Genomic DNA, 571,751 nt, shown 5'->3' on the forward strand with positions numbered 1-571,751 from the left:
ACTAGGTTCAGTTGTTCTAAGACTGCTCCGTAGAAAATGTATTTGGCCAATGATACATTTCACACAATATTTGTATTTTACACTAATTGTATTTTATATATATTTATTTATGGTGGCACAATCTTTATGGTGAAGTAAATTAAACTTGTGTGGTGTGGTGTGGAAAGGGATTTGACCCAAACCCATCATACAACACACATACAATAAATTGTGGAGGAAGTATTTAGATCTTTTGCTGAAGTAAAAGTACCACACTGTAAAAATAGTCCCATGAGTATTTAAAGTAGTAGTTAATGCAGAAATATTGCCCCACTGACTGTTAAACTATTATATATTATAATCATATTATTATTATTACACATGTATTTATGTAAAATTAGAATTTTACTGTTGTAGTTTGTTGAGATGCAGCTGAGGACTGCAACTCATTATTTTCATTATGGATTAATATGCTGATTATTCTATCTATTAATTAGTTGATAAACTGTTTTTTAGAAATTGAGAAAAGAAGTGAGAAATGTGACAGGGTTACCCAGAACCCAAATGACACCTTCATAATACTTGTTTTGTCCAAACCTTAAAACTAATAATAAATTACTATTAAAAAGAAAAAGCAGAAAATTCAAGAGGAGTTGAAAATTAAATGTTTTGCTTATTTTGCATGAAAATAAAAGATTATCAAAATAGTTAATATATTTATAAATAGTATATAATAGTAATTCATTTTCTGTCAACTAATAATCAACTAACCAGCTGTACATATCTATACATAAGCACTGTATTGTGCTTATGTATAGATATGTATATATATGATTTGTGTGTGTGTGTTCAAAACTATAAAGTAACATATAATATAGTGACTAAATCGGTCAAATAATTATAAGAGTAAAAAGTATATTATGTCCCTCTGCAGTGTTGTAGAGTAGAGCCATGAAGTGGAATAAGAAGAAAATACTCCTAGTACCTCCTATTTGTTCTACAGTACCTGAGTAAATGTACTTAGTTACATTCCACCACTGCATACAGTACAGTTAATGTGACATCTGACTTATTCTACACTTATGAAAACAATAAACATCAGAGAAGCTTCTCAAAAACGATATTGGTATGAAAATAACCAAAGCTGAGATGAACCTCACAGAATTTTCAACCAAAAAATAAAAATGCATAATTTTCGTAACTGGACAGAAATTGGCTTTTTTGAAGAGAACTGCATGAAGGGAGGCTAGTGAAAATAATCAGTCTATCTTTTACTTGCAGATCCTTGTTTTTCCCACTGCTGTGAACTCCTTCCAGCTCCTCTGGGGGAATCGATGACAGCTGCTGCCTGTTCAGTAACAGCTCCCTTAATTGTGCCATGGCAATGTTTCCAATGGGGAGACCAGAGTTAATTCCTGTTTGAATGCAGAAACAGTTTGGTTTGGGCCCAGCCAAGCATAAAACACTTTGAACCGGTTACATTTTAATTGGCCTTGCCCCATGGGGGATTGAAGTGTGTTATTGAGTTTGTGGGTGCTGATTCCATGCAGTCAGCCGGTAGCACATGATATCAGGACACCAATGTGCTCAGTTCTTCTCTCATTGGAGCGGCTTGTGGAATCTACTGATATCTGTCTCCTTCATCTCTGAAGCTCAAAATATCTGGCAAAGATATATTCCTCCAGAGAATGTGATTGTGTGTTCACTTTAGGATCACTGCTCAAAATTGTGCTGTTTTTCGCCAGGAATGGAAAACCTCACGGTAAGCAGTTTTATTTTTGTTCACACGTGCTTTGGTAGAATTTGTCAGAGTTTTAAAACATTCAGTTGTAATGAGGCTAAACATTAAGCTAAAAGCGTTTTCTTTGATGTCATAAAATGTGTCTCCATTCATGCACTAATTTGTAGGATGTGCCACGCTTTGTTTATTTTTGATACATCCCTTAATTTTCTCACATAATTTTATATTTTATTTAATTTTATTCAGCCTTTAATTTCCTCTTTCCCTGATATCTGACATCAATTTCATAAAAATGTGTGAGTGGACATCTAATAGTGCTGCTAACTGTCCTGTCCCGTCCTTCAGCCAGAACAATGGCGCGAGATTATGAACAAGAAGATGCGGTACCCTCCGGAGCTCATCAATGCCATTCAGGAAGGGAAAATAGAGCTACTGTGTGGGCTGCTGAATACCGGTGATGGCATCATCCGCCAGCTGGATGACTCCGAGGACCGCCAGTGGAGGGAGGCCCTGAACCTGTCCATCCGCCTGGGCAATGAGGATGCCATGGACGCCCTCCTGCAGGGGGTCAAGTTTGACTTCCGGCAGATTCACGAGGCCCTGCTAGTCGCTGTGGACACCAACCAGCCCAGAGTGGTGAAGCGTTTGCTGGACCGCCTGGACCAGGAGAAAGGCAACAAGATGGACGTTCGCTCCTTCTCTCAGGCCATCTTTGACCATTCCATTGACAACTCCCAGTTTGCCCCTGGTGTGACTCCTCTGACCTTAGCATGCCAAAAAGACCTGTATGAGATTGTCACCATGCTCACCCAAAAAGGTCACGTCATCCCATGGCCTCATAAGATATCCTGTGCCTGCCTGGAGTGTCGCAATGGCAGGCAGTACGACTTGCTGAAGTTCTCCTTGTCGCGCATCAACACCTACCGTGGCATCGCCAGCCGTGCCTACCTGTCCATCACCTCAGAGGATGCCATGCTCCGAGCTTTCAGTCTCAGCAGAGAGCTCCGGAAACTCTCGCGGAAAGAGCCAGAGTTCAAGGTCTGATGACATCCGTAGATATGCCGTCTTACAGTTTGTGTTGGGTGCCTTGTGTTGACTCTGCTGTGGTGCCTCTCTCTCCTGCAGCCTCAGTACCTGGGCCTGGAGGAGCTTTGTCAAGAATTTGCCGTTGAGTTACTGGGTATGTGTCGCAACCAGAGTGAGGTGACCACTATCCTGAACAGCTGTGGAGACGACAGCCAGGATTCCTTAGAGCAGCAGGCCTTTGAGGAGGGAATACCCAACTTGTCACGTCTGCGGCTTGCTGTCAACTACAACCAGAAGCAGGTAGCTGGATGCAGAAACCACCGTCAACCCTGGACGAGTAAAAGACAATCCCTAATTCGTCTCTCCCTGTTTGTGTGTTTGCTTTTGTGCAGTTTGTGGCCCACCCAATCTGCCAGCAGGTCCTGTCATCTATCTGGTGCGGGAACCTGGGAGGCTGGAGAGGCAGCAGGACGGCCTGGAAGCTGTTTGTCTCTGTGGGGATCTTCCTCACCATGCCCCTCCTCTGCCTTGTCTACTGGATTGCACCCAAGTCAAAGGTCACACAAAAATCGGCAAATGTCGAGGTTTCTCATGCACTTTCTGAAACAAGTGGCACAAGTGACTGCCATGAGAGACATTCAGTTAAGAAAACAGAATAAATGTCATATTGTCTTTTGTTTTCATCAGGTAGGAAAGATACTACGGATCCCTGTGATCAAGTTTCTTCTCCACTCAGCCTCCTATCTGTGGTTTCTCATCACATTGCTTGGGGAGTCAATAACAATGGAGCTGTATCGAGACAAATTTGCGTCCCGGCAGCAGAACATCCTGCACAGCTCTTTCCACATGGTGTGGGTGGTCGGTGGGTTCACTTTAACTCCCTTCTATAATGTACAAATAGAAAACTCGTGCCTGGAAATTGTTCAAATCTGTTTACACTGTACCGTCTCGTGTAGGATTCTTCTGGTATGAGTGTAAGGAAGTGTGGATCGAGGGGCTGCGCAGTTACTTCCTGGACTGGTGGAACTGCTTAGACGTGATGGTGCTCAGCATGTACCTGGCTTCCTTTGCGTTGCGTGTGCTTATCATGCTCAAAGGTTTATTCCTCTGCAATGATCAGAATGGCACGGAGGAGTGTGTCTACTTCACTCAGACTGGTGAGAATATGATACAAGAGCATTTATACAGGGGGATTGTTGGAGAAAAGTTCTTAACGCTGAACTGGTCTGGTTTGGTGCGAAACTGTCTTGCAGTGCGTAAGGACTGGCATCAGGAGGACCCTCAGCTGATTGCGGAGGTGCTGTTTGCAGTGACCAGCATGTTGAGCTTCACACGGTTGGCGTACATCCTGCCAGCACACGAGTCTCTAGGAACTCTTCAGATCTCCATAGGGAAGATGATTGATGACATGATGAGGTAAGGGCACTCTTCATCCTGCCTTCTGTTTTAAACATCTGCATACACACTGACAGAGCCAATGAGTGTTTTTTTCTTCTTTAGATTTATGTTTATATTGATGATCATCGGAACCGCCTTCCTCTGTGGCATCAACAATGTCTATGTTCCTTATGTCATCTCTCCACATCTTGGCAGGTAAGAATATGAGATTCCTAGATACTATTATTTCAGCTCAGTTGTTCTCATACAAACATTCAAGCTTATCCACCAGCTGCTGTTACTAACTACCTCAAGAAAAGGTACCACTCTTGACACCTACCAGTCCAAAAATGTGCCAACTCTGTGAATGAGCACTGATGCAAAAGCATTTTCTATGGAATAGTTAAGTGCTTGCTAATTAACACGGTATATTACATTTGTGTGGTTCCATACAAAAACTAAAATGTAAAAATTATAATTTGGGCCTTGTAGCTCACCCAGAGTGTGTACCGTGTATCAAGGCTGAGTCCTGACTGCAGCGGCCTGGGCCCTTTGCTGCATGGCGTCCCCTCTTTCTCTCTCTCCCCCCATTTTTTCAAGTGTGAAATGTCCTGCAGTAATATTAGCCAATGTATATAGTTATTCAGTATCCAATATCATTTAGCGTTCATCATGCAATGTTTGTCCTGAAACCAGATTTTTAGTAGCAGATATAGATATAGCAATGATAATGACAACTTTTTCTTATTTTCCTACTGTTTATACTTATCAGCACTTTCCGCAGGCAGTAAATTAATTTACTTATTCAAATAGTGTAGAGAAAACGAATCTTAACAACAAGTCCTCTTCACTTTGGCATCCAAGTGTGAAAACGCCCACAGAAGCACCCACAGAAATCTTGAATACAAAATAAGATCTCAAAACTCAGACAATATATGGTGTGTCTCAGGGTAAATTTACAGTTTACATCACCATTGTATGAAAACAGCCTCATCATAATAACCCTCTCCACTGCACTGCCGCAGGTTTAATGAGACCTTCCACTTCTTATTCTGGACCATGTTTGGCGTGGCCAACCAGGACTACGTGGACATGCCACAATTTGTGTTGGCAGAGTTTGTAGGAAGGATTCTTTATGGCATCTTCACACTAGTCATCGTCATCGTCCTGCTCAACATGCTTATTGCTATGATCACCAACTCCTTTCAGAAAATCGAGGTAAGGAGGTGCTTTTATTTTACACTTGCAATAAAAGCAGAGACTGGCCCTGACATCTCAACTTTTTTATTCCAGGATGATGCAGATGTTGAGTGGAAATTTGCCAGGTCAAAGCTGTACCTCAGTTACTTCAGAGAGGGCCTCACCATGCCTGTGCCCTTCAACATCATCCCCTCACCCAAAGCTTTCTATTATGTAATAAGGTGAGCTCTAAAAATATAAAACACATTTAACCTGCAGAGACACCCCGTTGTTCATCTATTTGTTTTTATGCCTCAGTACTCCAGATAGTCGTGGCCGGATTCATTATGTTGTTCGGGTTGTCAGTCGGTACGTTCCATCCGTGTGAACGCGATATCTCAGGAATGCGAGCTAATTTCTTCAATTTTGGGACAAACGTCCATTTGGACTCAAGAATGTAGATTTTGTTGGTCAAATCAAGTTCACTGTAACATTGCAAAAACATGTTTTTGGCCTCAAGAGCTGATGACCATATTTCACAATTGGTCGGACAATAAATTGGTGAGACGTTTGACTCAAAGGTCAAAGTTCATTGTGACCTCAAAATAGATTTTTAGCCAGAATTTAAGAATGAATTTATGGACAGACACGGATGTAAACTGCTACTTGACTGGTTGAAGGAGGCACACAATGGCAGGGCAGTAATTCTAGTCTAACTTCTGTTTCAGGGGTATCTTTAGACGTATCTGCTGCTGCTGCAATTGTAATTCTGAGAAGGACTATCCCCCTATAGCCTCTATGGTAAGTGTGTTTAATGCTCACAAACAAGAGTTAGTATGACTGAAATAAAAAATGATCTTTTTATATTATTTAATTTATTGTTTAATATATCATATTTTATATTCTTCTTCTTTTATTCTGCACTGAAATGAATGATCTTAAATATCTGTGTCAAGACTAATGGGCAGGGGTCAGAAGAAAGCCAGTTACCTTACCGGCAGCAGGTGATCAGAGCTCTGGTGCAGCGCTACATTGAGTCAGCTCGCAGGGAGTTTGAGGAAACCAAGAGGAAAGGTAACTATGACTCTGACACAAATCTTTCAAAATTATAAATGATATAAATGCTTTTGAGTGATTTGGAGTGATATTATATGACTGAGATACATCCAGTAAATTATGGAACACACAAAGTGTTCAATATTCAGTAAATAAAAAGACATGTTAAAATTTGAATGAATGTTGAATCTGGCAGTACGCGAAAAATGTGAGAGTTGTTAGAAAATCAGTCATGGAAAGTGCTTATGAAATAAAATGTGTTGTTATTTGGAGGAATGTCATTACAAAATCGAAACAACCTTTTGAAAAAGGGCATGAAATTGTTTCCACCATATTTTTCACATTATTTTTACATTTATAGATGTTACACAATTTATTTGTGTGATTATTTATTTTATAATTATTTACTTAATATTGAACACTTTGGGTCTCCATATTAAGCCCCATTATTTTTGGAAAGAATATAATTATTTGCAACGGCGTCCAACCAATGTCCAATTTAAGCAAAATCATATGGAAACTGAATAAAATGATTTATTTACATTTATCATATTTGTCACAAGTGCCTGCATACTGTGTTGTGACTGGAGTTTTCTCTTCCCTCAGATATCGGTAATCGGATCACTGAGCTGAGCAAAGCGGTCATCAGGATGCATAATGACATCAAAACAGCCCAGCAGCTGATGACTGATGACGGACACACTGCAAAGAAGGCAGAGGCACTGAACAAGGATGGCTCCTCTATACTGGGGAAATACATCATTGGTGCCAAGAACAACTTCAGAGGTTTTAACACCATTCATGAAGACACATCACTTAAAGTGACAGTGCACAATGAAGAGGAAGGGGTGGATAAAGAAAATGTTGACTCAGATACAAAACAGGAGTCAGACGCACGACAACAGAACGAGGTGGGTGACTGTGGAGCAGAGGGATCAAAGCAGGTAACAGACTGTGATGTGGTGAAAATGGAGGAAGGCAGAGCTAAAGCAGAGCTAGGAGACAACAAGGAAACTGAGAAAAAAGAGCAGATGGGAGCAGACAAAAACGAAAATACTGATAAAGAAGTAAAAGAGGAGGTGGTGGCAGGGACATGTTTTAATAATGTAGAAGAAAAGGTAAAAGCCGAGGCCACACAGGATGAGGCAGGAAAAGGAAAGGAAGCAGAGATACTCACAGGGGCAAAGGTCGGGGAAAAACACACAGAGACGACCCCCAAACAAGCTGAAAGCGTCAAAGTCAACAATGAAAAGATAGACGCAAAGAGTACATTAAACAAGTTCAAAGACATAGAGCTGCAGGAAAAAAAAGTGGAGGCAAAACGGATGAAGGGAAGAAAGTTTGAGCATAATGTAGCAGAGAAGTCTGGTGTCAGAGAGAACAATGTCAAACCTGGAACCAAGAAAATCATTCCCTCGCCAACAGGCAGCAGCAGCTCCCAGGACACGGGTTTTGGTTCCCAAGAAGGGGAGGGGTCGATTGATGGGATACTAGTAAGACCGTAAAACCTCAGTGATGTCCCATTTAAAGGACCACACTGACTTTTTCAGGATTTGGCACTGTGGTCACCTTATCCAATATCTGATAAGAGGGTTTGTGCTAGGGCTGCACAATTAATTGTTTGCAATTTGGAGATGGTTTGGCTTTTTTCCATGGCCTGCAGCTTCATAATTTCAGCCCTCAGTGAATTATTCTGCGGTTTTTAAGATCCCTTGACCTCTTGTTTGTAGGACCATGACAAGGTATCTTGAAAACTAAATGCCCTCAAATTAAACGTGAGCTTGCATACAGGATATTTTATAATTTATTGTCATGAACTTTGCTGAGCACATTTTAATATTGTGAGGTAATGATGAATATTGCTGCCTCTTGGGGCTGCTTGCACAGCTTCTAGGCTTTTTAAAACTTTAAATATTGAAACTACATTTTGGTAAATATATTCAAATCAGATTTTTAATTTTTATACTTTTGTTTTTTTACCAATTAAACAAACAAGGCATAACGTGTTAATTAGCTTTAGAAGTGCTGGTAGGCTGATTTTTGTTACCCTTAGACAGAACCAGGCAAGCTGTTTCCAGCTGTGCTATGCTAAGCTTACCATATGCAAGCTGCAACTTCCTGTTTACTGTGCAGACATGGGAGTGGTATCTAACTTTACACCTGAAAGCGGATAAGTATCTCAAAATGTTTAACAATTCCTTTAATCTTAATTTATGTTACAGTGAGGAACCTTTCATGTAGTGTGTAGTCACTCAGTGTGTAAACCTGTAGATTTCTGGTTAATTCTACTCACACCCGCTGTGAAATAGGGTTAGGGTTAGTAAGTAAAAGTAAGTAAGTAAGTAAAATTAGTGCATTGGTCAGTTTATCAAGGCAAGTGTGTCACACCCAGTTGTTCCATCTCCTCATTGTCATTTCCTAAAATTCACTGTTCACTAGCAAAGAGCCTCTGTTGGTCATTCTGGTTTCTCTTAATAATTTTGTGTTCAATGGAACAATTAAAACATTTGAAAATACATTTGTTTCCTGGTCTCTGTATTTCATGACCATAGTGTTGACTGAGGTTATGGATTAGGGTTTTTTTTTCAGTATGTGGCAGACATTGTGACAATGCAAGTCTCAGCTTGCTTTACACATATTGCTCCCAAGAGGTCACGTGCATGAACACAGCAGTTCATTAATTCATCACCTGCAGGATCACCGGTCCCAAGACACGGCACCTCCAGACTCTTGCACTGGAAAAACACCTTGGCATGTAGCCCTTTGTTGCAGTATTGATGCATCACCATTTCCACTTCCATTTTTGATGTAATGAGACTGTTCTGTTATGCCAGCTTCACCAGATAATTTAAACGTATTTTATGTCATCTAACACAAAAGCCTCCAACATTATTCACCAGAAAAACAAGTTCCTGTTTTACATGCAGACATTGGTATCTCATAATCAACATCCTGTTAGAGCATCCCCATTTCCCTGCCTCTTGTCTACTAATAAACAAGAAATATTAAGAATAGCATGCAGACTTCTTACCTGTCTATTCAGCTAATTTTCTCTCTGGATGTAGAAGATATTTTACCTTCGTAAATATAAAGTACTGTTCTTGACTCAATGAATGCAAGTCTAAATATAGTATAATAACACAAAGTATATATATGCTCAGATTTTGAGGTATATCCAAAGATCACATATTTTGAATATAGTATAATAAATGAGACTTAAAATTAATGTATCACAAGTTTAATTTAACACATCTAAAATACAAGTTCATGAATGTGGCCAACATATTACAAAACTGTATTGATTAAAAACCACAAAAAGAGCAATTATTCATTATACCCTATTAATTCCTATTAATTCTATACAAACATGCATACAACACACACTTCATGATAAAAATCCAACAAATATTAAATAAAAACTGCAAAGAAGACAGTGGCATATGTAAAACACTTCATCATCATATACAAATACTGGATGTTTCCAAAAATATACATTTAATGGGGAATCTAGTGGATAAGGGGAATTGCGTTTGTGTCTGAGTGAACCACACTTCACTTAGGAGCCACACATCAGGCATTCATCTTTGTTCGCTAAGGAACAGACCATGGCAGCATTGTTTCGCTCTTTGGTCTCCTCCTCTTCCTCCTCCCTGTTGGTTGACTGGGCTTCCTTTAATTTCTCCTTGTTCAGGGTGAACTGAATGGGGTTGGCAGCAGGCTTCGTCCTCAGGTAGTACATGCCAGTCTTCAGGCCCTGCAGAGGAGAAAACAGGCATTAAGACATTTATTGGCACTACAATGCAGCATGCATCAAGTCTGCATTCCCTCAGTCCTGACTTACCAACTTCCAACCATAGAAGTGCATGCTGGTCAGTTTGCCATAGTTTGGTTCAGCAATATGGATGTTTAGGGACTGACTCTGGTCAATGTAAGCACCACGATCTGCTGCCATCTTGAGGATGGTCTTCTGGGAGATTTCCCACACAGTTTTATAGAGCTGCTTCAGATCATCAGGGATCTCCTCAATATCCTGTGGACAAGACGTGTTCAAATTATAGTAACTAGGGATGCACGATATATATTGTGGCCAATAAATTATTGTCAGATAATGGAGAAAAAATACAAAATCAAAATGATTGCTTATCTTAGTATTGGTATATTGTCCATCCCTAATAGCAACATTTAGAGCAGTGATACTGAATAATTTAATCAGTTTATTAAGTGTGACTGTGTACCTGGATGGACCCATTCTGAGCAATCAGCTGGTTCTTCATTTCATCACTCCACAGTCCTCTTTCTGTGAGGTCCTTCAGCAGGTGAGGATTCACAATCTATAGAAGAGGCAGAAAACACTCAACAACCTTTCCTTCTACAGACACACGACTTTGGAGACACAACAGATACATTGAGTGCTGACCTGAAACTCTCCCGAGAGTACCCTGCGGGTGTAGATGTTGCTGGTGTAGGGCTCAATGGACTCGTTGTTGCCCAGGATCTGGGCAGTGGAAGCTGTGGGCATGGGGGCCAAGAGCAGACTGTTCCTCACACCATGCCTGAGGACACACAGGGGCAGGGGAAGAGCTGTCAGGGTTGTGACGTTCACGAACGAACCAAATCTATTGAACGGCTCTTTAACATGAACGATGGGAACCGAGTCGCAGTTGAGAGCCGTTCTTTTTTTTTTTTTTTTTTAATCGCTGTCACGCACACAGCATGCGCACACAAGCTCCTCCTTTGCTACTCCACTGAGACGGAGAGCATGCACAACAAGCGGAGGAGCGTAGCAGAGTACACGTGGGGTGCCAATTTGAAATGCAAATTTCACTTGACGTCATCTGAGTTGTCCGACACAGTGGCACATCAATATTTCAAAATAATTCAAAAGACATCCCACCATAATGATTCTGATCCAAATCTTACCCTCTCATTCCTCCCGTTTCCCAGATTAAATGGGTTACCCCCAGGATAGCTTCTTAAAAACAAATAAATATAAAAATGAGCCAGTCTTTTGAACGGCTCTTTGAAAGGAACGGCTCCTCAAGACCCGGCTCCCTTCAAAGAGCCATAAATCCCATCTCTACAGGGTTGATCTACAACCGCCACATACAGTAGATAAGAGATGAGAAATGTCAACAAGGAAGACCTTTAGGAAGACTTACTTGGCAATTTTCTCCTTCAGTGCCTTCCAGTCCCATAGATCTGTTGGGGTTTTACCCCACATGTCGTACTGAAGGATCTGGAAAACAAAAATAATTAGGATGTGAGCCCAGACTGCTAAACTGTACCCCAGAATGGATTTATTGAGATTTAGTTGTTAAAACTACTCACCCCGTTGCTGACAGGAGAACCAGCATAGGTTTCGTAAGCACCAAGCTCGGCTGCCAGCTCACAGCTGGCCTCCAGCGCGGCATGGTAGATGGTCTCAAAGATCTGAATGTTGAGCAGCTGGGCCTCTGGGCTTTCAAATGGATAACGCATAAGGATGAAAGCATCAGCCAGACCCTGCACTCCGATTCCAATTGGCCTGTGGCGCATGTTTGACCTTTCAGCCTGTAGTAGGACAGAGAGGCCATTTGTTAACACAGAGCACATAACCTGACTGCATGGCTGATAGAGAACCAACACTAGACGTTGCGTACCTCGGGCACTGGGTAGTAGTTGATGTCAATAATTTTGTTCAGATTCTTGACAATGACTTTGGTGACAGATGCAAGCTTTTTGAAGTCAAAGGTCCTTTCTGGGGTGACATACATGTTGAGGGCAATGGATGCCAGGTTACACACTGCAACCTGAGTTAAAGAAAGAAGAAACCAAAAAAAGCAACCATTAAACAACGTAATGGCTATTGTTAATATTACAAAAACAAGCTAAATATAGTGGTGTCCCTCACTTCATCTTTGCTTGTGTACTCTACAATCTCCGTGCACAGATTGCTGGATTTGATGGTGCCCAGATTCTGCTGGTTGCTCTTCCTGTTGCAGGCGTCCTTGTAGAGCATGTATGGCGTACCGGTCTCTGTCTGAGACTCAATGATGGTGTACCACAGCTGCTGAGCCTTCACCACACGCTTAGTCCTGCCCTCCTTCTCATATCTGGGAACAAACAGGAGACAGGTTAGCACTGAGAAATGAGCTGTTTGTTAAGAACAGAGTTTGGTGTGCTGGTCTTACCGAGTGTAGAGCTCCTCAAACTCATCTCCCCAGCACTCGTCTAACCCGGGACATTCACTGGGACACATTAGAGACCACTCCTACAAGAGCAGGGCAGGAACAATAAGACTTTGCACTGTATTGTTAAGGATTTAGCAGGAGCCTCAAACCCAGAAGACAGCACACAGTAGACTATAGAATATAAAGCTTAATTCAACTGAAACCAATGCAAGATTTGAGATCCCCTTTAATATTCACCTGATTGCTTTCCACTCGTTTCATGAAGAGGTCTGGGATCCACATGGCGAAGAACAGGTCTCTGGCCCTCTGCTCCTCTTTACCTGTGTTCTTCTTCAACTCTAGGAAGTCAAACACATCGAAATGCCACGGCTCCAGGTACACAGCGAAGGCCCCGGGTCTCTGAACAAGCAAACACAAGACAGCAGGGTGATTAAACTCTCTAGCAGATGGGTCTCTATAGCAACAATGTCAAGCTCCATTATAGTGTGTCTTGTAAATCTTAGTCTTTACCTTGTTGCCACCCTGGTCAACATAGCGTGCTGTGTTGTTGTACACTCGGAGCATCGGAACCAGCCCATTGGAATTGCCATTAGTCTGAAAAACAAGAACCACTGTAAGTAATACAAAAATGACATAATGTGAATTAAAGTTCTTCTATATCTGCTTGATTCTAATCCCTGTGCTGTATATTTCACTCACCCCAGCAATATAGCTGCCCGTCGATCTGATACAACTAACTGCCAATCCAATTCCTCCAGCTGATTTGGAGATGAGGGCACACTGCTTCAGTGTGTCGTAAATCCCCTCAATGCTGTCGTCCTTCATGGATAGCAAAAAACAACTGCGAAAAAAACAAAATAAATTAAGTCAAGTCAAGTCAAGTTTAAAAAAAAGCTTCAAAGATTTGGTCAACGTTGCCTACAAGTGCACATATTTGGTAGTCCTTGCCTGGACAGCTGGGGCCTGTTGGTGCCAGCATTGAACAGAGTAGGTGAGGCGTGGGTGAACCACTTCTCTGACAGCAAGTTGTAGGTCTCAATGGCTGCTTCGATGTCTCCTTTATGAATCCCGACAGCCACTCTCATTAGCATGTGCTGGGGCCTCTCAGCAACTACAGAAAAGGGGTTTTCATTAGCAATCAAACATTAAATATATCAAAATAACAAGTGACTTGAAAGTGAGTCTCTGCGTCCATAATGAAATCAAGCCTCACCTTTGCCATTAATCTTCAACAAATACGACCGCTCAAGAGTCTGTTAGAGCAAAAGGACAAATTAGATGAATAATCCAAGTATCTGTGTGAGATGTTGAATGTAAAATGAAATGAGAAATTACCTTAAAGCCAAAGAAGTTGTAAGAGAAGTCTCTGTCGTAAATGATCGCAGAGTTGAGGCGCTGCAAAGAATAAAGGACGTCATGTTAAAAAATGCTAAAAATATTTACAGTGACTTCAACTTGGAGAATATGAACAAAGTTATCATCAAATGTGACTCACAGCCTTGTTTTCAAGGATAATGTCAAGCGTCTCCTTGGAGATCATGGGAGAGTGACGTTTATTTAATGGGTTCACATAGTTGTACAGGTCTTCCATCACATCTACAAAAGCAAAAAGGAAACAATAACTACGACTGATTCATGCCTGCGTGTCCTGTAAAGATCACCTCCAACAACAAAATTATTTGTTTCAGGGGAAAAGACCAAGGATAAATCAATGTCAAGTGCATTAATGGTCATATTAATTTCAGTGCAAAGTCATACCTGTTTTATTCTTTTTATATTCATATTTGTAATTGCTGCTGTAATACTTGCTTTGCTGACACTTTGCCCCCATTTCACTCATTGCTTTGTGCTATTATATATGTACAACGTTCTACATGCTACGTTAAAAAAAAATATTATTATCATATTTCTAAATACATTTATTACATACACAGAAATCTCACAACTTGTACTTATTTTTCTTTAGTAACTTACCACTGAATACTTTCTTGGTCTCTTTGTGCAGGTTAGAGACAGCAATTCGTGCAGCCAGGAGTGCATAGTCGGGATGTTTGGTGGTGAGGGTGGCGGCAGTTTCTGCTGCCAGTGTGTCCAGCTCCACGGTGGTGACCCCACTGTACAGACCCTGGATCACCTTCATTGTTATCTGAGCCTGTGAAAACACAGACAAAGGGTTATACATGGTGGAATATCACTCGTTGGGCAACTCCATTACTTGATGTTTCTTTTTTTAATGTTGGTAGGATTTCTGTAAAGGTAATGTTATAGTGGTTTGAACTCACAGGATCCACAAAGTCAGAATTGAGTCCATAGCAAAGCTTCTGGATGCGAGATGTGATCTTATCAAAAGTAACTCCCTCCTGGCGTCCATCTGAAATCCGAATCAGAAATACTTTATTGATCCCCGGGGCGAATATTGGTTTGTTACAGCTGCTCACACAGTGTTAGAGAATATAAATAATAATTATATATTACAATATCTAACACAATATATATGGAATATAAATGTATATATAGGAATATACATATAAGTAAAAAATATAAATATAAGAGCCTAAGAATGTACCTAAATAATAATAATAAAATATATACAATATATAACAATATAGACAAAAGTAAATGTATGCCACAGTATGTGACCGCCTCAATGCAACAAGAAAACAATATTAGTAATCAAACTTGACCAGTTCGTTAAGTATTAATTGTCAGGATAGTTGATGAATATAATTTCAGTGGTAAACATAGTTTAGAAATATCAGTTCCATAGCAGCTAATTTCAATTCTCTGTACGGATCAATTAAGTGAGATGAACACCTGTCTAACCAGTTATTGTGACAACAAAGGGAGGACACTTTGCTACTTCGCGCCATTACCACAGATGCCAATATATGATAATATATATAGGGCATATATAGGGAAGTTTGACGGCGCCTTTACTTTGCAAAACACCGGAAAAAAAGCTTCAACATCCACAGCTTGAGAGCGATATCAAGTCAACAAGCGGTAATATGTGTAATATTATGTAATATAATATTATGTAATATAAGTCTCTGCTGCGTCGCTTCTATTTAAAAAATATATCATGGTTTAATTGTATTTTTTTAAAAAAGGACAAAACAAGCTACAAACCTGCAAACTGAGAAAAATAAAGTGTCAGCTTTTGTTCTTTCATAACTCAAGTCTTTGTTCGTGTGTCTCGACGGAAACACAAAGACACAAATAAACACATTTTAATGTGACTGAAACTGACCTACAGAATAAGTGCGCCATTTCTTTATCGCATTAACATCTATCAGACACATTTTGAGAGTTTTCCAGGACCTTTACATCCCCCCTGCACCTCACCATTACATTATCCGACAGCATTTGACAGCAAGACTATTAAAGTTAGCTACTATACCTCTTTTAATCACATGCATGGTGGCAACAAAACAGCTGGTTTCCTAAGTCAGCAGGTGTTGATGTTATCTTCTCAGCTGGACGCAAAAAACGAATAATGACTGTGGCACAGAGTTGCTTATTACACGGTGAGAACAACCGGGTTGACACAGTTGAATCTCAAACTGTGAGCGCCAACTATCCACAAGCCGGTTACACAGCGGCTCAGCCAATCAGAGGAGAGTCCAGCGGACGGTTCAACCAATCACAATCCAGCTTCCGGTCGTCGTTTCTGGGCGAAATCTGGCGGGATATCCAAACAACAGGTTTTATAAAAATGTAATTATCTGCTGTTATTGCAACAGCTGTTTATTGCAAAACATATAAATTATAATAAACGCTCTAACAACCACAATGCGACGTAAGTTATAAAGTGATTCACAATATGTTATGCTTGATAACTATTACTAATACATTTTTAGGTTACATTAATACACAAAGTGGAGTGACATAACAATTATAATTATAAAAAGCAAATTTTAGTAGCACTTTTAAATAGCAAGTTGTACATTTGAGAAATGTATAAATAATGAAATTATGTATGTAAGTATAAGCACAGTAAGTATTATACATTTTAGTAGTTGCAGTGTACAGGCAAGATTTCAGGAAACAGTGAAGAGCAAGTTAGGAATGTTTTTGCAATCAAATTTGACAAAAAGTAGATCTTACTGATCTTCATATTTAGCATTAATTGTCTGATTAGTTTTATCACCTCAAAAACATACCAAATTTAATAAGTTTAGCTCAGTGTAAATGTCAGAAACATATTGTCTAGGAAAAATCAGTAGACTCTTTAACACAAAATTAGTATTAGTATTTGACTCTATTAGTATTAGACTCTATTAGTATTTGACTATTAGTATTTGACTCTATTAGTATTAGACTCTATTAGTATTTGCCTCTATTAGTATTAGACTCTATTAGTATTTGACTATTAGTATTTGACTCTATTAGTATTAGACTATATTAGTATTTGACTCTATTAGTATTAGACTCTATTAGTATTAGACTCTATTAGTATTAGACTCTATTAGTATTATACTCTATTGGTATTAGACTCTATTAGTATTTGACTCTATTGGTATTAGACTCTATTAGTATTTGACTCTATTAGTATTTGACTCTATTAGTATTAGACTCTATTAGTATTATACTCTATTAGTATTATACTCTATTAGTATTATACTCTATTAGTATTTGACTCTATTGGTATTTGACTCTATTAGTATTAGACTCTATTAGTATTTGACTCTATTGGTATTTGACTCTATTAGTATTTGACTCTATTAGTATTTGACTCTATTAGTATTAGACTCTATTAGTATTAGACTCTATTAGTATTTGACTCTATTAGTATTTGACTCTATTAGTATTAGACTCTATTAGTATTATACTCTATTAGTATTATACTCTATTAGTATTATACTCTATTAGTATTTGACTCTATTAGTATTTGACTCTATTGGTATTTGACTCTATTAGTATTTGACTCTATTAGTATTTGACTCTATTAGTATTAGACTCTATTAGTATTAGACTTTATTAGTATTTGACTCTATTAGTATTAGACTCTATTAGTATTAGACTCTATTAGTATTTGACCTACATTATTTCCGAACTTTATTTTGAAGGAGGGAAAAAGCCAAGACAGGATGCAGAGACCCGGATGTGACCCTCTTAGGTCTGTTGCTAATGCTAATGGACCCGGAACGGTAAAGAAGCACTCCGAAGATGGCCGGGGTGTTTGAGGTGGAGGTTGATGGTGTAGAGCACGACCATGGACTGGAGCATCATGGCGAACCCAACCAGGTGAGAGTACTGGGCCACATCGAGGTATTGAGACAGATAAAACAGATGGGTGGATTTAAACTGAGGGGTGCTAGCGCTGTTAGCTAACGCTACTACTCACGGTGTTAGCCTGCCGTAAGCAGCTAGCCACCTCTTAGCAGTCTGTTACCGAGCCGAGGTATCGACTCTAGAGTAAATGCATCGTCCATTGAACAGAAGTGATCGGGCTTCGTTCAGTAAAACAGCAGGACAAGCGAGAAACGCCCCGAGAGCCATTTAACAATGCTAAGCTAGCCAGCTAGCCTGTCTACCGTCAGGTAACAAATGAAGTAACGATAATTATTAGTTTCTTTAATCTGGTTAAAGTTGTTCAGGTGTTTAAAAAAAAACCAGCAAGTTAATATTTAATGTAGCTTTTCCACACCCATGTGTTTACTGCTATGTTTATAAACATCCAATAACGTCATTTATTGACTGTAATACAGCTGATGTGGCTGATCGGGTCAAAGGTCACGTATTGCCCTTGTAAAGCAGCCAAACCACTTCCTGTGGCCAGGTCTCAAAATTAAAACAATTTCCTCAGTGTCCCGCAATTCTACTTTGAACTGTCCTTGACTTAACTACAATTGTCCCAAATTGAATGTAATTAATATAGTTTAATAACTTTGTGCCACTTCATTGACTCACTGACGTCTATAATGGAAGCTCTGCTACTTGTTCCCTGAATAAAAAATGTACTTCAATCTAAGTGTTTGGCCACAATCAGTGGTCATCCGTGTCATTGGTTGAGTTACTGTTTCTTATGTCTTTCTGTTTGATTTATAAAAGCATCACTGTAAATGCAAACCTGTTTCTGATAGATAGATGGCAATGGAAATGTACATACACACACTTTGAACTATTTAATTATGATTAGACCAAATGCTCACAAACTCTCTACAGGGACATTGTATTGTAAAACAACATCTACAAAGGGAAGGAGATGATCGAAGAAACTATTTAAATATTGCAAGCTCAAACAAACTGTTTACATACAAGCTGGAGGAAAACCCTAATCCAGAGATCCTGGGAGAGACAGTTAAACTAACTATATACACATTTAAAACTTATAGGATCACCCTAATCCAACCAGGGAGAGACAGTTGCATTTCACATGTCAGCAGCATGGACAGACATGATCTAATCCTAATAATGTTTTCATTCAATCAGCATGTTTCAGAAGGATGAGTTAATGGGCAAACTCAAACAGTAACGTGTGGTGTACTTAACAGGATGTGTGATTTGAGTAAGAACTGGTTGTTTAGCCCGTAACCAGCCTTTATTCATTTGCTTTTTCAACACATAGGAATCCTTTAATAACAAGAACATTGGTTCAGTTCTTGCTGCCTGCTTTTAATATCCGTCATGTTAAAGTAGCTAAACAAGCCCAACAACTTGACAGGGAGTGTAACTGCTAAACAAACTAGGTGTGTTTTAACAATTTAATTCTTCATTAAATATTGCTATTTTTTGGGGGGGGTGCTTTGACACACATTAGTTTCATCTTTCAACCAAACTTAAATGTTTTCATTCAAATAGTTCTTCTTGTGGCGCTGTCATTAGTATGCAACATATGCTCTAGGGCTTTAAAGCCAACTGTGTGAGAGGTGATGCTCGACACAGTAATTAGATGCAAGTTGTTTTCAGTAATCTGTTGCAACTTTCTGATTCTGTCCTTTTTTTTTTTTTTTTTTACATCTAAAATAATTCTTACCGTAATACAAATTATCATCAAGTGTAGTAGAGAAAATGGACCCTGGGAAACATGAACATGAAGCAAACAATAATATTTCATACGTAATATTTTTAATTATGTATGAAGTTCTCTCACCAGTTCAAGAGTTTTAAGGCTTCTACATAGTGAATTCACATCCAATAAAGAGGAGAATGTGAGTGTGGGTGTAAAAGAAAATAAATACACAGAATGTAAAAATAACTTGATAAAAAACTTCTCCCGGCCATAAACCTGCTGTAGCAGATCACAGAGCACAGTAAAGCCAGATAATATTCCCCTAGGTGGTTCATATATCGGACGCGAAAACAAAACGAATGACGCACGGCTGAAATGATAAGAGATGAGGGGTCAGTGTGTGGATGTATTGAGAAGTCCTGGGCAGGGTGATCTGGGAGGAATGTCCTGGGACAGAAGATTGAGTCTTGTTGAAGATGGGAAAGTCGTGGCCTTAACTACTACTTCACTACTCATAGTTTGACATTTGTAATGCTCTTCAAAATGCCTAAGCTAAGATTTAATTATTAGTTTGTTCAGCTTCTCATTTGGTGTCAACAGTAATTGTCATAATTTTGTCTTTTCTTTTCTTTAGTTCGATTTGTCAAAACTTTCACCAGAAGAGAAGTGGAGGTTTGTATTATTGCAACACGTCTCACTACGGACATAACAAAAAAATAATTATATTAAAATATTTGCCTGTTTTATCTCTTTTGGGTGATTGCTGTAAGACATCACAGTCTGACCGGGTTGGTCACTCTGTGTACAGTAACATTTCATGATTTCTTGATATTAAAGTTCACAGTCATTGCCATTAGGAGACACCATTGTGCAAACCTGTAATGGCACGCCTATCCTGCATTCCTATGAATCAGTATCTCTCTTAGCTATGTTACATTAGTTAAGTATGTTCTCCTTTTTCCACAGGGTGGAGCATGCAAGAATGCATGCCAAACACAAAGGCCATGAGGCCATGCACGCGGAGATGGTGCTCATCCTCATAGTAACCCTTGTCGTCGCCCAACTAGTCCTTGTGCAGTGGAAACAGAGACATCCAAAGTCATACAATGTAAGAAGTAGTAATAAATGTTTGAAGCTTGGGCGCCCGGTTAGCTCAGTGGGTAGAGCTGGTGACCCATGTACCGAGGCTCAGTCCTTGCTGCCAGTGGCCCAGGGTTCGAATCCGACCTGCCGCCCTTTGCTAAGTGTCATCCCCACTCTCTGCCCCCCTTTCAGCTGTCACTATAATAAAGGCAATAAAAGCCCAAAAAATATACTTAAAAAAAAAAAATGTTTGAAGCTCTGTTTGAAAGTTACCACCAATAAAGACACATTAAAAGATTTGCATGTTTTGGATACAGATACAGTTCATTTGAGAGCTGTGTGTGAGAGTGATGGCGAAGGAGTGGATAAGAGAACATGTACTAGCACAGTCTTATCCTTGACAAGTCTGCATTTTCTTTTATTTTCTATCCATGTGGTGGCATATGACTCTACTATTTGTTTGCTCTAACAAGGAGATCTATGGTGTTTTCTTGTCTTAAACTATCTAAATATAAAATATTGTTACACTGTGTGGTGTTGGTTCTAACACATACGCTCTGCTGTCTTTTAGCTGGTGACTCTGTTCCAGATGTGGGTAGTTCCACTCTACTTTACCACCAAACTTCACTGGTGGAGGTTCCTGACCACCTGGTTTATCTTCTCTGTCATCACAGCATACATCTCCTACCGAGCCACTCGCAAGCCACTGGCCTGCACCACACCGCGGTACTGTAAAGCCATTGTTTACTCTCAACCATATCCTGTAAATTAAGAGCTCTGCCTTTCCATTAATGCCGACCAAGCTGTCCACTGACACACACTAACATATTCCTTCTCTTTGGCTACTGTAGGTTGGTGTATAAGTGGTTCCTCCTCCTCTACAAGATCAGCTATGCCACAGGAATAGTTGGCTACACTGTTGTCATGTTTACACTTTTTGGTATAAACCTAATATTCAGGTATGTATCATCTCTGTGTTGCTAAATGAACCATAACCAGAAATGTCAGTGGATATTGATTTATGCCACTGGAAGTAAAGATCCTTCATACTGTTGGCTGCTCTTGACTTGCCATTGATTTCTATCCCAAAAGTTCAGTGAAAATCAGGAGTTTCTTGCTACTCTCCGTCCCACACGTAGCACTTGGCTGCCACTAGATGATGTTGTTTTGCGTTTTTCAAACCCTGTTTGGTCATTACTGCTCCCACAACCATTCATCTGAATCTTTATTGCTTTAATCTTCCATTTTTCATTTATTTGGTTGCCTGCCTTTTTGATGCATTGAAGCACTACACATTGAAGCACCCACCAGGGTCAGAATTTGACTGACTATATCAGAAATAAGAGCAAACAACACTCTTTTACTGCCCACTCTCATGGTGTTTACATAATCCATGGCTGATTTCAGGTCGGCATATTTAAATGTATCAAGTAAAGTAAACATGTGATAAGTTTAAAAATGCATTGTCACTGTAAGTTATTATCACTCACTGTGACGTGCAAACATACAGTTATTACAGAAACTTCCATTTAGATGAGGAAATGGCAAATGTCTCTTCTGTCTGTTTCTAGCGGGCAGAGAGAGGAGAAAGAAAGCGTTGACGTTTTCTGCTTCAGGCACGTAGTTACAGGAGGAAGTGGAAGTTGTTCATTTTTAGCTGAATTTAAGACTATTTTAAGTTTTATGGTAATAACTCTTGGCTGATTTAGAGTTTTGAAACTTGGTATACTGTATGTATTTGCTTTCTTCTTTTTCCTTTGCCTGTGTTTTCAGTATTGTATTGTTAGGTGCTTTTATGCTGCTGTCTTGGCCAGGTCTTATTTGCAAAAGGAGGCTTCTTATTTAAGATGAAGAGTAGATAAAAAACAAATGTTTGGCATCTTTGGTTGGCCGAAATCAGATTAACTGTGATAAGATTAAAATCCACAATCAGTCACACACTCACTAAAGCCTCTGAATGAACAAAGGGCTGTTTTTTACAGGTTATTTAGCTACTGTGCAGTCAGTTAACTTATTACCAAGGAACCTTTTAACAAGATCTGATATTGTTACATTAGTTTTATAAATTGATTGCATTGATTCAGCGTCATAGGTAATTTACTTCCGTTTCCTAAGTAAATTAATAGGAATTGTTACATATGCGTCATTTCTTAAGTCCAAACTGGGACTTCTTCATTATCTTCTTCTTCTTAGTTCATGTTACCGTGGGCTGTTGGATTGTGTATGCCAGTGATCTTTAACCTTAGGGACTGTTTAAATTTCCCCATTATTTCATCAAGTTAGCCCAATATATAAGGATGACTATTCTGTTCATAAGTTTCAGTTCACTGTTCATCTGCCAATAAACAGTGTAGACAGTTATGGAAGAACTAAATCTTATAAGATGGGAATTAGACTACATCTTCTCAAATACAGGTCAGCAGTCTGATGTGTATCAATTGTCATTGTCCTTCTTGCAATTTCACAGTCTTGTGTAATGTTAGCTTTGCTGTAGACTGAAAATATAGAACACACGCACACACACACGCACTGTTTTATTAACATAAATAATAACAGTTGATGTTGAGCACCGCCCGAGCCATCATTCCCATACAGTGCCTTCTCTGTCCAGGATAAAGCCAGAGGATGCAATGGACTTTGGTGTTTCACTGCTGTTCTATGGGCTGTACTACGGGGTCCTAGGAAGGGACTTTGCAGAGATGTGTGCAGACTTCATGGCTTCAACTGTTGGGGTAAGTAGACTGATGCAGACACTCTGTTTCTGTGCCCTGTTGAAGGTAGCGGTTGTAAGCTTAAATGTAATTGTTACTGTTTTCTCTCTTTTTTTTTTTGTTTGTTTTTAGTATTACAGTGCGTCCGGCATGCCAACCAAGCACCTCTCTGACAATATCTGTGCCGTGTGCGGTCAACCCATCCTCGTAGATGTCAGTGAGGAGGGGATTATTGAGAACACGTACAGATTATCCTGCAACCATGTGTATCCTTACTCGACATAAACAATTTTTTTTTCACGCTGCTACCTCTTATCAGTGAAAGAGAAGTTCAGCTGCACGATGGAGTTTTTTTTTTTTATAAAGGTGTACTCATGACTTTGTGCTGGAACTTTACCATGTTCTCAATCAGCAGCGCAAAGAGGAATTAATTGGTAGAGTCAACTTGACCTTTATGTCGGACTGTTGATGTTTTGATAGTCTGTTCATTTATCTGAATGCACTGTACTTCCTCCATCATTATCTTCTGCTGTTGCACACGAAACCTTGTGTCAAGGTGTTGTTTGGTTTGGATATTTTCCATACCTAGATTTTTATTCTATTTATCTACCATTTAGTGTTAAGCTTGCTGGTTTTCTGTTTTCAAACCTTTCATGCACCTGAATCGAATCACAATCGAATAAATGGCATGCTGTGAGTAATAATTATAGTCCAAATCACATATCATAATCACATCATTGACCAGTATAGGTTTGTCACTGATAACTTTCTTAGCAGGTTGAAAAAAACATTTCTTATTTGATGGATATTTTACAGAATTCTGGTTTTATATATTCTGTTTTAGTTATTCTTGCTGTTACTGTCAAATTTGATAATGAATTCTTTAACTGTAAAAGGGCATGCCAAAAAGTTAACAATTTATAAACATTATAGTAATTTTAAATATATTGTTTTTTGTATTTAAACCAAGTAATTTTCTGTCCTTACAACACAGGACTGTTTGATTGAATCATTTCCTTACATATTAACTGAAATGGATTTTTGCTTATTTTCTTTATTGTCTTTTTTTCCTTTGTTTAAAATTAGGCTGTTTAAAGTGGATGCAACCGGTTGATGCACATTTGCTACAAATATAATCTGTTTTCATACTGTGTCGAGCCTTAACTCCCCACCCAGGTTCCATGAATTCTGCATAAGAGGATGGTGTATCGTCGGAAAGAAGCAGATGTGCCCGTACTGCAAAGAGAAGGTGGATCTGAAGAGGATGTTCAGTAACCCGTATCCTTTTTTTATTCTGTCATTCTCACACATGTGAGCCTTACCTGTTGTCTTTTTTTCTGTTATGCATTATTCCACAGTTGTTTCTCACTGAATATCCTAACGATTGCTGAGATAACTAGTGTAATGCCAGAGATCATAAATATTAATGTGCAATGTGCTTGCACAATAAAAATGTCAACACCTAATGGAGGAGGACAGAAGCTAAATTGGGCATTTTCACACACAATGTCCAGGAAACCCAGTCATACCCAGTCATGCCAAGTAACAGTAGAAAGACGTTTTTCCGGTAATGGGAAGTTTCGACAGTAAAGTTTAGCTGGACTTATCAGGCAGCTTACTGCAGGCTGTTTGGAACAAGATATGAACCATTTATAGGTTGTATACCAAGTTCCTGTTCCTTTTTGTGGTTCAGAGTAGTACCCTTCAGACAACTGTGTCCACTGAAACTATATCAAATTAATAATGCCCTTTAGTGTCTAGAGTCTATTTAGGCTTTATATTGTCACCCACTGTCACTCATTTATTAGCTATTTTTGATTCCCGTTGAAGGCTCTTATCCTTAACCTATTTTCTTTTAGCTGGGAGAGGCCACATGTCATGTACGGACAACTTTTAGACTGGCTTCGGTACTTGGTGGCCTGGCAGCCCGTTATTATTGGATTTGTGCAAGGTATCAACTACGTCCTGGGTCTGGAGTAACCCGCGACTGGACACGCCATACGGAGAAGATATGCACTGGCTCAAAAGACTGAGGGCCTAACATTGAACTAAAACACCAATAAAAAGTGTCTATACTTTTTGTATATATTTATAGGCACACATTATCTGTATTTACAGTTCATTTGAATTTTATTGGTAATCTGAATTTGGATGTCTGTGTCATATTCCCAGGATTTAATTGGTTTGTGCATCTTATTGCCTAGTAAAACGATTGTCAAAATCATTAGAGAGGTGCTTTTTACTAATTTATGTCGTCAGTGTTTGTTAACACAGTTAAAGGATCTTGCTGGAGTTTTTCATCCTCGTGTCTGATGGCTATCACACATGAGTAATAAATATTGAATGGAAATAACAAAAATACTCGCTCCCTGTGCCTGCCAAAATACATGAACACAGTATCCACAGGCGTCATTTCACCACTGCGTCATTTAATGTGCACTGGTCCAGCGGTTTGACCTCACATTTTGAACTCTGTTGACAGAGAGTTTCCTAAGCACCAACAGTCATGCGTCATGTGAGAAGAGGCGTCATCATGGGGAAAGAAGTGCGAATCGCTCTTAAACAGAGGATTCCTCACACAGCGCTTCTTAAGATGGAACTTTTAATGTTACTGGATTTCAAAATGTCCTCGTTGTTTTCATGGACACTCATCCTTACCAACTGGCCAAACAGTCCTGTTTACTTTGACAATAACCCCTTCTGAGATAACTCACTTGATTAGGTTTGTATGATTTGAAGTGGAGGAACGTCACTGTCACAAGTGACTGTATGTATGTAAAGGGGCAGTTCACCTAAATTATTCAAACATTTTCTGACCTGTAGTTGTATCTAGCCACGCTGATAGTTTTGGTTTGGCTCTGCCAGCTGTTTTCTTTGGAACTACTTTCTACCAAAGAAATAGTCCCTGTGAATCTGTTGACGGTTATTCAGTTTCTGGGGTGACACATTGCTGTTGACATTTTTAAATGCTGTGAGCATGACTAACAAATCACCTCTGTTGTATTGTGGTACAGTTTAATAAAGCCATGCCAAATAAAACCCAAACTATCTGTATGGCTAGATACCAGTCAGAAACTTTTTTTTTTCTTTAACTTTGGTGAACTTCTGGAAGCACAAACCAAAGCTACAATATTGGTTAGTAACTTAACTAAAACCACTGACTGCTTTAAATTTGACCATAAGAGGAAAGAAGACAAACATCCTAGAATGATCCTTTAACTCAGTAAGAATGCTGATGGCTCCAGTCTTACTTTTATGTGACCTGTTCCGGTCCCTTATATGTGGGTTTTCTAGTCCAAAGTTGCTGGAAGGTGATGGTGGGTTTTTTGCAGGTACTGGTCACAGTACACGTCTCATAACACCAACTGTCTTTTACTTGAACCTGTCTACCAATTCACACAGTAAAGGGACTTTGTACAACCAGGCTAACATGATCATTTTGTTTTATTGTCAATGTTTTTGATCAAGATCAGTTTAATAAATGTCACATGGTTCAGATTGTGTGTATACGTTTTGTCCGTGCACCCTCAAGGTTTCACTTTCAACATTTAAAGGCATTGTTCACTGGAGGACATTATATATGGACACAATTGGGGTCACAAGAGTGAGAGCTGTGAATTAGTCAGCATGTCAACAACAATATGAGTGGTCATGTTCGTGAGGAAATCCCCATTTTTTTTTTCATGTCTTTGCATGTGTTTGTGTGGGCGAAGAGGAAGTGAATGGTTGCCTATATATATAGTAATCCCAAGCAGCAGTCAACTTCACAAAGCCCTCACTGGAGAAAAGATGAAGCTGTCATCTGTTGTCAAAGGTAATAACACTTATTTACTAATACCGTGTCATTTTCACTGGCTTATGACATTGGTTGTGAATATGTTGTATCTCTGCAACAGCCTTAGGATCCCTGTGTCTGCTGCTTGCAGATGGATTTCCAGGTACAGTATGTTTTATGGCTGACGACTTAATTTTTGTGCATTTAGATTTTGTGCTAACCTTAATGTGTTCTACAGTTTCTGAGGGTGAATCTCCAGAGATCATTGGGCCTCATCGCGTCCAAATAAAAGCTCATCCAGGTAACCCTGCTACTAACTACTATTAAGTGTTTTCTGATAGTCAGCTGACACAACCTGCTCTTTGGTGGATAGCTCAGGGGGATTCTTATTGTGAAGCTATTTTAAAGGGTTCCTGTACATATATTGAAGCTCTACTGTAATTGTGTATGATGGTTCTGGATGTATTCGGCCTTGCAGGAGAGCATCTGTTCCTTCACTGTGAAGCGTTTGCAAATTGTGAAGCTGATATGACAATCATTTACTGGCTCGTCAACGGCTCTTTCCCCGAGGAAACGCCCAGCAGTGGCAGAATAGTGGAAACAGAGGAGTGAGTATTATGGGTTTTAACTTTACTGGAAATGACCTTAACAAAGCATAAAGTCTTAGCCATTTAATTATTATTATTTCTTTAAATTTAACTCTGCAGACAAAAGAATGACTAACCCTGAAGACAACCTGTGGCTGAGCTGTAATGACTGTTGTTTGTTTTAGAACCGCCATAGACGAGGGCACAATCCTACAGAAGAGTTTGCTGTTGAAGAATGTCACAACAGAGGACCTCAAATCCACCTTCACCTGTGTTGTGACCAACGCAGCTGGAACAGACCGAAAGTACACAACGTTAGTGACATCACGCAGAGATTGTAATGCGGGAAAACACAAAAAACACTGAATGTTAACTGCAGCAAAAAGTGTAACTCTCTGAGCCATGTTTCACTTGCAAACTAACTGATATTTAACATGAATCAGCATTATCTGTGAATTTACGATTATATGTTTTATTTCTGGATATGGACTATGCTAAAGAAAAGCTGGATGAAGAAATATACTAAACTTGGCGTGCATTTGGTTCTACAATGGCAAATTGTTTTCCTTTAAAAACAAATAAATACTTAAGGTGAAGCAAAACAACTACTGGAAAATATTGTTATCCTCTCCTAATATAAATGTTCTGCAGCATTGACGACCCTCCTCTTAATCCAGGGAAACACAATGTCCAGCAGCAATATGTGGAACTGAATGCACCCTTGTTAAAACTGTATACATTAATTTAGATGACTGACTGATGACTGTACCACTCAAAGGAACTATCGACTGAATATATAAAAAAATTGTAACAGTTAATTGCTAAGCTATTTGCTATGCTTGTGTATCATTCCAGTGTCTGTGTTTGCTGGCGATAAGCCATCTTGAATCTGTATACTTTTGAGCCATATAAAGATATACTGTACTCCATACTGAGACAACAGTCTAATCAATTCACTCACAAACTCAAGTGTGCAGTCCTGATTGAACCATGTGAATGTTTCCCTCGAGTTTTATTATTAATTATGTCATTTATTTCAAACAATGACCTTTTACCAGTGAGTATCAGAACTACAGGGATTAGAGTACAGATACTTTTTAAGATAAACAAACAAACAGAATTACTGATTATTGCATCTTACACCCAAGCATTAAAGCAAACAGCCAACCAGCAATATGAATTGTTTGACACAGCTTAAATAATTAAAAAATTAATTTTAGTTTTTAGCTCAGAACAATATTCATTGTCACACATAATATTGTTATAAGTGCAGTTAAAGAGTTTGTCATATCAAGCGAAAAAAATATAACTGATACGTCACTCTGATTGCGCAGACCTCCGCCAAGACCAATAGTCCAGTCATGCTTTTGCTGTAGTCGTGGCACACCGTTCGGTTTTTTTTTTGCTTGCACAACAAATTCAGTTTGCCACAGACACCGGTGTTATACTTCACTTATCTTACTACCTTAACAAAAAGTGAAAAATAACGTGTATACGCTCCAAATTTAATGGGTTCCTTGGCCCATGCTGCACCCTTTCACCAGGTTTCATGAACATTGGGGCCAGTAGTTTCCCTGTAATCTTGCTGACAGAGAAACATACAAACAGCACTAAAACCATAACCTCCTTGGCAGAGGTAATCATATCATCCAGCTTCTATAAATCCATATTAACACACATTAAATCACATCATACCCAAAAGGATCTGTTTCCACAGCTTTGGTACATCAGTTTAACTTCAGAAGTGATTATGTAAGGCTCCATTAGTGTATATGTAACATGGAGAAGAAGAATAGAAATAGAAACTTGTTTCTCCATCCATACAGACACACATCTTAAACAGTTTTCCTTCAACTGGAATTCAGCAGATGCCGCTTGTATAATAATGACTTTGTACAGTGAGCAGTGTTGAATGCTTCCTCTTAGGTTCACACACCCAGCTCCTCCAAGCAGTGCTCCAAGCTGCTTTTCCTACCAGGATACTGATTTTCTTTTATCTTCTTTCTGATGAGGGTCACAGCATCTTCAATGGCTGCTGGCCACTTTACAGAAGAGGTGAAGAATGGTTGGAGAAGTTCCTGGTTGGTCGTGACTGCCATTCCGAACAGGAAACGCAGGAAAATGTCCAGTCTGCCGTCCTCGCACAGCAGGCTTCTGTCCATGGCGCTCTTGTACAGCTCCATCGTCTTGTGTCCTTTCAACAGGCCCTTGAACTTCTGTTTCAGTTGCTGGTCAAAAATGTTCTTCCCGTGGTTCCTAAAAGAGAGAAATACATACAGGGCAGCCAGGTACTCCTGCATGGTGGGGTGGATAAAGCTGAGGACTTTCTCTTGATGCAAGACCATTGGCTTTGTGATGTATTGTGTGCACAGGCCACTGTAAGTCACCGCCTCCAAGTCGTCGATTCCATGCTCTTTCCAGTCGTATCTGGTGATTTTGAACTGGCCCTGTTTCAGCATGTTGAAGGCCAACTTTCCAAGTTTCATGAGGAAATCTCTCTCTTTATCTGGGCTACGCTCTGGAGCTCTAATTGTGCGATGCTGACGCGTGAGTGCTAGGAGCAGCTTTGTGTACATATAGGTGATGCTCCTGGGCAGCGCTGCCTGTGGCCCCTGTTTCCTAAATATGTGCTGGCACTCGGCAGCCACCAGTGAGCAGAACAAGGGCAGGTGGCACATGATGCGGAGGGTTTTGATAGAATTGATATATTTAATGACTCGAGCCGCTTGATCTGCGTCCTTAAATCTCTTCTGAAAGTACCCGTCCTTTTCGGAGTCACGGAAACCACGCACGTCTATCTCATCATAATGCGTATCCCAAGGAATGATGCGTTTCACTTGCGGCCGGGAAGTGATCACGTACAGGTCGCGGTAGAACAGCCTCCCTCTGAGGATGTTCACTATCAGGACATTCAGGGTGCCAGTATCTGTGAAATAACTGAGCGGCCCAGTGTTTCGAAAGTCAAGATCCTCATCGTACTCATCAAGACCATCAAAGAGAAACATCAGTTTGCAGTCATCACTTTTAAAATCCTCATCCCTCAGGTTTTTTGTCGGTGGGTAGAGTGTCTGCAATATTTCCAACAGGGAGATTTCAGAACCCTCAAACTTTTTGAGTTCTCTGAACGGCAAAGGAAACAAGAAAGACACGTGTTGGTGGGACTTCCCTTCAATCCAATCAAGGATCAACCTTCTGAGCAGCATAGACTTCCCCGACCCTGCCACTCCTGTGATCAACATAAGCCTCATGGTTGAGTGCTCCATCCTTTTAGCGCACAAAATATCCTTAGTAGAAAGCGCTTTTCCATCATCCTGGTTGCTGTCCAGCTTTTCTATGGTCATGACCTCATGTTCAATATTTGGGCCAACATCACATGTTGAGGTTATGTAGAGATCAGTAAAGACGTCGTCGAAGGCCCTCTTCTCTTCCTGCATTGCAAAATCCCCACATACATCGGTGTATGTCCTCCTCAGAATCTCACATACATCGTGACGCACTTCATCTGAAAAAAGAAAAACGGACATATAGATATGAGTAAGATTCTCTCATTTGTTCTAACGGTGACAGTGAACTGGGTGACATTTAATTACATCAGTGCAGTTAAAGTAAAACCCACTGTTGCACTTTGACTAGTATCTCCTTTGGTAAATATATTATCCATCCCTTTTGTTGAGATTGAATTAATAGTAGCAAGCCATTAAGACATACAGGAGCCTACTTACTTCTAAGGCACAAAGTGTTGAGAAAGTCTACCATCTTCTTTTGCCCAATATCCTCAAGAAGGGTCTTGGTGATCTGCAAAGATACCTCCAGGTTGTAACACTCGAGCAGCCGGTCCACAAGATCCACCAAATCCATGCCTTGGGGAGGGGTGTTGAATGACTGCGGGTAACGCTTCCACAGCAACATCTTGAATGTCCTGATGTCTCCCTTGGACAGCTTCCCAAGGGTGTCACAAATAGCCTGTTTGCAAAAGAAGGATACAAATCAGTGCTGTCGGTTTCTGCTCGAGGCTGTGTTCTTTTTTTAACTGATAGAGACAAAAGGGGAACATTAACTGACCTTAAAAGTGAATCCCACTGTCAGAGAAGGATGTCTAATCTGATTTGGGTCTTGGATTAACTCAGGTCTTTCAGAGGGCTCTGAGACGATATCATCTTTGCTTTTAACCCTAGTGAGGCCACAGTGGAGATAAACATATTTAAATGTGAATCTAGCATGTAAACACACACAAAAACATGTAGTGCGATGCAATGTGTGGTTCTTACTTGGGGATTTTCTTTTCACAATCATCACTGTCCAAGGAGTAGCAGCTAGAAAATGAATCTGCCCTGCTTAACTGGACCCTAAAACCAGGATGACAGTAGATTTAGAATTATATTCAGTCTAACTAAAACATGACATTACAGTTTTTCTTGGATACAATGAAAGCAACAAGGTAAAGGTACATATTACATGTACACCTGAATACCTGGGTTTACTGTAATGAATGCATACATTAATAGAGATATCTAAGCTTTGCTTGAATAATACTTTGTACCTCGTGGAGGATCCATCTTCACCATCCATGCTGTTTGAGAGCTCCTCACTTGTCATTGACCAGTAGCTCAGCGCTGGAGGTGAAGCCTGTTCCACAGAATGCCTGAAAGGAAAAATAAAATAAATAAGGATGGTGGAATGAATGTTAATTGCTTGGTGTCCAAACAACAAGCAGTCGCGGGCTTCCATAGTACAGACCAGTGAAGCAGCCCATTTAAGCTTAGTGCTCTTTATCAAGGCCAAGAAGTCTAGGGTATTTGTATCGGGACTACTAGGGCTTATGCAGATCGATGGACAAGCATGGACTCATTCCCACAATTTTTCTTTTTACTTTTCTTGGCTTTGTTCTGCTAAGACTGAGTATGTATTTCAGTGAGGTCAATAAGGATACACAAGTATAGACATCCTCCTCACACTGGGTCCATAGACTGTTGCAAAAAGATATCCAGATAACTCAATTCATTTTATTTTTGTGCTAGCTTCAAGTTTTCTCTTAAAGCCAAAGGAAATAATAAAGATAATAAAAGGGGGAATAAATACAGCTGTAATACACTGAATTACACATTACCAAAAGCACATGGTTATTCAACATAAAAACAAATGAAGCAAGAAGAGTAAAGTTCAGTCTACGAGGAGTGTTGACGTGCCATACCACTCTTGTTACATATAAGGTGTAAATGATATTCATTTCACTTTGTACTGTACTGCAGAATGCAAATGATAAGACAAGACTAGTTGTTATTTTTCCACTTTCAAGATATTTTTACTGTTTGCCTAAAGAAATACTCTTTGGGCTAGTAAGTGAAAAGTGTCAGTACCAATGGCTAGTATCCATTGGACTCGGCCCGAGGTCCAGAGAAGGTCTTCTCTCTGGGATGTAGTAGACGTCTTCCTCTTCATTAGATGCACTCTGGCCTCTACCAGACACTGCATCCCCAATGGAAGAGCTGCCTGACGGCGTGGCCATCCCGTCTATTTCAGTGTCGTCCATCATGTCATATGAAGAGTCAGCTATTGTTGAACATGACAAGCACACACAGTGCTCACTCTTTTTTCCAGAGGTGGTATCAGGACAGTAGCCTGTCTGTACCTGCAGAACAACACATGGAAAAGTTTAACACATCAGGTTTTAAATTATCCACCGGGGTGCAAATATGAACCCAAACCAGATGTTCAGGTTTCTTCAGTTGGAAGTGAATTCAGCCCGTATCACATTTATGGTAGACATAAAACAGAATCATCATTTTTTGCCTTTTACAGATTTACAGTAGAGAATAAAGTTAGTCAAAAATAACTCTCAGATGCCTGCTTTTTTTTGTGTTTATGATAGATGAACATGTATAATGTTGTGATGGCGTTATACCCTTATTTTATTTCATTTTAAGCACAAATTTAAGGTGGGGGAGGGGAGCAGATTGTGTGCACAAATTGTAAGATGTCAATTGTAATTGTAAGATGTACACAATTGTAAGATGTTAAAACATAAACTGTAACCCACAGGTTGGAAACCAGTGTAACAACCACTCAACTTTAGGTCTGGAAAGCCAAAGTAACTAACTTAACTAAAGTTTTCAGTGTCTTTCTTCTTAACCCGGAAGTGCTGTTATTAGCTAAAATAAAAAGTTACACAGTTGAATAACTTTAGTTGTTTATAATTGTTGTAGTAACTTAAAGGTGTAATACTTATATTGCCTTAGCTGTAGCTGTTATTGTCTTTTTGTTACCATGTTCTTCTGAGTACATTTTAAAGCGCCATCTAAAATAAATGTGTATCATTATAATGAAGACAGCCAACACAAACACCAACCCACATCAACTACTATCGTTCAGTCTAACATTGGTCTACTTTTATACATCTGTGGCACTTCAACTTCTCTCTTCCGCAATCTCAACGTGTCAGCGGGATCTGAGAACGCGTTTATTGTTTAACGTTAACGGCAGTTAGCTGGCAGTTAGCTGACAGTTAGCTGGCAGTTAGCTGACAGTTAGCTCATAACTTTTAACTTAAGTACGAAAACACGCCAGCAGAATGACGTAACCGCAATGCTCACACTCAAAACCGAAGAAATTACGTAAAATGATGACATTACTTTCGTAATAGTCAAAAATGTAACATAAATGTAAACGCATACATTATACTATGGGTCGTTTTTTTTTAATTCAAGGTATAAATAAACGTGCACTTGCCTTCGTTAGTTTCCGTTAGCGTCGACGATTCAGGAAGCCAACGTTTCTTCTTCTTCGTTGTCAAGCTCGTGAGTAGCAACTCATTACAGAGCCACCTACAGGCCGGAAGTGTGAAGAACACACAGTCTGCTCAAAAGTACTCTGATCTTTTACTTTACTTAACTTAAAGTAGGAACACCGCAATGTGTAGTGACAAGTAAAAGTCCTGCCTTCAAGAGTTTACGTACAAATGAAAATATAATGTAACATTTACTAATAATGTTGTTGTGTAGGCCTGTTTGTTATTACTGGTGCCTCATTTTAATGTTGTGGCTTGTATAGGGGAGCTCATTTTACTTTAAACACTGTTGGGTAGTTTAATCTGTAACAAGGCACTGTGTTTTATGAGCTGATCATACATTTTGTATATGAAATCTTAGACTGCAACAACTGAATGCAGTGGAGAACAATATTTGCTTCTGAAAGTAATAGAGAATGAAGTATAAGTAAAATAAATTAAAGTATCTCATAATTGCACATAAGAACAGTCACATACTTAATGTGATGTGTTACTGTTACTACTACCACTGGACATTACTATTCTTGAGTTTAAAAATGCTGTTTATTCGGTGAAAAATGTCTGGACCAACTAAAGTCTGTATACTCGTGTTTATTATTGTAAATAATTAATTTCTGTTGTTGTTGTTTCAGATTATTTTACTATTCCTACATGGAGGACTAAGTAAGGAGTCATCAACAGTTTACTACATGAAACAATACCACAACAAAATGAGACCTACAGCAGTAGGCCTTTTTCACAGGAAATACATGACGACGTCTAACAGAAGGTAAAACACAGGTGTAAATAATAAGATTAATGATGATGGCCAAATCAGCCCTAATTAGTGACCAATGAACTTGAAGTTTTCCATACTCCACTGGTTAAGCACTGCACTCCTATAACATTGTCTGACTCATTGTGGAGAGTTTAAGACAAATCTTTTCATCTTAATTTCTGATATTAATGTAACTGCAACTTGAGTGTTTGTATTTATTCTCAGTGTAATGCTACTTTCTTTCTGGCTGGGTATCTACAGCAAAATATGATCCATAAAGGTTAAACAAAAAGCAGGTGGTCTTTATAAGAGCTGCACATTTGTTTGTATTTCATTATTGTACTACTTGTACATTATTATTAATGGGTGAAATCCAGTTACATTATCAAGCTTCACACTAGATATTTCCCCATCCCTGTATTGATTTATGATTAGGCTATTGATTATCTTGAATGTCAGTGCCTGCACTGTTGCTTTCTGCTGTACTGGTCCCACCCGCGTGCTTGTTTGGCAGCACTTGTCAGACACTATGGCTGGCAACACTTTTATTGTTCTATTGGTTGTTTGTTGCAGGAATGTTTCTGTTCTTTCTTTCCACACCATGCTGTGATTAGTTCCCTTGAGCCTTTACATTTTTAATGTAATCTAATGATGTCAATTAAACAATTTGATCATTTTCTTAGGCAATTTCTCAGCATTTAGGCCTATTTATACTGTGAAATAATGATGAGCTATTTCAATAAATAAAAGACCTAATTTTAAAAAACAACATTTAAGCTACTTGAAAAAACAAAATCTGTTCCTGAAAGATAATAAATAAGAAACGAAAAGTGTGCCTGTGCTCAGAGAGTGTTTATTTTTATTTTTTTTTCTATGACATTCAGTTTAAAATGTAGTATTTGCAGTACAGTGAGTATCCATTCAGTGAATATAGGCTTAGACCCTGAAGCTGTTTACCAATACATGAAAAAAAGGGAGGCGTATGTCAGCATCCTTGTCTCGTTAGTGACCGCTACACTGCGCTTTGTGTGATGGAGGCGTGAGCAGCGACAAAGGCGGCAGGAGAAACCAGTGGCGGGTATGAGGGGTGATTAGTGCCGGGGGGGTGGGGGGGCTAGAGGAGATGCAAAGGACTCATTGTCAGCATAACCATTGTGTTGCATGGATTAATTAGAGGCTTATGCTGTATTAACATTGTTGCTGTATGCAGTATGGAGAATAAATGGACAGTAAATCTGCCATCAATGCTCAGTCTCATGATTGCAGAAACAAAGTGGAACTTTCTGCCGGAAAACAAACAGGGAAATCTATTGAAAATGTATTAACATTCACCAACACCCACACAGACCTGGGCCCAGTCGCTCAAACACTTCCATCTTGGTAAATTCACAGTGTCCATGGGTGGATCATATACTTTTTCTGTGGCTCCCACTGGTTAGTTGGGTCTTCTTTATGGAGGAGGATGGATTCGAGGTGTGGGTTGGGAAAGACCTATGAGTACACAAATCACAATCACAAGAAGATAATCTTAGAGAAACATCTGCTATGCTGTAAATAAGCCAGTTTGAAGCTGTAAAACACCAGCTATGTTTGTGTTATGTGACTATTGCAGGGTGTAATAAACTAAATTAAACTATAAAGACGATTATTATATTAACTTAAATTAAATGAATTAGTCCAGAAAGATATTACTACTATTGTACTATTATAAGAATATTATAGACTATAATAAATATTATATGGAACAAATAGATTGCTGACAAAAACAAACCACTCTATGAAAATACTATAATATTATATTGCCTTACCTTTGGTACATAACTATCAAAAGTAACATATTTCACATTAAAAATCCATGCACACAGATTAGAGTATTTGAACGTAAATTAGCTGCTTTGGTGGAACTCAGACTGGACTAAGAGCCATGAGTGCACTGAGAAAGGGGCCCTAGCCTCAATGATGTAGCCCATGGAAGACCCATCAAACCAAGAGCCACTTCATATAAAAGTATACCAATTAATACTATTTCATCACCAGCACTTCTCTGCACTGCAGTGAGTGCTTGGATGAACAGTGTGATCTAAAAATCTCAATGAAACAAATAAAAATTGGTTTCCTTCAAATCTAAAAACTGTTCAGTGCCTTTTTAATTAACTGCTTGTTGACCTGCAGTGCAGCCACTCAGCCAAGCCTTTCACGGATTCATCTCTTATTCTCATCATATCCAGTATAATCTTATCTCCACATTAAGACACATCTCCTGCTCAGACTCCCGCTGCCTCTTTGTGGCATTACCCACCCCTCATACCCACACACACACACACACACACACACACACACACACACACTTCGCGCGGTGAGGGCTATGACTCCATGTCTGTGTATGAGGGAGGATGCTCAGAGCGAACCCAACCTTTCCAGACACCAGTGTGAAGTGACAGTCTGTGCGTTGTTCTCCTCCGCTCTGGATGGTACTGGGATGTATTTAGGAAGAGGGGTCGGGCAGCAGCGACCCACCAGCATCACCGCCACTGAGCCTGACAGGAATGACAAGTAAAAGAGCTCTTTCAAGCGAGCAAACAGCACAGGAATGTGCATAAGTCTGCTGGGCTGCGCTCAGGCTTTCTCAAAGCGACATTTTGGACCTTTTGGACCTACCTCGTTTTGTTTGTAAACAGCCAAACCCAGCAGGGAAGAACTAAAATAACCCCTTTATTTTATTATATTTTTTTAGATTTTTTATTTCTCTTCTTTATTTTTATTTTTTGAAATTGTGCAAGGGGGGGGTTGTTGGGGGTGTTTTTCTTTTGTCAAGCGTGAACAAGAGACAAACTTCTACCATGGCACTGGTTATGGAGCCTGTGAGCAAGTGGAGCTCCAGTCAGGTGGTTGACTGGATGAAAGGTAAGGCTTCAGGCACGATGAGAGCCAAATAGAAATCACCAAACTATAGCTAGATTGCAATGAGTACAGAGCTGCGCTGTGAGTCCAAAACGCATTTCAACACAGATCCACTCGAGATGCCAAAAGAGAACAAAAACACCTGCTGAGCCTCGGGGTTGTTTTTTTTTTCTCCTTGCCTTATCGGCATTCGCCTTCAAAAAGGCTTTTAATTACAGCCTTAAATCGTCTGATCGATTTTTTTCCGGACAGTTTCAACGCGGAGACGACTTGTCCGTCCAGACCAACATGTTCTCCAGAGCCTAACACATTCAAATGGCACAAAAACGGTGTAAAACCTCTATTGTGTCCTGCGGTGGGTTATTGTTAACGCGGGGCTGCCTCGCAGGAAGCTGGGAAACACAGCGGAGATCCAGTAATTACACACCAGTAATTACCCCTCTCACTGGATCTGGGGTCAGAATCTGTATTTTAGGGGGGTAAAAAAAGAAGAAGAAGGAAAAAAAAGGATCAAGTTATCGACCTGGGGTTTTACATGTGCACAGCTCCACAGTATCAGAGCCTGAGCAACCATCTGTGCCAAATGTTGATCCATGTTCTAAGTCATTAAGAAGTCACAGCTGACTTGGAAAAGCATCCTGTAAAGACTAGCTTAAATAGTTTCAACACCTCGCAGTGCACTGAAACCCAAAGTATTGCGCATCCATTAGTGTTTGAGAGCCTATTGGCTCTGGCTTCAAGTTAGACATGTTTTCAGGCATTAGAGCGTTTCAGTGTAAATCACAACATCACTTCAAATGTAAGAAACATGCAGGAGACAAATGAGGCTCAGATGCACTCATAGATCCAGTTTTGTGATGAAGCACTCCAAACTGTAATTAATGGAGGTCTGGACATTCAATTTAAGTTGGAGAGATTAACATGCAGTTGTTAAAATTATTTAATCATGCATAACATTTCTTGTTCCTCAGAGGGAAAACTGTCTGCTCAAGACTTATGAAGGGCCTTATACAAGCCTATCAGGGCACAGATAACTCATTATATATGCTGCTTTTTTTGTGTCTGTTTGCATTACAAAGTGATTACCAGTGGCGGTCCCTTAATATCCAATATGCACAAAATGTGAACGGAGATGTTAAACTCAGCATGTGGATTTATCTGTTAGTACAGTAATTGTTTCAGTATTGTGTGTTGTTTTGCAGAGCCACGTGCTCACGTGTCAGGCCACAGCCCTTCAGAGACGCTCTGGATGAAACATACACATACATCCTTACTGCCTCGAGCACACACACACACACACACACACACACACACACACACACACACACACACACACACAGCCTTAGTCATAATTCTAAGCCTGAAGGCCTTTTTCTGCTGGCTCAGACATATTATGATTGCAAAGATCAGACCTCTCTTACTATGAGTTGTGTGTCACAAATTGTACCTGAGTCTGATGCTGTCTTTTAAACAGGGTGTTTTGTGGGTGTTCTGGCTCAGTAAAGACACAAAGGGCAAGTGTTTAGCTTCGTGGAGGATTTATACAGACCAAGGTGACACAGGGATGGTAGGATGTGTAGAAAGGCAAAGACAGAGTGACCACAGCAGTTCACATGAGATCTAAGATGACCTGTAAATAAGCTGGCAGCACAAGTGATAAATGTAGGGAGCAGGAAGCGGAGATATGAGAGAGGGTTCTTCAGTGTCCCACATCTGACAAGTGGAGCAGAGACGATTCTGTGCCCAGAGCCCAGTAATGGTAATTTAAAGTGAGGGACAGAGAGAGAGTGAGAGACACTGAGAGAGAGAGAGGGGGTTTCATCCTTGTCTCACATCCATTCTCAGCTCCTGAGGACTGGCAGCGTTTTGTTGTTAGCATTCACAGGTTCCATTATTAGCATACCGCTCCGTGATGTCACTGGAGGCCAAATAGGGGCACCCTGTGACCTTCCCACAATCCCTCTCTCCACCCCCCTGTTAGTGTTTTGTGTGAGCAAGACGCTCTATTCCCAGCTGCGACAAAGGCGCTTTAAAGGCGAGATTCTCACCACAAAAGAGGAAAGAATTCCAGCTTTGACTGAAAATGTGTTCATGATGAGTGCACGGTAGCTGTGCCAACACATATGATAGGCGTGTTTTCAGAGTTGTGTTTATGAATTGTATGTGAGGCACAGATCTAATGCAAGCTTAGTATAATCTCTTCCTGACAGTGTGCATTAACATAATTCATGTTTTGTGAAGTATATCAGTTTCATCTTTGTTCTGTTGCTCTGTCAGTCTTTCACACATACACATACACTGACAGTGATCAATGTCAAGTCGGATTAATATGAATCCATGATCACAATGTTAGCAGCCTTAAATACCTCAAATTACCAGTGGATTATCTAGAATGTAGATCAGGATGTGTCAGTGCTGTGCTTTTAATTTCTCCTCAGTGTGCCTGATAATCTGACCCGTGCATAAAACGGACAGGAAAATTGATGTAGTGGAGACTGCTTAGTTCAATCAGTGAAGTATCCAGAGGGGCTTTCAATTACATGGTGCTACAGCCAGAAGTGTAAAATAAGATATGACATTTCAGTTTCTGTAGCATTCAGAAACAGCATGTTTGAAGTGAGTCTTAACCAATAATCTTTATTCATACACCACTGTCAAAATAGTGCTATATGATGCTCTACAATATTATTTAAAAATATATAATCCTTTGGGAGGTTTTTAATTAGTGCTAATAGAATTAGCAGATAGCTATGTTTGCTTGATGTGTCATGCTCCCATGTTGCCGCTCTTTAAAAAGCATCATGTCCTCTCTTCACTTATTTCTTTATTTGGTCCTGCTGTGGTCAGGGAGAATCCCGGCCAAAACCCTGCTTCATGGTTTCTATAGCAACATGGGGAATACTTCATTGACATAATGAGTCTCAATTAACTTGGTAAAGAGGCTGATTAGTTAAGCCTTTAAATTTTATGCAAAACCATGAAACTCCCTATGTTTCCTCTCCACCGTTTAGCTGCCAGCTAAACCCGGTCTGAATGCTTGATCAGGTTTAGGCACAGCATTCAGTCACATGTACATGATTGGTCCGCAGCGATGAAAAGACGAGATGAGCGAAGAGTTGTCAGTGTGTATGTGTGTGCGTGTGTGTGTATGTCCCTCTCTCACTGAGAAGATGGAAACAGACCGAGTTTATAGAAAAAGCCTTACAAAGGCTTCTCTCACTGTCTCCAAAAGGACAGCCTGTTATAATGACACGTATTAAATGACACTGTAAAGCATATATATGTGTGTATATATATATATATATATATACTAGACAATTAATCCAGTAGTTGTAGTTGATCAACATAAAATGTATTGGCTTAAAGCATATATATATATATTGCTATAGTGCTCCTGATGGCATTTGAAACAATCTACCGCGAGTCCCATTCCCAAGCTGTCAAATACTGACACTTTGGGACCTCAGCAATCAACTATGTTTCTAAGACCTTTTTATAAAAGTTATATACTGCAGCTTTAACTATTTTAATAATCGGTTAATTGTTTATGTAATTTTTTAAGCAAAAATGGCTAAAATGTACTGCCTCCAGCCTCTCAAATGTCAATATTTGCTTGTTTTCTGAGCCTCCTATAGTAAATTAAATATCTTCAGGGTCAGTGTCAATGTAGGTCAGATATACCAAAGAACTGAATACGTACATTGGGCTCTATGAAATTATGATGGACATTTTTCACAATTTTAGATTTTTTCAAGAAACCGATCGGCTTAATATGACAGTGAATAAATTAATTTGCCGTTAAGTATCTGTAACAATGTGCATCCAGTATACAGGGTGAACACAATATTAACACCATTATTTATTCAGTCCAGTACAATGCTGATAAAATAAAAACCACCTGTGTGCAGATTACAAGCAATTTTTGTTGACTTTTGTCTCAGTGAAGGGTTCGTTTAGGACTGTGGTCATTCTAAAGTGTGTTTGTGATACTGTTGTATCAGATTGGATTGCTTTGTAAAATGTTCTGACTTTATATACTGTATGGTGTCTGCGTTGGCCCAGTTTCCAGTTTTGAACCTCGGCTGATAAGGTAAAAACCGTTGATGCAGACAGAAGATGCAGAATCATTCAGTTATAGTCTGCTGCACTTCATCGACTGCTTCACTAAAAGACTTCACACCTGCTGCAGTGAAAGATGTAAAACAAGCTAAGCAGAGACACACAGCCCCTTTTTAGTTCAAAGCTTGTTCTAGTTTAAAGCCGAAAATGCACCTCAGGACTGTTGATGAGGGGGAATCTGTCAGATTTCTTGTCTGACACGGACTGTTTCACACTTTGGACACAACAAAATACAACCTGTGCTCACACTTTAGAGATTTACAGCACATATTTTGGCAAGAAAAGCCCTATTAGAACACATTATGCAAATGGAGGTTTTTACAAGAAATCTGATACCGCCAGCAAACATTTTCACTTTGTTGAGCCGTACTAAAAGTTTTCCTGTCGTCCTGTGTGTTTCCCTCAGGCCTGGACGACTGCCTGCAGCAGTACATCAAGACCTTCGAGAGGGAGAAAGTAGGGGGGGACCAGCTGCTGCGTATCACCCACCAGGAGCTGGAGGATTTGGGAGTGTCCAGAATCGGCCACCAAGAGCTCATACTGGAGGCTGTGGACTTACTCTGTGCTCTGGTGAGTCCACGTTTCCCACGCTGTCTTCCCACTACTCTGAACTGTCACTCAAACCCCTGCTGTTGGATGAAGTTTCTGTGCCTCCTTATCTAATCAAGTACTTTAAAAATTCGCTGGATTAACCCCAAAAATGTGGTGTCTCTAGAAAATAAGGTTGTTTCTTTAGTCCTGAGAAACTAATTTTGATGTTTTGTCAAAAGAAACAGAATATTCTTACAAATTAGGCCTTCAAACACAGCAGGGAAAATACTTCTATTTAAATAATAATAAAAAAATATTTTTTGAACATTACAGCAAATCTAGTTAATAATCTGACCAAAATATGCTCTGCAGGCAAATCTTGTCATCAGTGCTGGTACATGGATTACAGCCTCCTCTTCAAGTGATTTCTGCTCTTAGTCTCAGGAACACAAATTTTGTGTGTGTCAGCATGGTAGTCTGCTGTTCTGCTGATGGGGCTGATGTGCTGCTCGAACACTGAAAGCATGATATTTACACGGCTTGTGACACTCACTCCACGTGTCCCTGCAGCAACCTCAGACCTGTGTTACTTTCAGGTCAGCAGGATCACAGCAACATAAGAGAAACCAATGATGATACAACTTCCTGTTCAGGAGAGTCTCTTCTTCCAGTGTGAAACCCTGTAGTTTCTGATAGATGAATGTAACACACTCAGTTTAGTCAAAGATTTTTTTTAGTAAAGTCTATAGGAAGAAAATTCTACAGAAAATCTATCTTTGTCAGTTGATTTAGGCATCTGCTAACTCACAAAAGTTTAAAATTAGTATGTCATCTAATTAGGGCTACAACTAACAGTTATTTTCATTATCGTCTAATCTGCAGATTATTTTATAATTTTTTTATTACATTACAAAACAAAAAAATAGGAGGAAATGTTACAATTTAACAGAGCTTAAACTGACTTTTTCAATTTGTTTGTTCACAACAATATAAAACAGAGAAAAGCAGCAAATACTCAAATAAGAGAAGCTCATAATATATGATATACTTTGACATTTTTGCATCAAAAATAATATTCATTTTTTCAGCTGTTCAGCATCTACCTGCGAGTACCTACTGTAGCTACCATGTGCTGAGTTTTATTCTTCACGGTGCAATTTAATTTAATTTCTATGTTAATGTAATGTTAATCATATTTGAGGAATATTTTTTGAAATAAAAAAATGCATTTATGGTCTTTGTCAGTACTGAGCATTCATAAACAATTTACTGCTCTTATCCCAAATTCATATCTGTGGTGGTGTCAAATATAAAAGGAGAAAGTAGCAGAGGATAAATGAGAAGTAGGAGTAAAAGGAGAGATGGTGGAATAGAGATGAAGATGTGTTAGCACAAGAGACACATAGAGAGGCTGGATGGAGATTTAGTGGACTGAGGTCACAGATGCAATCTGAATCTAAAGTCCTCTCATCCTGCATCGCTGCACGGGGGGCCTTGCTTCAGCCCCAAAGCTCTTTACGTAACTGGGATTTAGTTTTAAGTCTCTCAGGCACTGCTGTATTAAATATGATTAGTGGCCCTCCTGCCGCGCTCTCCCCTCCCAAGAAACTCTGACGTGACAGACGCCCACAGGCCTGCATGTGCAGTTCGCCATTCAGGGTAATGAGTGTTCTGCTGTCCCTAGACATGCAAAGTGACAGCTGGAGGGGATGGGTCAGTGGTTTCGTTCCTCACATGTTTGTCATATGAGCAGCATCTTCTGTTGTGTGACAGGGTGGACTCCTCTGCCAGTGGTCTTTTTGTTCACAGAGCAGTGTGGCGACAACAATTGGTTGGTCTCCACGCTGGAGAAATTCTTGGAATGCATCGCACTTAAAACAAACACTGACAAACTGATCAAACAGAGCAAATTTACTCTCCTCTCTCCTCTAGAATTATGGACTGGAGACTGAGAATCTGAAGACTCTTTCTCATAAGCTCAATGCGTCTGCCAAGAACCTGCAGAACTTCATCACAGGCAGGCGGCGCAGTGGCCATTACGACGGCCGAGCCACCCACAAGCTGCCCAATGACTTTCTTACGTCCGTGGTGGATCTGATCGCTGCGGCCAAAAGCCTTCTGGCGTGGCTGGACAGGTGAGATTTGCAAAAAGGTGCACCTGTAATACATTTAAGTGTGTTAAATTGCATGTGTAAACAATTATATACACACAAATAAATGCATTGTCATATACACACACTGATTTGTTCATGCGCAGTGTTTTCGTTCATTCTTTGAAGTTCAGTGTGTTACAGTAGCAACGCTGGTTTAAACTAATATAGTCTCTTGTGCAGGCCCTGAAGTTACTTATTACAGTGTTAACAGTACTTTCAAGCATTTGATGAGATGGACTGCTTGAATTTTACATTTTCTCTACATTTTACATTGGTCAAAAATAACTTACTGCAGATTAGATATATAAAAATTGGCTTCAAAAAGGAATGAGGCAATTCTGTCGTGTGTTTTGGGGGGATTCTTGTAGGTTTTTACCACATGCAGACTAGTTTTGTTTTTTATATTATGTTCATGACCAATCAGCTGACAAGAAAAGATGAGTAAAGGCCTTATATAAGTAGATTTTGACAGGGTGGCCAAAAAGGCACTGAGGAAGTCTATTTATATATTGCTTTATCCCTTCGTTCTCTGAGGGATTGTGCCAATGTGTTTGCGTCTGTTTATGTGTTTGATGAATTTGGATGTTCAAAGAAGACAGCATTCAACAGAAATAACAAAGTAAATTGCTGTTTCTTTTCCCATATAATCATCAGCTACAGAGGCTACAGCATCCATTCTAATTAAAATTCCATATGCTGTGTTTCATTTCCATGTTTTAATGCATCATTGTTGACAGAATTACACCTTGCAGTTTAAATATGACTCTGGAGTCATGTTTAATGCGCTCTGGACTACAGAATGTGGAAATGAAAATAACTGTAGCATGTATTGGTGAGTTAACAACAGATAATCGTTACACAGTGTCAGCTTACATATGATGCTGTTTTTATATAAACTATATGTATGTTAACCACTTAATGTTGGGAATTCACATAATAACGAACAAATGTAAGGACCATTAATATTATTGTCTGAAATCTGACTTTACGTTCTTTAAAAAATTGTGGGAACGAATCCAAACCAGTAAGTGAGTTTGTGTGTGTGTGTGTGTGTGTGTGTGTGTGTGTGTGTGTGTGTGTGTGTGTGTGTGTGTGTGTGTGTTTGAATGCTCGCTGATGTACATGACTGTGTTTTTGGAAACGTACTCACAGATTTACCAATGATTTAGTCTCAAAGGACGACTGATCTAATGGTTCATTCCAGGTGCTCTTTCTTTTTCAGGTCTCCATTCGCTGCAGTGGCAGATTACTCTGTGACCAGAAACAACGTGATCCAGCTGTGTCTTGAGCTCACTACAATTGTACAGCAGGTAAATGAATTGCATAATATAATAATATTATAATATACAGCTAAAGCCCAGTAGACTTTTTATCCTAATTAAATTTTGAATCAAATACCTCCACCAGACAAGAGTAACCGGATTCCCCACATGAGACTATTAAGTTGATGCCTGAATGCATTATACCTTGTCTCGGTTGTAAAGTACACTTATGTGCACAAGAGTCCAAAATGTTTTTATATAATTGATAGTTTTTGAAACATCTGTGCATGATACATAAACAGTATATGTGCATATGCTTTTTAAAGCTAAAAAAACTATGCGTTTTATACTTGATACAGAAAAGACTAAAGCAGCATTTCACTTAATTCCTTGTATACACATCCAGTCTAGAGCCTCTAATATCCTAACAGAGCTCCTATTTCATGCACACACTGCATCCACATACGTATTCAAACATCAGTTTGACTGTTAAAATTACATTAACGTACACATATAACTACTTAGGATCAGCATATCACTGATATGAGAATGAATTAATTCTGATTATGCATAGATTTCCTAGTTTTATCAGTTACAACAGTCTGTGCTTATAGGAAATTAATTAATAATTAGGTTGGAAAAACCTTCACAACTTGTTTAGATGTAGAGTCTTATAAAGCTTCACCTCATTCAGCTACAGTTGAAATAAGATGTTTTTAAAACTAAAGACTCTGCAGATAAGATCAAATGTGAGAACATTATCTCAGATTGGATTTTATTATCAGTCTATTTGTCTTTGGCCTGTAAATGCTGAGAATCACAATCAGCCCCGTGTGACCCTGCAAGATCAGTAAATAATGAGAGAAGTGATGCTTAATAGATTTAAGGACGGTCTCTCTGGAGGATAATGTTTATATGGAGTTAAGAGAAAAATGTAAGTGGGAAAAATTAAAGGTGGGAGTGAAAGAGGGTGATAGCGAGAGAGCTGAAGGCCGAGAGAGGAAGACTGGCAGAGAGAGAGAGAGAGAGAGAGAGAGAGAGAGAAAGAGAGCGAGAGAGACATGCCTCCGCACTGATGATTCATTTGTTTTGTGTTTGTGCATGCCTGTGTGGGAGTGTTGGGGGTTATAGGTGCCAAGCTGCTCGGTTTTTGCTTATATCCACCTACAGCAGAAATGCCAATAATAACTCCATTTTGACACATTCTCTTGAGGTAACAGTGCTCTCTGAATGTTCCCCAGGACTGCTCTGTGTACGAAACAGAAAACAAAATCCTGCATGTGGTGAGTTGCCACCTGACTTTTTATTACACTAGATCGATTGCAAATGAAACTATAATGCGCATACTTCAAGATTGCATTCATCTCTAATATGTGCTCCCCAGTGTAAAACTCTGTCTGGAGTGTGCGACCACATTATTTCTCTGTCCTCGGATCCCATGGTGTCCCAGGCCGCACATTTGGAGGTTGTGCAGCTGGCCAACATAAAATCCACTGAAGGACTGGTAAGACTATCCCTAAATAAGACTTAATGAAACACACTCATTTTTATAGGAGTTTCTCATTGGTCATCCTATCCAGTATGTCTTAAGAGGATGCTCTGTGTAAATAACAGGCTGCTAAATTAGATAGTAATTGCAATAAAAACCAAAACAATCACCCAGTGATAGCTAATATAGCTAATAGCTAATATAAGAGCAGGTAGTTACTGAGTAATATATATTTTCATCAGTAATTGCATTGTAAATCCTCGTTCTTACTGATGTTATCTGACGTCATGTTAACACCTGTTGTCACTGCTGCCCAAAAGGTGACACCACTACTTCTATCATATACCTTAGCTTTCAGTATACCTACGTACAAATTTCACTATAACTAACCAATAATCACAATAATCTCCGGCCTATAATGTGTAATGTGCGTTGTTATCTGAAATATACTGCTAATTTCCAAATAGAATTTAATAGAATAAAAAAAGTTCTCTGGATTCACCATTTGATGGCTGTAAAGTGTAGTGTGAACCATTTATTTAAAACATAGTGGTAGTTTCCACACAAAAAAGAGTAAAACCTAAGCAGTTTCACTGCAATTACTTTGTTCATGGCTTGTAAAATGTAATGCCTTGTTTCATTAAAATATGGTGGTAATTTCCTTATAACAAATTAAGACAAAAATAGTACATCATTTAATTGTAAATTCTCTCTTATGGCCTATAAATTAAAAGGTTATCCAAGGATAGCTATGTAGCTAACAAACCGATAATAATGATGAAGACTGACATTTTGAGATGCAATAGTTCTATAGTCATCGAGTCACATGCTGGGTAGCTACTGTGGACCAAACTCCCAAATTATCTGTGCTGGTTTTTCTTTACTTAACAGCATCACACTGCTAATACTCATTTCATGGTAAACACAAAAGTCTGGAAGACGCACACTAGCCCAGTACACCATTAGACATGTGGCACCTGCACATAATAAATATGGTTTAATATACTTAAGTTATCAAGATGATAAATTGTTTTCCAGGTTTGATGAAGTGAACAGGAAAAAGCTTCCAAAACAGTAAAGTACAAAGCTACTAATTACGCTGAATGATGGAGAAGCCTACTAATTACAGACATCGCAACAGCATGACTTTGACAGCATATTGACTTCTGTTTGATTCAAATATGGCATGTGCAAATTATCTTGCAGCATGTATCTCACTGCAAAATAATTAATTCAGTTTCTCAATCACTAATACTAACTTTGCCTGATTTGTTTCTTCCAGTTATATCGTAGCTTTTAACTGTTTCTTCTGTGATTCAAACACAACTTACGTTATGTTGGTGTTAGTACAAAGGCTATTTACTTAAAGGGTTGGTTGACAAAAATTATAAAACACTCATATTTGCTCATTTGCCTTTAGAGGTATTGAGCCATGCAAATATGGTTTGTATATTTGAGATATCCAGATATCTAAGCCTTTACCCCAATACAATAGAGGTAGGGGAGTTTAATATGTGGAGCTCACAGCATTGAAAAATTCCATTAAAAATTCAGAAACATCTCTTTTCCAGAAACAGTATCCCCTGTTATTGGGGTCCATACAAAGACCTTAACATTCACAGATTTCATCCTGTTATCCAGTGTATCCAGGACATTGTTCCTGGCAAGACAAGTGGCCGTTTGAATTGGAACTTTGAGTATGAGTCGTGGTATAATTTCACATTTTAAAATAATACGAATAAAACATAACCACTCTCTGCTGCTGTACTGTCCAGTATCTAATGGAGCTCACTGCAGCTGTCCTAAAACTGGGTTTTGCTGAGCTTATGGGCATATGAGTCAGCTGATAAAGAGCAACATGGAAAGAACATGTTGCCTGTGTAGAAATGAGCAAAATGCAGAATACTTAAATTTGCAGATTGCGATGCAACAAAATGGCCCTTACTTTAGGGACACACAGTAGCAAACTGTAGTGTTTAGCAGCAGAGAAGACACTTACTTTTGCCGGCACTGTATAACCATCAGCACTTTGTTGGACTTCATCTTTGCACTGACCTACACTCAGGCACAAGCGCACTGCTTGGGGCCACAGTAAAAGCCCCTCCCCCACACAAATGCTAGCAGGGGGCATGGAAGTTCTCTCATCCGTTCAGTGAAACCTGAACACAACAGTAGGCCAAGTGGCCTAAAAATAAACCTCTTACACTCATCTTGAAGACTGGCATGCTGCTTCTGTGTATCTGTGTGTGTGCTCGTGTGTGAATGTGTGTCTGGGTGTGTGTTTGTATGTGTGTGTCTTTGTAATGCTTTTAGTGGAAACTTTAAGTCTTAGCTTTTCTGCAACAGACAAACAGTATTTGCAGATAAATAATCCTCCATGTTTGATTCAATCTGCTTGAAGGATCATTTGAGTGAGACTTACTAGGTGACATTAATTAAGATTGTGCCCTGTATGTTTGAAAAGTACACCCATGTGATATTTACGGACCTTCCGGTAGTAATTTTAATATACGTGTGCTCAGCCAAATCTGAGGTCAATATGAAAAATACTACTTGTCTTTAACAGCTACTGAAAAATAATTGAGATAAATCCAAATTCCAGCCCATTTTTTCACTACAAGCAGATTAAAACAAATGCAAATGTGCAAATATTCAATGACCCTGCTCTGTTCTGCAAATGGCTGTGTGGCTGAGCCGAGATGCATTGTGCTAAATGAGCCTCATGTTACCGCTGGCTTTCAAATGTAATAATTTATATTCCTGCTGTCTTCCCACAGGGCATGTATATCAAATCAACATATGACGGTTTGCATGTAATCACGGGGACAACAGAAGGAGTAAGTACAAGCCTCTTTGTGTTCACCTATGTAGATCTTCACCTCGCTGCTCATTCACTTTTCGTGTAATATGTAGAGTGAGGTGGTTGTATCACAGTACGCTGTGTCATGACAGTGAAATGGAGCAGCAGGTAATGACTCTGCCTCTCTGTCTCTACATCAGTCCCTCGCTGACCGCTGTAAGAAAATCCATGCTGGAGATGAAGTCATTCAGGTCAATCATCAGACAGTGGTAAGGCCACTGTTTTTGCCCTCAGGCTTATTTGATGTGTTTTTTATATTTGCTGTCTGAATTTGCATCTGATTGTTTCTGTGCATTTTCCTTATGCATTTTTCAGATTATTTATGCAAATGTATATTTAATACACACAGGCTTGTTTTGTACACAAAGAAGTACCTGCCTCAGATTGTGTATTCAGTTCCTTTATACACATTCATATCTGTGTTGCAGTACATCCAGAGTGGGCCACTGCAGCACTACTGGACCTGTTATTATATAAGTGGCTGGGTGTAGTGCCACTTGTAGGTGGTTTTTGAGGACGTGGATGTGTTACTCTGTCTGAATGGATATGTTACTTTGCTCGTCACAGGGTCAGTTGGATGGTCAGTTCAAATAATTGAACTTGTGCTCACAAGAGCACTTCAGTCGATCAGGAGGTACCTGCTTAGGGCCCTTAACAAACTGTGGATGAAAACCACCATTTTCATTTTCATTATCCATTTTCACTCTTAGACACCCATGATAAATCAAATGAAAGTGTTTTTACTTATTAAATAGACTTGTCCTCATGACAGAGTGGCCTGTGCTTGACTGACTTTTCCCTCTTAGTTGTGTTCAACCTGTTATAGCGAGACGACTTACAAACTTTTCCCCATCTTTTGGAGTATTTTATTCTGTTATTAAAGTTACACAATAGAGCGACTCGAAATGGGGATGTCGCCATTCATGGTTGGTGTCCTAAACCCCTCGGCCACCAGGGCACCTTGAGTTTATCCTTCTTATTTTGATAAAGGGGTTTGGTGACCCCACATTATTCTCAATTGTGTCAAACTTCAACTTGTCTTCTGAGCAGAGCACTAATCAGACAAAATAATTGGCCTTTCACTGGTTTTTAGTAAGAGACAAAACTGCCTGTTGCTCAAGTACGGAAGCCTTAAGGGCCATGCATTCATACATTTTATTTCCTCTGTTTTCCTGTGATAACGAGTTAATTTTCTCGAGATCTCGAGATAATGAAACTTTGTTTTCCCGAAATAACGATATAATTAATTTGAGATCTCGAGATAATGACTGTGGTATGATAAATATGTGAAAATATGCCACTTGGAGGTACAAATATGGAACTTTTGTTTTGGCATTTCTCCACATTGGTGCAGTAAAATGCTTGATATTAAGTATGTTTTTTATTCATCAGGGGCGCATGAAACACTTTAATGTAACATATTTTATTTTAAATGTAGATTCGAATTATAGCTTACTGTTCTTAATACCTTTATTTTGAAAACTGGCAGTGAATACGCTGTAAATTTAAGTGTGGCTGATTTGACCACGGAGATCGGAGTAACGGCTGGCTTGACCGCAGTTATCATTATCATTATATGTCATTATCTCAAGATCTCGAATTAATTATGTCATTATCTCGGGAAAACAAAGTTTCGTTATCTCGAGATCTCGAAACTTTGTTTAACTCGTTATCACGGGAAAACGGAGGAAATAAAATGTATGAATGCATGGCCCTTTAGGGCTTCCGTACTCAAGTCTATATAGGATAGTACAAATTAAGTAGAAATGAATGCAAAAACTTCCAGTGGTGCACAATTTAAATATAGCACCCTTTGTCTAAAATAATTGCTACTGTGTGTGCAACAGCAAGACGTATGATAATTACACAGCTCAAGTCAGGTTCATTTCAGTCAGTCAACTCACCCACTGAATGCAGTCATTTTTATAGAGAATAAGTGCAAATACAGAGTTGATTTTGGTGTCAAGACTCTTTCATGTCACTGTGGAGCGTAGTTTAAAGGCTGCCAAAAGTGAGAGCAGGAGGGTGTGTTAGTGCATTCTCCTCATGGGGTACCAAAAGAAATACACTCTATCCTTATAGATAGACCTTTTTTTATGGCAGATATTTTAAGGAGGAGAACAGGGGTAATTAACGATGGCTCAGAAGGCCATGCATGCACAATACCAGGGTCCTGGAACTGAAACAACTAAATGGAACACAGCCGGGATTTACAGTGGGTACGGAAAGTATTCAGACCTCTTTACATTTTTCACTCTTTGTTTCATTGCAGCCATTTGCTAAAATCAAAAAAGTTCATTTTATTTCTCATTAATGTACACTCAGCACCCCATCTTGACAGAAAAAAACAGAAATGTAGAAATTCTTGCAAATTTATTAAAAAAGAAAAACTGAAATATCACATGGTCATAAGTATTCAGACCCTTTGTTCAGTATTGAGTAGAAGCACCCTTTTGAGCTACTACAGCCATGAGTCTTCTTGGGAATGATGCAACAGGTTTTTCACACTTGGATTTTGGGATCCTCTGCCATTCTTCCTTGCAGATCCTTTCCAGTTCTGTCAGGTTGGATGGTGAACGTTGGTGGACAGCCATTTTCAGATCTCTCCAGAGATGCTCAATTGGGTTTAGGTCAGGGCTCTGGCTGGGCCAGTCAAGAATGGTCACAGAGTTGTTCCGAAGCCACTCCTTTGTTATTTTAGCTGCGTGCTTAGGGTTATTGTCTTGTTGGAAGGTGAACCTTCGGCCCAGTCTGAGGTCCTGAGCGCTCTGGAAGAGGTTTTCTTCCAGGATATCTCTGTACTTGGCCGCATTCATCTTTCCTTCAATTGCAACCAGTCGTCCTGTCCCTGCAGCTGAAAAACATCCCCATAGCCTGATGCTGCCACCACGTTTCACTGTTGGGATTGTATTGGGCAGGTGATGAGCAGTGCCTGGTTTTCTCCACACATACCGCTTAGAATTAACGCCAAAAAGTTCAATCTTGGTCTCATCAGACCAGAGAATCTTATTTCTCATAGTCTGGGAGTCCTTCATGTGTTTTTTGGCAAACTCTATGCGGGCTTTCATATGTCTTGCACTGAGGAGAGGCTTCCGTCGGGCCACTCTGCCATAAAGCCCCGACTGGTGCAGGGCTGCAGTGATAGTTGACTTTGTGGAACTTTCTCCCATCTCCCTACTGCATCTCTGGAGCTCAGCCACAGTGATCTTTGGGTTCTTCTTTACCTCTCTCACCAAGGCTCTTCTCCCACGATTGCTCAGTTTGGCTGGACGGCCAGGTCTAGGAAGAGTTCTGGTCGTCCCAAACTTCTTCCATTTAAGGATTATGGAGGCCACTGTACTCTTAGGAACCTTGAGTGCTGCAGAAAATCTTTTGTAACCTTGGCCAGATCTGTGCCTTGCCACAATTCTGTCTCTGAGCTCCTTGGGCAGTTCCTTCGACCTCATGATTCTCATTTGCTCTGACATGCACTGTGAGCTGTAAGGTCTTATATAGACAGGTGTGTGCCTTTCCTAATCAAGTCCAATCAGTTTAATTAAACACAGCTAGACTCCAATGAAGGAGCAGGACCATCTCAAGGAGGATCAGAAGAAATGGACAGCATGTGAGTTAAATATGAGTGTCACAGCAAAGGGTCTGAATACTTATGACCATGTGATATTTCAGTTTTTCTTTTTTAATAAATTTGCAAAAATTTCTACATTTCTGTTTTTTTCTGTCAAGATTGGGTGCGGAGTGTACATTAATGAGAAATAAAATGAACTTTTTTGATTTTAGCAAATGGCTGCAATGAAACAAAGAGTGAAAATTTTAAAGGGGTCTGAATACTTTCCGTACCCACTGTACGTTATTTATTACCCCTGTGTATTTCATGAAGCATCTTGCTTTCTTTTACAGTTTGATTGACAGCAACTTTTCAAAGTTGCAGTTTGACTGACATCTGACGGTACATGTCTTGTATCATCTAATGGTAGTACAAAAATAAATAAATAATGTTAGTGCAAAACAGTTAAGTACATATACTGGCTAAAAAACAGTATAACATGAAGATTGTGTTGTATTTACTGTATATTATAAGTATGTGGTATGGAACTGGTGTACAGTTAGAAAGGTGGATGCTGGGGAGGTGATGGTGAAGGAAAGATGTCCTGCTGCTGAAATGAGCAGCAGCTGAGTGTGTTTGACAGCTTAAGTGGGTGATGATGGCAATATGTAAACTCAGCTGACTCAGTTGTCTGCTGATCCAAAACTGCACTGTCACTCATAATGACTGCCATAACCAGCTTAGATAATCTTAGTACATTTAATTTAGTGTGGCCCCTAGTTAAGAACAGATTCATGATGGTTGGGTGGGTGGTTGGGTGGTGGGTGATAGTAGCTGATACTGCATTGAAGTAGATGTGTCTACGGTGGCCCATGATTGATTGCAGCATCAGAACAGTACTGAAAAGGAAACAGTAGAGCAAGGGAAAAAATATTCAGGCTTGAGAGACAGTTGAACAAATGTCAACGTGTAAAAAAAAAGTACCATTAAGGAAAGAGGAGATGCTTGAAACAGTTCAGGGATCTATAATTAAGGCAGCAGGGAGAAGTCCAGCAGTAAGACAGACCAAAGTTCACTGGATTTGTGCATGCTTTTTCATGGGAAACAGATGTAAGAATGCCTGCTGAGGCAAAGTGGACACATCATCCAATTGAATGAAGGAAAAATCCTCAGACCTGCCTTTTGATTAACTTAGAAAATGTTATAACACATGTAGAATAAGCTAAAGAAAAAATGGCAAATTATTTATTGCTATTGAGCACAAGAATGAAAGGCTATAAAAAATTAAGATGGCATGTCAAAAATAAATAACTCCAGGCCGCAATGATGGAATTTCTGGTGCAGGAATGGTCAATAATAGGGATGGCCTCAAACACATAAAAATGCTCCATGCAGGACAATAAATTTGAACACTGGAGAGTCCCCTAAAAGGAAAAAGGAAAGGAAACGATAAGAAGAAACCAGTGGCGTGATGTTTTAACACCTTAAAGCTGAACATTTCTTTACCAAGGCAGAGTAGAGTAAAAGATAGAAATCAGGGGTTTCACTGCTTTAAATAAACACATTTTGTTTTGGCCAGACACAGGAAAACAATCTTTTCATCATGGAATAAAGCAGGCTTTGGATTATAAAAGTGTCTGTCTCAGCCTGTCTGTCTCTTTAATGCACTTTCTGCGTGAAGAATTTCTGTGTAGTGGCTGTCAAGGTGAAAAATTACTTGGAAAGGAACAAAGTGATTGCTAGGTCAGTGCCTGAAAAATGCCCGCTTTCTCAGGCTGCTTGGAATACGCAACATGTACTGAAATTTAGTGCAGCCAGCCAAGCAAGAGAGGATATTTTTTCCCCAAACTGGACCTGGCATATTTGGTTCAGCTGCAGTAAGTGTTTCTCTGGGCGGGATGTTTTTTGTGCCAAATGTCATCAAAACTGGGTTAAAGACTATTTACAAGGCATGCAGCTGTTCGCAACGCACAACAACGAGGCTTACCACATCATGACAGCCCCTGCAGATTGATATCACTGGAGGTGTACAAGATGCCCTTTGGCGTCCAACTTTGCATTTAACATTCTCATCAACATGAAGCTCGGAGGCTGCAGGCAGCTTCCAACCATCAGGATCCATGTGCATAATTAAAATCACGACGATACCTTGAATAAAATGCCTGCTTGGCAGACTTCAGCATAAAGTGGATTCGGCATAAAGAAAAACCATCCAAATCATGTGTGAAAGGAAACACAAACTGGATGTACATTGAATCCCAGCCACTAACTGGATGTCCACATTGGAATGTGAGCTTGTTATTTCTGTAGCCTGAGTCATGGGGACGCCTGTGTGTGTGTTGAGGAAGCCCTTATCACGATATTGTTGTTTGCTAGGTGGGCTGGCAGCTGAAGAACTTGGTGAATTTGTTGCGTGGGGACCCCGCAGGTGTCACCCTGACTTTGAAGAAACGCCCTCAGAGCACGCTCACCTCAACCCCTGCTCTGCTCAAAAACATGAGATGGAAACCATTGGCTCTGCAAGTATGATGGTCGCACTCATCCTCCACAGATATGTTTGTGCATGTCTGTTTGTGTTCAAATCTGTATTTGTATGTGTATATATCTGTGCTTCTTTTCTTACTTGTGTTAAAAATAAGACTGCACAGACTAATAACACTAGACCCCAAAATACCATATCAGGGGCAAAGACAGAAGAGTGCAAAGTGAAGATTACTTTGGATTAAAATAGCACTTTTACAATAGGATGCAATCTAAATCAAGAGCCCTGAAACAAACATTAGTTCTCTGTATTTTCAGAGAGATATTGTTGCTATGGGGTTTGCACTGCATTGTACAGATATTGGTTTTATTGCATCCACTTCTTTTCTATTACTTACTAATAATTGGTTGGAGTTCCCAGCATCATTCATTCACAAGTTGACACTTCAGCCCTTTGTGGCATCTGTTGTCCTACTTTGGCCAAACCAGTTACCTTATTAGGATCATGTGCCTGAGCCAGAATGGGTGGAAATGAGAGGGATGCGTATTAATGTAGCCCAGCCTTTCTTTGAGTTCCAGGCCAGAGAAAATGTTTTCTCCTCCCAGAGGGCCTGAAGCGAAGTCCTGCTCAGTTCCCCCATCCCCCCTTCAAATCACATCCCCATCCTTCTTCTCCTCCACCCAAATCAAATTTTCTCCCCTGCTGGCATTTTTAAGGACAGAAAAGGAAAGAAAGGACATAGAAACTTTAATGTTTCCTGCTCCGAGATGTGACTAAAATTAAGAATGTCAAGGTAGCCTGTGAAGTTATTGAAAAGAACATTGTGCTGTGGAAGCCCTGCAGTAGCTCTGACACACATAATGGTCTTATGATGGAGCAAATCTCCCGATAATACATCGCTGATATTAGTCAGCAGTGAGTTACGCAACATATTAGCATAGTTTGAGCAGTAACAAATTAGTATTCTATTGTTGAAAGAATTGAAAAGGAAAAGAAATAGTTTTTCACTCTTTTTTTAGAAGTCCATATTTTATCACTGCAAAACAGGCATCTTGTTATGGGATTACATCTGTCTGACTATTCAAGAGTTGATGATTTTTCATATCCCTATTCTGTTATCAACGTCAATATTCAGTAAACAAGGAGCAATCTATCTCCATGTACTGTGTTTAACAGACTATGTAGGCTATGACCAGATTTTCCTTGACCTGAATGAGGGATGACTGGACTGCATACTGGCCCTGTGCGCACCAGTTAGAACTGGAGCATCGGAAATGTACAGTACACTGCTCATTTCACGGTTGAGATGCTCAGAGGCACAGTCTGAACCAAACAAATGGTCCCTAACTGACTAATTGACTGAACTCCTGCAAACTCAAAATTTTCAGTGTGTCAATCGCTGTAACTGTTCCTCTCTCTCTTTCTCTCTGTCTGCCTGTCTCTCTCTCTTTGGCACATGCTCACACATATACACACACACACACACACACACACACACACATACTCACTCACTCACACACAGCCAATCTTCCCTCAGAGCCCCAGCAGCAGTGTCGCCACGCCCACCAGCACTTTAAGTACTCCATCCAGGAGGAGTAGCTGTGCCCTGCAAGACCTCTACATCCCCCCTCCTCCAGCAGAGCCCTACACCCCGAGGTGATGCACACATACACATAAAACACATAGAAGTTCACACGTAGTGCTCGCCTTACCAGATATTAAAAGTACCCTGTGGAGTTCCCCATGGAACAACGTTTTTACCATTGACTGTATAAAGAACAGTGACCTACCTACCGTGATCTCACATATTGGTTTGTGGACTACTGCTTTGAAGCCTCGAGTTCTGCATTATGGTCATCGTCATTTCATTTTCTTGTAGTCAGCGGTGGGGAAGTACTGCGAGTTGAGCTGCGCTAATTGGCTGCACAGTTTTGACTCGTCCATAGCAGGAAATAATGATGCCTTGCCCTGTCACATATTCTCATATTACAGATAAATAGTACACTAAAATATGTTTCTGAAAACATTTTAAGTAAGAAATGGGAAATGCAGTAACATAATTTGATTTATATTTGATCAGCACTGCCTAGTTTGACAATTTGATCTGAGTTTCTTGTGGTGTGCTGGACAGACTCACTGAGAATGACTCACACGACGTAAAAAAACATACTCTGCTATATCGTCTATTTTACTCCAAATTGGAGCATTATTTACAAGACTTGAAACCACCCCCTGAGACCATAGACCATTAGGAAAATGTTTACTGAGATATTAAATCAAGTGAGAAGGGTCATGGCTCCATAAGACTCCATACTATCGTACCTTTTATGCAGCCAATGGAGCTGCCCCCTGCTTGCCAATACATAGAATGCATGTAAAACACTTGCGCTTCACTTCACAGACCTGGTAACTCTCTAAACTAAACTGGTGAACATAGTAAACATTGTACGTGCTTCACATCAGCATGTTATTGTCACTGTGAGCATGTTAGCATGCAGGTGTTTTGGCTCAACACACCGCTGTGCAGAGCTGCTAGCGTGGCTGTAGACTTCTAGTCTTTTTGTAATATACATTTTTAACTGACTGAGTGAAGGACTAAAACTATAAGCCTGGTAATATTATTTATTTTTCTTATTGTCAACAAATCCCATGAAACACCAAAACCAAGAAAGCATTGCTCCTATTGCCTATCCTAGGCAAGTACTGTCAGCCTAAGCCTAATATAGATTAATGATATGTGCCATAGAGCTCCAATGTATTATAAATACATAAGTGAGTCACACCGTACTGGGTAAAATGTTCCTTTATTACCCTGATTTCAGGCATAGAACACACATCCTGCTGGACGACATTTCAGGCTCACAAATCTTTTCCGCTTTAATCCCTATATTTTGAGTCAACACACAGACACCACATACACTGACATTAACGCTCACTAGAGCACCAAATGTATATGAATCCACAGCTAAAAACAGTCCCAAAAGAATCCACTATTTATTCCTGTTTGAGTTAAACGTTTTCTAAAAACTACAGTACCTAGCTGTTTAATTATTTAGCTCTTTTAAATGATGAAAGTACATATATATTTGTGATCTGTTTTTATTTTGGTCTGTTTTTATTTATGTCTCCAATAGGAATGAATGGGCTTGGGGCTGAGAGACAAAGACAGGCTGGAGAAGGGAGAAAGTATTGAAAGAGGGACTAATGCATTGTTGGTTTTGGTCTTTTCATGGGATTTGTTGACAACAACAAATACATAGAATATTTAAACTGAAAATGGCAATATTGACAATTTACATGATAAAAATGTAAAATTCCCCTCCTACAGTACATTCTGGTGGTGGCATTGCTTCTATTTGTCCAGATCTTCACTGACATTAAAACGACGTCCTGCTTTTACGCTACCACAGAGATGACAAGGGAAATCTACCGGGTGATGATCCTCAATCAGACGTCCATGTTGCTGAAGGATCTGAGTCACCAAACTCCTACCTGGACCAGGAGTGTCGGGGGCGATTTCCTCTGGTGGAGGAAGATGCTATACTGTACTGTTACGAGTACGACCAGAACCAAGAGGTGTCATCAGTCCGCAGGGGGAGCACTCCCACATATGGTAAGACCTCGGCCTCGTCTGAAGACCCGCTGCTGTAATCGTGAGCGCCAAGAGCTCAAAGCCCCGCGAATGTGACGTCTGTTTGCTCTCAAGATGTTTTTGAGACGTCTGCAGCTGTTTGATGTGTGTGTGTGTGTGTGTGTGTGTGCGTGTGGGCAGCTGTGTAATATTGACGTTCGCCGCACCTCCTTGCTCCAGGCAGGCTCAGGCCCATCTCAATGCCGGTGGATTACAACTGGGTGGGAGACAACGAAGACCTGGCCAAGCTGAAGAGAGAGAGCAGGAGAGGTGAGTGGGAGGCAGTGGGAGAGAGAAAGAGAAAGGGAGGCAGAAAAAGGAGGGAGACAGAGGGACAGAGGGAGCTGAGGTGAGTGGGTGGATATCTCATAATATCCTCACCCTCTCAGATCTCCGAGCCAAAAAGTAGAAGGATGAGCTGGCCTGTCAAAACTGATAACATGCTGGATATCAGTTCCTGCCTCTATCTCCTCCATATGTTCATAATCTATCAGTGCTCCTTTTTTTCCCTTCATCCCTCTCTCCCTATTTCTCCCCTTCTCGCTCTCAGCTTTGCTGTTTCTCTCTGTTTGGATATAAAAAGTACACTGTTGCTTTGGCAACTGTAGAAATATATCCAGAGATTTTCACATTTTGTTGGTGACTGTTGAGCTAGGTGGTAAATGGAGTGGGAGGAGACTGAATTGCTTTATTTCAGTCTCAAAGAAAGACTTGAGTGATGTGCTTGTTTCCTCTGGGGATGGTGGTGATATGTTGCTCCTTTGGGCTTTTCAAAAAAAGTGATGGTGCTATATTTATCTACAAGAGACAGTATTTGGAAGTTTTGAGGGCTTCCTGCCTGACAACAGCTATCGTCTGTAGATTTTTAATGCCTTTCAAATAAGTGGTCTTTTGAAACCAGCACTCACTGAACTCAGACAGAGAGATGGTTAAATCACAGGCAACTGACTGGTCTAACAATAGATTACAAAAAAGTTTGATCATTGTTGTGACATAAACTATTGTGGCAACTAAAATGTGGTTAAATGTCCGTTTACTAAAATGGAGCAGCGTCTTATAATTCAGATGCATTGTGTGGGACTGTACAGAGATTTTAGTATGTAAATGATATATAAGTTTAATTTCATAACGTGTGTGCAGTGCTGAGTTTGCCTTTGTTGTGCCCTGTCAGAGAATTCCCTGCTGCGTTTTGCGAGTGAAGATAAGACCCTGGGGGAGAACTTCCTGCTGGGACGCAGCCTGAGTCAGAACAGGAGGAAGACTGAGCGAGGAGGCAGCCCCACCCATTATACGCTCGTCCCAGCCCTCCAGATGGAAGTGTCTCTGTCCACATCCAGCTCTGACTCTGCCTCCCTCTATCATGTCAGTCCCTTGTGTCTGTGAAAATTCAAATTTTTGTGTAAACTAGCGTAGAAGCAGGACCGTTTTGCATCAATGGGATTATCTGCATGTGGTCATTATTTTTTTACTTTGCAGGTGTTTGAACGCTCCTCACTGCTGTCAAGGTCAAAGAAGAAGAGTAAAGGTAAAAGCATCTGTTTAAGGAGTTTTACTTGAGCGCTCACAAGTACTCAAACTCAAATATGAGCAGGTGTTTCACGAGGAGTGTTATCTGACCCACTCGTCTGTTCTGCTCCCCTGCTGGCGCCTGCAGCTGGAAGTCCCATGTCTTCAATCAGCAAGCGGCGGATTTCCTGCAGGGACTTGGGTCAGGGGGACTGTGAGGGATGGCTGTGGAAAAAGAAGGATGCTAAAACCTATTTTTCGCAGAAGTGGAAGAAGTACTGGTTCATCCTGAAAGACACGTGCCTGTACTGGTACATGAATGAGGAGGTGAATATGCTTTTTTACAAAAGAGCAGTTCACAGCATAAAGCCTTGATTCATGATCTGGCATTTTGATTTGACTCTGGTTTGCTCCTCACAGGATGAGAAGGCAGAGGGCTTTGTCAGCCTCCCAGAGTTCAAGATTGATCGTGCTACTGAATGCAGAAGGAAGTTGTGAGTACTGATTGTCTTAGATTTGCAATAGTTTTCCATTCAGCCTCAAAGCTAGACAAAAATAGACATTTCTTGAATACATTTCACAAAGCTAACAGAGAGCAGAGACGTCATGTTGCATGTTAAGAGACAAATCTACAAATGTATTATCTAATCTTGCACAAATTGGTTCTTGGCAGAAAAAACATTGGCATATTTACTGAATAATTTAGGAGACTGACCATGCAAAACGAACAGTTTACAGAGGATGCTTGACTCATAAACAATATGCACTTGCACTATCAACCAGTAACCTTTTAGTTTTCTGACAGGTTAACAGCATATGCATACACTGAACAAATAGCTGAATGTATGAAAACAGCTAGGAATATAAGAATATTGGATGCAGAAGACAGAAATTACCTACCAATACATGTCATAATACAGGGTTAGTTAAAGATTAGTAGACCAAACAATGTAAAACAAGAAGTGTATAGATCACATTTTATCAGTGATATTTAACCAACTATAAGACAACTGTGTTGTGGTTTTGAATGTGAGGGAGGTATCTAGAGGGAGTTCTGATAATTTGTGTTTGTGTTGATGGAGAAGGTTTATGGAGAGGTTGTAATGTAGACGGAAGAAACCGTTATTGTGCTACATTTCAGAAGAGGTTTGAAGATACATTACCTTTTTCCAAAAAATGGAAACTTGACAGTAGCTTCTTTGCTACTTTATAAAGGGACATGCGAGAACTGCATAGCTACTTTCTCTAGCTGCACATTAGTGGCCTCAAGGCTGAGTTAAAGGTCCCCTGTGGAGTTTTATTCTAAACAATTCATTTGAGTCTGATCTTGATAAAGGAATCGTAATCTTTACTCTTTTAAAGATTCAATGCCTGAGAAACCAAGGAAACATCCTTGCAGATCCCACAAAGACACAGATAGATGCAGATAATGAATGGGCTACCTGACACAGTGCGCTTTCTGGCAAATAGCCATTAGCATGTTTGATGGGTTAGTTGTTCACTAATGGGTTAAATGCCAGCAAAGACAGGGGCTTTTCAAATTATTATGAGGGTGTTGTGTTTCATAATTATGGCTTTACCTTCCTATATCTATCTTATTCATGCCACTCAGCTTCTGGGTGTTTGCATGCACATTTAGTGAAACAGTCTCAGACTTATGTAAAGCTCAAAAGAATAAGCAGAGTTTATTTTATGATGCAAAGTATTCCTGATTTTGTCAGTCTGAACTACTCTATGTGTGATCTGTGCCTGTTTATCTCAGCAGTCTTCTGTATTCATATGTTAATGTATGCTATATGTCCCTGTTTGTGTGCTCACATGCGATTGAATATACCATCGACTCCCTTTCAGCGCTTTCAAGGCTTGTCATCCGAAGATAAAGACCTTCTACTTTGCAGCGGAAAATGTAGACGACATGTCCCGGTGAGTTAATGAGGCTGTTATAGTCATACCATAAACTCCCCCAATCCCAATCCCACGGCCACATTTAAACCCCTGCTGGCCGGAAATTGAATCCCCCAACCAGGACTGCCCACTCTCCTTGAAACAGAGCAGTTTTGTAAGGTGATTGGTCAAACAGGGAGACACACACACACACAGGCACAAGGTGGTTTATTGGATGTCAAGCTGCTGTGCGTCATTACTGTTATTCTCCCCCACAGGTGGCTGAGTCGTCTGAGTATGGCAGTGACAGGCTACTCCGAGCAGGAGAAAATTCGCCAGGACCAAGGTGAGATTAGTCACAGACTCCAGAAAAATATTCTTCGTCTGTTACAGGTCGCTGGTCAACGGTTATATAAAACTGTTGACGTTAGGCAGTGGGACATTGTGCTATTACTTTTAGACTGAGGAATCATATATAATGAATGACGAACGTAATGACGAATGCATGGATAATTATTTTGGCTATTCTTCCCTTGCCGAGGCTTTCATTTGCCATCACAGGTTCACTGCGGTAATTTTCCATCACAGTTTATCTTGGGGCGATCCATGACTTTAACACAAAAAGTGTTAAAATCTGCTTCTTAGCTAATTTATTTTCCTCTTAATATGTCTCTAGAAAACACTGTTCCCTAAATAATGATTGGTATATGAATATTAGGGCAAATTGCTTTGGATAGGATCTTGTCAGGTCACTACCAGTCAGCATATTGAGTGTTGCTTCTTTTCTTTTTCACACATTCTTTAAAGTGAAGAGTTTGGAAACTGCTATTTGTCAGAATCTTTTCATTAGTCTAAACTCTCACTGTTTTTTTCAACTTCAGGTTCAATCAATGTTGTTTTCTCATTGCTGTTAGTTGATTGTCATAGTTAGAGGGGTTAAAGGAAATAAATATGGAATTCAATTGCTTAAATGATAACCTTGGATCACCCTCTGTGATGAGATGCAATTACCTGGAAAAACAAGTCCTGATGTAGAGAATTCAATAAATAGATCTTATTTCTCGATCAGTGGCAGAGGCTTTTTTAACACTTCTCTCGGTTTCACTTCCACTTCACATTTGATTTAAGCATCTCTGCTTTTTACTGAATATTAATGCTAATTTTAGGGACTGAAGGCGTGCTTCTTATTTCCATATTCTGGTGTTCTTTGGCTTCTCACAAATGGACAGGAAATAATATAACTAACTCTTGTGCTATTTTGAGGAGCCTACGTAGAAACCTTACAAAGGTGGGTGGGTGTGAGATCAGGTTGGTCGTTGGTTTTTTTTTATTGGGGGGGGGGCATCATCCTTCACAGACAAGTTGCTAAATTGGATCCTTAACACCTCCAGAACACTTAACAGGAAGTTCTCTCACATCCTAGATTCATCCTTCTTCACACTCAGCCTTAACAGTAGTCACACTCCACTCACTATCTGTGGCTCTGAGGTGTAAAGAGTGGACAATTTCAGATACCTGGGAGTGACCAACTCACAGGACCTGTCATGGACTCATCACCTGAACACCATTGTGAAGAAAGCCAGACAGCGCCTCTAACTCCTCAGACGCCTCAAAGACTTTAAGCTCTCTCTCAAGGTGCTCAGGAACTTTTACATCTGTACCATCGAGAGCATCTTGTGTGGGAGTATCATCACCTGGATGGGAAACTGCACCAGGCTGGACTTCATGGTCCTCAAAAGGGTGGTCTGTTCTGCAGAGCGGACCATCAGAACCCCTCTCCCCAACCTGCAGAACATTTATTCCAAACGTTGCAGGTTAAGGGCAAAGAAGATCCTCAAACAGCCCAGTCACCCCGGACACGCTTTCTTCTCTCTACTGCCATCAGGTCGGCGTTTCCGATGCCTGAGGACAAAGACTGAGAGGCTGAAGAAGAGTTTCTATCCACATGCCATCCGCCTGCTCAACTCTGAGCCTTAACCGGACTTAAAAACCACTGCACCACTGCACTTTACTCACATAGCTGCTTTCAATACTGTAAATGTGTGTGTATATATACGAGCTACCCCCCTCTAAGTATATTTTATATGTTATATTACAGTCTATATTTTATTTTATTTTATTTTTTCTTAGTTTTATATTTACACTTATATTGTTTACCTTGTTGGTTTATGTGCAATCACTACTGTTTTACTGTAGTAGTATTTTGGTTTTCTTTACTACTGGCTGAAGGTACAAAGAATGCATTTCACTGTGCATTGTACTGTGCATGTGACAAATAAAAAAAACCTCTTACACCTACACCATAGCGACACTGCAGCTACACCTTTCAAAACACTCATTCATAGGCAGAGCTGATCTTTCTGACCTGATGCAGCTGTTAAGAAGTTAAATCTATCAGAAATATTGTTGTGGCTTGTATTAGCTTTAAACTAAAGTCTCATAAGCCATGTCTAGCCTCAGTTTATCTAAATCCAGGTGGGAAGATTCTGATACAGGTGTGAGTATAACTGCTTTTTTAAAATAAGAGGCTTGATTTTTTTCATGACAGATTACTGGAGTGAGAGTGATCACGAGGACCTGGAGATGCCCTCGATGCCCAAACAGGACAGTCCTCCACCACCTTATGACACCTATCCCAGAGCATCCTCGGTGAGTCTGTCAGCCTACAGTTTTATAGATGGATATCGGCCCAAGTTTTACTTGCTGACCGTGTGTTTGTGTTTAGGTAAGTCCCTACCTGGAGCCGAAACGTGGCCATCTCTCCTCCTCCGACACGTTCCAGTCCCGCTCCTCTCATGAGGAGTTCCACTCTGAGCCTCCAGACGGTGGCAGCAGCAACAACGGCGTGTCCCCCGGGCAGAAGACTAGCAGCCACCGAAACTCATGGCAGGACCAGATGGAGAGCAATGCAAGAATGCACTACCACCAGACGTTTCCTGTGGAGGAGACAATGCTCTCTGGCGACAGAGACCAACTGGCAATGGAGTACCGCAGGCAGTCCACTCTGCCCGCACAGCGCAGCCTGCTGCAAGAGCAGTACAGGGCCCTGCCTCTGCCCCTCAGGGCCAGTATTGATTCAGAGGCGGGAGGGAAACCACGCAGCTTCACGCTACCCAGGGACAGCGGGCTGCACGCTATCCTGGCTGCCACCGCCGCCGCGGATCAGAGAGAGCCCCAGCACTACCACCTGGACCGGGCCAGAGACACTGGTCAGAATCTATGTTTTACATTTTTTCACATGTACCACAAGCACGGATGTTTAAAGAATACAGTATATTCAGCATCACAGTAGAACTAAAACTGAAATCATCACTTAATCAAAAAAAAAGTGTCACTTTGGGAAATTGTGACTGCTAGACACATTGATTAATTACAAAAAAATAACCAACCGAAAGATGTATAAATAATACACATAATAATGAACCAGAAATACGCTCATACACAACCATTTGTTTTTGCATACATGTACCCCAGGGGGTGCTCCTGCAGTTGCCATAGGGTACTTGGAAAGAATATGAAGTAGCTCAGCTAAATTGAAAAATTTGAAATTATGATTTTGTTAAGAAAAAACATGTATCCATGTATTTGCGTTTAGGAGGAAAATAAACACACACATTGGGGTTACAAATTACAGCTGCACAGGACATAATTTCCAACAACCTAAGTCACTTGTACTGTAGCACCTTCACAACACATGCTGCGACTTAGATTGCGTGAAAACTAGTTTGCAAGTAAGCAGAGAAGTTGAAATAGATCGGCAGAAAATAAACTGTTGAAATGTCGAGCTTCTACCACTCCAAGAAGTGCTGGTACAAATACAAACTGATTAAAACAAGACAACAAGTCAACATGGACGATTTCACATGTCTTGTAAGGAAAAGTGAGTGTAACAACAGTGTTAAACATCTACTTTAAAATGCAATTTTAGTTTCAAATGAATGTGTGGTGTTGATAAAGGGCTACTCAAGCTAATCTGACAGGGCTGTGGGGATATGACGGAGAACACTAAGATCTTCAGCCTATGATCTCCAAATGTATCTCCAAATTCCTGCTCACTCTTACATGCAAATCAGTCTTTTCATCTGCATAGTGTTAAACAAGTGTACTTATTTGTCCTCAGTTATTTTGTCAAAGCTGCTAACAGGCAGTCAGGGCCAGCAAATGTCAGAGGTTGAACACTCGCTATCATTGCTTTATTGGATTGGATTTGAAGCCAGCCCATTTGCCGTCCCTCCAAGACCTCCGGGGCTGTTGTCTAAGTGAGATGGAATTTAGTGTCTTAGTTGATAGTGATTTCTCCTGGCAGTCCACTCTCTCACACACTCACGCTCACTCTTTCTATCTCTTTTCTTCTCTCTCTCTCTCTTGCCCGATCGAGATGTGAAGCGAGGAGGAATCCTTTCAGCCCATGTTAGTGTTGAATTGTGAACAGGATAAAGAAACAGGCCCAAGGGTCCTCTCGTCTTGTCCTAATTTATCTATCGCTCTACCGTTCACTTTCTCCACCACTGCATGTAAAGAGGAGAAAGAAACACAAAACAGGCAGCAAATAAAGCATGATACATTTCAAAGCACAGCCCCAAAGCTTCAGAACCTACCACCCTGCTTTCAAAACACAAAACAGAGTGATGACGAACAGATTCAGAGCACTAGTGTAGTGTTAGTATCATGCCAACAGAGGGCAGTGTATGTAAACAGGAGACAAGAGGGGTCCTGGTAGTGTATTAGCATGATGTATGAGATGTGTACTGTGTAGCTTAGAGGCCGTTTTCCCCTAAAGAAAATACCCTAATGAAGAGACAGGCCACAGACTGTTATATTAGATTATTATATAAGAGCAGAACATTTCTGAAAATATCACTTTTTTGCACTTGAAGTAAACAAAACCTAAATTATAAAAACCGACATTTGTAGATAGTTTGGGTTTTTGTTCTTGCTGAGATTTTGAGATTGACTTAAAAGAGTTCGACTCATTTTAGCAAGCAGTGCTAAGAAACCAGTAGTGGAATATAACTAAGTACATTTACTCAAGTACTTGTGCTTTATTTGAGTATTTCCATTTTATGCTCTTACAATTCAGAGGGAAATATTTTTAGCTTTGTTCTAGGCTTCTCCTTGTCTTAAATTACAGTTAAGTGAATATATTTGAGCTTTGACAAAACCATACCTTTGAAAGTGTCATTCTTGTTCTTTTACAAACCAAACAATCAATCAATAAATTGCGAAAATTATCAGCAGATTAATCCACAATGGAAAATGTTATAATAAAAAAAAAAGAAATACAAAAGACTACAAAAGTAAAATGTTGCTCACACATTAACGCATGATAAGTAAATCATACTTTTATATAATTAAATAATCTTTTCCTAATTACATTTACATACTGACATACTATGTTACTGAAGTAACATTTTCAGTGCAGGACTTTTACTTTTAATGGAGTATTTTTACTGTGTGGTTTTAGTGCTTTCATTGCACCTAAGTAGACAATCTTCACCACTGTATGCAACACATAGACGGAGCCTCATCCCAGTCTTTGCTTGTGGCCTTCAAATCACTAAAACCGTGGTGCTCACATCAGAAAACGGGTCCCATTTCTTTCCAGAAAAATGTCCTGGTTACTGTCAACTTGCTACATTTTTGAGTCCTTTTGCCAGCCATTTGTTACAGTAGCTTCGGCTCTCTGCCATCTCATGCTGGGCTGGTAGCATACATCGGTTTGTGTGAACATGCCGCAGTGAGAGGCTGCCTACAGTTTCATATGGTGCAGGGTTAAGAAATTCACTTCTAAAATGATTTTGTTCAAGTTTATATTGAAGTGGGTTTGTTTGGTCTAAAAAAGAAGAGAGTTTAGAAGAGTTCTATTTATGCAAGTTGTTCACTGTTGTACTTTGCTGTATTTAAAAAGTGAGAAATCTCAGTCCAGTGTATGTAATGTAAAACCTTTGCTGATGATTGCTTCTCTGTCTCATCAGGCCATGGACGGGACTGCAGGATGCAGGCAGACTCTCTGGGAGATTTGTACCGGGCTCTGGAGCAGACCAGTCTGTCCACCTCAGATGACCACAGATCAGCCAGCCGCCTGGAGTACAAGCGCTCATTTGTCCGCCGTGTCAACGACCCCCTGCTCAATGACAAGCTTCACCGCCTCCGGATCCTCCATAGCTCACTTAAGGTACAACAACATGTTTTGAGCATTTATGTCTCTCCATAACTTTTGTTTATTGGTTAATTACTAATTGATATCTTCATCTCCCCTACAGAATGTCCCTCTTCAGGACACAAACCGGTCATTGGGTTTTTTAGGGTAAGGATCCGTATGTTGATTGAACCTCAAATGTATCGCCTCTGCCTGTGCCTCATACTGCCGGCAACCTTCTGCTGGAGATAATAGGCACCTAAAACCTCCTTTTACCCGCTCAGCTCTACATCTCCTTTTTCTGTACCGCTACTTCAACCTCACTCACCGTGCAGGAGCACAAAGACTTGGTGTCTCCACCCAATCTCTCTCTTTTAAAGATGAAGGCTGTTACAAAATGGCAAAAAAAATTGTCTGGCTTGATAAAATGACTCGTAGACTCGCAGGGTTTATGACAGGGTTTAAGCACTTTGTGTCTGTGTCCAGGACTTGTAGGAGAGCTTTGTAACTCATCGCTCATACTGTATGCATGGCCACCTCCCCTCACTTCTGTTGAATTGTTTTGAACATTATGCTGGAGTTGTGTACAGCTGCTCAGTAAGATTCGACGGAGGAATTAGAAGCTATTTTGGATGTACACAACGTTTTGTTATGCATGTGTGTATGATTAAAGAGTATGTTTGTTCTATGAGTGTACAGGGTGTTAAGCATATATATATTTAATATTACATTACTACAACAATACAGTGACTACACAATGTTTTGGGGTACTTAATACAAACTGTAAATCAAGTGCTGTGCCTCAGTGATTGTGAATGTACATTGTACTTTTCCAAGAGAGACGAGGGAAGATATAGAAAGCAAGCTATTCCTCAAAACAGGGGCATAAGAATATAACGCTTGGCAATAATGAACTAGTATTGTAAATTACAAAGGAATGAACATAATAGTTGTCTATTTTTGTATGCATGCCGTCTACCTAATTGTTTGTAAAACAGTTTTGTATTTCTAAGTGCGCCCCCCCCCCCCCCACCCAAACTCCCCCTACCACAACATTGTGTTTATAAGACTTATTTTCCAATTTGTCCTAGAAAATTGCAGTTGATTTTTTTGATTGTTTGCCACATAAAGAGGAATAACTGTATTTATTAGGTGTTTAATGTACAAGCATGCTTTGTATAACTAAAACACATTACCATGCCACTGGAAATTGACTTACATTTCATAAGTGTGCCACATTGTAGCTACAATACTTTTTTAAGGAATAAAGTATGGAATGGGCACACGTAAGAGCCATTGTTAAATGTTTTTTTCCCATAATCCCATTTTATATGGCGAGATTATTTTTAGACACAACAAAGGTTGACTCAGGGGATGATAATAATATGCAAACACAATGCACTCAGTGTATATGAAGCCTCAGGCATTCTTCTTCTGTAGGATAGGGTAATTAGAATAACACAGAGGAGGATCAACGCAAGAAACTAGTGCCCTGTCTGCAGTGTAAGTATATACACAAATATCCAAAAGGGAACCTCAAATTGTTCACCTGTCAGGGTGATACAGGAATAAGTCTTTCTACCACGGCTGGTTTAAGATGCAGATGGTGATGTGAAAACTGTGGTGAACTTGCTGCAGTCCTGTGAGGTAAGCTTCACTCCAGATACAAAAATAATGACAGTGAAACTGCACCCTGTTAGGCCCACACACATTATTAACACACGTCACCTTCTCAGCCCAAGATTCATTTTTACGTCACTGTATCATGCCCTCTAACACATTTTCAGTTGTTTTCAAGACTCAAACCACACATGCAGCACACAATTGCCTTTGAATGAGTACTTTTAAATGAGAAGGGAATTATTGTTCTGTGAATTCCTGCATGACAGCCAGTGATTCTGGTTACCTGAAGTATTTGGGTGGGAAGATTCAGTGAGAGGACGGTGGCTACAGTAGCTTTATTGCCAAGTCATGCTCTTCATGTATACATAACGTATTTTTTTTACACATGACTTTGACAAAAAATATTTGACTTACACAAAGCAAGAAGAAAAGGTTCTTTTAATTTTGCTGCTACATGTGTATCTTGATTATTACAAAGGTGTTAGGTGGCCTGCCGTGTGTTAATTTTTCGGTGTAGCCAGTTTATTGTTTTGGTGGAATCTTATAATTTTATAAGGTGTACAATCTATACCTGCTCCTTTTAAAAAGTGTCCTAAGATAACTTCTGTTATGATTTGGCACTACACAAATAAATACAGCACATAGAGCACATTGAATTAACCAATTACAGCCACAGTCTACCACACTAATGACTTGTGATATATATTGTACATAATGGTACATTGTAAGGCCAGACTTCTTCCGCATTGACCTCAGTCGGCTTTTAGATTCATATTCTTGACCAGCTGTCCTGTATGAGCAAGAAATAATTAAATAATTGTGCTAAAGGGGAAGATTTGCACCCTCTTTAAAATATAGTAGAAGAGGTTCCACAAATAAAACGACAACACAACTAATGTACAGTCATATTAATGTATTTATAAGCAGTTAGGATTGGGCACATAAATGTTTGTTCGTTATTGTGAGGATGGTTATTATTTAAATTGTGAGTAACCGATTACATTAGTCACATAATCTTAATCTCTTTTTTCCCTTTGAGTAAATGTTTTCACATTTCACATGTGATACACAAATTCAGATGTTTGGTTCATATCAAGAAATCCTCATTAAATGCTTTTTTAATGAATTCCTTAATACTTATTAATATCTTAATAAAACAACCAGAGGAGGTAAACAGAAAAATGCAATGATGATGGGAAAATCTCAAAGAGTGACTGGAATATTTATGCTTTATTAATTGTAGCACATGATACAAAAAAGCGCTTCACTTGCCCACTAGAATCTTCATGCTCACTTAAATTACATATACAAGCTTTCAGTCATAGCCAAAACCAACTTATTTTACTCAAAGTGCATGCAGATTCTTAGCTCATCTTGGCAGTAAGACTGTTAACTGAAGAGGAAGGTCAAAAAGAGTACATATAAAGCCTGACAACAGTCAAGGAGGATAACATACACAAAACACTCAAAACACATACTTTAAATGTAATATTTAAAACAATAAAATTGTTTTGCATTTATACAACTGAAAACATTGGATGCACCAGTATAATTAAAACAAGCGGTGATCATAGTAAAGTTTGCCAGAACAGGCAGCACAAAGTGTGAAAGACATAGGGGTGAACATTGAAAAACCTATCTCAACAGCATTCCTGCATTATAATCTAGTGTCCAGGGAGGCACAGACAAACTGTCAGAAACTCACTACATTGTATGCACAAAGCTGGAGCCTCTGCCTGCTAATGCTTCCACATGGCATGAAATGAATTCAACACTGCAGATGTTTTTCTCAGTGCTGGCTGGTCTGGTTGTATTATAGTAAATGAGAAAGCAAATGTAATTAAACAACATGGAGAGATGGGAGATTCTGTATGTCATGTGCTTCCAGAGGCATCAGTCTTCACGGCACCGTGCTCTTTGAATGTGCAGCAACAACTGCCCTCTTGGCTACATTATTTGTTACTTGCCTGCTTTTTCTCCTGAAAAGCCTGAACAGTTTTCCCCTTATGAGTTGAATACTCAAACCATAGATAGCTGGATTGAGAATGGGCGGGCATATTAAAAAGTATATAGATAAAAACAACTTGGCTGGGTAAGGCAGGTGACTAATATTAAATCGACTTTGTGCAATTTCAATAATGCACCCGATAGTGTAGATGATTACTGCAAGTAAGTGGGGGGTACAGGTTCGGAGAGCTTTGACCTTGGAGTTGCTCAATGTAAATACACATATCCTCAGGATGTGTGCATATGAATAAAATATCATGATAAGCTGTGGAAGTATATACAGGGCTACGGATAGTAGGCCCACTATGTTAACAATAGCTGTATCTGTACAGGCAAGTTTCACCAGTAAGTAATTCATACAGTACACCTTTTCTATGGTTCTCTCACAAAACCGCAGCTGAAGAGTGAAAATTAAAACAATGAGAAATGCCAGCATGGGGTAAAGCCACGTAAAAACAATAAGTTTAACAACTCTCTGTGACATGAGTACATGATAATACAGCGGATAACAAATGGCCACATACCTGTCATAACTCATCACTGCTAGAATTGTGAATTCAGTGATGGCATATGTGTGTATAGCATAGATCTGTGTCTGGCAAACCGGTAGAGATATCTCATATGAGTGTGACAGTATGTTGCTTAGTACTGCTGGCAGCAGAGAAGTGCTTCCAAACAGACCATTCACAGCCAAGTTACACAGCAACAAATACATTGGCTCATGCAGGCTTTTTTCACGATAGATCACACTGATTAATGCTACATTTTCAGCAACAGTTGTTATGTATATCATCAGAAACATGCAGAAATACATTGGCTTCAGGTCCTCCATTCCATAGTATTCAGACAGATGAAAAGATGTCACTTCAGATACATTTTTCATGCTGACACAAATTAATCTTAAAGCATCTGAGTAACCCTGAATATATTGTACAATGTTGCACTTCACACCACTCCACAAATGCAATACGTTTCACCTTTCTGTGTAGTCCTCCTCCCCCCTACCTGCATTTACCTGAACAGCTTTTAATACTCTTTACATTTCCTACCCTGTGAAATGAAGTCATGTGGTCTTACCTACATGCCAATGATTTGACAGTATTCACATAAACCCTGTGATTGGCAATCCTGGTGTGAGGGTGTGGCAACATGAATTTATTTGATTTCTGCATAGCAAACAAATCAAAATATTTAATAAAAACCATACATTTTCCAGGTCAACTGAACTTGATCATGTATGGAAATATTATTGTATAGTAACATAAACACCTCCAACTGGCAGAAAATCTCAGTGGTCATAAATAAATAATAATAAATAATTTAAGTTAAAAATAATGAGTTATAATAAGTAGTTTCCTCCTCACTTTGTAACACTGATTTAACCTAACTCAGAAAGCTGACAGGGACAAGATGATGTTCCTTTAAAGGTCCAGTATGTAACATTTAGGACGATCTATTGGCAGAAATGGAATATAATATTCATAGGTATGTTTTCATTAGTGTGTAATCACCTGAATATAGGAATCGTTGGGTTTTCTGTATGAGCCTTTTATGTTGCTGTAGATAGGGCCTTTTCACGAGTTTCGCAGCCATTCTCATTCTCATTCCCAGGTCATCAAATACAGATGTGAGCGGAGTTCAGTTGCAATCTGACACTAAATCCTACACACTGGTCCTTTAAGCCTGAATCTCATCCACATTATGGCCACCACATTTCACAATACTGGGGCTTTTGAGCGCACCTTAAATATTCTCAGTCTTCAGTTTTTCACACAAACATCTATTGTATATCGGCTTAACTCCCAGTGGTGTATTCTTATTCTGTGATATAATACATAAGAGGGGCTGCAGTTATGTTTGTTAGATCAATGTTGAATTTACAACTTTATAGAAGCTTGCAATTGTGAAGCTGCTGGCAATGTTAAAAAGCTGTAATACCCTGAATACACAGTACAAAAGGCATTTAGTATTTAACACTTACTATTATTTTTCTTACAAAAATTATTTGAATCTTTGATCTGGAGCATGTATTTCCTGAGTTTCTACTGCCAGTACAAAGCTGAACCCCGCCTTAGCAGCCATACATCCTAATTGTTGATCACACCTATTGGAATCCCTTTTTAATCAGTGTTATCAGCCAATAAAATTGATCATAACCTGTGTTTCATCAACTTGATCAAAGTAAGAGCAAGGTCAAATTTTCTCCACATGTTGTTTACAGGTTAGGTATGGTCTCACTCTCATTATAAAACAGTTCGTAATTGCTTCCAAAGGGATGTTAAACACTGACCACTAACGAGCATGTTTATCCATTTAGCTGCTTCCTGATTTCCATTACTAATTCATAAAAACAGTAATAAAGAATTCCAAATAGTGATACATTAAAAATTACTAAAACAAGGTGTTATAGTTTCCTTCTCCAATGTGTTAAACCAAGGTCTTACTCATGTACCAAACTAAACAAATAAATCATAAGATGAGTTCAAATAAGCTACTACTACTAAACGTAACTAAATATAAACTGTACTGAACTGAACGGCAAGTTTGTGCTCCTCTACATGTGTCATATTTTAAGTGGATTGAATTAATCTAAATTATTTTACTAAGCTTTGTAAATAAGTTGACAGCGCTTTCTCTTTTTTCCCTCCTCCCTCACTTTTCATCATTTAATTGAATGTAGCCAGTTGTGCTGCACGTCTGTTGAATTTCAGCTGAACTCTACATGGCTCTGAATGACATTTGGGATTTGCATAGTTCATTGTTGTCTCATTCATTAATTTATAGTGTGAACAATGTTAGATCAGGAAATGTACATGAGCCTCCTCTTCAGTTTGTTTATGTGATACCGCTGCAGCTGCTGCGAAGGTTATGTGTTCAGAAAAACACATTTAACAGCCTTGGTAACTTAGCTGAATCTGATTATAACAGTGAAACCTGTGTTAAACATCCTGGACCTTAATGCTTGATGGCAGGTGTTTTCAGATAATGCTAATCTGTCTTTATGGTGCAATTATAGGACAGATCATGTGGTAAAGGTCCAATATTACTAAAGTATATTAACATGTGATGTGCTGACAAAGTTAGTAAGATTTTAGGTTTTAAAGAGTATCAGTCAACATCTGAGTGACACTAAAACTGCATAAAAGTCCTTTAAACATATGATCTTAAATAATCTTTAATAGTGATAAATGCTAAAAATGTGACTGTTGACGAACTTGCTGCCAAACAAACAGTTTTGATCATGTATTCCCTTCTGAAACACATATATATCCAGTAAATCCATGACTTTATGTATGTGTCGGCATTGATGACAATAAAACGAACAAACACATTTTGAATATACTTTCTTTTATTTCAGGTACACTGCAAAAAATCGCTAGCAAATATTAAGTTAAATAACTCAAGAAATTTAGAGGACAAGTTATGAATTGGTGATTCCAACTTTCAGTGTCTGACAGTCTTCACATCATTTTCATTTTCAACTTTCTGTCTCTTTTAAAGATTTAAAAATCTTTTAAAATTTTAAACTTTCGGGCACCCGGTTAGCTCAGTGGGTACAGCTGGCGACCCATGCACCAAGGCTGAGTCTTTGCTGCAGCGGCCCAGGGTTTGAATGCGACCAGCGGCCCTTTGCTGCATGTCATCCCCTCTCTCTGCCCCCCTTTCCTGTCTGTCCTCAGCTGTCTCTATCATAAAATCAATAAAAAGCCCCAAAAATATATATAATTTTTTTTTTTAAACTTTCAAGAGGAGAAGCGCAAGCAGGGTCACGGTCTTCCTAAAAAAAATGTTTTGCCACTGTGTGTCTTCAATTGAAAGAAATTGTTTTATCAGAGTCACTTTTTCACAAAGCATCCTAATTTGAAGGTAAGCCACTTTTATAAATAATAATATGCAAACACAGAGACGTGTTAACCACAATTGGAATTCCGACGATAATGACTAAAATACATTATTATGCCTTATTGTTAAATAAGACAATACAATCCTGTACGGAGAAATATCAGATATTGTACATCTTTATACTTATTTCTCAAACAGAGATGTTTTTGCCACCATATAAATGTTTTAACAATTAGAAAAACAATTGATAAATTCGATCCACAGCTTTGAATTTATCAAGTTTATCATGTTTATTTTTAGCCGTATTTAAAATACATAGAAAGATTCAATGGCAAAATTTAAGGGAACCCAGTTGGCCTTGTTAGGATTACTGCTAAAATATTATTGTTTGATCACATTAACTGGAATACAATTTAAATATTATCCTTTATGATCAGATAATTTAAAAGAAGTTCTGCCCTTAGTTTCTGAAACACAAATAATTATTATAAATGTCCTTGCATTGTAAGATAGGTTGGTCTAAGCTGTAATCATTGCTAAATTGATTGGGATCTTCTGTCTAATAAACAGTTTCAGTATATGGACTCTTATTATTTGAGTGCCAATTCCATATATCACTGGGTTGACAACTGGTTGAATAATGATAAAGTATAAAGACAGGAAGATTCGTGCTTCAGCAGCTACATAACTCATGTTAAATCTAGTTTGGATAATCTCAAAAAAGGAACCAATGCTGTAGTTTAGCAAAGATAATAAATGTGGAATACATGTTTTAAGAGCGTTGCTCTGGGACTCTCTTGATAATTTCCTACACACTCTTGAAATCTGTGCGTAAGAGAAAACAATCATCACTACCTGAGGCACAATAAAAACCAGAATAAGTAGAAGTCCCACAATACTAATGTACGATGCGTTTGAACATGAGTTTTTGACCAATTCCATGTTCACACAGTATAATTTCGGTATGACTTTTCCACAGAAGCTCAGCTGTAAGGTTAGTGAGTAAAAACATCCAAACAAAATGATTGGGTATAGAGCTGTTAGGGCAACAAGCTTACCTATCCTTGAATTAGACATGATGCTGTGATAATGCAGCGGGTAACAGATAGCAACATATCTATCATATCCCATAACAGCTAAAATACAAAACTCAGCACTTGCATATGTGTGCAGGAAATAGACTTGAGCCATACACCATTTTGTGGGTATTTCATGGGTCTCTGACATGAGCAAAGACATAATTGCAGGTAACAATGCAGTACTACCATACATTTCATTGATGGATAACATACATGTGAACACATTCATTGGTTGATGCAACTGTTTGTTTTGGTGTATGACAGTAATGAGCAGTGAATTCAAAGTGAGAGTAACAACATACAGCAGGAGGAAAAAAGTAAACAGCCCATGTTTGTAGTTTTCCATGACAGCGTATGCAGTCATTGTGAATGTTAGTGCTGTTGTGTTGTCCATATTCAATTCTGAAAAGAAAAAAACATTAAGAACAGATACATGCGTTATATGACAGGTTTTATCACACAGAAATAGGGAAAGCAATGCTTTCATAAGAATAGAAATTGGAGATTGATAAAGGGTTACATTTTTTGACTTTGAATATAGTATTAAGCATTTAAATTTAATGGTTCACAGTACAGAAACAGACGTTTAGGAACTCTTGTGGAGTCTATAGTTACCTGCGTAGTCACATTACTTGCCATGCAACAGAGTGTGCCACCTATGCTTGAGGTCCCTTTTAACATTGACCAGTGTTGTTACCATGGTTACCGAAGGGGCGTTATTTCTCCTGATCTCTCGCACACTAGCATGTTTGTGTTTGTTGAGGAAAAGACAGAACAATTAGCTGATACTGATTTACATACCTTCTTTGCAAAGTTTGTACAAGAGACATATGCATGATAACATATGTAATAGCTGCAGTTCAGATTTTAAATTTAATTTAATTCCCTAAAGTCCCATTAGTGGTATTGAACTGAAGTTTCCTTTGCACTAAGATTGAAAAATCCTTGAATACATCATGTAGCTTTCTGAAGTAATGGATTTTGTTTTGTTCACACATCGACTATAAATATTTTGTAACTTGGACTTCAATGAAACAGTTGGAGGATAGCAGCTATTCTGAGTTTTGGTATCATCACAAAATTGCCTACAATAGTCCACTTAGCATGTAAACCAGCTACTACTTTGGCCCTGAAACAATTTTTACTGATACTGCCAGGGGTGAAATACCAAAAACTGGAAAAGACTATTTTAACTGAGCATGTTTGCGTGTGTGTGTGTGTGTGTGTGTGTGTGTGTACATAACAGCTGGACCTCTGTCAGCAGTCCAGAAAACTAGAGTCAAACTCTACAATAAGGTGCAGGCTCAAAGAGGGCCGTAGCGGCAACTATTCTGAATGAGGAGGTTGTGCTTTTTACGAAACATATGGAAGCACAGATAAGACACAATGCAATGCGTCTTTTCGCAATCAGCTGTGTGAGACGGAAGCCAGAAAGCATCGAGTGGCATTAGAAGTTCTCAATTAGTAAAGTTAAAGGGTGGTGAAAAAACATGAATTCATCCAGTGATGCCATTCAGGACTCAGATCAGGAGAAGCTGCCCCAGAACTGGAGAGTAGACAAGTCAAAACTATAGTATAGTATATTGTTCCGTATATTACAACATGGTTCTGCATCTGTAAGCTACGAAAATGACTGCTAGACAACAAAAGTGTTTTGAAAAAAAGTGATTATATGATGTCATTAAGTGATTACATGATATTATTAAGTGATTATATGATATTATTAAGTGATTATATGATATTATATAGTGATTATATGATGTCATTAAGTGATTACATGATATTATTAAGTGATTATATGATATTATTAAGTGATTATATTATACTCTATAGTGATTATATTATATTCTATAGTGATATTTGTAACTTTACAATCCTGAATATCAGCAGCTTGCGGATGGGACGATATGTGATATTATCGTGTACCGCAATAAAAAACACTCAGATAAGTTATATTGTGGTGAATTTGTATTATCAGGGTTGTGAGTATCCTCACACGAGTGACTTGAAAAGCTTGCTAAGATACAGTCCTATACTGATTTCCTTATTATTTTTGAATTGCCATAAAGTGAAAGCCTGTATCTTTCCTGCCATTTCAAAATCCTAAACCTGTCAGCATGGCTGCCCATTGGCAAACGTCAGGGAAATGAGATGTCCTAACACTGATGCAATAAAAATATAAAACATGTTTCTTAAGAAAATGAAGGGCAAAGTGATTCCAGTATGTTTTAGTGACGTTTTAGGATTTTTAAGCATATTTAGCCGATTATTGGGATATCATGAATTGTAATTATTTTGTCCAGGATAATTGTGAGTGTAATTGGATTCAAAATGTCTCATTAACTCATTAATACATTTGAATACTTTTCTGTGTGAGCCCTACAAATCCGATAAATCATGCAACATTAACTTAAATGTCTTAAATATTTATTTGTTTGTCAAGGTACAGAACGGGGTTACAAGCAAGAACCACCACTGATCACATCCATATGTTAATGCAACAATGATGCAAGTCATAAATGGATAAACACACTCATTAGAGGTCATTCATCCACTTTGTTTTTCCATTCCTCTAGAAAGCAATTAGACACCACTGTCTTGCTACATGTGAGACCTCTTTGGACAGCACCTTGAGAATAGAGACAGAAGCTGAGAGATAAACAGTAATGACTTCCCTTTGGAGAACACTGATGTAACACTGATGAAACCTTTTCCGAAAGGTCATGACCTTTGCGCTAAAGCAAATAACAGCAATACTTTGTTCAGGCGTTTCTGTGTATCTCATCAAACTGGTTTATACCCAAACATACATACCCATACAACTGAACTTGATACTCACTCAGAAATTACATCAGAAAACCATTAGCTTTATTTCTAAAAGCATGCATAAGGATAGAAGTGCTGGTTTCTATATTTTTTTTATGAGAAGACGCAAATCCTTCAGGAGGAGTACAGAGCAGTGGACAGTGGTGAGTTAGTGGCAGGTAGTGCAGAGGGCAGAGTTTAAATAGATGAATTGTGCCCTTGAAGGGGTGGTAGATATATATATATATATATATATATAGACACACACACACACACACACACACACATATCAACAAGGTCCGCGTCAGGTGCTAGGGAACCAGGGCAACCTGATGAGAAATGGGCTACTGGAACAAGACATAGATGGACATGGGCGGAAAACACGGAACTGTTGGAATGCTACTATATGAGCAACCCCAGAGAGAAGGGATACATGCATGAATGAAGATCATGGCCCAATTAGAAACCTGGAACCCCCGACGAATACCGAAGCTGACTTGTAAAGTGCCTTCAGAAGATCTGCTAGTGGATGTGAATGCGGCACTAACAACAATCCCTACAGGAACCATCACTGAGACCAACAAGCTGATACACAGTACAGCAACAGTAATCCTAGAAATGCTTGGATATAAGATGGGCTCAAACCATAACAGGAAGCATCCACCACGGAGAGAAGTTAGCCAGCTAGCAGAGCTACAGAAGGGCAACATGGTGAATAAAGGGGCACCCAGGAAGCACACCAAGCTCTCCATACCCGAAGCACTCGAAACTGCCAAACAGAGACTAACAGCACTGGCCACCCGGTTGAAGAGATACACCAAGGAGGCAGAGGCCAGGAGAATAAACAAGTTGTTCTCCACTGAACCAGCCAAGGTGTACTCTCAATGGCAGGAAGGAAATAACAACAGGCCAGACCCACCAAGAGCTGAGATGGAAGAATACTGGAAGGCCATATGGGAAAAAGAGGCATCACACAACCCAGCAGACCACAGCAACCTCCCAGAACAAGAACCAGTAACCATCTCAATGGCAGACATCCAAGAAAGAGTGTCAAAGATGAAGAGCTGGACAGCACCTGGCCCCGATATGATCCATGCCTACTGGCTGAAGAAGCTAACAGCACTCCATGAACGCCTAGCAGCACAGATGAACCAGCTGCTAAGGGATGGGTCCCACCCAGAGTGGCTAACCCAGGGCAGGACGGTCCTAATCCTGAAGGACCCTAAGAAGGGACCCATCCCATCCAACTACCGGCCAATAACCTGTCTCTCCACAACATGGAAGGCCCTGTCAGGCATCATCGCAGCTAAGATGAGTAAGCACGTAGCTCAATACATGAGCGGGGCTCAGAAGGGAATTGGTAGCAACACCAGAGGAGCCAAACACCAGCTACTGGTCGATAGAACAGTCGCCCGAGACTGTAAGAGCAGGAAGACCAACCTGTGCACCGCCTGGATCGACTACAAGAAAGCTTACGACTCAATGCCCCACACGTGGATACTGGAATGTCTGGAACTGTATAAGATCAAAAGGAACCTAAGGGCCTTCATCCAGAACTCGATGGGAATGTGGAAGACAACCCTAGAAGCCGACTCAAAGCCAATTGCCCAAGTCAACATCAAATGCGGCATATACCAAGGAGATGCGCTATCACCACTGCTGTTCTGCATAGGCCTAAACCCCCTCAGTCAGATCATCACGAAGAGTGGTTACGGGTACCAATTCCGAAGTGGAGCAACAATTAGCCACCTGCTCTACATGGATGACATCAAGCTGTACGCCAGGAATGAGCAAGAAATTGACTCACTGATCCACACCACCAGGATCTACAGCAACGACATAGGGATGTCATTCGGATTGGACAAGTGCGGCCGGATGGTCTCAAAGAGAGGCAAGATGATCAGAACTGAAGGGGTTGACCTGCCAGAGGGCAACATAGGTGACATCCAAGACAGCTACAAGTACCTTGGTATCCCACAGGCTAATGGAAAGCATGAGGAAGCCACAAGGAAGTCAACCACAACCAAATACCTCCAGAGAGTAAGGCAGGTCCTGAAAAGTCAGCTGAATGGCAGGAACAAGATCCAAGCCATCAACATGTACGCACTACCAGTCATCAGATACCCTGCTGGGATCATAAGCTGGCCAAAGGAGGAGATAGAAGCCACAGATATCAAGACAAGAAAGCTCCTCACCATGCACGGAGGGTTTCACCCCAAATCCAGCACCCTGAGACTGTACGCTAAGCGGAAAGAGGGAGGCCGAGGACTAGTGAGCATCAAGGCCACTATCCAGGATGAAACATCAAAAATCCAAGAGTACATCAGAAAAATGGCCACCAAGGATGAACTGCTAAGTGAATGTCTCAGGCAACAGAAACCCAATAAGAGTGCGGAGGAAGAGGAGCAGACAACCTGGAGGGTCAAGCCCCTACATGGCATGTACCACCGCCAAATTGAAGAAGTGGCTGATATCGAGAAGACCTACCAATGGCTGGAAAAGGCTGGACTCAGAGACAGCACAGAGGCACTGATCATGGCAGCACAAGAACAGGCCCTAGGTACAAGAGCCATAGAGGCCAAGATCTACAAGAGTAAATCTGACCCAAGGTGCAGACTATGCAAAGATGCCCCTGAGACAGTCCAGCACATAGTAGCAGGGTGTAAGATGCTAGCTGGTTCAGCGTACATGGAAAGACACAACCAAGTGGCTGGAATAGTGTACAGGAACATCTGTACCCAGTATGGAATAGAAGTACACAAATCCCAATGGGCCACACCACAGAAGGTGGCTGAGAACAACAGGGCCAAGGTGCTGTGGGACTTCAGCTTCCAGACTGACAAACAGGTCCTGGCCAACCAACCAGACATAGTGGTGGTAGACAAGGAGCAGAAGAAAGTGGTGGTGATAGATGTGGCCATACCAGCAGACGCCAACATCAGAAAGAAGGAACACGAAAAGGTTGAAAAGTACCAAGGGTTGAAAGAACAGCTGGAGCAGATGTGGAAGATCAAGGCGAGCGTGATCCCTGTGGTAGTAGGAGCTCTCGCGGCAGTGACTCCCAAACTGGGGGAGTGGCTCCAACAGATCCCAGGAACAACATCAGAAGCCTCAGTCCAGAAGAGCGCAGTCCTAGGAACAGCTAAGATACTGCGCAGAACCCTCAAACTCCCAGGCCTCTGGTAGAGGACCCGAGCTTGAGGATGACACACAGATACCACCCCAAGAGGGTGAGAGGGAAGTTTTTTTTTTTTTATATGTGCTATAAATCTCCATTCAGATGCAGCTCTTCTACTTTACTACTGATCCTAAACAGCAGCAATGTTTGTTAATACAATTGTTCTGCTTAGAAATGGCTGTGATGTGTTTGTTGTGTGGCGTTTGGTATGTTTCCACCCTAAAATACTGAATAGTCTATGCTTTTCACTCCAGAGGGAGTGACTGTTGCTATAAATTAGACTTTATCATAAATAACTGCTCTAATTCTACTCAACTGTATGACTATTAGTTTAGAGAGAGAAAACACATCCCTCTTAACTGTGTCCCTCAACAAAAATAACCCCTCAAACCACGAGTCTCAGGCACAAAGTCTTCCATATGTCAGCTACTGTGCGCAGTTCTGGCTTTGGTCTTCTCATCCATATGACACACCGCCTCCCACTCCAGCAGCGAGGGTTGACATCCTGACATCCCTCTCAGTTGGTCGTCTGCTTTCAGGTGTGACAGGCACCTCAAATGAGGCTCCATCTAACCCCTGGCTAAAGGCCACAGACCTCAAGCTGGCAGACTCGAGGGGCCATTGTTGAGGACTGCTTTGGCTGTATCATCAGTTACTTACTTGAGATGCTCAGAGCCTCTGAATGAGTCAGTTGAAATCCCAAACCTGCTCCTTCTCTATAAAGTGATAGTCAAAGCAAGGAAACTGATGGCATAAGCTGTAAGTGCCACTGGCTGCTGTCTCCAAAGAAAGGGCGAGTGTTTTACCTGAACCCTGTTAAATTAGCCTCTGGGTGATGGGAGCTGGCGTCCTCTTGTATGGTGCAGTTCTAATAGCTCTGTGTTTGTTTTGGTTTATTTGGGTTAACATGTACGCAGACAGAAAGTACTTCAGAGAGGAGGGCAAACATTTATCATCCATCACAGTCTCAGTGAAAAGTTTTCATTCATGAAGAGTTTTTCCACTAACTCTTTTCCACTAACTAAATTCTTCCTGAATGTCTTCCACTTACAGGCTCAGATTAAAGAAGACACTCCTTGTTCCACTCAATAAGAAAATGACAACCATGTGACAGTCATACCAGGCCTGATTTCACCCAGTAGAGGAGATCAAACTGATGATCAGTTATTCAAACCTACAAAACATGTTCAAAAACATGGTGTGTGTTTATTTATTCTTTCTGGGTAAGGTTCACATGCTGAACTCGGAATTTAAATGATGATGCTGTTTACGAAATGCTCCCCTCTGCAAATGTGCTCTCTTCTACAGAAATAGGTCTATTAGTGGCAATTTATGAGAAAATGCCTTGTCCAGTGCTTAATATGGAAAAAGCTTACGTCCTCCATCTCAGAAAGCAATAAGGGTTAAGGGTGTGCATGTGTTTTAAATCAGCTGAAAAACAAGCAGTTTCATGGGAATGTTTGTCCCTTGTCCATGATGACACATGGTCACGAGTTGGGCACAGTGATGTAGGTTTCTTAAATGTGATTAAGAAAAGCATGTTCTCTTTAGGATGTCTATAATTCCATAATATAAAACCTAATGACCAGTACGCTGCTTCATATTATCTTCACTCCTCCCCTCTGACCAAAATACAAGCAGACCAGAGGCCCAATCCTCATTTTGGAGCAACAGTATCAGACGCAAGAATGGCTTATTATCGTGTGGTTGCTCTGGCGCTCTTGGTTGTCTTACTGCTTAATGGTAGGTCTTGATATATCTCTGTGTGGTGTTGCAGTAGAAATTGTGAATTTACAGCAAAAGGATTTGACATTAAACATACTATTTCCTATAATTACAGTTGTGGAGAATGAAGCAGCATCCTTTCCTTGGTCTTGCCCAAGTCTGAGTGGAGTGTGTAGAAAGGTTTGCCTCCCAACAGAATTGTTCTTTGGCCCTCTGGGCTGTGGAAAAGGCTTCTTGTAAGTTTTGATGTCCAGACCCATTTTGTGAATATATTGTGTATGTTTATTCTCTTACGAAATGTAATACATGGTTTCTTGTTTATTCCCAGGTGCTGTGTGTCTCATTTTCTATGAGCGCTGGAATGCCGTGAGATAGGACTGCATGCCTGGTTCAGCTATGCTAGAAGACTGGTTGACCGTCACAGAAGATGAGACAGACAGAAGACACCGTTGTGGAGGATCCTGTTTGGTTTTTACTCTGATGTAACACGGTGGACTTTGGGATGCTAAATTAACTGCTTGTAGTTTTTTGCTGATTTTAATGCCGCTGAAATGGCTGAGTAAAAAATTACATTAAACTTATTTGCTTGTTTGTATTTTTTAACTATGGATTATTTGTGAGAATATAATTCATTTTTTTATTCAAAATCATAGATCTTCTACTCAGTTGGAAGCCTTTTAGAATTGTATACATTTTGTTTGTACATACAAAACATTTTGTAGGGCAGAAAGATTGCGCCTTATATGGCAAATTCCATCTATTATCTTCAGAGTAGCTCTAATTTAATTAGCTGCATTTCCATTTTACAAGCTGTAAAAGAAATTCAGAGTATGTATTGAAAATGTAAAAAGAGGTGAAGAAAACTATTTGGATTTTGTTTTGGATTTTATTCACCAGTCGTAATTAAATTCCAGACTTTATCATGATGAGAAAATACAAATGAGTAAAAATAACTGCACGAAGGAAAGTGTTATCTTTTAACACATTAAAACTTAGATGTTATCCAATTTTGTACCTCCATTAGAAAAACAAAACAAAGAAAAGAAACATGAACAGCTTTAGTGGAAACAAGGAGATAACTTATAGCCTGGATATGTCAGTGTTGTGCGTCACACTTTGCAAAAGGGCAAATAAGAGATTTTGATGAAAGCATCCCTAACCATCTGTGTGAGCTGTGTGTTGAGTCATATTGTTAAAGATGGCTGCAGCTGAAGGCTAAAAAAGGATTGCAGACAAGTCTTAAAGGGGGGAAGAAAAATACTCGTTAATGAGTTTTATAAATTGACATTACATTTCTGTTAGTTTGATGTACAAGAATACATAAATTTACATAATTCATTAACATAATGCATATTCATAATACACATAACATTGTGGAGATCTTCATTATAAGATTTTAATCCTGCTTTTGATTTGTTCAGTAAAGTATATCCTGCTTTATGCTGATAAACTAATTGCTTGATATCAAATCCAGGCATCACATTTATTTTATTATTAACCAACCATTTTATTATGGTTACACAATAGTACAGTGGGACCCTGTGGGTCGTGGTCTGTAAATCCAGCTTTGGGAGCCAGTCTATGGCAACTGTTATAGTGGTCTGACTCTCAAATGATGTCCAAAACTAAGAGGTCCTCGCTGGAAAAATTTGGGAGCAGGAAAATAGTGTGCTTTTCCTAACCACATTTACCCAAAGATTCAGCTGCAGGTACATGTTGACAAAACAGATTGAAGAAGAAGAAGATTAACTATATTAATCCTCAATGGGGACAATTCTTTTTTCATTCACAAACATAAGCCTGAAATACAAGCATACGCACACAGGGCTTATAGACATGCAAATGTGGAGAGATGGTAGAGAGCCAGGCTGCCACACAGTGGCTCTCTGCAAGCAGTTAGGGGTTCAGTGCCTTGCCCAAGGGCACATTGGCAGTGCCCAGAAGGTGGAATGGGAACCCCTCCAGCTACCTGTCCACATGCTGTGGTTCGTGCTGGACTTTGGACTGAGCTACTGCCACCCAAAAGCTATATGTCACATACGGGGATAATAAGGCTGTTCAGACAGAGCACTGTTCCTCACTCTACTGTACTATTTACTGCAACAGAGACACTGTTCTTCCAGTGAAGCACCTGGGGAATATTACTTTATTTAGTCTTTTGATAAAGCATGCATGGACAAGTAGACCTCATGCCCACTCAAGAATTATGGTAGCTTGATGTATGCACAGTTTATGAACATTCATTTTCTATATCTCCATTCAGGGTTATAGTTTGAGGCTATCTACACATGTAGTATGCAGAGTGTGGTAAAACACTCAGACACACACACACACACACACACACACACACACACACACACACACACACACACACACACAGAGGTTGTCAGTCAGTGCTTTGTTTGGAAATGTCTGTTTTTAGGGCCTGAAGTCATGGGCTCTACTGTAAGAGTTGCCACAGTATATTCAGTTGATCATACAGTTGGAAAACAGAGAAAGATATCTTGAAAGTTATTAGCCAGACTGACATGACATTTGCTTCTGTTAGTTGTGGCCCTCAGAGGATCCCCTGACCTTTAGCATAGAACAGCAGTTTGATCAAAGCTTCCCTCTAACCAACACTTTGCTTCATGTTGAGGTATCATCACAACTAACAACCTTATTTCCATTAAATTTTTTATTGGTTCCTAGAAGATGAATCTGTTTTAGGCTGAGCTCTTGACCTTTACTTCACCTCCGCCTACATATCTATGTGAGGGATGAACTAATATGCTTTCACATTCATGCCCCCAAGTGGTTTCAATCCCTTCGATTTTAAAGGCCACATGATCATTTTCTAACTTCCCTGTGAGGACAAACTTTACTTTATCAGCCCCACTGATGGACAAGCTAGGACGAGCAAACTTGTCAGTGTTGTATGAGCCGACCTACGCTTTGTATTATGGGATGTATTGACCATCTAACGATTGCTTGGATTAAAACATTTGTTGTTTTCTTTCTGAGACTTTTGTGTTTTCTTACTGAGAATGGTCAACAGCAAACATGTGGTTAGTCAACTCCCTCTGAAAAGCATCTTTTGGTCTTGATAGAAAGGCTAAAGATGCATGCACATTTCAAATTGACTCCGAAATGGAATAAAAGGGCTAATATCTTCTTTAAAACGAAAGACCGTACTGAGAACATTTAAAGGATAGGTCACTGACTCATCGTGTACCTCATAAAAATATAACTACAGCAGCGGGCATCACAGACGCCTTACAGTGAGGGTTAGGATTTAACATTGGCAGTAGAGGGATTACTCCACAGGCCACCTGACTCCCATTACAAAAGAGATCAGTGTGTGGTAGCCTCACAGGAAATAACAGGATCCTGTCAGCCTCCACTTTTGTTTATAAATGTTATTGCCCTTCATCCCCCTCATCTCACATGGCAACATGCTGAAAACAGGGAATAACGTTATACATCTAGAAATGTACGACACAGCTTTAGATTTTCTTCCAAAAGCTCATCTGGCTGTGGCCTATTCATGACTCTCTATTTTTCTTTTCCTTGCTAATGCAGGTTGTAGATTGGCAGAACTGACCTGAAGATGAGTTTCATAATCTGTTGGCTAGCCTGACAATACTGCTGCTAAATAGGGCCATTATCTAACTGATAACTGGTTACAGAAGATAAGATGTACGGCAGTTACCGAACTGCATGTACTGCATGATATATTGTGTATACCGTATGTACACTTGTGTTTGCATCTCAACCCCTGGTGATCAGCAATAGTGTCATTACACAGCTCAGCTCTTTCTTTGTTTCTTTGTACTGCAGTACTGCATTAATTTGTTGAACTCAGATAGACATAGTCGTGACACTGTATGTGACAGTACAGTTATCCTACCACTTGAGGGCACTGTTGATGAAGTTTTGGCCTGATTGACAGACATGTTGCCCTCTGATGGATGGTAAATTATTAGCTGCAGCTATTCTACAGTCTCCCTAAAATCTGATAGATATATTTAATTTATTTAATTTCATTCTGCCCAGGAGATTTCCAGAAGGTGGTCAATCTCTTGCAACTGTCTTGCCAGAGAAACAGGAAATTAGTTAATGTGACCTGTGGATGCTGGTCTGTAAACCTGGGGCGTGGCTGATTGGGATCTGTGGGATCTGTTCGTTTGAGTGCAGTGAAACCGGTCTGACTGCTTTTGTTTTTATAAAATGCAGCCTGAAATCCTTAGCATGTGAACTATCTTCTTCAGACATTCTTAATCTATCACTATACATAATAACATACTATTCCTTTCATGTATCTATTAGGTTTTCATTAGTCATTTCAGATTAATTTAAACCACAGACGGTCGCCCATGAGCCATGGAAAGCCAAGAGTGTGCATAGTTTTTCTGTGGCGTTCATTGAGGCCTGTCGGACACTGTGTCCATTGCTGTTTGTCCTTCTGGCCGCTGGTGGCGCTGTGGGTCACGGTGCCAGTGAGTCAATCTGCTATCACAACAGGAAGAAGAACCAGAGAGCAAGAAGCAATAACAAACAAACGTAGCAGCAAGCTAACGTAACTTTGGGAAACCGAACATCCAGGCGAAGTGTCTGCTTTACTGTGGGCAGAGATATAATTGTTTTATATACTACTAGCAGTGTATGATACGATGTGCACGGACTACAAAGAAGACATATAGCGATCTGTGACGGAGACGATTTAACGTTAACTGGTATGTAAGCTCAGCTAACACTAGCCCACCCTCAGCTAATGTTAATCCCTCTTGTTTTTATCGTTTTCTTGGGGAATTAAGGATTGTAGAAAAACAATGTATAGCAAACTTTATCGTTTTTACACGCTGACGTCTAAGAAACCGAAGTGAGACAACTGAATAACGTTAGATTAATACATTATTCACCGTGCCGATATTAGCAGGATACTAAGATAACTTATGTAGCTAACTTACACACAATAACACGGCCCCGATTAGTGTTTGATATCTTATTTTATTTATTAGTCTTCCGCCTGAAATCTAAACATATTATAACAAATGTAGATAAATGCTATTAAAGTCCAGCGGGTCAGATTATTTAACGCACCTTGTTAATCGCCTGCCCGGAATAGGAGTAACATTAACCTGGCTAAATATTTCCGTGGTGAGGAAACCGCATCAGTTAACTACATATTGAAAAGGTTTAACATTGCGACAGGAGCAGCTCAACAACAGCACTTTCTGTGGGCAGCTACAGCAACAAAAGATTTCAGCATGTTTTTATGTTAGCACCCAATGGTTGGCACAAACAATAGAGCCGAGCCGAGCCGAGCGGGGCTGGCTGGCACACTGTTCACTGTCTGGCTTATTCCTCTTGCATTATTTATGTTATTAGTATTTCAACTAAAGGAATAAAGTCACAGCTATAAAGAAATACGTTTTTTATGTACACAGATGTTTCCTAAAATTTTGAACATTTAAACATTTTTAAACAATTATATTTGTTATTGACCATTTAAACCCATATGACGAGTTGCATATAACTTTAACTGTGTGTGTGTGTGTGTGTGTGTGTGTGTGTGTGTAATATAGTTTATATCATTTTATTTTTATTTTTCCCTAACTTGGTCAGAATGTCACACACACTCGTTTTACCACCTTCCCCAAATCAGTGTGCAAGCCTAACCCATGTGTGCCCACTCATGGCAGACTTTCAACTCTTATATCAAAATGTAGCTGATTTCTATGTCTGTCATCTAGAAGTAACACGTTTCCAATATCTCTATAATACTTTTAGTCCACAAACAACTTTTTATTTTAATTTCAGTCCTTCATTTCATGTTACATTATTTTTTCTGTGACCTTCAAAAAACCGGCCGTGTGCCAACAAACCCTACATGGGGTTAATTGCTAACTTTTAAAGTCACCTATATAGTCCCCAGGGCACGTGTACGCCTTTAATGGTTGTGTTAACATCTTGTCTACTGGCACAAATAACCCGAGCATTGTGCTTATTTTACCTCATCCTAATGCTGTTTGCTTCTTAAACCTGATTATCTGTACATAAATAAGTTAGTTACGCACACACAAAAACAGCAGTGTTAACCAGATCTGGGGTCAAGGGGATTCTGGACTCTATTTACAGTAACATAGAGCCTCCAGATGTCATTTTTATGTATGGTGATCATGCTTTGTAATAGTTAAAATTAAATTGACGTATGTACAGCAGACATAGAGACTGCCCCTTTAGTTTTTGAGCATTCAGATGTGTAATAATATCTAGATCTGTTCCACCCCTTACCCCTGGATCTGCTGGAATCTCTTACACGTGAGTAGAGTATTGCAGAAGGAATTACTGAACTGAATTATAGCTGATTTTAATTACCCACTGTTACTTTGCCTGGATTTGTTAACAAACAGGGTTGTAGTAATGCCATGCTGTAATCAAACTGCAAGATCAGCCTCAGCCTGAATTCTTGGCTGACTAATCACTGTTCATTGTGATGTGCTACTGTCATATCTTTCTCACAGTTCAGTGCAATTGTATGCGACCAAGGATGGTTCACCTTGGTGTGTGGAGGGTGGGAGCTCGATGGAGTGTCCTTATAGTGTTTTTTTCCAGCGTGCTGGTTCCCTCACCTACACATGCCTATATTTATGCTGTAAGTAAGACTTTGATAAGCTTTAACTGTAAATATGATTCCTCAAATTCTCCTGAGATTATGTCAGTTCTTACATATATATTTTTTTGGCAGCATTATAGCAATATGACCTCCATGTTGTTTGAGGACCTTCCCGCCTTGTTTGGCGACCCACTTCCTAAGGATGGACTAACGGTGAGAGCAGAGTATTTGACAATGATGTGCATACAGAACAACATAGGTCACAGTGCTTTATAAAAGTGTTTTATTTTCTTTGTGTAAAAGGGAGTTTTGGTGGTGTCCCGTCCACTTAATGGCTGTACAGCAATAGACCCTCCTCCTCCATTGCCACCATCTTATGATGCCAACACCACCAAATTCATCGCTCTCATCAGACGCTATGATTGCAATTTTGACTTAAAGGTGAGTCATGTTTGAGTGACACAGAATATGCAGTAGTGTCTGTTAAGCAATCTGGTCTAATGTGAGGAACTTTTCAGGTTTTGCACGCACAGCAAGCTGGATACAGTGCTGCTATCGTTCACAACATGTATTCAGACACTCTACTCAACATGAACTACAGCAACGGTAATTTCCCTTTATAAAATGTACACAATATCAAAATGTATACATTCATGCCATCTTCCTAAAATGCCTGTAATTTTAATCTTCTTGTTGCTCGTTTTTAATTTTCCAGACACGATTGCAGAGGAGATTGAGATCCCCTCTGTATTCACCAGCTACTACGCCTCCCAAATTCTCAGGCAGTTCATCATTCCAGAACAAGGGTAAGTAAACATTTTTGAATTTTTGTAGAAATAAATATATTCAATACTTTTTCAAACTAAACAATCTCGACCACTGGTTCAACTATACTGAAATCAAAATAAAGGATCACAAGTGTTGTATTTCCTGTAATATTTCGTTTCAATATCAGCCTGCTATGTACTCATGTTCATGAACGTAGCACATGCATACATCCATTATTAGCAAGTGTGATGGCAAATAATAAGAGGTAAAATGAGTGGTTCAAAACACTGCAATTTTTGTTCCAAAGTGTGCACCAGGAGTCCCCCTTTTTAGCTCTATTTCAGTACAGTTCAGGATTCAACAACAGTCAACGATAAAAATAATCTTATTGGGATTAAACCTGCTTCCAGAATGAACTGTCTGTAGCTGAATAGGGTCGGCCTACATTACTGTGTTTTGGTAGAGGTGGTATGCAGTATAAAAAGTATGAGAAACACTGAACCTGACCAAACAACCGTTAACAGTTGGCATTAGATTAGCAGAGACCAATACATGCAGACTTTTTCAGTGTTAGTGCTTATGGTTATCTGATGCATTGTTTCTTTTCTTGGCCATCAGGGCCTACGTGATCCTCAAGCCGGAGTTTTCTTTCCCACTCTCGTACTACCTTATTCCCTTCACTGGAGTAGTTGGCATGATCATTCTTGTGATGTGTGTCGTCTTGGTAAGTATGCATATGATGCAATACCTCCTTGGGTGTTCAGTATGTAGCACATTACATCTTTTTGAAGTTTGCAATTGTTAGAATTGAAAAGGATATAATGTATTTATTCTGTCATCCAGATTCTAGTGATAGACTTTGGACCATGGGTAGCAGAGGCAAGCCCTGAATATGCCTCTTTGTGTTGTTCACCTAATAGTATTTCAGCAAAGCAAGGGCAGCTAATGTTCCTCTTGAGATGTTTATATTTATTCAGTAGATCTTTTTATTAGGGTTAAGGTGTCTTACATAGCCTCTTACATACTTACTATGAGTGGCGGGGTCCTACAAGAACATAAAGAAAGAAACCCATCTGTACATGTTGAGTTTCAGAGTAATTGTCATGCCATCAGTGACATTGTCTTTTTGTATTGTTCAGATTATACGGTGTGTACAGTACAGAAAGAGGCTGAGGAAAAATCGTTTGTCTAAAGACCAACTGAAGCGGATTCCAACCCACCGGTTCCGTAAAGGTAAAAAGATTATATATCGTTTTTACTACTCATATTTTTCTTTTAAGAACATTAAGAATCAATTGCGATAATCAGATTTTCCTTGTATGTGAATTTAAAGTCTTTAAAGTTTCTTCTACCATCGGCGGAGCTTGTTACTCATAGAACAGGTCCTTAAACTGAAGTGTCACTCATTTGTAGCCCAGAAAATAGTTTAAGCATTTAAACTGATATTTTGAATGATTTAAGTTGATATCCTTTCTCTTCTGTCTCAGGGGATGACTATGATGTGTGTGCAATCTGTCTGGATGAGTATGAAGAGGGAGACAAGCTGCGAGTTTTACCTTGTTCCCATGGTAAATATTTTATTTGTTATTATGAATTTTGTATGTTCTGGTACATTGGAAAAAATACCCCCTAATAATCCACAGAATGTATACGTCTGCCGCACCAAGTACATGAATTATCAACCCTTTCTTGCAAGTCAGTGTTTGTACCACTACATTCTCTACTGTAGCTTCAGAAGTACAATGTTGTTCTCCATGTGATCAAAGTGTTCATAAAGCAAAATTGTCACCTTTCCTCTAAACATGAAATTTCTACTTTCACTACTAGACCATGGAGACAGTGTAGACAGATCAGTCAGTAGAAGTCACTAGTGAAAAGATATTATCCCTCACCAGCTTCCCATCACCCAACAAAGCTGAAAACACTGCCGGATATGTCTCCCTCTGTACCACCTGGATGTGTATCCAAACTGTAAAAACAGCACCCTGTAGTTTAGCCTAACCTAACCACACCTGTAAAACCCTAACCCATAGCTTGGCACCAGTGGGCCTATCTAGAGCCAGTGTTTGGTTTGTGCGTTCTAGGCTGCCGTAGAAACATGGCAGTGCAACATGGCGGGAAGATGTCTGTGGACACGCTCCCTCTGTAGATATGAAGGGCTTGAGTTAACGAAAACATGATTCTTATGTTCAGGTGATTATATACTAATGACAACATATTTATGAGTATTCATTTCATTCAGTTTCTGCTAATAGATCCCCCTAAACCCCACACACTCCTTTACCATATCTGAAACAGTTTTTTATTAGCTCATGGAACAAACTTGTGTGGTCTGCAGTGAATATCATGGTATGTGATATGTCTGTTAGTTTATGAGTATTTGTTTATTCACTCTACACTACAACCAAGAAGTCTCAAAGTCTTCTTTCTGCTTTGCAGCCTACCACTGCAAGTGCGTAGACCCGTGGCTCACACAGACCAAGAAGACGTGTCCTGTGTGCAAACAGCGTGTCACTCGGAACAACCCAGAGCACTCCGAGTCCGAGTCTGAAGAGGAAACCGGAAGACGTGGGGAGGAAGAAGGGACAGAGGGTGAAGCAGATTCGGAGCGCACCCCTCTGCTTCGGCCTTCCAACCCAGGGTCCCCCTCAGGGAGCCCAGTGGCCTATTCAGCCACCACCACCACTACTGCCCAGTGCCTCGCCTCGCCCGCTCACTGCGATTCACCCATCCTGGGCTATGAAGGCTACCACTCCCCCCTGGAGGACACAGACTCAGAAAGTGACGACGCAGGAGAGGACGGGCAGCACACAGATGACGACACCGCTCAGCTCATTGGTAGGGATAGAGTGGAGGTCTGATGGCTGCAACGAGATTATTTAGTTTTACCTAAAAAGGGTCTTTGTGTCATCAGGCAACTATTATCACACTGTACTTTAAAATAGTTGCCCATTTGTGGTTAGCTAGACTTTTATTGTAACAGAATCTTTTACCCAGTAACCAGAGGAGGTCTACTTGTTGGTGTCAAAGCACATGCAGAACTTGCATCAATCGGTCTGTACCAAAATTCAGCATCAGAGCATTAGCCCACTTTTATACACACATTCACTTTAGTATGCCTATATTTGTCCTTTAGACCTCCTTTTTAATGCATGTTGTAATTCATAACTTGACCTAACCACTAGTGTTGCACAATATGAATGAATGGGCCACTTAATTGTCTCAGTAATCTATAAGCTGTATAAGCAAGAGTGTGACTCGATTAGATGAAGCCTGTGTTGCTAAACAGAATGAATTGTGTGCTCACACTTAAAGTGGATCTTCTGGGTTCTCTATGTAAGGTTTTAAATGAGGTTAGTGCAGTTTGAAGACTCTCTTTTGTCTCAATCAGAGTTGTTATGTATCTGACAGTCCTTTTCACCAGCTTTGAATCATTTCCTAACCAGGATGTGCAAGTGGAGAGAAATGTTTGTCTTCATTTTATTTTTTTTATCCCCTTAGCTCTCTTTTCACATTTTTTTTAAAGCTATATTTCAGTTCTTTGAAATGTCCGATTTTTCTCAAATTCCACAGAAAAAATTATACTATAATAGAATATTGCAAAGATGTTATACATTTCTGCTGCTTTTACATTGTTATCAGTAATACTGTGTGGTCAGTTTAAGAAAACACATTTTTAGCTTTATCCAGTTTGTCAAGTTGAACAAACTCAGGTTTTTAGCAACAAAGTAAAGGTCAGTTGGTATTGTATATCAATAACATAGTGAATATTGATGGGTTTTGGTCTGCTAAATCGTTTTAGCTTTTATTCTTTAAATCAGTAAAATATAGATTCATGAATATTTAATGGATGTTTTTCCATTTTTATACACAGCAGAATGATACCATGTTGAATTGTGGGACCCTGAAGGTGTTTTTAGGAAAAAAGAGCGTTGCCTTACATTGGCCTTGATGTACATAACATGTATGTTAAATTAAATGTTTGGAAATTGAAGGGACGGGATTCACACTCCTCTTTGTTTTCCTCTTTGACTAGCTGTATTTAATACCTAGATCTTATTCCCTGGTCTGAAAATATGCTCCACATTTGTTTTTATAGTGACGAACAAGAAAGAGAAAACCTGTGTTTTACGTGTTGCTAGTGATGACACAGATAGCCAGCTTACACATGCTTGATTTGCACCTTTTTTGCTACTTTATGAAATGAGCTGGGCGGGTCTACGCTGTTGATTTATATAAAGAGCAGTACAAATAGAAACCTTAAAAAGTTGTTTCAGACAAACTTTCACTGCTCCTAATAAATGCACAGTGTTTACCTTGATCTAATAAATCATAAATTCATAACTGGAATTCTTGTTTTTAATGTATAATAGTCTTACAGGTTGTGGGACTTTACTGTCCTCTATACTAAAATGGAGTGCCCCATGTGTTTTTAAAAAATGGTTTTATCAATTAAAACAATATGTCCTTCTGTATAACCTCAATTTAAAACCTAACTTATATCTATACCACATCAGATAGGGGACCAAATGTATCTCCCCAAACTCCACAACTGCATATGATGATATCAGTGGAAACACTACACATACACATGCTTTGACTGAGGATTTGTTTTGATTAAGTTGAGTGCTGAAGAGATGAATCAGTAGGACTGAAATCAATACATTCCATCTTTATATATGACTGATGTTTGACTAAAAGACTCCACACTATCAAAGTTTGATTGGGGCTTGTTGGCAATAGTCTGTATTGTAAAATAGAACATCTGTTTTCCTATTTACAGTATGCTTCAAATGTTTTTTTGTACTGTATTTTTTTTTCTCTTTATGTCTCAATTTTAGAGACTGTGAACTGAAACTAATGGAAAAATATAATCCCCAAATTCATTTTTCCTTCTTCTTTTAGAATGTGCCTAGTTTATCACATTTAAATAATAAATGTACAGTGTCAAGTATAGTTTATATGTATAAAGCAGATTTGAGAATCCTTAAGATGTCTAAACACAGTCTGTGGAATGCTGCATTTAATGTGTGATTTGTGGAAGATTAAATGATACTGAAATGGGACTGTCGTGTCAGTTTTTCACTTTTTCCTATAGAAGCCAACATAAATCAAATTTTAACCAAATGGGTATGTATTATAATATGCTGTGTGTATATTTATATATGTGTGTGTAACTAAATATTAAAGCTGAAATCAATATCATATAATTATAATACATAGTGTTGTAGTTATAGAAGGAAATGCAGATACATATATTAGATATACATTTTATATCAAAGGAGTTGGCCAATTCTAGACTCAGAGTCCCACATTTTGATTGAGAGCACACACTGAAGTAAATACCTAAACTAGGTGCATTTTTCAAACGTTGTGTCACCTGTGTGTCACGGTGGACGGCTGTGGTGAAAGAGTTACAGAGCTGATCTGTTGGCACAGAATATTGATCTTCTTCACCTCTTGCCCCCAGTGTGCTGAGACATAACAAGTCGCAGGTGGTTAATAATAATGAAAGGACTAAGCTGCTGTGAATGCATGGCTCACCCAAGAATGAATGAATGTATGGTCTTTGATCCTATTGACATGACCGTCATAGGAACTAATTAGCCGAGAGCGGGGACTCCCTGCTGAATTTAGCCTCTTTCAGGTTCTTTTACTCTCATCAATGAATACCTACTGCTTACAGCTCATACCAGTATATACACACATAGATATGTAGATATATTTGTTTTTTTATTTTGAAATTAACCAATATATTAATATAATTGCTGACAAATAACTAACATATTAAAACGTAATTGGTACAATGACAGGAATTAAAGCTTACAGTAAAATACAACATCATAATTAACTGTTTTCCCCATTTACAAGAGTTTATATATTATTAATACTGCTCATTTCACAGCTGTTCCACTGGCCTATAAGAAGCTGCCCACCTTTGGGTGTAATGGTGATTCATTAAGACTTCCTCCAGTTGATTCATTTGTTCCTTTCAACCCTTCCTAACAAGCTGCCTGTCTTTTCAGTTCCTCCATTTAATGAACCTTTAATCACGTCACCTGCTGCTTGGAAGAAAACATAATTCATATATGAGCTGAATAAACTCTTTAAAACTCCAGATAGAAGGTAGCTGTGTGTGTAGGTTGGATTATGGCATGCATGGGACTATTGTCAGCTAGTGTGTCTCTTTAGGTTTGTTCCATGCAGGGAATAAATATAGTGACACCGAGGCAAATGGACGTGGGTTGTGACGTTACATCGAATAAATTAATCCTTTAAGCAAAAGAACCTGTAAAGGGGTTTTTCTTCACAGGGAAACTTTGAAGTTTGCTTTTGTGTGCTGCATTATAAAACATTAGACTTAACTCTCTCTGGATACTGACAGATGCAGCTATAAGAAAAGATGCCTGGATCACTGCTATCATACTCCTCTGTGCTGAGATCATCTTTCTTGATATTTTTGACTGTATCTTTATTTGTGCTGCTGGATTCAAGAGAAACTCAAGACCACCCTGAGGTAAGGTACAACTTAAAAGTTTATTTTTAAATGTGTGAGTTTATTTTGCATTTTTTATTACATGTACTACTACAACAGATTATATTTGGACATGAATTTCCCATGTTTGTCAACATTTTAAATGGTAAATTTCTATATTATATATTATATATTTAGTATAAAAAACGTTGATAGAGGTGAATTTATTCAGATTTCTTATTCAAATAGAGCATAACACACATAAGTTTATACAGTTTGGCATTTTAATGTCTAATGAAATAATGAAACTAAAGCACACAGTAACAATAATACCCTGTTTCAGGATCTCAGCATTAGAAACAGATTAAGTTAATTATTTCTGCTATTAACCTTAATGGAAATCAATATGCAGTATATCATTATCAATCAATTACTTAATCAGACTTTATTTGCATTTCACCTTTCATGCAGGTTAGTATATATGGTTTTGTGCTTTAATTTGTACAAAGTTTCAATTTCTTTTGCGCCAAATGGTCAAATATTGCTATTGATATTCCTAAAATATACTTTATTAACATTGTGCAAAATCAATAGGAAACAATAATTGCTTACATGTTCATAGGATTATTTGGATAGTTACCCACCACACCTCATCTCCAGTCCTTTGGAAGCCGATGGTAGACCCGGAGGAGACTTTAAATTTGGATCCAGGGATGGCCATACCTTCCCCCAACAAGTGGACTCTGCATTTCTCATGGAGGACGAAGCGCAGACTACTGTGTGGCCACGCGTGATCCTGGATTATATGAGGCACCAGCTAAGGTTCAGAGGAAGGACCAAGAAAAGCACAATAAAGGATGTACTTAGCAGTTTATTGGATAATGAAAGTAAAATTAAATAGTAGAAGAGTTTAATCTAATAAATTATTGTTCAAATACCGAACCCTTTCACTGCGACTTTTTTTTTTTTCACTTATTGCTTATGAATTGTTTTTAATGACATGAATGTTATGTACATATTAAAGACAATGGGTTAGATAACCTGAATAACCCCAAACCATTTGTTGTATTTAATAACGCTTCATTCTCACTCACATAACTTCATCTTCATTTCTAGGCCAGTGGTCCCAACATTTCCAAAGATAACCAAATATGACAGATTAAAATAATGGACAAAAAAAATGGTGCAGCCATTAAACAACAACAAACAACAACAACAACAACAACAACAACAACAACAACCATGGAGTCTTGGGTTTAAGAAATTCCTCAATATAATAATTCACTTAGAGGCCGGACTGGATACAGTGAAAGTTATAATCCCCCTAGTAACGGGGAAACAGATAAAACCCTGATCCGTTGATACCAGTTGGTGGCGGTAAAGCGCCATTTTGTTGTTTCCCTGCCGCCGCAACAAAAAAACACCAAGAAGAAGAAGAAGAAGAAGAAGAAGAAGAAGATCGTCCAGGCAAATAATAGCCGAGGTATCAGTGTTTCTTTATATCGTACCACATCGATGGTGGTTGAACTAGTAAGACAGCGTTTGTTCTATGATGTAGAAAACAAATGGTTTCTTCCATAATACGAACTGGAGCGCTAATGTAGCCTATTAGCCAACCGCTATATAGCAGCCCCGCCACCGTTAGCTAGTTGGCTAACACACGCCACAAAAATAACGTATTGTGTTTGTTTAGACTTTAGAGGCCACACCTTTACCTCCCGTCATGTAACAATATTTATCTTAAGTGCTTTGGTGATTTTGATATAACTATAAGGCCAACACTATCAGTAAAGTTGTGAAACACCAGGACCAAAAGTTACATTTGAGTCTGCATCACAAATTGCTAACCAAGTGATGCCTCCTTGTTACCGTGCGTGCTTGGCTACCAGCAGCCTCTGGTATAACGTTAATACTGTGCCCATAATAATATCATCAAGTTTATTTTTTATTTTTTTGCAAAGACTATGATCACAGGCCTTTATTTATAATCCTGCCATAACACATCGTGGCTTAAAGTTGCCTTTCTCTCTGCATGAAGATGGGAGACAGTGATGATGAGTACGATCGCAGGAGAAGAGACAAATTCAGACGGGAGAGAAGTGACTATGACCGTTCAAGAGAAAGAGAGGACAGACGCAGGGATGACTGGAATGACAGGTAAGACAGACAGATGTGTGAGAGTGCCTCATCTGCAACACAATGCAGGTAAATGGTGGTTCTGTGGTGCTCTCACAGAGTGTAACTAAGTGGAAGTTAATGGATAATTTGCGAGTTATTTTCCTATTTAATGTTTCCCACTGTTTCCTGAAAATCCAGGGAGTGGGACAGAGGCAGGGAACGGCGTAGCCGAGGAGAGTACCGGGATTATGACAGAGGTCGCAGGGAGAGGTTCACCCCACCAAGGCACGACATGAGTCCCCAGCAGAAACGCATGAGAAGAGACTGGTGAGATTAGCAGCAACACGAAGGCACAACCTTTGCAACTGGAGTCTGCTGTTGTTTAAGATCTTTTATCTGTCCCTGGCAGGGATGACCATGGTGGAGACCCTTACCGTGGGGGATATGACTTGGGCTATGGTGGTGGAGGAGGGCCCAGCTACGGCCCACCACAACACTGGGGCCATCCTGACTTACATCTCATGCAGCCTCATCATGGCATCCCCATTCAGGCAAGGTAAGAGATCAGGGTTGAGTGAGCCTGGGTTTTGTAGTTAAATGTTGTCCAATAATAACTCTGCTGACCCATCCAAAACGTTTCTCTTCCGTTAGACTTGGAAACATCCATGACATGGATTTGGGCCCACCCCCTCCCATAATGAAGAGCTTTAAGGAGTTCCTGCTGTCCTTGGATGATTCTGTGGATGAGACTGAGGCAGTCAAGCGCTACAATGAGTACAAGATCGACTTCCGCCGGCAGCAGATGCAGGACTTCTTTCTGGCTCATAAAGATGAAGAGTGGTACGATCTCAGTTGCCTTTACTTAATAAGCCAGAATCATGAATATTAATAGTAGATTTTAATGTAGTTGCTCTTAAGCCATTCTTTTCATTTAATTATTATAGTTATTTAATCTGTGATTGTCATCACCAAATGTTTACAGTCGCTCTCTTTTGGTTTTTGTTTCAGAAAATTATTATTTTAGATGTAATTGCTTTTTTTAATAATCTAATATGTTGGGCCTGGTCCTATGGTGGGTGTGTCATGGGATATTAAGGTCATATTTATTTGATTGCTCTACAATACCTTTATAATATAATATAATACCTCCACAAGCCTTTTAACATGTTCCAGGGGCTTGCCAAATAACCCAAGGACAGTTCCATCCATGTACTGGGACCAGACCCACAGTCAGTTTGACTTTTGTTACAGTACTTGTTATTTATAAGAGAAGAAAATCAACCCAAATTCAACCCTAGTGCACATATTATTGTTCTGCAGTGAACCAACTCTTCCTTCTTCATTATGTTGTGCAGTAAATCAGTAAATGCACATGTCTCTAAATTCTATTCACAATCACATAACTGAAAGATTTAAGTCATTTTCTTTCTTTTTTTTTTTTTATTCACTTACATTTGTTTTTGACCAAAAACTTGTTTGGGTTGGTTTTCTTTCACTTACTTTTAACCTTTCACAGTTGTATAATGTCTGTTAATGCTTATTACACTTATTTCACAGGTATCATGCAAAATTGTTCTGTTTTGACATAACCATTTTTCCCCCTTCATTCCCACTACTACGTTGACAGCGTTTCTTTTGAAGATGAGAAAAAGTGGAACTCATCAGCAAGAATCGGTCTTAGACAGCAAGGGCATGCACTGCGCACAATGCAGTTGCTCTTAGACACACAGTATCAGGGATCTTAGATAGACAGTCAAACAGTCTTGCGCACGTGGAGATTTTTTTTCTTGTTTTATGCTTTTTCTACACCATTTTCTTTTTATATTCGGATCAAATCGAATCCCAAAACCGAATTTGTGTGTATACAGACACACCATTGGGGTGAAGTGGAGCGCATTTTCACAGAAGAGACCCCCTCTCTGTATTTATTTGTTAATAAACTGGCAGAACAAAAGGTAACTGTAGTCCACTCAATGATCAACATTTCTAATGTGAAATTCTGATTCTATGTGAATGCTTAATTTTATAATCTCTCTGTTGTGTTTTTCCCTTATTTTTTGGTGAGTTAATCCCAAACTTTCTAATAATGTGCAATAACTAGCTGCAATAATCACAAAGTAATAACATGCATACACTGAAAGACCTAACACAAGGACTAGAGCTATATAAAAATACAGAAACAATTGCAATCATAATTATGATAATCTTGATAACCTGTCTAGAGACTTCAATTCCACTGACTGAATTTGGGATTTTTTAACTTTTCCCAACAAACAACTACAACTTCTTATTTGTAGAAAATATGGTAAAAAGAAATTGTAATATGCAAATAAATCATATTCCTCAGTGCCACTGTATTGAAACCACAGTTGCAACATAGATATATAATATGCATTTGTTCTCTAACTTTTACATCCCGTTCATCCCAACCCCCATCATTCCCTCCCCACTTTTTTATGGACCCCAACTCTGGACACAGGTTCAGATCCAAGTATCACCCAGATGAGGCCAGCCGACTTAAAGCAGAGGCCCAGAGTGCCCTGCACAACCGTCTGAATGTCTTCGTGTTCCTGATGGAGAACAGCTGGTTTGATAATGTCTCCCTGGACATTGAACAGACCCCAGCCATCATCAAGGTTCTGGATGCAGGTGAGACGTCAAAAATAATTTAGAGTACTGGTGATATGTGGAGTCCAGTCTTTCGAATTCTGTCTACATTGACCCATATTTCCCCCTTGTTTGTCTTCAGCTGTGATAAAGATGGAGGGAGGAACAGATCACGATCTTCGCATCTTGGACCTTCCATCTGAAGAGGAGGAGGAAAGGGAGAAGTTGGCATCTGTTTCAGGGGGTGCTGAACCTCCCAAGAGAGAAGACCTCAAAGCCTTGGATGGTGACCGCAAACCTTTAATAGAGAAGGACAAAAATGAGAAGGTATGTTTTGTTGTCTGTCAGTGCTTGCCGGGTTGTAGAGATTTCACAGCGGTGTGTTGATGACAGTAAACTGTGCCGCAGGAGGAGGGCGACTCTGCCAGCACAGAAAAAAATGCTGCAGCTGAAGGAGAGGATATGAAAGAGGAGGCAGAGAAAGAAGCTGCCAAAGAAGAAATGCCTGAACCCAAGAAAGTAAGTGTTGCTTCCATTATTGAAATTATTTGCTAACAAGAGACAAGAATGATCCAAATGGCGCTCATTGTTCTTATTTTTCAGCCAAGACGAAAGAGGAAGCGCAGTGGAGACAGCGACGATGAAGGCAGTGCCTCAGAGAGTGACTCTGACTCTGATTCAGACTCAAATTCCAACTGCTCTGATAAACCTGTGAAAAAGGAAGAGGTGGAAGACAAGGATGAGGAGGAAGAGGAGGGTGAAGGTGAGGAATCAAATTCATAGCATCTGATTTTTATCTTCAGAAAGACTGTTTAGTTCCCAACACTTCGCTCTCTCTGTTCTAATGATGAAGAGGAGAAACCAAAGGAGGATGCTGAAGAGGACAAGAAAGAAGAAAAGAAGCCAAAAGACGACTCTCCCAGACCGCGGCCTCTGCACAGGACCTGCTCTCTGTTCATGAGAAGCATCGCTCCCACCATTTCCAAGGCTGAGATTATTGCTGTGAGTAGAACACAGGCAGCAGTGTTAATGGCCCAGGAGATGTAGTGGCAGTCATTCGTGTCGTTGTTTTAAACTCCACAACCTTATTGTTTTTTCTCTCTCAGCTGTGCCGGCGATACCCTGGCTTTCTGCGTGTTTGCTTGTCTGACCCCCATCCAGAGCGCAGGTTGGTTTAAAAACATCCCACGTTCTTTTAATTTCTCACTCTGATGTTTAATGGATTCATTCAGTGAAGCAGGAGACTACACTCGATTACACAATAATGTTTTAATGAACTCTGTGCTGCTGCAGGTTTTTCAGACGTTGCTGGGTGACGTTTGACCGCAGCGTCAACATCAAAGAAGTTTGCTGGAACCTTCAGAATATTCGAGTAAGCGTGCCAGTCTTGCTTTCAAGTGATTGTGTTATGCAGCATAGAAGAAGATAACTTTTGGATATGTGTCATGCAATGGAATATGTGGATATATGCCCTAACACTAATGTAGATTGCGTTTTTATTTCCTATCTTTTTCATTTTATTTGATCTAAGATGTAATTACTAAACATTTTTGTCAGATAATCAGTCCAATCTGTATTTAAAAATCATATTGGACTTAGGGGAGCCTTGGCTTCTTTGCATCTGTTTTTATTACTCGTGTAATCTCCTAAATAGCAGTTGAGGCCATTGAAACTAATTTTTACTCTACTACCTTTCACAGCTGCGAGACTGTGAACTGGCACCGGGGGTGAACAGGGACCTGGCCCGGAGGGTGCGTAATGTTAATGGCATCACTCAGCACAAGCAGGTTCTCCGCAATGACATCAAGCTGGCTGCCAAGCTCATTCATGCCTTGGATGAGAAAGGAGACCTGTGGAGCATCAAGTTCCAAGAAGAGGGGCGGAGCACAGAGGTACAGCGCTTGTCAAGTTCATGCATTTACGTGTGTGTAAGTCTGTACAATTTAAACAGACTACTCTCACATGGAATTGCTGTCACTGAATTGATTAATTCATGTGTGGTTTGTGATTTCAAAAGTTGCCAGCTCAGAACCCCATCTTGAAGAATATCACAGATTACCTGATAGAGGAGGTGAGTGCTGAGGAGGAGGAGCTCCTAGGCTCCGGGAGTGGGATGGATCCTGAGGAGAGCGCCAAGGAGGGAAACCCTACAGAGACGACTGTGGAGAGGGATGACAAACTGGCGAAGGTTTGACCTTTGCAGTTATGTGTACAAATGCTGCACAATTCCGTATTATAACAACGCTTTTTTGTTATCCTTGATGTACTATTATTGTCAAAGTAGTAGTAAATCAAATATCTATATTCAGTCTTTATGAAATGTACCATTCACCTCGTTCCAGGTTTTGGATCGTCTGGTCTTGTATCTTCGTATTGTCCATTCAATTGACTACTACAACACCTGTGAATACCCCAGTGAGGATGAAATGCCCAATCGCTGTGGCATGATCCATGTACGTGGACCCATCCCTCCTAACCGCATCACACATGGAGAAGGTCAGTGCGTTTCCCTTGTGTCATGTAACATGGAAGAGTGTACTCGGAAGAGAGAAAGTAAATATGTTGATTGTACAAGAGAAGCTTTGATGCAAAAATGTGTTCCTGTTCAGCTTTGGAGCTCTGGAGTTGTATGTATGTATGTATGTACTATTGTAGCTCTTTACTAGTTAATAATTTTGTTGTGTTTGAACTACGTTTTACGACACTGTTTTGCCCACAGATTCTTACAGTTGAACACAGTTAAACATCCTAGATGTTTTTATGTATTTTACATGCTTTACAATGTACAATATAACAATCAATTTGGAAGTTGTAGTATTGTGTATCTAAAAATATGTGTAATATCTGTGGAAAATACATTTTGTATAATGACACATTGGTGGCTTGATGAGTTAAAGTCTGTATTGAGTGAAAAACCTTATGGTTTTAAATCATTCTTATAACCTTTTTAACACCTGTCACATTTTCCTGGTAACTTCAAACAGTGCAACAATGGCAGAAGATGATGGAAGAGAAACTGAGTCCTTTGTTTAGTTTAAAAGAAATCCTTTCTGAGGAAGAGGCAGCAAAGATGGGCCGCAAAGATCCTGAGGATGAGGTGGAGAAGTTTGTGTCTGCTAACACTCAAGAGCTGGGAAAGGACAAGTGGCTCTGCCCACTAAGTGGCAAGAAATTCAAGGTGAGCACTTGGACTGTACAACATATTGACGTGTTTTCGACTAAGCCTCTTCACATTTTGGTGATTTCTTTCTGAGGACATGTACATTAGTGCATCGTCATTCAGCGCTGAGTGACGCTAAGACTTTCTCAATTTCTAACAAATTTCAAGGGCCCAGAGTTTGTACGGAAGCACATCCTGAACAAACACGGCGACAAAATTGAAGAGGTGAAAAAGGAAGTGACGTTCTTTAACAATTTCCTGATGGACGCCAAGAGACCATCTCTCCCAGAGATGAAGCTTCCTCCTCTTCCAGGACAAGGTCAAGGTCGGCGCAACATTTATTCTGCTCAGATACAGAACTAGAAGCATTTTGAGTAACAAAGACTGTCTGAATAAATAAAGTTTACAGTGGTGCACCATGGGTTAAATAATGAAATCGTATTTTGTTCGACAACAATACAAACTGTTTATTTTTTATCCTACAGGTTTGCTTTCTCCCAGCATGCCGTTTCCTCCCCAAGGTCCTCAGGGTCCAATGGTCTTTGGACAGCCTCGTCCACCACTGATGGGCTATGGTGGTATGTTATTAGAAATGACTATACTTTGAATTGTGTTTTTCAGTCGGGCCGCTACCATTGTGTTGATTTTGACACCTTCTTTTCAACAGGCGGACCTCCTTACCCCCCCAACCAATATGGAGGAGGCAGAGGAAACTATGACAACTTCCGCGGACAAGGTGGCTACTTGGGGAAGCCACGCAACATCAGGTGAGACCACTGTACGTGTGATCTTTATTTTGCTATGAGCTTTTTTTGCTATTGGAGAATTTTGAACCTCTTTTTACGATCATTTCTATTCTTCTTTGTTCAATCATCTCAGAATGTCACGAGGTGACCCACGCAACATCATTGAATATCGCGACCTGGATGCACCAGATGATATGGACTTCTTTTAGAAAGTCACTCTGCCCTTTCAGTCTCCACCCTGTACCACTGTTGTTTTTCTGCTTGCTTTCTGTAGTAATTAGGTTATTTCTTTTCCTAAATATTTTTTTGGTAATTATTGTGCAACCAGAACAAACATTTGTTGTAAACTGCTTCCTCAATAAAGATGTGATCTAACTTTATTCATATGTATTTGATTTATCAAATATAATCTAGTTGTGTGTGACTTAAAACTGACCAGAGCAGCCAAATGATACAGAAAAGCAGCCTGTAGAGTAGTATCTCTTGTAGAAAAAACAAGATACTAACTAAGAAATGAATCCCAGACGCCTCCTTGTATCCCTCAGTGGTCAGGTCTGCGTTTAAGAACTTGGGATCATGGTTAGCGTCAAACAGGTCAGTGTGGGGGTCTGATAATGAACATCAATCTTTCTATTAATCTACAACAATTACATGTTGCAGATTAATAGAAATATTTAATTTTTAACAGTATATTGTGGTGTGTTGTACATTTGTGCTCATGATTTTTTCTGGGACAGATGTTTGGAGACCCCAAACCCTCCTGGTGAAGGAATTGAAGCAGATAAATGGTTGCCCTCTACTGGATAAACCATTGAATTACATGTCTTCAGGCCCTTTAGGTTGACACAGCTGCTTACTAGGAATCTGTAGAATCCTTGCAATGGTGAAAGAAATACTTAATATTTTCAGTAATGTACAAATAAACCACTTACAAATAAAAAAGTTATTCTGAAGTTGGTCCTTACACTCCCTGTATTCATTCCTTCTGGGGTGTCATTTACATAATGAATGCAAATGAAACACATTTTGACGTAAGCAATAATTTATTTGACGCATGGTGCCTTTTCACAACACGTCTTTAGATATTATGTATCAGAAATACACAAATCCATAGGTGGGTTCATGACAAATATAGCATACCAAGACATCATCAGTGTTTTCACTGCTTTTCAAACAGCATTCCCACACAATGGGCATCACAGCTTAATGATTATTTAACATCCATGTTAAATAATTTCAAATACAGGCAGAACGTACAGCATGAGCAAAGAAACCTACCTACATCGATCTATATCAAGTTCATCACCACATCAGATCCACTGTATGAGCCACACTAAAAGCAGCAAAGAAAACCAGCTACACAGTTCATGTTGAAGAGAAATGTCTAAATGATCTGAAGCTTGTGACTTTCAGGAAGTCCACAGCTGACCTTGTGTTCATGGAATAACTTGGACAAGGCCTCCATGTAAAGTCTGTGATAGTGGTCGACCTCCTCCTCTGTAGGAATGACACGCTTTGGCACTGAGATCGGACTTCCCACTGGAAGAAGCAGAGTGTTGGAATATAATGGGCTTGGTGCAACAAGTTAGGCCTATATACAGAATAATGAAATACTCACCAACAGTAGTGATTGGAGTCCTGTAGGGCATGAAAGCCAAACGCTCACCAACAAATAGACATGGGGCGAAACCCATAATCTTTTTGAACAGGTCTTGTAGCCTCCGACCTAGACTACCATCAGAGAAAATCACCTGCTGAAAGAGCTCATTCTCTCCGAATGAGTAAACAGGCACCAGATCAGCCCTGTGGACGATAATCACAGATATTATCAGTGTGTCCCGTAGTGAGCACAATGATACCCACTGACTACTGTGTGTTTTTAACAGTATTCTCACCCAAACTCAAGGGCCACCCTTACAAATCCTTTTCTCTGCCTCATGACCACTGTGTTGAGTCCAGGAGAGGATGCCAGAGACTCAGCAGCGCCCCCTATCACAATCACCACTGCATTACCCTTGCCTCTCTTTGAAAGGAGGTGGGCAAGGCTCGGTTTGCTGACTGGATAAAGACCTGATCAGACAAAGTGAGACAGTAACAGCAGTTTAGTTCAACTGATGGAGATTGTGGTCTTGGTCCAATTTACAACTTATACTAGTGTGATGTACAAACTTGAAGCCACCAGTGCACATACACAGACTTTACAGTGAAGTAGGAGGCATCTTGTGTCCAGCAGGAAAACTTGAATACAAATTAAATGTTAATGAGGAGCAGATGCCTTTTAAAGGATTTTAATGTGGAAATTTATATATACTTTTTTGTGGAAAAAACACAAGATGTGTGTCTTGTTCCTGGCACACTATTTGTATTATGTCTTAATAATTGACTGGAGGGGATCTATAAAGACAAGAACAGGAAGGCTTACATGTTAAATATGGTTGATGTCAAAAGTTGAGACTGAGATGAGCATGTTTTAAAATACCTGCACTTATTATGTACTCCCTAAAGAGTGGTATCCTGAAAAGTCCTCCCAGTATCGCCAGGGAGGATCTCACGCCGGGAAACACCTCAGTGAAGCCACAGCTCTCTGTGCTGAAGCAGGCAAAGGCTCCAGCACTCATGATACCATGAGGGTGACAACCCAAGATGTAGTTCTTGTTTGGATTCAACTCGGCTGTCTTCACCAACTGTGCAAGAATTGACAGAAGAGGATTAAGTCATTGATTGAAGTCAATCTCTGTTAACCATAAAACCAAACCCACTTCAGCTGTACATTATCTCACTGAATGAGAGATTAAAAAACACAACAAAACAAAAACTGGTTCTTTTGGGTGTTTTACTGGGAGAACTGATGAAAGCAATGCCGATAAAATGCCTCCAAAATTAAACACTCATTACAAAAGGTTTTTATCATATAGTTGTATTACAATAACTGTAGTTGATAAAGAATCTAAGCATATAATACCAGAAATATCAGTGTTTTATACTTCCCAGCATTTATAGAGTGCAACGAGTACAGACTCTTACCATTAACTGTTTACAAAAATTAAGTCTGAAAAGATTTGAGAGGATATTGGAGTTGTTCTGTATGAACTGTACACAAACCATTTTGTTTTTTAAGAGCTAACATTTTAAAATAGTTCTACTACAGTGTCCTGTCATTATTAAATCACTGTCACGTCCATGCGTTCCTATAAATTGTCTGAAATCGGATAATAAGAACACCAAAGGTGATGCAGGCATTTCAAGATACAAAGTAAAACTCACTTTGATTGGAAAAAAATCTCTGAGGTGCTCCCATACCCTCCAATTCCTCACGAATGTTGTTCTCCTGCCCCCTGATGGAGAGATTAGAAATCTTAGAGACACTGGGTGTGTCCAAATTTCACACTACACACTAACTGTATAGCCTACAGTTTGTTTTATGTACTTATTGTTGTAGTATACTGTTTTTGCAGTTGGTATGCAAAAAAATCAACATGGCCTGTGTCCAAACTACATAGTACACAACAGATTCGAAGCAGGTTTTGAGTATGTAGTGTGTTCTCACTGGAAAAGTGACCAAATAAAGTCAAAAGAGTCAGTATATACACTGATAAACCCTGAGTATACTGTTTATGGGCACTGGTCTCCCACAATGCAATGCACAAGGGAACTGAAAGAAAATTTAAAACCATTTATGTAAATGGATGGAACAGGAACTCCTCAGAAAACTATTTAAAAAAAAAACTGTAAATCTTTGCTCTCTCTTAAAGTTTATTTTGACCTGTTGCACATAGCATATACTCTATAACATTAGTATGTAGTATGATCAATGTTTTATACCAACAGGAAAGGATCAAACTATGATATTATAGTTCTTTATGTTTTTGGAGGTATTCACACATCATGGGGAGATTTATTGAGTTGTTGATGGAAGTAGTCCATCAACAACTCAATAAAAATAATTTAGTGTACATACTGACTTTTTAAAATAAACTCCTATACTTGTCAACCCTCCAGTGTGAACACACTTCAGAGCCTGCTTGTCATTAGTAAATAGTTTAGAAATGAGTGTGTATGTGCATGATTCTTTGATTTACATGGATACTTAAGTTGTGTATATTTCTTTACCTCTTTCAGGGGTGTGCCAGTCCATCACCATCCATATGAAGTACAGAGTGGAGAGTGGCCACAGTGAGGTAAACATCAGATACATCATCAAGATAATACAAGCCACTCCTGAAAAATATTTTGAATTGTTAAGATATTAATGAATACAGTGTTGTTTTACAAATGCAGTGAAAAGCTTGTGAGCTAATGTAGCTATAGCAAATATTATTTGACTTATTTTCTAAAGTCATGTTATACATGTTCATAAAGGTTAAGGGTAGTGGGATCTTACCTAAGAAGATAAAGCTTAGGACCCATTGCAGAACACTTACTGCCTCTAAAAACTCCTTCCACTGAGTTTTTTCTTTAGTCATTCCTGCAACCTGGAGGCCATACCATCAATTTTTAGTGGTTAATAACATTTTAAACTGTGCTTTCATTCAGTAAAGGTCACGGGTATATAAGTTCTATAATTAATGCCTGTAGAAAAGACAAAAGTTGCTTTATCTGAGTTAATAATTAAATGTATGATAGATGTCTTTATGATAGAGATCAGATTCCATTAGTAATCAGCACTTCAGCTTGTGATCTTAATCCTCCTTTAGGGAAGTCATAGTCTTAAAAACTTGCAAGCCATGCAGCAGTCTGATGAAAGTACTTACTTATGAACAAGCTGACAGGCAAACCAAGACAGTGGGGGTTTTTAATTTGCTTACAAATAAAACTTGTCAACCAAGCTTGAACAAGCACAAAACACCTCTGGCTAAAAGTCATTAAAACAACATAAAACAACGTTTAATGTTTATACAGCTGAGCATAAAACATCATACTTTACCTTCTCAGAGTTTATTCCAATGTTAATTTGAATGGATGCAGATTTACCAGTTCAGGAAAAGCACACAATGCAGGATGCACTTTGACCAGATCATGTTAAGCTGCTGATAACAAATCCACTCCCCAGATACTTTGACACACAGGCAATGTCAGAGATAAACATGACATAGTTTTATAGTTAGATACTCTGTGTATTGGATCTGTGTAGCGTCCTCTGGAGGACTTGCAATGGTGTCATTATCAGATCATGTCATGTGTGGTGTCTCTTTTGCATTTGGTTGCTCTAGTGGCCAACAAGATTGGTGTCAGTCTGTTCTGCTGCTATTATTCAGCTTAAAGTGATCTGGATCAACATTACAGTACAGTTACTGTTTTTCTCTACCAGAAATAACCAATAAGAAATGTTCTTCTTGATCACTGATAAATGTGGATCATTTCCATGTGCTTTCTCTATGTTAAGCTGCTGTTAGTGAAACCCAACACTTCCTGCAGATGTTTCACAATACAAGCCTTTTTGAAAGTGAAGGGATTCTGCAGCCTGGACCAGTCAAAGGCTTTTATTGTGAAACTGAGTGAGGAAACAGTAGCAACAGCCTCGCCATTCCTGCTGCATGCTGTCTGACTTACTGGGACACTTAATTCAATGGAGTCTTTGTAATGTTATTATTCACACCTCTGCTTTTCCTGCTTTGACAGGTCAAAATGTCTGCTGTGAAAAAAAAAGGTCCTACCTACCCACACAGGTGTTTTCAGTTACCCTGGATAATTAGCTCTCTAGTCAGGTTGAAGTTGGGTGGAGCTTTGCTGGGACTTATGGGATGTTGCCAACCTCTGTGAGCCAATAAGAGTAGTGACAGTGTAAGTTTACCTGCCCTGACAGGTGCAACAAACTGAACAGCAGTGTGAGGGAGATGCCAGTCAAGTGCAAATTGCCCATGCCCCCACACAGTCCTGAGAAGAAGTCCAATCGGGAAAGAGAAAACACCTGTGTGTGTGTGTGTGTGCGTGTAAAATCAAATGATAGTAAATTCTGATTTATTTTAGAATATGTATAGAAAAGTAAATACAGACTGGACTATCTATACCCTACAGCTTTAATACTAGATAATGGCCAATCACAATAAATATTATTTATTGATAATAAGCATATAATATAGTACTGTGTATGTACTAAACTTATATATTATTTATAGTTATTATGTATTACACTTACATTCATTATTGACTACTCTCACCAGGTGGGACATTTGGGCTTGCTGCACCAGACACCAGCACAATAATAGTGTGGACAATTGAGTCCCATGTCTTCATTCGGTTACCTACTTTAAATTTCGTTGACCAATCTCTAAGGGAAGCTGAATCAATCATTGAACTATTTAGATGTGGACTTCAACTTTCATACTCTGATATCTGGACACAGTGCACAGCTATCTTTGTAGCAGCGACAGTCCAAAGATTCCTCTGATAAAAGCCTACATGATTAGTGGCCTGTGTTTGTCAAGAGGGCTCACTCCTAATCTCTTACTTGGTTGTTAAAACTCAGTGTTTAAAGGACCAGTGTGCAGGATTTAGTGGCATCTAGTGGTGAAGCTTCAGATTACAACTAACCGAATACAGCTCTTGTCTTTATTTGACGGCCTGGGAATGAGAAGGAACTGTGAAGTGTGAAGGAGAAACAACTGTGGATGGGAAACATGTGAAGGGTCCTATAACTAGAGCCAGAGTTTGGTTTGTCTTTTTCTGGGATACTGTAGAAACATGGCAGTCCAACATGACAGCGTCTGTAGATAAAAACTGCTCATTCTAAGGTTACAAAAACACTCCTTTATTCCGGTGTTTATACACTAATGAAAACATAGCTATGAGTATTATATTACAGTTCTGCCAATAGATCCTTCTCAATGTTACACACTGGACCTTTAACTGGCTCAGCTGTCCTCACCTATACAATCTCCCATAGACTTTAGGGGGCGTGCCTACTGCACACAGGCCATGTGTTGGCTAGTTTGTCATGTGACACCTCGCCCCCAAAAAACACCACAATTATATGCTCATGGTTAGTAGGTTACCCCCATAAAAGGGAAAGAAAATACATAATGTTAGACGGCGTTTTCCTTTGTATAGACTCACTTCACTTCCGCACTTTCTTAGTCAGATCCCATTTTATTTATTTTTTTAAGCTGTAATTGAAATGACTGGTCACCCAGACACAGTCCAAACAAAATGTCATACCAATATTCCTATGACGGCTTAGCCTACTTTATGTCCGTGGTGCTCATGGGTTTATTTCGAGCGCATTTTATACTTAATAGTATTTTATCCCCTAACGCTCCGATAATACACTTATATGTGACAGTTGTGCTTTGTCTCTGTCTACCCTGGTATTCTTGATAACTAAATGTTTGTCTCGGTTTGTTTAAAGTTTAAAAAAAAAGAAAAGAAATCACCCGCCACTTTTTATCCACAATCCATCCGGACATTTAAAGAGTCTGCCGCTGAATCTCCTGTGAGTCGTGGAGGGAGGATTTCATGTCAGCCAGCTGATAAAAAGAAGATAACAGCCTCCCTTTGCAGTTGGACTCAAAGCCACCTCTCATCTCATCTTCTTCCTCCTTCTTCTTCTAAAAACAACTACCGCTCCGCTCTCAGGAAGTCCTGTATGAATATTAATATGGATGCAAACACGGCGCGAGGATGCCCAGCGCGTGAACCAACACAGCGCGCGGATATCTGCGCATTTTTGTGTTGACGTTTTTTTTGTTTTTTTCTTCTTCCCCCTCTCTCTTCATGCCTGAACCGAGAGCGTGTTTCTTTTGCGGAGGTCGTGTAGGAGGCTTTTTTGAAGCCCACGAGGATGTCGTTTCACCTGAGTGTTTGCAGAGGACCGTTTTGTAACGTCGCATTGAATTGCATCATGGTTTTCAATCAGTTCTCACACCGGCCAGGCTACACCGAGCCTCGGTAGTAACAGTGCGCTGTTTATCATAAAAATGGAAGACCTTTCACGTCAAGAAAAGGCGTCATTCCGGTGATATGCGTCTGAATAACTGATTTTTCATTTCCACGTCAATTGACACATCTGGGAAAGCGTTTTTTTCCTTCCCTCCCGTCTACCAAGACAGCTGTGTCATCAACAACCGGCGTGGTGTTGTTGTTGTCTGATTTTTACGAGCCTGGGCAACTGGATATCGGCATAGTCTGCCTCTGCGCCAGCCATAGGCTACCCGGTTACTAAGGTAGGTTTCACACCTTCATTAATATTGTGTTTTGCTCCATAAATCACCGCATGAGTTGCTTACATCATCTAGCCCATATAACCAGCTGTCATAGTCAAAATGCACTGTCTGCCTAATTAGCAGCAGAAAATATGATGCTGTATTGCGGAGGAGACGTCGGGCCTGATGGCATTTTTACGCGTAAATTTCACGAAATCCAAGGCTGACAGTGAGCCGCCGTGTGTTCACAAGCCAAATTATTCAACCTTGAAGCCTCGCAGCCCGTGACGATGAATATAAGGCCTGTATTTTAGCCACAAACACAAAAGAGATGTAAAGATAATGGCAAGGACCGCCGCGCAGTGTAACCCACAGCCCGTGTTTAAGTTCAGTCGTGACAAGACCTTATAAATATTTCACCAAAAAACAAGAAGCCTCCATCAGCTGACTGGTGATGCTGGAAGCATGCACGGCGTTATTAATCAGACACCTACACCACAGCGGTGTCAGTGTTAGGAGGCTCGTTCTGCAAGGCCATGATGGAAAACATCTGCATGTTTACGGATAATAAGAGTACAGCAGGGGTTGTATGGCGTGTGTGTGTGTGTGTGTGTGTGTGTGTGAATGGGCGGTAGTAACTCTGATTGTGAATACACTGGTGGTGTGTGTGTGTGTGTTTGTGCGCAGCCAGGTGAGGATGTGGTGGCGCGTCTTTGAGGTGCGGGGAGGCAGGCGTCTGGGTGAGGGGAGCCAGTTCATTAGATGTGTCTTCTTTTTTTTTCAAATAAAAGGAAAGCCCATCAGATGATACCCAACAAAGTGCCGCAGTATCCCACCTTAGATCCTTTATAAGACGATCCAAAAGGGTCGAGGGGTTGTGAATTCAACCTGAAATTAAGGTTAGTCAACACTGTTTTTGTACGCCCCCCCCTTCCGCCCCTGCACCCCCCTTTTCCGGGCGTGACAGCCATTCAAAACGAGCATCACTCACACTGAGAGATTTTTTTTCTTCACCTCTCCACCACATGCTTATAGCAATTTCAATAAACAGTACTTATTAGGCTGCTGGAATGAAAGCGTTTGGTACAGTTGTTTCTTTGCCTGACTGGCTTTAATGTATCTTCCAATATTACTTGGAAGAATCAGGGAAGACTTGGCAGGGGATGTTATATCTATACTGAGTGGACATTTTATTTTGACAGAAGCAGTCATGTCAGTTAGTAGGCTATCTATTACAAAACAAATACAACATGAAAAAGGATCACAAAACTGCAAAGCCCACTGAATATTAAAGACCTCCCTGTGTGAGTATAGAAAGATAATGATGATTTGTCTTTTTGGGATGAATTGAACTGAAACATAAAATTAAACTAATTACCAGCCAGTCTCGCTTGACCTTGGAGGTGAATATGACACAATTCACATTGCTTTAAGTCTTGCTTAGGCTGACAGATGCAGATAAACTGGATGTGAGGTGTGACTGTCTTTTGTGCTGTTTGGTTTATGTTGGTACAGATAGAGGAGAGCAGGGATGGGTGAGAGCAGCTGTGACTTTGGGGTCATTGAGTGCAGGCAGCCACACATACTGTGCACCGTGTCTTGAATGCAGAAGAAAACCAGGGCTTGCACAAGCTGTCGCTAAGTGTTGTTGCTCACCTGGTGATCCCAAAATTCAGTCCAGAAATCTTTTATAATCGGGAAACAGCAACTCTGTGTGGCAGCTCGGTCGCTTTGTGCCGTGCGTAGAAATAAATGGAATTTGAAACCTTTATTCCTTGAGGATTTATCCTGCTAAATCAAAATGTAGAGCTTCTAAAATATATGAAAACCAACCACAGACTTTGGTTAAGAGTTAATGAAATTGGGCAGAGCTTATAGGAAGAATAAGAAGTGACTAGTGTTTTCAATAAAGGAGAAAGCATTCTGACTATACTTGAGCTTTTCTCCAGGAAGTGGATGATTCAGATGCTCTGACTGGCTTTGTACATCATGTCTGATTCCAAAAAAGGATGAGAAATTCAACTTGGAAGATTGAATACACAAATATACTGAGAGGGTGAGGGAAGGCCCACACAGGGGACTGATGGATGTGCGACACACGTGGCAGATGCTGACATTTTAAGCCCATTTCTCTAGTTGAGTGGATACCCCTGTCTGGATGAGCAGTAATGGATTTTTGTTTTGTTTTTTTGGATGTGTATTTTCTGGAGCACAGGTTGTTTCCATGGAGTTTGAGCAGCAGCAGGTCAATAGGTTGGTAAAAGTAATATAAATGGCTACTACTGACCAGTTGTGCAGGTATATTTATTGTAAAATCAGTACCACCGTGGACATGTTTGTCTGGCTTTTAGTGTATATTGTTATTTTCTTTAAAGGGGGAGCATGTGCTTCTTCCATCTGTGGTTTCACCATCTTGATTCTCTCAGCTCTGTCAGAGAGAGATGGCATCAGAAATGACGGAGGGAGACATGCAGCATGTGAGCACTGTGAGTGACTGCTATCAGTTGAAGGATTTATAAACTTGGCTTCTGGCCCGTGATCATCACAGTGGATACATTTCAGGTTAATTGTTTTGAGAATGAATTTGCTTTGTTTGCTCTGAGAAGAAAAGATGACTTTTTAGCTCAGAGGCAGTTAAAGTTTGTCCCTTGGGGTTTTGGATTGAATTTTGCCACAGTTTTCTCTCCCATCACTAGGCTTTACTGCTTTGTACTTTATGCTGAGTATATAACATTCAGCCTGCTAGAGCTGAAAAGATTAGTCGATTAAAGGATTTATTAATTGAAATAATCAGCATCTTTTTTGATAATTGAATAATTGTTTCATTCATTTTTCAAGCAAAAATTGTGAAAAAATGCTGCATATTCTCATGTTCCACCTTCTCAAATGGGAAGATTTACTTTTTATATGTAGTAAACTGAATAACTGGGTTTTGGGCAGACAAAAAAAGACATTTTAACTTTTGACATTTCATATACAAAACAGTCAACATATCTGAAAAACAGATGAATTCTTTCAGATTAATCGATAATGAAAATGATAATGACCACATGACGGGTTTGTGTTTAAAAATGACTTGTATCCGTGTAACTCCAATTATATTAATGATAGTATTTCTGTTTATATCTGTGATGGGATCAGTAACCGCTCTGTGACTTTGAGTGAAGTTTGTATTGTTCCTCTTTATGTGTGTAGAAGTTGGCCTGTATGGAATTGTATATATTATGGAGGCATTAGCTGAGTGCTGTGACATTTTTTTTAATCAGCAGGTTGGTTAATGTATTGATAAAGCAGTACACACCTCCAAGGGGTGGCATTTTCGTTGTTTTATTTTGCTATTAAATTTCCTTGTAAACCAACCATATAACACTTCTAATTTTTAGAAAAGGAGTTAGCAAAGCTGATTCACATTTTGTCTGAAAGAACTGAGAACATAGTATTCGGAATACAGCAATTGTTTTACTACACTTTCACAACATTGGGAGACTAACATTAGACATATTACAATATATTGGTTTAAAACTGAAAGATCAGAGGCAGACGTGTCCTAACTTTTATCCCTTGTATGACTGAATCCTACACATGATGCACCAGTAGCATCTCTTTGTTAGACACTCCCTTCCTGGTAAACTTCTTGCCCCTAGTTTGTATTGATGACATCAGTATGACATCATCAGAGTTATTTTCTTGACAAAGCTCCTTGGAAATCCACAGATGACATCAGACTCAGATCTCAAATCGTCTGTCACTAATGTAGGTCAAATTGATTTAATTACCTAAACTACCTTTTTGTATTGTATTTTTATTGTGTATTAACATGGAATCATCATAATGACGTCTGCTGTTGAATCAACTTATTTATTATTTATATATCATTTTTAGTGGTTTTATTTCATATCATATCATATCCCCAGTTCTCGTCAACTTTAACATTAAACCCTGTGTTTCTTATGGATCAAACCAACTTGAGTCAGTCACAGTGTTGAGTTATAAATGCGTCTAAAGGTGTAAAGGTTCTCTCTGGTAACTTCATGATTAAAGGGCATGCCATTTACTAGGGATGTCCTGTCCTAGAAAACCTGCCTTGGACATTGTTAGATGTCATCCCCCTTTGTCTTCTGTCTTTCCTGCCTCTTAACTAGTAGACTGTCTCGCAAAGAGGGGAGGGGGGTGAATCCCATTAGACTTTTTCAGCTGTGTCTCCCACTCTAAACTCCCTCTCCCTAAATAGATATCCTACAGGCATACAGATTGCTCACTCTCCTGTGGAAATGGTTGTCATTCTTTTGTCTCATAGCTTCCTACTCTTTTTTAAAGTGATGCACTGGATGCAGGGACTAAATAAAGGGAAATCATGGCAAAATTTAAATGGACTGACTCCCCCTGCACCCACTGACGGAAGAAGAGGAGATTATGTTGCTCCACAAATTACCTCTTGGTACTTTATTTGGGATCCCCCTCTGCAGCCACATTGTAAGATGCTATGGCCCGTTGGGTACTCCACACTTTAAAAGATCATACATGCATGTCCCTTGTCTGACCACAGGATGTCTGGGATGTATATGGACAAATTAACCAGACACAATTCATATGAAATGCTCCCTTTTAATGCTTCATTTCTGGATTCTAAGCATCTTACAGCAGCCAGTCTTCATTGCTGTGTGTAGTCAAGAGTAATGATGTGTGGTAATGATTTCCTTGAGGCAACTCATCTTTGTTCATTTCCCTTATGTTTTCTCATTAAACCCTTCAAAGCCATTTGCATGGTACCATGCAAAATAAATAAAGTTAGGAGCCAACAGTTACTCCTCTCTCGTTGGCACAGAAGTCCCAGTCTCAAGCCATGTTAATCACCACCTGTTTCTATATCTATGCAGTATCTTCCACATGGATAAACATGCAAGTATTAGGGACAGAGAGCAAATATGTTTACATATGTCGTTTTTTGGGGGTTTTTTTGCTTCTTAGGAAGCCCTTTGCAAAGTAATTTCAGCATCATTATGTGAGAACAGTAATTGGCAAGATCTGGAATTACTTGAGGAGCACATTGTAGCTTTATTTTGAATTATACATGTTTCGGCATGCATAAACGGACCAAAGTGGTCCAGAATGCTGTGTTAATGTCCCTATTCTCATTAATGTGCAGGAATTATGCCAGGGACCTTCAAAAGACCTTGAATAATGTTCACTAAATCATTAAGAGGCAGTAACATGTTATTTTTCTGGCAGCTGTGTGTTGCAAACAGTGATATAAGTATATTATGTTCCACAAACATTGTTGCCCTAACATGTCACCACTGTGTCATCTGAATATGTGGGTCTGAAACTGATGTGGAGCATAATGGTTGTAGAATTATCTCACAGTGGTTATTCATTGTCTGCGACATTCCTAAAGGTCACAGTAAACCAGCAAAAACTCAGGGTTCAGCAACAATGTGTGAAATAGGTGAGTGTACACAAAAATGCAAATCTGAATGCAGGATAACCTAAGTATGTGTTGTAAATGTCAGAGCAATCTTCAATTGTGCTGGAAAGAATCACAGCTGCTTGGCTAGGTGGCAGCAGAAGAAACTCCAACACATTTTACTCACTGATTTGAAATACAAAGATGTTGGAGGTTTAAAAAGACTCAGGTTTGTTGGATTTTGGGGGCCAGACTCTAATGCAGCTTATGCAGATCAGAATGTGATTTTAAAGTCTTTATAGCGTCCTCTCAAAAGGGACATTTATCCAGTTTCTGTTTAGGAATTATTGTAATTACATTTTCTTATTTGTAGCCCTGTAATAAGTTTTAATATTGGGTAAATTAGGTTGAAAGTCTGACTGATACGTTACAGAATTTTGCCATCTTTGTGCACAATTACTGGCAAATTAACAATGTTGCTTCAGAGCAAGGTGCCAAGAACAAGACATTGGTTCATCAGAAACAATTACACGGTTGCAGCTGATATAGCAGAGGTGAGACTGTACAAGTGTTTTATTGTCATTTTTGGATTGGAGCCACCGGGGCCAAAGCAAGTCTCCACACAAGCGACTCATAATCATCTTGTTAAAGTCAGTGATATTTTTCCATCTGCTATTTTGGCCCTGCGTCCCACCCAACCACAAGAGGACAATATAAGAAAACACTGCCTGAATCAGACACCCTGCAGTGTGTAATCTGCTATCACCTGCCATTTGCCCCAGTTAGTGCCTTTTCATTTCATAACTGTCAGTGCAACGAACAGCAGGAATGACAGGAATAGGAATTGCTCAAGTGAGACCCTGAGCTGAAAACCTGCCAATCACACCTGCAAGGCCAATGAACCTGTACATTTTACCACTTCTCTTGCTTTCGAGCTTGCAGTACAGACCCTTGAAATGCTCTTAGACATGTCTAACTCACTGATTTCCAACAACTCTCGAAGGTGTCTGATGTAAAAAGATATAAAATAACCTTCAGAGGTGGCAGTGTGTACTGTGTGCTTTACCAGCAATTAGCTTTGTCACACAAACTCTTTATTTCATCAAACAAGTTTTTTTTATTCCATCAAAATGTCTTCTTCTGAGTTACTGTCATGCTGTTGAACACTGTGGGGTGCAAATAGCCGGGCCACAAGAGACATGATTTGTATGTAATGAGATGAATGAGTGGGTGAGCTGTGTGTGGGCATGTGTGTGTACGTGTGCTTATCCCGCGCAACCTACGCTATGACTCGCTTATCGGGGGATTTTGAGTACAAGGAGTAGGATGATTCAAATGTTGGAAGACCACTTGTGGCCTACCTGGCTTTGCTAATCACACCAACGCTGCTGCTGCTCCATCTTTCAATCATAAGACAGGCAGCTCAGCTAGTGCAGCAGCAGGTTTGTTAGAACAATATTAACATGATTTACAATTCTGATGTTTTCTTGTGTGTAGTAATTGTTTTATTTGATTTTTCTTTCAATAATTTGTGAATTGATTTTTGAGTTGCGGGTTACCTGAGTCTCCACGTCCGTTTTGCATTTTTCAGCGTCTGCAAATGAGGCTTTCTAAAGCAATTTAAAATCTAATAGCTCTGGAAAGATACGAGTCAAGCCCACTACACTACAAGCTGCTGTGAGGAAAATCATGTCTAGTTTACAGTGATGTTCAGCTGGTCCCTGTTTTGCTTTGGGCTAGTTGGTTTTGCTTAATTGTTGCTGAATTGTTTATGAGGTTTGTCATGTTAGGGCAGGGACAGCCTACAGTGCTGCAGGCAATGATGTTTTTAACTTTTTTTTTAACAACAGGTGAATCAAATAAATCCAAACTGTGCCATCAGAATCAGTATTCGGTAAGCACATGTAGTTAAGAAGGTCTGCTCTGGATCAAACAATAGGTTCAGCTTTGGTTCAGCCAGGACTTGGCTCAGAGCGATCATGCATGTTGTCCACAGTGTGTGCAGAGCTGTGTCAAAGCAGACAAGACATTTTTCATGTCCGTAAGAGGCAAGAACATCATGTACCATGTAAAGATTGAGTGCTAAATATGAAGTCCTACTTAATAGTGCATTATAGCACCATCACTTATAGCTGACAGATATCATAATATATATAATATATTATGATATATAATATATTATAATATATATTATAAATGCAGATAGTCTGGATTTTTTTATGATTGTTTTCAAAATAAATATCTAATAAATAAAAAAAAACAAACAGGGAGGCATGAAATTTTGCTGGGTAATCCACATGTAAAATAAGTCAGATCTTGGTTAGAGAGGGATGCTGGCTCAGTGAAGCGTGTGCAGCTGCAGAGTGGAGCTCTTCCCCTCATGCACGAGCATGAGCATGGAGAGTTTCTTTTTTTTCTCCTTTTTTTTCAATTCTCACTCTTATCCCTGCAGCGCTTTACCTCACAGTCTGTGTTTCAGCAGCCAAATACAAAGAGCAAACAAAATAGAGACTTTCTCTCTCTATATGATGTGAATTCTTTCTTTTTTTGTAATTTGATGGACAAGATAGTTTCCTTATGTATAATGCTGAATACTGTTTCCAAAAGGCAGACTATCTTGAGAGAACCCTGCAGAAAAATGTGAACAGTGAGTTTGCTTTTCTTGTACCACATCTAGTGACATACTACACTTTATGAGCATCCCAACATATGGCTTTCTTATGCTTTCATTGTTCAATCTTTATTTCTTGCCCATGGTTCTCCCCACGTGTCATTCCCATGGCAATGTCTGCCCTGGGTGCTTATTTTTTCTGGGACATGATGTGGTATTTCCACAACGTTTTGAAACATATATATGTGCGACAGAGAAAGTAAACAATACAGACTGAATGAAAATGTTTCCAGTGTTGTCTAAGGGCTTGTGGATCTGTAAGCCCGCTAAGTGTTCATGTATGCTAAGTGCAGGGGGTCACCTTGGTTACTGCAGATTCCAGCAGAAGATGATGAAGACAAGGTCAAGCTGATGTGGGAAATGGTCATCCACTGGCCATCTCTTTTTGACCAGATTACCAGCTAATGATAAGTGTTGCATTATTTGATGCATATGACGATATTTTTTTTAGATGCCTGGTAGCAGGCTGTGTAACCGCAGCTCTTCACGTTTTGAACTATTCATGATCCACTCATTGTGCAGATGTTTACTTATGCACACATATGCTGACAATGGTAGGTTCATTTGTTAGGCAGAAAAGGTGGAGAGTTGACACAAACATTGAGCATCTCTGAAAGTTTGTTGTGGCTCAAGGCTGTGTCCTGGTAGCCCAGAGTAAGGGGGAACAGGGAAAGCTTTTTTGTAGGTTATTTTTGGTTGCAGTCCATAAAAAATTTAGCGCCCACTCAGTTTGTACAACACTAAGGAGGAGCATCCAAAGAGTGCAAAGTGTCTTGTGTATGTATTTTTAAGCGAGTGTGTTTGAGTTTTGGGCCTCTAATTCTTTTGGTCATTTTTGTTGTTATTTTGTAATAGAAGATGAAACATGCCATTAAGGTTTGAATTATTCCATACTGAGGTCATTATTTTTTTCATTTCATGTTCAGAACCTCAGAAAGAGGTCAAGAGAAAAATTCAGTAAAAATTCCTCTCCGCCTCTCATGTGCCTTCCATCCCTGGCCTGCAGTGATACATCAGCCTCTACATCTTCCTCCTCCTCCTCCTCCTCCTCCTCCTCCTCCTCCTCCTCCTCCTCCTGTCCATTCTCATCAGCCACAGGCATTTCACTGCACAATGCAATATTGTAGAGCATTCAGCACACAACAGCAGTACATGTAGAAAAGTTGAGGCATGCTCTAGCAGAAAAGAGCTCCATATAACCCAAAGGGGAAAGTAGCGGCTTCTGGTTTATTGATGCACAATGAGGGAATTATTTGAATAATCTTCTTTTCCTCTTACCACAGACAGACTTCAAAATACATATTAATTAGGCTCAATGTGCAATTAAGCCTGTTTTTTTTCTTCCATATTTTAAATTCACACAGAGCAGATCAGAATATCCTTTATTCACAATTTTTAGGAGATTGGAGGAGCAGAAAGAACTATGGCCTAGAGCGGGCTATGATGAGACACAAGAGGGGATAAGGGGACTCCTATAGTAACAGTTATAAACAGAAGACAGGTCAAACGTCCAGCAGCATTTGTCCGGTCGCTTGGATCGTCGAGCACACTATAGTGGTGGGCTCGACCAGGGGCAGGTTTTACCTCAGGTGACTGTTGTTGGGGAGGGTTAGATTGATGTTGTTTTTGTCCTAACTAGTGTGTAAAAGCCTACAGAGCAATAGCTTTTACTTGAAAGGGTTTCTGGCCTGCAGGTCAGCCTTGCAGAGTTCAAGCTTTTCATGGATTTTGGTTTAGAGGCAGACATGTCTCTTAAGCCTGAAAGAGCAGAAGTTAGTTTCTATACAGTGCCCGTGCAAAATGTGTGCCAGCAGCACCAGAGACATTAAAACTGTTTATCTTCTCTTTGCGAGGAAGTACCTGTGGGAATGATGTGTTTTATTTAGTTAAATAATTTTTCTTATAGCTCAACTCAGTTTTCCAGATGGGCAGGTGCTCCTTTAGACCCCAAAGCAGACATAAATATAAACATCAAACACAGTATTTAGCCAATGTAATGTAAGGTAAGGTATAATTTTGACAGCAGCAACTTATGTGTCCTTTAAGAGCTGTATATTTAGATCATGACACCTTAGCACCGCTGACAACAGGTGAACTCTATATTGGGGATGATGTTATGAAAGGTTTGATGGTGTCGGTGTTCCCCTGTTCAGATGTTTTAAGGGATATTGTGTCTACATTAGAGCAGTTCTGCAGAAATGTTAATGGTTGATGTTGTGATACAGCATAAATTATCCGACAGACTAAATGTTTTGGACAGCATTGCTCATTATAAGTTGAGCTTCCGTAAACAGAAAGTGTGTGATATCTGGTTTGTACTTGGTCCATTATTTGATTTTGTTTTAAATCGGTTGAAATATTTATATTACAAAAATGAAATGCTTAAACGAATAGTTTTACATTTTGGGAAATAGGCTTATTCTCTTTCTTGCTGAGAGTTAGATGAGAAGATTCACATCACTCACATCTGTTCACCAAATATGAAATCAGAGCCAGCAGCCTGTTAGCTTAGATTGGCACAAAGACTGGAAACAGACTGGCTCTGTCTGGAGGTAAGAAAATCCACCTGCCAGTACCTCTAAAGCTCACTAATTAACACTAATTACACATTATATCTCATTTGTTTTAACTGCACAAAAACGCAAAAAAAAAATAATCTTGTTGTCGCGGTGAGGTTCCTAGGTAACCAACAGAGACTCCAGGAAGTTACTGCACCTGGTCAGGAAATAGTCCGGCACGTAACCCCCTGTAACACCACATCCACTTTGTTTAATGCAGGTTACACAAATGAGATATAACCTGTTAGTTAGTGAGCTGTAGAGGTGCCGGTAGGTGAATTTTGTTGCTATGGACAGAGCCAGGCTAGCTGTTTCCTCGTGTTTTTGTGCTAAGCTAGTAGGCTACCGATATCATCTTATCTTGCTATTGGCAAGAAGAGTATTTTCCACAATATCAATGTTTTGCTTTAAAGTGATAATTCAGTCAAATAAATTGTTTTTTGAATCTTGACGTTATTATCCAGTGTCCCTCCACTACTATACAGCTTACAAACTTCATTATTATGCCTTAGTTATTAATGATATCAATGGACAAATATTATTAGCACAACCATGCTATCATGACCCATAATCACAGTCACTAACCTTTAAGAGTTTGACAACAAATTAATTGTACATTTGGATTTGAAAAAGTAGATTTCAACCAGATGTTCAAAAAAAGGTCATAAGAGGGAATTAAACAAATCCTCTGTGGGCCTTAGTTCTCAGCACTGGCCAACATTTATCTTCTGAAAGCTGGTTTCGTTTTGCCAACTGTTTAACTGTGATGAAATGGCGCATTTCCTCACGTCACACAAGCCTCTGCTCTTGAGGTAGTAGGAGTCTTTTATTACCTGTCTGATGGTTTTGTTCAGACCATCCAGTTGGTGAAATCAGTGATTACAACCAGTTTCTTGAGAGCAACCAGGTGTGATTGTTAACATATATACCTGATTTTCATGCTTAGTATTTTGGGATTCAACTGATAAAGAAAATCTACCTCAAAAGCTTTTAAAAGCATTCATCATAAAGTTTCATGTTATTCCTTTGAGTCTATTTCCTATTTTATATAGGCGGCAAAATAGCGGGCTGTGTAACGTCTAGAGAATGTGCAGTGTGTAGCTCGGTACATCATGAATGTTAGCAGCAAGGTTGTATGGTTTGCTATTGGAAACAGATGCTATCTCCATTTAAGATACATGAGATTTGTTGTTACTGGAGGATCAGGTACAAATGAAGCAGCAGTGAAGTTTAACCCTGCGACCATCACGTATGACGAGGCTGACGTCCTGCTTTGTGCATATTCAGTAGCTAAGGAAGAGATGCATGGCTGACAGTGTTGCTAGGAGACCACACACAGCGACTAGTGTGAGAGGCTTGATTTCACCTCCCTCCCCCATTCTTGTAGACTGGCTGCCTTTCACTGTTTTTCTGTCCTCTCCTCCTCGCACTTGCCTCCATTTGCTTATTCCCTCCACTCTCATACTCCCTTCCTCGATATTCCCTTCCATCAGTCAGTCTCCAGTTTTCCGCCTAATCATATTTATCGTCAGCCCGGTTGATCCCTCGGTGACTCTCCATTTATTGGCTTCCCCCATTTTTCACCGTCCCCCCCTCCCGTCTCTCTCCCACTGCCTCGATTTCTCCTCCTCTCTAGCTGCGTGCCTCTCAAGCTGCTCATTCTTCTCCTGAACGTTTCGTTCCATTCTCTTGCACTGCTTCCTCTCTGCCTCTCTTGTCCTCTCTCCCTGTTTCTTTCTCTGGCTGAACTGCATCACTGTGTCTGGACGGAGTGCGGTGACTGTTGTGTGCAGGGTGGCTGCGGGGTCAAGTTATGGTACTATAAAGCAGTGGGCAGAAACATACTGTGGTGTTGGGGAGTAACTGAATAAACTCAAGCAAAGGTGATCTTGTGTTTTGAAAAATACGTAATCTACAACATTGATAAAATGAGACGTAAACATGTGTGGACATACAAGATTCTTCTGTTGTCTTTCCTAAATACTGTCATATACTAAGTTATAAAGTTTAATTGTGCTTATTTGCTGTTTAATTCAGCCTCAAAGGGGATGCAAATCCGAACATCCTGTTACATATGAGAACAGGTCAGTCCGAGGACTGAATGTGTAGAAGAAGATGATGTGTATAATGAACAAGATGTTCTATCTGCCCTCTCAGTCTAATTGCTTCTGTTCAAGCAGCTTTGCAAAGACAAACATATCTTATGAATGCTTTCACTGTAATCATAAAATGAGGCAAGTTGTTTATTTGTTACAATCTTGTTTCAAATCATAGTTTTTGTGGATGTCTGCAAAACAAACAACAAAGGTATGATATACTCAAGAGTAATTAAAAGTGTGTTTTGAATATGTCTTGTTGAAATATTGACCCAATGTCAAGGCCAGGCCAGTGCTGTGATGTGTCCCTCCACTCTGCAGCGTTACTGCCACACTCACAGAGAGGTGCAGCAACACCACAGTACCACTTGCTGAGGTGGAGGCTGAATGGCAGCAGGCTGCGGCACAAAGCGTTCCAGAAGTGTTAAATAAAAGACGATTTTAGACTGAAGGTACCATAAATGTACAGTCAAATGAAATTCTTTTACTGCATAACATTTCACCCATAACCTTGCTCTTCCAGCGATGATTCTTTAGATGTTTAGAATTTCCACATTCCCTGTCATCATTAACCAACACACAAATCAGCTGCTGAGCATTTGCAATTTCCGCTTCACACCGTGTGTGTATGTGTGTGTTTAGCATGTATGGCGGATTTGAGTATGTCTGTGTGATCTGTTTGCTTATGTGCATGAGTGAGTAGTCTGCAGCATTGCATGCAGATCCAGCTCTGTGAATCATGGCTCCATCTGCCTCCTGGTTCTAATGAGAGAAATTCATGTGGCTCCTGACCCTACAGATGCTCCTGAAACAACTTGCTAAATGCTCTGAATTTATTTGGGACTTAAAGTGACTCCAGGGATTGATTACAGCCAACCTATATGAGTGTACTGCATGTCTTGTGTCCGCCTGTAAAAATGATGTTAGTAGCCCAGTTTGATTAGACAAACCTGCCTGTAGATGTAAGACAAGGGTCTCCTACTTTCTTTCACTCGGCTAATTGCACATCAACCCACAGCATGTAATGCGGCAATTGCAGGGCTGCCTGCTCAGCTGCCAGATCCTAGAAACCCAAATCAAAGCTCCAGTTAACAAAAGCCCAACCTACAGTTGCAGCTCCCTAACCTAATTAACATTGAGTCAGCAAGCATGGCAGCGGCAGTGGTCGAGGTTGTGGTCAGGGCTGTGGGATACAAGAATAGCAGTAGCCACGCTGACACACTGGAGGACACACTGGGCCGTGACAAAAGAATCACACACAGCTACACAGCTCAACATGCCGCCTGGCCCAGGTGACAGTGCCTGATGCTCCCACTGTGGATTTTTTGTTTTTGTGGTCTTTATAGTTCCAACAGTAAGGATGCTGTGCAGTCGGTGGTAAATGTGGTCTAAGTGGTCCTGAATATGTGGATTAGAAGAGCTATTACACTGCTGGAAAGTGTAAATGTCATGTATTTTTATACTTATTTATACTTTTTTATGCTGCTTGCATCCTTAGTCAAGGAGTATAAAAGCATAATCCAGAGCTCATTAAACTGGATTCACGTGCAGTTTCATTGTTACATGTTGTGATTTTAAAAAGTCTCAAGCAGAGAACATAATTACTTTTTATGATATTTCAATATTTTTTTGTTTTCTGCTTTGTGAGACAGGAGAGCCTGAAATATATGCCATTAAAATGACTAACCAGCAATGTAGCAAACCAGTGGTAAAATGTACATTTATTCACATACTAAGTACAAGTTTGAGGTACTTTATGTGATATGCTGTTTTCTACTTCTACTCCACTATATTGAAATATTGTACTTTTTACTCCACTACATTTGTCTGGCAGCTTTAGTTAGGCTACTAGTTACTTTACAGATGAAGAGTTTTACACACAAAACGAATCAAGAATTCACAAAATCTGATGTTTTTTACTATAAATTAATCTGACCAACAGGTTAAACAAGTGGAATGATTAATCCATGAATCACTTAGTTGGTTGACAGAAAATGAATTGTCAATTGCTGCTTTTCCTTTTAATTATTGTAATAATAATTTATTTGTAATACTTTTGAGGTTGAGACTATTAGTTGGACTAAACAGAACATTGTAAATGTAAATGTCACTTTGAACAGTAAACCCAGCTTTTATATTAATGCATAAGTAGTACTCATAGTGATACAATATATAATAGTGTAACAGTCACTGGAGATGTTTTTGTGCATTGAGTGCTTTTAGTTTTAATACTTTAGTTTAGTTGCACAATAATACAAAGCTAAATACATATATTCATTATTATTCAAGAAAAACAAAACAAAAAACACTTTCAAACAATCTTTCACACACAAGCATAAATTGTAGTAAAAGAAAAGAACGAGAGAAAGAAAACAGAAAAACAAATCTGTAAGTAGAACCAAGGAAGCATCCTGCCATAAGGTTCAAGATGAAATGAGAAACTTCTTGATGATTTCATTGTTATATTCAATTAATCCCATTACTGTGGACCTCTAAATTTGAAGAAAAATGATATCTTGTTGTACATTAGGGTAAATTGAAATTTTTGTCTCGTTGAATAAGTGTGAATGTGATTGTGATTATGCTTACATACTTTTACTTGAACAAGATTTTCAATGCAGGTATTGGTATTGGTGGTATTATTATTTTTGCTTATGTAAAGGATCTAAATACTTACTACTGATGCACAAACACACATATACTGTGTGTAACTGATTCCGTTTTGTTCACCATCAACGTTGTTCAACTGAAAACAAACTGATGCCAAAAGCACCAATGATAATGCTCCAGTGTCCACCAATGAAAACGCATTCAAACTCTGTTTCTATTTATGATGGAAAAACACAGGAAACGTGCATCAGCTGACAGCTGCTCTTTTCTTAGCCAATTGTGTAGCACACTCACATTCTCCAATGTGAAAACACTGTTGGGCCCTCAGATTTCTGCCCCACAACAAGCCTGACTTCTCATGGGGTGAGCGTGAGTAGGAAGCTGTGCATGCGCTACATATGACAAGCCACATTACTGTCTGGCTAGCAGACAGGCTTAGCTAGGCCATCCCAGGGCCTGCAGCCAGAGACGCTCTGCAGCTGAGTTACCATGCTTACTCAAATATTCATAACTGGATAATGCAAATATAAATAGTTTCCATGTGATACGCTAGAGGTTGGGGTAAACAAAACTGCAACCTCCATCATCATGCATCACTGTGTCTCTGCTTTGAAGGCTGCCAGTTAGAGTAATGGGCAGGATTGTTTGCTATGACACAGTGAGCATGATAAGCTACGACTCCCCTAAAGTTCTGCCAGTAATTTGGGTTTGATTATTTGGGTTTCATAGTGTGCATCGATATCACAAAGTAATCACTGTCAATCTTGTCAGCTGCAAGTGGGCTGGGAAGCTGTTAAACGTGTTTTTTTAATGATTAATGAGCTCAAACATTGCCCTTGTTTCTTCTTGTTTAGGTGAATTGGAGGAGGCTGCCTGTGACATACGTCCCCTTCTCCCGAGTCCGCTTCTATACCATGCACTCTGGCTCTGCCCAGGATGTGGCAGTCGAGCATTTCCTGCGTGACATAGAGAGGCGAAGCAAGCGGCTACACTGCGCTGTGATAGGCTGCGAGGAGGAGCGACCCCGCAGCGACATGAACCTGCTGTATCGTAAGAGCCGTTTGGACTGGAGGCAGAGGGACCAGGAGGGAAGTAAAAAGAGGTGAGAGGATCAGCTCACAGGAGTTATATATAAGGGATTACATTAGAGTTCAGTTCAGTGGGGATATAAACCTCTTAGCGGGCGTGAATGAGTTTAATTTCAAAATCTTAATTCCAAGCACAGTTCATGAAGTCAGAAGGGTTTGCCTGAAAAGTCTTGGGCAAATTTGCATAGCAGAGCTTCATAATGAAGTTAATATGTTCTGTAGATGAGATAAACTACTATAATGTCAGCCAAAATGTCAGAGGGCAAAAAGAGGCCAAAACTGATGAAAACGAAAATTAAATAGCGTTGTTGCCTCATTTGTCTCAATGATATGAAAAAAGAATGTTTCATGCACAGATGAAAATGCTGCTGCAACAGTAAAATCATACTTACACACTGATGCATTAGTATTAACAATCTAATAATGTCATATATAATGATATAACGCTCATGGGGGCGCATTTTTCTGCAGAATCAGTACTTCTACAATTATATTAAGATAATACTTCTGTACATGAACAGAACTTGAACATAGGTCTTAAACTTGTAATATACATTGTTTTATTGGTACTTTTACTCAAGTACTTGTATTTAAGTAAAGAATCTGAATATTTCTTTCACCACTGCCTGCCAGCACTCTTTCAGTAGGACCTCTAGAGTTTCTCAGCCATTACAATGCAGTTAGCGGGGGTCCTGAGGGTTAATGTAGTCCGATACAATTACTAATGACCTGTTTAAAATGTAGTCAGTAACCTAATCCAGGTATCACAATATTAAAGTAATGTAACTTGATTACATTATGTTACTTTTGGATTCCCTCAACATGAAAATGAATATGCAAATAAAGACAAGAGAAAAGAGCAATAAGATTGTGTATTGTGTATAAGACAACAGAAGAATGTGACCAAGCTTTTTATCATGAAAATGTGTCCTCTGCTGAGTGTATTTTAAAAGAGAAACTATTTTAAAATTGTAATCCTGCTAATAATACCCATTTTTACTAAATGTAACTGTAATCTGATTACATACTTTTTCTGTAATTACCTTTTGCATATCCTGATTACGTCACTGAGTAACATGTAATCCTTCACTCCCCAAGCCTAACAGTGAACTGCTGATGTATCAAGGTTCAAGGTTTATGTATATATTTATTTATTATTTTACAGCACAGGGTTGCGCAACAAAATGCAAATGTTTGTCCCTTTATATATTAACAAGAAAAATAATTCTTATGATGGAGTACGGCTGATGGGTCCAGATTCTCTCCTTGAACGTCTTCCAGCAGTGAAAAATAATCATAATAAATCACACCACAGTGCTGGTCTTTTCTCAGCCTCTTATGAATAATAATAATAGTAATAATAATAAAAATGATCGTCGTAGTAATTAAGTCTTAGAAAACATTTTAACGTGATTTTGAGGTCAAATTAAATGAAATTTACTTCAGTTGCATTTTTCACAAGCAAATTAAATTATGATAGGACTAATTCAAGCACTTCACTAAACAGGTATCAACAACATAACATCATCAGAGTATTGTCTTAAAAAGTGTGTGCATGCCTGTGAGTGAATGATCTTGTGTATCTCGGCGTGTGTTTCGGGGACAGAGCAGAGATGTGCTGTTCAAATGTGAGTCACCTATAATTCACCCAATTCCACGCTGTGTACGGGGCTATTTATGCTGCAGAGGAGAGGGAGAACATCAAAGACAACAATTCAGTTTGTTTAGATGCGCCGTCCAGTGCTTTCTGACTCACAGCGGTAATTGGAGGCCCTCTTTTTGGCAGTGGAGATCAACGTCATGGCAGCATCAAGCCAGTGGAGGTGTGTAGGGCAGCAAGTGGGACAGCGGGACATGATGAGCGATGAAAGCAGAGTCAGAGCAGCAGAGCAGCAGAGGTGAGAAGCAGGACATGACCAGTGATGATTACGAACAGGGCAGGGTCAGGGATGAAACCGCACAGGGATGGAGGGATGGAAAACAAATGGACTTGAGGCAGGACCAGCAAGAGCTGGTGGGAGTGAGGGAGGCGGGGGGGGTAGAGGGGCAAAGGAAGCACTATGAAGGGCACTGGTAGACAGTTTGAGATCTCAAGGCCCCTCCGGAGAGGAATCACATTTATAAAGCAGAGACGGCTGTGGAGATACCGAATTGTAAATAGGTGAGTTTCAATATGAGTTTTAAAAATAGAGTTTTTTATGGCACTAATACAGGCAGACAGACTATCCCCAGTAGTGTAGACTGGTGGAAGAAAACCTTGCTCACAGCTGAGGTTTTATTAATTCTTGCACAGAATTATGAGACCAGTGTGAATGGGCTGCCATGGGTGCAGCCTGGCACCTCCAGTGTGTATGCAGAGATATGGAGGACTAAAAAAGCCCTGCTAATCGCTTTAGAGCAATTACATCGATACTACGTTGATATTCAAGTAGATTATCTGACAAAGAGGGGCGTTTAAAAGACAAATGAAAACAACATGATGTTAATCACAAAGGGATTCATAATATCAAGTCCAATTATGGATAATTACATTACAGATAATACATACATAAACAAAGGCATTTCTAAAAGTTGACCGTACAGCTAATCAAAAATAATGGTGTGAATGAGTGAATACTAAAATAAACATAATAGAATTGTATAAGGCGTGATACAGTAAAAGGGGAGTATTATTTTCTGTTTGCTTTCACCAGTTTCTTTATTTACATTTCAACTCTGGTATCAGTTAGTTTGAGGTCTTGTTATGGCAACATTTTTACAATAAATGAATACTTTTTTTGTAGTCTTTTTAGAGATCCCAGAATGCAATTTATAAATTGTTGTGTGACCTCTTGGTTCAAGCAGGAGAAATAACTTCTGCTCAGTGCTTAAGAGGAAGTCATGTTGGCTTTACAGCGTTGATGTGATAAAATGTGTTTTTGGGAAGAGTCTCTGAGTTGATAGAGTATAATAATTTTCCAGTATGGATACATGATTTTTTTAATGCCTATTCATGCTCGGCTGTTGTGGGTATGATTATGGGTCGATGTTAAATGGATGAAGTTGATTAATAGTTTTTGTCCTTTTTAACAGATTTAAGTCAAAACAAGGGCATCTTTACATTTGGAATCTACATTTCACTTCATTTTATTTAATGAGGCTGAATAAAATGTAGTTCTTTCATGCCATATACAAATTCATGTCAAAGCTAAAATGATATGATATTGTATCAACTCATTGACCTGTTACTCTGTATCATGAATCACTATTGAAAACTATATATTTAGATAAACAGGGGAATCAGTCCAAGATTCACATCCCTATTATATTATTGTTTGTATCTGTACATCAAACACACGGGAGAGGTATTTATTATCCAAACCTCAACATCTTCACATGCTTTGAAGCACTCCCAAAAGCTGTTCATTCAGTTTTGTCATGAACAGAGAAAAAAATATTCCTTGTTACATAAATACAAACTAATAAAAAGTCAATGTCTAAAACTACTCATGAGTTTCAGGCAGACAAAGACAAGCATTGTCTTGTTGTGGACGCTTCAGGTAGTTATTACCTGTGTGGTTATTCATTGTGGAGATGTAATTATAAATGGAAAACTTATTTTGGTCGGTCGCTTTAGGGGCACCTACAACTGTGTGTCACTGCTGGTAAACAATACTACAATAATACTGTTAGAAGAATCAATAGGCAAATTGCAAAGGCAAAGCTTGTGAGCTTCATTGCTTTGGGTCAAACCACCATGCAATTTCACTTTTTATGTAATTTTCTTTCCTGATTCTTCCAGATCAGTTTCAAACCATGTTAGAAACAACCCATAACTTAAGGCAATCAATTAAAGTGTCGTGTATTGTGTCAGATATGTCAGTAAGGTCCAACAGAATGAGGACAGCTACACACTCAATGTCAGTTGCTCAACCTTATCTTATCTCAAACTTTAACAAGAGACGACATAACTGCTCTGATTTGCCCTCAAACCAGATTGGATGTTCTCAAAGATAATATTTTTTTTACAGATAGTCTCATTCAGCTGTTTAAACATAACCCACTCTTAAACTTTGCCCCAAAAAAGGTAAATTAGAAATAGGACGTTAACTGCTAGGGGCAGAATTATCTAAACTGGATTTCTTGAGCAAAAGCTTTATCACCGCAGCCATAAAGGCTTTTGGGAATGTCTCGCACTCTGAGGAGGGGCTGGTTTTTCAAGAGTCTGTCCATGGATTAATCTGCCAAAGGTGTTGTTCAGAAGGTGCAGTGGGTGACAATCAATTAAAGACGCTTTGGCAGGTACAACGATGTACGATTCTCACTGCTTCTTTCAGGTGCTTGTTTGGATGACTGTGTAACCTTCATCTGCTGGCAGTCCTGTAATAACAAAGACAGAAAATGTTATCACAGCACAAAGTTGTTGTTGAGTTTGAGAGTACTGTGATTGTTGAGTTTACTGTGATAAATGATTTGTAGATAGGCTACATCAAATCTATGCAGGCAATTGAATTCCTGATTCGGACATAGCAAGACAGGAGGAGAGAAAACTTCCTTGAAATATTTTTGATTGATTAATTGTTACTGATTAAGCTCTGTTCATGAATACTCATCAGGTCATGTGAAGATAGACACAGCAATCAGATCATACATGTAATTACCAATAGCAGCTACACTGTCCTGAATTAGCAAGCTTCAGCTCACTCTCTATTACATATTTTAATTTAAACCGTGCATGAGAGCAGGGAAAGGGGAAAACGCTTATTTACTCTCAATATATATTTGCAGGACTGTTTCTTCAGTATTGTCGTCATCATGAGGTTGCCAGGCAACCACAAGAGAGTCCATTAAGTCGCTGCTTGCAGCCAAGAAATAGTCCGGCAGTAAACCCCCGTAAAACCAGAATTTTTTTTTGTCACATTTTTGTATAGATTAAACAAACGAGATACATACTTAGTTATTAGTGACCTTTAGAGATGCTGGTAGGTGGATTTCATTATCTATAGACAGAGCCAGGCTAACAGTTTCCCCTTGTTTTCAGTCTTTATGCTAAGCTAAGCTAAACTCATTGGCTGCAGACTCTATTTTCAGACAGGTATCCGTCTTGTCGGCAAGACAAAATTTCCAACTAGTGCTTTTAGTGCTTGTTACTATACAATAAGTGCACGAGGTAAAGTAGCAAGAAAGAGAAGGGGATGAAAAGATGAGGGTCCAGATACTTTTTGAACAGCTGAGTCTTTGGTCTCAGTTTGAAGATGCTGAGAGCTTCTCCTGCCCCAAGAAGAAAGGGAAAAAAACAGAGCTCTTCAAGCTACCAGAAGGAGCTGCTCAGCCTCTGTTCAGTGCTAAATATGGCCCTGTAGTAACTATGTCGATTGTGAGGAGTCACAAGTGCATCTCCACAGGCATTCAAGGGCACAAACATACTCATACAGATGCAAACACACTCTGTTGCTGTACCACACACATAAAAACACATATTCAGGCACACACACACTGTCTCACACACAGTGATTTCATGAGGAAGAAAATAGGAGCCTCTGTGTTCTCCACGATGAGCAGCGTCAGTTCTGCCTCTGCTGCCTGCAATGTTGACTGCAAATTCTAAGCTCCAATTGTCTTCTTCTGGGCTTCACTGCCTCACAGGGATCGCATCTGATCTAAAAGAGAACACTTCGTGACCCGTAGTCATATGTCGGCATTATGTACTATGATGAATCACTTACACACAGAATAATCATGCATTTGAGCTATTTAATTACACACACAGAAAAACAGTTTCTTGCTGCCTCAAACATGTAGACACAGATGTGGATATCCAGATGTGCTCCCTGTGTCCCTGTGGCTGAGATATGATAAATGTGGAATAAGAATCACCCTGGTGAAGCTGTGATTTCTTCCTGCATCGCTGCAGCAAATTCTAATGTCTTTTGACTCCTTTTGATGGTATTTCCACCACAGACTTTTTTTTTCTCTCTCTGACATTTTGTGTAAGTACAGTAACTTAGAAAGTAGCCTTGTTAATGAAAAGTCTGTTGTACGGGGAAAGTAAGTCAATCTTGTTCGATCGAAGTTCGCTTAAAGGCCAGGGACTTATCTTGTGTTGCTGTGGGGTGAATCAGCGTAACACCCCTGGAGAGGACACCACACTATTGCAGCACAGATCTCTAAAGCAGGGAAGCAAGCAGAGGGTTATCAGAAGCCATTTTGTAAGCCTTTGGTGAACTCAGCAGGGCATCAGAACTCACAGTTTTATGTCAACAGCTTGAACCACTGACACTGTGCTCAACTCCAAACTTAACATATTTTATTTTATTCTGGGTTACGGTCCATAATAAAAAATATTATTATTAATCTGGGGCTGTATTTATAATGCCTTTCAAAATTATTTCATGTTTCAATTTTTTGTTGTAAACTGTAAACAAGATCATAGACTTTTGTGCACGCAAGTATAATGACCAATAATAATAAACCTCATGATTATCGTACGTTTTATATGCCCAGCAACTGCCAACTACTGTGTAGCATGGAGAAACACTTCAGTGTTTTGTCAGATTTTTCTCATCAGTTTTTATTTATTGTTGGGGAAGCTCATATCATTGATGATTTCAAAGACAAACTATCAAACACATGAAAATCACAACAGTTCCCATGGTAACAGATTAAAGGCTTCTGGCAATAATGAGAGCAGACTACAGATGTGGGCTGGGGATATGAAGATATAAAGAATAAGGGAACTCCAGCAGCACAGTGTACGCGAAGAGTGTTTTTGACACGGGAATTGATTTCCTAATTGAATGTGTTTGAGGTGGAAGCAGATGTGGAGGAATTCAGATGGAAAGATATGTGAATGCAAAAGATGGAGGAGCCTCCAGGGCTTTCCCTTTTTGCTGTGAAAGCCCTGCAGGCATTTTTTTATTGCAAAGGCAATGTTTGAAGACCAAAGACACAGTGAAGAAAGAGGGAGGTCAATATAAAGAGTAGTACATAAATGTTATGCACTTAACTATGATTCCTTCATGCTTTGTTATTTTTCTTCCATCCAAACCTTCTCAACCACGTTCCTAATCTGCAGCTCCACCCAAAGCGACCCCTCAGCCACTGTTGGCAAAGTCAGAGACTTGGCTTCTTTTCGTCGGCATTTTCGGATGGGTTTCATGACCATGCCGGCGTCCCAGGACCTGTCCCCTCACTCTTGTGCCTCCGCCATGGCGCCACGCTCGCAGTCCTGCCATGCTGTTGGTGCAGGGGATACGAGCCTGGAGAACGGAGATTATTCTGACACCCAATCCCAACATGGTGGCCGCTGCCCCCCTGCCAAACCCAAACGTCACCCCAGCACTCGCCTCAGCTCCTCATCCGCCGACAGCAGAGGACTTCCTGAGACGCCGCCTCCTCCGTCCTCTCACTCACAGTCCAAACACTCAGAGAAGAAAAATGGTAAGAAATGTGTTTTCAGGTGCATATTCGACATATAAATATGATCTTTTTTCTTGACATGCATTTTTTGTTTCTTCCAACAGCCATGAAAAAGTCGGACTCTGGAGAGATCGGAGGAAAGAAGGTGCCTCCTTTAAAGCCCAAGAGAAGTCCCAGCACCCAGCTTTCCTTTGACCCTCTTCCTCCACGTGTGCCTCCTTCTGCCACATCCTTGCCTTTCCAGGCAGCAGACTCTCAGATTCAGACAGGAGACGGGGAGGATGAGCCAGTCTATATTGAGATGGTGGGCCAAGTGTTCACCAGAGACAGCCAGACGGCCACCCCCCACCCTGTCACCCCTGTGGCCACCACGCCTGACTCTGACTCAGACCAGAGTGAGGCCATCTATGAGGAGATGAAATACCCGCTGCAAGAGGACAGAGAGTCCCAGAGACACCTCCCTCCAAAACATGAGAAACTGAGAAACTCTAAACACTTTCATGTCACCCCTTCCTCCTCCAGCAGCTCTTCCTCTCTGCCACGCCCCTCGTCTTCCTCCCCGTCGTACTCCAAACCCAAAGCTACTGTGTCAATCTCCCATTCATCTCCCCTGCCTTCCTCCACGTCCTCCACCCCTGTCCCACAGGTCCTCTCCGCCAGTCCGCACACCCCACGAGCTCCTACTCCCTATCTGCTGCAAGGGAGTAAATCTGAACCCGAGTCCAACACAAAGATCCCCGCCCCTTTCCCCAATCTTCTACAGCACCGGCCCCCACTGCTTGCCTTCCCCCAGCCGGCAGCAGCCTCCAGCGGGGTTGGGGTGCAAAACAAGGCGTCTGCTAAAATGGGAACTCAAACATCCAGCGTGACAACTCAAGCCAGCAACTCCTCCTCCACTTCTTCTAATGTTCCTGTATCTGTGTCAGGCTCCAAGGAATCATCAGGAGGAAGTGCAACCCAGCAGGACAAACACAGCAGAGAGGCTCAGTTGGGCCCCGCTCCTGGACTCAGAGCCAGGAGCCACTCCACACCTCTGCCTCCCTCGTCCAAATCCACCTCCCCTTTCTCCCATCACCACCACCATCCTCACCATCGCCCATCGCACTACCATCACTATCGCAAGCCAGACAGAGGTGACTCCCCTGTTCCGAACAAGAGCAGTTCTCAGACTTCCACAGTCCAGACCCAAACCTCAAGCACAGGCAGGGAAGGCAAGTCTGTTAGCTTCCTCTTGAAGTCCGATAAAGGAGAGAGGGACAAGGATCGGGACAGAGACAGAGACAAGGATAGGGAAAAGGATAGGGACAGGGACAGGGACAGGGACCGAGATAGAGAGAGGGATAGGGATAGGGATAGGGATAGGGATAGGGGTAGAGACAGGGACAGGGAGAGAGACAAGGAGAAAGACAAGGACAGAGATAGGGACAGGGACAGAGATAGGGATAAGGACAGGGATAAAGACAGGGACAGGGACAGGGACAGGGATAGAGACAGGGACAGGGACAGGGACAGAGACAGAGACAGAGACAGAGACAGAGACAGGGATCGGGATAGGGATGGAGGGCCGTACTCCTTACAGCTGGATCACACTCATTCCACTAACAGCCAAACGTCTCAAAGCAGCACCAGTTCAACCCCTACACCATTGTCCTCATCCCAGCGTCCCCATTCTCGCCCCCATCTTCGTTCTCACACTCCTCACGGCCTGCCAGCGTACAAGCCTCCTTCCTCGGACAGCCCCTTACTGTGGACTTACCCCTCCGGTGGTTTCCGGAGACCGCCAGCATACGAGAGCCTTAGAGGAAGCTCTCAGACGCCGTCTCTACAACAGCCCTCAAGTCTCACTGGTGTAGGTGAGGGGGCATCCAGAAGTAACGGAGGGTCTGCGTCCCTCCAGTCAAAAGTTGGCTTCATGCCCTGGGACAGCAGTGCCAGCTTAGCTGCAGATGAGGGATCTTACTGGCCTATGCAGAGGAAATTGTCCTTCAGCCATGGAAGCAGAGAGACAGAGAGTAAGTCAGAGGTCATTTTGATTACGGAGTGAAAAGAAATCAGGCTTTTCAATGCACTTTAAGTTAAATATTTTGTGAAATATTCTGTTCCTTCCCCTGTCGCAGAGGATGAAGGCCGTGCGTGGAATGGCAGTGCTGATGCCCTGTTAAGGATGGATAAGGAGGACCTCGGCATGGGGTCTCGAGGAGGTCATTCGGGAATCCCAGTCCACTTCAGTGGTGCCACCAGCAGGGCCCTTGGTCACAGTGAGTCCTTGGCCGGTGTGGATAGCAGCCCGGGTTTCAGAGCCCTGCCCAGAGTCGGTCTGCCTCTTCCCTGCCAGACTTTCCCTGCCTGTCGCAATGGAGGTAAGCAAACACTTAGTGTTCATAATCTTTTAGTCATAGCCTTTAACCACAACATCCTATTTAGAAAGGAACTCTAGCAGTGGATTTACATGGGGATTCTTCTGCTGCCTCTGTTGTGGTGTCTTAAACGTGCACAGCTTACTTTTCAAGTCACATGCGACTTTAAATCCCCAGAATTTAGGATGGAGGTGGATATTTCACATTTAAGTTACTTTTCTACAAGTGGAGAATTAAAGAGAGAGAGACTACTTCCTTTCTCTGTCACAAAAGCTCTGCCTCCATTACATCCTCTTGTACTGACATTAGCCTTGAAGTTCATTGTCTCTCTGCATCTGCACTCAAGGCCTTCCCCCAGCAACAGAGGGACACTGCTTACCTTGAGAATGTGCACAATACTTTCACTGAAGCAGAGCCAATAACAGAAGTGTTCCTTAAACAGGTGCACATCCCTGTACACAAACATTCACTAGCCCTGGTCCCATTTCATGGTGTTTACAATGCCCATTGTGACAAACCTGGTTGTTAAAATTAAATTTTAAGTAATATACAGAGAGAGTGTAATCTATATTGCCTGTAAGCGACTTAAGTAAACAACGTATAAAGCAAGGTCAGAGAGTGGTAGTTTCATTTTACAATTACATCACTTCTGTCACTTCAGTGTTAAACTTATTTTTTAAACATGCAAATATTTCTGTAGAAACTGAATCAAGATCTAATTGTGGTTAGGTCTTGATAAACAATTATTGTTCATTAGTGGAAATTGCAGATTAGATTCAGTACCAAAATTAAATTATGTGTTCCCATTCAATAAATTTTATGGAAATCTGTTTACAAAATAATATAAGATATCCAGCTGACACGCAAACATTGACAGAGTGAAACAGGGTGGTACAGGAACAAATCTCTATGTAAGCTTACCTTATTATTACTGTGGTATTAATAAAAATGTGTTGCTCCAATATCCATTGTTCATAAGTATAAGGTTACTTTATAATTGTCTAGTAGCTTAAAATATAATGAGCCCGATGTGAAAAAAGCTCTGTCAGCGCAGTTAGACGTTCACAGGTCTGTGTGTCAGAATCAAAAGTTATATTCCAGTGTTCTCATTAGCAGGCACACAATGTAATGTTTGTTTCCTTACAGAAGTGGGGCGGCTGGGCCGCTCCTCCTCTGCTGCTGGAGTGAGACAGGTGGGTGGAGGAGATGTCCAGAGACAGAGCAGCCTACCAGCACGAGAAGCCCTGAATCAGGTGAATATATAATACCCAGCCTTATAACTATAGACTCTATTAACTTCATTCATGGTAGATTTGGGAGTGAACATTAATATTGTTCTCATTATTACTTCCTCTTCTGCTAGAGACAGTGCTCCTGCAGATCTATTTATAGCTGCTAGATATGCCCACTGAGCAGAATAAGGTTCTGGCCTGCCTCACAAGAATAAGAGCCACAAAGGTATATGACGTAGGCTCATATGTAATCAAGAAATAAGAAAGAATAGTGGATGAGAGAACATGCTGTACTATGTTTTGGAGTGATGAGCTGCAGTCTTCTAGCAGCACATTTTGCCCAGATTCTGGCTGCATAGCAAGTGCTGACGCAGTTTGAGTGTGCTGCAGAGACTGTCTTCATGCGGCTGGTTGACCCTCCCTCAACCTGCAATAGATGAAGCAGCGCTGCATCCTGGTGGTCGACCAGAGGAACTGCAGTCTTATTCAACGCGCTCGGATTGGTGGTCACTGCTGACAGTACTGCAGTGATCATGCAGGTTGTTTAGAAATGTAAATACTATTGTAGAAACACTACATACATTTGCTGACTTGACTTTTTACTATGTTTTCAGCTGCATGGTCTGGCCCAGTCTCAAGCGCCCTGCAGTCCCAGCAGTCCCAGTGTGTCTCGGCAACAGCAGCAGCTTCAGCTCCACCAGCAGCAGTTACAGTTAAAGCAGCAGCTCCAGCAGCTTCAGCAACAGCACCACCTGCAGTTGCAGTTCCAGCAGCTCGCCCAGCTGGCACAGGGACAGCCTCCTGTCAGCGGGGGCACCACCCCATCCGCAGCGCAGACCCAGAGAGACGGCAAGCTGCTGGAAGTCATCGAGCGTAAACGCTGCCTGTGCAAAGAGATCAAGGCCCATAGGCGCCCTGACAAAAGCCTGTGCAAGCAGGACAGCATGCCCATCCTCCCTAGCTGGAGACGGACTCCTGAACCTCGTAAGACTGGCACGCCACCCTGCCAGAGGCCGCAGGCTGTCGTGTGGGACACGGCTATCTGAGGTGGAAAGACAGGCCAGCAAGTACAGTACTGAAGAGAGACTAAACCCACAGAGGAGTTGGAGATGGTTGGACAGTTAATATGAGATGGGAGTAAACATGGGTTTAGTAGAGAGAAATTTGCTCTTTTTGTGTGATAAACTGATCTGAGAACAATAAAGAAGGTTATTGGAGACTTTGAACTTGTTTGTGGAAAAAACAAAAAACAGGTTGATAAAAGAGGTGAAGAAGAAAAAGTGTTACAATCAGACTAAATTAATCTCTTACCCGGGTGATTTGTACTTGCTCTGTACTATGTCCTTTTTGATGTGTTCTAATTGCCAATGATTTTTTGCCACAAAACGCCAGTAATATTGCTACAAAATGAAAACACCAACTTAACAATAATGGGTGGGATGTTTTCTGATATTGGTGTTGCCAAACTTCCTCCTGACTACTTGAGACATAAAGGAATCATGTATTTTCTCCAACACTCAGTTGTCCAACAAGCCTAGAAACTACTCTGTGGATGAGAAAAGGCAAGACTCATTGATAAGTTATTGAAGTGTTTCTCGAAATCGTGAATGCATACGAGATGTCTTGGTATCAATAGATTGTCATTGTGGATGCAAATAATCATCACTGGGGAGTAAAAGCTACCTACTGTATCTGTTTGCATATTTGTAATGTAAATCTATTTACTTTCTCAACGTTTCTGCAATTTTATAGCAATATGCTCACAATGCTGGAGCAACATAATTAAAACTTGTGTCAACTAGCCTAACATACATATCTAAGACTTAAATAAGTCATATTTACTGTGTCATTCTCTGCATGTCACGATAGACATACAGTATTGTAAAAGAATATGTGTAGAGATGATCATGTCCGACTTTTACATACAGCAGATCTTCACTATGATAACATGTGGTTGTATAAAAAGATGAATATATTGCCTGGGGGTATTGTGAGAAACGGCGGTGTGACAGTCCAGCCAAATATCGGTACAGATCAATGGTACAAAAAACTTCATCACTCATGCTTATTCACAGTTGCACATTAGTGATTGTTCCACCACACAGAAAAACAAGCACTGACACCCATCATCACAGACTGTACAATATGGTGCAACTGACAAGACTGTGAGTATTGATCACCTCAAACAGAATGCTGGAACAATCTGCACAAAACATGGTATACGCTTAGGAGAAATTAAACCCTAATGTACTGTAAATAGATATGTACAACTGTATTGAAAATGTAGCAATTATTTCCATTTTCATACTTGTAATCAATACATATTATGTAGCATATACTGTATAAACATAACTTTGTTCACTTGTTTTTTCTAAAAGAATTAAGTACTTTATCTGCTGCAGCCAGTCCATGCATTACTTATAGTTCTACTAATAAACGGTAAGCCCTCTAAAGAAAGGCACAGTCCAACAGTTGTTTATTTAAATTTATGCAAGACTCCCTTTAAGCTGTGTTATTGTTTTATTTTTTTCTACATTCATTTTTATTTGTGTACAGATTTCAAAAGCTCCTTGTCTTGACATGTTGACTACTTTGCTGCTATCTTGAACTACTGGTGTTGTTCATTCAACTACATGGTGTCGCCATGAGAAACATTATCAATATAGTGGTTATTGTTACATATTTGTTTTATTTCTGAAAGCCACGTGAAATGAAGTTTGTACCTTGAAGAGTGAGCCCTTCTGTAATAGTATTAAGGCACTTGAATGTCTCTTGGTTGTTGTTGTTTTATGATAGTTAGCACTAAGCTGTACAGTACAGTACACCCAGTGAAAAGAAGACCTATCTTAATGTTTGAGAGTCACTGCTTGGCCTTTTGTTTTAGTTCCACCTGCTTGTGTTTGAGGGTCGAGGTTTTTAAAGCTTACTGAGTCCATTTTCAAACAAACACAGATCAGGGTGAAGGAAATGGGCAAGTGCAATGCATGCAGAGATTCCTTACACTGAAAATGTTCCAATGATACTGACTATTGTGCCCAACTTCATTTCAGATACCAAGTAATCACCTTACTATGATTCCTTTCCACAGACTGATATGGAACCCTAGGTATCATTTCCAAAATAGTTTACAGAAGCTGTTGGTTTTGTGTGTCTTCTAAAACAGTGGCCATTATATGAGTGCCATACTATATTGATATGGTAAGATACGGTGTACCTTGGAAATCACTGTAGTGCTATATTTGCATTGATATTGTCATTAAAAATAAATTTTATATTATGAACTTTACACAACAAAGAGAACTGTTGCATGTTTCCATGCCTCATGATGCTTCACAGTGGAGGTGGTGGTGGTGAAGTGGACATTATGTTCCCTCTGCACTTCTGCAGCAGCTGCTGCAGCATCCTCAGTGTCCATGTGAGGGCGCTCCACTGCTGCTGGTGTGACTCTATACATAATACTACAGTCGCTGCTTCAATATGGCACACAACCAGTTGTATACTGACTCATAGTGATTCTGCAGACCTCAACCAACCTTCATAGTTTGAATTTTAAATTCTGGCAGAAATATCCCACTGGCAGCAAGCACCATAATTAACCTACAGTTTGTATTAGCTGTAGCCCTCAATATGCAACCAATGCTTACATGTCCTATGGGGTAGGTGAAGCACACATTTGTCTCAAAATGTCCCAAATTAAAATCCACGTTAAGGTTTATATTACATACGATTAACTTCAACATTTTATTTCTCATTTATTGGGACTACAAGAAGATAAACTTATGGCAGAGCCGGAACAAACTAGACAGGACATATAATATAAATATTAACGTCCCAGTACACACTTTATGTACACTTTATTAAACACAACAATGGGGGACTACAGGCCTATTTATTACTGAGAAACACCGACACTCTGGGAGTCTTTTGAGAATATCAGACGGCTATTGAGTTCGTTGTTTCGTTGGGGGACGTGACGATACGGACCTCGGAGCCAATAAAAGGATGCCCTCAGCCCGCGCGCAATTCGCTGCATAGGTTGTCTTTCATGCGTCGAGCCTGAGAGGAGACAGGATGCGGCGCAGATGATTGGCCAAGTGGGAGGAGGAGGAGGGAGCATCTCTGCCGGGAATGGAGGATGAGGTTGTTGGAGGGGGAGGAGAGGGGTTGGAGATTTGGGGGGGATGTAGAGAGAGGCGAAGGGAGGGCTTTACCGCAGTATCACTAGATTTCTGCACCACTCATCAAAACTCTGCGGCATGCGGACAAGAGCTGGGGGAGGGCAGTTACTGGGTCTTCACTGGGTGTAGGACCGCTACCTCTTACTGCTACTGTACACTTCTGCAGTTATCATACAGGCCACAGTGCTGGTTCTACTTTAATTCCCATTCATCTGCGCGTCAATTACCTCTCTTCTGCTCATAGCTGCGGAGGTACAGTATCTCTCTCTCTCTCTCTCTCTCTCTCTCTCTCCCTCTCTCACTCACTCGCTCATCCTCCCTCTCTCCCTCTCTCTCTTTCTCTCTGCTGTCTGGCTCTCATTGCATTAGGGCGCGTTCATTAGAGGTTTAGGGTCCGAACTTCATTGTATGAGAAAATGGCAAAGGATGGAGAAAAAAGCGAGTGGAAGGAGTTTATATGGAACCCGAGGACGAGGGAGTTTCTTGGCAGGACGGCGAGCAGCTGGGGTGAGTACTGGTCCAGCTACAGCAATGCAGCAAACATGGTCCCTGGGCTCTGTAACAGGTCTCTGTCATAGTCTCTTAAACCTCTGCTGAAGGCTCACCATGGTGCGTCAAGAGAGGATTCCTTCAGATATTACAGAGTGTATTTATTATAACAAATTCAGCCGGATAGAGCTCGGTTGGGCTGATGATTCCCCCACAGTGTGCCTGTGATGATATGTCGCTGTGCACTAATACAGTCTGGACCTGAAACCTGAATGCGGCACCGCTCCTGTGGAAGCCGGCCGAAAAAAAAAAAAATCTAGTTCTGCCTAGTTTCTTTATTTATTTATTAATTTGTGGCGGTGATTTCCCTGCGCAATGCGCTCAACATAAGGGTGGAGGCATATGGTCTTATTTTACATTTGAATTAACCAGATTACTGCAGCACTGCTGCTGGAACAGGTTCCTCTCTGTTGCAAAGTGCACACCATCAGCTCCTATCTGTGGAAGTGCTTTAGTTAGCTTTAACATGAATTCTGCTGCAGGGAAGACTTTTTTTAAAGGGAGACTGAAGGTGAGCAGAAATATGTTTGCTTTCCTGCAGCTTTATCTAATGAGCATTCAACATGATGTCATTCATTTGTCTGGCTTCCCCCCCTTCCCCTCCACCCCTGAGATTTTGAGGGAAAATCCAATCCCAGCTTCTATTTAACACAGGAGTATTGCCATAAACCGTCCTCTTGTCTGCCATACAGCCAGCCTGCAACTATTTCAAACATTCATGAAATGATAGGGCGCATATGGCTCTGTTCTAATGACATTGGAGCGTTTTAATCTGGATAAAGCCGAGGGCCAAATGCTATTTGTATCACCTCCAACCCGGCCCCTCCCAGTGAGTGTAAATCAGTGAGGGATTTAATCCTAATCTAATGACTTCATTGGCTGATGGGGAAGGTATCAATTCAGGATGTAGGATCTAGCAAAGTAAATCACTTTCAGGAATTTATTTTATTTTTGATCTTTCACCTGGAACAGGATCTCGATGGCAACAGAGTTTGTGGTTGGCGCAATGCTGACAGTGATTTTACTTGCAGTGGTATTCTGGTGATAATGTTTCATGAATGGACATCGTACTATTAGTGCAAACTTGGAAATCAATGACTATAGCGTCCTTTGCTGGAATCCTCCCGCAGTGTACGACTTAATCCAGCTCAGTGCGTCCCAGGTGCTTTAAGGTCTGGTGGCCTTTTTAAGCTGTGCTCTCTAAGGCTTGTTAATTAGGCTATTTCTGTAGTTTGCCACTACATGTAGGCCTGAATTTCACCTCAGTACTTTCTCATTCTCCTGATGTTGCATACACTGTATGTACTGTACCTCTACTTCCACTTCTGCTGTCAATCCATCCATTTTCTATAGCCACTTATCTCAGCATGCACTGAGAAAACACCACTGTCAGGTTGCCAGTCTTTTTAAAAAGCAAATCTGTTGTTCATACTTTGTAATTATGCAGTGTAATGTATGTTCAGAGGAGCAGATCAAAGGCTTCTTTGAGGATGAAACACATAACCCTTCCTTGTGTGTTCTGCTTTGTGTACAGAGCTAATGATATGGAAATAGCCTTGATAAAGTAGAACAGTCCTACAATTTTGATGTTACGTTGCCACCAGCTGACACCAGGCAAACATGGTCAAACAACTACTTCTATATAAAAAAGGACTAATTAAGTGTTCTGCACCTCCCACTTCCAAAAAACAACAAAAGGCTCCTATTGCAACATGGGAAAAAGCCTCAAAGGACCAAATAAGCAACAAAACCATGATGCTGGTCTTGGTGTAAGATTGCAGACCATATGCAAGATAATAAATGGTTTAACGTTATTAGAACCACAGCTCAAAGCTATGTTTTCTTTCATTTTTAGTTTTGGGGCCTGTTTGATTACAAATTTCCAAAGCAATTGAGCAGCATGTCCTGCTAATTAATTCTGAAAGAAAAGAGACACCTCCTGCCATTATTACTGAAGAAAGGACAGGCTGCTGGACCATCCCGCCCTGGCCTTTTGTTCTTTGCTTTCAACTGCCGTCTGCAAACAAAACCAGGGTGAAAGAGAGATGCCTCCCTGTCCATCATCAGCACGGACTGAGAGGGCAGACTGTAAACCTAACACCCTCTTTGCCAGGGGGGAAGCCACCCTGGCTGCAAGCTCAGCCCTGTATGCAGCACGTGTGCACATCCAGTTTCCCCTGGGTGGTTTCATATTTGCGGTAAGCACAACACCCCCTCTGGATGACGGAGGAAAACACTTAAACACTTAGTTTTGTCGTATCTTATCTCTGATGCCTCGCTCGCTTTAGTGCCTCCAGCTTGGTCAGGGGCCCAGAGAGCTGACTCTGTATATATTTAATGACTCAGCTTGGGTCTTTTCCATGCGACAGACGGGACGCTCTCTGCCATCTTACTCAGCCATTCATTCATGTCACCTCGGATTCCAATAATTCTAGAAACAATGAGATGCAACAAAAACACAAAATCATCAAGACCACTCTCTCTAATTGGCCCCTGTACAGCAGCTTCCCCCTTGACATTTTGTTATGGATTCCTGCAAGCCTGGCTGTGTGGGGAGGCAGATTCAGCGTTGAGCACTGCTGACAGAGCGAAAGGGCTCCACGCTGGGGGCCATCTAGCAAAGGCACAGGGGTCAGGACACTCAGTTGCTACCCAACGCTGGCCTCAGGTGTTGATGCTTAAAATGAGGGATAGAAAATGCTATTTATGTTTTCCTGCTCTCTCTGTAGACAGGAATGCCTGAGATGGGACCAAACAACTGCTTCAAAAGCATTTGATTTCCAAGTAGAAACAGCACATCATTGGGTTGATTGATACTCTTATCTAACCTGAATAAAATACATATACAATTTTCATTTTAAAGGTGTACATTGTCCATTTATCGAGCAAAAGTTCCAAACATTCACCAGCTCCCGCTTCTCAAATGTGAAGATTTCCTGATTTCGTGATTTATATTATGTATGTTTAATATATTTTGGTATTGGACTGTTGATTGGACAGAATGAACAATCACACAATGCCACCGTGGAAATAGTGATGTCACTATTTTTACCATTAATCAGAAAGAAATTTCACAAATTATTGCCAAGAAAAACAGTCATTAGTTGAAGCCCTGCTTTCTGTCTAATGTAACATTATCACTATTATCTTCTTACACTGTTGATAAAAGAGGCCTACTCTATGATGGCCAGTAATCTCCTGACCCTGTGGCCCAGTCTCCAGGGGGTCCTTGTTCTCCCTCCTCCTGTGTCACTCTCTGTCATCGTTCCTCCCCCTCTGTAGACAGGGCAACTCTTTAATGAAATTGGTAGCCATCCAATCCTGGTTTAATTCTCACTGTTTCTGGCTTGGGGTCGGACCACAGTTCTGTCAGATGAGTGCGAGAATGTGAGGAAAGAAAGCATGAACATATAATTTATGTTTTTGGTTAAGTGACAACAGTGACCTAATTTCCGACCATGTTGTGCAATTAATGATATTTTAAGGACCTAAAGGATGGTTGTTCATGTGTGAGTGAGATAAAAAGAGGCAGATGTTGCAGGCGGAATGAAGCGCCAGTAGTTTAATAAGGATTAACTGGCCTTCTGTGAATATGATTTGGTTAGAAAGTGACCACACAAATAAAACAACACAGCCGGAAACGGACTCCATTATCAATTCAGATGTAAGATTATTCATACTCAAAATCTGTGTGATAATTATGAAATGGACTGCAGATGTCTGGCCAATGTAGCCATAAATCAAAAACTTTCCATTTTAATGCACAGCCACCAGCTCCATGACAAAGACAAATCTCGTTGTTTTTTCTGTAATGCATAATAAATCAGTAAAGGCATGAGGCTCATACATTTATCGAGCAAGCAACACAAAAACACAGGCAGTATTACATTGTGTTTAGACATGTTGGAGAGCTGAGAACCGCTCCACAATGTCAAGTTCAGTACATAATACTGAATTATTTTCTACATATCCACATTGTTTGTCCAAATCTGATCAGAAGGGTAGGGGTGCTGCTAGCATTGCTTCTGTAGCATCAGTATGCTGAAATAACAAACTGCTTGCCAGTGTAATGCTTAGTTTAACAGTATTCTCAATAAATTGTTGTTTTTTTATACATTTATTCTTAGACAATACACGCTAGTTACTACAAAGACCAATTTGCACATTTAAAGATGGAATTTAGCCTAACTAAATTGAATTTAATTGGAGTTAAAGAGACGTTAAGACTACAAATACGAATACAGACTTTAAACCTAGCATGATAATGTATGAGCGAGTGCATCACAATTTAGAATTATATTAAGTGTAAAGCAACTTTCGTAAAATCAAATATATTTGCTTTATTAATTACATTTGTATTACTTACCTTTTCTAAATAAGCTATAGATCTACCTATTTACTCTTGAATAAGCTTAAAATGCCCAATGTACAGCAAATCTGTTCAACTGAATAATCTGTGATAATAACTGAATTTCTCACTGATATTGCATACAATTGATACAACTCTTCTCTCTTTGTCTGCAGGTCTTATTCTTCTCTTCTATGTAGTTTTCTACATCTTCCTGGCTGGCATGTTTGCACTCACCATGTACGTCATGCTGCAGACCTTGGATGACCACAAACCAACGTGGCAAGACAGGCTCTCCACACCAGGTGCAGTAACGAATAATAACACCAACTGCATGAACACAGGTCACAGTCTGTGCCGTGGTGTTGTGAACTCCCCTGCTGTCTCTCTGTCACTCACAGGCATGGTGATTAGACCCAAAGCAGATGAGACCTTTGAGATTGTCTATAACATCCATAACACTGAGAGCTGGGACATGTACGCTCAGGCCCTGGACAAGTTCCTGTCACGTAAGTCTGCTTCTCGCACAGTGACTCAAAAAGCTTACTGCTGTGGATTATCCAACGATCTAGAATGAATTGTTTTTACCTAATAGTAGATAATTCCTTTACAGTCAGCGGGTAGGAGATTGCCTTGCACCAGGGTTTTAGTTGAGTCATAAGCTCTTACAAACAAAATAACCCGCTCATCCCTCCCGCTGTCCCCCCCTGCAGCCTACAACAACTCCGTCCAGGCCCAGAAAAATGACGAGTGCACCCCAGACCAGTACTTCGTGCAGGAGGACAGTGGCGATGTGAAGAACAACCCGAAGCGCTCCTGTCAGTTCAACCGCACAATTCTGGAGGACTGCTCTGGAATGAATGACCGTTACTATGGATACGAGTCGGGCAAACCATGCATCATCATCAAGCTGAATCGGGTATGAAAGAGAAAGAGGGAAAGGAAAGGGATGGTGTTGCTAGGAGACATGGAGTGACTGAGATAATAAAAACTGTTTGGGTATGAGGAAAATATTATCCCAGTAAATTAAAAACAAAGTCAATATCAAGATTATGTCATTTATGGTGGATTTCTGGCATATCTTCTTGCTATTTTAAACATTCCTTTGTGTTTAAACAAGAGTGAAATGGGAATGGTGCTTGAGATGTGATGTCTTGTTCTCTCTCACCAGGTGATTGGGATGCTGCCAGGAAAGGATGGACAGGCTCCGTATGTCACCTGTGGTGCAAAGGTAATCCCTTTTTGTCTTTCACAATGAAAGGTGTAACATAACAATTTGGATTTTAGCCCATTCATAGCTATTGTGCCTCACTCTCATCTGCAATATGCCACCGATCGCTCATCTCCATTATCTATCATGTCTGTGTTTATATTGTTCCATCTATCATATCGGTGTCGCATGCCACTTTGTCATTTACACTACTTGTCTTTTTTTCCATTGTGTTCCATTAATTTGCCCACTCAGAGATACAAAGTTGGCAAAGATGAATGGGTAAGAACAGGGGAAGAATCTGTGTTTTTAGACTTTAGATTATGTTTAAACATACATAGTGGTAGTACAGATTGTAGATGTATGTATAATATATGTATCGAGATTAGGTGTTTTGCATTAAATAGACTGCTGAACTAGAGTGTGGGCGTGGGAGATGAGAATTAGAGAAAAGAAGGAGATCAATGAGGCTCTCTTCCTTCTCTCCTACATGAAGTGATCTTTCAGGCTGTGACTGATGAAGTTGTTTCACCCCCTCAGAGAGAAGACACTGAAAAAATTGGAGAGCTGCTGTACTTCCCTCCAAATGGCACTTTCAACCTTATGTACTACCCTTACTATGGCAAGAAAGCTCAGGTAAGATTGTGTCCAAATAAATCCAAATATTGCTTAATTTGGTAAATATTGCTGTTAATTACCGAGCAGCTTGTATAATGAATCTCCAGACAGTTTATTAAAGACGTACCAGACAGAATAAATTAGCTCCTGTGCTTAAAGGTGTCTTTGGATCTGTTTTTACAGGTGAACTACTCTCAGCCTTTGGTTGCCGTCAAGTTCCTTAACATTACTGCCAATCAAGATGTCAACATCGAGTGCAAGATCAACGCCAACAACATTCCCATCGGAAGTGAAAGAGACAAGTTTGCTGGAAGAGTGTCTTTCAAGCTGAGGATCAACACTAATAACTAGGTTGACCTTTTTCCTCTCCTGAAAACTACTGTCTTCATTCTCTGCAACACTGCACATACACAGAAAAAAATCTCAGTATTCACACCCTTTTTAGGATTTGTTTACAACCCCCCCCCCCCAAATTTTGGGCTAGTCTAGTCATGTGAAGAGGTGAGGCGAGAATAAAAGGGTGGTAATCCTGTCATTATTTCTGTTTGTGAGCTTTGGGAAGAATTATTTTCTGTAAATTAGTTTGAGATGACGTCTATTTATACTGCATGACAAACTAGGGGATGTAAAGGATGTGAAGGATGTGTTTTCAAAGTTTGCAAGGATCAGCAACATTATCACTTTATTGCTGCTCCCCTCCTGCTGCCTCCTTATAGAGTATCCCTCTATATATGAATATACACAAGTTACAATCCAAAATGTGTATATCTACAGTATTTATACGGTATCATAACCTTATATCAGTACGTCTATTTTGTTGCACTTAAAAGAATAATCCAACAGACTCGCATATATCTTGATGGATGGATGCAGAGATGAAGCCATTTTGCATGTGTGTATTGTCTTTAGTGTGCTATGAGGGCAGGAGGCCCCTGTGTCCCACCTCTCTACTAAGTGTGAAATAAGGTTATATGTAAGCCACTGACCACCAGGGGGGACCACACTGTAGTCTACTAAACCTCACGCACAGCAAGTGTGTGTTTCTACAACAACATACAGTTACGATAGGCATCTCCAAAGTTACAGTAGAGGTCAAAACCTTTAAGAGTGTGTGTGCGTGTGTGTGTGTGTGTGTGTGTGTGTGTGTGTGTGTGTGTGTGTGTGTGTGTGTTTGCGTGTGTTCCACTCACATTAATTTCATACTGTAGGTCGGGAAGTTGCATGCAATGTGCAATATTCATTAAGTGGCGTACACTATGAATGCTTGAGTCCATTCTTTAGATGAAGACTTCCATTAAATAATTATTTGGGGGTCATTTGATATTCACATTGGTTGTTTGACCTGAGAGCAATTTATAAAGCAAATGTGATTCACATTTGGGATGCCAAATTAATTATGATAGGAGGCAGTACATCAGTCGTGTCTCAGATGTCTTACCTCACAGTAAGTTGACAAAAACATGATTTCTTTGGCCCCAAAACTCAGTCAGTTAGCTCAAACAACCACCTGAATGTCAAATGAAAACAGCAAGAAGGATCCTCCCGCTGCGCAATGACGTTACACTCTCTGTCACTGTGTCCTAAAGTTAAACCAACAGCCATTTTCTAGTGTCTCAGTTAACATGAATATTTAGAGGGTTTTTTTGCGTGTGTTGCATCTATTTCATATATCAGGAATAGATGCCTTTGTCATATTTTGTATTGATTTGCACTGGAAGTGTGCTTTTTTCTTTTTTTGTGAAACTGAATTAATTAATGTACATTTTTGGAGGAATGGGATCTAGAAATGTTGTGTTTGCTCCCTTTGTTTCATTCATACTCATTATCATCCTCTAAAATATTCATCCAGGATATCAAAATGTATAGTTTCCATATTCTTTTTAAGGTGACAATAGTCTTGAATATGAGTTGTTAGTGCGTCAGAGCTTTGTTTTATGGGTCTGTAGGAAATGATCAGAAATGGAGATTTGTTTCCTTGACCACCTAGAAGGATATTTATTTTTCATTTAATTTGTTTTTTGTTGTCATGTTCTCCACTGTTTTTAATCAGTCTGAAGGCAAAGCCATCCTTTTAACTAGATAACCAGTTTGAACAACCAACCTCATGAAAAAAAAAAAGTCATAGATTAGGCCTGAATTTGGTGCTGGAGCTGTTTACTTAACGTGCATTCATTGTGCAGTGCAGGCACACAAAATTGTAAGAAACACCTGCAAATATTGGCTAGAGAAATCAGTGGAGTCACACTTTTAAACTCAGGCACATTATTTTGGCTCGGCCACAAACTTGTACCAATGCGACTGTGATTCTGCCATGTCATCGCAGCAAATGTGGAACACAAGCATCTGTTCACTCACATTAAGGTCTGGCTCGACTCCACCACTCAATTTCTCTCAGAGCAGCGTGTTTCTCAGTATGCTCGCAAATGCATCCCAGTGGTCTAAATAGGAACTCATTATCTGATCCAGACTTGACAAAGAATGAAAGAAAGACAATTACATCTAATGTGATTGTCATCTCATTCATGATGAAGGATGTGCTCTAACAGTCACTTTTCTCTTTGCTTTTTGAGACAGTCCACTGACCAATTCACATGCATTTCTCCTCTGGGACTCCTGCAACACTTACTTAATTTCACTGTAATCTCTTAATCTGGTCGGCTAATCCAGAACAAGCACGCTGAACTTCTTTACCCTACTTTGTCGCTCCTCCTCCTCCTTGTGTTGAACGCCTGATTCACTCTCAACGTCCTCAAAACGGATAAAGCAACATTTCTTAACTCCTCATTTAATTTCCCCCCCAACGCATTCAAGCCTATTTTACCCTAATCACTAATAAATTAATTGAAGTCCTTTTAAATCACAATGCAGCTAAATAAAATGTGCTTCATCATTTAATTGGACATTCTTGTTTCACTCATGTGCATGTGAAGATTAGTTCTTCAACCAAAGATCTTCATGACAGTTTAAATTTTATTTATTTGTGCTGCACTGACACATCCTCAGCATCAGATCCGAGTAAGGATCTCATGCAGGTGGAGGGCTGAACACCCTGTGTTATTAAAAGGCCTACTCTTATATAATACGCACAAAAGGAACATGTTTCACTACAACATAACAGTGCCTCCTGGTGGACAGACTGTGTTGTTCCCCCAGTGTCACAGAATGTTTTTTCCTATTATCTCCATTTATCTTCTTTTTTTCTGTGATAATTTGGAGATGTCCTCAAAAAGCAATATATTTATTTCTTCTGTGGCTGTATGATATATTTATTGGAAAGGCTGTAACAAAATCAGTGCAACATGTTATCATCAAGAGCAAGGAAGAAAACGGAAAGATATTGATAATGCATTACGGCAGTTTTGCTAGTGGGCATTATCACGATGGAAGAGTATAAAAAGTGGTGTTTTGTTTATAAAAGAGTATTTTTATTGCTATTTTGTTGTAAAGAGGAAAGAAATGTATAAGCTTGGATTGTATTTTGTCATGGGAGCTACCTGGTAGGTTTTCATCATTTCATTCAACGAATGGCAACATGTTAACAACTTGGTTGGAGAAGTTTTTGTTTTTTATGTAGAAACATTGTTTTGTCATTGTTTGAGTCCTTTCTACTTTCTTAAATTGAGCTCTGAAGCTTGCACTGAATGTTTTCTGAACACTGGGGTCTATTGTATCCGAATTAAGTTATTAAAAGTACGGCGAATACGTCAGAATGAGCTGTGCTTTCAGAGAACTTTCAAGTGTAAAACCTTCAGAAATTCTTCAGGACAAAAACACAACAGGGCCCGACACAAATGTCAGAGAGAGTCAACTATTCATGTTTCAAATAAGGAATCATTTCAAGAATCCTCATTACCCCCACCTAACCCCCTTGTCTTAAATTGTATTATTGCCTAAGACTGTGGTGCAAGGATAGTTCAAGAAAGAAATCCATGGAATTTGTTGTTGAGATACTCTCGCCCCAAAAGGATGATAATTCTATTCTGGATCTTTATTTTATGCTCTTACTGTATGTATATTTTTGCTCATGTTTACTGCAAACCAAGATAGATAAATAAATAAATGTCATTTAAGGGAACTCAGACTCACGCCTCATTTTTGCCTCTGCCTCTCAGTCATCTTTTAGTGTTTGGTGTCATCATGGGATGACAGAAAGAATTTGATATTCAGGGACAGGCACTGAGATTAAGGTGGAATGAGCACAATCGAAATCTTTTTATCATGGCTCATTATGAATATATATATATGAATATAATGTAGAATGGCCTCTGTAGGGGACAGAAAAAGAAGCCAGCCAATGTCAAAAGTAGCGTCAGGTGGATATAATCTTATGTAATCTCATTCACTGTAATCCTTACAGCCTACATCCCTACAGCGCCAGTGGTCACCAACGGTAACCTCTGCACACATACCAGTACATAGTAACAAGTGGAAGAAAAAGAGGAGGTCCAGCTTTCCATGTGACTGGCCTACGCTTGGAAATGTGTGGATCCTGTTTTAGGTTGGGCTTTTTTTTCTCATTTGGGAGTTGCTTTAATACAGTCTACTGCCAACTGCTTGACAAGATTACAGCTGAAGTGTACTTCCGCTTACTGACCTTCAACCAACTCTTGTCTCCTGTTCACTCTTGGGCTCTATTCTTATCTCTCGATTCTTCACTGTCTCTTCTTGAAAAAAGAGAGAACACAGTGCGGGGAAAAGGGAGAAAGCCAGGATTACGTAGCATTAGAGGTACTTGTGGGTTTAAAATAGTCTGATCAAGAGTAGCACCTGTGTCAAATACTTGTGCATGCTATTCTCTACATGTTACACCCACATCCTATATATTACAATCCTGAATAATCTGCAACCCTTTGGTTCTCATCAGTCCATCAGTTCAGGGCTTTTTCTAATATTTCAGCCATGACATAATATTTTATTACAGACAAAATAATATATCTATGAAGGAAAATCCTTTTGCATTAAGGTTCAAAAGCCTGTTCATATCCACAAACTGTGTCCAGGTAGGAGGGTCACACCTTATATCCCTGATGTTCGAAAAGTGAAGATTAGAGCTCTGGACCCTTTGCTAGAGAGTAGATAACATTACACAACAGTTCAGTGGCATTTAAATGTCAAAGTTCCCACATTACTGGACCAAAGTACGTCAGAAAATATGCAACTAGATTCTCTCTTCTTTTTTCTTTTTTCCCAGATATTTAATCATTCTGAACATGATACAAAAACTCACAGTGTAAAACTGAAAATGAATACTCCACACTCATGACAGAGTTAGTGTGAGGATGTCCTTTGTTCATTACATCTTTGCGTGTAATATCTCTCTAATCAGGATAGATTGGTCCCAGATTTTAGGGCTACAAGGCATCTAGACCTAGCCGGTTTTGAGGTAGCATAGTAAATCACAGAGTACAATTAAAACAGCAGTCATTTTTAACAGAATTTGAATGTAAAAAACAAAAAAAAAACAATCACATATTGTTTGTGGTTGGCACAAAAACATGAACTGTGCAATCTGATACAATCCATTACAAAATCCCTGCCCCTGTGACACAGCCTAGAGAACATTATAAGCTTCACTAATACTTTATTTACTGCAGGGTTGTTGCCATGGATTACTTTAGATGTGTGGTGTTCATGCTATTGTGTCCACCTGCTTAAATAATTCACAATCTGTGTCAGCTGCCTCCTCCTCTAAGTTGTGATCTCATATAATTTGATGAGGAATCTCTACAGACGAAAGGATACTGACTTTCAGCATTAGTTGATTGTTGACACAGCACTTTGGTTGGGAGGAAAAAATATGGCACGTGTGAATTTTAGCAGTAAAAAATCAAGTTCATGTGTGATGCCCAGAATATCATGAGGCAGTGCAATACATGGTAAAACAGTGTAAGCTGTACGTCCAGTCGGACAGCCCCCTTTACTATGGCAAGTCCAGCATGCCATTTTCCTCCAGGGCTTTCTGTGTCCTGTCATAAACTTCTCCAATGGCCTTAACCACTTTGTTCAGCACTACGCTCAGATCCTCTTGGTTCTGCACACACACCAGCCTGAAGAAGAAACCCCGCTCTGGCATGGCAATGAAGGCCAGCTCGGCAGCCCTGCGTACAAACCAGGTGTGGTGGTTCGCGAGGGTGTTCTGGTAGGCCTCACGACACAGCTCTGAGGGGCTCCTGAGCCGGCCAGCAACAGGGGTCTCCGCCAGCTTCTCCAGAAAGAGCTTCAGCCAAAGCAGAGCGCGATGCAGACGCAGAAGAGTCCTGCATCCAGAATCCGTCTGGTGGTCAAAGTCCACCAGTCCTTGGCTCAGCTCCACCAAGATCATGGAGCGCACAGAACGATAAGCACCAGTGTACTGTGAGGCCTCCAGATTGTTCTCTGTTTTCACAGTGTTTACTGAGTGAACATCTAGGCCCAGCTCTTCTTCAGGGTTCTTTTCTGCCAACTGGGCTAGTTGTCGGATTATAGAGGTCTTGCTTTCTATCTCCTTAGATATTAGTCCCACCATTGGGCCAAGAGCTTCCATAAATCTGGAGGAGTACCACAGAACAGGATGAATCATTCAGTCCAGTCCAGATTATCGCATGAACCATAAATTACATCATTTTTTCCAGTGGCTGTAAATGAATTAATCTCTCCTGCTTATCTGATGATCTTACCTCACAAGCTCATCCCAGCTGGACAGATACGGATGCAACAGCACGTCGGAGGTGTCAACTGGTGCAGCCAGCAGGTGGGAGACCAGAAGAGACACCTGGAAGGTCTGACCAGGGCACCCCTCCAGGACCTGCGGCCCATCAGCCCCATCGGCCCCGCTGCTGTTGTACAGCTGGTGAAGCTGACAGTGGGGGGATGGGAGGTGCGTGAGTGCCGTGAGTGTTTGACAGGGGACAAAGAAAGGGAGAACGCGGAAGTGATTCACCACATTCAAATTGGCCATCTGCTCCACAAAATGAACTTTAAGGAGGAAATGCAGTAAGTGGTGAACTGCTGTATAATCTGCTTGTGCTCTTACCTTGTTCTCCTGATTATAGCCTTTTAAACAAGAATCCCAGTGGTAATCCAAACCTCCCTCTGCAGTGAGACATTGTAAAGAGAAACAAGGCAACAGTTGATTTTTATTTGTATTTTCCCACTGAAACTAGACTTAAATGCTATGTCTCAAACACAGAGACATTCTGAGCTGTATGGGTGTATTCAACACATCCAAATAAAATATTTATATTTATATATTCAATTAATATATATTATATTATATATTGCATCTCTAAATTAATTATTAGGAATTAAGGGTCAATGGAAATTTCTGCACATTAAACCTACAGTTGTAGGTGTAATTGTTTTTAGGACACTACGGTGCAGCAGAAACAAGCTGTGAACACAACACTGACATATCATTCACCTTTTAAGTTGATATGGCAAACTTGTTAACAAATAGTTGCTTAATTACACATCCAGCAGTTGACCATTCGAGAAACATCGTCCTTTATTTAGAGTCATGTTTCTGGCAACCTAAAGAATCCAACATTCAGTCTCTTTCAGCTCCGGTTTTGGTCTCTACCACATTCTTAAGGAAATATGTCCCTTTAGCTGCTAAATGCTCCACTATGTTCTCCAGCTAGTTGCTACCTGTGTCTGTCTGCTGTTTGATGTTGAATGTATAGTGGGTTTTTAGAGGTCTTTCACAAAAAAACAACACTCAGAGAGCAGAGAGATTGAATCAGAACAGTAAAGTTGCAGACTGGAAAGCTTAACAATGAACTGAAACTCACTATAAATCTCTATAAAGCCAAGGAGAGATTCAGATAATTCTCTATAGGTTTATCACTATGAGAACCCCTTTCACAATGTTTTCACATTGTCATTTGATACATTGTAATATTGATTATAGCTGCTTTAAATTAGATGAGAGCATAATTTCTTTTTTAATGGCTCATTAACGTGCATTACTGTCATGTGACAGATCTGCTATCCTCTTAATATGGGAAATTATGGCTGACTCTTACATTATTGATTAATTCGAGTTATGTTTCAAATCATTCTGTACAGCATACAGCACAAAGACAAGCATTCAAGATAAGCACCCATCATGTGCATACAAGTTGCTGGGATTCATTTTGTGCCCTATTGGGCCACAAGACCCTTACACACACCTTTATTATACTATATAACAAGATAAGTTGTAGCTATGAAAATGTCCCAGCATGTGAAGTCAGCTTACTGAAGTCAAACTATTTCTCTGTTTTATTTCGGACCTCCTGGCATTCCCTCAGGGGCCCCTGCAGGTCTTCAGACCACATGCTATTGACAAACTTACAACCAAAAGCTGCCATTAATATTGCTCACAAATCTGGTGTGTCTGCAGCAGAAACAACCCAAACGATCAGCCCCCAAACTGACTGTGGAGGACCCTCCTGAACTACTGAGCTTCCTGTCAGGTTGTCTCACTGAACTACCAAACTCCCTCAGTTCAAATGAATGTCTAACAGCTGTCAGAAATGTATTTCCAACTTGACAGTGGCCAACTGTAGAGTAGATGCCAAAAATGTCAAGAGGAATGTGAAGTCTAGCCATGACAAAATAAGAGCTGTATCTAAATTTAAGTTTCTTACTTTACTTAACTACTGTTTGAGGAGGCAGAGCTGGTTGTTCATGCTTCCATCTGAAAACCTTTAAACTCAGTTTTCACTCTGACTCACAAAGCTTGAGAAAAGGATCACATGGTCACAGTTGAAGCATTTTTAGACTCTTTACCAGTTCCTATGAAATTTTGTAAGTTATTATCTTACACTAAAAGATACTTTTTTCTTTTTCTTATGAGCTGTACTTTATGTTGTCAAACTATAATTCTAAGCCAAGCCGAGGTACAGTTAAATATTTGTGGAGACTTCTTCAAATAGACAAAGGTTCCTTTGTCTAAAAAATAGCATCACATGTAAATATTCTCTGTTCTATTCAAGGCAAAAGTTTATCTGACATGACTGAAAATAGATTAAATAAAAAATAAGAGTAATTTAGTCATATCACATGCTGATAACATGTCAAAATCCACATATGAATTTTGTTAAAATTATTTCTGAGAGTAAAAATTGGGTGGTGTGACCACCATGCTTGATTCTGCAGCCACACTACATGTGACACATTCCTGATCTGGAGCATATGCATTTCAAACAAGGGAGGGATTGTATAGATTAGCAGTACTACATAGAAACCACACACACACACACACACACACACACACACACACACACACACACAGAAATACTCACGGAGCCACAGGGAGCCGAGGAACAGCAGCAGGACTACGATAGCTGCAGCAGCCTTGCTTTTAACACCCATTCTGAAGTCCAGTTTTGGGTCTGCCAGTCCCTCTTTCTCTTTGTCCCTATATTTTAATTCCTCTGTGTCTCACATGAGTCCTCGTCCCCTTGCACTGGCTGTCACCACAATTACTTCCTACCGGACCCCTGCCTCTGACCCCCCCTCCTGTCCTCTCAAATCTTTCATACTCTTCCCCAAAACCCTAAATAAAAGGTACTCTCAACCGTTACACCTCAGAGAGATTCTATCAATGTTTAACTCTTATTTTATAGCTCCTGCTGTCCCTTGCCACACTATTACAACTTAGCCTATTATGGCTCTTTCAGTCTTTCTTTGACTTTCCCTGATTCACGTCTCTCCTCTGTCCTGCCTTTGTTTCTAACTGGTTTGGAAGCTGCCTGTGCCTTGTTGTGTTGCTCAATCTGAGGGTCCAGAGATCAGCCGAGGGCAACCACTGGCTGATAAAGCATAGCCAACGCAGCTTGTCCGCCAGTAACCCTTTCCTCCAGATTCATCTTCTAGATATGCGCAATATTCCTGGTCAGTTCGAGTAAACACTTGCTCCCTCTCCTCTCCTCCCACCACCCACCCTCCTCCCACCTCCTCCTCTTGCTCTCTCTATAACTCATTCACACACACCATTAAGAGCACCACCACAACCACCACACATTACAGCAGTGCTGACACACATTTCCGGAAACATGTTGGTTTAAGTGACAGTATAACATGAAACATATGACTCTCTAAACTTAGACAAATGTATTTCCCCACCACCACTTTGTTTATTTTTATTACTTGACAACCCAGGGTAAATTCTTTGTATTGACTTATTTTGTGGGATAAGACAATCTCCTTTTGGTGGCTAAACAGAGATACCAAATTCATGTTTGTCAATGAATAACAAAGTCTAACCAAGCTTATCCGAGCTGAGACTGCAAAAAGAACATGTCCATTCTTGCCAATCTAATTCTAAATATGACAAAGACATTTGTAGCTTCACAGAACAAAGAGGGAGCAAACAACATGAATGTATATATATATATATATATATATATATTAAATAATAATAATTTCATCTTTTGTCAACATATCTTTTGCAAACTTGGTTAATATTCTATTATATTTTTTATTTTAAATGCTCATTATTTCAAGACTTCATTTGATTATTGAAGTCCAAAGTCTGAGATGTATCAATAAAACAGGATGACTGATGTAGCGGGTGTTCCCGAGATTATCACTATCAGGGAAAACCCAGTGATTGGTCCGTATCACTGGGTTTGCTGCCGCTGCTGTGGGGGGAGGTGAACAGACATTGAACTCCACGCTCAAGCCAAACCACATGTGTGCTCATGAAGAGGGACTTAACAATGGTATTTTGCAGCGAGGGAGCGGGAAAGTAGTGAAAGCAGGGGCATTAATGACTTGCTGGGAGGGGCCGGTCATGGGGCTTTTAGTCTGTGCAACCAATGGATGATCCCATCTGAAATAGGCAGCGACTGACAAGGAGAGACTGAATCCCTCTCAAAACATGTGACCCTTTCAAAAGACTTAAACTGATTGACTCCACACAGCTGGTACTCTCTAACTAAATGTTCAGATGAAATAACATACATTTTAAAATAGATATAGTTTTTATGTTTGACATGATGCCCAACAGCACAGTAGTAGTAGACTAAAGCACTTGGTATGAATTCACACAGTGCAAGTATGTTTAAGTTCAGTAGAGCAGGAAAGAGGTATTTTGTCACTGTCAAATACCACCACACTGGATTTTCCATCTGGAGAGTCAAAACATTTAACTACAGTACCAGGATTATCCTTGTAATCCAGTTTTGTAGTGTGTTAAAATCCTAGGCTTCGACAAAGGTATAAAGTTTAAATTTAAAGGTCCAGTGTGTTACATTTGGGAGGATCTATTGGCAGAAGTAACATTCAGGTATGTTTTCATTAGTGTATAATATATGTATTTTGTTACCTTACAATGAGCTGTTTTTATCTACTGACGCTGTTGGTCGCCTTCAACAGAGGCCACCATATTACTACAGTAGCCCAGAAGGGACAGACTAAACACTGGCTCTAGATAGGGCCTTTGCATTTCATGCCGCCACTGTAGTTTCTACCTCAGGCTTGGAAGGGGAAAACAAAGTGAATCTGCAACTACATTGCTAGAAGCCACTAAATCCTAAACACTGGCCCTTTAATATTAACAGACCTCACCAGAACTGGATGATTGAATATAAAGGCAATAGTACAAACATTCAGAAGCAAAATTAAAAAAAAAAAAGTGATGCGATTGTTAGTAGCCACATTTCCACCCAAAGCACCAGGAACTTTGAGTCCCAGGAACTATATTTCAAGGAAATAAAAGGTTCCTTCAGCCTGTTGTAAGTTTCCACTGCAGTCTAAAGACACGGCAAAATTAGACAACTTAGGCTGCAGTCGTTTGAAAAGTAAACAGCTCTTTTCACAAGTTTTTGTGTGCAACTACACAACAACGATGACGTCATACAACACGTTGGACAGTCATCATTGTTTGTGCCACACCGTTTCTAATTCCCGTTGGATTTTGTCCAAGGCCTGGACTTTGTTGTCAGCCCATCTTGTTAGAATTCAATAAACACTACGTTTATATAACTTTTTTTCGACTTTATCCCAAGGTCAAAGTTTAAACATAAAGAGGGAAAATAAAAGTTAACAATCTCCCTATCCTTTTTATGTGAAATAATAAAACAATGTAAAAGTTATACCTGTCACAAGATTTAAAATAAACATACAAAGTCATCCGATGACTATAAACAAAAAAAGTGACATCCTGGTACATTCAGAGTGAGTTTGACAAAAGATGAACATATTAACAATGCAAACAAAGTTTTCACCATGAACATATTAACAATGCAAACAAAGTTTTCACCACAGATTCCACAGTCCTTCACTTAGAGCTTTCAAAAGCACCAGAGCCGATGCTCCCTTTTCGGTGAGACAGTCAGCGAGTTGGCCTTTTGTGCCTGACCAGAGCTTTGACTTTCTTGCTTTGTATGAGCTCCTTAATGCTGCTTATGTCCAACCTGACTCTCTTCTCTGTGACCTGTTTAGTTGACTTAAGGGCATCGAGCAGAGATCGATTGTCAGTCACACAGACCAGTGAAGGAGCATTCAGTTCAGCATTACCAGTGGTGAGCTCAGAAAAAAAGAGTTCCAAGAACAATAGCATTGTCTATACCATCTGACATAGCAAGTGTTTCTCCTACAAGGATGCTTCATACAACACGTCTAATTCTCTTGGATTGCCAACAGAGAGGAGAAAACTTCCCCCTTTCTCCCATAAGAACGATCAATGTCCCCGCGTGTACCTCCATCTGAAAGATTACCAAGAGAAGCATCACTGAAAACAACCAAGTTGAGAGTATCATTGTTTTCCCAAATGCTGAAACTTGAGGGTCACTTTTTCTGACTTCTGACTTCACTGTAGCATTTTTGATATTAGATGCCAAATGACATGAGTCAAACATAACATCCGGTCTGGTCTGCTTGGCAACCCATAGGATTTGTCCTATTTTTGACCTAAGCTGCTCTTTCTCAGTGTCATTAAGGGGGCATCCCTCAGTATAGCACGTGCTGGTTGCATGTGAAGAGGTTGTAGATTCTCAATGTAACTGTGCTGATGTACCTGAACTACACCATCAACAGTAGCAAAATCCATCCCTACATAGCAGAAATGCTCATGCTCCTCGCGCCCTACATGGAACGCAGACTTCAGTAGGGGAATCACATTTGTTGAAAAGTTTTGCGAGCCTGCCCAAAGAAAATCATCTACATGGCATGCAAGTACTCCAGTAACCTTAAACTGCTCGTCTAACCAATAAAAGACTGCTGGATCCACCTGCGACATTTTACCACCTGTGCCCAGCATGATTTCTTTGACTTTGTTATACCAATATAGAGATGCATCAGCAAGACCATAAACACATTTCTTTAGTTTCCATATAACATTTTCACTGCCTGCCTCAGGAGGGGGCCGGATATAAATATCCCTGGACAGCTCCATGCCCTGCAAGAATACAGATTTGATGTCCATAGAATGGACTTGCCACTAGTTTTGACAGATTACTGATAACAATAGCCTAAGAGATTCTGAGGCACAGGTTGGAGAATCTTTCTGTAACTCTTGCATATTAAGCTCTTCAAAACCTTTGGCTACTAGTCGTGCTTTAGGCACAATACCCTTGGGAGTTTCTTTGAGACTACAGACCCATCTGGTGGAGACACATTTTTGGCCTGCATTTTCAACCTCCTCAAACACATCATTATAGTGCTAATTCTTAATTTCTTCTTGTTTTGCTGCATCAAATGAAATGTCTTTTGTTATGAGTACATCAGCCTCTCTGTCTTCTGACTCAATGTTAAGGCTACCAACATGTGACACATCAACTGACTCCTTTTGTCCCTCACTGCCATCAGGTTCAAGATGTTGTAGGTTATACCAGATTTTGTGCTTTCCTGTGGCTTTTCCTGCTCTGCCTAAAACTCTGGCTGTACGACGTTGAATGCCATCATCTCTGCTCACAAATGTTACAGTCTGACCTGTTCTTAACTTTACACCTGCAAAATGGGCAGGGTTACCACAGGCCCTGTGTTCTGTGTCAGTTTGTGTCACATTAGTTTGTGTCAGGGGTGGGTGCAACAATTCTCCTGTATTCACCTCCATGTCACTGATGTTCTCCTGTTCATTGTCAGTATCCTGGTCACTATCTGAGCTATCTACTGCATTGTTTGTCACGCCTTCCTCACTTTCTGCTTTTCTGTTAGCATCATCTTGTGCAGTCTGCTTGTCCTGCTCCTGTGTGTTCACCTTACAAAGCCTGGAGTGATGCACTCTAACAAGAATACCACCATGTCTTACAAATACAACAGCTCCATCCTGACCAATAACCACCCCTGGTCCCTTCCACTCAGTCCAGTTTGCTCGTTTGTAATATACTCTGTCTCCTGTCACATATTTGTCATCTGTAGGTCTGAGCTGCTTGCGAAGTGCCCTCCTAATTCTCTCTGAGCATTCGGCTTCAGTAAATGCTTTCCTGGAAGCATGCAAAGCTGATATGTGTTCTCCTACCCTAGCACTTACAGTGGTACTCTCTAAGGCAGGTAGCTTATCAACTAATACAGAGGGGAGGTTAGGATTCTGTCCAAATACTAGTTGATGTGGGCTGTAACCATGAACACTGAGCATACTGTTCTTGGCCATAAGGGCCCAGTCAAGAGCAGTGTGCCAGTCACATCCATATTCCCGTTTCACTTTCTGGATGATTTCGGTGAGTGTCTGATTGTGTCTCTCCAGAAGGCCGTTGCTCCAGGGACTGTATACTGCTGTTGTTCTTGTCTCAATATTGAAGTTTTCTGCCATGTCTCTGATTTCCTCATTATTGAATTCTCCACCGTTGTCACTGTATAGTCTCCGAGGGAGACCATGTACACTTATCCATGTGTGAATGACGGAGTTGATGATTTCACAGGATTTCTTTGTTTTCACAATGTTTCCAGCACTGAAACGCGTGAAATGATCGATGATATGGAGGTACCATACGCTGGGTTCCAACTCATGCATGTCCACTGCTACCATTTCATTATACTCTGAGGCCAAGGGCAAACCTGCAGCAGGCTTTGGTTTTGTCTTGCTGTACCTCTTGCATATGTCACAGTCATGTACTATTTGTTGCAAAATAGTAATACATTCTTTGTCCTCATTTCCTGCGCTATGAATGAGCCCTTGTAGACGATCTGCGGAATTATGGCCAAACTGTTTGTGAAGCTTCAGGAGAACTTTATGTTTCTCATCAGTGGACATGTTTTCTGTCACAGTAAGGACTTCTTCTTCAATCTCACTCTATTCAGTATCTTTGTCTCTGATGTCTACACAGTAGTGGCCAGAGCTAGTGAATTCAAGAGGCACAGGTTGTCTGAACATCACAGCTCGGTCGTTTTCCATGTCCAAAATGGTTCATGCTTTCTTCAAAGATATTTTGCTCAGCAGCAATGGGATATCAACTTTGACCACTTCAGCTTCAACATGACATTTTGTCTGTCCTATTTTAGCAGGTAGTTTCACTTTTCTGGTGGAATATACTAAGTTTCCATCTCCAAATCGAAATGGCCTGCAACTGGGGATTTCTGTTTGCAGCACCTGGTTCACTTGGTCTGAGCTGAGGTCTTTCACATAGTTTTCCAGCCATGTCTCCCCACATACAGTACGAGTATAAGCAGTGTCAATAATAGCTGACCCCAGGGATTCAGCCAGGAAGATTTCTGAGTCAGACATGGAGGCTTTTGTAAACAGTGTGATGTTACATTCCTCAACATTTTATTCTTCAGTTAGTTTTACATGCTCACTCTTCTTATGAGGACAATCTTTAGCCCAATGAAATGTTCTCTGACAGGCGCATCTTGATCTTTTACAGAATTTATCCAGTAAAGGCTACCTCTGTTGTCCAGTCTGTAACATGTACCGTTGTCCTCGTCCTTGCGGTCTTTGCTCTGTAAAGAACGCCACGTCCTGCTGGTTCACTTGCATTCCGTTTGATGTGCCTGGCGTTTTTCCTCCGAAAATCCTCTTTCAAAATCCGATTTCATGTCGGCGAACTTTAAGTCCGTGCACGTGGTCAGTGCAAGTTGCCTGTTTTTCACGTCCAGACAAGCCGTGTCTGAGAGCTTAAATGCTAACACAGCATCGGGTAGCGTCATATGGTACTTTTTCATCCGGGTATATCGCTGCTCAAAGTCAATTATATAGTCCGACATTGACAGAGAACTGTCTTTTGTAATGCTATCAAAATGGGAATACGCTTCACATGCGCTGTCTTTTTCCTCCTTTAGGAACACACTATCCAGTTTTGCTAACAACGTATCCATACCAGTATCACTGTCCAAGTCAGCTAGGGTATTTCCATGGCTGTTTCCCGGGCTCTTCCTTGGAGCTCCAAAGCGACAGCGAGTGCATGTTTCTTTTTGTTGAGTTCTGTAACCCGCATCCAGACGTTGATTTCATTTTTCCAACTTTCGTATGGCCGGGTCTCGTCAAACTTCGGCGGAACTTTGTAACTAGCAGCCATCCTCTGCTACCAATGTTAGATTAAATAAACACTACATTTATATAACCCTATCGACCTTATTCCAGTTCAGTACAGAATCAACTCCGTGGCTACCATTTCACCTGCGACAGGGCCAACGACCTCACATCCAGAAAACTGCGCACTCGTTCCCAGGGTAAAAGGTTAAACATAAAGAAGGAAAATATAAGTTAACACGTATGATTTCTTGGTAACTCCATGTGTTGAAGCACAATAAACAAAAAATGGTAGTTTAAATAAAATGCTGAAATGCAGTACTCAACCAATCAGAAATATTCAGTGCTGCAAGGCCCACACCCAAAGAGCCTGTAGTTTTTGACAGTACTACCCCCACGGAAGCAGGGACTTTTTGGGTAGTAAAATAATGTCACTGTAACTCCTCCTGTGCTCCTGTAACCCCTAGTGGCTTGTGAGCTGAGGTAAAACCTTAGTCTGAAGTGTCAAACTTCAAGCATTCAACATTTCATGTAAATCCCAATCAGGGATTGATGTTGTGAGAGTGGATGAGCGTTTACAGATTCACGGCACATTTTAAGCCATTTACTTATACGTGTTGCACTGTTGTTGTAACTGCATCCATGGATGCACAACATGCACTGCCGATTTAAAAAATTTTGTCATTGCATTCTCAAATACAGTTCTTGGTCCAACCGCATTAACTCTACAATAGTTTGAAGCCCCTGATTCACTAGATGTGGCTATATTTATAACACTTGTTATAAAAACAGTAACACACACCTGTCTGACATTTTGCACAGATAGACCTCAGTTATTTTAAAGGTCCAGTGTGTAAGATTTAGGAGGATCTATCAGCAGAAATAGAACGTTATATGCATAACCATGTTTTCATTAGTCTATAATCACCTGAAATAATTACTATGTTTTTGTTACCTTAGAATGAGCCTTTTATATCTAGACGCCCACAGGTCGCTTTCCATGGAGGCCTCCATGTTGAACTGCCATGTTTCTACTTCAGCCCAGAACAAACAAACCAAATACTGGCTCTAGATTGGGCTGTTTGCATTTTTCACGCGTTTCACAGTCACGGTAGTTTTCCTTCACACTTGGAAGAAGAGAGAAGTGAGGAAGGTGCAGTCAACACTGCTAGATGCCACTAAATTCTACACACTGGCCCTTTAAAGGTTTGCAGAAAAATACTTTTTCTCATCTTTTAATTTGCCTACATTTGGCTTAATTTAAAATGCATATTATTTGTCTACAGCAGCATACTGCAGCTCTGCTCTATGAACGGACTGTCTTTGAGGCTGGACAGATCCAGCCCTTCTTCTGTCTCTGAGCTCTAACCAAGTGTGAGTCATATAATCTGCCATCTGGAGGCTCCAGTTACCTTAAAGAAGCTCATCTCTGTTTCCCTAAATGTATATTTAGAAGTACATCACATACTCTGCAACTCACATAGCACATTCCATAAATCAGTCTGTTGCCCTTGTCACCGCAGAGTGACACTACTTATATTACTCACAGGACTAATTATAATAGTAAATTTAGTCTCTGGATTTCAAATGAGTAAAACATCCTGATAGTCTGGTTTGTACTTTGTAGCATGATGCACTGCTGTGGGTAGAAGTTATGGGACTTATCTTGATGCAGATACAAGTCTCTGTCTCCATGGTTTTATGAGTTGTATGAGCATTGTCTGCCTCAAGCCCTTCAACCCCAACACACTGTGGTCTGCAGACACTCTCTCACTACTGGAGTCCTGCTGTTGAAGTGGTAAGGCTCTGCTATATGTATTAATACCCTGGGCGCATAGCAGGGGGAGAGCGGGCCTGCACACCTTGCTGCACCCACGGGTGTACGTGTCTCTCTGTTCTTTGCTTTGTTGTGAGCCACATATTCTATATTATTATAATATTATATTATTATCCATATTATATTCTTGGACAAATATATATATATATATATAGTCAGCATCACTTTTTTTTAGTGATTTTCTCAGTAAAAGTAAAAGAATCAACTAAAATGATCTATAAGAATGGGAAATATAACGGGGTATTAGAAATATACTATATGGGAGATAACAGCATAATCTCTCACTATTGCCTACATTTTGTCAAATAAATACCTTAATGCGTATAACTGGCATGACCACAGATATTTGTTGTCTAATGATCATGATGATGGTTATTGTGGGTGACCGGTGTGTGACTTGAAGTCCTGGTTTAGTGCTTCCCAGCTGCTGTGTAATCTGAGCCATGGATAGCGACAGCCGGGGTGGGCGACAGTCGGGGGGATTTAGGGCTCTTCCTGTCTGTCTTTACTCGCTCTCTTTCTCTCTCTCAAACTTAATATTTGAATATAGTGCAGAGCTGTGCAGTGGACAGGTCTTGGGACATGATGGCAGCTCGCAGTTTTGGGATATTCTTTGGAGTTGTAACTGTTCTCGGGACTTTAATGGTTCAGGGTAAGTGGCGCAGTAGCAAACTTTTGGCACTTCCTCATCGACTGCCTTCTTATCTATCAATATAATCTTCTGCCTCTCATGTGCAGGCATAAAAATCAGTGAGACAACCAGCTCTAAAAAATCCTATTACATTGACAGGTATGCCAGATAAAACTTTCCATACTTTAGGCCTCCTGAAAACTTTTAAAAGAGAAATTATCAAAGGTATGTAGATGATTTTAACCAATTTAAAAGCTGAAAAAATTATTTTCTTTTTGTTTAGAGAATATCTGCAAGCAAACATACTGTATGTATGCTGTATACGTCAACAGTATATAGTTTATGTACATATTGCTGTAAAGTGGATATAAACACATGCACACCTGTACATAAAAAAAGACAGACTTAAAAGGTAAACCATATACAAAGCATTTTGGGGTCACATACAGTGAGCACACTTTTACTTTTACCATTTATACTGATGTTGACAAGGATCATCTGTTCCGTACCCTGCTGCATGACTTAGTATTATTGTGATTATAGTCATGCAATTAATCAGATGGGCACAAAAAGGTAGGGTGGCATCAAGTAAGGCAGAAGGTCATGTGTGTTAGTCATGAGAGCAGCAGCACTGCAGTGTGTAAAGCTGTTCTCGTTGGGGTTCTGCAACAGGAGGCCAGAAAGGTAACAGCTGCATCTTAAGAAAAAATGAAAGCCTGGATATGATGGAACTTAAAACAAAACATGATGTGGTGCTGCTTAAATTATTCTGCAAATCCATTTGGCCTCTCAGGAGGGAAAAGTTTGTGTTTTAACTCGAATTTACTGACATTATCGCCCGGATATGATGTCAAGGCTCTGTGTAACCTATGCGTAACAGTCTGTTACACTCCTGCTGTTTTCCCAACATGCCAACAAACATCAAAATGCTGTCAAAACGTTCATTTATAATTGCCAACGCAGCCTCCATAATTCTCGACCGGGAAAAAGGCAGAAAAAAGGCGCTGAAAACACAAAAAACCTTAAAAAAAAACAAAAAACGACCCCCAACCACAGAGATGCCGATTCGCACGGGACTAATATTATCACATGACCTCTGTGTTTGGTGAAATATGGTAGGTAATTAGATAAGCATTTTTACATTCTTTCTGATAACATAGTCCAAACTGACATTATTACTGTCACATGAACTTGACTGGAAGCTGTTGTCAGCTGTTGGTCTCTATACATTTAAAGCAAGGGCTGTACTTACAATCTTACAAACGTACAGTCAAACTCATTGGAGGTGTGATATTAGCTCTGTCATCTTGACCAGAACATGATGTAGTGGATTGGAATGCAAATAACTGATAACAAGGGCTGAGATGCTGGGCTGAACTCTTGTAAGAAAGGATGCCTAGGAAGACATACCAGACGCTTTCTTCCTCTTGCTAGGTCAAATTTAAATCCCTCTGCCTCTTGTGTTCAAAATGGTAACACGAATAGGAGTGTGTAGGCTATTGGACGATGGGACACGGTCAACTAGGGTGAGCTTTGCTTGCTTTTACCCCAATCAAATAGTGATGTTGTAATGTTTACCTGTGTCCATGTTGTTCTGACCAGTTATGATGTCTGCCTTCGGGTCATCTTAATGGGTCAGTTCAGCCAAATCACAAAAAACCTTTTTCTCACTTACAGCTAGTGCCATCCAATGATTTCATCTGCAAGGTTTTGACATATCCAACCCATTAGGGGAGGGGTCACCTGTAGGCTCTGCCTCTAGTTTCCCATCATCGCTCTCCTGTCTCTCTTTCTGAGCAGGATTAAGTGTCAGCTGCAGGAAGTGACCAGGTCAAAGCATAGATGCCAAACATTAACTGTACTTTGTATCCACATGATAATATAACTGATCCACGTGAGTTTGCTGACTGAACTGCATTTAGAAGTACATCACACACTGTGTAACTCACACGAGACGCTTTAAAAGTCAGCGTGTTTTTCTCTCATAGAGCTCTATTTACTGTTTACTGTACTTACAATATTAATTTTGTTTGATTGTTGGTTTGTTAAAATATACAACATCAGTATTGCTTTGAAAATGTGTCTTTTCAGCTGTCCATCATTAAACAGCCTGTTTACCTATTAATATAATTTTTTTTTATTGATGGATACAAAAAATATTGAGAGCTATGCTTTTGTAATATTATGGAAATGTTGTAGTATTACTAAAGCAGATACAGTAAGCAGGCTGTCATAAGGTCAATATAAACTTAAAGTTGCCTACCACAAAGAAATAGGAATATTACTGCCTTACAGTGATTTATATTCTTTTAGATCTATTTATACTCTCTAAGCAATCCTATAATCTTCCTATTAGTATTTGCTTACCTTTGAAATGAAAAACTACACACTACATTCTCACATTACAAATTTCACTCATTGTTACAGCTGTTTTCTCATCCAAGTGTCAGGTGTAATATTTAAGAATACTCAATTATTTACTATTGACAACTCCTTGGGAAGTGAGACATCTCACTGCTGTCATTACACGGCCTACTACACAGAAAGTCCCATGGGAGAATTACAATTACAGCTCAAAACTATGTGACATATTTGTGCCTGATTGGTCAAGGTTGACCCGGACATGAATCGATCATGGGGGTAGACATCTTTACGGCGTTGCAGTATGTATGACTGTCACCTTTTTTGCCTAATGGTGATATTGGTGATTATTGTAAATGACCAGAGTGACTTAAAGGCCCAAGTTTAGAGTTTCCCAGTCGCTGTGTAATCTGAGCTATGGATAGTGACAGCTGGGAGGGAAGAGGCAACAGGTCGGAAATAACCCCTGCCTTCTCTCTCTTAGTCTGTCTCTCTTGGAAGTTTATACTGAAATAAAGTGTAGCCAAGGAGTTTAGCATGATGACTCCTTCATACACTGGCTCATCTCACTGTCCTGTGGTTGGTGCCTACCGAGTTTCATACATATCGGTGAAACGTGGTGCCGGGGCTGCTTTTTTAAAATCCTGTAGGGGGCGCTACAAACACGACAAACACGATTTTTGGTATGTGAGCTACAGGCACCAGTCTACACGTGCCCTGTGAATTTCATATTCATAACTATTACGGTCTCCGCACAGTAATTTATCATGTCACCAGAGTGCCACCTAGTGGCGATTGTTGACACATTTATTAGTGAGCCTCAGGGAGCCATGGGCAAGCATCGTATCAAGTTTAATTTTAATCACATGTGCCGATGTGGAGATATTAACTTCTTCATTTTAAAGAGCGCCACCATGTGGCGATGGCCTGAAATTGTGCATGATGCCTAAGGAAGACATGGGTAACTATGGACTTAAGCTTGGTGTCAATCGGACATACCAATGTGGAGAAATAGTCCACTTGCTTTTTTGACGAAAAATCTACAGGAAGTTCTAATTTTATAGTGTGCGTATTTTTTTAAATATCAAAATTCTTCAAATTACTTTTTCATTAGGACGGTCCCCAGGTGCTACGTGAAAAATGTTGTGCGAATCAGACAAAGCCCATTGGAGGAACACAAAAAAGTAGTTTATAGACATTTTGCACTCTAGTGAAGAAAAATTAAGGCGGAAGTGGGCGTGGCCTATGTAGGGAGATTCAGCTCCATTCACCGAACGCGTAGATATAAGGTTTTTGAATGTGCAACAAACGATGCAGGAGTTATTAGCCTAAACGCACTTTTCATGAAAGTAGCGCCACCTAGTGGCCGACCCAAAAGTGACGCATAGAAAATAAAATTTTTCACCAGGCCTGACCACTTTGCCAAATAAAATTTAGTTTTTGTATATGTTCAGGGGGCAAAAACACAGGCAAAGGCGCTAAAAATAATAATAGGTAAGAAATCGAGCAAAAACAATAGGGACCTCCAGCGGTCGCTGGCTCGGCCCCTAAAAATAGGGTTCTTTAAGGGTCCAGTTTGTACCATTTAGGAAGATATACTGGCAGAAATTGAATATAATATTCATAGGTATGTTTTCATTAATGTATAATCACCTGAAAATAAGAATCGTTATTTTTTTTTGTAATCTTAGAATGAGCCGTTTATAGCTACAGACGCTGCAGGTCACCTTCCATTGAGGCCGCCATGTTGAACCGCCATGTTTCTACAGTGGCCTAGAATGGACAAACCAAACACTGGCTCTAGATAGGGCTTTTATCATTTTTCGCGGCCACCCTAGTTCTTCCCTTTAGCTTCGAAGCAACTAAACCACTAGATGCCACTAAATCCTACATACTGAGCCTTTAAAGTAGGACGTTGTAGAACTTTTGCTGAACACAGTAGCCACAGGTGATGTACATATGCACATAAACAACTCATTCCATGTCCCATCTAATTTTTTCATGCAGTGCAGTGTAATGAGGAGACACATCTGATCAGCAACTTGTTCAAAGGCTACAACAAGAATATTCGCCCGGTGGTTCATCCTGAAGACAAGGTGGAGGTTCAGATCAAGCTGACCCTCACTAACCTTATCTCTCTGGTGAGAGCTCACTCTTCCTTGTTGTCCTTGAGCAACAGCTCCAAAAAGCAAATACACACAATGTTTAGACAGGAACAAGTTCACCATCAACTCAACACAGAGTTTTAGAAATGAACACATTAATAGCTGTAGTAGTCTTAGCAGTGCATGATCAATACCTACAGCTCAAATATTCATACTGCTTCTTCACTTATACCACAGAATGAAAAGGAGGAGACTCTAACGACCAATGTGTGGATTGAGATTGTGAGTCTTCCTTCCCTTCATATTTATGCTTTTGTGTTGCCCGCAGTTGTGTCTAGCTTTAATGTCAGTGGTGACCTTTCCCTTAAATGTCATCTACAGCAATGGACTGATTATCGTCTTGTGTGGAACACATCTGACTATTATGGCATTGATGTTATTCGTGTCCCATACAGCACTGTTTGGCTTCCTGACATTGTCCTTGAGAACAAGTAAGGCAGTAACAGAGTGTAATCCTGCATTTTTTCTTTGCCTGCAATGCGTTAATGCTGTTTTCTGTCTGTCGTCAACTGTTCCTGTTCTTTATCCTCAATCTCTGCAGCATTGATGGCAAGTTTGATGTGGCTTACTATGCCAATGTGTTGATCAGCAACACTGGTTGGATGTACTGGCTGCCTCCTGCTATCTATCGCAGCACATGTGCCATTGAGATCACCTACTTCCCATTTGATTATCAAAACTGCACGCTAGCATTCAGGTGTGGTACAATTATATCATTTAAAAATATATGTGCTATAGATAACTGCTGATTTATTCTATTTTGTAGATGCTTTACTATTGGTTTACCCCACCCAGGCTCTGTTTAGACACCCTGGGACAGATCTTTGCACTCACTGCCCAGTACAAAGATCTGCCTCAGGGTGCCGAGGTGGAGCCTGGATGTGGTAAACCAATAACGTAACCCATTAGAGGGCTACACACATGCTCATAGAACTGGAGTTACATTCAGGTAACTACTATTATCTGGTCTAATCCATCCTCACTGCCACAACCCCTAGATCCCAGACGTACAGTGCCAATGAAGTGGACCTCATCTTGGCTGTTAATGAAGCAGGCAATACTATTGAGTGGGTGGACATCGACCCTGAGGCTTTCACAGGTACAGTACATCCGTGCTTAATACTCCAATATTCAAAACACACAATTCCTCTCCAGTTTATTATGTTTTTGGCCCTCAGAAAATGGCGAGTGGGCAATTGTACATCGTCCAGCCAGGAAGATGATCAACACACGGTATTCCCCAGATGACCTTGAATATCAGGAGATCACATTCAATCTGATCATCCAAAGGAAGCCCCTCTTCTACATCATCAACATCATCCTGCCTTGCTCCCTTATCTCCTCACTGGTTGTTCTAGCTTACTTCCTACCTGCACAAGGTCTGTAAAGCCATTGGCAGCTATTATTGCATTGATTATCATTGTTTCAAATGGGATAGTATTATAGGGATGTTATAAAATACCAAGTCTACCAAATTTAGTTACTCTTATATTGGCCATAACAAAAAAGACCAGAATTTAGAAGTAACCTTTTCTAAAATGTAGCTCAGTTTAGAACATTCTAAGATACAAAGAGGTACAAAACACTGGTACCACTTTGTTTTCAGTGTGTTGTTTCACCACTATCCCTAACTGAAGCCAGATGTTATTACATTATAGTACAACTACAGTATAATAAAAGTATGTAAATAAAATATGCTATGTAGCATTAGAGCATAGACAATGAACTAAAAGTATAGGCTCCCAAAAACTGGTATGATTTTTTTATTTTGTGTTGTTCTCTGTCTCTTCCCTTGTCCCCTTCACAGCTGGGGGACAAAAGTTGACTGTGTCCATCTCTGTCTTGCTGGCTCAGACTGTCTTCCTCTTTCTTATTGCTCAGAAGATCCCTGAGACATCTCTTTCTGTCCCTCTCATCGGCAAGTGAGTCAGTGTGTGTGCTGGGTTTTGTTTTGGCTTCACTCAGTTTGAGTCTCCTGTCCAACACAGATCTTCTCTAATGTCTTCCTCAGGTACCTGATCTTTGTTATGTGTGTCACTACGCTCATTGCTACAAATCAAATTGTGGTACTGAACTTCTCCCTGCGCAGTCCCAACACTCATACCATGTCTCATACAATCAAACATGTGAGTACATCCTGTGCAGTTTAGTCCAATGTCTATTTAGGGGTTATTTTATGTGAAATAAGTACTGTTATCTGCCTTCTTTAGGTGTTCCTGGAAATGGTACCTCGCTTCCTCGGTATGTCCCCACTGGTGGATGACAGTGAGGTGACAACAGCGGTAAATGGAGTGAGGGAGCGGCGGCGCAGCTCCTTTGGCCTCATGCAGAGAGCAGAGGAATATGTACTGAAACAACCTCGCAGTGAAATGATGTTTGACAAACAGAGAGAGAAGCATGGTCTCACGCAATCGATTGGTAAGTGGTATGTCTATTTTTAAAAGTAGGACCCAGGTCTAAAATCTGCCATTAAGCCCCAAATTGTTTTTTAAACACATAAACATTGCTCGCACATTGCAGCTCAAATATTTGCCTAGATAGTACAAGTCATTAGCATTCTACTACAAGGTGAGCTTCATTGGAATGTATTGTGGCTTAGTTTGATAATTGTGTATTAAATTGAATTGTTGTGTTAGTGCTCCATTTATTTTTTGCATAAAAATCATGGTACATGATTCTTTGTATCACATGTATTCATATCTGTTATATTGGCCACTCATGTGTGCGTACAGGTGTATTGTATGTCATTCAACACAACATATTATTTTGCCTCATCACCATCAGTGAGGCCTGTGTCGGCCTCAGATAATACTGTGGCCTACTACTCACTAACTGTTAGTGTCTCCTTCCCCCTAGTGGATAATATAGATGTCAGCAGCACAGCCAACCTGTATAAGAGTCTGGCCCAAGCTGCACCTGAGATCAAGCAATGTGTGGATGCCTGCAACTTCATTGCTGAGAGTACAAGACAACAGAATAACATTGGATCTGTGAGTGTTACTTTAAACTTTATCTGTCTAGCCAACAGTTTTCAGTGCAATTTCAATATATTGGGTGTCTATTACTTACATATTTTCCTATATATTTTAAATTGTTTTAGGCAAACTGATCTTAGTTCTGTAATCTCATTTGACTTTATTCCCAAATAAAGGAAATTGAAAGCTGGGTACTGATTGGGAAGATGATTGACAAGGTGTGTTTCTGGGCTGCCATCCTCCTCTTCATCTTCGGCACAGTGGGGATCTTCTTAACAGGACACTTCAACCGGGCACCTGAATTTCCATTTCCTGGTCAGACCAAAAAATATATTCCTAGTTAAAGCAAAGCAAAAAAAAACCAAAATTTTCTCTGATGAAACTTTTCCATGGGTCACTGTGCCTCATGCTGTCTATAAGGCTGAGCGCTCTTGCTCATTGAGTCCCAGGTTCAGATTCAGGATCAAGTTAGCAGGGCTTTAATAACAGAGATTAAACAACAGATCTGTCTGTGTTCATATTCACAGCTCTGACTTCTCTTTGTGAACACAAGCACACAGGCAGCTGAGGGTTTTCCTTCAAACTAGCATCTCAGTTCTCCATCTTAGTGTAAGTTCTTCAGATGTATACTTTAAATGGGTGGATCTGGATCCTTTAAATCATCATCATCATCCTAAAAATCATACCAAGTATTATTACTTGTCTATTTTGTGGTATAAAAACAGTCCAATTCACCACCATGCTGAGAAAGTTATTTCTGCTGTAAAATCAAATCAAAACTGCTATGGTTGTGTTGTGTATTACATTGAGCCATATGCACTGTGCAGACCTGTATACATTAAATAGCAATAAAGAAGGTTTATGAACTTTTAAACTGATTCTATCTACATGTGGTGTGCTAACGTTGCCACTCGTTCAATACATAACTTCAAAACATATCTGCTAAAGTCTGGTTAAGTTCCCTCTGCATGTACTATGTCTTATGTGAAGAGCCTGTGCATGTAACTTAAGCCAGCCAACTCTGAATCACAGCCTTATTCTTCTTACTATGACCTATTTATTAGAAAGTCTTGTTAGAGGTAGATGATTCAGGAGGATATTGTCTTGATTCATTGTGCCATGTTTTTTAAATAAATATTTTATTTTGTGCATCGTGACTGGTTTAATCAATTTATTTACAAGTGTGAGTTGTGTGAATACACCCACATAAAATTAGGAAAAGGCATTTAATCTTGAATTGAGTGTCAAACTAGTTGTGTATATAGTCTTTCATACATCTGAGTGGACCATATGCATCTCAAAAATGTTCCAGAGGAGACTAAATGATCAGATAACTGTAATAAGCATTCAAAGGTGTTTATCCCTCTACTTAACGTAACTACGATCTGCTGAAAGTGTAATTATGATGCAAAACTGAAAGAATTCAACCTTATAAAAATGTAAATCTGTTTAATAACCTAAAAGTCTAACTTTTCAAGTTCATGTTCATTCTCAATATGTCTAGTTGTGGTACATCAGTGGGCATTGTGCTCTATGCAGTATGTTCATGTGAAAAATAAAGGCATACAGGCATTGAATAAAGTTATGTATTTTTTTAATCTATGTGTCAAATAGATGCTTAATAAATGTATTCCATTCTCAGTGCAATAAAACATAAGGTTAATCATCTTAAGTCACTTGGAATCTTTATTTATTCATAAACTCAGTATCAGTGATGAGTACTGCTATAAATTATTTTTAAATCCCTAGTTAGACTTTTGGTGTTGTGTTGTGGTGGCTGAACACCTCCATGTGGTGTGAAAATGCACTACACCAAAGCAGACACACATTCTTTTGTACATCACACATTGGTACATTGATTTAATCTAACTGTAAATGATCTGAGGGTCTCAAACTGTAATCATGTTGTTCCGTTTGTACTTATATTTGGCAGTATCTGCTTTTATGTGATGATTTTTATTTTACTAATCCACCTCAGTTAAAATTTTGCACTGAAAAATAAAGTCAGTTTATTGTACAGCTCGATGCAAAATGTCTCTTACAGGCCCACACGCTCATTTAGAGAAAAAGGAAAAACACCACAAAAACAAATGTTACCAAATAAGGAAATTATGTGAGACCCCCTTCCTCTGGATGTGGATGTATGCATGTATGTATTAGTATATATTGGTAATTTCAAGTTGTCAGCAAGTTGTAACATTAGTACAGAATGAGTACAGAAACTGGAGTCAGTATGTGTAGAGAACAAGTGTCCAATAAAATAAGTAGGCTGAAATAAGAAGATACAAACAGCTGTCACAGTATTTCTATACTTTCTGGGAGCATGTGAAGCAGCCATTGCATATAAACTGAAACTAAGTGATACAGGTTTGGTTTTCTCGAGCTTTATTTTGTCATCCTGGCAGAAAAACTGCACCCATTTTGTAAAAAGGTTCGTAAATCCTTTGCAGTAATGTTAATTTAAGCAACCGGCTGATGGGCTACACATTCAAATCACTGTCCACCAGATTTAACCTGGGCAGGTTCGCATGAGTCATCACATCACTGAGCAGCCTGCTTCTCTCTCGTCTCTACGTGATGGAGAGAAAAATATTACACGTGTGAATACATGAATAAATTATTAATCTAATCGGTAGATTTTTTTGTATAAATATACATTTATCTTGTCCTCAAAAAAAGACCAAAATACCACCAAAGTTAAACCTCCCTGAAGCCACGACGCGATGTGTACTTCCGGTGTGCTCGCTTTTCTACAACGTTAAAAGCCCCAGAAAGCTCGTATTTAGATAAAGTTAATAGAAATAACTTAATTCAAAACACAAGACTGCTTCTAAAACCACATATAAGATGTGAACTTTGTGTTTGGACGCCATTCTTCGTGCCATATCTCCGCTATCAATGTTTTTTAATTTTGAAAAACGCTGACCGGAATCTCGTGATAAGGTCCGAGATTCACGTTGAGTCCTTACCGACGACTCCTCTCCTCCCTATCGGTGTGAATATAATATCCCCGTGTGTCTCTGAACATGTCTCGTCCTTTGAAAAAAAAAAAAAAGCCCATGTTTATATCAGCATGAACACTCAGCTGTCTGTGCCATGTAGCTCTGCTTTATACAGCTGCGTAAATATGACAAAAAACACAAACAAATCTGATTTAAAAAATACGAAGACAAAGTGTGAGCCCTGTTTTTTGTAACACAGCCGCCTCATTTTCAAGTTATTTCCTTTTTTTCCTCCATACTGTCCCACTGGACACCCGATGGGAGGGACTAAAGTGTGCATCACCTACGGGGAGCACAAATGAACTCTCCTCTAAGAAAATACAGGAATACGATGATACATTACTTTTAGCCTGAATGTGTGTGTGATATCTTTTTTACCACACGTGTGGAATAGCAGTGCTGAGGCGGGGTGGTGTTTGAAACTCAGAGTAAGTATCTTTTAGTAGGCCTAACTCGGACGCATATTTCACTGACTGACTGACTGTCTGTGTGTGAGCTGTCGTTGAACATCGTTAACACCACCGAGGCACGAATACATAGAGACTGTCGGTGTAATGTGTAAATGGCGTTGCCACCAGGTGTCTGTTAGTGGCGTGGTTTTGTACATGGAGGTGTATTTTGTGTGTGTGTGTGTGTGTGTGTGTGTGTGTGTGTGTGTGTAATGCGCCGCTGTAAGAAACAGGGAATGGGTGGAGACGACAAAACTTCGCCTTCAGCATTTGAAGCCTCCACAGCCAGAGTACCTTGACGTCCGGAGTGTTAAAACGACTTTAAAGATACACTGTTGCCATGGTGGTGTCCATTTAAAAACATTTTTATATTAAGATGAAGAAAAACGTTTTTCCGGTGAAGCAATAGCACACCCTACTACAAACCTCACCCAAACTCTCACAATAGAAAGTGCGTGTTTCTCTTCAAAACTGTGTCTTAAAGCACCTTTATGAAACCTGTGTTCACTTCACTCTCACGTTAATTGGTTAAAGCTTGTTGAATCAGTCGGGAAGAATCCGTATTTTAGGCGATTTTAACTGTGCAAATTTGGGGAAATCCGGTGGTCCCCTGTACTGAGCAGGAGTTGACTCAGCACTGTTGTTTTAGTCATGAAGGAATTTATGACACACATTCAGATCCTGTCATTTGGTTGCATGTTTCAGAGTCTGGTGCCACGTGTTTTGCTCTTTAAAGGGCCCATGTTTGTATTGTTAGTACAAGATCAGATACGCTAAATTAGCATATGCAAAACATAGCTCCCCCCTATAGAAGAGGACATACACGTTTGTGTAGGTGAGGCTATTTTATTTAAATTTACACATTTGTAATCGGTAGTAAAGAAGGTGCTGGTAATGTGCTTCAGTTAGAACAATGCATGAATCAGATCACATTCAGATATGTGTTTGTCTTATCATGGTAAATTTGGAAAACTGCTAAATAAGTTGTAAACTTGAGCCACTTTTGTGATGGTAAGATGCATAGAAACATCCTTTATGTAGACTTTACTGAGATGAATAGCCTTGTTTCACTGACATCCTCTGGTTAAAGTTTCACATGTGTTGTATTGTCAGAGGTGTTCAGTTTCCCCTGTGACCCAGCAGTGATGTCAGGGTGTATTGTGTGTAGTATTTTCATCTGATTATAGCAACTTTTTAATTATTCTGTTGCGGTAAGTTTTTGTTTGTAGAGAAAATAGACAATCCCAATGAAAATGTGTCTGTGTGTTGCTTGATTATTCTCAGTGTCCCGGTGTTTCTAAATGTCTCCATCTACATTCCCCTTGTGTCAGCCAGGTGTCTTTTATGATGAAAACAACTGGGAGTCACCAAAGTCTCCAAATCCTTCACATAGGGGCTTTAAATCTCTCATGGCCTTATTACTCTCTGCGGCTGGCAACATTAAGTGTTAACTGATCCAGATTTATGCTCATATGACTATTTGGTGTGTAAGATGTGGCTCGCTTTTCAGTAATAGCACTCCCCTCTGGCCAGTTTGGCTCATGTTGTAGAGGACTCTGGGTGGGTGTAGTGTTGTATTTCACATGTAGCCTGAAAAAATAGTACAGAAAAACTTTCACTCCAGCAAACAAAAAATCTTGTCAAGTCAACCCTACACATCTCTTCCTTAAAGGCCAATCAAACATATCTCTCTATAATCTCAATCTGCTGTGGTATGAAAACATTGGTCTCTGTTTCATACATTTTATTGGTCAGTATTTAGTTTTTTTCCGCATGCCAGAGTACTGCACATTATGTGTGCTTAGTGGCACATATGAGCTATCTGTTCATCTATCAGTAAACACAGGGAAAATCTTCATTGCACTCAACAGACCAGAGAGCTCATTGTTTTGCCAACATATCTGTGTCAACAAACAGTGAGAGGGGAATTTAAATGACAGGGTTTAATGTCAACTTACATGGCTGAAATGATCTAGGATTGGAAGTGGAAACAGCAAATAGACCCGACTAGTGACCCAAAACAAACCTATGTAATGAATATGAGCATTGTATGTATTAATCAATCATTATTATCTGAATTTACAAAATGTAGAAGAGAGCCTCCTGTAACTGAGTCAGAGACTATTATCTCAGCTTAAATGCTCTTTTCCTAGGGCGCGTGGGGGCTCATCTGGTGGAGCGTTAAGTCCTTGCCGCAGTGGACCGAGTTCAGTTCCGGCCCGCGGCCCCTTTGCTGCGTGTTGTCCCCCCTCCCCCCTTTCCTGTGTGTCCTCGCCTGTCCTGTCAAATAGAGGCACAGAAAGCCCCAAAAATATCTTTAAAAAATGCTCTTCTCCTGTCTGTTACATCTTCTTTGTGATTGTGTAAATTAAAAAAGCAAATATTTTGTACAACCAGTAGCATGTGCTGCACAGTGCTGGGTTTCTAAGTGGTGTTGGTTTTTAGTGCCAAAATCATGAAGCTTCTTCCTCAGCTCACCATTGATGTTTTCAAACTGCGGACTATGTTTAGTTACTGTACATCAGCAAAGAGCTTGGGGGAAACTTTTAGGTTTGTGGTCACCATTGGGTGCTTTAACAAAATTATAAGGAGGACCTTCAAAGAAAAACACATTTGAGTAGGATGAACGATCCCAGAATGACTGATTACTGAAGTCATATCACTTGACCTTTGTTGTTATTCCTGCCACTTAAAGGTCCAGTATGTAGGATTCAGTGGCATCTAGTGGTTAAGTTGCAGATTGCAACCATTTGAATACAGCTCAGTCTTCCAATTGTGTAGGAGAAACTAAGGTGTCTTTTTTTAGGAAGTAGATTTGGTTCTTTCTCTCTCTCTCTCTCTCTCTCTCCCCCCCCTCCCCCCCTCTCTCTTTCCTTCACACACATACACCCTCCCTCCACTTTGCCTCGTTGCCCAGGAAACATTCAGCCATTCAAAGATATCTACCCACACACTATACAAAAGGGTTCACACACACACCCTTTTCTCTCACTGGTCGCCACAGACTTCTCATATGTCGCAATACCGATGACCTGATCAACAGGTAAACACTACAAGGCGCCCGCAGTGTATGAATGCTCTCTTGTTTTTGTTCATTTTAACCGTGCTACTTCTAACATTGCATAGTCTGCTGTTCACTGCTGTGATACTGAGTTGTACTTGAATTCCTATTGTGTGATCGTGCTATGTCGCATTCCTCAGTGATTAGATTAACTTCAAGAACCTGCTTGTACTGATTATTTCACTAACTCTCCTCAGACACTCTCCATTTATTGCTGTGGTATTATTACAGCTGATTCTTGCTCACACTGCTTCAGTTATAGTACCGCTGCTGCTTAAACAACTGCTACTACTTCAGCTAGTGTCGTTATTACTGCTACTACTCAGTACAGCTAATGTAACTGATACTTCAGCTGCTACTATTACCATCACAGCTAATGCAAGTACTGCTGTGGCTGCTGATTTTAGAGATAGTTTTGCCTTTTTTTTTGCTTCATCTATTGGTGTTATTTTTATGTTCATAATCTACCACTGCACACCCCTGCTACTATTAGTAATAGTTACCAGTGATACTAAAAAAAGCCCCACTACTTGTTCTCAATCGATTATTATGGACACATGGTATAAAATATATTGCTTCCGATAATAAAGGAGAGACTTACACTTTGTATTGACTTCAGACATTACATTTTTACATGTAGATAAACTAAGTGAAACTTAGTTATGCTGAAAGTTAACAGCCCACTGAACTACTACACTACATGAAAATGATGTGAGCATAGACAGAAACACACTATTGCATTTGCCTTTACTGTGACACTGAATGACTTTATTGTTTATTTTGACTTTAAAATCTCATTCTGCCGTGGTGTGTATGAAGAGATTAGTCTCAGTTTCACATTTGTTTGATCTTTAGTTAATTCATGCCACTGTAGTGCCCATTATGTATGCTTATTGGTGAGAAGGTTCTCAGACTTTTAGACTATAAATGTAAAACTCCCTTTGCTTTTGTCTCTTCACCAGGGCAGCTGGCACTTGCAACAACAGTGCAATGGCCAGTACAGAGGATGTGATTGAGCCAGTGGCTCAAAGCTCAACAGCCCAAAACCTGGGCAGGAGACGCTTTTTGAACGACCTGCACATTCTGAGTCCAGATGAGATAGATGGCCTCATGTCAAGCAGTGGTAAAAAAAATAAAATGGTCCCTTTATAAATGCATTAAATTTAAGGCATGAGCTGCCCGTTGACACTCTATTGGCTGTATCAGAAGAATTTCACTAAAATGTGCTAATCTTTCAAATCACAGAGGGTCGTCCATTCCTTGTGGTGCATCATCTTCATGAAGTAAAAGAGGAGGGTGTACCTTACCTGATGCCTGGTATCCCTATTACATGCAGAGTGGACAACACTGAGAAATACACTACTCGCTCAAAGGTACATCTGTTAATTGTTTTTTTATTTTATATGGAAATATATTTACATTTTCTCTTTTGGTTGTTAAAATGATTATAGCGTTTATAGAAAACTCTAGATGACACATTTAACTTAAATCACTCTTTCAGATATTTCCTACTACCAAGTCCGGTCCAAAGACATGCATCTCAAGAACATTGGAAACTTAAAACAGTCCCTAGTTAAGATTATGTTCAGTGTCCATTAGATCAGGAAGAACTACCTCCTGGTTCAGCCCTGATCTGCTAAACTTACCTTATGCAGTTTTACAGGGCAATGGACAACTAGAATTGACACTTGTGTGTTAACTTTCATTTTTAACTCTCAAATAAGTGGCTTTCTAATCTCTTGCCTGATTGGTTATTGAGGTAAAACTGTGGCCCTGTGTCGCCCAGTGCTCAGCAACAAAATCTGTGAGGGAAATGTGACCACAACTGATAAGAAGGAAAATAAAGAGTTATGAAAATAAGACCCAGGTCAGAACTCCTAATCCAAACCCAGTAACCCCCTAGTAATTTAAAATTCTGTGAATGTCGTTTGGTATTAGATTTTTAGACATTTTTAACCATCATTCTTATGTCCATCATTTCTATAATGTCCCTCCAGGTCCATGTAGGCACGCTGTACACAGTACGGCTGACTCATGGCCACTTTCACTGGACAGTGAAGAGAAAGTACAAGCACTTCCAGGAGCTACATCGGGACCTTTACAAGCACAGGATGATGCTTCATTTGCTGCCTCTGGGAAAGTCTGTGCACCAATCTGTTTGTCTTAATCATGCAAATAAACTCATCTCACTTCTTCAAGTGATGGGCTGCTTAGAGTTTTTATAATCAGAATTCAATATTTTGAATATTCAAATTTCTCTCAAAGGTTTGCAAAGGACAGGCAGCAGATGAGAGCTATGTCAGAGGAAATGCCCAGCCTACACGGGACTGAAAGGACCAGAAGGACTTCCAGCAAGATGGTATCAAACAAATCAAGCAGATACATTCATATAGTACATGATCCACAATGACAATTTAATAAAATTCATCTATTGTCTCACTTGCACAAGACTTTGTCACTCTCTGGCTGCTGTGTGTCGAGTTGTGTTTCAAAATTGTATACATTTTATGTACGTTCTGCTTTTCTGTGGCAGAAATACCTTGAGGAGTACCTGAATGGCCTGCTGGAGAACGTATTTTGTAGGAATGATCACAGCATGGTAGTAGCTTTAAAACAAATATACACATACAGCACACACATACAGTACAAAGTGGTTGTAATGTTGTCATTTTCTCATCTACTTTTCTTTCAGCTGGAATTCCTCTCTGTCGGTGCTCTCTCCTTCGTCACTGATCTTGGACCCAAAGGCTTGTAAGCAAACTTCTTGAGTTAGAGTGATAGAAGAGAAAAAGTGGCATACATGACTTGATAGAGATTTATTGTGCAACATGTGTCATCTTCTCTCAGGGAGGGACCCATCTACAAGAGGTCCGGGGGCCACCGGATCCAAGGGCTGAACTGCATTGGCCATCATCAGTTCTGTTTCCGCTGGTCACGGCGCTGGCTGGTGGTGAAAGATTCCTTCCTGATGTATATGGACAGAGACAACGGCAGCATCAACTTTGTGCTGCTGTTTGACCCAGAGTTCAAAGTGAAAGTGGGCCGTGCTTACACAGACACCAAATATGGAGTCTGCTTTGAGAACTTCACTCGGTAGGTCAGCTGTGGGTTTGCCTATGCATTGATAGCTCCAATGTATTGCATGTATTTATATATAGGGTTATATTGTGTTTATGATACATGCATGGCTTGTTTGTTCTTGTTCAGGAGTCTGATCATCAAATGCAGCAGCTACAGACAGGCTCATTGGTGGAGTCATGAAATCAACGGGCTGGCAGAAAGCTCTGACTTTCTCAAAGTGCAACGATTCGAAGGATTCGCTCCGCCACGGGAGAACACACTCACTAAATGGTTAGATACACAGAGATTTACAGCTTTCTGTCTTCAGATTTCGTCCTCATTTGTTAATTTTTTTATGGTTCATGCTTGTCGTTTGAAGGTATGTGAATGGAAGTGGGTACTTTGCAGACCTGGCTGATGCTCTCGAGCAAGCCAAGGAGGAAATCTACATCACAGATTGGTGGTAAGTATTGAAGAGGCTTTGTTTTACCAAATAAAGAGGTGCACCGTTGAAATAGTTCAGCTACGTAAGTGCATTTCTAATGTGAATAATGTGAAAATAGTAAAATATGTGTCTTCTCTCTCAGGCTCAGCCCTGAAGTGTTCCTAAAGAGACCAGCAACTGATAACTACTGGCGCCTGGATGAGATACTCAAACGCAAAGCAGTAGGGATTCTTTTTGTCTTGTTCTTCACTTTTAAATCACTTACAATTTGAATGATTTTCTAATTTCACATTACCCTTGCTGATAATTTTTCAAATGGCATCACCTCTCTTTGAACCTCTCTCCCTTTTTTTGCAGGAACAAGGAGTTAAAGTGTGCGTTCTTCTCTACAAAGAGGTGGAGATGGCACTCGGCATCAATAGTGAGCACAGCAAGAGGACTCTTATGAATATGCACCCAAACATCAAGGTCAGTCACATCTCCACATAATATGATGTACAGGAAATGGCTACACAATGAACAGAGGCCTTATCTCACGTTTTTTTTTTTTTTTTTTTTTTTTTTACTTTTTTTATCTTATTTCATGTTTTAATGTCAATTTTAACCCCCCTCAGGTAATGCGACACCCTGACCATGTGTCGTCTGTGGTGTTCCTGTGGGCTCACCATGAAAAGATGGTGGCCATTGACCAAACAGTAGCCTTTGTGGGGGGGCTTGACCTGGCTTTTGGGAGGTGGGATGACAGCCAGTACCGGCTAACTGACCTGGGTATGACAGAGAGAGCCAACAGTGTGACCGATGGGAAGCCCAAAGGAGATACTGGAGTAAGAACGTGTTGAAACTGTCTTTTTATCTTGCCACTGATGAAGCATGAATATGTTTGTAGTAGTTCATGAACAAGTGAGCATTCAGTATGTCACACTCCATGCAGGCACTAACGGATGCCTTTGTTTACCAGGATAATGGTGTGGCTGATGGTCTCCAGCCAATTGAACCAGATAAGCAAGCAGAGCAAGACCCCGGTGATCTGACTGGCAACACCAAACTGTGGCTTGGCAAAGACTATAGCAACTTTATCAGGAAAGACTGGGTCCAACTAGACAAACCGTTCGAAGGTATGTTATCAATATCTCCTTTAGTCACACACACGCATACACACATGCAAATTCACTGATAGGCTCTGTACAGGGAGCTGAATTGCTTTTTATATTTTTCCAGATAACATCGACCGTACTCAAGTTCCTCGCATGCCGTGGCGTGATCTGTCTGCAGCTATTCATGGTAAGGCTGCCAGGGATGTAGCCCGCCACTTCATCCAGCGCTGGAACTTCACCAAGGTCAGACTCAAAGGAAAGTTCTATCTTTCTAAAGCTACTTGGCTTTTATTGTCATAGTTTTGAAAACATCCTCATCATTTTAGAGAGGCTGCTCTGCTGTTATCAGTCTACGGATAAACAAGCTTCAGATGGCTTTAACACATGTTATACTATAACTATCCAAAGCAGTTATTTGGAGGTGTAAAGAAAGTAAAAAAAAGTTCATATTTATTTAAAGTCATCACATAGAGCTAAATTTGTAATATTTATATAAGACTTCTGTAGGAAACATGACTAACAGGAAGGTCAGGAATCAGGCGTTCATGTATCTGTTTTGTCTTTTCCAGATCTTCAAAAACAAGTACAAGGACGAGTTCTACCCTTACCTTCTCCCCAAATCTCACTGTACTGCTGACTCACTCTCATTCACTGTGCCTGGGTCCACAAAAGCCAAAGTGCAGGTATTTAAGCGCACACGTTCACCAAAGACCAAGACACTATGTGTCCAACAGCTGTGTAAAAGTTGTGTTTGATGTCATTAGGTAAACAGAAAAAATGGGTATGTGATGGAAAATCATTCGTGCTATATAACATTTCCCCTAGAACAAGATAGAGTATTATTATTATTATTATTTTATTAAGTTGCTGTTTCTAATTTTTAAGATCTTAAATAAATAAATTCATATATAGGTCTATTAGGACTCTTACATTGGCTACACGTTTTGAACTACAAGATAAAAATGTACAGTTTATGAAAAGTATTTGAGGACATGAAATCTTTGTGATCCATATCATTTTAGCACAAATGAAAGTCAGTGACCTGTGGAACATATATATCAACTGGTTGTGGTGGTTGTAAGTTACAGTACTTTTCTTGTCACGGTGCATTTTTATTCCCCCCTCGTACATGAAACTCACAACACTGCCAGGTGCATTTATTTGGCTAATGTAGTGCTTTTTAGACTTCACACATGCGTAGAGTCTCTTAAAAAAACTGTTCCCACGTGATGTTAGTGTTCCAGATAAATCAGACTTTCTTTCTATTCACCGTGGGTGGCAGCTCTGCCAAAGAACAGCGACCAGTTGTGAAACAAGTTTACCAAACACCGAAAAGAACACCAGAGACAGGTTTCACACTAGAGCCATCCAAAAACCAGAGTGTCCTGCACAGAAAAACACACACGATGACAACACTACCACAGTATTCCTGTAGCTTTAAAGATGCCCTTCATCAGGACAAGATCTGGGTTGGATTTCTCATTTGAAGACAGTAACATAAGTTAGAAACACAGTAAATTCACACATTTTGAGTTTATAAAAGAAACCATGCTGCTGGCCATCTCAATATTAATTTAAAGAATTTAGAGAAATGTAATTGTAAACAAAAAAGGCCAAGAAGAGTTAAGGCCCATACTGGCTTCTATTTGGCATTACATTGTGTGACTGCAAGTCAGTTCTAGCAGGAAATCAGATGGATTTCTTTGCAGTACAACAAAGAGACACTGTTCTGGCTTTAGAAGTGCAGCTGAAGTATTCAGAGCTTTTTGCGAAGGCAGATGGTGGAACAAGAGTAAAGCCTGTAGAGAAAAACTCACTTCCAAAATGTTTATCCTGTTTAGTAAAGCCAGAGAAAACAAATGCACTGCCAAAGATGGGGAGGGAAGACAAGTGGAAGCATCTTATTTACAACAGGCTTCATGGGAAATGTGGTCCACTCTCATTCAACATCATATGCTATGGTTTTGAAGTGTTCAAACAGTAGGGGTTGGGCAACAATAGCTTTTGCTGTGCGTATTATCTTAATCTATTGTGGGTTGTGGCCTGTAACCCTAACCCCTGCTCCCTATTATGCCATAGCTTTCCTATCGGGTTTTGTTGATCCTTTATTCAGGTTTCAGGGACAGTGGCTCAGTCGCCACATTCTGTGTTAGAGCTGTCGAGCATACAGAGTGTTCCTGTAAGTGAAGTAGAAGTTCATGCAAGCAACCGAGTACACCAATTTAAATCACTGGAAAAATTATGGCAGCAGTTTCAGATTTCTGAAGCTGAAGTTTTAAAAAGTACTTTAAAAATACTGTATTTATATGAAGTGGTATTAATTGTGTTCTTCTGTGTTGCAAGTATATAAGTTTATTTGGTGACAGCAAGTTAATATAGTGTGTAAGGCAAATAAAACATACATTAATTCAATGAGCTTTGCTTATTTAGCCATGATTTACGTTAAGAAACACTTAACAAAACTGTAACTGTGACAGAAATCAGTGTAGTAAAGGAAAATCTTTATATATTTCCTTCAAAATCTGGTGACATGATTCAGCCTAAACATGCTTTTCTTTTTCAGGTGTTGCGCTCTGCTGATCGTTGGTCTACTGGAACCTGTGAGAACTCGATCCTCAACGCCTACATCCAGACCATCAACAACAGCGAGCACTACATCTACATCGAGGTAATGTCGCAACCCCCCGTATACTTACAGACAAACATGTACTTCATAGCGTAGGCTGAACATAGTTAGAATGTCTGTCTGTGCTTTTTAATAATTGATTTGACATCTCTACATTCAAACAGACAAATCCTGCTGAAATCGTTTAAACTTGCTGTGTGTTAGGCTCCCAAAGTCTTCCTTGTAATGGCAGTAAGACAGTGAAAGGCAGACATGGCAAAAAATGTGTAACCTCAAATTGTTTAAGTAGCAACACCTAAGAAAGAGTTATATTTTGTTTAATTAAAATTTTATACTTTGGCCTCTCTATATTTCTGACATTTCAGCACGCGATTCTTACTTACACACCATTTGACATATTAATTTCACATTTCACTGAGAGATTGTGCAGCCAACGTGTGCCTAATCACAAGGTTTCATGAGTCTGAATGCAATCACAGCTCGGCCCCTTCCTTGCCAGCTACCTGTCTGTTTTAGCCCTCACCTCACACCGAGCCACCATCTGCCTTCTCTCTGCCCTCAGAACCAGTTCTTCATCAGCTGTGCCGATGAGAAGACTGTCCATAATAGGATCGGCGATGCCATTGTGGATCGAATCTTGCGAGCACACAGGTCTCGTTTGAGTGTACAAGTCAGATTTATGTGACGCTTTATTCATTTTGTGCACATACATTCTTGAAGCTTGAAGTCATGAAGCAGCTTTTCATGAAGTCTGTGCTCAAAGTGGAGTCAAACATCTTAAACAAAGAACAAACATAATTTTATCTTATTATCTTTAAGCAGAAAATATCAGTGAATTACTTGAGATGTTACCTGTGTTACACAATAAATCATAAAACAGAATAGGTGAGTGACAACGTAGATGTTGACATTATGTCTTATTGCAGAGAGCAGAAGAAGTACAGGGTGTTTGTGGTGGTTCCTCTGCTTCCTGGATTTGAGGGAGACATCAGTGCAGGAGGTGGCAATGCCATCCAAGCTATTCTGCACTTCACTTACAGGTGAGAGCCTTTCCCTCCCATTACCATTCTACCGACAGCCCACAGACCATAACAAGCACTACAACCTACAACAACCACAGGAAAAACCCGACCTCTGAACTTTCATCTGGCTCAAAGACACGTTTCCAATCTTCTAGAGTTGTAGCTAAGATAGATTTACTTCAGCTCTGTCACTGATTGTTTGTGCTAAAATTATTTAGATCACAGGTTTTGTGTCCTTGAGAACTTTTCATAGACCGTTTATCCATTTGGATAACAGTTTGTTCTAATTGGTCTAATATACTTAAATATTTATGTGCTAAAGTGGGTGTTTTGCTCAAATTGAATTGAGACAGTTGTTGACTGTTGTGCATTACAGAAGTAATTATTTATCCAGTTAAAGATTTTTAGTTTTTTTTTATAAAAGTGGATAAGATCATTTAATTTTGTGTAATTTAATTTGTTTTAATAGCACAAGGCAGGGGTTTCAATCAACCTAAAGCATAACTGGAAAGTGTTGTTTTTTCGTCATAACTGAGTGACTTATCAAATTAAAGCTGTATTAAGTGATAATGCATCACAAGCATAGTAAGCTTGTTGTTACTGTGAAAGTATTAGAAAGGTCTTTGCATTCATCCATCAGATCTCCAAGTCTTTTGTGTAATGTCACTTTGTACATTCTGTTTACCAATATAACTTTTTCATTAATTTTTAATTTTAATGGATGTTTAATATCCTAGGACCATGTGCCGAGGGGAGCACTCCATCTTGTCAAGACTTAGTGAAAGTGAGTTTTCAGCATCTGCTTTTATTTCAACCACAAAATCCACCTGACATCCCAAAACACCTCCTGTTTCCTCTCTAACATCTCTGTCTTTCTTTCTCCTCTTGTGGCTCCTTTAATCTGAAGCTACTGGTTCTAGGTATCTGCCCACAAGTCTCTATTTTCATCCTTGACTTCTTAATCTTCTTTTCACATCCATTTTAGTCAATGTCTATCTGATATTCTTAATAAATCTGTAATAATTTGATTCTGGTTTGCCCCCCCAGTTGAGGACCAGTGGACTGAGTACATCACACTCTGCGGCCTGAGAACGCATTCCCAGCTCTCCCAGTCGTTTGTCACAGAGCTCATCTATGTTCACAGCAAGACCCTCATTGCTGATGACCGCTGCTATATCATTGGTGAGTCACCTTGAGTCATCATTGAGCTCCATGACAAAATAGCGAATCTCCTTCCATAAGTAGTGTATTTTAATGTATTCTAGGCTTTTAATGATGGTATGAAATTACAGTGTATTCTCATCAGTACATTTTAGCTGTAGTTTAATAGCCCCATTCAAAACAAATATAACCACGGTCAAATGCAAGTGAACAAATATATAGACATTTATCTGTAATAATAATGAATAATCAAGAGGATGACATTTGAAAGTGTAATCTCCTTAAGTAGGGTGTACCACAGCACAGGGGCTTGGGTTTAGCAAGACTGAGTAATGAAGGACAGCGTACAGCATGAATATTGAAAAGCTGCACAAATAACAAGAATCTTATTTAGAGATTCTGTCATTAATTTCAAGGTTCAAGATTAAACAACATGCAAGCTGCTACACACAAAACAAAGATGATATATATGGATAAATAGATATATAATAAAAATAAACTTTTTTTGGTGGAGTGTGGAGAATTAAGTAAGTATTAACCATAAATAGCTATTTCATAAAAGCAAACCCCATCTTTGATACTTATTATGGTTGTGATATTTCATTAATTCAATATATTCAGATTCTCTAATTACCTCACTACACAATAGTTTTCACTCTTAGTGGCGGAGTCTGTTATTCCCATACTGGATTCAAATACATGTGCACAAGGGATTCACAGGAAATTATGCATGCACATAGTCCAGCAAAACGTAGGGTGCCATTATTGTAAAGCATTCACAGGAAAAGCAATGTATTTGTGACCAAATTAGCTAGTGAAATGCAGTTGGGACTGTTGTGCACTTACTTCACAACTGACCATGGGCATATTTCATCACATAGAGTATACCTAACCTCTCATTTTAAATCCTTAATCCTACCTCAGTACTGAATGCACTGAACAGCAAAGCAGCATTCATTCTGAAAAATACATCTGATATAATTGGTTATTTCATTCTGATAGTTGCTTTATGCATTAAAAACTGTTTTGACAAGAATGATGACTTCGAAAAGACAGATTGTGAACGCTTGTACTTTCCACATGTGTTCCAGGATCAGCCAACATCAATGACCGCAGCATGCTGGGCTGTAGAGACAGCGAGCTGGCAGTGTTTGTGGAAGATGAAGAGCGGGTCCCATCCGTCATGGGAGGGGAGGAGTACCAGGCAGGACCCCTCACACTCGCTCTGCGCAAAGAGTGTTTCAGGTCAGGACAAAATATGCTCCTGAAATGACATTCTCTTAATGTATGACCATGATTGGTTACTACAGATGGTTTTCTATGTACTGGGAAGTGTCAGCTACCAAATCCTAACTGGCAACAAGTGAGAAACCTTTGTGTTGTTTGAATGCGCTTGTTATTTATTTTTGCTTCCAGTGTTCTTGTTGGAGCTTCTTCGGACCCCAGTATCAATATTGATGATCCAATCAGTGATGATTTCTTCTTCTTGGCCTGGAATGCTGCTGCTAAACAGAATGCCACCATTTATGATAAGGTAATAAGACAATCCTATCCTAAACCAGGACATTTAAGACCTATTTACTCCAACGTGCAGTTTTCTTACCTCTCCTTTGTTGTTGTGGGCTTTGTCTGTGCTATGGCCCTGCTGTGATACAGGTCTTCAAATGTCTGCCCTGCAACACTGTCCACAACATGCGAGAGCTGAAGGACTACTCCAGCGAGGAACGCCTCTTCGACACAGACCCTGAGCAGACCAGAGAGGAGCTGAAAGCTGTCCGAGGGCTGCTGGTCCGCTTCCCCCTGAAGTTCCTGTGTGAGGAAAACCTGCTGCCCCCACTGGGCACTAAGGAAGGCATGGCTCCTATAGGGCTTTGGACATAACCACAGCTCAGCCCAGATCAGACCACTACATAATGGCAACAACGACTGCTGCACCACATTCTCCTCCTCCTTGTAGTTCCAGCTAGTGTTCAGCACAGTACACTAAAGTAGTTACAGCACTGGCACTTCCATGGTGAGGAGAACACATTACTTTAGCACAATTTACTTGTTCATCATTGATGTTTTTTTATCGTATTGTATTTTTGAATGATGATGGGCTCGTGTGGACATAACCACTGAAATCTACCGGCCAGCTTGTTCATGATGTCTGCAGAACACATAAATGAATGTACGAGTCAGGAGAGGATTGCAAGGTTGTATTGCAAATCAAGCATCTCACATGATCTGGGAACATAGTGTACAGTTATTGGTGCAAGGTTTTTGGGTGGGTGGGTGGCTCTCTCTCTTTCTCTCTCACGCTCACTCTCACTCTCTCCCTCTGAGGCTTCACCTCTCACTGCAGTGCCAGCAAATCTGTCAGAACATTTGTGGTTGTTATGGTGACGGATATAAAGAGATGACTGGATGGTAGCTGAAATAAAGACTGGATAGAGCAGAAAAGGGACAGTACTGATAAGAGGGATAACTTACTAAATCAGGATGCTGTATCGGAAAATAGTAGCTAACATGTTGAGTGAGGACTGACGGAAGCAAAGTCATTTTAATAGTTTTGGATAAATGATCAGGTGGGAAAACTGTGGGGGGGGGGAGGACAAGATAATTAGAGGGTGTTGATTTACCGTTAATTGTTGCTTTTTTTATAGTTACCATGACAACCAAGTGAATTATTTTTTAACCATGTTGTCAGCAGTCGAGAACAGAACATTCCCCTATCTGCTTGGCTTTGAGAAAGCAGAGACATGGATAGTTTGACCATTGCATTTCATTTTTTAGGTATTTCCATATTGGTTCCACAGTTCTGTGTCCCGGTGCTATAAATCTACCCAATGATAATTGATTACATTTAGCCTTAACACTGTAACTGAGTAGTGACATAATGTGGCTTTCATTCATGCTGCTGGAGCATTATCAAGTCATATTTCTAATCTTAAGCCAACTCCAAACTAACTGCTATCTCCCTTTACTGAGCCATGAGGAACTGTGTGAGTACTATCGAGCAATCTGGACAAGTCTGGCATTGGGCAGATACGTAGCATCAGTGGTGAATGTAGACAGGCAACTACTGATTTGGAAATATGTAATAATTCAACAGATCACACTGTAGACGCTGCAATCTTCATGTAGAAAAACAGGACTAAGTATGTTGCTATTTTTATGCAGTGGGGTTTGGAGTTTGAATATAAGGAAGTTCTGTAACCTGAGATTGAACAGATTTGTATGTGTTTGAGGGTCACATACAATCACACAATCCTGTGTGGCACACAGTCTTGCCAAGTTTTACCAGTGCCTCTGTAAATTATCCTCTCAAAGTTTTAAGAGTTTTAGAGAACAACCAGCAGACAATGGGCAGCATATGGAGCTTGTGAATAGGCTTTCTTGGCCTTGATGCATCTATGTCAACAGATGACTTAGAGTGATGCATTGTACATGACATTACCATAATCCAGTTCATAATTCCCAAAAGTGAAACCTTGATGTACCTGTGACAGAGCCAGTGAATTTGTACAGACTTGTTTCTTGAGCTTTCCCAGACATGCCCACAAGTCAACAACACTACTGAGGTGGTTTCAGTGCAGACTTGTCTGTGAATGTGACAGATGACAAGAGTCCCACGTGAACGCAGCCTTGCTCTGTGTGAGGCACCTTCACAGAGGACCTGGTAAAACCATCTGTGTTGGTGCACTGCCGTCGTCATAACTATTCACACTTTTTCTTTAGGAGATATTAAAGCCACTATGAGCCCTTGCACGCTAGAAGCTGGGTATTTTCTATCTATTCTTATACTGCACAAAATGTCTGCCTTGAGTGATATTCTTTGTTTGAAAATTACTCAGAAATATCTGATGTGCTGAGAAGTGACCTTATACTGTTTCTATCATGAATTATGTTTTTATTGGGCTAAAAGCCGGCATTACCAATACATTGTTATGTATATAATACCAATATAAACTTGTATTTTTAACTCCCTGTTATCCCAAACAGGCAGATGTGTAATCTGTAGATCTAGGTCATTATCTTAAAGTTGCCAATGTATAGGTTACTAACACTCAGGGGTAAAGAGATAGTAAATATTCTTACTCAATTGCTTCAGTACAGTTATGAACAACTGTAAGGCATGTAACTTTCCTTGTTTTTTTTTATAGAGTTTCTAACTGTATATCTATTTTACTTTGATTTAAAAATTGTTATTCAAATCAAAAACTTCCCATGTACTGTTTTTATATTTGAATATACAGTCAATTGTGTACTTTTAATAAATGTAGGTACATTTATAAACATATACAAAGATAATGTAACATTTAAATATGAAAATAAGGATATGTTGGCATATCTATTATTAACTATTATCTATTATTCATGACAGACACAACCAGAAGCTACTGTTATCACCTAGTGACATTGGCGATATTTTACTAAGTGGTGAGGTTTATATGCTTTGCTGTCTGTATATGCTTAGATCAAATTGTGTGTTTTCATAGAGTACATTAGAGACTGACATGTTAACAGGACATTGGCACAGTTTAACTCAAAATTAAATTTTAAGTAACCCCCAGATTACTGCATGATAATAGTCAGTTTATTTTTTTATGACATACCAGATTGTCTTCTTGAGCTTTGGAAGTGAATCATGCATTATTGACATGCATTATGATCTGTTGAAGATAAGGTAGGCCCGCCTTAATGGAAAAATAACTAAAGCAATCATAAAGCTGTGGGACTGCATGCACAACTGAGCAAAACCAAGAACCAAACTACAGTGAGATGAGTTCACTGCAGTTCCTAATGATAAAAGACACACTAGGAAAGTCACTGTACATACAACCCAATTGAACTTTAATTTAACTTATTTATGGGATGTGTTCACCATGTAGGTCAATGCAGGACAGGTATGTCAGTGGATGACCTGAGCTGTGCGGCTCAAAGCAGACAGAGGCATTTGCGCAGGTTGAGGTCCACTATAATTTTCAGGTAATTTGTCCCTGATGAAGCACCGTAGCGATCCAAGAGGCGAAAACACTTGAGGAGTGTTATGTGCAGCCAATCGTCAGTACAACCCCGCAAGACTACAACAAGGCTGGGAGTGGGAGGGACGACTTGGGAAGCAAAACATGGCGAAATAACAAGTTTGGCTGTTCGCTGCAGTTTGCACCGTATCTGTTTATCTGTAGTGTTGGACTACAACTTCAAGTTCATAAAAACTGGACGCTGGAGAACGACAGCAACGTTTAACTTTAAATAGTCGAGGGCCCCAGCTTACAAGTATTACGGTGGCTGGCGAGAACAGTGCCTGCCTGTCTGTCTGCCTGCCTGTGTTTTCCCCGGAAGGTTGGCAGTGCTAGGCGCGACTGTCAACACAGAAAATGGATGAAGACGGAAAGTTTATTCTGGAAATGACTATTTAGCCTCCTAGCGTAGCTACGTTAGCTAGCCCGTTAACGATCGATTGATCGCGCGCACCTGACTCGGTATTCAGATTACCGCGCGCTCCGGTCGAAATTGGGGAATTAAGTCGGGTTAACTTCTTTGACAGCTGCAGTCGTCAGCCTTTATTTTCATTTTCCGCCCTTATCGCACAGTAATATCCAGAGAAGTCCTCCATTTAAGGCACATAATGACAGGCTGACGGTCGGTTCTGGTGCGGTGCGGACGGACCCGGACGGACCCGGACGCCATCACATCAGACGTTGCGTTCTCCTCAAAAACAACCATTTCGTTGCTACGCCGTAAATGTTATCTTATACTTTATCAGTGTAACAACGAGTGTTTTCAGCGGCACACCAGACATATGTGGTAGTTTCTCCCCTCACGACACGGATCGTTTTATCATGTGTAACATTAGTCGGGATGTTGTAGAGCAGCAAAGACGCGGAGTCTGGTCGAAATGAACGCAGCAAGGTGTTCAACAACAGTGGAGGTGCATCGCATTGAAAACCTGCCAGTTGTTGAAACGGTCCCGATGGCCGGCTAACGGTGACGTTAACAGTTTGTTGAAATCTTTTATTTTGAGTTGAATGTGTTTTGGTCAGATATTGCGACCGGTGTTTCTGTAAAACAACTGCGGATAACATAGCTCTCGGCCAGAGTTGACGTGAGCTAGCCAGCTGGGTGCGTCTGTGGCAGCTCTATCTGCGGTGTGTTTGCTAATGTAAGTGCTACCGTGTTGTTCCGCAACAGTTTCAGCATATTAGACACCCCGCTAGCTATATTTTCTCTGTAGGTAAGCCATTTAAAGCTCGTTTCTGCTGCCACTTGTATCCCCTCCCCAAGTACTTCTCTTTAAATAAGTGGCTAACTTGTTAGCTACCGTTCTAAGTTTCACCAGCTATGTCTGAAAACGCCCCCACACGAAGCCTGGATGACATCGACCTCGCAGCTCTGAGGGTGAGTATTGTTATTACAAGATAAGTGTGCTGCACTTTATTCATGTAGAAATATGGCAGACAGTCTCGTTAGGTGTTATGTCATATGAACTGAAGTGTCGGTTTTCCTCTGACACAAGCACGACCATTTAACACCCACGCAACAAAGTTAAGGTGGGATAAACATCCCTTGGCCTGGTATTTCTAGGCATCTGTGCGGTTTGATCACAGATTCCCATCAAATATATATTCTGATTTATCCACCTAATAAAGAGCCAACCTCTCCCAGCCCTGACAACTTTTCGTGATTAGTGTGTTAATAACAAAAAAAACAAAAACAAATCATAAAATCATCGCTGCTCCGGGGCTGTAACACAAAACACCTGATACGCGTTGTGGTTGTCCTGTGTTATTTTTTCATTATATACAGAAGCCTTGATGAGCATTTTCATCGTTTAATGTGTTGACAGTTATTAACTCTGGGATTTCAATGCACAGACACCACTCTTTTATTTAAATAAATTATTTTGGAGATGATTTTTCATATGGGGGGCCTGGCAGTCCGTTAAACAGCCAATCCTCTAACGATACCCTAATGAATTTTAGATGTGGTCTTTTCGGTTTCATTTAGTTTTAGTTTGTATTACTGAAAAAAAGAACAACATATCAGTCTTTGCAGGGATAGAACAGTAGGGTACTGAAATAACTTTCCTGGTGTTTTCAGTGGTCCATCTTGAAGGCCCCGGTCTTAAAAATCTACCTGGCGTATTCGACCACCCTCCTCTAAAATTGCAACCACTTTGCCAGGCAAGAAATAAAGTCAAATGGAAAAAAACAAACCATTCCCATTTGATGAAAAAGGGTACAGTTTCTGAATTAGGACCACAGCTCTGATGCTCCCTTTTGATCTGTCAACCATCTCAAAGGCAGGTGTCAAAAATATACAGTATAATTTTTTGGCACTGTCAGTCCCCTTAAGACTGACCAGAATTAGCATTACAAAGAAATATGTTATGCACTCAGTCATGGCTTTTTTGAAAAGATTACAGCCCTGTCTCTCCCACTTAGGTACAGCTTTAAACATAACCATAGTTTTGTACTTTTATATTAGGTGGCCTTTTAAAATCTATTGTCTTGAGTTAGATTGACCAAAAGGTTGCACCAAATGTGCATCTGGCACCATTAAACATCTGCAACTGTAGGAACTGAGGATATGAGGTCCTGATGCCAGTGTGAAAACTATGAATTTCCTCTTGGTGATTAGTCCATGGAAAAACAAATCTGCATCACCAAAATGAATATTGTTGAGGAAATCACAGGTAAAAAATGTGCTGTTGAAATTAAAAACATAACAGAATATACAAGCCAAAAAAATAGGCAAGACAAAGTCAAATTCCCTGTGCCCTCTGAAATATATTAAGAAAACTCTGCAGCACTTTAGTGTAGCTTTAACAGATTTATTGGGCTTAACAGGAGATCAGGGGTAGCTTATCCCAACTCCTAGTTGGTTGGGTCTGTGTTACCTCTTCTGCTACACTAGCAACTTTCTGATTTTTCAAGGCGCTGACCAAGTAGTTGTTGTTGTTGTTGTTGGAAAGTGAAATTACTTTACCTCCATAGTACTGAGGTGGCAGATTCAATGCGTAAATTTGCATGTCCATCTACCACTAGAAATAAGTGTGAAACATTTGCAAAGGCTATTTTTTTTTAGTATTTTAAATCCAGCATTGTTTACTAGCTAGCAGTCTTCTCCCTGTCTTTGTTGTCACATTGCAAAATATTTTGGGTGTTACCGCCACCTGTTGATCAGCGGAATAATGTTCAACCATTGTCCTGCGTCACCCTCTTGTGCATGTGCACGACATAAACAAAATGGGGCCCTACTCATAAAGAGAAACTACTCCCGACTAGTAGGGGACAAAAACTCCTCAGGGAACCTTTAAGTGGCTCAATCAAAGTATTTTTCAAGTTTGCTACACAGTACAAAAGGACTCAAGCCAACAGTCCGATGATAACACAAATCTGTTGTGCAGAACCACTTTATTCCAATGCCAGTAGAATTTAATAAAATCAATATATAATATATATTTAATGCTAGCAGCCACACTGACAAGGCTGTCTGCAGACATTTTTTGTGTATCGGCCTCATGAGCACAGACATTGTACCATAAATTGTATCTCATAATACCAGATAATTGTCCTGATTAATCAGCTGACCAGTTTATCTATGATTACAGGTGGTATAACAAGTCTAGCTTTTGAAAAAACAAAAAAACAAACAAAGTGACAAGATCATACTACAACAAATATGTCTTCTGAATTTCACCAGTTTTGTTGTTAACATACTGGAAAGTAACTTCAATGGTTTATTTTTCAGTTTCAGACAGAAACTTTGAGAGTGTGATGAGAATATTGGATGCTGATTAGCAAGGAACTCCAGCCCCCTGGAAATTAAACTCATGAGAAATTTAGTCTCGTGATTTTATTATGTTGCAGCGAAACAGTCTCTTGCGCTTTACAAAGCTTTATTGTAAACACCAGTAAAAGTTACACATCGGATATTAAATGGTTGGTAACCTTTTCCTCCATGTCAGCTTAAACATTGTGATTATGAATTCACAGTGTCATCCTGTGCGTTGTCTTAAAGAAAGCAATTAGTTAAAAAAAACAAAAAAACACTGTTAAAATCCAGATGATTGTGAATATTCTCCAACATTTGATGGTTCAATTTTGGATGGATGCAATGTAGCCCATTTGGTTCAGTTACTCAACAGAACATTTGTTTTTGTTTACTGACACAAGGCCCATAATGGTACCATACTCCAACAATGGCAGTCTCGATTAATTAAAAAATGTAAAAGTTGTTCATCCCTAATTAAAAAATGACCTTCTGTTAGGATTAGTTTGTGGAATTTAAAAGACATTTCTTCCAACATTAAGTTTTATTAAAAGGCTCTGCATAGCTCAAAAAATTAATTTAGGGAGTCATTTAAATACAATTAAGGTCAACTAGAAAATGATTATCTAATGATATTCTCGAAATACAATGTTAAAGTTGTGATTTTAACCATCGTTGCAGCTGTGTAACCGCAGATAGATTTGTTTTTTAATGACTTCCTCTGTTAGCTGAGTTGACACCCCTGCAGGAAATGTGGTCAACTTCCCCATTGACCTCTTTTTAGAGTTCCTATCTCGTTGAAGTGACAGTCAGGCTGCATGCAACTGGTAAAAACCATTGCACCATTTAACTCAATTGTAATATATTGAGTTTACACATTAACATGGCAGCACGATATCCACAAGATGCATCAGAGCTGCCACTTTTAGGATTTAAGCAGGGTGCCTGTAGATTTCTCTTCCAGTAACCCTGTTGTTTTACTGGTTCCTTGCCTTTTTTGCAATCATTGCCGACAAATTGTTTGACTGCGTGTGCTACTCCTTGAACATAACTGTACCCTTCCCCTTCTATCACTTCATTCCTCTCATCCCACTCTCTGCACTGGACGTGGGTGAAGCTACCGCCCCTGCCTTGCCACCCACTCTATCATTACATTATTCTCTTCATACCATCATTCTCTTGCCTCCTACTTGACGTCACACTCCCCCTCCCTCTTTTGTGTCCTTGTACATAACATGCTTCAAAATCCAGCTGGTATGTTTATGTCATCATATGAGCATCAAATGTGTGGTCATTTCACAATGTTTATGCCACATCTTTCACAAATATATATGGTATGTCTTACCCAAAATTTTCCTTGTCTCAAAGGAATTTTTCCCCTCCCTGTTGAAGGCATAAAACCCATCATTGGAAACAGATGAAAGCAGGATAGGTCATGCTGTACATTCTAAACCCAAAGCAGCAGCCTCACCACCCACACATCTTCTTAAAGCCATATTGAAATTGCATGAAAGTGGAACTGCTTGTCATTTTCCCTTGTCTCTTGGGGGAGGGGGTAGCATAATTAAGTCAAAGCAACCTACTCATTATTAGTGAAATATATGTTAAATGCATTGAAACTTAAAAAGGAAAAGGCCAAAGTCCTGCTTACCCTGTTGTCACAATCCATCTTTGTATACCTAATCTTCTATCAATATTTTGTCTATCTGTTTGTCTGTTTCCCCCATGTAAAGTCTTGTGTGGGTAGTGAATGTGTGTGTGTGAGTAGGTGGCTAAGAAGATTGAGTTCAGATGATTTGTATGGAAATATGGAATTGTAATATTGGTTTTGAATTGCCTTTAGTCTACATAGTATAAACTATTGGGGTTGCCTTTTCTGTTTTTTTTATGTATGATTTATTTTCTACAGAGGCCAATGTGAAATGTTTTTTGTGTGTGTATTTATGTGACAGTGTTCTTGATGGAGTCAATAGATCTACAGCTGTGCTCACTTTAATGGAGGTACACAGCTTCTGTTGCACAGGAAAACGATTCTAAATGCATCTGTCATTTTTCTGATGTATAAGTATTGTATTTATTAAGTCAAAGATTCTCATGGTCTGTGTTACAAGAAATTAAAATGGCAGGAAAATATTTGTCAAATTATGTTGGCCTAGTTTTATTTTGCATCCTCATCATTGTTTTATTAAGACTTGTTTTAATTCATCCTTTGTGGGAACATAACTGAAGCCAGATTGCAGCAGTTACTAGAACAGGTGCAGTTTAGTAGGGATTTAGTCGTAAGGCTTGACTCTTCACTGAAGAAACATGAGATAACAACAGAAAATACGACTTACGATCGGCATTGAAGTGTAGATGTGTAGGACTCAAAGATCAACAAAGCAACCATCACCCACTTAAAACAAAAATAAATATGGTGTGCTTTGAGTGTAGTCTTTTTAATTTTTGCAAGCAAAATGATTTGCAGTTTTATTGAAATGCTTTTTATGGAGCTTTTTGTATCTTGAGACTGTTGTGTTGTTGTGCCACACCAAGGCAGAAATCATGCATGTGCTGGTGTATCTGACCTTGTTCTGTTTGCATTTTGTATGACTTATCAATCTGCCTGTGTCTCCTTCAGGATCCAGCAGGAATCTTTGAGCTGGTCGAGGTTGTCGGCAATGGGACATATGGGCAGGTGTACAAGGTGAGACGTGATGCCTATATCACATCTGAATTATGTAGGACTTTTATTGGAGATTGAAGCATTAGAACAAACAGGTTTTTACTTGTGCAATCAGTTGCTGTATAAAAAGCTTAAAAGACCACTCAAGTGCCTTCTTCTTTGTTAAATGTTCCATGCATTAATTTCTCAAATTACAGCAGATATATCTTACTGCTATGTCAGTACATTTTTCAGCTGTCAATCTGAAAGGTTTTGAGTGGCTGTGACAAAGAGATAAGAGACTCTAGCAGTAGAAAATATAAAAAAAATAATGGTGAAATGATATGATGTTAGCCATGTTAGCAATTAGCCACACTTAATGGACAAAATTCAAAGAGTTTTGGAAACATTGGAGTCCCAAGTTCATTTTAAACTCTGCTGACCTCTGTTATGATGATATAAATCAGGGCCGCCACGTTAAGACGGGCCAGCTTGCTGCCATCAAGGTGATGGATGTCACAGAGGAGGAAGAAGAGGAGATCAAAGCAGAAATCAACATGCTGAAAAAATACAGCCACCACCGCAACATAGCCACGTATTACGGTGCCTTTGTCAAGAAGAGTCCACCAGGACACGATGACCAACTTTGGGTCGGTCTACACTTGTACCATGTCTGATGATTTACAGCAGTATGCCTCAGTAATGGTGCTCACTAAGTTTGTGTTTGTCTGTATTTAGCTGGTGATGGAGTTTTGTGGGGCGGGGTCAGTGACCGACTTGGTGAAAAACACTAAGGGCAGCTCTCTAAAGGAGGACTGGATTGCTTACATCTGCAGAGAGATCCTAAGGGTGAGAAATCTCAGTTGCACCAGTCACAACAAGTCTGCAGCAAAGGTCTTTCCTTACTGACCAATTTTGTCTTCTTTGTCCATGCGCAGGGCCTTTCTCACCTCCATGCCCATAAAGTTATCCACAGAGACATCAAGGGCCAGAACGTGCTGCTAACAGAGAATGCAGAGGTCAAACTTGGTATGTAGAATGTTTTTTTGCTGTTGTATTGCAAAATTACATCCTTTCCTTTGTCTGATTCCTTTGTCCATATTCAGTTGATTTTGGGGTGAGTGCTCAGTTGGACAGGACCGTTGGGCGTAGGAACACCTTCATTGGCACACCTTACTGGATGGCACCTGAGGTTATAGCCTGTGATGAGAACCCTGACTCCACCTATGACTACAGGGTAAGAGTAGCACTGTGTGTGTGTGTGTGTGTGTGTGTGTGTGTGTGTGTGTGTGTGTGTGTGTGTGTGTGTGTGTGTGTGTGTGTGTGTGTGTGTGTGTGTGTGTGTGTGTGTGTGCACTATGTTGTTAGAGCATATGGAAGATGGAGACTGACCTGGTCCCTTTTGTATTTTGCAGAGTGATATCTGGTCCCTGGGGATCACAGCCATTGAAATGGCAGAGGGAGCTCCTCGTAAGTACACCTTTTGTACCTCTTCTTGGTTGTATCATGCATGTTTATGTACTCGACAACAGATCATTTCTCACTGTCTCGAAGCCCATTCTTAAAGACCTCATGAATGAGTCTTGTCTTGCATATTCGGCCTTGTTGTCTGTATCTTCAGATGGACAGCTGACTCACTGTAATCAAGGTAGTGTAGTCGTGAGCTGGCAGTTGGTGTGTGGAGGCTGATTGCACAGATCTCTCTGGTCTGCTTAGTGGGGAGATCTGTCTGCTTTGAGATTTGGTGTCAAACCTGACTAAGAAACAAAGAAAATTTCACTTATGAGTAGCAGCCATAATGTTTGCAAAATAAATTATCTCAGCTTTGGGAAAGAAATTCCATGTTTCACAGTGGCTCGACATGAGGAATGCGCTTTACTTATTGAGTTTCCTTAGTACTGCATTTAACATTAAAGTGGAAGAAGAAATAAATTGCAATTATGGGCGGTGTCTTCATTCCGCCTGAATTTTACAGCTGCCTGTGGCTAATTGTTGAGGTGGGGACACACTGAGCTCTCTTTTGAATAAATTTGAATTATTCCTCTACTAAAATCCTTTAAAACTGTTGCGTTTAGTTACGTCACTTAGATGTTTGAGAGTTTGAGACTGGAAGACTTTTTGTATTCATCTGCTGAAGGGGGAAATTTCTCTGTACTCAACGTAAACATTAAAAGACTTTAAGGCATGTATCTGCAAGTATGATTTGTGCCATCATAACTAGTTTGGAAGCCAATCATGGCCCAATATGAAACATACACATACATATATATATATATATGTATGTGTGTGTACGTACGTACGTATGTATGTATGAGGGAGTTGATGTATTTTTAATAATTATTATATCAGAAACAAATCATTATGCCAATTAAGTATTTTTGTATGTCTCAACAACATTTAGATTGAGCCCCTACAGACCATGTTGCTGTTGCTCTGAATGACATAAGGCATACAGGCCAACTGTCAAGCTGGTGTTGATGTACCATTATAAATTATGCAGTGTGTACTTACTCAATCCAACCGTCTCATTATGTAGCATGTTTTCCACTAATAAAATTACAATATTCCTTGTTTTTAAATGAGCCAATATGGAAATAATGGAAGGCAGTTTTATTAATCAGTTAATTTCACTGTTTCAAGCATTATAATTGTTTTACTTTACATGCCTTTGCCAAACAAATAAGCAATATCACGACACCACATTAGTCTTTGATAACTTTAAGATAGACATTTGTCTGTAACTACATGTTTTGTTTTGTTTTTTGATTAGTTGATAAATCAGTGATGACAATCATCATTAGTTGCTACCAGAGTTGTTGTGTCTTTCTTATGAATGTCTGTACTGACCTTCCACATTAAGTGGAAGTTCCTTTTTGTCCTCCATGATGGATCTGGGAAATTTGGTCCAAATCAAATAACAAAAAATGCCTCTGAAATACATGACCTACCTTAACATAAAAAATATGAGGAAACATATTTAAAAAAAATTTGTTGAGAACATGGCCTCCAAAATCTTAAAAAAGTAGTATGTATGATGAACTCTTAAGACGTTAAGTTGACAGAATTATTAAGGACCCTTCTCACCCACTGTACAGTGAATTTGAACTTTTACCTTCAGGGAGACATTAAAGTTAATGTGATATTGTGTATAGTGTACTTCTGTATTGTGAGCTGTATTTTTATGGCACATCTTATGGTGAAAGACAAATTTCCACATTGTGGACAGTAAAGTTGTCGTTTTTGTATTGGCATGTGTTTGTGGTTGCACAATATGCTTACTGTTAAATTGTTTTTGAACATACTAATTATTAAGCATCTTTTCACACACTTTTGAGCATTCTGTTATGTTGGGTATTTATAAACTCAAATCATTTCACAGGATGTTGACAAAACTGCCAACATCCTGTCAGTGGGTGATCCATTCCTTTTTTAAATGAAAATAAACAATGCAAACCTTCTGAATAAATACTAATTTTGCTTAAACATGACTATTTGCAATACATGTTAAACATGCATGTTATATTAAGCACACATTATCAGTTTAACTGTGAGCCCTCTGGTTTAATGTGGCTCTTAAAATGCTGAAATGAAATTTCTTTCTTGCCTTTGGCTGTCTCAGTCACGTTGCATATGTCCAAAAGACTGCATTACAAAAGCCTATTTACTGTCAAAGTGTAAAGCTAACCAGTCAGGTTTAGCTACCTACCTACGCTGGGAACACAATGACTCACAGGCCTTGCTCTTACATTCAGTGTAACAATAAGCCTGGGGCACCAGGAAATATTGGATAACAGCAGCTGTAACCATGTTGTAGGTCGGATATTAAGAATATGTGTAATGGTGGAACATGAAATGCATTTTGATTTTTCTTTTTCTTTCTTTGTACTGTAGATGTCAGCATGGATAGGATTATTTTATTAATACTTAACAACTCTAACCAACCCCTTTATTTCTGTAGCCTTGTGTGACATGCACCCGATGAGAGCCCTCTTCCTGATTCCCAGGAATCCCCCTCCGAAACTTAAATCAAAAAAATGGTGAGTTATCAACCATCCTGCTTTTTCCTTCAATTTTAAGTCTTTTTTTACATATACAATATCCTAGATGCTTAACAGGCTCCCTTCACGTGATGTTAAATGTGTATAAAGACCTGAACACGTTTCCAAAGGTAGATTGAAGAGAAAGTTGTCAAAATATTTTAACATCCAGACAACATTCATTTTTTGTCTGCTACATCAAACATATCTGTTCTGTAAGTCACTTGTCTTGTGTTCTCCTTTGAGGAAAAAATCAGAGATCAAATGGGAGCAATTTATGTTTGACATTTTTTGGTGTTATGGTGGTGCCCACAAGTTTTGCATTCATTTTACAGAACATTGTTGTGTCCGTCTACGTAGATGGAGACCTTACTTCGATACAGCCAATCAGATCTTACATAACTCAGTAACATCTGTGTTCTGTCATAGGCAGAGCAGACAGTCACACTGAGCTGGACAGCAGCCGGCTACACAACACAAAAAGCCACTGACGTACAACAACCCACATTAGCTTTCTTCATAAAGTGTCCTTCTTATCTAACCCCCTTGTACTCCACCTTAACTTGTTAAAAAAGCCACCAAACAAATATTCACTAGGAAAAAGTGCTAACGTAAGTAAATAACATGGTAGGTCAATTCTGTTAAAATTACATGGAAACATTAGTATGTGGTGCATCACACACACATTTGAAGATGATTTCTTTGTATTGACATAACAATAAATTATAGAAATATACAATAAGTTCCGCAATGGTTAGCTAAATCCACCAAATATACAGCACTGAATGGAAAGAATGCTGCTTGAACAAGGAGAAATACAAAGTTGTCCCTCACTCAGATTTGAAAGTGTGAGAGGTCTCGTGCTTTGTCCCAGTGTTGAGAAAAATATGATTGTGAGCAAGACAAGAAGCTGTATTCATTTAAACTAATTTTTCATATTCTTTCTCTTGCCCTGTTGTTTTGCTCCTATTACTTTTCCTGCTACTCGTTTTGTGTTACTCATTTTATAATTCTAATCATAAAGACTCAAAATAAACTATAATGCAAATACAAAAACATAAGTAAGAGATGGATACAAGAACAACAACATCATTGACCTCATATAGGTAGTAGTCATTGCATGGTCAATGTAGCACATTGTATTGTATTTTAGTGACCATGTTGTTATGCTCACAATTTAGTTGTGTTTCAGAGAAATTAAGTAACATATTTTCTCAGATTGTTAATGTACTGTTCACTCTGTTTACTGGTTAATTGCAGCTACTAGCTCCCCTGTCAATCAAATAATTTCTGTAAAGCCATTGTAGAATGAAATGGCTCTGCAGAATGGTGTGGTTTTTTTCAGCATCACACAAGACTGCGTGCATGAACTGGGAACCTTTAAATACTTTAGTTCAAACTTGTTTATTCCTAGAAATTTCACACATACGATTCCTCCTGCAAAAAGGCTGGACATGTCAAAGGGGCTAAAGACAGACCTTGCACCATATGAATCTCTCTGATTATTGTTGGGTCAGGATTCTGGGCAATAACAGCCCAACTGCCAAATGTCTCATGCCTCCCCATCCTCCCACTCTCCCTCACTAGCTTATCATCCTCTAACCTACCCCTTCCGCCCAGGTCCAAGAAATTCATTGACTTTATAGAGGGCTGTCTCGTGAAGACATATCCTAGCCGACCATCCACAGAGCAGCTGCTCAAGCACTCCTTCATCAGGGACCAGCCCACTGAGCGCCAGGTCCGAATCCAGCTCAAAGATCATATTGACCGTACGCGCAAGAAAAGGGGAGAGAAAGGTAAGAAAATGAGATGAAAAGACAATCTACATTATCTCTTTATATACAGTTATCAAAAGTAAATTGAAGGTTACTATGCCACAATGTTTATTCATGTAGTGTTTGACTATTTATTCATTTTTTTTCCTATAGAAGAGACAGAGTATGAGTACAGTGGTAGTGATGAAGAGGATGAAAATCGTGGAGATGACCGAGAGTCAAGGTAATTGCAATTGATCATCTCTGTACAAGTAGTATGAATCCTTCACTTGTGTTCCCTGTGCGAATGATTGTCCCCAAAATCCTCTCTCTCTCATATCTTCAATTTTGGTCATCAGTTCAATCCTCAATGTGCCCGGTGAGTCCACCCTGAGGCGGGACTTCCAGCGTCTGCAGCAGGAGAACAAAGAGCGCTCGGAGGCTCACAAGAGGCAGCAGGCCCAACTGGCTGCTCAGCGTAGGGACCCTGAGGAACACAAGAGGCAACTGTTGCATGACAGACAGAAACGCATTGAAGAACAGAAGGAACAGCGTCGTCGACTTGAAGAGGTAATAATCAATCAGGGAATTGATACTTTTTAAGTTGTTTGATGATAAGAATGATGGTACTCTCATATCTGTATACTTTAATATGAAGCTAGAGCCAGGAGATGTTTATCTTAGCTTAGGGAGAAACCGCTAGCCTGGCTCTCTCCAAAGTTGAAAAATACTTCTACCAACTCCCCACAAAGACTTGAGGCTGGTATCAATCATCAGCTCTTGGCAAGAAAGCAAATAAGCGTATTTCCCAAAATGTTCAATTATTCTGTTGTGGAAATCAAAGATATTTTTCTTGCTTTTATTTTCTTTCTGTCTTGGGGATCTGCAAAGTTAACACTTAATGTTCCAATATTGTCCAAGATTATTGCAATACTGCACCCAATACTGAGATTTGAGGTTTGGTACCTGGAAAATTAAATGCTGCATAAACTAAACACTAGTGATGAGCGTATCACTAGTAAGAAGCATTAGATGGTTCCCTAACTTTCAGATGAGCAATATTGATACTCAATTTACAAAAGTATGTTTGTTTTAGGGACACAGTTGTTTTGTAGGTTGAGTATCAGCAATGGAACTTGGGTTTTCTCATAGCTTCTCGCCATCGTCCTTCTTTTTGTTGTCTGCTGCTCGTTTGGATTCATTGTAATACATTTATTTTGTCGGGGATGGAACAGTGGTTTCCTGGATGTTATTTCCACCATAATACATTATGCAACACAACAGCACTTTTTTTTAATTTTTATTCAAAGCTAAACTGTACCAAGCAACCAAAATATCAGGTTCCTTGTCTGTAATGTGTCTGCCGTTTTATTCGCCCTTTATCAAGCCTCCAATTTTCAGGTCAGTATTTGGTTTGCCACCGCTTGCTTTGGTTATAAGTGCACAGCATTTATGTACTTCATTCTATTGTGGGCCCTACTAAGCCAAATGCTATATGCTGGGTGTGTAAACTATAAACATAAGTAATATAGTATTAATTTGTAATAAAATAAGACATGTAACAGTAGACTTTGAAATTTGGCAGTGAGGCCTGTGCACTACATACACACCAGTACACTTTACCTATCCAGTTGCCACCAACTCAAAGCCTCCCTGACTAAACAACTCCTTGCAAGTACTCAACAAAACCTCAGGTCACCTTCACTGGCAACAGTACCTTTTTGTTCACTAACAGGTAAATACATATGTAAACACTGGGGAATATAGTCCGATTATTGAAAGGGAAAGAAAGTCCAGCTCCTTGCAACACTTATGAATTATTAATTCTGCATTCTCCCAGAGTGAGATGATTTGTAGTCTAAAGTGAGATGTGTTGTGAGTATGAAGTTTGTAAAATGCATGGAAACTGTGTAAATGTAGTTCCACCCTTTTTTGAGATTAGTGAGTTGTATTGGTGGCTGAGGGGTCAGACATTCTCAACACTGAGACCACTAATCTGCCTGTTATGAGGCTGTGAACCAGCCCTGCAGGCTGCATGCGTTGACTGTATCAGTACAGTACATAGTTTGACTAACATAACGCAAAGAAACTATATGTTTGCTTTTTTTATAATCTATGCTTTTCCTTAAGGTTGTAAGGTTGAGGAATTAAAGCAGGCAAGCTAACAACACAGAACAGTGTAACCATGAAATGACACATAGAAATTACATAAAATTCACAGTTAGAAAGTACATGCAGAGACCTGTGATACATGTTGGCCATCTCAGATCTGAATCACTACTGAAATGTAATCCTATTCTTATTATATATTACTTTTACCCACAAAGCTTTTACCCAAAACAGTCTTTTTACTCTACATGTTGCTTTGTACAGTGTGTTTATGTTTATATATAAACTGTGCAGTGTGGAATAATATGACTTCCCACTGCCTTTGGTTAAAGATGTTTGCCCAGTACGAGCATTGAATGAATACTGTAGCATTTAATGTACACTTGAAATTATATTTCACAACCCCACAAATCAACATGCCATCTTCTCTGCCCAGAAGGCAACTGAACTTAAATAAATCTAATATAGTGTCTATAGTATAGTCTAGAAAATGTCGTCATAGTCAGCATAAAGCTACAAAAGCTTTTCCTTACAATCTGTAGCCATTAGCCTTTAGTAGCAATTAATTAGTGATTGGCTGTTAGAGTCTGATGATCATGGTCATTTTATGTGTCATGTTACCACATACATCCGTTTGTTTAGATTTTTTATTGTAATGTGTTATTGTCCAACATACAGGACTTTAGACATTATTTAAGTAAAGGATATGTACGTTTCTGAAGTTTTTTTGAATGACAGATCTACATAACAACTCGGCTCATTGTGCTCATCAGCTGGGAAATGTTCGATGTGTTATGTGGGATTTGAATGAGGCACACATAATTACACTGATATTGCTATTGTTATTAGAAGCATTGTGCAGTAATGGTAAGGTCTTTTACTGCAGTAAGATTGAACTCTCCTAATATACCTCCACCTCCTCCTCTGTCTCCTTTGTCTCCTCTGTTCAACTGTACAGTGCCAACAACAACTGAGTGAGCTCAGAAGAGCTCCGAGTTGTTTTGTGTCACTACCAGGTAAACATTGTTGTTTCGGTGTCCCCTAAAAATGCAGATAAAGACTGGTCCATGCCAAAAGTTAATAGCTGTGGTCAGTTTGAGTTTTAATTAAAGCGGCACACTAGGAGGATGATTAGGATGCAATAGGTGTATGTGTTTGTGTGTTTGTGAGAATGACTCACAGCCTCTATTCTCTGCCCTGCACTCCTGCTCCCTTTATTTCTTTTTTTCCCTTTCCCCTAGCTCTTTGCACAAAAAACAGGGGAGGGTTTGCGTATAAGCAGGCTATCCATAATAAATTCCCCTGTGCAAACATGGCCTCTATGCTCATTTCTCTTTTTCTTGTCATCCTTCTCTCCCAGCAACAGAGAAAAGAGCGAGAGATGGTGAGGCAGCAAGAAAAAGGTCCCCATCGGAGACTTGACGATATGAGACGGGAGGAAGATAGAAGGTTGGCCGAGAGGGAGCAGGTAACCAACCACAAGAGACGTGGGGCTGCAATCAGCCAATCATTGCGAAGTGTGGGTGTGTCCACTGGCAACACTCTGCAAGTTGCTCTGGTGGTGAAATTCCATGAGTAGGTTGCCATAGCAGCAAGGGTCTAAATTAGTGTATTTATTCAGAGATGAGTTTTCTGTGGGTAGCTCTCTGCGTCTCTTATGCTCTGTTTCCAGTCTACCCTCAGTAACACAAGAGTCTGGCATCACAGCACCAAACACTGATTTTATGTTAGTATGGTACCATATAACAGTCTCAATGTACTGCAAAATATTTCAATTACTCTTTATGTAATAATCTATCACAATCTCTATTGTACCTTTTTATTTCTCTCCTTCAACTTCTCAATGGGCATGTTTTTGTCTTGAAAATTCATTGTTGGAGTTGTTGATTGGTATCAGTACAGTACGTAGTTTTCTGTTCACTGGAATGACATTACATAACTGTTATCTGCCCCTGTTGTCTACCCCTCCCCCATATACTTTCATTTCCTTTTTCCCACTATCATTCCTACCTTTTTACCTTTCCTCAGGAGTTCATCAGACATAAGTTAGAAGAAGAGCAGCGGCAGTTAGAAATCCTTCAGCAGCAGTTGCTTCAGGAACAAGCACTGCTTATGGTAACTAGTCTTCACTAGTCCTTTATCTTTTCTTGTTTTGACTGCAGAGGTGTCCATGTCCATCTCTTGATTATAATACGTCATCAGTAAAGGAGATTTATTGATCAGCACAGAAAAATACTGTGTATTGTCACAACAATATGCATGTTCTTTCTGTTTTCGTCAAAATAAATACTGCAGTATTACATGTCTGCCTATGTTTGGGATGCGTTTAGGTGGAGTAAAGGCTGTTTAGAATAATTCTTTACAATCAGATTCTAACAGCTCTACTTGTATTTGTAACAAAATAAAGCAGATTCAGGTTCTAGATGTGCAGCCCCTTGATGTAGATATGTTCTACATTTTGCAGAGTGTGGGTGCATCTCCCACAATATTGCATGTCTTGAAAAGGCATGCACTGACCTAGATTTTGGGGGCAGTTTTGGGCAGATTGCAGTGTTTACACTATAGGGAAGAGTTGCCACACTCTAGACATAGCACAGTGGGAGAAAGGGCCCAACCCTCACTACTGTATGCATGAGGCAATTGAAATAGTTTTTCACATATCCCTTCTAACTAAGTTACACATATGCATAATCCCTGTGTATATGCATATTTTCATAGGGACAAGAGGACAGGACAGTGTCTCTGGAGTAGTTTGGGGGGTTCACTTTCATGCTTAGGGGCAATTAGCAGACATAAGTGCAACAAACCCCAAGGAACAGGGTAAAGTGTTTTTGACATAGTGGCGACAGTTGATATCGCAGGATCACATGATATACACAAGCCCCAAAAAACATTTTCATTCACAGTCATTACACAAGGTACGACTATAAAGTAATGAATACATTTTTGGACTTTCACAAAAACTTGTTTTGTGATTTGTCGAAATGTTGTCGTATGTACCTATTGACTCACTTATATTGGAGTGATTAGGGCACAGTATTCAGTTCTCTTCATACATCTATTGTGTACAGTAGATGTAAGCCACACTACTGTTGCTCTCAATTGTAATACACCTCTAATGAACTCATTTCCTTTAATCAAAATTTTAAATACAAACTTAACACTTCCTGCAGCTGGTTCACAGTAAAAGCCTTCCTGTAGTGCCTTTCATTAGATGTAATGAAGATAGTAACAGGCAAAATGTTGAATTGAAATGAACTAAACCACCTCTAAAAATCTAATGAAATCAAACAAAAGGCATGAATTCAAAAGGAGCTGCTGGACGGCTTTGATGGGCTGCAGCAGGAAGTGTGAAGTCAGCCGCAATTCATTGCTTGATGAAGTCAATATTCAGACATTTCCTGGTGCTTTTTTTTTTGTGAGGGAATTTGTGCATTTCAAGACAATTAGGCTACCATTACATTAAGGTATTAACAGAAACATAGGTGTTCAGCAAATGTCTGATCTCTTGTTCAGAACAGAGATTGTCGGTCTTTTCGTTTGCTTTTTTGAGCCGTCCTCAAATTTATCATTCTAAAAGGAATATCAGCACTCTACGATCTCATATTTTGCATTTAAAATAGATATAAACGCATCATATATCATAATCGATGGCCTGGCCTCGAATGATGAAATGAGAATAAGTGGCATTATGAGTCTTGGAGGTGTGGAGGATTCCTCCTTTGAAATAACACTTTTTCCTTAGAATTTGATATACTCACAGTAGCTGCATATCCGTCAGGGTGACAGTGGCAGCAGGTCAGAAAGATCAGCCTATATATTCTTTTCTACAGGAGCTTACTCAATGTCCCTTCCCAGAATAGGTTCTCTCACTGTGGAGGAACACCACAGTGCTTTCTTGAAAGCAAACCATATTTTGGGTGTTTGTATACAAAGTCCCATGATTTCACTCTCTACCCAGACCACGTGGGCCATATGTGAGCATCGTAATGAAGATTGACTTGGAAATCTAGCACTTTGCTTTGTGACCCATAGCGATTTGCAGTTTAAACAGTTTAGAAGAAGATCAAATGAACAATGAAAAAACAAATGCTCAACTTAATGCGAAAGTTCATTTTGATTTTGTGTACACTTTTTTTTTAATTTATCAAACGTAACTTTATATGAGACATTTAGAAAGTTCTGCTGCATTTACTGCTTGAGAATAGGAATCGTTTCTCTGCTGCTGTAAGAAGCAATGTGAATTTGAGTAACTCATGGTTCAAACTCATAATTTCTTGTTTCCTTGTGAACACAGTGGCCATCAAAAGGCTGGGAGACCTCTATCTATCTATCTATCTAACTATCTAACTCACAATGAAAAGCCAATAAGTCAACTGACTCACTTTTACACTGCCTGTTTAATATACAGCCCAAAAGATTTAGCTACATGCACGATCAATATTTTTTGATGTGGGTCGGTAATTGACTGCTGTACTAAAAATAGGACTGTGCTAGGGATGATAAAATTTGCCCAAAACATTTATTATCTCAGTGGATGAAATCAGTGTTGGTCAGCAAAATGTGTACGCCTCTGCCTGAAGTTTTGATGAATGCAGACTTGCTGTTTGCAGACTTCTCATTTATTGGTTTCGGTTATGACCTGCCTGACCTGTTGTTGTCCAGTCTGAGGCAAGCAACGGCTTGACTGCAGTGTGTTTTTTTTTGCTCAGGAGTATAAGCGCAAGCAGCTGGAGGAACAGCGTCAGTCAGAGCGCCTGCAGAGGCAGCTGCAGCAGGAGCATGCCTACCTGGTGTCTCTGCAGCAACAGCAGCAAGAAAAGAAGCCCCAGCTCTACCACTATAACAAAAATCTGGAGCCAAACAACAAACCTACTTGGGCCCGGGAGGTAGCAATGTTACCTACTTTTGAAGCATTACATACCACTGCTGTACACTGGCCTACAGATTTCCTCCTTCACTATCATCCTTATTTCAGGTGGAGGAGCGAAGTAAACTCAACAGACAGGGCTCACCCAAGATCTGCACCACTGTGTCTGACACTGCCATCCAGTCACGCTCTGACTCAATCAGCCAATCAGGAGTGGTCCAGTCTGCTCAGACCCCACCAATGCAGAGGCCAGTTGAACCCCAAGGGGGACAGGGAAAGGTGGGTATTTGCAAGTGTTTAAAATTCAGTTGATTGAATGCTTATAAAAAAACAATGCAAGATACAACTGCTTGGCCTTTCTGCCCCTAATTCTGTAGCTGCTTTACCCTTTATTGTCTACGCTACCTTATTTACACTTTTCTTTTTCTTCTTTTCCCTCCTTTCCCTCTCCACCCATCTGTGATCACTTAAAAATTACCTTGGAACGCAAACACAACCTTGCCTTCTCCACTTCGGCCTGCTTTTCTGACTGTCTTGTGCACTCTTCCTTCCGCTCGGCTGTCCCTCCCTTGCGGTGTGCTGTTCTATGCAGTTCCAGATGGCTCACTTGGTTCCACTGAAGCCTTATGCTGCCCCTGTCCCTCGCTCCCAATCCCTCTGTGACCAGCCCACTAAGACCATGTCTGCCTTCCCCACCCAGGATCCCTCCCTTACCCCCACACCCCGCCCCATCCACTCTAGGGAGCTGGTTCGTCAAAACTCAGACCCCACTTCTGAAACCCCGGCACCACAGGCACACCAAATCAGAGAAGATCGCGGCCCCTGGATTCGCCTACCAGATGTGGAACTCCCACCCAAGGTGAGATCTAAGGCTGGTTTTGACTCAGCAGTAGGTGGACAACCCCACAATGTAACCCCAGTTTGCACGTTTTTTTTAACAAGATTCACATAACACGAATATCATATTAGCTTAACTACAGTTAGTAATATAGATATATATTATATATAGATATTAAAAGGTCTCTTTTAGCTGACCTGCATTTGCTGGTTGTGGTTAAAATCCCACCCAGTACTTGGGTGTCTACATTTAGAGAAAACTCTTAACCAGTGGATTACATTTATGTGAATACCTTCAACCTGACGACAGGCCAGTCTTCTAGGATGTTGTTGTTGTTTTATAATGGGTGGATTCAGGGTTTGAAACAAAAAACATCTTTGGTCACTTTCTAAGCTAAAATACTGGTAAATGTAAGACTATGATGTTGTTGTCCTCAGATTCCACAGAGGACAGCGTCTATTGCCACAGCTCTCAACACCAACCTATCCTCTGGCATAAGGCATCCAGTAAGAGCCAGGTACTGAAAACAGCCAAATAATTTAATCAGATATTTCCAGAAATTAGTGCTTCCTAAATGGTGGTAGGTTTTAATGACTACTTGAGATAACTGATTTGTATCCTTAATGTATCTTAATGGCAGCAATCCAGATCTCAGCCGCAATGATCGCTGGGAGAGAGGAGACAGTATGAGCATCATATCCAATCTGCCTCAGACTGGCTCTCTAGAGAGGCATCGCATCCTCAGTGAGTCCCTGCCTCCCCAATGCTATTTCTCTGCAGACTTTCTTGCAGTAACTCTGATTTCAGAATTATAACTATACTCTACAACACTATTTGCAGGTTCCTCCAAAATGGATTCGCCCATTCTCTCACATGATAGTCGTCATAAGCCAGGGGAGTCTCGCACCTCCTCCCGCCCTGGGCGCCCTGCTGTAAGTGGTTCTTTCAAACTGACATTATATTGGATGTGTTTCCAGTATCCCCTACTTATAAAACTAGTTTTAACATTAAGGGCTGCATGCAACACACAACATTGCCCAGATATAAGAGGTTAAAAAGCACTTACTTACTTACTGTATGCAACTTACAGCACATATGCTCAGCTTGATCTCTAATGCACCTTTTTTGTAGATTGACATATAGTATACTAACTGAAGAGTTTCTCCTTACATTACCTTTCCTTTACACGTGTACTTCTCACTATTGCTGTTTCCCTTCATGTTTCTCTTCTTCTCAAATCCCTGTTTGTTGACTTTACCTCAAAAATGCAGAGTTACAAGAGAGCTATAGGGGAGGTTAGTATCATAGTCTTTGTGTTTTGTGCAGTGCTCTGTGTTGATGCATGAGTTTGGATCTGCATTCATTGGCTGCAGAACACCGATTGAATTGCATGTTTTACACTGCCTTTGTTTATAGGGTAAATCATGTTTGTCTTAAGACAAAATTCCACTCTACATAAAGCTCTTTTTGAATGTGTTTGCATTTTTTCTGTTACTATGTTGACATCCCACACTCACCAGGCTTCGTAACCATGCCTCAGAATCATCCCAAAATATCATCAGGTGACAGGCTCTGAATTCGGAGAGTATTAGGACTGTTTCTGAGCCCGACCACCTGATGACCCCTCACCTTCAGTTGTGTTTGGATTGTCTTTAATATTAGTAATGTATATCATACTGTTGTGTTATTTGCCACATTCTTTAAAAGCTGGGATGATGTTTAAATCATTTTCTGAAAGCATTCTTAAAGTAGATTCTGTCTGTCTGTCTGTCTGTCTGTCTGTCTGTGTAGGACCATGGCCTCTTTGCCAAGGAGCGTGCTGAGGAGCAGCCAAGGCCCCCAGTCAAAGCCAATGATTACTCCTCCTCATCGGAGAGCAGTGAAAGCAGTGAGGAGAGTGAAAGTGGCGAAGGAGCAGAGGAGGAAGAAAGCCCCACAGACCGGTAACACCAACGCCTACAAATACTAACCATTCAGGAAACAAATAATTGTTTTTATTTAACTTTACTCTTAAATGAAATATTTTATTATTTTTTTATTTTTTTATTCTCTTCCCTTTTCAAGTGTGGGGTCCTACGTCATCTTTGACTTTCATTTCACTTTTGATTTCAGTCACAGGGATGCAGACAGTGATTCAGTCAACACTATGGTGGTTCATGAAGACGAGGGCGAGGGGGGAGAGGGAGAGCAAGCTGGAGGATATGGGGATCAGACCATGCTGGTGCAGAGGGTGAGTCATCTATATACGTAATGATACTTAAAATGCATTGTGAGTTGACTATGATTTTGTTGTTTAGTGTTATGTTCTTTTACACATATAACTGATCAAATGAAGAAGAAGTGACGTTACGTGGATATTTTGTATGCACCCTTAATGAAGTGTGATAGAGGAAAAAAAGTCTAACAGTCAGGTTTAACTGTCACTCCCTCAAAGCCAAAGAGCATGTAGATTCAGCGCTTTGCACCAATGTTCAACAAGCCCTCAGGAAGAAATTAATCATAGGGCAGGCAGACATACAATAGCAATAGTGGCAAATTTGCCATCAATAGAGCATAATATTATACAGCCACAGCTTCAGTATTGCAAATCTGTTAGTAATTTTAAGAAGAAAAGGTAATGCTGTTGGGTACAGAAACTCCATGAGTTAACCATGAAAACTTTCATAAGCCTATTGTGCATAGTTAACTGATCCTCTGTAAATGCTGCAACTGAATATTGTTTTTTATTTTATATCGAAAGCCATCCTGTGTTAGATTGGCATAAAGGTTTGAGATTTTTGGAGAAACAGCAATATGATTCACTGACAGACGGCCTATATCTTGCAGGTGGCTCATGATTAGTTGAATGTGGGAAGTGTCACCTTCTCTGAAGTGCAATAGTTTTGTGTGTGTGTTTATTTGAATATGCCAATCTACAGTTACATTGCTGAATATCAGGGAAAGATATGCAGTTTATCTATTATAAGTAAAACGGCAAACATTGTACAGTACATACAAACAAGAAGAATTTTGATTACTTTCACACATACAGTAAATATGCCTGTCTCACTGATGGCATATAAATTCAGCTGGATTAGATTAAAACAGTGGCAGTCCAACATTTATGGCACCCAGTAGATTTATACAATTAATATAATATTCAGGAGGTCTTCCCATTTACCACTGAATGTGCGTAAGATATGGTTCTAACTGAGACAACATAGAGGGTGTAAATTATCTTCAGGAAATTCGTGAATCTTTCCTGGAGAACATTTTCCGCTATTGGCATATATCTAACATTTGACGTTGATAATGTTTGCTACATATGATTAGTATACTAAAACAGAATTTACAAAAAAAGATTATCTGCTTGCACTTTATAAGGGCTTTAATATTTTATTTAAAAAACATTTAGATGTGCAGATATCTTTTCTAGTCTTTTCATAGAGCCTCAGTCAGTGTGAAAACTTCCATGTTCAGTTTTTGCTATAAGATATGAGGCTGGGAAGCATTATTTAGTTAGACATTCGCCTAGAACCTGGACATGTCAGATAACTATTTGGAGTCAGTCAGACAATGGTGACAGAAAGCAGAATAGTGGCACATCAGTGACCTCAAAGACACAACAACTGGCTGATTGAAGAACATGAACTTGGCTTTTTAGAGGCAACTCTGCTCATGACTGTTACTTTACTTCACTTCTTGTGGTCACTGCGGTATGATAAAAAGACATGACAAAGAGGTCATATCCTGGCAATTGGTGCAGCAGATTAGCCTAGATTCAAGTCTGTCATTGATGTTATGTAATACATGAAATTGTGTGTGTGTTTGTGTGTTTCTCTCTTACCTGAAAGACTCCAGAGAAGCGGAGCCATAATGGGTACACTAACTTGCCAGATGTGGTGCAGCCCTCCCACTCCCCCACTGATTCAGCTACTCACTCCTCCCCTGGGAAGGACTCTGTTTATGATGTGAGTTTTACTGAAGCTAAGTATATCAGTCCTAAATTCCTGGTTTATTTTTATGTTCCCTATCTGCAATCATTCCAGCCAAACCGTCCACCAATAACACATTTAATTTCATTACAGTCAGTTCAGCTTGTTTGTGGACCTTCATCCAAAATATAGATCTTGGAACTGCTGTTTTAATGCCACATAGATGCAGAGAAATCACTTTTTTTAATATTAAAACTAAAATCTCCACAGCCATTATGTTGACTTAAACTACACGGTATAACTCATACACCCTCTCTCCTCCACCAGTATCAGTCCAGAGGTTTGGTTAAAGCATCTGGCAAGTCCTCCTTCACCACCTTTGTAGATCTGGGCATGTATCAGTCACCAGGAAGTACTGGGGATAACATGTCTGTCACTGGTGAGTCAGAAGCTTTTCAGACTTTCAGCTCCACATCTGCTTGGAGTTTCTTTAACATTAAACAAGAGAGCTACAGTTGATTGCAAAAGTATGCACTGCTTTAACCTTTGGCATTATTTCTTGTGCAATAAAATACTTTGGGAAATTCAATTATACAGATTGTTTTCCTCAAGGTTGAGATAATATTTTATATTACATTACAACATAAATTCTTTAAAAAATGTAGCTTGTTAATCAACTGTAATTTTCCTTTAAAAAGGATGAATGGGAGATTTGTGTCTAGTTCCAAACCATGTACCATTTTGCCGTGGTGTGTAGGCTCCAGGTTTGAGCAGCTGAAGATGGAAGTGAGGAAAGGATCCATGGTGAATGTCAATCCCACTAACACACGGCCCCCAAATGACACACCTGAGATCCGCAAGTACAAGAAGAGGTTTAACTCTGAGATCCTGTGTGCTGCGCTCTGGGGTGAGAACAGTTTTAGCACTTGAGTATAAATGCAAAAACCTAAATCTAACTAATTATTCAAAATATGATCATATTTGGAGTTGCACAGATTGAAAAGAGTGCAAAGAAATCTGAGTCGAGTTACTTTAACCCTTTTTAACTCTGGCTCAACTTTGTGTGAAAGAACTAATATGCCAGCTCCAGCAGGGTACTAGTTGCAAATATGACCCAAACGGAAAACCTGTGACATGAAAATTAGATTTGAGGCTGCCGGTGTACCTTCAGTTGTCTTAGTGTGACATTAATAACTCTCATGAGAGATCACTGTGCCTCTGCTATCATTAACAAAGCTATTTTTATCAAATTAATTTATACTCTTCCAGCATCTTCTCAAAGGGTGTTTTTGCCTCTGTGATTACTTGTGGGGGAAAAGTTATCAATGTTTGTACAAATAGGCTTGTGGATATAGTATCCATTGGGTGCCGTCAAACACAGTTGACGTCAATTCATTAAAGCTATTTATTTATTTTTATTTCTCCTCTAAACAAAATGTCATGGCATTAGAGTTGCTACAGGTCATGATGTGGAAATGATAATGGAAAATGAAAGGATAGGAGATGTCAAATAAAAGCTCTACTACCAAACTATTTTTAGCAGTGCATAAAATGACTGTAATTATTGCCTTTCCTCATGTCAAAGCGAAAAAGCAATTTATTTGTGCATATTTGTATCTCCAGGTGTGAACCTGTTGGTGGGTACAGAGAACGGTTTGAAGCTGCTGGACCGTAGTGGTCAGGGCAAGGTTTACCCCCTCATCAACTCCCGCAGGTTCCAACAGATGGACGTCCTGGAGGGCCTCAACCTGCTCATCACCATATCAGGTCCTTACTTCTGCTCATTGCCAGTCTGCTCTCACTACAGTTGGTTAAAGCTGTCTGCTTTTGGCATAAGACTGCTGTCTTTAATGGGATGCCAAACACAAGATGCCAAATTGTCCTCCTGCTCTCAGAGTGATTAGTTTGCATTGTATTTTGACTTTGTACTGTAAATACCTCATTTTCATTGGGATGTCAAGCCAATTGAGTAATAAAATGGGGAAATATTTTTTATGATACATGATGAATGATATTTTGTTGATGATTACTGCTTCTTTTATCAGATATATAACAACATTTTGAGAAACAATCAGTAATAATAAGAGTAATGGACAGTAATAGACAGAAAGATCCAGTTAACATATTTGCTAAAACATGCGTTTGGAAATATGTATCAGTAACTGTAAACCAGTCTTTAAGATGAGGAAAGACCATTTTAGTTAGACTTTACAATATTATAAAAATAGTATCCCAGACAATGTTTAGTTTCCTATGAAATTAATTCCTTTTATTCTAATTATTATTTTATCATTTATTCATTTTAAGTTGTATAACTCCCAGTTCTTCTGTGTATTGTCTGTTGATAAAATGCATTTTAATAATAACTGAAATGATTCTCCTTCATAATTGATTTTAAGGTAAGAAAAACAAGGTCCGTGTCTACTACCTGGCCTGGCTGAGGAACAAGATCCTCCACAATGACCCAGAGGTGGAGAAGAAGCAGGGTTGGACCACTGTGGGGGAGATGGAGGGGTGTGTGCACTACAAAGTGGGTGAGTGACAGATGATGGCTATTTATCACTGCTGTCTATTCCACTCCGGATAAATTCTCATAAATGCATCTGGCCCAGTGAATTATTGATTACAAGTATCTGATGTCAGATGGCCTTGTGGTTGTTCTCTCTAGTGAAATATGAGCGGATAAAGTTCTTGGTGATTGCTTTGAAGAATGCGGTGGAAGTCTATGCTTGGGCGCCTAAACCTTATCACAAATTCATGGCCTTCAAGGTACGTCTCCCCTTTCCCGTGAACTAGATTAGTTATGCAAGATCAGTCAACCAGAAGAGCATTCAAGTTGATTATCTTCTCACGCTCACTTTTCTCCCAAACTCCCTCCTCTCCTTTTTAATCAGTCTTTTGCAGACCTGCCACACAGGCCTGTCCTAGTCGACCTGACAGTGGAGGAGGGTCAGAGGTTGAAGGTCATCTACGGTTCTTGTGCTGGCTTCCATGCCATCGACGTGGACTCCGGAAACAACTATGACATTTATATCCCCGTTCATGTAAGTTGCATCTGTCAGACATCTGTGTTTTGTGAGATGTGAAACCCACAAGAGCTCATCCCTTCTGTTTTTGTCTCCAACAGATTCAGAGCCATGTGACACCACATGCAATTGTGTTCCTGCCAAGCTCAGATGGCATGGAGATGCTGCTGTGCTATGAGGATGAGGGTGTCTACGTCAACACCTACGGACGCATCATCAAGGACGTGGTCCTGCAGTGGGGCGAGATGCCCACATCTGTTGGTGCGGGTCAAACCTAAATTACTAAGACTTACATGGATACAAATAAATGTATCATATGTGTGAACTGTAATCAGCTTGTCTTGTACTAATATTACATTTGGCCTTGCAGCTCATATCTGCTCAAATCAGATCATGGGATGGGGAGAAAAGGCCATTGAGATCCGTTCTGTGGAGACTGGCCACCTGGACGGTGTCTTCATGCACAAAAGAGCTCAGAGGCTGAAGTTCCTTTGTGAGAGAAACGACAAGGTAAGAGAGATTCCAAAAGAGTGGGACAGTAAGGTCATTAATAGCAGCTGAATTTAGAGATGTTATTGACACACAAGTCCTTTTTGTGTACGTGATGTTCCTCAGGTGTTCTTTGCGTCAGTGCGGTCCGGAGGCAGCAGCCAGGTGTACTTCATGACCTTGAACAGAAACTGCATCATGAACTGGTGAAGGAACAGCTGCTCTGGTCAGTGTGTGGAACCCAGCAGGGTTGGAGAATGAAGTGCATCCGAAACTCTCTCAAAACGCATGCACACAAATGTGAACACCTCTCTATCTATCTCTCCAGCTCGCTCTCACTCACGCACTCATGCTCCAAAGACACACACTCAACTCTCATAGGCAACACGCACACACACATACACAAACAATCTCTAAATCCATTCCACAGAGGCTCCCTGATAACATTCTCCCTTGAATCATCACAAAAAAAAATCGTTGATGATCTTCAAATGTTAATACCATCTCTTAATTTCTACTGTATATATTCTTGTCTTGATTTACTTGGTGGACCTGTGTTCAGTCGTGAATATTTAGTTCCTCATTGTGAAGTATGTTAAAAACATTCCTTGATGGTTTCTAAAGTACGTTGTGAAGAAGGCATTATTTACCTATACTGTATGTCGAACTGAAGCTGTAAATAGGTAGCACCTTACACTTAGATCACTTAGATCTGAATCATTTGCAGGCCTCATATATATCCTCCATTGGACACATGGACGTCAAATAATAAAATGCTGGAACGTCCATCTGCAGTGGATTCTTTTGGGGCTCCCACAATTTCATGGGGGCTTAAAGGAAGTATTTAGTAAAAACAGACCATATTACAAAGGGACACTGAAGACAGGACAAAGTAGCTTGTTTAAATATTTTTTGTTATCTTTAGTAGACAGTAACCTGAAGTCCTGCTTTCACTGACTTTTTCTGGCCTGTATGGAAAATTGTGTTGCAACTCTTAATCATGGCAAGTAACCATTGAATGCCTCAAAAGCTAAATAAATTCAGTTTAAAAATGAATAAATATTCAAAATCAATCAGTCTCATAAATGTGCAGTACGCAGAATCAGTACTGTGAAATCTCCTGCTTTGCCTTTTTTTCTATGGTTTATTCGAAACCATCAGGCTTGTATCGAAACTTTTTGTTTTCATAGATTTACAAAATACAAAAATGTGTTATTTATATGTAGTGATTCTGTATTGGTATTAGCCTACTGGTATCCTTAATTTTACTGTAATTATATTGCTATTATATTGCAATATACGCTATTCTTGTGGAGTCTTTGTTTGAAGAGGGGAGTTAATGTGTTTGGCTGGTAGTGTTAGGGAGTATGATGATAACATATGAGGACGTTAGAGAAATGTGGAAGGAGGGCGTCTCTGAGATTAAAGTGATTAAGTGAGATCACTTTCGGAGTCCTTTCTACCACAGTGATCTACTCTACTGTATTATATTTCAGTTCTTAGACTATTTGGCTGGTGTGGATCTTTTTGTGGGAAGTGTTTGTCCAGGGGATTGCAGTAGAACAGCTCTTAGTGTGGTACAGCTCATATTTGTCTTAGGCCAGTGGAAAGATTTAATGTAGGGCGACTCTGCAATACCACAGAGGACTCCATCTCATCAGGCACTTTGGAGCGCACGGCTGGAACACATGAGACTTAATATATTTTATATCTTTACATCTGCCAAAGTTCACAGCCTATTCTGCAACGGGGGTATTAATCAAGGCCAAAGGGGAGGCGTGAGCTTAAATGGCGACTATAGAGATTTGAGAAAATCTTCCTATAGATCACCAACCAATGTTCCTTTCAGTATATACATCTAAACAGTCAGCTGACCTCTCACTAATATTATGGTATAATGCTTTATTAGCTGCTTCGGATATTCCCTATAGACTTTCACTCTGTGTGTTAGTTAGTTGTGCAAAGTCTCTCCCCCCTCCCTTTTTTTTTTTTTTTTTTAGGGGAACTTACTGTCTGCTCTGTTTAGGCAGCTGCCTAGAGGAGATACTGTGCTCCCATACACCAGGCAGTACGGTAGAAATATGAGGTTATCAGGAAGTAGCTTTGTGATTTTCTGTCAGCAGTGAGTAGGTCAACGCATGATTCACTTGGTTATAACAGCACTGTGCGCCACAGCACTTTAACAGGTGGACAACATAAAGTCAACATCTTTTTTCTTCACTCCTATCATGCATCTTATCAGCATGGAGTTGTTGGGAAATCTTTCCACAAGTTAGTTAATCTGCTTATGAATAAATGCTGACATGATAATGTTAAAAGAATGCATCTGTATTTTTTTGTAAAGCTTTAGGATACTATGAAAGGAATCTTGGCTCGTGATCAGTGGGATCGTCTGCTAAACGTTGCTTTTTAAGCTATGGAGGTATATTTTATACAGTCAAAAAGAAAGCCATTAAGAATACAGTATATGATCAGGGCAGAGAGCGTTTAATCATTATATAAATGGATGGTTAGTTTTATGGTGAGATTATAAAACAAACTGTAAATGGGCATGGAAAGCACTTTCACTTCAGTAAACCTACATTTACAGATATATCTTGAGCAGATACTTTGGTGTGCATGTAAGCCATTGAAATAGAGTATATAGTACTGTATCAAAGTTGTTTTCCCCAAATGTGTTTTTATTCTTAAATATTTGTGATGTGCCATGGCCTACATTTGAAATGTCACAGTTACAATCCACCACAAGCTCTGGCACTCATACTTTTTATGGTCAAATCATAATTTTTTTATCACTCTGCCATGTTTACAGTTTAAGCAGTGCCTTGGAGTTGGGAAGGCGAGAGGTCTAAGGATGGGTAATGAGCCCCCCTCACCCCCACTTGTCTCTTACTTGAAATCACGAAGAAGAGGCACAACCCTATTTGCTCCCACTTTAGGATCTGTCCTGTGCCAGTTAAGTGCTCTTAAGTCAAATCCAGAATATCCTGTAGATGGACTTGAAATACTTTTTTGGCACCACATAACCTAAAATGATCATCAGAAGATTATCCATTCAGAAAGTTGCAATAACAGATAAGTTAATACATGTCCGATTAATCCAGTGTAACATCTTAAGGGTCTACTCGTAGTGGGAGCCAGCATAGAGAAAAGCCATACGTATGAAATGTGTTTGTAGAGAAAACGTAGTACTTGTGCACAGATACAAATTCAACTCTGTGTGTGATGTCTGCTCAGAAAATGTAGGTTCTTGCAGCAAAGATGAGTTAAGCACTTGTTCTTTAAAGGTGTTGATTGTGTAATCTTGTAGTGGGGAAATTAGCTTGATATATTCTGAAAAGCCTATTTTATAAAATATGTAAATTTATCTATACTGAAAAATAAAAGTGAATGTACATCTATAAGACAGATTTGTATTTATATAAAATGTGTACTGCTCTATTAATCAAAGCACAATGTATTTTAAGGCAGAGAGATCAAAGCTATAAGTGTAACAGAGAGATGGAGTTTTTTTCCCCTCATTCACTCAGCAGTCGTCAGTGTGTAATCAGTCTAAGTAGTTGGCTATAGTGAATCTAGTCTTGTTACCAAAGGAGTCAGCTGTGGCTGTGATTCAGACACTAGTGGTGACCCGTGGATGGGTGTCTGATCTGGCCTCCGGTGTAAATTGCCTACGTTGACGGGCTGTTAATATGCTCAGGTGATGACGGGGATCATCACGCTGGTGGTGAAGGGCGCAGCAATGACCCTGGTGAGGTTATTGGCTCTTGGCTTTGGGATTGTGTATCAAAAGAGGCAGCGTTTAGTAAGTAAAAGAATCGATCAATTAGTGACGATTACAGAATACAGACAAAGACAAATAGTCTTATCATTTCTTGACAACTTAAGTTGATTCATTTTTGTCACCAGGTATGAGCGTTCTTAAAGGGGAACTCCACCGACTTAGCGTTGCACTTCTATAACGTATTGGGACTTAAGATGGACAGTTTAATTTTAAGAAAAAGTGACAAAAGCAATATATATATTATATATATATATATATATATATATATATATATATATATATATATATATATATATATATATATATATATATATATATATTTATTTTTTTTTTTTTATTTTTTTTTTTAATTCCATGCAGTCTTTCTTGTGAAAATCTGGCACTTACATTACCCACAATGCAACTTTGCTGCTGGCGGTTCGGTCGGAGTTGTGCCTGTGTTATGCTAGTAGCGGTTAATGTAGCCTCGAACGTGAACCAGAGATGAGGAGCGGACTGAAGAGGTCTGGTAAGCCAACGCTGACCAGCACTGCCTTAAGTGACATCACATGAGGCAATGTATCGGACCTCTGGAGCCACAAAAGACTTTACCCAACTTTCATAAATGCAGTAGTACTTACTACGAGTACCAAGACCTGTAAACATACTTTGATATGTCCAATCAATGGAGTTCTCCTTTAATACACATACTTGCATTATATAACATTTATTTTGAATACTTAACTGCATTTGTACATCGCCTGTGGTGCACAAGCTTAGTGTGGCACATCACATTACTTCATTTGCAGTTCAATAGGATAAAATGTCTAAAGTACACAGGAGATAGCGGTTCATTACCATAGAATCATATTTATTTAATCATCATCTTTATTGCCTGATTTGTGTTGACAGTTGTTTTTCTGGATAGCATTGCAAGTAAATTATTTGACTATTTTAAGAAAACCCTTATTTTACACATTAAACTGATCTCAAAACGAGCTCCAAGCTCAAAATCATAACTAATGCCTTGTGATAAATATCTGCCTGACTGGGGCAGTCACTTCTAAATATTAAACTAGTTGTCTAATTTCATGCAGCAGACATTCTTATAATGGGTTGCAGTTTGTAACACAGAAGAGTAGTTCTGGTTGTTGACTTCCATTAAAGCACCTTAAGGTGTCAAAGTGCTATTTCATTTTGTGCCAAGAGCCATTAAAAGACCTGAACCTCACAACTCATTAGTCTTAGGAAAACTTTGTGTGAGTCTGACCACAAGCATGAACACATTTGATTGCTGAATTTGTCTAACTGCACAAAGTTTGTCGTCAGAAAATTAGAGGCACCACTGAGTCGTCGGTGGAGCGCTGAAGGTGTAGAACATCGTCCTGAGAGACAGTCGTCCAGTCGGATGATGACACTTCTTTTTAATAAGCAATACAAGCATTTGAACAAATCAAAACCATAGCTGTCCATGTCAGTGTGACTTGCAGGAAGTGATTCTTCAGTGGCCTTTGGCAGACTGAATGTAGGCTGGTTTGTGTGTCGCTTGTTACGGAAATCACTCTGTACTTTACTTTTTCTTGAAATCTGGAGAAATAACTGCTTCTCTATAAATCACCGTTTGGGATGCTTGTTCTTGTTTTGCTGTAATGAAATCCCAGAAACTGCCTTTATGAACTTTAAGTATCAAAATAAATAAATAAATATATATATATATATATATATATATATATATATAATTCTGATGAGGCACTCCCCTCGCATAGCTTACATTTCTGATCAATGACGTATGAATGGATTAGCAGCTGTAACTGGGAGTGAGGCAGATCAAACATGGGGAGCTCTAAAACGACATGGATCTTTGGACTGAACTACAATATCTATTATTCTTTTTTCAATAACTTTTTTTTTTTAAGACGGTAAACATCTTTGCAATGTTTTAGTGTGTGTGCGCGCGTCTGTGTTACTTGTGAGAGGTTAACTCCAGATTGTATTTCATAGACTGATAAACTTTAAACTTTCAAAAAATTGTGTTGAATGAATTCATGTCTTAATACAGAATTGTTTGAAAAATAAAATACCTTGATCTCATTTCAGTGTGTATTAGTCGTGTTTCATTTCTTTGTATTCTGACAAGTATCAATTTAAATTTCTTTTAACTACATTTCTTTGAAATGATGAATTATTACTCGGTGGCTGAGCTTGACTCTCCAAAATAATTGTTTACATTTATCCATTGTAATTTTAAAGGGCCTTTAACAACATCCTCTGAACATGTGAAATAAAATGTATACCGGTGTTAAAACCACAAGGTGGTGCTACAATCAGACCTGTTGTCCCTGTCATTGGATTTGTGCTACAATATGACACTACTTTGAAGAAAGTCATAATTTTCACTTCACAGTTCGTTTTTCACTGACATGCCATTAAATGATTTGCCTTTAAAGATATATTTTGCAGGATAAATCTTTCATCCCTATTCTGTGAACCTGAATTTGCCAAATTAACTGCAGCACCCTCTGGTGGCTGAAGGTAAAAACACACTACAAAAACAGCTGGCTCTTTCCCTGTATGAAAGATCTCAGTTGAACTTCAATCAGCATATAAAGAAAACATAAATTGAACCTCTCTGACCTGAATTATAGCCTGTTGACACTGAGTAATAAATAAAGATATCAAATAACATTGCTGTGACCTGAGCACAGATGACTTGTTTATTTCTAGTTGCACAGTAGAAACAGAGCATTACTAATTTATAACATTGAAGATAATATTTCATTGTTGATTTTAGAGTTTCTTTCCACACATTTCTGATTAAATAGGTTACTGGGTTTGCTGTGGGGGAGTACTACCATTGCATCCCCGCACAGGTGTTGGTGTAATAAATAGTATAGTAAATGGGATGGTTTTCAGATTACTGAAGGACAAACTTTGTATGTGGGTCATTTTGTGGCACCATTTGCCAGAACATACTGTTTCTAATGGTAAGCCTTAATCAGAAAAAAATGAGTGAATTCTTAAACAATTAAGCATCAATCAGTTAACAAAATGTTTCTTAGAGATTCCTAAAAGCATCTTTTCAATTATGTTTGTGATAAATATTAAAACAAGAATGATAACCTAGAATTTGTGGTAAAGTGTACTTAGGCTCTTTAGAGTTTATCACCTTGTAAGTGTATGAATAAATGTTCCATTGTCTTCGACACAGTGCTTTAAAAAAAAGAAACCACAATAACTGGCAGGAGAACTTATTATTTATTAATATTATGTACAAGTATACCATCGTAATGTCCAGATAATACACTGACAAAGTCAAAGTATGAATACTGGCTCCTGCTTTATTAAGATGTGTCTTATAATGCTTTTATTTTTCACTCACCTTCTGAATCTTCTGATTTTTTTTTTTTGTTAATTTAAACTTTATCAATATTCTCTATTAATAATCCTTAAAGTGTATCTGAGGCACACAGGGAGAACATGAATAAAATAAGTGTAAAAAAACTGAATAAAACAAAAACTTAAGAACAGATGTACTGTACTGTATGTGGGGGTACATATCTATAAAAACAGTGACTACATGATGTTTTGAGCCAGATGAAAATAAGAGTTGATATTTTCCTTGGACTCTGTCCATCGTCGGCACATCCTGTCTGTCAGTGGTTATTTGTTTTTCAGTATTAATGAACTCTCACATGATTCTCTTCCACAACCGTTCTTCCTTCACATTAGCATCACTGAGATACGTGTGGTACCGAGACAAAAATAGCACAGAAAAATTTGTCTGAAGTGCATTTTGGACTTCATTGTAAACAAAGACAGAATTGTCCAATAACGTCTTCTCCCCTGTTTAATGCGAGGAGCAGTGTCTCTCAGGAAAAAGTGTGTGTGTGTGTGTGTGTGTGTGTGAGTGTGTGAGTGTGTGAATGAGCGTGTTAGACATGTTAAAAGGCTTCAGGTAATAGTGGCATTTGTGTTTTTATTTGAGCAGCTGAAGATCCAACTGTATTTGGTCACATTTTTACATTTTACAGATCATATGTGTGTGTTTGCGTGTGTGTGTGTGTGTGTGTGTGTGTGTGTGTGTGTGTGTGTGTGTGTGTGTGTGTGTGTGTGTGTGTTACTGTAGCCTTGCTGCTGTGAACTTAAATCTGCTGTAGGTAGTGTGGGCATGTGTTCAGGTCTTGTGTCGTCATGTCCTGCATACAGTGTGTGTGTGTGTGTATATGTGTGTGTGTATATGTGTGTGTATGTGTGTGTGTGTGTGTGTAAACTCAAACCTAAGTCATATATATTATGTACAGTACAATGTTGCAGTTTGTCTGTTGAATCTTACATACAGTGAATACAGGGTGCAAACTGTGGCCCAAGATGGGAGTGGTTGGACGTGTGTGTGTGTGTGTGTGTGTGTGTGTGTGTGTGTGTGTGTGTGTGTGTGTGTGTGTGTGTGTGTGTGTGTGTGTGTGTGTGTGTGTGTGTGTGTGTGTGTGTGTGTGTGTGTGTGTGTGTGTTTGCGGTTTATGTGCATGGCTCAGTTCCAGATCTTAAGGAAGCTATCCCAGGACCCAGTGGACACCGCCATGCCGTCATCCGTCACACCAAGACAGCTCACACGATTGTCATGGCCGGCCAGGACTCCTGCAGGAGGGATGAGGACAAACAAAAGAAGACTTGTTGCTGTCAAATGTTCTGCTCTCAAGACTGTGAAAAAACGTCTTAGAAACCACACAGAACACAGCGACCTAGTGTTTATTACCGCTTAACTTGCAACACAGGGTGGGCCGTTTGACCAAAGATGTACATTTGTTACAAAACAAAGCTGGTGTGGAGCTCTATTGCTCCCAAAAATAAATCATGATATAATAGTTGTGATGATTTTATGCTGTATTTTGCAGGTACAACTTGCAAACCACAATTTATGTTCACACCCTGAGAGAGACTTTTTCTTTCAACTCTGGTCATGGTTATTGTCAGATTTTTGTTATTGGTATTTTGGTATTGGTATTTTCACCTAAATCCCTTTGGTTTACATTGGTTGATTCACTTGCACAGTATTACAGCTCCACAGTCCAAAGATAAGGGCTTGGGATATTTTCTTATCACCTCCACCTTCCGCAGTTTCATCAGGTATCACAGTTATCTACATTGCCCAGAAATTAATTAGAAAAGTACATGATATAACTGCACTTTGTCTGTGCAGTCCTATAAGAGGTAAATTAGCCTCTGAATTGCATATTTAAAGTGTTATTTCTCATTCCAATCAATTTTGCTTATTTTTTTGGTCCGAATGCTCTCTCACTCAGTTTTTGAGTGAAATATTGGAGCTGAAGGTCAGATAAGAGTCGGTTTTACTTTGCTGTGATACAAGATTGTAGTTTTCCTTGTTAGTGAGGGCTGCTGCTGTCATTTTGCATTCAAACTAAACATCATATGCCCCTTAAATAGAGGTTCTAGTTGATAATGAAGTGTACACACAGTAACTATCTTAAGGTTGGAGGCAACAGAAACTACAAAACATATTAAAAGACCTCTAATGTCTCAATTAAGTAGCTTCATAATGAATCCAATCCTCACTTCAGCTTTAAGTTAAGCCTTTTTACATCACACCAGCTGTTTCCTGTTCCACCCACCTGCTCTGTCTCCCTTCATGGCATCCCAGATGTTGCAGTTAAAGTCATCGTAGCCAGCCAGCAGCAAGCGGCCAGAGCGTGAGAAAGCCACGGAGGTGATGCCACAGATGATGTTGTCATGGCAGTAGAGGCTGAGCTCCTGGTCTGCACGCAGGTCAAACAGCCTGCAGGTGGCGTCGTCGGAGCCTGTGGCGAAGGCGCTGCCGTTGGGAAAGAACTAAGAAGGAGCACAGAAGGATGGATGAGAAGCAGGAAGTGTGGATGACACTGGAAAAGAAAACTGTGCTCTCATTGGCTATTGGTGTCTGCTTTTGGACTGAATCTGATCAGTCTGAAAGATGATCACCATGTTTTAACACTGAGTCCGTTCCACCTGTCACACTATCAGAGAACCTGTGTGATGCGTCGGTCCAGACTCCAAATGAGACTCCAGTTAGAGTCTGGACTGATGCAGGATGTTCAGATATGGTGTTAATTGATAATCTTGTTAATCCCCTAGCGTGTTCCCAGTTTAAATCCCTCCCAAAGCTGGAGACAAGACAGTATGTGACGTCACCGGGACAAATCCTGGAGCTGCTCTGTTGATAATGTATTAGACAGTAGGGGGAGAGACTGCCACTTTAGACCACTTTGGTTGATACCAATGCCAGTTATTAGATAGATGTATCTGTTAATAGACATTTTAATCAACACAGTTTCTTTTCTATTCCGTTCTGTGTTCAAATTTACATTCAGATTAATTATTGGGATTACCTACCATGTCTTCATATTGTTTTGATTTGTTTTCTGACGCAAAGTATGATAAATTGGACGTTTATTAACTGGTTAGCAGTGACAACTTTAAAGACCATTGATAAAAGTTGGTTATATTTAGTATGTTTTTTTATGTATGCACAGTTTTTGAAATGCAAATTTAAGCAAAACTGACAAACAAAATATTTATTTTTGTCTCTAGGTTTAGACCTAGAGGAGATACTTTATATTAAGTGACAGTACTCTTAGTGAACATACATCTTTTTTTAAATTACTCACAAATACTAAATGTAGTATTGCGCTGTCTTCACTTTTCATCTCTAGTATTGTTTCAAATACAAAAACACTGAATTCTACACTCAGTCGCATTGCAATGACAGCATCAGGGTTATTTTTTAACACTCGACAAGAAGATACACAAGAATTGATGGCGCGCCCCTTTAAACTGTCTGTGATCCCTGTTAATAAAACTGTATGAAGATACATATTTGACAACTTGTAGTTTCCCTGAGCGCACTCACACAGATGGCGTTGATGTCCGACTCGTGGCCTGTGAAGGTCTGCCGGCACATGCTGTCTCTGATGTCCCACAGTTTGACCGAGGCGTCACAGGCCCCCGACACAAAAGTGCGGAGGTCGGGTGACAGGGACAGACTCATGACGTCGCCGCTGTGGCCCGAGAAAACTGTGGTCTGCTGACTCGTCTCGATGTCCCACAGTGCACTGGGGCAGAGAGCACAGAGTTAAGACACTGATCAGCTCAGGAAAAACATGTTTGCACATGCACGTCTGTGTTTGGGTCTCACCATGTGGTGTCTCCTGAACTTGTGATGATTTGATTGTCATCAATGAAACGGCAACATGACAGGTAACCTGAGAGAAAAGAAAGCACAGTTGTTGAGTTTCTGTTGTGGAGCTGGACAAAACTTGCATATTAAAAGGAGACACGTGCACATTTAGAAGTCTTTTTAGAGTAGGTGATAGTAGAGTGGTATTACTAGTGTCTGCTGTAATACAATAAGCACAAAATAGGAATAATATTGTAACAGTACTCTGAATGTACAAACAGAGGTGCAAGGAAAGAGAGAATGTGTGAATGCCATTTTATGCATTTATATACATTTATATCAATCTAGTGCTGTCTGCTTTATTATAAAACCTAATTTGAAATGCTACTAAATATAAATGACTGTAGTTAAACATTAACTTCATCATCATCACTTATGATGTATAACTTTTTATTTACATCTTTCCTACAAAGACCACTGTCCTTTAAAGATTAATGGTCAATTCCCAATAAACATACATCCAACAATAAAGTAAGGGTGGTCTGTATGTAGCCCGAGAGGCTAAACCCAGGGAAAAAAAGTCGACCAAGCACTCCCGGCTGTTCATAGAGGTTATTAATGTGAACACACGATAATAACTGAAGCTGAATCTATCAACTCAGAGCTTCTCTTGTCGGGATTTGAACAGCTAAACAATAAGAGTGTGTGAGAAAATTACACTCTTGCATTAAAAGACATCTCGATATTAAGTTGCAGCCCATTTAGGAAAACCTACATTTTATTTGGAACATCATCATTGTTTTTTTGTCCCTAGCAGATTTTAAATGTCATGTATCTGTACTTATTTGCAGAAAAAAAACACCTTCAACTTCCATGAATGAATCCATTTTGTGTCATTTCACAAAATGGAAATAGTGTTAAATCTAATACCGTTCAGCAGCACAGTAGCTACAGTGTCGCGAATCAGAGTTTCACAGGCAGGAGTTGATGTCTCATTAAGACTGTGTTGCCCTGCGATTAATTAACCATGTAAATGAAATCGTCATTGTTTAGTGGTTTGGGAGCAGAGCTTTCCCACGAGGCCTGGGACTGGTGCACGCTCATCTGAAATGTCATCAGTTTGACTCGCAGGAAGAGTCAAACAGAAATGGTTGAGAGTGTGATTGTTCCCTCACCTGTATGGCCAGGTAGTTCCCTGCTGACCCTAACGTTGCCCTCGCGAGTCTTCAAGCAGTAGATGGAGCAGATATTGTCGAGGCCTCCGCAGGCGACGTAGTTCCCAGAAGGAGCGTACGCGCAGGTCATCACCCAGGAGGAGCGCAGGGGGATGGCGTGGATCTAGGAGGGGAAAGGTGTTTGGAGGCACGATACATTAAAGGAGTAGAAGGTAACCCAACACAAACTGTTAATAAGAGCATAAGAAAACGTGTTAGTATTAACACTGAAAATGTAATGCCACTGTAAATGTTACAGTAAGTCATAGTTGTAAAAGAAGCTCTTATGAGTCAACCACATTCCTACAAGAGAAAGACTTTATTCCACTTTCACTTCCAGTTCGGACGGAGGCCAAGTGTGACTATTTATCCAGCTGGTGAACTGAGGAGAAGAATTATTTAGCTGACTTTACCTTGTTAGTAGTGTAGCTGTCCCAGACGATCAGTTTTCCATCTTGAGAGGCACTAACCAGGAGCCTGCAGAGACAAACATTTCACACCTTATCTATCGATGGACATTTAGTTTGTGTTCATTTTCTGATAAATCAATACCATCTACCCCCAACACCCCAGTCTTCTACAGTGAGTGGTCTACCGGTAACAGGCAAAATGTTAAAAACTGAAACTTTGGGTTTTACCAAATGTTTCAAAAAGCATTGACATGTGGAATATAAGTGGCACTAAAGCGTTCGTGCTATTTCAATCTGAGGTTCGGAACCTAAAACTCCAGTTTTAAAGGAAGCACTTTTGGATGTTTTGGCTCCGAGCTCTAGAAAAGTCAGCTGCTGTGTGTGGCTGTACTTAGGTACACAGCGGTGCTTTGAGCTAAATGCTACAATGCTAACATGCTGATATTTAGCAGTTGACCTTGTTCACCATCTTAGTTTAGCTTGTTAGTATGCAAACACGCTCTCAAAAGCACCAAACACACAGCTGAGGTTGTTGGCAGTTTGCAGGTATTTAGCCATTTAAACCAAAGTATTGGACAAATTAAGATTTTGACATGATGAAAAGTCAGGGGGTCACCAAAGTGACTAGGATTCTTCCAGATGGGGGCATTAATGTCTGTACTAAATTTCATGGCAATCCATCCAACATCTGTCCAGGTTTACATTTTAGCCTCACGGTGGCTCTAGAGGAGGAGTTTAGAGTCCATACGATTCATCTTGTGGGAACCATGATTATCTGTTCCAAAGTTCATGGTAATCCATACAATAGTTAAGATGACAAGAAATCCAGCACAGAAAAATGCAAACTGGATGTATGGATACAAATATATAAAGAACAGGGAGATGTTGATTAACAAAGTGTAAGGTAAAGTGATTCCAGTATGTTTTACAGCCATTTTAAAAGTATGAAGTATATTTCCATGATTATTGTGATAATATTGTATATTGCAATTATTTTGGCCAAGATAATCATGACATGAAATTTGCATATTGTCCCATGCCTAGATTGGAGGATAGCCTATTTCCAAACAATAAAAAGTCATGTTAATTATCAAAATAACATTTTTATTTAAAAATAACACAGACAATGTAAACAAGTAGGTAGTTTAGGCTACCTAAATGGATTGTACGATCTTGGTTGTTTTACTTTGGTCTTTGATATGGAGCTCCAATGTACACTCCATATCAAACTGTTATGCAATGTATCCCATGTAAAGTTGCTAGTGTATGGAGCCAAATCATTTAGTTGGCCAGTTAAAAATGTTTGTTTTCTATTGAGCCACTTATGGGGAGACTGTAATAGTTCATTTTAGTGATGCACAGCTCCAGTACAGTGAAAATGTTTGGTACAGTATAGACTCACCTTGAGTCTGTACCCCAGTGCATGGCATAGATCTTAGCAAGGTGGCCCCGGAGGGTGCGTCTCGTCCTCATCTGAATCCTCCCCACAGGATCCAGACCAGCAGTTATCTAGGTTTGTAGGGAGAGGTTGATGAAAGTTCAATTAGTCCTAATGAAATTCACCCTTTTTACAGTCTCAGTGTGTGTGATGGAAGGTTTCACAGGGACGTTTCTTGAGATGGCAATATGGCAGCAAAGACAGCACAGGAACTGCTAATGTTTTATGTCGAATTGTGTAAAAATACATTTACAAATAATTCTATTAAAGTAATGCACAGCAAAAGACCATAGGGAACTTTCTTTCTATTATAGCTATGTATCTTACCACCGGGGGACATTCAGTGACAATTACCTGTGTCAGGGTTGAATCCCCACATGCTTTCCTGGCATCCTGATGGACAGAAAATGTAATTACACAATAGGTTAATATGTCAGTATTATCATACTAAAGATGAAAACTGAATTACAAAAAAATATTTGACTTACTCTTATCTGGTTCCTAAGCTGCTCTGCCTCCTGACGAAGCTGCTCCAGCTCACTCATTTTGGATTTGTCCAAGCAGTCACCTGTTCAAATATCAGACTGATTAATATAAAGTATTATCTCAAAATGAATAAAAATTACTGCAGATGCATATTAGTGAGGCCCACTGGGATTAGCATAGTTCTACGCTTTCATAATCCAGTAATCCAGGAATCCACTTTCATCAGAAATGAATCAATTAAGTAAAATAATTTGCTTAAAATACTGTTTGTCCCAGATTTGGAAAAAAAATATTAAAATAACAATAACACACATTTTAATCTCTAAGGTTTACTAAACCCACATAGTGAGAAAAAATCTGTAATCTGTTTATGGCTGTGCAACCATGCCTGATTTAACTGAGGAGAATAATCTGTAATGACTAAGCTGCTATCGAGCAGCCAGCAGCATCACTACCAGGGAGCAGATACTGAGCGAACACTCCCTTTAAAGCTGAGGGAACTTGTTACACTGTGCACCTACAGGTTGTGTATCAAGTCAGAACTTGTGCTAATGCTAGACACAGTCATCTTTATGATATCTCCTGTCACGTGAGCCACTGTGGTTCCTAAAAATTAACATAACAGGCAAATATATCCAAAACCAGCAAAAGATGTATCCTTTGGCGCCAGCTGGGGTCACACACACACACACACATCACATCGCGCTTTCAGTAGAAAGCAGCATTTCCTGTTCCTGATAGGAGCACAGTTACACATTCAAACAGCTCCCCAAACAGGGAGCTTTTATTTGCATTTGTGAGGCAATTCAAATCCACAGTAACACTCCACAGCAAACATGCATACAGTGCACGCTGCAGAGGAAGAGCAATTAGCTACAGTAGGTCACTGTTCCCTGGAGGGACCTGCGACCAGATGGATCACACAGGCACTAATGGAAGCCAAAAGGGGTACATCATGGGTCTCAGTCTCCTGGCACAGCTGCTCATTTAGCCAATGAGGAGGAGAAATGCTGAAGGGGGGGGTTGATGCATCAGAGATCAGGCCTGGATGGGTCCAGCCAGATGCTCGGATGCATGTCTCTGTGGCCTGCAAGCGTCGACTGCAGGATGTGTAGATTTGTGCTGAAGTCATGCCAATTGACAGGGACAAGAGTGTGAAAAAGACGGACACATCATACAGACTCCACCTGCACTGATGCGCGGCCTAGTCACAGACAAGAAGCTGCCTCCTTCATGAGGACGAGGAGGGTTAAGTTAAGCAAAAAAAACAAGCTCTCATTTAAGGGAGTTTAACAGAGCATGTTTTATAACACAAGAAGACTGAAATCCAAAGAACAAGATGCTAAGTGTGACTGGCCCCACCCCTTTGGATGCACATCTGATGTGCAACTACACCAACCTGGCATGGCTACATCTGCAACTGGAGGAGAGTGCAGAGCTTACACACATATACATATATATATATATATATATATATATATATATATACACACTCACACACACAATCCCTGTATGTTAAGGCAGAGTAAATGTTAATGTCAGAGAAGCAGTGTGGCTCTGCTCACTCCCTGGTTAACACATGCAGGCCTGGACTGGGAGCTCCGCACTGAAATAAAAGCCGCAGTAAAGAAAAAAGCAGCTCCCGAGCCACATTCAGAGCTCCGGGCTGTACTTCATAAGGATTTTATATCACTGTCTGCAGCATTTACAGCCTTCCTAGTGTATTCAAAGAAAGACAGGCCCCGACGAATGCAGGCTACATCACATATTGATCAGCAGAGCGGCTCATGAAGGCCCTGACCACATCTTGTTTCAGATGCTGAGCTCCTAGAATGCGGATGTAGCTAAATTAATTTAGTCGAAATGATGCCATGAATAGGCACATCATCACCCAGCCATCTTACGCTCAATAGGCCGGCCTGCAGCGGCTGTCACAGCGTTTGATAATGGGCGGCTACCTGTTAATTCTCCCGATGATTTTGCTTGCCTTTTTCTTTTTTTTCCTTCTCTGCTGTCGTAAAAAAACACAAAACTGAAAGCAACGTCTCCAAAATCCCCGCGGAGGATTGAGCTATGTGTCTTTTTCACGCATTAAAAAATAAAGGGGGGGAAAAAAACCACCACAGAGACGCTGAAGAGATCCACTTAAAGCTGCGTGTGTCACGATTAGGCTGCTTCCAAAAAATCCTTCAGCAAACAGGCAAACGGAGGAGGAGGAGGGCTACACACATTTCCATTGCTCTGCGTTAGTGGAGCCTCCTGAAAAAAGATGAAATCTTGCTGCTGCTGCTGCTGCTGCTGCTGCTTCCTCTCCGAAAAACGCTTTCCTTTTTATTTCTTTTTTTCACGCCCAACAAGTCAACAAAAACATATTTGTCCAGTGCGACGTAAACAAACACACTTCGCCACAGCTCGGTCTCCCGGCCCGCATCAAGGACTGTCCATTAAACACTATTCACTCCGTTTTACTCCGATTCTGCTTCTCGTGACGTTATCCTCGTTTCCTTCCTCTCTCTGCTGGTTTCCTCCTCCCTCTGCCGACACTTCATCAGGACAACCGCCTCCGACTCAGCTATGAATTACTGGGGGGGGGGGGATCTGCAAAGTGCCTCATATGGAGGAAAATAAATAGATTGTAAAATAAAAAGCTGCGAGAACTCAAGCCATCAGCAGATGCACTCAGATGTTATTTTTCTTCGTTAGAGGTGGCCCTCTCGGTCAGTTATCCACACGGTTCCTGTTTTTTGTGTTTTTTTTTGGTCTGAATATCATCATTCAGAAACAGGCTGCCAGATCACGCGGTGAGCGCCTTTCAAAAGGATCCTCAAATCCAGGCGTGAAGCATGTTTCAACCACACCCATCTCTTAAATACTAATAAATCCTATGACCCCCCCCCCCCCCCTCTTCCTCCTCCTCCTGCGATCAGACCACTAGCAGGTTGGAAATCATATTTATCTCTTCAGATGGAGACACTCAGGTCAGGGTTGTTATTAAGGTGCAGCACAATGAGGAAAGTGAGTAAAAACAGTATTTTAGAGATAAATGGTCAAACTCGCCAGTGTGTATGAGGGACATTTAGAGGATGTTGTGTGAGTTTAACACTAGAAAGCTGTTTTCACATTCATCTGTTGAGAGGGGAATCTCTGACATTATCTGTAACGTTGATGATGTGATGTAGAAACAAGATGCAGTAGCGGCTGTTCAGCCTTTAAAATGAAAAACGTTTGCAAATTCTTATAAATCTCTTGAATGCAGTTGTTTTTTTTACTAGTTGAACTTTGGGGAAAAGCTGACTTCCTGGTCAGTGATGGTGTGATTTAAATGCTCAGGAAGGATTATGGAATAAAAAAATAAGACAGGAGGCATATTACACTGTAGACCCTCTGTATTTCTCTGCATAATATCCAACAAGAGGTTGACTGACATTTTAGTAGACCCTGCTGCCCTCCTTTGTCTCTCTCTAACATAACCCTCATATCAACCCCTCTGGTTAATTTTTAATTAATAATTCATTTTTTTCTGGTTTGTTTTCCTGGAGCAGAATGGACGCAGACTTGTATAGACTGCAATTTGTATGCATCTATTTATTTATTTCCTTTTTAAATGCAAACCTTAGTTGACATCTCAGGTTAGTCCTGTCACATAATGAGCCTCTCAATATATATATGGAGGTCGTCTGTGTCGCAATAGTGACCCCTGGTGTGCAGAAATGTCATTACAGTCCAGCCTACAGTACAACTTTCTCCGTAGTGCAAACAGCTGAAATCACCACTTCATGTGCACCTATTTGAAGTCATTTAGAGATCACTGTTGAGGGTTGACTGCTCTTCAAATAAGGGGCGTGATTATTTCAGACAAGCACTACCTTTGCTCGTGTTTGTGGTATTTCTGCCCTCCCCCTTTTGGCAGTCACATGTGCGGTTTCTGCTCTCCCGTGACACTTTTGAACAAATAATAGGGGAACGAGGCGTGCTATGGCTGCCGGGTTGTTATTGGGCAGCACATCTTTCACAGCCACATCCAACTCTCGGGACAGCTCAGCCCCTGTCCGCTGTCCACTGCGCATCTGACCCGGGACATCTTCCAGCAGAGACACAGCGCAGAGACAGCGCAGAGACAGCCGGACTCAAGAGGACCACAACAAGAAAGGGGGTTCAAGCAGGAAGTGGGTGAAACTGTCTGGGGAGGTTGAGCGGGGTAAGTCTTGACTGTCCTCGGTGTTTTCAGAGGGGATCATGGGGGAACACCTCAGGGTGCATGCGGCCCATGTACAGTACGATGTAGCCCTAAACAGCCTGGATGTTGCTGTTGGAGTGACACCGTGCAGGAGCACTGTAGATGGGATGCGTTTGTTTTATGATCGCCGGCGCCGCTACTTCCTGACTGACACTCTCAAAACGTAAACAGACATTTACCCAAGATGCAGCTGCAAATGTGGCGTATCGTTTATCCATGCGTTTACCTTTTATTGACACTCGAAAGACGTAAAGTTTTAATGCCGCATTTGCTCCACCCTGATGCTACGCATACGTGACGGAAGCGGTGATTTATTTTGGTAACCGACTTGTTTCTAAAGTAGGGTCCGCGGACCCCATGAGGGCCTTTTCTTTTAGGAGAGGTTCCGACGGTTTCAGTGCATCACTATCAGCTTCCTGCAGGCCGTGACCGCGCGGGTAACTGCCTCATGGTCCACTTGCAGCATCAATTACAATAGAGGAACTAAACATGTGCATGTCCTCAGTTCGCACTGAAGGTTCAACTTCCTTCCTCCTGTTTAAAACCACTGAGTGATCTCACCATGATGGGGTTGAGAGGATGTCTCTTCTACTGTATTTTACTCAATACTTAATGTTGTGTAACTGTATTGAAAACAACCAGCTCACTACTATATAGGTGTTGCACAGGGAACATTTTTAAATCCGTCCCATTGGGCTGCACCAGCGATTAATGCGGCTGGTTTTTCTCTGAATCATCATCATCATCATCATCATCATCATCATCATCATCATCAGTCAATTAATCATGTCCATTGTAAGTTTCCAGAGGTCAGCTTGAAATGGCTGGTCCGGCCAACAGTCTGTACCAGCAAATTCTCACATCTGAGAAGCTGGAACCAGTGAGTTGTTGGCTTCTTTTTGTTTTTCTGTGTTGGAGAAATTATAGATGATCCTTTTGAATTTTATTAATCACCTAATTGTTGTTGCTTATGTCCCTGTGCAAAACTTCTATCCTAGGTAAGGTTTTCTGTCATGTGATTGATGATAGATGATCTAATAACTTGCAGAAAGGGGGTATGTTGAGGCAACTCTGGCAATAGCCTGAAAACGGCCTCATGGAGAAAGAATGGCAAAGGTGAACGCTGGCATCTGAGAGGCAGAAAACAACCAAGGTCATCTGTGCACAGAGGGGCATGCTCAGCTGAGCTGTGTGTCTGCTCTTTGGTTTGAGTTGCCTGTAAAACCAGACAAGCTGCTGTGAATCAGCTGACTGCAAATACCAACCCGAGGTGTGAGTAAAAGAGTGAGTCGCAAACTTCAGACACAGCTCCTCTCTAGTGGCGTTTCGCTTGATCTGCTGTGTTGTGCAGTTAAAAAAAGAAGATATGTGACCAACCGTGGAGAAAAGTAAGAGAGCGGGTCCAGTGTGTCGGCCTACTTTGTGGCATCAGGTGACTGTGTGGCACCTGTGTGGCTGGTGAACTGAATCTTACTCTTTAAAATACACTGTTTGTTTCTAAGATGCTGGTAGCAGTCACAAGGTACTGTGCACATGATGATAAAGGAAGCGCTGGAGAGGGTAAAAACATCAGTGTGCATGGGTGTGGAAGGCAAAGGCCTGCCTGTCTGTGTCTTGTTCAAACATTTGATTTGAAAAAGAGAACAAATGCTGTTGCTGTATACATTATGAAATAAAACTGACACTATATCATGCAAGTTTAATTGTCTTACTTTCCCTAAAACAAGGTAAATGTTTAACAAGAATGCATACATTGGGCACAAAGACTTTGATAAACGTGGACCGTGTGCAGGGTGAAAAATGAGAACTGTGCATAACAGATGAATATAGAGATAAGAGAGTTGCCTGTGGGTCCGTCTGAAACCTGTCCTCATTGATTTCCATTTTTCACAGGACAAGCAGACAGGCCCTTCTCACCAACCATGTCAAACGAACGCACCCCTCTGATCACCTCAGGGGTATGCGGTCTGGCGGTGACTGCGGTGGCGTGCGGCGCGGAGTCGGACGAATCCGGCTCTGGCACTCCGAGCAAAGACCCTCGAAAACTGAATACCTTTTTTGGGGTGATGGTGCCGACCATCCTCTCCATGTTCAGCATCGTGCTGTTCCTGAGAACCGGTGAGCGATGCGTGTGAAGAGATTTGTAAATGGAAAGCTGTTTTGGGGTTGCAGACAGTGGATGTTTGTATGAATAACTTACAGTATAACTGAGTCATTGTGCTGTGCAGTAGTGACTAATACTGACGTGATTTCTCTTGCAGGGTTTGTGGTTGGTCACGCGGGGCTCTTACAGGGTCTTTTAATGTTGATTGTAGCCTACACCATCATATCTCTTACTATACTCTCCATCTGCGCCATTTCCACCAACGGTGCTATACAAGGTGGGGGAGCCTACTGTATCCTTAGAGACCAAACACATGTTGTTCTTCTTGGGTGTTGCTTGTCACAGTTTTTTTTATTGAAGTTGAAACATCGACCTTAACAAAATGTGACCAGACATGATAAGTCGGTCTCTGGGCCCAGAGTTTGGTGGAAGCATTGGTTTAATGTTCTTCCTGGCCAAAGTTTGTGCATGTGGAGAGTACGTTCTTGGCCTTGTGGAGGCGATCCTTGATGTATTCGGGTCGGATCCGGGTAAGTTTCTGGTTATGTTATGTTTCTCTTATCTATTTTTCAGCCTAACCAAACCATCACACTTTTTTTTTGGTTCTTTCTGCCTGTTTTCATCTGCTATAGAGTCACCTGTGTCCAGCGGGGTGCGGGTGCTTCCTCAGGGTTACTGGTACACAGTGCTGTACTCCTCAGTAGTCCTTCTGCTGTGTCTGCTTGTGTGTCTTGTGGGCGCCCACATCTACTCCCGCACCGCCTTCGTCATCCTGCTGGTGGTCACTGTATCCTTGCTGTCCATCTTCATCAGTTCTGTGGCGGTCAAACCACAGGATATTTTCATCACCCACCACGGACCTGGCAACCAGACCGTCCACTACAACGCCAGCTACACGGGTTTCAATGCCACAACTCTGAGGAACAACCTGGGCTGTGAGTGGTTGGGGGGGGTTATGTTTGTGAGGATATGAAAGTATATTTCGTAAGCAAAGCTATACGACGGTTCTAAATTAAAGAGTATCTTTTAATGGTCCCGCTTTTGTTCCTCATTTTTATCGTTGCAGCTGGTTACACTTTGGACTACAGCACCAACTCTGTCATGTCTTTTGCCACTGTGTTTGCCGTCATGTTCACCAGCTGCACTGGGATCATGGCCGGAGCCAACATGTCAGGTTAAAGCTTGTTGTCTTGCACGTATACTCATACATGTATCCGGATATCATTGCTGCAGGTGGACTATATTTAACTGATAAACTGTATGTTAGTACAAGTTTCAGTTATTTGACAGGAATTATTGAATATTGAATTATGTACATTTGGCTGATGATATTTTTGTACTTTAACTTAAGCACCATTTTGAATGCAAGACTTTTGCACGTAAAGGAATATTGTTTTGCATTATGGCGTGCTGCTCTTAGCTTAGACTTATGTGCATGTGTGCATGTGCACATTATGCAGCAGAGGTAATATAGTTTTTGTATTTTTCATTACTTTTAATTTGTTTCTAGTTTTTATTGTTTAAAAATGTTTATTTTTTATTTCTTTCATTAGTTTTCATGATAATATGGAGTTTTAAAAAAAAAGATTGCTTGTTGTGTTTTCTAAATTCTAGTTTTAATTAACTAAAATGTTTTTTTTCACACCTAGTTAGTTAACTCTGATAACCTTGTTATGCAGAATATGTTTATACATTAATCTGTATCAGTAAATCTTCATAGTACACGTACACACACCCTGATGCTTGCTCTTTCTCCATATATCTCTGAAGGGGAGCTGAAGACTCCGAGTGTTTCCATCCCTAAAGGCACCATCATAGCTGTCTTTTACACGTTCACAGTTTACGTCCTCCTCTTCATCTTGGTCAGCGCCACCTGTGACAGGTCTGAAATGGATCATAATAGCTGTAAATGTTAATTCTTAAAGAGAGATCAACAATCAAATAAGCAGTTGACATATAAGCAGTGGTTCTCTTTTCTTAGGATCCTGTTGATTCAGGATTATGGGTTCCTACAAAAAATAAACCTCTGGCCGCCATTTGTCACCATCGGGATATACTGCGCCTCTCTGTCGGCTGCAATGTGCGCTATGATCGGAGCGTCCCGCATCCTCCACGCTCTTGCTCTGGATCAACTATTTGGTAAGGCTTTTACTTATCATATCAGGGCCTTCTGTGTGTAGTGACTCGTTTTCTAAGAGGCGTTTGTTACCTCACAGGTCTGCCGTTGGCCCCAGCTGCCATCACATCAAGCTCTGGGAATCCGTGGGTGGCGGTGCTGTACACCTGGGGTCTGGCACAGGTTGGTGTAGTTTCTAGGGTGTGTGTTTTGTTTTTTTTATAATTACAACTAAGTGTCCTAAGCTGCAGTTTGTGGTGTTGTTTGTGTTTCAGTGTGTAGTGTTTGCAGGACAGCTCAATGCTGTAGCAAGTTTGGTGACTGTTTTCTACTTGCTTGCCTACGCTGCGGTTGACCTGGCCTGTTTGGCTCTTGAGTGGGCGTCGGCACCAAATTTCAGGTAATAAAATTGCAAACAAAAACAGGTAAAATATTACAATTTAAGTATTTCCTGTGAATCTGAGTTTTATTACTATAAATTTATTACCAATTCATAGTACCATCATTGAGTGAGGCCATAAATTCTGGCCCAGTAAGTAAGACAACAATCTAAAATTGCTCAGTGACATTAGAAAAGCTGAAAACATAAGGAAGAGTAAGGTGGTTTCATTTAGTGAGTACAGGCTTGAAAGCCAGAAATTATAGCACTAATCTTCAACATTATATAGATTTAATGGTAATTCTGGTGTTTTTAAACCTGGGCCCTAATTTTACATATTTTGTTGTCCACATGTGCCTCAGTCGTTTGTTTGTTTGGGTTATTGTGTGACTTTGGTGTTTTAAAGAGTTGAGGTGCCGAGGTGATGTACTGGACCAATTACAATATCTATGTAATATAATTTTATATGTATGTTTAATATATAAAATAGGGCACAGGTTTAAATGAACTGAAATGATCCTTTAACAATCTTATCATCCTCACTTGGATATATTACTGTCATATATATTTATGGGACAGTAAAAGCAGTATTTATTGCCTCTCTCCACTGCTGTTTTTCATGAGTCTGGTAGCCTCAGTTTTTGGTCTCTGTGTGTTTAACAGACCAACCTTCCAGCTCTTCTCCTGGCACACCTGCCTGCTGGGGATCCTGAGCTGTTTGGTGATGATGTTCGTCATTAACCCTGTGTACTCCTCGGGCAGCATCGTCCTCCTGTTGGTGCTGCTGCTTTTCCTCCACTTTAGATCGCCCACAAGCAGCTGGGGCTACATCAGCCAGGCTCTCATTTTCCATCAGGTATCTGGATTCCTACAAAGACAACACACACACACAATCAGACGTGCAGTTTGCCAACAGTGCTGTCTTCCTTTTGGTTTAGGTGCGTAAGTATCTGTTGATGCTGGATGTGAGGAAAGACCATGTGAAGTTCTGGAGGCCACAGGTGTTGTTAATGGTGGCCAACCCTCGCTCTTCCTGTCAGCTCATCCTGTTTGTCAACCAGCTGAAGAAGGGAGGGCTGTTTGTGTTGGGCCACGTGCAGCTGGGAGATCTGGGTAATTCTCTCTGTGGTTGGTCTGTGATGGCCATCTGCAGCCAACAGTATTAAATTATTCTTATCTTTGAATCATGTTCCTCTGTGGTTTCAGCCCCCCGATGAAGCTGAACTCTCTTTTACCTTTAAGTCCACAGGCTCGATCAATGAAGGCTACCTGTTGGGCTTTCACTTTCCATCTGCTGCCTCTCCTGCATTATTAATAAGAGCTTTCTCTATATCACTGTGGCATCACACCAGATAGTTTAAACCAGACAAATGTGTAGCTCTTTGTTTATTAGGTTAAATAGGCATATATCCTTTCCAAACTGTAAGAACATCTATTGTGTGATGCACCCCAGGGACATAGAAAGCAACATGCTGAAATATTCTTTTATTCATTTACAAACTCAGCCTTTCTGCCCCCTAATGACAATTAAGGAACATTACAACGTCTACAAACAATGAAAATTTGACCATTTACTTTCAGAGGTAAGAAGTCACTATGTACATTTACTCAAGTGCTGTACTTGTATACAGATTTGAGGGATGTGCCCTTTGCATATTTCCATTTTAATGCCACTTGGTTTTTTTAATCTGTATGTTAAAAAATAACACGCATACAACACAATTGATAAGATTACCGAATACACATTAGTAATGATTAAATTGGTGATACAAAGAGGGAAAATGATCAAATATCCAATATATCTCATTAAAAATGTAAAGATTTGAAAATTAAGTAAAGAAAATTTTTATGATTTCTTACCCCATGAATCCTTTTCTATATATATCTATATATATATCTATATATATATAGATATATATACGAGCAGCATTCAGTTACTTGCAATCTGCAACTCTATCAATAGATGCCGTTAAATCCTATACGCTGGTCATTTTCAGTAAAGGACCAGAGTACTTTCACCACTGTTAAAACTTACCTCCTTTCTGCAAATCTGCTGAAATGTGTTTAGTCAAATTAGCGTATATGAAATGAAGTCCTGTATTGTTCGTGTTTGTATTATTGAAATGTATGCAGTAAATTAATTTCTGTCCTGTGTTTTAGACACCCTGCCATCAGACCCGGTCCAGCAGCAGTACAACTTCTGGTTGAGCCTCGTTGATAAACTCGGGGTGAAGGCCTTTGTAGACCTGACACTGTCTCCCTCCGTCAGACAGGGAACACAGCATCTACTGCGCATCACAGGGCTAGGTAAGCTCTGGTTATCCCTGTACACAGGCACACATTCAGTCCAGATTATCATGTTGCTTTACTTGATGATTCTTTTGCATTCAACTTTTCTGTTTGTCTCTACAAGGTGGCATGAAGCCCAACACTCTGGTTTTGGGTTTTTATGACAGCTGCACTCCTGAGGACTTCTTCCTACAAGACACCGCGTTCTGTGACTCTTCGATTGGACGAGGGACTGAAGGCGAATATAATTTTGGGGTTGACTTGCCTTCATTACAGGCCCATTTCCCCCCAGTCCGACACGTTGAGAGTCCACGCTGGCTATCACCCGAGGAGTACGTAGGGATCATTTCCGACGCTATTAAAATGAGCAAGAACGTGTGCCTCGCCCGCTATTTCTTCCAGTTAGAGGGAGAGGGTAAAGATAGCAAGGTGGACGGGTCAGAGCGGACTATAGATGTGTGGCCTCTCAACCTGCTCCAGCCAGGCAGTCGTGATTATGAGGATGTGTGCAGCCTCTTTCTGCTGCAGATGGCCTGTGTACTCAACATGTCCAACAAGTGGCGCCACGCAAGAATGAGAATCTTCCTGAATGTGGAGACCGAGTCCAGCGACCAGGGCTGGGTGGTAAACGAAGAGACGTTTCGAGAGTTGCTGAGGAAGCTGAGGATCAGGGCGTCGATAAAGATTGTGCCGTGGGACACTGTGGTGCAGCACCACATTCAGCCAGACGAGGAGCCTTCAGGAGCTCTGTCCGAGGACTTCCTGTCCGCAGTGAACTGTATGTTGATGGAGAACAGCTCGCAAGCTGCTGTTCGCTTCCTGTATTTACCTCGACCTCCTGCTCATCACAGCCAGTCGCAGCAGTACCTGGCTCAGGTGGAAGCAGTGACCAACAGTTTAGGGCCAACTCTCCTGATTCACGGTGTCACCCCCGTCACATACACGGATCTGTGAGCATGTACGGTCATGAGTTTTGTCATGTTGTATGATCTGATATCGTATACGCAGCGACCAAAGTATAAACTCTTGTTATATGTCAAATTAACACATAATGTAATGAAAAGTGGATGTTAAGCTATAATATGTAGCACCAGTTACAATACTTTCACCTAATGCAGCTTTTTTGTCGTTTTATGATGCTTAGAAAAGGACCACAGTCTAGTGCATTTTGAATAAATATGCCACTTGAGCTTTTTGCATTCAGATAGGATATTTTCCTATTTTCACATACTTGAACTGGCTCAGCGACTGAGCAAAGACATGGGAGAATACTAATGTTTGCGTGGTGTGATTTATGTTGATATAACCTCCTGTTTGCATTAGCTTTAGGCCTGTCTTTTGACATAAGACAAAAATAAAACTGTCAAAGACTCCTCAGAACTATTTGTTTTGAGCAATACGGGTTGTCTATGATACTGAATATAGAAATGTCTATATAATTAGAATATCAGGGATCAAATGAAGAATTTGTGGTATTTTCTGATAAGAATTGACCACTTATTAGAACTATTAGAAATTAGAACTTATTTTCCTGGTTCAGTTTCTAAATGGTATCGTATCAATGCATTATATTTGTTGTTTAAACTGTATTTTTGCTTCTTGCTTTTCCATACTTTCTCCCTATTCCTGATGGTTGTTGGACGAAGTGATTCAAAGAGTTTGTGTTTCTGAGCTGAACTGAGTTTGGATAATTGTTTCCCATGCACTTCTGCAAACATATTTTATTTTACTGTTAACTGTGCATCTCTAGTCTTCACAACGGGAACCTTTTGTATGTTTAACCTCAGAATGATTAACAGCATGTGCTGCTGTTTTATGTGCTAACTTAAGCAAAATGTATTGCTTCATGATACAGACTGTCAGAAATACACCAAAAAGGGTTACACTGGTGGACACTTTGGAGGTCCATCCTAATACAGCCTCAGTCAGGACCAGGACCAATGATGATTCAGTCAAGATTGAAACCAGAGCAAGTTGTCACATCTTTACACAACAATTAATTTACCATGCTTACAAAATACAGAATAAAATGTTACTGCATTGCTGCCATGTTTAGTTTCACAGTGTCGCAACACTCACATGGACCTTTGAACAAAACACAAATAGGAAGTTGCTGAGAAAGCCTGTTGTGGTTAATGGTCAATGAGAAAGCCTTAAAGGACTGACACTTGTATACTAATGGTCTGTAGATGTACATATTAAACTGCTATTTGTCATAAAGGTAAATATATGCCAAATGTATTGTGTATTGTCATCTTTGTATATTGCAAAATCCTAACATAAAATATGTATTTAAAAGATGAAATGCAACACAGACTGTGTCTGTATATCTGTCAGTGTGATAAGTGTAATAATATAAATATTAATAGAAACAATAGAGATAGATGGTCTGCAAATATTGCAACCCAACAGTACTTAAAAGGCTGTTGAACATTTTTGCGCCATAGATAAATAAATACATAATAATTAATAGTAACTGAAAAAAAATATATATATATACAAAATATAAAAGTATTTATATGTATTGTGTTACTATTACTCGTGAAGGTAATCGGTTATAATGCCTATATATAGATGTAAAAGGTACAATTGTGTCAGTAATCTTTATCCATTTAGTGAACTTCATCCTCTGTACAGATGCAGCCACTTAACTACTCCTCCTTTTCACTGAACTTCTCCTTTTCCATGCACACTCTTTCATATTGGCTGACTTTTGCAAGGTTTCGTAGCTTTCTGATGAGAACTGATGACATACGAAGCCAGTCTGGAAGGAGTATTGTGAGAGCCATGTTCTGTAATATGATGTGAAAGAGAAGGAAAGACGTTACGATACTGCAGCACCTGACAATTTGTAATGGATCATACAATAGACTCTCATATCTCTGACCTGGAGTGCGTGGGACAGACAGCCGCTGGTGTAGCTGGAGTGACCCACGGTGTTCAAGGCCTCGCAGGCGAACCCCGAAGCACTCTTCACAAAGCAGTTGACTGCAATGTTTTTTGTCATGTTGGTGGACACCATGAAGGGAGCCACACACTGGGGAAAGATGTATTCTGGTTGGACAGGTTGAACTTTGAAACTTTCCATCATCGCTTTTAAAGTGATTTTCAATGTGAGCAAAAACACCACAGAGACTTCACAAGCAGCAAAACAGCAGGGGGCAAAGGTTAATTTTATAAGCTGCATGTTTATTCAACTAATAAAAGCACACTGTTCAAATTAGTCTTTGACTGCAACCTCAAATATATATATATATATATGATCTTAGTCTTGTGCATTATATGTGATATCCTCATGTAAACAATCTATAATCTAAGTACACACACAAGTATAAGATTGTCCTCACTGTGTTTATCATCTTATTAAGTGTTATACTGTGCCTATCCGTGATTTCGAGCTACACTGATGAATTGCTCAGGCCAATAAATTTGCTGATATCAGCTAATCAAGCCAATCATCAATCAAGTAGTTGCAGTAGAAAATGTTAATAAATATGTTTGAGCCCATTAGGAAGTGTCTCTATTACATAGTTTGTCCACTAGAGAGCACTGGCATGTTTGTTTTTCAACTGTAAAATGGCCCTGCTCACTTTTTTCTATTATTGACTCTTACTGTAAAATAGGTCAAAGAAAGGAGCAAACAAGTCAGTACAATTAAATCATTTCAACCTATTACAATATTTTTTTTAATCAAAGAATCAAGTATCCATTTTTCTTAATTCTATTTGAGTAATCTGTATTATTTTTTCTTCTTCATTTATGACATTTATTTCAAAACAAATCTTCTGTTGTTTTCTTTTAGGAACAGGTTGAAATTATATCTTGTTTTAAGAACATAAACTTTTTAGGACTAAATAATAGTAAAATTAACTTCCTCAGTGGACGGTTTATGAAATGTAATGCAGATTGACTACATGTGAATTAGCTCAGTTTTGGAATTGAAATACTTTACCTGAACAATAATTCCCTTTGACTTGTACTCAGCATGGAGACACTGAGAAAAATATGTTACAAAGATCTGAAATAAAGAAGAGAGTCAAAGTCACAAAACAAGCAGACCAATGGGTGTCATGAAGCCGTGCACTGATCAGTGAATGTGGTCAGTGTGTGTTTGAATGGATGTGTGGACGTAATTAACAGAACATCTGGATGAGAAAGTACCTTAGTGGCGGAATAAAGGGACAACAAAGGCTGTGGATGGACACCCACTTCAGAGGAGATGTTAATGATCAGCCCTGTCCCTCTAGGAAAGTGATGGAAGACAAACATCCATAAATTCATCCTATATTCTCATTACTTCATATTGATCATTAACTTCTGGATGTTGGTGATACCTTTTAACCATGCCTGGAAGAATCAGTCTGGTCATCTGAGTGAAGAAAATATAAATCAGCGGTTTTTTTTATGCATTAACCAAAAACAAAACTGTGTTCAGTGGAAAAGGTGAATGCAGATCCCTGAACCTTAAAAGCTCACGAACACACAACCATACAGTAAACACTCATTGATATCTTACTTGAGGGACAGACAGCATGTTACAGTTGACAATCTGAGTGATTTTCTGTCAGAGTAAACACACAAGGAAACTATGTGAGAGACATGTTGGCAATGTGAGAGAGAAATCAGAGACAAACATGACCTCTAACTGCCTGAGTTAGCAGAAATAAATAATCCAGTGTATTGACATTTAAAGTGCAAAACTCACCTGTTCAGCATCTGGTACTTCCAGGAAATAGGCGAAATGATCAGAATAGGTCATTCCTACATTGTTTACTGTGTGGGTTACAGAGACACAAACAACCTTTGTTAATAAGCATTTGTCTTATGTCAATCTTTAACTATTGAATCTGTTCCTTTCCCCTTCAACTATTTGGCTTGTCATACATTTTGCATTGCTAATTTAGGTCAGCCAGGGTTCAGGAGGAATTTTATTTATCAATAAGCCTCTACAGAAATAGTTTGATACTTTGGAAATACACATTTTTGCTGTTTTGTTCAGATAGATGAGAGGATTGATATCATTCTCATGTGTGTACGATAAATATGAAGCTACAGCCGGGAGGTTGTTAGCTTAGCTTAGCACAAAGACTGGAAGCAGGGGAAAAAGTTAACCTAGCATTGTCCGAAGGTAACAAACTCCACCTACCAGCTACTCTACAGCTCATGGGGGGTTATGTCAGGAAGGGGCTATAACTGGACTAGCAGTGACTTGCTAGAGTATTGTTGTCGAGTCTGGTTGCTAGGTAACCAGCAGAGACACTAGAAAGGCACGGGCAAACGGAGCTTTACTCGTTGTGTTGTTGTTTTCTCTGGATAAAGAACAAAACAAAAAACAAGATAATAACTGAGCTTTAGAGGTGCTGATTTTTGTTACAGCCAGGTTAGCCGTTCCCCCTATTTATGGTCTTTATGCTAAGCTAGGCTAACTGGTTGCTGGCTGTAGCTTTATATTTATCATATAGACATGACAGTGGTATTGTTTTCCTTATGTAACTCTCAAAAAGACTGAGTATTTCCCAAAACGTTGAACTATTCCTTTAACCAGACAGAGCCACTGTCATAATCACTTCCTGTAATGTGTTGATTGGTCCCCTCTTCAGCTGCTGGACTTTTCTTCATCAAAGTTTTTTAGAAGAATTGCTTTAACGCTACTGATCTGTATAACTTTCTAGGGATTTTCCTTGGCCTGTAATTGGTTGTCTCATTACCCAGAATTCCAATCTCCAGTCCCTGTAGTTTTTTAGCAATAGCAGAGTAGATTCTGTGGCCGTCTGTGAAGTCCACTTGTATGGTGCGAGTTCTTCGTCCGTGTTGATCCTCTGAAGGAGACCAAGAATATTTTGGATTAGGTCTTATTAAGAGTTTGGCATTGAAAGACAGATGGGTTTTTAAACAGCAGTAGTGCACCAGTATTATTTTAATTTCACTCACCTATCTCTTTGGCAACCATTTGAAGCTTATCACCGGATCTGCTCACCAAAACAACATCCAGGCCTCTTCTTGCCAGCTAGGAGGAGACATGCAGACAGACAGGTTTAGTGGTTTTGTTTACCAACAAGGATATTCTGCACTTGTGAATCTGAAGCAATTGTTGTACAAGGAGGGTGGAGACTCACCTCACTGGCATAAGCTTTACCAATGCCAGATGTGGCACCAGTGACAACTGTACAAAGGAGAAAACACAGACATGTCAGAAGAATCCCCTATATTAAGATTATTAAAACCTGTCCCTTTGTTTCCTCTGGCGTTAAAACACTAACACTAGAACGTTTGACACAGTGACCACAAGCTGAGAGTAATTTGCCAACCACTATTCAACCAGTTCTACAAAAATACACAAATTCTGCAGTTCTAAATTGTCAATTTTGCACAAATATTTCACACATTTCTACATTTCAAACAGTCTGCATAGCTAAAAATTGCCTTTCAAAGTTGTTGTTTTTAAATTGTCCAAGTATAAACCAGAACCAAAGGCCAATTCTGAGCTGTGAGTGGTAATACTTCAGAGAAAGGCACATCCCCTGTTGCTTAGACAGAGAAAACACCCCCTGCTACAGAATGTGGATAAAATCATACAGACACAGAAAAGATGCTTTTTCTTTGGTGTATACTGTTGAGAAAATTGGCTTACGTTAGAAACAAAAACAACTTGAGTTAAAACTTAAATTGAAGTTTGTGTGTGTCTGCAAAAATTTAAATGTTTGCAGGCAATAACACGGAAATGTCCCATCAAGTAGGAATGTGAACAGCTTATCAAGCACCTTATCAATCTGTCTTCACAGAAAGGAAGTCTGGTCTGTGCTGGAAACTAATGCAACAAAATCCAAATATTCCCAAACCTCAGCTTTCTGCACTCCACTGTTCAATAACTTACAGTCTTTAATAAGATCTGCATCACCCGTTTCAAAACTGCACGTTCCAATTTGCAATTGACCACACACACACACACACACACACACACACACACACACACACACACACACACACACACACACACACACACACATTTTTTTTGCCATAAAAGCATAAAGTACATTTCCTTTGATGTTACCTGCCCATTGCCCACATGTCCTTAAATCAACTTGCCAAAGCTCTGACAAAACAAACTCTCTGAATCCACACCAACATCTCCAGGTCAGTTTCAGCAGGTGGAAGACAACAGTAAATCCCCCAACGATGACCAGCATTTCAGTGACTGACATTTTGCAGTAGAGCCCCAGACCAAACAGGATCGTAGCTTGATGGAAAAAGGTTTAAAAGGTGGTTAATCCTAATTTTATATTAGAGGAAATGAAAATGTTTTACTGTGCTCCTCCCACACTGCTCCACCCCTCACTGTGTCACTGCTGTCATCAGGGTGAGGTTGGGCAACACCCCTGGAACCACGTGATGTACATGAATCTTACAAACTCCCTGCATACTGAACTGTCTAATAATCTTGCAGAAATAGCTACCTCAATGCTACTGCAGCTGATTATTAAAGCTTCTAGAAGATACTCAGGATCATCTCAGAAATGTTACTTAAATGACTACTTAAATATTTGTTGACGATTGTGCTTTTCTAGTTGCAGGCCATTCCGTAAGAATAATACCATTGTTTTAAAAATCAACTAAAAACACCAAATTACAATTAAATGCAACCTCTGATGATACAAGACAAATTTGAAAATTAACTGTTCAAGGCTGCTGACAGAAAAAGAAAATATGATCCCTTAAATCTTTGTTTACATGTCAAAGAGCTTTATCTAAGATGTCCTGTACAGTAATTGTGTAATTGTAACTTGCATGACCTGGAAAAAGATGCTTGTCTCCCTCAGCTTATCATTAAAACATTTTGTAAGTAAAGAAAGGAAAGTGAGAGCGATTTCTACTGGCTGGTTGTGCTCCTCCAGTATTCTTGAATGCATATTAGAAATTGAAATGCTATCTTAAAGGAATACTCCAGCTATCTAGTATTTCACTTCAATAAAGCTGCGTGATTCACAGCAGACAGAATTTAGAAATAATAATCATTATCGTACAGTTCCCATAATGTAAATTGACAGTGTTTTTTGTTAAACTTTGCTTAATAAATTCCCACATCTTTTAAACTCCATACCTTCAGTCTGTAACACAGACTTTATCGTATGAATTTCTAGTCTCCTGGCCTAAACTGATATAACACTGATGACATTGCTATGACATCATCAGGGTTATTTTCTCAGGCTCCCACAATAGCCATGACATTATACAACTTTCAATGATAAGTAAGGTGGAGTGTAAAATTTCATGGGGTCACAACAGCACAATCAGTCAAATAACTCACGTATAGCACTAGCATCTAATCACAAATGCTCAAAACAAACCTATGACTCCTCCAGTAACTGCAAAGGAGATAAAAACAATAACGTAGTTGTGAACGTGACACAATATTTCTTTCAGCTGATAAGTCTTTGCTGCAGTTACAATCTGTCAGCAGAAACAGTCCTACCCACTCATGTAAAAGCAGTTTCTGTACATAGATAAACGGCAAAAAATGCTCTGGATTAAATGTCTGAGTGATAATGATTCTGACAAATTTCCGGTTGTGCATACATATACAGCCCTGTGATCCAAATGATGAGAAAAAGCTGCTTGTCATGAAAGATAAACACTTTACTGTATTTCTCTGATAAATGATTGTGGTTCACTGTCACTGTGCAAGTTTAATTAGAGCCGCACTCACAAACTGTGTAAAATCTCTGCCCTAGTGCTGGAGCCTTTATTTTTTAACCTTGAACACTGAACAACGTGAATAAAATAAGAGACATAGGACAAATTAACTTGGAGAGAGTTATTATTATTATTACATAACAGAAGGAAAACAATATCTCAACTGTATGAGAAGTCCTCTCTAACACCTCCTTGTAACGCCATCAACCACCAGAGGGTACTGCAGCCTCCTAACAGGCCACAGCTGGAGCAGTTGAGACTCAATAACATGCAAATGTAATCATTCATGTGTAAGATTTTGTTGTTTGATATTTACCTTTATCTATATTGAAAACCACATAGTCAGGATGACAACTTCTGTTCCCGGCTGCTAAGGTGCTGGAAGCCTCAATGTGTTTAAGCTGATAGAAAAAAACATATATAGTTGCCAGTAGGATTAAGTGTCAATTAAAAAAGCTCCCTTTGCCATATCTTTCTTTCCATATCTCCTTATCTTGGCAATTCATTGTGTCCAATGACCTGGAACCGTAGAGAGGAGAAAAACTTTGAAATGACAGGCAACAGGATAGTTCACATCATTGCATCTGAAAGCACTCACAGCATGCATATAGTTTTACCTTTATGAATCTTATGACATCCACATTTTAACAAATAAATAATATTTTTCACAGGAAAACTTCTGCCTGATCTTGGATGTCTAAAAACCCATCAGAGGAGCTAAAAATTGCTGGGCTGAAGCTGGATCAGAGGGGAAAGTATGTCAGTGTTTTAGAAGTGTCTTGAGGATGTAAGTGGTGGGGAAGACAGAATAGCTTTTATCTTTTTCAAAACTTTTTTGTAACTCAGAATGAGATTTAGAAAATACAACTTGTTAAGCTTCATACACTGAATATAAGGTAGTGATGAAGCCACCATCTGCATAATTCAGTCCCCACATCCAAAAAACACACATTTACTTCTACTTTATTGTTCACTTTACTATTTTATAGACCACTGTGGGGGCAAAATGCATTTAAAGAACAGCAACAAGAGGCTCCCTATTACCTAACACACATTTTTAACTAGAAGAGCGATGTACGTTGGCCCTATAGCGGAAGTAAGATTCCAGACTGAAGCAGTTGTGGATCACTCGCAGCCCCTACTGGCAGGTTAAGAGGAGCGAGGCGTCAGCAGTCAATGGCAGTATAAAAGAGAGCAGACAATAAAATAGGTAATTCAAAAATAGTGAATGACTGCGACCATTAGAAGACCTTAATCATATATAATAAATATAAATCTGCGCAAAAAATAAGAGGCTCATGAGTCCAGTTGTATATCAAATTAACTGTGGACAGATACACACATATACACACACGACCATACGCATGATCCCCTACCCTCTCAAATGCTATTCATGGGAGTTTCCCTTCTTTCCTACAGCTCCTAACCCTTGACCCTCGAAAGATGTGATGTCAGCTGTGGAAGGTGGCCAAATTAATTCACCTGATCGATTAAGAGGGTTGGCAGAGGAGGCCAATGTCTAAGCCTCTCTGTCACTCCTCCCACAGGAGTTTTCTTTTCAGTCACTGGAGAAATTAAAGAATTCCAAGTATGATGTACCAATTGATGGTCAAGCCTTGAAAGTCATGTGAAGTCAAACTCTCAATACTACTTTACATGCCTTGCCTATATGACTGTTATATTTATATGACAACATTTAGGGCTAAATAAAAAGAAAACCACAGGTGAGAAGTGCTGCTATCCACCTGTCAGTATTGTGCAGTGCTGCTTCCTTTGCAGCAAACTGGTTGTCAACTGGGGCTGGTTCTATGTCTGACCTTGCTTTGAAGTGATCTCTGTCAGTACTGTTAGCCATGTCACTAAGAGGCTTGCAGGCAGCAGATCAGTTTAGCACAGCCTCACCTGTCTAATCTGATTACTTCAACAAGGCTTCTATCAATGTGCAAGACAGGGCAAACAAGAACAAACACATCGTCACACTTCCATATGCAAGGGACCATCTTCCTATTCCTAAAGCTCAGCAGAGGCCACCAAAGTCATGGAGAATGTGTTTGCTAGTATCGTTTATGAGCATCTTTATATTTAAACGTTTACCTTCCCTACCAAAGGATTAAATTCCAGCTGTAGTGCTGCAGCGAAGTGTACATGCTGCCAGGTCAAGAGAGCAAGAGCAGACTTTCAGTGGCTTACCACAAGATATTTTTGTCCTTCGGCTCCAGCTCACATAGTTCCTTTGCTTTTATTAGCATTGCTCCCTGTATGTTAGATGCTCTGTGATTATTATCTTGTCCGGAATTTAAAGCCTGACCTCAGGAAGGGAGGGAGGCTGCAAAGATGTCATCAGGGGCATGAAGCTTCAGCTAATGTGAAGGAAGTGGGACATGTTAAAGATACCTTGACAAAATTTATTAAACAAAAGTTATCATTTAGCATTGATTATTGAGGAAATCATGATGTTTTAATCCAAGCTGTAGTTGGCTAAATTATGGGAAATACGAAAGACTTTTTATTGGTGTTTGAGCCATCCTAAATTTCATTCTTTAACTACTGTAGTAAGATTAGGGGGGCACTGGAAAGAGCATGAGTGATGGTCTCAGAAGGATTTGAACTGCAGCAAGAAGGTCATGAAAGGCTACAGACGCAGGCACCTTAATCACTGTACCAGCTTCAAGTCCCAGGTCATTACACACAATTATATAATTTAAAGTAACCCTTGGTGATAAGCATGTGATCATTAACCCTGCAAAGGTTTTCTTAGTTCTGCTTTGTGTGAGTAATCTTGTTAATCAATACATTTTTTTGGCTTTGGGAACATTTATAGCTGTTGGGAGTTTGTCACTATTAATGATGAGCAATGATGGAAAGCAACACTTTGATAAGGACAGTGAACCCATCTTTCATTCAAAGGCAAAGTAAATAAATTAGCTCTGCACAAGATCTTATCCTTTTTGTAGACCTGTTTTCCAAATAAATAGGACAGCGGATTTGTGATCTGAGGAACTCCTCTTTTCATTTAACAGCAGTTCTGAGCTGTGACTCATCCTTCATTTCAAACAGGTGGAGGTGAGAGGAGGAACAGTATATCAGCCCAAGCTCAGTGCTGGTTGCCATTTTTATCACAAGTCTTTCCAGTTCTGAATATTAAAATAGTAGTTGAATCCATCGGCTAAACAGTCTTACAATGCTCAAGGTTTGTTTAAGGTTATTTTAAAACTGGTGAACATGTACACATTTCTAGGCTATCAGTGCCAGCATTAACTTTCACCTTCTTTTTCATCTCCTCCAGCCCTCCCCCACACACACACTCTTCCCACACTATGGATTAAAAGCTAAAGAGGGCTAAGAAGTCAAAGCTTGCCAGTCCTTCCCACTCTTCCCATTCTGTTACCTGTTACCTCTCCCCAGCGATCTGCCAATTACATTTTTTTACCAGTCCAAACTCTGCATCAGGGTTGCAACTCTTCTCACGCGTAGTCCCTTGCTCTGTGGTTTGGGGTCAGTCCAAAACAGGGACAGCAAGAAAGACTGAACTACTGGAAATGTGGAGATTTCACTATCGTCTTTATGGAAGCTGGATACAAGAGGAGATAATTTGATTTATCTACTTTTTTTTTTTTTTTACTTTCCATGCTGTTTGGATTACCTATGATATTTTTTCCCAATAATAGGACAAATATACTTTTTCCTGCTGTATACTTCTGTATACTTAATCCACCTGCAAGTGGATGGTGCTATTCAACGACAGGCTCCAACACTGACATGTAGAAAAGCTGCTCCAGGTCAGTATCGCCTCTTATTAAATCTGTTTCATTGATTTGCCACTGTTGAGGGTAATGGTTTTGTTAATGTGAATAATTCATCCATCACTAAATCTGTTTGCAGCAGAGCTTCTCCAGGAACTGCTGGAACACCAAGCATTGTATAAATGTGTCATAGACGTTTAGAAAATTGCCCTATATATGAAATGTAAGAATGATTTTGGGAGTTAACATAATTTGACCTATTTCTTCTTTTCAGTTGCACTTAATAAGAATAAGGCCAGGACATTAGCCAGTGCTTGTCTTAACCTATTAGCAACTGATAAGCCAATGTCAGTATTAGCCACTTTAGAAGGCTTGCTGGTTGCCTCTTGCTTGCTGCATTGCAGCTTGAAGACAAGGAAAGAAATCAAACTCTCATTTTGTGCTTTTAAAGTGAAATTTCTGAACCACTGAAAGCCACAGGTGGTTTACATGTAAGAGTTAATCTAAAATAGGTGTCCTGTAAATATAAACTAGAGATAGACCAATCCAGGCCATTTCATGGGCCGACATTATCTTAATGCAAGTATTAATTGGCACCAGTGTTTATGTCAGACGATAAGTAACCAGAAATTGCAGAACAAAAATGCTAAACTAAACTTGACGTAATTTAGCAAGTGTGAGTATTACATAGTTTGTCCACCAGAGAGCACTCACAAATAGATTTTTTAACTGTTTGATATCTATTCTCCCTTACTATGTGTCTTTGTTATAATTATTTAAAAAAACATAAACAAATGAAAGGCATCTGTATGCTTGTTATGTGTTCCCGTAAAAGAAAACGTATCAGTCCATATATCATCAGATTTTTAAACCCTGAAATATCTAATACAATCCACTCAGTTGGGTTTTATATAAACATAAGCACAAGATGGTCATTTTTTTCATCCACAGTTGTTAGACCAAAGGTAATACTAATTCTCTAAGCTGTGCAGTTTCTTTTAACTATCTTGATGAGCCAATATTGAATTGGTGGAACATGTTTATTTCTTTCAAGCTGAGCTTCCATATACTTAATAAGCAATTCTCTAAATTTTAACAACTGCAGTTAAAATTCTCCTCACCACCAGCACATTGCTCAGCTTAAAAAGTTTACTTTTGATCACTGACTAAAATATCAGCTGTGTTTGTTCATTAGCTACAAACAGAATTTAAAAGTAGGTTTTTAGAAACTTAAAATCATGTACATTTCCAGGGTTACAGTAGATCAGGAACTTTTTCGGTGGTAACATTGAGGAAAACAGAAGATTATGGTCCTAGCAGCCCAGTCTTTAATATTTCAGAAGTTAGTCCAGTTTAGAAGAGACAGTGGTTGATTTGTACACAAAAATGCAACAAATTAATTTTATAATTTCAGTTAGTCTTTCAGTGTCCTTTGTCTTTTAGTAACTAAGTCTCTAAATTCAGTTTATCAATGAAGATTAATAGGGCCTGTCCAAATCAACTTGAAACACCAGTTTAAATTCTATTATGCTATCATTTAATCTTGAGCTATTTCTACCAGCTAATACACACTTAGATGCTGGTTTCAAAAATCTGAGGGGGGGGCTTAGTGTTAAAGAAGAGGAATTGTCCACAAATATTTGGCTTAGAAGATCTCAACAGATTGACTTTAGAAGGGAAAAGAAATACCAACACCATATAGAGACATCTAGGACAGATTTAGCCACACGTTATCTGGCACTTGATTTTTTAAAACTCTGTGGCCCTGGCAGAGCTAATCAGCTTGCCACACACATGCCATTAATTCTCCAAGCAACAGCGCTGGCACTCTGGGCGTCATGTCCTTGGTGAGACAGATGGATGCTGATAAGATTCAACATCACATTCTGTTAAACAAAACAGCTCAGCAAGATGCAAGTTCAGGTCAGAGATCATATCTGTATTCTGGAGACTGTTTAAGGCCTGAGGTTTCGCAGAACAACAGAAAAACAGATCACACTGAGTTGTAAGGCTACTAACTTTCTAATTCTTTCCACCTTTTTTTTTCTTATTTTCTTAAGGGAATGATGGCTTGGGGTTGTCACATCACCTGTCCAGCTTTGGACTAGGGTGCCAAGGGAGACAGTCCTATCCTCAAAAACACACTCACAGTCACGCTAGACACCATAAACTCTCCACTCCTCTGTGTCTGAGGCATCAGAATAGTCGTGTGAGGAAATGGCAAGTCACAGGGACCCTCGCTTTCTGCACAACCTGTCCTACCACCCACGATGGCAGCACGACTCAATAAAAGTGAAGAGAAAAAGACATATGTGGACAGCGGCTACGAACAGTTGCAGTGAATATAGTCTGTTTAAATCATTAGCAGCTTCATCATCATTGTCATCAAGATCATTGTCATCAAAACCACAGTTGCCATCATCCCCAGTGCAACGCTCCAAAAGCTGGTGGGGGAACTGGTTTCTTCTGCCCTTACTCATGGTCTCATTTCTGCCCTGTCAAGCCTGGGCGACCACATTCAAGGTGGCCCTGGTTGGACCCTGGACGTGTGACCTCTTGTATTCCAAATCCCTCCCTGACTTGGCAGCCCGACTCGCCACCACCCGCATTAACAATGACCCCTATCTCAACAAAGGCTACTGGTATGACTACACACTAATCAATGAGGACTGCAAGTCCTCCCGTGCCCTTGCTCGCTTTTCTGACCTGAAAGGTTATGGTGCTGCTTTCCTGGGCCCTGCCAACCCAGGCTATTGCTCATCAGCTGCTTTGTATGCAAAAGAGTGGGATCTTGGGATTCTTTCCTGGGGTTGCCTCAACCCCAACATTAAAAAAGGAGGGATGTACCCCACCTTCCTGCGACCGCTGCCACTGTCCTCCCATGTGCTCTTCACTGTGTTGCGGTACTTTCATTGGGCCCATGTGGCCATAATCTCAGAGGAGACAGATTTGTGGGAATCCACAGGACAGGAGCTGGCCTCATCACTCAGGGCCCTTGGCCTGCCTGTCAACCCTGTGGTCACTATGCGGGATGACAAGGACGGGGCTCGGAGAGCCCTGAGCATAGTACGGGAAGCAGACCGCGTCAGAGGTGAGTTGTAGATGTAAAGATGATTGAAACAACCAAAAAACAAATAATGCATAATAGCATTATAACAACACCCACACTGTTTTATTCCACGTGAATGAGTGAGTAATCCCTCCTCGCTCTCTCCACAGTGGTCATTATGTGCATGCCTTCTGTCCTGATTGGTGGCCAATCCCAGTACCAACTTCTGACAACAGCCTTGGCCATGCGTATGATTGACCGTGGCTACGTGTTCATTCCCTATGACACCCTCCTCTACGCACTACCCTACAAGGATGCACACTACTATTCACTAGGCAATGACACCAAGCTGCGGAATGCCTTTGACGGGGTCCTCACCATCACTATGGACTCTGGAGAACGCAATTTCTATGAGGCCTTCAAAGATGCTCAGGACAGATATGAAATTCGCAGCACCATTCCACCAGAGCAGGTGAGACTCTCTATTGTATTGTGATAATGGATAGAAAAAGATGACAAATCTGGAAGAAGAGGAAAAATACAACCACTTATGAAAAAATTGGAATTCAGTCAAGATCCTAACATCACTGTCTCTTTTGTTAGGTTTCTCCGTTCTTTGGCACCATCTATAACATGATGTACTACATTGCTATGGCTGCTGAGCAGGCCCGCTCCAATGGAGGCCAGTGGGTGACTGGTCAGATCCTAGGTGACAGCGAGGGCGGCTTTGATTTTGAGGGCTTCAATCAGCATGTGGGGGCCGGTAGGAACGGTAAAGGCATGCAGGCTGGCTATGTAGTGCTGGACTACAGTGGCATGGGCACCTCTCTCTACTCCACTCATACTCTGGCGGCTCCTCATACAGATGGCATGACTGGGGGATTGAAATACCTCAGTCGTTCGATCCATTTTGCAGGCAGCACGCCCTACTCAGACTCTGGCTGCTGGTTTAGCCCATACTTTGCCTGCACTGGAGGTGAGTGCATTAGTAGTGTCATTGCAGGAAATAAGCATAAGCTGGTACGGTGGTCATTGCTGAATTCAGTTCATTCAAATTCTGTCTCTGTGTTTTTTCTTCTCTTCTTATAGGCTTGGATTCAGTCTCTCTCCTCTTTCTTTTCTTTGTGTTCATTGGATTGGTTGGATGTGTAGCCAACTTCGTTATTGTGTTCAAGTATGTACAGTAGAATATCAAAGAATTATATCTCATCCAGTTCAGTTGAGCGTGATTTTTAAAAAAATATTATTTTATTATCTTTTATCTTTGTTTGTCTGTGCAGGAAAAATGGCAGGGTTGGGTTCAGCTTTGGAGGTATTGGTGGAAGTGGATCAACAAAAGTAGTCCTGACCCTGGATGACCTGGTCTTCATCAGCACTCAACTCAGCAAACGGGTCAGTTGTGTGCTGAATCACTCACAACACTCACAGTATTTCGCTGTGGTTTCCCTCTCTCTTCTTTGCAAGTATGTGATGCATGAAAGTTGTTTAACTGTAAAAGATGATCTAATCGAAGTTGACCCATTCTCTTTGAACTGTGTGTGTGAGCAGAAGATCAACGACGAAAGTATCTTGAGAAGCCAGGTGGATATCAAGACGCCTCACCACTCGGTGTCCGGTCGCAGCTATTTGGCCTCAACACCAGACAGCTCAAATATTGCTGTGTTTGAGGTGAACCCAGTCTGTTTTCATGCATTCAATAAACTCCTGTTTTACCCATGCCTTTGGATGTTTTGGGTTTCACAAAGACTTTGTGATTGTGTGTTCATCCCAGGGTGACTGGGTTTGGTTGAAGAAATGCCCCAGTGGAGTATCAAGTGTCAACAGCAGCACTGAGTGTGTCTTTGTCAAGGTAAGTGAGTGTGTGGACACGTCTTTCATTATTAAAACAACTCTATTTTTCCTAGAAAACCCCAAATACAGACTGGTCTTTTTCTGTGACTACACATTGATTTATTGCCATCTTATTTTGAATCTAAAGAAACAGCAAAATGGCTGACTGCACCGAAACAAAAAATATACATCCACCACACAAACCTGATTGGTCACAGCCTTGATGTTTCCTTTGTCTTCCTATCAGCTCAGAGACATGAGGCACGAGAACCTCAATCTGTTCTTGGGACTCTTCGTTGACTCTGGGATCTTTGGTATTGTGACCGAGCACTGCTCCAGGGGCAGCTTGGAGGATCTGCTCAGCAATGAGGAAGTGCGCCTTGACTGGATGTTCAAGTCTTCCCTGATAATGGATCTAATTCGAGTAAGAGAGACAAAATTACCTACCCTTGTTTCATTTCCCACTTTGTCATGTTTTTCACCACTCACACATTTCCCCCAAACTGTTATTAGGGAATGAAGTACCTGCACAATCGTGACATCATCCATGGACGGCTCAAATCCCGTAACTGTGTGGTAGACGGGCGCTTTGTATTGAAGGTGACTGATTATGGGTTCAATGAAATTTTGATTGCCGAAAACTTTGACATTGATGAGGAAAAGCCTGAGGGTGAGTTCATGTGCATCCACAATCTAATCCAGTGACATACATCGATTTTTTTTGTTTTTCTTTAATCGTGCATCTTTTTGAAATAAAGATCTGTTGTGGACGGCTCCTGAGCTGCTGCGAAATTCCAGTCTGAGGAAGAGGGGCACTTTCCATGCAGATGTCTACAGCTTTTCCATCGTCTCGCAGGAGGTCGTCGCTCGCTCTTCACCTTTCTGCATGCTGGATATGCCTGCCAAGGGTGAGTGATACCGCACTACTAACTGTAACTAACCCCCAAACATAAAAATAAACAATTAAATAGTAGAAGGTATTGGAGCCATGTGCAAAAAGTTTATTTATGTTTTAAATGTTTTTGGCAAATTATGTTTCCCACCTGAGTAAAAGGCCAATGACCGACCTGTGGTGATAATGGCATGCTATGAATTCACCTCATACACAGAGTTGAAAAGTAAAGCTGAAAAGAAAATGACAAATACTATGATTGCTGAAAATGCTGCACTGAGCCTGCTTTTATTACCAGTGACATTTATAGTTATTTGGCAAATTTGTCGTTTAAAATAATCTGTTTTTGTGCATTTCTGTGTGTTGACAGAGATTATTAGCAAGGTCAGAGATCCTCCTCCATTGTGTCGGCCTGTTCTGTCAGTGGACGAGGCCCCGCTGGATGTGATACAAGTTATTAAACAGGCCTGGAGTGAAGATCCGGAGAAGAGGCCGACCTTTGAGGAGATCTTCAAACAGGTAAAAGCACTAAAAACACAATTTGATCTGGATCTACTCCTCCTTATATGTTTATTTAGGTGGAGATTTCTGTTCCCTTCTTTTTATGTGACAGTTCAAGAACATCACCAAGGGAAAGAAGACCAACATCATCGACTCTATGCTGCGCATGTTGGAGCAGTACTCCTCCAACTTGGAGGATCTGATTAGAGAGAGGACAGAGGAGCTGGAGGTGGAGAGACAGAAGACTGACAAACTGGTGGCTCAGATGTTGCCCAAGTGAGTGTCCAGCAACTTTAATTGATACATGACAGACATAATAAAACTGGTGTCATGCTCACAGAGCATCAGCAAAAATACCATAGAATAAATGATGCCCCACCCTGTATATATGCATTACATTAATGCACTCCCGTCTTCTGTAAAGTTTTCTTATCTTTCTTATCTATATTTATTTATATTTTAAAAGAACTTTATTCTTGTGTGATTTTTGTGTGATTTGTATATTTTTGTGTGATTGTATATTTTATGCACCATTGCACCAAGACAAATTCCTCGTATGTGTAAAAACCTACCTGGCAATAAATCTGATTCTGATTCTGATTCTGATTCTGATTCTGATTTAACTTCCTCAGGAAGGTCAAAGATCAGAAACAGCATCCTTGAAGCTGGAAGAGATTTAGTGCTTAGTTCAGCAGGGTGCCTGCTCCCTGTCATACAGGAGTGGTTTGAAGGTCTTTTATTGATTTAACAAAACTTCTCAGGAACTGTGGAGATCAGACCAGCTGTGCAAAATGCAGCTAAATGAAGGCTGCAGAGAAAATGTGAGATTGTTATCGAATCGAAACTCTTGAGGAGGAAAATACAAACATTGTCAAAATTGTCAAAATATATTTCTTCATTCTTCTTCATCATTTCTCAAACTTTGCCACCAGAATATTCCTGAAGTTCGGCTTCAACAACTGTGGGATATATGTGGTGCAAAAGCCAATAGTGTGCGTGTGATCAGACCTGTCTAACTTGAGGATTTTACACAATATAAAATTTACACTCTTATTGAATCTTAATTATGTTATATGAATGCAGTAATTTGTTTGTGTCTCTTCTGCATTTAACTGTTCACTGCGAATTGAGAGGAGACCATCACAGAGTAGACTGTATCTTCATGTTTTTTTTTTATATATATACACATCACTTGTTTGCAATAATCAACAATAACAGTTTGGGAAGAAATCCTGAAATCATTAGATTAGGGATTAGAAAAGGACTGTAAATGAATTTTAGTTGACCGTCCTCTTCCTCCTTCAGGTCTGTGGCCCAGGCACTGAAGACAGGCAAGCCTGTCAAACCCGAGCATTTCAGCGAGGTCACGCTGTACTTCAGTGATATTGTGGGCTTCACCACCATCTCAGCTCTCAGTGACCCCATCGAGGTGGTCGACCTGCTCAATGACCTCTACACACTCTTTGATGCTATCATTGGATTGCATGACGTCTACAAGGTGAGTGCTGTGGGATTGTGTTCCTGATTCTGATAATCTTGTATTTAATTTGTTTATTTGTTTAATAAAATAGTTTTAGATTTGTATTGTTGAAACATTGCTACTGTTGCTCCTGAATCAGATTTTAATATATGAAAAAAATAAATATTTTGATGCATAATATCCACTAATCATTAAAGGTCCAGTGTATAACATTTAGGAGATTGGCAGAAATGGAATATAATATAATACGTATGTATTCATTAATAATACAAAATAAAAAAATTGTTGTGTTCTCCGTACTTCCATACTTTCAAATTTTACAGTGTTGAACTAGTGAGAGAAAAATCCCACACTGTACAGTGTATGTGTGTGTTGAACTCTTATTTTTACGGTATTTAGGTGGAAACTATCGGAGATGCTTACATGGTAGCCTCAGGAGTCCCCACTAGGAACGGCAACCGTCATGCAGCTGAAATGGCCAACATGTCTCTTGACATCCTCCATTGCATTGGGACCTTCAAGATGAGGCACATGCCTGAACTCAAAGTCAGGATCCGTATTGGCCTGCACTCTGGTGAGCAACATGTTCCGCCTTTCTGTGCTGTGATTAAACTATGCTCTAATTATGATATACAGTAGTAAATCTTTGCCCTAAGAGTCACAAACGTGTGTAATATGACATTAAATAAATTACTTTTCAGAGTGAATAAAAATTAATACAGAGGAGTAAGAATACAGGAGCACAAGCTGCTAAGTCAAGGAGTTATTTTTATCAGCCTTTATCCTTGTCTGGAACTTATTCCTGGAACAGTGAAATACTATCCACTTAGAGTACATGTCATCCAATTAACACACTGAATACTCTGGATTTCTAACTCTATTCTATGAATTTCTTTATGCACACAGAAGTGGTAGTGCACAGCTTTAATGTAATGCATTGAGGAAATAATTGTGCAGAGATTATGAAAAAGTTACTGGAAACTGTTTCTTCAAAGTTATGTAAAAATGATTTATGACATAAGATATTGCTTGCCAAGGAGAGGCATCCCATTAAAATGTGTGTGGCCTTGCATGCTGTCTTTGCAGGCCCAGTGGTAGCAGGAGTTGTGGGCCTTACGATGCCTCGGTACTGTCTGTTTGGAGACACCGTCAACACAGCATCAAGAATGGAGTCCACAGGGTTGCGTGAGTGTCTTGTATATCATTCTGTAGACGAGAAAAATTTGCTCTTTCTAGTCATCGGGTTTTTTTACATAGTAGAGTTGGGATGGTGTGTAGTTTGTGTGCATGCTGCTTGAGGCTAAACAGGGCTTTAAGTGAGCAGTCCTTTCTAATCCTTTAAGACTATCAGCAGAATTAGAGTCCAATTTGAAGTTTCACTGTAAATGTCGTCAATGACCAGGTTTGCCTCAGCTACACTCGGCATGCTCTATAAATGAAGTATAGACGTAAGTATTAACTACTAGTAAGCTTTATTGGGTACAATCAGATGACTGAGGGGACTACTTAATGTATATTTTTGATTTGAACTTTCAGGCTTTAGAGTGTAGAAATAGATGTCATTTTATATGAATGCTGTACAGTGGTTCAGAAACAGACAAAGATACCTCTAAGCAACAGTTAAATAAGGATATAATAAACTGGAGGTTAGTATAAAAATTTTATTTAAACAGGAACATTTTCCTTTTTCTGTGTCAAGTGCACAATAATGCTAATAACACCCTGGAATTAACAGGCGTGTTGCTTTAGCAAAGCTACATTAGCACTACTAAATATAAGCTGAACATACTATGGACTGACAAATGGCAACAACATTAAAACTCTACTCACTTATGAATAAGAGATAGTAACGCCTTTCCTCACCATTTCAACATAAATCCCCAACCAAGTTACAGTGACACTAACAAGCTCTGGGCTGGTTTTGACTGTCTTTCACTGGTGTGACTATTCAATGGAAATGTAAGGATGGCTTTACATAATGCAACTTCTGTGCAATATGCTGCTCATCGTAAACACACCCTCTAAGTGTTTTTGTCACAGTTTCATCCTGTTCAGTCTAACCACTGACCGCAGACTACAGAGGGCCCAAAGAAAAACAGGTTCCCAAAATATTTAGAGCCCAGTTATACCACTGTGGTTCGATAATTATCTAGGGCCAATAGGGTCAGTTACCCTTTTCTGGACTAGAAAATACATTAAAAATCTAAACTTTGGGGGAGCAGTACTCTCTCTGTCATGTAACACTGTGGAGACATTGAGTAAATGGAAGTTTTAATCATTAATTATTCTTCTATTGGGGCCAATACTATTGTAGTGTCAGAATTATTCTGGTTTTATCAATGAGAATATAACCATTATTGAAGGAAAGAAGGTGATTCCAAACCTTTGAATGGTGGTGCAGATCCCAGACGATCGTACTGTAATGAAACTATTTACATTTAAATAGGTCAGTGGCAGTTTCACTCTAATTTATTTAATCTAAAATAACAATTATGTGTTTATGAATGACTAGACTATACTGAATATTTGCCATTAGGGGGAAAAGCAATGATGAGTAGTCTACTACCACCTAGTGGCTTAATACCAAAACAGCAGTCTCACCTTCTAAATTTCTCAGACGCAATAATTTTAACCTTAAAAAAGGCCATTAAAGATTGTCATGAGTACCAATATTATCGTAATGTCAGTGAGGATGTTGATTTATTTTCTATCACAGCTTACAGAATCCATGTCAACCAAAGCACAGTTGATATCCTGAACAGCTTGCAGCTGGGATACAAGATTCAAGTCAGAGGAATGACAGAGTTAAAGGTAAAATGTTTAAATGTTTTATAATATACACAGGACATATGCAATATACCTACTGTAGCACTGACATTATGAAAATAGCTAATGAATGGCAATGATTCTTATTACTAGGGAAAAGGGATTGAGAACACATTTTGGTTGGTGGGAAGGGACGACTTCACCAAGCCTCTGCCTATTCCTCCAGACATTCAAGGGTAAGAGAATGTTTTGGTTTCTCTGCCACATAAATGTGATTTGCCTGATTTAATCTTTGCACTATGTATATACAGTATCATTTTAGATTATTGCAGCACATCTTAATGTAATCAAATCACCTATTTGTATTAAGGGTATATCGTGTTCTGCTATGGGTTCAAGTCATGGTGCATAAAAAGCTGTATTTCCTATTACAGGGGAGGCAATCACGGTATCGCTTTAGAGGAGATACCTACTGACAGAAGACAGAAATTCCTGGATCGACAGAAGAAGATGGGCTAGACTGATGTTGTTTTGTTTTTTTACTGATGTCCCAGAATGAAAAGTGAAATGTGTCAGTTAAAATATACGCAGACATGTACGAATGAAAAGTCGAGCATTGCAACGTCCAACCACAATCTACTATAATTTGTGCTATTCTCAAACTTAAATCCAGGGTGACATGAGGATTCAGACTCTTTGTATTTGTTGAAATTATTTCTATACTAAAATAATCTTGGAGATTATCATTCTCTTCATTCATAGTTTTAACACATTGGGGCCACAGTAAAGGCTGACTCCAAGATGCAAAAATGAGCCCAAAAGAGGCAACAGTCTATATTATATTTGTTCATTAGTTGCTGTATATTGAAAATAAACATACAGCGTAATATCAAGAGTGGATAACAGGTGTTAATTTAGTGGACAGTAATCTCACCTAACAAGAAGGGATTGTGATGAATGTGTCTACAAAAGATCACAGTATCATGTGTTATACTGGTGAACTTCATGTACTGTATGTATTTGTACTGATCTTTGGGCTTTGCAGAGATATTGGAGAGATTTTATCGTGAACATGCCGCATACTGCTCAACTATTCATCCTCGGTATAATAGACTACAATGTGCTGTACTCACTTTAGGAGCATTAGTCTTTTACAACAACACAGGATTAATACATTTAAAACATTTGCACAATAATTTAAGCTGGAAAGAACCGCATAGGTCAGTCAGGGTTGAGAGCTCAGGTCGGAGGTAGCTGTGATTTTGCTTTTGTTGCAGCAATACTGCGAAGATTCACACGTTTGATGAATGGGCCATATTATCAAAACTGGTCAAAATATATCAAACAAAACATCTGGTTTGTTCATTTAACATTAGATTTAATTATTAATATAGATTAAAAACATATTTCTTCTTACTACTGGGTCTCCTAAGAATATATTTTATTCCTGCAATAGGCCTGTATGAGTTGATTGACTGTTTGAATCTAACTTCTCAGCTCCAATTATCCAATTGTTATTATAAAAATACAGACTGACAAATGTATTTTTAATGATGTGTGTATTGCTCATGGCAAGCATATTGGTTTCTAATGATGTGTGTATTGCTTTTAACATACTGCTGATTTTCTACCAAAACATAGAAGACCTATGCGATATGCAAACAACTCCAACCTATTGCTGTCTAACAACAGTGCAGTTTCACTATAGCCTGTAGCCTATTACTGGAACATGCTGCATGCTGTGTGTACAACGGGGTCTTATCAGGAAAGCGATAGGAAGACCTGATTTCTGTGACATACAGTTTATGTGCTCTGCACTGATATGCCGAATGTCAATTGAGTCAATTGACTGAAATGATCTCCAATATGTGCTTCAGCAGATTTAGCCTTTTCATGTGTATTGCCATGTTCTAGAGGAAAATATCTGCCTGTGTCTGTGTCTGAGTTTTCCATACCTTATCTTCTTTTCTGTGCCCCAATCAGTGTCTGTATCTAAAGGTCCTCTGGGAACAAATGTTCACAAAGTCCTTCCCATGTCCAGCCCCAGGGGATCTTAGATGAATTTTACACAACATATGGTGGGGGGGGTGCATGCATAGACAAAGTGGAGGGCAGAGTCTTCTGAGTCATTTGTCTTTGGCCTGGGGATGTGTATATACTGTACATTTCTACATAGTTAGTTTGTCTTTGTGTCCTGTGCAGGGTTAGGGACTTTTTAGTGGAGTTTTTTTTCTGCTTGGGTTCCCTAAACCCCTGACACAAAAGGAGATATCAACAAAACAAAGGGTTTTATCACAGTGCATTGAAATACATTGTTCACTCACTCTGTGTTGGCTTGCTAATTGTCTGCCGCAGCACTGATATTGAAGCAACAATAGGCAGGCAATGTCAGGATGTGATTTTCCTCTGACAACAGTTTTCAGTCTGAGGAAATTTTTTCATTGGGAGCTCACTGCTGACCACTTCTAACGTACAGCGACTTGTCACAGTTAGCTCAGTGTAAGGACAATCTGATGACTTGATTATCAGTTTGCTTGTGGTGTAGTCTTTCACACCATTAACTGTTTAGCAGCACTGGCTCTTCAAGCATGATTAAATCCCCAACGAAAAGGAATCGCCGTACTCTGAATCAAAATGAAGAACATGGGGGGAAGCTGTTTGAATGTTTCTTCGTTGGGTATCTAAAGGACAAAATGAGTTATTCTATTGCATAGGTAGGACCGAATTTTTCTGGATTCTTAATCAATTTGCCAAATAGATAGACCCCATCAATACATAATGGATTCCATTGTTCATTTTGAAAAGTGATATCAGTGTGTTTCTGTAAATAAATTATGGTTTTAGTGAAGATTGTGTCTTCCTGTGTTTGTCTTATACTCCTGTATCAACCTCTGTGTTGAGGCGATTTTCCTGAATGGTACCCTGATAGCGCACTAAATTATGATTTAAAACAAGTGGTCACTAAATCAAAAGTTCAATAAAGGCTAGTAAATCATAGTGTAGATGACAGATAATCCATTTATAGCATGATATTTCTAAATGAGTGGCTTTTTTCTGTCAAATCTGATTAATACGCTTCAATTATAACAAGCTTTAAGTTTTGAAATAGCAGTGTTGTAAATGGGCAGAGCATTACTAAGGCAACAACATTAAAACTCTACTCACTTATGAATAAGAGATAGTAACGCCTTTCCTCACCATTTCAACATAAATCCCCAACCAAGTTACAGTGACACTAACAAGCTCTGGGCTGGTTTTGACTGTCTTTCACTGGTGTGACTATTCAATGGAAATGTAAGGATGGCTTTACATAATGCAACTTCTGTGCAATATGCTGCTCATCGTAAACACACCCTCTAAGTGTTTTTGTCACAGTTTCATCCTGAACATTGCAAATGATGGTAAATTAGATGCATTGTGTTTAATGAATGCTGAAACCTCCATCGAGCTTGCACTGTGTATCTTACAGTAACACCAGCCAACAGTAAAAACACAGATTCTGGATCAAAATAAAGGTATTTTGATTTGGCTTCAGGTCCTGAGATCTTCTTAAAAGAATCTTTAAATGCCATCACAAACTTGTCTTTCAATTGAACTCAATGTTATTATCCAAATCAGAGTTAAAACAGATCATGTCTGCACTGCTAGCAGGAATATCTACAAGTGATATCAGCGCCCCAAGGACAATGTCGGCTCAAAAGCAATTCTTATTTCTGCCACTAACAGAGGTTGCTGTGAGGACAATTTGATCAGTTTGACAGGTTGCTATGCCAAATCTTTTTTGGCACTTTTGTGGTGCAATCACACCCCTTGGATTTAACCACAGACTGTGTCCTGTAGTTGTTTGTTGCTGAGGATATAAATTAATTCAGGCCATCAATGCTTCAGTGCCTTATTCTGTCTGCATGTATGGGTCACAATATAAACAGTACACATTAAAAAGATAACTAAAACCATACTATGTGCTCTGGGAAATGCAGGTTGGTCGATCCTGCTCCCATTCATGTCTTTGCTGCTCAAAACCATCCAGGTAAGCACCTTATAGGACAATGTGACAATCAACTCAACATTCAATTCAATTCAATTTTATTTGTATATGTTGTTGGATATAGCCTATTTTACTTGTATGCTCATTATCATATATTTTAATTGGATTAAAGAACACTGTATGTTATCACAAACTCAGCATGATATTTATTGCAGCTGATGGTAATCAATTTGAAGCAGATCACGTTTTTGTTGAAAATCATTTACATTAAATTAAATACTACTCACTATAAATAATATAAATATAAATATAATATAAAATGACATTAATAAATCTCTCTAATAGTGTTCCTTTATGGGAGTTATTGTATTATCATATGCCCACTGTATCCACCGTGTACTGTAGACTATGGGCTATACGTTGTACATCTGCACACATGCATTTAATGGCTGCATGAAATTCAACAGTACTATAAGTCCTGACCCCTCTAACAGTCTGTTCTGCGGTTGTTTCCTGCTGTCTGTCTACAGTCAGAAGGGGTAAAAATCCACAAAAATAAATGCAGAATTACATGACATAAACTGTCTGATCGACCACGTGATCAGAAGCGGAGTCTTCCTCTGCTGAACACCGTGTTCCTCTGTGCACCTCATCAGTTCTTAAGCCCCACTGGCATTTGACTGGCACCGGCTTGGAGGTGCCAGTCTAGCAGAAGCTGCGTCAAGTCAGCCAGAGGGAGCCAGGGGGAGACCGGAAACATTGCAGATCGTCTTTCACAATTAAAGCATATTGGGTTGTTTGCGGTCACAACAAAACACGCAGCCGAATACTCAGGATGGCTTGTTGAATCATGACTTTATAAGGCTAAAAGCTGTTATTGGGTTACTGGAATACACTTTTTATACAGGAATGTGGCGACAAAAAGATGATGAGAACTAAATGTTGCAGTAATGTGTTGGATGATTTGGAGAACATCTTTGTCAATAAAGAGTTGATTGCAGCCTGCTTATAATTTTTCTTTTTGACTACAGGCAAGAAGAAAAGTGACAAAAAAATCTGTTTCGCCCAGGATTGCTGACTTTCACTGGGTGAGAAACTCAAGTTCTCATTCTCCTGCAGGAGACACTGACACAAAACCTGGACTCAGAACAAAAATGTCGGCGCTGAGGAGCCGGTGGGAAAAGGTACAGACAACATGTGCCACTGTTTGCTTGTCCTGATCGCCATTTCCCTTGTGCCTGACCACGACAGGCGATGGAAACGTGCAGGAACGGATAAGCAGATAGTAGAGTTATATTTTGAAAATCGTCACCGGAAGCTCAGTTTTTATTCCACCTGACTTGATAGTGGTGGGTATAGACCGACTGTGGGCAACCTCAGACAGGTGGAGGAGACGTCCTTAAGCAGCTGAACTGCACTGTGGTCGGACTGGGTCGGGCAGGACTGGGCTGGGCTGCAGGACGCGTAGCGGTGGACGCTGTGCACGCTCGGTGCGCGGATCCTCCTGCAGCTGCTGGATTCACAGTATGATACCAGATCCAAAACATGGTTTGGCTGATTTTCCCATCCTGAGCCTTCGCACACATGCTTGGACACTTAACTGTGGACGCGGGGAGGACGAGGGATGTAGTTGCAATGGATTAATAGGGAGTACACATGGACCTTGATTTTTTTCCTAAGATTATTGGCTTGTAATTTTTATTTTATTTTTATCCCCCTGCCTTGGCCATGGAGAACCAAGCAGCCGAGCCGCAGAACTATGAAGATGTACAGAAAAGCGGCTATCTCCGCAAGCATAAATCAATGCACCGGCGATTCTTCGTGCTGAGGGCGGCCTCGGAGCATGGTCCTGCTCGACTTGAGTATTATGAGAACGAGAAGAAATTCCGCAGTAAATCACCTGTGCCCAAAAAAGTCCTGAACCTGGAGACTTGCTTCAACATCAACAAGCGGGCAGATTCCAAGAACAAGCACATGATAGTCCTTTATACCCGCAGCGAGAGCTTTGCCATCGCTGCAGACAGCGAGGAGATCCAAAATGAGTGGTACCAAGCAATGCTGGACCTCCAGTGCAACTGTAAGATATGAAAAGTGTGATGTGGTTTCTGCTGCCTGTTTCTGCACCAGGCCTATCCTGCCGTAGGCTGTTTGTTCTCCATACACTATTTGGCTCGGCCATTCCCCGATTGTTCATTGCACATCACTGGCTCGGATTGTTCGCATATTTATGCCAAGGTCCAGTTTACCCATTGCACTTGAATAAATCAGGCTGAGCGACGCAATTTGGACGGTGTGTTTTTAACCAAGAGGCAGGTGGATCCGACTGAACGTGGTAGACCAACACGCTATGGGCGGCATGTGCTGTGTTTGTGCTGCACAATCTCAATGCGCGTTGCTTTTATACACTTATAACCTGCGGATCATGTTCTGCCAGCTAAATATCATTCGATGCTTTAAATAACATTTATATGTAATGATTTACAGATGATCGCCTCTCTGACTTAAATGCAGCCCGTTTCATACGACGGTGTATTTTTGCATGGCGCAGTGGGCATATAGCAACCATCCAACGGATGCATCATATAGTAGTAGCCTATCGTGGTGCACTCCGCTGCAGCCTGTGTTTTTGTTTTTCTGCACAGCTCCGACTGCCGTTCGCCTAACCTACATTTGTGTTACACGGTGCTGCTGGTAGGGAGGAGATGGCATCGTCAGTGCGCTCTCACTGGAAAATGCGTTTCTGTTGGTTATCCTCGTGTTTACGTTGTTATCCTTATGCTGGAGCTGGGCACCACTACCCACCCTCCCTGTTATGTTTTGCATTTCAGTTAGTTGAGACTGATGGGCTTGCCCAGCTTTAATGTTGTCATGTTGTGTGGAACCCCAAATAGATTCACATTAGAGTACAGACCCCCATTTTGTTGAGATTGTGTCTCAGGGAGAGCCACAATAAAAAAAATAGTTTTTTTTAATAAACATTTCCTTTTATTGTGTACCGGCTCATAATGTGCATAGGGACGCACAAATGGCGCTTGAAACACATTAATATATATGTTATAGTGATTCCCGTGGGGGATCATCTCTAATCAGTTTAATATTTTTCTTGAGGATGCGAGCAAACCACTACAGTTGTTCAGTGAAGATAACCATGACTGTGTGGCAAGAACCCCCCCTCACACACACACACACACACACACACACACACACACACAAACAAATCAATTATTTCTCCGTAATTTGCCATGTGATTGGCATTGAACTGAATTATGATGCATTATTTCACAACTGAGCATGTTGCTTTCCAGCAGATGTAATCTGTACCTCCTAAGACTTAATGAACAGAGCTGTATCTTAACAGTGATGGTGATGAATTAGCAGCAGCACAGTTGCTTGGCAGACACAGTAGTGATTCCAGCATGTAGCTGTTTTCTAATGATAGGGAAACATAATGCAACGCTGGTTACTCTTTGCATTAACTCTAAAGTTGATAGTTACCGTATTAAAACTACTATTTTGTGTAGTTCTTTATCTACATTGCAGAACAGAATACAAATATGTTTATATATGTAGTGACCATTAATTAACTCATGCAAATTCAATAAACCTGAGAAACATAATAAGGTAATCCAGAAAATAAATCTCATTTTACAATATATGTCAATATATATATATGTCAATATATATGACTTACTATTGTCACCCACGCTGGTTTGTTATTTTGGCTTTAATCAATGTTTCAACCGCTTCTGTGTTTTTATGTATGTTTGATGTGTTTAGTCATTCAATGCCTTAATTGTTTTTATTTATTTATTCTTCATTGTTTTCCTAGGTAAAACTCCTGAAGACTATGGCAGTAGCGGCGAGTGTAGCTCTCCGTCTCCTGTTCCAACCTTCAAGGAAGTATGGCAGGTCAAGGTTTGGCCTAAAGGTCTTGGACATGCCAGGAACTTAGTTGGCATCTACCGGCTGTGCCTAACTGACAAAACAGTCAACTTTGTCAAACTCAACTCTGATGTGGCAGCTGTGGTGTTGCAGCTGATGAATGTTCGCAGGTGCGGCCATTCAGAGAATTTTTTCTTCATTGAGGTGGGACGCTCAGCGATTACTGGCCCTGGAGAGTTCTGGATGCAGGTGGATGACTCTGTGGTGGCTCAGAACATGCACGAGACCCTGCTGGAGGCCATGAAGGCCCTAAGTGAGGAGTTCCGTCAGCGCAGTAAATCTCAGTCTGTGGGAACGTCGTGTGGAGGTGGTACTGCTTCAAATCCCATCAGTGTCCCGAGCCGCCGCCATCATCCAAATCTGCCGCCAAGCCAGGTGGGCTTCTCCAGACGAGCCCGCACAGAGACTCCTGGAACAGGAGGCAGCAGCACAAGCACGTCACCTACATCACGCCACGGATTCCCGAGGGCACGAACTGCCAGCATAGGGGCCAGGTCGGAGGAGGGCGGAGCAAGTGCCAAAGGGACATGGGCCAGCTCCAGCCCGAGTCTTAATGGTTCCTGCTCAACTACACCAACACTGAGGCCCAAGCCCACCAGGGCCCCAACTCCTGCTAAGATTACCCTCAGCCTTGCACGTTACACGCCTAATCCTGCTCCCTCTCCTGCGCCGAGCCTGTCCTCTAGCTCTGGTCATGGTTCAGAGTGTGGCCTAGTGGGGGCGGCGGTGGGAGGAATGACAATCTGCTCCTACCCTCGTGTTTCTCAGCGAGTTTCTGTTTCAGGTTCACCGAGCGACTACGGCTCCTCAGATGAATATGGCTCCAGTCCTGGGGAACACTCTCTGCTTGTACCCAGTCTGTCGGGACATCATGTACATGGAGAAGGCTCTTCCAGCTATATAGTGATGGGACAGCGAGAGGGTCTCCTCGGTTCCCATCATCGCTCAAAAGGCAGACGGATACTGCGGCGCGCATCCAGTAGGGAATCTGAGGCAGAACGCAGACTGTTAAGCAAGAGGGCTTCCCTACCGTTGGCAGCACATGAACGACTGACCCCACACAGAAAAGATGAAGATGACGAAGATGATGAAGAATATGCCATCATGTCGCAGAATGCTAACCGAGAGAGAGCTGATTTGCACTGTGGCTCAGGGGCTCTGGCTGTTGGGGGTGGGCAGCATGATGTAGTAGGGGAGAGTAGGAAGAGGGCTGATAAAAGCAGGGGGGAAGTGGACGCAGGAGCAGCTGTGGATAGTGGCTATATGTCAATGTTGCCTGGAGTGACATCTCCTCCTGTTTCACTCTCTCTCTCGATAGGTATGTCAGACGCCAGTGCTAAACCTGGGGCAGATGATGAGTATATGGCCATGACCCCCAACAACAGTGTGTCCCCCCCTCAGCATATCCGCCAGCCCAGCTCAGAGGGCTACATGGTCATGTCTCCCAATAGTAGCAGCTCCACAGACTTGCACGGACTGGGCATGTGGGATAGCAGGGCCAGCATGGAGAGCCGGGCTGCCAGTGATTACATGAACATCTCACCTGTCTGCAGTCGCTCTGCCTGCAGCACACCCCCTTCCCACCCCGAGCAGCACCAACTGCAACCAAAAATGTTCAATTCCTACTTCTCCCTGCCACGAGCTTATCAACATACTCTCTATACTCGCTTTGAGGAGGACTTAAACAAAGGGGAAGGAAAAAAGGACAGCAGTGGGCACGATAGTCCTGGAAGGGGAGGGGGAGTGGGATACAACAAGAGAAACAAAATTGCAGTGGGCTCTGCAGGAGGCTGTCAACTCTCCATGTCTTCCTCTTCTTTCTCCTCCAGCTCAGCCAGCAGTGAAAGCCTGGAAGACAAGTCCATATCGGCAGGCAGAGGGTTAAGTTTACTAAGAACTGGAGCAGATTACAAGAGTGCGGGAACATGCACAAAAGATGGGCGTCACCATCAAAAACGGGGATCAAGTAGTAAGAGCCCAAAGCAACAAAGGAGGGGTCGTCCCCTCAGTGTGTCTTCAGACATTACTAAAGCGAACACCCTGCCCAGGGTGAAGGAGAATCTGCTGCCATCAGTGTCTCAAAACGTCGGTGAGTATGTCAGTATTGTGTACAAGGAGGACAATAAGTATGATGGAGGACGACGTGTGGGGCCTAAACATGGACAACCTGTGATCCATGGAACCCTCCGGCCATTAAACCAACCACTCCTCTGCCACGATAATCCTGCTGTACTTCCCCGCAGCTTCTCCGCTCCTTTGTCCACCTCTGCCGAATACGTGAGCATGGACTTAGGGAAGACCTCAACGCCCCTGACTCCTCTTAGATCCACATTCAGCACCCCACAGGGTCCACCAGCTGTTGCCCCCAAGGCCCGACATGAACACGGCATGTCTTCTTCTCTGGCGGCAGAGGGCAATGCTGGGTACAGAACAAAAGTAAAGATGGCAGCAATGCCAACAGACACCCCTACTCCATTTATGGACAACAAAGGTTCAGGCCCCAGCATTTCAGCAAGGCCTGTCCACTCTGGTCAACCCTTATCCATGGAGCAGGAGACAGCCTTGGGTTTTTCCCCAGTCAAGTCCTTCCAGTCTCCTGAGCGGAACAGCAGATTGGTCCGAGGTGACCCGCAGGGACGGCAGAGCCACCGCTCAGACACATTTAACTCACCTCCCTCCCTACCACGCCACCCACCCTCTTCTACCTCCCTCTTCCCGGAGGGCAGCCAGGCAGCGAGCCATCGGCACGGTTTGGATTGCTCACCGTGGGAGAACAGGCAGGCAGCTAGTTTATCTGCCACACCTCCACCACAAGCCTCCACCTCATCTGCTGAACAAGGCCTTAACTATATTGACCTTGACTTGGCCATTAAGGAGAGCCCTCAAGCTGGAGTGGAGCGTACCTCTGCCGCCTACAACATCGGAGGAAGCGCTATGGGCAATAGTGCTGGCTCCAGCCTCAACACTTATGCCAGTATTGATTTCTATAAGTCAGAAGAACTGAGAGCACATCAGAACAGTAGAAAGGATGGTCAAGGTAAGCGCTACTGCAAACCCATCTTAAAATATCTATTAAACAATAGCTGGGTAAAGAACATTTTAAGAATATCCGAGGCACATTTTGTTAAAAAAATCCAGGGATAGCGTCTTTATGAGAACATAGTTTGAGACATCATGCTTAAGGTTGCGGTATCTGTTGTGGCACCTTCATTTATTCATCTTCTAGACCAACAGGTTGCTGTCAGTTCTAGTCTCACAGCTAAAACATACAGTGGTTACTACAGCAAACAAGGGAGAGGGCAAGACAATATCTACAAGGCTAGTTAAAATGTATTAACAATTAATCATTGAAATAATTAAAATATTATTTTTATTATTATTATTATTATTACATGACAGAATTATTTCTCGTTTGATGTCTGAAATTGGAAATTGAAAGGTTATATTAGAAGGAAAACACACTTTACGACCAAAGAGTACCCAAGTGTCTCAATCCTCTTTTTCGTTCAGTAGAACCAGTTTAATTCACTCTAATTATTTGACTTTCTAAAGAGTTTGGATTTCAAACATTGTTTACATCTGTTCATTGTCTGGAAATAGCACATTTTCAGCAGAGCTGCAACGGTTAGTTGATTAATCAATCAGAAAATTAATCAACAACAATTTTATAATTGATTGATTGTTTTAGTTGTTTTTCAAGCAGAAAACCCATCAACATCTCTCGTTTTAGCTTCTTACATGTGATGATTTGTTGCTTTTCTTTGTCATACATAATAATAATATGAATATCTTTGTTTTTTGGACTGATGATTGGATCCAATTTTTTCTGGCATTTTAGATACCAAATGATTAATCAATTAATCAAGAAAATAACTGACAGATGAAAAATCTGTTAGTTGTAGCCCTAATTTTCAGGATTTTTAATTTATTCATTTTAACCGACTGAGGACTGAATGTTTCTTTTTTATTCAAGATGCAATGTCCCTGGAGCTGAAACAATCAGTCGATTAATCCATTAGTCGATTAACAGAAAATTCATCTGAAACCATTTCACCACAAGTGAAAGTGAAAGAAATATTTCAAAATAAGTGAAAAGAAAAACTAGATCATTCCTGGTAATATTTGTCTAGCTGGATGTAAGCTGTTTATGTGATGCATAATCCACAGACAAAACTCATGTCTGGATCTTAGTCACTCCTTTTCACTCTGCTTTTCATCCTTTACTGATGTGTACCTTTGCTTCAAGCTGGAGGGCAGCACCGTGTTTCCAGGCTGTGGGTTGTCTGTAGAGTCTCTTATTATCACAAGTGGGTGTTCAGAGAGCAAAGCCAATTGATTTGTCTTCTGGTAATGAGCCATTTCACATAAATGGAGGTAGAGGGGACAGAACACGGGCCAGGTGTTTATGTTCATGTGTGGGTGGGTGGTATCGGCTGCAGCTCTGAAGTTTCCCTCACATTGCCCAGATGACAGTTATTTAATGGTTAATGTCGGCGGCTGAAGTACATTTTTTGATGGCTGCACACTGAAATACATAAGAGATCCATTGCTTCCACGTGTCAAGAAATAACAGCTGCAAGAGGCAGTATTGTAAAATGTAAATGTACAGGTAAATATAAATATTAATCAGAGGACTAAAAAAGGAACAAACAACTTATGCACCTTATTTATTCGGAGCGGCTAGAAACATTTGCATGATTGATTAATCTAATGCCATACGTGTACATGTAGAATCATAATAATTGCCTAATTATTTCAATTGGGGATGGTGTAACATGCATAGCCAGGAAAAGAAGGCTCTGTTAATATTGTGTAAATTACTCGTTCATGTAATTTTTCACACTGCGGTTAATGATTGAATGTGCTTCTCCTCCTTTAAGCTACAAACAATGTTCATCCCGCTTTCATTAACTGCAGCCATATTCCAATAATGGAAGTCAATATATGAAGCCTGGATATAGGGAGGATGGTGGCAGGACTGCAGTTAATAAAAGCTCAAATAAAAAGGCTTGGTTCTCAAATGTCCAATCAACACTCAAATAATTCTGCAAATATCACATTACTCCACCTGTTTTAATTATGTGTTAATTAGATGCTCAAATTAAATGTTTATTAAAATATTAGAATTAGATTAAAATGTTTATTTGCTTCCCTTGTTTTATTTGCAGCACCGTCACATGTGCTTTATGAGCAAAGTGTGAGTGCTCATGTGGCTCTACTGACACTGAAAGTTAATCTGGTTACTGTCTGAGCAAGATGCAAAATCTGATTCATTGATGTAACTTAAACCTTCCAGGCTGTTGTGATGTTTGTAAATAATTAATTATCTTTATTTGATACACTCACAGCAATATGAGTAGTCATTTGTGTACAACAGTACAACCCACCCATGTTCTATAGCGCTGAAGAACTTCATACACTCCACGTGAATGTGAACCAGACAGCACTAAAATTGTAAATATATATACAAGGGAACTCATTGCCATCAGCTGGAGTCAATCATTGGTGGATGGTGCAAGATGTGAGACCGACTCAAACCACATATAGATAAAATGGTTATTTTTTAATCAAGTTATAAGGCATAATCTTTTTTATGTAGACCTCAAGAGAAAAAAGTCTTTGTAGAAATGATCATAACCCAGGTGTTTGCTTGCTGCCACTGATTTTATTTTGCTGACATGATCGGAACTAGAGCAGTGAGCCCTTTGTGTTGTTTAGGTGGCTCATTAAAAAAAAAGAAACAGTGCAAAATCCCTGGAACTGATAAGTCTGACGCAAACACAAGACACATAATATTGACATCTGCAACAGTCTGCATGAGACTCAAATCAGAAAATCCTTTAAGAAAGATATCATGCGTCATGTGATATTTACCCAAGCAGCCAGCAGGAGCTCTAGATTCAACAAAAGCAATATGCTTTGGAGAATAAACTGCTTTACCTTCTGGGGAGACTTAAATTATATTTACTGTGACGTATTATGTTAACTATAATAATGGATAATGCACTAACACTATTAAAAACAAAATTATTGTAAAGATGGATGATTTAAATTCCTGCCTGCTTTTCGATTCTTTTCTTGCAGATTGATCTCAGTCTTCGTCTTGGATCCAAGCATGACGCCTGTGTGACAGCTCCACACTCAGTCTGTGAGGGGACGCTCGGCGGCCCGATCTGTTGCCACAACAGAACTGTACACTGGAGCCTGAACACTGAAAACCCTGGAAAACTCATCCTCATCCCGTCTGCTGTTTTCTGTCAACCAAATGTGTGCCAAACACACACACACAAACACACATACACACACACGCACACACACAACACAGGGTAAGGAAAAGGTTTTGTTTTTGCCTTTGTTTTGAATAAAAATGACATCTGATTATCATTTAACTTAATATATATAAAGGATAACAATTTGATACGTGATTGTGTATGAGTTCTCAGGTGGCCATTATGTTGATCGTGGTGGCTCCATCACACATTAACAATCATGCAGGCAACGTCATAGATTAACAAGGCTTTCAGGGAATCACTTAAGTGGTAGAAAAAAAGTCCATCTGTTTATCCTAATTTAAAACACATTGGCTTGTGATTGGAGAAATATGTTGACCTCTTGTAAATCAAGGCTCAAAAGTGGCAGCTGACACAGTCTCGGCTGCATTCTCAAGTGTTTGTTTAATGGGTTCAATGGCAAACTTGGGTTTTTTAGTATATCGTCACATCATCCTTTTTCCATATTTGATAAGTTAAATGATCATCAGGTATCATTTTGAGTCAAAATAAGGAAATACAGCATGGCAGTGGTTTCATACACTCATACACACTGTCACTGTAAACATATTTGGTTTATTGTATACAGTTGCCTAAAAAAGCTTTTATACTTCTTGACCACTTTTCTTGTGCTACTGCGGGAATTCGAAACGTGCTTAAAGTACAATTTTTTAAATTGGGAATGAAATTACAAATTCAATTTAGATATAGTTTTTATGTTTGTTTTAAACTTTATGTCAGTTTTTCATACAAGAAGAAAATTGTTATACACATCTTATGCAATCTTTGTGACATACACAGGAGTTTAAACTGTATTTAATACCATACAGTATGATTACAATTTCATTTTCACATTGAAGTTGGCATCACATTGTTGTACTTGTGCACAGAGCTGATATTTAGGTTGTAGTTGAGGGACAAGAACAATGGCTTTCATATAAAGTTGTAATGCTGTAATTCTGTGTTTTTTCCCACACAGAAGTGTTATCCCTAAAGCTCCAGCTGTTTATACAGCCCCAGCTTCCATTATGCATAAACTAAACATGTGCTGTCATGTCCTATAGCTGATGATCAAATGGTGCCAGTATGAAAGTTTAGTCAATACATCTCAGTGGTATTTTAGGATATTTGGTGGATTGACTAAGGCTACATCAACACTGCAAGCCTAAGTGCTCAATTCTAATTTGTTGCTTATTTTTTTGTTTGGTTGTTCACATTACTTTTTAAATGTGGCTCATATCAGATTCCATTGTAAACAGATCACCGTCCTGACCCGCATGATGAACGCCAATCTAGAATGATGTAAAGTCTGTGAATCAGTGAATTCTGGTATGACTGTTCACACTGAGGTCTGACCTGTATCTGATTTAGACCACATGGCCCAAATCAGAATTGAAAAGATCAGATTAGATCTGCGTCACATATGAGCAAAAAAATCTCCTATCTGCCCGGTATGCTAACGTTCAGTAACTGCAGCTAACAAACAAACAAACAACAAACAAAAAATCTGTCAGTTCAGTGGTGTCACATACGCTGTATTTATGCTGCAGGGAAAAGTCAGATGGAAGCCACAGCTTTCATGCAACATGACAGCATTTTTGGGAAATTATTTATGCCACATAGATCTTGTAGAAAAGCAGGCACATAGATACACAACAGTGCATTTATTTAATAATCACAGTATGCAACATTGCATAAAAATGGCCAAATTAACATAACATTCTTCTGCTATGCATGTAAACAGCTTAATCAAATTGGCTTCAAACACGCACGTACGGACAATAATTAGATTGTATGTATGTAAATATCATCACTGAGATGTGCTGAAGGGACCTGATAACGGGGGGGAGGCAAATATTATGTTTTGGCAAACAACAAAACTGTGAATATTCTAGCCACTCTGTATTTATGTATTGGTGCGGGGAAAAAAAACCCTCCCCTTCTCTACAGCCCACATATGAAGTCATACATACAGTATTTGCTGCTAAGATGATAGGATACAAATGAGACTAGATAATGATTTATTCTCTCTATTTGAATCTGAAAACTTCATGACTTTCTACGATTTCATCTCAGTGTAAAATTATTTTGTACTTTGAGCTGATTGCGGCTAAATAAGATGTCATATTAATGCATTTTGAACCAATGTGTAGCACAGAATCTTTGAAAAGTGTAAATACTTTTTTGGCAACTGATCTTTTCTATTATAACTGTATATTATACTATAGTATATACTACAGTATACAAGTAGAACGACAGAAGCTATAGTACATACTGTAGTTTGTTTTCAGTTAACACAATTCTAATATAAAGTTACACATTACAATGGTATATAAAATATACAGTATACATATAATGATTAATACTATATAGCCTAGATATCTATATACTCTTTTATAAAGTGCCTCATTTTTGATTGTAGCTGTTTTTACACAGGTAATCTTAAAATGGGTTGTGAAAATGGAAAAAAAGTGTTGTCTCTCTCCTGAGTCTAAATTGTGAACATGTTGATCTTTACAGAAGACAAACCGGAAACTTCTATTGCTATCAGTCAGCCATAATCAAATTGCCTTACTGTGTTTATCAGACACATGGGAAAAAATTATTAATTAATATTTTTTGCAGTGCCTAACACTATTTCAGCCACAATGTAAGCACTCGCTCGCTCTTTTGTTTGGCTTCGTCAAGCTGAGGTTTGGCCAAAAAAAAAAAGAAAATCAAAAAAAAAAAATCATCTCTTTCTCTCAGTATTTTCACACCCTGGGACGTATCCACTTCAGGCCCTACTGTCTATTGTCATTACTCCTGTTCGCTACCAACCAGCCACTTGTTCAGTGTAAAAGCTGTTGGGAATGGGACACCCCCCTTCCCCCCTCCCTCATCTGAAGCAGCAGATAGCTTACAGAAATAAATATTAACAAATAAATGTCGTACATTAATAGATTTTACTGTCGAATCATATTTTTAATAACTGTATGTAATTCAACTTTCCGTTTTTTACTCTAAGAAGAATACAGTGGCCAGTGTCATGTATATAAAATAAGTTGTCCACTGATAAAGCAGAATCTTACGCACTATTGGACAGAAAATTAAATATGTTCACTAATTTATTTGCAGTGTATTTAAAACCTCAAAACAAATGTGAAAGAAGGTGTTTTTTTCTCCTCAGAGCAGCCAGTACTGGTGGCTGGCTGCTTATCTGGGCTAAAACAGTATTAACATGCTTGTGTATTGCTCTTATTATTTGGATGTGGATTATCTGGACGTGGATTCAGTTCCCAGAAGGTGTGAATAGTGCTACTTCTCTCTCTTTTTTCTCTCCACGCTCACACACAGGACTTGGTCTAAACTATGACACAGTGCCGTTCCTGCTCACACTCATTGCTTTCTCTTTTATTCCATTTATAACATTCTGCTGCTGTCAAACTAATTGCCAAAAAATACACTGACAACAATTCAAAGGTCCACCATAGTAGAAAGATAATTTGCAGTGGACGCACACAAAATCAGGCATAGATCTGATTTAGAAAAAAAAAAAAAAACTCACCCTTTCACTTGACAGCCATTGGGCCAAAAAATAAGTTGCTAAAATTTTAAATGGAGTTTTTTAAAGCAGTGTTTTTCTTAAGGTAGTGTGACTTAATAGTTTATGACTGGTTGCGTACTGTTTCTGGAGCCGCTGGTGGAGAGTTTGGGTATGTTGTGACTTGAGTGATACTGTACATTGAATCAGGATGTGTTAATATAAAAAATGCTTGTGGTGTCGCAATGCCAAACACTAATTACAGTGACCAAACTCTTTTCCTCCAGGGCTCTGGCTGTGTGTATACAGGGTACAAACGAAGAAGGCTTTCTTGATGTGTTTTTGACACTGGTAGCTTTTCCCACATTTAGATTGAGTTTTTATTTTTCACAGGGCTCTGGTTCGCTAACCAAATAGTTTTGACCCTGTTGCAGATATTAAATGCTTAACTGCACTCGCACACTGTTACACATAAAAACTAATTTGAGTGTTGTAATCCTAGAGGTAAAAGGTGCAGATACTCCTCGCTGACTGACTCGGCCCTCAATTCACATCTGAAAGGACATTCAAGTGCCTGGCTGTGATTACTGGTCATTCATCAGTTATGTTTGAGTTATCTCAATGCATAGCTAAAAATTCAAACCAGCTCCTGGATAAAAAAACCCAAGTCTTCCACACATTTCTTTAGTACTCAGTTGGAGATGTGTGCAACACCTGGCCCACATTTCCTTTGCAAAGGACTTGTCTCTGGTGCCAAAGTTTTATGTGTGAATGGTGATTTCTGAGCTTCACACTGGAGATCTGTGACCATGCAGCGGTTGAGGACCTCTGACACCAAACCAATTTTAAAAAATCTGGTTTTTACAAATTTGTGAGGCACTTATCAGTCACTGTTTTTAATCCTATGAAGTAAAAAATGTATATTGATTGAGCACAGCCCACTACTGCCAACAGTTTGTGCTCAATACGGAGAACTTTATTGCCAAACTCTTGTATAACAAATCCATACAAACACATGGACTAGTTCCACTTTTATAACTTGTGTTACTCTTTTGTTGAAGTGATCTTTTATAATCTCTTTGTTATTCCTTCGGTGTAACTCTTCTAATTGGGGGGATTACCGAGATTCTCTGACTGTACCTCATAATCTCAAGTTCGAGCAGACGTAACAGTTGGTAGTAAAGCCCCTTGGAGAGTCTGAGAAGGGTTCAGGATATTACTGACGTCAAATAGGAGGAAGGCATAAATAAAAGCTGCGGATTATATCATTTAATGTATTGTCTATTCAAAACTAACAGCGTGAGGCTCTCTGCAGTGTTTCCATTCTTATGACATACGGTGGTCGTATAAAAAATGCTTCTCATCTACGAATCATCAGAAGTATTTTGGCTTAATGAAATGCAGAGACTTATGTTGTCTCCTCAGAATATTTTGTAACAACTTGTTGACAACGAGGCACATAAATTGCTCACCAGACTCTAACTGTGGGAAATGATACTGTATGTACAATCAGGATAGCAATTATAATTACAATGGAAAGAGCATTGTATGTATTTTAAAGCTATTGATACTACTTTGATAATGATGTAAAATGCAAAAAGACTGAACAGGAACTATAGGTATGTAAAGTATACTGTGTATAGAGGAGTTTGCTCCAGGGGAGGGTTGGGCATGGGGTTCATTCTGTTCATGGCAAAATTGTTTAAAACAGAATATTGATGATTCTTGTCTGTGATGTAGACAACGTCAATGGTTTTTTTTGGATAAAAGGCAAAGTGATATGAAAAAATGTGTGTCTTTTATTGACTGCAGGTCTAAAATTGATGGCGTTACAACATGTAGACAAGTGAGTCTAGACTGCTGTAAGCCATCACTGAGTTTTTAGGGATAAGCCTGTGGACAGAGGGCACACGTATTTAATCCCAGGCTACTCTGGGGAAACAGATGGTATTTTGGCAGCATTTAAGTTCATAGGTGAATAACAGCAATGTGATTTTTTGGGTATTTTTCCATTAAATCACCAGTCTACATAATACACGAGGAGGAGGAAAGGACTGGTATATCACCAGAAGTGGAATGTAACTAAGTACATTTACGTTTAATACAAGTATTTCCATTTCTTGACACGTCTGCTTCCACTTCAAGAACATATTAAGAACTTTTAAAACATTAGGCAGTCTAACTACAGAACACAAAAAATAAGCTAAAACAGTTAGTCTGTTAATTACTAAAACAATCAGCAACTGTTTTGGGAACTGATTAATCGTCTTTTCCATGAAAAAATGTCCCAAGAAAGCTTCTCAAACGACAATTTACTGCATTTACTTGTCTTAAATTGAAGTAAGCTGGATAAAATTTGGGCTGTTGGTCCATTTGAAGGTGCCACTTTCAGCTCTTTTTTTCTGTATTTGTGACTAGAATATAGAATAAATGGATGAATTCAGAAAAATAAACAGCAGACTAATCCATATTGAAAGTAATCATAAATTGCAGCCCAAAATAAAAGAGTTGAGAATTAACTTCACCTCAAAAATGCTGCCTAAACAAATATATAATAGTATACGTATGGTATATCATTAGGTAATTAAATACACTCACAGGGGCCATTGAGTATTTTTACTTTTGATACTTTAAGTAGGTTTTCCTGATAATACTTTTGAACTTTTACTTGTAATACAGTATTTTTTTCATAAGTATCTGAACATTCTCTCTCTTCCTTTTCCTACAAACACGACACAGAAATGAAAGAATAATCTGATTAACTTTTCACAATGTTCGACAAGTGAAAAACGATTTCAACAAAGTAATACTTTTTTTTATATTGAAACTCTTTGTAAATTTAATTTAACCCTCCTATATAGTGACTCATATACTCCATAGGTTGTAATGTCAGTACTGTGGACGACAGCATGCAGAGGTGGTAATAAGTGACTTTCATTGATTAGCCACATCATTCACATTAAACCAATTCAACGTTTGTTTTTGAAATCCTCTATTCGACAGTTCCATCTGAAGTTCATAAGATTATTATTATTTTTATCAAACCCATGACGTTAAAATACAGAGTGAGAACATTCATTTACCATAATTGTTTGCAAGAGATGTTTCTAGCTGATGGCATTCGGTCCTTTGATAGTCCATTTTAACCAACACCTGCTAACACCTGTGCTTTTTCTGCTGTGAAAGTCTGCTGTGAAAAAGGCTGATTATTACTAGCACCTTTGAATAACCTGGTTTGTGACTTTCAACCTCAAGTCCATATTGGAATAACACCATATACACAAGGTCAAACCAGGGATATGGAGTTTGAGAATTTGAGACACCCACAGAAAGTCTGTTCCGTGCAAAAACTGCAGGTGATATTGTGTCCAACAGTACAGTACTGAGCTTTTAATAATGTTTACCATGCGTTCAATAAGTACAACTCACTTGCAGCTATTATTTATTAGGAAATGTATTCATTTATAAGCTAACCTATATATCAGCAGCAGGTAAGTGTCTATTACAAGCACTTTATATGAAAGACAAGAGCAACCAGAACGTTAGCCAATACAGAAGAAACCCCCACAGCAGCTGTTAAATTCAGCTATAAAGTTCACAGTACAAGAGTGCAATAAAACACTGACCAGATTAATGAGCAGCATAAAGTCATCAAAACTTTGATGACTAATATCACTACGGTCTTATAAAGCACTGTTGCAGAAGAGTTTTAAACACTGGGCACTATGACTGACTGATCACATGCAGGCCTGTGTTTAATGGAGGCTGTGTGCTGATCTGCATGAGGGAGGGAAGGGAACGTGCTCTCAGAAACCCATAATGATAGGTAAGATAATTATGCACAAAGCTGAGTATGAAGTTGAGAGCACAGAACTCCCCGGGCGGCTCTGAACGAGAACAGCACATTCCGAGAAGTTCTTCTATTTATATAAAATCCTGTTTGGATTATGTCTGGTGTACTTGTTGGCTAAATACTTAATAAGTGTTTCTGCCCGGGTTTTTGTAAATATTAAACAGGGCCTGGTTTGATCTTTCAGCCTTACTGGAAAATAAAAAGTGCATCACATCTGCACTGACTAAAGGTCACTTAGTGAGTGTTTAGGAGTTATCACAGGCCTGGAAGAAGGAGGAAAAGAAAAGGAGTAAGCATCATGGCTTAATAACACCATCATGTTGTAAATATGTTAAAATAATAGTTCTATTTCCTGTTGTTTGCCCTGATCTAGAAATGTGTTCATTAATTTAATTTCTTTGAAATACAGGAATTTCATGTGTATTTGGAATTAGGTTGACACTAAATTACTAGATGTTGTTTGGAGCGAAGTAAGTGACTTTACTCGTCTAAGAGCTTGTTGTTCCTGTGGGGGGTTTGTGTTCACGTCTAAACAAGAAATAACGGAGACACACAATTTTCCAAATTTATTATTTTAAAGAGAAAAAAATGTTTTTTAACCTGAATTTGAATCTACAGCACAGCAATGATATTGGATATGATATTGGAACTCCAAATATTGGAGTTTTTTGCAGAAGGTGTGTTAAAAAGCTTGCAAAAGTCGCAACTTTTTAAAGGCAATGTCCTTGGGTCAGAGATAGGAAAAGATTTCTTGAATAACTCCCTTTTTTTTCTTAAAAGGAAGAATTAACCAGCAGGCGGTGCTGTCACAATCTTCTATGGAGATTTTATTTTGAAAAGCAAACAAGAATGTGAACCGGAAGCTTTACTAACGTTCATGCGGCTTGTGCGGCTTCATATCATAGATCTTAAATTGAGATACTTATTTTGTCTGGACATTTGTTTCTGTAGGCTTGGTTACATTTTATTCAACAGACACTACAATATTTTCTGATTGAAGTAAAATAGGAGAAAAGGGACAATGACTTAACGGTTTCTGAATTCTTCCTAACAACGTGCAAATTATAGTAAATGTGTAGTTCTGCATGCAAACGTATGCATTCATGAATTCATTGATTGTTGATTGATTCACTATTCAGTACACAATTATTGAAACGTACATACTGTTCATATGCATATAAGTTGTAATGTAGTTGTGTCATTACACATCACTGATCATATTCGGGACTCTGGTAGGTCTTGTGGGTCTGGGTTTGTGTTCAATAGCCCCACAACAGGAGTTAACCTTCATTAGTTATTAGCATATTACACCATGTTTCACTGCCCTCGATTGAGTCTTAATAAGTCCTGCAGAAGTCTGATTTATAACTCTATCGCGACCCTCAGAGAAGGCCCCTTTCAGTGCAGCTGCTGCAGCTTTAAACACAAACATAAAAACACCCAAGGGACCCAGAGTACAAGCTGATGCTTTTCCTGCATGACCTACGACCTCTAGGATCACAGAATATTCAGCTAAAAAGAGCCCTCTGTCGCCAAAATACAAATGTATCCACCATCTGTTCAGTAGAAATCAGAAATATCTTCACACATGGAATTTGGATCGGAGTGAGACCTCCTCTTCTATCATGAAACAACCTCTAGCTTCTCCTCAGCACCATTATCACTGATGGTCGATCCATTCATTGACCCCAGTGGCTGACCACAAAGGGCTTACATGTTGCAGATGAGATAACATTAGGGTAAACTTTGGACGTTTGACCCGCGGCTATAAGTGAGGACTGTCTGCCATATGTTTGAAACACAGACTGTAACGTTAGCTCACCCGCAGCGGCACTCCGAGTCCGACCCGTCGCTCTCCTCTAAGGTCTGTACTGGGAATATACTTTATATAATATACTGTTCATTTCCCTCTTTTATACTTACACACTTTAACATTTGGCTGAACAGAAGAGAGTAACTTTTCCTCTTGCTGTCGACACTAACTCAACCTTCGAGTACCGCTACATTAGGATGTTGTTACTACACGTCTTGGAGAGTCTGAGAAGGATTCAGTTTCCTGTTAGAAAGAAACGCTGTTTGGCATTTAACTCTCTTTTTCTGTCTCTAAACGACGATAAAAGCACATGTCTGTTTTGATGTTTTAAAACATATCTGAATTATTTTTTTTATGTATAAACAGTATTATATCCCCCTCTTGTGGTAAACTCCGGTAATAACAGAGTAAATTACACCAGCAGAGACAGTAGAAATACTGCTACTCATATTGTGCTTTAGAAGAGACAGGACACAGTAAAAGTGTGAGTGTTTTAGGTTAAATTAAAATATTTAAATTGACAAAATAAATGACTTACATCCAGAAACACATTTCTATTATCTAATGCTTAGTGAAGTGGCTTCTACCCTTGCATTGTATTATATATACACAGTTATCCTGTGTCCTTACAAACCCATTCTGGGCTCACTGTAAATAATTACTGTTGCCATAAATGAGGGGAGGTTTTATTGTAGTGAACTTTATAACCCAGCCGCTGCCTGTCCCGGGCCTCCCTATGCAGGAACGCACACAATCACTGTGTCAGGGTAGTGTTTAAAGGAACAAATGGCTCATTGCATTCAGTTTATAGTAACTAAAGTGCTCTAATAAGATGTAGGGGTGTGTGTTGTGAGTGGTGTTAGGGGGTAAAGTGTCATTTATGTGTTATTTTACCAGGTAGCTGAGAGGAAGGGAAACCTCTTCTATCAACTTCTTGGACGCCATGGCCCCACACCCGGTGGTCCAGGCCATTATTGACCTCTCCGCGGGAGCCATAGGTAACAGTGCGACTCACTGGCTGTGCGTGATGTAGCAGGAGATTTTGATGACTGCTGTGTTTTTCCGGCTCGTTTCTCTCTGTTTTCATTGACTGTTTATACTGCTCAGCGGAGTGGAGCCCGCTCTGATTCTTATCTCTCTTCACAGCACATATGTTGAACACATACTTTGATTTTCCTGTAGTTTGTTGACAGTGTTCTGTCCTTCTTCCTCCAAGGGGGGGCTGCATGTGTCTTCAGTGGGCAACCTCTGGACACAGCAAAGGTCAAGATGCAGACCTTTCCTAAGATGTACCGGGGTTTCATCCACTGCATCTCGTCCACCTACAAACAAGTGGGCCTGCGAGGCCTCTACCAGGGCACCACGCCGGCACTCATGGCCAACATCGCAGAGAACTCTGTGCTCTTCATGAGCTACGGCTTCTGCCAGCAGGTCATCCGCTTTATGGCTGGACTGCACAGTGAGGCTGTGCTGAGGTAGGATGGGGGGATGATGTTAACCAGGCTTCACATCTTGTTAACATGAAGTCAAAGTAAGATCTCCAACGGTCTTCTGTTTATCCTTCCCTCTGTTTCAGTGACACGCACAAAGCCTGTGCTGGCTCCGTAGCATCCATCTTCTCCTCGCTAGTACTCTGCCCCACTGAGCTTGTCAAGTGTCGGCTGCAAGCCATGTATGAGATGGAGGCATCAGGCAAGATCGCTAAGAGCCAGAAGTAAGTGGTTTTTATAATATTGTATAAGTCATCTTATAGATTAAATTATTGCTGAAAAATGACTTGGTTTATATGTAGAATAATTAGATTGCTACATCTAAAACACCATAATACAAAGTCAAATTACAACTTAATATCAAAATATTGACATTCAGAGAACTAAAAGTTGTTTTTTCGGTTATGTATTGTATTCATATCGTCATATTTTCTGAAATTGCTCTTTGCTTATAAAAAAGAGATTTGGTAACAGACTCAGAGAACGTAAGAAATGTGGATATTTTACCAACCTGAAAACAAATCCAACCTAAATTATTTCTAGATATTTGTGTATAGTTTAAAGACATTTCAAACTCTGTTTATCTCAACCACATACCTGGTATGTGTATTTGACAACACGGTAATTGATGATACATTCATTATTCATACGTTTTGTCTATAAAATAGTGACTCAGACGTCAGTGTTCAAAGAAAACGTTGGGGTGTGGACATTAAGGTGATTCATAGTTCACATGCTCCCCAGAACCACAAACTCATTTTTAGTAGTCAATAATAAAACTGCAGTAGTTATATGGTTATATTTTTCTGAGTTAGTGTTGTAATGTGTGCGCATTGACCGAGCCATACTTTCCTCTGCTCTCTCTCTCTCTGAAGCACAGTGTGGTCTGTGGTTAAATCAATCATGAGGAATGAGGGACCGCAGGGCTTCTTCCAGGGCCTGACCACCACCATAGCCAGAGAAGTCCCGGGTTACTTCTGCTTCTTCGGTGCCTACGAGCTCAGCCGCACCACCTTTGCGGACCACATGAAATGTGAAAAAGACGACATAGGTACAAAGAAGAAATCCGTCATTCATACAGGAATTTTAAGATCTATACTACTACAATGAATTACAGTTAATGTTACAGTTGTTGGACTAAAATATGGCTCAGCAGTTATAAGATTTATGTTTTCCTCTTCATCCGCCCATATTTACTTTCACCTCCCACGCATCTAACATACATTGTCATTGTGTTAGTGTGTAATGAGTGTTACTGTGTGTGTTGAAGGTGTGGCTCCTATCGTGTTCAGCGGAGGCTTGGGGGGTGCCTGCCTGTGGCTCGTGGTCTATCCTATGGACTGCGTCAAGTCTCGGATCCAGGTCATGTCTATGACGGGCAAACAGGCAGGGTTCTTCAAAACCTTCATGACCATTGCTCGTACTGAAGGTAGGCACAAGTTGGGTTTGATGTTTCTGTTGCATTATCAAGCAGAATATCATTTAAATGATAATCATACATTTGCTGTTTCCCTTTGTTTAGGTGTGAGGGCTCTCTACTCTGGTCTGACCCCCACCATGGTCCGCACCTTCCCTGCCAATGGAGCACTGTTCCTGGGTTATGAGGTCAGCCGGAAGCTCATGATGAAGCAGTTTGACTGACGAAATATGCACAGCACAAATGAACGACTGGTGAACTGGGAGTGAACTATAGCCATATAACCTCATCCAAACTCCAGTTGAAGCGTTGAAGCTTATTATGTGTGGGATGTGGTTTTTACCATTTCCTGCTTTTGTTAAAAGTACCTAAAACTGCCACACTCCATCTCTCTCAGTATTTACATCGTTTAAAATATAGATAAAATGTATTTTCTAGATTTAAAGATTTAAATATCATTTGTTTTTAACACTCCAACAACACTACTGCTGACTTGAAACGTAAACACGTATATGAGGAAGATATATGTGTAGCACAATATTGAGCAATCTTATTCAGCCTCCAGTTTATTGTTTTGGGTCTACCTCAACAAAGTTGTATGTGCACAGAAATGCAATTTTCTGCCAGTTATTTCAAATCATTCTTTACTTACATGTGTAAGGAAATGCTCCGTTAGATTAAGAGGTTGTCTTGATGCACAAAACCTTGTTTTAGCTCACTACACAAAGATTTTATTTAAAAAAGGCATATATTAATTCATTTAAGCTGTCTATAATTTTCAATTAAGGAATCGTTCTCAGTCTCAGTTTTCTGATCAAATCTTTGTATATTTAGCTAAAGTGACATTCTGGTAGCATATATGCTAAAACATTTGCTTACTTTTCAGGCTTACAGGTTTCATCTGACACAGTCAGCAGGTGTTTTTGAATTTGAGCCTAATCTTATTCTATCGTACTGTTTTTGTATTGACATGTTTTATTCCACCCCTGTTGTGATTACGTTTCCATTCTTTTGGGACTCAGCATCTGCCTTTTAATTCACCACATTTTGCCTTTTTGTTGTGTAACCTTTATTGTTCTGTACAAGTCAATGAGAAAATAACAGATGCCTCATCAAATGTGCCATTTGCACACTTTATCCACGTGCAGGGTTTTTTCCCAGTGTGCTTAGTAGTTGGCATTTCAGAAATCTCAGTCATATTCCTTTAATGTTCATTGAGAAATATAGGTATTTTAAAATGCTAATTGTTTGAGATGACATTGAAATGTTTGTACAGATATCAATCCTGATATTCCCTGTAGTAATACAATCTACATTAAAGGTGTCATTGAAGTACAACTTTGTCTTTTTTTTCTATCCTACTAGTTAAGTACAATACACCAAAAGGTTAATATTATTAAACATAATTTAACAACACAGAGCTGCAGCAGTGGATCAGTAGCTTATATTTAAAACCAATGTATTTCAAATGAACAATATAATAAAAAATCTGTTATCAAATAGAGACAGTTTCCTAGTGAATATTTAATGCAGATGCAGGCAGGACCAATGCTTTCAGTCTTCCAGCAGGGGGTGCCAGTCAACAGTCAGGAACTCAGAGCGGCTGTAAGTAAAAAACATAACAAACAAACACCAAAAACCAGAGAGGGAAAGAAGTTAGGTTTTCTGATTGCATATCTTATCTGAGGAATATCTCTAGACTGAGATATATAAACAACACATAAATGGACCGTGTTTTCATTTCTTCCTATTTATTTCACTTAGGCTCAGCTTCATCTTACCCCTTTATTGTTACAGGTTCCACACAGGCAGCCGAAGAGCCCGTTGATCATCTGAATGGCACAGAGAACCAGCTGCAGACAGCTCGTGGCCAGCAGAGTGGCAAACAGACCAATGTTGAACTGCACAATGTTCTTAGGCTCTGTGCATTTCCCCCACCACGTGTTGTCGGTCAGGTAACTCGGGTCACTATGCAAGAGAGGAACTTTTATGAGTGATCAGGGATTTAGAAGCTTGAACAATTATCATCAGAAAGTTCCTCACCTGTCTTTAAAAGGTGTGGTCCAGATCACGAGGACTTTGCAGAGGGGCCCATTTTGCAACCCGAGCACTGCCACAATGAAACTGTACAGGGCACCAGCCACTCCCACTGCAGCGAATGCAATTGATAAGAACATCTGCAGCAGAAGTTAAACAACAAGGTCAAACACATTTCTGTTGCAGTTAAAGACATTCATACTGAATTACCCGTGTATGCCTCCCCTCTTCCTAACTCCTCCCCCACACATTATTCTGTGCTATTGATAAATTAGGTATTTATGTTTTAGGAGGAACAGGCTCTTGGTTGTCCGCTGACATCTCATTCACCTCTCGCATTCCTGACATTTACTCTGACAGACTGATTAACAAGATAAAGTAAACCAAACATGCTGAGACATATTTCAAATCAGGCTGTTAGAAATTAGTATGGTGACAATTGTGGCTGCCACTTTAATTACTGTAATTCTATTGTCATACTCAGGCACTTGTTGCTGTATTTTCGTAACAACCTGAAGAAAAATCCATTAACAGGAATACATTTCTGATCTTGGTGTTATTTAAAAAAAAAGTCATGTGATAGTTTGTGTCAGTGGCACTGGGAGTTTAAAGCACATTTCAAACAGCCTTTTGCACATTTTAATATTTTTTGGGATCAGAACAAGAGATGAAGCAACTGAAACTGATGGTTTCATAATGTATTACACTGTGTGTTATCTTATCTATCCAAACGGTATAAATCCTTTTTAGTAAATCCTAAAGTCAGTGTAACTGGCCTCCCTTAAACAGTTATATGATACAACTATAAAAACATTGTTGAAATCTTAATTTAATTTGTTATTAACTATGATGATGCTTCTATTTCTTTAGTTTGCATATAAGGCAGCTGCAGTGTAGTTTTTATTGTTCATCATTTAAATATAGGTCAGGACTCATCTTTCACTGAGCACCTGAAAAGTCTTATTTGTAGTTCTCACTGACTCACCCCACAGCGGTTCCCACAGCACCCCTCTTTTCCAGTCAAGTGGATGTAAAGTGCTGGGAGCAACACCTGCGGCAGGACAGATGAGTTGACAGGAGTTAATATTCAGTTTATTGAATTCAGCAGTTTCACTTAATCTTAATAACTCAAAGCTTGTATGTTCAAATACTTTGTGAAACATTACAGGAGTCAGGAATACCTCTCTCCGGGCTGCATTAAACTCACTAGAAGTTTGAAATTTTGCTTCAGTTAGAATTAAATGTGTTTACTGAGAGTCTCATACAGCACATAATGGTGAGATGATCACTCATTAAAATCGAATAAACAGTATAAAGCCAGTAATTTTTTTGTTTTAGCTTAACAGAATTCTCATTTTTTTCTGAGGCTGCACATATTTCAGAGAGGAATTTACAGCAGTTTGTAGTCCAGAGTCACATCCTTCAATAACAGGCAAGAGAAGAGACAACTTACCATTAAACCCCCTCCAACGAGCCCTCCCATGTATTTCACCTCCTCAGTAATATGTCCATCTTTGGCATACTTGATGTCCCCAGCAGGAAAGAACAGCACTATGTTACAGATGATGGATATCAGTGCTAACGGGTAGAGAGTAACTGCAATGCAACGGGAGCATTTTCCAGTACACATGTTGTCAGAGTGAACACGAACTCACTGCTAAAACTTGTTTTTCCCGTATGTTCAAGATAAGCTCCACTTGCTACAAACCCAAAACGGAAAATGGATTTCCACCTGAAGCAGGGACTAAATAGTCTACTGTGAGCAATTTTAGGGTGTGGGAGGTGTAATGACAAGTCGATAACATGGACAAACAGAGCTGGGGATAGGCTGCAGATGTGACTCATACCATGGTATATTTAGGAGACAACGCTTGTTTTGTTGATGTGTAGATGCACTTTTTTCTGTTAAAGAGGTAAATGCAGTCACGTAATCTGAGTCAGATGCGTTATTGATGATGACATCACTGTTACGTATGTTGAGTTTGGTGATCAGTCCTCCAAAATAAGTATTATTGTATTTAAATCTCAGTTTGGAGAGACATTTTTAACCCCACCTATTACATACAGTATTCTAGTAATGTATTGACACAGTGACTCCAGAATCAAGGTACGGTTGGACTTCAGACCTGTGGCAGCATGCTTGGTAAAGCAGGAACAATGTGTCATTGACATCAACTGAAAAATGCTGACAAATGACCACACAGTGGGTGGTTAAACACTGACCAGACAGGCTACATTTTTTAGTTTCTAGAAATGACTAATTTCCTTTTCCTTCATACTACAAAGGCGCCATCTGGGGGTGAATTACCCTTTAGGACTTTATCCTCTCTCCTCTCTCTCTCTCTCTCTCTCTCTCTCTCTCTCTCTCTCTCTCATCACCTGAATTGTATCCCCTCTCATACAGTAGAAGCTGTGATGTCTAACATGTTGACATTCCTACCAAAGGACCAACAGTAACTTTATATGTCTAACAGTCTGAAATAAACATGTGCATGGATATACATGTGGATACAGTATTGAGTGATATTTATTGTTGTTATACATTCAACATTAATTGTGTGAATGTAGAAAAGATCAACCTGGTATTTATTTTTTGTCTGCAGAGTACAATAAACTAAAAGGTTAATATTATTGTAAAATGCTACATATGATGAAGCACAACACATAGCTGCAGCAGTAATCAGACGCTTATATAAATCTAAAATGAACCATATAATTTGCATGAATTACTTCTAAGGCAGTGCTCTTTTCACAACATATGCTTATACACTGCAACAGTGTGAAGCATCATGAAATACACATACAAATGTTTAAATCTGTTATCGGAGAGAGCAGAAATTTCAGTGTGAATGTTTTATGCAGATTCAGCCAGGAACACTGCTCTCCACCAACCAGCAGGGGGCGCCAGTCAATTCTTCAGATGAGGAATGACTGCAAATGGTTAACTTATGGTTCCTGTAATTTAGACATAGTAAGAAATACATTAAAAGGAAGTAAAGTTAAGATGATCTTAAATTACACAATTTATGTGAGAAATGTATGGATTCAGATATCCCAACAACAAGTGTGACTTCTTTGTTTTTACCTCTTTGTTTTTGCAGAGTCCAAACAGGCAGCCCACGAGGCCATTGATCATCTGAGTGACACAGAGCAGCCCCTGCACAAGGCTGGCTGCTGCCAGAGTGAAGAACAATCCAGTGTTGAACTGCACCACTTTCACAGGCTCTTTGCAGTGTCCCCATAACATAGCGTCAGACAGGTAGCTCACATTACTATGGAAAAAAGAAGAGGCTTATAAATAACCAGAACTTTGTTATGAGAACACATGTAAGTTCTATTTGTCACCTGTGTTTAAAGGGGGTTGTCCAGTTCCCAGAATAAAGGCAGAGGGGCCCGTTACCCACAGCGACCACTGCCACAGTGAAACTGTACACAGCCCCAGTCACTCCCACTGCAGCGAATATAATTGACAGGAACATCTGCAGAGGTTAAATGACAAGCAAACCTCAGACATTTTTATGTTGTATAGATATTTTAATTTTGATAAACAAGAAAAGGAGAACTGTACTGTGGCTGATGATGCAGCATTATCTTATCTATCTCAAGAAGACCTAAATGTTGTGCAACAGTGATGCAGCACCAAGCAGCACATTTCTTTCTTCTTCTTTTTTTTCTTCTATTGAGCAATTCTCAGCTTTACTGGCCTCCATTATATACATACTTGTATTTAGTTGGTGTGGAACTTCTTGACCTTAGAAGTAATAGTTTGACAACATATTATTTTACTAAAGACCACTAGCTTTCTTATTTTTTACTTTATTTCTTACTAAACGTCTACATCTTACCGACTTACCCCAAAGCGATTTCCACAGCAGCCCTCTTCTCCAGTAAAGCTGAAGTACAAAGATGGGATCAACGCCTGTGATGGTGCAAGTCGACTTGGAATTAGATTCAGCATCAGTGTAGAACATGTTCAAAATAGGTCATAGTTGAAACAATTCAGCACTTTCCAAAGTCAGCCATCAGTCAGATTCTGAGGAATACTTTTTTTTATTAAAAGGTTTGAGCCTTTGCTTCAGTCAGGATGAAAGGCTCCTCATGAGAGTATCATGCATTCAAATATGTGGTATGTGATGATACTATGAACAATACAACTGATTTGAAGTGTTCTAGGTTAAGAGAATCACAGATCTTTACCACCGAAACACAAAATTAGGACCCAAAACAGGTGTGAGGACAGCAAGCCAATAAAACAAACAATATACGGTATAAACCCAGTGGTTATACCTGAGGCTGCACGTTATATTTCAGAAAAAATGTTTGCATCACCTTGTAGTCCAGATTCACATCCTACAATAACAGGCAAGAGAAGAGACAACTTACCATTATACCCCCTCCAATGAGTCCCCCCATGTATGTCACCTCCTGAGTAATGTGTCCTTCTCTGGCATACTTGACGTTCCCACCAGGAAAGAACAGCACTATGTTACAGATGATGGACACGAGCACTAACGGGTACAGAGAGAAGGCAATGCAACGGGCACATTTTCCAGTACACATGTTGTCAGAGTGAACACTGACTAACTGCTGTAAAACCTCCCATTCGTTTGGTTTTTAGTCGAACCCTTCCTGTTTTCAGAGAAGAGGAGTTCCACTTACACCTGACCAGAAGAGAGAAAAATGAATTTGCATTTGGCAGCTTAATACAATTACAATGTATCAATTAGGTGATTAATAACAGAGTCACATCTACTTTATTACACATACTTTTTGTGTAAATTATAGTTTCTGGAGTAGTTTTAATCCAACATAATTTGTACTATAACTTGAGTAGGGAGATAAATCAGTACTGTATTTACCTCATTAAACTCCAGACTGTAAGTGTAAATAAATATTTTAACACTGAATTAATGCAATGCTATGTAACTTTTTATTTAAGTTGTCTTCACAATTAGGTAAACATAGACCTCTGTATCTATTACACAAGTTACTGTTTACCAATTTGATGCTAGAAAAATAACTGTATCCAAATGTGCAGGGGATGTTATGGTGGATGTTTTTTTTTTTTTCCATTTACAGTGTACCTACATTGCATTTAGCCTGAATAAACCATTTTACAGAAAATAATCTCTAATATTACCCAGATGTCTAACCAATGTGTCTACATTTACATTTGATCAAACCTGCAACAAAGGAATGAATATTACTTCAAAAACTTGGGATTAGAGCTCATTAAAAGATGGACATTGTCCATTATTTATGTATGAGTTTGAGTTTAAGAGTCTCATATAAAAACTGTCACAGATTATTTATGTATTTGTTTGTTTGTTTTTAATGTATAGCATCGAAATAGTCTAATTTAAATTGTGTTTTGCTTATTGTTGCCTCACATTGATGTTTAAATCTTCACTGTGCAGAATGAGGTGTGTGCAGTCTTTCACAGGGGGAACGTTTATCTGTGCAAACCTGAACTGTAGATGTGTTACAAGCTAATTTTGTGACTTCACAAGTTTGGAAGCCAATCTGGTCCAATATGCGTCTATATACCTACGTACAGGTGTGATGTGGAAGCTTGAAGCCTCCACTGCACACACACTGAGGATGGAAATATTTGCATATTCCTATAATCTGGATATATTCTGAGAGAGGAGGTGGATGTCATTTAAATTATTTTATTTTTAACATGGCAATTATTATTAAAAGCAGAGCATTTTTATATATTATATAGGCTATATCTTTAAATATAGGCCTATTGAATACTTTGAACTTAGTAATGTAGTATTTACCAAATAGATAGCATATTCTTCCAACAAATAATAAAGAGGTTAGATTTGACTTTTTAGGTGACTTTTTTTTTATATGAAACCGTGGACTTCCGGACTACATTTATGTCAGGGCGACCCTCAGAGACAACAGTTAACTCTCCCGGCTCTGTGTCCTCTTCGGCTCCTGTAGTAAATATTGGGGAACCTTTGGACCACTCCCCCTGTTGCCAGAGGAGCGCTCCTGGCTACAGCTGACCCATGATGGCCACGTCTCCCGTGAAAGAGTTCCTGGTTTCCTATTTAATGCCAGAAAAATGTTATGAAGAGATTTTCGTGAAGTTCCACATGCACGGTGAGCCTCGTCGTCGTACAGAATCGGGGGGGGAGTTAAATGTTGTGGAAAATCCAGATGTTTGCGAGGTGGGGGCTTGGGGGTGTTTCGCCTCTCCTACTTACAGTTGAACGTTATGTGTAACATCTGGCCTATTCTTTCCACTTATAAAATTATGTTTTAACGGTCTGATTGTTTTTAATATTTGTCATTTATTGCCCCAGTGCCTTGCCTAAAGTTTTTACTGAACAAAACTTTCGGATTTTGGATCTTACTGGACACTTTCCTAGGTAAGACAGCAGAGCATCACTAACAAACACAACTAACACAAGGGTTAGATAATAGTTCTTCCTCTGACATGCTCATTTTCAGATCCTTTAAAGTACTCATATCTCATGTGAAAATGCTTCAAAAATCCTGCATTCAATGTCTTACTCAGCCTAAGTAAAAGTATGTATTAAAGTACACATTATCAGACAACATGTACTTACTCACTGTGAGGTAAAATGCTCCCTGTCAGTGTTTTAGTATCATAAATTATGTTTTTGGATTAATATTACTTCTGCATTAATGTGTATGATGCATTTTACTGCTGTAGATTTGAGGAGCTAATATCACTACTTTATAGGTCTAGACTGTTGGGTAGTTTAAACTACAGCATTGCATCATAGTCTAAAAACATAATGTGTGAAGTGGGGCTGTCCTGTGAGAACAACATAGCTCTAAAAGAAGAAAAAAAAACCGTTTTCAGCTCAGTCACCATGCATTTTCTCAGGAAAAGTTTGAATTCAAAATCACCAAATTTGGAGATAAGTGGTTGTCACTGGACAGGAAGAATCTGAAGAGTAACTAGAAACTAAAGCTGTCAGACTAATGTAGTACAACGTTTGCGTCTGAAATGTAGAGTAGGTATAAAGTTCACTGCTCACAGGTGAGATTAAACAACCCACTCATATCATTTCACTCTACCTCCTCACACTATCATTACTGATTAGATATCTGTACAACACAATGATCCCAATGATCAAATTAGGATTAAAGATTCCCCAGAGAACCTTTAAGTGCTCTTGTTATCTACTATGCAATACTTGTAACAGTGTAGATAATCAAATCAAAATATCAGGCCTAGTGATCATACCACAAAACTACTTCATTAACAGTTGCAGGAGCACAGACATTTCCACACATATGTGGTGAATTCTTTCACAGAACAATGAAGTAGACAATGTCATTTTATATAGACATTTTCCCATAACGGCAACGTCTCATTCATTATAGTTTACATATTGCTTGGTAATCGGGAGACCCACCAAACCCACTGTCTTTACGGATGTTGCACCTCCATTGCGTCAGTGTCTGTTGTCTCCCCGCAGCTCAGCCTCCTCAGCTGCTGAAGATACTGTGGAGAAGAAGTGCAGCGGGCCTAAATCTGACCTCCGCCCTCCTGCAGCTTTATGCCTTATCATGTCCTGTGGTGTACGCTGTGGCCAACAACTTCCCACTCTTGTACGTATGTAACAACAATAAGTTGGTCTCTTTGTTGGTCTCTGCTGATTCAAACCTTCCATTATATCCCATTGTTTTGAGAGGTAGAAACTGTTTAGTAAACTAAATGCTGTCATTTCTAAGACTCTTAGTTCTAACCACTTAGTTGCAACTGGCAGTATGTTTCAGTCTTCATAGATGTGTTCCTTACATGTGTTTTATGTGAACTGCTCTACAGTGCCTGGGGTGAGAGGCTCTTCACATTGGCCCAGACAGCAGCCATTGTCTTCCTCATCCTGCATTATCGTGGAGATACCCTCAAAGGTTAGCACACATAGATGCACATTTTTCTAAATTCACATTCAAAATAGTGAATAAACATATGTTCAGGATAAGTCTGGAATTATTCTGTACTTGTCTTATTGTCATCAAATCCCACTAAAAGACGAAATGAAACTATGTATTAGTTTCTGTCTGTGGCTCTCAGGCTCATGTCCATTCATTTCTACTGAATAGAATATATAGTTTCATTTTCACAAAAGGCTCAGTCATTTCCTAAAACAGCACCATGACAGTGTGTGTGAGACTGACAACCAATCTTCATTATTATCCTCTATAAAGAGCCATACAAATAAATTACACACTATAGGCTATCTCTAGCCAAACCAAAGGAAAAACCCTTTCATGTTTTATATGTTGAGGGTGGATTCAGCTAACAATATATAAATATAGCAATATTTATTCCTTTTTGGCTTTATAAGTGAGCTCTTGATACCTGCCATGTTTGCATTGCTTTCGTCAAACTGCTTGCTCTCACAAATCTTTCCTCACACTGATCTATCAAGATATTTTTGTGCATGCCACTACTGTATTTAATTTAGAAAGCATTAAGTATTGAAAACGATTATTACGAAATATGTCTAGACAAAGCTTAAACAGGCTCTTCAAATTAAAAGGCTTTACAAAGCATAATAACTGTGAAGTAATAAAATGAAAAGGAACTTTTTGCACAGCAGTGAACCTTTGTGAGACATTTTAAGGAATTAATCGAACATTACAGAAGCTTCAAACTTTACATACACCAGCCAAATACATCTGAGTATAAATTATCACTTCTGCATACTCTCAAGACTCAACTTGGCCCAGAATATCCTGTAGGCTATTGGAAAATCACTAATGTGGACAATCCAGGTGACCCGAAAAAGCTTGTGTGTGTGGTCCCATTGTCTGTTAAAAGGAAGACTTGACCGTGTTTTGAGGTGATTCACTCGATCCTGTTTCATGTCAGTCAGTGCTTTCCTGGAGCGCCACCTTGTGGTATTTACCACTCGTCTCATGAACCTTTCCGACCTTTTGTTGGAAGGGCAGTTACAACACTTCTCTTATACACACACATTGATAAGGAACTTTTCAAAGGTTGAAATGGGTGTTTGAATAGTTAAATTAATTTGTCAGAGACCATCAGTTTGAACATTCTTGGTAACAAATCGTGAAAATTCGTGTTTCTTGTGTGTTTCTACCATCTTATATCATCCTGTTTTCTGTTGATGTGGCAGGACTGCTGGTCCTCATGGCTTACAGTGGCGTAATGTTCCTTCTGGGCTCCTATGCAGCTGTAGCAGTCGTCTCATGGATGCAGGCCTCCAGCTTGACAGCTTTAATAGCAAGCAAGGTAGTAACTTAACAGCTTCTATTGTCTGTATAACTCAACTTATGAACTGTTCTATGATTAATCAGACCTGTGAACTGTGACATTATTGTGCACAGGGAATATTTATCAGAGGAGAGTGAATGTATTTGCTGCTTTTGTTGTTTCCAGGGTCTCCAGGCTGGAACTAACTACTGTAATGGCCACACAGGCCAGTTGTCCACTCTGTCTGTGTTACTATCGTGCGGAGGGTCTCTGGGTGTTCTCTTTATGTCTCTACAGGTATTACACAAATAAACACAGCTTCACAACTCCATATTCATCACTACTCCGATCTGTCACTGTTGTCTTTACTAACCTGCCTCAAACTTTGTCTTGTAGGAGACGGGAAGCTCATTTGCTACACTGTCACACATTCTGTCAGCCTGTCTCAGCTGTGTCCTCCTGGCCCAGGTCCTCTGCTACACGAGCAGCACCGCCACCACCACTAAAAAGAAGAGCGAGTAGATGGTGGAGGACTGTGACAAATGAACACTCACATTATTTGCAAATCCTTCTGGTCATTCAAGAAATGTTTTGCGCTAAACTAGCAGAACATTTTTACAGGGTCTTCTTGTACAAATGCACTCTAAACAAGGCTTGTGCTGTGTTTTTGTGTAAATTTGAACCCTCATTGTCATGTTAATTCAACATTTTCTACATTTTTAGAAATTCCTGTTGTTAGTTTCCTGTAATTTGTGAGGGAATAAAAAAAGGTTTTGTCACCCTCTAGTGAGTCAAATAGGAATGACTTTACTCTCAGGTGTGACAGCTTTCAATGGGCCTTTTTCACAGAAGACAATGAAGACGCTTCACAGTAGGAAAAGCACAGATGTAAACAATACCGTTAATGGTGGCTGAAGTCCATTTAGCTGCTTTTGTTTCAGGGTTCTGTTGCTGTGCACGCTGGTTCACTGTCACACACTCACTTGAATACAACAGAGTCACCGTCACACCTGTGCTTTTCCTAGTAGGACAAATCAAAATGTCTGCTGTGAAAAAGACTGGTGGCATCTGCAGGTGACTATCAAAATAAAACAGTCAGTTCTTGAGTGTATTCAAAGTCTCTTTGTAGCTCTGTTGACTGTTAGTCAACTCATTTTTTTGGGTTTACTAAAATTTCCAGAAGTGAAAGCTTTCATCCCAAGTAAACACTGATCACGACCATCTAGTAAGGCGTTGTCACAAGAATGTCACCAGTTTGAGTAATTTCTAAAGCACATATAGGGTTTTGAACTGATCTGTTCCTCCTCTGTGGTTGAAGGAACATCCCTTTGATGTTGCTTTCATGTCCTGTTAGATTTACTGTTCGCACTGCTGACTGGGAAAATGTTCACATCGGCCTCATCATGGTAATTCCAGTCGGACTATTTTGTGGTAGCCTCTAGTTTTCCTTTTTGGCATCACATAATATGATGAATTATTTATCTTATAACCCGTTTAAAAATATTTGTAGAAAAAAAAATCACTGTTTAGTGAACTTTATGTCTTTATTTTCTCTTTATTAACTCAGTGCCCAGGTTTCTATGCCCCTTTTTAACATTTTTTATCCAGCTTCACTGAGCATGACTACAAAATGTCCAGTACTGGTAGTGTTATAGTGTAACTGTAGTGTTGGCTACTGTGCAGCTCACTGGAGCAGCAGGAAGTTGTTTTGCTTGAGGGTTTTTTTTAGGGATGACTGTTAGTAATTTCTCTGCTCAGTTTTTTCATGCCGGACTGACAGATTGAACTTGAAGTCACAATAAGGGAAATAAATTGAAAGATTCATGAAAGAGTACTATGGTAGCTCCAGTAAATCATGTCAAAGATGATGTCAGAACCTTTTCACTGACGCCACCGTGAACAGTATGTCCAGTGTTGCTCAGTAACACTCCAGACATTTGCAGGGGCTCTGCCAAGACACGCTGAATGAAGTGCCTGTGCCAGCACATGAGCACCAATGACATATTAACCTTGTTTTTGCTAGTTACTTGTTTGTTTCCATCCAACTGAACCCAAAAAAACTACTGATTGCTCACAAGGTATAATAAACCACCTTTTATAGGTTTTTACGGTTCAACTTGCAGTGTTTTACATTAATATTTTATTCATTTTCTTACTTTAATATAATGCTGACCTGTACTATGAACTGAATGAATGATGCTGTGAATTATTGTCTCTTGACATTCAGTAATAAAAATAACAATAAAGGCGGCGTATTTGTAAGTGAAAGGCATACAGAGTTATCAGAGCTGTCACCTTCAGTCACCTTTATGTCAGAAACGGCATAAAGCACAGTCAGACGTTATCTGTCTGTACATGAAATCTTGACCACCTACATTTGCCTCTGGGAGTCATGTTACAACTCAGGCCGTCTTGTTTGCATTTTTACACAGCTGGGTTTCAGAGGTCTTGTCAGTTAAGTGAGTATTGTAACTGCCAGTTAAGCACCGTGAGGTGCACACGCCCCAGGACATGCTATAATGGCAGCTAACACAACACGCCTAGTATTGCACACAAGAAAATCCTGCAAGTGAAGAATGTCAGAGAAGTTGGCTGGTCTCAGCAGTTGAAAGCAAAACAATGTGCAGTTGATAAATGGAGCAGAGACACAGGTTTTACTAAAAAACTTTTTAAAATATTGGTTAATTATGGTTTGTCTTTTAATATTTTAATTTTTAGCCATGCTAGTAGCGTGGCTCTAGGGATACACAAGCGCCTCAGCACTTTGTCTTTAGTGCTAATTATCCAATATAAGCATACTAACTTGCTAAACTGAAGTGGTGAACATGGTAACATTAGCATGTAACTTAAAGCAGCAATGGGCCCAGTTAGAGCCTCACAGCATGGCTGTAGACTCTGGTCAACATTTTTCTTCAATGGTTTTGGTATGTCTGATATGTATGTCCATGCCCAATTCCTTCAAATTAAAGGACCCAACATGGCACAGTTTGAGAAATGGTTTAAGGTTATTTACTGCTAACACTGAGAATTACAACAATGACGCAACTTCAGGATATAGGCGATATACCTTCGATGTTTGAAGATAATAGTAATGTGACAATTTATATCTGACGTCTTTCACTGTACTGCTTTTTCCTCTTCATATTTCAGAACCATTTTCAATACCTTTTCCATAATCATTTTGCATGTTAAACACAAAAGTTATTCGGGGTCACTTGCTAAATGCTTTAGAAACAGAGTGCTGCACTTTCTGTTCTCGAATAACTAAATCAGCTGGTGGGGAAATTCATCAATTGGTCAATTCTGAACGTAGTTCTGAGGTTAATCTAATTCTTGTAATCTTGAGGAAGTGAACCTCAAACCACAAGCTCAGCTGTGTAAAGTCAATACCCATTAAAATAGTGCAAGGCATTGGTACTAGCGGTTGAGTATAATATGATTGAAAATCAGGGTTCCTACACATTCTTAAACAACAAATTGAAAATTACAACACTGAGAATTACAATGAAAAACTACCAGTACTTATTTTCAAGTGATTATACACTAATGAAAACATGCTGATGAATATTAGATTACATTTCTGCCAATAGACTTTCAATGACCCATGTGTATTTATTTCCATTTTTAAAAACTTTCAAGGCCCTCAAGGACCCGTGGGAACCATCAATCCAGTCAATCTGAAACAATGTAACACCACAAAGTTTGATAATAAAAAGTCTGATATTTTATTTTCCATTTCCAAGTCCATTGCACAGAAAAACTGGCTGCCCATAACAGGAAGTGCAGTTTGTGAAACATGCCAAGCTGCTGCATGTTACATTCATAAATATCTCAACTCTATAACACCTGTCATCAGCTTTCCTGATACACAAATCATCAGGAACCTTATATTGCAACCGTCTGCAAATGATTTATTTCCAAACAAAAAACTATCTAATCTACATTTAGCATTATTGAATGTATTTGACATCATCATCAGTACCTCTCCAACCTCTTTTTTTTTTTTTTGTTTTTACAATTTTAGAATTTTTTATCGTTAACTAACCAGTAACTTCTTAGTTTGTAGTCATTGTAGACTGCTGTACCATTTATAACACAATGACACAACAAAACAACTTTATCATAATGGCATGGTTCATGTAGTGGATGGCAATGCCTACCATGTTTAGAATCAGGTGTTATGTTCTTCAATGAATAAAATCTGATTGAAGGATCTTTCTATAAAAGTAATTGTTCACACAGTTTGGTTTCTCATTTGATTTTTGTTTTAAGGAGTAATCGTGCAGATTAGTTTGGTGTCTGAGACACCAGATGGCACAAGGTTTGATTGACAGTAATCATCTCTGGTCAGATGTGAAACCCTAATTATCATAATTGTTTTGTCAGAGTATGAAACATATCGCTATGGATTATTTTGACCATTCAAGATAAATCAAGAAAACGTTCATTAAACAGCCTTAAAAGGAACAGTGTGTAGGATTTAGTGGTATGTAGTTGTATGTAGATGTGTAGTTGCAGATCGCAACTCCGTCACTTCACCCTCCTCTTCCACGTGCAAAGGAGAATGCATGGGAAACGCAAAAGCACCTATCTAGAGTCAGTGTTTGGTTTGTCCCTTCTGGCTAATGTAGAACAATGCGGTTCAACATGGCAGCCTCTATGAAAAGCAACGAGGTATCTGTTGATAAAAATGGCTAAGTTAACAAAACCATAAATTAACGATTCCTATATTAGGTAGTACATAGGTAGGTAGATTACCTCAGAATACTATATTCAATTCGTGCCAGTAGATCTTCCTAAATGTTACACACTGGGCCATTAAGAACACTATATAATAAACTACATACATTGTTTATAGTTGTATAATGAGCGTCATTACAGAGAAGACAGAAGAAGAGTAACATTTGTCTCTCGTGTTGTATTAGGTAAGTTAAGAGGACAAATAAGTGGTCTTAAAGTGACAGTACAGTTCTTAGAGCTCTAGTGTTGACAGCTGTTCAGTCATTATTGGAATCACTAATAATAATGTATTAATAAACTCTTGACACTTCAGAGGATTGTGCACTTTATGAAGAAAGCACCAAATCTGGCTCACAGGAGGAGTTCTGTATCACTTTAGACTTAAAACTGTTGCCAACAGCATCCATTTCATGGTAATGGGACTGTTGGGCTAACCTGTACAGTCTACCGCACACTGGTCCACTTATGATAACGACACTGTTGGAGTCAGTGGACTAACACGTATCATAGGCTCATAATGACCTGGAGAACATAACATTGCATTATGCTGTCAAGCATGGTGTTAATGCTAACTATTCTGCCCCCAAACCAAACCCAAAGAAGAAAAGTGAATAACCTGCTGGATGCCATTTACATCACTACTTAAATACTTCATTTTGTTCATTTAAGTATTTGACAAAAAGCTCTTCTGTCTTAAACTGAAGTACTTTTCAAACAAAAAAACCACACTGAAATATGATGGGTTAAAGTGTGTGTAAATAAACTACTGTCATTGTTAGAAAATAAATATTTGTGACTGTTGGCACAGTTGTCATATATAGTTAAAATAGTTATGTCATTACAGCTACAATATTAATACAGTATTAATTTGATACAATATTTTAATATCAATTAAGAATACAAAAGTAACACACAAAAAACGTATCACTTTAACGTATTAGTATATAATAATTATTATATAATACTTGATTAAAACTCCAAACCTCTCTTCAGTAACTATTTTATTTCTATTTTATTCTGGATGGATGATTAAGGCACACCATTTGGTCACTAGCTTTTCGTATCACAATGTTATTTTAGCAGCTAAGATTAAAAAAATGTTTTTTGTTGACTCTGAACTGAATCGTTGAAAGATGATGTGGCAACACCGAAAAGTGATCTTTGTAAGGTCAGGATGGTCTCAATATACTAAAGGTCACAATTATTCAAGGATTTAATTATTAATACATTTGTAGGATAGGAAGCACATTTTTGAAACACAAACTGCATGCTCTTAGAGAGACAGACAAGCTGCTCTGTATAAAGGTCTTACAGTGTTATGAAACGCAAATGATGAATCATACAACTTCATAATCACAGAGGCGAGAGGAAACAGTGAATATGAAGCCACGTAGCAAACAGACAATGATATGTGAACTTAAAGTCGAACCAATTTAGTTTTTTTTACTTAAAATAGTTTTAACCGTCATTCAGTTGTAATATATAATAGAAACAGACATGTTTGCAGTAATAAGTTAACCACCAGTCACACAAAAGAGATGTTCTGGTGAAAATGTCATTACATTTGACAATTTTCAACATACTTATAAGGTACAACTAGTCTCCTAAAAGTGCTCAGAGACACAGTGAAACCTGTGTTTCTGCCTCTGCTACTCAAAGTGAGTGAGTTGTATCAGTTTTTGAGGAGTGATAAGGTGATCAGCTCTTCCCTTATCCACTTTTACTAACAATATCCAGTGTCATTGTGTATTTTTATTGCATTGTGTATTCTGTATTTTTTAGAAAAGCCCCTCTAGGCAGAAGCAATGGCAATTAGCTCAGGTTATAGTGAAAGCTATATGACATTAGTCATATATATATATACATACACATCAGTGTATTCAGTAACAATTGTAGGTTTATGTAAAAATAAACATGTACACAATTTGGACAATGAAGATGCACTAAATTGTGTTTGTACATGTCAGTACGCAGGTCTCTGGTTCAAAAGTTACAAACTATAAATGTCATCAATGAAACTGTATAAACAGGTACGTGTTGCTTTTTCTAATTGCTCATTTTGCTGACTATCACAACTTCCTCAAAGTGTACATGGCAATAATTTCTTAATATTGTATTCACTTTCATGTCCCCTTTTAGCAGTTTCACTAGACAAGCTGCATGAGGTCTAAACTATGCCCTAAGGTCAGAATTTCCTTTCTCTGTTGTGGACACTAAAGATGAAACCTTTGAAGGATTCTCAGCTTTAACAGATTTTGTCCTTCGTGAACGGAAGCCTTTGTCCAAGAGCTGCCTTGAACTCCTTTACAATACATTACATTTTTCCTTTTTTCCATTTAAAATTAGAAAACTCATCTTATCCACAACCAGGTTTGTTCTCGCTGGGTCACCAGTGGATCAGCAGGTTCTTTTTGATTCAACAACACTTACAGGAAATTCTGCTTTCTGCTATATTACACTCCTGCCAATACAGGGAAGGTCATTTGCATGACTGGCACACTTTCATCAGTTCTGATGCCTGAGATGACTAGCGTTTACTTTTATCTTTGTTTCAACAAGTAATCATGCAGTATGCTTCCCATTGAGTTCACAGTTTATACTATTACCTGTGTTCACAAAACAGCAGATGAAAGATGAAATTGGCTGTACCAGATCATCTCAGAAAGAAGATGCTGTTCTTGTTTCGCTTTATACATCTGGCCCCTAATACAAAGTAAACTCAAGTAATTGTCTGAACTGGTGTATTTAACATCTGCCTGGTCAGTTGGCACAATCTTTTTTTTTCTCAAACTGTGGCCTGTTTTGACGCTTTCTCCAGAAGGCGTGAGTTGTGTCCTGTGTTATTTCTTTTATATCTTTTGGAATGGCATAACTGAAGAGTTTAAGAGCTATAAAAGAGCCATGATATTTGCCCAGGAGGGCACATTATACGTTTCTATGTAGGTTATCATCATATCTCTGCACATATGGCACCAAGACAAATCCAAGTGCATATCTGTCGGATGCCCAGTTCCTGACAGCAGTTGTGAGATTCCCCCCTGCTTCCTGATTAATTTTGACTGTACTAATGTGTTTTCTTATTGGAGTGTAAAACATTAACCTTTGCTCTCTCTCCTTCCTTTAAAAAAGTAAAGCATATCCTGGTTTTTCTCTCCCCTCACAATAATACACTCATTAAAGAGGACTCATTTAACCTGTGCACTCAGAGCTTAATGAGTTACCCATTTTCCAAATTCCTTGTCCCTGCTGTTATCTGAACTGCTGGTACAGTTTGCGCAGTTCATCCCAGAAGAACAAAGACAGAATGGTGTGTGGCCCGAGACGGAAATAAGAAGCTCCCAAGCCTTTGTAGAGTCCCATCAAGCCCTCCTTCCTCAGTGTCTTAGAAAAGCAGTCCGCAAATCCTTTATAAAGCTGTCCCTAAAAGATGAAAAAAATAAAATAAAAAGGTCAGCCTGGATCTGATCAGCTGAATGTCCCAGCTGGATGGGATGAGTGTTTGAGCTCCCCTTCGTCATCAGTCACTACTTATAATCCTTAAAAGAGTACTCCACCCATTTAGTATTGCACATGTATAACAATTTAATCAAACTGATGCAGCAGAACCAGAGACTTCATCTTCTTTTTTTCTGGCACCTACATTACCCACAATGCAACTTGAAATCACCCTACTGGCTACAATTTGTTTTCATTATATTTTTAGTCACTGTTTCTTGTCAGTTTGATCAATAAATGTAAACCTGTTTCTGATTGGTATACGGCAATGTAAATTTACATACACACACTGTGAACATTATTATCATTTTAAAAAATCTACAAAGAAAGGGAGATGATCAAACAAACTACTTAAATATTTACAAGTTAAAACTTAATATTTACATATAAGCTATAGGAACATCCTAATCCAGAGATCCGGAGAGAATGAGTGAGAGAGAAGGTCAAACGTGCTACACCTACTGCGTACCTAAACACAGACCAAGAGGAGAGGGACAAACCCCCTGTGCTATTGGCAGAAAAGCCGTGGACTGTGATACTCTTAGCAGCATGCACTAAAATGAATAACAATATAATATGTTTGTATTTCTAGCCTTTTCCCTGGTGGTCTGAATAAGTCACTAAATTTGCCACAAGTCGCTTTTTAGAAATAAAGTTTCTATGAGGGTTTGAAAGGTTGCTAAATCTAGCGATAAAGTTGCCAAGTTGGAAACACTGCTCTGCCACTGGAGCAACAAAAGGCCCCCAAGACCTGTAAACAAAATTTGATCAGCGCAATCCCCCTTTATGATTTATGTTCTGGTTCTGTGGTTACACGTGGTAATGGCAAGTGGATTTTAACTATCCAGGTTCGGGTTTTGTATATATTTTGTGTATCAACCACTGAGGGTGGCAAAGACGCCATGAAAACTTGAGAATTGTGAATTTGTTTATAGCGCAGCTAAACAAACTGTGGGCTTAGAGAATGTTTTAATAAATGCAGTCACCAATGTCATCTGACACGGTAACGCTGAACTCATGATCGAATGTTGTCTACTGCATTGCCAGTTACGTTGAAGACTATCATACAAACAAGCTATTTCAGCCTGCAAGTACATTGAATAGCAATTACTGAAACATGTTAGGTATACACAGTATGAAAAATGGGGTTTGATATTATACAAATATAAACGAGTGTAACACATTGGTCTCTCTCCTCACCTTGCCCAAATGATCCACAGGCTGGTTGTAGAGCCGTGTGCTCACTACATCAAAAGGTGTCATAGCAAGCACCACCACCACACTGCTGATCATGCCGGCAGTCAAGGCCACCAACCAGCTGTCCTTTGGGAACACCTTGAGAAAGAAGAAAATAACAATGTTGTGAGGCAACATTGTTAAACAGGATGAAAGAGAGAATGCACTTAAGGAGCGGTAAGGCTTAGGTTGCAGAATGACAAAGCGAGAAATTACAGGATGTAGCGCACTCTTCGCACCAGTGCAGTGATATATATCATTATCATACATATCATCATCAGGGAACCACCATGAGGGCAGGCACTTCTATTTTTAACTGGGTTTGACCTCCGGTGAGCAGTGAAACAGAAGAATGGTGCTATTATTAGTGCTATGTTACACACACACACTCTCTCTACAGTAGCTACAGTCAAACCAGTTTTCTGTGCAAACTTGCCATTTTACAACACCAAAGGATATAACTGACAGCTTTATTATGCCCAGAGGACTTAATTTGCATCAAGCTTTATGAGCCTGGTCATACAACAATAAAACAATAAACAGACAACACAGCAGCATCTAAACTCTTTTTATCCTCTTTTACTTGTAAGTGATGTGAACCACTTGTTCACTGAACATTGTGCACTAATGGAACAGCACTAATGTTAATATTAAAATCAAAGACGTCAACAGAGTAATGCAGCGGCTTATGCAAGAGGCAGTGGGAGTGTTGCTTTGGGCCCTGGGAGGTGTGGACAGACCCTTCTCCACCCTTACTGACCCACCAACCAATTAAAACAGCTAAAAGGACATTAGGGGGAAGTACAAGTACAGAAAGTACAAGAAAACTACAAGAATGTCAGGATTCCTATCTGAACATTTCACAGACTGGTCGATTGAAAACAACACTGTTCAATAATCATTACGGTTCTGGCATTTAGAATGAAAGACCTTCTTTAACTAGAGCTAGGTCAGCAGCAAGTAAACTGGTGCACTAGTTGTGTAAGCTCCATGTTTTCAGCCAGAGGGGCCAATGAAAGGTGTCGAATTTCTATTCCAGAAGAGCACAATGCCTGACGCTTTGTGAGTTTCACAATGACAGGTTTTGTACCCTGTACACAGCTACTGACTACAAATGATCTCTTCTCAAATGAGTTTAGGGCTGACAACTAATGATTACTCTCATTATCAATGAATCTGCTGATTATTTTCTCTTTAGTCTAGAATCTAGACCAATTAAAACTCTAGATAATATCAGCAGATAGTGAAAAATGCCCATCACAGGAACCCAGAGGCCAATGTGTCATCTTCAGATTATCTATCTGACCAACAGTCCTGAACCCATGTGATATTCAGATTACTATCATATAAGATAACGAAAGGCATCAAATCTTAAACTTTTAGTAGCTTGGCCTCTTCACTAATCATATAAGCTCTATGTGACTTATGCCAGACCCCCCCCCCAAAACCGCCATGTTTATTCTTGAACAGTGCGGCCATACAGAAGACATGCACACATGGTGGAAAATAAAACAACCCCTCCATCCGTCCTGCTCCCATCCATCACCCCTGGACTGATGATCAAACCTCAGCGAGCACACCGTGGGGTGTGGGAAAACATGCTAACCTCAAGGTCAATCACAAGCTCCTTGGAGGAGGAGAAAGTGGAGAGTTGTGCGGCTGACCCCACGCTGACTCTGGGTACAGCAGCACTAGATCCCCTCCACAGTCCCAGAATGCCATGCTCCCTGTAGATGGCTGCCAGAGCGTGGATCATCCCCTGACAGAAAGAGGAGGAACACGTGAGGAAACTGTGTATTCCTGCCACTTACATTTAATAGCATCACTTTAGGTTAATATGTTACCTGGTGTTTATACTGATGTCCAACTGCTATAGAGGAGGTGGACTGACTCTGGAGGTGGGTCTTAACCTGTCAATGGAGACAATTAGTGACAGCTCACCTTCAAATGTCACAGCTGATAGAGCAAGCCCACTCAGACTACTCACCAAGTACACGGGACTGCCCATCACAGCACCCACCACTCCAGCCACAGCCCCTGCTAACGTGGTTTTGGCCGCGCTGACCCTTCCGTTCGTGTGGATGTATCCGGAGGACTCAATGATGGCGTACGAGCCGAGCCGGACTCCATTCATAAAGAACTGATAAACCAGCCCGGGCGCCAGTCCTTTCTGTAAGCCGGCCAGTCCGTCCACCTTACCGATGGTGTAAAAAGCGTGGAACACGTTGCGATAGTAAACCTGGTAGCTGCCCCGGCTCTGGAGCTCTCCCTGAAGCTGCATTCGGGTTTTGACGACCTCCAGCGGGTTGGTGAACAGACAGGCTCCGCACGCAGCAGCTCCGCTCAGCACGAAATCCATCGCGACCGTCCGCCGGGGGGACAGATGTGGAGTTCAGGCCTGCTGCCGGTCCGACCTGTCCTTCATGACAGAGGAGTTCTGCTCGGCGGCGTTTTCCCCTCCCACATACTGTACACACACACACACACACACACACACACACACACACACACACACACACACACACACACACACTCCCCACAGTGAGGTACCTCAGAGCGCAGACATAGGAGCACTTCACGACCTCCTGGTAAACTCGTAATTCCGACAGACGTAATTGGTAAACGTGACATAGATAGATAGATAGATAGATATACTTTATTGATCCCAAGCTGGGAAACTGCAGTGTAGCAGCAGCATTACACACAGTAACAACACAATGAAGAAAAGAGAACAACCTAGACATATCAAAAAGCAATATAAAATGCAATATAAAGTTAATCGCTAAAAATTGTGGTGAGCTATAATTATATTTAATGCGGAAATAGTCGGACTTGGAGTCAGTACATTTCTTCGAGTGTATTTTGAATGTGTAATTTTCCTCCATGTAAAAACGTGTTGGAGTACTTTCCATTATGGTGTTGTTGGGATTCATTTCTTTATTTGATTAACGTTATTTGTTCTTTTAATGATTACGGATCGAAATACTTTTTTCTTTAAATTTAAATTGTGTCCTATGGGAAAACATTTCTTGAAAAGTCTCTTCGTAATTCAGTTCACAATATTTACGACAAATGTGTTCCTAAAGGGCAACATGCTCATTGAATTTCAGTAACCTGTTATTAATTAACAAAACAGTGTTTATGATTATGAAAATGGTGTCTGAAATAACTTACATAAAAATATAAATAGAATCACTCACACGTAATTTTGGCGTATAGTCTATCCGTCACCTAAACATCTCATCTTGGAGATGGGTACCACAGCGTGCGTGCGTACGTACCACAGCGTACGTGCGTACGTACCACAGCGTGCGTACGTACGTACGTTCTCGTCCTGTCAGCCAATGAAAATGGCTCTTTATCCTGGGTTTTGTATATTGTATTGTAACTGGTCACATTTGATCCTTTTGAGCTTCTCAGTGATTGAGTACATTGATAGGTGTGTAATACAGGGTTGCTGTTTCAACACTAATAACAATAATAACATTATTTTTTATTATTCTAATTACTATTATTACTTTAATAAATTAACAAATACCAAATATATGTAATACCCAAAGACAAATTACTCACCACATTTTCAGAGCTGCCTGGTTGACTGTTGCCCAATCCAGATGAAAAAATAAGATCATTATCAACCTTTACATGACATGGCTCTCCTCTACAAGCAGAACATTTCTTGATGAGTATATGATGTGCAAATAAGTTTCAAATTATTCTTCTGATTAGTAGGTGGCTAATATAAGCAGACTCAAATCTGAAAAAAGAAATTCATCTTCATGTACCTGATTAATCCAAGCCAGCTGTATTCATATCTAAATCTAAATATATACTGTATATATATAACTTTTAATGCAGTTTGCAACATGCAGTGTATAGACTGAAGTTGTTTAGCTTGCCAGTGCAGCCTTTACTAAAACAGTAATTAAGCATTTCAGTTAAAGGGCCCTTAATTACAAAATTGAGATCAAACGTCAACTCACAGCAGATAAACTGCAGTCTTAGTGAGAAGTGGGCTGCATCATTTGAGTAACCAAGATCTACATGCTGCTACCAGTCAAATATGTCTTACTTCACTTACATGTTGCAGATTCTGGACATACATTTCCTAACCCTAACCGTATTTAAAAAGGACAACTGAGCTTCTTCTCAGTGAAGTGAAGTGAGTTTAGGTAAATAGTGGGTCAGCACAACAGCACCTTCACTCTCAATCAGAGATTATTTTCTGAGCGAGAACAGTGACTTCCAGTGCTGTTTTTAATCCCATTTCTGTTTAATCATGTGAAGAGCACTTACAAGTCAGCTGCATGGGGATCACAGATATTTTGACAATTCCAGTGTGTGTGCAAATGTAATGGGATTTCTACTTTACACTAAATCAATTAAACAGGAAAAGCTTATCCACTTGCCCTAGAAGTAAAACAGCAACGTGCCATTAACTAGTCAAGCCATTAGAGCATGATAAAATTGTAGTAGTGCAATAGCAGAAGAATGAGTGTAAACCCAGACAATGTTTGAAGTCTTTCCAGGTGATTAAAGGTGTAATGACACTATTTCTGAACACCAGACTAAACTCCTTGTGTGGGTGGGTGGGTGGGTTTGTTCTCCGTCACTGAGCTGGATTATACTTGAACACAAAATCTGTTTCACCTCTAACCTCTTTAAATAGGATTTGTGCTCAGGGTGTTTTGGGCTTAAACAGGCCAAAATAGGACTACATTTTATGTTTTGGTTCAAATGTTTCTTCTATTGTGCCACCTTTTTATTTTGTCCTGTCCTACTTTAGTTCCATCTGTTTTTTCCCAAACAATGTGACTTCCTTTGCAGAAAATATCATAAAGAAGTCCTGTCAGGCCAAAACATCCAGCTTTATGTTGCTTACTATAGCAACTGCACAAAGTTTAAAACCTTAAAGTTCATTGAAACTTGTGGATGTAGATCAGATCATGAAATGTAACAGCTTCTTAATATCAAATACAGAATAAATGTATTATTATAATACCAAAACTGAAGCACTTATAACACTGAACACATACTGACTTTAAATCAAGTCATGTTTTCTACTTTAACAAAAATACCTAACCTTTGCCAGATTCCTCAGTCACAACAGTACATTATTTTCTTTAACCTTTTAAACCTGCAAACATCAACACATTGCAGTATTTTACAATTGCTTTTTCAGGTTTCAGTGTACCAAGCTCTTAATGCAAAGAGCCAAACTGACTTGCTGAATTCTTTCCTTTAAACACAAAATGCTGAATATGCAAACAAAATGTAAAACTCACATCACAAACTCAGAATGCAGAAACCTCATATTATCGAAAGGTTAATATTACATGTTGTCCAGCATTACTGTATTCTAGACATTTGAACTAACAAATGTCTTAATATATTGAAAATAAAAAACTTTGTGGACAACACAGTGGAGAAAAGGGAAACTGTTGAGGAAGTAAGAACGTACGATTTACTGCCAAAATTAAGAGTATACCATCTTGCATTAGATGCTATGCAACCCAAAACTGTTGTTAAAACTGAACTGAAGGAATTGTAAAATATCTCAAATGACCTCCTAGCTGGCTCATTGTGTGTTAATCTGCCTATGCACACCACAGTGTGACAGTGCAGCCAGCTCCTTTTCCACTCATGAGTGGAAATCCAGTAATTAAACGCCCTACTTCCAGCAACAGCACTGATGCAAACAGTTTTGTGTTTGTGATAATAAATGACCAATTATATCTAGGAGACTGTTTGACATAGTTTCTGTCGTCTTTAGCTGTATGTTCTAAATCCCTCTTCTCCGTTTCCTTAACCACCCACTAAATCCTCTCACCTGAAACGTATCCACATAATATCTCTCTCTGAATACGTTTGTATAGACCTGGAATCACATGCAGCATCTACAATAAGCATAAGCAGCATTTTATCATACAATGGAGTTCAGACAGACATGCAATACAGTATTTCAAAGACTTATAACACTGTTTGCTCTTCGACACCTATGGACACAATCCACTTTGGATTTGCAGTCTACTTCTGTCAGTCAACAGATTGTGTGTGAAAATGAAATCAGAATTGTGGTGATTTTACTTTGTTATGTAACTCTGAGTTCATTATTTCTCATTGGTATGATTCAAAATATTGGAAAACGCTTGGATAAGGAAAAGGAAAATAGGACAATTATCAATCAAGAACAGTATTAATTAAGAGTCAAGATCATAATCATATGCTCTCCTTTAAACCAAGCATGAATTCTGTGTTGTACAGTTGAATGATGTCTGTTGAGTTAGCACAGGATTCTTCATCAGTAATCACTCCTGCTGCTGCGTTACACTAATAGCTTCTGCCGAGTTGCTCCCTCCAATAACGTTAGGGTGTAATCCTCACCAGCTAATGAACCAAGTAGGATTTTAGGTGCAGGGTAAACCTCGACCTGATGCCCTCACCTTTTCAACATACTACACTGTAGGGGAAGGAAGGTTGTCAACTTGAAAGAAAACGTGTTGAAGACCTTGACAGGACAGATTTGATTTTTTTTTGTTCTGGTTGATGGAAGAAAAAGGAGCAAAGAAGAGAAGAAAATATACATTGGATGCTTCCTGGCTCGATTTAATTAATTGTCTTCAAGTCCTCATTTGACACTCTGATATAGCAAGAAAGTACGGTGAGTGCTGTTATATCAATATTAATTGTATATGATCAACCTTAAATATAAGTAAGTAAATATATATATAGTATACTACTAGTATAAATACTAGTAGTATACTAATACTACTAAAACTAAACCCTGACATCAACTTAATTTGGCCAAATTTCCCTATTTTCTAGATTCTAATTATATTATATTCCTTTGTTTTAGTAAGTGCAACAACAGTACAATAACATAAAACAATAACTTTTTAACTGCAATAAAATCATCACTTTTGTTTAAGTGTTTAAACACATTTTAAAAAGTATAAGAATGTAGGTTAATTAACAAGGAGGTCAATTATCTATATCTAAATCTCTGGTATCAACAGTCAGTGTTAATTGGATTATTTAGAGTCAGGAAAGAACCTACGCAGCCAACTGTATCACTTTCAGTACTATATGTACCGGGACAAGACAGAGCAGCTTATACACATAAAATATACACCCAGAAAGACTTAACACAGCAATCCTGTGATCCAATTTACATTTCCTGTCCCATCTTGCTGCAGGGAGATGCATTTTTGTATGTTTTATTGCAAGAAAAGGGCCCTGCATACAGATAGATGAAATAATGTTTCATTGCATATTTTATCTTTTGCACAATCTAATAAATCCATGATCCAAAATTAATGTTCTTGGTTTCAGTATCAGAGTTCCCAAATAAAAGCTTCTTTCTTGAATCACTTTTTTGCATCAATGTTAAAAGATACAGCAAGAGATACAGATAATTAATCTCAACTGTAGGTTTAAATAAACAAGAATACAACAAAAGCAGGCCAATATATGATTGCATAGATTTCGGAATTGAAAAATAGTTAAAATGAGGTCATCTGCAGCATTGAAAAGACAAAAAGGAACCAGACTGAGGAAGTGAAAGGACCTTGGGCCCACTGTGAGCTAATGCACTCCTTCTGGGCCTTGCAGCTCCCCAAATCTCTTGTCTTGCATGAGTGTGAGCACATGCAAGTGCGCCCTGTCTGTAGCGTCTGATAGCCCTCTGCAGACACTTTTGTCTTTTGAACAGCAGGGTGCAGCATATCACAACATTATTCTATTCCCTCCTTCTATATTTTCTTACAAGGAAAAGTGTATTTACTATTGATGTTCTCTTGAGCAGTGACTGCACTGTGACAATGTATACAGGGGGGAATTAGTATACTGAAAAAGTAGAAAATAACCAATGGAATGAACTCAATACTAATGACAAACATTATAAAATGTAAAAGAAATACCTATAAATATAAAAAAATATAAATGTCAAGCCTCGCTATCATCAGAGAGTGTGTTACACTAGTTCGGATGGTGGTGTGGCCCTCTTAACATGGAAAGTGAAGGAAATTAGAAGTGATAAATATTGTCACAACACATCATGGTTACAATGTAAAATCAACTGAAAATCAGACATTATTCAGCACTCTCATTAACTTCCTTATTGGTTTTGTGTGTCCCAGGCAAAGGTGCAACCATGGACCTCGGTGGTTTGGAGACAGTGGTGGCAAACTCTGCCTATGTCTCCGCCCGTGGCAGCGTGGATGGAGCTGCAGCAGCTGCCATGCGTGACAAGAAGATGCGCGCCAGGCTGAATATCCCACACATCAGAGATTGTGAACACATGAAGGCATCTGTAGACACAACCTTTGACAGCATGTGTGTCAAACAGCCCATTGGCAAGCGCTTGTTCCAGCAGTATCTCGAGAGTGAAGCGAACCATAAAAATGCCGCAGAGCTGTGGAAAGACATGGAAGACTACACCATATGCCAAGAGAAGGACAGAGTGCAGAAGGCCCAAAAAATAGTCAATAAATACTATGAGTCATCATCCAAGAATTTTTGCAGCTTTCTGGAGGAGAAGGCTGTCACTCGAGTGAAGGAAGACTTCAAGAACGTCCGTGGTGACCTGTTTAAAGAGAGTGGGCAGCAGCTGATGAAACACCTGGAGCAGAAGGCCATAGAGGGCTTTAAGAACAGCATGTACTTCCTGCGGTTTGTTCAGTTCAAATGGCTGGAGAGCCAGGCTGTTGATGAGGAGTGGTTCATGGACTTCAGGGTCCTGGGTAAAGGAGGTTTTGGGGAAGTGTTTGCTTGTCAGGCTAAAGCAACTGGCAAAATGTATGCCAACAAGAAGCTGGAGAAAAAGAGGCTGAAGAAACGCAAAGGCTACCAGGTAAAGCACTGGCATCTAATGTCCTACCCATAGCAATTCATAGTGTCAGTCAAAAGAGTACCAACTCCAAGTGGGCTCATTCAATGATCTACAGCTTGAAATAAGACAGAACAGGCTTTGAAAGAATATTACCCACAGACAGCAGAGGTTTACTTTTTACCACAACAGCTCAATGCAAAGAAGCTTGTGACTCTCTTAAAGACCTCACAAAGCAGCTCAGTACAGTACACCGGACTGAAGCCCACTGCTTCTAAAAGCATCAGTGGATAATGAACCTTGGCATTAGGGCAGCACTGTAACAAGGCATACATTTTGTTCCTGAGTTATAAAGACTGGTAAATTGGACCTTACCACAAGAGAAAAAAAAATATAACCATCAAAAGAACCACAGCAAGTGTGTCCTCTTCATTAAACCTGCTGCAGTATGTTAAATACCCTGCACACCCAAACTGGGGTTTTCAGCTGTGGTTGTACCTGCACACAGCTTTATGTACTCAGAAGAATATACCTATTCCTCATAGCACAAATGTAACTAGTGTCAGTGTCAGTAAGGTAGTATGTACAATACAAAAACAGACATTTTGACTTGTTATACAAAGAAAAGCACAGATTTCACTAATAACATTTACAACGGCTTATTTACATCTTACAAAGGTTTATTTATGTGTCACAGAGAGCCAACAGTCTGCAAGTTTACATGTATGGTTGGAACGAAAACCTGCAGACTGAGGGCTCGTCCTGGCATGTGGTTAGCCACCCCTTGAACAAGCCATGCCAGAGTGACAGCATTCAAAATAGAGAACTGTAAACCTGGATACCTTACTTGCATTATGAATGTTAGCACCTATTCTTTTCCTACTGTGACATGTCAAAATTAATAATGTGAAAACGGCTAGATCAGGCCACATATCGGTCACACCCACATGAAATGCAAGGACCTGTGTTTGAAAAGTTGAATAAGAACAAATGAGAGTAGAGGTCTAATCAGGCAACATACCTATGTGGCTGGACAGCAGGTGTGTAATTGTTGACATTGTACATTCTTGGTTTTGTTGGGCTAATCATGTTCTGATGTTTGATTTGTGTTTAGGGAGCAATTGTGGAGAAGCGCATCCTTGCAAAAGTTCACAGTCGCTTTATTGTGACGCTGGCTTACGCCTTCCAGACCAAGACTGACCTCTGCCTAGTTATGACCATCATGAATGGTGGCGATCTCAGGTGCGCTATCTAAACACCAAATACATCTTTACACACACATTGATATCCATAGATGGACCAAAACACTGTACCTTTAAAACGCATGCTACATACTGGTTCCTGTACTTAACAACATGGGAACAGTGTACTCTTTCTACTAATCAGCCTAAGGTAGATAAACCTCACAGCTAATATACAGACTAGGCCCCCAGGTGCATCATGCTATACGTCAGAGAATAATTAAAGGAGTCTTAAGTAGCTTCTCTTCTTTCATCAGAAAATACTATAATGTCCTACCCCCATGTTTCACAGGTTTCATATGTACAATGTGGATGAAAAAAATCCTGGTTTTGATGAGAATAGAGCACGTTTCTACACAGCTCAGATCATCTGTGGACTGGAGCACCTTCACCAGCACAGGATCATCTACAGAGACCTGAAACCAGAGAACGTACTGCTGGATGACGCAGGTGAGCGATTTCCTCTGCAGCCTTTCATGTGACTGCATGCACTGATGCTACACCCTCAAAGTTTCTGTTCCAACACATTCACTTTGTGGCGTGTATCACAAAGCTGCATTGGTGCATTAACCAGCTAACTTGCTTGACCCATGTTGCTGGCTCACTTTTAACCAGAGTAGATCACCATGGTAACCTATGCTTCACCAATTGCATGCTCCGGTGCAGGTTTTGTTAAAAAAAACACGTCAGATAATATAATGTAATCACATTAAAATTATAAATAGCACATACTAGAGACATAATTACACATCAGAAACATGGCAGGAACTTTCACAGTTGTTATTACAGCACTGACGTACTTTAATAACCAAATGCATTGTCCTATTTTGCATTCATATTCCATCAGAGTGAATACCTTTTTTAAATACTAGTTGGTTCTCTATGCAATAGGTATGCAGCTATTGTAATCAAAGCCTTTTCACCCAGGACACGTTCGCCTGTCAGATCTGGGTCTGGCTGTTGAACTTCCACCAGAAAAAAGCACAACTACTGGATATGCTGGAACTCCAGGTAAGTGAACAAATCCAATATTTTAAGATCAAATTAAACAAAACTGGCCAAGTGGAGAGGAAAGGCTATCATTCAGGGCAGTGTTACTGTACCACTATGTCAGCCACATTTTTCTAAGCAGTCATGTTGTCTATGACTATAGGTTTCATGGCTCCAGAGTTGCTCCAGAAGAAGGAGTATGACTACTCAGTGGACTATTTTACTCTTGGAGTCACCTTGTTTGAGATGATCGCAGCCAAAGGACCCTTTAGAATACGAGGAGAGAAGGTACTAAATGTGTATGTGTAGATCAGATACATCAGGTGACTTTTAATGGCAAAAATCAATTCACCTGCTTGCTCTCGTCCAGTGCTGATTCTTTGTTGACAAATCATACAAACAAAATGTTTTCTTCCTTTAGGTTGAAAATGAGGAGGTAGCTCGCCGAATCTTGAACGATCCAGTTGCATATACACCAAACTTTAGCAAAGAGTGCAAGGATTTTTGTGAAGGCCTGATGGCCAAGGACCCAGCAAAACGCCTTGGCTTCAAAAATAATGACTGCGAGGAGCTCAAGAATCAGCCCTTCTTCAAAGAAATTAACTGGGGCCGTCTAGAAGCAGGTAGGCAATTTCTACTAAACTACCCACTTGCAAAAATCTTCTATAGTAATCATCATAAAATATTTAAGCAGCAAAAGGGGGTGAAAACAATAGTTACTTCTTGTATATGCCATACTTTAATTTGTTTATGTCTTCTATGTTCCATCTAAAGGTATGCTACCGCCACCATTTGTCCCTAATCCTAAAATGGTCTATGCCAAAGATATTACTGATGTGGGCGCGTTCAGCACAATCAAAGGTGTGGTGCTGGATGACACGGACACTGCGTTCTACAGTGACTTTGCTTCTGGCAACATCCCAATCCCCTGGCAGGAGGAGATGATCGAGACAGGTGTGTTCGGAGAGCTGAATATCTGGGGAGAAAGTGGCAAGCTTCCCAATGACCTCGACCCAAACTATGTGGCAGCCAAAGGTGGAGGATGTGTGCTTCTCTAAGTAGTAACAGAAGAAACAGAAACAGAGCAAAGGAAAATCTGTTAAAATAAAAACACTTTTAGATTCAATATGTGCTCATTTGGTGCCACTTACTCCTGTATTATCTTTAATGTGTACAATAATCTGTTATTGTTGTAATAAATTAATATTATTTGTGTATTTACAGATTATTATATTGTATACTTATATTGTAATATTTATAGTGTTATTGTAAAAGGGGTATCATTGTAAAATATCACATAGTTGAAATATTATGTAACAAAAAATGTAAATATGGTAGTACTAATAATGACTGTAAACTTGTTGATACTAATCATGTCAATACTTTTGTTTAGCAATTACAGACAAGTAAAATTATTTTGTATAGAAAACACATGTTTATATAATATAAATGATTTGGACCAAAGATGTAATTATTCTTTCTTCATTTACTGTATTATATAACAAAAAGTATTTAAGTTATTATCATGGTAAACATTGTATATAGAAGAGTCAAAAGCAATCAATAAAATATTGCAAAGCATAAATGTGATGTGCCTTTTCCATGGCTTTTCCCTTTTGTGTGTTTATATTAGGCTGCTGACAACTTAAGCAGCCTAATATAAAAAAGACAAGAAAAAATAGAAGACAAGTAAAGGGAAATAGTATTTTCTTTATCTCCTTGCCCTTACATCAAAAGGTGAGATTGTCCTCACTGACAAATACATATTTTAAGTCATATTACCTTTGCTGCAAAAAATAATGACTCAAAACATTTTTTAAACAGCCTTTTTTTTTTGTTATGAGGACTTTTTTGACTTTGAATTAGGCAGTTAAAAATGTGTACTGAATCTATAATATATATCAAAAGGACAAAAGCAATCAGTGCTAAATCTTCAGTTCAGCACATAGACAGACGTTTTTTCCACGATGCTAAATCATATAATGCCAAATCTCACGCTTCGTATGCAGAGGACACACAGATTTATCTTTCCCTGAGACCTGGTGACAAGGCAAGGTGCTTTAGATTGTCTCAGGGATGTCAACTGTTGGACGGCACACAACTTCTTCAACTCAACTGACTTATTGTTTTGCTTTCTGTTGTTCTTCTGAGTATCCTGCTCGTGCTTTGTCTGCCTATGACCTTTATTAACTCTTTTTAAAGGTGCTACAGAAATAAAGTCATTATTATAATGTTATTATTTAGTGCTTATCAAACCTCCTGAATAAGATGGCAAGGATTTTATACATATCAGGTGTCTCTCTCTTCACATTTTTTTGGTAATGTTTCTAAAGCTCTTTATTAGTATATGATGTATGAAGAGCTCTGCAAATAAAGCGTAGTTTAAAAGCTTTCATGAAATTTCCTGACTACCACTCAGTACAACTTCAATTTTATAAATTACTAGACAGCAAATTTGTTTGAAAATGAAGACAAAAATGTGAATAGGACTACTTTTTGAGGATCTACCATATTTTTTATGTCATCTCATCATCAACATTATTATGTTAGTATGACCCATTTAATCATTAATTATTAATTTAATGAATTACCTTTAACACACGGAAAATCTTTGTGTTCTGTCAATTTGAAACTGTTGAGTAAACAACAGTGACAACCCTTGCATACAGTATATCATTATATCAGAGTTTGTACATTAAACCACAAATGTTTATATCATACATAAAAGTAATGCAGTGTTTTGTTCTATGATGCTCCATTGTAGGTAACAATACTGGGATTGTGATCAAACAGTAACTTAAATCACCACCACACCTTTTTTCTTTTCTTCAATTTTTTTTTAAACCTTTAATCAGGGGGAGTTTCACTGATCAATGCTCTCTTTTTCAGGGACATCCTGATCACATTCACACAGTAACACATTCACACGTGGAAGGTGCCCAGTACATACACAATCTGATTTACTGGCCACTAAGCAGCTCCACTGGAGCTGTTGGGGTGAACAGACTTTTCCCCTACCAGATATAACCCAGGGACTGAACCAAAGACCTTCCAGTCACAAGCTTGCTTCTCTAACAGGCCATCACTGACCACCTGTACATTTAAATTGGCTTAGTGTTCAAGCTTAAAGTCAGGGTGACTTACTAAACCACAGCGCATTTTAGATCTAACTTTACATGTTAATCTTAAATTAACACAAGGAGTGGAATTCAGCAGTAACAGCATGTGGATGTGTGATTATATTTAATCACATGACTTTGTCAGGTATCTCTCACTTGCAAATCAAGATATGAATCTGAAGAATGTCCATTTTACTTTTACACAATTTCACAAACAGCTATGTTCTCCATTAGCAGCATTTTTGTTCACCTCAAAGTTTCTGCTTAAAGGTACTAGAACTAAACGCAAAGTTCAGTTGAGGCAAATGGGGATGTCCATTAGTTTTGTAGATATTTGTTCTTAAACAATCACAAAAAAGTCATGGGATCACCATCGTCACTAGGATTCATCCTCTGGGCACCATCGATGACAATCCATCCAATAGTTGTTGAGATATTTCAGTCTGAACCAAAGTGGTGGGCAAACAGAGTGACATTGCCATCCATAGAGTCATGCGGCTATAAAATCTGTAAATCAAATTAAATGTTGCATTACACCAGCCCAGGCCTGCCATTCAAATCCAATCGATCATATTGATTGAAGCAGTGACACCACCGAAACTCAACAACAGTACACAAATACTGACTGTTCAAAGTTATACAAACATCACATTATTTAAACAGCTTTTACTCAGAGCACATTACTGAACCCACACATTAATCATAATCTAAATTTAGCTCAGTGGAGAATTGCACAAAGGTTTGTTAAAATAACGTAATATTTTTAATTAAAAAAGTCATTTTAATGGATAACAAAAGAGATGGACTGTTACTGTTGCTAATGTTGTGTAGCATCATAATCACACCATGTCATGAGCTGCTGTTTGATTCACTTATTTTATGTGAGTAGATTTAAGAATAATCAAAGTAACTGAAGAAAAAAAAATTTTTATTTAAAATGCTGAAGTAGTTATGTGCTAGAAAAAAAATCTGTATTCACTGTCTCACACACACATAACAGTTTTTTTGAATCAATGTAACTTAATGTATGTAATTTATCATTCTAAACGTTTTTCCTTTTACCTGTTGAGTATTTATCTCATTGTTCAGTGTTTACCTCTAATTCTAACCACAGTCACAGAGATGTCAAGAAATTACAAGATTACTAATCAACGAAGATTAACTCCAATTATATTAATATATCACATTTTTTGTCAAAAAGGACAAACGAAACCCTCTGTGAGAATACAATGGATATTTACGCCCAGAAAATTCCCAGTGAATAATTATTGTAATAATTCTTAAAAGCTAGGGTAGGTAACGTTGGGGGAGTAGCAAGAGACAGCTAGATTTTGAAGGTATCCAACCAAAAAATTCCATCCCCTCCCTTCAGGTCTCCCTCCAAAGCCACTCCCCCAAAATACATTTCCATGCACATTGAGTGCATGCGGAGCAAGCCAATGATTTCATTTGGGCCAAACAAAATGATTGGGCCTGCAAAACCCATAGATAACAGATAGCACGTTTTTTTCAGAGCATTTTATTTACTGATTGGTTTTGGGACGTGAAGAGAATTTCAATATAACAAAAAATGCTTCTGAAATACATTAGTGTTATTAGTTATCCTAGTTTTAAAGCAGTTTACCTTTCCACTGAACGGTCAGTTGCAATTGTCTATTAGTACCCGATCTTACATTAATTCAATGTTTGAAATCAAATCATTGACAAGTTGAAAATCATCATAATCACAATAAAAACATGTATTTGCTCTTGGTTAAGAAGTTGATATGACCTTAATGCCAATGCTGACTTCTGGTCACAGCCGGTGCCAGGGGCTGAAAACCAAAAACCACTTTGGGTTCCTTTTAAGTGAACTCTCCCTTTAAGCAGGGAGGTCAACGCGGACATAACTGAATAAATACTTCAGCTGACTGAAGGTCAAGGGAATAAAATATTAACAGATGAAAGATTATGAGTTAAAGGCTGAATGTCTATTCAATACTGTAAGTATATGACAGTACTTTGAACTGTGCTACTGATTACTGGTTGGCAAAAGAGAATCCACATTTGATAAGATATAGACTGTAAATGATGAGTTTGAAGTTTATCATAAACAAAGAATCACTTGACTAAAACAAAGGGTAAACATCTCTGTTTACTTTTAAAAGTAATCTGGATAGAGTATTAGGCAGTGCGTAATGACTCAATACAAAATTGTGCACTTATACATCAGTACTTGCATTTTTGCACACTTCCTGTGACTTAATGTATAGAGACAACCAATTAATTATAGGGGTGTGTTTTAACCGCCTGGTCTTTGGCCAACTTCTTTTAGGTGACAGCACTGTACTATGTCAACACAACATTTCCAAAGAACAGACATCAGACATGTTAAATCTATACGCTCCAGTATAAAAAATGGATTTACAAAGAGCTAGACTTTCAACGCATCTTTTGTCCCGCCGTAGACTTGTTAATGCTTAACCAGTACTAAAATAGACACTTTCTGCCTTCAATAAATCATCCACCAACAGTGTTTGCTCTGCCCTCTATTCAGTATTTCTACATTAGTATTTGCTTATGTAACTTGAAATGACCTCCCTAAAGCTACCAATTTCTTAAAAGGGGATACAGACAAGAGGATAAGATGATGTGAGCAGCCAAAAAAAGAATATACCCACAGAGTAAATTTACAGAACAAAGAACATCACTTCATCAGATGTTTCCCATTTATTCACCACATCATGAATCTTTTCTCTGATTGGCTTATTTAATCATGCATATAGTTCTAAAACATTTTGCAATTATGACTCTTAAGAGGCTTCTTAAAACCCTACTACTGAATAAAACAATGTATTGTTTGTGAACTGTCTGCAGAAGAAGCTTCAAAGCAATTAGTGCAAAATGATACAAGTCTTTTAAACTCTTGGCTCATGGATTTAAAGCTGTGATGAGTGTTTTACAAGAGATTATCTACCTCCAGTACCAATCAAAAGAGAGGAGAAAAAAAATCTCATTGTATACTTACATTTCTATGGTAACACGCCAGGCACGTGAAATGTCATCAATTTTGGGCGGGAATAGCAGACTTATAATGTAGCTACAGCCAACAAATCAATGTTCAAATTAGTCCAGGTTTGAGTGCATGAGAGAAAAAAAATCCTGAGTCAGTTCTCACACTCCCAAAATGTATATCAGATACAGAAGTTGCGAATAGAGCTCCTCACACAGGCAATATCTATTACTTTTGCTAATTATTAATAGAAAATTACTTTCAAGATGAAAGAGATCATCGAGGTTATAGCACTTTTCCTAGGTTTTGCAGGCTGGATAATGATTTTCATATCACTACAAGATCAGTATTGGAAAGAATCCACCACAGATGGCAGCGTAATTACAACCTCCACAATCTATGAGAACCTCTGGATGTCTTGTGCAAGTGATTCAACAGGAATCTACAACTGTCGTGACTTTCCATCCCTTTTTGCTCTTCCAGGTAAGTAAAAGTAGAAATATAAATTGTTTAATAGTCTGTTAGTGATCATGAACGTACACAAGATAAGTCACTTCATTTGCATTTGTTGTTAAAAAAAATTAAAATATGACTGCTACTGGTAATTAATAACAGTTTGCTTGGACTTCTGTTAATATTATTCACAGTATAATTTATGCCTTCAGTTATTTCTCTGATGATTTAGCTTCATGTAATAGCTGAGTATGCATTTTCTAATCTCCAACGTCATACTGAGAGACATACAGCTCTTGATTGAGGCATGTACTTTTCTTCTTGTAGAGTCTAAATTATCATAACCTATAAATTCGACCAGACAGTCCAGTCTTAATAAAAATAAAAATTACAGACATACGTCTGTGCTGTAATCTTCAAGGGTTTGACTAAAAGCAGCAGCTGTTTAATCCAAAATTTGTGAAACTTTCAAAGGTTATTTTTATTGAAGTTACTGAGAGAAGGATTCCACTTTACTGACATTTCTAAAAACATGGATTGTAGTAGATTACATTATTTCTTTTAGGTGTAAACAGTACCAGCTGAAGAAAATGACTTCATAAACCTAAAACAAAATCATTATAAGTCCATAAGATTATCATTACATTGTACAGGTGCTTATTTTTCCACTGTATGCATTGAATTCAATGCAATGCATGTTGGACATCCATTGAGCACTGACATTTTACACATGGTAATTGCATACTGTATTTAATAAGCAGTTGAGTCAAGCTATTTTTAATTCTTGCAAGTGGTACTTCATTCTTGATGAGACTGTTTAATATAATTTAATACAGTGGAAATCCACTAAAACTGTTTCTTTAGAAATGTCCATAAAGTCAACATTGACTTAAAGCAGTTAAGTCAAATGGTTCGTATTTCTTGTGTTTGGGTTTAAATCATTTGCAATAGAGAAAAAGGGTTTTTCTATGTATGGCCAAAAGGTTGCAGTGGTAGTTCATCACCATGACGATAACGACTGATAACAAACTACATTTGTTAAGCTAATGAAGACAAGTCTTTTGGGTTCATTTGTCAGACAAGCAAACAGGTTTATCTGAAGAGCAGCAAACGTGGTCATCTGCAGGTCAGTGTGTAGTGATGCACCCTAACCCCCTTAAGGCCACACACTTCCCCATCATCCCTCGGACACAGAGTGAAGTGACGAGCCAAAACCTGTGATGAATCCCATCAATAACGGTTTGGTATTATTGACACAGTGTTCAAAGCAAGCGTCAAAAGCTGACAAATAGCTTGAAGTCTATAGATGTTAGTAAGCAGGTTGGAAGGTTGGACTTCACCTCTCTGTTGTCACTTAAGTTGGGTAAACATTTGGAGTCTTTGAAAAGGTTCAATAGAGCTGATAATAATAGTGGAAATCATAAGTGGCTGTTTGGAATTAATCATTGATTTGTAGTTTCTGTAGCATCTTAGCTCGGTGGGTTGGTGAGAATCGGTCTGGCACACTGAACCTTTGGGGCCAACAAATCCACACGTTTGTGCAGGGAGATAGCTCGGAGAGTCAACATTTGTATAAAGTGTTTCTCGCTCTGGATAACTCTAAACGGGTAGGACAGAAGAAACAAGGAAATATGAATGCCATAGTGGAAGCTTTTGCCTTCTTCCTGGGGTTTCTGGGCTGGCTGATGGTTGGGGTCGCACTTCCAAATCGATACTGGAAGGTCTCTTCAGTGGATGGTAACGTTATCACCACATCAACCATCTATGAAAACCTATGGATGTCCTGTGCAACTGACTCTACAGGAGTTCACAACTGCCGGGATTTTCCATCTTTGCTCGCACTTAATGGTATGTGGCCAACACAGAAATTGTTTTATAAGTATTGATGACTACTTATCTGGCTTGAATGCTAATCCACCCACTCAAACAATGAGATTATGAAAACTGTGACAGGTCAAACAAGAAAGACTTTACTCTTCAAGCACCTTTGTTTAAATGTTGTACAGGGAAAAATGGCTTTTGTAATAGAGCGCCTAACAAAAAATGTGTAAAAGGTTGGAAATGAGCAATAAAACAGTTTGACCCTAAAAGATTCATATTGAATTCTGTTGAATCCCACTGGATCAAACCCAAAAGTGGAGTAAAGGCTGTCCTTATTTGCCATTGCTTACCTTGATCAAGATGGGATCTTAGTGTACCTTTAAAAGCCTATCAGGAGCATTCTACTGTAGTGGCTACAATATGTAGTAAAGAGGGGTAATATACAGTAAGATATGATAAGATGAGAGAGGACAAGCAATCACAACCACATTGAACCCAGACAAATACATACTAATAAAATAAAAAAAAACTTCTATTAGCCAGAAAACTTTTCTAAGAACTAATTTCAATTCCAGTTAGTTGGAGTCTGTTGACTACTTTGGCCGAAACTACCTGTTGAGGTATGAATTCAAACATTTACCAGGTGATACAATAGACAAGTGCTGTATGCCCAGCCCTAGTCTTAAGCCCTGAGGTAAAACTTTTGTCAAGCCTTCATCTCATCAATGGCAGAAACGTGCTTTCCAGTCCACACATACATATATGTTTCTGTTTTGTTAAGATGGGGTATAGAAAACTAAGAACTTCCCTTACTGACACAGAGATATATACAACTATAACCTTTTTTTATTGATTGTAAAGTACTAAATGATTACTGAGACAATAACTTTGTTTTCAGTGTTGTGGCTGAAGTTGTATTTTGTAGGCTTTCCCCACTAATCATGTCAATAGAGCCTGTTAGAGGGGTTTGTGTTCTGGGTGGTTCTGGGTCTGTACCCATGAAACCAGGGTTACTATCAGTGAGCTTCTGAGGGGACTCACCACCATCGATTTTCACAGCAGCCATTTTGACACGAAATAATAGGGTAAACACAGGGGTTACCAATGATACTAATCAGGGCTCTGTTCCATTTAGGTCAGACAGAGTCAGGGTGCTGCAGTTGTGCATGTTGGTTCACTGGAAAGGCTCTGCTACAGTAAATGGAACGTAACCTTAATTAGTGTCATTAGTAACACCTTACTTTCAAAATGGCTGCTGTGAAGAATGTCTATAGCCTTATCTTGTTCTAACAAGTCATCTCTGTGGCTAAAGCATGCATTTCTAACACAATGAGAAACATTGCTTTTACTGATGCAACTATGCATTTGATTTGTTTCAATGCTCATATTGTAAATATATTGATCTATGTCTTGAACGTGTTGTTATAAATAAATGTACTTCTTTGTTTGCGCACAGGATACATTCAGGCCTCCCGAGCACTCATGATCGCTGCCATTGTGTTTGGGACGTTTGGGCTCGTGGCTACCCTCGTAGGAATGAAGTGCTCAAAAATAGGAGGAGAAAACTACGTCCTTAAAGGGAGAATCGCTGCAATTGGAGGAGTGTTCTTTTTACTACAAGGTAAAGGACTCAGGGATGGCTGTAATGGCCATGTAACAAAAAAAGCATGAGAAAATGTTTAGTCAGAAGTCACTTTAAATTAAGAAAGGTCCCTGTGTTTATAGTATTTACTGAAAATGTCCAGTCCCTAGGAAAACAGCTGTAAACATTACAAATATAGTCTCTGCAAGGGTTTTACTGCAAGATTCACGAGAAATTGATTTAAGATAAAGAGTCTAACCTCATCTTAACACAAAACACCTGGAAAGGTAAATCATGTCTAGTACTCCAATCTCTGTGTACAGAAGACAGCCTATCAGAAAATGGCTCACCAGTTCAAAAGGTTATCCTTACTCTAACAAACCTGCTGATGCACAATAGGTACTTGGATTGTGGGAATAGGTCACACTACGTAAAATACAGAAAGTGAAAAAAAAATGACTCTTGTTATTTATTTCAGTTTAATCTGAAAAGCTTTTAAATATTATTAATTTTTATTTTAACAGCCTAGTAATCGTCTTCTATTAAGATAGAACTTGTAGAGTGATTATAAAGGAGTTGTAACTCCTTGCAACAAACTAATTTATGCAGTTGTTAGCAGGAACTTTTGCTTCGTATGACTGGCCTCATAAATCATGTTTTATTATTGCATAAATGGTTTTAGCCCCACCAGGTTTTAAAGTTTTACTCCTAACATGACATTACTTTAGTATCTACAAACTCTCTTCAAACCCTGAAAAGGTATTGACCTTCTTCATTTTATCTTAGCTTGGAACTGTTGTTTGCATTGAGAATACATTGTACTTTTCTAAAGTAAATAATGTTTTGTAGGGATCTGCACCATGATTGCTGTATCTTGGTATGCAGCCAACATCACACAGCAGTTCTTTGACCAGTTTTATCCAGGGACAAAGTAAGTCAATACAATCTGCATCAGTATTTCAGCGGAACAGAAGCTGAATGATAGAAAGTGACGTTGTTGGTCGCAGTAAACGCAATAATAATAATTACATTTTGTTAAATTTTACTCTATTACAGGTACGAGATTGGAGAGGGCTTGTATATCGGCTGGTCGTCAGCCATACTTGCCATTTGCGGAGGTTCATGCCTGATGTGTGCATGCAAAGTCAAAACACCCAATGAAAAAATGTGAGTGTGTGTTGCTGAAACGTTTCCTGTTCATTCACTTCAGAATTGAAGCATATTCTCATGACAGAAACACGTCTTCTGTGTTTTAGATCATATCCATACCAACCACCCTCTAGAGGACATGTCCTGTCAACTGTGGGAACGTCTCAGTCTGTCCCAAGCAACTATGGAAGAAATGCGTATGTCTGAAAGGGTATTGTGTAGGAGAGAAGGCCGACTGGATTTGAGTCAGTCCACCAGATAAGATTGTTTTAAGAGAAAATGAACAATTACTGATAACATTATTCTCAGTATACTATGAGAGGGCAGCATTTACAATGGGAAACACCTATAGACTTATGATCACTGTAGTATAGAGCACTAACCAAGATCTGCTTTATCAAATCTGAACCTTAGTGATATTTACTATATATGAATTTGTATTGTTTATGTATTGTGAAAATTGCATATATGTACCTTCCTAACTTGCTATGGGCTTATCAAGAGAAACTGCAACATAATGAAAACTGTGACAGTACAAATGGAAAGCAATGTTTTACAGTGTTGATCACTGCTTTAATTTAGACTAAGTTTGACGAATACAATGTACATAACACATACTCCTACTTAAGATGTCCAGAAGGTGGTGGGAATCCCAATACAGGACCATTTTCTATCCCAATAGCCTTTAATAACCAAACCTTTACACATATTTACTTTTGTTTTACTTTATTTTAATGATTACAGGATGAGTTAATTGCAAGAAAGCTAATTAATGTGAAAGGAACAATCTGATCCTCTGACCATAGGGCATACTACTTTGACATTATTTTTAAGCTTGCAAAAAACTTGTTTATGACTTTTTTTACTTTAACTAGGACTAGGAACACACGACAATCAAACATATTTAATCCTCAGATCACCTTAAACTGTTGTGTTGTGTTCAAGTTTGTATAGTATATTAAGTGATCAATCATTTGTTATACCTGTGTATCCTTGAACCTCTTACACAAAATGTAACACACATTCAGAATAATCCATAGTGTTAACAGCTGAAAAAGCAAACGAAATGAGATTGCCATTCCAGAAATGTCTGCAATCTACGTGATAAATAATCTGGATGGTTTTAGAACAAAATAAAGTGTGGTGGCACGGGTCTGGTCTACTGCAAGTACTGGTCCAGTATACAGTACAATCACATTATAAGAAGGGTTTCACCCAGTGTTATTTTATTGTGATTCTCACCTCTGAACCAGAACACTTGAGTAACAGAGTTAAAACACATGTAAATATAGCCTGTGTAGGTTATGTGCATTTTAAACTTTTTTTTTGGCACATATATGTATGTATATGTGTTTATACATTTATATGTGTCCCACTGTTTGCTTCTGGGTGATTTTAAAGGTGTTCCTCTTCATTTAAGTATGTTTTATACACAAATAAATATCATTGTCAGTGACAAAACCATAGGTATATAAATGAGAGGTTATGATTTCCAATTGAGTGCTGACTGGAGCTGTTGAGCAATGTGACTCAATATCATTATTAAGAAATACCAGTTCACATGTTTAAATAAAGAGTTTTGGGTTACAGAGCTTGTTTGCATACTATCCTTTACTTTGACTCCTTTAATCAAAGCAGCTTACAGCTAAGATTGTTTTCAATACACAGAGCTGAATGTATGGCCCAATTATCCACAGCTCACTCACACTTTCCAGAGTTGTCAAATTATATAATGACTCATCAAAGACGGGCCATTTTCAAGAGAAGCCCAGCTGTGTTTGACTCACTTCTTTTAAAGAACCTCATGTGCTTTGTCTTCATCAGGGAAAAGATCATGCAGAATTATTAAGTGCATTAGTTGGTTAAATATGCCACCTACTGGAATGATATGGTGTCACATCTGAGATTGGACTAGGTCAAATCACATTGTACTGTCTTCACCCAGCATCACTAGGTGTTGTAATCCTGTCTGATGAAGGCAATCTGTTGTTTATTTTTATTCATCAAGTGTTGATAGAGATATAAACATTTGCAGGCAATTATGTGACTCTGCACTAAAAGGTGAAAGTTTAACTATATGCAACCATAGCTGCAAAATGAAGGAAGGTTAAGAGTATTTAAAATTTCTAAATTATATGTAGCTCCTAGTATAATTAAGGGTAAAACCAATATTTACTAGGAGATATTGTTTTGTTTCATTGTCAAACAAGGTAGAGAGGAACCAGGTACATGAAGATTATTTTGGCACTGACTGTTATAAAGGGTGAACATTTATGGTAGAAAACAATCCAATCACATTTTATTCGCAGCATGATGCACGTTTTCCTTGGCAAAGGTCTAATCTTTAGGCGCTTCATTTGCTAAATTGTCCAGGTTTTGTCCATCAAAGCGTATAAAGTGCCAGCCTTCACTGACGGTGAGATCCTGAGCTCCTTTAGCAGCATAGAAGTCCCGAGAGGGAGTATTCCAGTCCAACACAGACAACTGCAGGCGCACACACTGCTTCTTCTTCCCCACCTGAGCAAACAAAACAGTCTCGGTTAATCATGTATCCCATGCTATCTCACAGAAAGAGCCACAATACTTTCGAATGTCTTACATTTAAAAAAATTACCATTTGCTTTAGTGGTCAAAAACATTCTTACCTCAGCAACTTTGCTCAGTAAACCCTTGCCAATGCCATTTCCTGTAAAGTAAATCAATAAAACAACAACATATTTTTACTTGGGAACAAAGAAATAAATTCAAACAAACAAAGTCAACACTAAGAAATTATGTTTCACACAACTAAGCAAGTACACACACAAAAAGAAATATTTAATTTTTAGTCTTTGTACAACAATTCAACACATATTTTACCTCTGAATTCTGGCATCACATACAGGTCTTCCATATATACTGACCGTCCCTTCCATGTACTGTAAGTGTAAAAGTACAGGGCGTATCCGACAATTGTGAATCCTATATGGACAAAAAGAAACAAGCAATCAAATAGACAAGGAGGAAGAATGTCAGAAAAAATATAAACCACTACAGCTATAGTGGACGTTTGTGATCATTTAATCAGTCTAACCGGCAGGACTAGCCACCATAACTTCTTGGAGACTAAATAGGCATGTCTAAACAGCAACAGCACAGACCTTTTATTATCTGAGTAAGATGCAGACATGTTGATTGCTGGCTGACAAGGAAGACTGGAATGGAAACACTTCACCTTCTCTAGATTTATGCTCCTCAGGTACTTCTGCAACGAGGCATTCAAAGAAGGGATTCTGGCAGAAACCGTCCCGCTCCAGTTCTAACATGTAAAACAAGAAAAGACAATTTAACCAAACACAAAAATGTTTCTTTCCATTAGAAGTAATATTGGTCATCAAGATCCAAGTGACAAACACATTTAAAACATCAATACTTAAGACACTTGAAGAATAACTAAATATTTTTTCTTGTTTAATTATAATAGCTAAAATCCAAGTACATGAGGACATTGCTACATTTGGCACAAAAATAGTTTGTAAAAGAAAATATTACTCCAGCTGTGGATCACATCCTTCTACTGTACATCTCAAACATTGTTGAATGCATTTCCTACCTCACAAAACTTGCAAAGTCATGTCCCTGATTGTTTCTTCTTCTAGTCCTCTATTATGGGCACATTGCTTCCCATATGGCGTATTATACTGCCATCAATCATTGATACGTATTCTCTTCAGTCATTAGAAATGTCTATAAAGTCATCCATGTGCTCACGGTATGCAGCATACTTGTGAGAACCTGGGATACAAACAATCCGGGGATCCGCTCATCAAAACGTTGCTCTACAGCGCCACTAGTGGTCACAAACTTAACAAGGTACCTTTAAAAGTACTGTATGTACTGTAGACATCACAGTCGTACTGTACTGTCTGACTGCTGTTTTAATGTTCACCTGGGTTTTCCAAACAGACACGTGGTACTCAAGCAACAAATCATGATACAGTTATAAGGGAGACTGCTTGTAGTAAGAGTAATTCATCTGGAAACTGAACTTACTTGATAAATGATAGATGACAGAAAAGAGCAGGAAGAACTGCCATTGACCCTGCCCGCCCATACAACCACACACTGCACACAAGTGTGATCTCGGTACAGCTACTGATGAGTGCACTCCATTTATTATTTACTTGTGTCTTTGTTGTATTACTCTATAATAACTAATCTGACACTGTACATTGTACTCTTCAGACACAAAGTTGCAAATCCAAAAGCAGTCCTATTGACTGCCACTGGATTTACATATATACACTATAGATCTTTTTCACATCATAGACCATAATAATAAAGCCATAGAAGGAAAAACACAGGTGTAATTGTCAGCATTAATAATGTTATGAACTCATTTAGTTAAACCAGTTTCTGTACGTGTTGGCTCACTGTTGTGGTTTCCTGACACACTCAAATGGAAGTTTCACCTATTCATTCATAAGATATTATTGTAGCCTGCGGTCCATTCATACAAGGAATAAAGCTGAGGCTGAGACACCGACCTTCAGCACACTTTTCATTTATTTGCTACGTTTTTGTTTCATTCAGTCTCAGCTGGTTGAGTTTTATTTATATTGTAAACATTACCTTCATGAGAAATCTTCACTTGGTCGGGCATTTTTTCATAAACCGCTAACTCCTGAGAAAAAAAGGTGGATTTCATTCAGTTGTGTGTGAATGTATGTAATCTGGCCTTCGTTAGACAAACATACCAAAGGACATTTATCAGTTCATTGCAACACCACGTTATTGTACTGTCCGGTTAGCTTCGTTACACACTCACCAATATCATTCTAGAGATTTCTTTGCAGTCGTCTTTTGTTGAAGCCCGTATTTTGAAATTCATGTCTGCGGCAGGAACAAAATTAAGGTTTTCATCTACCACAGTCCACACTTAGTCCTTACTTTCCTCTACCTCAGAGAGAAATCAAATGAGTAACTACAAACCCGCGTCTAACACACTGAATACACAGGAAATACTTCCGGTGGTGAATGTTATTCTTCAAAATAAAATAATGAACGGTAAATTAGCTATTAATACGATTTCAAAATAATAACACTATTATTTTGAAATTGCTATTTAAATTTATATTAGGCATGAAAACCATACTACCATACCATACTGTAAGTTAATCTACAATCTACAAACTTTTAATTTTGGCATGCGATATGGAAACTTGATGTTTCTTATCACATTGCTCAGTGTTTAATGTAGTGTTGGACCTGTGCATTTTTCACTTTTAAAACTTTTATTTCTTCAACGTTACTTCTGTAACTCTGGTCACGACTAACTGGAAGCAGGAATGTAACCAATTACATTTACTCAAGTACTTTCACTACATTTCAGAGGAAAGCATTGTATGTTTTACTGTGCTTATCTAACAACCATAGTTACTGGTTACTTTTCATGTTACAAGGTCCTGAACATACAAAACACATCAATAATACAATTATGACAACACTTGTGTACTTTGACTTAATATTTAAATGCAGGGCCTTTACATGTAATGGTGTATTTTTATACTATAGTATTGCAACTTTTACTTAAGTACACATTAAGGGTACTTCTTACACCTTTTTTTTGTTTTGTTTAATCGAGTGTTTGTTTTCTTTTGGCTGGCTTTTACACCATTCTTGGGGTCATAGTGATGAGATTCTGGTGTCCAGATATTCAGTGTTAACAACACTTAGTAAACAGTGAAAACACATCCAGATAAAGGAGTTCATACAAAATCTGATTTATTTTAAAAGTAAAAAAAGACCATGAAATCAATTAGAATATAAGCTGAAGCATTACAGATCTCACAGATGGACCTCAGTTTTCATTGGGCATTAACATATTTACAGTGTCACATTTGCTCTTTATCAGTCAAGAGTTCAGATATTCCCCTTCAAACCACTCCAAAGATTACCCCTTTAAGTTCAGCCCAAACAAACCTGCGTATTAAGCTGCAACGACATGGTAAAAAAATCTCCACCACCTATATAAATCTCAGTGTGGTGACTGTGTGCTCGCTCCAGGAGACTCGGACCTGTCTAGCTTCATCCCTGCTTCTAGTGGGGTCGAGGAAATTGAGGTTGGTAGCACAGAGCTCTTATTCTCCAAGGAGGAAGAGGCAGACGAGGGCAGAGATACCACAATGTACTTCTGCATAGGCCGTGAACCTGTTAGTCCAGGGCCGCCTGTAGGCTCCAGTTTTACCAAAGGCTGCAAGGTCGAAGTTGCGCTGGGAACAGTGCTAGTGACTGGTGAGGCAGACTGGGAAGAGCTGATGGTGATTACCTAGAGGAATGAAAAAAAGGCAGATGTAGATTCATACTCTCAGGAATAATGGATTTTATGGAGAGAAAATGAAATTTGACATGTGAAATTTCACACCAATCACGCAGTTATTTTTTATTAAAAAATACATTTTCATGTCTGTATTCATTCATTTTTATTTTTGTTAGTGCTTTTTGTCTTATTTGAATAAAAGTATAGGCACGTAAAGGTATCCTGTGGAGATTTCGTGCAGTGGTGGCACTTTAAAGCAACGTTGTGAGGAGTGGAAAAAATGAAAAATCAAAGTACCTGCTGAGTTGAGGCGGCTCCTGCACTGGTTGCCATGACGATGTACTTTGTTGCCGGGGGAGATGGTTGTGATGGGGTCCCCGGTCGAGGAGACATCAGGGTGAGGGAGCTTGGAACCTTGATGATGCTGGGAGTGCGAGGCCCCGCTGACCCACTTAACCCACTTTGTGAGACTGTGAGGGTCGGACGAGGCTGCAATACAAAGAGTCATCATTCATTATTGAACAGCTGTGTGCTGGTTTACTCACACACATCTTTATGCAATGTTTCACATTAAATCTGGACTGTAAGACTGATGTCTAAGAGGACACATGAAGGTTTTTATGGTATATTTATTTTTTATTGTTATTAAAAAAAAAAAAAAAAACTCCATTCACATTTATCTATCTTTTACCAAAAATATTTCATCAACTCTTAAATGTACCTGGGTGATTGTTAATGTGGTTCTGTTGACTTGCTGAGCTTGCAATGCTGCTTGAGTCCTGGCCTTCATTACATGGGAACAAAGCATGGGTCCGAGGTAACCATAGTCTGTCCGATACTGCTCCACGACGTCGGGCTGAGGTCGAATCTTGGCAATAACGCTTGCACAGTGTTTCTTTGAAAACAAAACACATTTGCATCATGAAACCTAGGTACAAGTGAATGTCAATGTCTTTATGAAATGCATCAATCAGTGGGAAGCGGTCTACTTTTAAATACATAATTATTACAGAAATTAATTTGTTACCAGTAAAAGGCTTTGAACATGGTCAGCTCCTATCTTATCAATATTGGAGACCACCGGTCCTTCCATCACTGCTTTGATGCGAGCACCCTCTACAGAAAGCCGAGGAAGGATCAACGTCTTAATCACCTACAAAAAAAGGACAAATTCTGGGGGTTAGGGTTGATTGAAAAGAGTAAAAATTATAAAAAGGCCCAAGGAAAATGGAATCACACTCACATCAGGTCCTAGTTCGGCAAGTCCAGCGATGCAGCCGTAACGTGTCGTCCACTGGGTTTTATCATCTAACCAACTCTGAGGAAACATCAGTCAGTCTGGTTTATTTGTGCCAAAGTTAATATAATATATTTAATGTCACAACTTGGACTATGTATACATACATTTCACTGTTTTAACAAATATTCTTTACCTTGATATTTTTGGTAACATAAATATACGACATAAAGACCCACCTTAGTAAAAGTCTTGGTAATACGGGACTGGATGTTGTTGGTCGTAGTACTGAAGGTTTTACAACTCTGGGCCATGAGGCGAGCAGCAAAGTCTCGTAAAGCCCAGTGGTTGTCAACATCTGGTCGCAAACACAGCTGCTTACTCACAATACACGTCACCACAGCAGGGATGAGCTCATGCAGCTACAAATACGAATAGAAAAAATATAACATTAGAATGAAAAGTGTTTGTTCAGATTACACTTACAATTTCACAAAAATAGTACAACATTTTGTTTGTTTTCCTCACTCACGTATTTCTCCAAATACAGGGTGGGGTTGTCCATTAGAGCCTTGACCATCCGCATTAAATAAATCAGTAGAGCCAAGTTGTTCTGCACCACATTGACACGAACCTTTGAGGAGAGAATAAAGTTAGCACTTTAAGCTGAGCTATGCTTGGGTATTTTATATGAGGTGAGTAATGTTTCGGAGCATTAGAGGAAGTTGGAAAAGATGCTCACTCCTTCAGAAATAAATGTGCTGAATCTTGGAAGCATCTGATACAGTCCAGGATCTGTAGCAATGCTCTGTAAAGCTTCCTGAATGAGACAAACAAAAGTGACATGACAAACAAGGTTTAAAAAAAACAACTATTTGATAATTAGGCAGAATCACAGTTTTTGTGTGTTGCCATTTCTTTACTTTATCTCAAAACAAGCGTATGTTACATTATTACTCAGCATATATAAAATAAAGCATATATACAGACAAACAGGGAGGACTTACAGCTCTCTTAGCTTCACAGGAGCCCACACACGCTTCTGTAATTTCCTTGTAGTAGAGCTGCTGTTCCACAGACAGCTCGTGAGTGCTGCGTGGCTTCAACCTTATTAGACCCTTCTCCTTTCCTGAAAGAGACAAGATATAACCACAAAGGATTAGGGTGGGAAAAAGGAAGCGAGGTAGAGCGACAGGAGAAGAGAACAGAGAAAAGTTGAATTTAAATATAAAACAAGTTACTGACCTTTGCCATCTGCAGCTGTTGCTCCCTGACCCTTGCCTTGAATACCTTCCTCCTCCTGACCAGGTTTGACAACTTTGAGGGGCTCTGTAGATTCAACCTTTTGTTGCTCTTTCGGTGCTGAAATGCAGTAAATAAAACCCAATCCTAAGTTCTTCATTCAGATATTTTCTTTGTGTGTTTTAAGAGAATAAACTCTAAACAGGACTCACCTGGTGGAGGATTTTCTGGGATAGAAGGCTGCACTCCCTCAATACTTAACCAGTGGGCTGTGGATAAACAAACAAGCATAGTGTATAAGCTTACAAACCATTCAGTCAAAAGAAGGCAATGCAATATCATGGAGTGCAACGGCATGTAGTACAGGTGGTTTGGGTACCTTTGAGAGACACATCTAGTGGAACTCTGGGGAGCGGCGTGTTGATAATATCACTGAGGTCGACTTCCTTCTCTTCATAGAAATGAAGCTCTCTTCCACCACCACTTGCAAACCGAAACGGGATAAACTCTTGCGACTGGAACCCATACAGGGGCTATAACAAGAAGGATTTGCTTAGAATTTAAAACTAGAGCAAAATACCAACTTGATGCTTTCCTTTAAATAACATCCATCAAGTGGTTTAATTAAGCATTAAAAAATTAATTTAAAAAACAGTGTTCTTTAAGTTAAAGCAACCTCTCCCTTACCTCCACATTTTTTAGTTTGAGAGCATTATCTATGTCACTGGTGGTTAATTTACGTCTCTTCCCATGATGCATGAATTTGAGAGCATCCTATAAAAAGAGAGAAAAGAGACAAAACAGAATTAAAATATAAACCTCATATATCAGATATGACACAGGGCAGTCAAGAATGTGGTTTCAGAGCACTTTACAGAACCACAAACACAAATTCTGCTTCAATCACCCGTGATTTACCTGTGCAATTTCTTTTATTCTGTAGCTGACTTCTTCACTTAAGGCTACGCAGCTTTCCTCCTGTAACTGCCCCACTCCCACAGACTCTGCCATGGCCTTCATGGACTCTGTGGGCAGGACGACCGAACACTGCTTCTGTCGACGTTCCTCCGCCATGGCTAAAAAAGTGCACAGGTCTGTGAATACCTCACATGTAAAAAAAAGACAATACGTCTTGACCTATTATTGATAGCCTTGATATAATTATGTGGTGGTTCAACACTTTGTATATGGGCTTTATTGCAGCTCATCCTTAGATATTTTTCAACAATATGGCCAAGCTATATATATTATATTTTACGGGACAATGACAAAAAGTCAATACTGAAAAAAACATATATGACATTTAAGCTAGAGTTAGCCAGAGGGTACGTGGGAAATAATAACACACAAAGTACAAGAATGTTACCAAAATGACACTATATAACTAACTAATGTTATATCTTTATAATACCCAAACTGAGAACACCGGTGGTAACAACAACCAACTGCAAACATAAAGCCAAAGCTATGCAGGACTAAGTCCAGACCTACATATAAGTGGTCTTTACAACACAGTTGTATTTGTGGCAGAACTTGCAACGAGTAGTTTATTATTATTATTATTATTTAGGCAGTTTAGCTAAAAAGATTAGGATTGCCACTTCTACAGAAAATATCGACTTTGATACCTACAAGTTTGATAAGATTACTTAATACAGATCAATTCGGACTGATTGGCAATAAGAAGTCTTTTCTATTATCAGTGTCAAAAATCCTGACTGCATCGACTCTGTAAACAATGCAACATGAAAAGAGCTGATGACTGAGGGATAAATAATATTTAAAAAAAGGATTTTTATACTTCATGTGTGTAAACAAACACAGAGCTCCGCAGAGAGCGCGTTAACCACTGACGGAATAACACCCGACCACCTCACTACACACAACACACGAGCCCATCAACACTGTATCCATTCAACTACAACAAGTTCACAACAAAATAAAACAGTGTTCATTTTAAGCCACTTACCGACTGCTCATTTTACTATTAACTTACAGTGAGCTACATTTGCTGTATGTTAGCTTACATGCTAGTAACTTAGCTTCCGTTGACGTTTTTACCTGTGTGAAGTTGCCCTCTCCTTTATGAGTTTAAGCGGGAACTTGTGCGAATAAAAACCGTCAATGTTGAGATTTGCGACAATAATTATTTCGCAGAGCTAACGCTTCTCTGTGAATATCCATGTCTTGACGTAAATAACAAACTAATTCACGGATTGCAGCTGAGACCTCCGTTCATGAATTAGCGCTTGTATTCCGTCGCCATTTTGAGTCACGTTCCGGTTGTGATATCGCGAGACTATGATTGAGCCCCTTACAGCCGTTGAGCAGCCGTTTACGGAAAATAACATCATAACAAATCGATTAAGATTTAAATGTTTAAAACGTACAAATAATCAATACGAACAATTACATTTCTTATTACGCATAATTAACGGTTTCCCAGCGGAGGGTACTGTGTCTTTAAATTACACAAGCATGCTACCCTGGTGCACGGAACCAATGTTGTACTCGAGTTTACGGGGGTGACCTTACGTTGTAGCACCGGAGGCAAACGTCAGGAGCGTGGAAGGACATTGCAAGAAGCAATAATGTATAGAGCTTTATTTCGGATTGTGAGCACGGCTCGAAATCCTCCAGCCAGAGTCAACGAGTCGTGTGTGTTGTTAGTTAAATCCAACAGAAGTGCAGCTCCGGTGTTCAGGTGAGTGCGGCTGCGTGAACGGGGACAGATTATCGAGCACAGAGCTTGTTCTTCAATGGTGTAACGTTACTTTCGTTGAAGGACAAGTTGACGACATTTATGCCTTTACAACAATTGACGTTCTTAATTATTATTTTAAAAAGTTGTGATAGGGAAGGGACAGCTAGCTGTTAGCTAAGTAAACCTGCGCTGACGGGGGCGGGACATTATGATTGACATATAAGCGGTGTAATTAGGTGCATCGTTACAGGTCGTCCCCATCGTAACGGGTATAACTATAAAACCATGAGTCGAGGGAAGATAGTCCCATCCACCACCACCTTGGGACAGGAGAACATCCTACCGACCGACATGGGTTGCAGTTGTATTCATTTAAAAGCTGCCGTGGTCTCTACCTCCCACCATACATGTACAGACTGTTCTGTAGAGTGATGTGTACATACTGTATCTTGTGTATGGACAGCACCATAGAGCACAGAGAAGTGTCATATGGGTTGCAAGGTCTAAAGAGAGAGAGTCTGTTGCAGCAGTTAGAAATGAATGTCAACAAGATACCATATTGCTACAATCTCTGCTATATGATGTTATTTTAAGATAGTATTACCTACCCCTAATAATAATTGTCATGTGTTAATATTGAACATTGTAATAATATTATTATTCAAAGTCTTGTCTGATTCAGACCCCTATCACGATGAACTCTGCTTTGCTCTTTACACAGGGTTGCCAATGCAAGTGGGGTCAAAGCCCTGAGTACAAGTTCAGTCAGGCTCTGTGAAAAGAAAAATGATCTTACCTCCTCTAATCAAGATGACAAAACAAATGCAGATAAAGAAGCTGACCCAGCAGAAACTGCAACTTTGGTTACACAGAAAGCTGAAGTTGACAGCAAAGTCATCAAGATGGCCGAGCAAAGTGAGGAGCCAGTGGTGTTGAAGACAGATGATCAAAGTACCACACAACAGCAGATGGATGCTAAAAGTGAACAGGACGTGGCAAAGTCAACACAAGTGAAGACTGATGCAGTGAAGAATGAGAAAGAGATTCTCCTTAACCTTCTTAGAACCATGCCGCTGGAGACAACTAATAAGAGGGATTTCAGAAAGAATCAAATGCATTATAGACCACAGTCAACGTCTTGGCGGGGTGATGTGAAGGCTATATCGAAGAGGTGAGAGGGGGTTGATCTGAGAGAATGAGGTGGCATTGCCTTGTTAAAGATCAAGTTTCTTGCAGTTTTATGCTTTTTGACGTGTCGACTCAGCATGATGAGATGACCACACTAGTTTGTGCCTGAAAACTTGTTACTTCACACCATATCTTGGAGGATATCCTCCTAGTCCTGGTCTCCCTTCATCCACTGATTCAAGCATCTGTGCATCTCGCTGTGTTTTTTTAGAGGGACAATGAATGCTGAACTGGTTGCAGCTGCATCTGCTGCTGCCGCCACTCTGCCTGGCCGCAGCCAGGCTGAGTCTGAGCTGCACAAAAAACTGAGGCAGCACAAGGACATCATTGAAGTTCAGAAGAAAGGCAACATGAAAAAACTCGAGTATGTGTCTAGTATCTGTCTCTGGTATATAAATGTTAAAGGGGTGAATATTTAAATGAGATCATAACATTCTTCTGCTTTTTCATTCTGTATCATGGAAAACAAAAGACTTCATTCACATGTGATAAACATAAATCCAACTATATTTTCTCAGCGCAATTATGGGGGACTTAAAAGTAGAAAAGAAACCTCATATCAGCCATCCGACGTACCTCTCAGGTGGCTGAACTGATCCAATTTGACGACGACGAAGTGAAAGGTTACCCGCACAACACCAGAATCACTACTCAGCGGAAGGATTTTCGGATAAGGTAAATACTTTCATCACATCTTTTCTCAGATAGACTCTTTGGAGATGGAGCAAGTGTTTAATGTGTGTTTTTATGTTTTTTAGGAAGAAGGTGCTTTCAGAGAAAAGACTTAACATCTTCTCCCCCACTACTGATGAAAGTGGAGTTGAAACAGTTGGTATGAAGGAGTTTCGTTTTTCTGTATGTCTGCTATTATTGTGACCATGTTTGCGCACAGTGGATCGTTTATGGAATAGTATTTCTAGATCATTATTGGTCCTTAACATTTTTTTATGTTGCTCAAGTATAAGATGCCCTTTGTATCTTTCTTCCTCTTCATCACGTTTATGCTACCAGTATTCAAGTGAAGAGTGAAAGTCCTTAGGCCTCTGGATACTCTTACTCAAATTAACGCAAACATAATGCTGCTGTCGTATTTTCAGCACAGCCAACTCTATGGGACATGCACTTTGCGCAACAGTTGTCTAAGTCGATGAACCCAATGCCCTGCAATGGGTTCGATGAAATGATCCAGTGGACCAAAGAGGGAAAGATGTGGCAGTACCCAATCAACAATGAAGCTGGTGAGTAATGAATGCATTCTAGTTAAATGTATATAGAATTAAAAAAACAATTATTTTGGCCGAAGGAACACAGTGACAGTGTCTTCTTGCTCTATGTTAGGTCTTGAGGAGGAAGCCAGCGTCTCATTCCACGAGCATATCTTCTTAGAGAGGCACTTGGAAGAGGGTTTCCCCCATCAGGGACCAGTGCGTCACTTCATGATGCTGGTGGTGGCTGGTCTGTCCAAAAACCCCTACCTGACAGTCCAGCAGAAGCGCGAACACATTTCCTGGTTCAGAGACTACTTTAAGCAAAAAGAGGGAGTCCTCAAGGAGGCTGAAGTTTAACTCAATTAAACTTAAGACAATTGAATATGTTTTGTGGATACATAAAAGCAAAGACCAGTTTACTCAGCAGGACTTTGCAACTGTGATCGTCTTTACTCATACAGTTGAACAGTTGAGGCTCCAGTAGAAACCCAGCTTGTAAGTCTTTCAGGAGGCCTGTTAGATTGGACTGGCATTAAGTCTGCCTGTGTGTCAAACGTTATGGTATCTATTGTTTCTAAAATGTGCAGAGAGAATATGAAATGTTGCTTATACAGTTGAACGAAGTATACAATCAATATAAAGCAGCAGAAGTACAGTCATGGCTATTTGCTTATTTAATTTTCTGCCCTTTATCCACATCTACTACTGATCACTTATGATATTAACTGACTGTAATGTGTCACTAGCGTGGTGACACACTCACATGAAAAGACAGCGTCTGGGATACTGAGATAATATCAATGTAGTTTTAGTGATACACAGGCGCTATTAAGTGGTTAACTTGATTCCATTATTAATATAAAAGGTTTACTTTTGTATCAAGACACGTTTGCAGATAAGGTGGGATTAAAACAACACTGTTAATGGACTGAGACCGTATAATATTTTTGTGTTCTTTTTTTGTCAAAAATCATAAGTTTACAGTAGGAGCGTAATGAGACCTTGAACCTCGTGCCCTTTGTGAGGGAAGTGCTTTTAAAGTTAAAAACATGTTAACAATGTACTACACAGATTCTCTAAAAACACCCTCTGCAATCTATTGTCTGACAAAGTGTGGAAAATAAGAGCCTGACATTTGAGAGTGCCTCATTTCCACATTTTGTTCAATTTTCCTTGAACACAGTCATGATTGGCATGATAAGATGTTTGCAACACTTCCTCACTTGAATGTGTATGGGCCACAAAAAAAAAAAAAATAGTGTTTGTGTGGAAAGACCCCTGAATCTGTACAGACATTTCTTATATTCAAACGAACCACTAGAGGGCAGCACTGGCAGCTGTGAGCTGTAGTCCCATTTTAAGTTTAGGATTTGAAAACCAAAGGGGACAAGGAGGACATCCAGAGAAAACAGTTATCTCTGGCGGTCCTCTGCTTTTAGGTGCTGGCAAAATACGTTAAAATTACAGGAATAAATTACTTAATAATGAATTAATTAAGTAAGTTACTTAAGAATTTGCAGCGACAGAGTTGAACAAGATGTGGTGGGGCTGAGGTGGCACAAAGAACAGGGAGAAATAATGACAGATCCCTTCCATTATATGATTATAAATCTGGTGTTAATAACTAGGAGACCTCCTGTGTTCTTGCTAACTCAGCGGAGACAGATTTGTCTAGATGGCAGAAAATTTCTTAACTTTTTTTATTGGGGTTTTTGCAGGGATATACAACACTTACATCAATGAGAAATACAATTGCCTTATATAATGTGCCATAGAGGAATTAAAACATGTATTTTCATAAAGAAGTGAGCATTAGGCACTGACCCGGGAGCAATAACATACACGTACACTAAGAAAACAACAACTTACCACTTAAAAACAACTATACATAAACATATTAATGAGGATGTTTAATCAGACATTCATGTTGTACATCTCCTAAAATCAAGCAAATACACACACACAAAAAAAAACGTAGAAGCTGTACCACTCCATAATTAATTTAGTAGTTTGTGAAATGTACTATTCTTAATGTACTTGCCCCAGACCTTGAAGAATTCATTGGACCTTCCTTGGAGAGGGAGCCAAAAATAAAGTACATCTAACTTTTAACTTTTGAATACACAGTTTCCTGTGAGTCTGTACAGCTAATACGTTTAATATGCTGGGTTCTCATGCCCTCCATGAAAAATATGAATGTGTGCTAACTAATGTAAATAAATATATTGCAATTCAGTGGTGATTTCTGACTGAAGAGCACTTGAATGCACCGTCAAGTTGTAGAACCGAAAAGACGGAGCCTTAGAGTGGGCCGTGAAGGCAGCATTATTCTCGGCTGTTACAGACAGAGCGGCAGACTCAAGAGTCGCAACTAGGCGGTGCAGGATGGTGTGAACTTCAGTGAAGACCTTGAACGAAACTGTTCTCTGACTTTTAAACTACCGAACTCTCTTCTCCTGTCCCGTCCGGCCTAGTGCTGGACTTTTATTTTGTTTTGTTTTCACCTTAAGGTTTTTCCTTTTTCATTAATATTAATTTTGCATGTGAGCGTCTGTGTGACAGTGAGACTGACATGGCTGAGGCACCGCCACTACCGACAGCGCCGGTCGAAATAGACCCAGAATTTGAGCCTCTCTCCCGTCCGCGGTCCTGCACCTGGCCGCTGCCCAGGCCGGAGCTCAACGACCCGGCCAGCTCCAACACATCCTCCCCGGCACCGTCGGTGCAGCAGGAGCCGGGAGCTAACGCCGAGTTCATCAGCAACCTCGGCTTGTTAGAGGAGGACTATGAAGAGTACGCTGAGCACAAACCGCCTGTGCCCTGCAATGATTTTCAGTGTCGGGAGGAAAAGTGTGCGCATCAACACCACCACCACCACCACCACCATCATCATCTTCAGCAGCAGCAGCAGCAGCAGCAGCTACCGGGTCCGCAGCTGCCGCCTCAGCAACAGGTGCCTCCTCCCGGTGTCGCACCCTTGGGCGGCTGCGGCCAGAGGAAGAGCAGCTCGTCCCGTCGCAACGCCTGGGGCAACATGTCGTACGCTGACCTCATAACCAAGGCGATAGACAGCTCACCTGAGAAGAGGCTGACATTGTCTCAGATATACGACTGGATGGTGAAGAGTGTCCCTTACTTCAAGGATAAAGGGGACAGCAACAGCTCCGCGGGCTGGAAGGTGAGTGTTTGCGTGCACATGAGGGCTTAATGTCAGTGGGAGTGCGCGCGGACGCAAGCATCCAGATGTTTAGGATGAACCTGAGATGTGACCACTGGCAGTATGTGTAAGGATGTAACCTTTAATGCTTACTCCAACTAAAAATACAAGTTGGAAGATGTAGATATTCTCGTGGAAATGTATTTTCAAAAGCCCAAAAGCGCTACAGTAATTTTATTTTTTGGATATATAAGTGTTATTCAATGCAGTTAGGAACTCATACGTAGGGACAATACTGCTCTGAAGACTCAGTTATTGAACCGACTCTGATCTGCTCACTTCATGTGCAGCAACGTGTGACTACACTGATGCTCTCTTTGCACATTATAATGAGCAGAGGTCTACACATGCTGGGGATTTTGTTTCTGCATTGTTTCAGTCTTGCCTCATGCATGCAGACTCATTGCCTCTGAAGTCCTGCTTCCAAAAATCAGATCAGCCAAAGGTCACTGAATTCATTCTGTAACTCTCAGCAGTTTAAAACAGGCTCCATGCTGTTCTGCTGAATACTGTTGTGTTATAGGGAATGTATAGGGACAACATGACAGGCCCTGTTTGAGGCATTTTGACTCGTCACAGCAGGAAAATCACTAAAATTAGTGATGGTTGAGTTAGTTATGTTTTAAGTGACACCTGTTTTTTTTTTTTTGTACTCCCAAAGTGCCAACAGCAAAATACCTGGTGTGACATCACTCATTGCCATGTGGTCAGTCCAACATGACAGAGCGATTTAACTTTTTAAGCACCTTTCTGACTTATATGTACATGAATGTATCTTTTGATCCCATCCAGACAACTGTATGTATGTATGTATGTATGTATTGTGCAGTAAGCAGTACAGCCTTAATATTACTGTCCACTCCTTATGTCCAGTCTGACAGGCTGCACAGATAAGTGCTTGGTTTTGCATTCAAAACTTAGTGTACTACTACTACTACTACTACTACCTGTCACCTCTGCCAGAATATATCTACAATAATATCTACACTTAAATCAGGGATCTGCGGATTTTTCATGCTGCTGTTCTTAACTTTTATTTCAGGCCAATATTGAGTGTGATTTATAATAGGAACATAATCATTTTTGCCCCAGGGAGAGAGAGTAAAGTATTTTTTGTTATGTAAAAAGGGTCACACAAAAATGTTCATGTTACTCTTGCTGCTGAACTTTGGCATCTCAGTAACCTTTGATGTTTTGGAGTGGTTTCCTCTGTCAGTGGCAGCACACGCCTCTCTGCTGTGTCAGTGAGAAAACGTACAGCTCTAATGCAGCAGAGGACAGGAATCTGACTGTAAACATCTCAGACATGAGCCTGAGAATGTTTCTCTTCATAAAACCCTGAAGTAGAAGACTGCAAAAATAATCTTTAGTGTGGAGAACACTGAGGGCATATTGGGAGATATCTTTAGCTTTATTATATATCTGTCAACAAGGTGTTTGAGAACAAGGCTTGACTGAGTGATGGTTGAAAAATCAGTGTTGACTGTGAATAATATGTTGTAGATCAACACAGATGTACCTTCTCCTATTCCTGAGCAAACCTTACTGGTAATGATCTAGTTCAGTATTACCATAAAACATACTGACTCATGGTCTATGCGGCATTTCAACAGTCACCGAAAAAAACCTGGTACAGTCCTAAAATTTGAAAGCTGTGCTTTCCGGCATAGAAATGTATTGGAAACATTTAGTTCAAGGGAGAAGTTGCAAAGCATTTGCGTAATGCCTGCACAAACTAATCCACGTTTTAATATTGTCTCGCCGGCTGAGGAAGTTACTCAGCCATGAAGGAGAGACAATGAACTAAGGACAAAAGCAGACGGACAAAGTCAAAGATGCACCCAAAGTAGAAGCTGAAATCTGTACACTCGAACAAATTCATATTTCAGCTTTGCAGCCCTTCCTGTGACCCCTCCACTCTTGCAAGACGTAATTTCAAAGTTATGTCAGGAAATACCTTTGTGAACCTCAATCAAATATAGTTTTCATTGTTTAACACCCACTTGTATTATGACTTATGGCTCTGCTAAACCTCCCTTTCCTCCTTTTCTTAGTCTTTCTGCAGCTCCTCAGCTACACTTTGTTACATATATGTGCACTGGCTGGTGGGAAAGCAGACAGAGTTTTGCCAGGGAAGCAGCGTGGAGTAAACTGTTCGGAGCTCCTGCGACAATAACAGGAGGCGACACAAACAGCTCAATCAGTGTTGGGGAGTGTGTTGGAGGGGAAGGGGCTGGGAGAAGGGAATGCTGGGAACAACGTCAAACATCCTCCATTCCCGAGCTTTGCGCTCATATCTTTGTGTCCCTGTCTTCTAGAGTTTCCTCAGCGGATGCTACAGCTTGGAGAAAGGGATCGCTGCTCTTTATCCTGTCACTTCCTTCTCTGCCCCCTCTCAAGCCTTCTGCTGAAGGTGTTTGCTTTTGTTCAAGTGGAGCTCAGAGGGTTTGACTTTTCATAATAAGGCCGACCGTGCTTTCTGTGCCAAGATCTGTAAATAATTGGCAGCCTGCATCGCTTTTTGAATAACATATTTTCTTACTTCTTTTATTTTACTTCTATTGATGTTAGAATCCACCGTTTTTGATACTGATAATGTCTATAAACTAACAATAATCAGTGTCTTTAGCTCATTATACCGTACCCAAACAGTGCAAATCAGAAGTAAGAAAACAAGGGAGAGGAAATACCCGCAAAAAATAATTATATTCATTGTTATCGAGGTCATTTGTCAGGTCCTGTTGTCCAGCCCCAGTTGTGGGAATCATGTGATCCTGCATACAGCCTCCAAGACCTCCAGGGCATGAAAGACAGTGGCCCCAAATTTTACAACCGTGGCCTGTTTTTTTTTTATCCACATCAGTGCCATTGCTCTACGGATAGTCATGTCAGTCCACCACTTTGGTTCAGACTTAAATATCTCAACAGCTATCGGATGGATTGCCATGAAATTGACACGCCTCCATGTTCCCCTCAGGTTGAACCGTAATAACTTTGGTGATCCTTCAACTTTTAATCAATGCCACCAGCAGGTCAGAATTCTAAATTTAATTATAATAATATTTTAATTTAAAATGCCGAACCACAATTAAGTTTCAGTTTTGGCCCCTCCAATTTAGTCTATGACAAAATGACCTGCACAACTAATGACATTCCCATCATCCTCAGCTCTATCAGCTCTATGTTGTTTTTCATTGTTAATTCACAAAATGTTAGCCTGCTAACAGGCTAAGTATTGGGGGACATTATACCAACATTAGCATGTTTAGCTCAAAGTTCTGCTGTGTAAAGCCTCACAGAACCAGAACCAGTATGTCATATTTTGTATGTTTTATACTGATTAAGTTCTTATATATTCTCTAATATCTCAGTTTCACACTTTGGAAAAGATAATAGATTAGTCCTGATTTACAACCAATCAAACACAGAGACCATCAAACCAATTCTTTTTTTCAGCCTTCCTTTAACCCGAGGTTAGCTACAGATCATCCTTTGACGCATCCATGATGCTTGTTCAGTGCACTTTCCAAAACAAGTACTTGCACTACAAGTACCTGGACCTTCTACTTTGCCCTGCTGCCCCTATTGTTGGTTTTATTTTTTTAATATAAGTCATATTATCATTGTTAGAGGGAAAAGTTCTGCTGTAGCCACTCTTTTCATCGTATGCCATTCAATGAAGAACCAAAGGCCTTCTGGATTTTTGTCAGGAACAATAGCTCCGGCTTGTTTATCTTTAATATTAAATCAACACATCTCTACTTCAACCTCTGCATTCCTGAATGTTGGCACACTCACCGGGCCTTGGAACCACCGGCTAGCAGTTATTTTTACACTTTCCTGTTAAAAAAACACGACAGTCCCCCCACAATGAACTATGATGCATTTCCTGCAGAGTGGATGGAAAACAGTGCCATGTGTTAACATCCCCGCCCTGCAGAACACGAGGGTCAGGGCTGGAAAAAGAGGAGGAACCAATAACAGAGGCCATATATGGATCATGTTTGTCCATCTAATTCTATATGAAGTCATTTTATTCCGTTCCAGCATTCCCGTCACATGCTAAAAGAAATGATCAGCCTGCTTATTATTATGTTTTGTATCATATCGTAGCCCATGTATTGACTAGAATCCACATGCATGAGTGTCCCTGATTGAAATGACAGATAGAGATAAGCCAGAGACCTCATGGTGGGTGGAGGGCGTTGAGTTTGAACCTCAGTGATTATACAGCTCCACCTAGAAAAACTGAAGGTGGGTAGAGGGCAGGGCGAGGGCGATGCTGCTGCTGCTAGAGCTTCCTGTCTCCCTCATGTCATGGAGATTTTTTTTTGTTTTCCCTCTAAAAATTGTGTGGCTTAGCAATCATGGCGCCTTCGCCACAAGGGAGGGCCCCTGCCAACTGGGAGGACTGGTTCCCCTGGGATACTGGTGCGCCTATGAGTGGCAGTGTGCAGCATGCAAGGTACTTTACCATCTTACTGGTATTGCCACTGTTTTTCTCAGTGAACTGTGACCTTAAATAATGGAACAGGAAGTAAAGTTTAACTGGCTCTGAGGTGTTCATTTAAAAATGTAAGAAAGTATTTTACCTACAGTTTCTTTTTAAACCTTTTAAAGGTGATGAAGTGCGTGAAAGCCATTGTTTTGTTGTGCTACACAGATATAAGGCAGTTTGGTTATTTATGAACCAGCCCTTTATGGATAAATGTAGAGTTTTTCGTGGCAACGTGCACCTGCTGCCTGTTGTGAAGTGGTTTACCAAACTATCTCATTTAACACGGCTGTCAAATCAGTACCTAGTGGCAGTTGATCGTATAGATGATGTTTAGATACTGTGTAAATAGTGACAGACAACACTGAAGGTATTTATTCAGGATGCACTTAAGTGAAAAGCTCACTCTGCTTCCATTTGAGCAACATCCCTCAGAACAAGTGACAGTTAATGAAAGTGCAGGTTGAGTGTAAGTTGCATGTATGATTGTATGATGATGATGATGGTGCCATGAATTAACCTTTGTCCTACAATGGCGTCCCTTATACCTACGCTGACTTTGATCCAACTGAAGTTCCTCAAGTAACTTTACTAGTGAAAAGGTAGGCTACTATACTGTAAGGATATTCATAAAGTAATTCATAAATAACACCAGAAACTGTAATTTATTCTGCAGATAAATAAGCATTAGTCACACTGGACGGTAAACCACTTTGACTGACCTCAACAGCTACTAGATGGATGGCCATGAAACTTGGTACAGAAGTTCATGGTGCCCTGAGGATGAATCCTAATAACTGTGCTCATCCCCTGATGTTTCCCTCTAGTGTCACTGTGAGATCAACATTTATGACAACTACTGGACGGACAGCCGTGACATTTGGTACGCACATTGATGTCCCCCCTCAGTAATTGTAGTAACTTAAGTGATTGCTAAACTTTTAATCTAGCACCATAACACTTACATTCTAGTTTTTTTATTTTGTGTTTAGTTCTAATTACTGTAGCTAAGTAAGCAAACTAAGATTTTGAACAAGGATAAACACTATACGTGCTAAACAGCAAGTTAGCATTGTCATTGGCAGATATACTAGAGTTTTAGTTTCCATTTTTTGCTGAGTAAAGGGTCAATTTTAAAATGATTCCCCCTTAAACAGGTGTTCAATTGTAGGCTCATGGACTCAGTTTGGGGACACAGGTCTGAAAATAGATAACAGCTACTAAAAGAGGCAAGAAAACAACAAAACCCTGAATAACTGCCAGCTATTTGTCTTGGGATCACAAGGTTAAAAAGGGAGGCCTGCCCTGAACCTAAAGAGGCCCACTGAAAGCTTCAAGTAACCCCATGAAGAAAGGGAGGCTTGGGGCAGGGGCTTTCAAAGAGTAGCGTCAATGGCTTGAGGGAAGGAGGGGAGCAGTCAGCTGACTGGCGAGCTCGGGGTTGAGGCCTGTGTACAGTCTGCTGTCTACACACGTGTGAGTCTCTGGAATCTGTGGCATGTGGGTTTCTGCATTGTCCTCCAGCCTGCACAGGACAATAATCCCCATCTATATTATGTTCACAAAGAGAACCTGGCCTCAAATCCATTGTACAAAATATAAAGGACATGGGTAATTGAGATTAGTGTCTGATCCCGCAAACAAGGAGTTGGCTTTTTCACCCCCCGTAAAATGGGCAAAGAATGTCACTCTCAAGACTAGGCAGAGAAAGATTAGAGATCAAGTTTAATCATCTTGGTGTTTCTGAATATTTAGTATGATTTAAGTATGATATATTACGAGTATTTTTAAACAACAGCACTTGTTTATGTAAAACTCCTAACACAAAGCTCCCCATTCTTTTTCACGAGCCCACATTGAAGCCATTGCAGAAGTAGGTCACTGAGTTTGATGCTCAGTGTTAATGAAGTATAGCCTGCATTGTGCCCGGAGTCATGAAGAGGCGACACGGTCTCCACACTGAGCCGGAGAGCTCTTCTTCTTCTTCTTCTTCTGCAGCCGTGCTCGCCTTTTTTACCGCCCTATAACAGGAAACTCAGGTCCCACGCTCATTTTCAACTCTGCTTGCGCTTCCTGGGTCAGAGGAGAAGGGAGGGAGGGGGGTACACAGGAAGACACTGTCAGGAAGTGGCTTGTCCTTTTAATGTAATCTCTGCAAGTGCTGTGCTCTCTTATTTACACCAGCTATCTGACTGCTTTGTAGTGGTAGTTATAGGACAGCTTCTGATTACTTGTCAGACAGTTTTTATTTTTGCACACTGTGCAGCAAAAGCCAGCATACAGCACAGGATGAAGAAGCAGTGTGTTGACAATACACACATTAGGTCCAGCAGTGTCAACTTAAGTTATTTGCCTTTTTCACAAATGATTTATTTAAAAGTTCCCTTTTATTTAGCACCTGTTGTCATATGACCATACGAGCCTGTCTTGCATTATAATTTGACAGGAATAATATTATCAGTATTATCTTTCAGCAGAATTACATTGTAATGACATGAACATATTGTTTCATAGTTTTGGAAAAATTAACAAAATGTGTTATATCTGCTGTAATGCACTCTTGTGTAGGAACACGCTGAGCATCAGTTTTATTATTTTATTTGTGAATGCATACATTTGCCATATCATGATATATGTCACTATAAAAATGATTATTAATAGTGTGATGCTAATTTCGGACATATCACCCACATACCACTAATAGAAAACCGCTCTGTGCATGTGACTTTGTGAGCTACACAAGTTTGCCCCAGCTGATCTGCTCAATGGCAGCTAAAAAGATTAGCATGCTTCCTTACTTTGCTGTTAACGTGATTTTGATTTATGCACAATTTTCCACATGTTTTCCTAACAATAACAATGCTCTGAGGGCGGCTGCACCCAGCGTCGAGGTCAGTGGATCTCTGATTAGAAGTAAGAAAATAAAATAAAAAAAAGGTTACACAACACTAAATACTAAAATAGAAAAATATGTTGCACCCAAGGGATTTGCTGCTACAGCCTTACTTGATCTGAAGCTAATGGTGGCTAATATGAGCTAAAGTTAGTTTAGCATGTCACAGATGAGCATTTCAATAAAGGTGTTTACTTCTTGTTTTACTTCTGTGATAAAAGCCTTGAAATGTTCATCTGTGACATGCTAAAACTGAGTATAGAAGTAGAATAAGTATAGAAAGGTCATGTTAGAGTGCAAAATTATGTCTGTGTATTTATGAATTATTATTTCAAAGTTACATAGTCTCACCTGTGATAACTGTAGCTGCATGAGGCCACTGTATGTTTCCTTTTTCCCTCCAGTCTCTGATCACTAACTAAACATCAGGCCTCATCACTGATATGAAACTGAGTTACTGATAGCAGCTTCTCTCCGGCAGTCGGTCTCCTGGGGGATCCTCGGTCCTGTCTGTGGTTGTGTCTGGTGCTGTATGTAAAACGCTTGGACCAGTTGCAAGTGAGGCCACTTTCACTGTGGCTGCACCTGTCCCTGCAACCGGGCCCTGTTTGTTTACTTATCCTGCGACCGTTACTGCAAGCCTCATGCTTCACTACACAAGGAACAGCAGCTGTGTCAGTTTGATTGTTTTGAAGTCCAGTAGGAGGAGTCATTTCATGCTGCAGCGGTTTGTTTTGATGATATTGATCACAGATGATTCAAAGATCACTGGGTACATTTGAAGAGATGTAAAATGGTGGATGATTCTCCATAATGGTTTTCTAAGTGCTACCATGTATCTGAGTTGGGCTCAAAGAGACAGCTAGACAGCTAGAGAGACAACTGGTGTCTGCTGCACTGTATTTACAGCTTGTACTGTTCAGACTGAAAATAGATTTTGTCAGAAGCAAAAAGACCTTTCCCATGTCCAACGTTCTTGCACCAGCTGACCAGTGTGACGTTAAAACTTACATATTCTTCAATGTAGTCCCAGTTTGTACCAGATGCAACAAGAAATGTTATTTCTTCACAGATGGGAAAGAGAACAATATATTTTCTGAGCACCGATCCATTAAAGACTAGGAGCAAGAATCTGTTGGTTTCTGCAAATCTAGCAATGATGCAGAATTTACTTTTTTATTTAAGTTCACAGACATCAATCGACCGACCCCTCACACAAACACAGCATAAGATATTTTGTCCTCAAGTCAAGAGCGGCAAATGGCTATGGCAAAGCAGCATTATATTACAATAGATGAGTCAACAGTTATTCAGTAGGTCTCTCTTAAACATTTCTGTCACTTACAGGCCTCCATAATCTGTGCCTGGGAACTCCCCTGGTCACCAAGAAAAGGTTATGGAGATCATATAGATTTCTTTCTTCCCCACATTCACATGAACTGTCACACAGCTACAGGTGCACATATTTTACTATTTCAAAGTCAGTTAAAAGTGAGGGCCATAACAACATGTTTTATAAAGAAGTTTAGCAACAATAATAGGCCGCCCTGGGTCGGCTTTCAGAGGAATAATGTGTGAGTGGGGCACCTCCTGAATTAGTGAGGCAGGGGATGCCTTTTGTTCTCTTAGGGCTGAGGTGAGGTCTGTCTGAGACAAGGATTATCCCAGGCCGAGTAGAGAATAGTCCTTCCCAGGACCCAGTCATGCAGTCCATGATCTATTGTGGGCTCCAATCAGAAGCTGTAGATATTTGCATATCACTAGTGATCTCAGTCGTGTGTGAGCAAGACATGTCATTTGGTTAGTGGAATAAAAGTTGGTGTGCAGCACACTGCACAGGTCTCAGGTCCTCCACTAATGACTCATTTCCTGTCTTCGGTTACAGATTGTGATCACATAAAAAGATAAAAAAAACGTAGAGAAAAGGTCATGAATCAAATGCAGACAAGTCAGATTGATCATTGCATGCTGTGGCCATGCAATAGTGAGTGTATACTCCACCTCAAGTCTGCATGTGCAGGATGTCCTCTGACACAGGAAGCCTTATTTAAAAGTCAGTGGAAGAGAAGGGAGGGGTCCGGTTCAGGAGAGGGGGATGGGGGGTTCTGTTGTGGTGAGTCAGAGAGCAGACAGTCCGACCCAGCACGTCACATCTGATGCTTCTTCTCCTCGCTCTGTTCTTGCTCCATCCAACCTGTTAGCATGTCTCTGTCAGTGCTGGCTGCGGAGCACACAGTGAACTCATTGACCCTAGCTCTCCCGGCAAAAACATCTCACTCTGTCACCCTCCCAAGCCTCACTTCGAACTCTGTAACCTCCCCTCGCTCTCTTTTTCAGTAAAAAAATGTCTCATTCATGTACAGGCCACTGCCTCCACTCAGGATCAGGCTTCACAAGGCTGCTGTTGATGTATAGTTTGAGGTTGAAGTTGCTGTGGTTCAGTGCCTTTGTATGGGGACAGTCATCCAAAATAATATTATACCATACCATATTTTTAAGCTTGTTCTATTGCTACAATTATTTGAAGTGTCACTCTGGTTATGCAGCTACATAAAATAATTGAAAATGTATGTATCGCTTTAAAAAAGCAATCCTCCGTATGAAATCATGGTTTGTTTCTGTTAGAAAGTTATGAATGTTGATATTCTTTAAATTAAATGGGTAATAAATCTAAATTAAATGAGACCTAATTATATTGTTTTAATATGATGGAATATGAGTCATATACTGGTGATTAATAGGCATTGAATGCATTTGCTGAAATCCTAAAACCCAACCCAAGACCAACATTTCAGAGACACACTCAGACAATCCGTCTATTGTTTTAAATGTGAGTGTCTTTATCTCCATGCTTTGTATATCCCTGTTGAATCCTGTGGTTAGGGACATCTGGCTTCACTAACTGCAGGGAGCTGCTTTTGCATTCACATGGGTATTCAAGGGAAATTCCCTGCTAGTACGTCTTGTATTGCACATTGGTCTTTTATTGTACCCACCATCCAGCAAGTCACATATTAGGAAGATTTTGTCCAGAGAGATCAGGCTGTACAGTACGTCTGTCTCCCGTGTGACTGTCTCTCTGCTCCTCAACCATCGTTGTTTTTCTTCCTGAGAGAAGTACCGCAGGAGGCGCCTCTGTATCCTTTTTAGGGTTCATAACATAGCATTAGAGAAAATTGACTGAATGAGGCTTTAGGTGTATACATGTTAGCACAAGGACAAATGTGACCACATAGAAAATAAAGTGCAAGGTGGTTAAACCCAAAGTTTTATTCATGAGATTTTCTTGAATGTGCTCTTTCAGCAGCATAGTTTTAGTATGCTGGGTTTGAGACACAGATGCCCAGAGACATTTGGATGATGCATGCATACATTTAACCAACAGTGACAATTCAGATTTTGTATTTGTCAGCAGTCAGCTAAAGTCATCGTCAGTTTACTGTAGGTACATTTATGTAATGTAAAGAGATGTTAAATATGTTCTTTAACATGTCTTCTAAACTCACCCATTCTTGTTTTCTCTGTTCTGTTTTTAAAGTTTGACAGAGCAGAGCTGCTGCAAAGAAGGGTGGGATAGGGCAGTGGGGTGGGAGTAGGATGACCACACTAATAAATTCTAATATAGGACTTGTCAAAGCAAGCCAGTTTCACAGCCTTAACTACAAGCGATTAAAGGATGATAAAAGCTTGATGACATAAACTTTTACCACATTTTAATGTTATACAAGAAGATGCTTAGTCTGCAAATCATGCTTGAGACTCAATGCAAGTCATGTGAAAATCGCATCAACAGTATAGTTTTATGTCTTCAGCCAGATGTATGATGCAGTTTCCTTATCATGTCTACCATTCCCTTCCAATCATTTCACCTGTAAGAGTTTCCACTTTTAATTAGGCCATAAGTCAAAATGCACTAAAATGCTACTAGGATATACTGTACTGTATGTGCGTACTTATTGTGCTTTTGTCTGTTTAAAGCCATCTTCTTTTTTGTCTGTCATCATATTCAGTAACATATGCTGAACTCTGGCTGTACTAACATCTGTCTTGCAAAAGTACCAAATATTTATTTAGTGTAAAATAAATGACACCACATACCCCGCACATCCCTCGCTCCTTCATGCCAAAGTAACCAATGTCTTTTACTGGAGAGCGTGAATAGGGAGTGGAAAAAGATCGGTAGACACAATATTGTTAACGAAGATATAGACATATGCACTTACTTACTTACTACCAGCTTCTTCACCACTCTTTATGGAAAATGACAAACGTTCCCCCTGCAGCAATACACATTCTCATTTAATTCCCACTAAAAAGCAACCAGGAATAACTCACAGTTTCTTCTTTTTAGACCAGAGGGTCAGCATTTATTTGCATTACATGACTTTCATGCCTTTAAACAGCACTTTATGGATGTACTGGAATATTTAGGGGTCATTTATAAGGAAAACATTGACCAACTTGTTGCCCAATATCATAAGAAAATCATTAAATAAATCCAGTTGTGGAGTTATTTTGATGCCCCTAGCCACATTGTAGCCTAGAAATAACTGTGACATCCACAAATAATTGACATGTGATTCCCTTCTTCCCATCCAGAACTCCATCAGACACAACTTGTCTCTGCACAGCCGCTTTGTACGCATACAGAATGAGGGAACAGGAAAAAGTTCTTGGTGGATGCTGAACCCAGAGGGGGGAAAAAGCGGAAAGTCACCTCGACGTAGAGCTGTCTCTATGGACAACAACAGTAAGTTTGCCAAGAGCAGAGGAAGAGCCACAAAGAAAAAGGTACAGTCCCCCTTTTATTAACACTATACTCACATTCAAACTTCGATCTGTATAGTTTGGCCATACATTTTTTCTTAAAATTCTGCTGAATATAGTTTGACATTTTAGAATAATGCACTGGTAATCTTTCATGGCAACCTGTTTGAGCTTTTCATATTTTTCTATCCTTAGATGGCTCTACAGGAAGGGGTTGAGAGAGGAGCGGGCAGCCCTGGTTCCCAGTACTCTAACTGGCTGGGGAGCCCACACTCCCACAGTAACGAGGACTTCGAAGCGTGGAGTTCCTTTAGGACACGCGCCAGCTCTGACGCCAGCACCCTAAGTGGTCGCCATTCACCTTTCCCTTCTGAACAGGATGACCTGGGTGAGTCTGATGGCCACATGATGTATCCTGGAGCGCCGGGGACCAAGATAACCTCCACCCTGCCTAGCCTGTCCGAGGTGACTGGATCCATGGGCCAACATGGTTCAGAGATTGTCATGGAAAGTCTGCTGGATAACTTGAACTTGCTGTCCCCTAAAGCCCCCCAGCTGGGTTCTGACTCTTCACGTTCCCCAAATGCTGCTATGCTTCAGAGTAGCCCTTACAGCTCCACTGGCTTGACCCCGCTCCCACAGCAGGACTACCGTAAGTGCATGTACAGCCAGGTGAGGATGAACTCCCTGTCCCCTGCTCCCATGCAGACACTCCCAGAGACTAAGCCGGGCTTTAGGGCTTATGAGAACCAGTATATCTGCCCCGCTGGCCTCCTCAAAGAGCTGCTGACCTCAGATGCAGATACCAGTAGGGACATGATGCCCTCTAGGGATACACATGTGCCTCAGGTTGGGAGGGTAGGTTGCCTAATGCCCACTTACAGCAGTCAGAGCCACATGGGGGGTCATAATGGAGTCAAAATGATGAATCCTCTACAGAGTCACCCAGTTCCTCATGTTAATCCACAAGTTATACATAGCCAGGGTTCTTCAACCTCACGAGACTTGAATAGCTGTAACATGATCCCCCTGACTAGTCTTTCAGGGGCCCCTCCTCGAATGACCAGCCTGAGGACATGCATGCAGCTGCCCCGTGGACACCCAGCACACACTAATGATGTCTCCGCAAGCTACGGCAGCAACAATGGCTACAGGGAACTTAACTCAGTTCACCCACATGGTCATCATCAGGAGCGGCTGCCCAGTGACCTGGACAACATGTCCCTTGAGAGGTTTGAATGTGACATGGAGACTGTCCTCCATGACACCCTCATGGATGGTGGGGCGTTAGACTTTAACTTTGACACAGCAGCTGCGCCTCATGGGTTTCCCCAGAGGGTGAAGACCACCACACATAGCTGGGTGTCAGGCTAGAATGAATGGTGGCGCACAAACAGGTAAGATTGCCAATTAGACTGGCGGTAAGTACGTATATTAAAACTATAACAAAATGTCCTCAGAATGTTTCTTATCCCTAAACATTTTCCATTCTCCCTCACAGGTTTTTCTCAGCATCACCTTCATTCAGAGACTGGAAAATATAAATCCAAAGAAGCCAGCACCATCACTCCAGACAGATCATCTGACATGTGAAAGTTATTTTCAAAAATGTATATATTACTTTACATTTAAGAAAGAAAACAAAAGAAGTTTATCATTCAGATACCAACAATGAAATAAGACACAAGAGACAGAACTGTTGTCATTTATAACAACATTGAACATTTTAAGATAGCTTTGCAGAGAAAAAATGAAGAGGAGACAAGGAAACTAGCTATGTTTACAATTGAAAACTGGAAATATGTATATATTTGTTTATTTTAGCAGATTCATGGCATATAAAAATATACATTACACTTTATTACATTAGACATAAGAAAACAGTGTTAGAGTCCCTGACTAAAAAAAGTAAAGCTTAATTAATTTCCCAAAATGTATGATTTGTGGCCAGTCTGACATTGGGGCAACACTGCTCAATCACTTTTTGTATTAAGACTTTGCGACAGTCGATAGGCCCAGCTGACAATTCCTGTGGGAAAAGGTGCAGTGGGGGACCCAACAGCTCAATTATAAGTGAGGTATAATTTGAAAATTGCACCCAAATACATTCTAATGGACCAAAAACCTGCTAAATCTGAGTGACAAGAATTTAAACGGTTAAATTTGAGAAAATCTTTTAATCATCATTTATGGCAAATGATCACACATTTTAACCTAGTAAAATCCTTAGTGCAGATGATACACTGGTTTATATCATAAACCAGTGTATCATCTGCATAGTGGCACATATAGTGAAATATTCTGATTGGCATACACACAGCTTAAATGTTTATAGAAAGATGTAGTGGTACAGTGCTGTCAAATTCAGCACTCGAGTTGAATGTCAGCCATATCTCTTCACCATTAGATGTTATTAGAGACGAGCTGCATCTGAAATGAATCCATCGTTCATATACTGTAGGAAGGTATTTATTTTTTTACTTTAATTGTAGCTGTTGAATTCATGCTTTTTACTTTGTATGCTTGTAAAAATATGTGTGCTTATGCTGTGTACAATGTATATACTGTATTGAGTTACATATTTTTATTCTGTAATTTGATTAATTAAAGTAATTGACTACTCAAATAAGGAAATTACATAATACATTAGAAATGTTCATTGAAAACATTTTTAAAACCACATTGGGTAAACTGGAAAAAGCCTCAAGTTGAAATCAAAGCTGTTTTTATCTCTCCCTGAAAAAGGGACATTTTGGAGATTTTCTTGACTACTCTGATAGTGAGAGTAGCAGTAGGTGGAGAGGCTGATGATAAAATCCTAAACTGACTGGAAATGGATGAACGATTACCTTGCTTGCTAGTTACCTCCCAGCGGCTGCAGTTTTTATGCACCAAAGAGTTATTTACTACTCTACCAAACACATTTCAAAGAAAGTGTGCCAATTCACTGTGCCTACATGGTCTCAGACTTATAATGTTGTACATATTATTTTCTTTACATTTTTGTATATGAAGTGTTTACATGAGGATAATACTGACGTAATACTGTATGTATGATTGTGTTAGAAATGTTTGTTTACATATTTGAGTCCAAACTATATCAATAAATACATGAACGCTCATACCTCAAAATATTTTACCTCTGAATTGTTGAAGGGATTTTTCCTGCCATTTTCCTCAGTGAGTGAAGTATTGAATTTGTCTTCATTTTTGACATACATAGTTTTGTACATATTTTGTTTTCTCTTTTTTGTATTTGATTAATGCTGTTTGGACCTGTTCACAGTAATGTATCGTCTGCCTTTGTATTTCTAATGTTTCTTGTGTTTAAGGATTATAGCCATTCGTTTCTAGTAAATATTTTGTGAATTTTAGTAAATAATTTTAAATTAAACATGAATTTGTGTGAAATTATAGATTTTAAAATATTTTTAAAAACATAAATTAATCGCCTCAGACAAAACTCAAGGAAAGAAATTCAGTAAATTTATATCGTGGAATAAAACTACCACCAAAAATAAATGTGTGATACAACCTGGCACCAATGAGATTTTGTTCAGTTTAAGAAAGTAAAATTTGTCAAATTTCATTATAAAAAAGAGAGTATAATGCATTTTTATATCTTTGACATTACACAAATGATCTCATACATTTTCAGGAAAAACTGAATGCAGTCTTATTTTGTCTTTTATATCCACATCCAGGTATTTTTTTTTAAAAATGCAGTTTTTTTAATGTAACACATTCAATGCATAAATCACCATGTGAACTTGCAATTAAAGGAAGAAAAACAAAATTATATTTGTCTGTCTTCATCATAATGGCAACTAATGGTATGAGCATAAGTATTTATTTTAATGTGGAAGTTTTTTGAGTCTGCTGACTAATGTATTAGTTTGGTGTTTATTATTTTCCTATGAATTTCTGGAACATTTTAAGAGGTGTATTCCAGGCCAGAAATTCGATATATTGCAAGATTAATGCAATGATAAAATACAGTCAATTTAGCCAGCTTCTTTGTTCCACAGCTCTGGCTGTGCATGTAGTCAGTGTATTATTAAGCCACACCAGTTGAAAGCCACGGTGCTTTCACTTTTGCTATGATAGCTGTGCTACCATATTTACATTACATGCTAGTTTATGTTGCTGTCCACCAACATCAACTCTTACTCCAGTTTGAGCCTTTTTACCATGTTGTTTTTCTGGATTCTGGAAAGACCTGGACTCAGCTTGAAAAAACACAGCTTGACCTTACGTAACTTGAAGTTCTTATGCAACTCCAGTGCCACAGAGCATCTTAAACAGTGAAGCTGGCTGTGAGGAATGAGGCTCGTGCAGGATGGACACCCATCATTAAGCACACATGCAGCCCACTTGCTCTCATCCAGATCGTCAGAGGTCATGCCAGGTCACACAAGTCAGTAAGAGCTTCAATTAATGTCCAATTACATTGTTGGATTTTTAGGATATGAAATGATAAAACAATAGATATCAGCATGTTAAACAGGAATCTTATTAATTTAGAGTATGTTCTTCTGTCGTTCAAAAAAGTTTCTTCCAATGTGTGAGACATTTGTGATCTCACTTCAGGTTTCAATCAGTGTATCATCCAGGAAGACGTTACACCCTAACCTCACCCAACCTAATCTTACCACCTCTAACTCTAACACCGCCAGTGACAAACCTAGTACTTTTTAATAGGCAAGTTTTATTAGGCTCATTAAGGCTGGTGATAAGATCAGTGTTGATTTCTTAAACAGGCAAGCATCATTTACTTTCATAGTTTCTATAAATGCGTGCATGCGCAAGTCTTTCTGCTATAAAAGCCAACCATTGACTCATGTGGCTGTTATCCTAAATGACATCTGAACATTTACTCGTGGGAAGTGCTATGAATGAATGAAGCAAGTTGTTGTTGATTCACATTATATTAGCTGACAGAAACATGCTGTACCTCAAACACACAGCCCACAAATAGTTTCCAGGTTATCAGCCCAGGGTAGGCCCCCAGTTAAAAGTTCTTTGCTTTCTCCACAACTTTTGATCACTATCAGGGCACATTTTCATTCCTTCCTACTGTGACTCACTCTGTCTCCACTGTTTCTTGACTAATTGATATTGAATGAGCTGTGACCTGGGTTCCTGCAGTAGGGGCCTTAACAGAAGGCGTGTGGCAGTGGGACTGTAAACATAAACATTTCCCAGTGAATATAAATGGAAACCATTAGTTAGAACATAGTGATGCTCTCTTATGACCTCAGTATGCTTCAAACAGACCAGGTCCAACCACATCTTGAGGGAAAGGTGTTTCTACAGTACCTGTTCCAAATGGCCGCTCGATGGCAGTGTAGAAGGTTGTCGTCATAAGCCTCCTCCCCCTCATACAGATGGGGTTAATGGCGGACACTTTTGACCGTCTTTCCCACAAAGACTTTGATGGTGTTGCAATTAGATGTATAATTAAAAGTGACTAAACTAGTTGTGTGAAGAATAAAAAACGTTCTCATCTCCGCACACCTCGCCAATCAGTTTCTATATCAAATAATAACACATTTCTTTTTTACAGTGTAGCAGCGTATGTGGACAATACAATTAATGAAAAAGGAATAATCCCACTCTGTGAATACCTGACTCTATCCTATCATTACATCATCCACATTTTTCCACATTTAAAAGAGTTCCCAGATATATTCTGTCATATTCATTAACTACCGCTTGTACAGTAGATCCTCTACATTATTTAACCCAAATTTCCATTGACTTTAATATCTCTCATTTAATTCCAATATCATTTCTCTTTAAATTTCAGCTCCACAAATGTTTTTTAAACTGAAACAAAGTGTCTACAGAATAGGATTTCTACAGGATTCTGTAAACTTTACCTGTTAATTTATTTTCTGGTTAATAATCAGTAGTGTGGATTTTGGTTTGCCTTATCTTATTCACAGGTATAGCTCCAGTGCTGCAACAGTAGGCGTTAAACCACAATGACAGTTGAAGCCCTTGTGTCTCTCCTGTGAGTTACATACCGAGAAAAACTGCATATTAATGTCAAATGAATATGGAAATGATTGTATATGTTTATTTATTTATGTATTTTTTAACTGTCAAAGTAGCTGTCTGTCATCTAAGGTATAATCTTAATACAGGACTAAATTAGAAGAGTAATCTGTTGCCATTTTTTACACATCAGCAGGTGATACTTTAGCAGTTCCAGACTGAGATCCTGGGGTTTTCACTGAGCATCTCTAAAAACTAGCTGCTGGCTACGTTACGCATTCAGAACATGAACAGTCTGTTCTGCAACCCATGACAACCCACAACTGCAGCATTACTCCCAAGAAACTGATAAGATTTTTAGGGTCGCAAATATTAATACATTTTAACTTAGTCATCTTCCACACCTTTTCTCTGTGCAAAACAAACTTTCTTAAGGCTGGAAAATATTTAAGCTTATTTTGATAAAATACCAAATTGAATAGGTCAGAAAGCACATCATTCTAGTGTCTCAACATTTATTCACACTCTGGTTTCTGTCAAACGTGACAAACTCGATGTCAGTGATAATGGGTTCATTTCCTGTATGAAATGAGGCCACCTTACAGTTAAATGAGTTTTGTGTGTGTGTGTGTGTGTGTGTGTGTGTGTGTGTGTGTGTGTGTGTGTGTGTGTGTGTGTGTGTTGTCTGTAGGAACTTTAACAATAAAAACTTCAGAAAAAGATCAGAATCATTATGTAGCACAGAAACCATCAACATATTCAACAATTATTACACATTTTTGTCAAAAGAGATCTTTTCTTAGTTAATGCTGACATTCAGTTTTAATACACAAAAGCAGCGCATCCCCACGGCCTTATTGTTAATATGCACAAGTGTCATTTTATGCAATCTAAAAAGTATGTAGGCTATTTGCTTCTTTCTTCCACTCTGTTCCTCCAACATATTCTCTTAATAGCCAGTTTAAGACACACACAGCCTGCTTCACACACAATTAATCACACAATGAGAGGCATTCAGCAGCAGGGAGGCAGATCACAAAGACCCTCTCTAAGTGGCTGTTTCCAGAGCCGACGGGTCACATCTCCTGCCTGGCTGGTCAATAACGTGTATTAGGAGAAGCTAGGTGGGTGGCTGAGAGAGGTTAAACGGACGCCTGCTGTCATTTGTTTATGTGACTGGGACACGTTTTGTCAGCTTTGTTCGTTACAAGACAGGCTCTCTAACATATACATATGACCTTCCTTACACTGAAGATCAATTATTGGAAATAGTTTGACATTTAAGGAAATATACAAACCTGCTTTTGCATTTTCTTGCTGAGAGTTACTGTGTGTTCAGATAGAACACAGGCTTTATGAATCCGCTCCATAAATGTACAGAGACGGAAAAGGAGAGAGACTGTTAGGAACATAACACAGTGATGTAGAGTTTCTGGGTTCTGGGCTCAGCTGTCGCACAAACGCACACAGAAACACTTTCACACACGCAGTTAGTGTGTCCATTTTTAACTTAGAGCCATTAACTGCACAGTTGGTATATTGACTGTCTGGGGCGGTCCAGCAGTTACATTTCCTCAAATGACATGAGACAAAAGTTTCCTTCTGTCTGAACACGCCTCTATCAAATATAACGCTAGAGCCAGGAGACGATTAGCTTAGCTTAGCATAAGGAATAGAGGAAGGGGGAAATGGGGAAACAGCTAGCCTGGCTTGGTCAAAAAATGTGTTAACTAGCAAATCCCTGTGAAAGCACAACTTGTCATTTTTACTCTTCGGTTAATTTATTAATTAAATGAAGATATAACAGTGTTTGAGCTAGGGGACTCAAACTTCCAGCCCAGGGGCATTTTCGTCCTTCCGTCCTACTCCGTTCACCCTGTAGCATGATCTCAAATGTCACAAACTATAATTTAGCCCTCAAAATTATTATTTTATATAGCTGTTTCATATGCAATTAAACTAAAAACTTTGTGGTACAGTATAAGGGCAAAGGTCAAAGGTGTGCGTGCAAACGGATGATAGGAAGAGAGCAGGTTTCAGGCCTTCATTTGTTGTTTGGCAGCAAACAACAAAGATGATATAAAGTGACAATATCATTTATTTATTTTTTTTTTTGCTGTTTTTTTTCCAGAATTGTGTTTATTGAAGAAAGACTTGGCTGGTTATTATCCATAACATAATATCCATCAATATTCATTAATATAACCTCTGCTGTTTGTGTGTTATTGTGCATTGTAGAAAATTGACAGCGTGTTTGCAAAATTGGTGATGACAATAATGCTGAGCCCAAAGAAATGTATCATAAATATACCACTAATTATGTATTTAACAAACTACAAACATTCGTCTTTGTGATTCTGAATGTAAAGGTTATTCTGCAGCACAATGTGTTCAAGATAAAAGATTTGCTGTTTGTTCCATAAAAATTACCTCATGACACAGATGTGGTTTAAAGGTGTCCTCCTGTGCTCCCACTCCTGCTTGATGCTCCTAATTGACTCATAGACATTGCAGCAGAACCTCTATTAACATCTGCACAGAGTGGAAGATGGCTGCTCGTTTAATGCACATTAGAGCTGATGGAGATTATTCCTGCCATGCCTGTATAAATAAGGTGGACCTCTGGCGATAGCTTTACCCAAGGGGGGGGCGATGGCCTGGTGGGGCTTCACAGCAAACTGGGACTGGGCTAATTTATCTGTGTGGCCCAGGCACAAAGCCAGGAAATTAGGTGGTTTGGGCCACTGGTGCTGTGCTAATATAAAGGAGAATATGCACATGCACACCCCAGAGTCAGATCACCTGCAATGCCTCGCTGTATCTCTCAGAGGGAGGCATGAAGATTAATTCATGATGAGATTAATCTGGCAGCAGCTGATCACACGAGTCTTGAACAGGAAACAGAGGAAATCAGGTTGGTTGTATGGATGCAAACAACTCTGGTTACCTGCGACTCAGGGCTGGATCAGGGCTCAGGCTGACAGGATCATTGGTGGATCAATTTTAAACACTGGTCCAGTAAAATGCTCCTGAGGAAGCTGCAGGGTATTTAGTTTGGCCTTCAGGCACAAACAGAAGTGCTTTTGAGAGGGAGGAGATGAATGGATGGAAGAAGACTTTATTGTTTCATAAGACACAGATTTATATATAATATGGACCCAATATAGATATACTGGGTTAGTGAAATGTCTTATAATACTGTTGGCTTACTTAAAGGCCCTACAAGAAACTTTAATTTTGTGTTCTGGCAGCCCCTGAATACAAAAGTGGTACTGTTTCTACCCTTGTTGTGTTAATTTCAAGGGGAATCCGACCAAATCTGACAGTAAAAATAATCAAATAGAAATAGCCAATCTTCTCACTGATGGTCTTGTTTGTTTATGTTGGTCATATAGAGGCATCAGTATTAAATTATGACTGTTTCATAAACATAAACTCTTTTAACCAAACTAAAATATAAAACAACCCACTGCTACCAGGTAAAGTTAATCCAGTATTTCTTCGATGCTATACTAACCCACGCTGAATCAATTTTGACTCTGTGATTTGAAGTTGTCAAGAGTGGTCAAGCATATATATATATATATATATATATATATATATATATATATATATGATATGATATGCAGACCTTTAGTCTCTAGTATGGCTCAAACTCCAAAAACACTGGATCCTATGCTCTACAATCTTTTCATTACACCACACCCCATTTTTGTTTAAAATATGATCTGAAAATGGAAAATCACTGTTTTGGTGCAGTTTCTGGGTTGAACGATATGTTTCCTCAAAAAGGTGTGCAACAGGCTTTGAGGATAACCATGATGACATGATACATTTTCTCAGACTGTATAAAGCTCCCTCCACTGAAACCACACAAGAATGTGCATAATAGTAATCTGCAGTATAGTAGTTCACATTAATATGTTCCATTCATCTACAAATAACAAGAAGAACACACGTTTTTGGTGCTCACTGTGGTGAAACAGAGTTGAAGGTTATTTATGAGGACAGGAAGCCAAGCACAGTATTTTTATTTGTTCCTTTGAACTAAGAGCTCATCTAATTTCCATGCAGAAAAGATTTCCACTAGTTTAATATCACAGGAAGTGGCAGTGAGCTGCAGTCAATGCACGCTTTACAGTAAGTGACACTGTTTCGTTTATGCAGCACAATTTGAGGCAGCTGCCTTAAGAACTAAATGTTAAACCTCCTCCCTCTGAAGGAGCCCAGTTCAACTTCAACTTTTTTTTCCTGCACTCTTGTGTGAACTATCACAATTAGAAAATTACGCTGTAGAAAAAACACCCATAAAGTTATCTGATAAAATAGGCGCAGCTTTTACAATGTGTCAGTTAATACACATGAAAGGAAAATAGTGTGAGTGCTGCACCACTGAGATACATTTAGTTGGTAGCTGCTTACTCAAGAGTCAGTCTAGCTAGTATTTCCCTTTTCATGCATCTGTTTTTCTTTCAGAGCATTTTTGGGGCTTTTTATTGCCTTTATGATAGAGACAGCTGAAGATACACAGGAAAGGGGGACAGAGAGGGGAGATGACATGCAGCAAAGAGCTGCAAGTCGGATTTGAACCCTGGACCGCTGCAGTAAGGGCTCAGCCTCCTCGGTACTTGGGTCGCCAGCTCTACCCACTGAGCTAACCAGGCACCCATATCTGTTTTTTCTGTCAAAAAGACCTGTACAACCTGATGCATATTGGGGCATACTGTTTTAGGTGCCTTCAGTGGTTGTGCAAAACAAGAGTTCCCTCTGCAGGACAAAAACTGGAAGCACCACCAATAACAGCAACTAAATGCTTTGAAGACATCTAGTGTTTAAGGAAGGTGTGCTTGATACAAAAGCCCCAGGTTTGATAGTTAAAGTTGAATTCATTCCATTTTTCTTGCTGATTGTTTTTATGGTCCTTTTTGATCCAAACATGCATTGAGAGAGTTAGGGCTACACACAGGACAGGTTGCCACATTAGGGACAGCATTAGGTGTGATTCTTTTCCTTTTCCAACATTGTTTTATGTTGCTGCACATATGTGAATATACTTATACAATATGTACTATATATATATTTTTATAATAACAAAGAATTGTATAATGTGCAGGAGTGTCTTTGGAGTTGTGCAAAGAAAAGACAGGAAACCTTTATTGTGCATAACCTTTATTTGTTACTATAGTTTTGATATAGCTTTTACTACACCTTTGGTGGTAGGATCAAAGAAACAAGCTGATTTGTCTATTTGAAAAATATAAGACATCTTTATTACAAGTACTACTTTGCAAATAATACTGAGCAGCGTGGCATCTTCAAAATGAAGGCAACATAAAGCAGTAATGCACTGTGGACACAATTAGAAATGTAGTTAGAAATGTGGCATCAAAGTAAAAAATAGCAGTCTGACATAAGTATACAGCATACAGTGTTTAGACAGTGTGGAAGGTGTGTAAACTGAGACATAAAATACTAAAATGGAAGCACATAAAAGCTACAATATTCTTTCATACAGTTCATACACATATTGTCTGTGTGTGTGCATTAACACATGCGTACTTGTACAGGAGGAGAGCAATGTCTAATTTAAACACAATGATTATTACCATGAATATTTACTGTGCAAAACAACTTCCACCAACTCTTGCTATCACCATATACTCAATGTCTGTCCATGAGTTATTACTTAGCCTGCTTAAGAAATAGGTTATTCACTCAGCTGCAGTATCACTCTCAATGTGAGACCTCCACCTCGACCACATCATTATACGGTCTCTGCAGACTAGCAGTTAAAACAGTTACACATCTACATGTATTTTTAGGCTGTAGGACTGATTAGCGTCAAAGCACCCAGTGAAACTGACATTAAAATCTTTTGTCCAAAGGTCATCAAGTAAAGAACTATCTTCCCAATCACGTTAAGTATTTGTTTTATTGCTGCCCATGGGGGAATAAACTGATACTGCACCATGTGTGACTAGAAAAGAGACAGTTCGAGCTACTTTGCTATAAGCAGGTGAATCTCACATGGGCGTCCATTGCACTGACGTCTTTGTTTTATTTAAAGGTACTGAAGATATTAGCATTAGCTAGTAGGAAAGGCAGTGTTTGAGCAGTTACTCATTACGATTACTCAACAGCCATATCAGCCCCCTGAATACCTGTCTATGATGCATACTATATACTGCGCTGTAGAGCTGAGCAAACTAGTAAGACTGTAATGTAATCAAAATCAGGGGTTGAACTGACAGATAAAAAACTGTAACGTTTTAATGAATGCGTAGCATAATAAATCCAATCAACGGGCACTCCATTAATTTAGTGTCGAGGGAAGCTCTCCACTTTTAATGTCAGGGAACATAATTACACCCATTTGTGTCCAGTACCGCAATAAGATGCAATAAAAATCTATAGGAAGCATCTCTTTTTCTTAAAAAAAAAAATACAAAACCACAAAATTAATATTTACTGTTGACTGTTTATCTAATGTAGGTATAGGTCCCAATGAATCTTATTTACAAGGGAGACCTGATCGAGACAACAGATTAAAAAAACGATTGCAATCTGCTCTTTTTTAATAGCTACTATAATAGAAAATTAACATTTAATTTTATTCTATAACATCATTATTTTACATCTTTAAAGAATAATCCAATGCTCAACGAGAGGTTGATTTATGTCTTATTTATTTCGAGGGGTTGTCATGGCTTCTATTCTCTGCCTAAAAAATAAAAAATAAAATAAAATCATCAGAGTCAACCACCAACCATCAAACCAGAGTAAGTCACAAATCCTGGGTGAAGTCCATTGAGTTGTATCCCTGTAAAAGTGAAAGTTCATGGACTCAGAAGACCCACAGCCATAGGAAGTGACATCACCAGTGACAAAAGCCATGGCGCTGATTGGCACATTACGCTGATTGCAGAGCAGATTGGAAGAATCCCTGCAGGGGAGCAGAATGTGAGTTTAGACATTACTTCAGGTGGTGTTCGGAGGAGACAAAGACCCAAATGAAGAGCTGAAGTGAACTCTACTCACTGTGATGGACGGCCATGCTGTTCTCCTTCCAGCTGCTGCCCTGGTAAACCCTGCAGGTGTAGGTGAAAGGCTTCTCATCAGCCAGCGGGGCCCAGGTGAGGCGGCACAAGGTGGGATTGACCAGGCTGACATTGCTCCTCCTGCGGTCCTCTGTGGACACATAGACGACGGCGTTGGGATAGGTGCTGCCCACCAGCCGGCTGTCCTGCCGGTACTCACAGTAGGGCCCGGGGACCTGGTAGGTGGCTGGAAACTCGCAGTCCACTCTGACGTATCGCTCCAGGTAAGTTAGACACGGAAACATCTGAGGCCCGCGTGGAGTGAACAGAAACGTAGTCACTGAGTTCACTGAAAGAGATGCAAACAGGTTGTGAGCAACACGTTTTCTCTTTTTCAGTGTGAAATGAATGCAGCTACACATAAAATCCTTATATTGGATAAGGTTCATTTTTCAGCAGCACAATGATTCCAAAGTATAAAGCCATATATTAAGCTACACAGTCTAAATCTATATTTAGTAGACACCTCTGGCAGCAATGAATCTACTGTGTGGAGGAGGGCTGTATCAGTTTTGACAATCTGACAAAGTAGATTTGTAAAAAAAACTGTCAATTTGCATATGGATCATCAGTGAACGGACACAAAATCATAAATTTTGTTCATTTCTGAGTGAAGACGTGGCCACTCCAGAACATAAACACTGCAGTTCAATACTGGATGAATAAAAGAGACATTATAAAATAAATGATTATTATTATTAAAACTCAACTCATTAATGTCATAGTAGTTTTATTGGATATTAATTTTATTTTAGTATAGGCTATAAAAACCCTTATTCAAAGATCATTTTATTTCATAATGTCGATTCTCATGACAGTGATGTTGTCACCACCCTCTCACCTTTCAACCAAAGTAAGTTTCAATCAACCAAATAGAGCCTTTAAATAAACAGACACAGTAAATAAACCTCTTTAGGTAGGTCTTAGCTTAACAAGGCCACACATGCTATCTATCACCTATCTAGCAAGCTAACTAGCTGGACTGGAGAGCTGCTGTTAGCGCCGGTTGGCTTAAGCAGTTCAGAGTTGTGTTTATTTCTCAGAGGAACATCTTTAAAATTCAAAATGTGGCATAGGTCACAAGCTAATGTTAGCTTCCACCGTCGTTATCACAACGTTATATGTGTTACACAATTTATTAAAGGTCCAGTGTGAAGGATTTAGTGGCATCTAGTGGTGTAGCTGCAGATTGCAACTCCCTCGTGCCACCTAAAAAAAACATAAATGGCCCTAGCTAGAGCCAGTGTTTGGTTTGTCCCTTCTAGACTACTGTAGAAACATGGTAGTTCCAATTTTAGGTGATTATACACTTATCTAAATATAGACATTAATTGCTGCCAACAGAGCCTCGTAAATGTTACACATTGGACCTTTAATGTGATTATTTAATAATGTATTTAATAGTGTATTCATATTGAACATTTTGGGATTCCACAGTACTCTTTTGTCTTATCTATGTAATTAATTTAGGTCGTTGCAAATAGGTTTTTAAAAAAGGAGCATGAGCAAAGTCCAAGGCGTAAGGGCAGAGCTTTAGGGATAATATAACAGCAACTACAGTAATTACTCATTTCACCCCTATCTCCCATTTAGCTCTAAAAGTATAACTTGGGTTGAAAGTAACTACATCCTTTTGTAAACATCTACATTTCGATTATATAATCATCATGAATCATTACTGATCTCTGTGGTAAAATTAGGTAATGTCACCTTTGCTGCAGTATCACTGAATCTGAATCAGTCTGTCTGTCAATCTGATCTTTTTGATATGATCAGTCACAGTAAACCTTTATAAATCCAACATCAAATGAACTTCTGTCATGTAATGCCATGGTGCCAGTGTGAACATGAACAAATACACAAGAAATCCCACATACTGTGAGTCTGATGAGTCATCATTATCCTGCCAAAGAGGAGACAGGCCGTGGCGAACAGGTGCAGCTCCATGGCGACTGGTATCTGTCCGATCAGCTCAATAACCTTCACACCACGTTATGACCTGGCAGAGTTCAACATGGGACAAACATGAGAAAGTTGAACATGCAGCCGCACAATACTCTCAGTGACTGATGCAGAAAAACACAAGATGCTTAAAATCCATATACACACAGTAACCATGCAACCTATAACTGCACCAGATATCAGCCTACTGTATCCACCAGCGCATTGGCCTATCACCAGGCCTGGATGTGGTGTTCTGCCTGCAGCCCAAATGCAGATAGGACTACGCCCATGCAGTGTCCTAGCGCTGCAGCAAACTGCCGATCTGCCCTCCCTGTATATGCGCACACTGTGTCCTTACTGCGGCTGGAAGAACCGGACAGTCATGCAGGCGTGCTTCTGACACATGCAAAACCGATCTGAAAACGTTAGTTACAGACAGGACGACGCTTTATTATTCCCCCTCCACTGCAAATGACGGGACCGCTCTTACCTGATGTTTGGTCCCTGTCCCGAGGTTGAGGCTGCGCCGGTGTGCCGGTATGCGGAGCAGCATTAGCAGCTTCAGCAGCATCAGCAGCTTCAGCAGAGCATGAGGATACAGTTATTGCTCTGTACGTCCTCACTCACACACGCACACACACACACACACACACACACACACACACACACACACACACACACACACACACACACACACACACACGGGCTGTTATCCCATACATTATGCTGTCCCCAGAGCAAGGACCCAGGAGTAACCCAATTTTGGGGATGAAATTAATTTCACTTTGCTTCCATTGATCAGGTAATAAAGTTACTGCCCGGACCAGAGATGTTATGCTCTTAACCCCGCTGACTAATGAGGAGGTGGTAAAGTCTTTATATTGGAGTTTCTACATTACAAAAGTTGGGGAACTGGCAAGGAACCAATCACTTTGCTTTTCATATCACTACACACCCAGATGCTCTCTTTTTTGGGGAGGGGGGGGACTACTGTATCATACCTTGGTGCAGAAGAAGAGTTCCCTCTGCAGGACAAAAAATGGAAATACAGGAATCAATGTTTTAGTGACATCTAGTGTAAAAAGTTAGGTGTGGGTGAAGTATGATGCACACATGCTCAGACATTCAAACCTCCTTTGACTTCCAAAGCCCCAGGTTTGAGAGTAAAGTGTAATTATACATTTGTTCCTTACCACTCATTCACAGGCCTGTGGAGGTTTTAACATACAGGCCTTCCTCTGCAGTGGTTTCTCCTCTGCAACTTTGGCAGCGTTCGAGACAGAGCAGTAAGAGTGACAAATTATCTTTCTCTTATAACATTCCCTTTGTTGTTTAGAGATTGCACATGTCACAAATGCAATGTAGTTCGTACTTGCTGCAGCATCGGGAGAGGGGAGGGGGGTTCAATTGTAAACTAATTCTACAGACCAACACTGACACAGAAACTTCTGAGCATTACCTTAATTTCTTGCTATGTCATTTAGTATACTACATTCACTCTCAATCTGCATAGAGACACAAAGTAATCAGACAAAGTGCAAACTACACCATACAGTACGTTGCTGTAGCCAACTAGAGTAATAATAGCAGACCTGGATGTGCTGCTTTGCCTGCAGTCCAATGCAGGCTGCAGATGAGACTATACCAATGCAGTGTCTTTACACTGTGTTTTGGGTCAGTGGGACATTAAGCACAAAGATGCAACATTGTTTGGTATTGTTACGCAGTGAAAATATTACACAAACATGCTAAATTGTAATACATATTTAATAAAGATACATATTTAATGTTGTAATGATTGATGAAAATGCTATTATAGGAATAGGAAAAACATTATGTAATATATCATTTCAATAGTTCAAATTAACAACCTCCACCGTCCAATTATCATAATGATATTTCCTTTTAGTGAATTTTAACTTTTAGCACAAATTAATTAAATAAGGGCTATTAAGGTTTTCGTACTGGAAAGTATTGACATTTCTTTAATAATACGTTTATGGGGAAAGTCTTCTAGTGTGCATGATGTACAGACCTGGAAGTTGTAATTACAGAGTTTGGCCACAATAGAGAGGTCCCTTTCTTATTTTGGGAAAAAAAACATAGTACGTTAGTAAATGGAGAAAGACAAATCATTTTTTGATACAGTTTGAATTGTGCCATGAATTACACAGTTGTTTGGAACTTTTGTCAAGAAGTTTGAAGTGTTGAAATATGGGACACTAAAAATACGTTTAAATACAGAAAACACCTAAAGGTTGCATAAGTGAAGTCATGGCTATCTCTACAAGCTAACAGTACCTGGAGGTGCTGCAGTTTCGATACCTGGGTTTCGCACCGGGATGTAATCACAGCAACAGGTTTTCCTCGATCGATCGTTTCCATTCTGATAAAAGGATGAGCTGATGCAAACACAATTTTTTATTTTATTTTAAACTTTATTAAGTTTATTCAAGTAATAAACAGGCATCATAAATATGGATGCTAAGTTTACCTAACAATACATCCATCCAAGCAGAATATATTAACAGAAAATATCTCAAATAAAAGTTAACTTAAAGGGGGTTTAATTAAGATATTATGCAAGTAGTTTAGACCGTCTTAGGGCACTTCTCTTTTCCAGTTGTCTTAAGGATTTAAAGAAAATCTTCAGGTCATTACATAAAAATTCAACATCTTTGTTTTGCATAAAAATACCAAACTTCACATTATGATATTCAAAACCAGGTATTCTTTGTAATGAACCACGCATGCATTCTGTTAGCTTAACAACATTACAGGTGTAAAAAAGATGTTCCTTCCTGAGATTCAATATAATTTTGACTAAATGTACATAAATTACTATCTAAATTAAATCTTACTCTTAAGAATTCACTGCATGGATAAATATCGTTAATTGTTTTGGAATGAACCTCCTTTACTTTTACAGTGTCCACCCTTGAAAACATTTAAAGATAAAACCTTTCTTTTAACAGGAAGAGGAAAGCCTTCTTTTGTAAGTAGTGATCTTTAAAATTTTGTTATCACATTTACTATGTAAAATCTTTTAGTTATCAATCAACAGATTAGCAGATGTAGTAAATATGGAATAGTGTAACATTCCTTTTATCAGATTCATCGAAGCCACAGGAATAGTGTTGACTACTAAAGAATAATGTATATATGAGCAATTCAAATTAAATTTTGTTTTGAAATCAGTATGACTTAATATATTCCCGCATTCATCCATTAAATGTATTATGAAAATGTATAATGCTATATAACTCCTTTCTCCATCATTTAGAGATTTCCTCTTGTGTAAAATATACCTGTTATTCCAGATTGGCGTAAAATTATTGCTGCAAACACATCAGGAGAGTAAACTTTACAAGCAACGGCCATGTTGTTGTTGGCGATGTATACTGTGAGATAAGAGATGTAGTTCACTGAGTTTCAGTTTCACACAAAACTAAATGGTGCGACAACAAACCTACAACAAACTGAGTTTCTTGACTTGCAAAATTATCTTTTCAATCAATATGTCGTATATAATATCAAATACGAAGCAATATTCTGTTACTGCGTTGCATATTTCTCACCCAAAATCATTTCAGAAACATATTTTAGTGTACTGTTTAGCTGTTATATGAGATTGTGAGTGACCAGGCGAGCCACCATCGTTTCCTGCTAGGGACAAGTCAAAACTGCGCAGCCAGTGAGCGCAGCTAAACTCACAGTATGTCCAACCATCATGAGAATAACCATAATGCCAGATTAGAGGCTTCAAAACGGTACTACACAAACCAATTGGTGACGTCGCGGTAAATTCACACTTGGATGAGCTGCAGGAGGAGTAAAAAACCCTGAAACATGTACAACTAAGGACTTTGAGAGCTAGTGACTAAATCAATTTGTGGTTTTATATTAGTGTAATGGTGGTGTAGTATAGTAGTACTAGCACAAAAAATAGGGGATGGCTCTGCATTTGATCTGCAGTGTATCAACAGCCGCATCCAGCAGAGGAGCAGCAGGGCTCACAGCTACAGAATCTCTAATGAATACTTTTGGCAGGGATCACTACGCCTGCTTTCTCTGCTTTTGATGGGCAGAAGGGAGCAGACAGAATTGTGAAAAAATGCAGTGTTAATATATCAAATAAAATAGAGTGTAAAGTGACAGATATCCTCTGCTTTCATTGTTTGCTGTGGTCTGTGCCTTTCAGAGAGCTCTGCAACCATTCTGTCAGTGTCCTGGGAGACTGCTTCAGTATGGCAGTTGTTCAGCAACTGTCCAGGAAGGACCTTGAGAAAATGGATGAGGAGTGTGAAGAGGATACAGAGGATACAGAGGATGCAGTGAGAGGATACAGAGAATACAGTCAGTCTAGCACAGTGGATTTAACATGCAATTCTAGTTGCTCCTAATGATTTTGAGCCAATCTTGCATGATTTAACATAGCCATAGCCATTAGTATTTAGATAAAGATTTCGTCACATTATATATTCAGTTATACAGAGACTGCACAGCTGCTGACTACTGGCAGTGGTGGCAGCGTAGGTAGTAAATGAGAAGCTTGTCATGAGTATTCCTCGCCATGCCAGGCTTAGTAACCAACTAGACCATTTTTGTGACTAAGCACTAGCTAGTTAGATCCTAGCAAGCCAGCTAGACAATTATAAAGATGGGTGTGGTCCCCCAAAGATCCCCAGGTGGCAACGTTGGTTTGGTTCACACAAATCATTTCCCCCTTCAGGATGAATTATAATAACTTTGGCCATCTCTGATTAGCCTACAAGTACAACCTCACTGAGCCGCTAGCATGGCTGTAGACTCTAGTATGGTTAAACCATTACCAAGTACCAAGAGCCCATTGACAGTAGACTGCAGCGGCCATGGGCCCTCTCTCTCTCCCCCCTTTCCTGTCACTATCCATTAAAGGCAATAAAGGCCCAAAGCATGAGCATGAAATCAGAATCAGAAATACTTTAATACTTTAAATAATAGTGTGTTTGTACTACATATACTACTTTAAATGCAGACTGGTCAGTTAAATCTGTTGTTAAAATCAGTCTTCTCAACTTTTACTGCCACACATCCTCCAACCAGGTTTATATAATTGTTTTCCAAAAGCTCCCTTTTCCATTGCTGGTAAGGTATTCACTTTTCTTCACTCCGGACACCATTTCCTAAAGCTCGGTTTTTGGTTAAAAAAAAGTGTAAAAAGCTTAGTGTGGACCTAATCTGGATCAGTGGCGGTTTTGACATAGCCCTCTTAATAGTCTAATTTGGCACTTAGACTGCTTTAATGTGATATTAATATGTAGTTATTAATTAGCCTTTTAGCAGAATACTCAGGCACATATTTTATCACCTTGTGTGTAGCGGATCTTTAATACATAAGTTGAATTTAATTATCTGTGTATTTGATATGTATATATTCTAATTTATGTTGATAAAAGTCGCTGAGAAACTGCTGACACGTATTGTAGTTGCACACAGGACGTGGAAATGGAGAACAGCTGCTGAGGTGTCTCAGCTAATCAAACCCTCATCACAATATTTCCTCTCTCTTTCTTGTTCAGCAGCCTGAATTCAATTTTTCAATGTGTGGCCAGAGGTTTGTGTATTGACATATGATCCTCTGGTAAAACAGGAGAAAAATCAATAAAAATCCTTATACAATACTGAGAAATGTCCCCAAAGTCCACGGGAGCAGCATTTTCTCCCTGTCTCCTCCCTTTCTGTCCCTCTCCCTCCCTCTCTCCTCTGTTTCTTCTATAAGCCGACCTCTACTGTATCTACTCCTGGCATCACACTGCAGAGCACTGAGGAAAGCTCAAACTGCATCAGACAAGGTGAGAATGATTCATATACTCTTATTTGCTGGATTTGAGCCATGGTAAAATATTGAACAGTGTTTTGAATGTACATAATTCTTTTCTTTTAGTCTAAATATTTGGTTTAACACTGGAGTCAGCACTAAAGCAAATATTTGAATCAAGGCGAGAGTAGGTTTGCATCAGACAAACAAAATAGAGCTAAACTGCATGTGTATATTCTTAACACAATGATCACAAGTGGGCAAATAATCAGCCTGTGTTCTCGAGAGAGAGGTAAAGCACAGAAATGTGTCAATGTTGGCAATTTACCAGTGAAGTTGGCAGTTCATCTCTTTGCAGCATAAACAGTGAGGCTGTATTATACTCAGTTGTTCAGTATTATGGCACAGTGACTTTTCTACAGTAACCTGTGTGGGTTTGCGTAGAGCTACAGAAGTGTGGTAGCCATGTCTCTGAAATCTGACCCCGCTTTTTACTGCAGAGTCAGCTTTATTTGATTTGAATCACAATAATGTAAAGCGTGAAAGCAAAATAAATAGGCTAGCTGTTTGGTTCTGGTGTTGTAATTGGCTGTTATTAGTTTGCTTTGACTGTTATATTCTTTTTTTTTTCAGGAAAGTTGGAAGAATGTTCTTTCTTGCCACAATTTTACTTTTTGGTAAGATCATTTATGGTTCATGTAATGTTAACAGTATATTTGTTGTAATATTTGCATGTTTTTCTCTTCTGAGTGAGTTTCTAGCATTGTTCATTGCATAAGTTTGTAAATGGGTATTTCTAAAGGGTTCGGTACACATCTGATCACCTCTTTGTGTTATACGACACACAGGCTTTGCGTCAGCCCAGAAGGTGATTCAGTTGAACTACTGCTCAATAGATGAGCACAACCTCAGGATGGATTGCAAATATGCACTTCCCGCCGATGCACCAGAACCATTTTGCAAGTATACAAATGGTGAGAGGCTCTTTGACACCACCGACCCAGATGAGGAGCAGCATGCCCCCTTCAAGAAACGTGCCAAAGCCCGCATATTTCCAGGCAACATCTGTCGCCTGCTGTTTAAAAACCTGCCCAATGGCAAGTCCAACTTCACCTGCAACATCAAATATGCCGACTCAGTCACAGCGTCCAAAACCTCAGTGGTTGAGAAAAGTAAGCTGCTTTGTTCTCACGGTCATTGTTTACCACAGCTACGCACATCCTGTTATTTTACATGCAAAAAGAAAACATTTGAGTGACTGCCAAACAAAATGCTCATCCTTTTGAACCTGCATTGTTTTTTTTATTGCAGAGCTCCTCCTCCCCTGCTCAGCGTTGAGTGTCCTATTACAAAGCTGCAGTGGCCTACTGCTGACCTTGATGACACTTCCCATGCTGCTGGAAATTAACTGGCTGTGAACAGGGCGCTAAACTGCCGCTTACGTTAACACTGCACCCATAATCATCTGGTGACTGCTATTGGACTCTCCTGAAGTTGTGTGTATGCACAAAGTGCAATGAGTTGAACTGAATGTACCTACAGTATTATATTTGATATGTCACAGGCCTGCTTGCGCTGCATCTTGCACTCAATACTAAACACACACAGTACTACTGCATACACTTTATACTCTACAGTACTCTGACATATAAACAGTTGTTTGAAATGTGCAGTAGAAATCTGTTGGATCCATGTTGACGTCTGACAGACTTGCCTAACCTGGGGATGAGGAAAAAGCATGAATGCGATGAATGTGTCCTAAAACTGAAAGTCTATATTCTGTAATATCTAATGTCTACAATCAATAGTTTTAGTAATTTTATTTAATGTAATGGGAGCTAATGAGTTTTAGCCTCCAGTTTTAATAACAAGATAGGAAGAACTATCTATGAGGATGACAAATAGGAGGGATTTTAAAGAGGGATGAAAACTGCTTTTGTTAAACCATTTACAGATTTTACCAGCCAGAAGTGATACAGTGTTGCACTCCGCAACCTGACATTATTGCTGAGTTTCATCACTTAAGGTAAGCAATCTATTTTCCCTGACTGAAATCTATCCCCAGTGTCTCTTCTTGGCTGCCAAATGATGAGGACAGATAGAGGCGACCTTGTGCCACACAGGTCCACTAGAGGAAGATTGTGTTGTCGATAAGATCTGGGTAGGGCAACAAAGATAGCTTTGGAAGGATTTAATCTAATCATAAGCAGAGAAACAAAAACTTTAAAACTGTTTTTAACTGACCACCTATGGTTGCATGAGCAATAATGTCTCAATTCTACTCTATTCTATTCTGAAGGGACAATGTATAAAGTCCCTCCACTATGGTGACAAAGAAAACCAAAAGACAACTCAGTTCTTATTTTGCCTTTCACTTGTGCCTGAGACACATGATCCATGTTCAGCCGAGGCTTGTTGTCATAAATATACAGTAGTCTCTGAACGCTATACGTTTAGCCAGATCCACTTTATGGTTCTATTTATAGATTTACACTGAATATGCTTTATGGTGCAATGTTTTCTCTAATAATGTAAAGGATTTTTACTTATGTACATAGTTGAGTAGGTGGTGTGTAGCTAAAGCACAATCATTTAATTGCACTGAAAAACACTGCTGTAATAATGTACTGTATAATGACAATAAACTTAACTGAAACTTAACAGCATCAACAATGAAGAAAATGCTCCTTAAATTACTGCAAACCAAACAACTGAATGTGTTTATGCATGAACTCTAGCATGCATATGTTCATTAAGCTGAAGGTGTTGGTGATGTCCTGTAGAGGGCAGCCCTGGGTCAAACTGGACTATGCTTGAAAGTGTCAAAGAGAAAAAGGAAATGGTTGCAGGGGTTACAGTCACAAGGGAAATACCAGACTTTAAAAATATGCAAAGCAGAGTGTCTTGTTTGAGCAGGTACTTAAAGGATTAACAGCATGTTATTTCACCTTAGTGGTAAGTTCACAATCTTCATAAATGAGAACTGGATAGGATATATAATATGATGGTTTGTCTGTGCAGAGCAAATGTTTTGTCTGTGTCTAAATAACATAACATAATTTACATCAAATTGATAAAAAGTGCTTAATCACTATTGCAAGTTGTTTCATTGCAAATGTATATAAATGTGTTTACCAGACACCTTGGCACCCATAGATTCATCATATGTAGACAACCAAATAAAGTATGTGGATGCTAGAAACTGAACCTCATATTGCTCTCGATGTTGTACCATTGGTGTGTGAATGAATTAGTTTCTGTTTGTGATGAGCCTTTGCCATGAATGTGTGTAAATAAGTGAATGTGGCATGTAGTATAAAGCGCTTTGAGCAGTCGTGGGACTACAATGGCGCTATATGAGAGCAGTGCCTTTACATTTCATTCAGTCACGAGAACACTGGGGAGCTCCGGTATTGATATTGGGTCATAAGGCCTCAGTCAGAGTTCCAGTTCATCCAAAATGTGTTCTTCACTAAACTGGTCAAACCATTTCTGTATGGACTTCACTTTAGGAGGTATTTGGCCTTCCCAAAAAATGTTGCCACAAAGTTAGAAGCACACTACTGTTTAAAATATGCTGTAGCATTATGATTTCCCTTAATTGGAAATAAGGAGCGTAGGCCAAAAACATGAAAAACAGTCCCAGACGAAAGTATCCTAAGTATGTGTCCACATACTTTTGGCCACTTGGTGTAATCTTACATCTACAGACAGAGTTACAGGAGGGAGAGTGGCAATATTTTGTCATGCTGATAGATGATAGGAACAACTGTAAATGTGCACACATTGTCAGGTTAAACATTTATATTTCCACATTGTGCATTCAAGCTGGGTAAGTCCTCACAGACTCACACATAGCCCACTGGTGTGTGCAGAAAAAAAGCTTCAAAACACTACAAAAGTCTCTGTGTGATGCAGTGCACTCTAGGGTGCCCCACATGCTATAGCTGGCCTCTATGTGTCTCTAAATGCTTAAATGGTGAATAGTTCATTATGTTCCAGTGTGTTTTTGTTACAGAGGTGTAATACTAAATACTACTAATACTAATGCTGCTAAATTTAAATCTTAACCAAGGTTTGGAACTGTTTTTCCACAAAGAATTCACAACTTTCTGTGTGTCCTTTTTATATTTTCTCCTCCTGCTCCTCAGACAGCCTTACCCTGCCTCTGTTGTAGCCTACGCTAATGTTTTAAACACTGTATATCTGCTGTATGTGGACTACTTTGTGGTAATATTAAAAAGCACTTCAAATTAAATATCACGGTCAAAATGATTAACCTCATTAGAGTTTATTGAGGCTTTGATATGTGATGTTGTGTCTAATGATCACTGTTTCAAATACATGTATTATTATACATTTCCAGTGCGACTGCAATCATTTTTAACTTGAAAATTAAAATAGCTGTATTAGTTTCCACTAGTATGGCTGACTGAATATAGTCACATAATTATACAAGACAGTTTCACTTATGGATGTGCACATGATATAGCCTAGATGACACTACCTTAAAGCTCTGTGTCATACATAACCTACTGACGGACTTACACGACAACCTGGCCCTGTTTTGCTCTCCACTCTCCGTGTAAATGTGCTTTGTAATAGCTTTGGTCTGGTCCAACCTGTTTTCCCACTCTGTCGTCACCCACGCACCTGAGAGGATCCCTGGACCGGAAGTTACCGAGCTTGTTGTCACCTGGGTGGACCCAGCAGGTGAGAGCGGACTACTAGCAGGGAGAAAAAACGTCGACACAGTGAATAACAAGTGGGGAAAACATAAACGTCTGGTCATTTATTCGACGCAAGGGCGGATTTTTGCTTGTTTCCTGTTGGTTTTTCAGGAGTATTTGTTGAGAAGTGAAGCCGTCGTGTAACAGAAACGGACCCAGTTGGTCGACATGTTTGTCACCGGGCTGCTTTCGGTGGCTTTGTTCTTCCTCGCAGCGACAGGTGAGTCTTTTTTAAAATTTTTTTTTGTTTGAGGACTGTCAACGCTTAAAGTATTTCTTGTTTCTCAGTTCCAACTCAACAAAAGTCGCAATGATAGTGACCATTTGGCCCTTTAACACCAAATGAAGTGTAACAGTTTGGTTTGTAACTAAGTATCGTAAAATGAACCTCGGGCCTGCTCCTGGAAACAAAATGTTGGCCTGTTCGCTCTCTGCGCTGCTGAGCTCAGGAGGTTGCTGGTGAGGGAAAGTTGATATAACAACATATGTGACCCTAAAAATAGGATTATCTTTTGTAGTCTACTTGTTGAAGCTTTTAATGATGTCACTTTTCAAATTAAATGGCAGAAACAGAGCAGGTCCTGAGTGTTGAAGCAAAACCAGCAACCCAAAAAAATGTGGAAGGTGTGGAGAGATAAGGATTCATTAGTTCCTCCTATTCAGTTCAAATTGCCATTGTGTTTCCACATCCCTGTTCCTGTAGTGACCATAGGAGAGGAACACTATAATCATATTAAACCAGAATGAGACCAGAATTAGATTAATAATGAGCTCAATAAAGATCCCCAAGAGTTGTTTTACACTTTGTCAACTTTTAGTTGATTTCATGTGTGAACGGGATCAAGAAAGCGGCTCTATAAATTTGTATCTGAATTAAAATGTGTGAGATTGTCTTGTTCACAAGGCCAACTGCCACTCATCATGTGATCAAGGTATTTGAATTAGTCTGTGGGAGGGTGGACCATTATTCCCAATAACCACAACTGATCTCCTGGTTATTGACTCTTGTTGCACTGAACAGAGAAAATGACCGTCAGGCTCTAAGTTGAGTTTGGCTGTCTAACCTGTGTGTATTAGCAGCTCTTTACTCTGAAGGACATTTATCACCACAACCCTGAAACTCGCAAAGTATGCAAACAAATGAGTCATGCAGTGCTCGGGTTTCATTTTACACTGGAGGGTTATCTCCCCTACTGAACCAAAACTGTGACACAGACCTGGGACTAAATATCTGCAGGGTGCCGAGGGAGTCTGAATGTCCTTTAAGAATCCACAATAATAATTTGAGTAGGGATATATGTATAATTGGTACAAACATTCATTTAAAGTCTTGCTGTTTGTATATATATTTTAATCTTGTGAAATTGGGGTTGTGTACAGTGACAGTTAATGATTAACCTGCTGCTGCTGTCTCGGTATTACACATGCTTGTTAAAGGTAGTAGTTAAATCAAGTAACTCCCAACACTTACAGTAATGGCGATGGTTTAATGTAATGTAAAGTGGTGCCATAGATGCAAATATGGTGCGACAAGCTCGTGACTGTATGCATAAATGATTTAGTCGCCCGTGTTTCTGTTGTAGCAGCACTGCGGGGTCTGAAAAGACCTAGTTTCAGCCAGACTGTCGACAGTTTCACCGGATGTTTTCTGGTTCAGCAGTCAGGAATTAGACACCTTTTTTTTGTCCACACCCTGATTGCTTGTTAGCATGCTCTGACAGGGGTGGGTGTTCTCAGCAGTTCTTTACAGTCATTATGTGAACTACTACTGTGTATCTGAGCTTTTGCAGTTTCTAATTTATTATTCAGATTGCCTGTTTTGTCCAACCAACAGTCCGACCAACCGAAATATTCAGTTACAATTCATTCAGATATTGAGTTTTCCATCACAGAGGTTATGGAAACACAGTAATATTAAAATGAATGATGAATAATTAGTGGATTAATCAACTATTTGTTTGAGCCCTGCTTGTTTGTTAAAGTACTCAAAATATTCAAGTATGGGATTGCTCTACATTTTTATGCCTGATCCATCACCTCTTACTCATATTAGTATCATATTGTCTGAAATAACCACTTTCTCATGGTTGATGAGTCTACATGACTCCTCTTTTTTCAAAGCAGACCAGCTGATCTCATATGTTATTAACTGATTGTAATCTCCACCAAGACTGAGCCGCCCCAGTCTCACTTCCGCCAGTCCTCACGTCTGCTGCTGCTCCTTGTGCTCATCCTTATACATTTTATAACACGGTGTGTTTATCTTATCTCTCATATGAGGGATATCAAAAATACAGGCTTCCAACTCTGCAATCCCACTTGAATATTATTTTTTACATGGTTGATTTTGCACTGTAAGCAAGAGCCCATTCAATACAACACGACGGTCCCCAGTCTACTTTGAGTGTAGGAGTTATACTTAAAGGAAGTGAGAATTTAGACTCAGCACCTTTTTTAAATTGTTGTGAGGACTGTCTGTCTCTTAAGTCTTTAGGGACATTATTATATATCGAGAGGGTTGCCTTACTAACGGTTAAAACTTTAGAGCACAACAATTAATAACCCCCAATTATTTCTCTTAAACAGGGTAAAACTACACGGCACACAACAATTTGAGAAATATCTTTTTTAATTATTAGTATTTTAATACTTAAATACTACTATTTTAATATTTTGTTTGTAAAAGGAAGCAATGTTAAAGTTCTTGATGTGTGTGTGTGTATGTATATATATTTATTTTTATAAATATATTATTTATATATATATTAATATAAGTTCCTTTTTCTTGACTGTCTCTATTATGTTTTCGTAATCTACTGTAATATCTGTTTATGAATACATACAGGCATGCATTATAGTGACTAATTACTTGTTTTATTTTTATCTTTGTGTGTCCAGGTGTTAGTGGCTTTTTAGTCACTACTTCCAACGCAAATGTGCAAGTGAAAGAAAATGAAGGTGAGTCCTGAACATATAACATAATGGGAATGTAGAGGTAAAGCCTGGAAATAAATGAATATTTCAACGTAGTTTAAAAGTTCTGGAAGTTTGCACGATCTTACTACTGTTTCCAATTAAAAGGTGGAATTATTTTGTACCTAGGTCCTGCTGTAACTATCGGACAGTGTCAGATTTCAGCCCTTGATGTGTTGTAAATTATAATTATGTATCCCAAAATAATAGTTTCCATTCTTTTATTCTCTCTGTTCTGAAGAGCAGAGATGGGAAGGTTGGCTTTGTCTTGTTACTCAATAGGAGATTATTGCTGTTCAGTAATCCTGCTCACGCTCTTTTATTCTCTCTCTGACTGAGAGTTCAGTCATTAGTTTTTCAATAGAAATGACTTTGCTAGATGTGTGTAACTACAAAGGAGAATATAACTGAGCCCTTTTTTAGCCAACAGGCTGTATGTTGTCTTCATAATAAAAACTTACTTAGTTTCAACATGTTCAACAGTTATGTTGTAGTGAGCGTTGAAACCCAAAAGCAGAACATGGACAATAGTTAGAGAAAACTTTGCAGTAGATTTATCTGATAATGATATTGTTGAGGCTGAGTAGATTAATCTAGAGTTTCACAGTGGGCAGGCAGAGAGAGCTAGGCTGACAGCCAAGCTCCAGAGAGAAATGAACCTGAAGCAAAGAAAAAACACAATGTCAAGCAGGAGATTAAAAGTGACATAGGAAATAATCGGGACTCGAGCCAGAGTTTGACCGCAACGTTTGTACCAACATAAGTGAACTGAACAATCTGGCAAAGACGAGGAGTGAAGAGCCGAGGTAGATATAGGGCTCTTGATTGGTGGATGAGTCAGAGATGTACAAGGTGATTGCAGCATGAGGAAGACTGGAGCGCCATGCCCAGACAGAGAGAGAGACACACACACACACACACACACACACACACACAAACAGAGAAAGATGACTGACGGGACCAGTGATGTCACTGATTCAGTGCATAATTTCCTTTAGAATTAGTGTATAGATTGTCTCATTTTATGCTCGTTTTAAGGTAAATTTGATTCCTAGTGCACTGATGCTGGATTTTCTCCAGTTTGTGGGGAGCTGGTTATACTGTATTGTCATGGTATATCTGGTATTCCATATCGCCCACCAGTTTCCTGCATGCAGTCTTCTGCTGTGATTTTGATTTATGATGGAGTTTAATGAGAGGTTATAAGATCATGCAGCAAATGTATTCTTTTGCATAATTCCTTTTTAATTTCAGATCGCATAACTAAAGAAAACCTTTGCAGTAGTTGTGTGTTCTTACAGGATTTATTGTCAACTCTCTTATTACAGGGACAGACCTTACATGCTCGTATTCACCCGACTTTGGTTCAAATGCTAGAGTTGAGTGGAAATATATGGACAAGAAAGGCTCACAGACGTATGTGATTTTTGATGGGAAGCCAACAGGTAAGTAGATTTGACCTCAAATGCTACTTTGAAAGATTTTAATTCAATTTGGTGGAAAGTTGGATTAAGAAATAACTGACCAGGGTTAGCACTAACAGCAGCGTCACCGTTTATAACCCTTTTTACATGCTTTTGCTTATAATTTGCTAAGCTATGATGTTTACAAGTAAACCAACACAGTATCTATCCATGTAGGCATTGCCCATGCACACATATTTTCTATTTACTATTTAAACTTTTTAAAATGCTCTTACATATCTCAACCTTAAATGAACTTCTCAAAAAAGTAAATAAATAAAATCATCATGCAATTTACCTACAAATTGCAAAATTGTTCTTGTGGCCCACACTGTATGTCATAGCATGGCAAAGTTGGTCAGGCATGTTAATATCAGATCCAACTGCTTCTGCAAAAATTTTTAATGCTGTCACTCTTCCACAGCGCCATATGCCGACCGAGTGACAATGTACGGTAGTAATCTGAGATTCACCAAAACAACCCGTAAAGATAATGGAGTATACGACTGTGAGGTGTCTGGCAACGGCCAGCCAGGGGAGGTCAGGGTAAAGCTGACTGTTCTGGGTAAGGATCCTTTGTAATTATAAATATTTTCATTTTTAATCCACCTAGACTCACATCACTACTATAAAATTACTAATATTCTGATGTGAACTGTAATGGAGGTTGTGTGTCACTGTACATGTAAAGACCTGTGTATGTTATGTCCCGCAGTGCCTCCGTCTCCGCCCTTGTGTAGGGTTCCCACCTCGGTGACAACGGGCAATAAGGCCTTCTTGTCCTGCCATGACAGTGACGGCTCACCTCCGCCCCAATACAAGTGGTACAAAAATGACGTCCTTCTGCCCCCTGAACCTTCCAAGATTGCTGGCTTCAAAAATGCCACCTATAGACTGAATACAGACAATGGCAACCTGGTCAGCTACAAGCTATTACTTTCAAATCTTTATGTCTTTACTTTGACAGTTGTGGTCTTTAATGGCCTTTGAAATTAAAACTACCCTGTCTGTCTCCTCAGGAGTTTCCCGCTGTAACCAAGATGGACTCAGGTCAGTACTACTGTGAGTCTTTCAACAGTGCCGGCCCTCCTCAGCGCTGTAAAGCTTTGCAAATGGAAGTCCGTAAGTGCTCTTCTCTTCAATTTCTAAAACATGCTGTAGCCTGTGGTTAAATACTCAGATACAGTAATTGTTAAACCAGTTTCAGCCAGTGGAGTGTGCTACATGCCAACACTTCAAAGTAAAACTGGTTTGGCTGCATTGAAGGTGTTTATCTAAATAGAAACTGTAACTGCTCAATATTAAGATACAACCTTCATTTCCTTTCATCAGTTGGCTGCTGCATTAATGAGTTTTATGTTTGTTTTTATTAAAATGTACTAGTTTACCATATCATTATGTTTGACTGTAATTCAGCTAATAACTTAAAACTGTGATGTTTACCACAAGGTGACATCAACACTGGAGGAATAGTTGCCGGCGTAATCATTGTTCTGTTGCTTCTGGTCCTACTGGGAGTCGGCATTTGGTACGCCCACAAGAAAGGATACCTGCCCAGTGAGTCTTCAACATTTTATTAAAATCATAGCATTATTCAGTGTTGACTTTACCAGAAACCTTGACCTCCTGAATAGATAATTTGTTCGGCATTAAAACAATTATACTGAGAAACTAGTTGATGGACATAGTTCAGACCCAGGCAGCAGTTAAGGTAACAGAGATAGCTAGTGAGTGTTTTTCTTCTTTAACAAGTTAAAAACAAATGTTGTCAACTGCCACACACTGTCAGCACAAAGTTAACCTCACTGTGAGACTGGCTGCAAGCTGCAATTATCAAAAAAGTAGTTGAGTCACAAACTTCATAATTACAATGATTTACATTCAATAACTGATCAAATATATAGATAAAATGAGCCAACCTATGTATCTCAACATCCACAGAATATAATAGACAACATAAAATGAGCAGTGAATATCAACAAGACGTTCAAACGGGACATTAGTGTATGAAATCTTGAATTAAAGCAAGTTGTGCAGAAAATTCAGTGTTTACTAAATACATAAACATTTGATACAAATCTTAAGGAAATTTGAAGTTTCTGCTCTTTTAACCCATGATTAGTCCCATGACTGGTATCCAACATATCATTTGTGGGAGGAGGTAAAAGGGCAAGCTTGTTCTGTTATTATCCGTCCAGTTTGCAAGATGTGGAGCTACTTAGAAAGGATAAATTCATGCATTGTGTCTCTTACCAAAGTCACTTTAGGCTTTAATTTAAAATGTTAACATAATCACACAACATTACCACTAATGTACCTCTAGACTGTTGAATATAATTTGTATATATGTAATACTGTATGTACCAAATACTTCATCCTACTGACGTTGTTTCAATTCTTCCCTTTACAGAGAAGAGTGAAAGGTAAGAGGTTTTTCCTTCTATATTGTGATATTGCATTCACTGGTTTGCTGCTCCAAACAGATTTTACAATCTTTGCTTAGTAAAGTTGAAGGTTTCCTTCACATTACATGTATAACCAGGTCTCCTCTCTCTGTGAGATCGCTCAACATGTTTCTTACTTCCCTCTGCAGCAAACCAAAGTCCAATGTGGTCTACCAGCCCCCATCATTAAACGGTGGTGACGATGAAGATGTAAGCATGAGCCTGCCTGTTCTCAGTGTTCTTCTTCTTCTTCTTCTTCTTCTTTTCTATGTTTAACTAACTGAGAGCAAAAGAAAAATGTTCTGATATTTGATGTGTTTGTTTTCAGGGGGATTTCAAACAGAAGTCGTCATTCGTGGTATAGTGTGCAATAAACACCAGGTCACACCAGGACAACGCCTCTGTTTTAAATGTCTCAGCGTGGGGTTTTCCTCAAGGTTTTAGTGACGTCTTTCTGTTGATGTGCTCAAAGCTGCAGCTTTTAATAGACCAGTGTGATTGTTGGAGTTGACTGGAACACTTTACCGTCTCAGATGCATTAACTTGTGGGTTTGAAGTATCAAGGTTTTGGTAAATAATTTACTACCGACTGGCAATGAGACCTCTGTCACACATTGGTAGTTTTTGTTTCATAGAACGTAATGTGGCTCCCAGTGACCCATTTGTAGCCTGAGACATTTTCCCACCTATGTTTGGAGTGTGTGTTTCTGTGTGTTTGATTGTTTTTGTGCTTCCAATTAACAGCACTGTTTTTTTGTTGTTTAAATGATTTATTTGTATGTTAACATGTGAAATGGTAGAGTAGACATTATGTCCTCTACAACCGCAGTGTCTTGACTATTTTTACCATCTTATTTTTATTTTACTGACCCATTACCTTAATGTCCTCCAGTCAAACTATCTTATCATCAATGTTTCTGAGCTGAAATGTTGACAGCTCTAATATCAAAGCAAAATCATAGCTGAGTGTTTGTGTGATGTTTTATCTTTTTGAACAAACCACAAAACTGTTGTAATGTACAATATTCCTTTTCTATTAAAGTTTATTAAGTGTATCTTTCTTGTAAATATCAAAACAGTTTTTACATCTTTAATTTAGAACAGTCTGAAAATCTTCCTGCTATTAACTACAAACTCTACTATTACTGTTTTTATGACATTAATATTTTAGGTGCACATTTAGGGCATATCATTTGTAGTTGAAATAAGTTGAAGCAAACAGATGTCTGAGATGACTTTAGAGAGAGTGTAAGTTAATGACCAAGTGTCAAACAATGTTTTAAATGATGGCAATGTTTCATGTGGAGCCTTATCATAGTGATTCATTATCCAGAGGTGATGGCCCTAAAGTGACATCCATAAATTCTCAGGTTGTGTTCAAGTTGTTTGATAAATCAATACACACATAAGTTTATAGAATCGATCAGGTACTATATTTAAATTAGGAACGTTTTCTACACTGCTTGACCTTCCCTTAATAGGAATTTTAGAACTGATGAATCAGCAGATGGTTGTATCTTTGCCTTACATATTGGTTAATAAAACGTTGTTAAACTGAGTCTACTATTTTTTTATTCAATTAATATTAAGCTATGATCTTCCTTAACATTGCCCAGTTCAAATGAAACTAAATGTAAAAGTAAAGACTAGACAGTTTCCTTATATGATTGGATGATGACACATTAAAGCTACCAGTTATGGCCAATCAAAGTCTATTATCAGTTCAATTCAAATGGCTTTATTGGCATGACGTACCACTGTACATATTGCCAAAGCAAGCGTTTGGAATTAAAAATAATAACAATAAAGGATCACAATCAATCAATCTCAGTAACAGTAGTAAAGTAACAGACTACAGTTAAACAAATTATTAAATATAATATATATAATATTAAAATATATTAAAATTAAAATGTGTGTGTGTGTGTATCTCTCTCCAGACCAATTTCAAAATAAGATGCACATTTGTGTTGCTATGACAACTGATGATGGCGTGCTGCTCTCCCTACTGTACACTGCGCATGCGCGACACCCACTTCAGTAGACAGGAAGTGTGACAAACTTTTTCCACCATCCAGCCCTACCTCGACACTTTTCGTCACACTGCCTCACCTAATGTGACTGTTTTCAGTTCACAAGTGTAACAGCAGCACGTCTAACCGGGGAAAGTGCGCGTTACTTTCAGTTTAACGCATGTTCCGCGCAGATTTCCTGTCCTCTCAAACTGTGTACTGTCTCTTTAACTGGAGGGGCTGCTTCACTTTGAGCTGCAACCTTTTACAGGCTGAACCTCCGCTCACTCAGGATCCATTCATAAATAAGACATCATATGGAAAGGAAGCTCATATAGTCGCATCTGATTTCTTATTCAGTGGACCGGATGCGAGCGGCGAGCAGGAACCAGACATGTTCACCTCGGTCCGGGGGTTGTGAATCGGGGGCACGGCTGAGAGAGCGGGACTGACTTCCCATGGCTGACCCCCCTGCTCATGGTTTTGACTTCATGTGCGAGCCGTCAGGAGGTAGCTTGATCCAGCTCAGAGCATTTGTCCAACCCAGAAAAATGCTCGTTTCCTCGCTAGGTTTGGTGTTTTTACGTGCTTCCGCTTAACCCAAGTAGTCCCGGTTTAAATAGTCTACCGCTTCACCCCTTCTTCATTTTTTAAAATTTTTATTTTTAATAAATGAAAATACACCAGAGGGACCGAGGAGCTGGCATACCGATGGAGCAGTGAGTTATGGCAGCTAAAGAGGAACTGTATGCCAAAGTGACCCCGCGGAGGCAGCGCCAGACCCGGCCGAGCACCGTCAAACATGGGTCCACTCTGGACGTGCTGCTGTCCATGGGCTTCCCCAAGACCAGGGCGTGAGTAAACAGCTGTACTGTCCCAACACACACACACACACACACACACACACACACACACACACACACACACACACACACACACTATTATAACTCTGGGTTCAATTCCCAGCAGCATTCCCCTCATATCCACTCTGGAAGTTTCATGCCTGCTCATGTCTCCGTCTGTTTTTCAGTATCAGCATCAGCAGCTATATGAAGCATCCCTGCAACATGTTGTTAACATATGCCACAGCCTCAGGGGTCATGTCAAATGGCCCCTTTTAAACTCTAGTTTTTTGCTCTTGAACCCTCCCCCACCCATCATGTTCCACAGCAGGGTAATGCATAGGATTTAATGTCACATATTTAGATTTATGTCTTAAGTTTGTTTGTTTTTTAGTGTCAAATACCACATATAAACTTAATATACAGCAGGAAGCATCAGGATCCTTGTAACAATACAACAATGCAAATACACTTCATTACAAGTACAAGTCCTGCATTCAAACTTTTACTAACTAAAAGTATGTACCAGCAGAATGTACTTAACGTTCAAAAGTACCCCCATGTTTACTTATATGCAGGCAGAGTACCCCCTGTTGTTTTATTTTTATTTATAGAATTATTATATTATTGTTATTATATATATTGATGCATGAACATGTAGGCAGCATTTAATGTTGTAGACAGTGAAGTTTGAGCTATTTTATATAGTCATGTTATTATATGTACTGTATAACAATGCTATCATATTTTATATGTTTATTCTGTGAAGTTACTAGTAGTTGGAAATAGTGTGTGTATAAAGCAGTGTAAAAAGCACAAGTGTTTAATAGTTAGTACTTAATACATTTGCTCAAGTATCGTTACTGTACTTTCGTACAGCAGCATCACTTTTATAGGTACATTATGTGTATAGAATAAAATAGGATCAACTTTATTGTCTCTGAGGGGAAATTTGTCTTGGCACAGTGCTACAATCTATTGCTTCCCAAAAACAAACAAACACACAACGTGAAACTTCCCAAAACATGAATGACACATTTGACTATACTCTTAACACAATACAGCAGCTTATAAAGAGAAACCGTAAGACACTATAAGAATTAAAGGTTAATTTATTGCACATTGCTCTTCAGACTGTGTAGCTGTGTGTGTGTGCATACTTATCCATATGTTGTTTGGACATGTTTCTCACTACAAAAGAAAAAACACAAGAGATGCTCAGTGTTTTCTGAGTCATGCGTTTCATTCGCCAACTCTCTCCTTGGTTTTCAATGAAAGCCCAATCCTGTGGGCATTCCTGAGGGCTCCTCAGCACTTCTTTTCATTCATCCTTGAGAGGAGAAGTTGCCAGGAAACAAGCAGTGTTTGCTTGTGAATGCCATCTATGGATTATGTAATTACATAAAAACATTAAAATGTGTCGTCTGGGCTCAGATACAGCACCGGTTTAACAGTCCATAATTGCTGAACATATGCTTAAGTGTTTTATTTTACACAGGACAACAATAGATTTTAATATTTAGAGAGAAGTCTCAATATTTGAGACTGTGAATCAACAAAAGCATTTCTCTATTAAAACCAGAAACCAGAGAAATGACACAGCTGTTAAATGTAGAGTTGCTGCATTGTCAGTGAAAGGGAGAGTAACAATATGCTTTATAAAACCCATCTTAGCCTCTTTTACTCCAGGTTACTAAGCCTGTGAGCATTACCAAATATATGGTTTTAGAGTCAAAAATGCTATGGTAACCAGTTCATTTTTAACACCAGCTTCAATCCTTTTCCACCTAAATACAGCCTCTGATATGGTACGCACTGTGTGGACACTGAATAGGTGTCACATTTTAATTTAAATCCTGCCAGGCTCAGTTTTTATGTCTCAGCCTCCTCATTGTATGAACTCCTCCTAATTACATAATCTATAATCATAACGTCCCTTCTCATTGTTCGGGTAGTCAGTGATTCCCACATTATATATCAAGCATGATGATTTTGAACAGCCTCATCTTGCACAAAAGCCTTTCTGTATGCGCAGCGTGCCTCAAAATTGTGTCCCTTGTAACAAAAGAAATCTGAAGTAGTTTCCTTTCAGTCTTTGTCAGCAGCAGCAGTAATCTCAGAGCGCCGTGATTAACTCCCAGATCTATTACTTGTTTCGTTATCTGAACTGTAGGATATAAAACTGTCTGCCCATGTAACGCAAGAGACCATCGTTTAGGGTGTTATCTGAGTTTTGCTAAATAGGCCAAAAGTCTTTCTTCTTTTAACTAGACTCATACAGTATCTCAAAAATGAAGCGTTTCTATCCTTTTGCAAAAAGAACTGGCTAAGGTCATCCAGGCTTTCATCATTCCAGACTGCAGCTCTCACTCCTCCTGCCTAATGAACCACTGCAGACAAAATGAGTCACTGGGTTTGGTTATATTTGCAGATTCACATTTATTATTGATGGCAGACTAATACACTTTGATTTGATCGAGGCTATAAATTTATAATGAAGCAGAATAATTTAGCCTCATTACCTTCGTCTGGTCTGATGTGAAGTGGAGACACAATAGCAATGATAATGCAGATAGTTATGAAATACACATATAATGTAAACCGCTCAGCTCTTCTCTCCAGAGTTTATGGCACAGTAGTTATTACAGAAGTAAGGTACAAATTACAGTGACACAGTATGGGTAGGATTGGGTGTTGTTTGAAATGTGATTTGGACATCACTTTGAGGAACATAAACAGGTTTTTTCTACAAAAGAAACCAAACTTATTTTATGCTTAAAGCTTCCCTTGTGACATTTTTTTATATTAACAGCTGGAAAAATGAGATGGATATGCGTAATGTTAAAGGGGTTGCTTGTAATAATAAAATAATCCATAGAGACGTATCTCCCGACTACGGTTCTCACCAACTCTACAGAGCGTTTGAGCTTCTTTCAGCTCATTGTTTTGGTTTTGCGGTTGACAACTTTGTTGTTGTCGACATTTAAGCGTCGGCCGTGCTTGCAAGGTGACATTCGCTGACATTCTGTGACTTCACGGAGCTAGCTGGCCTGACTAGCGCTAGTCTGTCACAGTAGCTCTTAAATCTTCTCTCTATTTAATCTCTGCTATTCTGTCATTTTTCCAAAACAGAGCTAAAAGGAGAGTGGCTATTGTAGTTACACTCGCCAGGTGGAAAGAAACAGGACTCCAAGTGAACGCTAATGTTGCTATCTGATCGATATGTAAAAAGGCAACACGTTCGCCATGACTTTATATGTAAGAATAGGCCTATGTGTCAGTGTTGTTGTGCTGCACCCAAGTGAACTAACTTCAATAGATGGAGGTTTTTTAATTTGTCTGAACACAAGCAGCTGTGCAAGAACTTTGCCTAAATATAATACAGTCTGAAATTGGAAAAAATATTATTTAAACAAGGCAGTGACTGATCAGTGAATGAGGAACGAAGTATGACTCTGACCAGATGTTCAACACCAGCTTTCAGTACTTGACAGTTTTTGATTTTTGCTTCTACAGACATATTTCGGTCGGTACCAAAAAACTTTTCAGCACTCGGCACTGTATGGAGCACTTTTTACAGAAGATGCTATTTCTGGAACGTCTTCGCCTGTGCAGATTGTCACGTTCTGCTTTTCAGTTTTGAAGCCCTTCCCTAGACTTTAGTAGGAGAGGAAGAATAAGAATAATAGGAAAATTCAGTTATCAGTCATAGCTTGAGGGAACAAGGGCTTCATTGTGTTTAAGTTTTTTTTTTTTTGAGGCCAATAGGGAGCATGAATCATGTACACACACACAAGCACAAACACACACACATTCAAAAACAGCCCCTCTGTTTTAATTGGGTGTATTTGCACAGTGGTCTCTCTGGCCGTTCGGCTCGTATCTGATGGTCGGAAACAGGTTTTGGAAACTTGATGATAACGTGACAGATACATATCGCTTCATCGTGGTGTCTCTCAAGTTTGCTGCTCTTAATTTTGGTTTTGGTAACTATAAAATGCTAGAGTTTTTTTAATACTTTTTGGTTTGGATTATGAGTTTCTTTGGTAATTTTCACCTTCCTCCATCCCCCCATTATCTGGTGTAACCAGGGCCGTAGCCATGAGTGTTCATGTTCCTCCCTTCCCCAATCTACAAAGCCAAGTTTGTGCAAGTTTTATTTTAATTTAGTTCTTTCAAGCAAATTTCGCTTGGACATCAACAATTGCTTAAAAACTCAAAAGAAACCATTGTCTCTACTTTCTCTATAATAAGTACCCAATTACATGGTTGTTTCCCAGGAAGCTTTTAAAAACTAATTTGGAAATTACAGACCCCTAAATAAAATAAAGCATTGCACTTTTATTTCTCAACAAACTGTAAAAATAAATTCTGTTGGAGAATGCTTATTCCTTTATTTGTTCATGTATTTTGTTGGTCTTAACATAATCCAGTTCAGATACAGTTTAAAGATAGCCTGCTGTGTATATTGCCTATTCTTTTTGGCAGGAATTGGCCTACACAAATACACACTATGTGTCATTTTTAAATTGTAGGAGGTAAACTCTCCCCGAAGTTACAAAAATACTTTCCAGAAAAAAATATTTAGGACATGACATCAGTGTCCTCGATGGCTTAACCTTTCTGTCTGCACCCTCTGCTAAGGTCAATTGAGCCATCTCCTGTTATCAGATAAACAGTTTTCCTCTGAGAATTAAGAAGATGGCCAGGCACTATTGTGATGTTGTAGCTATGCTCGTAGTAGTGCCATTGACCTCTGGCAACCTGCTCCTGTTTAATGACTAGTAATCTATTTTTGCTCCAATGTGCAAACAACGTGTTCTCTGACATTTCTTTAATAGAACTTGTGTAAAAGGCACTTCCGTACCACTGGTTAAAGATTAATTTTTAGTCATAGAGTTTTCCACTTTGTCCTTTTTATTGTGCTTGTGCAGGTCCTTTCTTTGTAATTCCCTGTTTATCATGTGTAAGTCCTCCCTGCGCTCCCAAACAGTAGCTGTTTGTCCGTCTACTGTATACAGAACATACTGTGTGAAGTATATAGGGGTGGCGTATGTATAGAGGTATCATCTCTGTTATCAGTGGAGCCACTGGAAGGCAAATGAGTGTGAAGTTTGGTTCAGGCTTTATACAGAAACGCATGATGATGTGTGCAGTTTTAAATGTCGTGCTTGTGGCCAAAATAAGTGCTCACACATCTGTGAATTAGGTAGAACTCCTCACTCCACTCACCCCGTGTTGGTTGGCTTAACACAGGAACCTGAATTACTGGCAGAATGGTGTTTTTTAAGCAAAGTGGAGAGCTGAATTTAACCACAAAACAAATGAGGACCTAAGTGGTTTTGAGAAGCATGAGAAACTTAATAACACCAAAGCAAACAGAAGGCATGTCTGCGGTTCCTTCGTGTCAGCCATGCATGAAGCACAGACTTTCCTCAAAGCAGCTCTGTCTTTGTTTTGGTGAGTAGCACTGAGCAATAATGTGGCGATTGTGAGCAACAGGAAGCCGGAAGTTGATGACCAAACTGTAACAGAAGATCGACTGCAGTGATGGAGACCAAGGAGGGAAATTAAAGATTTTTAACCTTTTTTACTCCGTCTAACAAGGTTCTAACAAGATATAGACAGATGCATTGAACCAGAGAAAGAAAAGTTTTTCGTGTTGTAGACCAATCACAGATGTTCTCATGGTGACGCTGGCGTGTGGAAAATTCAACTATCACACTTTGCTCAGAGAGCCTGTGCTGGGTTTGGAGGTTGAATCACATGTAGCGCTTAATTTTTTTTCCACCAAACCTCATAATAATCTGAGTTCTCAGAAGTCACATAAACATTCATGTGTGCAGGATTGACTGATCACCACTAACATACCCACCTAATTGTGGATGGTTTTATATATATATATATATATATATATATATATATATATATATTGATGCATTTTGGACTGTTTGTTGGACAAAACAAGCAATTTGAAGGTGTCATCTTGGGCTTTTGAAAATTGTGAAATTGCATTTTGATTGTTTACAGGCGAATTAGTCTTTAAAATGTCAGAATATAATGAAAATGCAATTTCACAATGACACCATCAAATTGCTTGGTTTTGTCCAACCAAAATGCATCAATATTCCATTTACAAAAACTGAGAAAAGCAGCAAATTGTCACATTTGAGAAGCTGGATGAAGAAAATGTTAGGCTGGTTTGAGTCTTCTGTTGATTAGGTAATTGATTAATGGACAAATCTTTCAGCATTAGACTGATCCCATCATAAGGGCCTGTGGGACTTACCAAGCCCGATGACATTTAACATTTAACACAACCATGCGTGACAAATGTTTTTTATACATTTCTGTTATAATTGTCACTGTCATATTCATTTCTTACAGATTTGAAGAGAATTGAAGTGCCTGAATCAATTCAAAGACATTTGCTGTATAGTGCTCTTCAACAGTGAATCAACTCTTGAGATTATACAGTGCTTATTTCATACAGATACATTTCAAACATGTTTATCGTCCATTTCATTGTGCTTCTGGAACTAAGACTTCAACTGTTGTAACACCTCTCACTGAAAAAAAGTTATGCGCGGTAAATTCATATCTCTTTCCACCCAATCACTCTGTGTAGCCTTTTGTCTGCTTAAGAGGAAGCTGGTGCGCATGCTGACTGTGTGAGACTGTTCACCTAGCTACATCAGTTTCATAACTCATTTCTCAACCATAACAACTACATGTGTAACCCCATTGTTACCTAACATGCAAAAAAGCTCCACAGGGAGCCATTTTAGTTCATACGAAGGCTCGGCACCATAATTACAACGTATAACTTGCAAGCACATGTGACACTTCGCTGCCTGTGAGTGCAGCTTGCTAGAACAAACTCTAAGCTTGTATTCAAGACAGCCAAGAGGAAGTTGCCCATTTCCGGAAGAGGCTTGTGACCTTTACTGAGCGCTCTGTTGAGGCAGTGGTTTGAGGGCGGCTGAAGCTGGGGATTCACATTTCACTCGCAGATAGGAAAAAGTTTGGTGTACCGACTTTATTTCTCATTAAAAGACAGCCTGGAGATTTCAAACGTTTAGTCCCAGTTACAGATTGGACAGAATAAATACTTTGACAGATGACTCTTCAGCTGGTCTGTTTGTTTAAAACGAGTTGGATTTGGATTTGGGAGTTAAAAGTGTTTGGTTTTTTTTAAAGACAACATTTCTACCAACCATGGCTGCAACTCTCAAACCTATGCTGTTAGCTTTGTATGACACATCCTGGGACCTCAAAGGAGCACTGTGTGATTCATCACAATGTTGGCACTGTGCTTCATTTATTCTTAGTGAAACATTTGCTTTGTGCACTTTGACTTGTTTCACTGACGTCAGGCGGCGCTAAAAATAACTCTCATGCTAAAACAGCATGTTTCTTTTGACAGGAGCATTGATAATCATTTGTTCAAACTAATAAGCTTGATGGACACAATAACCGAGTAAGGAATATTATTAACATCCTTTAGTCACACAAAGGCCCACACACTTCCTTTAATGGTGTCATCTCTGACTTGCTCTGTCGACCCTCGTGGACTTCTCAGCTCTCTTCTCCAGAAATAATAAAGTGAGAAGAGGAGAAGCAGTTCCAGACACCGGCTGTACACAGCCAGCTTTGTTAGAGACGTTAGAGACTGAAATGTTGCCTTGTCAGCTTGGAAGAAAAGCTTTATGAGTGTACGACATCAAGAGCTGGCCTTGTTAGTTAGACTTTGCTGACCCTAAACAAAATAATGTGGTGCCAAAACACTCAGTTTTGTTCATGGAATAGTTAGACATTTTGTGAAATCCGCTCATTCACTTTCTTGCTGACAGTGAGGCCGCTAGCAAGCGGTTAGCTCAGTGTAGCGCGAAGATGGGGAAACAGCTAGCCTCACTCCGTGTGAAAAAATGTGAAAAATTATGCTAACGCCTCTAATGCTATCTAATTAACAGGCTGTGTCTTTGTGTCAGTTTACATGCTGTACAAGACACCAATAAGTCACTGTGCTGCTGCTAGCCAAAAAAAAGAGCACCTAACCCCCTGTAACACCACAACTTGTCGTTTCTATATTCCAGTTTGTGTATGGATTAAACAAGCTCTATTCAGTATGTTAAGTAGTGAGCTTTAGAGGGGATGGTGGCTTTAGTGTGAGCCAAGCTAGCTGTTTCCAGTCTTTATGTAAGCTAAGCTAATGGACTCCTGGCTCTAGCTAACAGAACAGTGGTATACTATCAATCTTCTTAACTAACTCTTGGCAAAAAAAGCAAATACATGTGTCTCCCAAACGATTCCTTTTTAACAGTGACACTATTCATTATCATTATGTGTTATTTCTTAATGGTGGCCCCCTGCAACAGCTCAAACAAATGGTTACAATATTAGTCGGTAAGTGGTATGGCATCAGCCTTGTATGTATAATATTACACCTTTGCACACCTTTCCCCCTTTTGTCCTCGACTGAAAATATTTGTCGTAAACGTATGTGCCATTATCGGTCAGTCATAAGCTTGATGCGCTGGCCGTAACCTCATCACGCCCGAGCAGAGTCGGGCAAACTGGACATAGGGGAGCACATTTCCTCTGCTGACGGAGCTCTCCTGAGGGTGAAGTCTGGTGTCGGGCAGCAGCAGAGCTCAGCGCTGTTACAGCGATAAGTGGCTAGCGATGGAGTGTTCTCCGTCGGCTTGTAAACAGGAAATGTTGTTTCGCCCATAGAGCTGAGTCAGGGAGGGGCCCTTGGGAGTACGTAGCTACATTTGTTAGTGTGTGTACACATGTGTGTGTTAAGACAGGGTGACATGGTTTACTTCACTTCTAGATGCTTCTTACTTTTGGCTTTAATTAATGATTTCCTTTTTCTTTCTTCGCTGATATGTAGACGTGAAAGGCCATGAAATTTGTGTTGGTCGAGTTTTGTCACATAACTTCAAACACTTTTTTCGAGGAAGTGATCACACTCGTGAGATGCTTTGAAAAGTGTGCAGATTGCCTGATATACAGCGATAACGCTCTCTAGAAGCCTGGAAGAGAGCCAAGTTTAGCAAAAAGGTCAGCTGTAATAAACAAAGAATGTTTATGTGTATGAGAAACCAACAACGCCGCTGTTTAAACACGCAACAGGCTGCCAGAACATTTAATCTGTAATAGGGTTAAATGTGCAAATGGGAACTGAAAAAACTTGCCTAATGTTGGTGAAATACTAAGATTGTTTCCAAATTCGGCTGATAAAAATGAAGCCCTCATCTGATAATGGTCACTGTCATTTATGCAAACAATACTGCTGGTTTGTTGCCACATCCAGAGTGAGTTCTCTGCTTCACACTCTCTAATCTTTTTTATCTTCCCCTAGCTGTGAACAGGAAATGCAGTTTATAAATAACTTGCCCAGTTCTTCCTAAGAGCAAAGGAGAGGCCTCCGGGTTAGATGCAGTTATTGAGGACAGTTTGCACGCAACTGGTTTGACTATCGTGGAACAGACAGAAAACAAATTAAAATACTGAACGGTCAAGCAGCAGATGCTATGCACAGGGCTGTGGTGCGGGAGGTGCTGTCTTCCTTGTCGAAACATCGATCAGTTGGCCAATAGGAAAGAGGAAGCACCTTTTGGAAGTCAGCTCCACCAACACTGCCCAGCTCTGCTACCTGTCGCACCTCTCCTGCTCTGTGAGGGTGGTGCAGATGTCAGTATTTTTTACTTTCTTTTGCCTGGATCACTATATCGTCCGAACACATTATTCTTTACATTCAGTGTGAAAGAGACAACACTTTGCATGCAATGGTTGGCAGGTACACACCCATGGTCACTCATGCACGATGAAGAGCAGCAGGGGCACTCAGTCTTTATCAGCTACGGTATTAGAATCACCACTAAATTGCTGTTATTTGCAGAATAAACAGTTTGTGTAGTAATTGTGGTGATGGTGGAGACGTTCCAGACAGTCTTTACAAAGTGAAGTCAATCTAACAAAAAAAACATTGGAGAATGCAAGTAATCTGAGGATAAACAACTGTAATGTGTGTATGTAAACTGAACCAATAGCTGGCTAACATTATAATAGCTTGGTGATAAATCAGTGGAGCTGAAATGATAAGTTGAGCAATTGACAGACAGAAAACAGCTGATAATCGATTGATTGATGTAAATTCTCTGATTCCAGCTTCTAAAATGTGAATATTTGCTTGCTTTTCTTGGTCGTCTATTATAGTATGTTGAATTTCTTTGGTTTGGATTGTTAGTTGGATAAAAAAAGTTGTTTTAAATACGACTCTCTCTCTCTCTCTCTCTCTCTCTCTCTCTCTCTCTCTCTCTCTCTCTCTCTCTCTCTCTCTCTCTCTCTCTCTCTTTCTCTCACTCCAACTGGTTGAGACAGACGACCACCCACCTAGAGCCGAGTGGTCTGTCCAAGCTTTCTGCCTCTTAAAAGGAAGTTTTTCCTTGCCGCCGTCGCCAAGTGCTTGCTCATGGTGGGAATTCTTGGGTCTCTGTAAATAATGTTATAAGGAGTTCGGTCTAGACCTGCTCTATTTGAAAAGTGTCCTGAGATAACTTCTGTTATGAATCGGCGCTATACAAATAAAATTGAATTGAATTGAATTGAGCTTTGGGAAAGCGGTGTAACAGGTTTTAAACTATGAATTGATTAACTAAGAAAATAATCAAAAGATGAATCGACAATGAAAATAATGTTTAGTTGCAGCGTTGCCTTCAGTGTCAGAAACAGCGACCCTGGAAGTGAAAGTGTCACACAGTGAAAGTGTGGATGAAATAAGTCGAGGTTTCAGATTGTGCAGACTGAAACACATACAATATCACAAATGGTTTGAATACTATTAAATTATTAAGCCACGGGTTCAGTATCTATTTCACTTTATTGATCCCTTTGGGATGACTCCCTCAAGGAAATTGAATTTCCAGCAGCTTACAAAACACTTGTATATAAAATAAAAGAGGTATAAAAAAATACAGTATAAGATAAACAATAAAATCTTAGCTAAATATAGAAAGTAGAGATAAGAATAAAAGTAAAATAAAATTCAAGTAAAATAAAATAAATGTAGAGAACTGTATAGAGGATAAATATAGATAAATATATAGGACTGTTTATGGCATTGTGTTATTATACAGTGGATAAATTACATTAGCAGAAATTAGCAGTTAAATTAAATTATTGCACTTAAGCGGTACACATGGTACTTTGTGAAAGTGCAAACTTCTTACTACGACTTCCTTCTGGTTTGTCACTTCAGTCTGAGCCAGGCCAGATGTCTTCCTGCTGTCTCGACTGCAGTCTGTTGGTTAAGAATGATATGCTTTTGTTTTTTTTAAATTGTATACACAAATTTAGATGTATACTGTCAATGGTTCAAACGGACGCAGCAGAACATGGCCTTAGTTTTTTTCTGCACTGAGAACATGACCAGATATACAGAAAAATAATGGTGTATTCAACAAATCCAGAAAAAAAAGACTAAAACTCAAACTAGCCAAACATGATTGATTCGCTAGAGATACATCTTAAATTACTACTAGTAATTCTGTTTTATTGAAACAAATTACTTTAACATTTTTATTTACGTTTTCTACAGTGCAGGAAGAGCTCAGCGTGTGCATAATTTGCCCAAAGATTATTGTCATGATCGTCTCTATGGATTAAAACAAAGCAATCAATCAACGTGAGAGGCAGACGTAAAAAAGGAAATTGGCTGAACCAGAATAATCTGCTTTATGCGAGAGAGTGCAATGAGTCGCGGTGGGCAGACGGTCTGTGGGAGCCCAGAGCGCACTGGTGCCAGGTTGGCACTGCACTCCATCTCGCTGTTTCTACATCGAGTCTGACCTGTCTGATCAGTGCACGTCTTCAATGGAACATGAGATGGCAGGTACTTCTAACTACAAATGGGCAGATTATGAGCCAATGGACAAACAACAAAAGTACTACTTTTATTTGTTGTCTGCACCTGGCTTTTAGTATTTTGTTGTAGTTGAAGAGAGAGTGTCTGACTTCCAGCCCTCCTCTCTGAGAAAGGTGATACTGACTTTCCATAGGTTATTATACTGTATGGCCTCAGCTGGGAATGGCTCCAGCCCTCCACGACCCTGCTGAGGATAAGGTGCTATAGATAATGTATGGAAGGATTGATTAGGGTACTAAAAATAATACAGAAACCGATCAAAGGTAGTGTAGGTTATATTTTGTCAAAGCAGAGCTATTCTGCTGTCAAACATTTTAAACAAATTTGAATCTAATTTTCATGAATCTGAATGTTTTCTTCCCACGGGCACGACTGTAATTAGTCTTTGTGCAGCTCAGTTAGGAAAAAAAAACAATATTGGATCATACTCTAATTGGAAGATATTGAAGGATCAGAAGCAACTATCATCTTTTAATTGTATTTTGTGACAACTTTCAAGTTTTGGCAGAGACAGTACAATGCAGTTTTTAACAAGCCAAACCCACTGTACACTTGGAAGGGTAGGGTGAAGCATGATCTACTAAATCCTACCTTTGGACCTTTTTTAAAGCCTTCTGCATTACATTTTGGAAAGAGACTAAAGGATATTTTTTTCTTTTAGACATTACTGTTATTATAATTTATACCTGGAACAGGGTTTATAGTCATTTCATCAGCCTAAAAAAAAGCTGATTAAATTCAAGCAAACCTTATATCCTCTCTGCAAGACTCTTTTCTATTATTTCATGTCACACAGGTTCACTCTTATAAAATACCACAGAGATAAGAAGCAAGCAATTCAATGTTCTAGCCTGGATTGGATTTTGTGACGTCTCAGTCACATCTGCTTGTAATCCCATCATGCCTTCTGAGAGAAAATCCCCTTCTTTTCCTCCTACACACAGCACCAGGTGCAATCTCTGAATAAGACGACTGTAGCCAGCAAATGACTCTCTATCTTAAGCCCTCTCTACGTGCAGATGTGGCTCTTACTGTTAAAGTGGATCAATTAGGTAAAATGTCATACAACTGTCATATACCAGCAGTTAGACCTGTTCAGGTGAATGAACTGAAGCCTGTCTTTGTAGCTTGTATTTAATTCAAGTTCACTCTGCATATATTTCTCTATGTGTGTGTGTGTGTGTGTGTGTGTGTGTGTGTGTGTGTGTGTGTGTGTGTGTGTGTGTGTGTGTGTGTGTGTGTGTGTGTGTGTGTGTGTGTGTGTGTGTGTGTGTGTGTGTGTGTGTGTGTCGTAGTGGGTCTGCGCGAGCCATCTGTTACGATGCTGTAGCCTTGGCGTTCCCATCCTGCTTGCTGTGCTCTGTCAGGGCACGCTGCCCCCAGGGTTCAGGGACTTTGCCGTATGTAGGACCCTCTCAGTGGGACAAATGTAAAAATAGCTCATTGAATTTGAACGCTAGAGTGGCACAACGCACGCTGTCAACGTCGTGCCACACAGAGACGCGGCGACATGTCTGTATCTATATCAAACAGTGGCTGCAGAAAACAACACGTCCTGCTTTAATGGCAGTTACAGTTTGTTATTTTATGCTCATTGGAATGGCTATTCAGAGCGGTGACAAGCCGTGCTGCCTTTATGGACGTGGCATCATTATAAGATAAGATTATGGAGGTTTTGTTTTTGTTTATCTAAGTTAGTGAATGGCTGATTAATTCTCATTGACATGGGGCTATGCTTTTATTTTCACACAATGCACAAAGAGCAAGTGAAAGGAGAAGGGACTGTGTGGCTTGTCGTTGAGTTTTTAGATGAAATGCCGTGGAGACGATGCACGGTCACTCAAAGCGCATTTTCCTGTTGCTTAATAATGAAAGGAGCTGTGTACCCAGACATTGCTTACTTTAGTTATTTCAGGGATATATCAGGGATTCCATTTATATCACAAAAGCAGATAAACAAACATAAGCAATCAAAAGATGAGTCTTTGGCAAGTGTTGTACAGAGCTTTGTTAGAGCAGAGAGAAGCTTTAAACTGAATTCACAGACACCTCACTGTTTGGACCTCAGTAACATACTTTCAGTAACTCTCATCTGACTAATTTAGGAATATTATGTGGAACGCTTGTGCTAATGTGTGCCAAATCTTTGCAGACAAGTCTCTAAGAGTCCAGTTAATAAAAATAAAGCATGTCACTGATGTTTTGATTGACTGAAAGAGGGGCAGAGGCTGTGTTGTTACTGTGAACCGTCAGAATTAGAGTCACATCCAGAGGCTCTGTGTCAGTCCTCTCAGAGCTGATGAATCTCGGATCAGCGAATCCCTTCAGAGGCGGCCCGCAATACCAGAGGCTTTATAAAAAGACACTAATTAGATTTTGAGTACTCAAGAGTAATCATGCAATCAGCTCTCTCTTGTTTCAGAAAAAAAAGTTATGGTTTATGAAATGACACAGATAAATCATGTCGTAGGACGTGAACTCAGCCTTTATTCCCCCTTTTTCATGTCCATTACACTAAAACACAAGGAATTAATTAGAAATAGAAATAGAACTAAATTGTTAACCAAGACTGTGAGCAGCCAGAGACCCTCTCCCCTATAACACAGGGGTCGTTATATAACCATTGACTGAATCAGAATCATGTTCAGATTCAGTTTCATGTTAAACCCAGGGTGCGCTGAACATGTGGATTTGCATCTACTGAGTGGTACTTTATTGATGATAGAACCAGATTTTTAAATATTTTCATAGCAGAGAATACGGCCGTTCTGAAATCTGCGTCAGTGCTCAGCCTCATGAACCTCTGGTATGAATAATGAACTCCTGTTATGAATTATTGTGAGCTTGTTGTTATTTTACTGCTCTCTGGGGATGTTTAGTCTTTGTTCATTGTCATGTGGAAGCGCAGCCATCTCCTCCTAATAAACACGGCCCGGAAGAGAAACTATTGATTTTGTGACTGTGCTTTGATCTCCCTTTCTCTTTTTCTTTGCAGCTTGAAAGCTCTGGTTTCGACAGGAGGGAAAAACGTCCAGGCAGCTTGTGACTGGTGAGAGCAGACACACATTTTTACTCACATGCTCACCCATTGTTATTAAACTGCAATGTTCCTTGTAATAGTAAACACAAGATCCACTGACTTTACATTATATTGACGTGTCACTGTGCTTTTACGACAGTGCTGCCCTCTGCTGGACATTGCTCGTCCTCTCTCCCAATTTTCACTCCCCACCTCGGGTTTTCTTTGTCTGTCACCCCCAGGCTCTTCTCCCACGTGGATGACCCCTTCTTGGATGACCCTCTGCCCAGAGAGTATGTGTTATATCTGCGACCCAGTGGGCCGCTGCTCCAGCAGCTCTCACACTTCTGGCAGCAGTCCCGCCTCTCCTGTGGGAAAAATAAGGCCCACAACATCTTCCCCCACATCACCCTCTGCCAGTTCTTTATGGTGAGTGTCAGTGCTCATGTAGAGGGAGTCAGGTTATTTCTTTGAATGCAGTTCAATGCAATATATATGACAATACTGGGACATATGAGTTCTATTATTTAACTCCATTTCAACTCCATTTCCTGTTTTGTTGTCTCCGCTCTCAGTGTGCCGACGGGAAGGTGGAGGCTCTGTCCGACGCTCTCCAGGCCACCGTGGCCAAGTGGAAGGCTCGTATACCCATGCCCCTCCCATTGGAGCTCTATACCTCCTCAACTTTCATTGGCCTCTTTGTGGAGGAGCAGGTGGCGGAGGTGCTGAAGGGTTTCGCTGCCGATTTTGCTACTGAAGCAGAAGCTAAAGCAGGTTTGAGCTCCCTTTGTCTCTTTGATGGAAACCACAGGATACATGAACGCTGTCCTGTAGGTCATGTAGACACAGATCAGATAGATCAAGAATGATGTGAAGAAACTGTAATCAGTAAATCGCAGAGCAGTGTCACCAGGTGATGCATTTTCAGCATATTTAAATGTTTCTGTCAGTGGAGGACCGCTATAGTTAAAAGAATGTAAACTGAACACTACATCATTGTCATGAGTATACATGTATATAAACATCTGGTGTGCACATTTCTCTCTTTTCCCTCTGCCCAGATGTTCATGTCGAGCCCCATAAGAAACAACTTCATGTCACGTTGGCATACCACTTCCAAGTCAGTCACCTTCCAATTTTGGAGAAGTTGGCCAAAAGCGTGGACGTGGCTTCAGGCTGTGACTGGCTGGCTGTGCTCTTCTCCCGGGATATTCGGTTTGCCAATCACGAGGTAGATTTTTGGACATGCAAAATCATAATAAATAGATGTAAGGTGTTTACTCCTCAGTACCTTTGTGTCTAATGGCTGCTAACCATCTGCCCCCTGTAGACACTGCAAGTCATGTACCCGTATGTGCCTCAGAATGATGATGAGCTGGAGCTGATGCCGGGAGACTTTATCTTCATGTCTCCGGTGGAGCAGACCAGTGCCAGTGAGGGCTGGGTGTACGGCACCTCTCTGGGCACGGGGCTGTCGGGACTGCTGCCTGAGAACTATGTCAGCCGTGGTGATGAGTCTGATACCTGGGTGGTCCATGGGTAAGGAAGAAAAACCACGATATTCAGCAAAGGACGAAGTCCAGCATCATGTGTTTTTTGCATTAAAGAAATTCCATGAAACATAAGGAGCCGTGCTGGGAGGCCAGAACAACGCGCGCATACAATGCAGTAACAGCACAGTCAACAGTAGCAGATTTTCACCGATTGCCCTTTAAAGTCCTTTTTGCAATCACTGCACAAAGACATCAGTGGGTGTTATCTCAAACTGGCAATCCACAAATCCCCTCAGTGTGCTTTATTTTTTATTTATTTTTTACAGCTTAAGCAGAAATACACACAAATAAGGGGACGTTTCTTGACTGACTGCAAAGATTAAAGAGAAATACAATAAAATAAATCATCTTCTCAGTCGACTTCTTGACTAACTTCAACCCCACATTAGTACACTCCTTGAACAGGTTATGTTTTACTGTCATACGGCTTTCTCAGTAGCTTCCTATGTTCCTCTAAGGTCATATGTTGTATGCTGTACACTGTATGTTGATTGCGTGTACATCTTCTTTTGTAGCTAGTGCTATATGAATAAAGTTGTATGTGTTTATCTGTTCCTCAGGTCTCACTCTATTCTCAACTGTGCCTCTCCCTCTAACGCTGGCACCACTGTTGGTGGGTTATTGTTTGATGGACAGCTGAATGACAGTCTGCTTGACAGTTTTATGGATGCTCCCAGTCTCACTGGCCTCTGTCCTCCTATGCAGGTACGGCATTCTTGTTTTATGTGACTCTTCCTATGGCGAAGAGAGGATGTATAATGAGGCCGTATGCAGAAGTGAAGAGACCATCTGTTGTGCAACGTGTCTCACAATTTAAAATGAATCTTTATCTCAGGTGTCGAGGCCGGCTTGTCAGTCCTCCCTGTCTAAGATGAGACTGTTTGTGTGTCGCCATGGGGAGAGGATGGATGTGGTGTTTGGGAAACACTGGGTCACACAGTGCTTTGACTCCAAAGGTTTGCATGCTAGAATAGATTAATGACACACTAATGACTTCAGTATTTCCATCATCTGTAAGATTCTCATTGTGTTTTTGTAGGCCGATATATTCGCTCCAATCTCAACATGCCATCCAGCCTGCCAGCTAGAAGCGGAGGTCACCGGGACTATGATAAAGATTGTCCAATTACTGTGTTTGGCTCCACCCAGGCCCGTCTTGTAGGTCAGTACGTTTTATATACAGTTGATGTTGTTTACATCGATACGTACGTGGATTTAGGTCATCAAATACAGTAGCTATTATGTTTACCAAACTATATAACATAGAATTCCTCTGTGTTTTGATCCATCTCAGGTGAAGCCCTATTGGAAAGCCACACAACAATAGACTTTGTTTACTGCTCTCCTTCTCTTCGCTGCGTTCAGACTGCTCACCACATTCTGCAGGGTAGGACCTCATCTTCATCACCCTCATCACTGTCACAGACAAGTTACACAGCATCTATTCAGGTTCTTCAGCTGGCACGTTATGATGCATTTCAAAAAGTTAACGCTGTATGACAATGTTGGATTTTCAGTTTGAAGCCTTCAGTGTAGCTCGGATCTCAACAGGATTTGTCTAGTTCTATAAAGCTTTAATGAACTAAAACAAAACCTCTGAGGTACCTGGAGACATCATTAGGAGACAAAACAGATAGGAAAAGAAAGAGGTTTAACAGGAGGTCTAACTTCTTTTTCTCATCCTTTTACACATTCAGCTTACTGTCCTTGTTTTTTCCATTTTAGAAATATCTTCTTTGTCAAAACCTTTAAACTTTAAAGTCCTGTCATGTTATTGAGTTGGGGCACATGGGACCAACACAATTACTCTTATTGCACCTAGGCTTCCATTTCATGGGAAGATGTATTATAGATTTTTGGTAAAAAAAAGAAAATCACCTGACAGAGTAGATTCACGGTGTGACCTGAGAAGACATATCTCCCGCTCTGACAGTCTGTTTCACTCTGTGTCAGGTCTCCAACAGGAGGGAAAGACAAAGATCCGTGTGGAACCCGGATTGTTTGAATGGACCAAGTGGGTTTCAGGCACATGTTTACCCAACTGGATCCCCCCAGCTGAGCTAGTCACTGCTAACTTGAGTGTGGACACAACATACAGGTAGACCGCAACACCAACCAGCTGAAACATCGATATGCCTTTACCTGTGATGCTGATGCAGTGTACTGTAACTTTCTCTATCTATCGTTTTGTCCCTAGACCTTATATTCCCATAAGTAAGTTGGCGGTGTCAGAGTCTTATGACACCTACATCAGCAGGAGCTTCCAAGTCACCCGAGAGATCCTGGCAGACTCCAAGAACTTGGGTAAAGCAGCATTGAAAACATGTATCCAGGGTTTAAACACGTATAAAAGATGTAGTTTTTGAGCTAACTTATAAGCACTTTGTATTTTAGCTTACGGGTCAAAATGCTCAATTTGGATGACGGTATAAAAGTTGATGTGTCAAAGAACATTTCAAGCTGCATATTAGTGACTACTGAGTGCCTATAAACAGTATAGAAAGCTAATGGTATCCGTGGAATGTGGTTCTCTGCTCTCTACCTCATTCACACAGGAAACACGGTCCTGATTGTGGCCCATGCTTCCTCCCTGGAGGCTTGCACTCGCCAGATACAAGGCCTCAGCCCCCAAAACTCCAAGGACTTTGTCCAAGTTGTCCGAAAGGTCAGTTTACTGCTTAAGCTATGTCGCTCCTTTTATTTCTATCTTCTCCGCATTTTATTTTTCTTTGATAACATGCAACATCTGTCTTCTCTTTGAGCAGATTCCTTACTTGGGGTTTTGTGCTTGTGAAGAAATGGGAGAGACCGGGGTGTGGCAGCTGGTCGACCCACCCATCTTGCCTCTGACACATGGACCCAATCACAGTTTCAACTGGAGGGAAATGCTAATGCATGACTGAAGGACATGCTGTTTGGCTCTCTATCTTTTGGCAGCCCTGAACTGCTGTAAAATAAATATTTATTTTTAACCCACACTGCTATAAATCCAGCCCAACTACCAAAAAAACAAAACAAAACAAAACAAAACACGTCTGGCTTCCGTCAAAGACATCATGCAAAGAACAGAAGTGCATTCATTGAAGCAAAGGTATTCAGACACACTGCTCAGGAATGAGAAAATACAGTTTGTGTGGAGATCACAGAAAAAATGAGCTACAGTTTGGGCAGCAGTTTGTTGAGTTACCCTCAACGTTCCACTTCTTAGCCCAAAATGTGGAGGTGCTACGAGAGATCTGGATATTTCTTGATGGTTGCTGATAAATCAGGTTTTATGCCACGAGAAGGTGTCATGAAGCTCTGCGTGTGGCTCCTCCTTGGGCGGGGCGGTGAAGACTTTGAGTTCTGCTGCCTTCTCACACACTGTGACAAGAATTAGATGAGAGAGAGAAATATTTTTCCATGTGTCAAATTATTATTTAACTTGTAGCTACAAGCCGCCTGCGAATAAAGCACAAAAGAAATGTTGACAATCAGACAGGGGAGAACTGATCTTCATTGTTTCTGGTGTCGAGGCGGGTAGTTTATGATGCCTGTTTCATTCCTGTAAATGTCATATCATTAAGTGATTCTTCTAATTTAACATTTATTTGCGCACATGAATCCTTTGACCTTCCTGTAATGCAGTTCTGATTACCACCACAGGAGCAACCAAGTCAATATGACTAAAGAAAATGAATATAATGGAACACAGACTGCTGTTGTGAATTTTGTCCAAGTGCATTGACTACAACGTCTGCTTGTTTATCATGACCCCGGCACTCTCTGTAAGCCTGATAACCACACTGCTTTTTAAACACATTTCATTTTTTTCTTTTTTGGTTATGTCAGATGATTTAAGCGCTTACTGCCTATACCAATTATTTGTTGTATGACTCAGAAAATCTATTGATACTCACAAAAATGAATAAAGCAAGGTTGTGGAGTTATGAAGGCTTATACATATCAGCCTGTGCTGTGTGTTGTGTAAAGTGAGAAAAACATCACTACTAAATATGTTTTATTGACTGTAACTTATTTACTAAGCACTAGTTGCAGTGACACAGTATTGCGGTACTGAAAAGGATTACAGACATATGAATGAATATTACTTTTTTCACAGCACAATTTGCTGGTGTGCTGGCTAACTGGAATAATAAGGGCAGGTACAATTATTATTCCAGTTAGCCAGGACCACCCTAAATGGTATTAAATATACCTGTGCTTATTCAACTGGTTAAATTTAAGAATTTTAAGACTATTTAAGACCTATTTCACATCCATACTGGCATAAAAATATTAAAGAAAATCTGTATTGATTCAATATTGGTTTTATTTTGTAGTGGTTACATCATGATCAATACACATGTTCCCCTATTACACATTTAAAAGCAAGCCTTTTTTTTTTATACAGGAGACATTAACTTCATTAATCCAATCAATGTGGATTAAATGAAAACATATTTAAGAAATTTTAAGGACGAAAATTCAGAAAGTAGACTTATTAAGACCCTGCAGACAACCATGGCAACAGGTCTGAAGGTCCATTAAAAAATAGTATATATATAAATGTTCAGAGTGTTTATACTTTATCCCTTCAAGAAGCACTATTTGAACAGTTTGGACCCTGGTGTGGAATCACTGCTACTTCAGGAAGCTTGAAATGTTTCGAGGAATATAGAAATGAGTTATGAACATTGTATAAAGCGTTAACCATCGCGACAAACTACCAGACAGACAAAGCTAACAGTGAGACTCTTGAGCTTAAAGTCATCCTGCTAACTCAGGTGAGGTGTTTGTTGTTTGCTCTTAATGCGGTTGTAGTCTGCTGAAAACGTTAACTTAATTATTTTATTATGAAAGCGTCAACAAGAAAGTAATGTTACTGTTAATGACAGGCAGAGAGTTATCCTTTCCAGATATCAGAGGTAAGTTAACTTAAATTAGATGCACCTGTAACTTATATGCTAGTACAGTGTTAGCGTTATGGCCACACAGTGGAGCATTTGTAGCCAATGGGCACAAGAAGTTAGCTAAACCACATCAGTATCAACACAGTGTTAAAGTATCTGCTCATGATGTTAATTGTGTAATTTATGCAAACAGTTTCAACAGTATACAGTTTTCTAATTGAACAGCCAGTCATGTTTAGACTGTGTTATCTTTATATTGCAATCCTTTTAGATGTACTTGTTTCAAAAGATGAAAAAGTTGATCAGTATAATGTTGTGGATGTATGAAGCATCACTATCATTAATTCAGACATTATTATGAAAGAAGTCAACTCAATACAGTAGCCTGAATAAAATGGTAAAACAGTGGTGTCTGGTATTATAGATAATTTAATTGACTAATTTGGTAAGCGGGGTCTTTAACAGACTATAGACACAATGAAAGTCTACCCAGGATATTTGTTCATCATATGTATTAACATAACTGTATTAGAGCAGTTGTTTATAAAATAAATATAAGACTACATAATGACTATAGCAAATAATCCCCTATATACATTGAGTTCTTCTCAAGTTACAAGATTTCTCTCCTGCACATACAGTACAATGCATACAGTGATCACACAAGTTTGAGACAAACACTAGATGGTGCTATGTGATGACCAATACCAGTTTCAGTCCTTTATAGTACTCGACAAACAGGCCAACTTGAACTCTGAGCCTGCAGTTTCTGAACTTAAAATGAGGGCTATGTGCAATAAAGTCTAGAGTTTCTTAATTTTATCCCCCCTAATTTTGAGGGTTAAATATTTTATTGTAATACAGAGTTTCAGAGTTTCTGTATTATTTTAGTGCTTCTTCACCCAACCTGATTACTTTGGCTGAGACTACTTTGGTTGGTTTAAAAAAAAAAAACACCAAATGATAGGTACAGCATGTTAAAAGATAAAAGCATCTGAAAGTTATTACTGTAATGATTATTTTTTTGATGCTAATAATATAAACTCAAAGCTAGTGTGAATGATTCTTTTGAGATTTGTCCCTCAACAACCTGCTTGTAGAGCCAAATGACTGATTGCTGCTGACTAATCCCACTGAAACAGCTGATACATAAACATGTCTTGTAAAACATGTATATCAGGGTTCCCACGCTCCCTGGAAACCTGGAAATTTAGAGAGTCGTTTTCCAGTCATGGAAACACATGGAATTTGATCAAAAATAATTTATGATGTCCTGGAAAACTTGAATTGTATTTTAGCTCCTCACTCACATCCCCGAATCTTCTATAAGACAAAATAAATTCTATTTAATTTGAACTGTTTCTGGGCTGTGGCCATAACGTTATGGTGAGAGGAAAACTGTAGTAAACTGTAATGAATTCGCAAGAGACTGCAGAGGAAAAATTGGCTGTAGTGACAGCCACAAAAGCAATCCAATGCTGACCACCTACACTTCATCATGAACCCTGCATCGTTAAAGAAGAAGTCAATACTAGGCCTGCTGGAGAATTATATGAAAAAATTTCCTGGAAAAAGATTCCTTAAAAAGAGTGGGTGGTATATGGTATATGTAGTCCTCTTAAAATAGTATAAGTAAAATAAGCTTGGCGCTTACTGGTTATATTGGTTTACACTTCATCCAGGCATTTCCCTGCTGTGGTCAGAGGGCAGTGGCAGTGGAGACCATGATCCCTGCAGGCAGCAGGTAGGTGTTCAGTGAGACAGAATTTAGGAATTTTTTGTATGTGAGGATTTAATGAACAATTGATGCTTTTAATTTGATACATATGAGATTTTTGGTTGGTATATGGTGTAAGCGGGATCAAAATTGTCCCTCATGTATAGTAATGATAACATCAGTTTATTAATTGCTTAATTCAATATGTTTTAATATTCTGGCATTGAATAAATAAATTAATTCACAAGATACTTTTTCAATTTTTGCTCAAAATGTCCATCATACTCTGTATTTTCTGTTTACAGTTTGCCATTTGTCCACACTAAAAATGCAAGAGTCTGTATTACTACTTGAGAATATGTTGTTGACCCACAAATATGATTAATTTTTTAAAATCCGGCTTCTTACTTTGTTTTAGATATGTCACTGCAGTGCAGTTTGATCTTGATAATAACCAATGTCTGTCAGCTGTGTTCTGGCAGGGAACAAAAGCTGAGAGAAAATGTTTGGTATTTTTACTTACACCTGCATCAGGCCACTTGGGGGCAGTGCAACAAGCTGTAAACACATTGACATATTATCACTGTATAAAGTTGAGGGTGATTTTAATTGCAAACAGTTGCCTATTTACACATCCAGCTGACACAGAACAACATTATTCATTAATTTAGAGTCATGTCTCAGGCCATTGGATGGATTTAAGTACAATATTCACTCTCCTTTTAGCACTTTTTGGTATTTAACATCTCCTGTGGGAAATATCTGACTCTAGGTTCTAGATGCTCAGTGGCTGTTGTTGGGCAGGTAACATACAGAGCATTAATCAGAGCATTTTGGCTGAAAACTCCTGTATGCTGCTGCTGGAAATAAAGTTGACGAGAGCGAGGGGAGTTACTCGGTACAGTTGACTTGAAGGCTGTAAAACCAAGACAATGAACTGAAAGATGCTAAAACCCACCTTGTTTATGTGGATAGCTGATAGCTGATCTTTGTTTGGCCAATTATGAAATCATAAAATGAAATATTTAATCTGTAAAGATCTGTCCATATTAAACCTTCACAGTATTTAAGTACAAGGCTGCACTGTTACAGGGCGCCCCCAGTAGCTCACCTGGAAGAGCGTGTATCACGTATCAAGTATCAAGGCTGAGTCCTTATCTCAGTGGCCTGGGCTTGAGTCTGTCCCCGACTCTTTGCTGCATGTCATCTCCTTTCTCTTCCCTGTCTCTTTGTACTGTCACTGTCAAATAAAGCAAAAATCCCCCCTCCATATAAAATAAATAAGCAAACTAGGCTATTTCTTTTCTCTTTGTAAGTGCAAGAACGAAGGAAACTACTGAGCTTTGCTTAACCAGTGCTGTCATGAAAATGCATCTGAGACGCATTTTGGATTCAACACCAAAAATATAAAAATCAAGGATGAACATAAGGCTGTTTGCAAACTTTCAAAAATGCAACTGCCTTACGGCGTGTCTAGTGTTTCAGCCACCTTTTTCAGTCCTCCCTTTCACGCGCGTCTGACTAAACAGAAACACTTCTATTTTAATCAATCGAACAGTCTACACGGTCTGCATAACAGCTTGTGTTGACGCTTGTGCAGCATGCAAACATTTTACGCACATAACTGCAGTGATTCTGTGTTGAGCTCTGAGCACTACCAAAACATGGGTGACCTTCACCCAATACTGCACCTGATAGCAGTGCGCTCCTGTGGTCTGCACAGGAGGTGGCGCTGGTACTAGACCTGCAAATAACAATTATTTTCATTATTGATATTCTAAATGATGAATTGATTGCTTGATAATGAAAATAATCAATTAATCGTTTGGTTTATGAAATGTCTGTTCCATTTTCTTCTCTTTAAATGTCTTGTTTTGTCAGTCCAGCACCCAAACATATTCAGTTTAATATGAAACAAAGAAAAGCAGGAAATCTCTATATTTGAGGCTGAAAACAAAAGTTTCTGCCATTTGGCCTGAAAAATGACTTAAATGATTAATGGATTATCAAAATAGTTGATTATTTTTCTGTCGAGTGACTAATCGATTGGTTAACTAATCATTATGGTTTAAGCTTTTATGTTTCCTTAGTGTATAATGACCTGAATATGGAAATGTTTTTGTTGCCTTAGAAGGAGCCTTTTATATCTACAGATGTCATGAGTCACCATGTTAAACCGCCATGTTTCTACAGTAGCCCATAGGGGACAAATCAAACACTGGCTCTAGATGAGGCCACTGTAGTTTCTCTGTTGTGCTTGGAAGGGGAGGGTGAAGCAACGGCATTGTGAACTGCAATTACACGGCTAGACGCCACTAAATCCTACACACTGGACCTTCAAAAAATGAATCCATTACAAAAATAGTTGCCTATTATTTTTCTGTGTAGGATACATTGGTTTTATTAAGTGATGGTTCTCATTTGTTCAAAGATGATCTTTTGAAAGAATGACAGGCCTACTTATTAGCAGAGCTTTCCATAAGCGTTGGGTGCCTAACAGCTAACTAATAATAACTAATAAGTCCAGCTGGCTGCTTTATTATTTTAATTAAATTTTTTATTCTAATAAAATTGTTTTCATTAACATGTTGCGGTTCGCTATGCATTTACATTTTATGACCACTAACATATGCTTCAAAACCATACGAGCATTATAATATAGAAACGTGCCTTTCTCTCTGTATCAGTCCGGCCCCACATGCTCAATATGAATGTGTGTGTGTGTGTGTGAGGTTGTGTGCTTGTGAGAGTCATCTTCAGTGTTTGACAAATATTAGCTGCTTCGGAAAACACTGGAAAACACTGGTGGCAGCAACTTGACGATTACGCAGTAAGCATTAAAAAGTCCACAGAAAGCAAAGTGCTGCTTTTCACATTTTTACAGGCGAGCCATCTCTGTTTTTAATTGTGAAGCTTTCATGCATGATGCAGCCATCGTCAACTCTCTCTGCCTCTCCACTCTGCTGAGCTCTCTCTCTCTTGTGTGTGTGTGTGTGTGTGTGTGTGAGCAGAGGCAGCCCCACCCACGGTGAAATGCCGCAGCAGTTGGGGCTGCTCCGGCTCGAGAGACAGCGGTAGAGAGCCAACGCAGCCACACTCAACACGCCACCACAAGTGTAACCAAAGTAACCAAAAAGCCAATCAGTAATTATTGGAATTAATGAAAATACACTTAACAGAATACGCTACAGCAACAAACACTGGAGAGAGAAACTCCCTCCAGGCAGAAACAAAAAGGTTACAGAGGGCTTGTTATTTTGAAATGTATTTAATAAACATGAAGTAACAGTTGATTGAGATATTTAAACAAGCATATACATTGGGTTGATGGTAATAACCTTAATGTACCTGAAGTGTGCAATGTGCACCTGTATTATCTAGAAAAATACAGGTATTTGATCAGGACCCTAACCCTATCTTCAATAACTCGGATTGGGAGCCAAAAAAACTTGATTGGGACATCCCTAATTAAAAGCTATTCTTCTTTACAAAAATGACCTCATGTTTCCAATCTGGTAGGCACACTCATTAAAACATGTAGTAATTACGATAAGTGTATATGATAGAATAGTGGCATTCAAATGTGCCAGAGGCCACTACATTTGGGCTTTTACGGCCATTTTACCCCATAGCTGCTACTTTCCCCACTGCTTGGCTACATATCCTTGTGGAAAGCCCTGTTAATAGCAGTGAAATATAAATATATCATATTGAAAGGGTTTTTGTGATTTCAGATGTAGCCGTTTGCCTTTGAACAACAGAGCTAGTCATCCTGACCACTAATAGGGTTTGACACAGCTGTCACGAGTCTGTGAGGCCACTTCATATTCTCAAGATGGGCTGAACTGGCTTCAGAGTACAAGAACAGGGGGATGTGAATATATTGCAGCAAATACACAATAATGGCCAGCTACTCAGGTACATAGACAGAGAAGCCATACTAGTATAATTTACCTAGTAACACTGTTGAGGGCACATTTCTTTGACTCTTTCTGAATGGATTTTTATTCAAAAATATTCAACAAAAATATTCACTGTTAGTGGTAACAACTAAGAGAGACTTTTTTGATATTGGAAAACATTTAAGTTCTGCTTTGACCCCTGTAAACTCTACTCGGTCTTTTAATTAGTTAAGTGAGAGCTGGCACGGGCTGTTTGAGGCCAGCTTTTCCCCTATGGAGGCAGTGAGTGATCTTTCCAAAAGCCTTTATGAGCCCTTTCCCTTGCCTCTCTTTATAAAACTGAAATTTCAACACCATCGTGATAGTCATTTTTGCTTGCTCTGCTGGGTTCACATTATACTAACCACGCTACTGTGGGTTTTTCTGAAACTTCTTAATGTTAAAATAATGTGTTCTTTATAACACTGCCACTGTATATGAAAGATATGACGTTGCCATGACCTTTACTTACACAGAACTACATTTTGCATTTCAGGGTATCTTTGTGATGATTCGACTCTGTATAGGTTTGACTCAATTAATCAGAAGGAGAATATAAATGATTAACTTAAAGATAAACATGTAAAACATTAGTGCTTTCATCTCCCTTCTAGCCTCTGTACCACTGGTCTCTATAACAATATTGGTAAGGAATGGCTGACAGGGTTTCTTATCACTATAATGGTTGAAAATATTAACTTAGTGCCGATGCTTCTGGTCATTCTGTCAAGAAAAAGCGTTTTCTCTTTTTATATTCTGTGGATGAGAAAAACAATTCAAACTGTGTTGCTCCACTTGAACTTTCTTGTAGAAGTTCCTGTTGTTCTGTGAATTATGCAAGCAAGAATAAAAGGGGTTCTGTATTATACCTACAACTGAAAGAAGAAAAAGTTTAAGAAAGGGCAACTTTCCTTTTCTCTTCTGTCTTGGAGCTGTTTGGTAGAGAGGGAGGGGAGGAGGTGCATGGAGGAGGGAGGGAGGTGGAGTAAGGTTGGAGTCCCACATAACCACTGGCAAAGGAGCCGTTTCATACTGTGCTGTTCTGAGCTGTCTATGCCTCTCTCTGTTTGTATTCGCTGGGAGTCAGCATGCACCTGTGGTCTCTCTCATTCCAACTGGTTGTTTATCAATGCTGTCACGTTAGCAGCTCGTGCAGCAGTCAGCAGGAGAGAAGTAGAACTGGACCTGGTAGATTCAAAATAACAAAAACTCAGAGCAAAGGAATTGTGTTTGGGGAGTTTCTGCCTCCATCTTGAGACGAAAGAAATCTGAGGAACAAACTTGCCTGGCTGGTATGAAGGACTGACAGCAAGCAGACTTGTGTGGAAAAGGGTAAGTTACTCACAAACCGCTGAAGTTACTCTAGTTTGTTTGGTTTCAACCAGGATCAATATAGATGTTTTTACCTTCTTGTACAACTGCTCTAATAACCTTCAGTAAACTGTACGATACTGTAGCACTCATAAAATGTGTCTTTACATGAGCTGTTATTTATCTCCTTGTGTACGTGTGTTTGTGTGCACACACATGTGGGGGTGAATTTTATGATGTGTTGGCTGGTCTGTGGTTCATCTTTGGATTAGACTCAGCTGCTCTGGTTCTCTCAGGGTATGTCTTGTTTTCTCTTGTTCATTTGTTCAGACATCTCACGTGTCCAGAAATAAACACACACACACACACACACACACACACACACACACACACACACACACACACACACACACACACACACACACACACACACAGGAAGCAACAGGACAGTGTGATGTCTTCACTTCAGAGCAGACAGGACTTACTCCTGCTGGTTCAAATAGCAGTCTACTTGTAAACCAATCTTCTGTAGTACCCTTACTGCCATTAGAATAACATTATAAACAACTCATTCAGTTTAGAGTGTTGCTGGTAGATTACCTCTGATTCTGGATTGGTTAACATTGTGGGCGGGTTTTCTTTGAAAAAACGTACACCTGGCATTTGTAACAGAAAATACCATTCTTTCTGGCAATTTTTTACGTTCAGTGTATTTACGTTCACTAAAATCATTGCTTTATGTTGTTTTTCATTGTTTGTGCTCAGAGCTGCTTTTCAGTGGACACATTCAAATATGTGTAAGCATGAACAGATCCTAAAGGACATGATAGATGCTTGCATGCATTGTGCTGTGCATAATGAACGAAATAGGGACGATTTTGTAGTAAACAGCTAGATTGCTAACTGCTAAAATAGTGTGGCTGCTTGGTTTAGGGCAGCAGTGTTAAACATTGTTGGCAGCTTAAATGATGTTGACAGACAAGGCCAGAATTGATCACTCTAGTGGTAATGACCCGATGACAGTCAGACCACTTAGGCTGAAATTGGCCTGAAGATTATTACCTTCAAACTAAAATGAGGGCCACCTGAACATACTGCAACACTAAACATTTTCAAAAAAAACAAAACACACGGCAAGAGATCAAAACCCTACCCTGACCTAATTTGATTCAACTACTAGGCACCAAGTGGATCTGTGAAGACCTCTCCTCTATTTTACAACCAGACAACAAAATGTCCTTTAACTCATAATTAGTTATCTTTAGTTATAATAGCCTTCCGTTCATCATTTGGATTTTATTTCTTCCACAAGATGTAAAGGAAAGGTTTAAATAAAAGGGCTACACTTGATAAATAACCTTAAAGCTCTATTAAACCATTTTAGCCACTAGTGGGCAGAAAACCACAAAACAAGCTAAATGACATGGTGCACCATTAATTTGGAGTCATGAGTCTTGCTGTGTGTAACTCTTCACAGCAATATTTACTGTCTTTTTTTAGTCGTGTTGTTGTCTCAGTAACTCCTGAGAACAGTATCTGGGTCTTTAACTAACTACATGTTCGATTTTCTGCTCCAAGCAATCCCTAACTTCTGCTGCATAGATTTAACAGAATGATTAAAGTCCCCCTCCAGTCAAAAATATGTTTTTCTTCTTTATCCTACTGTTGGATGTTTGAGCCTCACTATGCAGAATGATGTACGTGCAGAGTTTGACACTAAAAGGATGTTTTCACATTCATCTGCTGAAAGTGGAAAGTTTCTCTGTGCTCATTTAAGATCTTATTTTTAAGGGGTTGGGCCTACGAGCATTGGCAGGCAGGACAGGCAGGCAAAACATATCAGACACACATTGTTCCAAGCAGAGTATTTGTACTGTATATGTACAAATATTCTGCTTGGAACTGTGCATTTGTATATGTCTTACTACATGTCTGCAGGGGATCTTTACATTAAAGTTATTCATGATCAATTATTGAATTGATTCTGTACATAACTAACTAACTTTCCCACTCAATTGTTGGCTTTGTTGGCTCTGTGTCAACTCATGTTGTGATATCTGGTACATGCAGATGGATTTCTGGTATACTTTCTACAGGTTGTAGTAGCTACATGACATTCATACTGCAATCCTTAGTTTCATATAAGAACAGTTTAACAAGGTTAAAATAAAGCCATAAGGTTAGGCACACTGCTTCGGCCTGACCATCAACTCCAGTTAACATTTGTTATGAGTTAGGAGTTTGAAAGTCTACATGCTGTCCAAGGATATCCTGCAGGGAAACAGATTAAAATAGCTCTCCTATTTTTTCACAGGTCTCTCCGATGATTACTGCTCTTGGAAATACTGACCAACGTCATTATGGCACCATATTTAGTGATCGTGCTCACAATGCCTTGGGCTATAAACCTAGGAAAGTGTGGGGCAGGCCCAGAAGCAGATAAGAAAGGGACATATGGGATGATGGAGTTACTTTAGAGTATGCTTTGAACTGTACATTTATTTTAAACAAACATAAATGGTGGTACTGTATTGGAGAAGTGGCAAAAATGATTTACAAAAAAAAGTGGTGGGGGTTGTTGGGAAGAGAAAGGCATGTTTCAGGCTCTGCATGCTTCACATTCTTAGCTGCTGACCTCTATGGAAAATAACAACAGCCGGGCTTGAAGGTCACACTGCTGTGGCCGGTGGCTGAGGCTGAATCTTTACTGGTACCAAACTAGATGTTTGTAAGGCTGGTACTGTTCTCTTATGTTCTGTAATTATATAATCTGTTAGGGGAGATATTGCACATTGATGATGAAAACATAAATAGCAGGCTCAGGATAAATGATGTAGACACATTGCACAGCTTTTGGCTTGAGGTAATTTAAGGCAATTAATTAATATGTCCCTTAAGTGTCGATCTCATGCATGTTAGTGTGGGCTATTATATTTACATTAGGTCCAGGGTTATTGGGGATTACTGCTGTTTGGTAGCAAAAATCTAATTTATTTGCTTGAAAAAAATTAAAGGACTGAGTTGACTGTCATATGCCAAAGTTAAGCTTAGGCAGTGGATGTGACAGAAAAACGGTTTCCATGTGGTAACTTGCATGAGGCTTAGGGCTGAAAAGACAGTATCATTACAGTGGTCACACACCATTTCACTAAACGGTTTAGAATAATCCCAAAACAAACCAAAGGCCAAAGCATTAGTGGCAGTGCTGGTCTGTGATTGCATATTAAAGAAATATCTCCTAATAAAAATAACCCTGTTCTTCTTTGATGGGCTGATTAGGCACCCATGTCATATGATATAGTACTGGGTATAACTGGGGAGCAGACATTTGAAAGTTAATGCTTCATGTTGTAAACATTTAAGCACAAATGAATATTTATGACAGTTGATATTTGCAGTTATTGTAGACATTTTATTTCTATCTGCATCAAAACACAGGCATTATAAACCAGTTTTGTTTTACTTTTCCTTAGAATCATGTTCTTAAGTCTGAGTGAGAGGAATTAGTCTAATGTTATCTAAATTGTGCAGCTCTGTCATTAATCTCTTAAACTCCACTAGGACTCCTACTTCCTTGGCAGACATTACTGTCTTGGTACAAACCATCGACGTATAAAAAATGGACATTGCATCTCCACTTCCTCCCACTGTACAAAAATCGAGCCAAAATATCCCATATACGGTCGCTACCATCTTTCGCCACTCTGAGCCAGAGTATGTGCAGTAGGGATCAGGGTTGGCGCCACACTATCAAAGTCCTGCCCATACACCCAACCGACTCAACTGCAAGCAGGGCTCAGCTGTCAATCATGACATGAAACCCCCTTTTCATAGCTTCAAATAACTAAATATAACTGATCAGAATAATGAACACTTGAATATACATCAGCATGATAAGAACTACCTAACATTTTGGTGGGGGGAGAACTGGCAGATCCTTTGACCTCTCACCTCAAGATGTCTGAATGAAAACAGTCTGGGTACCCACAAGTCTCCCCTTTACAGACGTGCCCAGTTTATGCTAATCCCATGCAGTTTTTATTATTTGGGCAACAACTATGCCTTACCTGTTTTTTACATGCAGTATAAATGTGTTATTTTCACCTATTCTAAAAATCCCTATATTGTGAGCTCTGGGGCGTCACAGCATGATGAGACTTTACAGCTACAACCTAAAAACCTAGGGCATTCATGGGTATATTGATAATAAGGGGGTTTCTGAGCAATTTCCAGAACTCAACATCCAACCACTGAAAAATACAAAAATTACTTGATTTTTATTATGATGTTCCTCAAGGTCTCTTAATATGGTATATTGGAGGGATTTTAACCATTTTGCACCACATCTGTGTAACAAATGGTATCAACCAAAAAATTGCTATAACAATTTATGAGACATAATTGTCTGTCGTAATGTTCTAAGCCCTTTAAACTTTAAAAATTGGAATATGCACCTAACAAAAACACAATGATATTACAGATTTATGACTAGAAAAACCTGACACAGCACAGCACTGAATCTCCAGGTTCCCAACTTTTAGATGATGTATACTACTTTTATGTGGCATATACTGGCTATCTAACACTTAAGATCCCCTGCCCCCTCCTAGAAAAATACAATAATGGATCTGTGGTAGGGAGAGGTGGAAGAGGTTAAACCAACGTCATTTAAAACTTTACTAAAGGATACATTTGTTATTATGATCGTATAGTCCATTATATAAGTGAATTCACTCATTTCCAACAAATAGGCTTAGATAAACTGTACACTGCCAGTCCAGGAAAGGTTTTTATCCCACCGTTGTATATTATTGAGCCTTAAAAAAAATAATTAAAAAAACTCACAAGAATAATCACATGGAAAAGAAAGTGCTAAGCTCTCTTAAGAACTTCAGAACTGTCTTCAGAACTGCTTTAATTTGATGTAATGTGGAGATAAATTGTAGACTCATTAACACATTAGAGACACATTGGTGCTGATTTCTTCTTCATATGTAGTGATTTTGCGTTCAGATGTGCCTGAGACCTGACACCTGTATGTGAGGTGAGGTGAGGCAGCCTTTTACTGTATGTGCATTTAGTGCAGCTGTGTACAAGTGAGTCTGTGGTTACATATGGATTGGTTATATGAAGAAGGAATCAGTATAGTACTTTATGGAGCCATATCCTTCTTTCAAGGCAGTGGGTAAAGAGGACTGGTCTGAACCTGCTAATTTTTTTTTAGGTTGGACAGCCACTCGTAAAAGAAACGACTAACAAACGAACTCCTGGTGTGCCTGCCAGACTACACGCTTGCTGTCAGCTGTAAAATATGACCATGCTGCTTCCCTTTTTCTCCCTTTACTCTCTGCCCTTTTGACCCCTTCTCATTTCTCTTTTTTTCTCTCTCCTTCCCCTTATCTTTTGCTCCATTCTTCCTTTTCTGTCTGTTTCTTTAGACCTCTCTCGGCTTTTTGTACTCTAGGCTTCGCTTTCTTCCCTTTGTCTGATTTCCGCATCAGTCTAAACCCTGGCTGAATCCTTAACCCTTAGCAAAATTTAATCAGATAGTACTACACGCCTGCAGTAATGTCTCTAATAATATATTTAATATATTCAGTTTATTCAGTCAAAATCGTGGCTAATAGCAATGGGGGGGGGTCATCTGTCATTATACATGGCGTCACTAATTGTGTAGCAAAGTTGAAAGCCCTCCACTACCAACAGAGTCAAATGATTAAAAAGGGGAAAAACTACAGTGTAAGTATAACAAAATCAGATTTTATTTCAGATCTCCTGAATGAGCTTGGGTGCTCTCCATCTCTGCCCTGCTTCAGAGAAAACTGTTGCCTTTTTCAGTACACTTGTATTCATGCTATAAAAGCTGGTTCAGAGTTATATTTCTAATCTTTCACCTTTTTCCATCATTCTGTGAGCAACAATGATCTGATTTTATGCTGCACAAGCTAAAACAGCTCACTGTGGCTGCTCCTTCTTTTCCATTACTCACAGCAATATTTCAAAGTGATCTGCTGTCAAAAAATGACGCAAATGACCGTTGGTGTCTCCTTGTTTCGTAGATGCTTTTTTGATAAATGAAAGTGGTCAAACACATTGCATTGCCCTTGACTGCTTCATAATAAGTTTGCCAGTTTAATGCTTTTAATGTGAAGCAAATGCAGTAACTTAATACAACAGTTTTTCCTGGAATGTTGCCAGAGACACAGAGTTCATGCACATATTGCAATACTTTCATCAGTGGGCCATAGACTCAATCACCATTGTGTTACCTCATTTGGCAGTAGGTAGTGACTTAACAGACATTTATTTAAATAAAAATCTTCAAGATTGTTACTTTAAGAAACTTCTTGTGAGGTCCAGATGTGGATTACAAGACAAATGGATATGGTGGGATGTTGTACTAAGCTTAATTGCTTTTCCTAGAATGCAAACAAAGCAACTGAATTGCCAGCTCATTATGTTGCATATAGCAGACATAAATTGCCTGGGTGACTTGAGTGGGTGTTATCTTTTTCTGTGCTCACTGTACTTGAGGAGGGCTTCTACTGTATATCAGCCAGAGCTCTTCTTTTCAGGGTCTCACCATGTCAATCCCAGTAACCTGGTCGTTGCTTCTAAGAACTGGCTATTGACCAGAGAACAGGACCAAAATAAACAACATACTGTGAGGGGATTAAGAGTGTTGGAGAGCTTCTAAAATTACAACCTTCAGAACATATCCAGATGTTGCCTTCCTAAACCTTCTCAGGTAACACACGTGACAGAGCTGTATGTGTGCAGAGGAGCAAAGAGTGGCAAGAGTGTAGAGAACCCCTCGGAGCACATTTTTTGGTGTCCTGGACTCCAGCTGGTGTGATCAACCTGCTAGGAAGACTGAGGGTCTCACAGTATGAGGCTACTGTAAAGAAAGGTTATTAACTGTAACTTGCCTACTTGTTCATCTTTAGACATCATTTAATCTACAAAGTCATTGTGAGTTTCTGCTTGGTGCATAGGGTAGCAGCTCTATCAGGTGAGCTACTGCGGTGCCCCAAATGTTTTTTACTAGTACATAATACTAGAAATGTTTTTACTAGTAATAGTAGATATAGAGCAGATATACATGTATCTTCCTAGTACAGTGGGAGACAGAGTTATGAGAAACTGTATTCCCAACAATACCCTGCTGTGTTCTGCCTCCAAAAGGTTCAACCAATCAGCTTGTTATTTTTCGGTTTAGGTTACAGATGGGCAGTGTTAGTGATAGTCTTTTTTTTTTTTCACTTCATAACTGAGTGAAATAACCCAGAAGTATTTTAGTGGCAGCCATGATAAGAGCGGTTCAAATTCTCCAAATGCAAAAGGAAAGGTACTTCACTGCTTCCTTTCTTATCTCTTTTAGCTTAGGATACATGGGACCATCCTTTATAGAAGGAAAAGAGACATTCCATGCTCCAGTAACGTTTTACCAAATTTTGCGAATTTTCTCTACTTAACAAATGTATAAAACTGAAGCTCAGGGAACTTTATACACCTATACCTTTTATCTATTTTGTTCTTACTTCCTATGAGTAATTGATGGTTAAATGTAATCTATGTATAATATATAAAACATCCTTTCTATGAAGACCTGATTCTGTTTTGGACAGGAAACCTTGCTTGAGTTGTATGGCACTTGACCTTGTCACTGTACTAATCTTCAATGTGTTCTGAATAAAGTTTGTTCTATAAAAACAGCTTAGTGTAAGTGCAGTCAGATTTTCTTAGCGTCGCGGTTTTCCTTAAGAGTCTCCTTAACATCTTTCCATGACCTCATGACGTTTTCCACAGAGGTCAAGAAAAAGTGTTTAGAAAGTGACATAGGACATATTTGTTTGACTATTTGAGTGCAGCCATGGTTAATGTTAGGGTTTGGGTTACGGTTGGAGTTTGGGTGTACTAATCCTGAAGAGGGAGGTGGGATTTATGCAGTTTTAGAGAACATGTTCCTTTAGTGGACTGACTAATGGCAACAACTCCCTTGGTTAGCAAAGAGGTTTGGCTAAGAAATATTTCCATTGGTTTCTGTACATTAAAAACCCTGTGAGGTGGCTAAAAGATAGCAATTAAAAATGTAATTCTTCTGAATTAAGCACAGAAACCAGCTTATAAACTGTCCATCATGAGTTATAGAAGTGAAATGCTGAATTGGTGGTCTTTTAATGTCAGAGCACATAGACCTTTTTCACATTTCGTTGTAGGAAAAGCACATGTGCTTCTAATAATGCTAATGTTCACTCCGTTGTGTTCAAGTGTCCCAGTAAGTCATCACAGTGTGGCAGTGCCGTCTTACACGTCCCGCAAAAAAACACAGCAGCAGGACAATGTGAGTCCTTCTTCTTTCTGTGTTTGAATGCAGTTCCAAGATCCACAGGCATTTTAGCTCTGCTCTCAGTTTTGTTTTGTGTCTCTCTCTCCCGGTCTCTTCAGCTCACTAGATATTGAACTCTCTCAACCAGCTTCGTGTGCTTTTTGGATTTTCTGTAATTTCAGGCTCAAGAGGCTGCCTACGGTTTCAGGGTCAGCAAATACAACATAATGAGCATGGATTCTTCAGATTGGGCTCCTGATTGACAGTGGGATCAGTACTACTTTGTCACTTTATAGGGGGTCAATTAATTTGGTGTTCCTATGAAAAAGCTTTTTGTGGGTTTTACACAAGTACAACATTTTACATCCTTTTACCGCAATGTAATTTTTACATGTTATCAACTATAGAAATTAATATTTATAATTTGGATTATTGATGATCTTGATCTTGTGATCTGGTTGTGTACTGTTTTATAGCCCAATCAATACTGGATTACCAATATTGATATAGACCAAAGTATATACAGAGGAGGACATTTTGCAGCTGATAAACAAACTATGTAATCAAACATATCTTGGGCACTGTACTGCAGTTTCTTGTTTCTTGTTGGCTGACATATACACCAATACAATATATCGGCAATAAACTAAAATCAGCCGATATACTGGCCCGCCAATTTATTGGTGTAACTCTATCCTGTAACTTGCGGCTGCATAAAAATGTACAATATGGAAACAGTTATATGAGTGCATGAGGGATGACCATATGTGAGTACAAAAGTAAACACTGGGTTCTGGTAAACCCTGAATTTCCCCTCACTCTACATCATCCCGTAAGGATGGCTGCATTCAATTATCCCTTCTACCACAACAATCAGTCATTCCTTCTTTGTGCTTGCATGTGGTTTTAGCACTGACTCCAGCAGTTACAGTCAGGTTAATAAAGGTGAAAAAAAGATGGCAAAATATATATTATTTAAATGGCAGTGTCAGTCTTAAGAGTATGACAGTACCTGTACCTAGGACAATCCTTGTTGTAAAAACCATCATTGTGGGTCTGGCTAATGTATATTATTCAAGTAACCATCAATCACCTGGAGCAAGTTTTAAATTGGTATAATTTCTGTAAAACATTAATGTCCCTGGGTGTTCATCGCGCCATGAACTTCATACTTTAGTGCTCTAGGTTATGAAATGAGAATTTTCCTCTCGCCTTTTTCCCTTACTGCCAAAAGTACCCAACATCCTCCTTTCTATCCTGCTATCCGTTCCTCATAGTAAACCTCTGCATTGTGGGCTGAATCAGCAGCATGAGTGGAAATACAGACCCTTGGGCCAGAAAAAAAAGCATTATATCTGCTTCCAGTATGTGGGATATCCTTGCTTTGTGTGCATTTTCTTTGGAGACCAAAAGGCATAAGTATACATTTCCAAAGTTTCTCCTAATCTTGGATAACAAACATGGAAATTGCCTCTCAAATGCCTCATTTCTTAAAATTGTTGCTTGATAGATTAGTTACTCATTATAAGAATCAGTGAGTAAAAAGAAATGAAATGAATAAATTACTACTGCTTATTTTTTTTGTTTGGTGATGATGATGATGATGATGATGATCAGCCCAAACATGATATCTGAACATCACACCTACAAAATATAAATTAAACTGATTCAAAGTCACATTCAACCCATGTCGAACACATGGGAGTTCTGTCACAGGTTAATTTCAGGTTATCACCATTATCAGAGACTCCAGTCTGCAGTGTATTTACTGTTGCAATACACTACACAGTAAGTTCAAATAAGTTCAGTTTGACTTGACTCACTATGCTAACAGGTTTCATCAGTCCCTATTTATTGTGGTAATGAACATCTTTAAATTATAGGGCTATATGCCTAGAGATGTAGCATAATAACTATTTTCAATTATCAGTATATACATATATAAAATATATAATATTGTGCGCTTTACAAGTTCAGTGAGGCTTAGTTTGTTAGTTTGTAATTACACATAGCTAAGGAACATTTAATTTAGGCAACAGAATTTTGGAAAACTATGACTATGGTTTCATCAAGATATAATTCCACTGAAAGTCAATAAACAATAATATTGAATTATCAACCACCAGTTGTAAATACCTCTACCTGTACAGACTGTGCAAAGCCAACCTTGCTATTTGGCTATGAACTAAACATGATCCTGCAGTATTTTTGTTGTTTTTAAGAAAGGTCTTTTGGGCATGTTTGCCTTTATTGGACAGGTGATGGACAGACAGGAAATGATAAGAGAGTGTACCATACAGTGTATCAGGATGTCCTAGACTCTATTCTATTATAATAACCTGTGTTTCCTTGTGCATACAAAAGCTGTGCAATGTCTAACCTGCATGAAACCCAGGCTGACTGCAGGGTCACAAACAGAGGTCAGGTAACCTAATTACACCAATGGCAAACACAGGTATTTGGACTGAAAGGGGTGTTTGTGTGGTGTCTGTGGTTACCACATATGTGAGAACACTTTGCCATAAAATCAGTGAGGCCTCTGATGAAGTAGACCTTGTCATTGCTCTTGGGTTTCTATGCTTGACTGAATATTGGTGCATAAAGGTGTACAGCTGCCACAAGGCATTTAGTTGAGCAGCCAACACCCAACTCTGAAATTTTGTAATGAATGTGTCGATGTCACTGGAGGGGTAGTAATGCGATTAGCACATTTTGCTTCACAGCCCAAAAGTGATTCAAGCCTTCTAACAAGGGGAAGATAGGTATACTCGATTGGCCACTGAGTTTTATTTTAAGCAGAGAAATTAGTAAGTATATTAATAAGTTAATAACCTAAGTTTTAGGTTTTTAAGTCCTTATTATAGTACCTTACTCAAGCAAGCTGAAACTAAAAACAAAACAAAAAACGATTGAGGGCAGTTCAGATATTATTTTCCTGTTAGTTAGGATTGTAGATTTTATTTCCCAGAAAACAATATTTGACTGCTCAGAAAAAAAAACTATATAGGCCAACAAATAGCTCTTTGTCTTTATCCTCTCTGGAAGTCTTATTGTTTTTTCTCTCGGTTTTCAGATGCTGTGGATCCCCTAGTTTGCCATTAAATCAGATACTTAGATATGTAATACATTAGACATTTAGAAGGTGTAGCTTCGGTTTAAAAAGATGTAAAATCCTGGAGAAATTCTATAATGGTCAAATGCTTTCTACAGTTTCGGCCTCACGGCAATGATCCATAAATATCAAATGAAAGCCACATACTGAACTTGGGTCAAGATTATGTTTATATGTAAATATAGATATACAGTATATATACATATATATATACATAGACACATCATATATGGTACTATTCTACTTGTCTGACTACTTTAGTTATTAGTTACTTTTACAGTTTTTCATGATTTTTTCTGATAAACTGAAGGATTAAGTGTCCCTTTATCCCACTTCTTATTATAAGCTATTTAAAACTCCCCTTGGATTAGCTGGAAAATGTGTCATAAAGCTGAAAACAGGCTGTTCTCAGGAGCTCGAAGTTGACATATGTGATTCAGCAGTGACCCTGTATATGTATGATGATCTTATATAGCGGTATTCATTTCCTGTATGATAGAAATATTTCTTATACCACCATAGCTGAATATATAATAATATATATATATATATATATATATATATATTTGAATACTTAAATACTTTGAGTATTTAATGTCAGTTTATTGTGTTTATACAACTGTTTTGAAATATGTTATTTTGAAAAGGAAGCAGTGTTAAAGTTGTTCTTGTTATTTTCATATTTTCATATTTTTTTTCTATGTTGCAGTTTGCACAATACAAGACAGACACACACACACACACACACACACACACACACACACACACACACACACACACACACACACACACACACACAATAGCATTTTTGTATTCTATATACTCCTGACAGTAATATAAGCCATTGTAAACCTACAGACAGGCCTTGTCATGCAAAACAAAAAACAAAAAATGGTATACTGTGAAACCATCAGATACGTAACCACATGTCACTCAAAGCAGCCATTCCCTTGCTTTAACAGACATTTTCAAAGACATACATTTCAGTCCATTGTGACTTCACAATTGGATGTGTTCAGTCCATTTTGGCATCATTTGTGTTTGTATACGGCAAACAATAACAAAATATAGCTATTATTCCTAGCTAGGCTCCTTACATGCTTTCTAATAACTTATTTGAAGAGTTGAGTCTATGACATTGACATTGTTTCAAGAATAGAACAAAACAGTAATAATAGTGAATTGTCATCCCTTACAGGTTAGTTAGCAGTTATGGATCCAACAGATTAGTGGTGATGGAACTTGGAGGTGCTTTAGTTCTTTAATTACCTGATGGCGCTGTGTTGAAGGCGTAACTAAAATCAATAAAAAGAAGTCTGGCATAGTTTCCGGGGGTGTCCAGGTGTTGTAGCAGACAGTGCAGGAGAGAGGCCACTGCATCATCTGTGCTTCTCCTTTGCTTATATGCAAATTGGATGGGATCCAAGAAAGTATGATCATTTCATTATAACAGTGGTTAGAGCTACAGGCCTGTAGTGGTTTAGCTCTGATGGGTGTGTTTTTTTAGGTACAGGTATGACAAATGTCTTTAATGTAACAGCGAATGTTGAAGTGCAGACTGATTTTAGGACCTGGGATACCAGACGAAGGGACCGTGATATCAAATTGGGTGTAGAAATTCTTGAGATTATTTGCAAAGATGATGGGGTCAGATGCACAAGTGGTCTTCTTGGTGGCTTGTCCAGTGTCCAGAGTCCTGACTGAAAGACTGGTTCGGTGTTCATTCAGATACAGCCGCCTAAAATTGCCAACTAGTCCAGAAGTAGGTGGAACACTTTGTGGTCAGTTATCCCTAGTGGTGGAAGAGCTCTGACTGTAGCACAGGTCTATAGTTTTATTACATTTTGTTGGTTTGTGGTTATTAGTTGTTTTTCCAGCGTTGTGTTTGCTGAATCTCTGCTACGGGGTCGGCTAGTGCAAAGTTGTTATGATGTATAGTCACAATGGCAGGTTGAAGAATTCCAGAATTTCCATTTAACAGTGCCACATTGTGCCTGATCACTTACCTTGCACTATTTGCATTTAATTGGCTGCAACCCTTCCGCTCTCCAAAGAAAATAGGTGCCTCTCATTCTCTGAATTTATGTATCATTGTCTGCTGTTTTGGATAAAAAATATCAGTTTATGTTATGTTATGTACATCTTCTAGACATATGATTGTCTATGTATCTGCATTCTGCCTTTTTTTCCCTCACATGTAAACAAACACTCAAGCACACACATGCTCATGCAAACTGTACCTAACAAGCAGTAAATGGAACAGAGAAGGGCCACCTGGTTCCTGTGTGTTTCAGAGAGCTTTACTCTTAGGGCGAGCCTTGCTACTTAGTTAAACAAAAGGGCCTCCATGTTGGTCCTCTAGATAAACACACTTTCCTGAGAAAACACGGACACAGTTACACTTTAACCTGCCCAGGGAGGCCACAGCTACATCCTCCCGGACAGTTTAGGTCAGACTGGTCTATAGTTCAGACCCGCAGCGAGAATCATGCGCTGCACGTGAAACCATGCTGGCCTGTCAAACAATGGAGCCTTTGACAGCCATACCCCCCTCCCTAGTCCACAGTACAGTCAGAGCACTGTCTCTCTAGGGCTTGGGTGTCACTCCCCATCTCTGCTGTGCTCCCCTGGAGCTGACCAGCTGGCTTCTAGGCTCTGGGATGTGAGAGCAGCAGCACAGAGGAGCTACAGTCAAAGTTCAGCCCAGATTAGCCCAACAGAGAGGCCAGCAGCAACTCAACCCTGTCAAGTCCAAGCTATTCCTGCATAAATAACCTGATAAGCTTGGCCACTTGAGAGGAGGTTGAACTGGTTCTCTTTAGTCTGACCCACCCCAGATAATCTCAGCTCTGGTCTAGCCCATGGTCCTGCTCAGGGATAGTTTTGACTTTGATTTTGGCTGCCCTGTCAGAGCTGGAATTAGTGTGTTTTTACATGCAGTACACACACAGTACCATATGAAATCCATGTAGAGACAAAATGCACAAGTTGGTGTCTGACCCTCACTATGACAAGGATGTGAATTATAGTCCATTATTAACAATGAACTTACAATCAAGACTGGATAATTGAGTAAATGTAAGTGCCCCTTAAGCAAGTTATGTTAATACACTTATGTTTGATCAGCAAATCAGATGTTTTGTTTGGCTAAGAGTGAAGCATTATTTTTTTCTGTACTGTACTGTATTTGTGAATTCTTGTTTAATTTTTTTATAGTTCATAAGAATTAGATTTTTAATGTCCCGGATGATAGTTCGAATTGTAGCAAATTCCTCTGGCTAAATACATGTTTATTCCTTTGAAAAGATATCTGATTTGTGGGGTGATCTAGGGTATTGAGTCTGGGTATTTTCCTTACTGGTATCAGTGTTCATACAGAATTTGATGTAGTCTATGACGAACAAGATCTGCTCATTCAAGAGTGAAGCAAAACATTTTTTTTTTTTTGTATTTTGCATATACTTATTAAGGTAAAACACCAGAATAGTTATAGTTACATTTGGCTCATTCATTGCAATAACAGTGTTGTCTACTAGTTCACATATGGACAAGTGTTGACCTGAAAGGTGAGGCGTACAAATTGTGTGCATTACAGGTGCTGTCAACTATGTTTAGGTTGGAGTTCATACAGTCACATGTTTCCTCAGTATCTTGTGCATGTAAAACACAAAGGTGAAAGGAGGAAGCATACAATATATCACTATGTCTATATTACTGCCTGGATAAAAAGAAGTTGACTGAATACACACAGAAGGAAAAATCATGTTTCTTTGGTTAAGTCTACTGCAAAGCTGTTGTTACTGTTAGTATCTATGTACAGTGAGAATGTAAGGGTTAAACGAATTAAAACGCATGAACAGTTTTCAGTATTTGAAACAATGAATAAAGGATTTTTATCTCCCTGGTAGATGATGAACATAAATACAAGCAATGAGTGTTATCTGATGGTGTAGTTATGCAGAGCTGCCACCTCCCCCCGGCACAGCAGCAGTCGTGTAAACAGACAGCGCTCTAGAGGAATGCTGGACTCTGTGACCTCCCGCCCCGAGTGCTGTTACAGTGCACTGAGTTCAGCTGAAACATCCCGCCCCATGCTGCGCCTCCCCGAAGCTCCGCCTCATCCTATCCCAGCCTGAGGCCCCACAGGGTGGAAAAAAACACACCTCTCACCCAACACCACGGCCTCCTCACGTACACGCACATACGCAAACATGAACAGACAGACAGACAGACAGACAGACAGACACACACACACACACACACACACACACACAAGCATACAGATAGACAGACAGACAAGTGCTCAAGTGCTCCCTTTCTTTACCACCCCAGCTGTCAGAGCAGCAAGTTCTTTTAGTTTCAACAGCTTCTCGCCACCCTCATTTGAAGATCTCTTGCAAATCAATTTAATTTACTCAGCCCTTCCTCATTCATCACATCTTGTTGAGTGAAAATTATGCAAATTGTAGTTGAAAATATAATGTTTTGAGCTTTAAATATTTTTCGGTGAAAACACAGAATTTCAGTCTATCATAATTACTCTTGCGTCTGGCACTTAGAAGCCCCTCTACTCTTACTCATTCTTTTCTCTTGTAAGTCACTCTGATATTTGCTAAACTCTTTATTGTGGGTAGAAAATGACAGTGTTAAAAACAAGATTTTAATCGCTTTTTATCAGAAAAAAAGGACAAGGTCAGTACGTTTTCTCAGAAATTAAGCCCTGTCACTGCTTAATATAGTATAGTGTCAAGCTGACACTGCCCTCTGCTGGAGTGCAAACAGAGGAGAAAGGGCAGGTCAACAGGGATGGATGCCCCTAAGATTTGGGTCTGTGAAGTCACACACATTTTACAGAGTATAGAGGCAAAGCTGAGACACTGAAATCTGGGACTGACAGAAATTGAACGTACTTATACGTGTTTACATACGTATTGTTGAATGCCAGCTGTAACCCCATTCACATCTCATGAATAAATCAAACAAGTCATCAGGTGGAAGATTTAAAACACTGACTGACTGCAGTGGAGGCACAGTAAACCAAACACTGCTGATTATCACTTCGCTGCACGTCAACACCTTAAACGCAAGTTGCCTTACACGTGTGTGCATTGCTCGTGCACACAATTAGACATGAGGATGCATATACACACGCACTTGTGCAGACACACAGACACACAATCGCAGTTAGCCGTTGTCTCAGGAAACGAGGAGCTGTCTGGTGCCATAGCAACCAATGCGGATATCCCACCCTTCTAGAGCAAGAGAGAGAGAAAAAAAACAGAAGTGGCAATGACAGATTGACAAGACCCTAATGAGATGCGAGACACAGGGATGAACTGAGATCTATCTATCTATCTATCTATCTATCTATCTATCTATCTATCTATCTATCTATCTATCTATCTATCTATCTATCTATCTATCTATCTATCTATCTATCTATCTATCTGTGACATTTATATGTCTTTGTATCTGTCCGTCTGTCTGTCTGTCTGTCTGTCTGTCTGTCTGTCTGATAGTTTGTCACAGTGAGACTGAAGGAGGAAGTGGAAGCATCAAAGTGTAGCAATGGCGACATCAGGGAATTTGAGAAAACAAAATATAAGAAATAGAAGAGCGGCGCGTGGGTGAGGAAAAGGGGAGAACACAAACTGATGGGGTAGGAGAAATGAAACGAAGCAAGAAGAAAAAAAGACTTAGAATGCTCTCTGGGGCATGTCTGTCTGTTATGAGCACCGAGCCACAGCCTGAAAACACTGCCGCAGTCTGCATCAGCCTGCGTTTCACCACCGTGACTCCTGCTTGAACTGCAATCTCATATGTAATACTATTATTCTGGCCCATATACCAAGTTACATAACACTCTGAGCCAAATCCTGACCTCAATCTGTAAAACAGTCAGTCATGCTCTGATAAAAATATTAGACTTCATAGCAGCACTGAAGTATATGGAGCACTGGAACGAGAAAAAAAAAAAGTAACGCACGACAGCAATCATTGTTAGGCAGTGTTTGGTGATTTGGTCAGCTACTGGTGGCGCACGTGATGTATTCATCCTTCTTTTTCTCTTCCTTAGGTGCCTATGTGAACTTCTGCAGTGGATGGAAAGCAGTAACCGAGTCCCCTCTGGTAAGTCAAGTCTTTACCGAGCCTCACTTCCTGGGCTGGCCTGCAGGTGGAAGTCACACCCACTGCTCTACACCATGTACAATACCAGCATCACTGTTGGAAAAAAAACTAAATCTCCACTCCCATTTCACCATTCCTGTGTGCCAAGTTTGGTGTGATGTGGCAAAGCGACAGTTTGTTGATGGCCACTTCACCTTAGTGCCACGCTGTGTGAGTGAGAATCTATGTGTTTTTGTTTTGTCTGTGTGGTGTCGGTGCTATTTATGTCAATGGTGTAAGGCAGAGGACCACATGAAGTGACTCACAGCACTAGTGTGACCTAATTTTTTTTTTTACCAGTGTCACTGTGAGGACTATGTGCAATGCCAGCCAGCATCGCCAGTACTGTTGAGCTTTGATGTGCTGCCCTGAAGTGAGCCTGTCAGTGAGTCTGTACAGTCAGAGAGGGTTGAGGGAGACTTGAGAGAGGCCATGGATTTGGCTTATCTGAAAAAAGTAGATTCTAAATTAAATGAACATGTCTCTTGTCCTATTATGGAGTGGTACGACCTCTTGTTGGTGGTTATAAAAAGGCGAATAACCCAAGTGTAAGCCCAAAAGAGCGGCTTTTTTGAATCTTTGTTTCCTAAAGTATTTTATCCTCATATGACCTAGTTTTACCATTTTGATGCTACTTGCTGGGATGATTTGAATTTATCTCTCTGGGTAAATACGGCACTGCAGAAACTAGCACTGGTGCATTAGCCCTCCACTGCATCCCTACGCTCGCCCCTCTGTGATTGAAAATATACCAAGGGTAGTGAAAGGCATCCAGTTGCTCCACTGTCCCCATTCTGTTGCTCTGTTACCTGGCATGGCCCCGAGTGCCTCCTCCTCCTCCTCCTCCTCCTCCTCCTCCTCCTCCTCCTCCTCCTCCTCCACCTCCTCCTCCTCCTCCTCTTCAGGAGTGCAGCCCCACCTGATGCACACATCTGCTTGCCCACTCATCTACGCCACGGCTTTGGGAGGTGGGCGGTTGGTGGGGATGGAGTGGTGTTGGAGCACCAGCCAATAACACTCCTTATCCTGACAGCATTGAAGTGACTTGACACATGTATTCAACCAATCACAGAGCACTGCAGCAAAGAAAGCAGCAGTAGTAAGAAAAAAAAGGAAAAAAAAGAAGAGTAAATACAGTGAGAATTTATTCAAAGGGGGGATCTTTGCTGTGCTGTACTTCTGCACTGTAATTCAGAGTATTCTGTATATGACAGAGATGCCAGAATTACAATATAATAACAACTCAAGTGAGACCATATTTAGCTTGATTATTAAATGGGATACAATTATTCATGGTTAATACCATATTTAGAATTTAGTACCTGCAGATGTTCAAATCCTGCGTTATGGCTCCTATACAAAAACTCAGTATGAGTACAATTGAGCAACATCTCCCCATCACCTTCTGATCACACTGTTTGGATGGCTGACCCTGTTGCCTTGAAATGAAATTGTTGAGAGACGAAAAAAAGAGGACATACAAAAGGGAATGTTTGGTCTCCATCTGGGTAGCAGTTATTTTATCTCATTCACTTCCTAATTTCCATCTCCTTTGAATTTCCACTTTGATTGCCTATCAGCTCACATTGATCTGAAAAAGAATCCTATGATTGTCTGGCATAATAAATATGGATGGCATCCATTCATTCATACAAGGTCAATGTAACGACAATCAGTGGCTTTTATTGAGGAGACGGAGAATAGAGTTTTGTCAGGGCATTGTGAGAGGGGGGTAGATCTCTTCCTGCTATACAATGGAGCAATAAACCTCCATATAACCCATTAGGTAAATATACTCGGGTGCCTTGTTGTAACTGTTCTGCACTCAAAACTCTGCCTCTGTCAATTCTCAAAGATATCAACCCGGGATGCGGCTTGTCAGCTTCAGTGTCTGTAAAGTCAGTCACAGCAAAAAAAAAAAAAAAAAGCCTATTACCACGTCTGACACAGCGTGGCAGTACTGTATTAACGGCTGCAGACACATGCAGACAGCAGTGGCCTGCTGGAGGAGAGCCTCTCTATCACTGTTCACCTTACTGTACATGTCACTATTCCTTCAGTGCTGGTATTCCTGTGTAATGAGCCAATGAGGGGAGAATATTCCTTGTGAGCTCAGATGGGTGTTGGTTGTCTCAAAGTTTTACCCTGAACTGCTGGTTAATGGTTGTTTGAGGGATTTCTTTCAGAGTGTGTGATGTAGCAGATGGACACAGGTTTATGTTTTGCTAACACTGGGCATGGTGTGTACCTTTTTGGCTTATCTACCAGTGGCAGGTAAACTGAGAAAATGTACCTGCCAAAAAAACCCAGCCATAAAACTGTATCATGCGTTGTTTGACTAAAAATAATGACCTCAAGTTTCGAGCTGCTCTCAACCTTTTGAGCTGCATATTTTAGCTTGGATCTTGGGCTCCTGCGTTGTTCAGACGCCACCTCTTGCAAAAAACGCTGACCACCATGACTTTTCTCTTCGTCTTCGTTTTTTTTTTGGTGGCTTAACCCCGGGAATGTGGCGGCACATCTCTAATAACGTGTAACACAGATGTTTCATACAGCAAAAACATAGACAGACATTGTGTAGAAAGTGCCAAATAGTAGTGAGCTGCTTTTATTTGATTAGCTGACGTCACGATAAGGACACTGGACAATGAGGATCACATCGGTCTCAGCCGGTAAACTAAAAAGCACAGCCATGTACACCTGGCCCTACGCCGTGCTTCCTAATTATTAACAGGCCATCTGGCTGGTGACCCTAATTTGTTTTTCTGCCAAACCCAAAATGTACCTTCATTTTGCTTTTTTCTGAATTTTGGACCTAGAGTGTTGCTATCTGTCTTTCTGTCTGTCTGTCTGTAGGTAGACACATTATTGTAATAATTCATTAAAAAATGAATGGTAAATACATCACATTTACACCACAGTTTTACTGCGTAGAGTACATTTTTGAGACTGGAGCTATTGGGTCTATCTGAGAAATATACTAATGAATGACAAAATAAAGCTACTCAAAGTTTTAAAATTGATTGCTACTACAATCACGTGAAAGGAAAACAAGTATTTTACATAGAAATAGTAAGCACAAATAATGAGCTCATTAGTTGTTACCTGCAACATTGAGGTTATATTTTTGGCCCTAATAGTTTTCAGCAGGATATTTTCAAATTTTGGTCAAAGTTTTTGACTCTGAGGTAATTAGTTTTTGGTGTGGATCTGGATCAGGTTGCAGGTCAAGGTTTTTTTAAATGGACTTTTCATGAACTACTAAGCTTGATGAAAAAAGTCTGGCAGATGTAGCCCATAATTGTCTCATATTTTTTTTCAAGTTTGATGCAGATCCTCATCCACAGACAGATTAAACATTTTGTCTTACTGTTTTATTTTTGTTTGTTCCTCTGAGAACTTTCTAGTGTTTACAGTACACTGATTATGTCAAGCAGCCTAAACAAATTTTAATCTATAGAAAAACAATGTTCCAGCTTGTACTGTAAGATGGCAAAATATAATATAGGACTGCTCATTGGAAGGCTTAATGGCCTTTTTGAAGATTCTGTCTTCAGTTCAGAACAGAACAGTTACTTGGATTACCTTGAATGACTCCAGCTTTACTTTACCTCAACTTCTCACTTATTATATATTTCTCCAATTGAAATGCACTTAAAGATTTTTACAGTGCTGGACTTATGGACAATATAACTGAAAAACTAAACCATTCATTCATGTTTGAAGAAGTTAGAAGGAAAAATAAAATTGATTACTTTCCCACATTATGTCCGGGCTTTGTAATGCCAAGACAAAGCTGAAGGTGCAAGTAATACCTTAGAGAATATAATGTAATATCTGCAGTCCTCTTAGTCTATTATTAAGGGAAACAACAGATCAATTGATTTACATTGTAGAGTCCATTTCTTACTGTAAAGATTTTTTACTTCTGTCTCTGGCAAGCAACATTCTACATTGTTCTGAATGTTTGCTAAACCAGACTCTATATGATCTGTACAGAACAACAATACTTTATTTAAAAGATTCACTAAAATTAAGTTTCAGTAACAGTAATAATTTAACTCATTCTTTTTATTTCAGTAAAAACTAGACTACACATGTGTAAGTGCCTCATAATTGTTGGCTTTTATGTGCTTTATTTGAAAACAAAACATAATTCTCTGCTTTTACAAAACAGTAATGCCATTCTCTGTTCTTTTGTGCATTCGTACTTAACTGGTTTCCGTCTGGGTTTGATTCAGTAATATTACATTTACATTCTTATATAATTGTTATCGTTATTAAGTGTTGTTCAAACTGCCACTGGGATGGCAGCCACATTACTGAAATTCTTACAGTTTTTTACTGGAAACAACAGGAATGTCACTGAATTCTCGGCTCACCACCTCATCTCATCAGCATCTGAAAGAGACAAAGAAGGAAACCAACCACATATTCCCTCTCACCAAGTTTGAACTGAGAGGTCAGTGTCACGTTACGTTTCACTTCACAAACTGAATCATTGAAATGATTGGAGCTGTGGGCAGAGACTCAGGCGTCTGGAATAAGGCTAACTTCAAATCCATTTCATTGATATCACTATTAGGATATAAATTGTATTGAACTGATCTGTATTATTCTCCACTATGTAACATTTAGGATGATCTATTGGCAGGAATGGATTTAAGTTTTTTTTAGGTTTTCATTTGTGTATTATCATCTGAAAAAAGAATTGTTGTGTTTTTCGTTACCTTAGAATGAGCCGAGCGAGTCCTCTTCCATGGAGTCCGCCATGTTGAACCGCCGTGTTTCTACAGTAGCACAGAAAGTACAAACCAAACAGTTGCTCTAAATAGGCCCGTTTTTTGCGAGTTTTGTGGTCACCGTACTTTTTCCTACATGCTTGGTGCAATCTGCAACTTCACCACTAAATCCTTCACACTGGTCCTTTAAAGGTTGTGTTGCAGTTCAATGAATTTTTTGCTGATAACCATTTTCCTAGAAAATAATTTTATCAACTATCTTTGTGAAAACTCTATGTCAATATTGAGGTACTGATGAAAAATTCTGATGACTCTTGATTTTTTAAAGCTACTGCTTGCTCAGAGGCTGAGGCTGATAGTCATGCGTCATTATGCGGGTTGGGGTGTAATGTGGGTTTTAGGAATGTGATTGGTAGATGCAACTTGTGTTGGAGTTGCATTGAGGAAAGACACCGCAGACCACTGTCTGTATGTGTCCCTCCCTCCCTCCCAGCCTCACAGCTACACTTCATGACTCACAAGGTAATGTGTCTGTGTGTGTGGGGTGTGTTTTCTGTGTTGCGTGTGCTTGTGCGTGTGTCTGCACGCACTGGAAAGGCTGAGGAGCAGAACAGTGTAGACTTGGGTAGATCTGTGCCTCACACCCTCACCACCGCACAAGACTATGACACAGAGATATGTGCTTGATTGTTCTCGATTGTGAAGGTACGTGTGTGTGTGTGCGTGTGCGTGTGTGTGTGGTCGAGGATATGATTCAGGCTTCAGAGTTTTGTTTGTGGAAATGTGGTTGAGTGACCAGTTTGTTTCATGTGCTCACCACAAGTGAAAGTGCAACTGAGTCATCAGACAAACACAGACACAATAGTGCAGGAAACCACAGTGGTGTCTACACACCCTAGTGCCGTAAGTGCACACACACACACACACACACACACACACACACACACACACACACACACACACACACATACACACACTTAAGTTACTTGATTGCTGAAACTGAGGATTTTTGCTTGCTCATAATGGTTTTTCAGTGTTCTGAATCATGTCTCAAATGCTATTGGAAAGACACACCCAACAACATGTGATCTATTGCGTTTGGAAACAAAAGCAGTAGTTCTATAGAGAGACACAGACAGCGTTGAGCCACTCATCTGAACTACTGACCTACAATTGAAGAAGAGTACAGTGACACTAATTGTGCTCCTACGGTAGTGTAACTATGAATGAATACATGCATGCAATGTTGTGAATTATTTGGTTTAAATAACTAAATAATTAAACTCATGTTGGTGAGATTAAAAAGTGAAGAAAAGAAGAGGTAAAAACACACTATTTACTCTATTACAGTGTATCCAATAATAATACAATTTAGATTTAACAGTAAATATGTGAGTTAAATATGTCAATCTGTTAATGGTAATTGATTTATTATTACTGCAGACCATGTAAACAGGAAATGCTTTTATTTTGAAGTGAAAGGAAGTAACAAGCAGTGTATGTAGAGCTAGCTTCAGTGTCGGCATGAAGACACCAGACGAAAGAGGAAAAAGTCAGTTTAGCTGATGTTTGTCTCGTCCATTTTCTTTGTAATGCTGCAGCATTGATCAGCTAATAAAAACAAGATGAATCTGTAGTATATGTACATGTTGTATGTGAGACGGCCTGAATTAAAACACATGCCATAATCAGTTTTTCTCTGTTTCTGTGTTTAGTACAAACTGTTAAAAAAAACCATAAAGCCTTAATTAAACATTAATATAAAACACCCAATGGACAGACATTCTTTCTATTTTTTGTATTAATAGCCGCCTGCCAGTAGCCAGGGCTTTATTGAGCCCAAATACACGGTACCGGGGGGGCAAAATGATCACATCCAGAATGACAGACATTAAACTGAATAGGCAGAATATGTGGCCATAATAAATTGTAATTAATTTTGACTGTTTTCTCAGTATTTTGTTATTACTCGTAATTGAGAGGGGGTGATATTAATTTTCTCATAAAACAGACTTTCAGAAGCTTGCATCTGAGGGGGATGGATGAGCATTGTAACATATTAGCAGCTATATAGTTAATTAATAAATGAGGGTTTGTACATGTAGTTATTTAATAGAATTATAACATTTATTTATGTTTCTACATACTGTCTTTGTTCTATGGTTTTCATTATTAGTTGTTTAACCTTTTTAAATTTCAGTGATGAAGGTGAAGGAGCCTTTAGACTTTCTCTTTAGACTAGACACAGCCTCTAGAGGCTGGCCATCTGTGTGTCTAGTCCTCATAGGATAATTGCTAAAAAACACAGCCATTATGTATGTACAAGCTGTACTTTTACCCGTTCTGTAAAAGCTTTTCTTTTTACAGACGCACATGCTGAACCTTGGTGAAATACAGTGCAAACCTTTCCACCAAGTCAGTTGTTAGTGCCAAGTTATTTTTGTCACATTTGTATGTCTTGTCACAGTGAGTAGTCTTTTTTTGTAGTCAATAACTGTCACAGGCTAGCAGAAACAAACTGCAGATGCACAGTGTGTAACTAATTGTTGTGGAATGTTACAGTCTACTTTGAGCCAAACATAATTGTCTCCTTAGCTTTGTTAAACCAATTATAAATATCCAGTCATTGCAATCATTACAAAAGCAAATGAACCACAGAACTATATTATAACTGATGTAAAACTCCATAATTTCCCCACACAGCAAAGAGAACAGCTTGCCAAACATACCACAAATCACAATAGGAAGAATAAGAGACCCCAGCTCATGTTATGTCCCGTGTAGAGGTGGAAATATTAAAAAAATTAAGGAGCTGTGGTCAAGGCCAACATAACAAACAAAACAAATGCAACTGGAAAGGTAACAAATGTGCCCTAACAAATTCAAAGAGAGAAAATCAAAGAAAACAAATTACTTAACATTCCTAACTAAAACAAAATAACAGAAGAAACTAAATTAAGTATGGAAGAGAGTACATCTTACAGATTACAGGTAGAAAGAGAAACAAGTGTGGCTGGTTGGAAAAAGAGAATGCCATCTTTGCTCGGTATATAGTTCACTGTCATCGCCCGCGGGAGCTGTCATCAGGCTGACCAATCGCATCTGCTGTCTGTGGGAGATGCTTTTGCAGACTATGTCTTGTCAGCTGAAGTCTGTATATTAGGCCAGCCTTTCTTTACACACAAGCTCACACTCGCACATATAAGCGCGCTTGTCACACGTCGTTCCAATTCATTTACACTGACGGACTGAACAGATCTTATATGGAATACACAACAAAATGTGACCTCTGTCACAACAGTGCAGGCCTTTTATGCCATGCAGTCTAAATGATGTTAGTAATCTTCTTCTCGTCTGCTTCACTTTCTACATCTCCTTGGTGATGGGTATAGATTCAGGGGATAATGACCTTAACTGCACCTCAACAGGAAGAGATTTATCATTAAAAACAAAAAAAGCAAACAGCATTAATCATTAAATGAACAAAGCCAGTAATGGATCATTTAGAGTCTGCTCTTGTTATGATACAAGGTAGCTCCAGTCACATCCTTGCTTCGCTTTCACTCAGTGAACTGTTACTGCCTGGGAAAGGCTTGTTGCAAAAGTTAATTGCCACTTGTTTGTTGACTCTGACTCTCATTCTCTCAGACTAATTACTGCCATCTCATAGATTCAGATCATTGGCTGTCCTACTCCTCCTCTACAGCAGACATGTGTAACAGTCTGGCAATGTCTGTGTAATGTTTGGCATTTTCAAAACCAGAGTGCTCCGCTAGTTGTTTATTAAAATGACTCGGTGACGCAGCTTCCACAGAGTGATGTCCCAAAAAAAGAGTAACTTGTCGGGGGTAGAAAGGCGTGACCACAGACTGCAGACACTACAAGGATGCAGTGTCTGTGACATCACCCACTCGTGTCTGAAGGGAGGTTTTGAAGCCTGGATTTGGGTTGGGCAAGGAGGAGGCAGCCTGGTGTGACGAGCAAGAGAAAACTACCACGACTGACTGAGAGAGGTTCAGAGGCCTGTCAGTCAAGAATCTCTAAAACTAGGGATGCCCCCCGCTTAGCCTACAGTAACAGCACTTTAAATATGTGTAGCAGCTCAACAGCTCTGCATTTGAAAATAAAACCTGCATCACTCCTTTCCTTTTATTGTTTCCTATGATATAGTGGGTGTTGCTAACAGTGCAATTTACTGTATAATATTTGTGGAGAGAGTTCCCGTGCATCAGTTGTACTGGGATTGTTTAGGCAGGATTCAAACTGTTCATCTCCAGCATGAACAAACAAACAACCTCAGAAATGGATCAGCATAGCGGTCCAGCAAAAACGAACATGGTTTCTTTAATATTTAACATTTTGTAGAAAATATTCTTCTTCAGTTATGTTCTCTGTATTTACAAAGACAGAGAGTGATTTCTTGGAGCAGCATTGAGTGACCATTTGAAAAATTGCACCTTAATGCTCTACATTGTTTTCACCACTCAGCAGAGTTGGTTGTTGCTTGGGCTTTTGACCTGTTAGTGTGTTATAATTCATAATTTTCACTTTAACAGTGTGATTTGTTGCAGTCACATAAAACTAGGTTGCAACATCCCAATGAAAACTACAGTCAGTAATTCTGGTGTTGAATGTAGCTTTTTTTCTTCTCTTTTGCCCCATCAATAGTCAGCCTTAGAGTGACAGGAAAGGGGAAGAGAGAGAGGGGATGACATGCAGCAAAGGGCCATAGGTCCGTTTTGAACCCCTGGCTGCTGCAGTAAGGACTCAGCCTTGGTACATGGGGCGCCAGGTGAGCTATGGAGGTGCCCCATATTTGCCATTTTTTTTGTTTTGATTTGTTTCATTATTATTATGTCTTGTAGTTGTCCAAATTGCCCATAATTGTTTGCTGCTCAGTTGCACAAGTTTTTTGGTTCATTCACTGAGACGTTTATGCAAATTAAGTTATGGCACAAATATGCCCCCCAAAATAGTACTTGAACAGACCAATCCAAATTCAATCACAGTTGAAGCATACTTTGCTCACAGATGGAAGGGCCTCTCCCCCACATGCTTGGCTTGTTGGCTGTTTGCCTGCAGAGGTCCTGGAGCAATAATCACAGCCAAATGGAGCAAACTGCACAGTCTTTGACCTTTTTTTAAAAAAAATCTTTCTTGTGCTTCAATAAATTCCAATTGAATATATTGCATTGTATTAGATACATGCAGGTGCACAGTGTCATTATGTTGTTGCAGTCTATGCTCAAACTACGAGACTCAGTTTAATTGATGGCAAAAGCACATTAAACAATAAACTAAACCTAATTTCATTTGGGATACGATTTGATATTTCAGATTTCAGATTAATCAGATTTAAAGACAAACAAAAGATCAAAGGTCATCTTTTAAGATGCTTTTTTATGTCTTGTCAGTTGAAGTCTATATTAGGCCAACCTCTCTGTAAAGCTGGCATGAGTCTTGCGGCTAAGCACACCATTAACTGGGGAATTAGAAACCCTGAGAAGTTGTTAATCACCACAGTCATTCACATTCCACATAGACTCTACTCTGCTCAGGACCTCTATGTGCTGGGGATGGGGCATGGTCTGGGGGAAGCTGGGCCAATGCTATTGGACCCAATGGTCTTTAATTAGAGGGAGAGCTTGGCAGGGACTGATGGAGGAGAAAGGCTCTCAGGATGTGAGTCCAGGGTGAGAGGGTTCACACACAAAACACTGGCTTTTCATCACCGCATGACTCACTGAGTTTGTGTGTAAAGTGTGGTGTATGTGTGGATGTGTGTGCGCGTGTGTAAGGCAGAGAAAGTGAGAAAATGTGTGTGTGTGTGTGTGTGTGTGTGTGTGTTCGTACTGTATGCTTGTGTGTGTGCGCACATGACAGCGCGTGCGTGTGTTTCTTACCTCACTGCTCAGGCATTCCAGTAGAGAAAGTGGTGTGAAGAGAAAGAGCGGCTCTCACAGTGTGGGTATTCATGGATCTGGCCCCCGTGGGCCGGTCCGGGCTCCAGTGTTCACAGACAAAGCCTCTCCAGCAGGACCCAGACACACTCACACAGAAAGGAGAGCAACAGAAGGAGAGGAACACAGGAGAGGGGGAGACAAGGTAACAAGGGGAGAGAAAATGGAGAAGGGGCGGGAAGGGGCAATGGGAGAAGGTCTGTGTGGCAACTCCTATTCGCCCAAGAATGCAGGTGTGATGGGTTGTCATCTAAAACTGGACCGATGCAAACCTCCTCTGCTTTGAGCCACAATCTGGAGGTTTTTTTTTTAAGTCATTGAGTGAGACCTTTACTTTCTGAAGATTTTGTCCTAAATTCCAGCCTTGTTGTTTAAAACAGACACTTTACAGTGCCTCTCATCTGTACTGCAACTTTACTTCAGAAATTGCTACATTGGAAGACACTTGCACACCCCGCACTCACCACCACCTTTATTCTTTTTTTCTCCTTGCTGCCGGCGGAGTCCATAAATCTATCCGAGTCTCCGAAGAGGCTCCTCCCTCTCTTTTTACATCAGCCAATCCCGTCTCTCTCTTCCAGCGCTCTCTACTCCCTCTAGCTTTAAGCCAGCAGCTTGAGCTCTTAGGATTCCATGAGAGTTTCTTCCACTTGGCCGTACCGTCACTGTTCCCCCTGCCTGGCCCCTTCCCTAGATCGGGTAGCCTGGTTCACTGTGTCCTTAAACAACCCGTGTGCATGTACAGGAAAGGGGCCCCAAAGTGGGGAGGCCCATCTCTAACCCTTAGTTTTTGGAGAGGCAGACTCGCACTGGAAAATCTCTATACTGACTCTCCTTTATTGATGAACTCCAAGATGTAATTACCACAGTCGTCATTAACAATAAGATAAGTGTTATCTATTAAATAATACAGACATATATAGTGCACGTAGATACTGTATATAAAATATGCATAACGCATTCAGCATGTGCAGTATTTACCATGTGTGAAAAAATAAACAGGAAGAATTAAAAATGATAACTTGCATATTCTAAAGATTTGCATATTTTCATGTTATTATTTGGGATAAATTGACATAGAGCTTTGGTGATTTTGGCAATATTTATGATAATCTCATCTTTCATCACGACTGCTTTCACTCACTGACATGGACCGTGAGTTATGCAGGTTATCAAATTCTTTGCTGTTTGAATAATGGCAGCTCAATCAAGAGACGAGCTCCTGCCGATTTAGTGCATCCAGCAGTCTTCATAGTTATGCAGATGCTTTTGATAATGTCATTCTTTGATAGTGGGGGATTTGGCAGAATGCAGTTTGTATGAGAATTTTTCCTTTTTGCACAGAGGAGATTGGAGTACAGAATTCTGAAATCTTTGTCTAATTAAAAACCGTTTGTGCTACTTTGTAAAAAAAAATCTTTATAATAAAACATTTTAAAAAGTAAAGGTTCTGTTGCTGCAGTAGATACGTTGCTAGGGCAGATAAATGGGTTAATGAGCTCGTATTTTATACAAAAAAGAACAACAATTATCAGAGGAATTATGGATTCACTGTAATGCTCAATTGTAGAAATATCTTTATACATTAATATGTTTTATCTGTTTTTGGCACATGCACTAAAGTAAATAGTAGCACTGTTAATTTAGACACATTTCTAAGCTATAGAACTTGCCCCTCTCGTCCCTCTCTCTATACATTCTGTGTTCCCAGACATGGGGCGCCTGTCTGTTTTGAGATGGATGGGTGGGTGGATGGATGGATGGATGGATAGATGGGTGGGTGGATGGATGGATGGGTGGCACCTGCTAGGATGAAATTGATGGCCTTGTCCTGAAGGTGCAGAGTCACAAGGCATATGAGTGTGCAGCAGCCAAAAAATGGACAGCAGACAGATGACGTCCTTTCTGATGTTCAACTGATTATTTGAGTAGTGAATCCATCATTGTTTAAGAGCACAGTTACCACAGACACAACTGGCTTAATTTACTCAAACATATATTTGTTTTTTGATGGTTTCTCGCAGTTTATTCTCTATACACTGTATGGTTATTATTAATAATAATACATTCGTAAACACAATGCCCCATGCACTGCCAGCTACAGTCAGGTGCTGGTAGGTCGCAGGACCATGTGGTAAAAAATCATAATTAACCACCGGACACTGGAATGACTTCACTGTGATTTATCTGGGAGTGAACAATGTGTTTCGCCTGCAGCGAACCTGAGCAAGCTGCAGGTTAATTATGATTTTTTAATAATAAATTCAAATTTAATGGTTAAGAAATTAGCCTTTTATACAATTTATTCCACGTGGCTTTAGATAGTCTGGTGTTTCCAACTAAAGCTGTGAAAGTAGAGGACCTTGTAAGACCTGGTCCAAATAAGCGGAGGCACATATTTTAAACTGAAATGCACCTCCACCCATTTTCATGTTTTGTCTCTGTAAGCCATGAAATTACCAAACTGTTGCAGGCAGGAATAAACACATTTTTACCAAGGTGAATGTACTGGTACAAAATGAAGGCTTTACAATCTCATGTTAAAGTACACGTTGCAGCTGCTCCTTTCATACTCATTGGCTCCACCAATACAGCAGTGTGTTCACGCTAAACATACGCGGTAAAAAGTGTTCCAATATAGATTTTGGGTAAGGAAATAACTGAGTAGATTTAGCTAACTATTTGGTTAGTAATGCAAGCATAAGTGAAGCTGAATAGTGTCAAGATGGCAGCATAGCTATTTAAGAAGGTGCATATTCAATAAAAATTTGAATATTATCTTCTTTTTATCTTCTGTTTGAATTAGAATCCCAGTATATTTGTGCTTCATTGACGTAAATAATCTGAGAATGAAGACCATACATGTTGTGGCTCAATCTTCATTCTTAACATATCTGAGTCAGCCAACTCACATGGAATGGATTTAACATAATGATAGAACATAGACTGTATTTAGGCTCTGACCTACACACTGAACTAAGCAATAGGGGGGAATGGGGGAGAACTTAACTCAGAGCCTACAGCTGGATGCTGGGGGTGGAGATGGGACTTATGAAATCCTATATTGAGCAGCTACAGTAATAGCAGCAGTGGTATGAATCAAGCATTGGGTGTGTTACAAATGCCTTGCAGTGAGTAGTAAGAGATATTTTCTGCAGGAAATGGCCCGCATGGCTACACCCATAGAGTTGCATTGTATGAAATCAGAAAAACCTGAAACCTCAAATCACTCATCTGTCATTGTTGCAGGTCTTCAGAACAATATCTTCACAATGCAAAAAACTACCGTGTTCGGCCTTTTACACTATTAACCGGGAACATGAACATGAATGGCTGGTTGATTGTAGGGTTATTGAAGGCACAGTAGACACACTGTCATATGGCTTTATGATCCCTCTGACTCCTGATCCCCTCAAATCCCCGGTGACCTAGAGGCCACAACCCTGGCATCTGCCAGCAGCGGCAGAAGGAGAGGCAAGCTAAGGACTGTCTGAGTCACACCTAGACAGATGCTCTGTAAGATGAAGTCTCAGTAGTGAACCCGCCCCTACGCTCACTGCCACTGACTGAGAGTCTCATAGGGCAAGATGAGTCATTATACATCGATCCTGACTTATTTGGCTCCAAATACACAAAATGATTTCAAGCAAACACTTTAGATATTAGGGACGCCCTATATGGATTCTGTTTGGTCTAAAACTGCTACAGTATGAAATGTGTGTCTCAGTGTAAAATATGAAAGTTTGAGGCTAAGCCAAACTTCTGAATTGTATGTGTGTGGTCAATGTAGCCTAATAAGGGATGCCATTTAGAAGTCGGTAACAACAGTATGTGCTGTTGTTGTTGTGAGAACTTACACAAGTGTCAAAATTCTGTCCCTCAGACAAAACAAGAGCTAAGAGACACCTCAAGGGAACATGGTCACTTACTCTTTTTGGCTTCTCAACACACCACTCTGATTGTGCAATTGCTTACTGTTAGTGCCGACATTACATTTTTGTAAAACTTTACTGTAATTGATCCTGTATGTGTCACAGGTGTACGTAGTCTACCAAAATAAGCATCGCACTCATACTTAATACCTAAAATCGTGAAGACTGGAAGTTGCAGCGTGCAAAATTGCAGTGGTGTGTGTTACAGTTCACCAAAATCCAGATCTCAAAAGATCCCTTCAGGAATCATCTGGTGACATCGCAGGCGCTATGTCCATGTTTTACGGTCTATAAGTCTATCTTGTTGTGACAAGTTGGGCTTTGTAATAACCAAAAAACGTCTCGGACAAAACCCAAAAAGCTAGCCTTTTCCCTTTTGCATACTTGAAGAATGAAATGGCAGAAATATCCCAGTTGCTATTATTGGTTGTTGTAAAGGCAATGCTGCAATTCAACCATCTCAATGTGTTGGTAAGAAATAGAGTTTCCTCACACATTTAAACATTCTTGAGCATACTTGACCTCCATGTTTTGTTAATTAAAAAAAAAGAATTTGTCATCAATGGTGACGATGTTCATTTTATTCAAAATATTTTGATTTCTACCCATTCACAATTTATATCTTTATCCTTGAGAAAACACATTTGTCCACTAAAAGTCTTTTCAGGAAAATCCATGGTTCAATTATGAATCTTAATATGATCTATATTTATTGTCCAGACACATGGCTTTGATAAAAAGTTGACAATAGGTATAGAATTATGATTGTTGGAATGTTTTGCTTGTTTTTTTTGTTTGTCTTTACTTTTTAATACAGTTCTGCTGTTGCAGCTACATGGACTTATACACTGTATGGGGGCTAGAGTTATACTGAAAGTGTGCTTAAATACGGTACGCGTGTTTACTCTTGAACAAAGCTTTCCATGTACATTCATGTGAGTGAGTATCGGATTTATTTGTTTGTGCTCTTAATGTGTGCAGCGGTGCATGGATGCGAGCTGAGTTTGATGTATGTAAGTGAAGCTGTTTGCCTCTTTCCTTCCTGTGTGTTCTGAAATCTCCTTTGCTGCAGACAGTCTGGGGTGCAGAGATGGAGGATGGTGTGGGGTGTGGGGGAGGTAGGCAGCGGACGTGGCGGCAGGCCAGAATCAATTGGCAGTGTAATGAGATGGCCTGGTGCCAGGTAACCATGGAGCTACCCTCTTTGCCTGTCTACCAGTGCAGAGTTCAAAATTAAACTGAATGAATGAGAGAGAGAGAGGAGGGAGGGGAAATAAGGGTCTGAAATAGCAGGAGTGGAGGGTGATAGAAAGAAAGAAATGGCAGGAGAGGAGGGTGGTTGATGAGGCACTGTGGGCTATTTCTAAGCACTGCTGGAAAATTTAACTTGAGCCCTTATTTCAGAGAAGGGAGATGGAGGGAGTAAACTCACAATACACCCAGGATTTTTTTTATACTCTGGAATATCTGGAAACACTGTTTGTATCCATCTGCATTTTGCTACCTTGCACTGCCAGCATTTAAGGAAAGAACAAGTGCTCTTCACAAAGAAAGAAAAAAAAGTAACCTCCCTGAGCTTTCTTTCTTGACGTCCACGTTGAGCTGCTTCTTTCCCAAGTCTGATGGCATTAGCCGCTTTAATTTGCCCGTAAATCTCATTTCTTCATCCCCTCCTAGAGCCACACTCTTCCTCCTGTCATGGAAGATGTGTTAATATTGAGAATTTGGCTGCATTCTTAAAGTGATTAGTACAAGCCAGTGGATCCTGCAGATGAATAGAAATTAAGTAATTAATACAGTAATTAGATCTTTTTCTCCTTCATACAGCCTTACCCCTGCTATTTCATTGTGCTCGCTCCTTTTTCAACTCCATCTGCAAAGCATCTTAAGATGCAGTGTGCCACCCATAATGGATAGTTTTACTTTGTACTTTGTCTCTGTCTGATGAATACAATACTGGTATGTTGTCAAACACTGCAGTTCAGTCCAACCATAAATAGTAATAAGTAGCAATACTTTATAATATGATTATAATCACATTGAGAGAGGAAATGTAACATTTCAAGTTATGAAAAGTTTGTAATTTAATTAATTTACATAAAATAAAGTGTGTCATGGGGAAACTAAAGTAAGTGTTTATTTATGAGGTTTAGGTGAGATTAATAGATGTGGAGTTTGCAACTTGTAAACTTATAATCAGCAATGAAATCCAAAATATAAATGAAAATCTCTCTGTGTCTCTTTTGATGGTAAAAATGAACATTTTTTCTTTTTCTTTTTTTCCCCAAAAGATAATCTGTACTTATGAAAAACTTATCAAGTAATCCGAGCATGCTCAGGATAAAGTTTTATCTCCAAAGATTTAGTTGTTTTCTGACTCAAAGCCAGCATCTTCACTGTCTTTAGAAACTGGCCAAACCTGGCTCAAACAGGGCAAAGTCAGCCACATATCACAGGCTGGCCAAACCCGGCTGAAGCAAGCCATCGGTTTGTTGTGTGATGTTTTTCCTGAGTGGTGTCAGCGTGGCTGAACATACAGTTTACATACTCTGCGTGTGTTGTGTGAATAAGGTTTGGAGTGCTGCTTATCCTGATTTGACCTTTTCTTTGACTATGATGGCGTCTTATGTTTCCTAATCAGTGGTATTTAGTGGGAGGGAAAGCGTGATATACTACCAGTCTGTCTGTACAGTAAAAAACATGTTTCAGCAGTGGGCCTCATGGCCTGTGAAACATGCTCAGGCCACTCTCTGCTGAAATGGCCCAGACTTTGAGAGTTTTGAGTGCACGTTGAGAGAGAGACGAGACAGTGGGCCAAGATGTCTGTGGTGTGGATTAATGGGGAGGACTGGAGAAAGGGTGCCGCAGTTGTGCGTGAGCAGAATATTTGATGGGGGATGCGAGAGGAGGGAACAGTGAGGGACAAGCAACTGCAAGAGATGGGTGAGATGAAAGGGGGGAAAAGATAAAAATGGACTGAAACATCAAGAAGCAAAGATGTGTGAGCGTGAATGAAAATGTACAGTAATAAATACTGCTGCTGTCTCGCGTCTCCCACTGGTGCTTTATCCTGCTCTCTTGTCTGATTGCACTGTAGGCTTCACACGTTCTTTCTGTTGCACTGGGCTGAACATGATAAAATCTACACAAAGGCCGTCACAGACAACCTGAAATACACGCCATTGATTGATTTCTCTAAATACAACACATAGGTAACAAACAAAGGAGAGAATGAACAAAACCAAGTTAGTATTTTTGTGAGTGCACACTGAGGTTAATCAGGTTTGCTTTATCAAGTATGCAAGGCCTTTGGTTACGTTTACAACTAATTTAAACTTACTTTAAGTCCCTGTGAGACATACTGTATGCACACCATGATAAAATCACTTCTTACTTTATGATCCACATGCTTCTTCTCTTTTTGTTCGTCTAGCAAAGTTTCTGGCAGACAGATGGGTAATAATAATATCCTTATGTCTGCTTTTGGTTGTAATGAGCAGCATAGTAGACACATTTTAATGTAATCCGGTGGCTTTACATACACACTAAATCTTTTATCTTAATACTTTCATGATCGTGAATGTATGTAATTTGGAGTTGTGATTAATCAGATTGAGTGCGGTGATATTATAGGCCCATTATTGAGGGGATTATTGAGCGGACCGACATCCAGCCTCTGTGTTTAGGAAATCTCAGCACTTTCAGAGTAGGTTTAGGTTACTTGTGGAAGTTCCTCAGATAGTACAGCAAAAAGGCAGGACTGTGGGTGGTTATCCATGTTTTGACTACTGTATCCAAACAGTTAAAATCAGCCATTTGAAGTTCCTGGCCCCTGGGATGCTAAATGTTGCTTGTACTCAGTAAAGGATTGTGATTTTCTTTAAAATGCTAATAGACAAGAGCAATGTATGAAAGAGGAACATCATTGGCTTGTACTTGGATACTCGGGAAGCACCAGCTGCCCAGAAGTTACTGTGAATCACATCCTAACCACAAACAGAATATTACCAAAGAATTTATAAAGCTGACAGGGAGGTGAATTGTTGTTGCTGGTTGTAGCCTTTGCTGGAAATTCCTATATCAACATGAGAATAATATACAGTGTATTGCTAACACATATTATTATAAATAATATACTAAACCAGTAGATTAATGTTACCATGCAAATCAAGACGTCCATGGGTTTTAATCTTCTATCATAATGTAGATTATAAAGTAGTAGTAGTAGTATTGTTCAAGTGTACTTGCCATTCCAAATCTAAAATGTGAAGCTGACTTGAACATTTTGCTTCTTCAGGAACTTACAAAATGTAAAAACATCTCAAGTACATCAAAATCCTCAGTGCTATAAAAGATCTGTCTAGTAAATACACTTGATTGATTGATTGATTACACAGAAGGAAGGAATTTTAAGTTATTTTATGGGATTCATACTGTATTCATAGTAGTCTGGTGACAAGATTTAACTCCTGCAGTGTCTGTTTAAAGGATAGCACAGACCCTGTAGTAAAACCAAAAAATAGGAAGGCCTTACAGAGAAACAACGGAGGTAAAAAATTCTTGGATGTGCTGAAGTGACACCCCCATTAATAATGTTGAACAATGTTTTAAGATCAAGATGAAATACAAAAATGTTGTATATCATCTAACTTGCTTTAAAAGGTCACCCTGTAGCAATAAAGGACTATTCCTAGCATGTCACTTACACATTCCTCAGATGAAAAGGCGTTGGGCGGATTTCTTAAGTCGTCCTTTATTAAAGGTAGCTCTCAGATGCAAAATTTAAGGCAAAATTGAAGCAGAGATTTTCACCACACTGCTGGGCGGAGTTAACATCTCATTTCTCTGCCAGCAACTGCGCTGGTGACACTGCAGTAATAAATCTTTCACTTGGACACTAGTAAATCACTAAGTAAATTATTAGTTAGATCTTAAAGAGGATACGCCTTCCCAGTATTTTGTTTGTGGTGCTAAACCAGTCCTAAGTTTCATTGTTAAACTCTGGATGAACACCCAAAGTCTTAAAAGGTAGCACACACAGATTTCCAGGACAAAGTTGACTAATAGCAATTTCATCTTTTTATTTTGTCCATGTCAGATAAACATGCTAAAGTTTTATCAGAGCATACATTATAAGTTAATGTCGTGTTCGCAGGAATTTACACAGAGAGAGGGGAAAGGAGAGGAAGAATCAATTTTTAAAGTTGGGGAGATGTCACTGTGAAACCGTGGCTGCAGCTTGTACATGCCAAAGATGGACAGTAATGAGGACAAATAGAGTGAGAAGATATTAAACAACTCACAAAAACTAACTAAAGCAATCACATACAATGTTAATCTATATAACGCAAGCCTGAATTCTTCTGCTCGATTGTCACAGATTTTTCTGACGTTATGTTACTGTATTAAAAAAATGTGTTAATGAGTTTTTCCCACTATTAGCGGCCCACTTTCTCTTCCCCACTTTCCCAGGCTCTGAGAGTGGCTTTAAGGGGTTACCTTGTTAGAGGTTTGGGGATATGCCCATGTCGGCCGCTCTGTTTTCTTCAACCTTCTGTTTTGGAGAGGCCCTTTTCTGTGTCGGCACTGTGACAGGGTTCTTGGCAATATCCTGAAAGTCAAATCTGTTCATTTAGATTCAAGTGGTGACCATGGAGCAGACAGCAGCCCATTGGCATGCTGTGGCAAAACTAGTATTCAGGGCACTTAATATCCTGAACTCAACATTTGTCCTTTTTCATAACACTAGCAAGCTGATGGGTGAGTCTGTGTGTTAACGCGGTTCTTGTATTTAAATAAAATAAATAATATAAATGTGCAATTTGTTACTGCTTATAAATTGCTGATTAGTTTTTTTCTTCTTCCAGAAGTCGCAAGTCTGGGCCAGTTAGGGCAGCACCCTGATGGGGGTTAACATGTCTTGCTTAAGGACACTTTAGTAGGTGGGGCTGCTTACTGGTATTTGGCTTACGTGAATATAGTCTAAAGCTGGGCTCAGGACTACAGGAGTATTAAAATCCTAACCCATTTTAAAATCGGGTTGCTTTACGCACAGAAGGAGAAACTTCACAGGTTTTCTAATCTCAAACATGCATTCACAACAAGATGTGAAAATAATGGTGCATCACACACTACAGGATATTATTAAGATAATCGTGCCATAGGGAGCAATGCACCTCCGCATGTGATCTACTGGGGTAGCAGATATAAACAGACTAATGTAGCGGAACACCTTGCTGTAGTAACGTTAGTGCTTCGGAATAACAAAAGCAGAAGGCTAAATGAGCCTGGATGAGAAAATGGTTAAGGAGATGGGGTCAGCACAGGTTATCTATTCTTCAGCAAGAACTAGAGGTGAGAGTGTCAGTTTTAATATCTGTCAACAGTAGTATGCTAGCTAATGTTTGCCGCAAGGGATAAATTGTTTACCACTGCTTGGCCACACCTCTCATTCACTTTCCTACCAACGTAATCATCCCGATTTTAACTCCTGAATAACAAACACGTTTGAAAATTATCGGGGGACCCCTGATGAGTCTGCGAGCCGCTCAGGAGGTTTAAGACCGGATCCTGTAAACCCCTCACATTACAGGATAATCTGGGCTGGACCATATTTCTTCTCCTATTGTAGGGAGGTAAATCGACCCAAAACTCCTGTAGTCTGCGAGTGTAGAACTTCAGAATCTGAAATGTCCAATGTTAGTGCAGCTTACCTCACCAGTGGGTTAATTTTCTCAGATGTAGGATGGAAATATTTTGTAAATGAGTAGTGTTTCGTGTGAAAGCAGTGGACACCCACATTATATATTCTTCACGAAACAAGCACTGCTCTGTTTAAAACAGAAAGCCTATTGCTGTAAAGGAAGAACAACAAGATCAAGTGTATGGAAACGGATTTTCCCCACCCTTGGGATTTCTTATGGGAAAAACTGGGCTCACATAAAATAATCTTATTCAGTTGCATCATTTCTTTATTTAATAGGAAATTTAGAAAATAAAATTCTTTGTGAAGTATAATAATGCCAGTTGTTCCTTTTTGTTGTTGAATTAATGTAGTAGCATGAGAGCTGAAGCACCACATAGCTCTAATAATCAATGATGTGTCAACGTAGCAATAGCACATATTCTGAGCTCAATTTCATTTTTTTCACAAGCTTAAATTTTCAGTTACACGCAGTCACAAAGAGACAATGAACAGAATCGGGCTGTGGATAGAGCCTTGAGATACTCCACTAGAAATGCGCTGATGAGGATGTAGTACTATTGACTGCAGCACTCTGGGCATACATACTGTACTGTTGTGATGTCAAAAGTAGTGCAGAGGTTAAGAACTGCAAAAAAGACGAGAGGAGTCCACTAGTCCAAGTAAATCAGCGTTCATGTTAAGCATTTTTGAATGATTTAGACAGAGTAGTTTTATATATAAACTACTGTCAAAATCATTATTGAGGACTATACTGCTATGCAAGGGGAGGACATTATGTACTGAAAAAACAAGACACAGAGTGAAGAAATGGTCAGAAGAAAATTTGGAATTAGGATGTTGGCATGCAATGCTGAAAATAATAACCACAACCACACAAAGATAATAAAGTAATCCTACAATCACTCCTGGTTTTTTTTTTTCCTTTTACAAACAGAAAATATACAGGGATCAAACATGAGTCACGTGTCCTGTAAGGCATTCAGGAGACATTAAAAAAAGAACATGAAGCATCAGAAGGGAGACACAGTAACACGGACAACAGTGTGTAGCATCAGGATGTGGGCATGTGGGAGACACACAATAAGCCATATCAGCCTTACTCGTTTACAGTCGTAGCCTTCCCCTGCATGGTGGGCCAAGTAGAGTTTCTCATGGACTGACAACACAGCTGTACACCATTCGTCCGGTCTGAAAGACGGCTAATGGGACAAAGGGCATGAGTGAGGAGAGGGAAACGAGGGAGAGATGCTCGCTGAATCGCCCAGCCCTCCCCTGAGCAGGACGGGGAGCACCACTCTTCCTCTCTGCTCATAGCTGCTTTCCCCCGGCCCTCAGCCATTTTGGAGAGAGGAAAAAGTGGCTGCTTTCTCTCTCCCTCTCTCACTACGTGGCAAAGCTTTGGAAAGGCTTCGGCTGCTGTGTTGTAGCAGCAGAGAAGAAACATTTTGCAGCTCGCACTTTGGAGATAATATGTTTGCAGAGAAAAAAAATTCAGACGCGAAAGAGCCTTCTTCCATCTTGACTTTTTTTTTTTTATGAATTTTTGTTTCCCTTGCATTCAGCTGCTAAGCCTCTCTCCTCTTTGCTGTGCACTTTCACTCATGCTGTGTCCTTTTCTTTAATAACTTGCGCTGCAGTTTTGTTGGCTGGTCCTTTCCCCTTGTCTCTTTTAAGTTATATCTTTTCTCATCTCTCAATTTGATTTTATGCAACAGAGTGTAAGACAAAGGAATATGTCCAAATTTTGGCACCACTAAGAAGAGACAGAGCTGCAGCCAAGGATCCTGCTGGGATCCAAAAAAGCCAAGCAGAATGAAGCACCAAAAAAAAAAAAAAAAAAACAACACCACCCTTTCCTTTGCTTGGTCACAAATTCCACTTTTTCTGTAGCCAGCCCTGCGCTGCGACTCCTCCTCGTCCACATCTTACCGCATTCAACCTTTTGCCATTTCTCTCTTGCCGTACCTTTTTTTAAAGGCGATTTGAGGTTTTTGTACCCCGGAAAATGGGCACTGGACAACGGGTTAGGAGGGCGTAACAGGGAGAGAACGAGGGGATGTTATCTTCTTACTTTTCCTTGTTATTTTCCGTTTTTTTTTTTTTTTTTTTTACTGTTACTGTTATTGAATTGTTGTTGTAGTGCTTGTAGTTTTTTTTTATCTTTTATGTGTTTTAAGGGTGTGCTTGGACTACCACGTGTTTGTAAGTGTGTGTTTTTAGGAATTTGTGTGCATGAGGATCTTATCTGTTAACGTTAGACTTTCAGTTCTGTTAACAGTCTGTGTCTGATGATTTGTTCTGTTTTTATAGGTTTTTTGATTTATACTGAAACATTGGCCTACACTACTCCTCAAGCCTGACTCCATCTGATTCCAGAGGACTCGTGTGCCCTACCGGTATGTTGGCGATTTATAATACTTATAGTTTTCTTTCTGTTAGCTTGGTTCAGTTTAGTTTGTAATCCGCACCATATGCTGTGTACCTGATGATTTGTTTTTTGATGTTGTTTATGGCAGACAGTAAGGTCATGGAAATGCATAGTTTATCAGACAAATGCAGGCATTTATAAACTACCAGTTTTCTTTTCAAAATTAAAACTGGTTGTAATATTTTGTGTTCTGTGCAGGTGCGATTTAATATGATTTCACAATCTTGTTTTTTCTCTCTTAATATTTACCTAGAGGATGTTGTGTGTTGACTATTGTAGTCATACTTGGACTGAAGAATACAAATGCTCTCGTAGTGTTCTTCTGACATTTTATTCATATTGTGGTATTTCATAAAAAAACTCAGCACTGTACAGCAGAATTTTATTTTCACATTTAGCTGGAATTTCATGTTTTTATGTCCACATATAAAAGAACATACAGTATTATTCTGTCTGACATTTCAAAAATAAATGTTGACCTCAGAAGAATGTGATCAGTAGGTTACACAAACACCACGTCCATCTCACAGTCATGTGCTCTGGCCTGTTCATTGTACCATGGCTTAATTTCAAAGCTGTACTCTATAGATACACAAACAGGAAATATCTTTTATTGCCACACAGAAAAGGTCTAATCAAATATGAATGAAAAATACATAAAAGAAACAGTTTACTGCCATGAACAGTTTTTTTCCGCACTATCAAAAAGGATTTATTCCGCAGATATTACAAGGTAAAAGTTAAAATAGACTGAACTTCTAAACCTTCTAACATACAATGGAAGATATACGATGTAGATGTATAGATGTTGTATGAGTGCAGTTTACAGGTTCAGATAGCGGATTGACTTGCTGATTCCATGTTTCCTGAGTTTCGTCTTCCTTATTTGCTCTTGAAGGGGTAATGCCAGCTGCCACAAACCCGTAGATCCGAACTTGTGGTGACTGGCTGCACAAGCTCGTATCTATAGGTATGTGTCTTCCTGGCAAATACGGCACCTGACCTATGCCTGTAAGAAAAACCACTAGCTTAATGAAATTATCTTTAAACCAGGTTTTGACAAGATAGCTTAAAAGATGGGGCTTGTCTGACTCCATTACAGTCTTATCTGTACAGTAAGTCATTTATAACACCAAGCTCTCTTAACCTGTGTTTACACGACTGAACAACGGCGACTTTGTCAGGACACTCTACCAAACTTATCCCACGTGTCCCGTCTTTACGCAGTGACCCCACCCAAAGTACGAGGGTTGGACTATGACATTATAAAGATCCCTTTAATATTTCGGGCTGAATTAGGCCATTGGGTCAGTGCTGCAGGACTGCTTCATAGCAATATTGGCTTTACAGAATGTTTGCATAAAAGTGATTTTGTCAAGTATTTGATGGATTAGCAGGAAACAGACATTCCCATCTGGTTATTTTGTCTACAGACTGTTTCTTACATTTTCTTTAAAAATTCCAGATGTCATAAAAGCAGTGTATATCATGATCTAGTTTGATATCACAGAATGCTATAAAACTACATTTACCCTGACAGATTTCACTCCTACAAAGCAGCCATCCTGCAGTTTCCTCAAGTGTTCCGCAGGTTGAGGTAGTAGGTTGTATAGTTCAGAGTGACACCACAGGAGATAACTGTACAGCCTCCTAGCTTTCCCTGAGGAAACACCACACACTCTGGACACTGATGGATTATTTTACCAAACACTAACTTTTGTGCAATATTAGACTGGGCACTGGGTTTATCAGTTGGTTGTAAATACATTGTCTTCTTATCAGGTGGTTTCGTACCTGGCCCTAACATATTGATTTTGAATTTTCACAATTTTATTTCCTTTGTTTTACATTTTATTTATAGGGCATGCGAAGATGTAAAAATATGTGTTGAACAGACTAACATGAACATGGCAAAAATTGCCTCTCATAATATTATTATGGCAGGAAGACAAAATTAAAACAATCATAGAGCAGAAGGCAACGAGGAGGAAAACGTTTGAGAGTTTGGGGAACAGCACCAGCATGTTGCTGCAGCAGCGAGGTCTGTGGGCCGCTCTAATGAAAGAGATGCCACTGAAGGGAAACACCATACAGCCGCAGGGGGAAGAACATGGACTTGGCAGCCAATTATGTACAAAGTTCAGTTTCACTTAACCAAAACGTTATATTTCCTCTGCACAACTATGTGGTAAAGACAGTGCTGTGATCAAAACAGCCAGAAACAACTTTAACTGCTTCAAACCAAGAAAACCACAGACCCCTGAAGTCATCTTGGTCCCTGACAGCAATGTAAAATACAGTTTTATTACTTTATTTAAGGAATATTCAAATGAATAACTTATACTTTGTCACAAACCATGTGAGTTTTAGCTGCACTTCACAGTCATATTTTAGCTGAATAGTTTTGATCTCTGTTGGAGATTACATTTTCTAAACGTGCTGGAATTTCAGTTATGAGCTTCTATCAACAGACACTGAATGTGACATACAAATAAATCACTATGAGCAATTTGCCGTAACTTTTAGGACTGAACTGTCGTAGGTTTTGTGAACATTAATTAATCCTGCTACATCTTGTACTTTTACTGCCATGAAATTATGTTCCTAGTCTAATAAATAAAACCTGACAGTGGATGCAGTCTTGTGAGGGAGAAATGGCATCCCCATAGTGCAGTGTGCTGCTATGGGCAGATATGTAGAGCATTGGGTGGTATGATGATGAAAGACTGTTTCCACTTAAACTTTTCGCTCTCTGTCCAAGGCCACCCGGTTCGAAGTAGGGAGCTCTGTGGGTCAGAATAAAGCGGGGGCCCCTGGTACAGGGGCAGCTTCTGCAGTACGAGCAGTCAGTTACAGTAGATACAACATGACACTGTTGTGTGTTTTTTTTCTCAGTGCATAATAACCTCGCTTAGTCTGTTTTTTTCCTGGAATGAGTGTTTTTCATTTGCATCCCTGTCTGTGTGAGATGTTTTGTTGTGGACATGGGGTAGTGTGTTACAGTATACAGCAGGAGGCATACAGGAGCTTTCCCTAGTGACCCCCTCCAGCACACACACCCCGCCCTCCTTGTGGAATGTAAGTGTAGGTTTTTGCCTTCATTGAAAATTTCTATAAATAGTCCCGTTTAGCTGTTCTAATGTTAGTTCTGTGTGTGGCCGACTCGAAACGTCAGCGTCGCTGGAGAGGAAGTGGAAGCACTATGTAAAAGTGAGATTATATGAACGCCCCCTTTACTGCTCTGAGGTGCATGTGATGTGTTGAGACACCACAGCATGTGATGTCTGTGACCCAGAGAGATGCATTTGCTTTTAATGAAAAATGTATATGGAGTGAGAACTTTGATTGTTTTTTAATTGCCCTTGAAATGAGAGATAATACCCTCTCAAAGAAATCCATTTAAACCAGTAGATATAAAGAGGGCGGTAGTGTGGGACCACACCGGCCATTTTTCTGCTGTCACTGATCTCAGCCCATTGTGTGTTGTCTGTCAGAGGAACCCTGTTCTGGTAATTCCCCTACCTCCCCATTTGTCTCGCTTTCTTACCATCTTGTCACCCGTCCTTTTTCACAAGTCTTTTCTGCTAATACTGATAAAATATAAGACTACCACACCACCAGGCTTCCAGTTACATTTCCTTTTACCGCTCCCTAAACCTGTGCGTATTCTCTTCGTTGCACCCTCCTTTTCTCTTTCAGTCTTGTTCCCACCCTTTTCTCCATGAAACGCACGCTGTAATACCCAGTCACTCTCGCAGACACAGAGGGAGAGAGAGAGAGACAGGAACAGAATACCGGACTTGCCGACTGAAGAGGGATTTTTTTTCTTTTCTTTTCTTAAATGAAAAGGAGCTTGAAAAGAGACATTGTAAGACAAAAATGTGATTGCCTATCTTTGCCTTCTTTCTTTCTCTCTGCTACTGTGTGCTTGTTCTCTTTACCACTTTTTCCCTCCCTCTCTACCATTCCTTATCTCTCCTTCTCTGTATATAGCAGGCCTTTAGAGTCTGTGATTTCAGCTGTGAGGGGAAATTAATGGATGATATTTATTTCTCTTTCACCGCTCTGCTACTGCTGTTCCGGTGCTGTATGTATCAGGCAGAGGGGCAAGCAGAGACTCTACAGTTTCTCTGCCCTGGGGACTTGAGCCTGCAATCCATGAAGCATGCAAGGCAGAGGAGGGAAAGAAAATACAGAGGCACAGACAGAGGTGTGATACAGTGAGACTAAAGCGCCGACCAAGAGCAGAAAAAAAAATGTGGCAACAGGGCAAGAATAAGATGGGTAGTAGTGTCACATGGAGAAAGATGGGTGAGTAGCAGCGGGTAGAGGCACTCCAGCAACAGGCGTTACACATTTTTTCCTATTATTCACTGCTGTGGCTGTTTTGGCGCTCTCTGTCTGAGCCTATTTCCATAGCTATTAAGCATATCTGCAAAATGCAGACGATAACAAGAACATCCGTTTGTTTTTTGTTGTTTTTTCTGATGTAAAACTGTGCTTATATGGAAAATGTAGGGAATGCTGAGATGGTGGGCACATGTAGACTTTAATGGATCGTATGCGGTATGCATGTGTCCTGGTCATTTGCATTAGCTTTCTTTTTATTCAAGTAATCAGTTACGTATCTTAACATAACTTACCTTATCTTATCTCTTCCTCTCTTTCAATCCTGTCTCTCTTTCTCATTCTGTTTCTCATTTGTTCTCGCTCTCCTGTACTAATAAGCGTGTAGCGATACAGGCCCATTGATCTGTTCTTTTTTTCCCCCTTGTTTGTGCTATTTTTCTGCTGGTGCCTGTTAAAATGCATGCTCCTGTATTCTTATTTTGTAAAGGCATTTAAAGAATAGATTTAGCTTATATTGTCTACATTATCTGTTGCTGCTTTATATAGAGGCTTCTTTCTCCATAGTTTTTAAATGTACTGTAGTCAGTCATTCTTACTACCTTTCTATTTAAACAAATCTCAGCTATATTTCTTGTTCACCTACTTTAACCCTTTAACCCCACACCTGCCCTCCCTTTCATCTCTCTCTCTCTCTCTCTCTCTCTCTCTGTATCCCTCTCTCTCTCTCTCTCTCTCTCTCTCTCTGGCTGCACATGGTATAGTCTTGCATGTCTGAGCAGCAGACGGCTAGACAGCAGCAATCTGCTACAGCAGCCTCATGTACTAGTCCGAGTAATCCATTCAACAAAGCCTGAGGTAGGAGCACTAAAATCTCTTCCTCTACTTCTCCCTCCAGCTTTCTTTTTTTCTCACAGATCTCTCTCTTTCCATTTTGTCTGGCCACATCCTCCCCCCCTCTGTTCCTCAGCTCGGCTGACCGGCGCAGACACACAGAGAGGACTGCGGCAACCTCGCAACCAGTCAGCTGGGTGAGTTTTCTTTCCCTCCTCTGATCTCTCTCCTTCCTCGCATCTCGTCTCATCACCCTCCCAACGTTCCTATTCCTCCCTTTCTCTTCATCTCTTTCGGGCAGTCAGATCTCATTCCGTCTACCTGACGAATGAGCTTTCCCTCCATAAAGTCAGAGCCGCATGATTGACAGGTGCGGTCTCAGAGGACTGACAAGCCTGGCGTGTCTGGAGATTGGATATCTCATAGGGAGAATGGAAGTGGTAAGGAGCTTTGGATTTTTTTGTAATGGGGAGTGATTTTTATCTGAGTGAGAACCTGGCAGTATATTTTCGGTCTCTGCTGCTGTCCTCGTTGTCTGACTGGTGCTGCTGCGCATGTGCACGGTGCAGGATTTTGGTATTTAAGTGAAAAATCAAAGATTATCATAACATGGTTCGGCTGAGCCAGGCTGTGGCAGCGACAGGGAGGCCAAAATATGCTGAGGCAGAGCCATTCTTATGAACATCATGTGATAATAAAGTGCTGTCTGTCTGGGTGTGTATAGCCATTCACTGGTGAATATAGTACAAGTGCGTACAGTATGTGTGTGTTCACTTGCAGGAAGATGATATGTGGTGGTTTGTATTAGAGTCTTTATGTATGATGTGATTGTGATTTACGGGGTGTATCGGTATTTGACTCATGCGCAGAATACCACGATACTTATTGTCTTACAGTATAAAAGTGTTGGATGGATGAACTGATGCATGTGCTGTGGTTTCGTGCGGACGCCGACTTACCGAGACCACACTGGACTTAGTGTCAAAACTGAGACTCAGGGTACAGCACAGCACAAAGCCAGGGAGAGAGGAAGCTGCCATTGTCTTCTCCAGCCTCAGCCATAGCGCTCTTGCAGCAGATGATCTACTGTATGTCGCATAGGAAAGGCCAGACAAAAAGCAATCTGTACCTCTCTCATTCCCTGAGACCCTAACTTGTGACGTTTTGCTGTGATGTGCACGGGTTGGGTTCTTGGGAGCTGCGAGGGGCACTCACACATCTCTGTAACCTAAAGCAAAAAAAAGGAAAAGACAAACATGGCGGAAAGACACAAAGCGCAGCGAAAAAGGGACGGCTTCACTTTTTTAGCTAGGCACGGTGACAGGGAATGTTCATTTGATCCACCCACACAGCGAAAATAGAGATAGAGGGGAACTAAAAGGAAGAACATTGGGATTCTTTCAGAATATGGAGGGGTTTAGACCCAGAAGCAGGCACAGCATGTGGGGCGTTGGGTGGGGGACAGGGGTAGATGGATAGAGGAATGTCGGTATGAAGGACATGTGACTGGGATGGAGGGATGTCCAGACAAGGTGGGGTGATATGGCGAAACGCTGTCACATTTACGGTATTCTCGTTTTTTAGGGCAGGTACAATGAATGAATGAGGAATTTGTGACTAGGGTTACACCCACAGTGACTAATGTTACACATGCTAATATAAACGAACAGCACAAGGACCTCACTCATTCTGTAGTTGTAGACACACTGTCCTGTGTATACTGCATAGACACTCAGTCATACATTTACAGAAACACACTCACAATATCAGAATTTTTTTTCATTTATATGCAGCAGAAAAACATTAAGCACATGATATTGCTAGGGCTACACAGTGCAAATCACTTTTTGAATGTAATGGTATTCTGTGGTTTAATTTACTATATATCATATAAGAGACGAAGGTCACAAATTCATCATGACTCTTCTTTTTTCCACTTCTCAAGCTGTCTATGGGCTCTTCATGCCTTATCTTGAGAGCAGCACAAAGTACTGGTGAGAGCGTGGCACTGAAAGCTCAGTACACTTGTGTTTGACCTCATGAAAATTATCATCTTTTTTTTTCTATACCTGCACCTTTTCGTCTTTGTTTATTACACGTGAATTGAAGAACTTAAGGCATGGCTGGTTGAGAATGGTAGGATACTTGTACTTGTATGCAGCAGGGTGCCACCCACATGGGTGCCAAGTCATTAAACTATGGATGAAAGCAAGATTGTAGTGAGTTGCGAAATTGCAGTAAAAAGCCATTATAGTGTATATTGTGTTTTAATGGATGTTATTGGAGGTGGAATGAGTGAGACCGTATTCAGTCCAGGTTTTGATGCAGTACTCTGTGTGAGTCTCAGTGCTTACAGTTCTCCAAAAACTACTGTGTCAGTGTGTTGAAATGTGTCTGGAGGCAAATGTCTGTTTCTATAATTGGTTGGTGATCTGTGATCACAGTAACAGCTTCATTTCTAGCTCTCCCCTCCCTTTATCCACACCTACAGTATGTAACCCTTTACATGTCTCCTTCTTCGTCAGCCACTCTGAAGTCGCTTCGTCTTTTTAGGGAGCTTCAGCAGCATTTGAACAGCGATACTGTTTGATGTTTTGTCCTCATTCTTTCATTAGTTTGGATGGGATGTGATGCAGCGATTATGTGGCTGAAGGATAGGTAGCTTTGTGCTCGGATTCTATTTTCAGCTTTGATTTGAAGGCATTTTTTAACAATGTCAGATTGAACGGTTGAAGAAACAGCTGACATTTTTGGTACAATCCCCCCATGCTTAAGGAATTTCGGGATTCATTAAATAGGCATTTTTACTATGTGGTCAAACGCTTCTAATGAGCAATGACTTCTGTGAATCTGCAGCTCATTCGCATTGTCACGCACTTCATATCTTATTGGGAGTTTTGCTCCCCGGCCTGGTTTCAGTTTACTATGTGAAAGGATGCAGCTGTAAGAAAGGTTTCCTCAGAAGGACTCCAACAGTATGTAATGCAGGTTAGGCAAATTTCTATAAGAGTAAACAAGCATATATATATTACTGTAACTCTAACCCTAATCCTGCAGCAGAGTTTAACAATAGACAAATAACTATTCTGTACGGTACTTTCTGTAGAATGTCTGATATTTTTGCACGGCTTGATCTATCATTGCTATGATCGGAAATACTTGGCTGCTGCTGCTGCTTGCTAGCTCCATGTGATGCATATTGCGATGTTTTAGCTGTAGGGGTTAGATGTCTGTTATTGTATTACTGTCTTTGAGATATGCATCTTAAAGAGAATCAGTGAAAACATTTCACAACACTTGTGACTACATACAAAGTACAAAATGTCTTGTTGTTTTTTTTTTTTACATACCGGTATTTGGTGGTACAATGTTAATGTAGTCATGTGATGTCGTCTCAGTTCAGCTGGGTTTCCTACTTGAAGCAGCGTGTCTGCACCAGTAGGTCATGGTGTCAGTGTTTGCCTTGTTCAGCAAAAACATGCAGTAAAAGAGTACATCCAGCAAGGAAGAGGAAATGAACAAGAAACAGTGAATATTTGTAGAGTGGCTGCAGATATGATTTCTGTTTGGTTTTGAAATGTCATCCTCCACTCTGACAAAAAAAGTTAATGACTGTGAGTAAAATAAAAGCAGTTAACTTCCATGTGTGCAGCTCAAGCATTCACACTGTACTTCCATCACTGTGTGTACATGTGCCACATTATTGAGACCTCCCACCGCAGCCTTGCCCCTCGGCTTCTGCTAGATTTTTTTTTTTTTACAACTATGTAAAATGGCCGACCATTGAGAGGACTACAGATCTCTCACTGACAACTTGTTTGGTGTTAATGTTTTTCTCTTACAGTGTTAAACTGTGCATGCAGGTATAATGCACACAGCTGGACCTACACTGGTGGAAACTAATTGACAACGAAAAAAGCAAATATTGGTACAAGTGACTGACAGTAAGCAATGATGAGATCAATGATCTCTCGAGTATAAATAAAGGTTGCAAGCAAACAGATGTTATGCTTCCATTTTTAGGAATTTATTACACAATTCTTATTATGTTTGCCTACAGTATATGTTATCTTAGATACATTTACTGCTGAGCAATGTATGTATGGTTCTTTATGGCTGTCAGCTGAAGACTCACCGATTAATGACGTAATGTAAGAAATGTTGTAGCTGCAATATTTTAAGTCTGTTTAAAATTTGATGAGAAAGCTTGATACTGTAACAGCAGGTAACATGGCCTGGAGTTGAAATACATTTGAATACTGTGATATTCTATTTCTTACACTGGGAGCAAACCTCAACATTTAAGGGTTTTTTTATTTCATATTTTTGATGCCAAAATGCTTGAATAAACACATCTGTTCTGTGAGTGTGCAGCATATGTCAGTGAGTATGGTTTTGTCAGCTTTCCTTCATCTGTCATTTCCAGCTCTTCCCCTGTGCTGTGATCTCACTCACTCTCTCACAGAGTCCTGAGATGCCCTCTGATCACTGGAGGAGAGAGGCTGGACTCCCGTTTGAATCCAGCTCAGTCTTTTCCTGTCTGCTGCTAGTTACAGTAGCTGCTGTTGCTCCGACGGCAGGAGCAGGTGTGTCTACCTCCTGTGCCGCCAACCCCCCATCCCCCCTCCTTCCTGTTCCCTTATCACTGCAGTACGGCAGCTCTGTCTGGGAGGCAGCCATTCCATTGTTCTCGCGCCCCCTTCACCTATCGGTGCTCCTGTGGGTGCTGGCTCCACACTGCCCGCCCCACCCTGTGGATGGGACTGGCTCCAAATCACTGTGATACTTGGCACCTAGGTGCCCTGAGCAGGTTATGCTTCTGGCTTTCTGTCTCTTTTCTCCCTGGACAGAGCTTACTACAATCTCTGCTGCAGACCGCCGCCATCTTGTTACTGCTTGTGCTGACGGTCTGCCTGCCTCTGCTGCATTCAAACCAAATCGCCGAACCCAGCCTCAAGTGTTTGCCAGCGTCTCTCTCCTGCCACTGTTGTTTTGTTCCGTGCCAACCCAGCCTCTGCAAGGCTTTATCACAACACGCCCCTGAACCCAGCTAATGGACGGATTTTATCGCTGCACACACCTGGAACTTTTAGGTGTCGTTATACCTGAGTGGTTGGCAGTGCAGACACAATCTCTGCAAATGTATACTTATAAGTACAAAAAGAAAGTATGTCATAGGTAAGATATATCCAAATGCAGTCTGTGTGTGTCTGGGTAGCAAAGCCATGATCAAAACCGTACTGTACTGTCACCAAAATAACGTAAAAACTCTGATCTTAAGTAGATCACACCATAAACAACACAGTTAAACGGAACAATAACACAATTTAGCCAAAAAGGTGTTGTTATTTTACTAATATATACATTTATGTTATAAAAAAGTGACATCTCCTTTTTGCAAGATATGATTTATTTTTTTTAAAGGTAATATGCATGTCAATTTTTCCCTGATTCTGCAGACGTTTCTGTTTATGAAGCCCAGTGTATGTTGAGTGTGTGTGTGTGTGTGTGTGTGTGTGTGAGAGAGAGAGAGAGAGAGAGCCTGTGTCTATGTTAGAGAGTGAGAGAGAGAGAGAGAAATTGAGCAGTGGTAAGAAAGTCCTCATTCTAACTGTGTTTGGCAGAAAATTTGCTTTTTGACCATATGTGCCCAGAGCAGACTTCCATCATAAAATGACTGCTTCACACATGCTCACATTCACTCCAAACACATGATTTTCACAGAACAAGTCTGGACATAATTAGATTGTATAGATAAAGTGCTATAAATTATTCACAAATGTCTGCGTTCTAGCTGTACTTGTCACTGTAAAGTATTTTGTAGTACTTCAAAGGCACTACATGTTACATTGCACTTGTCTCAACAGAATCAGATACAGGTGAAAAAAACACATTTATTAAAGCAAAGGGTACAAATTCAGAAAGTGTATTTCAGCTTACAGTCTGGAAATGGTAATTGTGTATTGAACTGTGCTTTGGTGCAAAGCAAGTGGATATGAGTAGGAGGGGTGACACGGCAGTGAGTTCAGAAGGTTTTCGATCTTCTCAGACATTCTGCCAAGAAGAAACTGAACTAATGCAATCATAAAGAGTATGAAGAAAACAAACTGCCCCTCGAGAATACATCCATACATCTCAGGTTGCCAGTTTTATTTTTGAGTCTCTGGACATACATGCACTGCTTTACTACAGGGTTAAAATGTTGTCAGCTTTTATCTGACGTTGGCCTTTTAAGGTCAGTGGAGGCAGCCCTCTCTCTCAGTCACAGCTACTAGAATTATGAAAACATTGATCATATTTAATCTAATACGGTTCAAGAGAAAGCAGGAAATAAAGGCCAGAATTTAAGTAATTCCTGATATCACTATACACAAACATATGCTTAAAATATGTGATATGTCTGAAACTGATAACTCTATTCCCAAATTGTAGAAGCAGGTGTTGTTCAGCAAAAATAAAGGTAGCGGGTTTAGAAAAACTCATATCTATTTTCTATATTACATAAGATCTATTTTCTGCCGTTATTTTTGGGTCACCTGTTTTTAGGGACGATAATGTCAGCCTGTCGGCCCACTGCTTTGGTCCAGACGGAAATATCTCAGGAATTTTTGCTACTTTTTTTTTTTTTTTTTACAGATATCCATGCTGCCCAGAGGATGAATCCTAATGACTCTGGTGTTCCCTTAACTTTTCACCTAGCGCCACCAGCAGGTAAACGTTTCCACTAATCCAGTGAAATATCTCCATTTCTGTTAGAGGGTTTTGGCTCTAACACAACATACCCAGATTTTTCCTCCAGCGCCACCGTGAGTTTGACACTTGTGGTTTTAAGGTAAATGTCTCAACAACTACACTGAATGGATTGGTGCAGACGTTCATATCCTTTGGAGATCCCTTAACTTTTCATCTAGTACGATCATCAGGTTCAAATTTCAATTTGTTCAGTACTTTAGTTTATCAGTGAATACCTGCAAAACTAATAAAATTCCCATCAACCTCAGCTATATTTTGTGTTTAGTGCTAATCAGAAAATATTAGCATGCTATCATGCTAAGCTAATGTTTACTGTTAGCATTTAAATCAAAGCAATGCTGTGTGTACTTTAAATACAGCCTCATAGAGCTGCTAGCAGGGCTGTAGAGTTGTTCTTTAGTGAAAGGAAACTTACCCGTTGTACTGAAGCCTGATGCACAATTACACATTTTTAACATTTATTATTGATATATTACAGTATTGCAGCTTAGTGCTGTTTTGTATTTTTAATTGCTCTATTGTTTTTCCTGTATATTGTCACGTTTGTGAAAAGCAGTACAGTTTTGTCTATGAGGCGTACTCCCTGTAATTTATCATATGTCGACTATTGCTGGGCAATATGACTAACAATTTGTATCCCAATATTTTTGTGGTGGTGACACGTTATACCACATAATGTTTATTTAATTTTTTAATGATTGGACATTTATATAGGTTTATAGTGGCTTATTCTACTGTCAGTACATATAATGTAAAAGCATTTTAATGTCATCATGTATATACTGAAGGCTTTGACCACTATATGGTTTTCTTGGCCCCACAAAATGGTACAAAATGTGGGGGGATTTTTATTCTGCAAACTGCAACCTAGTAAAAGCAGCATTTAAAAATAAGTTGCCAACAATTTGAACACTGCTTCCTTTTCAAATAGTAAACACTAAACTGACATAAAATGCTGCTGATGTTACAGTTTGTCCCAACTAGGGCTGCACAATTAATCAGTATATTATCTAAATCGCTGTCTATATCTATATATCTATATATATGTGATAAAGGTAAAATATGTGACAAAACAGCATTATAAGCATGAAGTGGTGCAGAGATGCCTTGTTCTACAAATCCCCTAACCCAACAAATAGTTTACATTTTTTTCTGTCAAAAAGGGAAGTTGTGATGCAAAAGGGATTATTCCCGCTAATCGTGAATCATATCGCCATCATAATATCTATCAAAATAATCATTATAGGATTTTTTAAAATCTTATTGTACAGCTCTAGCCACGACCATCTGTTGGTGAACATTCCTATATATTTTGCTGAAAAGTTAAATAGTTACTTCAGCTAATTCCTATACCTTTAACAAGAAATTAAAACAGCTATACCGATTAATCTGGTATATCGCCCAACACTAGTAGACTCTGATGTAGTTGTGACTTTTGTGTAATTGTGTTTTATTTGTCTTAAACATGTATGTTTCTTTTTATGACCAGACTGTACAATATATCAATTTCTCCTCATAATTAATAATAAAACTGAGGTTTTGGCTATGTTGCACACTGCAAGCCTTACCGCTCAATTTTTATTTATTGCTCAGATGTTTTTTATTTAACTGTTCACATTATTTCTTGAATGTGGCCAGTGGTCAGATACCAGTGTGAACAGGTCATGGTCCTGAAGTTGATCTGGAGTGAGGTAAAAGTTACATGAATTCTGATATGACTGTTCACACTGAGGTCACATTGCAAAAAATCTGACCTGTATCTGATTTGGACCACTTATTAAAGTGGCCCAAATCAGAATTCAGCAGATCAGATTCGATGTGATTTGTGCTGTTCACACTGTCATGAAAAAATCAGATGACCAAAAACATCAGATTTTTGGTCACTTTAGTCTGCCGTCTAAACGCGCCCTTGGTTATGAAGCAGAGCAGGTAAAACATGGAGGAATAAACTATAGTCTGAGCAGCTATCTGAGCATCACTGACATGTTCCAGCAGTGTGAATGAATCACATAAAAAGTACAGCAAGCTATCGGTTATCAAATTAATTAGTAGTTGCTATCCTTACTCTTGCTGTTACTGTAAAGAGCTGCTGTCACATTGTAGTAATGAGTTAGAGGAAAAAGGATAGTGAATTATCTTCACTGCAGCAGAGAAGACATACATTGCCTGACACTGTGCAGTTTGCACATGGAATGTAGAAAGATTTCAGGGACTCAATGATGAAGGCCAGATGTTTGAGTTATGCATAGGAAGTCAATTGTCTACAGTTGCTACTGGGTATGACAGTGATGCAGCCAGGCACCAGCACTGGTATCTATTGTATAATCAAATTTAAGGAGGCCCTCTCACATATTATGCCTTGTATTTAACCAATAAACCCTCTGTGCTCGGTTTGAAAAATCTTCAAAGAACATCACATAAACAGAAGTGCTTTAATAAAAATAGAAACAGTACGTGAATAAGTATATATGTAAGATGAGTTGCTTAAGAATTCCTTGGTTACAGTTTGCATAGCAACTGTTCTCATCAAGCAATACATATTAAACCTGAACAGAGTCAGAGTGGTTGACAAAGATGTTGATCACTATGATTGGTCAAAAACTGAAATAAAAGTAAGATATAATATCTTGATTTTTAACTCATATTCATGGACTACATGTGTGTCCCTTTGTCTCTTTAAAACTCAAATCTAAATCAACACTAATGTGAATTTCTACATAGCGTGAGCCAGCGGTACGTACTCAAACTCATCTCCTACTGTAGCCCTTTTCCCTCGTTCCTTCTCCCTGCTTTTGCTCCTCGTCTTACACACAGTAACACACACACACACACACACACACACACACACACACACACACACACACACACCCAGCCTGTCTCTGTGTCTCACACATACACACACACACACCGTCTTTTGTTTGGATTCAGACGGCATTGAAGGCAGATCCTGTGGCCCTTCTGAGGAGAATGTTAATATGCCCGCTCTGGTCTCTCTGGGGATGCAGAGAATGGACTCTGGCTGCTAATGCACTGTCACACTAACCCTGCTCACTCTTCTCACACAGTTAGCAACAGCAGCACTACTCCAAGCACTGGAAACTATTTAACTACACAACTTACTAAGAGTTGCTATATATTGTATTTTCACAAAACATGCCAACTTTTCCTTACATGTATGTGTCTGCAAGCATGGTGAGCTATTTGTTATTATTTGTTTCATTAGCACTATTTAACGTGTTTTGGTCTATAACAGTTTCATCAGTGTTTAACAGACGGTAGCGTACCTTCTCCAATCCCCATCCAACCTAATCTAAAAGCCATATTTATGCCACATGTTTGGCAGACAAAATTCTGTACATCATCACAAACATACAGTATTGAGCGACATTTAGGGTTTATAGATAGAGTTAGGTTCTGTGTGAGATTCAACTCAACTTAAACAATTTGACCAAAGATGAATTTGCAAACTTACAAAAGCAATCCTTCTGTTTTAGGCAGCTGTAGCTCATTTACCAAACCAAACTGGTCCATGTATCATCCATTTATTTAACCGAAAACATAAAAAATAGCTTGTTCTGCTTTTTGTTGGTATCCAGAAATGATTACAGTTTTTTTAAGTTGGTTATCTAATAAAAAATACAACAAAAAAATAAGAACTTATTTTACACAGATGTGTTCTAGTACCTTGTGAACAGGTTCACCAAAAGTTAAAGTTGACACTGCGTATTGGAAGACATTGAGGGTTGGACATTCAACTCTCTCACACTATAATCATGAAATGATTGCCAAATGATCTTAAAGAGAACAGTTTTGATGATTTGTGCACATTGGATGCTTTTCTTTAATATTTTTTAGTATTAATTTAACAAAATGGTATCAGGGAAAAGTCTTAAAGGTCCAGTGTGTAACATTAAGGAGGATCTATTGGTAGAAATACAATATAATATTAATAGGTATGTTTCATTAGCATACAATCACCTAAAAATAGGAATCGTGTTTTTGTTATCTTAGAATGAGCCGTTTTCATCTACAGACACGGCGGGTCGCCTTCCATGGAGTCTGCCATGTTTCTACAGTAGCCCAGAAGGGACAAACCAAACACTGACTCTCGATAGGGCCGGTTACATTTTTCACTGCAACCATAGTTTCTCCTTCACACTTCACAACCTGTTCTCTTTCCCATGTCGGTGTTCAGTTAGTTGCAATCTGCCTTTTCACCACTAGATGCCACTAGATCCTACACACTGGTCCTTTAACTCTATGAACTGTAAAACACTGATTTCATGCTTTGAAATAGACAAATTAAGCACGCCTGTTTGCGTTAACTAGATTGTACAGAACATCTGTAGCTGTAGGGCAGGTAAGCACAGTTATTTACATAAACATAATTTAATCCCCAGATAACAGTTGTTCCAAACAATCTCGAATTAAGGTCCAGCATACAATCAGTCCCATCTCTGTCTTATTTCCCAATAACTGCAAACTAAAAGCCCTACTGTAGGTTGAACATGCAGTCGCTTATTGTCGAAACAGAAAATCTCTGGCATTAATAAACAGTTTTACTGTAAGTGTCAGTGCACTTTCCTGTATTACACTGAGTAGTTGAGTGTTTCTTTCATTCATTCATTCCTTTTCCTTCTGTTTTCCAGCAGTGTGTAGGGAAAATGCACCTCACTGTCCTCCTCCCTCCCCACCAAGTCTTGCTCCCTGTCAACTGAAGTCCTTTCATAATGAATGGCAAGGTACGATAATAGCCTTCAGGTTGCCATAGAAATGAGACAGGGGCCCTGTATGTGATTTCTTTTTTTTTCTTCCAAGCATAAATGACAGAGGACTCTGAGGAACTCTTTTCTTTTTTTTCCCCCCACACTCACAAGCAGCTCCGCACTTTGCTTCCATTTTCCCCTCCTCTCACATCTTTTCTTAATCAGCATTTCTTCTTTCTTCTAGGCCTGTTTCTACCTCATCGGATTTGATGCATTAATATAAGAGTCATGTGAGTTGATTAAGCTGCCATGAATTTAACAGAAAACAGAAGTGCTTTAGAAGTATATCAGTCCTCCATATGTGACAGTGTTTTATATTCATATATCACTTGCACCGCAAACAGTCCAGACAGTTTTTATACCCAGGGCTCTGAGGTGATCTGTGGTCCGGTCCACGCACACGTAGATCACAAACACCCGGGCGACTTTTCAAAATAAGTCTGGTGCTGAAGAACGATCCAAGACTTGAGGGAGCAGATGGAGCTTTTTCGCCGCACGAGGCATCCGCCCAACTCAGATCTCCTCCCTGCATTGAGTATCTGAGTGCAGCTGCTAGGGTGCCCGTTGAAAGTGAGCTCTTGTGATCTCAGTTCCCCACCAACAGCTGCTCTCAAGCTAAACAAAGTATTGATCCAGTCTGTCATTTTCACACTCTTGTATCTGGTGGTTGGTGATGATCTCTGATGTGTTTATGTCATGTTTGTCGTGTCTAGGAGTGGCTTGGTTATAAAGTGATGAGTTACAACTGCTAGTCCATGTGCATGTACCTTCATTAGACAGTATGTGCACAAGTGTATGTATACAAACTTTATGTGTGATGGATTAGGCAGACCTGTGGGCATAGGGAGGATGTATAAAGAACAGGCTTTTGATTGGCCATAAGCTGCATAAATGATTAAAGGGCAGCTCAGAATTTCAACCACTGTTGAATTTAATTAACGGCACATATGATAAATATCTGCAAATACAATATGACCACAGGTACATAACAGTCATTACCTATAATCCATGCAGCATATCATACTGTTGGGCTGAACCTATGTGAAAAATAAAGCAGGCCTCCAATTATCCACAGTTTTCAGTCAGAGTTGGGAATTATGTTGTCAAAATTATGCAAATACACTAGTGCTGAAACTATTAGTTGATTAATATATAAATCAGACAGAAATATAATTGTGTGGAACAACAAATTTGATGGTTTATTAAGCAAAATGAAAAGGTTTTTCAAGGTGGTTCTTCTTACCAAATGTGAGAATTTGCCTCTTTTATCTTTTTTAATAGCATTTTAAATCGAATATATTTGGATTGGGAATTTTGGTTGGAAAAAACAAAGAATTTGAAGATGTGACCTTGTGCTCTTGGAAGCTGTGATGGGCAATTTACATTATTTTCTGACATTTAATAGACTAAATTATTAATCAGTCGATAGAAAAAAGGAAAAACAGATCAGTCACTAATAACAACAAATGTTGCACTGTGTAAAAGTGAGGTCCAGAGACTCTACATCATCAGTCAGCCATATATATATATATATATATATAGATTTGTCATGCACTAGAATAATGGAAAAAACTATGGTTGACTGAAATAAACAGTCATGTGTTGCATCCCTGAGAGCAACCCATAAAAACCTGCCCTTAGTTCTTCTTCTTACCTATACTTTCCTATAGCATTAAAGATATAATATTTAACATTTCCACAATAAAATGTCCATAAACACTGGACCTATGTTACATATTTTGTTGAGCTGTACTTAAACTTTCCAAAATCTTTCCAACAATGCTCAAACACAGAGAAAGATTTTATCCACGTAACGATGGGTTTCCTACCTGACTCTAGTTGCTATAAGTTGCAAATGTGACTAAATGTAATGTGAAAAAAACAACTTTCATACATCATCTTGTATGTTGACAATTTCTGGCTGAGTCACGTCAACAATGCTGGTTGTTCAACAATGAAGACAACAACTCCCATGGTCCCACGTTACTTCACGATGTCATCAGATTACATCTTTTGTTATTGTTTTGATGTGAGCGACCCCCTAGCGGCAGAAATAACAAACTGTGCGTTTAAATATTCATAATGAAAAGAGCTGTCACTGAAAGAAACAACTACAGCAGTCTGCTCTGTCAGAACTGTGTGGTTTGATCATATTTGACTGACAGTGAACACAAGCAAATGAAGAAACCCCTTCACTGCTTTGTCAACACCTGGGAAATACTGTAAATATAATAAGATAAATAAGATGGTAAATAAATTAAACTAAAAACTTGCAATCAGACTGTTAAAACTAAAATCCACAATGCCAGACATGTTCATCAGCTTTTGGTGTCCCCTGGAAACAGGGGCGGAGCTAGAGGGGTGGCCGGGGTAGCACTGGCCACCCCTGGAACCTGATTGGACACCCCTGGTGCCACCCCAGTTGATTGACGTCACCTTAAAGTGAGGTAGAATAGGCAGAATAAACAGATAACATTGAAGAGGAAGGGAGATATTTCCAACGTTTTTGCTAAAAAAAACAAATCAGGCACAGACAGACCCCAGCCCAGATATCAGCAGCCCGGGCAGCTCCCAACATGAAACTAGCCAGGCAAGTCATTCATTAATTCTCATACCAATGGCGTCTTTATTTGATACTTGAGCTGAGTCTAGTGTCCGTGATGTGCAGCCTTCTCTTTGTTTTGCCAAGACACCGACTTTTCCCACAGATGTTTTTAATTTTCTGAATGAATGACAGTGCGCCGGTTTAATTGCTGTGCCAGAAACTGAAAGTGAAACTTTGGTCCATTCGCTTCAGCCACTTTCCGTCCGTCTTTTCTCTTGTTCAGTACCAGGTCAAATTATTCTAGTGTTCGGGATCGAATCCGACCTGAGGTATCCCAGGATTTTCCTTTATTAGGCCTAGTATATGGCCCCCCTCATAAAGCCTTGGCCACCCTCTGGCCACTCCTTGTATAAAAGTGTAGCCTGGAAACTTCCTTTGTGGTTTAACTAAGTTATGTTCAGTTCTGTACGAGTTGCATTTCTTTATGCCGTCTGTGTGCAGTGTTTTAACAGTTTGTTGCAGTTCCTTTAGCTGACTCAGCCTCTGTACTCCTTCGTTAAAGAACCATGAAGAGTTGGAGGCCAGTTGGGCTGCAGGCCAACTGGTCAATCCGTCATCTAATGAAGTGTATACTGGTCAACAGTATGCTTTGTTGGGCATTTAGATCAAAATATTATAATGAGAGTTTCATTTAGGCATTTTACCAGTTTTTGGTAATTACAACAAGCACATTTTAATCGCCTTTGTTAAAATGTCAGTTGTTAATTCCTCGTCCTGTTGTTTTTCATTAATAAAGAGCCAAGGCCATGTTTTGATTCTATAGTTTTTCAGGAGAAAGTGTCACATTGATTCCTCTCGGTGGAGTGATCACAAGTCTTATTGTGTTCACACCACAGCAGCTGCACAAACCTGTCGCCCGGATGATTCTCCTATCACATTTTGATGAAAAAGATGGTCGCGCCTGTCATTGGTTTACTCTATATCAGTTCCGTGCTGGCAGGTCTAGAGAACCCTGCTTCTTTCTGTGTATTAACGTCTCATCTTGCTTGTTTACCACAGGGTGAGGTTGACTTCCAGTGGTGGTTTTAAGCAGTCTTTGGCTCTTCCTTAGGGTTTAATATGATAATTTGGTTGTTCAATAGCAGCCTTTTCTACCTGTATATTGTTGTATTAAATAAGTAAACAATTTTTATTCAAAAGCAAACAAAATAAGCAAAGTAATTCATTCAGCTTCACTACTAAGGTGCTAAAAGTGTCCTTCAGTGTTTTCTCGCTCCAAGAGGAAATGTCCCTTTTGTTACCAAAAATTAATTTTCCTTAGTGTGAATAAATGTCACTGGAGGTGTCTTTGAGTCAGACGAAGTTCATTTCTGACTTTGGGGGACTATTTCCTGATGATTTTGCAGGAAACTGCCTCACACTGACTCCAAAGTAATCCCCTGACTCTTTTGTAGAAAGTGAGTTTTCCATTTATAAAGCACAGTATATAAATACTGTGAAAGTATCAAAGTGCTCCATCCACACAGATTGTATTTAGAAATTGTTCCTTCAGGACAGTCAGAACGTTCATGAGGTTGGGATGTCACAACTGTACAGTCACCGCCCTGGGCCATAGTCCCAGCACGGCCAACCCGTACCCGTCGTCCTGGTAGGCTACAATCAATTACCTGTGGTTAACATGACCGTGCTTCACTCAGAAAACAGTTAGAATAGTCTCATTCAAACGCCACAAATACCCTGTTCTTGTTAGAGCTCTAGAGAGAAGTGTGAGAGAGGAGATGTAAAACTATATTGAGATGTTTTTTGGTATTTAACACCACAGATATATCCTCATATTATTATCAAAACTGTTTTTGATATCTCACATTTTTACATTTGTAATTATTTTACAAGAGCCTCAACAAATTGGTTATCATTATTTGTAACTACTGTTATTGTCTGAATGAAATGTTCAGTCTGTGAGCGCATTAGTTTTAATTTAGCTGTTCATTTTAATATTAGTGACTGAAAGCACTAATCAGTCTTCCACTCCTTCTTGCTGGCATTGGATGTTGGCCGACAGCAGTGATCAGTGAATTGAGCCTCACTCTAAAACATGGCTCCTCTTTTCACCTCAACAATCTACTACAAACTGTTTCCGTCTTTTTTTACTAAGAAACTAATTAAAATAACTAAGCTAATTCAACTGGTATTCAACTTGAATTAAAATCTTACAGTTTTTTGAATGATCACAGTTTAAGTTTAATGTCTTGCTTAGTTATGAGATATTTTCAGGTAAAAAGACTGAATTTAGAGTTATTCGGACACTGTTAACACATTGTTTTGTGTTTTGAGAATCAACGATATTTAAGTATTATGAAGGGAGAATAATAATTATATTAAGGCCCATAATGGCCTGTAGCTGCACAATATGATTGTGCAGAATAAAGCATTATTATAATGACTAATAAAAAGCCAATATGGTACTAATATGCATGCTAATAAGCGACTAGTTAATGATGAATATCTGTACCTTAATTACCAAAGTAACTTGTAATATGTAATACATTACATTTTTAAGTAACTTTCCCAACACTGTATGTTGATGTGCTGTAATAGCAGGAAGTAAGAGAAACAGAACATGTAGAATGTTTATGAGGTTTTCAGCCATCGTCACAAGATAACAACCACAAGTTTCCCACATAATTGATTTGTGTTTGAAAATATACGTTTGCTGTGAACCTGCCACATCAACACGGAGGTTTACCACAGCAGATTGTGGTGTTTTAGTAAGGCTGGTTGTAGTTATACAGTAAATGTAGGTGCTGTACAATATATATCGGCTCTCTCTATGAAACTGTAGCTATTGTAGCTTTACTAAGCAGAATTACATCATCTTATTCAGACTCAATCAAGGTTGAAATACCCCTCAGATTTTTCTTTGTAAACTCCAGTGCATGCTTTTTTTCTATTCACTGTATTTAGTTACATCAATTTAGTTAAATGTTCATTTGTGAAATTAAATAAAAAGCACACAGATCACAGTCCATTTAAACACACAGGCAACTATGCCCTTGAAAAATGTACAATAAGTACTAACTTTATTTGAATATTCATAAAACGTCGCCAGTGATCAAGTGGTCATTCTGTCACGCTTGCATTAATAATGTATTGATATTAATACTGTTATTAGATCAGATGACCACAGCCTTAGAAACATTATGTATTTGTAATTGCATGTGTCTGTGTTGATAAAGAACTAAAGCTGCTTAAGTTTCAAAGGGGCTTAAACTGCCTGTTGTGAGTGCTCAGCCTGAAGCTCTACGTCTCAAGGACCGGCTCACTGTTCAGTGCATCTTTCTCTGATTGAAGTTCATGTTCGATGTCATATACTGTTTGTTGGATTTTTCTCAGTGGTTTGTTATTGGAAGTTCTATGTCTGTACTGGTGACCCATAGATATCCTCCAGCACTCTGTTACCTTGTTAAAAAAAAAGCTATATGCTATATAAAGTTTAATATTATTATTATTATTATTATTATTATTATTATTATTATTATTGTGTATGGATTTGTATTTGCAGTGTTGTAGTTTGTAGCAACACAAACAACAAAGAAGTTATCCAAAAAGTGTCCACGTGTCTGTAGCTCAGTGGCTAGCTAACATTAAGACGACCACGCCGAGGAGTGTCCGTCTTTCTGTCATGGAACTGTTTTTCGCAGGTCTCTGTGGCCTTTGCAACCAAAGGCTCTTTTGGCCAAAGTCCACGTGGCACAAAAAGGCAGCGGCATTCCTGATGTCTGTGGCTAATCTGTGGTGTCAGCTTGCGTTAACGCCGCACCGCCAAATTTGAGGGCACACAGGGCCGGGGAATATTAAAAACTCCCATCAGCAGCATTCCTCCAGAGGAGGGCGGGTCTGATGAGAGCAAGGGTCACCTAAGGTTGAACGGTGGCTGTGTGTTAGAGCCGCTCGTACTGTAACGGTCTGATCCACTGGACAGGAGGTGGGGCCGGAGCAGGACGGAGGGAACACACTTCAAAGAGAGAGCGCTTTTTCCTTGTCTATCCTCATTGAAACTGGGCTAAATGAGCTTTGGGGGGGCTTTTGTTCCTGCTGTTAGACAATTCAGAGACTCGACGGAAGAGGCCGAAAAGGACAGGAGGTCATATCGGTAGTTAATTATGTGCTTCTCAACCTGCCAGACGCTTTCTGCATGCCACCCCAATTGACCTATAATGAGCATGAGATATTGTTCTTTTAAATTTGAGAAGTCTAGCAAGTGTAAGGTCAGACTGTTCCTACAATTGCTACATGTCAAATTTCACACAGCTATGAGACGGAGACTTTGTACTTGAGTGCAGGCATTTCTCTTCAGATATCCAGCCCTGCAGATTCCTACTCTAATCTGAATACACTAATATCCATCTAAGAGTGAGACGGCTAGCAAACCACAAAATGAACCATAGCATAAAGAATGACAGCAAACTGTGACCCATACCTGAGCTTGCTACAAGCAATACGATAGCCGAAAAATTCAACGTATTTCTGGTTGTCTCAGGCTGCTGTGCAGACATGTAACATGTGCTCTGCTCTCCCCGACTCCCAGAGGGGCAAGGACAGGAATGCATTCAGGGTCAGGGGTCGGACAGCCATGTGCACGTGCACTGCTGTAGCCTGGCAACAGGTGCTGTGCAAGAGCTGCAGCCAAGTCATTTAAGATTTCAGCAAACCTTCAATCAAGCTAAATTGTCTTCCATTTTATCTAACAGGACATTGTCCACATTTCATCTGCTGTTTTTGTAACCTCTTTTAGAAGAATGCATCTCAAAATATTCAGCCGCCTTTTTTCATTACTGTTTTTGATGAAAGTATTAGATGTTAAACAGGCCGAGCTGCGAGCGTAACATCTGCACAGAAAGAGAAGCTCATAGCTGAGAGGTTGGTGGTGTCTCGGGGAAATGATAGCTCTGTGCCAAGGTATTTCTTCTCCCTCCTGAGAGAGGCCCCGCCATTCAGCGCTGTGAGGTCAACAAGTACAGACCATTACCCACAATGCCCCTGAAGAGAGAGAAAAAAAAAACTTAAATATGCAGGGCTGTTCCTTTAAGATGGTAAGACAGGAGCTGCCTGAATGCACTCAGAGACAGAGCTGCAGCCAAGATGGAGAGAAGGAGGGAGAGGGAGAAAAAACAGGAGAGCAGCAAACAGATCTCCTAGTGATGTGGAAAAGGATAAACTTGTGTTTCCCCGTTTCTGCCGCGAAGCTGTTAGGTTGCAATTATTCATATTGTAAAATTATGGGTGTCAGTTTGCTGATTGCACCGCTCAGAGAAAAGGAGTCTTGTTGCTAGGAGAGGAGAGATTCAGCCTTCTCTTATTGGCCACTAGGATGCGTAAGATGGCCCAATGAGAGCCCTCCCCCTAACAGCAGTGCAATAGTAGAGCTACCCCCACATGCAGACCTGATTAATATGTCAGACATGTTTTATGGGTTAACGTGAATCAGGCGGGATGTATTGAAAAGACTGCAGCAGGGATTTAGTGTGTGGATATATGTGTGTGTGTGTGTTTGTGTAAGTCTATACAATATGTGTGCCAGGGGAACATGCCACACTGACATATCACACGCAGCACTTTGAGGTCAAGTGATGCTCTTGATTCTGAAAAATGTTCACATACACACGTACACGGCACGCTCACTGTAGTAATGAACTAACTCGAAACAGACTAGTGTAGAGTGGAAATAGGAAATAGGATTCCTCACATGTACATGATTATCAGGAGAATGCAGCGCCTAAAAGAGAAACACAAGTGAAAAACTGAACTCTGTTTTAGCAGTCTGATGTTACTTGAAAGAGGGCTCATGTGCTGCAGTAGATTTAAAACACTGTACACACTTGTCAACACATCGTGGATCTCAGAACAAATCTGTCGGAGAATTTTGATAGATATTTTGCCTGTCAGGAAAAAACCTTCCATATTTGATTTTCTCCGACAGGGTTACTCGTAAGTCAAAATGTTGTGTATTTTTTTAGAGCTGTTCCGGTTATAGCCTGACTCTCTGTCATCTAAAAGCAGAGCTGGAGCTTTAAAGGAAAACCAACATTTCGAGCTTGCTTACTGTCTTACCTGCAGTCAGATGAGAAGATTGACAGTTTCAACACCTTTTGTCCAGTGTAAAGATACATTTAGGATGTGTTTAGCCTAGCTTAGCACAATGGAAGCAGAGGGAAACTGCTATCCTGTCAAAAGGGACAAAAAAATAACTACTGCTAGAGACAGGAGTTGATTAGCTTAGCTTAGCATAAAGACTGGAGGCAGTGGGGAAAACAGCTTGCCTGGCTCTCTCTAAAGCTCGAAAATACACTTACCAGCACCTCTAAAGCTCACTAATAAACATTGTGTAGCTTGTTTGTTTAATTTGAACATAAATAGAAATGTGACTACAATATTCCTTTAATACAGGGAGTCTGTAGACACTGACTTTATGTTTAGAAACAGCTTTTGACAAAGCTGCACTGTATTCCTGACCTGTGTTGTAGACCAACCTAGACCAACAACTGCTGTACAGTAGACCTAAAATACCTGGACTCACAGAAGGTAGAGGCAATTTTCACAACAGACATTTTGACTTGTCATAGTAGGAAAAACACAGTTGTTATTAGTAACAATGACAATGGCTCTGTTATATTCAAGTGTCTCAGTGAGTCATTACAGTGTGGCACATTTATTATTAGAATGATCTCTATTTACTTTAAGGTTAAGTACTACAGTCAAGTCGAGCATCTACCAATAGTAAACAACATGACAGTCAAAACTGTGAAGAAAAAAAACAGTGGATAATGTTTATTGTTTATTGAGTGTTATCTTACTCTCACTTAATACCAGGCCGGTGTGTCTTCTTCACAACAAAACTGCTGTTGTGTTCAAATAATTATTATAGAATTATTTTGTCTTCATTTGTGTCTGTGAAACGCAATAACTTCTGGTTAAAGGTCCAGTGTGTAACATTTAGGAGGATCTATTGGCAGAAATATAATATAATATTCATTGGTATGTTTTCATTAGTGTATAATCACCCAAAAATAACCCATTGTTCTGTTTTTGCTAGCTTAAAATGAGCCTTTTTTAGCTACAGAGGGAGCGGGTCCTCTTCCATGGAGTCAGCCATATTGAACCGCCATTTTTCTACAGTAGCCCAGAACAGACAAAACAAACACTGAATCTAGATGAGGGAGTTTGCATTTTTTGCAAATTTCACAGCTACCGTAATTTCTCCTCTACATTCTTGGAACAGGATAATGCTTTCTGTGTGCATTTCCCTGTTCAACTGTGTTTTATATATAGATTATCGTATGCACAGCAGATTTTTGATACACCCATTGTACAGCTACACAGGTGTTTTCATTTTCACTGACCTTGAAAAAATTTAATGAAGAAGTTAATGAACTAATGTGCAGCTTTTTGTGTGTCTCAGCTCTTTTCTGATTAAGTGAAATGTGTGTGTGTGTGCAGGGCAGATGAACAGTTTTTAAAAAATATAAAATTACATTGGGTTGATAAATCACTTTGGTCGATGGCCACATTGTGTCTTTACTGTATTTTTATTTTTGTTTGTCAGTTTTTAGTTTAGTACAGACTGAGCTAACTCTATACTGACGATACAACTCGAGACCTGCTGTAGTGGATCCCTACCATGACTCTAATCGTTAAAGCTGGTCTTATCAATATTTTTTTATATTAACAATGGATCAACAGACTGTGTAATGCAAAAGCTTGCTCGCAGTGGAGTATGACTTCAAACATTTCATGAGTTTACACAGAAGGCAGCAGCTTTCAGGGCTATTCATATCACAAACGAGAAACAAGCTAAAAATAAACATTGTGCTTCTTATGCCACCGCTGATCACAAGCTACTATCCTGCAACGAAATCACAATTCCTGACCTGAGTCACTGCTGACTGCTTCAATAGAGATTACAAAACCGCTGCCCGCTCTCTGTGGCACAGTCAATCTGTGCTAAATAAGAAAATTAAACCAACGTTGAGTGGTCGATATGAAAATGATTGTTCGTACATTCCTTGCTGCCTGGTACATGTTCATACTGTAGGTGACTAAACTGAGTTCAGCAGCAACACAAAGGATAATAACAGGGATTTGTTTGCTTCCAGACTTGCTACAGGAAAAATATCTGTCAGCACTTCACTTTGCAGAATAAATCAAAAGACGCAGCTGGTGGATTCCTGTTCACTGAAATCACATCAAATCTCTGATTTATCACCGTAATTATTTTTGATAGGTTTATTTTATCTTGCTCTGCCACATTCCTTCGGCTGCTTATACAGAGTATATTACACAAATGTATTGATTGTGCAGCTTCGCTGTAGAGAATAATGCTCAGAGGTTAGTGATGAGTAGTTGATGAGGAAGTCTTTGAAAGTTTCAGACAGAGAAAACAAGTGTACGGTTGCATATTGTTCTTAAAATCCTTTTTGATTTAAAGAAATCACAATTGTTCTTACAAAATGTACCAGCTGCAGTCCTAGTTGTAACCATCAATAATGCATGTTCTGTACTCTCTGAAACTTTAAAAACTTAAATTGACTGAAAGAACTGTTAGATTTAGAGGTTTCCTTTTAAGAGTTTGGTTCCTGTTGCTTTAACCGGCTGTCAAGAACCACCGGGAGAGTTTTTTTTTCTTTTCCCTTTTGTTCACTCCTCTATGGAAATGCGCATCTGTTCATCGTGGCCACACACGCAGCCTAAAACAGTGAATTGGCAGGCCGCAGTTAGTCCTCTGCTTTAATCCATTGTTTCGAGTCTGATCCATTCCAAATGTAATTTTTTGTTTTGTTTTTTGAACCAAGGTGTGATACTAGTCTTGTCTCCTGTTCCAGTTCACTCTTGAACATCACAAATCTATTTTTTTCTTGCATCTCATCTTTGTTTTTGTCCAGTTGAGGCGCTCTGTCTCAAGTGTCCTATAAATGCAGTTGTTAAGGTCACAGACTTGGAAATAACCCCTCTGTGGTTCAATGCCAGGCTCCTCCAGTGTTTGCTGTACGTTTTTGAAGTGGCATGGTAGGCTGGCGGTTACAGACCATCCAATTGTCAGAAGGTCACAGGTTTGATCCCTCTTATAGTCTGTGTGCCCATGTTGAGCCCGCCTCCCTTAGAGACGTTGCTCCTGCCTCACCCCTTTGTTGAAACAGTTTTTGAGCCAGAGAGTGGATCTGTTAAGATTCACAGTCATGCAGCTGAAAGCAGAAAGGGCTGCTGTTTACGACTGTTACGATACAGACGACAACGCAGTCACTGAAGGGAGAAATTGCATTGTTGCTGATTACAAACCCCAAAGTCTTTCTGTTGTCCCAATACACACAAACAACACAAAGCTCAATGTGACAGGTTTTTCTCTCTGTACTATGTTTTTTTCTCTCCTTGACATTTTTATTAACAAAATCCTAGTCAGGTAGTGAGTTCAGGTCCTGACTCTGCAGATTCAGACTGATGGTGCCTGAAATGGTATCACGTGCTGACCTCTAGTGGATGATGTGTGAATTTATTACAGCAGACAGAAAAACCTCAGTTGCAGCCATTTATCACGTTTTTATTGGTTTGGCGTTTCAGGGTTTAAAAATAAAATAAGCTCAGCACTGGATTGTAGAGCATGAAGTATTCAGCTTTCAAAAAGTTACATTGTGATGTATTTCTTATTATACAGTGAATCAAATTATTTCATACCATCAAATGATATCCTCCACCCAGTAAAGGGGTTTCCCAAATTTTAACCTCTAGGAAGACTATTGATGATAGATTATACCTTGTGTTTGATAGTATCTTTCAAATTTATGTCATTAAAATGTATATGAGAGACCACACCATATTTAAGCAACAGTTAGTGTATTATTGTAAATGTGTATTATGTTCATTTAAAACCCTCTAATAAACCATTCAAATAATAATACATGTATTTAATTTATAATTCACAATACAAACACTTAATAGAGGCTCTTATATTTTAGATTAAGATTTAAGTACCTATGTAGTTTACATGTGTGCAGTACAGTAAAATGGCAAACTATTTTTCTTATCAACCACTGTGAACAATTCTTCAGTTATGATTTGACAACTAGACTGTGATGATGTTAATAATTGAAAGTGTTTTTCACTGAGCATTGACATATTAAAATATTTGTAAGACAAAGACTTAAAAATAGTGTGAAATGTTTTTTCTGTGTATTTATTTGAAAAAAAGCGAAGGAAGTGAGAAGAAAGTTAAGCAAATATACAAAATTATACATTTTAGTGTCAAAAATAACCCGATTATATTGTTTATATTGTGTTGATGCAATATAAATAATAAAACTACAAATAAAACCCAGTCAGAATATGAAACAGCTGTTTTAATATATGAGCATATTGCTGCATATTATCTTGGCAGAGATTTGTGTGTGTGTGTGTGTGTGTGTGTGTGTGTGTGTGTGTGTGTGTGTGTGTGTGTGTGTGTAGGATGGACGGACAATCCACAACTCTGTAAACACACTTGACCGTTCAAAGAGGTAAACATTTTATTGGTAATCAGAGTGTATAAAACTCATTCAGCCTGTAAAAAATATTGCTAAAGTAAAAAAACAGAGTACAAAATCATTTTTAAGAATATTTAAGAATATGTTAATTTGGCACTTGGTAGTTGGAATGTCTTATACTGCGTACACAGTATAACAACTCAAGAGTGCTCTCCTGAGAACAGTATGTATGTTTCAGGTTGATACAAAAAGAATATAATTAATAATAATATGAAGGGGCGCCCGGATAGCTCAGTGGGTAGAGCTGGCAACCCATGTACCGAGGCTGAGTCCTTGCTGCAGCGGCCCAGGGTTAATAATAATATGAATATCTTTGGGTTTATTAAGTGCTAAAACTGTCTAAATGCCACTACTGTTGGGTGTCACTTAAAACCCGAGATCAGTTTAAAAAGTACCTCATTGGTACTCAGTCAGTACAAAACACTGCGTCCATTTTCATCTTATAGTGCAGCAGTAACTCAGTAAAATCAGGAATATAGTGGTTATAATCATCAACACTGTGTTATAGTCAATATCAGAAACACTTTCAATGTAACAGAAACAGTTTTATGCAGAGGCGCTGAAGGTACCATGGAAGCCATAAGCCATGTTAACGGGAACGTTGGCTCTTCCCAGCTCTTCAAATGTCTTTGCATCCAAAACCAGGAGGAATGTTGCTTTATCCTGGAGAGAAAAGTTGTGTGGAATTACAATCGAAAACCACCAAGAGCTTATTATCAGAATAATGCCATTGATAGTACATGTATAACTCTTCTCCAGCTAACACGCAGCTTCCTGTGTGTTTCACAGTTAAATATTTATTTTAAAGAGCAGCTCTGATCGCCTTAAAGGACCAGAACATCTTTTGAAAAGTGCATGTGTGTGGAAGGCCACAGAGAATTCTTTTTATCCGGGTTAAATAAATGAATAATTCACAAAATCAATTGAGGAAATTTAATTTGCCACTTTAGAAATATTTTGCATTAGCACTGCACACTCTCAAAGTCCACTTCCACAGTGCTGATTGACAGACTATGTCAAACTGCTCCTGGTCACGACACAGTTTAATTTTAGCTTTAATTATCCCTCAACATTTGATGTGCTTTATGTCTGCATTTCATTTGCCGTTTTGTCTTTTATTGTGCTCTCCTGAAAGGTGCTGTATAAATAATCTTACTTGCTACTTGATGTGCTTTACAGAAACAGCGTAGTTAAGAGAAGAGAGGAGGATAATAATAAACTGCGGCACAACTTGGATTTAAGCTGCCAGACATGCTGTCAGGAGGGGGCACAACAACAACACCTCAAGACGGTTCGCGCTTGTCTGCCCTTAAAATAGAAATAATAGGATTTAACTTTCAATTAAAAGTTTGTAATATGTAGAACTAACTCATTTGCTGTTATCTTCCTGTTCAAATCCTTCAGTTCAGTTTATACACAGACCCAAAGTAGCATTTGCCTCCTGCTCCAATTTCCAACAAAAATCCCACTGACAATCTTTGTAATTATTTTGTAATATGTACCTGTAATCCTCTCTCTCTCTGCAGATTTAATAACCCATATGGTTCATATTAATGCCACTACTAACATACAGGCTCCTCTGCTTTAGAAAGTTTTGTTTTTTCTGTTTGTAATTCAAAACTTTAAACTATCAAAGTTAATTTGGTTTTAAATTAATCTATGAATATTTATGACTCTGCTCCCTCATGAATATTTTTTACGATGGATTATGTGTCCAGTGCTGTGCTCAGGTAGACTTACAGGCCTCCTGTCTGGTGGTAACTAAAACTAAAGAAACCATGTTGTTCTAAAGTCAGAGAAATATACTATAAAGTGAAACATTATAACACTGATGACTACTAACTACTTTTATTACTAAACCTTTGCTAAATTATTACTAAACCAAAAAATATCTTAGTTCTCTTTCTGTGGGTTTTCCAACATTTCCTGTCCATCTTTACTCTCTTACCTGTGAGGGGGTGAGAACCACAGAGAGGATGACACCATCGTCCTCCTCCACGGCGTCAGGGGACGGCACAAACACAGGCTCTGATGGGAAGAAACCTTTCTGGTACCAGACCTGAGGTCACACACACACACACACACACACACACACACACACACACACACACACACACACACATTCAGTAATAGAAGCTTAGTGTTTCAGTAATGTGTGTGGTTGCTATGGACTGTTGCCCAGCAACATTTTGTCACAGCAGGAAAAATACAGATGAACTTAATAACAGTAACAACGGCTCAGTGTCCAGTAACAGTGACAATAAACCAGCACGCACAATAGCAGGACTTCCCCTAAGTGGAATGCAGCAATAATTAATACACCTGTGAGTCTCCAGATATGACTTGTTAATATTTCTGCTGTGCAACCGGTCCATTGTTTTAACCTTGTGAGTCTCTGTGTGTGTGTGTGTGTCATCATGGAAAATGTGGTCCCGGAGACACCGACTGCTGTGGGAACTAGCACAGAAGCAGTTTTGAATACTCTGCCAAGTGTTTATATGTCTGTCTGTGGACAGATTGTGTCAATGAAGCAGTTTCACAACTGTGCAAGATGCAGTCACAAATCTGTACAGGTGTAGTTGAGATCAAAATGAAGGCTGAGGGCGAAGGGGTGGTCTAAACCAAGGGTACTCATGTAATAATGTAGTAATGACCACTGAGATCTCATGGGTCGGCGCATCAACATGTTGACACACTTCGCAAGTGGTGGAATCCTATCACAAAATGGTCTCTAGTCGTACTCATTACTCCCTAGGGGCACGACACTGGAGCTTATCTTAGCTTAAAGACAGGAAACAGGCAAATAGATAGCCCAGCTCTGTCTTGACTCCCAGACAAGAAATAGTCTGGCACATAACACATGTTAATAATGTGTTAATTATTGAGCTTTAGAGGCACTGGTTGTTGGATTTTGTTACCTTCTGACATATCCCACCTAGCTGTTTCCAGTCTTTATGTTAAGCTATAGGATAAAGGCTCCTGGCTGTAGGTTTATATTTAACAGACAGATATGAGGGTGGTATCCATCCTCTTGTCTATCTCCATGAAAACAGAAGAGCAAATTCCCCAAAATATTCCTTTAACATGTTTATGTTTTATTTGTTTGTTATTTTTTGTTGCCTTTTTTGTTCATGTATTTTTCTATGTCTATCTGTGAAGCACTTTGAATTGCACTGAACTGTATGAAATATGCTATATAAATAAAGTTTTATTGATTGATTGATTAATAAATGTAAACTGACTAGATGTGGTCAAAACCATAGACACATTCTGCTATGTTGCACAAAGTTGGGTTGTATTTTAGGACGGGGGAAGTTGTGTTATTCAGACAATAAACTTGTTTAATTACACAAATTAAAAAACAAACAACACACACACACCTTGAGCATCTTGTTGTTCAGGTCCATCTTGAGCAGTGAGTCTCCCACCAGGTGTCTGAAGCCGCAGCCATAGAAATAACGGTATGGTTGTGTGTTATATCTCTTGTAGTTGATCTGAGGGAACTCCAGGCCACCGTACTCTTGGAGGTCATCTCCATGGAGATTCTCGTGTTGGCAGAACACCTGTTGACAAAGAGAGGATCAACTGTCTATTGTCACTTATAGTCAATAGAGTTTTTACTACGGACATGCAGTGAAATCAGTCGTGTCCATGAGCTCACTGGCCATCAGCTTCAGTTTGTGACGCTCATATGAAAAAGAAGACTTTTGGTTTATTTGTTGCTTTTGCCTTCAGTAAATCCAACCACCTGACTGTTTCTGTGTTGAGTTCTCTCGGTGTCATGAGCTGGATCTTGTGAATTTTAATTATTCAAATTTAATATAACACACAAAAGTTGATAGATGAAAATGCTAACTGGAGTTGTACCTCTGGGACTGCGTATTTTCAATTACTGTGACACATTTTAAATATTATTTTCAGTATTATTAACACTCAGTCATTGTAGAAGCAATTCAGAAAAATAGGAGGAAATGAATTGTGATATTCTTTTAATCAAAATAAATGCCCTAAATCACATTTTTTATTAATATATTTTTATATTTAACAATCCCATTATGGTTACATATTTAGTGTTACTTTGTAGTAGATGCATCTTTCCCATTCTGCAACAAATTCAGTGTCTGGAGTGATTCAATTCTACTGGTGGAAAGTAACTGGATATATTTACCCTGCAGAGGGAAATATATAACTCACTACATTGTAACAACTAGTAACTAGTTACTATGGGGATTACAACATACATTTAACTACCCAGTAGTGTATGAAGTACTTCAAAAAGGAAAGTGCTGCTAACACATTAAGGCATATGTAATAATAATAATAATAACTTCAATAATCTAATATTTTTCAATAACACTACGGTAATTTTTACTTAAGTAGTATTTTTACATCATGGTATTGCTACTTCTGTGTAAGTAAAGAAGCTGAATACTTCCACCACTATTAGTCTCTTGGAGTGTGATGTGTTTTGTACAGCACAATATTACTTACTTAAGAGACTATCATATACAATTCAGTTTCACCTTATCACCGCTGATTTTGACACACGTTCCCGTACTGGAGGGCCGAGTGTTCAGGTTCTGGCCTGTGGGGGTTTCACTCGTCACATGGAGAGGCAGAACAAAGCGCCGAGGGAAAGCTCTGCACATGGCGTTGTACACCTGGGAAGGACATAGTACAGGAACAATGCAGTATGTGCGCATTTTAGGGATTCTTCTCTTACAGTGTGTCTGAAAACATGTGATGTATAAAACAGCAGTACACTTGAAAACTGAAGCACAATGCAAAAGAAAAATGGATTGCTCTGATGATATCTAACAGTATCCGAGGGTGGATTTTTATGTGTGTGTGAGGGGATATTAAGATGCTGACTTCGTCTAATGCGTCTCCTGACTTGCGTAAGTTCTGGATGAGGTAGTTGTTGATGGCTTGGCCGTCGTCTGCACAGCAGATGTCAAGCATCAAGAGTCCATCCTCCTCAAAGGCGTTGATCTGATGGAAGGTGGAGATTGCTTTGGTGTGGTACTTCACTGAACTGACCTGCGGTACAGAAAGCACGATTAGATGATCCAGCATCTAAAGCAGGACGTTTTTTTATTTTCCACCAGTAGTGTTCATCTCACCTCGCCTGTACGCTTGTCAACAAGATGGAAGACAGTTTCCTGCTTGGGATCCCAGTAGATGCCCTCGCTCAAAGCCTTCCCCCTCAGCTTGCATGTGACTATCTTCAGCAGGTCCATCTTAATTGGCTGCTCAATGAACACCACGTAGTTCTCAGACATGGCTGGAAGCAGGAGAACGGTATTACTGGGGTTTGTACAGTAGCTGAGGGCAGCAGTGTGAAAGATGGACATCACTAATGAATGCTGGCTTACCAAAGCTGTGGTAGTAGGAGGGATGGGACTTGCTCGCAGGCACAATAGAACAGAGTATTTTGGCTCCTTGCAGGGTGTCTGTGGCGTCTGTCTTCTCAGGAGGTACTCTGATGATGTTGTACAGGGCACCTGCAATAATAATGTACCTTGTAATAGCTTTTACACACATTTCCTCTGACATCTCTTAGGTTAAAGATGAGATGTGAGCCAGCGATGACAGATATTCAGTGAACACTATTTAGTTTTTATTATAGAGGAAACAAATAATTGCGCTGTTGATTTCTGTAAATCTTAATATGGGTCTTGTGGGTGATGGGGCTGACCTTTGCTTCCATAGGAGTTTCCCATGTTGTAGGTCGTACCGTCGGGGTCATAGTGTGGGTGGGCAGTGGCTCCATTTACAGCAATGAACTTGCTCCAATCTACCTACAAAACATAGCAGAGAATGAGAAAGATCAGTGTGTGCTGACACTGCTCTGAAAATATGTGTATATGTTGCATATAAACTGGTATGTGTGTACCTTTTCCAATGTTTCTAGGTTCTCTGGGTTCACTTTGTGTATGAAGTTTGTCTCCGTGCTGACATAGTAGTCACCTTTGTATTTCACAAAGCTCACACTGGCATTGTCTGTGGGCTCTGTGACAGAGAGAAAAACAGAGGCCTTTAAAATGGATGAAAGCGTTCCTCCTTTAACAGCCATCTTGGTAAACCATTCTGCCACACAATTTGCTGCTTTTGGTTACTGAAAAGTCTATTAGGAATGTGAAACATTTAGGAAATGCCTTGTTCCCCACTGTAGCACGTGTTATTATGTAATCTTGGTGTATAAAGAGAAACTTAAAGGGCTCCACTCCTGGCCTCACCACAGACCAAAGCAGAGTTTGTACAAACAATGATACTGAACAAATTGTTCTTTTCTTTCACGTAATCTCACTTCTGGCTCTCCTGCCACTTCTCAAATGACCAAGTTCTCAAAAGTCTGTGCTTTTATTCATTTATACCTCAGAGACTGAAATTCAGTGAAGCAAGATTGTTGAGCAATGAATCAACAAACCAACTGTAACTGATTACCATGAGCCCTTTGTCACACATTATCCATTTATACTCCAGAGGTTTTCAAACTTTTTCAGGTCAAGGACCCCTAACCTGACACAAATTAGATCACTGACCCCTTTTTATATTAGATTTTGTCCCAGTGTCCTTGATCTAATAAATGGTAAATGGTCAATGAACCTGTACTTGTATAGCACCTTTCTAGTCTTCCGACCACTCAAAGCGCTTTTACACTACTTGCCACATTCACCCTTAGTTCATGATTCAGTATCTTGCTCAAGAATACTTCGACATGTGGGGGATCAAACCATCAACCTTCCGATTAGTGGACGACCAGCTCTGCCTCTGAGCCACAGAAAGTGTATGAAACCAATCACCAAAGTCATACAGTCTATCAATGTGGTACTTATGGATGGAGTTATAGTGAAAATTACCCTTATTCATGACGACCCCCTACAACCCTCTCAAGGACCCCTGGGAGTCCCCAGACCCCACTTTGAAGACCACTGCTCTATTCCATTAATTCTTATCTATTCTCCTCACCTATCATCTCAAAGCGAGACAGGAAGCGCTGAAAGATGTTTTTACAGGGATCCGGCATGGCGATGGTACCAAATTCTGACATCACGATGCGGTTCTGTTCACTGTTCTTCTTGTAGGCATCGCTGTGCAGGAACCGACTCATGTATGTCACCTGTCCTTTGTCGATTTTGAACTGGTGCAGCATAGCCATCCCATCAAACCAGTGGTTGTAGCTGGGATGAAATAAAGATGGAAAGGCTTAATCACAGAGGAAGGTGTTTTCTTTATATGTGTTTTGACGTGTCCAAACTCACTGTGTGTTTCCAAACTCAAACTTCCCCGGGCCGTTGCGAAGGAGGTTGCCATTGATCCAGGAGGGAATGGTGCCTTGTACTTCGGTGGAGATTGGCTCAGGGGTCTCTTCTACAGAGCGGACCAGAGGTGCAATTGTCTCCAGTCCCTTCAGCACTGATGTTATGCATTCCTTCGCATTGCCATTATCAACAGGCTTGGTACCATCTGTAGGAAACACACACATTTACAGTATCATACCTAAACCAGATGGACATTAGGGACATGGCCTTCTATGCTGCTGCTGTGTTCAATTCAAACTGTTTTGCTGCTTTTTGGCTGCTGAGCCAGGGTAATATCTGGAGAAACTGGTCTGTCTGGTAAGTCAAACTATTAGGCAACAATGTCCAATGAAAAATAGACTCAATATATGGCATACTTTGGAATAAGAGCCCTATTTCTGTGTGGAAGGACAACACATGATGTATTTGACTGCACTGTTTGCATTTGCAATTTTTATCAAACATATGTATTTATATTTCGACAAGCAGGATTCATCAGTTTGATGTCGACTTGTTTATCTCTAAGCTGAGAGCCGTATGAGCAGCCTCTTCTTAAACCTCTGCTGTCAGAGCGAATATAAACAAGTCTGGATATATGAATGTACTCAAATATTTAAATAAAAAATAATTGGTGTAACTGTGCCAAAACTTATTTTTTTAAATACATTTCAATCTATTTATAAGTATAAAACTCTTGTTGTAAACAAGTTCATGGTCTTTCAATCTGTTCACTTGCTGCTAATAAATACTTTACTTTACTTACAAATGTAACATTAACTTGAAGTAAAGGCTATTTGGAATAAAACCCTCATAAATTCAGTGGAATACTGAAAATGGTGGATGTTGTGTAGACCAATGTAATGTTTGCTCAATAAACAAGCTGTGACACCTTCCTGAACTTTAACCTGACAGTTTTTTATTTCTTATTTCAAAGTTTCTCAGATGTTGTGTAGTGAAAAGTCTGTACATTAACACGTACAGTTACACAGATTGCAACAGACTGTGAACTTGAACTGGCACCTGTTTATTTTGGCCCATGTGTTTACAGAGAGGCAGCTGTAAACATGCAGCTACGTTTGGTCCCTCAGTGGGAGGAAAAACAGCTGGATCACAGAAACGTTGTGTTGTTTGGTTTCACTACAGTGTTTGTCTGACAAACCTCAACCCATATTAACACAGAACTCAACTGAACTCCTCATGGCAGATTCCAGCGTGAACAAAAACATGTGACTGAAATAACTGTTAACAGTCAGCTCCACTGTTGCCATGGGCTGAAGCCCTATTTAGCCCAGCACTAGAGCCGGGGAGTGGCTTGTTCTTAGCAGTAATAATCTATAGTATAAAATGAATGTACACTATTTATTTATTAGGGAATATATGTAATGGTTTAATTTACATATGTACAGTAATATATGCATGCATGTGAGAAAACTTTTTGACCGTTTTGTCTGGTTACAATACTTTTTTATATAATCTTGGCCTAAAAATGCTTTTGGCTAACATGTTAGCAATATATACCTTGCAGGCACAATAGTACATTATTTGTTTGGAGTCACCTAAACGATGTAAGTCCATTATTAGCTCAGTGTATAAACATATTTCTTCAAGCTTTGGTTGCTAATCAGTTTGCTGTGTTTACAGGTATTTAGCTGAGATTAATCACTCAGATTATTGATAATGTGTAAAAAGTATTAATTTTTTCAGATCTAAATTGAAAGAAAATTCAGCAAATGTTACTTTTTGATATCACAGTGCATTAAAATAGCCTGATCACAACACAAGGCTAATTGTTGTCTCTTTTCATGTATTTTGGTGGATGGGTGAAGACAGAGGGGGAGATGCTGGAGGGATTCTATATTACACGACCTGGTAAAAAATAATGATAATTTGTGTGAGGAAACAATTTGACAAAAATGTAGTTATAGACAGTTTGTCAAATTGTGTTTTTTGAAAAAAAAAATTGGAAATGTATTAATTGTGTAATACATTATTTTTCGGCTTAAAATCATTTGATATGTGTGTAGTATTTTATAAATGTTATACATTCTGGTATCATTTTGGTAAGGTGCTCTGACATTTTTTACCTTAATGTGTACACTCTTCTACTTACAGACAACAAATAATTGTTTCTCATTAACTTTATGCTTTATTTGGCTAATATTTCTTACATTTAACAGTAAAGGAAGGTGGCTGTGGAGGCTTCAAAACAAGTCCTTGTTTTCCTTTAATTTAATTATTTATTTCTAGACTTTTTTGTGGGTAAGGAAAGAAGCCTGATTTAGAGGCTTGTGGTCAATATAATCTGACCAAAACTATGTATTACAGGAAACGGGCTTTATGCATAAAACTGAGCATGGTTTTGAAAATATATAATACATATCAGGAGCACTGGCCCCACTGACCCAGTCTCTAATACACTCTTGTCAATTGAGCTGCTGCAATTGTGTGTGTGCATCATTATCACCACCTATGACCAAGCTATCCCAGCTAAAGTGAACTGAAGACCTGGCCAGCCTGACCAGCTAATACATGATAGTGACCAGCTAGACCACTGTAACCACCCATGTCCAGCTGTGACCAGTTAAACCAATTAATCCTGACCAGCTAAAATGTCCAAAACCCCTCTGAAAAAACAAACCAGCCCAGCCTGAGACTGACCAAGGGAGAGATACGTGGTTCTCACAGGACAGACACACCACAAACATATGATGATCTTATTAAATATGATTCCTGCTGTAGATTCAACAGTAGCCTATATGGATTAGTAAGAATTAGCTCAGCCTTCCACATCTGCAGCAGTAATGCAACACACACATTAAAGCCGCAGTAGTACTGATCTGAAACCTTTAGTAAAACACTGACAGGGGTAACTTCTCTGCACAATGTAAAGGCTACCTCTGATACAGTAAACATAGTCTTCCGGGACCGGCAGCTCACATACTGTACTTGGTCTTGGCTGTAGCTCAACAGTATTTCCTCCTGCGATTACAGCCTATTATCAATACTACAGTATCTTAATAAGAACGCAATAACTGCAGCTCTGTCCATATTTAAATGACATGTCGACTGAGAGAAACTGAAACCTGATACTGCAGGACTGAAGCTGGCAGAACAGTTTGTACTGAATGACATACAGTCTGGATCAGAGCTGATCATCGCCCTACCAACTCCACCAGAACACATAACAGCCCTTGCTTTATAAATATGTAAACATGCAAAATTCAATTTTAAAAACATGTGCGTTTCAAGTGCATATGGGTCTTCAAACGCGCTTGTGGCTGCGTGCAGAGACTGCGCAGTGAGACTATGAGCAGGTGAATCATCGGTACAGTGAAACATCCTCAAAATGGAGGAGACTTACCTGAACTGTCGAGCTTCACAGGAGACATGTCAGTAGCTGATGGATAGAAAACTCCAGGTTGTCTGCCTCCGAGTCCTGCTGGACCATAAACTGCTCACCAGCCCGGCAGCGGCGCGATTACATAACCCGTTTACATAATGCAGTGAGAGAGAGAGAGAGGGAGAGAGGAGAGAGAGAGAGAGAGAGAGAGAGAGACAGAGAGAGAGAGAGAGACACAGAAATACAGCACAAACTAGTAGTTTACTTTTCTGGGTTGTGTAATAAACGAGGCGCTAATCCACGACACACACTTACATTGTGGTAACTCCCAGAGGTGGAGGAAGCACTCAGATCTGTGAAAGTGCTCCGTTACATGTAAAAGTCCTGTATTCAAACTCTTATTAAAACTGAACTAAACTATTATCACCAAAATTTACCTAAACTACCAAAAGTAAAAGTACCCAGTATGCAGAATGGCCAAATTCTGAATCATCTACATATTAACCTTTATTACTGGATTATAAATTCATAAATAATAATAATAATAATAATAAATTTTATTTATAGAGCGCTTTTCTAGGATCTCAAAGACACACACATAAGGCAAAAAAGAAAAGGTAATAAAACAACACACTAAAAAATATAGATATATATCTACAGCACTCAACAATGAATCAAACATTAGAAGCCGTTCTGAAAAGGTTGGTTTTGATCAGTGATTTGAAGTTGGATGGATCAGTACAGTCTCGGATTTGTTTGGGGAGAGAGTTCCAGAGGGAGGGAGCAGCAATGGAGAAGGCTCTGTCGCCCCAGGTACGATGCTTGGTCCTCAGTGGTGGAGACAGGAGGTTGGCATCAGGAGACTGGAGAGGAAAGAGTGTGGTGGTGGAGCAGATCTGCGAGGTAGGAGGGGGCCTGGTTGTGGAGGGCTTTGTGAGTGAGGAGAAGGACTTTAAATTGGATCCGTTTTTGGACACAGAGCCAGTGGAGGTTCTGTAGGACAGGGGTGATGTGGTCATGGGAGTGGGTATGAGTGAGCAGGCAAGGTGCAGAATTCTGGATGTACTGAAGTTTATTAAGGACTTTAGAGGATGAACAATACAAGATGCTGTTACAATAGTCTATTCTGGATGTGATGAAAGCGTGGAAGAGGGTCTCAGCAGCAGAAGAGGAGAGTGAGGGGCAGAGGTGTGCAATGTTTTTCAGGTGGAAGATGGCAGTTCTGGTGATTTAGTTGACATCACAAGGAGAGATTGCTGTCAAAGATGACTCTGAGGTTGCGTATGTGTGAGTCAGAGGTTGTTTGTGTGCTTGATGAGGGATTTGGGACTGATGATCATTATTTCAGATTTGTCACAGTTGAGTTTGAGGAAATTGGCATGCATCCATGATGTGATTTCAGTGAAGCAGTGTGTCAGAGTGGAGTGGGTTGTGGGGGTTATGGATTTAGTGGAGATGTAGAGCTGGACGTCATCAGTATAGCCGTGGAAGCGGAGGCCATGATGGCGAATGAGTTTACCAAGGGGGAGAATGTACAGGTTGAACAGGAGAGGACCAAGCACTGAACCCTGGGGGACGCCTTGGGACAGGGAGGGGATGCAGTTATTGATATTGATGAACCGTTGTCTGTTTGTGAGATATGACCTTAGCCAGGAGAGGGCACCACCAGTGATGTTGAGGGAAGACTCAAGACAGGAGAGAAGAATGGTGTTGTTGATGGTTTTAAAAGCTGCAGTGAGGTCCAGGAGGATGAAAATGTTGAGGTGACCAGAGTCTGAGGAGAGGACGAGGTTGTTGATGACTTTGAGGAGGGCTTTTTCTGTGCTGTGTTGTGAGCGGAAACCTGATTGAAATGGTTCAACTAGGTCATTGGAAATGAGGTGGGCTTTAAGTTGGGAGGCAACAACAAGTTCCATTACTTTTGACAGAAAGGGAAGATTGGAGATGGGCCGGAAATTGCTCATGGTGTCGGGGTTAAGACGAGGTTTTTTGAGGATGGGATTGACAGCAGCTTTTGAGTGTTTGGGGGACAGAACCAGTGCTGAAGGAGGAGTTAAGGATTTCTGTGACGAGGGAGGAGATGATAATAATAATTAATTTATTGATTGTTTTGCATTAATTATTTAAATCTGCAAAGTAACACAAATGTATGAAATAAATGTAGAAGAGTAAAAAGCAAACATTTGTATTATTGATTATAACTATTACTATATACAATGATATTTTATTTCATTATTAAAACAATGCAATTAAACATACAATATATACGAGGTATGTTTCATGTACTAATTTCAGTATAGCGCATTTATGAAGGATAACAATTACTAAATTGTCAATAAATACAGAAATCGATATAAATAAAAGCTGAAATAAATAGTTAAATACATAAATAAATGTATACGTGTTTGTAATAATCGGGATATAAAAGATATTAAATCTTAATTGTATTTCTACATTATAAATATGAAGAATGAATTAATGTTGAATTAACTAAATGTAAAATAAATTGAATACATTCCCTTATATTCTGATTAATTAATATTTTTTATTAGATTTACGAATATAATAATACAATTTATTTTATTGTATTTATTTCAGCATTTCTGTATTTATTTTTTAATTCTTTCATTTATGATTAAGTCAATTTTCATCCTATAGGGTTGGAGACCAGAGGGATCTGCTGCTTGTTGTGTTTGTTTGCTGGCAGGTCAAGTGGACACCTAACAGTTAGCTGTCCATATGGACTGTGTGAGTGTGTCTATCTCGACCTGCAGACTGATCCAGATAATCTTTGTAGGAGGATTAAAGCCATGTCCCAGAGGAGGAAGACATACTACACTGCCTGCATTCGTCTTATAAAGCTCCTGCAACCTTTCAGGTAATGTCTGCTTTATTGTCTCTCAGCTGGGTTTACAACAAGGGTTAATATTCCTAATAACTGCAGTCCTGTGTCTGCAGACTGTACATTAACTCCATCTGTGACTTCAGTTGAGAGCCGGGTGCACAGTATCTGTAAACAAGTCTTGCAAGGGGTGTTTCTCAAAAGGTTTAGTCAAAGTGCCAAAGAAAAAACAAGAAAACTAGACACAAATGCTACAGCTTGTAGTCTAAGCTTTTTAGAAGATTTATTGTCAGTTTAAGTGTACAAATTATCATGGCAACAAGTCCCACTCTAATGATGTTAATACTCTCACATTGTTGATAATAGGGTTGCACCACATTTTAATTTGTTTGCTGCTGCCATTATTTACTACATCACAGTGTAATATAGTCACCAGAGTATACGACATATAGGCTACTCTAAGAGTAACAGTAGGTATATTGATCTGGTTAATATCATACAGAAAATAGAATAATAGCTATGTTGGTTTGCTTCCCTGTCAGCCTAGCATTACATTTGTGTGTTGTTCTTAGACTGTATCAGGTGATAAAATCACACTAAGTGAGTAATAAATATAAAACAGTATCTCATAAGCACCCAGCAGGTGTGGTTTTGTGTATTACAGGCTGATAATGACCAAACTGGTCATATTGAATTCAATAAAGCATAGCGGTCTCAATTTTAACAAGTCATTGTTGGTACTGTACAGTGGGGATTACATGAGTTAACTGTCTCAGTTCAAACATACAGTATACTCACAGAATCAGCTCTGAAAGTATTCATTTAACAGTAGAGCTGCAAAGATTAGTCAATTAATTGACGACTGACAGGAGTTTAATCATCAACTATTTGGAAACACTTTTTTTGTAAGAAAAAATACCCAAATTCTCTGGTTTCAGCTCTTCCATTGTGAGGTTTTTATTTAATTATAAACCGAGAAGCTTTGTACTGTTGATCGGACAAAAACAACAACTTGGACTGGGATGGATGTCAGTTTTTGTATTTTTCCGAACTGTTTTTTTTAACCAAATGATTAAACGATAAATCAAGAAACTACTCAGATTAAAAACATTTGTTAGTTGCAGCTCTAAACAACAAGGAAAAGTCCCATCAAAATACAGAAGAGCTGCAATTGGGTTTATCATTTAAGGTGTGAGAGTTTATACGACAAAAAAAGTAATCCGAAGCGCCACTTTCTTATTCTTACTGGTTCTAACAAAATCATTGTCTTTTTTCAACAGCTGCTGACTGTAATGCCTCCCACAAAGACCTCTAACCACTGGACGTTATCAGAGCTCCTTGGACAGCCGAGGCTGTTAGGGTTCGGAGCTCTGCTGACATGGTTGGTCCTCTTCCATCTCCTTGTGAACGTTTGGCTCCTCTGCATCTTCACCAGTCTCTTGGTGGTTCTCGGGGGTTGGCTTGGGTCCCGTGCCGTACTAGATGCAAACAGCCTTCTCCACTTGGAACACTTTTTGCCTCTTGGCAAAGTGAACCCACCTCTGTATTCACCTGAACATGAGTGGAGGTTGAACCATGAGATCCACAGTGCTGTCCACAAAGCGGTGCGTGACTTTGTGTCCTCGTGGTATCGCACTCTGCTGCCAGAGGTGGAGGGGGAGTTTGAACGAGCGGTGCGTAATTCAATGCTGGAGTCAGTAATGGAGCTGAAGAGGCGTGCTCAACAAGTGGACAGAAAAGCCCTGGTTCAACGGCTGCTAGAGCTATATGGCTGTCACCTGCAGAACTACATGGTGGCAAGACAGATACAGTCAACGCAAAAGAAGAGTATTAGTCTCTGGCAGCTTTACAGTGAAGTAGAAACCCCTCACCCAGCTGTGAGCAGTGCAGTCGCAGAGCTCAGCTACTCAAGAGCTCTAGTTAACCTCGTCTTAAATGTGCTTGTTCCATATCCTCAGATGGAAACCAGGACTGGAGGTTACGTGGTTACAGAACTCATCACCTGCAACATGCTGTTGCCGCTCATAAGTAGGGTATCTGATCCCGATTGGCTCAACCAGACCATTGTAGACATAATCACCAGATCCAGAGAACCACAGGAAATCAGCGTGGAAGAGCTCCCGGAGGATGCACTATACAGATGTCAGCTCCAGCAGGAATCCTGGACCACGTGCAAGTCCTTGTCTTCTTCTGATCTTACCAGCCAAAGTACCTCTGAAGTCGATGATCTACAGAGCCAGAGTTCACTCTGTGAGAAGGATTCCTCACAGAGCAGCATGGTTAGCCTGATGTCTGCTGGGAAAGTAGAAAATTGCCATACAGGTTTGCTCACACCATGCAAAGTGAACTGCTGTTCACTCACATCTGACCATTACTCCCACTCACCAGAGTCCAAAATTATTTCATTGGACTCCCTAATTCACTCAGACTCTGAAGATGAGCTGACAGGAGGCTTTTGTGACTGTGGTCCTCCAACAAACTTCTGCAACGTGATCAATGCGAAGGAAGATGAGGCCTTCGGCTGCTTCGGCCCTCTGAAAACTCTTGGGTTGAAGGTGGTGGTGCCCGAGGACTCCCAATGGCCGGCGGGTATAGCCCAAGAGAAATCCCCAACTTGTCCTCCAAGAAGACTTTGTCTAACCCCTTGTAACTTTGATTCCCCCAATAACCAAGCTGCAACTTTGAGCATCCAGAATGTGCAAATTTCTGGCACTGTCACTGCGAAGGAGCAGCGTGGCACAGGCAGTCATCCCTATAAGCTCTACACTGTGAAGGTAATGCCACCTCATGCTTCCTCTGACTGATATTTGAGTATGTATTATTGATCACCAAACATCAACAACCACATTCTGTTTTACAGTTTGAGACAGTGGCTGAAGCCGAAAACAGTGGCTCCCTGCAACCGGTGTCCTGTCACACTGTTAACCGGAGATACAGCGAGTTCCTCAACTTGCAAACACGTTTAGAGGAAAAGCCTGAAGTCAAGAAAGTTATCAAGAGTAAGAAATGATTCTTTGCTTCAATTCACTGTGAAACCTTAGTATACCAAGACAGATACATAGTTACTGTTGTGGATTTCAGATGTCAAAGGTCCAAAGAAAATGTTCCCTGACCTCCCATTTGGCAATGCAGACAACGACAAGGTCGAAGCTCGTAAAAGCCAACTGGATACGTTCCTTAAAGTAGGTATTAGGGTCGTAACTCCAGTAAATAAATGGTTCCTGTGGTTCTGTAATTTGATTGATTTGATTTTTTTCTCTAGCAACTGAGCAGTATTCCCGAGACATCCAACAGTGAGGACATGCAGGAGTTTCTGGCTCTAAACTCAGATGTTTGCACATATTTTGGAAGAAGGCCATTTGTCAAGTCAAGAATTGATAAGGTAAGAAAGAATCTACATCCTGGAGATCTTGTGAAGCCAGACTCTGACAGTTTTCATGATCGTTAGGCATTCCTTTGATAAAATGAGGGAAAAATGAACGCACTCAAGATAAAATGAAGAATTTGGGGAAATACATGTATTTTCTTTCTTGCCAAGAGTAAGATGATACCACTCTCATATCTGTCAGCTTAGCTTAGCATGAAGACTTGAAGAAACCTGAACAATTTGCTTGGTTCTGTCCAGTGGGAACCAAATCTACCTATCAGTACCTCTAAAGCTCACTATGCATTACATTTTGTACATTTTAAATTGGGGAATTTATTTGTCTCATGTCTTCTCTGACTTGATCACCATTAAAGATGATGGAAAATGCTTTAGACACCTTGAAGACAGCTTTCCCTCATCCTGAGCCCCTCAGTCCAACAGAAGAGCTTGAAGGAGATGCTGATGGAAGAACAATGGACAACAGAAAGTACAGGTCAGAACTTTGTCTCAGTCATTTTTGCTATGTGACTCCTTAATAACAATGCTGTGTCATTTTGTGACCCTGTCATCACAGTTTGCATTTGATTATGACTGTGACTGGTTAAACCAAAGACTACTTTCCACTCTGAGATTGAGTTATTTGAATAACATAATTGATGGATTTACAGGAAAAAAGCAAAGATTCGAGAAAAATGTGACAATTTATCCACTTACTCTTATATTGAAACCACTGCCTAACCTACAGCTGACCACCGGTCATGCTTCAATCTCACAACAATCAATTCAAACAGTGCAGGGTGTTAATACATCACTACAGAACACACCCAAGGGCACATTAAATTATTTTGTTTCTCTGGTGTTTTTATCATTTTGTAAGTGATCTTCTCTTTTTTGACTGTAATGTAACATTTTCTGGTTTTGTGTTTCATGCATCAGGAGGCTTATGTTCCCAAGCAAAATCTCCCCATCTCTCAATATACCTGACCTACATCCTAAAGTGACATACTGCTTTAGTGAAGGCAGTGCTGTAAGTTACCATACTGTATTTACCATCTCTGATTGATACATGTGTGTTTGAAATGGATACTGGAAACAGCTGACATGTTTGTGTTTCTCATTATGGCTCTTTAGGTCCTCAATGGCATGTCACTGTCTAGCCTGGAAAGCTTTGTCGAAGAGCAGGAAAGACTTTTATGTGGGGCGAATGGGAAAGAGACATCGAAACAGAGCTGTGAGCTGCCTGGCAAAGACAAGAAGACTTCAGGGAAAACTCATGGGACAGGTTAATATTCATACAGCAGTCTTGTCTTAGTTTATCCATAATGTCCATAAGGACCGCGGGAAGCAACATGCAGTAACGCAGCATCACCACTTGGGTGCGGCAGAACTGTACAGTTAGTTGGGACATCTGCTGAATATTCCTAGTAGTCCCCTGCCACCATTGATGTGTTTGTCTGTATGGTGTATCATATGTGTCCCACTGTGTTCTGTGTACTGCAGATACAGCTGTGGCAGATGTTGCTTTAAACATTTTGTGTCTGCTGATGAAGGACCAGTGGAGTTGGCTGTGCACAGAGAACATACAGAAGACCATCAGGCTGCTCTTTGGTACCTTTATTGAGAGGTAGGAGTCACTTCTCAGCTTCTGTGCTGATTTTATTGTGTGTGTATAGGGTGTATTTGTAATAATAATAATGTATAATCTTATTGTTACATATTACTTATATATGAAATATGTGACTGCAGACCTATTTTACTAGCAGGTGACATTGTGGCACATTATTTTTCCATCATACAGCTGAAGATCCAGATGCTGGGTCCTCTTCTAGTATAAGAGGCAGGTTTATGAGACACAATGTGGTTTGTCAGATTGCCTTTCAAAATATTTTTTTTTTCTTTAAATGTTTATTCCTTTCTGGGAATCTATAATTACCACTGGGGTTGTTTTTACCAGACAGTCTGTGGGAACTGTGCTCATCTAATCTCTTGTGTTCTGTTGTTGTTAACTGATTATGCTGGCCTCCATTTTTGGACTTGACATATACCTCTGGGAGTTTTAAGGTCCACTAAGCATGTCAGTAAATAATGTCCATGCTCCTGCAATAGTTTATAGAGATTTAAAAATATTTGTTTGTGTTTCTTCCCCTTGTGTGCATGTCTTTCATATTCCTGATCAGTTAAAGCATGTTTGCATGTGGCTGATATTTAGTAGAAAAAACAGATACCACTATTACATTAAACTACTGATTCTGTCTCAGGTGGTTGGATGTAGGAGTTGCCCACCTTACCAGTGCCCCCTGCTGGGTTATTTACCTACAAGTGCTGCAGGAAGCTGTATGGCCAGGCGGCACGCTGCCTGCCCAACCACGGCCAGAGCGTAGTGCCGCAGAAAGAGAGGAAACAAAAGAGCAATGTCTGGACTGTCTAATGCAGCTGCTTCCAGGTACCTAGCAGCTGTTAGATTCAGACTGTAGCTGTTTGAATGCTCCTTAAATGCTATTTTTATTTGCAAGGCTCCTGAAGCTGAGTTATCCTTTTGGGTTTGTTCCATTATTTGTGCCTGAATAGAGCTTATCACTGACATGCTGGGAAGTGAGAAGTACAGACTGAGCTTGGAGACCATGCTGGAGTCTTTACAGGACCATCAGATAAACAAGTGAGTCAACAACCAAACTGTCGGGTAAACACACGTCTGATTCTGCTATTTTAGGACGGCTACAGTCAGTAGCTTAGGAACTGTATCAATAGTGTATACAGAACAAGTATTTATCTGGTTATCACACTAGACAGTATAACTACAAGAGGTGTAACGCAAAGCCTTCATCTGTATCTATATTTGGATTGCACCGAAAGTTTGTAATCTGCTTCATTTTCTGCCTTAAATTGTTTTCTACACTGCCACGATGAGTAAAAATAATATGTATACATATATCATCATTTACTCGGTATATTAAATATTAAGTATAATGGACTAAAATAAAGCTGTGTAACTGGTCATGCTCCAGGTGGAAATTCAAAGGGAAAACAGAATGAGAAGTTAGTGAACAAATACAAGTCAGAATTGCACTGGGCCATATTTCATGATTTTCTTGATGATAAGTGGAGGTTGTGTTTATAGTGAGTGGAGGCTCAGTTGTCTCTGTTGAAAAATGTGATAGCTATTGACAAAACAGGGCCATAATAACTCTTGGGGCCCTACTGCATACGATAAAGAAAAGGAGATTTGTGCCTGCAAGATTAAAATAAATGTGGTTTGAATGAAGAAATGAGAAGGCTGTTGACAAAATCTGAAAAGCTCCCATGGCCTGTTGGCAAGCACTTTTAAGACAATTTCTAACCCCTCAGTTCTTTTTTCAATATCTGATCATGAGGTAAAAATTAGGAACACAGAACAAGAAAAATATATTTTATGACCCTACACTACAATGTTGATGTTTAAGATAGAATTAAATACATCTGCTGTATCTGAATAATTTTCATATTCCATATTATCCATATAACATCAGTAACAGCTGATGTCAGTCAGTCATTAACCCTGTTTGTGTATTTATGTGCAGGCATCTGATCTACTGCATCTGTGACCTGCTGCTGGAGTTTCTGATCCCTGAGTCGTGTGACGACGCCTTCCAGAGGTCTCTGCTGCAGAACCTGGCCAAAGACACAGAGAGAGACAATCCTCACATGTGATTAGCACATGATGACACTCTGCTGCCTCACAGTTGTAAGCAATTGGTGGATAATGAGCAGAATATGTGTGTATTGTGATGTATTCGTAATGACCTGTTGTCTCTGGAGTCCACTGGGTGATGACTGGGATGACTGTGTGCAGTCACATTAGAATTATGCGGCTTCATTTTGTTTCAGAAATTCATAATTCAAACTCCCATTCCTTCTAACTCTGGGTATCATAAAGATGAGAAGGATGAAAAGTGTGTTTATATTTTTGACACAGTCATGTGGTCTGTTCTTGTTTATCGTTTTTATTGATTCATTCATCAAGATTTCTATGTTGCACAAGCCTGATGATATTTTTTATGATATTTCTAAGTCCTCACTTGCTTTGTTGAACTGTTTGAGGGCTTTAAAATATATTCATGAATCTGTTTTAAGATTTTATATAAGGCTTTTAATCTGTCCTTTATTTAAGTTCGGTATCTTACACTTCTCAATGCAATTAGTGCCTTCAGCTGAGCACTGTGATGGCTATCAGTGAAACCAGCTGTGTGAAGGAGGGGTTAAAGCTATACTGTATATGGTTTAGTTCCTGTCAGTTTCACAAAGAATCTGATTCACTCTGATGGTGATCTGATAGTTTAGATTGATATGATTCAAAAACTGATGCCCTGAATCAGTAAATGTATTAAATGTAAGAACAGAATCCTAATTTCTTCATATAAAATGATTGTCACACAGATGTTATTGTGTTTAGTGAGGTGTTTTGTCTGTATTTACTTCTCCACTTCCAAACTATGAGTGTTTTCCTACTCGTAATCCAGTTTTGATGAGCAGATTTAAGCCAGAATTTGTGCACATACGCTCTCACTAATGAGAGGTAGCCAAGTTCAACATGTTACAGAAAACCACGTTTTAAATGAGGTTCTTCTATTGAGATTAAAGTTTAATCTGGTTCTGATACTCTCTGAGTGTTGGTTGTAACTTTTAACTTTTGGTCTGACGCTAAGGTAACTCTGTTAAGTGAATAGACAACAGGTAAGGTCATCAGAAAACTTTCAGTATGTTCACTTATGCCGAACAACCAGGGACTGTTTGCACACTGCTGCGTAGGTTATCTATTTTAATTTGATTGTGTGTTTTTTTAATTAGTGTGTCTATACAAGAGCATATTTCATTCGAGCACATATATTTTGTTTTTTGCATAGTGTAGCTTTAGAGTAAAACTTGTCACAATAAGAGTTTGTATTGGCAGTGACAACAACTGTGTGGGAACCATCCTTGAATGACTGAATCAGTCAGAGCTTCATACTGGGAGCACTATGTGTGAAAAGAGTTTAAGATTTGACTCGTGTGCTTTCAATAATGATTCAACCAAGATCCCAGACTGAAATTTCATCAATAAAAGAGGATTTAGCAAAAGTGAGTGCCGTGCTGTGTTATAGTCTTCCCATGATCTTTTGATCCTGAGCAGCCTTTGAAAAATACTCATTGCTTCATAGACAGTATCTTCTCTTTGATGAGGCTGCAAGAGTGTGAAAGATTACCACCTCTCTGCATGAGTTATTAAAGCGTGGTGAAAAATGTTCTTTTTGAATTGGGCTTAAGTAGCAAATTAAGAGACACGTGGAACTAAATCTCCAGTATCGATGACGTGTTTCCATATGGCAACATAACTCAGTTTAACATGAAAAACATTTTCTCCCACAGAAATACAAACCCAAATGTTTGCTCAAAATCATTAAATTCACATTTATTTTTGTCAATTTCAGACCTCCAATACTATAAAAGCATTGGCAAAACTTCAAGTGGAACTAAGATTGAGATTCTGGGATATATAGTATACTATGCCAATGCAATATTGGCATTTATGCTTTGTAAAATTACAGTTGTTAAGTATGTCAGTCAAAATTATCTTAAAGTCTTTTCATAGAGCCGGTCTTGACCTTACTCATAAAATAAGTCACTTTATTACAAACAAGCTCAAAGAGATCTGATGAAGTTAGAATCACCATGCCACAGTGCAGAAAGTGCCACAGTTTAAGAGACATTGATCTGTTTAATGCAAAGGAAAATATAAATACAAGAGGACATACAATAAAATGCTAGAATTCAATACAATAGCCCTGCAGTAGCTTCTTTGTACAGCTTTAAAATGGCACTGTCCAAAAGGTAACATAGGGGTGGACACAATACCCACACAATCCAAACATCTAACCTTCTCGTGTTCCTGATGCTGACGTTCACACGCTGTGCAGGAACTTGTGTCAGATGTCAGTGTTTAAGTCTGCTCCCTTTGTTTCCACTTGCAGTTCAGAAGGACTTCATAAATACGATCTTAGGAACATTTAGCACAACTCACTTCCTTTCTCATGATATCATGGGCTGATACTGGCGAGCTCCCACCTCCTGTCTCATGCTTTGGGACTTCACTGGCAGCCAGAGGAGACAAAACCCTCGAGCTGCATTGATGGTGGCCCCATACGTCTCAAAGTCAAAGCAGCTGTATTTTCACCACAAATCGCTCAATGGTACAAACATCTGTGGACTCCTGTCTCAGATGTTTGTCTATTTTTATTTATTTTTTTATTTATCAGCTACTAATAAATAATTAATTGACCAATTTCAACTGTTTTTAGGAATTTATTATTTCAAGAAAAATATCTTAGATTTGTTTAATATCGTTAACAAACTCAACTACTAATATCATCCCCCTCCCTCAATGTCATCTTTAGCTGAACTTGGATAACGCAATGTGCTCTGTGAATTTAAAACTGAAAAAGACATTTATTTACTTAATAACTTTAGTGATCCCCTGACTTTTCCTCTGTAGCGCCATCATCAGGTCAAAATCTTAATCTGTACAATAGACCATACTTTGGTTTATAACTAAAAAGTAGCAAAACTAATTAATTCCCATCAGCCTCAGCTGCACTTTGTTTAGTGCTAATTAGTAAATGTTACCCCAAACTAAGATGTTGAAAGTGGTATACCAGCTTAGCATTAGCATGTTAGCATTGTCATTGTGAGTGTGTTAGCATGTTGATGTTAGCATTTAGCTCAAAGCACTGCTGTTAACTTTCTCTGCTTTTAAAAATTGGGCAGAAAATACCTGAATAGAAATACAGATGTACTGTACTGACTGCAACCAGGGCCATGTTGCTGTTGTTGTACAGACTCATTATTAACGAATCATAGTCTTCATTGTCACTGGGTGTCGACACTTGAACCAGAAAGATGTTAATGTGGCCTGTTTAATCTCACTATTTACTGTCTCCATTCAGGCCAGGTTGTTTATTGCAGCTGATTTGACCGTTGACTAATAAGCAAGAACCTTTGAAGCAGATGTCCTGTCTGTTTAGGCTGTGGAAGACGTCTGTCCTCTGGAGATTAATAAAAGCGATAAATAAGAATCTGCTCTCAATGATGCGCAGAGGCATACCATTAACATCATGATGATGATGGTGATGATGAGCTGGAATCCCGATGATTACTCACGGTGCCAACAACACATGTGCAGTACATGTTTGAAATATTTAGGACGACAGCCAGAGGTGACACTTTGCTCACTGACCACAGAGTCCCACCTTTAGACCACAGTGCTGACAGTCCATCTAAAGCAGGACGAGCAGCTGCAGTATCATGAAGTGAGTAGGTTTTATGGGGGAATTCCACCTTATAAAGATGAATGTACACACAGATGTCGCGATTACTCAGAGCAGACGAGTATCTCCAGCATGTCTTTTGAGGTCAAATTTTCCCATCTTGCAGTAAAAATCGCGGAGCATAATTAAAAACAGGATTATATTTGAGTCTTTGCAGATCGCCAGTGTTGTCATTTACAATAATCTCCAAAAACAATGTCAGAATATGACTGACACAGAAACACACAAATATCTCCTGGTGTAAGCGTGTGTAGCCGCAGATTCTAGCATCTGACCTTTAGATGAAGCGAATCTGGTTCCTGTTAGTGGTGTGTCCTCTGCTGCACAGTGCAGATGTGCAGTGAGGCCTTTAAGGAACTCTGACACCCCGCCTCAGTGCCCTACTTCCATCTACTTAGACTGGAAAAACTAGGATGACCAAGTTTTCTGGAAAACAACAAAATTTTTCAGTCGCAATATTACTTTATCCAATTGCAACCCTCCCTCCTTTACTCCACCCTTGTCCTATTTTATTTAACTGTTTGACCAGTAAGGTCAAAATGAAGAAGTAGCGTGAGATTTGAACAGAGAGGTAGGCAACTGTGCTTTGAGTAAGCTCGTATTCTGTGATTTTTCAAAAATTCACTTTGATAAGAGAAACACAATCCTTTGGGGTTGGAAAGAGTGAAAACTGTGATATTGACCTCTTCTTGATCCCACCTTGGGACAGCGGTCTGAGTCAAACCATCAGTCACTCTCAGTTCTGTTAACTGTGTACGTCTGACCTCTTGACCAGTCCCTTGAGGGTTTCATCAGGAGTCTCTGCCAGGTCAACATGACATTTTAAAACCTATTGCATTGATTAATAGTACATCTCCACAGATCCTGTGTTTTTTAACAATTTGCAGTTACAATCAGAATCAGGATTTGTCAATAAGGACCTTAAGTCCATACTTAAAAACTATGAATTCAAAGACTTGAAGGTCAAGTGTGTAACATTTAGGAGGGTCTACTGGCAGAAATATTCATAGCTATAAAACCTAGCTATGTTTAATCACCTGAATATAGGATCTGTTATGTTTTCTGTACCTTAGAATGAGCCTTTAAATCCATGAATGCTGCCATGTTGAATCACCATGTTTCTACAGTAGCTCAGAAGAGACAAACCAAACAGAATTTACCTGCTAATGACAGCTAAACAATGAGCTGAAACTCACCATAAAGCACCATAAAGCCCACGAGTGACCCCCTTTCACATTACACATGGTCCTTTAATAAACTGTTACTGAAATATTGATTATAGATATAGATTTATCTACGGTAATTATTATGAGGGGACAGCAGTCACCTTCACAACCATGTTTGTATTTTTGATGTAGTGTCTTTTACCATGTTCCATTATTTTGTCCAATGTAACTGTGTTGCCAATTTTAGACCTGTGAGGTCCAGACTGACCAAAGAATGTCCAAAAAACAAGTTGTTGTTTTTCTTTATCCCCTAAAGGGAAAAAAATTCTCTGCTCAGTCCTCACTTTTTATGGCAACTCAGGTCAGCAAGTGCAGAGTCACTCTGGTGCTGTGGAGGAGTCAGCTCCTTGCTCAAAGACACTTCAGTAGGGTGAATGCTTGCTGGTGCAGGGGGTTGTAACAAAGGGGAAAGTTGAGTCCAGTTGAGACAAAATTTACTTACTGCGGCTCCCTAGCAGTCAAAACAGACATTTTGACAGACATTTCTTGCTGAGGTCAAGGTGCTCTGTTTGGTATGTGTTTCAAGGGTGAGATGTATTTGGATGTTTGCCTCTTCCACAAATTACCATGTCAGTGTTCTCAATATAGTGCAAGTTACTGCAGGTTTGGTGAAGATATTTGTATCTTAACTGCTTACCCTGTACTGTGTAATTAGTGGCTGTCATGGGCAGGTTGGGCACCAACATGATGCACACTGTCCAACTTACACAACTCCTGTTTTTACTTTTTTACGACAGGCATGTGCCAGGGACTGGCCTTAGGTGTCTTTATGGAAAAACTTGCATCACAGACTATGCTACTGGTTTGCAACATTTTAGCTTTTGACCCTTTATAGCCAAACTATGCCTTACTGTTACCCCTTGTTGCAGGTAGCAATGTTTGTTTAGACTTGTGTTTGCTTCTTATTGTAATAATTGTTATATTGTAATTTAGAGTCACAAAGATGTAAAACTCTCCAGTATTTTATAAGAAGAGAGAAAAAGTTTAAGAAAGACTGGATAAATATAATTTTGTCAATTTTTTCTATCCTTTGAGGGCTCCTCTCTACTGGACTTAGGCAGCAGCAGTTAGAATAAACATATACAGTAGTTATAATTACAGTACAGTACATGAAGTAAAATGCACTTAAAATCTTCATTGGCTCATGATAGTAAACACATATCCATCTCTGTCTCAGTGATCACTTACACAGTATCTTTGCTGAAAGGCTAAAACATTGTTTGTCTTTCTTTGTGTCATAATGAGTAAAAAGCAAGCAACTGCTGCCAAATTAGACGTCAAAACTGTTGAGACTAAAGTAAATGACTTTGCAGTTGAGGGGTCTTTCTTTTCTGTTTGTATTTCACTGAACTACTTAAGAGATCTCAACTCTGAGATGGATTACATTTTTTTTAAAGCTCAAAACTTAAGCTAAAACTCTGAGTTAAAATAATAAATAAATAATAATAATAAATTCTCTGAATCTGAGTGGAAAAACTTTGCTGTTTTGGTTATCTCAATAATTCAGTGCAGAACTCCAATGAGCCATACAAGGTAAAACCTGCTCTTTTTGTGGACTAACACATCTGAGCTGTGTGTTCATGCCACTCTTCCATTGTTGTTTTGCATCTGCCAACATGCATTATGTATACTTTTACAGCTGCTGACAATACCATACCGGCATTACAGAGAAATATCTTGCATGCACAGATTGTGTTGCAGCTTCTTGACAGCAGCTGTCTCAGGGTGATGAAATGAAGCATGTCAGTGTGAATTCTCTTTTTCACCTGTGAATGGGCGATAGGGGAGAGGGGTGCCCCTCCATATTTAACATTATGCAACATGCTCGTAAAGTTTTTTCCTCTCCCTCAGTACACTTTCTTTTAACATGATAGTAGTTACGGGCTGTACCTCAAAGGAAGTGTAAAAAGTGACACCACCTGTCGTTTTAATAACTAGCCTTTGTAAGCCCTGGGCAAAGGCCAAGCTTATGCTCAGAATCTTCTCTGTTTAAACAGGTACAACATGGTAATATGGCTGCCACAGGGCTCCTGGTTGGATTTCTACTACAAACTCGACAGGGCTCACTGCACCATCCACAGCATGAAACAATCATTTTAAACAACTCCATGTAGTAAGAACACTGATCTGTGTAATTGATTAAATACAAGAATCAGGCAGTGAGGTGATGGATGGATGGATGGATTGAGGGAGAATTTGTTAGAGGGTACATTGGGGCCATTTCTCCCGCAGTGTATGAGGTCATTGCATGAGGAGTGTGAAAGAGCCAGATCCTGTGTCAGGCACAGGCAAGGCAGTCATATTCGACTTTGGTCCATGAATTACACCAATCTGTCATTAGTTATCCTGACCTGTACACAAGCACATAGCAGATGGAGGTATTTGAACAGGGTTACAGTATGTGTGTAAATCAATCCAGAGGAGCAACATGTGGTGAAGGATAAGATGTAATGAATAAGTGTTACACAGTGCTGGCAGAGGTTAAGATATGTACAGTTTGGTCTGATGACGAAATACCATTGTGGTTTCACTGATTCATCCATGACGTGATTTATATATTTCTACACCAAATTTAAAAGGCATCTGTCCCACATCTAGTTCAATAAGTGACTGAGATAGTCATGGTCCTGATATATGGCCCTGACAGTGCAGCTTTCTGTCTTTGACAGTGTTGTGTCATAACACCCTACTTTCTGAGTAGACTTGGAGGTACAAAGAAAGAAACTTTTGTATGTTACAGTTCTCATACCAAAGTGAAAAGGCAGCTTGCTGCAATAAAACTGTATCCCCAGCGGCACAGCAAAGAGTTTCATGTCATCAGTCAACACATGTCATCAGTCAACAGATGACACATGTTCAATACAGAAACTCCCTTTGGTTTTTGTTAAAGTCTGAATAAAATAGTCTTTTGTGACTGTATTGCCCTCCAGGTTCATCCTCAAGACTTTGTGCCAGTGCCGTTATAGGCGAGCATTCTCCAGATGGCATTTCAATGAGGCTAATCAGCATCAAAATTGCACAGCAGAAAAGAGGTAATCTTGACAAATAGTTACAATTCAGTTTCATGTCACTTGTGTCATACAGTAATTTTATGGTGGGAAGGAAGAAGCTAACAAAAGCTTTACAAATCCTGATTGGTGGTTATTATAATACCATGCATACGCCGTAGTTAACATGACACTATTGTGATCTAATTTGCACATCAAACACTAGCCCAGTTTAAATGTGGGAGATACAGGAGGCAGCTAAAAGACAGTTTTGTACAGTATTTTACATTTCTTTTGATTAATCATTTATTTTACTGATCATTTTAAGGAGGGAGATATGAACAGGTGTCTTATACAGAGTGAAGTGTTAGAGGTATGCAGAGTGGTCATCCAACAGAAATCATGAAGAGTTTTCCTATGCATCTTCACCCTGTCACATATTTGTAAAAAATAGCTTTTTAATCCACCTCTGTATGAAACTCTAGCAGTCAGGTGTTTGTGGAGTGACCTGGGTTAAATTAGGTCTGATGGCTTTATGGGGGCTTTAGGACTTCTGGGAAATTGCTGTAATTGGATTTAGACTCTGACTGCTCTCCTAAGGTGTGAGACGAAAGCTATGACATACCAGAAACCAGGCTGTGCACAGGTTTTACCACTGGTTAACACAGTCTGTTTTGTTGATACACGACATGCGATTTAGAAACACTATTAACACTTTATGAATGACTAAACAATCTTGCTAAACCTGAATGGATAACCAGCATAATATGTGTTTTGGATCTTATTTGGATTCTCTTTATTATGTTAAATTATGTGTTCTGTGTTGATTCTCAAATATCTATCAACACTACAGTCATGTACGATATAATGTATAAAGAATAGGCATGTTAAAGGAATGCATTTCAGCAGTTTGAATACACTCCAGTGATAATGTATTTTGTGTGTTGGTCTCAGGAAAGATTTAGGTAAAGAATAAAAGAAAACTTCTGTTACCATGAATTCAAAACAAAAGTGAAATATTCTTTTTTTATACACTTATTATCTGCTGTTGAGGCCATCGGAGGGCACTGCAGTGAACCTGATCAGTTTCTCTGCAGGGATGAATGGTGTGGAGTGTGTGTCATAACTACAGTGACAAAACCTTCCTACTAACATTACTATACTGCAGACTTTCACACATAAGCCTTGACTTCAGAGGATGCAGGTTCTCTTTCTGATTTCAAATGTAAGGGCAGAGTATTGTCAGGGGGAAAAGGAGAATTGCTGCTGTAACATACAATACAGGGAGAAAAAAAAACATGACAGCTGACATAACACAGAATAACCACACTGAAACCAGTGCTGACGTAGGACTGCAGTCACCTCATCATCTGTGAGAGTTTAACTCCAACATTCATATGATCGATACTGACGCAACGCAAACCAGAAGAGCTCTTCATAGGCTGCATGCCAGCCAAATTTGGCTGAAAGACCCTGGGTGGAGAGGGAACAGTAAAGTCCGCCAAACTGTCTTCCTTACCCAATATAAAAATTACTTTTGTAGGTCTCATATTACAATAGAAATATACAGTTTAAATCTCACTTCCTTTCTGGTTTCCAAGTAATTGCTTATTCATTTTTTAACGAGAAGTCAGTTCACTAAACTCCATATTTAGACCGCGACAGTGGAAAAGAGTTGGTGAAATAACAGATTTGTACTCGTCATATTTTAAATTTAATATATTATTTGACATGTAAATATACTTTTCCCCTGTGATTGGGGACTGTTAATTTACCAACACAAAAGCTTTGCAGAATCAGGAATAATAATGTTGCAAGAAACATTGCTTTTCCAACTTTCATGAGAATCTGACATTGTCTGTTGCACTTTTTTGTACCTATTTTCTACCAATTTTCTACCTACTAATGGACCAAGAAGTTAAATTCAACGCAGTTGAATGGAGCATGTCATCAAACAACTTACAGCTAAATAAAGTAACATTATGTAAATATTCAACCTTAAAGTAACTTGTAATAGGTTGAATGGGGCCTCAGTCATTCCCAGTCACTGTTGGCAGTAGTCACACACCACGACTATGTCACTGATTTTGGCGAAACTGGATCATATTAGCTAGTTATGGAAAGTTAGCCGGACTGGGGGCTCATCGGAGCACCGGAGGAGTGCTCATACCTCTAGCAAAGGAGCTTTGGACCACCAGGAGGAGGAGGTTTTCAGGCCCAGGGGGATGCTGATGGGGAGCAGCTCCAAAATGGGTAGACTGGGTTTCAGTCGTTGGTGAGAGCTTTGTGAAATAAAAGGGTGCCGACAGATGCTGAGCTGAGCTTCTTGCTGTGGAACTAGTAAGTAATGTTAGCTGGATTGCTATGTCTTGTGTTGTTGGGGCTGTGTTAGCAAAGTCGTCATCTTGCTAGGTTTTTTATAGGGGCACCAAATCACCAAAACAGTTCTTACATAATGTTGCTTTAAACTGAGTGTTGATGTGAAGTTGATTTGATGACTGTGATTTACAAATAACAACATGTTTACTGATTGAGTACACAAAGACTTTTATAACTGAGCACAGTGCTCTCCCAGCTTGTTCTTGCCCTTTTGCCAGAGCCAAATTCACAGAAAGCAAATACCCAACTCAGCTGGATGTCGAAAGCGAAGATGATTCAGTGATGTTTTTGCTGTACATTATGATCACGTACTGCTCATGCAGGGATGATGAAGAGAGGAGTGATATCACTCGCTTGTGCTGCTCTTGAGCCAGAGTTGGTTTCACTCTCCCTCCTGTGGAGTCAAAGGGTTTGCATTAATACTTGGCTCCACAGAAAGGGACTTTCTGAAACTTCTTCTTGCTCTTGGAAGTTTGCTCTCTGCCACGGTTAAGAACAGTCTCAGCAGAAAGCGATGGGATCTGCAAGAACAAGACACAAACACTCAGGAACACGAGCGCGGTGTGGAGCAGTTTTACCCCCCACGTTATCGAAAAGACATCAGCTGCTCTTCACTCTTGAGTGTTTCTGACACTTTGGCATCTCACTGTGATCGGACTGTGATTGCTGAGAATGGATTTCATGAGCTCATATCACCACTTTACACCCTCATGTTGTGACTTATTTTTGTGTGTTCACATCACTTTTTCCTCTCCATGTGTCACATATTTATTTTGTTCATATGGAAACTGCAGCTTGTTTACATCCCAGCTGTGGAACAGTTTAAACCAGAAGATTTCCATATCCACATACAGCGGCAACTGCAACAATACAGTAAATTATATATCCTAAACAGTTTTTTATTGTTGTTGTGTTAGCTAACAGTGGCTTTTTTACACATCCAGCAGCTACAGAGTAACATTATCATTCTGGCCAACTTACAACAGACTCTTCTGTAGCTTTGTTTTGGTCTCCACCGACTCTTCTCCAAAATATCTCTGTAGCTAACTAAACGTCTGACTTATATGTTTACCAAAGTGGTTAACTCTGAGTGCAGTTTGGTGCTGGGCAAGCAGCGAAGTGTTTGTTTTTTTTTTACAGCAAACCGCTGGAAACAAAGTTGATGAGTGTGCAGTTTGCGAAATGTAAAACCAAAACAATGAGCTAAAAGAAGCAACAAAAAAAAAGACTACAGAGTCTAATTCTACACGTGTGTGCTAAACTGTTTTAGTGGTTTAGTTCCTGAGGAAAATATCCAGCGTTTAAATTTAGCCGCTAAATGCTCCACTGATGTTCACCAGCTAGCCGCTTTGAGCAACGTTCAGTAAAGTTTTTCCAGCTGATCTTGATGAAAACAACACTGATGACAGTAAAGTTGTGGGAGACACTGAGACGCCTTGAAGATCTGAGTTGATCCATACTTAGGTGGAAACCACAAGAATATTTATTATAAGCACCTTTAATCACACTTGTGTGCCACAGCGCCACCTATCCGTGTAGATGAGTCGACCCCTGCCAGTCCCATGTCAGGCCTCAACCGCAGGCAGTGCTGCGTTTGGCGTCAGTAAACCCCTGCTGGGTTATGCAACACCTACAGAAGTACGCTGGTGATTTATTGTACAGGTGTTGGGAGGCCAGAACTGGTGGAGCTCCACTCATAAAACAATGCTAGGGGCATGTTCACTGACGAGCAGGGTCAAGACGCACATGTGGACAGGTGGAAACACACGTTAGCCTTCGTTCTTATTTAGATGGTCGTTTTCACATTTTCCTACATGCACACACATTTATTTGACAATCGCATCAAGGACATGAGTTCTATCTGGTTTTCTCTTTATGTTACAGTGCCAGGTGTGTGTTGGTATCAAGGTGTGTGTGTGTATGTGTGTGTGTGTGTTTGTGTGTATTTATATGTAAGGAAAGACCAGGGAGACCTGAGGCTTCTCTGCATTTCTCAAATCACAGAGGCAATTATTTTAAGTAATTTTCCATATTTAGGGGTCAGAGCTGGAGGTATACCCATGGACGAATAGCAAAAATAATTTCAATAGTTGTTTGCTTGTTGTCTTGTGGACAGAGCTGACAAAATATGAATTAATACTTTTAACAACTTGCCATCATGTCTATCAGTAGAAAACTTCCAACCAATTAGATCAACAAATATAACATCAAACTCTCACCAAAGTCGGTCAGGAGAAGAGTGAAAATACATTTTCCATTGAGAAAAGCCTTCAGTGCTGTTCTTTGCTCTCTGAAGAAATACTCCTCAGTTCTTATATAACTGATGCTAGCAGCAGCTATGCCTACCTCTTTAGGGGTGTTGTTTTCAAGGGAGTCGACAGTCACTTCTCACACACGTCGTCTCACACACCAACGCGTTACAACCGAACTACTGGCAGTTCATGCTGTAGCTGCCAGCAGTTGCTCTTAGGACACTGACCGGTCCGACCAACTGTGGTTTTGACACAAGCGCATCAATGGATTCTCACATGATTTTGTGATCTCGCAAGTCCAGCAGGGTGAACAAAAGCCTGCAGTTTCGGCATGAAAAGTTCAATTGGTGGGAACTGAGGAGGGATTGATGAGGGTGACAAAGCTGTCTGTGAGCAATCTAAAGGCCTCTGATCAATATGGGAGATGTCTGTAAAGCAGATGTGTCAACTCAAGGAGGATCAGTTCTACACAGATGCTGAAGTGAAGAAGTGTCTCCTTGAGCAGATGGATCTCTGTGATATTCCTGACCTGTTATGTTGTTTGCAGTTTTGCTTTGAGGCCAAAGGTTTTTTAGGGACATAGCCAGAGTTTAGAGCCTATTTTATTCATTCTGTTGCAGAGCCGCACATGCGTCAGGGATAATTGGACATATTTTGATTTAAGCAGTTCCAAAAATGTGAAAAAATATTCAGAAAATGGAAGCAAAGTGGAGACTAAGAAGATTGCTGGAATTCTCAACCAATGTTATAGGTCCACAAATCTTTCATTAGAATTTAAATAATAACCTTTGGAGCGCAGTCAGTTTATTTTTACAGATAATTTAAGGCGCTGTGAGTTGTATAATACCATATTTTCTCAATTTCACGTAGGGCAGTGGTGCAAAATGTTGTGCAATTGTACAAATATGTTCTAGCCTGGGATCAGTCTTCAGCCTTGTATCCTAAATGTTGGCATGTGAATTGGAAAGAATGTGGTTAGAAAATAAAAGGTATTTAAAAGAGGCGATATCAGGGATAAGAAGAGCGGTTTAAGCCAGCTATTAACAGTGGGAAGAGTACAGCTCTCTGGCTGGTGTTGAAAGGGAAGAACTGAGGAGAGTTAGGGGGCTACCGCTGTCATTTCTCCAGTAGCTCTTGTCAGCTGGAAGCCCCCCCTGCCCCGTCATCTAGAAGAACAACCTTTGTTACATCTTATTTTTTGCTTTGTTACACACTTCCGTTCTTTAGGTTAACTTCTTAATTTTATTTTATTTGGCAGGTTTGGTTCAAAAGATGCTAATCCATTCTGCTTAAAAAAAGAGTAAATTTCCCTCTCGGGCAAGTCTGACTTTGAAAAGTTGGCAAAATCCCCATAACGTCTTTTAAGAGAAGTTGAGATTTTATATGTTCTCACTTCAAAACAGAGTGCATAAGAGCTGGTTCAGAGTAAAATGACATAATTAAGAACATATCTGCTGATATACCAGATACATCCAGTGTGGTTTGTTACTTTTTTAAATTAGAAATGGATTAATGTAATAAGTTAAAGCAACTATATTTACTTAAGTAATAGCAACCTGTAAAGAATATAAAGAGAATATTTGTCACCCAGGAATGTTGATAGGGATTGAACGTTTTGAATGAAGCTCTTGGAATAATAGTACATGGAATCTTTGTAAAATCATTAATCAATATAGTGCTTCATTATGAAATACAAAATGTACTTTAATGTTAGTATCAGTGGAAGCATATTCACATATATAAGTTATAACTGTATTTAATATATAAACTTCCTGATCTTTTCGCTCAGATCCAGGTGAGGATAACTCATCTCTGATTAGCAGCCAAGGATAATAGTTTTCCCACACTAAGTAAATGGTAAATAATCTATGGATGTCTTACCTTGTCAACAATGAAATCTGAACGTCTGACTATTTGACTGACAACTTATTACAGTATGTAAAGAAAATATCCATAGCAGTGCAGATTATTTTGTTTTTGAAGAAACTCAGTGTGCCATGTCTGTACTTAGTAAAGGGCCTCAGGCAAGGTGTCTGTTTGATTATAGGTTACCAAGATCATGTGAAACTCTTTGTGAGAATAATGCAGATGAACAAGATTGTCCTCTGGATTATGAAAAGTGGAAAACATAACTTTGTGTATGTGTGAATGTCTTCTTTGAAGTAAGGACCTGCAAATAACTAATTTTTCTTGTTCAAAGAAATGTGAGCGTTCATGTAAGAATGGTTACAGTCACTGTACAGGAAAAACTTTTATCGGAAAAAATTATTATCTCTAAAGTAAACCAGATCTGACTTACAATTGCTGGCATTGAGTGTTTCATTAGTTGTAACCACAACTTAAGATGTCCCTAACAAAATAAGACACAAAGTTGGAATCACTTTTTAAGAAACTTGTATTTGGGATGATTAAGAAGACATTAAATCAAATACTTGATACTGTGACTTCACAGTTCTAGGCTCTTACTGTGTGATTTTTGAACACTATGAGAGATAGGCATACTTTTTATGTCTCTCATAGTTAATATCTTGTAACTTATTTTAAAGGATAAACATGTGCTGGACCAACGTCACACAGAGATGAAATTGACACCACTCTTGTCATCTACATCCTGGTAAAAAACAAAAAGCAAGCAAACAGTAAAAGTTTGTCAAGTCCTTATGACAGACAGATCTCGATGCACAACACCAACATCAAACTGCTTCCTGCGTTATCGAGCCATCGGCTGATGCAAGGCAGATGTGGAATTCTTGCATTTATTATTACATCTGCCAGCAATGTTTTTTGTGTTGTTTGCTTGTTTGTTTGTTTGTTTGTTAGCAGGAGAAAACGTTTGGCCTGATTTTCATGAAACATGCTGGAAGGGTGTAGCATGGGCCAAGGAAGGATCAGTCAAGTTTTGGAGCTGATCCGACAGGGCAGATACAATTATTTTTCACTTTTGTTAACATTGCTTGATTGGTCAGTTGTCATACAGACATAGTGGCTGCGCTTGCAGATTTGTATATAATACAAGAACGGACTATTGGCCTTGGCAGAGGTCTGCTCTCTCTGTGTGTCCTTATAGTTTAATATGAAATTAAGTGTGTTTTAAGTATGGGTCATTTCCAGTGATGGGCAATACTTAAAATGTTATTAGCAAGTTTAACAAGCAGTCAGCCTACATTTTCATTTACTCATTACTGGCCACAGATAGCTTAACTGTATCCCCGCTGACTGCACACAGCTCTCCAGAAGTCCCAACCTCATATCCTCCAACTTGAAAAACCATTTTCAAGTGATTCCTGAATATAGACTTAGTAGTGATTAATGTCAGCTATGAAAACACAACATAAACAACACCACTTTGGAGTTGGTCGAGGATAATTGCTTCCCCACACCTCCAGCTCCGGTGCCAAGCTAACATGAACAAGACCTGTTTCTCCACTGAAGTAAGAGAAAAAACAAATATCAAATCTCCATCAAACTCCCAGTAATCCATTACATTACTTGCGACTGGAAAAAGTAATAACATTACAGTAACGCATGGGAAGTAAGGCATACTGGTCATTTGTCAGGGGTGCAGTTATTCAGATTACTGCTGCCAGAACAAAGCAACTTAAAGACCAGATGACTGGCCCTGCAATGATGTTTCACCTCCAGTATTTTCTGGACGGTCTTTCCTTTGCTTTCCAGGGGTGTAGTTTGGAAGGGGACCTACAGTTGGGGTTTTTCAGAGATACTGGAACACTCAAGAGAGCAAGTGTGGTTTTCCTGCTTTGATGGCTGTTTTTCTGCCAAGCCATGGAAATGTGCTGTAGCGTTGGGGTTGCTCTGATGTGATGCTGACTCCATTACAGCATGGCTGTGAGTCAACCTCCAGGAACACCGGGGGTCGAAGCGCCGGGCCCCATCAATCTGTAACAACAACATTCTGATGGCTGAGTAACACAACATATGATTCAAGAGATTAGCTTGCCTCTGCCGTTATTTTCCCCTGAGAGATAGCAGTGGAAATGTTGAGGGAATCAGAGTCTACGGATAGTGGAACAAGTGAACAGCAATATGGAACATGGATGCTGTCATTGGTTTTCTTTAACTCTGCACACATCAGTATACTTTTTGTGTGGATATTACAGTCTTCAGTGGCGAAATTATTTTATTAAGTAAATCAGGATTTACAGTTTAAATGTCATAAGGAAAATGTTAATGTACCCCTGTAAAGATGTTGTTATATGTTGTTGTTATACTAATTATACCCCAACATGGAGGTCATTATCAAATGCTTCTTCATGTAAGCGAATTAAAAGTAATACTTAAGGTATTTTATGAACTAGAAGGGTGGATTTTATGTGGCCTAATGAGCAGCTGTCCCCTTCAAAGAGGTTGATAACAGTTAACGGTTTTCGGTTTATAGTGACTTTTACATTGTGTGAGCTTTTGATGCCATAGATTATAGCATTACTACAGTATATGGTTCTGGTGTGAGCCATAAATGTTTCCTTGATTTGATCTGTGAGTGTTTACATCCTGCTGAGTGCAGATTTCAGAGGTCAGTTTTATGAAAAACCACTAGCAATCTTTACTTATTTGGCAGATATGTAATATTTGCCTGAACAATTACTCTTCATAGGTGTACATAAAATATTTGAAACAAGGCTGACCTTGTGACATGCTCCCAGAGTTGTTGTTGCACATTGATAATCATGTGCAGCCAGACAGCACTGCTTTATGAAGCAAACCTGCTGAGTGGCTTGAGTAACACACTGCGGGGTGCTGTGGTTTTATGAGTCCTCCTATCGCTCATAGACAAAACACTTAATCGTGAGACACCCAGTGCTTTGAACTGCAGGAGTGAACTCTGGTCATCCTGTCTGTGCTGTCTTCCAGGAATCACAGACACATGCACAAGCACACAGTTTTTTCCTTCAAGAATGACACTGAATAACATTTTAAATACTACAGCTGCAGTTTTACAACATGGAGGGACAACACATCTTTTTTTTAGCCATGTTAGCAATATGGCTCTAGGGATGGTAATGTCGGCCGGTGATACATCTTAGGAGTGTACTGCATATAAGATTTGGTACAGTCACTCATGTTCCCCACAGAGTGAATTGCAAAAATGGTGACACCTTGACATCTCTGTACTGTTTAGTGCTTAGCAAATCTCTTGTTTACATAGAGGTTGAAAACAGCACATTTCTTTGCTGTGTTCATACTGACAAAAATGTGATGGCTTTACCCAGATGCTTACTTGGAAAATAGCTTAATAATGTACTGTAATATTTATACCATTAATGTCTTAATAAAGAATAAGAAGGTTAATGTTTCCAACCTGACTCGAACATCAATCGCCAGCCAGGTTTCTTTAAACTGATATAACAACCTACAGTACACAGACAAGACAGACCTGACAGTAACATCAGGAATACATTTAACAAATGTACGTGTCTATACTGATATGATTTTGTGTGTGATTGTGCGCTGACAGAGGAGCATGTTTAACCGAGCCAATAAACTTGAATGTATTGTTTTGCTGCCGTTTGGTGTAGCAATATGTAAAGTAGCCTAATATAATGTAGTTCTAAAAGTAAGGAGGTTTTACTTGCTCATTACGCGTTGTTGTATGTGTTTAAAATGATCAAGGTTGGAGACTATGGAAAAAAATTATTCCACAATATGTCGGATAAAAGCAGTGGATATCTTCCTATAAAAGTTGTAATTCATGACACTATAACATTTTTGATGACCTTTACATAACGGCAGGTTTCATGAGAAGACAGATGATATTCATTAAGTACAGATATTAGAAATGAGACACAAATTGGAGTTTTTCTGTACCTCAGCATTTATAGCAGAATACAGTACATTTCTTGCCTACATTTAGAGGTCTTGATCTTGAGGGCTTATGGCATGTCTCACTGTACCAGAACAGTCTGACTACCTGTCTCTCTGTTACACTTACTACCAGCTGCTTTCAATCAGTTTCCCTCAGACTGAAATGTCCTTACATGGTGCTCTGCTGAGTCCAAATATTATTGTTGTACTATTTCTTCCAAAATAGCAAAATAAAACAAATTTTTCATCACCAGTCTGAATTTACGGGTACCTGGCTTACTTCATAAAAACTTAATGGGCAGATCAAACCACATGTTAGACTACAACGTTATTTTCTCAGTGCTCTGTAATTTGGGCTAAAAGGGGAAAAATTAATGCAATTCTACCCTAAGTGGTGACTTTATAAGACTGGCATCAGGATGTGTGGTTCACTTTCCCATAAACAAATGAAAACAAATCTCTTCTAAGACAAAACTGTTAGACTTTAGATGATGGAGATTTATAGGTTCCACCTCCTTAAGTGCCCATCTGTGTAACAGGTTTCAGTAAACCACATAAACATAATCACTGAACTAAGCCTGACATAAAAGTAAATTGATGATTAATCCAATCAAGTAGAAAAACAATGATGCAAACATTAAATACACAAAAATGTTCAGATTAAAAGTTACGCCTTTGAAATGTTTTGTTGGTGCTGCCTTTGCTTACTCCTCACCTCAGTTGGACAATAAAAATTATAGAGAAACATTTGGATTTGGTGTTTGTAATCCTGACTCCATCAAACTCTGCAGTAAACACCAGAGATCACGGATGTGGCCAACAGGACGACATCGTCGGCAAACAATAGTGCGAAAAATGTCCCACTGGACCAATAGCTCATATCGATCCTGTGGTATCAATATATCGATACTCACACGCTGCTCATTTGGCATCGATTTCCATAAACAAATATCAATATCAACTAACAAATAAGAATTGGGGGTGCATGCATCACTTTCAACTGTTTTGGATAGCTTACTTGAATAACTATGTGCCAAGTCACCCCCGTACCTGGCGGTGTATTGAGCTGGCCCGTGTCATGTGACAAGGAAACTATATGAGTGTCAAACGTGCGACTCAGCCGGCCTAGTCTTCAGCTGTCACTATCAAAAAGGCAATAAAAAGCCCCAAAAAATAAATGTAACAAATTTCTACTAACTCTGTTATTACTGTTCTGCTATCTGTTTTGTGCTTTACAAAGTTAATGTTAAACATCTCTCTTGTTTCTGCTCTTTGTTACTTCAGTGAAAGGGTACAGTGTTACATGTTTACTTCAACATACAGTTGTTTTTTTTAGAAATAAGTGAGGAAAGTGCAAATGTGCATGTTTTTGTTCATATTTAATTTATTTCATTCATATTTATTGTTATTTATTTTACTTTTTGTTTTATTATATATTGCACATAATACATTTGGGATAAATGGCCAGTATTTGTCATGTGATTTGCCTTAAGTGTAATAATATTTTGACAGAAAAAAAATTGCCAATAAGAAATGATCAGTATCGGTATCTGTATTGGTACCGATGAAATTGCAAGAAAAAATATCGGTATTGTATCAAATCCTAAAAGAGTGGTATCGCCCATCCCTACTAAATATGAGAAAATTACTGAATGCCACAAATTCTCTCAATCACACAGTACCAGCCACGCAGAGTTGCCACTCCCAGCCGGATCCATTTATTCCATTTAGATAAGTAAGGGCCTGTCATGGACCAGCCAGCATTTCTACACGGCTGCATCTTAACAGGCCACTGCAGAAAAAAACTGTTCAAAGTGATCCCTTACATGCTTCATGTTGTCCCGATATATTCCAATCAGTAAAAACCTTGAAATATCTCCAACTGAACACACAATTAGTCATCACTTTTTGTAGTCAGAAACAATGTGAACATGTTTTTATATATTGTTTCTTATTAAAAGGGGAAAAAGGGACTTGCTTAATATCAGAAATGTTTCCTTTTGTCTCAGCGGGCATGTCGGTGTCTGTGTTTGATTGACCGCAAATGGCAAGCTCCCAGAGTGTCGGTGCTGCACCACAGGAGAAACAAGAGATAAAGTAAAGAAACTTGCACTGTAGCCTTCATGTCATGGGCAGACAGTGTGTTGTTAGTGGTATTACAGAATAAAGACTACACAAGCATGTAATTAACAAATGACATTTGCAGGTTTGTTAACATGCTGTTTAAGGTGCTAATTAGGTAGCTAAACTGCAAACTGATGTTAGCAGTGGACTTTTCACAGGTAAATGTTTGGTGACTTGTTCAACAAGCTTAAGTGAAAGACAAGACAGGTGTTCATGTTTGGAAAGAGACTTAAGCAGGAAAGCTAATGTGGGTTATCTCTGCCTTATGCAAGATCTACGGATAGACGGAGAGATAACGGTACTCTGTCAGCAGTAAATCTTTCTTTTATAACGGATTTGGACAACTCGAGCTGGACTAATGAGAAGTTCACAGAGTTATATTAGATGGAGTTATATAGGTATTGTTACAGAAACATCTCAGATATCTCACATCAAAAGTTGGATAACGTGAGCGTTTTTCTTTTAATGTAAAACTGAGCGCTCAGATGCTGTTTACTCTCCTCTTCGTGAGCATGTAGGCAGGTAAGTCTGATTGACTGGCATCAGGATGTTGAGACAATGAAATAAAGTAAGAAGTCCTGTGTTTTTTCTGTCTCATGTTATCCCCACATAAAACTCTGTCAACACCTGTGAGAGTGTTCACTTCCCTCCTGCAGCTGAGAGTGGCTCCTCACTCCTCTTTTCTCACAGGACATGCAAGAGGAAAAGGATGTGGGTCAAGGCACAGCACTGCAGGCATGTGTGTTTTCCATTGCTCAAGTTATATCTATCAGTGGATCAACTGTGGCTATAAGGCATAAACTATATTTATTTACCACCCAATGGCTGTTAAAGGAATTTGGAATTGTGTCATGAACTGACCTACATGTTGTAGAGCAATGGGAGTGTAGGTTTTCAAGTGTATACAGCCTCACAGTCGACTTGTTGGCTTTCACTTCTTCCTGGCTGAAAGTGATCAATTAGTGCCAGAGTTTGGCAACAGATTTTACACACTTGACTCGGTTACCAAGGTAATTCAGGAAATGGCATGCAGGGTTGTGGCTGTGTTTGGGATAAAAACTGGCATTCATACTAGTGTGTAAGAGTTTGAGCTCCGAACACTCACGTGTAATATTGTTGAATACGAGAGTACAGTTTTGTAGTTTATTTCAGGCAATAAAGTAATGAAAGTAGTGTGTTTGGAATCCAGACTTGATTTTACATTGCTATTGCTATTTTAGGACTCACTCATAACAACTAATGCCTGCATTAAAAATGTAATTGCAAACAGTTTTTGTTGGCTGATTCAACTCGCTAGCTCCAATAATTTAAAGGTGCAGTTTCATACAATCATGGGTTTTATATTTAATAACATCATACTCACCAAGTTGCTTTGCATATATAAGATAAACTTGATTATTTGAAGACCCCCCTTTCCAACATATGTTTTTGGAAAAAGAAACACTTTTGAGACTTTTGAGAACATTTTGTATACTATTAGTGCAAGTATAAGAGACTCATCTTTGAAGCCTTTCGTCAAGTGAGTAAAAACTTCTTGTCTGCTTGACAGATGATGTGGTGCCCTGTCAACTTGTGCAGCAAAGACATTGGGAGGCGCTTTTCACTCATCAATTATTTCCTGCAGCAAAACATGTTACACAGGATGTCGGAAACTCATTACGAGGAAACTGAGCTTCCTGAATGCTTTTAGGGCAGACAACTCTAAGACTGAAGAAAACTGCAAGCCTAACAACACCAAGGCGACAAACAACCCATAATGCAACACTCTGTATGAAGTGGTGTTACACTGATCTCCATTCAAAAAACAATATCTTGTGTTGTGAACATATATTATCTGGCAGTCACGAAATATAATACAACCCCTGCTTTTTTAAATTGTAATTTCCATAATAAAATATGTTTTTATATTTAGATATTTTAGACTGTAAAAGCATCACTAAAAAAAAGTCTGACAGGGCAAGAAACATGACCAGTCAGACGATATAGGTTTCAAACAAACCCTGAGGTTATCCGAACATATTTTGAAGACCTACTGTACTACATGTACACAGTTTACATAATTTGTGCACTCACTTTAGGTTTTAAGTCCAAAAAAGCTGTTTAGCTAAATTGGATAAACTGCTCCACTGGTTTCTTGCCCAGTTGGACTTCACAATACGGATGGATGTCACAATATTCCCTGATCTCAGCAAATACTTTGCTGAATACAATATTATTATTACAACTGTTAGAAATGTTAGTAATGAAACCTAAATCCCCTTTAACTTGGTGTACAATCAAAACTAAACCTACGCTAACACACTTCTACTTGAGATGCAAGATTGTCTGTGTTGCTGATAATAACAGGGAGAGGTAAAAATGTCCCAATATGCTGAATTTTACTCCAAGAATAGTTATGATAAGAATCCCCCCCACCCAATTTTGCATTTTCTTACACACTTTTCAGTGAATAATGATATTGTTACCAGAGTCATTGCAGAAGCTTGCTCAGCATGTCCATGACTGTCGGGAAAAGGTTTTGCAAACATTTCTTTTTCATTACTTGAATGAAAGGCTTAACAATATCAATAGTCGTGAGTGCGTCAGCATAGAAGTGAGTCAGTGTATGACCACAGTTAAATTCCACATCAGGTCACCTACAGAGCATCACCTGAGGGGCTTCCTGTCATAGGTAGTAAAACTGACTCGGACATGTGTGGGTTTGCCCTTTATGGAGCAGGAAGCGGAGCACAGGCTGAGGGGTCAGTCCTTCCAGGACATACTTCAACTTAAATCAGACAACACATGCTCTCAAGACCACATTGTTTTGTGATGCTTGCAAAGAAAACATCTGCAGCCTCGTGCATAGTTAACAACAACAAATGAAGCCTAAGTTTAAAGCAGCATCAGCCATCATCTCTTGTTTCAAGTCCTCAAGTGACCCGTTAGTTTCACAATATCAAACACAAAAAGTCCCCATGAAAACATGCTCTTGTGCCAGCAGGGACAGACAGTAATGCATTTGCTCTTTCTTTATTGCATCCAAGTCTAAGCTTCAGCATGCTGTAAATAACCACATTTTGTCATGTGTTCGTGACCACTGGTGTATACAATATAAAGGAGTTGTGACAACTACTTTGATTTACATCCATCATTATCCTGAATGTCCCTATCATGTGCTTATTTTTTGTGAGAGTATAAAAACATTCTCCTGTCAATTTTGGAGGTAAAATAAAAACTTTTAATTTTAGGATAAACTATAGGTGCATAAGAGCTGAATATGTGTGGTTCCTGGATAAAGTAGTATTTAAAAAGTGTGGGTGAATTTCAGGTTGTAGGTAGTGGGACAGTTGCACACTCACACCTTAAACCATGTGTTGAATCATGCCCCTAAAACCTCATAAAATGAATCTTAGACATGTTATCAGGTAATGGTACAATAGACCCCTGTTTAAATCACTATTATATAAATGATGTGATGTGAATAATGGCATCCTCCTTGTACAATTGCATTACATCTCCATAAATGATGATGATCACATGATGTAATTTCCAGTAGAGGAGGATTAATTGTAATCTATCTATTGTATCTGCTGTGTAACCTGATTAAATCATCACCCCTCCTTTTGGATGTCTTTTCAAGTGGAGCTTTCTTTTTTTGCAAGCCAGCTTTTATATTTTATTCATACGACATGCCTGGACCCATGTTTCTCAATTTGCTCTGATGGTGCAGTTGAAACACAAATTGCAGGCTGTGTTGAGCTCACAGGCGCCAAGGTTTGGCGAGCCAGAGCTTTATAACACTGAAAGCTTTCAAGCCTTTTGGTTCTAATTAAAGCCACCCTCCTCTTTCTGCAAGACGGACACCACATTGATTTGTGTCAAAGCTTCTTTGGAGGTAGTAAATCACTGAGGCCTCAATATCTTTATATCTGTAATTTATATGTGCAGAATATAGATGTAGAGTTGTATTGAATAATCACACTGGAAGAAGGGAAAGAACTGACATTGTTTTTAAAATAGGTAACAATAGATGTTTGTAGGAAAATTGAGCCTGTGTCTTACCGTACTTACAACCTATGACGGATGTATGAGTAAGTGTTGGCACATTGTATCATTTGGTCTCCCTGAACAACCATGTGGTGGCCTCCTCATGTCAGTCTGTTTACAGCTCTACCTCCTCTTCCTCTGCCAACACATCACCCATCTCTCTTGTTGCAGTGTGGCTGAATAAAGCTTTAAAATCCAAGTTGTTTTTATCTGAGCAAATAACATCAGGTGTTTCTACTTAAGGCTTCACATACGCCCCATGACGCTGGTCCTCAATACGTATTCAAAGGAAACTGCATTCATATTGAATAAATGTTTTCTTGTTTTTCCAAAATCTTATAATTATGTAATATGTCAATATTGACAAAGAAATTTGATCCAGTTCAGATAATGATGCTACATATTTGTGTTCACACACGGTGGAAAGTAATGAGGATTTAATTGATCTTCCTTAAACGCTTATAATGCGTTGTCTCAAAACAAGAGCAGGGTAAGAGCAATAAATCATGTGTCTGCATCATTATTACTTAAGCTAAGCATGTTTTATGGTTTTTTTCCACATTGTTTTGAAATTGCTTCTTGATACCAGACTTTATTTCTCTGAATTGGAAAACAACTCCTGACGTTCTTACGCAGGAAAAACAAGATTAATGCAGCTTCCAGATCTAATCGTAAACATGTGCTTCTTCTATACCTCCACGATTCAAGTCACAAAGGATATACAAAATGTAGTTCGATAACGCACATTAAACACATTGTCAATTTCCATCAATGATGAGTTTTCACATAATGTGAAATTAGTTAATTAATTGATTTATCAAATACCACTGAAAGCACGTCTGTCATGCTCTCAACACATCAGCTTTCCATATAAAGTAGTTCATACATATATCATATCATGTACCCATCACATATATGTATTTGTAATCTTTATTTTTTTGTTTTTGTACATGTTTTACTGTTGATCGTCATTCCTAATCCCTCACGTCAGAAATATGCAGAGGAGAGAGAAGATTCATGGTCATCTCTGTGCTGTTGCTGCAATTTAATTCTCTTTAAATATGAGTGGGTTACACAACCTACTATGGTGAGTTTAAGGGCCAAAATTAAGATTATTTATACACTCACAATCTTTTAAAATCAGTGATAAAAATTAAATGTCCAGTCAAAAAGCTACAAATACATATAATATTTGTCTTTATAAATCTGTCTGAAAGGTCAAACTGAGACAACAAAGACATATCCATGGTCATCTGTTCAATTGTCACCATTCTTTATAATGCTTTAAGATTTATTGACATTGTGTGTTAAACTGACTTTGTGGACTTGATGTTCCAGAGCAAAATAAAACTAAGATCGAAATTAGTCCCTCGAAACTGACATAAAGATCTCCAGAAAGCCATTAGAAAGACTTGGCAGACATCCCCTCAGTCATTTGATCGGACTTAACTCCACGCTGATTCTGAAAAAATAACTTCAGGTATTTCATGTCCAAGCACCGTTTTATTTCCAAAGCTTAAGGACATTTTATTGTTCCAGAGCTCAAGGGCAGCTTTAGTGTGCTCTGTTGGCTCGGATGTGTTTTCCATGATGCTATTACCCTCCATCCTATCAGGCTCCTCCTTGACACGTTTCATTAGAGGATGGAGACAGTCCTGCACATTTGGACCAAATGATGAGGCTTCTCGGACAGAATTTAGTCTGTCTTGAGTAAACTAAACTGTTTAACTACATTGATTGCAGCTGCTGTTGGTCTGTCAGAAGTTGTTTAGTTTGTTAGATTATGTAGAAGCTGAATATCGTCTATCTGCATGTAGACCTAAATAGGACTGGGCCAAAGCATCTAAAACAGTCTCTGAAGTCACAAGCACCAAACGGGTTTATATGTCAATATTGCTCCTTAAAAGATGAGCTCTTGCCAGTGCTTATTTCTGTCAGTGTTGGTGATTAAGCAAAAGTACTCATGTACACAGTTTTTAACTTTGTTTACATGCCTCCAACTTTTACAGCTTCCTTATCTGTACTGTAACTTGGCTCTCTCATTTAACATGGAGCCACTGACCTCAAGATATGCAGTCTGTTGCTTGTCTAAGTGTCAATGTTTAGTTCTTGAAACAAAGACTTGCAAAAACTATAAATCCTCCCACTTCTTCTTCCAAAAACATTGCCGTGGGAACATAAAGCAATCACATCTAGAAGGAAATACAATATACACAAATAACCATAAAACCATTTTAATTGTAAGTGTTATAAACATAACCATTAAACCACCTCCATCCAGAAGCATAACATGGTTTGGATGTAGGACAATATTTAAACACTTTCAACCAACCAACCAGGGAGCTGCAGACACATGTGAAGATGCTTGTTAAAATATGACTTGTTTAGTATTTTTTATTTGTACATGTGGTAGAGGATGTGGTTTAGACAGAAACATTCAAATGTGCAGCTTTCACATATTAATTACCACACAAAAGAATTTCACTGACAAAGCAAAAAGTATTCGACTTTCGACTTTTTTATCGACTTTTTTATACAATGGCAAATGAGAAGTGACGATTCTGATTGTCTGGCAGATGTCCATTAAGAGAAGATCAATATCTGCATCACATGGAGCTGTCACAACAACAAAGAGAGTAATTTTCAGATTCTTCTGAAATTCAGCTAACATTGACATACTAAAATATTTCCGGCCTTAATCCCCATTTTCATTGCCTTGATGCTAACGTATATTTTCCCTCCTCTTCATCAGGCCTGGCAGCTATGCTTCATATTGTAAAACCTGCACTCTGCTTTAACCATTACTCTGGGATATATCAAAGCTGAGATTCTTGGATGTGCTCCACATCCATTATGTTCTGCTTGCTCAGCAGATCGTACTGTTTGTAGGATGTGTATTTTTGTGTTGCACTGTTAAACCAAGTAAAAGCAACTCATAGCCACAGCAGAATGTATAGAAACTTGGGATACTACACATTTCTTATCAGCAAGTATAAATGATAACAGAATAAGTCAACACTACAGAAGTGATCATACATTTCTCACAGTGGCCGATACTCCAATAGCTCCACACACCAGCCTGTGAGTAAGCAACCAGAAAACTATTACATTCTCCTCTGAGCGATTGCTGATGACTGAGACTCACATCCAGATCATCTCTAGATGTGGTTTAACTTCAGAGGGAGAATCCAATCCTAAGAAAGAGGTCTGTTCAATGCAGCTGTTCTCATTACAGCTGTGGTCAATGTCACCACCATCCAGAGACATATTCTGATGTGGGAGTTGAGATTAATGGGAAAGAGTTCATTCAGTTACCATCTGAGCTCTGCTCACTATGTGACCACAGTGCATGTGTGCGCTTAGAAGGCTCTCACAGGGATGAGGATGTCTCCTTCAAAGGACGAAGAACACCATGTGTCAGCTCTATTTTCTTAATGTAGTTTTACGTACAGATTATTGGAAATGTGATCGGGTTTTTTTATCCGTCGTCACTCGATTTGTGTACATTTACTCCCAGCAAAATTATACTATAATACTAATTAAATGCACCATTGTGTGATGAACCTAAAACTAAAGTAGGAACTATTACCATCCATGCAGATTGATGCAATTAATTAGTGCTTTTTTAATGGTTTCTGTAAATGATTTGCAGGCAGGACCTCAAGCTTGGGTTTGTTGGCCTTAAAGCAAAATAACAAAAAATTTAACACAACCTGAAACATTTACCGATTTCCAGGTGAGGAAAGTTATTCTTTCAAATGAACTCATTGTAATTTACATTTTTAAAGCCCCGCTGGGCTACATTTAGCAAAACCACCCCTGCTGTTAACAGTCGTTTCCATATGGTTTAAGTTCCTGCCCTCACACTTGTTCCATAATATAATTCAACAGACGTAAACTGTACATACCAACTCGCTTAAAAGTTGTCATATTATGCCACATTTACAATTATTAAATGCTGCCTTTTCTGTTATTGTAACACAGTGGCTGCTTTTACTTTTATTTATCTCCTTTCTTGAAATACATCAGAATATCTGAATATCTTTTAAGTTTTGCACAGGCCATAGCTGGGTTTAATGATTACATCATTTGTAGTACACCCGGATAGTGCATAAGCCTTCAAAAAGTAAAACTGAACAAGAACCTGAAATTAACATCAAGACATCAATACAGTATCAAAACTTGACAGGAATATCTTCTCTTTCCCTCATATTTTTCAGTTATATTCTGTCAGGCATGAAGTTTAATTGTCAGTTTCACTGTTACTTCATGCTCGTGTAGAAAGAAAGAATTTGCTGCAGCTGTTGGAACATAATTTTATTTCCAACCACAACACCTCATTATTTATCTGTGCTAATGTGTCATCCTGACTAGGAACAGTTACCGTAGACAGTGTCAGAGATAATTTAGCTGTGTGTCAACAGTTTCTGTATTGGTTTAAGGGTGGAAAATAACAATATGGCCAAACAAATATGTGGAGGAGGAGGAGGATGTAAATGACTCAGCCCTCCCACTGAAAAAGAACAAGCTGCTTTGCTAATTTAAAGTGGACGTTCATCAATGTTACACGTCAAAATCTGTTTACAGGTCTTAAGGAGTACTACTATGGAAAAAGTATAAAGCCTTTTGTGTCTCTGGAGGGAGCCGCACAAACTCTGACAAGGCTCAAGGCTACAATAGTTACTATAGCATAACACAACAGAGTCTTGAGTTGAGTTGCATTGTGGGTAATGTGGGCACCAGGTTTTGACAAAGACAAAGAATACGTGCAACGGAATAGACGATATCTCTGGTCCAGTTGCAGAGATTTTTATCCTTTTTTCATTAACTGTCCATCATGGACATGCTTTAAGCTTTCACACTGAGGAACAGCTGTTTTTGTGCTCAGTTAACACAAATATTAAGATAGATTTAAAAAAAAAAAATGTATTTGTGCATTTGAAAGTGTTTGTATATTTATTTGTCACCTGTGAAAAGGATAGAAAACAGCCTTTCTGAATATTAAGCGTTTTTTAATTCCTCACCCATCATCATCATCCTCACATCAGATCACTCTTATTATGTGTATATTGCGTGAATGCATGTGTTTGGTATATGAAGAGGTGAATTCTGTGCTTCACTAGCTGTTACACAGAGGACTGTGAAGGAGTCAATTTCTTTTCCGAAACTGACAATGCGACATTCCCACCCACTTCACGAAGCGATAGGCCAGGTGTGCAGAGATGACAAAGCAAGCACAGTTTGAACTTCTCTCTAAAGCCACGTTTACTCTGCTGATGCAGCCGATGCAGAGGGTCCTGCCAAAACTGGTCCTCAAACTGGACTTCCTGAATTGTATTTGATGTCTCACCGATACCTGAAACACAGCCTCACAGACAAATGTAGCCTCTTGTGCTTTAATGTCTGACTGTTTAATTCTGAATGCCTACTAACTAACTAACGACTGTAGGACCTGACAGCAGATTCACACCTGCAGATAAGTAGATGGTGGAGGGTGAAACTTCCCCCCGACCCAAAAACACCCAGCAGCTTGGAAGTCTGACTGCAACTGTAATTGACGCCGCCATGTTTCAGTAAACCTCCCACATAGAGGAAAGATTAAAGGTTGAAGAAAGTCTATAGAATATCTTTATTGAAGTAATTGAAGGTTTCCTTACAGGAAAAATTACAGGATAACTGGTATAAGTACAACATACTGTATCTAGTGCACCTGTACTATATGTGCAGATGAATAGAAACACTAAACTTTAAGCACTTTTTTCAAAGGGAACCTCTATGTTGATGCACTGGTCCTTTGAATGAGATTTTGTGCTGAAGGCTGTTGTTAATTATGTTCTGCCCTGTTTTCTATCTTCTTTCAGGAAATCTTTGTAGAGAAGGTACAAAGCCCAAACCAGCTTCTTCCAGTGTGCTGCTGTCCAACAATGTTTCTCACAGTTTTACCACTTTTTTTTCCCCCCTACACAATTTCATGCCAAGATTTCCATTTTATGTGACACACCATTTCTGGGAGTGAATCTCTACACGTGGAACCAATTTGCTGTGAGTTAATGAGTTTTGCAGGTGGTTGGAGTTGTTGCGTGCTACACTGTAGTCGGGAACAGAGAGCAGATACTGCAGTTTGGCTGATGTAACTGTTGCCGGCATTGTTACTGAGGGCACAGTCCTATTAGGGTCCATGTTTAGCTTTTTTATTATCAGATGTTTATTATCAGATGTTTTCAACTCCCTGTTGGCCGTGACCTGACTGTACATTTCAAAACAAACGTGATGTGTGTCATATTTTAATCTGAATCCAAATTTAATTTTCTTTGTTTGATTTTTTGAACAGGAATATTGGTGTTGTCACTGGCACTAAAATCAGAATTTGAGAGGAGCTGAATACAGGAGGAACACACTGTAATGTACACAAGTGATAAGCTGCTGCCTATATGTGACTTTTTTTGCTGAAGAAACCACAGCTGTTTGAAGGCCATTGCAAAATAAAATGGATAGCTTCAGCCTTGGGGGGAAAAAAATAAATGAGAAGGGGAAAATAGAATATTCTGTGAATGAGTCACTGTGTGAAGGGCGGAGTGATGTCGGCCTAGTCTTCACAGCTGAGAGAGTGTGTTTGTGTGACTGTGTGTGTTTGTGTGACGTGTGTGTGTGTGTGTGTGTGTGTGTGTGTGTGTGTGTGTGTTTGTTGGGGGTGGAGGGGGGGCACCATGAGGATCACTGGGGCCTTCTGGACCCAAGCTGTTGTTCTGAGCACAGACTGAGACACTTGCAACCACGCATGCTTACACACAAACATGCATGCATTGCACACAAACAATGAAATAAACTACCCACACTTCAGTTGTCCTCAGACTGAGGTCACACCTGACACAGATACTGTTAATTCAAGCTCAGACAGTAACGAACGAGCAGATAAATGTTTAATTTTCCAGTAAATGCATTTAAAATGTGAGTAAAATTTGGTCTGAAAAAGTAGGCTAGTATCTCTAGTTATCTTTTTTTTTTAATAATTCTGATATAATGTAATTACATCAGGTTTATTGTGATAGATGTTAATCAATGACCACCCATAATAAATCAAGTTAAACTGTGTGGAGCAAACTGTAACATACACTGTCCACACTATACTTGTATTGTTTCCAAAATAAATATTACTGAATTCATTTAACATTATATTGAAGTGCTCAAGGAAAATATTTTTTTCTATGTAGCAATTTAGACTTTATTTGAATGTAATCCTCAAGCTGTGGCTTGGAGTCAGCTGGCTTTGATGCTGGTCAGCCAGATGCTTGAAGAGTAATTGAACTGTACAGAAAGTTGCAGAATACGTTATAATTCTGGGCAATACCCTGTGAGCATGTGTGTGTGTGTGTGTGTGTGTGTGTGTGTGTGTGTGTGTGTGTGTGTGTGTGTGTGTGTCTGTGTGTGTGCAGTATTCAGTATTAACCAATTTACCATTTACCCTTACATAAAAATTAATTTCAATACTGACATGTCTGTTAATACAAAAGATAAATGTCTGTTGACTAGCAGGAGAGCAACATGGAGAATACTGACACATTTATGGACGTAGTGTAAAAAAACCAGAGGGCAATAGAGCTAAAGGCATAGATCTGATGCTGCAGCATTTACTACTTTATGAAAAAGTCAGTTTGATTCTTGACATAAAGATAAATAATATCCAAAAAGCAGCTCACTTTTAAAAATCATATCCACTGGACCTTTATGTATCCAGAGGTCATAACAGGAAGAGCGCACTGGAGTTTCTGATCACATGAACAATGGTTCGTTAAGAGACAAACACCCGACACACTCTGGCCATATGAGGTTGTTAGAGTGAGTGTGTTAGCAAACAGTGCCTATTATATCCAGCAGTCATGAAGCAACACTGGCATTCATTTGGAGTTGTGGCTCCCAAACAAATGTAAGTCTAACTTCACACATCTTTTTGGTCCGGTTTAGTTTTGACCAACTCCAGCTTGCTGCAAACTGTTTGTCATTTGTGTGTTGGGAAGGAAATGGACCCCTTTGTTTTCTTTCCCGAAAACCTGCTGCCACCTGCTGAAACAATTAGTAAAACTAGTCATGGGCGTAGATTTCAAACACATGCATTTGTAGAAGAGGACTTTGACTAACTGATATAGTTTTTACTGTGAATATTGTGAGTTCTGTTGAAATCCGTTAATCTCAAAATTTCTGATGGTAAAAAAGCAAAACACTGAACAAAATCAAACACATCTCAACACTACGTAGTGGTGGTAGTGTAAGCTTTTATCTGTGCCCCCCTGCAAGCTATCAACGACTAAGAGGAAGACGGTAAAAGCAGGATATCCTCCAGGAGGGTAATTACATGCTGAAGGCATAGAGACAACTGCCAAAACAAAATAGTTTGAACAATATCCAGTTTCTTTCTGCTATTGTGGGTTTGAATGGATAATTCATTTGGAGGTCCCACTGCAACTGTAGTCAATGAGTCACTTCTCAAATGACCCACTTCTCATAGAGTGTGGTAAGAAACTCTGTAAAATAACCAGGAACAGTTTGTTTCTAACCACAAGAAATTGTTTTTACCCTCTCTACCCCATTTAACAACTTCACTCTGCTCTCTTTCTGCCTAAATCCTCTTGTCATCTTTGAGAGGAAGCCTGGTGACATCCTAATCTCTGTCCCGCCGTTGCCTTTAAATTCCATTGCTGCTCTCCTGCTAATTGCTGTAACTTCAACAGCTGACCTTATTCTATAACTGGGTGTTTGAACTGGTTGCCCTCACAGCAGCAGAAAGTCTCTGTGATGATGTCTGCTCACTTTCCTAAAAATTTATATTTACTAAACAGAGAAATAGTGAGACCCTCAGCTGCCAACTGTCACTACCTGTTTTTAGAAATCTGATCCCTATAACATCTGAAAGCTTGCCTGGTCTTCGGTGGTATGATTTACCCCAAAATTCTGCTGGGCTGTGCCACGGCCACCGGAGCTGATCGCGCCTATTCTAGGAAGTGATTGTGATTCCACCAGAAGTGCCGCAGCTCGTCCCACAAGTGTCTCTACGCTCTGCTCCGTGGAGAATACGCAGCTGGTCTATTCTTGATGGAAGCCGGGATCCACTTGGGTCAAGCAGCACAGAGCCGATCGCATTGGCAGTGAGTCAGACACAGAAAAGGAAGACAATCTGGTCAAATTTCAAAATAAAACAGACTCGCAGATATAAAGTTATAAAGCCATGCCAGGTGGAATTTTGACATTACACAGTCATACTTTGCTCATTAGACTAAAGTGAATTGTTATGAACCAGCTAAAAATAAAAGCTAACCTGTGTAACTAATTAGCTACGTCTTAAAATTTGGTAGAATCTTGTAGACAAAATCTGTTTATAATTATGAAAAAGTTGCACCAACTATTCATCTGTTTCCCTTCATCTTTACACAGTATAGGCGATTGGTATACAAAGATATGAAGTTGATCTTGTGAATCTGGCTCCAAGGATTGGGTTGTATTTGTGAATCCATGACTAAATGTTCTTCCTAAACTAGCTATTTTTAAACTGGCTTTTCACTAAATCGTGTAGCACCATTTAAACTTCAATAACATTTTAGCTAGAAAAAAAATTTAGTAAAGTTTTAAATGAGCAAGTAAAGTGTCGTGTCAGATGTGCAAGCTAGATTTTGTCAGTTCATTTAGTTAGCTGACATTAATCTCCACTTGCTAAGTTATGAAAAGCTGATGCAACCAGCTCCTGCCCTCTAGGATAATACACATTATTTCTACAGTCCTCTGTTGCTTCCAGAACCACTTCCTTTATCTATAACTTTTTTAATGCTCTGGTTTGCATTCTTCCTTGAGCTGCCAGGCAAACACTCTCCGGCACTTCTGCCTCCAACCTCCACCACATGAACTGTTTGACAACTTGATGTATGCCTAATGTAAAAAAAACCTCTGAGATCAAAGAATCAAAAGTGCTCAGAAGAAATCCCAGCAGAGTAATTCCAGTATATCAGCCTCAGGTCTTAAAAAATGGCACTAATTACGTTCTGTCTTGTGTTGAATTGAACTCTGATAGCATCACCTTACCTGTATCTCTATCTGGCACACTGGCCCAGATCTAAAACCACACCTGCATTAAGGGAAGTCAAAGATGTCTGTGTGCTGAAAGGGCCCTGAGCTGCTGTGACAGCCATAATGAAGACATCCACATCCGTTTTGGATAAACTCGAGTCTCTCTGAATGACGCCTTTGGCACCCAGCCAGCCAGAGCCTTTGGGTCAAGGCACTGCAGGGTGTCGAGTGAAGGACACAAAAGAGATGAATATCCTGCCAGACATGTGTGCACTTGATAAGCTGTTTGAACTGCTCTGTAAAATACACTTCTAAAGAACACAGCATTCAGCTATTCATCAGTGTCTCTCAGAGGATTTGAATGGTTTTAATGTAATAATTAGAGGGTCTTTTTATAAGAGAGGAGTTAATGCTCTGCCCAACATTGATTTTGTCATAAGAGATAGTAAGAAAGTGCAAGGCATTGGTGCATCTGATGGTTGTCTCTTTAGCAGATTTTCTATTTAAAAAACAAGAAAAAGTTTGTTTTTCTGATATTTTCCACCAAGGATGGTTAATTCTAGACTATTTTATGCAGAAATTGGAACGTGTTTGGTTTTTCGCATAACGTGCAGTAACTCACTGTTTGTTACGAACAGAGAACCTGTGCAGTAGCTCCACTGCATGCTGTGTGCTGATGAGGTCCTGCATTATCCTGCTTTGTTTGGTGTCAGCTCTCTTATTAATGCGCAGTATCCGTGGCTCATCGATGCATCAGTGCGTCTGTTCGGCTACGAGCTAACTAGTAACATCCAGTCATATTCCCATATTCATATTCCAGGCGGCCTATATAAACTTGCCATTTGCAGTACATTTCCACTTTATGTAATTAATGCAGCAGTAATATTAATCCAAAAACATCATACATGATAGTAAAACATGTTTTATTGCAGATTGCAAACTTTTTTAGACACTTGAAGAATATTTTGATGATACATATACTTTTATTTTACTTGTAGTGAAGTACTTTCACAGTGGGGTATTGCTATTTTTGCTTGAGTAAAGGATCTGAATACTTCTTCCACCACTGGTCTTTTCGCACTTATACTCTGCTGATTCTCATGTAGCTGAAGGAGACAGGTCGGCTTTGTTACTGAGGTTACTCAGACATCTTAAAATGACCACATTACTTTAAGGAGTTAGATTACTACACTCAATAAGCCAAAACAAAAACAATGAAATGGGTTACAGTGACTAAACAAAGAGTCCAAACATAGCTATAAATACCTTTTTCCAACGTGTCATGTATTTGGCTGTACTAATCAGTTTTCAGGATAGTGGAAACATCTGCAGTCCAGCAAACAGCAGGACACTGTCATCTTTCTGTATTGCAGTATGCAATGCAGTAAAATAAATGCAGTATATTTAAATGTATTACATTACTGCCACCAAATTTTATTGCCCTCGGCAAAGTGCTGTGCCCCTGTGCTTGTGGCCTACACAAGATAAAAATGATTTGGGGATCCTAAAGTGTTATTCTAGTATCTTATGGTCTGTGTTTCGAAGGCAAATCCTACTGCATTTGTATTACTGACTTTTCTGGCCACTTGAATAAGAATTTGTATTCATCACGTTAGATTCCAGCATGGCTTCATGAAGAGGAAGAGGAGGAAGACATTGATCATTGGTCACTGTGAGCCAGGTTTCCCAGAGCTCCACATTTCAACATTTATCTCTTCGACTCTGATGAAAGCCAGAGCCATGACAGGTCCCAGAGGCAAACCTAATTTACTACAACACCACTATATTGCATTTCTTGATCCTCTTGTTTGTGTTCATGTGTGCTAAGAGGGTCTCTGTGGAGCTTCTGTGCACAATCCAGTTCCTCATGAGGCAAAGTTTAACAGGGTAGATCAGATTAGATTTTGTTGGTGATTTATATATATTCATTGGGGGATTATTTGACCAAAAAAACTTGAAGAAAAACATCTTCAGCGTCATAAAGCAAAGAATTTATTTTAAATGCTTTGGAAAGTATCACTGAATTACAACATGTAAGGAGAGCAAACTGTGATGTGGAAAATCTTTTCATTTCAAGCAAACACTGATGAAGAAACAGAGATTGAAGCTTTACTCATAAGCACCAGGAGACTTTTAAGGACATTTGGTTCTTTGCCTATGATGCTTAGTCATAATATCTAGTCTTTAGTTTACTGTTTATCCAAAATAATCGCTTGTACTGATTACATTTTATTGATGTTCACAACTGTAAAAAAGTTCTGCACTGAATATTACCAGTAAAATATTTTATGTCCAATTATCTGACTTAATTTTACCATGTAAACAGTGCAATAACAAGCAGCAATTTGTTCAAATTTGAGTTAAAAAAATAAAAGAAGACAACTCAAATATAATTGACCCCCAGATAGCAGAATAAAGGGGGGGAAAAAATCTGGTAATAGTTTAACATTCATTAGACCACATGTGCTTTAAAAACCAACGCACAGCATGCTGCATGAAACAATTAAATAAGAAGCATGCACTGACATAACAAAACAAATAAAAAAATAATATTGATACTGTGAAATGATACTTATAGATTTAAGTCTTGTTGATGGTATCAGGCTAGAATGTGAACTATTCACCCACTGCTATACATTTTAAGGACCTTTCAAAACAGATATATAGACTCCCATATTGAGTTGGTTGACTTGTTTTGAGAGGAAACAAAACAGGTTGTTATCATTGGAAGCGAATCATGTCCGTGATGAATAAATTGAAAACAGAAATCATGCAGGCACTGGATGATTTCTTTGGACAGGCAATTGGCTATAAAATTCATGAGCCATCAAAAATAGTAAGTGAATTAAAAGTCTGCTTTAAATGCCATAATTCTGATCCCATCATACATGTTTATAAAAATGTCGTTTTATAAAAAATAATGATAACCAGTATATACGAATCTAGGTTGTAGGTGAAAGTAGACAAGCCATCATTGGTGTGTAGACACCTCACTTCAGCCAGGGTATAACACAGTAATGTATGTAAAGGATCACACTCTTTAAGCACCTTTGCTAAGAAACCCTGTCCAGGAGATCCTGAAGAACCAGTTATATGTTGAAAATCAAGTCATAAAATGCCATTACAACAAAGGTTAGAATCTACAAAAACCTTTCAAAGAAATGAGTCCAGTTAACAGATAGCAGCAGGGCTGTGCTGTTAACAACTTTAAAAAAAAAAACAGGCAGTAAAAGCCACAAGACTCTTTCAATCACTTTCATAAATCTCCATTAAATCCTCAAGTTCCATTCACATTGTGAGCAGCATGCCACCGACCAGGCTAAAGCGATCAAACTGGTTACACTGGGTCAATGGTTATAGTATCACATGTTGCATTGATCAGTGATGCATTTCTTCTGATTACAATAAAGTCATAAGCTAGCAACTAATTCCACATTCACACAGACTACCTCCATCTGTCAGAGGTGGTGATTGACAGCTGTGATTGACGCAAACATCTCTGTTTCTGCTGTCAGTGTACATGTCTTTGGTTTGTAGGTGACTTTTTTGCAAAGTCACACACCATCTCAAAAAATCATATGAGTTAGAAATGGTTCTTCAAACAAACACAATAAAATATATTTCTACATGAAGGGTTCAAATACAGAAACAACCTTCTTTGTTTGATTTATTTTCATGGTTTTTTTTTTAGTGTGTACTCAAGGGAATATCAATCAATCATTTTGAAAATGGATTTGATCTGTTAAAAAAGCTCTTTATATTATGTGATATAGCAGATACTGCCAAGCTTCCAGATAAAGACACATGCTTTTTGATACGATCCCTAACATCTTGTACACTTGAGTCTACAAAGAGCACGCTGGTCTTTGTGGCAAGCCAGACCATGTAGCTGGAATGTTGTTTATTGGAATTCAACGTCTTCAAGCTAATTCATTCCCAAAAACTGTTTCCCAGCCCACTGTGTCAAGAACTTGACCCCAGGGACCCTTCCCAGGTTTTCAGCTAAAACATGAACATCAATCATAGTTTATACTTTGAAAGAAAGCGTCATGGATTGAAGGAACTCTGGCTATAGTTGTGGGTTTTCTGACCACCAGACCTACTCCTCCTGGGACATTTATCAACCAGAAATGTTGTAAAAGCACACAGGGAGACTCGCCAGCCCAGGCAAAACTCCAAACCATAACATAGCCAAAAGAATTTTTTAATGTTCCTGGGAAGGTCCGACCAACACTCGCACACAATATTACATTAGCAATAAATATCACTTCTCAACTCAACTCATATTTTACATTTGCAATCTGCATTTGGCTTCAGATTTAATTCCCTGTGGTTAATGGATTTTTTACTGCTGACAACTAAGATAAGGTTATAAGAGTGAGATAAGTTTATCTCTGTAATCTTTTCATTACCGGAATAATAAAACAGAAATCATCTTCTCCTGTGAGACTGAAGCAGCCAATTTTGGATCATGTTCTTACTCCCTGCTTTAGAGACAAAGACAAACATTAGGAAACCTCACAGGTCAAGAGATTTCTTGAGGTAAAACAGAACATATATCTAATATTTGTGTCCAGCTCACATTAAAACTCTGCATCCACAGCATCCCACCATATCACCTTAGAGCTGGATTTGGGATGGAGGGATAAAAGTCTCTCCATGCAATCTCTGTTTACTTTCTCATGGCGCTTTATCTCCATTTCAACCACCCAAAACAGACACGTTACAGATGAGCTCTGTTCTGTGTCATCTGCAAAGTCAGTGATGTACAAGCTGTGCAGCCAGAGAAAAGCAGTTAAGTCGTGCTGAATCTTGCTGAATTATGTTTTTGTTGTTTATCTGGGTCGTACTGCAAGTTTCTTTTGCACAATGAAATAATAATGTAGATGTTATGAATGACAGGTAAAAATTTAAAAACACATATTTGTGGACTGTGGGATTTTTGGGAATTGAAGAAGAGCATAATAGTTTCATCGGATTTAAGATGGTCCTGCACAGTGATTTCTCTTCCAACAAATGGCTTTTCTAAACCAAGATACCTTTAGTCTAACTTTAGTTTTAACAAACCTCTGTAGTATAGTGCAAGTGATCAAATACAGACGATCCTCACTCAAGTACAAATCAGTTTTAGTAAAGTCGTAAAAAAAAAAAAAAAAAGGACCTAGTTCTGTCACATTGCTGAGCCGGGACATTCCTGAATAAACAGCATCCGAAAACTTCATCTCAGACAATGTGTCTCTCACACAAAGTCACAAA

The 571,751-nt window shown here is 39.6% G+C and overlaps 38 protein-coding genes and 1 long non-coding RNA gene across 62 annotated transcripts; 23 read left to right on the forward strand and 16 right to left on the reverse strand.

Moving 5' to 3' along the window:
• The first annotated feature begins 1,522 nt into the window (after window positions 1-1,522).
• On the forward strand, window positions 1,523-8,874 carry LOC127363456 (short transient receptor potential channel 2-like). Its single transcript, XM_051399897.1, has 13 exons — window positions 1,523-1,741; window positions 2,066-2,758; window positions 2,846-3,046; window positions 3,139-3,303; window positions 3,434-3,608; window positions 3,703-3,903; window positions 4,000-4,162; window positions 4,247-4,339; window positions 5,149-5,341; window positions 5,417-5,544; window positions 6,031-6,103; window positions 6,259-6,376; window positions 6,965-8,874. The coding sequence occupies exons 1-13, from the start codon at window positions 1,727-1,729 to the stop codon at window positions 7,861-7,863; spliced, it is 3,117 nt and encodes a 1,038-aa protein (XP_051255857.1). The 5' UTR covers window positions 1,523-1,726; the 3' UTR covers window positions 7,864-8,874.
• Window positions 8,875-9,580: 706 nt separating this feature from the next.
• Window positions 9,581-16,101, reverse strand: LOC127363458 (ribonucleoside-diphosphate reductase large subunit). Its single transcript, XM_051399901.1, has 19 exons — window positions 15,929-16,101; window positions 14,811-14,899; window positions 14,503-14,680; window positions 14,024-14,124; window positions 13,864-13,923; window positions 13,742-13,781; window positions 13,477-13,639; window positions 13,228-13,369; window positions 13,039-13,122; window positions 12,766-12,927; window positions 12,529-12,608; window positions 12,249-12,450; window positions 11,998-12,147; window positions 11,687-11,908; window positions 11,518-11,594; window positions 10,776-10,911; window positions 10,594-10,689; window positions 10,200-10,388; window positions 9,581-10,112 (listed from the first exon to the last, which is right to left on the reverse strand). The coding sequence occupies exons 1-19, from the start codon at window positions 15,945-15,947 to the stop codon at window positions 9,915-9,917; spliced, it is 2,388 nt and encodes a 795-aa protein (XP_051255861.1). The 5' UTR covers window positions 15,948-16,101; the 3' UTR covers window positions 9,581-9,914.
• A 1,510-nt stretch (window positions 16,102-17,611) lies between these two features.
• rnf121 (ring finger protein 121) lies at window positions 17,612-26,773 on the forward strand. Its single transcript, XM_051399902.1, has 9 exons — window positions 17,612-17,775; window positions 20,118-20,155; window positions 20,450-20,591; window positions 21,138-21,292; window positions 21,418-21,525; window positions 23,178-23,298; window positions 23,410-23,543; window positions 24,454-24,555; window positions 25,137-26,773. The coding sequence occupies exons 1-9, from the start codon at window positions 17,698-17,700 to the stop codon at window positions 25,255-25,257; spliced, it is 999 nt and encodes a 332-aa protein (XP_051255862.1). The 5' UTR covers window positions 17,612-17,697; the 3' UTR covers window positions 25,258-26,773.
• Window positions 26,774-26,782: 9 nt separating this feature from the next.
• On the forward strand, window positions 26,783-28,568 carry LOC127363460 (interleukin-1 receptor accessory protein). Its single transcript, XM_051399904.1, has 5 exons — window positions 26,783-27,091; window positions 27,174-27,215; window positions 27,291-27,353; window positions 27,531-27,660; window positions 27,825-28,568. The coding sequence occupies exons 1-5, from the start codon at window positions 26,929-26,931 to the stop codon at window positions 28,003-28,005; spliced, it is 579 nt and encodes a 192-aa protein (XP_051255864.1). The 5' UTR covers window positions 26,783-26,928; the 3' UTR covers window positions 28,006-28,568.
• A 54-nt stretch (window positions 28,569-28,622) lies between these two features.
• On the reverse strand, window positions 28,623-34,436 carry nlrc3l1 (NLR family, CARD domain containing 3-like 1). Of its 3 annotated transcripts, none has more exons than XM_051399899.1 (7): window positions 34,366-34,436; window positions 32,997-33,268; window positions 32,180-32,281; window positions 31,908-31,985; window positions 31,702-31,810; window positions 31,362-31,602; window positions 28,623-31,141 (listed from the first exon to the last, which is right to left on the reverse strand). In XM_051399899.1, the coding sequence occupies exons 2-7, from the start codon at window positions 33,170-33,172 to the stop codon at window positions 29,568-29,570; spliced, it is 2,280 nt and encodes a 759-aa protein (XP_051255859.1). In that variant the 5' UTR covers window positions 33,173-33,268; window positions 34,366-34,436; the 3' UTR covers window positions 28,623-29,567. The 3 variants fall into 3 exon arrangements, with proteins under 3 accessions (XP_051255859.1, XP_051255858.1, XP_051255860.1); XM_051399898.1 differs by lacking the exon at window positions 34,366-34,436 and adding an exon at window positions 33,871-34,291; XM_051399900.1 differs by lacking the exon at window positions 34,366-34,436 and adding an exon at window positions 33,990-34,290.
• Window positions 34,437-37,695: 3,259 nt separating this feature from the next.
• LOC127364343 (connector enhancer of kinase suppressor of ras 2-like) lies at window positions 37,696-70,711 on the forward strand. 11 transcript variants are annotated; one of them, XM_051401782.1, is made up of 22 exons: window positions 37,696-38,084; window positions 42,607-42,770; window positions 44,664-44,866; window positions 46,089-46,194; window positions 47,367-47,429; window positions 47,531-47,650; window positions 50,413-50,472; window positions 50,636-50,704; window positions 56,416-56,562; window positions 58,044-58,177; window positions 59,932-60,134; window positions 60,333-60,422; window positions 61,324-61,514; window positions 61,629-61,677; window positions 61,807-61,985; window positions 62,079-62,152; window positions 63,510-63,581; window positions 63,821-63,888; window positions 66,091-66,191; window positions 66,268-66,751; window positions 69,518-69,717; window positions 69,806-70,711. In XM_051401782.1, exons 1-22 carry the CDS (start codon window positions 38,021-38,023, stop codon window positions 69,851-69,853), a joined length of 2,889 nt encoding a protein of 962 aa, XP_051257742.1. In that variant the 5' UTR covers window positions 37,696-38,020; the 3' UTR covers window positions 69,854-70,711. The 11 variants fall into 11 exon arrangements, with proteins under 11 accessions (XP_051257742.1, XP_051257743.1, XP_051257745.1 ...); XM_051401783.1 differs by having other exon boundaries at window positions 58,059-58,177; XM_051401785.1 differs by having other exon boundaries at window positions 47,388-47,429.
• Window positions 70,712-71,920: 1,209 nt separating this feature from the next.
• On the reverse strand, window positions 71,921-74,626 carry LOC127364344 (olfactory receptor 51G1-like). The gene has a single exon (XM_051401793.1). It carries the CDS (start codon window positions 74,192-74,194, stop codon window positions 73,205-73,207), a length of 990 nt encoding a protein of 329 aa, XP_051257753.1. The 5' UTR covers window positions 74,195-74,626; the 3' UTR covers window positions 71,921-73,204.
• Window positions 74,627-76,638: 2,012 nt separating this feature from the next.
• Window positions 76,639-79,902, reverse strand: LOC127364345 (olfactory receptor 52D1-like). The gene is made up of 2 exons (XM_051401794.1): window positions 78,849-79,902; window positions 76,639-78,635 (listed from the first exon to the last, which is right to left on the reverse strand). Exon 2 carries the CDS (start codon window positions 78,625-78,627, stop codon window positions 77,674-77,676), a length of 954 nt encoding a protein of 317 aa, XP_051257754.1. The 5' UTR covers window positions 78,628-78,635; window positions 78,849-79,902; the 3' UTR covers window positions 76,639-77,673.
• A 10,533-nt stretch (window positions 79,903-90,435) lies between these two features.
• On the forward strand, window positions 90,436-98,373 carry rnf167 (ring finger protein 167). The gene is made up of 10 exons (XM_051401387.1): window positions 90,436-90,656; window positions 92,448-92,578; window positions 92,672-92,752; window positions 92,843-92,980; window positions 93,058-93,145; window positions 93,255-93,345; window positions 93,926-94,031; window positions 94,447-94,540; window positions 94,795-94,875; window positions 95,747-98,373. The coding sequence occupies exons 2-10, from the start codon at window positions 92,462-92,464 to the stop codon at window positions 96,166-96,168; spliced, it is 1,218 nt and encodes a 405-aa protein (XP_051257347.1). The 5' UTR covers window positions 90,436-90,656; window positions 92,448-92,461; the 3' UTR covers window positions 96,169-98,373.
• Window positions 98,374-101,165: 2,792 nt separating this feature from the next.
• Window positions 101,166-108,793, forward strand: srrt (serrate RNA effector molecule homolog (Arabidopsis)). Of its 4 annotated transcripts, none has more exons than XM_051400771.1 (20): window positions 101,166-101,265; window positions 101,821-101,939; window positions 102,099-102,227; window positions 102,310-102,456; window positions 102,552-102,740; window positions 104,380-104,549; window positions 104,650-104,834; window positions 104,916-105,026; window positions 105,111-105,270; window positions 105,361-105,509; window positions 105,614-105,675; window positions 105,801-105,879; window positions 106,208-106,435; window positions 106,525-106,695; window positions 106,850-107,003; window positions 107,492-107,685; window positions 107,836-107,992; window positions 108,153-108,245; window positions 108,335-108,445; window positions 108,547-108,793. In XM_051400771.1, exons 2-19 carry the CDS (start codon window positions 101,821-101,823, stop codon window positions 108,436-108,438), a joined length of 2,601 nt encoding a protein of 866 aa, XP_051256731.1. In that variant the 5' UTR covers window positions 101,166-101,265; the 3' UTR covers window positions 108,439-108,445; window positions 108,547-108,793. The 4 variants fall into 4 exon arrangements, with proteins under 4 accessions (XP_051256731.1, XP_051256729.1, XP_051256730.1 ...); XM_051400769.1 differs by having other exon boundaries at window positions 108,335-108,434; XM_051400770.1 differs by having other exon boundaries at window positions 106,208-106,399; window positions 108,335-108,434.
• Window positions 108,794-109,437: 644 nt separating this feature from the next.
• mogat3b (monoacylglycerol O-acyltransferase 3b) lies at window positions 109,438-114,091 on the reverse strand. Of its 2 annotated transcripts, none has more exons than XM_051400775.1 (8): window positions 114,072-114,091; window positions 112,795-112,885; window positions 112,524-112,631; window positions 111,678-111,748; window positions 110,893-111,097; window positions 110,309-110,483; window positions 110,032-110,216; window positions 109,438-109,952 (listed from the first exon to the last, which is right to left on the reverse strand). In XM_051400775.1, exons 2-8 carry the CDS (start codon window positions 112,874-112,876, stop codon window positions 109,798-109,800), a joined length of 981 nt encoding a protein of 326 aa, XP_051256735.1. In that variant the 5' UTR covers window positions 112,877-112,885; window positions 114,072-114,091; the 3' UTR covers window positions 109,438-109,797. The 2 variants fall into 2 exon arrangements, with proteins under 2 accessions (XP_051256735.1, XP_051256734.1); XM_051400774.1 differs by lacking the exon at window positions 114,072-114,091 and adding an exon at window positions 113,338-113,877.
• A 1,851-nt stretch (window positions 114,092-115,942) lies between these two features.
• On the forward strand, window positions 115,943-146,317 carry LOC127363829 (neuronal tyrosine-phosphorylated phosphoinositide-3-kinase adapter 1). Its single transcript, XM_051400768.1, has 7 exons — window positions 115,943-116,572; window positions 132,745-132,992; window positions 140,033-140,397; window positions 140,481-142,388; window positions 142,494-142,736; window positions 143,880-143,986; window positions 144,580-146,317. Exons 2-7 carry the CDS (start codon window positions 132,805-132,807, stop codon window positions 145,009-145,011), a joined length of 3,243 nt encoding a protein of 1,080 aa, XP_051256728.1. The 5' UTR covers window positions 115,943-116,572; window positions 132,745-132,804; the 3' UTR covers window positions 145,012-146,317.
• A 1,847-nt stretch (window positions 146,318-148,164) lies between these two features.
• Window positions 148,165-158,943, forward strand: atp1b2b (ATPase Na+/K+ transporting subunit beta 2b). 2 transcript variants are annotated; one of them, XM_051401419.1, is made up of 9 exons: window positions 148,165-148,395; window positions 148,513-148,650; window positions 153,217-153,345; window positions 153,442-153,549; window positions 153,754-153,959; window positions 154,212-154,271; window positions 154,506-154,532; window positions 154,791-154,886; window positions 155,052-158,943. In XM_051401419.1, exons 2-9 carry the CDS (start codon window positions 148,560-148,562, stop codon window positions 155,217-155,219), a joined length of 885 nt encoding a protein of 294 aa, XP_051257379.1. In that variant the 5' UTR covers window positions 148,165-148,395; window positions 148,513-148,559; the 3' UTR covers window positions 155,220-158,943. The 2 variants fall into 2 exon arrangements, with proteins under 2 accessions (XP_051257379.1, XP_051257380.1); XM_051401420.1 differs by lacking the exon at window positions 154,506-154,532 and having other exon boundaries at window positions 148,167-148,650.
• Window positions 158,944-160,038: 1,095 nt separating this feature from the next.
• Window positions 160,039-164,742, reverse strand: gltpd2b (glycolipid transfer protein domain containing 2b). Its single transcript, XM_051401418.1, has 4 exons — window positions 164,135-164,742; window positions 161,881-161,939; window positions 161,525-161,703; window positions 160,039-161,395 (listed from the first exon to the last, which is right to left on the reverse strand). Exons 1-4 carry the CDS (start codon window positions 164,202-164,204, stop codon window positions 160,789-160,791), a joined length of 915 nt encoding a protein of 304 aa, XP_051257378.1. The 5' UTR covers window positions 164,205-164,742; the 3' UTR covers window positions 160,039-160,788.
• Window positions 164,743-173,547: 8,805 nt separating this feature from the next.
• Window positions 173,548-182,369, forward strand: chrne (cholinergic receptor, nicotinic, epsilon). The gene is made up of 12 exons (XM_051402230.1): window positions 173,548-173,732; window positions 178,080-178,213; window positions 178,415-178,459; window positions 178,559-178,668; window positions 178,779-178,934; window positions 179,236-179,336; window positions 179,416-179,616; window positions 180,045-180,159; window positions 180,249-180,363; window positions 180,448-180,655; window positions 181,094-181,227; window positions 181,389-182,369. The coding sequence occupies exons 1-12, from the start codon at window positions 173,663-173,665 to the stop codon at window positions 181,554-181,556; spliced, it is 1,557 nt and encodes a 518-aa protein (XP_051258190.1). The 5' UTR covers window positions 173,548-173,662; the 3' UTR covers window positions 181,557-182,369.
• A 2,092-nt stretch (window positions 182,370-184,461) lies between these two features.
• On the forward strand, window positions 184,462-201,689 carry pld2 (phospholipase D2). Of its 2 annotated transcripts, none has more exons than XM_051402227.1 (24): window positions 184,462-184,642; window positions 188,687-188,847; window positions 188,970-189,097; window positions 189,722-189,864; window positions 189,990-190,083; window positions 190,258-190,323; window positions 190,417-190,475; window positions 190,572-190,817; window positions 190,932-191,075; window positions 191,164-191,247; window positions 191,372-191,450; window positions 191,587-191,697; window positions 191,844-192,053; window positions 192,188-192,344; window positions 192,448-192,566; window positions 192,893-193,006; window positions 194,887-194,991; window positions 195,512-195,600; window positions 195,876-195,989; window positions 196,709-196,755; window positions 197,019-197,153; window positions 198,224-198,377; window positions 198,549-198,666; window positions 198,789-201,689. In XM_051402227.1, exons 2-24 carry the CDS (start codon window positions 188,715-188,717, stop codon window positions 199,011-199,013), a joined length of 2,874 nt encoding a protein of 957 aa, XP_051258187.1. In that variant the 5' UTR covers window positions 184,462-184,642; window positions 188,687-188,714; the 3' UTR covers window positions 199,014-201,689. The 2 variants fall into 2 exon arrangements, with proteins under 2 accessions (XP_051258187.1, XP_051258188.1); XM_051402228.1 differs by lacking the exon at window positions 184,462-184,642 and adding an exon at window positions 187,563-187,706.
• Window positions 201,690-202,167: 478 nt separating this feature from the next.
• mink1 (misshapen-like kinase 1) lies at window positions 202,168-235,427 on the forward strand. 3 transcript variants are annotated; one of them, XM_051402224.1, is made up of 32 exons: window positions 202,168-203,516; window positions 208,513-208,578; window positions 209,004-209,186; window positions 209,275-209,385; window positions 209,475-209,565; window positions 209,643-209,773; window positions 209,952-210,006; window positions 212,495-212,573; window positions 214,194-214,369; window positions 214,502-214,571; window positions 214,687-214,897; window positions 217,797-217,904; window positions 218,465-218,551; window positions 221,149-221,325; window positions 221,415-221,585; window positions 221,899-222,165; window positions 222,582-222,661; window positions 222,785-222,888; window positions 222,985-223,076; window positions 223,416-223,439; window positions 223,936-224,087; window positions 224,257-224,374; window positions 225,978-226,094; window positions 226,386-226,497; window positions 226,816-226,965; window positions 227,682-227,825; window positions 228,458-228,592; window positions 228,727-228,827; window positions 228,953-229,102; window positions 229,186-229,345; window positions 229,455-229,594; window positions 229,700-235,427. In XM_051402224.1, exons 1-32 carry the CDS (start codon window positions 203,460-203,462, stop codon window positions 229,781-229,783), a joined length of 3,903 nt encoding a protein of 1,300 aa, XP_051258184.1. In that variant the 5' UTR covers window positions 202,168-203,459; the 3' UTR covers window positions 229,784-235,427. The 3 variants fall into 3 exon arrangements, with proteins under 3 accessions (XP_051258184.1, XP_051258186.1, XP_051258185.1); XM_051402226.1 differs by having other exon boundaries at window positions 222,007-222,165; XM_051402225.1 differs by lacking the exon at window positions 223,416-223,439.
• A 1,145-nt stretch (window positions 235,428-236,572) lies between these two features.
• Window positions 236,573-246,889, reverse strand: gnb2 (guanine nucleotide binding protein (G protein), beta polypeptide 2). The gene is made up of 10 exons (XM_051402231.1): window positions 246,011-246,889; window positions 244,055-244,134; window positions 243,921-243,959; window positions 243,531-243,637; window positions 242,132-242,195; window positions 241,680-241,842; window positions 240,523-240,589; window positions 240,238-240,439; window positions 238,964-239,180; window positions 236,573-237,971 (listed from the first exon to the last, which is right to left on the reverse strand). Exons 2-10 carry the CDS (start codon window positions 244,109-244,111, stop codon window positions 237,865-237,867), a joined length of 1,023 nt encoding a protein of 340 aa, XP_051258191.1. The 5' UTR covers window positions 244,112-244,134; window positions 246,011-246,889; the 3' UTR covers window positions 236,573-237,864.
• A 1,056-nt stretch (window positions 246,890-247,945) lies between these two features.
• On the forward strand, window positions 247,946-257,414 carry slc12a9 (solute carrier family 12 member 9). Its single transcript, XM_051402229.1, has 14 exons — window positions 247,946-248,250; window positions 250,183-250,407; window positions 250,551-250,685; window positions 250,786-250,923; window positions 251,026-251,328; window positions 251,460-251,567; window positions 252,164-252,275; window positions 252,375-252,532; window positions 252,610-252,692; window positions 252,785-252,909; window positions 253,552-253,744; window positions 253,827-254,001; window positions 255,049-255,195; window positions 255,302-257,414. The coding sequence occupies exons 2-14, from the start codon at window positions 250,212-250,214 to the stop codon at window positions 256,129-256,131; spliced, it is 2,703 nt and encodes a 900-aa protein (XP_051258189.1). The 5' UTR covers window positions 247,946-248,250; window positions 250,183-250,211; the 3' UTR covers window positions 256,132-257,414.
• Window positions 257,147-262,477, reverse strand: hsd20b2 (hydroxysteroid (20-beta) dehydrogenase 2). Its single transcript, XM_051402232.1, has 11 exons — window positions 262,229-262,477; window positions 261,294-261,340; window positions 261,109-261,184; window positions 260,886-260,996; window positions 259,883-259,950; window positions 259,694-259,738; window positions 259,512-259,546; window positions 259,339-259,420; window positions 259,130-259,195; window positions 258,065-258,214; window positions 257,147-257,969 (listed from the first exon to the last, which is right to left on the reverse strand). Exons 1-11 carry the CDS (start codon window positions 262,377-262,379, stop codon window positions 257,829-257,831), a joined length of 972 nt encoding a protein of 323 aa, XP_051258192.1. The 5' UTR covers window positions 262,380-262,477; the 3' UTR covers window positions 257,147-257,828.
• Window positions 262,478-267,234: 4,757 nt separating this feature from the next.
• gucy2d (guanylate cyclase 2D, retinal) lies at window positions 267,235-280,977 on the forward strand. The gene is made up of 19 exons (XM_051402201.1): window positions 267,235-267,647; window positions 269,672-270,702; window positions 270,831-271,132; window positions 271,264-271,636; window positions 271,750-271,834; window positions 271,941-272,052; window positions 272,209-272,328; window positions 272,432-272,509; window positions 272,738-272,914; window positions 273,004-273,160; window positions 273,249-273,398; window positions 273,753-273,901; window positions 273,996-274,159; window positions 275,189-275,381; window positions 275,763-275,937; window positions 276,450-276,548; window positions 278,080-278,174; window positions 278,283-278,365; window positions 278,564-280,977. The coding sequence occupies exons 2-19, from the start codon at window positions 269,829-269,831 to the stop codon at window positions 278,646-278,648; spliced, it is 3,471 nt and encodes a 1,156-aa protein (XP_051258161.1). The 5' UTR covers window positions 267,235-267,647; window positions 269,672-269,828; the 3' UTR covers window positions 278,649-280,977.
• Window positions 280,978-283,466: 2,489 nt separating this feature from the next.
• On the forward strand, window positions 283,467-296,329 carry si:ch211-284e13.4 (insulin receptor substrate 1-B). Its single transcript, XM_051401979.1, has 3 exons — window positions 283,467-284,194; window positions 285,947-289,096; window positions 292,144-296,329. Exons 1-3 carry the CDS (start codon window positions 283,846-283,848, stop codon window positions 292,146-292,148), a joined length of 3,504 nt encoding a protein of 1,167 aa, XP_051257939.1. The 5' UTR covers window positions 283,467-283,845; the 3' UTR covers window positions 292,149-296,329.
• A 4,994-nt stretch (window positions 296,330-301,323) lies between these two features.
• slc25a15b (solute carrier family 25 member 15b) lies at window positions 301,324-305,762 on the forward strand. Its single transcript, XM_051401122.1, has 7 exons — window positions 301,324-301,568; window positions 302,415-302,515; window positions 302,734-302,992; window positions 303,094-303,231; window positions 303,883-304,058; window positions 304,278-304,436; window positions 304,530-305,762. The coding sequence occupies exons 2-7, from the start codon at window positions 302,461-302,463 to the stop codon at window positions 304,646-304,648; spliced, it is 906 nt and encodes a 301-aa protein (XP_051257082.1). The 5' UTR covers window positions 301,324-301,568; window positions 302,415-302,460; the 3' UTR covers window positions 304,649-305,762.
• Window positions 305,592-308,407, reverse strand: tm4sf21a (transmembrane 4 L six family member 21a). Its single transcript, XM_051401126.1, has 5 exons — window positions 307,915-308,407; window positions 307,447-307,512; window positions 306,468-306,601; window positions 306,206-306,392; window positions 305,592-306,027 (listed from the first exon to the last, which is right to left on the reverse strand). Exons 1-5 carry the CDS (start codon window positions 308,089-308,091, stop codon window positions 306,019-306,021), a joined length of 573 nt encoding a protein of 190 aa, XP_051257086.1. The 5' UTR covers window positions 308,092-308,407; the 3' UTR covers window positions 305,592-306,018.
• Window positions 308,408-308,970: 563 nt separating this feature from the next.
• On the reverse strand, window positions 308,971-311,067 carry LOC127364038 (transmembrane 4 L6 family member 4-like). The gene is made up of 5 exons (XM_051401127.1): window positions 310,845-311,067; window positions 310,315-310,380; window positions 309,807-309,940; window positions 309,547-309,733; window positions 308,971-309,416 (listed from the first exon to the last, which is right to left on the reverse strand). The coding sequence occupies exons 1-5, from the start codon at window positions 311,019-311,021 to the stop codon at window positions 309,408-309,410; spliced, it is 573 nt and encodes a 190-aa protein (XP_051257087.1). The 5' UTR covers window positions 311,022-311,067; the 3' UTR covers window positions 308,971-309,407.
• A 1,353-nt stretch (window positions 311,068-312,420) lies between these two features.
• On the forward strand, window positions 312,421-316,786 carry LOC127364036 (mannose-P-dolichol utilization defect 1 protein-like). Its single transcript, XM_051401125.1, has 7 exons — window positions 312,421-312,578; window positions 312,782-312,847; window positions 313,931-314,063; window positions 314,281-314,366; window positions 315,599-315,714; window positions 315,862-315,972; window positions 316,072-316,786. The coding sequence occupies exons 1-7, from the start codon at window positions 312,485-312,487 to the stop codon at window positions 316,195-316,197; spliced, it is 732 nt and encodes a 243-aa protein (XP_051257085.1). The 5' UTR covers window positions 312,421-312,484; the 3' UTR covers window positions 316,198-316,786.
• A 2,590-nt stretch (window positions 316,787-319,376) lies between these two features.
• On the reverse strand, window positions 319,377-328,406 carry slc25a35 (solute carrier family 25 member 35). 2 transcript variants are annotated; one of them, XM_051401124.1, is made up of 6 exons: window positions 328,347-328,406; window positions 327,134-327,613; window positions 326,991-327,056; window positions 326,753-326,905; window positions 325,111-325,245; window positions 319,377-323,835 (listed from the first exon to the last, which is right to left on the reverse strand). In XM_051401124.1, exons 2-6 carry the CDS (start codon window positions 327,503-327,505, stop codon window positions 323,665-323,667), a joined length of 897 nt encoding a protein of 298 aa, XP_051257084.1. In that variant the 5' UTR covers window positions 327,506-327,613; window positions 328,347-328,406; the 3' UTR covers window positions 319,377-323,664. The 2 variants fall into 2 exon arrangements, with proteins under 2 accessions (XP_051257084.1, XP_051257083.1); XM_051401123.1 differs by lacking the exon at window positions 328,347-328,406 and having other exon boundaries at window positions 327,134-328,294.
• A 3,133-nt stretch (window positions 328,407-331,539) lies between these two features.
• Window positions 331,540-337,789, forward strand: grk1b (G protein-coupled receptor kinase 1 b). The gene is made up of 8 exons (XM_051402239.1): window positions 331,540-331,807; window positions 333,285-333,997; window positions 335,088-335,215; window positions 335,507-335,664; window positions 336,142-336,225; window positions 336,368-336,492; window positions 336,626-336,827; window positions 336,979-337,789. Exons 2-8 carry the CDS (start codon window positions 333,299-333,301, stop codon window positions 337,260-337,262), a joined length of 1,680 nt encoding a protein of 559 aa, XP_051258199.1. The 5' UTR covers window positions 331,540-331,807; window positions 333,285-333,298; the 3' UTR covers window positions 337,263-337,789.
• Window positions 337,790-342,421: 4,632 nt separating this feature from the next.
• Window positions 342,422-348,912, forward strand: LOC127364500 (claudin-15-like). Of its 2 annotated transcripts, none has more exons than XM_051402100.1 (5): window positions 342,422-342,798; window positions 346,046-346,210; window positions 347,021-347,102; window positions 347,228-347,338; window positions 347,428-348,912. In XM_051402100.1, the coding sequence occupies exons 1-5, from the start codon at window positions 342,582-342,584 to the stop codon at window positions 347,525-347,527; spliced, it is 675 nt and encodes a 224-aa protein (XP_051258060.1). In that variant the 5' UTR covers window positions 342,422-342,581; the 3' UTR covers window positions 347,528-348,912. The 2 variants fall into 2 exon arrangements, with proteins under 2 accessions (XP_051258060.1, XP_051258061.1); XM_051402101.1 differs by lacking the exon at window positions 342,422-342,798 and adding an exon at window positions 344,136-344,616.
• Window positions 348,913-349,590: 678 nt separating this feature from the next.
• On the reverse strand, window positions 349,591-352,300 carry sat2b (spermidine/spermine N1-acetyltransferase family member 2b). Its single transcript, XM_051402103.1, has 6 exons — window positions 352,128-352,300; window positions 351,932-351,983; window positions 350,535-350,618; window positions 350,180-350,281; window positions 349,966-350,006; window positions 349,591-349,837 (listed from the first exon to the last, which is right to left on the reverse strand). Exons 1-6 carry the CDS (start codon window positions 352,188-352,190, stop codon window positions 349,658-349,660), a joined length of 522 nt encoding a protein of 173 aa, XP_051258063.1. The 5' UTR covers window positions 352,191-352,300; the 3' UTR covers window positions 349,591-349,657.
• Window positions 352,301-353,066: 766 nt separating this feature from the next.
• taf6 (TAF6 RNA polymerase II, TATA box binding protein (TBP)-associated factor) lies at window positions 353,067-358,383 on the reverse strand. Its single transcript, XM_051400903.1, has 15 exons — window positions 358,159-358,383; window positions 357,016-357,173; window positions 356,785-356,871; window positions 356,477-356,630; window positions 356,310-356,366; window positions 356,101-356,217; window positions 355,863-355,984; window positions 355,598-355,675; window positions 355,388-355,489; window positions 355,095-355,277; window positions 354,862-354,936; window positions 354,646-354,771; window positions 354,340-354,513; window positions 353,916-354,107; window positions 353,067-353,627 (listed from the first exon to the last, which is right to left on the reverse strand). Exons 2-15 carry the CDS (start codon window positions 357,169-357,171, stop codon window positions 353,337-353,339), a joined length of 1,914 nt encoding a protein of 637 aa, XP_051256863.1. The 5' UTR covers window positions 357,172-357,173; window positions 358,159-358,383; the 3' UTR covers window positions 353,067-353,336.
• A 224-nt stretch (window positions 358,384-358,607) lies between these two features.
• On the forward strand, window positions 358,608-362,131 carry mrps31 (mitochondrial ribosomal protein S31). The gene is given in 8 exon segments (XM_051400904.1): window positions 358,608-358,801; window positions 359,523-359,972; window positions 360,201-360,353; window positions 360,508-360,538; window positions 360,540-360,664; window positions 360,748-360,821; window positions 361,087-361,227; window positions 361,328-362,131. Coding segments are annotated over 8 exon segments (1,323 nt in total). The 5' UTR covers window positions 358,608-358,688; the 3' UTR covers window positions 361,564-362,131.
• A 1,393-nt stretch (window positions 362,132-363,524) lies between these two features.
• Window positions 363,525-380,365, forward strand: LOC127363935 (forkhead box protein O1-A). Its single transcript, XM_051400902.1, has 4 exons — window positions 363,525-364,375; window positions 376,402-376,593; window positions 376,765-377,966; window positions 378,071-380,365. The coding sequence occupies exons 1-3, from the start codon at window positions 363,770-363,772 to the stop codon at window positions 377,941-377,943; spliced, it is 1,977 nt and encodes a 658-aa protein (XP_051256862.1). The 5' UTR covers window positions 363,525-363,769; the 3' UTR covers window positions 377,944-377,966; window positions 378,071-380,365.
• Window positions 380,366-387,721: 7,356 nt separating this feature from the next.
• Window positions 387,722-392,338, reverse strand: si:ch211-215c18.3 (uncharacterized). Of its 2 annotated transcripts, none has more exons than XM_051401066.1 (4): window positions 392,101-392,338; window positions 391,544-391,665; window positions 389,608-389,955; window positions 387,722-389,512 (listed from the first exon to the last, which is right to left on the reverse strand). In XM_051401066.1, the coding sequence occupies exons 2-4, from the start codon at window positions 391,611-391,613 to the stop codon at window positions 389,406-389,408; spliced, it is 525 nt and encodes a 174-aa protein (XP_051257026.1). In that variant the 5' UTR covers window positions 391,614-391,665; window positions 392,101-392,338; the 3' UTR covers window positions 387,722-389,405. The 2 variants fall into 2 exon arrangements, with proteins under 2 accessions (XP_051257026.1, XP_051257027.1); XM_051401067.1 differs by lacking the exon at window positions 392,101-392,338 and adding an exon at window positions 391,802-392,092.
• A 9,766-nt stretch (window positions 392,339-402,104) lies between these two features.
• On the forward strand, window positions 402,105-410,578 carry f11r.1 (F11 receptor, tandem duplicate 1). The gene is made up of 10 exons (XM_051401412.1): window positions 402,105-402,360; window positions 405,039-405,098; window positions 406,442-406,558; window positions 407,001-407,141; window positions 407,292-407,494; window positions 407,596-407,698; window positions 408,026-408,133; window positions 408,987-408,999; window positions 409,170-409,230; window positions 409,349-410,578. The coding sequence occupies exons 1-10, from the start codon at window positions 402,309-402,311 to the stop codon at window positions 409,382-409,384; spliced, it is 894 nt and encodes a 297-aa protein (XP_051257372.1). The 5' UTR covers window positions 402,105-402,308; the 3' UTR covers window positions 409,385-410,578.
• A 539-nt stretch (window positions 410,579-411,117) lies between these two features.
• ubash3ba (ubiquitin associated and SH3 domain containing Ba) lies at window positions 411,118-432,324 on the forward strand. Its single transcript, XM_051401396.1, has 14 exons — window positions 411,118-411,886; window positions 426,805-426,858; window positions 427,071-427,257; window positions 427,404-427,602; window positions 427,890-428,059; window positions 428,159-428,367; window positions 428,942-429,086; window positions 429,217-429,337; window positions 429,421-429,543; window positions 429,676-429,768; window positions 430,335-430,479; window positions 430,579-430,685; window positions 430,937-431,046; window positions 431,147-432,324. Exons 1-14 carry the CDS (start codon window positions 411,759-411,761, stop codon window positions 431,282-431,284), a joined length of 1,929 nt encoding a protein of 642 aa, XP_051257356.1. The 5' UTR covers window positions 411,118-411,758; the 3' UTR covers window positions 431,285-432,324.
• A 7,635-nt stretch (window positions 432,325-439,959) lies between these two features.
• Window positions 439,960-532,702, forward strand: snx19a (sorting nexin 19a). Its single transcript, XM_051401230.1, has 17 exons — window positions 439,960-440,263; window positions 457,760-457,812; window positions 481,502-481,587; window positions 486,865-486,997; window positions 491,227-493,511; window positions 524,877-524,957; window positions 526,202-527,695; window positions 527,782-527,920; window positions 528,003-528,103; window positions 528,184-528,303; window positions 528,663-528,781; window positions 529,225-529,315; window positions 529,420-529,570; window positions 529,789-529,912; window positions 530,547-530,731; window positions 530,857-530,944; window positions 531,846-532,702. The coding sequence occupies exons 7-17, from the start codon at window positions 526,214-526,216 to the stop codon at window positions 531,973-531,975; spliced, it is 2,730 nt and encodes a 909-aa protein (XP_051257190.1). The 5' UTR covers window positions 439,960-440,263; window positions 457,760-457,812; window positions 481,502-481,587; window positions 486,865-486,997; window positions 491,227-493,511; window positions 524,877-524,957; window positions 526,202-526,213; the 3' UTR covers window positions 531,976-532,702.
• On the reverse strand, window positions 481,937-491,035 carry LOC127364078 (uncharacterized). The gene is made up of 2 exons (XR_007884970.1): window positions 490,151-491,035; window positions 481,937-482,628 (listed from the first exon to the last, which is right to left on the reverse strand). It is a non-coding gene; the product is annotated as an uncharacterized LOC127364078 (long non-coding RNA).
• On the reverse strand, window positions 511,393-522,268 carry LOC127364077 (carotenoid-cleaving dioxygenase, mitochondrial). The gene is made up of 12 exons (XM_051401231.1): window positions 522,101-522,268; window positions 518,701-518,905; window positions 518,408-518,619; window positions 517,332-517,447; window positions 517,134-517,236; window positions 516,811-516,939; window positions 516,559-516,719; window positions 516,308-516,475; window positions 515,959-516,096; window positions 514,816-514,998; window positions 513,384-513,494; window positions 511,393-512,098 (listed from the first exon to the last, which is right to left on the reverse strand). Exons 1-12 carry the CDS (start codon window positions 522,126-522,128, stop codon window positions 511,982-511,984), a joined length of 1,671 nt encoding a protein of 556 aa, XP_051257191.1. The 5' UTR covers window positions 522,129-522,268; the 3' UTR covers window positions 511,393-511,981.
• Window positions 532,703-571,751: the final 39,049 nt, after the last annotated feature.

The sequence above is a fragment of the Dicentrarchus labrax genome, unplaced genomic scaffold (assembly GCF_905237075.1).
Source record: "Dicentrarchus labrax unplaced genomic scaffold, dlabrax2021, whole genome shotgun sequence".
Taxonomy (NCBI): Eukaryota; Metazoa; Chordata; class Actinopteri; family Moronidae; genus Dicentrarchus; species Dicentrarchus labrax.

Excerpts from the sequence above, each read along its gene's own strand:
- LOC127363456 (XM_051399897.1), top strand. Across the intron at positions 3,904-3,999 it reads TGTCTACTTCACTCAGACTG|TGCGTAAGGACTGGCATCAG; the intron begins GTGAGAATATGA and ends ACTGTCTTGCAG. Across the intron at positions 4,163-4,246 it reads ATGATTGATGACATGATGAG|ATTTATGTTTATATTGATGA; the intron begins GTAAGGGCACTC and ends TTTCTTCTTTAG.
- LOC127363458 (XM_051399901.1), bottom strand. Across the intron at positions 14,681-14,810 it reads ATTCTGACTTTGTGGATCCT|GCTCAGATAACAATGAAGGT; the intron begins GTGAGTTCAAAC and ends GTGTTTTCACAG. Across the intron at positions 13,123-13,227 it reads CGGGCAGCTATATTGCTGGG|ACTAATGGCAATTCCAATGG; the intron begins GTGAGTGAAATA and ends CTTGTTTTTCAG.
- rnf121 (XM_051399902.1), top strand. The coding sequence starts at position 17,698 with ATGGCCGGGGTGTTTGAGGTGGAGGTTGATGGTGTAGAGCACGACCAT. Across the intron at positions 20,156-20,449 it reads TCACCAGAAGAGAAGTGGAG|GGTGGAGCATGCAAGAATGC; the intron begins GTTTGTATTATT and ends CTTTTTCCACAG. Across the intron at positions 20,592-21,137 it reads GACATCCAAAGTCATACAAT|CTGGTGACTCTGTTCCAGAT; the intron begins GTAAGAAGTAGT and ends GCTGTCTTTTAG.
- LOC127363460 (XM_051399904.1), top strand. The coding sequence starts at position 26,929 with ATGTTCGTGAGGAAATCCCCATTTTTTTTTTCATGTCTTTGCATGTGT. Across the intron at positions 27,216-27,290 it reads GCTTGCAGATGGATTTCCAG|TTTCTGAGGGTGAATCTCCA; the intron begins GTACAGTATGTT and ends TGTGTTCTACAG. Across the intron at positions 27,354-27,530 it reads CCAAATAAAAGCTCATCCAG|GAGAGCATCTGTTCCTTCAC; the intron begins GTAACCCTGCTA and ends TCGGCCTTGCAG.
- nlrc3l1 (XM_051399898.1), bottom strand. The coding sequence starts at position 33,954 with ATGATACACATTTATTTTAGATGGCGCTTTAAAATGTACTCAGAAGAA. Across the intron at positions 31,811-31,907 it reads TGTGAAAAGAAAATCCCCAA|GGTTAAAAGCAAAGATGATA; the intron begins GTAAGAACCACA and ends TGGCCTCACTAG. Across the intron at positions 31,142-31,361 it reads CAACACTTTGTGCCTTAGAA|ATGAAGTGCGTCACGATGTA; the intron begins GTAAGTAGGCTC and ends TTCTTTTTTCAG.
- LOC127364343 (XM_051401782.1), top strand. The coding sequence starts at position 38,021 with ATGGCACTGGTTATGGAGCCTGTGAGCAAGTGGAGCTCCAGTCAGGTG. Across the intron at positions 58,178-59,931 it reads GCAGAGCCCTACACCCCGAG|AGATGACAAGGGAAATCTAC; the intron begins GTGATGCACACA and ends ACGCTACCACAG. Across the intron at positions 61,986-62,078 it reads ACTGGTACATGAATGAGGAG|GATGAGAAGGCAGAGGGCTT; the intron begins GTGAATATGCTT and ends TGCTCCTCACAG.
- LOC127364344 (XM_051401793.1), bottom strand. The coding sequence starts at position 74,194 with ATGAAAAATGTATCTGAAGTGACATCTTTTCATCTGTCTGAATACTAT.
- LOC127364345 (XM_051401794.1), bottom strand. The coding sequence starts at position 78,627 with ATGGACAACACAACAGCACTAACATTCACAATGACTGCATACGCTGTC.
- rnf167 (XM_051401387.1), top strand. The coding sequence starts at position 92,462 with ATGCGACCAAGGATGGTTCACCTTGGTGTGTGGAGGGTGGGAGCTCGA. Across the intron at positions 92,753-92,842 it reads TTCCTAAGGATGGACTAACG|GGAGTTTTGGTGGTGTCCCG; the intron begins GTGAGAGCAGAG and ends TTTGTGTAAAAG. Across the intron at positions 92,981-93,057 it reads ATTGCAATTTTGACTTAAAG|GTTTTGCACGCACAGCAAGC; the intron begins GTGAGTCATGTT and ends GGAACTTTTCAG.
- srrt (XM_051400769.1), top strand. The coding sequence starts at position 101,821 with ATGGGAGACAGTGATGATGAGTACGATCGCAGGAGAAGAGACAAATTC. Across the intron at positions 106,696-106,849 it reads GGGATGACAAACTGGCGAAG|GTTTTGGATCGTCTGGTCTT; the intron begins GTTTGACCTTTG and ends ACCTCGTTCCAG. Across the intron at positions 108,435-108,546 it reads GGGAAGCCACGCAACATCAG|AATGTCACGAGGTGACCCAC; the intron begins GTGAGACCACTG and ends CAATCATCTCAG.
- mogat3b (XM_051400775.1), bottom strand. The coding sequence starts at position 112,876 with ATGACTAAAGAAAAAACTCAGTGGAAGGAGTTTTTAGAGGCAGTAAGT. Across the intron at positions 112,632-112,794 it reads CCTAAGCTTTATCTTCTTAG|GAGTGGCTTGTATTATCTTG; the intron begins GTAAGATCCCAC and ends AATATTTTTCAG. Across the intron at positions 111,749-112,523 it reads CTGGCACACCCCTGAAAGAG|GGGGCAGGAGAACAACATTC; the intron begins GTAAAGAAATAT and ends TCTCTCCATCAG.
- LOC127363829 (XM_051400768.1), top strand. The coding sequence starts at position 132,805 with ATGCACTCTGGCTCTGCCCAGGATGTGGCAGTCGAGCATTTCCTGCGT. Across the intron at positions 132,993-140,032 it reads CAGGAGGGAAGTAAAAAGAG|CTCCACCCAAAGCGACCCCT; the intron begins GTGAGAGGATCA and ends CCTAATCTGCAG. Across the intron at positions 143,987-144,579 it reads CACGAGAAGCCCTGAATCAG|CTGCATGGTCTGGCCCAGTC; the intron begins GTGAATATATAA and ends CTATGTTTTCAG.
- atp1b2b (XM_051401419.1), top strand. The coding sequence starts at position 148,560 with ATGGCAAAGGATGGAGAAAAAAGCGAGTGGAAGGAGTTTATATGGAAC. Across the intron at positions 153,550-153,753 it reads CCTGGACAAGTTCCTGTCAC|CCTACAACAACTCCGTCCAG; the intron begins GTAAGTCTGCTT and ends CCCCCCCTGCAG. Across the intron at positions 154,533-154,790 it reads AAGTTGGCAAAGATGAATGG|AGAGAAGACACTGAAAAAAT; the intron begins GTAAGAACAGGG and ends TCACCCCCTCAG.
- gltpd2b (XM_051401418.1), bottom strand. The coding sequence starts at position 164,204 with ATGGGTGTTAAAAGCAAGGCTGCTGCAGCTATCGTAGTCCTGCTGCTG. Across the intron at positions 161,704-161,880 it reads GCTATAATCAGGAGAACAAG|CTTCACCAGCTGTACAACAG; the intron begins GTAAGAGCACAA and ends CCCCACTGTCAG. Across the intron at positions 161,396-161,524 it reads AGCTGGGATGAGCTTGTGAG|ATTTATGGAAGCTCTTGGCC; the intron begins GTAAGATCATCA and ends GTACTCCTCCAG.
- chrne (XM_051402230.1), top strand. The coding sequence starts at position 173,663 with ATGATGGCAGCTCGCAGTTTTGGGATATTCTTTGGAGTTGTAACTGTT. Across the intron at positions 179,617-180,044 it reads TTACTTCCTACCTGCACAAG|CTGGGGGACAAAAGTTGACT; the intron begins GTCTGTAAAGCC and ends TCCCCTTCACAG. Across the intron at positions 180,656-181,093 it reads TGGTCTCACGCAATCGATTG|TGGATAATATAGATGTCAGC; the intron begins GTAAGTGGTATG and ends CCTTCCCCCTAG.
- pld2 (XM_051402227.1), top strand. The coding sequence starts at position 188,715 with ATGGCCAGTACAGAGGATGTGATTGAGCCAGTGGCTCAAAGCTCAACA. Across the intron at positions 189,865-189,989 it reads CATTTGCTGCCTCTGGGAAA|GTTTGCAAAGGACAGGCAGC; the intron begins GTCTGTGCACCA and ends TTTCTCTCAAAG. Across the intron at positions 190,324-190,416 it reads GTAGGAATGATCACAGCATG|CTGGAATTCCTCTCTGTCGG; the intron begins GTAGTAGCTTTA and ends CTTTTCTTTCAG.
- mink1 (XM_051402224.1), top strand. The coding sequence starts at position 203,460 with ATGTCTGAAAACGCCCCCACACGAAGCCTGGATGACATCGACCTCGCA. Across the intron at positions 214,572-214,686 it reads GGAGATGACCGAGAGTCAAG|TTCAATCCTCAATGTGCCCG; the intron begins GTAATTGCAATT and ends TTTGGTCATCAG. Across the intron at positions 228,828-228,952 it reads ACAAATTCATGGCCTTCAAG|TCTTTTGCAGACCTGCCACA; the intron begins GTACGTCTCCCC and ends CTTTTTAATCAG.
- gnb2 (XM_051402231.1), bottom strand. The coding sequence starts at position 244,111 with ATGAGTGAGCTGGAGCAGCTTCGTCAGGAGGCAGAGCAGCTTAGGAAC. Across the intron at positions 243,638-243,920 it reads GGGATTCAACCCTGACACAG|ATAACTGCTGGTCTGGATCC; the intron begins GTAATTGTCACT and ends CTACAAACCTAG. Across the intron at positions 240,440-240,522 it reads AGTTCAGGAGACACCACATG|TGCACTGTGGGACATCGAGA; the intron begins GTGAGACCCAAA and ends TCTCTGCCCCAG.
- slc12a9 (XM_051402229.1), top strand. The coding sequence starts at position 250,212 with ATGTCAAACGAACGCACCCCTCTGATCACCTCAGGGGTATGCGGTCTG. Across the intron at positions 250,686-250,785 it reads ACAAGGTGGGGGAGCCTACT|ACATGATAAGTCGGTCTCTG; the intron begins GTATCCTTAGAG and ends AAATGTGACCAG. Across the intron at positions 251,329-251,459 it reads TCTGAGGAACAACCTGGGCT|CTGGTTACACTTTGGACTAC; the intron begins GTGAGTGGTTGG and ends TTATCGTTGCAG.
- hsd20b2 (XM_051402232.1), bottom strand. The coding sequence starts at position 262,379 with ATGTCAGTCACTGAAATGCTGGTCATCGTTGGGGGATTTACTGTTGTC. Across the intron at positions 261,185-261,293 it reads GTAAAGCTTATGCCAGTGAG|CTGGCAAGAAGAGGCCTGGA; the intron begins GTGAGTCTCCAC and ends GTCTCCTCCTAG. Across the intron at positions 259,951-260,885 it reads ACTGGAGATTGGAATTCTGG|TAAACAATGTAGGAATGACC; the intron begins GTAATGAGACAA and ends TAACCCACACAG.
- gucy2d (XM_051402201.1), top strand. The coding sequence starts at position 269,829 with ATGGCAAGTCACAGGGACCCTCGCTTTCTGCACAACCTGTCCTACCAC. Across the intron at positions 271,835-271,940 it reads AACTTCGTTATTGTGTTCAA|GAAAAATGGCAGGGTTGGGT; the intron begins GTATGTACAGTA and ends TTGTCTGTGCAG. Across the intron at positions 274,160-275,188 it reads GTGGCTCAGATGTTGCCCAA|GTCTGTGGCCCAGGCACTGA; the intron begins GTGAGTGTCCAG and ends TTCCTCCTTCAG.
- si:ch211-284e13.4 (XM_051401979.1), top strand. The coding sequence starts at position 283,846 with ATGGAGAACCAAGCAGCCGAGCCGCAGAACTATGAAGATGTACAGAAA. Across the intron at positions 284,195-285,946 it reads GCTGGACCTCCAGTGCAACT|GTAAAACTCCTGAAGACTAT; the intron begins GTAAGATATGAA and ends TTGTTTTCCTAG.
- slc25a15b (XM_051401122.1), top strand. The coding sequence starts at position 302,461 with ATGGCCCCACACCCGGTGGTCCAGGCCATTATTGACCTCTCCGCGGGA. Across the intron at positions 302,516-302,733 it reads CCTCTCCGCGGGAGCCATAG|GGGGGGCTGCATGTGTCTTC; the intron begins GTAACAGTGCGA and ends TCTTCCTCCAAG. Across the intron at positions 304,437-304,529 it reads GACCATTGCTCGTACTGAAG|GTGTGAGGGCTCTCTACTCT; the intron begins GTAGGCACAAGT and ends CCCTTTGTTTAG.
- tm4sf21a (XM_051401126.1), bottom strand. The coding sequence starts at position 308,091 with ATGTGTACTGGAAAATGCTCCCGTTGCATTGCAGTTACTCTCTACCCG. Across the intron at positions 307,513-307,914 it reads TCGTTGGAGGGGGTTTAATG|GTGTTGCTCCCAGCACTTTA; the intron begins GTAAGTTGTCTC and ends GTCCTGCCGCAG. Across the intron at positions 306,602-307,446 it reads GCTGTGGGAACCGCTGTGGG|ATGTTCTTATCAATTGCATT; the intron begins GTGAGTCAGTGA and ends CTTCTGCTGCAG.
- LOC127364038 (XM_051401127.1), bottom strand. The coding sequence starts at position 311,021 with ATGTGTACTGGAAAATGTGCCCGTTGCATTGCCTTCTCTCTGTACCCG. Across the intron at positions 310,381-310,844 it reads TCATTGGAGGGGGTATAATG|GCGTTGATCCCATCTTTGTA; the intron begins GTAAGTTGTCTC and ends GCACCATCACAG. Across the intron at positions 309,734-309,806 it reads ACAACCCCCTTTAAACACAG|TAATGTGAGCTACCTGTCTG; the intron begins GTGACAAATAGA and ends TTTTTTCCATAG.
- LOC127364036 (XM_051401125.1), top strand. The coding sequence starts at position 312,485 with ATGATGGCCACGTCTCCCGTGAAAGAGTTCCTGGTTTCCTATTTAATG. Across the intron at positions 312,579-312,781 it reads CGTGAAGTTCCACATGCACG|TGCCTTGCCTAAAGTTTTTA; the intron begins GTGAGCCTCGTC and ends TTATTGCCCCAG. Across the intron at positions 315,973-316,071 it reads TTCTCTTTATGTCTCTACAG|GAGACGGGAAGCTCATTTGC; the intron begins GTATTACACAAA and ends TTTGTCTTGTAG.
- slc25a35 (XM_051401124.1), bottom strand. The coding sequence starts at position 327,505 with ATGGATTTCGTGCTGAGCGGAGCTGCTGCGTGCGGAGCCTGTCTGTTC. Across the intron at positions 327,057-327,133 it reads TGGGCAGTCCCGTGTACTTG|GTTAAGACCCACCTCCAGAG; the intron begins GTGAGTAGTCTG and ends CTCCATTGACAG. Across the intron at positions 323,836-325,110 it reads CTGTGGATCATTTGGGCAAG|GGACAGCTTTATAAAGGATT; the intron begins GTGAGGAGAGAG and ends TTCATCTTTTAG.
- grk1b (XM_051402239.1), top strand. The coding sequence starts at position 333,299 with ATGGACCTCGGTGGTTTGGAGACAGTGGTGGCAAACTCTGCCTATGTC. Across the intron at positions 335,216-335,506 it reads ATGAATGGTGGCGATCTCAG|GTTTCATATGTACAATGTGG; the intron begins GTGCGCTATCTA and ends CATGTTTCACAG. Across the intron at positions 336,493-336,625 it reads TTAGAATACGAGGAGAGAAG|GTTGAAAATGAGGAGGTAGC; the intron begins GTACTAAATGTG and ends TTCTTCCTTTAG.
- LOC127364500 (XM_051402100.1), top strand. The coding sequence starts at position 342,582 with ATGAAAGAGATCATCGAGGTTATAGCACTTTTCCTAGGTTTTGCAGGC. Across the intron at positions 342,799-346,045 it reads ATCCCTTTTTGCTCTTCCAG|GATACATTCAGGCCTCCCGA; the intron begins GTAAGTAAAAGT and ends GTTTGCGCACAG. Across the intron at positions 346,211-347,020 it reads AGTGTTCTTTTTACTACAAG|GGATCTGCACCATGATTGCT; the intron begins GTAAAGGACTCA and ends AATGTTTTGTAG.
- sat2b (XM_051402103.1), bottom strand. The coding sequence starts at position 352,190 with ATGAATTTCAAAATACGGGCTTCAACAAAAGACGACTGCAAAGAAATC. Across the intron at positions 350,282-350,534 it reads GGAGCATAAATCTAGAGAAG|GATTCACAATTGTCGGATAC; the intron begins GTGAAGTGTTTC and ends TTGTCCATATAG. Across the intron at positions 349,838-349,965 it reads TACTGAGCAAAGTTGCTGAG|GTGGGGAAGAAGAAGCAGTG; the intron begins GTAAGAATGTTT and ends TTGTTTGCTCAG.
- taf6 (XM_051400903.1), bottom strand. The coding sequence starts at position 357,171 with ATGGCGGAGGAACGTCGACAGAAGCAGTGTTCGGTCGTCCTGCCCACA. Across the intron at positions 356,872-357,015 it reads GAATAAAAGAAATTGCACAG|GATGCTCTCAAATTCATGCA; the intron begins GTAAATCACGGG and ends CTCTTTTTATAG. Across the intron at positions 354,108-354,339 it reads CCACATTAACAATCACCCAG|CCTCGTCCGACCCTCACAGT; the intron begins GTACATTTAAGA and ends TTTGTATTGCAG.
- LOC127363935 (XM_051400902.1), top strand. The coding sequence starts at position 363,770 with ATGGCTGAGGCACCGCCACTACCGACAGCGCCGGTCGAAATAGACCCA. Across the intron at positions 364,376-376,401 it reads ACAGCTCCGCGGGCTGGAAG|AACTCCATCAGACACAACTT; the intron begins GTGAGTGTTTGC and ends CTTCCCATCCAG. Across the intron at positions 376,594-376,764 it reads GAAGAGCCACAAAGAAAAAG|ATGGCTCTACAGGAAGGGGT; the intron begins GTACAGTCCCCC and ends TTCTATCCTTAG.
- si:ch211-215c18.3 (XM_051401066.1), bottom strand. The coding sequence starts at position 391,613 with ATGGAGCTGCACCTGTTCGCCACGGCCTGTCTCCTCTTTGGCAGGATA. Across the intron at positions 389,956-391,543 it reads GATGACTCATCAGACTCACA|TGAACTCAGTGACTACGTTT; the intron begins GTATGTGGGATT and ends CATCTCTTTCAG. Across the intron at positions 389,513-389,607 it reads CAGCATGGCCGTCCATCACA|GGATTCTTCCAATCTGCTCT; the intron begins GTGAGTAGAGTT and ends GCTCCCCTGCAG.
- f11r.1 (XM_051401412.1), top strand. The coding sequence starts at position 402,309 with ATGTTTGTCACCGGGCTGCTTTCGGTGGCTTTGTTCTTCCTCGCAGCG. Across the intron at positions 406,559-407,000 it reads TTTTGATGGGAAGCCAACAG|CGCCATATGCCGACCGAGTG; the intron begins GTAAGTAGATTT and ends ACTCTTCCACAG. Across the intron at positions 407,142-407,291 it reads GGTAAAGCTGACTGTTCTGG|TGCCTCCGTCTCCGCCCTTG; the intron begins GTAAGGATCCTT and ends TATGTCCCGCAG.
- ubash3ba (XM_051401396.1), top strand. The coding sequence starts at position 411,759 with ATGGCAGCTAAAGAGGAACTGTATGCCAAAGTGACCCCGCGGAGGCAG. Across the intron at positions 427,603-427,889 it reads TGAAGCAGAAGCTAAAGCAG|ATGTTCATGTCGAGCCCCAT; the intron begins GTTTGAGCTCCC and ends CCCTCTGCCCAG. Across the intron at positions 429,338-429,420 it reads ACAGTGCTTTGACTCCAAAG|GCCGATATATTCGCTCCAAT; the intron begins GTTTGCATGCTA and ends GTGTTTTTGTAG.
- LOC127364077 (XM_051401231.1), bottom strand. The coding sequence starts at position 522,128 with ATGTCTCCTGTGAAGCTCGACAGTTCAG. Across the intron at positions 517,448-518,407 it reads GTCTCGCTTTGAGATGATAG|AGCCCACAGACAATGCCAGT; the intron begins GTGAGGAGAATA and ends TCTCTGTCACAG. Across the intron at positions 512,099-513,383 it reads TGGTTCTCACCCCCTCACAG|GATAAAGCAACATTCCTCCT; the intron begins GTAAGAGAGTAA and ends TTTTCTCTCCAG.
- snx19a (XM_051401230.1), top strand. The coding sequence starts at position 526,214 with ATGCCTCCCACAAAGACCTCTAACCACTGGACGTTATCAGAGCTCCTT. Across the intron at positions 528,104-528,183 it reads AACTGGATACGTTCCTTAAA|CAACTGAGCAGTATTCCCGA; the intron begins GTAGGTATTAGG and ends TTTTTTCTCTAG. Across the intron at positions 529,913-530,546 it reads TTTGGTACCTTTATTGAGAG|GTGGTTGGATGTAGGAGTTG; the intron begins GTAGGAGTCACT and ends ATTCTGTCTCAG.